The 444244-nt window shown below is 42.6% G+C and overlaps 3 protein-coding genes across 4 annotated transcripts in view; 1 reads left to right on the plus strand and 2 right to left on the minus strand.

The window, feature by feature from the left end:
- Nucleotides 1-42262, minus strand: part of LOC111158449 (vitrin) — a 98039-nt gene extending 55777 nt beyond the window's left edge. Inside the window, exons 1-3 of the mRNA XM_022520469.1 lie at nucleotides 42037-42262; nucleotides 19804-19873; nucleotides 11813-11878 (exon numbers count right to left, since the gene is read on the minus strand). Of these exons, the coding sequence (XP_022376177.1) occupies nucleotides 11813-11878; nucleotides 19804-19855 (118 nt within the window). The 5' untranslated portion in view covers nucleotides 19856-19873; nucleotides 42037-42262. The remainder of the gene's footprint in view (nucleotides 1-11812; nucleotides 11879-19803; nucleotides 19874-42036) is intronic.
- A 59712-nt stretch (nucleotides 42263-101974) lies between these two features.
- LOC111158425 (fasciculation and elongation protein zeta 2) lies at nucleotides 101975-144843 on the plus strand. 2 transcript variants are annotated; one of them, XM_022520430.1, is made up of 9 exons: nucleotides 101975-102250; nucleotides 106853-106961; nucleotides 113402-113518; nucleotides 115390-115531; nucleotides 116593-116861; nucleotides 136610-136690; nucleotides 138777-138852; nucleotides 141773-141838; nucleotides 144261-144843. In XM_022520430.1, exons 1-9 carry the CDS (start codon nucleotides 101997-101999, stop codon nucleotides 144275-144277), a joined length of 1131 nt encoding a protein of 376 aa, XP_022376138.1. In that variant the 5' UTR covers nucleotides 101975-101996; the 3' UTR covers nucleotides 144278-144843. The 2 variants fall into 2 exon arrangements, with proteins under 2 accessions (XP_022376138.1, XP_022376139.1); XM_022520431.1 differs by lacking the exon at nucleotides 136610-136690.
- A 1447-nt stretch (nucleotides 144844-146290) lies between these two features.
- On the minus strand, nucleotides 146291-376677 carry LOC111158419 (cysteine rich transmembrane BMP regulator 1). The gene is made up of 17 exons (XM_022520421.1): nucleotides 376016-376677; nucleotides 336374-336547; nucleotides 291152-291394; nucleotides 290002-290122; nucleotides 227228-227349; nucleotides 219763-219945; nucleotides 216796-216993; nucleotides 197184-197312; nucleotides 188905-189061; nucleotides 185697-185818; nucleotides 184348-184557; nucleotides 180631-180846; nucleotides 176742-176963; nucleotides 159449-159643; nucleotides 152858-152980; nucleotides 150162-150352; nucleotides 146291-148877 (listed from the first exon to the last, which is right to left on the minus strand). The coding sequence occupies exons 1-17, from the start codon at nucleotides 376335-376337 to the stop codon at nucleotides 148701-148703; spliced, it is 3105 nt and encodes a 1034-aa protein (XP_022376129.1). The 5' UTR covers nucleotides 376338-376677; the 3' UTR covers nucleotides 146291-148700.
- Nucleotides 376678-444244: the final 67567 nt, after the last annotated feature.

Below are 444244 nucleotides of genomic sequence, written 5' to 3' on the forward strand. Positions count from 1 at the left end.
ATATATATATATATATATATATATATATATATATATATTTAAAGACAATTTGGGGCCTAAAGACACCAGTGTAGTCTCTCCTGAAATTAATTGGTTCCTGGGTGTAATTGGACATGCTCAGCTCCCTTCCCTTCTGCCCCCCACTTCCCCTCTCCCAAATATGTCTGCTCCTTCACACAGACACAAGAGAGAAGGCTGCCTTCTTGGTTCTCAGGTATTTGAACCAGGAGGTGACCGGCTCTGTGACCTGGGATTTAATGTGGATGTGACTTTGGCTTCCAGAAGTTTTGGCTCTGCTGGCAGGTCAACCCAAATTTTTTGGAGAAGAGAAGTTAAAAGCGGGGAATCTAGAAGTTTACTGCATGAGTATTACACAGGGATCCAAGATATTGGAAAGACTTAAGGGTATTCACAGTTCACGCAAGGGGTTTTCCATGAAATAGTTGGTTTAAGAAGACAAGGGGAAAAGGTCACATGGGAATATTTCCTTCCTGCTAATCAAGTTCCCCTTTCCCTTAAGGGGTGTTTGTTTGTTTTTGTTGGGTCTGTTTTTACGAAGGCCTGATAGTACCTTTAATGAGATCTGCCTTAACGGCACCCAGTTGGATTAGTAAAATCAGTGAATTAACTCGACGCTTCGCAGGAAAAACGAAATCAAGCACATATGCTCATGTGCTTTGGAAAAACAGGGTGCAATGGCAATGTGTGGCTAAAGGTCAAATATTTGTTAAATTGGTACAGAAAATTAAGCTGGAGAGAGTGAGCTAATTAAAAGTAATTGCCAAAATCACTGGAAAGTGTAATGCCTGAATGTGGCCTCTGGAAGCAGCGGCCACTTGGTCTTTTTGGCCACTCTTCCTTGAGTGTGAAAACCAGGGTTTAGTTCTTTCCAGTATCCCCCAGTTGTTTGTGAAGGCATCTGTTTTCTTGCAACTTCTGAGAATCTTTCCTCCATCCACGTAAGGCTCCAAAGAAGTGATTTCTTTTCGCATTTCCCCGGAACACTTTTGAACTATTCGATCCTACAGCTTGGGTTTTCCTTTTCCTTTCTCTTGTGTTGTTTAGATTCATTTTCGTGTCTCCCTTCGCCCTTCTCTGGGCGTTCTCTCACACGTACAGAAATCAGGCATCCGTAAGAGGACAAGTCAAAATGAAGGCAGCTCAAGAGGTATTGTCCTCAGGTCTGAAGGGAAGTAGGAAGACAGGTGGCAAATGGCCAGAGTTTGGGGGTTGGAGGCACTGTGTCCCCACTGTTAACCTCAGGAGACAACTTAGGTAGAAGTCAAAAGGTTTCCAGTCAGGAATGTTTTCGAAAAGCAAAGCAAGAGCCTCTCTCATTCCTTCCCGAGTGGACGGTTGCTGTGGTAGAGAGGGAGCCCTGGGCTGAAGTCACAGAAATCCTGGGGTTGCCCAGAGCTGTTTGGATAGAACCTCTGCCCAGAGACCTGTTCTTGGCCATATGCTCTTCTTCTCCCTCACAGGATGCTTGCCTTCTCATGGTCGCTATCACTTTCACAACAGAGCTCAACATTAAAGCACCACATTATCTGCCAAGGATTTTTCCTGGAGGCCCTTGGCACCAGCCATAGGCAAAAAAGAACCACTTGCAACCCAGATGGTTAGAACTAAAAGATGACCTTTAGATGCTGCTCCCTGAGGTCCTGTGATTGCTGTATGGATCTCAGAGGGTCCCTGGGCAAAACTGGTACTGTCTGAGCCACTATTTCATGCAGCCCTGAAATCTTAGAGACAGGACCATGCATGTTTCTGCCGGGTTGGGTCTCCTGCCTGATCTAATAATGGATTCAGGTGGTGGGGTATCAGACTGGGTGATGTCTCATACAATAAGCCAGTGACATAGCAGGCAATATCAAAGGGAATACTCATTTTCCATTCATCTTTTTGCTGATCCCAGGCAAGCTATGCTGGTTTTGGAAAGCAGATAGCTCCCCTCCAGGCTGCTTATGAGGAAGAATTGTTATAACATAAAAGTACTTGTGCATAAGTAGTTTTGATGTGAAATTTGATTTTGTTAGACTGTGATATTGAACTAGAGCAAAATCCTATTTTAAGAGAATTATAAAAAATGTTAATTTAATGAAACAAAAATGACCATTAAATAAAATTTGAAGATGAATGTTTCCTTCTCTCTGATCCTGACACCCAGTGACCAAATCATGGTACTCTTTCCTTTATAGCGACTTCTCTTGCAAAAACATTCTTTTCCATTTTTCTTTCTTTTTTTTTTTTTTAAAGATTTTATTTATTTATTTGTCAGAGAGAGGGAGAGAGAGCAAGCACAGGCAGACAGAATGGCAGGCAGAGGCAGAGGGAGAAGCAGGCTCCCTGATGAGCAAGGAGCCCGACGTGGGACTCGATCCCAGGACGCTGGGATCATGACCTGAGCCGAAGGCAGCTGCCTAACCAACTGAGCCACCCAGGCGTCCCCTTTCCCATTTTTCTTAAACGGTCCTCAACCACCTTGAATCTCTGGGTCAATACCTTTTTGCTACCTGTGAAAAAATTCTAAAATCCTTAAGGCCTTTCCATAATCCCCTCCACAGAACTTCTGGGCTTGCCAATATCGTTCCTGGTACTTCTCAAATGCATAGTATCTTGCAAAGTTGGCTTGGATCATTTCTGACACCTGGAACACTTTTTCCTTTTATCTGTTTAAATGCTAGTACTTTTCAAGGTCCCAGTTTCACCTGTATCTTCAGTCACCTACTAGAATATATACTCCACAAAGGTAGGGATTTCTATTTTGTTTACTGCTGATCAAGAATGTCTGCTGAGGGGCGAGTGGGTAGATCAGTCAGTTAAGCATCCAACTCTTGGTTTTGGCTCAGGTCATGATCTCAGGTTCATGAGATCAAACCCTACATCAGGCTTCATGCTCAGTGGGGAGTCTGCTTGAGATTCTCTTCCTCCCCATGTGTCCCTCCTCCTTACTTGCATATGTGCTCTCTCTCTTAAATAAATGAATAAAATCTTAAAAAAATAAAAAGAATGCCGAATGAGTGAATGAATGAAACCAGTTGATTAGCAAATCCTATTAGTTTTATTTCTGAAGCTTTTTCCTCTCTACCTCCACATTGGTCCAAGTCACCAACATTTCCTGTCTGGACTGTTAACATAATAGCCTGCTATCTTGTCTTCTTCCTTCCATGTCGCCCTTCCCTTTGCCCCAGTCATTTCTCCATCGGTCAGCCAGTGTGATACTTTAAAAAAAAGTAATCACTTTTCATCAATCTCCTGCTTAAAACCCTCACTAGCTTACTATTGCCCTTAGGATGATATCCAAGGTCCTTGAGATGGTCTACAAGGCCCTAAAGGATTGGTCTCTGTACTCCTGTCTACTTAATCTCCTACCACTGGTACTTGGTGATGAGAAGGTGCTAGCTAGCAAAGGCCTAGAAGAAGGACCCCCACCCTGCCCCGATAGAAAGAAGAACCAGGGCAAAAACCCTGATGTGGGAATGGGGTTGGTGGTTTGAAGAACATAAAAGAGACCAGTGTGTGCAGAGAACAGTGGATGAGGGAGAGAGAGGTCTATGATAGAGTCTGGGAGGTAAGCAGGGGCCAAATCATGTGAGGATTAGATAAATTAATAATCTCGCTATAACCAAGATGTCAAGAACTGTTCTTGCTAACACTCTTTTCAGGACTACACATTAGTTTTTCTCAGAAGAATTTTCTTGAGAAGCCTACTTGGGATAGAGGCTGGACTTCAAGGGCCTGTGTATGGGCTGAATTCTTCAAAGAGGCAAGGAGAAGCATCTACCCATAAAATGGGCTTGTTAGTCAGAGAGAGCAGGTGGGGCATGAGATAGGGAGGGAGGGTGAGGGCGGAATGAGCAGCGGGTAGAAGAAGATTTTACACCCCACGAGGTGACCTCTTCTGTTGGTCTTAGAAAATCTAGTAAGATTAGATTAAGACTTAGTAAAGTCTCCAAAATATGATATCAGATGCAGGGAAGTCTCTTGTAGGAGTTAGTAAAATAGCTGAGTCACAGGGCAAGGTAAAACAGGAAGGCCATGGGAGCACAGGAGTGACTAGGTAGAGAAATCATGAGGAAGTACATTGCAGATTCTCCAGAAATCATAGAGCATGCTCCAGACTTCTGAAAAGATTATAGAATTGGTATTTACACAGGCTTAATCTGGCATTTGAGGATCCACAGCAGCCATGCTGACACTGGGATGATGAAATTATAGCATTAGTTCATGGTGGGGCTGGGTTTGAACTCTGATGTCTGGTTCCAACACAGTCCCACGCTCTCACCTGAGCCAAGAATTGCCAAGCTGTGAAGCTATGGGGGCCAAAGAAATATTTCCCTCTGGTCATTGAATTTCTCAAGAAGACTATATGAAGCAACAGTTGAGGGAAACATAAAACATATGATGGAAATTGTTTATAAGGACAGACCCAGTAGAGAGCGTGTGCCTCAACAAGTAACTCCAAGCTCAAGATCTAAACACTTCAAAAACTCTGTGAAGTTTGGTCCTTCTAACCAGGCTTGAGACAATACCTTTATCCATGTGCCATGGAAGGACCATGATGAAGGAGTGACTGGAGAGCAGAGGCTCATCTATCTGTGGCAACACAGCTGCAAATTTGTGTCTCTCAAAACAACCTATTTCTAGTTCACAAAGGACTCTAACACACATTTTTTCACTTGATCCTTACAAAACCTTGAGAAGTACATTGTTTCTCTATTTCAGAGAAGTGAGTCGACTTGCTCAAGCCCAGGTACCAAGTAAGTGGCAGAAGGAGGACCTGAACCCAGGCCCTCTGGCTCTAAAGCCAAGACTTTGCCACCTCCACCTGGCTGCTGCTTCTATAGCTGAAGAGAAAGAGTTAAATTGCTGTTCCCTACTCTCATCCTGCAGGACTTTTTGGAACTCAAAGATCACTGACAACCATCAGCAGGTCACGATTTCTTGCATGTAGGTCATGTGCATGTGCGCACACACTTTGTGTGTGTGTGTGTGTGTGTGTGTGTGTGAGTGTGTGTGTGTGTGCATCTGTGCATTTATCCCATTGTTTCCCTGTTATTCCTGAGAACTGCCATGGTAGTTTCCTCAGCTAAAAAAAAATGTACCTCTCTTCTCAGCCCCAGAAGGAGGTTTAGAAAGTTAATCCTCTTCCTTTTTCATGGTCTGAGAAAGGGCACACACACCGATGTGTGGAGGACGCATGGGTGTTGGCACCAGGTGTCTGAAAAGCTAGCACACGCTGGGGATGACTTACATGTTGCGGCAGCCAACAACACGTGAACCTACTCAAGAAGTTCTGTGCATGATAGACTCGAATCCAACAACCCCCTAAAGCTGTAGATCTCTTCATCAGTGTCCAATCACTAAATAACCAAGTCCCAGAACAATTACCTCTTCATGCCCAAGGCAGTACCACTGGGAATCATCAACCTTTCAAGGTTGATTGCAAAGATCTTTCCATGCCTTACAAGGTATTAAGGTTAACTTATTGGAGAGAACTATGTGAATAAAAGGTTGTACATTTCACCGCAAGCTAAGACGATTTCAACAGGCTCAAACGTAGTGGAAATATTTCAGAATGCAGCTTCACTGCCTGCGGAGAATATCCTGCTCTGTTTATCTTGCTGATTGTTGTCTTCATCATGTAGAGGGCTCTGAAGACTCTGAGGGTCCCCACTGTCCAATGAATGGCTAAGAACAAAGCTTCCCTGAATAGCCTTGCCTAGTCCTAATGCACATCCGAGCCGCAACTCCCATGACTCCCCCGATATTTAAACCAACCACATTGCTCACTATACCCTGACTTCATCTTCTACTTTTTCCCCAGGATGTCTGGGCTTAGTCTACCTGGAAAGCCCTCCACCAACCTCTGTCTGTAAAATTCTACTTATAGTTCACATCCTACCTCAAATGCTCTTTCGTGAAATTAGTATGAACCCTATTCATATATCCCTTGTTGTTATTATGTAATAATCACCACATTTTGCTTTATTTTATACTAGGCTTTTGTTGTTGTTTTTGCTGTTCATTTGTCTATCCATTCAACATATACTCAACACTAATTAGGTCTTCATGTTGCTTGGCATTGGGCTCCTTGCTCAGTGGGGAGCCTGATTCTCCCTCTTTCTGCCACTCCCCCTGATTGTGCACGTGCTCACTCTCTCGCTCTCTCTCTCCAGCAAATAAATAAAAATAATATTTTTTAAAAAAGAATGGGTGATAAGTACAGAGCAGAGGAAGGGCAGCGCACACAGGAGCCATCTAAACTAGGTTAGTGTGTGCTCTGGCAATGGGAATTGGGTCCAGAAAGTCTCACTTTTGCATGACTTTATCCGACACCAGATGGGGTGCTAACTGAAGTCAGAGAGACTGCGGGCTGGCAAGCCGGTAACGCGTTCCATGGAGTTGATCGTCCTGTGGCTCTCTCCTCATCTGAACCCACTCTGCACCGAAGCCATGCCTTCTGAGGTTCTTCTGGCGCTTCCTGAGATTTGATAACTTAAAAGCTTTTTTTCTCTATAGGCACTGATGGGCAGGGATTTTTTGAGAGTTGTTGATGGACAGAATTTAAGGGCAAACACAGGATGTGTTTATTTTAGTGTGGGCTGAAATATTCATGAGTTGAAGAGGAGGCCTTTTTTGAACACATAATCTATACACAAATGAAGTTAATCCTTGAAATTCATAAGGCATCATGACCGCCTTTGGAGAAGAGTGTTATGAACACACCTACACCCTTCAATCATTATTTGTGGCTTTCCATAATCAAGACAAATGCAGCCATATTTTGGTCATTTGTTGGAAAATGCTCAAACAGGTCTGTACTGACTAAACCCGCCACTAATGTCCCTCCAAGGAAGGCCAGCTCCAGGGCTCCGAAACTTAAAAGGGAAGTGAGAACCTGGAAAAATCTCTAAAAATAAACTTGGTGAAACTCTCATTTTGTATAGTATGGTAAACTTTACCAACAGGTTAATTTATTGAGACATTAACTTGGGTTTATTTTCATTTTATTTTTTCCCTCGTACTATTCTAAGAAGGTAGTCAGGCATTCGTCTTCAAACACCTCTGGAACTTAAGGTTGCAAGAGAAAGGGCACAGTTGCCCAAAGAAAACTCTCCCTCAGGCATTGGAAATTAGTCTCTCCAGATGGCCCTTGTTTGAGGGCACTGGGCTTGGTCAGCCCAAAGAGTGATGGGGAGGAAATGGTCTTCTAAGACTGGAAAGAGTGGGCAGGTAGGTCCCAGTAAGGGAAATGAGCCTGCTCCCCACCAGTGACCTTGGAGGAGCCTCATCTTGGAGCAATACCTGGTGGGGTGCCCCTCAGGGTGAAGCCTTAGACGTGGGACTTCCCCTTCTTCCCCAAGATGCCAGCACTCAGAAAACAATGATGTGCCCAACTTCTGCAAGTAACATGGGCTTGGACACAGAGCGGTGCAGGGGAACTCCCTGGGTGTTGTAGACTGCACAAGGCTTCCAGGGGCTGGGCTCAGGGAAGGAGGAAGCCCCTGGAATGATGGAATTGTAATTTTTCAGCCCCTGAAAATGGGCAGTTTGGAGTCCGACTTAATTTGATTTAGAAAATGAGGTGGTGATAAGCCAAATATGGTGGAATAACATTTTGCCCAATACAACTGTGTATGGGAAAGCTAAGTATTAGCTTGAAATGAATGGTTAAGTGGGAGGAAAAGATTTGTAAGAACTTGTTCCTTTCCTTTCCTTCCCTTCCCTTTTCCTTCCCCTTTCCTTTTCCTTCCCCTCCCTTCTTTCTTTCCTTCCTTCCTTTGTCTCTTTCCTCTTTGCTTCCCCTTTTTATAAGTCCCCCCATGCCAGCTTATTTTCTATATGTACTACCTTCCTGGTCCAAACAGCCCCCTGTGGAGCCGAGTGATATGCATGAGGGCCTCTGGGAGGGCCATGGGCAGACCAAAAAAAATGGAAAAGGGAAAGGAGATGAGAAGAAACAGAAATAAAAAAAGAAGTATGGGGGAGAGAATGTGACCGTTGCCTAAAGCAAAGTGACTCTACTTGTACAACGAAACAGATAAACTCGCATGGTGTATGGCTTCGGCAAGGACAATACCCATGCTGGTGCCTCCTTTCCTGCTATATCCACATCTCTTCTACTCTATTTCCCTTTCGGTCATCCCCGATCATCCCACAGCCCCTCTACCTCCCTGCAGCAGGGACTTCATTTCTGGCTTGGTAGAAGCCACTGGGAAGAGCCTATGGGCTAGAACCTCACACAGACCTGCATGTCCAATCTGGCTCTGCCAGCTCATGGCACCGGGTCTCGGGCACTAGATCCTCAAGAGTTAAGAGCCATGCCGCATGCCTAGTAGGGGCCAGTGTCCACTGACCAGAACTCTCGGACCACTTTCTTCTTGTTACTTCACCTTCAGTCCTCTGGGTGGTCAGGACCCTTCATCTTGCAGGGACACTGGTGCCAGTGGAGGGCTGGCTAGACGAGAGGTCGGAGGGCACTGAACAGTACCCGTGATTTCACCTTCAGACCTGGAAGAAGCCCTGATCTGGGACGGCTCTCTGATGCATGGGTTCACGGATGTCAGCAGGCACTGGAGTTCCTGGAGGGCTTGCTAAGACCCGGAGGGCTGGGCCCTAGCCCCGTGCTTCTGATTCCCGCAGTCCTGGCTGGGGTTGGAGGAGGGGATCGGGCAGAAGGTCGCAGGTGCTGCTGGTGCTGCCCCTCCAGGAACTGAGGGGCACTGGCGCCGGCTGTTCTCACACTGAGGCCAAACTGGTTTGTTTAAAGCCTGGCTTTTATGATTTCCCTTTTCTCCTTAAAACCCACTAGCAGCTCCCTGTAAGATATACTCTGAGATGTCAGCTCTTAGAGTAAAACGGTGATGTTAGCTCCAGCAGGAGTTCAGGGACGCCCAGGCATATGGGAGACAGGCACGAGCCACGTGCCTTCATCTCTCAAGGAGATAAGAGAAGACGTAATTGTTCTGTCTCCCCCCTTCACGGGACACCTTTGTGTGAAATGCCATTCAGACTTGGTAGACACTCTCGCTGTACCTGTGTATGCGTGTCAATCTCCATGCTTTTTCTCACTAACAAATGGCATTGTCTCTCGTCTCTCTTCATTTGTTGGCAGGGAGGGGTTTTTCTGTTGGCGGGATGGTCTTATTTCCCTAGCACAACCCTAACCAGCTTACTCTTCTCAGAGAACCACCCTGCAGGCTGGGATGATGCAATGAGGTTCTCTCTTCCAGGAATGTGGACTCAGTAGTGAGAGACACAGTGTGCACAGAGTCCAGGGGGGGGAGGGAAGGGCAGGGGAGAGGGAGACAGGGAGGGACAGGGAGAGGGGAGAGAGACAGTGAGGCAGACATGTGGAAAGAAGCAGAGGAACTGATTCTTGAGTTCTTTTCATCTGAGGTACAGTTCCAGTGAGTTCTAGCTGCCAACCCACAAGCCGCTCCATATCCTGCAAAAATCCCTTTGGTATTTATGCTGATTGCAACCAATATAACCTGCGCAGAGATATTCCCACTGCCCTCATGAGGAAGTCCAGATTCCTGGACATGGTAACAAAGCTCTCCACGATCCGACGCCTGCTTATCCTTCCATCTCTTATCTCAACACATTCGCTTCCTACTCTAGATTTCAGTCATATTTGACACTTTTTAACTCGTTCCGGCCTTAGGCGTGCTGTTTTCTATCTGCTTGTAACACTCTTTTCTCCTCATCTTTGCCTGATCTATACCTATTTGGTCTTCACATTATCAGCGTAAGTGTGCCGCTTCCTCCAGGAAGCCCTCCCAGATATACAGCTTCTTCTCCATATTCTTGGAGTAACTTTAGCTGCCTGGTGACTTGTCTTTCTTTCTCCCTAGATTTTGAGTTTTGTGAGGGCAAAGGTCTCAGTCACTGTTGCATTTGGGTGTCTAGCATAGTATCTGGTAGTTGGTGGGCACCCAGTACTGGTAAAAGGAATGAATGGCGTGCCTCCTTGCCATAAGTCACCTACCCCAGTGGCAGACTGACAACACTGAAAAGAAAAAATGAAAATTGCTTTGGCCTCAAGCTATAGACTGTGAGTTGGAAATATTCCTGAGGTAAAGAATCAGATACTGCCATGGTTTGGGAATATCATATTACCTTCATTGTATCTAGCCCCCCCCCCATTTAATGATTGTGCCAGGGTTTCTAATTAGAGAAAAGGCCTCATGCATTTATTGATTCAAATGTGCTGCATCACCAGGGAGATTTTGAGTGTAAGGTTAGAATTTAGCATATCAGAAACTCAATCCATTTGAGATCTCTCAAAGAGGTTTGCCCTTGGGTCATTTAGCACAGCCTTTCATAGTCACTGAAAACTGTTGTCATGGTAATCATGGAACCTTTCATGATTTTTGTATATGAGCTAATGAAGATACTGGAAACAGCCCAAAGGAATTCATACTTGGGTGTGCATTTGTCTCCATATTAACCCAGTCATTGTTTTGAACACACATCTGGCCCTGGGCTGATTCTCTTGGCTCTTGGTAATGACAGGAATAAATAAGCAACTGATTCCTTTTTAGTATTTTAGGCTTGGAGGCTGTGGCTGGCTGCCCTTTTGGTCTCACTTCAACAGGAAATCCCACATGGAGGGTTTAAAGGAGCAGAAGGAAAAAAGAATGGTGTGTGAAGCAAATATCTTTCTTATATTTCGGATTATTAATGTCGCTGATGTCAAGCATCTAAATTTAATGCCTATAAAGAAGTTTCAGTTGTAGAGAGCACAGAACATTAACTATATCTATGGCATTTCTTTTATGGCCCTTTATAAATATGCTTTAACTTAAGCCTCAATCAAATCTATAAATTTAGGACCAGGTATCTCGGTGTGCTTATAGCATTTGAACGTGAGCCTTTCCATCTATGTCTTGTCCTACTAGTGATTTTCCAGTATCTATTCTTCCTCCTTTCCTGTAATACAACCCCCTACTTTTTCAGCTTAGGCATGTGGATGCTTGAAATCAAGACATTTCCCATTCTCCCTTAATACTGGCTAGTGATCTTTAAGTAGAAGTGGTGTATTTGATTTCCTGGACTTATCTTTAAAGGGATGGGTATGCATCCTTCTTCATCCCTTCCTGCCAACTGGAATATGGACATGAAGGATGGAGCTGGGGCACCCATTTTGGACAGTGAGTTGAGAGGCATGTTGCGGAGAGCAGAATTGTAAGGTAGGAGTCTGGATCCCTGAAGATTGTGAAGATTCCCTAAAAGCCCAGACTGACTATGTTCATAGGAGAGAGAAAGAAAACTTCAGTCTTACTCAAGCAGTTGTTATTCTAGATTCCCTGTCATCTAATCTTAACTGATATACCATCCAAAAATGAAATTTGTTTTTCCTCTCTTCACTGATTAGGTGTGAAACCTTCTGGGCTTTGCTGTGAGATTTACCTTCTAATCCCAGAGCATGCTGGAAGGAGGGCAGATTTGTATTAGCTAGACAGAATTTTCTGGTATGGGGAATTGACATTTCAATGGCAAGAAAATACCTACTCAGGCTTAGCCATAGAGACATAGCGTTGCCTGGTCTTTGTATGTGCATTTTGAAATGCTCCACTATAATGGAACCACAGATCTTTCACCTAAAATCAGCACTCCTCTCTCAAATGCTTTTTGGGATGAAGTAGGTGATAAATAATAATCATTACCTATCAGTCTGAATGCAAAACAACTGAAGTAAAGTCAAAAAGCCCCCAAACCTTCCAAATTATCTGAAACAAGTATAAAACCACTCTACATGAGAGACACAAACCTTATGCTAATGAGGAATTGCAATTTTACTTACTGAACTTGGGCCTTTTGATCTTCTTGGTCATGTCTTTATTTGAGTGTATTCCAGTCGCCAGCAAAACTACATGGAAAAAACGAAAGAAAATCTAATCAATATCATTTTACCCAAACACTCTCTCTCTTTTGACCCTTATCATCGCTTTCATCACATGTTAAAATAGTCTCATCAGTGGAAGTAATGTTCCCTTAAATGAAGGTTGGGGAAATAAGATGGATGTTTGTGTACTTTTCCTGGCCGCTGCTGAGGGAGACTTCCAAAAACACCTCCCGGGCACCTGTCCTCTGTTTTGCTGCTTTGCATTTCACCACCCTGAGTCTGTCCTCTCCGGTCGCCAAAAGAGGAAATGGGGGGCCTGAGAAGTCCACTCATTCGCTTGGTGCCAGAAATAAATGATAGAGGTAGGGTGAACACCAGGGCCTTCTTGAGCTTTCTCCTCTGCGCCACACGGAGTTTCCAAATGGCTAATTTCAAACTGGCCAGAGCACTGCGCATGCGTGCGTGTATATGCATGCGCATACAGGCGCATGCGTGCGTGCATGTGAGGGAGATGAGGAAGGTAGAATGGATGGGATATGTAGAAAGCCACAGGGGAGGGCTGTCTAGGAAAGGAAGACAAGAAGAGAGCAGGCTGGGGAGAAGAGGGGGACTGGTTACAGGGGGTGAGGGGTGACCAGAGTGTCCCCTGGTGGTCCGCTGTACCAGCACCTGCTTCCGGGCCCTGTCAAGGCCAACTGCAATTAGTTGACCTTCCTCCTCAGAAACAGGAGCAGAACAGCTTTTGGATACTGCTCTCTTGAGGAAGTACAACAGCAGAGGAAGAAGGGAGAGCTCTTTATCCTTTTTAGTTCAAAGTCGCATTACCAGTTTGAGCCTTGTGTTTTTAAAAAATAGCACTGACCATTTTTTTTCTTATTACCAGAATAGGACTTGTTCCTCACAGAAGAATGGAAAAAACACTAGGAACATTATAGAAAACATAGATGAACACAAAAGATACGATATTTTCATTTTTTCTATATGTATACATATTCATGTAGGTGCTTTTTTTTTTTTTTTTTGAAGATTTTATTTATTTGACAGACAGAGATCACAAGCAGGCAGAGAGGCAGGGAGAGAGAGAGAGAGAGGAGGAAGCAGGCTCCCTGCAGAGCAGAGAGCCCGATGTGGGGCTCGATCCCAGGACCCTGGGATCATGACCTGAGCCGAAGGCAGAGGCTTTAACCCACTGAGCCACCCAGGCGCCCCTGTAGGTGCTTTTTTTAAACAAGCATCTTATCAAGCTCACACTGTTTGCGATGTTTTGTAACTTATTTCTACTTAAGGATATATACAGACATTTTTTCTTGTCATTAAATGCTCCTCTCACAGTAATTTTGAGGGCCTGAAAAGTATTGTACTATATGGATGTACCATAATTTAGTCATCTTCTGACTTAATATGGAATATTAATGTTAATTAACTATATTAATATTAATAATATAAATAACTTCCTCTTTGCCCTGATCCTTTGTTATTTCCTTTAAATAAATTTCCAAATAGGATTTCTTGTCTGAAATATAGGCCCACTTAGAATTTTGGTACGTATTGTGAACATTTCTCATAGCATTTTTTTATTAGTAATGTCTGAAAATGCTCACGTCTCTGTACTAACGCTAGTTCTACCTGCAGATGGAAAAACAATGTTTTCCTTTCAAAAAGCTAACCAATTCTCCATTCTTCTTCCTTCCTCTCCAGGCGTCTTCTGCCTTATCACTGCGTAACATGCTTCTATTTAAGCCACTTTTTTTTTTTTTTTTTTTTGGAGAAACTCACTTTCTGGGTAGGGTTGGGACTCCAGAGGTATATATAAGGTGATAGAGTAATCAAAATAGGCATTCTCCTTCGTGGTGTGTGTGTGTGTGACAACACAAATGTTTAATTTAGATATAAATGGACCTGGGAATTCTTGATTAGCAACTACCTTTGAAGGAAAATGTCACCAGGGTTTGCTAAGAAAATTATTATTTAGGGGCGCCTGGGTGGCTCAGTGGGTTGAAGCCTCTGCCTTCAGCTTGGGTTGTGGTCCCGGGGTCCTGGGATAGAGCCCTGCGTCAGGCTCTCTGCTCAGCGGGGAGCCTGCTTCTTCCTCTCTCTGCCTGCCTCTCTGCCTACTTGTGATCTCTGTCTGACAAATAAATAAATAAAATCTTAAAAAAAAAGAAAATTGTTATTTATCTTGTGATTATCTAGCTATTCTGCACCCAAAACGCAGCTCCTGAATTATCCCCAGTTTTGAGCAGTAGCATGAGCTGAGGCCGCACAGCTGACGTAGCATGTCCTGAGAGAACAGACACATGAAAGAGAACTGAGTAGGAACCACAGGTCTAGCCAAGTGGAATGAAGGCAGACATTTTTGAGGTGTTATTTACTTCTGGGGTTTGGGTGGATGTGAGTGTCCTGGAGGTCTAATTTTTATAGGAGTCTCTGTGTCATTTAACTCTGTGCGAAGACACTTCTTCATTTTATACACAAAAACAACGAATCCTAGAATATTTTAAAGGACAAATACTAAATAAATATGGAAAAGAAAATTAAGCAAGTTCATTAGAAGGAATAATTGAAATAGTCATATATTTGGGTATCAATTCTTCGGAAAAACCAAATACTGTCCTTCTGGGTCTCTGGGCCTCTGTGCCTGTGGCAAGTGGTTTCTGAGTCTCCATATCATTAGGGCTATAAATATTTCAGTAAGACCACCCCATCACTTGCATTTGCTCACCCACGACCCTCCGGGCTGAAAACATGTATAGCTGGGTTCAGTTTTACCACAGTGGTTAATAAAGTCATTATTTTCAATGGTACACATTGGCCCACTCCTCAGCTTGGAATCTTGTTAATTAAAACTCCCCAGAAACCACTCTTCAAGGGGAGGGCTGGTCAATAAGGCTGAAAATGTGCTTGTGCCCTGGAGTCTTCATTCCTCATCAGTAAGGCTTCTCTTGCTATGCTGAAGTGGTGAATTGAGTATTGAATTTGGGAAACGGAAAAATCAGTCTTGTGTCGCTTTTCTTAGGAAGCCAGGCAGAGCACAGGGATGGATGGCTGATTCTCACTTCAAAGTACAAAGTGGACCACAGGTCTGAAATCCAGTCCCTTCTGGCTACTGAGGCCATTAGTGTCTAGAAGGCTTGAGGAAATTAAATCTAGAGTGCAAAGTTCTAAGGTAATTGTGGTTTACGCAATTTGCAGCAATACTTCTCAACTGTTCAAAACTCAGTGTTCTAGTTTTGAACAACATTGACTAAAGTTCCCATCCTTTGACATCAGTGCTTGAAATTTCAAAATAAGCTGAATGTTGAAATTACTTTTTCAGATAAAAGATCTCCTTCCACTTCTTACTCTCTTCCTCTCTAGAGTAGCCATCAGTATAGTTAAGATGGCAGAGGCGTAATTGTTTTAGAATTAAATAAATTATCATCCAGATAGCTTATAGATAAAGAAATGCAAATGAATGAGCTTAAAACAACATTCAGTCTCATTAATGATAAAAATTGCAAGCCAAAGCCAAACCAAGGGGTAGTTTCCCATATTATGTCAGTAAATACTGAAAACAAGATGATAATTAATCTTGGCATGGATTTGAGATAAGGGCATTTAGGTACACTGCTGGTGAAGTTTAAGAAGGTGGAGTCATTCTGGAAAGCCATTTGGTAATATATTTCAATAACCCTAAAAAGAGTTATATTCTTTGTCCTAGGAAATATACCTCTAGGAATATATCCCAAATTATAATTAGAGATGTAGACAAAAACTTATGTAAAAAATGTTCACTAAACATTATTTATAATGATAATCTGGAAATAATGGAATGCTGGAAATGTCCCAACAGTAGGGGTACCCTGAGCATTTACTACAAATGATGTGTTAAAGAATATTAAACAAGCTGGCAAGTGCTCAGCTCTAACCTGAAGAATGATTCTGACAAAATTAGAATATATCCAGAGAGAAGTAAGTGGAACAAACATACCAAAATGTTTGTAATGATGGCATTGTCGTTTCTATTTTTATTTTGTATATTTTTGCCATTTTATAGTATTTTCCATATATAAATCCCATATTTTATAAAGACAATGTTTCTTTTACAATTAAAAAAAGACAAGATAAATTGTTTTTTAATTGGGTCATATTGAAATCCCATAGATTTATGAAAATGAAAAGGGCATACCAAAATCATCAGTATGGTTAATCGGCATTCATATCCTAGTCTTCTGGCCAGTCATGAATTATCATCAGAATTCACTTACTTTCAAGAAAGACATGAAGTGCCAGGACATCTAATCAATGATCAAATCAAGAAGCACTTACTGAAAACTTATTATGTGTCTACAACTTTTATAGAAATGCCTCCATGTACCCCATAAACTCCAGGGCCCCTCAGGATACTAACTCTAGTGGTATTGACAAGGACTCTCTCTTTGACTAAACTCTAATGGGGCTCCTCCAAGCCCTTTTCCCAACTGGCCTTTGACACTGGGCTTTAGTGTTCCTCCTTGTTGGTCCTGTATCACCCGGTTTTAGCAAGAATCCTGTTTAGAGAGAATCCCCCACCCTTGATAGATATCTGATCACCCTGGTCTGCCTTTAGCAAGAACCATGTCAGATAGGTTTAGCAAGAATCCCCCACCCTTGATGTCTTCTCTCAGTAATTTCCATCCACCGACCCCCGCAATCTGCTGCTCAGATATAAATCTCCATGTCCCTTGTTATATTTGGAATTGAGCCCATTTCTATAGTGAGATCTCCTCAATTGCGGTAGTTCCTGATTAAAACCTATTTTTACCACTTTAAACACTCTCCAGCTCTGCTTCTCTTTAAGTGTCCACAGTGCTTTCCTGAAAACTGATTTACAAAGCAGATCATTTTAAAGCAGTTCAAATTTTCCCCATGCTTTCTAAAAATTTTTTAATTTTTAAAAAAGATTTTATTTATTTATTTGACAGAGAGAGATCACAAGTAGGCAGAGCAGCAGGCAGAGAAAGATGGGGAAGCAGGCTCCCCGTTGAGCAGAGAGCCCGGTGCGGGGCTCTATCCCAGAACCCTGAGATCATGACCTGAACCAAAGGCAGAGGCTTAACCCACTGAGCCACCCAGGCACCCCTCCCCCATGTTTTAATTTCATATTATGTACTCAATGAAACATCTAATGTCATATAAATCAGAGCTTCATAGCAAAGACAGGATGACTTATTCTCTACAATCATGTAAATCATAAAATTATGCTTCAAATCACAGAATATTAAAGCTGGGAAGAGCTTTGTAGGTTATCCTTTTATTTTATTAAAAAGAAGACACAAAGGTCAGGGTTAACACCTTGGCTAAAGCTGCAGGTCTTTGGGGCAAAAGCTGGAACCAGATTGCAAGTTTGCTGACTGCTGCCTTAGCCCATTTATTCCACTCACTCCCCATAAGCACAGTTGTTGATTACACATGGTGCTCCAAAGACAGTGGCATAAAACTCTGCTGTATCATAAATTCGAGGATGTCTTAAACATGCTAGCTCTGATATATATTGGATACTTAATTGACATTAATTAAGGGGGGATCATTGGACAGTACTGTGTAATATTTGATTTGTAGTATATATACACCCACACATTGGAATTAGGTGCACAGTTGGACTCTGAGTCCTTACAAATCTAGCATCCCTAAGAATAATTTATTTTACAATATTTCTTGAGTGCCTATGAGATATGCTCAGCATTGAAAATGCAGGACACAGCTCCTGCCAGCTGCCCTCAGTGAGTTCACAGCTCTGGGGGAGCCTGCCGAATGGAAAGGTGAACACAACACAGCTATTATGAGAATCAATACAGGGCACCACAGAAGCCCTTAGGAAGATGGCCTGGTCAAATGGGGGGTTGGTGGTGGTGGAAGGAAGCTTCCCCAGGATGAGTAGGGCTTGTGGGGGGTGTGGGAGTGAGAGGAAGAGCATTCTGGGCAAGGGACCCAGCATGGTCAAAGGCCTGAAGGGGGGAAATGAGGTGAGCCCTGAGGGACGGAGAAGGTCAGTACTTTTCAGATCCTCGGAAGCCGGAGTGGGCTCTGTGGGGAGCAAGGAGAGCGGAAGACAGCAAGGGGGGCCATATCAGGAAGGTCCGTCCAGCAAGCAAGGTACTTTTAGAGTTATAGATCCCATCCCAAAGACAAAGGGGAACCACGGAGGAGTTTAAGTCAAGAGTGGTGATCAGATGTGTTCTTTAGAGAGATTAATTGGGGGTGTGGTTGAGAAGGAGTTAGAGGGGTCAGGATTTGGGGCAGGGAGGCTGTCCCAGTACTGAGGAGAGTGACAGGGAAATGGCCTTGGGATAAAGACAAGCAGATGAGTAAGAGAGATGCTGGGGAGACAGACACGTGAGGACAGAGAGGGAATTGTGTGACAGGAATCTCCTTTGCTGGCTTTGATTTCTTACCTTCTGAATGAGCAGCCCTGAGGGGAGAGAGTTTTGCAGAAAGACAGGTTGTGAGAGGCTGGGGACAAGGAAGGACAGTCAAGTGTCCCTTCTTGGTTCTGTCGTGTGGGGGGCAAGCAGAGTATGAAATGGCCTCGGGGTTTGCTGGCTTTGTGTGTTTTACAGCAGCTAAAGCCTTCCTATTCCTGACTCTCCACTTGCCCTACATAAGAAACACTAACTAGTGGGGCAGTGTGGGAGGGGACAGCCTCTCAAAGGGCAAACTGGAAATGAAGGGGCTTGAGCTTAGCAGGTTGGCGGGCAGTCTGGACTGGAACCCATAGGGTCTCTCCGACTCCTGGTCTCATCTCCTTCCACCCCGTGAGAGCCCTCTTGCCTTCCCTGTGTCACCTCTTCTCTTCTGTTCCCCAACTCTGCTGCACAGACCTCCTCTACACAGACCTGGAACATTCTGATTATATTCTGGGTTGAATTTTGTCCCTTCTAAATTCATAGGTTGAAGTACTAGCCCTCAAAACCGAATGTGACCTCATTTTGAAATAGATGTAATTGTTTAAGTTCTGATGAGGTTGTACTAGAGTAGGTTGGGCTCCTAATTCACTATGACTAGTGTTATAAGAAAAGGAAATTTGGACACACACAGATACTCAACCAACTGAGGAAGAACGCCACGTGAAGATGGTGGCAGAGATGCCAAGACATGCCAAAGATGGCCGGCAAACCTCCCGAAGGAGGGGCCATGGAGCACAGTCTCCATCACTGCCGTCTGAAGAAACCAATCCTGCTGACACTTTGGTTTTGGACTTCTAGCTTTCAGGACTGTGAGAGAATAAAACTGCACTGTTTCAAGCCACTCAGCCTGCGGTATTTTGTCATGGCACCCTAGCAAACGAATACAATGACCAAAAAGTCTTCGCACCCTTCCCTGGTGAGAGTAAGGCAGTGATTCCCATAGGGTTGCTCTGTCCAAGGTGGCCAGGGCACAGTGGGGGTCAAGATTAACAGATAATCACCCTTGGGCTTAAAGCTAACCCCATCAATCCTTTTCTCTCCTGACGCTGAACTGCTCCTCCTCCAGAGCCTACCCAAAATTGTGTTCTCTGCTGATAGCTGGTGTGGGTTCTGTCTCTGAGAGCATGAGTCACCAGTGGTACAAATAAGGACATGTCAGTGATGAGATTTTTTTTTTTTTGAAAAATAAGCAATAAGATTTCTGAATTCAGAATCTGTAAATATACTCCATCTGAAACATTTGCTAGTTGCTGAAGAAGGCAAGATATGTGTGTGTGTATGTGTGTAGCATGTACACACGTGATACATAATTTTGCTTCATACAAAAATATATACACACGTACATCCTGAATTTGATCTACACTTAACATTCTCACTTAAACGTCTCTCTCAAATGTTTATCATAAAAAGATACACTGTACTGTTTATATGCTCTGTCTTGGTTTAAGCCTCTTCTTGGCAAGATTCTTTGGACCTTAGGAAAATGTTAAAAGTGTATCCAGATACACACATAAAAGTACTTACCAAGGAACATTTCAATAACAGATGCCTTCATAGTGAGGACAACAATCCCCATAAAAATCAAAATGGCACCCTGGAGAGGAAGAAACAATAACACCGTCATATTTCAGCCAAGAGTTCTGAACTGGACACATGGAGTGTGGGGAGGGGCCCCTTCATTTTGCTTCTTTCATTTCTCCCCGGGGTCTCCAGATTCCAAAGCTGCAGCTTTCTCTAAGGAGCCCCCAGAGATGGCAGTGGCCCGACTCACTGGTACCCAGAGAGCCTGCATCCTCAGGTAGAAATCCCATTCTAGCCACCAACCCCCATTCTTCAGAGAAGTGAAGAAGAATTGACTCCATAATTTTGGGAATAGGTTCAAGCCGTCTTCAGATTAGGACAAAAGCTACTCTTAGGTATTGAGAGACTCTTTTTATTTTTATTTATTTATTTTAGATTTTATTTATTTATTTGACAGAGAGAGATCACAAGTAAGCAGAGAGGCAGGCAGGGGGGCAGGCGGGGAAGCAGGCTCCCTGATGAGCAGAGAGCCCGATGTGGAGCTCGATCCCAGGACCCTGGGACCATGACCTGAGCCGAAGGCAGAGGCTTTAACCCACTGTGCCACCCAGGCGCCCTGAGAGACTCTTTTTAGATTACAGATAAATGATGCATTCATAATTCATGTAATAGTGTTTATTAAACTCCCATTATATGCCAGGTATTGTTAGGGAGGGGGTGATAAAAACTGAATGAAGAACTAGTTCTTGCTCTTAAAAGATTTACAGTTTACTACAAGTGGGAAAACATATATAGACACAAATAACCTTAACATTAGGAAGTGTGCAGGCTCCATAAGGGAGTATAAGGAGAGTTTATAGACCAGTGGTTCTCAAACTTCGATGCATATTAGGATCATCTGGGAGTTCTAAAAGACCCTGGTGCACGGGCTGTACCCCAGACCAGTTGAATCAGAATCTCTTAAGGTGGGATCTAGGCGTTAAATTTTTAAAAGCTCCCTGGGTAATTCCAATGTGCTGACAAGTGTGAGATCCAGTGATTTAGAGCAAGAGTTCCTAAATCTTACATGCATAGGAATCCCCTAGGGATCTTGTTAAAATGCAGATTCTAATCCAGTAGGCCTGGGAAAGTACCAGAGATTCCCCCCAAAGCCAGGGAATTTTACAGGAAGGAGAGATTATATCAGCCATGGGAAAAAGAGAAAGTCTCTTAGAGGGGATAGCAACTGGGTCAATTTTGAAAGGCAAACAGTTTGGACATGCAGAAATAGACGTGACCCCAAGTGGGAGGAACAGCATTGACAGGGGCTCAGAGTTTGGGAAGCAGAGTGGATATGAAGATGCTGTTGATCTATGTGGGGTTTCCTCCTTCTCTTGGGGCTGGGAGGAAACCCTAAAAGGTTTGTTCATCCTACCATTACTCACTACCTAGAGCGTATACTTTGTACTCTATTTGGTCTCAAGTCTTCACAACAAGACAGTGTGGTAGATTTTATGATCCCTTCAGGAAATGAAGGCTTAAAAAAGTTACATGTCACTCCCCTGGTGACCGGACAGTCAGCAGGACGAGATTGGAGGTGGGAGTGGTGGGAAAGACCTGCTCTGGGCACGGACAATAAGGAAGAGCCTTGTCTGTAGAGAATTGAAAGCTTAAGGTTGGTCTGCTTTTTATTACCTTTATAAGCTAGCAATTCTAAGCAATGTCAATGATAAAGCACCCCTACCTTCTGGGGTAGATGGCTCCCGTTACATCCTCTCTGTCCAATGCCACCACTGTGGGGCTGAAATCTGGCATTCATACCCTACATGTCTCTATGCCCCGTAGTGTCCTGCTGAATCTGTTCTCTGGGGGGAAAAAATCCCCAACTTATAATGTTTGTTGATTTCTGTGTGTAAATCTTCCATGGTTGATTTTGAAGCTGCCAAAGTAGAGAATTTGAAACATAATCTAGTACTAGCTAGGTGCAGGGCAGGCTTATAGCCAGTATTTAGTTTCAGGACTATGCAGATTTTATTAACAAAAAGCAATTATCAAATTATGGTCGAAGTAGTAATACAGGTACCTAATGCAATTAACTTAAATAAAACTGTTTAGTATATGAAAGATTTTATCACAAACAATTAAATTAGGCAGCAAGAGCAACCTCAAACAGAACTGATGATTTTGTTAATTTCCAGCAACAATTGCAATATGTTAAATTTCCTAAGAAAGGTAACTGACTACTGGTTACATAATAGGCAGATAACGGTTTTGTTTTCAAAAATAGAAATAAAACCATGGGTACAATCTATTTGCAATTTGATGCTTAAGTAGCTGGGTTATGTTTTAGAAATAGGATGATAAAAAGTAACAATTTGTTCGTCTTTTACTATTTTGAGATGCTCCAGAACAACTTACATGTTTTCAGGCCTAAACATTTACCTTTCTTCTAGGATAAATGCAGTACAGGAAATTGTCCCACTGTCCCCCACCTAAGCCAGCCCCACCAATCGCCTGTTACTGTTCAGCTTTGCAGATTTCAAGTCACCTTGACTTCTCCTTCTCTTTCTCCACATCTTCTCTCAGCCAAGCCTGTTGGCTCAACACTCATACTCTATCCAGAATCTGGCCCAATCTTCTCATTTTCCCATTGCCGTCTGCTCAGGCTATGCTTCCTGTCTCATGGATTACTGTAATCAGCCTCCTAACAAACATCTCCTTCTCCTTCTGACTCCATGATCCACATAGCAGCCAGCATGACCTGGTTCAAAGTACATCAGTTCACAGCATTCCTTAGATCAAAACTCTACAGTGGCTTCCCACCATACTCAGAATCAAAGCCAAAGTCTTGACAAGTGGCTTATGACCCTATGTGGCTCCTGACCTCATTTCTCCGTCACCTATTAAGATCTGGGCATACTGGTCTCCTGGCGGTTTCTTAGAACACACATCTCATGGTCTCTGCACTTACTGTTTCCTCTACCTGGATGCTCTTCCCCCAGATGAGAACATGATTAACTTCCTCATTTCTTCCAAGTCTTTGCTTCAATGTTACCGTCTCTTGAGATGTCCCCTTACCACTCATCTTAAATTTGTAATCCGTCTTCCACCCACAACCAACTGCTACACCCTATTTTTTCTACTATTTTTTTATGTTACTATCATCATTGACATACTTTATGGTTTATGTATTTTGTTTGTTTATTGTTTGTTTTCTCCACTAGAATGCGGGCTCCGTGATGGCAGGGATTTGTACTTGATTTTTTATGTGGTCAATAAATACACATTGAATCAATGAGTGAGTAGCTAAGGCTCTCTCCTTTCCCTAGGAAATAAAAAGAGGAAAGAAAACAAAGACAATCTTATGAATACACTAAAAACTAGTGCATTGTACACTTTCAATTTCTGGCATGTGATTTATCTCTCAATAAACATTATCGATAGTCTGGGATGCCTGGGTGGCTCAGTTGGTTAAGCAGCTGCCTTCGGCTCAGGTCATGATCCCAGCGTCCTGGGATCGAGTCCCACATCGGGCTCCTTGCTCTGCAGGGAGCCTGCTTCTCCCTCTGCCTCTGCCTGCCACTCTGTCTGCCTGTGCTCGCTCGCTCTCTCCCTCTCTCTGACAAATAAATAAAGAAAATCTTAAAAAAAAAAACACATTATCGATAGTCAACAAGCAGAGGGAAGATAGATTGCAGAGAGAAATGCTTGCAGATCTGTCTTACAACTTTAGGAGACATGAAGTATCTGATCTTTCCATGCTGGGATGGGTGGATAAAAACAAACAGGATTCCAGGAAACACTCTAACCCTGGAGGAATTATCACCCAAATGCTGACTCGCTCCTGATGGAACAGGACCAGAATCGCTCGATCTCTTGGAATCAGAATGTTTTCAGACCTCTTTCTCACCACTTCAGTTTCTGTCCTAGCTTGGTCTAGTTACTCATGCCTTGAAACAGAGAGGTGCCTTTTAAAATGTGTGTAAAAAAAATTCAAACCCTCTCTTAACCATTACAGAGGTTGGGGATAAGGATGGCCACCACCCCTGTTCAGCAGTTGCTGCAGACTGTCCTGTGACACAAAGCTGTGGCAAGCGCAGGAATGCTGGAGCCCTACATTCCCACGTGTTCACTGGGGTTTGAACAGAAACAAAATAATCAGAGTTTCCAAAAACTTGTGTTACTGATTGGTGAATTTACGGCTTGTGCCATGAGCTGTAAATATAGAGTCCTGAATATGAAGTTCTGTTGAGGCAAATGAGACTTGATTGTGAGATAAAAAAGACACACCGATGCAAGTAGAGTAGCCAGCCAATTTGATTCAGTCCTTTTTTGCCCGGAGTTAGAAAAGAGCAAGCTGGTAATAAATAATAACATCACCTTATATTTATATGATTCTTCAGGGTTTTTTTCTCCCATTATTTTATTGGAATAAAATATACAAATGTAAAATGTACTATCTAAACCACTTTTTAAGAGTACAGTTCAACAGGATTAAATACACTCCTAACGTGCCATCATCGGCGCCATCCATTTCTAGAACTCTTTTTGTCTCGTAAAACTGAAATTCCACACACATTAAATAAAAACTCCCCATCTCCCCTATCTCCCAAGCTCCTAGCAACCACCAGGCTGCATTCTGCCTCTAGGATTTTGACTCCTCTAATAACTTCATTTAAGTGGAATCAAAGAGTGTTTGTTTTTTTGTGACTGGCCCAGGTCAAATAGAATAATGTTTTCAGGGCTCATCCATGTTGTAGCATATGTCAGAGTTTCTTTCTTTTTAAGGCTGAATAATATTGCATTGCATATATAAACCATAGTTTACTTATCTGTTCATCTGATGATGAACTCTTGGTTTGCGTCTACATTTTAGTTATTGTGAAAAATGCCGCTATAACATGGATGTACAAATCTCTCTGAGACCCTGCTTTCTTTCTTATTTTATTTAAAGATTTCATTTACTTATTTGACAGAGAGATGCAGCGAGAGGGGGAACACAAGCAGAGGGACCAGCAGAGGGAGAGGGAGAAGCAGGCTTCCTGCCAAGCAGGGAGCCCATTGCAGGACTCGATCCCAGTACCCTGGGATCATGACCTGAGCCAAAGGCAGACGCTTAACGACTGAGACACCCAGGTGCCCCGAGACCCTGCTTTCAATTCTTTTGTGATTATTATATCTCAGAGGGAAATCACTGGATCGTATGGTAGTTTTTTTTTTTAGTTTTTTGAGGAAGCAGGGTACTGTTTTTAGAACGGCTGTGCCATTTTGCATTGCCACTAACAATGCTCAAGGCTTCCAGCATCAGCAGAGTCTTACCAACACCTCCTATTTTCTGTCTCTTTTGGTAGTTGTCATCCTAACAGGTGTGGAGTGGCATCTCATCGCAGTTTTGATTTGCATTTCCCCCATAATTAGTGATGTTGAACATCTTTTTGAGTGCTTTTTGGCTACTTGTCAATCTTTGGAAAAGGTCTATTCCAGTCCCTTGCCTAGTTTCAAATTACGTTGTTTTCTTGTTGAATTTAAGGGTTACCTATACTTTTTGGATATTAATCTCTTACCGCATATGATTTGCAAATATTTTCTCCCAATTTTTTGTACTTTGTTTACAGTGTCTTGGATGCACAAAATTTTTAAATTTTCCTGAAGACTCATTTGTCTATTTTTCTTTTGCTGTCTATGCCCCTTGGGTGTCATATCTAAGAAATCACTGTCCACCCCAACGTCATGCAGCTTTTGTCCTCTGTTTTCTTCTAAGAGTTTTTTAGCTTTGGGTCTTATATTTAGATCTTTGATCCATTTGAGTTAGTACTTGTTTATGGTGTTAGGTAAGTGTCCAACTTTGTTCTTTTGCATATGGATATCCTCTTCTCCCAGCACCATTTGTTGAAGAGAGTATCTTTTCCCTATTGAATGGTCTTGGCACTCTTGTCAAAAATCATTTGACCATAACATAAGGGTTAATTCTGGCTCTCCATTCTATTCCATTGGTATATACATCTACCTCTATGCCAGGCTCACACTATTTCGATTACTATAGCTTTGTAATAAGTTTTCTAACAGGAATTGTGCCTCTTCCAGCTTGCCTCTTCTTTTTCAAGACTGTTTTGGCCAATTGGTGTCCCTTGAGGTTCCATATAAATTTTTGGATGGGTTTTTCAATATCCGCAGAAAACATCATTGGGATTTTGATAGGTACTGCCTATCTACTGCCTACTGTGTTGAATCTGTAGGTTGCTTTTGGTAGTATTAAGATCTTAACAATATGAAGTCTTCCAATTTATGAATATGGAATACATTTCTATTTATTTATGCCTTCTTTACTTTCTTTCAGCAATGTTCTGTAGTTTTCATGGTACAAGTCTTTAATCTCCTTGGTTAAATTAATTCCCAAGTATTTTATTCTTTTTGATGCTATTGTAAATGGAATTGTTGTCTTCATTTCCTTTTTAGATTGTTTGTTGTTCACGTATAGAGATGCAACTGAGTTTTTTGTGTTGATTTTGTATCCTACTACTTGACTGAATTCATTTATTTATTCTAACAACTTTTTTTTTTCCATTCTAACAGTTTTGTTGTGGAATCTTTAGGATTTTCTACATTTAAGGTCATATCATCTGCAAACAGAGATAATTTTACTTCCTCCTTCTATTTTGGATGTCTTTTATTTATCTCTCTTGCCTTATTCCTCTGGCTAGAACTTCCAGTGCTCTATTGAATAGCAGTGGAGAGAACAGGTGGGCATCCTTGCCTTGCTTCTGATCTTAAAGGAGAAGCTTTCAGTCTTTCATTTTTGAGCCTGAGGTTTGCTATGAGATTTCACATATGGTTTTTATTATGTTCAAGTGGTTTCCTCTATTCCTAGTTTGTTGAGTGTTTCTATCATGGAAGGATGTTACATTTTGACAAATGCTTTTTCTGTATCAGGTGAGATGATCATGTGTTTGTTTTTTTCCCCTTTATTCTATTAGCACAGTGTATTACATTCATCAATTTTTGTGTATGTTCAAACATTGTGGCATTCCAGGAATAAATCCCATTTGGTCATGTTGTATAATTATTTTAATATGCTGCTGAATTCAATTTGCTAGTATTTTGCAGAAGATTTTTACATCATTATTTATAAGAGATATTGTATTGATAGGGGACACTATAGTTTTCTTGTAGTGCCTTTGTCTGATTTGGTATCTGGGTAATGCTGCCCTCATAGGATGACTTAAGGAGTAGTCCCTTATCTGCATTTGGGGGGAAATGTTTGAGAAGGTTTGGTGTTAGTTCTTCTTTAAGTGTTCGGTGGAATTCACCAGAGAAACCATCAGACCCAGGGCTTTTTATTGTCAGGAGATTTTTGATTACTGATTCAATCTCCTTACTAGTTACGGGTCTATTCAGAGTTTGCATTTCTTCACAGTCTTGGTAGGCTTTGTGTTTCTAGAATTTGTCCACTTCAGCTAGATTATCCAATTTGTTAGCATACAATTGTCCATAGTACTCTCTTATAATTTTTTTATTTTAATAACCATGCAGTAATTGCTTTAGAGAACGAAAATTGGGTAAGTAGTGATCAAAGACAGAAGTGAGTCTGACAGTTTTGTTCTATTTCAATTTTACTCTGTGCACATATGTTAATAAGTTGGAATTAATAGAATAGCTTTTTTTTTGAAGATTGAACATTGATAATGTTGATATCAATTAAGAAGCCACAATAATCTCCTAGCCTACTCCTTGGTGTCTGCTCTCTGGGCTCCAGGTCACCCTTTCCTCCAGCTGGGAGAACTGACTTCCTAAAGCATGGGTTAGATTGTCCATTCACCGTCTCAGACTCCTTCTCCACAGTCCACTCATCCTATTCAGAAAAGAGCCTGAATTCCTCGGTGAGCCATTACAGACTCTTCCTGAAATGGCCCCACTTCCATCTCAAACCATCACACTGCAGTTCTTTCCTGTAATCCTCTCCTCGGACCCACAGCACACCTGGGGTCCAAGAAGGGTCTTTGTCTACATGCAGCACCTCCATGTCTTGTCCCAGACCCTTACTATTGCCCTTTCTGGAATACCTTCCCACTCCTCATCTACTTCTCACAAGCCTATCCAGCCTATCCGAGGTTCAGCTCATGGGCCACCTCTTCCTTAGAAATCTCTGCCATCTCCTAAAGTCAAAATTCATCTTCATTCATGAATACATTTCATCACTCAAAAAAAGTTGTGTGTGTGCTCTGTGCTGGGCAGAGAGGAACACAGGGCAGGCCTGCTCACCAAGTTGCCTGGAGGCTTCTAGAAGGAGTCTGAGGCACCTTCATCATAACTAGCACTGATGGAGCTCATACTAAATGTCAGGGATATATTAATTCATTTGATCTTTACAATAACCTGATGAGGTGGGGGTTCCTTCCTGCCTTAATTTTAGAGGTGGAAACGTAGAGGCATGCAGAGGGTGGGTACTTGGCCTCAGGTCACACGGCTGGGAAGGAGAGGAACTGGACTTCAAATTGGGCTTCCTGAGCCCAGAGCCTTGCCTTTATATTTCACCATTTGCTACAGCTGTTGCATAATAACCAGGGGCACTTCCCTCATCTGTTCTGATGTAATTGGTCTGGGTTGGTATCGATATTGTTCTACAGCTCCCCAGGGGTCTCCCCTGTGCAGCCAGAGTTGAAGATTTCTGTTGAAAAGCAAACAGTAATGGCAAAAGGGGAGGATGGGCAAATAGGCATGAGGCATGGGCATTGGAAGGGTCTTGAATTAGTTGAACTGGCAGGTTGGAACACAATGAGTGGTGAGGGAAGGACAGGACCCAGGGGACGGAGCAGCTTCAGAAACTGGGAGCTGCTCCAAGAGGCCAGGAGAGGAATCAGCCTGTTGAGAGGAAAGAAGGGGCCATGTTGGCCTTGAATGTCACGCCTCAAGAATGTGCAATTGATCCTTTAGGCAATAGGGAGACATGGAAGACTTAAAAATTATTTTTGCATTCATCATTTTTAATAAGCCCCCTAGAGGTTTACTTGAGCCCCTCACTTGCAGAAAATCTGCCCTAGTGGGCATGTAAGATTTATGCAATGCTGATGTTTGTCTGATCTATGACTCTTCAAGGGGGAGCACCTAACAATATTCTTTGTCCACAAGGCAGAAAGAGCCAGTGTCCATCTGGAAACATTTAATAGTTATGAGAGGCTTGGGCTGTATTTCCAAAATGCCAAAAATCCCCTGAGGACTGACATCTCTGAATGGGGAGAGGCCACATCTGCAACCTTGCTTTGCCATCTCTGCCTGATGTAAAGCCTCGGCCGCTTGTCAGTGGATGTGGGTTGATCTAGTGAGGTCCTAGGAGGGGCCTTTACAATGTGGAGGTGGCCTCCATCTGTATATAAACCTTCACACAGATCGTACTCCTCTGGGCTGGGCCTGAAACACTGCATTTCCTGTTGCCATGACACCAGCAGCCACTATTACAATCCCCCAGGATTTTGTGAAGGAGAGGGAGAAAGAGAAAGGGAGGGAGCCAGAAAGCGTGGTGGTTTTTCTTTCTTTCCTTATTTTCCTTCTCTTTCCAATTCCTTCCTTCTTTTATCTTTTTGGTTAAGATTTGTTTATTTATTTTAGAGAGGGTGGGAGGGGTACAGGGAAGAGAGAGAATCTTAAGCAGGCTCCATGCCCAGCGCAGGGCACAAGGCAGGGCTCCATCTCATGACCCTGAGATCACCCACAACCCCAGCCAAAATCAAGAGTCAGACGCTTAACCAACTGAGCCTTCTTTTATCTTAAAGAAACACCAAGTGAAAAGTGCAAGCCGAATAGTGAGGGAGGCAGGGGCGATTTTGCCTTTTCTCCGTGATGGCTCCGAAGAATGTACTAGGCTGCTTGAAGATATGCTCTCCATTAGACTGTGTGGACCGGCGCTGTTGGCTGCCTAAGAAGAGTGGCTGCTTCCCCACTTCCTCTTACCCAACACAGCCCCAATTTGATAAAAAGAATAAATACACACAGATGACTCAGACGAAGCTGCTCTATCCCAGTTCCTGGGGTGGCTCCTGATTCCAAGTCTAAGCCAAGGATTGTTTATATACAATCTCCCCTCTCAGAACCTCAGGCTTGAGCCCATCAGCACAGCATCACTCTCCACGTGATGGCACCTAGTTCAAAGATGGGCTGTGTCCTGTGTTGTATCAGATGCACAGAATGGAAAGACTTAGTCCCGTGTTTTTCAGGGAGAGAGGTTGCCTTCCTTGTTGGTGTGCTGGCAGCCATCTTGTGACTATGAGACAAGTCAGTGTGAGGAGCAAGTCAACACCAAAAGGTATAAAACAGCCAAGTGAGTCACAGAGAAATGGAGCTGGAGCTCTGTCTGTCTTGTTGCTGGAGGCTGGGCCCACCTCTGGACCACCTGACATGTGAGATGATGTATATCCCTTTTGGTTCGGCTTGCAGGGAATAAAAAAGTATTCCTGACTGCTTCCTAACTCACAGTACCTGTCTTTTTAAGTGAAGTCTGTAATAATGCCAGAATCTGTAAGACACTTTCTCAACAATTCTCACATCTGAATCACCTAAGAACTTCTTAAGGAAGTAGAATGGACATTATTCGCCCCATAATTCAGAGCAGTGAAGTGACTTGTCTAAGGCCAGATCTCTATTTTAATCTTGTGCTCTTGTTACGACATCAAACCTCTCACATAACTATTATTGTAAATTCCAAATAGTTCTGTGATTCGTTATATACTACTATTCTAAAATAAGAACTCCACCCCTCATTTGTGTAATCTTTTGCATGTTTAAATGCCTGGTGACATCTAGGACTTCAATCTCAAAAGACTCCTGAAATGAAGATCTCAAATATTATAGTCAGATGCAGAAATAACACTCACAGAAATTGTGCGACTCAGCTGGTCTGGCAAAAAAAAGATAACCTCAGCCAATCAAGACCTCCCTTGTGATTTTAGCTTCGGGAACCTGAAAGCCTTGGAAACTGTGGGAGCCAACCTGAAGGCCATATGGGCTCCTGAATAAGATGCAGAAGGTGAAGGCAGAAAGAGAGAATAGAAAGCCTGCGGCCCTGGGAGAAGCAGGGGGGAGAGGACACTTTGGTTTCTGGCCACTTCCCAGGTCCCATTTCCAGTCTGAAGGAGGTCCAGCTGGACTCTGTCTCTTGTGCATGACATAAATGTTTCTGGGTCCTTTTACTCCAGCCAGCTGGAGTTGGTTTCTATTTCCTGAAGCTTTGGTTCAAACCCTTTTCAATTCTGTTGTTTTACTTATCTATTTCCCTGACATGATTGGTAGGAAAATGAAAACAGTTAAAATGAAAAGGACACCTGTGGCTGCCTGTCCATTGGTAGCACCAAGCAGGGGTCTGAGAGGCTGGGTCCAACTCGGGAGTGAGGCTCCGGGAAGAGGTGTGACAGAGAATCCCATAAGCCATGGCAACCCCCGAGAATGAGGAACACAACCCGCACACCTGGAATGCTCTGGGAGGCAAACACAGGAGTGGGTGACCTTGAAACTCTGCTGTCAGAATGTCGCTGTGGAGTTCCTGGTATGTTGATGACCTTGGTTCACAAGTAAGAGTGATTTTGCCCCCTCCCCTGAAGACTTGGCGACATTTGAAGACATTTTTGGTTGTCGTAATCCGGGTGGGGCCTCTACCTCTAGTGGATAGAAGCCAGGATGCTGCGAAACGTCCCGCAGGGCACAGGGCAGCTCCACCACAAAGAACTCATTATCCAGCATGACAGGGGAGAAACTGATTTGTGAGAATGTTTTTCCCCCAATGTATTTCTAAGAACATTATGCTTACTGATGTAAGTAACCTAGGAATTCCCAACCTAGGAATTTTCCATCAATATAGGTTGATTTTTTTTTTTTTTTATAACTAAGATGTGAACATCTGAGGATCACTTTCTCCAGGACCACATTTTTTTTTTCCAGGATTACTTTTGATCACTATGTACAATCAAGTCCAACCCTAAAGCAGCAATGTTGACTGGTGGGCAGTGGGTGGGTAAGGGAGGTCGTCCTTGTATTCCATGACTGAGCTGTGCCGAGGCCGTCAGCCTCATCCATACATGTGGCATGGTTCGACATGTCAGAACACCAAAAAGGGAAAGCCTTTTTTGGTGTGCATATCTCAGACCATCATTTTGTACCTCGTTAAGAACCTGACATATGGTAATGCTTACCACATCCACAGAGCCCGCGACCAATAGTGATTTCTAGCGAGACTGCAAACAGTAATTACGTCTCTGAAGTGGTAGTTTAGATCTTATATTGCCAGTAGGAAAAAACACTAGTTTGCAGGCATGGCCCCAAATGAGCTCTAAAGAACTCCTTCCGAGAGTTATTTATCCTCCGTAATGGAAGGGCAGTCAGTCTGGGGGAAGGGTTGAGGACCTCAGTAAAAGACGAGGTGGACCATGACCGCTCCTCTCAGTTACTCTGGAAACCGTGCGCCTTTAAAAGATTCTCATGGAGTTTTGGAAGAGGAGCTCCTCTCATCAGAAGGGTCTTTACCTAATGTGTTTGACACTGTGGAGTCGTCCTGCCGCCTCCCACTGGGTTTTCTCCCTCGGGCTTTGAGGTTTGTGGTTGCCAAGGGGCCATCCAGTGTGAGTTTGGAGCTGTGTGTCTGGAACCGTCCAGCTGTGATCCCCAGAGCCTTGACTGGCCTGAACACTCTGTGCTTTTTGGTTGGACTTCAATTCTGAGGCACAGAAAAAACATCTTGGGCTGTCACACAGCCTTCCAGCTGAGGTGGGAAGGGAGAGAAGGGTGTGTCTGTAAGGTCCATAGCATCTTCCCGTTGGCCTCTTGGTAACAAGAGGTTCGTCACAGGTGACAGGGTCCCAGTGGTCCCCATGCTGGGGAGAGGCCAGTGCAGGGCTGTGGGTCAAAGCACATTCTTGAATCCCAGCAACCATAGGTTCAGCGGGGAATGGGAGGCAGGGAGGGTGTAGAGGGGGGGCAATCACTAAGGCTGAGCCATTAAAGGCATGGAGGATTAAGTCCCAGCAGTTGGCAGGAACCAGCAGAAGGAGTCATTTTGAAGCAGGAGACCCGGGTCTCTGAAGGGAGCCATGCAGCATCAGGCTCCAGGGACGCCTTCCAGACCGTCCTCAGCACTGCCCAAGCCTTCCAGCTCTCTTTCCCGTGTCTCCTGACAATAAATAGGCCCTGCTGTCCAGTGGCCTGTTACATGAGATGGGATTGGTCTCTTTGTTCTTCATGGAAAGACTTAGAAGTGTGGAGTCCCCTCCGATACCAACAGCTTCATTCGCTGAGCGCTTTCCATACGCTCCCCTCGGCACAGGGGCCATCTTGTTTCACTATCATGGTGAGCCTACCGGACAGCTACAATGATGCCCATTTCTTAGAGCAGGAAATCGAGGTTCAGAGAATTTAGTGAGCTGTCCAAGGGTGGGATGAACAAGGAGCAGCTCCAGAATTCCACCCCAGGCCTCGCATTTAACCCCACTGACTAGCCCATTCTACCACTCTCCAGGGTGGGTTCACCTTCCTTTTCGCCCTGACACATATTCTGAGGCTTTTTGAAATACTCTGTTGACAGTAGTTAAGAGGCACGCTTGGAAATACAGACATTGTGTGATAGTTGTGTGATACGGTTGTCTTGGCTGTAAGGTCAGGAGATTTTTTTGGGGTCCTATCTGGGCCTGAACTCGCATATAGCTTTCTCTCTCACACAATTGTTATTCAGGGTAAAGTGATGCCCCAGGCCTATTTTTAAGTTTAACCAGGCATAACACACCCATCTAAATAAACATTGGAGTGTATTGTAATTGACTGTGGAATGAGATGTTAAAATGGGAGGATGCTTTGTTTTAGCTTCAGCTGAGACTACAGGAGAACTACTTCCACGTTCCCAAGTGGTCTCCTCGATGGTCCTCTCATGACTGTGTGTCCCCCGGTTCCCCTCCTGCCTCTGGGGAGAGGGACAAGAAGGGAAAACACCAATAACTTTTCCTAAAACAATTCCTGCTGTCCAGTCTCCAGCTTCCCTCTTGGCTCCTCCAACTGTGTTGTGGTCTGGAGGGAGGCAGTCAGCCAGGCATCCCGGCTCTCGGTCACTATCTTTGGAAGTCCAGCTTGGATGCCCAGTAGCCTCATTTGAAGTGACTGACTGGTTGTGTCTCTTGGTCTTGTGTGCACAGTGGCCTGGTGTCTGGCTCACAATTTAGACATCTACAGGAGAGGAAAGAGCTTGTGGCAAATCACATCTGTGTGAGCATCAGCCTGGGGTCACTTCAGGCCCTGCCCAAGCCAGGTGCACAGAGGGCTGAGGAGGCCACAGCAGGAAGCACAGGAGAAAGAGTGGTGGGTGTTCAGAGGCTGAGCAAGGAACCCCATAAACCTCCAGCCAGAGCTATGTAACAGCACCCAGAGTTCCCAACAAATGGGGAGCTTCTCCAAACCCACAGAGGTGCCCCACATGAACAAGAAACCCCTGTATGTGCCTGCCAAGCCCAAGGAACCCAGGGGGCCAGCTTATGACAGTATCTGCTTACAAGGTCCTTCTGTCCCCTTACCTTTCCTCTTTGTACCCACTTCAACTCTGGACATGAAGATACTGTTGTTAGCAGCCAAGGGGAGGAGGGGGAGAGGCACAGAGCAGAGAAAGAGAGAATCTAGTCCCAGTCCCTTCCCCACAGGAGCAGTTAGGCCCCGGGGGCTGGGTGAAACTTGAAGTTGTGAATGCCATTGTTCAGTTTTTAAGCATTACTTAAGGGTTATATTCATATTAATGATGAAACTGATAGTTTTGGGAATGTGATGTGGGCGAGGTCTTTTTAAAAATTCTGAGTGTGGCCTGAAATATTAAGGGACCTGCTCAGATTTCATCCAGGGCAGAGGCAAGAGTGGCAGGTGAAGTGTGTGAGTGGGAAATGGGGGGGCTCCTGGGGGAACTCGAGGAACATCTGGATAGTGCCCCCCACATCAACTTGTCCAAGTACCTCCATATTACCTTTCTTCTTCATGCTGCTCTTCCAGACACTGTGGCCTGTCCAAGCCTGGTGCTACCTCAGGACTTTTGCATTTGCTCTTTCGTCTGCCTGGATTGTTCTTCCCCTAAGTATCCACATAGGTTGCTCCATGGCTTTGCCGTCACCTCTCTCTCTCTCTCTATTTAAATGTCCATTCACCAGACACTTATCTAACGATGCCGTGCAAATCATCACTTCATCTCACTGCTCTGTCTGGCCCCCTTAGTCTACAGTCTTAGGTCTTTCACAGCCCATAACACCACCAGAGCTCTCATGTGTATCTGTTTATTGTGTGCTCCCCAGATTGGCACTCTTCTAGGGGAACAGAGCCTATTTTGTTCACTCTTCTTCCTGAGCGTGTAGAATTATAATGGCACATGATGGCGGCCCAATAAATACTTGTTGTTCCTGTCATTCAGGGTTATCTCTTCTTCCCCAAATTCCTTTTACCTTTCGGACTATAGACTCACTCACTCTATTGTACAAGCAAAGCCAGTCTAGGCAAGCTGACTTGCACCTTTACTTCCAAAGCCTGTTTTCTCTGTCTGTGACACAGAGGAAGCCCGAGGACAGAATTCACTTATCGTTGAGATGCCAGTGACCTGATCTCTTGGAAAATATACATTGGGTTCCCCTGAAGGAATAGTTTCTCCCTCTCTCTCTCTTTTTTCTTTTTGAATCTGAGAAGAAAGAATGCAGAGTCCCTTTTCACTATAGCCTGAAGGGTGGTTTTTATGAATTTTTACCACATGTCCACACAAAACTTTAGCCTTTCTCTCACTGAAGGAAGGAATTTGAGAAATTTTTACTAGACTGTTGTCAATGTAGAGACCCTTATCGGGGAACATGGTTCTCTGAAGAAGTCTGAGTCATTAGGAAACAAGTTTCCTTCTGTGCCTTGCTGCTAACTTAGCCCTGAAGTGAAGATAAAGGACAATTTTGGGAGACTGGCTACTTCTAGGGCTTGATAATGAGGTCTGCTCCTCAGCCTCCCCCTGGGAGTCAGGTCTGCCCAACACACCTGTCAAGTGTCCTTAAGTCAGGAGCTCATCTAAGAATGATGGAAATAAAACACCTTCACTCCCCTCCTTCAGGATTACTCCTGTGTCTCTACTTGCAAGAGGGAATAGTTTCTTTGGAATTTACTTGGCTTGAAAGTGATGTTTTCAAGGATGGCAAAGATTAATTTGGTGTGGTGACAGAAAAACCAGGAGCATGTGTACTCGTTGCCTGGTAGGTTAGGAACGTGAGCTTTGGAAAGAGACTACTTGGGTTTGAGGTTGAGCTCTGTCACTTACTAGCTGTGTGACCTTGGACAACTTACTCAACTTCTCAGTGTCTCAGGAGTCAGTCTGGTTACTGAATGGTTACAACCTACCTCACAGTGTTGCTGTTAGAATTAAATAAGTGACTTCATGAAGAGGGCTTAACCCAGTGTCTGTCACACAGTGTCTGTATGGGTGTTGGCAAATATGATTTTTTATTGTTCCGGGGTGGTGAGTCATGAGTACCATCATCATCCTCATCATTTTTGTTTCTTCCCACTTGCAAATAGGGCGAGTGTAGACTCTAGTTGAATGAACTCTATGGAGTCAAGGCAACCAATTGAGTCTCTCTCAACAAGACACTGCCCAGGGTAATTGTGGCTTAATTCTGGGACTTCTTGGTAAAAGAACCACTTGGGTTTGTGATTGCTATTGACCTCAATTCTTCTAGGGCCCCCAAATGGAGTGATTCTACACCTGTGTTCCCTCCTTCTCTCTTGGAGATTTATAGGATCTTTAGCCCATTCTCATGAAAATCTTCTAGATGACTGTAGGACAACTGAACCAATCAAGTGGCTGAGGAATGATAGCTAGCATTTTTAAAAAGAATTGGAAAAAGCACCTAGTGAAAGAATAGGAAGCAGAAATGAGCCTATGCCTTTTTAAAAATTGTAACACCAGGGGCACCTGGGTGGCTCAGTGGGTTAAAGCCTCTGCCTTCGGCTCAGGTCATGATCCCAGGGTTCTGGTATCAAGCCCCGCATCGGGCTCTCTGCTCAGCAGGAAGCCTACTTTCCGTCCTCTCTCTCTCTGCCTGCCTCTCTGCCTACTTGTGATCTCTGTCTGTCAAATAAATAAATGAAATCTTAATAAATAAATAAATAAATAAATAAATAAATAAATAAATAAAATTGTAACACCAAAATAAAACACAAACACGAAAGTAGTTCCTAAACTGAATCTAAACCAGACTAGTGTTCCTTTTGTTCCAAGACCCGTGGCTTGGAGAAGAGGACTTTGGCATCCCATGATCTCAGCTCACCTTTCTCCCTCAGGATATTAGCGCTGGAATGTGGCAATGGATTTCAGCCGAGCCACAACACCTGCTGCCCGGTGCAGGCTGCCACACGACGTGTAGCTCTCACAGGTCTCAGCTCGGAGCATCGCCTGGTGCCTGCTTTGTGTCTTCCCAAGGAAGCCCCAAGCACTTCAGATACATGTCTCTAAGGAGATTTCTTTAAGATTTGCAGTCTGTTGAAGTGGAAAAGTTTTCCAGTTGATTAAAAACAAATTCTAAACCCCGTATCCACAACTGTTTGTGTAACAGGTGAGGTAACTGCAGAAAAATGTAATAAACAAGACCAAAATAGTCTTTGCTCCATTGTGAAGGTGGGGCTCTGGGAATCTCCCTGGATTTTGGTCCTTCACCTCCTGGTCTGCAAACCGGAACTCACCTAGGTGATCTCAGACTGACTTAAATGTGTGTGTGTGTGTGTGTGTGTGTGTGTGTTCAAATTAATTTAATTTAATTTAATTTAATTTTTATGCTTCAGTTCCAAAAGTTGTTTGGTTCTTTTTTATGCTGTCTGTGTCTGTTGAACTTGTTTTGTTCTTGTGTTGTTTTCCTGAATCATTAAATTCGTTAGCTGTACTCACTTGTGAATTCTCTGTCAGGTTGCTCATGTCTCTCCATTTCTTGAGGGTCAGTTACTAGAGGTTTCCTGTGTTCCTTTGGTGACATTTTTTTCTTGGTTCTTCATGATGCTCATAGCTTTGCGAATGTGTCCAGTTACCTCTTCTAGACTTTATGGCCTGACTTCAGTGACAGAAGGTTGCTTCGGTCAGGTGACCTCACTGGTGGGTTGAGGCATGCCGGGGAAGGCTGTGACCTTTGGTCTAGTGGGGCTTGCAGTGGCTCCAGGTCCAGGAAGGTGTGCTCGGGTCCCCAACATTGGCAACTGGGTAGTCCTGGGTGAACACATTGAGGGTATCTGCAAGGGCTGTTTGTGTCTTAGTGATGCCTCAGCATCCCGAGGCTGGAGACCGGGGCAGGCGGTGGTGAGGGCCAGAGGTGGTGGTGTGCATGCAGGGGCTGCAGGGGTCAGCAGCAGGGGACTGGGTGGCCGCAGGGGCCAGGTACAGACTGACCTCAGGGCAAGGGCCAGGCCCCACTGCTGTGCACTAGCAGGTGTCGCCCCTGACTGTCCTCATGCACTCCCGTGGTCGCAGGGTCTTGCCTGTGGTGACGGCAAGTCGAGGCTGGTGACGGGAGTTGGGCCAGTGGGGTACAGGTCCACCACTGTCGAGGCTGGTTGCCGGGGAGCCCAGGGGTGCAGGCAAGTGACAGGAGTTAGGGCTGGATCTGGGCTGACAGCTGGCATTGGCGTGAACTCCTGCAGCTTCATTAAAAATGAGCAACCAGCACTATATCCGACGGCCACTGCTGACGCCACGCCTAAATGTGTCCTGCTCTACTGCTCCTTTCTTTACCTATTCTCTGCACTCGCAGAAGCTGCTCATTGCCACACGCACAAGGACCTGTCATACCGGTAAAAGGTAGCAGGTTCCCTGGGCAATTCTCTAGCTCACTCTCTGCATGCTCAGAGGGCCAGGATTTCCGCCACCTCTTGCAGACCACAAAGGGACCCATTCTTAGGCATTCTGTTGCTTATCATTTGCTGATTGATGAATTAGCTCACATCCTCTGGAGGATGAAATGGCAACACATTTCTAATAATTACATTAATATCAGATAATTTCTCAAATCTGTTTGCTTCCCACAGCCGCAGAGTTAATGTTTAAAAGTTTGAAGGATTTTAAGATCGCTTTGTTTCACAGCCGATCAGATTTCTTCCTTCCAGACACATATAATAGAGAAAACATTTGCTAACGTTTGGGTGCTGACATTGTACCAAGCACCAACGGGAGCTTTTTACCAAAACCCTATGAGGTAGGCGCTGATAACAGACACCTTTTACAGGTGAGAAAATCGAGGCCCAAGAAAGTTTAGTAACTTTCCGAAGTTAACACATTTAAGAAGGGGTGGATCTGGGGCGCCTGGGTGGCTCAGTGGGTTAAAGCCTCTGCCTTTGGCTCAGGTCATGATCCCAGGGTCCTGGGATCGAGCTCTGCATCGGGCTTTCTGCTCAGCAGGGAGCCTGCTTCCCCCTCTCTCTCTGCCTGCCTCTCTGCCTACTTGTGATCTCTCTCTGTCAGATAAATAAATAAAATCTTTTAAAAAGGGGGGGGGCGGATCCTTCTGTTGGACTCCCAGAGTATCTACACAGTGCAAGGCCTTGGCCTTGGCCTTGGATGGAAGGCCTTAAGTTCAGATATTTGATATTATCTCCACATGAGGGTTCACAGATAGTCATAGAAATGCACCAGAAAACTGAAAGAAGTCTGTTATACAATGTAGACCACACTGTCCTTAGTAACATATATAGCTAACATATATAGTAATATATATAATAATATGGTAATATGATATATAACATGTATATACATATCTACACCATTGTGTTACATTTATATAATATGCAGTTATACTACATTTCATTTTTAAAAAAATTTTTTAAAGATTTTATTTACTTATTTGTTAGACAGAGATCACAAGCGGGCAGAGAGGCAGGCAGAGACAGAGAGAGGGGGAAACAGGCTCCCTGCTGAGCAGAGAGCCCGATGCAGAGCTCGATCCCAGGACCCTGGGACCATGACCCGAGCCGAAGGCAGAGGTTTTAACCCACTGAGCCACCTAGGCGCCCCAACATTTCATTTTCATATATATCAAAAAGTTGTTAGGTAAATATAAATATTTTAAATATACCACAGGCTCCAAACCCCATTTTGATACTTTTTATTTTGTAATGTACAGAGGCCTGTCACATCTTGATATTGGAGAGGTCCCAGTGCACAGGACCATAGCGTTAGGAGGAAAACTTAGAGACTACCTTGTCCAACTTCCTCATTTCCCATGTGAGGAAATGGGGACACAGAGATGTGGAGTATCTTCCCCAAGATCACACAGCTGGAATGCCCTTCTATTGAGAGATCACGCACTGCCAGCGCTCCCTGGCTTCTGCTTCCAAGGAAGCAAGGAGAGAAGTTACGCATGTGGCGTAACTTCTGTGGTAACATCCCAGAAGCCATGAAACATTTATTTTGAGACCAGTGACTCCTTTCAGTGTAATCTGGTTTTGAATAAGGGGCCAGGGCCAGATAACATGTCTATAGAACTTGACACGTTTCCCAAAACCCTATTGGAGCTGGGAATCAACATTGAACCTCATGACCACCGTGGGAGGGATGCAGGCAGGCATTGCAATTTCTCCTTTTCAGATGGGGAAGCAAGTCAGGAAATGTTGCACCCCTTTCCCGGGGTGACCCAGCCAGGCAGTAAGAACCAGTACTGTACTATAGGACTGCGAGCTCGCAGTGCGCTACCCCTACTGCTTTCCTGCGTGCCCGTACGTCTGGCAGGAACCACAGACGAGAACAGCACAAGCATTTCTGTTTTCCCGATGCTGTTCATAAACCATTTTAAACCCAGGGCCTTTTTTTTTCCTTAAAGAAACTATCTTCCTGTAATCAGGAACTTGGCCAAAGAGATAACTAGATCTTCTAAATGATATCCCTGGAGATAGCACGATTTAAAGATAGATCCTAAGCATTTCCAACGTTCTTTAGGTGTTTCCTTTCCGGGGTGAGGTGTAAGATATATTTAAATCAAGCTTAGTCTGGGAAACCGGCACATTGCAATTAAAAATGCAGCCCTTTAGTCTCTCAATTCTCTGTCTAAAGCCCTTTTACAAAAGAGGGTATTTTAATTCAATAAATAAAAGACAGACGCGTCCAGCTTTCTTACCGGAGGAGGCGTAGCCACCACTCGCAGCTAACACACATAAGAGAGAAAATACACAAACAAATAGTGTTTGATCTTGCTTCGCTGCAGGCTGTTTTCATCTTTCAAGAGACGGAGGGAAAAACAACCTCAGAACTTTACCACCAAAACTTCCAAATTTATTGCCACGCAACGTAATGGCAAAATGCTATTTTCTTAGCGCTCACATTTTTTGAATAACCTCCACGGCCAAGAATGCCTGGTTTTATTTTTATAATAAGCCCAAAGAAAATCTGGAATTCTCCTCTCGATCTGAGGATGGCAAAGATGCCTGGGTTTTTCAGAACAAACCATTGAGTCTAACTATTCAATCTTATCCTCTCTGTTTAACCTGGGCTTGAGGCATGTATTTCATGTTTATGCTGGTTTGACACCAATCATGCTTAAAAGAGATTTTGTACTCTGTTTCCCTGGGCAAAGTCGAGCTACAATAGTAGACTTAACAATACCAGCCCTTTCTCGGGCTTATCAGTTAAAGAAGCATTCCGCCTAAGAAAACACTTCCAGTAGAAACAAGATACAGAATTGTACAACTAGCTACATTCCACCGAGATCTGAGTAGAGAGAAGTTCAGATCCACACTAAAATCATATCTCTACACTTAGCATCAACGTGTCCATTTCTCATACTGCTTTTCATATATTGTTGGAAGCAATTTGTTACATCGCTATCATATTCCATAGAGGAAGCAAGGTACAAAAAAAGACAGTGTAACAAAGAGACTCATGTCATACTTTCCAACTTGTTTTAACCCTAATAACATTGGTTTAAAAATACAATGAAAGATCTTGTTCTAATTTTATCGCACCACAATTCATTTATAGTTGACCTAATATATATAATTAATATTATATATAATAATATATAATATGATCTATATATATATAATATGATCTATAGTTAATCATAATATTAGTTGTTTACAAGGATGTCAACTCCTCCCACCCCCTCCCAATTCTCCTGAGACTAAAATTTGTAGAGACTGATTACTTGGTCAAGGTACGTATTGCAGTTTCTTCATGACAAATACATTTTAAGGTTTTATAATAAGGAATGGAAAGCAAACTATCTACATAGCTTAGTAATTCATCAGACATACCTTGTTTGAAGAGAGCAATTTTTTTTTCAAAAATTTTCCACCACACAGAATGGATATCCTTTTTTCCTTAAGCTTTTCTGCATCACAAATCCCATCCAAATTATTCTAAAGAATAAACAAGGAGAGGTCCAAGCAACTTTTCTCTTTTCTGAGAGGAGCTAATCAAACATTCCCATCAACCTCTCAGCACTTTGAAAAGCACATTTTAGCCACACACACACACACATGCACACACTCTCACACACACACTCACACACTGCTTCTCACACTGGTTTTAGTGCTGAATTAGGCGGTCCTCTTTCAAATTTCCACTCCCACTTGCTTTTCTTTGGGGTAAGGATTTCTAAATATTCTTTTCTAGCCTAAAGCACACATTTTCAGTAAGCAAATTCTATAATTAGAAATTCTAAAAAGTGGAAGAGAAGTGCCTTGATAAAATGGGAAATAAAACATATACTTTAAAAAGGACTCACATGGGGCAATTAAATTTTCTTTCTTTTTCAAATGCCAGTGAACAGCTGATTAAACTGCATAAGGAAAGAACACGGTGCCAATACCACCAAGCTGGTTCCACTGGGCTCTCACTCTTAGAGTTGAAAACACTTACTTTTCCTACATGGTAATGCTATTTTTTGGTTAACTGGCTTCGGTCCTTTCTGTGTTTTGGCAAGCTTAATGAATGACTGTAGTCCATACTGCCAGTAACAGGACACAAGATAAATAACAGTGGGAAACAAAACCTGACTCATGTTTCAAAAAACTAATGGTGATTCACGTCTTAAGGGAAATCTGCCGATTTTAGTTATTATTGGTGTCATCAATTAAATGGAGGGGATTCAGACTCAAAACATCCATGTGCATGAGCATTTCGCACCATTAAAAAAAAAACACAGGACACGTACATCTGGCACTCCTTGAGATTCAAATGCACGTCAGTAGGACCGAGCATCTTCTCTTCCCTCCAGCAGGGCGGGAGGCAGCACAGAGCCATTCCTCCTCCTGCTGGGGAATGTGCACTCCCGCAGCCCGAAGCAGACTCCTCACACCCAGCAGCCCTATCTGTGGGCACCGACATTGCTCCTTATTTAAGATTAAGGCTACAACGCTATCTAACTTCCCCCCCTCCATTTGGTTCTGCATTTAAATTATTTTAGTCCTGTTTCTTCCTTCACAAAACCCTGAGCCTAAGACCATTTGTAGTAAAAGTGGTGTTGCCCATACGGAGGACATCTGATTCCACCATCAGGGGGTCAGGGAAGGTTCAGATGAAATATACTCCCAAACCGAATTAATAGTGATAATAATAATAATAATTACCATTTATTGAAAACTTACTTTTGCTAGGAATGGTGATAACCTCTATGTATATCACCTCATTTAATACTTAGAAGAACCTGGAGAGGCCAGTACTATTATTCCCATTCCTCAGATAAGAGAACTGAGGCTCAAAGAGATAGTAACTTTTCAGGGTCACCCAGACAGAAAGGTAACAACTGGGATTCAAATTCAAGGCTGTGTGTTTCAGAGGCAACTGTGCTATTAGCTTCTATATTTCTTTGGAGTTTCTTCTCTTTCACTGATTTGTTTTCTTGTGAATAAGGCAGAAATCAAATGCAAATGTATTGAAAGGCATATAAAGAGATACTCAAAGAGAAACGCAAGTTAAAAGCAGTGATGTGCGGTGATGAAAACTTTTGGAACTACAGTAGTCACCCCTCATCTGTGGGGGACATAGTCCAAGACCCCGAGTGGATGCCTGAAACTGATGGTAGTACCGAATCTTACACGTACTATGTTTTTTCCTATATGGACATACCTATGATAAATTTCAATTTAGAAATTAAGCACAATGGAGTGCCTGGGTAGCTCAGTGGGTTAAACCTCTGCCTTTGGCTCAAGTCATGATCCCAGGGTCCTGGGAGCAAGCCCCACATCGGGCTCTCTGCTCTGCTCAGCAGGGAGCCTGCTTCCTCCTCTCTCTCTCTGCCGGCCTCTCTGCCTACTTGTGATCTTTGTCTGTCAAATAAGTAAATAAAATCTTTAAAAAAAGAAAGAAATTAAGCACAGTAAGAGACTAACAACAATAACAAATTATAAAATAGGACAATAACAATATACTATAATAAAGGTCCTATGAATGTGATTACTCTCTCTCAGAGTATCTTACAGTACTGTATTCTTCTCGTGATTGTCCAAGAGAGTATACAGTGCCTGCACAGAGCGAGGTGACAGACAGAGGCACTGTGCATAGAGTTGGGCTACTGTTGGCCCTTTGGTGATTCATTGGAAGGATCATCTGCTTCCAGCCCAGGCTGACTGCGGCTAAGAGAAACTGTAGATAAGGGAGACTACTGTCGATATGGATGTTTGTACATTATGAAGGCAATTAATGCTAGTGCATTAATGAACGTCACTAACCATCTAAAATGGTTACACTAGCAAATGTTTTGTTGTATATGTTTCATAATGAAAAGAGAGGAAGAGAAATTCTCTGTTCTTTTTTATTTTTTTAAGATTTATTTATTTTTTTTTTAAAGATTTTATTTATTTATTTGTCAGGGACAGAGGGAGAGAGAGCGAGCGAGCACAGGCAGACAGAGAGGCAGGCAGAGGCAGAGGGAGAAGCAGGTTCCCTGCCGAGCAAGGAGCCCGATGTGGGACTTGATCCCAGGACACTGGGATCATGATCTGAGCCGAAGGCAGCCGCTTAACCAACTGAGCCACCCAGGCGTCCCTAAGATTTATTTATTTATTAGAGAGAGACCACACAGAGGGTAGGGGCAGAGGGAGAGGGAGAGAGAAGCTCTGCACTGAGCACAGAGCCCTGACTCAGGGCTCGATCTCACAACCCTGAGATCATGACCTGAGCCTGAGCCAAAGCCAAAGCCAAGAGATGGATGCTTAACTGACTATGCCCCCCAGGTACCTCTAGAAATTCCCTTTTTAAAAAATGTAATGGAGGGACATCTGGGTGGCTTGGTCAGTTAAGTGTCTGCCTTCCCAGGTCATGATCCTGGGGTCCTGGGATCGAGCCCCACATCGGGTTCCCTGCTCAGCAGAGAGCCTGCTTCTTCTACTGCCTGCTGCCACCCCCTGCTTGTGCTCTCTCTTTCTCTCTGTTAAATGAATAAATAAAACCTTTAAACAAGTTTTCTTAAAGTAGTGAAATATTACCTTATTTTCATCAGATTGACAAAAATGAGAAAGCTGGAAACCGCGATGGCAGACATGTGGTGGCCCCAAGAGGCTGCTGAGGGTATAGGCAAATGTGACCATTCCAGAGAGCCATCAAAGTATTTAGTCACAGTACGTGTGTGTCCAGGGACTCGGGAACTCACTGTGTCGGACATAGTCCTCAGTGAGTTTCTTGCACAGGGCCATGAGAATTCCGTCCCTGGAGAACTAAGGAGTTAAGTATGGGAAATGCACAATATGAAATAGGCAATAGGGCACCTGGGTGGCTCAGTCGGTTCAATGTCTGCCTTTGGCTCAGGTCATGATCTCAGGGTCCTGGGATCGAGCCCTGCATGGGGCTCCCTGTTCAGCAGGGAGTCTGCTTCTCCCTCTGCCTCTGCCACTCTGCTTACTTGTACTCTCTCTCTCTGTCAAGTAAATAAATAAAATCTTTAAAAAAAAATTATGCAACAGCTAGAAGCAAAGGACTACCTGTGGGGCTTGAGCATGGATTCCCCAGACCAGATCACCTCAGTCTGCCTGTTGGTCTCCACACCCAACATTTGACAAGTAACTTAACCTCTCTGTTTCTTAGTTTCTCCATCTATAAATGGGAAAAATAATAAAACCTATATTGCAGAGTTATGACAATTAAGGGAATTAATATTTGTAAAGTTCTTGGAATCTTACCTCATGTGAGGCAAATATGATATTAGTGTTTTTTAAATAAGTACAATGTATATCCAATACTGCTGTATTCATTTTACGTTGCTGGGTAAAGTTAGGGTCTTAAGACAACAGCCGTTTACCAGCTCACAGTTCTGTGGGTCGGAAGTCCCGGCGTGGCCTGACTGGGTTCTCAGCTCAGGGTCTCATGAGGGCTGAATCAAAACATCTCCCCGACTGGGCTCTCATCTAGACTCCGGGAGAGAGAATGCACCTTGAGCTGGCTCAGGTGGTTGGCGGAATTCAGTCCTTCGGAGTGGTGGATCATTGGCTGTCAGCCAGGGGCTGTTCTAAACTCCGGAGGCCATTCCCCACCCCCACCCCACCCCTGTCACCCCACAGGTGCCTCCGTGTTTGTGCCCGTCATGGCATGTTGTATCCTTTTCATGCTTGGCTTCTCTCTGACTTTCTCTTCTGCAACAAACGGGAGGAAACTGCTTTTACTGGGACTCTGTGAGGAGTGTAGGCCTGCTGGGATGATCTTCTTATCTTAATGTCAACTGATTAGTAACTCTAATTACACCTACAATGTTGCTCTGCCACGAAACACAACATAATCGTGTCCCAGGGGCCAAGATCATGGGCCATCTTAGTACTCTGCCTACCCCAGTTATTGGTTTTAAAAACATTCCTTTGAGGGAAAGTAAGAAGCAGAATGAGAAACATAATACAATATTGGAACGATTTATTTTATGTGTCAATTGTATTCGTCTAACTTGCTGACGGCGGATCCTAGATTTCTCAGCCTCCATGTTGTCTACTTCCTTAGAGTGAATCTCTCTCTCTCTCTCTGTCTCTGTCTCTCTCTCTCTCCCCCCTCTTGGTTCTGTTTCTCTGGAGAGCCCAGACTATTACAAATGCAATTATGGAAAATTAAAATGATGCACATAAAACAACAACACACATTTTGCAGGAACACTTATCAGTGAGTGTATACTCAGCAGACCCAGGGTGCTTCCGAGCCTTGTCCGAGCCGTTCCTGATGGCTTCTCTTGGATATCCGCACGGATCATGTGCTTGCCTTCTTCACCGTCTTGCTCACATGTCAGATCCTGAGTAAGACCCTGCTTGGACACCCTGTTTGAAATGGCCCCCACCCACCAGCAATTCCTCTTCCTCTCCTCTGCTTTCTTTTTCTCATAGTGTGTATTGCATTTAAACAATATTTACTATTTAATTTTTCATTGTGCACCCTCTGCTAAAATGGAGGCTCTGGGAAGGCAGAGGTTTTTATCTGTTTCGGTCACTGACCTATTCTTCCTAGCTCTTTGAACTGATATGTGATAGTTATATGGTGCGTATTAGTTAAGTGGTTACAAATACATTAGAATGCTTGCCTGGGGGGAAAGGGAATGAGAGTGGGGAATTGGAATAAAATGGAATAAAAAAAACATTGTAGCAGATGTTGCGGTGTCTGGCGTGGACCAGCGATGATGGTGCTGAGAACGGACTGCACCTCCACACCCAAGGTGGGCAGGAGCCCTGCCTGAGCAAAGGTCAAGCTGGGAGCCCCAGGGACATCTTTGAAGCTCTTTAATGAAAATGCAATCACAGCTTCCTGGTAAATGGCCTTGAGCTTGCTACTTGGCATAAACTGAACTTGTAGATCGTCCCCAGTTGAGAACAGAATTGGTGATGTTCGGTTTTTCCTGATTTACTGCTTGAGATTCTGTTTCGCTTATAAATCACCTACAGATGCTTGAAAGCATCAATTCTTTCCTAAATAACTGTTTGTTACTACATAAACGTAGTGTCCCGGTCTTTACTGTATCCAGAACAAAACCTCAAATCTCTCTTAGAACATTCTCTATTAAAAGTTTTTATTATTGTCATAAACATTGAACTTGGTGGCTCTTTAAAACACGACCTTATTTTTTTTTTCCACTCCGGAGATAGAACTCGGGGAAATCAATGCCCTCTTCATCTCACAAATCCATTATTTTATGTGACTTTTAAAAATGCAGGATGGCAATTTAAGAGTCTAAGTAATGAGGTAGACTTTTCAGACCCTCCTGATACTTTTACTGTGAGCAGTTATAAAACACAAGAGTTACACCTTTTATAACACAAGTTCACGGAAATGTCTAAGGCTGTCTCGTGTTTGATGCTACATCAATTTTTCATAGAAATATGATTCGCCTTGGACTCATTTACAGTAGTTTTGAGGCTTTTTCCTCCCTGCACTTTGGTAGAAGTTTATTGCAATAATCAGGTGTTATTTCTGTTTCCTGGACACTTTCGAACATTACTTCCAAGTACACCTGTTTTGTGCAGTGTCAGTGTGAGAATTTGCTACCATAATTAACTTTTGTTAAATTTATGGTCTCGTTGTCTGTCAGAAGCAAAGGAGTTATTACAAGAAAAACACACCTTTCGAAAAATGGAAGGAGAAAAACTGAGAGTAAGGATCACTTTTGAACAGGTAGACGAATTTTGCTATGGAATATAAAAAAAACCTCCAACACTGGAAGAAAGCGTTCTTAAGAATATATCAGATGGAAAATTGACTAGAGTTATTGATTACGACACAAAAGATAAACTCAGTGGCGCAAAGGCCATAGTGGACCAGTGGAATTCATCTTCCTCAGCCTCTTTTTTAAAAACAGAATGTTAGAAAGATTACTACTCCCAAATGCCTCCCCAAAAGAAAGGAGCTGAAATCACTGTAGCAACTGTTGGACAACACCCACACTATTCTAGGCCAAATGGACAAAAAAAATAAATGCAGATAAATCACTGTGTTTGCATTAGCATAAAAGAGATTCAAAGACCTAAAGGATGATATTTGGAACTGGAGGCTCTAACATAGATCCTAGCATTAAAAAAGGCTGCTGGTTTGGCAGATTAGTAAAATACAAAAGTACCTTATTCAAAACAAGGGCTCAGAATGTTTGGCAGGAGATCATAGGCCTTATATCTCCCTTTTATGCCAAGTAAGCAAATGGAGTCTAAAATAAAGGACTGGCCCATTGAACACCCGTCAGCTGGGGCTCTGTGGGTCTAAGCCGTGTTGTGCTGTGCTCTGCAGCTCTGCTTCTCACTATAAGTCTGTGGGTTGGCTGGTCACCCTCTCTTCTATGTCTACTTTTTCTGGTGCCTATATTGCAGAGCAATAGCTGTACAGGGGAAGGGCTTCTTGTGGCAAAAATGGCAAAGTCAGGAGAAGGCAATAGGAAATCTGTCAGGTGTCTTAAGGCCCAGTCTCAGAACTGGCTCACGGTCCTGTTGTTGGCCCATTCCGCTGACCAAAACAAATTTCGGGTTCGGGTACAGGATATAAGACTCTGCTCTTAAACAGCCTATGTTAGGGTGTGAATGAAGAGAGGAGGTAAGACTTTCATCACTAATACGCTGCCATATTTTATCAGGGTCCGTGTTTGCCACGGTGTCTTCCTTCTCATGTCTTCTGTCTGGATTCAGATTTCTTCTTGCTGATAAAAGTATTCAAGAATGCAAGAATTGATGGGTACTTTAACATAATAAAATACAGATGCCTTAGCCCTAAAATCCATCATCTTATTTAATGGGGGCACTCTAGAGACATGCCTACTATGCCACTACATAAAGCAGGATATCTATGTAGCCTCAGAGTATCTCCCCACAGAGGAGTATCCACAAGGACACCTACTATCTCTACAACTATTCAGCGCTGTACCAGCGATATTAGCTAATGCAATTCAACCAGAGAAATCTATTAAAAGAAAGAAAAACTAGCAAAGAAGGAGGAATGCTGTCTCTATTTACCGATACAGAAGTTTAGATAGATGTGTGAGTGTGTGTACATACACATATGTCTTTGCTCTGCCTCCTGGGGATACCTAGAAGGAATAAAAGCCCATTGCCAATGAGCCTATGTAGAACAAGAGTTGTTCTTTTGTTGGTTTCTAAACCAACTCTTGTTGGTTTCTAAATACCATTCTTCAATAGACAGAATCAAATATCCCTAGAAAAGGGACGCCTGGGTGGCTCAGTTGGTTAAGCAGCTGCCTTCGGCTCAGGTCATGATCCCAGCGTCCTGGGATTGAGTCCCGCATCGGGCTCCTTGCTCGGCAGGGAGCCTGCTTCTCCCTCTGCCTCTGCCTGCCATTCTGTCTGCCTGCGCTCGTGCTCTCTCCCTCTCTCTCTGACAAATAAAAAATATATATATATATATATATATATCCTTTGAAAATACCTGATTCTGGGGCTGAGAAGGGGAGAGTACAAGATGTTCCAGACGGAACATTTTGGAGCCAGTAAGTGAAGAAATGATGGTAACACGTCAGAAGGCTACAGGAGCCACCTGGAGGGAGCTCTTGGTAGCCAAATCTGAGACAATTTGAACAACAAACTGAATAATGGTATTAATGAATTAAAACACAAAAAATACAATAATAATTTTGGGGTTTGCACTAATATAAAAAAATAAATAAACGGGGGAGTGGAACAGCTTCTCTTCACAAAAGAGTTCCAGCTAATAAATGAAGAAAGGACAATGGAAATAGAAACCAAACCGTTCAGCAAATAACAGAGTAAGTGAATGAAATGATGATGAGATACAGGATATTTAGGTAGCCTCAAAGTATCTCCCCAGAAGATCTGTATTAATTAAGTAGGGGGAAATAATATCTCTACAGTGGAAAGACCAAAAGATGTTGTCTGACCTAGCAATTGCATTTTACATCATCAGTAATTAGACAAATGATACCACGTGCCTCTTAGGATGTACTGGGAACACATCACTTCTGTGGGATCCTCACCAAAAATGCATAACTAATGTTAATCACAAGGATGCATCAGACAAACCCAAATAGAGGAACGGTCTACGAATGCACTGGCTAGTACTTTTCAAAAGTATCAAGTCATGAAAGACAGACTGAGGAATGATTACTCATTAGAGGAGAAGGAGACGTGACCATCAATGCAACAGGTGATCATAGATTTGATCTTGGACAAGAGAAAGATGTTAATGGGAAAATTGGTGAAATTTATATGAAGTCCAAAGATTACATAATGATGCAGTGTCCATATTAATTTTCTGATTCTGATCATTTTATGTGAAATATTAGTACTAGGGGAAGCTGGGTAAAAAGTATACCGAAATTCTTTGTACTCTTTTTATAACATTTTTGTAAATCTGGAATTATTTTAATATGAAGGGATAAATTTTTTAAAAGGGAAAAAGATAATGTACAAATGGAAAGTTGGGTTAGAAAGCTGTAAGTTTCAATAGAAATATCATATTTGTACCAGGAGACCTATATTCACATCTTTTGGCTCTTTAGCCTCAAACAGGTCATGCGGACAGTCAGATCTGTCATTTGTAAAGTGAGGAAGATAATTGGCTTGCTCATTTTGAATATCAAGTGGGATAAGTTGATTAACAAAACACCCTGTAATCTGTAAATTGCACAAATTGTAACTATTAATAACAATGTTGATGTGGCCTTGTTCTGGATAAGATCAGAGTGAGTATTCAGGAATCAGATCCTTTTAGTACTATTTATAACTGCTCTGGAGAAGAAGTGCATAGCACATTTTCAGGTTTTCTAGTGGCAACAATAGTGCCGGCTTGAAAATCTATGCCAGGCCTTGATGGGAGGCAATGCAAGGTGCTGCACCTGGAGAGAAACTAAACTCCTGCCACCAGCCGAAAGGAAAGGCTCCGTGTACCCTGAAAACAATATAGGAAGAGGGCCTGGGTCTCTTTTCAGAAGGACCCCAGGAATGCCTGCACAAAGCCCACGCAAGCCCTCTGCAGAGGTCACGCGGACCAATATGTTTGTCATAATGTTGGGTCTTAATGGGGATTACCACCTGGAAGAGCGTGGACAGGTGATCCCTACCGGGGTGGAGGGAGCCGAGTGGTGGTAGTTATGCTGTGGGAAGGTGGCCCCAGCAGCCCCCATCGGCAGTGCAATGAAGAGAGCTTCTGTTGGAGAGAGCCAGGTCTGAGATAGGACAGGATGGCCGTGAAACCCACAGAAGAAATGACAGAAGAAAAGATCCTTTGGTTTAACAGCATTACCAATAAGACTATGATATGGTCTGAAAAAAAACCCCACACACGCACAATGAAGGAATCAAAAGACAAATGACCAAATGGGAGAAGATATTTGTAAGAAATAAGACAACTGGTTAATATGTGTAAAATACAGAAATACTTAAAATCAATAAGAAAACTTCGAAAGAACCACCAAATGGAAAAAGGGGCTGATGGCATAAACAGATACATACACACACACTATAAATGGGCAATAAACAGGAGTAAATAACCCCATTGAACCTATCTGGACATTCAATAAATACAAATTAAAGTGATACTGAAACACCATTCTCAGCCTGTCAGGTTGGCACCGATTTGTTAAATATTCAGCATTAGTGTGGATGAAGACCAGCGTTCTCGTGGACTTCTCAGAGCAAGCAGGAGTACACCAAATTTGTAGTAACCATTTCAGAAAACATTTTGGCAAGCTGTTCCATGAGATGAAAAGAGTTTGTAATCTTCAACCAAGAATTCCCCTCCTAGGAATCGATGCTGAAGAGAAAACGAGAGATGTGTTGGTTGTATCTAGCTAGGTACAAGGCAAGTAAACAGCATAATTTATGCTGCTTTCCCGAGCTGAAGGTTACCTAGCAAACATCTGGGCTCTCACTGGGGTGGGGGTGGGGGCATGGGCGGGGCCTTTCCAGGGTTCTTGGCTCAGAGCGCATCCTTGATTCAGTGCCACCCAGCATCCTCCTGGGCATTCACTAAGGTCCTGGGTGGTGCCCCAAAACCTTGTTTGATATTGGCCCAGGAACCCAGTGGAAAGCATCGGAACTCCTAATGCAATATATTATGTGTAATTTGAGAAGCTTTGCCTTTCTGTGCCTCTGGCCTTGGGAAACACTAATAATGATGATAATTACAATATTAGTAATATTTAGTGAGCATTTACTCTATATCAGGTAGAGTTCTGAGCATTTTTCATAACTGAATTCAGTTAATCTTCAAGTAACCCCAGTGAGTAGCCATCATTTTAGAAATGAGAAAACATAGGTAGAGAGAGAGAGTGACATGCCCAGGGCCACATAGCTGGGGAAATGGGGTCCAGGTTTAAACTCAAGCAGCCGGTCCCCTGCCCGTGCTGTTTCTATATACGCTGCTATGTGGATCAGGACAGAAAAAAAGATGTAAAAGAGATTGTTTAAAATCATAAAGCAGGACTTACACGTAAGGCCTATTTATTGCTTGAAAGGTAATAATAAAGGACATAATTTGGAGCACTTTCCCTGGCGACATTTATTGATAATTTCACATTTAAAAATCAAATAAAGAAATCCTGACTAGATCCAAAAATGAGTATTGAAAATCTTTTTATTTTTTTGAAATCATAAGCCAGTTGAGAAGGAATGCCTTGCTAACTGAGAAAAATGGGGGAAAGTGTGGTTTGGAGGAGCTTATTTTTCCAATTTTCTGAATGCACAATTTAATGCAGCCTGGAGAGTCTGTTTTTCAGCAAAGGCAGGTTTTCCGTGGCCTGGTTTGTCTGGCTCTATTTCCACCCTGCTTTTAGGTTGAAAAAGCTTAATTCAATTTGCTAGTAAGAAAAATGTTTGCCTTCCCATATTTTGTGATATATTAGTATCTAAAAAGATTAATTAGCTTAAAAGATTAATTACAAAGCACTTGAACTAAATGAATGATAATTATGATGAAAGCTGAACATAACCACTTCATTAGCAGAACAGGGAAAATGAAGGTGGCAAGATGGAGAGATCATGACATTCCCAACCACGTGACAGGGGAGCGACGTGCGGAAGCCTGGGGGGCATGTCCAGCTGGTGGACTGAGCCATGGGGCCACGGCAAGGTTCCAGAGTCCTGGGTGGGTGAACGTGACCATCAGGATTTGCTGATTTAGCAAAATCGTGTTTAGAGATACTCTCGGGAATTTTGAAACACTGAGTTGGGGCCACTGCTGGAGTCAGTGGGTGTCAGGTGTTGATTCACCTCTTTCTGACAATTTCTTCTCATCCTCCCTGGAGGGCATCCCTTCTGTCTGTTCCTTCAACAAAACTTTCCTTCCCAGGTCTAGCCCCAGCCTCTGTGCCCATCTTTGCTTGTTGTATCCACTTCAATCTATGGAAAATATATGCTAAATTCTACCAAATCCTAGTTCCCCCAGCTATGGTTCATCACCATCTTGATACTTAACAGGCACCTCAAACCAAATTGTCCAGAAAGGAGTTTGTCACCCTCCCAAATTCCCTGCCCTGGTTTGTGGGTGGCCCCATAGGACAGAATCAGAGAATTTTTACTACTTGCTCTCATTCCAGCCTCATTGTTTTTCTTAAAATATATATATATTTTGGGGCACCTGGGTGGCTCAGTGGGTTAAAACCTCTGCCTTTGGCTCAGGTCATGATCCCAGGGTCCTGGGATCAAGCCCCACATCGGGCTCTCTGCTCAGCAAGGAGCCTGCCTCCCCCTCTCTCTCTGCCTGCCTCTCTGCCTACTTGTGATCTCTGTCAAATAAATAAATAAAATCTTTAAAAATTATATACATATACATATTTTTAAAAAATTTTTAGTGAGGTGTAATTCACATATCATAAATTCTCCTTTTTCAAGTGTACAATCCCATGGCTTTTAGTATATTCACAGAGCTGCGCATCGATTACCGCAATCAAATCTAGAACATTTTCATCATTCCACTTCACAAAGAGCGCTCCCTAGCCATTCTCGCAGTCTCTCCTCTCAACGCCTGGAAACAACTACTCTACCTTCTACCTCTATCCGTTTGTCAATTCTGGACGTTGCCTATGAATGGAGTTACAGAGTATATGGCCTGTTGTGATCGGCTCCTGTCATTTAGCAAAATGTTTCCAAGGTTCATCAACATCGTAGCATTTGCCAGTATTTTGCCTCCTTTTATGACTAGATAATATTCCATTGTGCTCATTATTTCTTCTATGGATGATTGTATAAATTCCTAACTTGTTCCTTTGCTTCCGGTCTTATTCATCTCCCCGTTCTCTGTGTTATTGCCAGAGGCATCTGTGAGCATAAATCTCATTATATCCTGCTTAAATTTTTTTGGTGGCTCCCCACTCCTTAAGGAGGTTCAAACTCCTGGGCATGGCACTTGAGTTCTAGGATGCGTCCATTTACCTACCCAGCTCCTTTGCCAGCCCGCTCCTCCTGTATCCCAGCCACGGCCAAGGGGGACCACCTGTCCCATTTGTTCTGTGGGAGGACATCTTCCTCTGTGTGTAGGTGCAGCCCTAACACCAGGACCGTCTTTCCTCCCAGACACTGTCTAGCATATTCCTGGGCATCTTACTCTATTTCCTTTCTAAACATTTTTTAATTTTATTTTATACATATATATATATTTGAGAGAGAGTGCTTGTGTGAGTGGGAAGGGGTGTGGGAGGAGAGGGAGAGAGGGGGTCGTAAGCAGGCTCCACAACCAACATGGAGCTGACGTGGGGCTCGATTTTCATAACCCCAAGATCACAACCTGAGCTGAAATCAAGAGTCCAATGCAAACCGCCTCATCCATCCAGGCACCCCTCCTACTCTGTTTATAGATCATCCCCTCTTCAAGTTTCCATAGGTCCTAGAAGGCAATTCTATTGGGGTATAATTATCTGTGAATATCGTGAACTTGGAGTCCAGAAGCTAATTGTGCTCCTGTCTCTATTCTCCAGGCCTCATACAGAGCCTGGAATATAGGCAGAAACTGATAAATGTTTGTCAAATAAATGCTTGGAAATAGAAATATAGTATTTTTCATGTTTCTGTTTGTAGTTTAAAAAATAATGAAGAATGTGAATATTTTCATCTGGGCACCTGTGTAATAACTAGAGTGACCATATAGGAGACTGTTCTGTGAAAAAAGAGGCAAAGCTACCATTAAGAAGAATAGACATGGGCACCTGGGTGGCTCAGTGGGTTAAGCCACTGCCTTCGGCTCAGGTCATGATCTCAGGGTCCTGGGATCGAGTCCCACATCGGGCTCTGCTCAGCGGGGAGCCTGCTTCCCTCTCTCTCTCTCTGCCTGCCTCTTTGTCTGCTTGTGATCTCTCTCTGTCAAATAAATAAATAAAAATCTTTAAAAAATTTAAAAAAAAAAAAAAGAAGAATAGACATTTCATTGCTTTGGAATGGCTTAATTTATTTATCAAAGATTCTCTAGGTACTTTGCCCACCACCCTATTTTACTCTGACACTAATAGCACAAGGATCTCAGTAAATAGCTAACTTGTAGAAAGAGTCTGTTTTTGAACTTGAATGTGCAAAAGGCCTTTTCCCCATACACCATAAATTTTGATTGTGAAATTCTTTTTTTTTTTAATGTTATTTATTTATTTGACAGAGAGAGATCACAAGTAGACGGAGAGGCAGGCAGAGAGAGAGAGGGAAGCAGGCTTCCTGCCGAGCAGAGAGCCCGATGTGGGACTCGATCCCAGGACCCCGAGATCACGAGCTGAGCCGAAGGCAGCGGCTTAACCCACTGAGCCACCCAGGCGCCCCTGATTGTGAAATTCTTATAGAAATTTTGTAGGCATGATCATGGGGTCTGTGGGTGGCGCAGTCATTAAAGCTCTGCTTTCGGCTCAGGTCATGATGCCAGGGTCCTGGGATCAGGTCTCTAGTCGGGCTCCCTGCTCAGTGGAGAGCATGCTTCTCCTTCTCTCTCTGTTCCTCCCCCTGCTTATGTGCTCCCTCTCTCTAATCCAAAGCAGAGCTTGTGCTCTCATGAGCTCTCTGTCAAATAAATAAAATCTTTAAAACCAAAATAAAGGTTTGATCACCATATGTAAGCATGTATTTCTACACGCTAAGTCTAAGAAGGCAAAATAGAATTTCTTCTTTTTAGGAAGTGAGTGACTGACTCGCATAATTGATCAGCTCTCTACATGGTGTTCTGCTACTGAAGCTAATTCCATGGTTTGTGTTTGATATTTTTGAGGATTTCATAAAGACTTCAGTTTAATAGAGTTCTTGCTCTATTTTGTAACAACAGTAGGAGAATGTACTTTTGGAATTCTCAGTTGATGGTGGAATTGTAAAAAGTTAATTGACTTGGCAAACTGATTCGCAGGTATATAACATTCAAAGGGAGATTGAAGCCTTGTGTGCCAGAGCATAAGAAGTCTAAGTGAAGCAGGGTTCTCAAACATCAGATAGGTAAGCTACCCAAATAGTTCTTCTTTCTCTTGTGCCTTTCTCCTTCTCTTGGTGGAAAATTACTTGAATGAGCTAGTGGTACTCTTAGAATTCAAATTCTGATTAGTAAAATCCTACAGATTTCCTTCAGTCCCTCTCCACAGGGCCAGTCTCAATTCTCCCTAAATGTTTTTCTGGGTGAATCTATGGGATTTGAAGGCTCAGAGGCTTTAAGAAGGATAATGAGTTTCTATGAAGGACTTTGTTTTCAGTCCTAGCCAGGGCAAACTTTCATGCACGTTATCAAGATGATCATTGCCTGACAAGATCCATCTCGAAATCCTAGTCCTCTGGCACCTGAGCAGTAACAATGACACTCAGCTTCTGAAAAACCTGACCTCGTGCATACTCGAGGCTAAACAGAATTTTCAAGAAAAGGGTTTGGGGATGGTAGGCAACCTTAGCGTTCATTTATAAAAACATATTTGATTAAATTCTTTTCTTTCCTGAACTGTTAAAGCATTGGTTGGTTTTATTATCCTGGTGTAACTAAACTATACCTTGCCCTTTTTGTTTTCTAGTTGCCTCAAGGGTAAACCTTTTCTTTCGAACTGGATTTTAAGAATACTGAGAGCAGAGTTTGGGATTTAGAATTTTCATTTTCTGGCAGTCTGACAAATACAGTCGCTACTGAGCAAGACTGGTACTTGTTTTGGACTGACACTCCTACTGATTAAAATTTTAAACTCAAAAAATGTCAAAAACTACTCTTGGTCTCAACCCAAATCCCAGCAAGTTATTTTGTGGGTACTGATAAAGTGATTCAAAGCTTTTATGGAGAAGGAAAAGACCCGGATAACCAACACAATATTGAAGGAGAAGAACAAGTTTGGGGGACAAAGTACTGGACTTCAAGACTTAGTATAAAGTGGGGTACCCTGGTGGCTCACTTGGTTAAGCATCAACTCTCTCTTTAAAAAAAAAAATTATTTATTTATGTGACAGAGATCACAAATAGGCAGAGATGCAGACAGAGAGGGGGGGGGGAAGCAGGCTCCCTGCTGAGCAGAGAGCCTAATGCGGGACTCGATCCCAGGACCCTGGGATCATAACCTGAGCCGAAGGCAGAGGCTTAACCCACTGAGTCATCCAGGCGCCTCAAGCTTCCAACTCTTGATTTTGGTTCACATCATGATCTCGGGGTTGGGCTCTGCATTGGGTTTGGGACCTGCTTAAGATTATCTCTCCCTCTCCCCTCTGCTCCTCCCCACTCCACCAAAAAAAGAAGAAGACTTAGTGTAAAGCTATAGTCAGTGCAGTGTTGGCAAAAGCATAGACAAATAGATCAATGCATCGGAATCGAGAGTCCTGATATAGACCCATATAAAGAGCCAACTTCGATCTTTGAGAAAGGAGCAAAGACAATACCGTGGAGAAAAGTCTTTTCAATAGATGGTGCTACAACTGGACCTCCACGTGAAAAAGAATGAATCTAAACTCAGACTTCACACCTTTCACAAAAATTAACTCAGAAGGAATCATAGATCTAAATGTAAAATGCAAAACTGTAAAACTCCTAGGATATAACGTAGGAGAAAATCTGGATGACCTTGGATATGGCAGTGACTTTGAATACAATCCAAGGCATAACTCATGGAAGAAAGACTTGATAGGCTGGTCTTCATTAAAACTGATAACTTGGGGCACTTGGGTGGCTCAGTGGGTTAAAGCCTCTGCCTTCAGCTCAGGTCATGATCTCAGGGTCCTGGGATCAAGCCCCACATCGGGGTCTCCGTTCAGCGGGGAGCCTGCTTCTCCCCCACCTCTCTGCCTACTTGTGATCTCTGTCAAATAAATAAATAAAATCTTTTTAAAAAATTAAAAATTTAACAAAAAAATAAAATCGATTAACTTCTACTCTCAAAATTGATAACTTCTACTTTCTCTACTTGAGAAAATGAGAAGATTACCTATAAACTGGGAGAATATATTTGTGGAAGACATAACTGATAAAGAACTATTACACTGAATATACAAAGAATTCTTAAAACTTAATAAGAAAATGAACAACCTGATTAGAAGATGGCAAAAGACCTGAACAGACATTTCACCAAATAAGATATATGGGTGTCATATAAGCATATGAAAAGATACTCCATATCACACGGCATAAGGGCATCATAAATTAAATCAATGATTAGATACTACCATGCACCTATTAGAATGGCTAAAATCCAAAAAACTGACAACTACACATGTTGGTGAGGACGTGAGGCAACAGGGACTCTCATATATTGTTGGTGGAAATGAAAAATGGTACAGTCACATTAGTGGAAAATTTGATAATGTCTTACAAAATCAAACATACATTTATCATACAATTCAGCAGTTGCTTTCTTTGGTATTTACCTAATTGAGTTGAAAAGTTATCGCCACACAAAAATCTACACATAAAGACTTAATGGAAGATTTATTGATAAATATCAAACCTTGAAAGCAAACAAGATGTCCTATTGTGGATAAATGGATAAATAAACTGTGGTACATCCAGACAATGAAATATTATTCAGTGCTAAAAGGAAAAGAGAAAGTCTACATATTGGGTAATTCCAACAATATGACATTCTGAAGGAGGCAAAGTTATGGAGACAGTAAAAAGTCAGGAGTCAGGGGTAGGAAAGGAATAAATGAAACAAAATGGGAACGGGAGGGAGACAAACCATAAGAGACTCTTAATCTCACAAAACGAGGGTTGCGGGGGCGGGAGTGGAGAGGGTGGTTGGGTTATGGACACTGGGGAGGGTATGTGCTATGGTGAGTGCTATGAAGTGTGCAAACCTGGTGATTCACAGACCTGTACCCTTGGGGCTAATAATACATTATATGTTAAAAAATTAAAATTTTTTTTATAAAAGTCAGGAGTCAGGGGAGAAGGAGGACGAATAGGCGGGACACAGAAGAATTTTAGGGCAGTGAAACTATCCTGTGTGATACTCTTTGTCTTTTCAATTTCTCCTTTAATGGAGCACTCTCATCGCATACTAACATGCTCTAAAATCTTCCATCTTGAAAAATAGACCAAAAAAAGTCTTTCTCCCATGGCTCAGTAATCCCATCTAGGTATGACTTCAAAGTTTTGCTCTACTTCACGTGCAAACTTCTTGAAAGTTGTCCATATTTACAGTGCCCACTTTCTTATTCTCTCTCTCCCACCTTTTTTTTTCTTTTTTTTTTTTTAAAGATTTTATTTATTTATTTGACAGAGAGAGATCACAAGTAGGCAGAGAGGCAGGCAGAGAGATGGGGAGAAGCAGGCTTCCTGCTGAGCAGAGAGCCTGATGTGGGGCTCGATCCCAGGACCCTGGGATCATGACCCGAGCCGAAGGCAGAGGCTTTAACCCACTGAGCCACCCAGGTGCCCCTCCCCCACCTTTTCTAATGGGACTTTGGTCTTCACTACTCTTCTGAAACTGCTCCTGCCAAGGTCACCTGTTACCTCCACAAGGTCAAGTACAATGACCACTTTCTTGTTCACTCTTGACCTTTCAGTGCATTTGACACGTCCTCTTTCTTGAAATACTCCTCTTCTTGCAGCTACCCTAAGAGCATGACACCCTTTCTGATTTTGTCCACCTCATTACCACACCTCGCTACAGTCCCACCTGACTACTCCTTCTTCATCTCCTTTGTTGGCATTTCCTTCTTTGCTTTCCCTCTACTTGTTGGTGTCCCCAAAGCTCAGTCCCAGACCCTTTCCTCTATTTTACTCACCTCCTAGGTGAGCATTGAGTCCCATGATTTTCTCTTTTCTTATATGCCAATAACTTCTTTTTTTTTTTTTTTTTTTTAAAGTTTTTTTTTTTTTTTTTTCAAAGAGAGATCACAAGTAGACAAAGAGGCAGGTGGAGAGGGAGAGAGGGAAGCAGGCTCCCTACTGAGCAAAGAGCCTGATGCGGGACTCGATCCCAGGACCCTGAGATCATGACCCGAGCCGAAGGCAGCGGCTTAACCCACTGAGCCACCCAGGCACCCCCTGCCAATAACTTCTTATCTGCATGTGAGGGTCTCTGACTCCAAGCTCTAGACTTCTGATAGCAGCAACAGGGTAGGTGGTATACACAGAGTGTGTCTCTTCTCCTTTACCACAGCAATGACTATCCTGCCTGGTCAGCAAATTAAGATCTGTCTGGAGACAAAAAAAAAATAATAATAAAGTAAAATTTATGATTTGGAAAGACTATTACTTATCATTAAAGAAGATTTCTTATGATAAGTTATTTTATGATTTCAACATAAGAAAGCTCGTTTCTTACCACAATAGCCGAATGCATTGCAATTTCTTTTAGTCTCAAGCTTCCTGGCTCTAAATATGAAAGTGAACTCAAGTCAAACAGAGTGCACATTTTCTATGTGTGGCCCGCCTTCCCTCTTCCCTTAATTTTGTAGTTGGAAACACCTTAAAAGGAAAAATAACTGCGCTTTGGGCAAAGTGAAGTAAAAATGTAAACCGCATCTTATGCTATCTTGAACAAATGTATGTTTCCCATCATTGTGTTTCGTGGCTGGGAGTAGGCTTTTGAGAGAAAATGGGGAAAAGAAATAGAAAAATATCAAAGCACATGCATAAAATCATAAAAATAGAAGAGACGGCTGTGTGAGAGCTTTAAAAAAAAAAGTAAACTGATCTATTTACTTCTCATGCCAGCTGAATTTTTAGCATCTCTAAGAATAGGTTGGTAAGAATGAAAGATGGGCTTTCTCCATCAAGCTTCCCTGTCTCTGCTGAATTCAGGTTGCTATTTACTCTCCTGTCTTTTCAGACAATTGATTCAAACCCTAATTCAGTCCTCCTGCCCAGAGGACTTATTCCTTCAGCAAAATTTCCCTTAGCTCATCACAGTACAATCACTACTCTGCCTCCCCAAGCAAAGGAGATATTCTCTCCCCCTGCCCCCCAACCCACACCCCCCCCACCTCCGATCTGCCCAAATGCCTAGTTAATACTCTGGAAATTCCTGCAGAAGTGCCCACACATTGAGCCTACAAACTTTAGAAGAGCTGTAAATTATGAATCAATGTGGGGTTGCTAGTAGGTTTAGGAAGGAAAAGTAAAGGATATTGCTGTAAAAGTTAACTTTGGGGACAAGTGGCTGTTTTCATACTACTCTGCAAAAATGTCTCCATTATGCCTTGTTCACAATTGCAGAGGTGGGCTTGGGGGTGAAGAAGAGAAAGAGAGGGTGTTTCTTAAGTAAGATCATACAATATGCATTTCATTGTTTTTGAAACAACTGGCCCTATCAGTTTGTTGTTCAAATTTTGTGTTTTGCAGCCATAATCTGTGAGGTTATAACCTTTAGGCTATATTCAAAGGCACAAGAACACATCATGGAAAGAAAAAAACCTCCCTATCCCTGCTCTCAAAGAGTTTTGCAAGGAGCTAGGTAGCATAATGAAAAAGGTTGTTAAACAATGAAAGTCTAAGGAGCATGCAGGAAATTCTTCCAGAGAGCAAATAGTGCATGATCAGAAAATACGGTAGTAAGTAAGATTGAGACCGGGCAAATCAGTGCTGAAGTTAACAGCAGGAAGAACAAAAAAGAAGTTGGGGGAAAGTTAGGAGGCACTGCACTCTTCGTAAGCTCTGGGGATTTGGGGGAAAGTGTCAAACTATTATTGAACCAGAGAGAAAATTGGCTTAGCCTAAGAACGGTAATTACTAGAACGCGGAGTCTGACAAGAAGAATGAGGCAAGGCTGAAGTTCAGATCTCTTTTCCTTTCTCCTTAATTTTGAACAGCTTTATTGAGATGTAATTTATATACCATAAAGTTCACTCGTTTAACGTGTATAGTGATTTTTACAGAGTTGTGCAATCACCAAAATCTAATTTTAGAACATTTTTGTCAACCCCGGAAGAAACCCCAGTACCATTTAGCAATCACTCCTGTTCTCTTCTCCACCCAGCACCTGTCTCCATGGATTTGCCTATTCTGGCCATTCCATATAAATGGAATCACACAATATATGGTCTTTTGGGACTGGCTTCTTTCACTAGGAATCAATCACAATTACAAGGTTCATTCATGTAGTAACATATATAAATTCTTCATTTCTTTAATGGACAAATAATAATCCATTGTTTGGACAGATATACCACATCCATTTATAATGTCATCAGTTGATAGACATTTTGGAGTGTTTCTACTTTGGGGATATTATGAATAATACTACTATGAACATTCATGTACAAGTATTTATGTGGACATATTTTTTTTCATTTCTCCTGGGTAGATATCCAAGAACAAAATTGATGGGTCATTGGTAACTCTATGTTTAAGATTTTGGGGAACTGCCAAACTATTTTCCCAAGTGAGTGCATTATCTCACATTTCCACCAACAATGCATGAGAGTTTCAATTTTTCCACATCTGTGTCAACACTTGTTATTGTCTTTCTTTTGATGTTAGCCATCTGAGTGGGTGTGAAGAGGTATCTTATTGTGGTTTTGATTGGCATTTCTATAATGACTAATGAAATTGAGCATTTTCTAATGTACTCATCGGGCATTTTTCTTGTCTCTCTTGTTACTACACATTCAACCATTACTCCTCAATCTTCCATCCTCTCTTTTCTCTGGAGATCTGGCACAAAACCTGGATACATAGGACCTATATTTTCTATGCTGAAGCTGTCTTCCAAGGAAATCAAGGATGAGTTCATTACTATTGATTCTGGACAATTGAAATTACTAAATTTGGTTCAATTCAAGCCAACAGACTTTTATTAAGTACTTTGGTGGCATTTGCATTCAGACTATTGAAATATTATACACTTACTGACCATAAGGCTTGAAATTTACTAGAATTTATAAACTATTGGTTAAATCCATTAGTAAGTATAAAACAAGAAAGAACTAAGTAAATATCATAAGAAAAACACAAAAGTATCTATCTATGAGTGAAGTGAAAGCCTTCAAAATATACTTATCTTTGGTTCAACAATCCACTACTAGAAATCTACCCTAGGGAAATGATTACATATTTCTGTAAATGGTTAGGTAAGGTGATGTTTGCTTGAGGATTATTTCTAATTGTACAAAATCAAAGAGTTTGAAAGGTAAATAAATTACGACATATTCATAGAATAATTACATATTTATTTAAAATACTTTACAAATACGTTTGTTATAATATGCAGAAAGTATGGGAAATCTCCAGTGACCAGAAAAAAAGAAATGAAAAGCAGAGTAGTAAACAGGAAAGCTGATGTTGTAGTTGGCCTGGGGAGAAGGGGTTGGGGAGGAGATGTTTGTTTGTTTGCTAGGGTTTTGGGTTTTGACACTCACATGGGGACAGGAGATGAGAGCTAGGACACCTGACTACAAAGCATCCAGCTGGACTCCTTGAAAGACGACAGCCACAGGAGTAGGGGAAATTAGGGAAAATTCTCCTCAGGTGCAGAAGTGACATGGAACCATCTAGTTTTGTTAGTCTCTGGGGAGAAGCAATAAATATATTTTGAAAATTTGTAGTCATGGACCTGTAACTCCTGTAGGATTGGGGCCCACATTATACTAAGGTCAAGAGGACCCCAGGGTAGGAAATGTCAAAAAAAAAAAAAAAATCCTCTACGCAGAGGCCCCAGGGCACCTGTCAGAAGACAAGAGACATGTGCTCTGAGGACACATGTCTGCAATGCAGAATGCACCAGGTCACCAGCAGATCAAGTTCAAGGAAGAAAAACACATAATCCACAATTCAAGGTCAGTTTCTTTTCCTTCATGATTTTTTTTTCTTGCAAGATTCTTCATTTTTCCGAAGTTTTAAAGGAAGTACCAAATTCATTCTTATCACTTTCATCTTTAAATGTTCTTTCTTGTTTCTCTCTGGCAGCCTGGAAATCCTGCCTTTGTTAAAGTGTAAAATCATGACAAGTCTGTGTCAGGGAGGATGATTTCTGAGTGGAACTGAATGGGCTTTTTTAATTGGCTGAATAACAGCCTGCCAGAACTATCCATCAGATCGGGAACCAGTTTTCTGTTTTTCTTTTTCTTTTTTAAAATGTCCTTGCTCATGCTTTCTTCGTTGGTGGCATTTTGTGATTACCCATTTGCTTGTGGTTGCGGGTGCTTCTAGTTGATACCTGCTTCTCTGAACCATTGTCATCTATTTGATTCACTGCACATCAGTCTGGTTTCGCAGATCCCCGTCTCTCTATCTGTAATTGCATTGCTTTGCAACACCCACCCAGCTCTCAGTTTCTCCTCGGTGTTTACAAGGGGGACACATTCTTTGGCTATCATTACACATCCTGCTTCAGCCATCAGTACTCTTTTAGAGGAGTTAATGTGATTTAATTCATGCCTTGTAAAAAGCAGCCTTATTCCTGTTCCACTTAGTTTGGAACATTCTGCTCCAGGTTTCTGCTGACTTGGACTTCTTCAGTGATGGTATAACCTATTTGAACAGAAACTCCTGTTCGTTGAAGACTTGTTTGTTGCTTGAGAAACACACCTGGCATTTTAATTCCCATTTTATATACTTGCGGATGATTTTACTTTTAAGTTTTAGTTTAAGCTCAGAGGCGGTGTCCTCTCCAGCAGCGCCCCTCTAGATTGCAGTGTGGACAGGGAGAAGTGGGGAAATGATGTCTTGTGAGGGTCTGCTCAAGGGGACTGGAGATAGTTCACCTGAAGAACAGAACACCCAGGAAAGTCATAAGGACTGTCCCCAATATTGGGATATCCCAATATTGGGATAATGGGGGAGAGGTAGGAATAATTAAGGAAGAAGTTGTAGCGTTAACATGCGGAGGAAAATGGGAACCAGACCTGCAAAACAACCTCATAGATGACTTTGCCAATGAGTGCTTTTTAACTAACCGTGGGGTTTGAAAAATCAAGCACAGACTTCGAGCCCAGACACAGGGCTTCGCTCCCCTTTCCACCTGCACAATACACAGTCCATAGTAGGAAGAAAAAAATAGGTGTATGAATTATATATGCGGTTCTCTTAAAATTTAATTGATTTAATTATGAGATGAAGCTTGGAAATAGGGTGCCATTATATTTTACGCTTTTTTGTCTCTTACCTTTAGGGGAAGAGAATTTTGTGATGTCTCCAATATTCTTTTTATGATTTAAATGTCCTTACCCTTGGGGGATCACATGAAGAAATAAGACAGCACTTTGGACAAGTAGCTTTTATTTTCTCTTTACTCTTTGGACTAATCACTAAGGTATACAAGTTAAGAAATATGAAGGGTATTTTGTTTCTAAAGTAACCTACATGATGTATGTTAATGTACTCGTCGATATGATTGGTTCCTTGCTTTTTTCAACTCTTACAGAAATTGAGTTACAGTTTCTAAACTAGAGAAAGTTTCTCATAAAAAGAGAAGCCCGTAGAAGAAAACAACACACAACCAGGCAAAAAGAAAAAGAGCCAAACCCTGAGTAGAAGTCAGTTGTGCCATTGTTCCACAATGGGGCACTCTTGAGTTTTGAAAGTTGCCCTTTTAATGGGCAGAAAGGGAACCTTGATACAAAGGATCATTTAAAAGGTAATGCTTTGGTTTCCTACAATGAGTTAGGTAATATGTATTTTTCTTAAGTGAGGATAACAAGTCCTCACCAAAGAACTGAGTGTATATTATTTCCCTTCAGAAGTGCCACAATCTCCTGCTGAATGGTATCAGTTGGGCTTGAATTCTTTAGAGATGTAAACAAGCATACAGAAATGTTTAAATTTGCAAGTGATGTGCTAGGTTAACATTTTTCCTCTAGGCTTTGCATCTGTGAATACAGCAAGAGTTATTTCAGTCATTAGACTATTAAGTATCCCAAAGGCCCTGAAGTCCCATTGATTTCTGGTCTTTTCAAAAATAGTACTCTGGACCAATATTAGGTTGAGGTGCTATGATACAGAATTAACCTGTGAGTTCAAATAATTCAGTGAAGTAGCCAAAGTTTGTTTGGCATCATAGATGTAGACCTAATGATTAACTTTTTGGTTCTATTTTCCTTAAAATGTCTTCTTCTGTCATCATTAATGAATATATGTAGGTACGTATTTTTCTTACTAGTGTTTTCATTCCTTTTGGATAAACTAGCTCTTGCATAAAAGCAATTTTGAAAAGAAAGGAGAAAAATTAATGTGTTATGGAAAACAAGTTTTTGTACCTATGTATTACTTCGGAGAGGGGAGACATGTACTCTGTGGGGATCTTGCTCTATCCATCTTAGCCTGTTGGTTAAATCACTGACCCAGAGATGAACTCATTGGAGAAACACATGGTACATTGAGGTAGGAGGAGAGAATGAATGGAAATCTGTACTGAGAGACAGAGTACACATTTCCTAAGTCTTGGTTGCTCTCGTCTGACTCTTGGGACCCTCCCAGTCCTCGCTGATCTTACAGAAGGATGGTATTTAGAGAAGAAGTTCCAGAAGATACTCAATCCGCCCTTGCATCCAATGGGATCTTAAGTATCCCAGAAAGAAAGACAGGTGGCTTTGGCTTACCTACAACCCTGGGAAAGACAACAATTTGCCTGCCAGGGCAGTCTCTTCCAATGGTGAATTTGGGAAGGTCTTGTTACTGTGGTCTAGGAAGGGTATGTCACTGTTATGTTATTTCAGATTTGCTGGCCTCTGAGTGACCTCATAGTTGCAGTAGCTCTCACGATCTATCTCCCTTCTGTTATGTGACCTCCTGTGAGAGAAGACAGCTCCTTAGTCATTGTCATGTCCTTACCATAATGCCTGCAGAATTACAGCTGTAAAAGAAATGTTGGTTGCTGTATTAATATTTCTGGGGACTGGAATGGTTTGTGACACCAGACTCTCCACCACTGTTTTGTTACTATTCTCACCTGAGCATAATGGGTCCAGTCCTTAAAGAATATCACATGCAGAGAGGGGCACTTGGGTGTCTCGGTTGGTTAAGAGTCTGCCTTTGGTTCAGGTCATGATTCCGTAGTCCTAGGACCAAGTCCCACACTAGGGTCCCTGGTCAGTGGGAACTCTGTTTCTCCCTCTCTCTCTGCTCCCCCCTCACTAGTATGCACTCTCTCTCTCAAATAAATAAAATCTTTAAAAAAAAGAATATCACATGTACGTACCAAATAAAGCTAGTTTATTGCGTAGAAGGAGAGCCAGAGATCTTACATTTGCTAGTTAATTATTTTTCTGATCATAAAAGTAAAATTGGTTCATTGGCAAATATTTGTAAAATACAGAAGAATACTGAGACAAAATGAAACAATGTGTATTTGTATCCCACAGAAGATTTCATTCTGCATGCATGTGTATACGTACACGTGTGTGTGTGTGTGTGTGTGTGAGTTTGTGTGTTTGTGCATGTGTAAATCCTGAGAATATGTCTTGCATCTCTTCTTGAATGTGTGAACCATTGTCTTTTTCTCTGGGAGTCACAGAATGTGAGGCAACATAAAAAGTCCCACCTAATTTTTTATTTTCATAAAGTATGTTATAATCTATATTTAATATAATGGAATGATTATTTGGAACAATAATTGACTTATTTTTTTCTTTTCATACTTCCTGCTACCCCTGTAATCTTTCCTTAGATGGGTCTGGAGACAGGAAGCCTCCTTTCCAGGGAAGCTTTTTAATGTCCAAAACTATAATCCAGGTGTGACACCAATGGATCAGGGAAAAAATATGTGATGAATTCTACTCTCCTCAATACTTTTTCCTCTTTCCACAATGAATGTGAGGAAATATAACAAAATATCTTAGGAAGGATAACAAAAGAAAGATCTCAATCCAACTGTAAAAATAACAAAAATTATAAAAATTAGCTTCAAAAGAAATGTACAAGACTAACATACAGAAAATTATTATAAAAATAACTCTACTAAGGGTCTGGAAAGAAGATAGGAGTAAATATAGAGCCCTGTCTTGTTTTTGATAGGAAGGCTTAATATTACAAAAATGTTAATGCTCCCAAAATTAATTTATAAAGTTCATGCAATCCCAAAGATAAAATGGAAGAACAAACATGCAAGAATATTTGAGAAATTCTGAGTTGGGAGGGATGGGAAAATGTGCTCTACCACAAATTAAAATGTAGTATGGAGCTGCAGAAACGTGTCCATTGCACTCCTGGTGTGAGAACAAAAAGTCAGATCAATGGAGCAGAACTGAGATCTGAAATAGAGTCCAAGGTATGTGGGAGTTTTGCTTCCCCAAATGTATGGCAATCATTTCCCAATTTTTTAAAAATTATTTATTTATTTATTTGACAGAGAGAGATATCACGAGTAGGCAGAGAGGCAGGCAGAGTGAGAGGGGGGAAGCAGGCTCGCCATCGAGCAGAGAGCCTGATGTGGGGTTCGATCCCAGGACCCTGGGATCATGACCTGAGCTGAAGGCAGAGGCCTTAATCCACTGAGCCACCCAGGCACCACTGATTTCCCAATTTTTAAAAAAGACTTTATTGATTGATTTGAGAGAGGGAGAGTGTGCAGTGGGAGAGGGAGAAGCAGACCCCACACTGAGAAGAGAGCCCCACACTGGGCTTGATCCCAGAACCTGAGATCATGACCTGAGTCAAAGACAGACGCTCAGCGGACTGAGCCACCCAGGCACCCCTCCCAGTTTTCTTTATTGTGGTCCTCCTACTTCTTTTATTAGCCTCTTTCTATCCTTTCTCCTCCAAACATCTGGAGTCATTGTCTAAAAACATAACTGAGTTTATGTTTTTAGGCTCCTTCCACGTGGGCTGCTTGTCCCCTGGCTCTTTGCAAGGGGGACTCCATCTCATTTTTTGAACTTTGGTTTAAATTCAATGGAACTTCTTCAAGCAGTCTGTAGGAGGAAGCTACCCTGCATCTCTATCCCATCGTCCTCTCTCTGCACTGTATTTGTTTCCTTCTCAGCATTTTGCAAAGTCATGCTTACTTGTTTGACTGGTACCACACCACATACCGCTCCGTATGGCACCGCATGGCAGGGACTGTGCTCTGTTTACCTCTGCACTTCCGGCAGCTAACAGTGCCAGAACTGTAGGCTTGTAATTGATATTTGTCGAGTGACAAAAGGAATGCATGTATAAATGAACAATAAAGGTAGATCTCCAAATCAGTGGGTTATTGAAAAAATGAAGTTTGGGCCACAGGATAGCTCTTTGGAACCAAAAAAATAGCATGAACTCTTTATTTTCTTATAAACGATTTCTTAAAAATAATTGCTTAAAAATAAATTTAAGGTGAATCAAATTTTTACATTTAAATTGTAAAACTATAACATCTTGTAAAGAAAACATAATTGAATGTTTTTTGTGTTTTGTGAGCTAATACATGAGTATGATTCTTGGTGAAGACATGAACGTGAGATATCTCAGAGATGTCTAAGAAATTGCTTCTATCTTAAAATTTAAGCATTATTCTCTCATATGTTAAAATACATGTTTTGCATTTATATACATAAACCTATAAGCAACATCACTGTCCCTTGTCTTTCAGTGTAAGTTTTGTAACAGAGACAACTCCAAAGGCAGTGGCTTAATCAAGATAGGAACTTATTTTGCCTTTAAACAAGTTCCCAAGCGAGGCAGTTCAAGGTTGGTAGTGTGACTCTTTATCTCAACCTGTACCTCTATCTCCTGGCCAATGGGAAGAAGGGAGGGTAAAGGGAAATATAGGTCATTTTGTCCTCTTGTCACCTAGAAGTTAGTCACACAGACATTATGTGCATCTTTTTGGTTCATATCCCACTTACTTGAACCTGGCCGTGCCTAGCTGCAATGGAAGCTGGGAAATGTAGTTTTTAGTTGGATAGCCTCCTAAGCTCAAATTCAGAAGTTTCTTTCCCAAAACACAGGAAGAATGATCACTGACAGATATCCTGGGGTTCTTGCCACAAAGAGGCACTCGACCACAATACACCAAGTTTGGTTTTCCCTTCTCATTTGTGTTTTGCCATATATTAGTTTTTAAATTTTGCTTTATCTGGATTTTCCTCTTTCTGAAACTCAAAATGTAAAGTTTATGTGGAGGGTGATGCCCTTCTTGCAAGTTTCACCCCCCCTGGACTTTGCAAAAGTTTTTCACTCCACCTTCTCTTAAGAAACCCATTGCCCTTTTACTATGGACGGACTCAGCAAGCCAAACCTGATGTTTTAGCACATCTTTGCTCAGCTCTCTGTTCTCAAGATCCTTTTCCTTCTCCTAGAATCATGTCCATTAACCTGATTTTATAGAACAGGGGTCAGCAAACATTTCCTGTAAAGGACCAAATAACAAATGTTTTAGGCTTTGTGGGTTAAATATGGTCTCCAGGACATAATTTTTTGTTTGTTTTGTAATTGTTCAAAATATACAATTATTGTTAGCTTTCAGACTGTACAAAAACAGAGTGTTGGGCTGCCTTTTGTGCACGTGGCATAGTTTGCCGACCCCTCTTGTAGAGCAATGAATGGCAATGTGTGTCTGTATATTTCTCTTGACCAGTGAGGGTGGCAGGTACAGTGTTCCTACACCAGATGATATATACCAAAGAGCTACAAGGAACATCTTGGTCCATCTGAGTAATGACTGTAACTTGATATAGCTATGTGTCCTGCTAAACCCTGAGCTGGATGGCCAAAAATTATGATATAGTCAGTATCATAAAGCTTTATGCTTTTTAAGAAGATCTTATTTATTTATTTTAGAGAAAGAGAGAGAGAGAGCAAAAGAGAGAGAGAAAGCATGAGCAGGAGGAGGGGGAGAAGGAGAAGGAGAGGAAAAAATCCTACACAGACTGTAGACACCGCATGGAGCCTGACACAGGGCTGGATCCCAGGACCCTGAGATCATGACCTGAACCAAAATCACGAGTCAGACGCTTAGCTGACTGAGCACCCAGACGCCCCATAAACCTTTGTGTTCTATTTATAGCATATCACCAGATGAAAGTCAGTTTGTTACATATATCTCAGTGCCTTTTTAAATGTTATAAACATGAACCTATCTATACATCTTTGTTAGAAATATGCTAATATCCTAATAGCTGACAATATATAGCTGAGAAATGATTTTCTAATTCCTAACTTAAAATACCTACACATTGCATTCTCTCTGAATACTCATTAAGCCATTCAGTATATGATTAATCCTCAAGGTTTTCTTGAACAGCGATTTCTACAATACCGCAGGCACTGTACTAGACCCTGGGACTGCAACAGCGAACAAATAAAATCCCTACTGTCCAGTAGGGGGAGCTCACATTCTAGAGAAGAAACAGGCAGTTAAGCGTAAGCACATTCATTAACGTGTAGGATGCTGACAAGGGCTACGGAGAAAAAATAAAATATGGAAGTAAGGATATGGATACCGTTTGAAGGAGCTATCTTAGAGTGGTCAGGAATCTCCAAAATGAGGTGAGAGTTGAACTAATTCCAGGATGCAATCAGGGAGCAAGCTATCCAAGCTCGAAGGGACCACGTGCAAAAGCACTCAGGAATGCTCAGGACCAGGAAGGGGTCAGGTGTCTGGAGTGGACAGAGTGAAAGGGAGGGTGTCATAAGGAAGGTCAGAGGGCTAATGAAGCCAGATAGCATAGCGCCTTGTAACATGGATTTCATTTTGAGTGAGATGGGAAGCCTTTCGGGGGTTTTGAGCAAAGAAGGGTTTTGATCAGACTTAGTTTTTTTAAAAGGACCACTCCAGTTGCTGTGTAGGGAACAGACAAAAGGCAGGAGGAGAAACAGGGAGACTGGGTGGGAGGTTATTATAACAGAGCAGGTGCTTGGACTGGCTGGTGGGAGGAAACGTAACTATTTTCACGTGGCTCAGCACACATGAAGGAGTTTTATCTTTAATTGTGTATATTTCTAATCCTGGAGGAATCCATACCACCTAATTGTCTATCCCAGAATAGACCATTGGTAACCGAGGTCTCTTTCAATGGAAAACAGGCTAATTAAACTAGGATTTATTATGGTTTACTTATATCTCAAAATCTAGACAGTGCCATATTATTATTACTAATAAAGAGTCCTGGCTATAAATTAGGATGACTTCATGAGGCAGTGCTTCCTTTAATATTGAAAGAGTTGATGGAACGCTATTTAGAGCTGAGTTATGTAGAACACTAATCTTTCAGCAATGGCTTGATTTCCAGTCCTCTATTTACATCATTGCATTGCTCTGCAGCAATAAGGAATGAACACAAACAAATGTAACTCTATGCCTAACAATGCGAGGCAACAACTGCACATAAACAAAGCTTGGCTCACTGTGGACCTGCAATTACTTGTTGTGAACGACAACTGAATGATGACTTTGAGCATTTAAAAATTAACACATTCAAGGGCTGAGGACATCTAGGAAATTAGAGGACTCTTATACCCTCCAAATTGACATATTTTTCTTATTTACTGTCAGGAAGTAGTAGGTGCAGAGTAAATGGAAACTCCCATTTTCTGCCGTTTTTTGAAGTTCACTACAGTGACGAGTTCGGGATTTATTTTTTCCTGTCCAGCATTCCCCAAACTTACTTACTAGTTGATTTTTGAGTGGTAGCCTCTCTTAAAAAACACAAAGAGAGTATCTTATCAATGCAAATGGGTCCTTTTGTTAAAGCTAATCTTTTCTTTTTTGGACATTTGCAGCTTCTATAAAGGAAAATGTACAGATTTAAATATACTTAGAGCTTGATTAATTTTCATATGTATATACATATGTATGTATATGTATATACAAATTATATATGTATATACATATATATATATACAAATTATAACTACTACCTGGGTCTAGTTATAACGTATTTGCAGTATCCCTGATAATCCTGCATTTCTTCCAGTCAATACTCCACCAATGGAAATCATACTCTGACCTCTAGCTCCATAGTTTTGCCTTTTTTAAAAATTCTGTAAAATGAAAATTATGTAATACGTATTCTTTTGTATCTGGTTTCCTTTACTCAATACTATGTATATAAAATTCGTCCAAGCTGTCACATGTAGCAGAAGTTCCTTTTTTTTGTATTCCTTTATGTAAATGTTCCACAATTTACTTACCCATTGTAGTGCTGGTGGACTTTGGTAGTCTCCAGATTGGGGCTACTATGAATAAGGCTGCTATGACTCTCATACCTGTCTGATAAGGAATATACTTACTGGTATATGTTGACTCTATACCTGGGATAGAATGCCGTGTTAGCAGGTCTCTGCATTGCAGACTTGCATCAAACAATGTCTTATATTATTGGACAAAGAACAAGTTATTGCCAGAGAGACAACAGTGTTTGTTCATATTGTGGAAAGAATTTGATAGAATGCTTAATTGGATTACTTGGAGTTATTTGCTTGGGTATTATTTTTCTCTTCACAAAAATAAAAAGTGAGGAACCACACTGAGATATCACCCTACAACTGTTAGAATGTTACCAAAAAAAACTAATAAATTCACAGCAAGCAACTTGCCATTCAACGTTATCTACATAGAGGACAGAAATTGGGATGTCTAATTAAAGTCATAATAAGAGGGGCGCCTGGGTGGCTCAGTGGGTTGGGCCGCTGCCTTCGGCTCGGGTCATGATCTCAGGGTCCTGGGATCGAGTCCCGCATCGGGCTCTCTGCTCGGCGGGGAGCCTGCTTCCCTCTCTCTCTCTCTGCCTGCCTCTCTGTCTACTTGTGATCTCTCTCTGTCAAATAAATAAATAAAATCTTTAAAAAATAAATAAATAAATAAAATCATAATAAGGGACACCTGGGTGGCTCAGTTGGTTAAGCGTCCAACTCTTGATTTTGGCTCAGGTCATGATCTCAGGGTTGTGAGATTGAGACCTGCGCTGGGCTCTGCACTGCAGCTTCTCTTTCTCCCTCTGCCTCCCCACCCCCCAAATCATTATAAAGTTTATTTCTAATTATTAAGAAAATAGTAAATAACAAGTGTTGGCCAGGATATGGAGAAATTGGAACACTTGTGCTCTTTTGGTGGGAATTTAAAATGGTGCAGCTGCTATGGAAATCGATATGGAGGTTCATCAAAAAATTAAAAATAGAATTTCATGTGATCTAGCAATTCCACTTCTGGTTATATTCCCCAAAGATTTGCAAATAGGATTTCAAAGAGATATTTACACACCACGTTCATTGCAGTATCACTCACAGTAGTCCAGAGGTGGAAACAACTAAGATGTCCATTGAAAAATGCATGGAAAAAGAAAATATGGTTATCTATCTGTACAATAGAATATTACTCAGCCTTTAAAAAGAAAGAAATCCTACACCATGGAGAGACCTTGAGGATATCATGCTAAGTGAAACAAACTGGTTACAAAAACACAAATAAATTATGATTCTACTGATATGAAGTAGTCGTATAGAGTCAAAAATCACAGACACAGGGCGCCTGGGTGGCTCCGTGGGTTAAGCCTCTGCCTTCGGCTCAGGTCATGATCTCAGGGTCCTGGGATCGAGTCCCGCAACTGGCTCTCTGCTCCGCAGGGAGCCTGCTTCCTCCTCTCTCTCTCTCTCTCTCTCTGCCTGCCTCTCTGCCTACTTGTGATCTCTGTCTGTCAAATAAATAAATAAAATCTTTAAAAAAAAAATCACAGACACAGAAAACAGAACAGTAGTTTCCAGGGACTGGGGAGAGGGGGGAAAGTGAGCTATGGTTTGGCGGATGTAGTTTCAGTTTTGCAAAGTGAGAAAGTTCTAGAGACTTAATGAACGTGCCTGTAGTTCACATGACAGCACTGAACACTTAAAAATGGTTCAGAGGGTGAACAAAAAAGCAAGTCTATGTGCTGCCGAAGCGAGCACTGAACAAAAAAGCTAGATGTTAGAGTAACATTATTGCTTGGACTGAGAAATATTCCTCTCTGCTTTCAGGCAAACCTGTTTTCAAGAAATGAGATGCAGGACAGTGTCTACTAGATTTCCGTGGTTCCTAAGCATTGTAGAACATCAATGTATTTGGTCGCACGGGCTTCTCTGCTCCCTTGTTACCGCATGGATAGTTGGGGGGGGGGGAATAAGGTGCTAATATTGAACAAAATTCAAAAAGGAATTTTTCTGAAGGTAGTGGAGGAGTTATAGCTGATTTATAGAGACTAATAATTCGCGAGTATGGGATCATTATTTTAGAGTTCTCTCTGATTAAGTGAATCTATTTTTGTACTTCTGATCTTGGCATGAAACAAAAAATTCTGAAGTTACAGCGACTCGTAAATAATCTTAGGGAAACATTCAGCCCATGACCTAGCAGGTTGCAGGTTATCGGGAGACGTGATGGAGTGTGAAGGCCTCGGGACAACAGCTGTGCGGGTGCAGAGCCCCCCCCCCCCCCGTAGAAGAGACAAGCCTCTGCAGGGAAGCCTCTGCCTATAACTCTGGGGCCTGGGGGGGGTGAAGGCACCAGAGATGTTGAGCAAAGCTGAGGCCTTAGCGAGACATCACGGCTTTCCCAAAAGGGTCATGAATTTAGGTAAGCCAGAGAGCATCATAGGCACGCAACTGTTGATGAGGGCAGGCTTTCCAGTCAAGAATATTATCAGCTCTTAATTGTCCTAGACTCGGCTTTCTGAGTTGATCCCACTTGAAAATAGAATGGGCTATTCAGATGCTCAGAAAAAGTCACCATTTAAAACCATGGAATTTGTGAATCTGTTTTTTGTCTCTCTTGGGGCATGAGCCTCTGGGTTTGTCTTGGTACACCCTATGACCTTGGGCCACATGCTGCCTGCCTTACCCTTGCTGTGGGGCGCAGGATCTAATTTCAGAGTTAAAGATGGGAACGCTGCCTCCATTTTACTACTTCCTAAATGGACCCAGATAATAACATCGTAATGGCTAAAATAAGCAGCCATTCATGCCAGTTATTTTTCTCATCAGTACTGTAATTTTCCATAAAGCAGATAATCTGCATTATAAAATTGTAATATTATACATTTTCAGTGGGATAAAATAAAGTTATTTTTATTTGGAATTTTAAAAATATCATAAGTATTTTGCATTTTTTCCCTGAATTTATCTCTTTCCTTTACCTTCTTTCCTTCCTCTCTGTCTCCATCTTTCTTTCTGTGTCTCCCCCCACTCCCAACTTGGACAGCAGTTGAGTCAGTTTGGAACACAATGTGAGCCCCAGATTCAGACAATCCCAATGGGACTCTCCTTGGTTGTATAAATCTTACCCCCTCAAGCCATCTGTTTCTCCTCTTCTTTTTTTTTAAGATTTTATTTATTTATTTATTTGACAGAGAGAGATCACAAGTAGGCAGAGAACCAGGCAGAGAGAGAGGGGGAAGCTGGCTCCCCGCTGAGCAGAGAGCCCAATGCGGGGCTCGATCCCAGGACACTGAGATCATGACCTGAGCTAAAGGCAGAGGCTTGACCCACTGAGCCACCCAGGTGCCCCCATCTCTTTCTCCTCTTATAGGATAAAGATAATAATAGTATATCCTTTAGAGTCACTCTGGTGGTCTTGACAATCACATAGACATTTTGTGCCTGGCTTATAGCAAGGACTTGATAAATGTTAGCTACTATATAGTATTAACATGCTGAGACCACATAGTTTATGCAACATCAAGAACATTGATCTCCAGGGGCACCTGGGTGGCTCAGTGGGTTAAAGCCTCTGCCTTCAGCTCAGGTCATGATCCCAGGGTCCTGGGATCGAGCCCCGCATCAGGCTCTCTGCTCGGCAGGGAGCCTGCTTCCCTTCCTCTCTCTGCCTGCTTCTCTGCCTACTTGTGATCTCTGTCAAATAAATAAATAAAATCTTAAAAAAAAAAAAACACATTGATCTCGAGTAAGAAAACAAAAAGGGAAAGATCATAAGCTAAAATCAAAGCTAAATGAAAAATAAAATGATGGCAAAGCTGTTGAGAGAGATCTTGAAACTGTAAATTAGATACACAGGAAATAAGAAGTAGGAAAAATACATACTTTTAGTCAATGAAATAACAACAATAAGATTGTTGCATTAAATGAACAAAAATTAGTTCAGGCCCTAAGCTAAGCAAGAGAATTTTCCTTATTGTGATCAGCATTTACATTGGGAAGACTGTTTTAGGGGATGATACTTCTTTGGATTTTATGAGAGATGAAAAAAACTGTGAGCTTATAGATCTCCTGGTCCAACTCATTATTTTCCCAGGTCAAGAGACTAGGGTTCCAAGAGATTAAGCATCTTGCCTCGGGGTACACATCTCCTGATAGCAGAGCTAGACCAGAACACGAGTCCCCTGGTTGGAGCCCAGGGGGATATCCTACTGGGACACACAGGTTTCAAATTGTGACAAGATCAAAAAACCCAGAGAACTTTCATGCTGGAATGAGAACAACATTGCCTTCACATCAGGGATCATTTTTCATCCATAGAGTTCAGAGCATTCTAAAGAGATATCATTATACCCATTTTCCATAGAACAGAATGAGAGATAGGCTCTTGGTTGACTGGCTTTGCAACCCAGCCTCAGGCACCATAAATACACCCATCATGCCTATGCAAGCTGCTATTTTAACCAGCAGCAAGTCCCTGCCCTGATTCTGTGCCACCTTACAGCTTGCTTTCTATTGCTATAGTCTAGCCGTTGTCTCCTTTCTACCAAATGTAAGATTCCCAAAGGAGTATTTTCTGTTGTTCATAGATAGAACCCCAACTTCTTAAATAGTGCCCAGCATGTATTTAGCTATCAAAAAGAGTCATGCCATTTCTTGAATAAATGAACAAAAAAAATTGATAGTTTGGGTTTCTCTGTCTAGCCACTTGAATTGGCAGGTGAATTTTGGGCCATTTGTGTAGGCTCTGATTTGGAGACCTCTACTATATATTGTCCAATTCCATGTTCTGCAACCTTGGGTCAAAAGCACCTGCCCTTGGATCATACCCTGGATTCCAGGATACAACATACTGAGCACATTCCATGCTCCACTCAGGGCTAACAGGAAAGAAGATAAGACAGGTATACTCTAGAAGACTGGACTTGTATATTTCAGAGCTATAAAAGGGAATCCTCCAATCCCTATGCATGGTGAGAACTTTGTTGATGGTTCCTTAGTGAGGTGAGTGAAGTCTCCCCTCTGGGAGAAGGAATAAAACCTGGCGCCCATGGACACAGACCCAGCGAATCCAAACAAGTCTTCCCTCCAGTGGAATCCACCAACCACCATTATCAAGGTTAACCCCACCTTCAGATTGGTTGTACGGTTTCCTTTAGCCTAAAGTTGTACTTGATTTTCATTTGAAGCATACCTCATCAGCATAAGAAGTTTGTTTAACCACTGATGTCAGAGTGGGACAGCAAAACAGCTTTAGGCTTTTGCTTTGTTTCTTTAAGCAAAACAGCTTCAATCTCCCTGATCAAACAGTCCCTCCATCAACGACCTCCAATGTAAACAGAAAACCCTCCACACACTCTGCCTTACTGCAGAACTGTTACAACTCCTGAGTGTCTGTAGAATCCCCAACAGGGCCCGAGGGTTCACACTAACTTAACTGATGTGGTCACCTTACTGATGGCATATTTACCCCCCAAGGCCCCTGGAACCCACCCCTTTGGGGGATTTCATGTCGTGTCAAAGGTAGGCTGAGTTAAACCTTCTTATGACACATGCCACAAGAAGATGATATGGCACCTCAGATGTTAGCAAGTACACTGCTTACCAAGGAAGCACCTCAGAGCGGATATTGTATTTTCATTTCTCACCCAGAAAAAAAGCAATCTCCTCCTCATTAACTGCGGCTGAAGTGGGCCGATCAAGATCAAAGAATTGACTATCGTCAGGCTCAGACAAACCCCACAGATCACAAAGGTAACTGGTGGCACATGGTGCTCCTAGAGAGGATAGACAAGCCATCCAATGGATCTTCAAGATGGCCAACACTTCTAGGCCTTGGGGATGTTTTCAATGTACTCTCTGCTTCAGCCTTGGTTGCTCCTGTTTTTATACTGTCTTGTGATCAACAGTAAATATGAGGTTTAGAAGGAAAGATGCTGACAAGTAAGTTGAAATGAGAAAAAAACAGCATCTGCAACATGAGCTACTCCATGCACATACCTGACCAGGTCTTCCAACAGTCAGATTCTTGCTACCCAGGCCACTGGCAACACCTAATTGGCAGACCCTTCAAAATATCTTGTCCAATCCCCTCAAAAATTGACCTTAATTTCTGACCCCAAGACATGATAATTATAAGGTTGGGAGAAACCTTTTCCTAAAGCAATCCTGGACCCCTCTTCAGCTCTAAAGATAGTTGGAATAAGTGTGAGCAGAACCGAGTTACTATAATACCTATTGTTGAAGAACACCATTTCATGGACTTAGAACATTGGGATATATTTGTCTCTCACAAATATGTCCTTTCAAAAAAAGGAAGTACTTCCAAAAAAAAAAAAAAAAAGGAAGTAGAGGTGGCTTTTGTGGCTTTGGCAGGGTTTCATTTCATTCTATACCTGTTTCCCTGGTGAACCATTCTGCCATACACTTGTTCTTATGCTTGTTGGGAAGCCAAACTTTGTGGGTCATTGAAGGTCTTTAAAGAGAAGACCAATATGGATCTCCCTTCTTCTGCCTGGCCCTCAAGACTAACGTGGCAAAAATTCAGATTATTCTACAGGTCATCAGACTGTAGGCTTAAGACAGGAAGTCTCAAGAATTGTTTTTGCAAGTAGCTTATTATCAGAGGAAATGTCTGCTGAGTCAGGAGCATTATTCTTCAGACGGACCTGGGTGTTCAGGGATTTAATTGGGGTGAATAGTTGAGCGAGACAAAGATGGTTTTTCCTTGGGGATGCATGTACTCTATAAAAGGGCCAAAATAGAAATGCTTATGCAATGACTTTCTTCCTAAAAATTCAGAGCACTTCAGAAATGCCCATTAATATATTCTCAGCTTGACTCTGAAGGTTAGTAAACTTACGACGCAAATAAGTTTTCTGGGAAGTTACATATATGCCCATAGCTCCTTGTATGGTAATGTATAGTTGTTAGAAAAACTGACAATTTTTGAGTACCATCACCAAATATCATTAAGGGCTGCAACGATAAACCTTGTGCTGGGAGAGGAGAGTTTAGAGATACTGGGAGGGCTCAGGAATAATCAGCTCACCAGGTCTACCTACAGTTTCTATTTTTCAATTTCAATGTTTAAGCACTGGGTACTTTCCTTTGTTTGGTCTTGTGTGGAGGAATTTGATGTTATTATAGTGGGTTTGCATCTTTCCATCTTTTCTGCTTCAGGAACATAGATGCTGTATTATTTGGTGGGTAGATGATTATGATGGTCACATCTTGGAGTCTTTAACATTATAAAGCAACACTATCCAAAACACATTCTAGGACATCCAACCACTTTCTGTGGTATCCAATAGAACTTTTGTGATGATGGATACGGTTTCTGCACTATTTTAGTTAATTAATTAAATGAAATAAAAAATTCACGTCTTCAGTCACATTACCCACACTTCAAATGCTCAGTGACTTATTGCTAGCTGCTACTGAATTGGACAGCATGGTTATAGAGTATCTTCTTTGTCTTGCCTGATACTTTTTTGCTTGAATTCTATCTTGCCTGTTCCCCAAGCCTCAACCCCTGCTTTCTTTCTGTTTGCTTTTGACTGGCATAATTTGACTAACATTTTATTTTTAACCTTTCTGGATCACTTTGTTTTAGGCAAGTGTCTTGTACAGAGCACAGAGCTGAATTCTGTTTTTATCTTAGGTTGAGCCCATTCACATTTATTGATAAAACCTCTATGTTTGATCTTACTTCTTTCATTTTTCAATACATATTAGAAATACTAGTCATGCCAACTCTTTTAGTTAATGCGTGCTGGCTTCGTGCTCTGAGCTAACCAAAATTAGCTTGCATCCTCTTTCTTCTCTCATCTCTCATCTCTCATCCGGTTTCCAACTTTAATCAATAATATTATCTTTCGTAGTGTTTACCTTTGTAGTCTCAGGCTTCTACAGTTCGGTTTGTCAGCATTAAATGATATCCTATGACTTCCTCCAACTGCTTATGATGCAATGAACATTCTACTTACCACATTCTCTGCTCTCTTGTTCCTTCCAACATTTTATTGCAAAAATTTCCAAACTGACAGTGAAGTTAAAAGAATTTTTATAGTGAACATCAATATACCCACAGGCCAGATGCTGTCATTAACATTTTACTATACTTGCTTTATCAGTATGTGTCCATTCATCCATCTGTCCTTCTGTTCATCTGTCAATCCACCTCATTCTTTCCTGCACTTCAAAGTTAGTACGTTGACCCTTAAATACCTCAGCCTGCATATCACTACCTAGAGTTTAAATATTTATTTAAGGTATTTTCCTTTTGGTGCAAAATGCACATGTTGTAAAGCACCTACGTCTTATGTATATCTTTGCTAGTTTGAAAACGCATACCTCTGTGTAACCTGACCTCCTAACAAGATATAAAACATTGCCATTGCCCCCAGAACATTCCCTAGTGCTCCTTTTAAGTTAATCCCCACTCATCAATTCTGACTTTTTTTTCTACCATAAATTAGTTTTACCTGTTTTACAACTTCACAGAAATAGAATCAGACAGTATGTACTTTTTGGGTTAAGACTTCTTTCACTCAGCATAATGCCTTCGAGATTTGCTCAGGTGATTGAGTCCTATTTGTTGCTTGGTAATATTTTATTGTAAGAACATATGGCATTTTGCATATTCTCTTATTAATGCATACTTTGCTTCCATTTGGGGGCTATTATGAGTAAAGCTTCTATGAAGATTTTTTAAAATGATTTTATTTATGTATTTGAACGAGCGAGAGAGAGAGAGAGAGAGAGAGAGAGCAAGAGAAGGGGTGGGGCAGAGAGAGAGGGAGGAGTGGGAGAAGCCGGCTCTCCACTGAGCAGGGAGCCTGATGCAGGACTCAATCCCAGGATTCTGGGATCATGACCTGAGCTGAAGGCAGCTGCTCACCCGATTGAGCTGCGCAAGGGCCCCAAGCTTCTATGAACATTTCTGTATAAGTGTTTTTTGTCAGCTTTTTAAATTGCTCTTTGGTTGATACCTACAAAGAGAATTAACTGGGTCATATGGTATGACATAGGTGTATGTTACATTATAAGAAACTTGGGACTACTTCTCAACTAGTTTATATCCACACCAAGAATGCTGTTGTCTTCACATCTTCACCAGTATTTGCTGTTGTTAATCTTTTTAAACTTCAGCCATTCTGGTGCAGATATACTGGTATCTTATTGTTGTTTTAATTTTCATTTCCTTGATGACTAATAACATTGAGCTCTTCATTTGCTTATAGGCTGTTTGTATGTTTTGTCTTATAAGCATGTATTAAAATATTTTGCCCATCTTACAACTGGGTTGTTTGCCTTTTTGTTTTTGAATTGTAGATTTATTTATTCTAACATGCTGGATACCAGTTATTTGTCAGATATATATTTTGTGACTATTTTCTTCTATCTCTAATTTTCTCATTCATTTTCATAACAGTATTTTTGATAAGGACATTTTTTTAGTTTGATGGCATTTAACTTTTTGTTTCAAAAATTGTCTAGTTACTGCTTCCAGTGACCTCCCTAGGAAGATTTTGTCTACTCCAAGTTACTGAGACATTTTCTTATGCTGTCTTCTGAATATTCTATTGTTTTAACTTTTATACCTTGATTTCTGATCCATTTTCTCTGCACTTTCCTCCCATATTTTGTTAAATATGCTAGTGCTATCATATCAGAGTGCATAATAATTGTATATCATTTTTCCACCCTTATTTTCAAATTTATTTTAGTCCTATTTCTTATGATTTTATGCCCCACCCCCACCTGTCCCTTTGCCAGTATTTCTCCAGTCATCCTGTGGTTGGGTGAAGTTTGTCTTCTAGTAAGTTTCTAAAGAAGGGTGCATGGATACAATTTTCTCTGATTCTTAGCCTCCATACTCAGGGAAGAGTTGGGATGATAAAAAATCTTTAGTTCATACTTTCTTGCTTTGATTAGTATTTTAAATATGAATTATTTTCCATTGTTTGTTATTTTTCTGAAGGGACTTCAAGTATATAGGCACTGGATGAGAAATCCATTTATTTTATTTTATTTTTATTTTTTTTGAAATCCATTTATTTTAGACTATTTTCTGAAGATCTACACATAGCCATTTCACCTCAACCTTGTGTTCAAGGCCATGTGGGGGGCTGCCTTGTAAATTTCTTTGGTACTGATGGTCAGTATGAATTTCTCCTTTGTAACACTGGGTTTCTGCGAGTTTTGAATTTGTGTGTACCTGTGAAAGTATATAGTAAATGTAAGATATTAAGCAAATATATACAACAATAATAATAGCCAGTCTTAACTATTTTTATAGTGAAAGGTTTATATCTAAGAAAGTAGAGTCTAGATAATTTTATTTCTTGTATAAACTTGGGACTCAGATGTCAATTAAATCCCAAATTACTGACTCTTAGGAAAACTTTGAGTCATTACAAGCTGGGTAACAAAGCTGAATTCATGAGGTATGCATTTTTCCCCCAGTTAAACCTTTCTATATTTAATCCTTACTTACTTAGCAAGTGCGATTGGAGGAGTGAGGAATCCATTATCTCAAAATACAAGAAAGATTTTTAAAAAATCTCTCAGGAATAAGCAATCACCAGACATTAACATCTGATCTAAATGCGTCAATGTGACATAATCCACGGAATTCAATATCCTTCTCTATTTGTGTCATATGAATATCACAATACGGTATTCAAACAAACATCATTCTGTTTAACAAAATTATGTAATAAGACAGGAGAAAGTAAAAAAATGAATAGGTAATTTATAACATGCTGGAATTATTATTTACTTGTTTAAAAAAGATTAAATTCATATAGCATCATGTTGGCAATGGACGTGCAAAGACTAATAAGAAGAGATTTTTGCCCTTCACACAAGGACAAGGCTTTTCATGAAGACAGCATATCTCTGTTCATTAAGGTAAAAAATAATTAAATCAAATCTTTACCTTCCATGGAAATTTTAATTTCAAAATGGAAGTTTTTTTTTTTAAGATTTTATTTATTTATTTGACACAGAGAGAGAGAGAGAGATCACAAGTAGGCAGAGAGAGAGGGGAAAGCAGGCTCCCCGCCGAGCGGAAAGCTGATGTGGAACTCGAGGCGAGACTCAATCCCCAGGACCCTGAGATCACGACCTGAGCCGAAGGCAGAAGCCCAACCCACTGAGCGAGCCATTCAGGTGCCCCTCAAAATGGAAGTGTTTTTTCTTGTAAAAGTTATACATGCTTCTAAAACGTAAAAAATACAATTCACTTCCTATATAAAATAGGAAGTGAAAGCATTCTATCACTTCTACGGCTGCCGCCATTATTGATCTCATGCCACAGAAAGATCACTGATATTCATAACTTAGCATTTCAGACATTATATAAATATATTCTATATTATAAACTTATAAATATACTCTTTTGCCTTACTAGAATCTGTAAATCTTACCTTTTTCCATTCAGCACCATATCTTGCCTGTGTTTTATGTTAGTTCATACAGATCTACCTTCTCCTTTTAAATAGACTTATCTCATATATATATATTATATGAAGGTGCCTTAATTGAGTTAAAGAATCTTCTGCCGATGGATGAAGTCAAGTTGTCCCAGTTTTTCAATACTATAGACTGCATTGTAGTTAGCATTCTTGTACATATGTTTATCTACTAAGGGGATTTACTATATTTTTTAGAAGTGTAATTTTGAGATGAAAAGGAATGGCCATTATCAATATTCCCACATGAGGCCAGATTATACTTTGGGTTATTATAGAACTCAGGACTTTGCTTGGCTTGGGAGATGACCAATGATAGAATAATAGAAATTTAAGATATTGAAGCCACATTATAATTAATATCTGTTATTTTTGTTATGAAAAAGATAAGAGGATTGATGAGAGGATTCAAGGTATTGGTCAATGATTGTACCACATGCAGGCATGATGCAATGGAAGGGATACACTTACCTTTAATAAAACGGCAATAAGGATACGTACCTTACAGGGCTATCGTGATGATTTAAGGAGCCAATGGTTGTAAAACTCCTACACTAGTACTGACACAAAGCAGGTGTTCAGTAAAAGTGTGCTGATATTTCTTAAAAGAGAATTTATTCTCATGACAGAGCCCTCTTTTAGCTTTCATGATCACATTTCCAATAACTCCTATTGCCTTCTATTTTCAATTATGAGACATTGGTAAATAGTACAATTCGTGTGATCAGGAAAAAGTTGTGGCGTCTTTAAAAATGAGTGATTGAATTTTATGCTACAAAATATGGGATGTTAGCGGTTACTAGTCAAGGGCAAAACTTAGGGCCAGGAATATCTGCCATATGCCAAGGGTCAGTGCCTGCAGGGTGAGAGGGACCAACACGAGCTCAGTTGTCAGGAAGTGAAGCAGGCCAAGTGTCAACAAGCAAGATGATCCACAGGTAACAGGACACCCAAATGCTGGAAGTCATAAGAAGCCAGGAGCCTGGCTCTACAACCACAGAAAGGCTCAAGATCATCGCAGACTCAGGCCAATGTACAATCCAATGTTTTAACGTTCAAGGTAGGCATCCAAGGGCCCAAGGGGACCAAAGCATACCTCTGTGCTAAGAGACTTGGCTGAGAGTGTTTCTAGGTTCATCCAGTCTTGCGTGGGTCAGAAGTCAACCACAGAAGTCCTGGTTCTAGATTCTCCAGGACAGGTAGGTGAATCGGGCAGCAAAATGTTAGATCACATATAAGAAGAAGAAATATATTTTCTGTGATAGCTGCAACACACCGTGATAAAACTCTCCCTCGCAAAGCATTTGAAAAGCTAAACATGCTTGTGTTAGCAAGCCACACATCTGCTATCATCTCTCGGGAAATGGAATTGCTGCTGTGTTCTTTCCTTTGTGTTTCTTGAACAACAAATATCTAAAATTCTTATAGCTCTGCTAAGATTGAAACAACTATGGTACTAAAACCCTCATTGTAGGTTCTGTCCATGGGTTTCAGTCACCTGTTTCTTTTTTTTTTTTTAAGATTTTATTTATTTTATTTGACAGAGAGAGATCACAAGTAGGCAGAGAGGCAGGCAGAGAGAGAGAGAGGAGGAAGCAGGCTCCCTGCCGAGCAGAGAGCCTGATGCGGGGCTCGATCCCAAGACCCTGGGATCATGACCTGAGCTGAAGGCAGAGGCTTTAATCCACTGAGCCACCCAGGCGCCCCTCAGTCACCTGTTTCTTTCTGGAAGAGGTCGAGGGTGATGTTGGAGGGAGATGTTGGAGGGAGATATGCTGCTAAGAGGTAGATGGAGGCAGGCACGAGTCAACTATTGTAGAAGCCTCACTCTTAGACTCGAACCACAAGATGTCTGGGGACGTGTAAATAACAGCCCTAGGCCAATTTTCTAGAAAACAGTACCTGAGGCTAAACCTTAAAATGCTTTATTGGGAAATGCAATCCCGTGAAGCAAGAGGGAGGCAAAGGAGCAAGCAGAGGAAATAGGAAAGTGCCTGTTATAAAGCTGGCCATGGCTTGATTATAAGCGCCATTGATTTCTCGTTCTTGCAGGATGTCTGCAGAGAGATGCTATGAAGTTTTTACATCTTGATTTTGGGGGTGTTGGGGGGAAGAATTATCTTCTGGCTTCCATTTTCAATGGATCAAAGTTTGCTCTGCAGGGCGTTACTAACCCCCCCACCCCACCCCACCAAACTTCCAGGTTGTCCCTCCTGGTCTGTCCATCAGCTGCTGGGGAGGGTAGATCCAGGAGAGCAACTGTGGCATCTGCAGCATAAGCCACTTTCCTCAGGGCAAGCCACAGTGTAGACGCGAGCCACTGGCATTTCCCACACCGCTGCCTGGAGCGGGCAACCTCACAGGTTCCACTGGGTGGGTGCTCAGTGGGTTCTGAATCCCAAGAGCAAGAGGGAAGTCTAGGGGAGGCACTGGCTGGTCATACCCCCAAGTGATGTCCCAGCCGCAGGAACAGCACAAGCCACTGATCAGAATGCAAAACATGTGTTCAGATGTGGGGTGACTCTTCAACTGAGCCCAGTACTATGACATTTACATGTTTCTGATCACACAATAACTAACACCATGGAGTGCTTACAGCTCAAGGCACTTTATAGTCGAATGTACGCATCTCACTTAATAGAAATTATTTTATATCCTATTTTTTCCATTTAATTTTCTATGGTGAAGATTTGCTCATCTCATTTGATATTCTTCAAAAGCATTTTTCACTGGCAACAGCATATTCCATAATATGGATATATAGCAGGGTAATTTCACTTTCCCATATCATTGAACACATTGGTCGTTTGTAATTCCCTGCTTTCATAAGTCATTCCTTGTGTGCAAGCCAGATTTGTCTAACCTATGTTGTTAAAACAAACAACTCTTAAATCTTGGTGGCTTAAAATAACAGAGATTTATTTTTCACTCACGTATGGGGTTAGCAAGGAATCTCTGCACATCATAGTCACGTAGACACCAAGGGTAACAGAGAAGTATCATCTCAAATGTCATTGGCCACTGTGCCAGAAGGAAAAGATAACTCTGGAGAGATTCATGTTGGCAATTAAATGCATCCTGAAAGTGACATATGCCACTTCTGAACTCATAGGTCAAATCTGTTCGCAAGCCTCCACCCGATCACAAAGGAGCCAGAGGGGAAAAGAACAAGACATGACAAGTATTACTCAGCGTGACATCATTACAAATGTCCTTGTACCTAAATCTTTTTGTGTTTTGCTACTTATTTTTGCTACTTACTGTGTTTTGTTACAAATTGTTGTAAGTGTAAACATTTTTATGTTATTGACACAAGCCTTGGTGTTTGTTTTAGACTCTCCTCTGTACAAGGGCATAGGGGCCTGTAAACTACATTTCCCAGATTCCTTTGCCTGCTGGGTAGAAGCCATTTTTTTGTTGTTGTTGCGTCTGGCTCCATCAGCAGTCATGAGAGCCAACTGCAAGAGATCAGAGTCTCTAGCAGCAAGCCCAGAAACACCAACAGGGCGTCGGCTTTCTGCTCAGGGTTGGTGGTAGTGCTTGTGGACTCTGGGTAATGCCCACCCTCTCCCTTTTGTTTCTCCAGGCCATGAGGGAGAGAGTTAGCTTCCTGCAATTAAGCATTACCTCTAGGTACCATCATCTTCCCCCTTTGGTTCTTCCAGCTCGGCTAATAATTTTCTAGCCAACTCTCGTGTTAGATTTCCTCCACCTGAGATTCCTTTTTTTTTTTTAAAGATTTTATTTATTTATTTGACAGACAGAGATCACAAGTAGGCAGAGAGGCAGGCAGAGAGAGAGAGGAGGAAGCAGGCTCCCTGCAGAGCAGAGAGCCCGATGTGGGGCTCGATCCCAGGACCCTGGGATCATGACCTGAGCCGAAGGCAGAGGCTTAACCCACTGAGCCACCCAGGCGCCCCCACCTGAGATTCCTGATTGGACCCCTACTGATATACCATATGTGCCAACTTCCCCCTCAGAGAGTTTGTTCCAATTTATATGCAGTTCCTAAGCATCTGAAAATACCTATTCCTTTTAATCTTCACCATAAAAAAAAAGTTATATATTTTCATTTAAAAATTACCTCATGATTTTATAGGCCCTGAATATTTTGTTGTTTTTAATTTGTATTTCTTCGTTAGTTGTTGAGACTGAATTTTTAAATTTGTTTGTTAGCTATTTGTCCTTTCACAAATTGATCGCTCATGATCTTTATCTCTTTTAGGGCTATCTCTACTTTCCATTGCTTTACAAAAGATCTTTATATGTTAAGGACTTTCATCTTCTCTCTCTTATTTATGTTTCAAATATAATCCCAGTGTGTCATTTGCTTTTTAATTCTGTTTGTGGTGTTTTATAACAAGAAGAAAATAATTTAAAAAATTAAATCAGTTCTACTAATTTTACTATATGATTGCTGCCTCCAGATTGGATTTTGAAGACCTAATTAAGGCCTTAAAAATTTACTTCACAAAATATAGTTTTAACCTATTATCTGTTAGGGTTTAATAGTAAAATTAGAGATGCGTGGCTTCTTAAAATGTTTTTATTATTTCTCCTTCCTCCTACCTCTTTTCATCCAGATCACAAAGGGCTGCACAAAGGGCAGAGAGGTTGATTCAGAGCCACTGTGGTGAAGTGAGATTCTCTCCACGGAATCACAGGAGCTCTGCTCTCACTGGCCAATGAGCCGTCCCCACAGTTCCAATGGAAAGTGGTCCATGAAATGGCTCTCCCGTGGGTATCGCTGGGATGTGAGAAGTAGTGGCTGGAAGCTCAGACTTCTGGTCCCAGCTGTCTGATCCTCCTGCTTTACCAGGGCCACCACTTCCCTCATCTCGATATTCCGGGCTCCTGTCTTGAAAAGTGGTTTTTAATTAGTATACAGAGACTTCTCTGGGCACTATCTCACACCCAAATCATGCTTAACATTTTTAGCTAATACTCTCTCTGTTGTCCTTGCAGATGGTTCAAGGAGATGAAATTATGTGTTGGATGGATATGTATCAATCATTTATAAAAATTTCTACTCAGTATTTCACTGAAGGATGTCATTTTTTTTCCTCTATTGGTTTCTGCCTTTGCTTTTATGCTTAGAAAACATTTTTTCCATCTCAAGATCAGAAAGCCATTGATCTTTCTTTTCTGTTTGTTTAGAGATAGTAGAGTAGTTATCCTGAACAGTGAACAGTGGTTGGGCCCTAGAAAAATCTTACAGCAAAAAGCAGTAGCTAGGATGCAGAGGAAAAAAAAAAAAAAAGTATTTGCCTTGCCTTTTCTTTCTTTTCTAAAGATTTCTTTTTTCATTATGGAGAGCACGATTTTCCAATAATCTATTTCACTTCATTTCTTTCCTTGAGACTGTTCGGTGGGCTCAGGAAGAAAAGGGAGGGTTGGACAGGATGCCCATAACTTCACACTTCTCAGTAGCAAATTCTGCCCCTTCCTTATTACGGTAGTAGCCTCACAGCCTGATCCCTCTAGTCCAGGGGTTGGCATACTTCTCCTGTAAAAGGCAGATAGTAAATCTTTGAGGCTTTGCCAGTCTGTGGAAACTACTCCATTCTGCTTTGTAGGGTGAAGCAGTCTTAGGCAGTGTGTAAACTAATGAGTGTGTTCCAGTAAAACTTTACAGGAACCAAAAGCTGTTGACGCCTAGCCTCCGTGCTGTGGAAGAGCACATCACCTGGTAGATGTGATGAATGGACCCTTCAACTTTTGTTACTTTTGTGTTAGTCAGGAATGCCGACCAGTTTGAATCTCACAAGTTTGTTTAGTTGAGATGTCCGTTAACGCCGTTAGGGGAGACCCTTGTGTCCGGCGTGGTTTCTGTGGCTGTGAATTAACTGCAGTACCATTTTGTCTTGGAGGTGAAGTAGGGAGCACTCATGAGGTAAGTCAAAGACCTCGCCTGAGAAGTGGGTGAGTTCTTCGGCCCCCAAGAGTCTGTTCATTATCATAGGTTGAAGCTCTTAGGTGTCTATGACTCGTCAATGTGTCTGTTTTCCCTGATGTGCCTGTTCTTTGGGAAATCACCAGCGAAATCTGGACAGACTACAGCAGCCAGCTCCCTACCCCTCTTTTAAATACTATACCTTAGTACTGTACACTCACCATCTCAGTTTTCACAAAAGAAACTGCTTAATTTTGCCATTTGTATCCATTGCTCAGAGCAAATTCTAGGAGTTTGTATTCTTCTATACTTTTGACCAGCTTCAGTCTTCACATTTTTATTATACATCTACTTGAGAGGAAGAATATATGGGTTATAAGAATGCAAAGTTTTTAAAAAAATCATTTTAAAGCCTCAGAACTGGACTCAGATCTGTGTCAAATTAAGCTTAAATCTTATCTCATTTTTATGGGTTTGGATATAGGCTAGCAGTATATGCTACAGATACCTTCTTTTTAAAGGTTTTTTTTTCTTTTTAAAGATTTTATTTATTTATTTGACAGACAGAGATCACAAGTAGGCAGAGAGGCAGGCAGAGAGAGAGAGAGGAGGAAGCAGGCTCCCTGCTGAGCGGAGAGCCTGATGCGGGGCTCGATCCCAGGACCCTGGGATCATGACCTGAGCCGAAGGCAGAAGTTTTAACCCACTGAGCCACCCAGGCGCTCCAAAAGATTCCTTCTTATATGGCTTTAATAAAATCTCCCTCCCAGACACACGTATAGACTGAAGGACAGCCCAATCACTTGCAGTTTTAACTAAAGTTTTAAAAATTATGTAAATATTAGCATATTTAGCTCCTTGCAAATAATGGTAGGCATCAGGCCATACCTGATGTCATTAGGTGTCATTCAACCCACCTCATCAGCAGAGGCCACTTGATTAAGGGTTTATTTATTTGACAGAGATCACAAGTAGGCAGAGAGGCAAGCAAAGATAGAGGGGGAAGCGGCTCCCCGCTGAGCAGAGAGCCCGATGTGGGGCTTGATCCCAGGACCCTGAGATCATGACCTGAGCCGAAGGCAGAGGCTTAACCCACTGAGCCACCCAGGTGCCCCCTGATTAAGGGTTGATCCAGATTTTGTGTACTCTGAAGCTTATATGACTCTATATTTAAAAAAAAAAGACAAAATTAACTATCAAAGTAAATATTTAGAATGAAGAAAATTTATAATAGTTTATTTTCTTAAAAAGTGACAAATAGCACAAACATTAGAAAATCCAGAAAAATAACATAACACTTTAATGTAGTTAACTTTCTAACACATCTCTATAATACCTGTCCCTTACATTTTGGCCGTTACTCTAGAATTGCCTCCATGAGACTGCAATTTTGTAACATCATTTTTCATAAACAATAGAAATAAAAGTTAGTCTTCCCTCTAGCAGAGTTCATCAAAATATTCTTTTTTATTATTGATAGTTTAGAAAAGTTTCAGGTTTATGACTTGTAAGTAATACTGTCAGGTAAATGTGTCAGATTATAGTCAAATTTAGAAAAACTTTTCTCAAGTTTCTTGTGTGACTTCTAAGATTTCAGGGCAATGCCAATGGTTTGTGCAGTGAGTCGTCTTTAATACTGGGTGAACTGACAGCATTCTTTGCTTTGTCAGAGCCTCTCCCAGGGTCTTAGAAGGGTGTTGTGCAGGTGGAGGGAGGGTCCTTGAAGCTTAAGTTTCCTTAGTCTCATGGTAAATTCATTCCTGCACTAGATCCTACAGGAAGGTTCAATATTTTTTCATTTTTTTAGATCAAACACCTGGAGAGGCTAGCTAGTTGCCAGAAGACTACCTTAAAAACCTAACCTTTTTTCTGCCTGCCTGAGTATCTAGATACTGCCTGTTCCTGGATCCCTCATCATTGTGCTTTGCTCATTTGGGAGGATAGAGGGCCCAGTAACCCGATCGAGGTTGTTATAGAATCCATTACTATTTTGTGAACATTTTGCCTTGTTAGTAACTTGGATGTGGCCCCTGCCCCGGCTAATCCAATTCCAGTGGCCAGGCTGGCTGCAGGTTGGCCACCATCCCAGTGTGCCCTTCCTGTTAGTGTCCAGTCTAATCACGGGATATGACCATGAGACGACAGTAGTGGGGAATAACAGGTGGTTTATTCATCCAGTAAGAGTAGGCTTGGGTTAGCCAGAAAAGACTACATGGATAGGAATTCTAGATGTCTTTCTGAATGACAAGGAAAATATTAGAGTAGCTGGAGAGTGTATTCACGTTTTCTTAATATATAAATGGCTTGAATCCAAGTCTCATGAAAAAGATTTGCATGAGAGAGAAAGTTGGTGGGGACAATGGAAGAGAATGAAAGAATGGAGGAATAAATGGGAAACTAGAAAGTGATTAAAATAATTGGAGACAAGGAAGGAGACAAATGGAATAGAAAAATGTGAATGAATGGGGATAAAATGAGGTATGTATGTAGAGGGTTTAGGTAAGCAATGATATTTGGAAGCAGTAGTTGAACTGAATGAATGAATACATGGATTTAAAAGTCATATAACAGCATCTGGTGGCATGTCTTACCTACCTTTTATTCTAATTAATTAATTAATAAAAGATTATTTATTTATTTATTTATTTATTTGAAAGAGTGTGAATATGGGGGGGAGGGGCAGAGGGAGAGGGAGAAGCAGACTCTCTGCTTAGCGGGTCTTGATCCCAGGACCCTGAGATCATGACCTGAGCTGAAGACAGACATTTAATGTACTAAGTCACCCTGAGTGGCCTCATAGGTTCCCCTATTTATTATTTTTTTTTTTGAGAGAGAAAGAGCGAGACCGTGATTTGGGGAATGGGGGACAGAGGGAGAGGGAGAGAGAGACTCTTAAGCAGGCTTCATGCCCAGGGCAGAGACTGGCGTGGGGCTCTGTCTCACAACTGAGACAAAATCAAGAGTTTGAAGTTTAACTGGCTGAACCACCCAGGTGTCCCCATGTTTTAACACCAGGTATTTTCAAGTTATTAAAGTGAGCAATATGATAACACAATTATCAAGCATGAGAAAGAACTTTCTGTGTTCAAAGAACTTCAAAGCTTAATTAAAAGTTCCAAGGATATAAATGAAAATATTATTATTCTATGAAACCAATTACAAGTGTTTTATTTTTCAAAAATAGTTTGATGCACCTATAACCATCATTATTTGCAAATAAAATATGTAGAAGAAGCTAGTAATTTGGTGATCCTTCTTTACTCTTCTGACATTTTTGGAGATGTAAGTGCCATATTTCCTTATAAGAGATCTTCAATTAAAGAATTTAATTTCAAAGAACTAAATATTGTTTTTTATTAGACACTGGAGATGAATCCCTGCTCCAGGGTCCTTTAACATGTATTATTAAATACACATTAAATCAATGCCTGCTTCAGGGAGTATTAAAAGCAAAGTCTTTAGCTTGTGTCACCCTTTGCCTATGGACACTTTATTTTAATATCACTTTGAGATATAGAAAAAATTTAGAAACAAATCCATCTTCAAAACAATTCATAGAACTTCCACTTTATAAATTATTCATAGGTAGGACACTGCCCATAAAAATAGAGGCTTATCAGTCTCTCCTTTGTTCTCTGAATCTATGCTATTGTCTTTCTATGCATTTTACTAGGAGTATGGGAGAGATATTTTCAGTTCTCTGTAACCTAAAATATTTCTTGGGTGCTAATGACAGAGGAGGAGATGGTGTCTGCTGCCTCTTCAATTTTGGCTGTTTTTATCCCATTAGTGCCAGACTATTGAACAAACGGATGAAATCCTATCAGGAGTGGGAGGCTATAGTATCTTCTGCCCTATTGTTTTTTCCTTCCTATCAACAGGTTCTGTGAATGTGCCCAGAGGCGTTCCTGTCAGGAGGGCTGGGAATTGGGGCTTGTGACAAAGCAAACTTGAATAACAAAGGAGAAAGAATGAAAAACCCTTAAAACCTTGACAAATAAAAAACGAGCATGTATTAACATAAACTGACTCCTTGGCAGAGGAGAAAGGGCCCTTATGGGTCAAACACCAAAGCCCAAAGTTTTGAGATAGGCGTGTCTGCTGCCTGTGCTGACCCGTATCAAAGCATCTCACAGCAAAAGGTAATACTGTCACTCTCACCTGAACTGTGCTTCCTCTCAGATTTCTTTTATTCCATACAGCTGGCGTCTCTGGTCCCCTGTAATTTCCAGTAGTTAATACCCTCCATCTATCCCTCTTTTATGATCGTTTATGGACCAGAAACTTGGTGGGTTTTCCCCTTGAGCTGTGACCTACTGACAGGCAACGCACTGCATTCTTCTCGTAGCCTGGACTTCTGGAGAATTCTTCATTAGAGGGTCCTCAGCTACGCTTTCATCTTCTGGTACCTATTTCTCCTTAGTATTGTCTTTAACTGGTAGTTTAAATGTAGATTAATTACGTTAGAGGGGTGACAGGTGATCTCAGGCAAGGTTGAGTCTGCATTGGGGTAACCAAGTCCTTAAGCATTTATATTTGCATGAGTTGATATCCACTGGGGCATTGCTTGTTGTTGTTAAAAGAAAATGAGAGGCTTTGTGCAATGGGCAAGGCAGGCAGTGGGAACCAGCCAGGAAAGGGGAGCAGAGACGGCTGGCATAGTGTCTGTTTAAGGTGGTTTGGAGCTAAAGCTGGTGAGCTGACATATTGAATTGGTCGAATTCGGGTATGTACAACATGGAAAAGATTCCCTCCCTTCCCACACCATTTTAGCCTGCAAACATGCTCTGTCCAGTTTCCCATCACCACTTCTGACTGGTATGCTGGTCAGATTCCTTAGCTTTTCACTTTCCCAGGTCAGAACAGTCTGATTTTCAGGTACAAAGACGTCCGACTCAGTGTAAATAACAACTTCCATGTCATACTCATGTCAGAACTTCTCCTCTCCCCTGCATAGGTCGACCTTGGAGGCAACAGAGGAGGGGCTTTGCTCCCCTTTTCATGCCTCCATCAAAACCCCTGTTGCTCTGTAGCCCCTCCTCTTCCTAGGCTGTGAGGTGGTCTCCTGGTAAGGCTCCTCAACCCTGCTCACATTTTTTGGTGGGATCCTCTCAAGATGACTTGAGTCTAGCTTCCTTCTGGCATGCCCCTTGGTTCCCAGGGTAAAATCATAACCCTTGCCCAACAAACCATGGGCTGTCCCCTCTGTTGCCTTCTCTCTTGGCTCTGTCATCACAGGCAGTTCCTCCATCCTCCTCTCTTCAGAGTTCTCTAGGTAAGAGGAAGCCCTAGTTCTTAGGTTCACATATACCCCTGAGCTCCAGGTGGCATACATCAGGCTCTCCTAAGAACTTGCTCATGGTGCCCCACCCCGGGCCCATGGGGTTCTGGGGTCTAAAGTCCTGCATCTCAGTAACCATCTTGCTGGACGGAAAGACACTTCATACAAGCTCTGGCTACTCTCTGGTTCTTGGCTTGAATCCAAGTTCCCCAGCCCCTGTCCATCTGGCTGGCAGCTCTGTGTTTCCATGATGCTAAGCCATATTTATAATTTCTAGTCTCTTCTCCTGTAATAGTTAATAGGGTACAGCAAAAGTTCTGGTTTTGTTCTTAATTAGTGAGTCACTCATTTAACATCTCGTTACTGTTATTTCTAGGAGAGACTAATACTGAAGGGTGACAAGGAAGCCAGAAAAAGGAACAGAATCGTGTCAGCCCTGAGCTCAAGTAAGGTGCCCTGTGGGAACTCCCAGAAACCACTGAGGTGACTCTGGGAGATATGTTAGTTTGTGAGGACTGCCATAATAAAATACCATAGACCAGGTGACTTCAAGCAATAGAACTTTATTTTCTCACAGTTCTGGAGGCTGGAAGTCAACGATCAAAGAGTCAGCAGGGTCGTTTTCTTTGGAGGCCTCTCTCCTTGGCTTGCAGATAGTTGCCCTCTTGCTGTGTCCTCACATGGTCTTTTTGATGTGTGGACAAGCCCCAGGGATCTCCTTCTCTTCTTATAAGGATAGCATCAGATTGGATTAGGGCTGCACCCTAATGGCCTCGTTTTAACTTAATCACCTCTTAAACACCTTAACTCTAAATATAATCAGATTCTGAGGTACTGGGAGTTAGGACACCACCCTAGGAATGTTGAGGGAAGCCTATTCAATCCATAACAGGAGGAGAGGGCTGAGGCTGGAGTTTTCTGGCCCCTTATTGCCACCCTGAGGGTGCTGCCCACCCCCCCCAGCACACCCTCACCCAGTGACCTTTGGTATGGCAGTGCCTGGAGTCCTGTAGGCAGACCAGAGGGGATGACCAAGCTCCTGACATTTAGGCACCGATGCTAATTCAGTCCACTGGAACTCTCAGTCTTCCAAAGGGCAAATCAGTCCTTCAGAGTCAACGATTACTTTCTACAACATTTAATTAAAATAACATTTCTTGCTTTAAAAAATAACAAGGAATTCCCCAGACAACTAGACTTAACCGTCTACTATCATATTAGAAACAATTCACTTACTTCTGTGTCTACCCTAGTCAAGTAGAACACTGAGCAATTATGTGTCTGTTTGCTTAAATTATGCAAACAATTATCCTAATAGGCCACATTGTTTTGTTTTTGTAGATCCAAACTTTATCTGACTTAAGTGGTTTATTTATTAGATCCATTGCTTTTTAAAAAAATTTTATTGTTTTTAATTCCAGTATAGTTAACTTACAGTGTTGTATTAGTTTCAGATGTACATTGTAGCACTTCAACAATTCTATACATTACTCAATGCTCATCATGTTAAGTGCCCTCTTTGATCACCTATTTTACCCATCCCTCCATCCACCTCCCCTCTGATAACCATCAGTTTTTTCTCTGTAATTAAGAGTCTGCTTCTTGGTTTGCTTCTCTTTTTACTTTGTTCATTTGTTTTCTAAATTGCACATATGAGTGAAATCATATGGTATTTGTCTTTCTCTGTTGGATCTATTTCACTTAGCATTATGCTCTCTAGTTCTATCCATGTTGTTGCAAATGGTAAGATTTCATTCTTTTTTTTTTTTTTATCATGGAATAATATTCCATGTATATATTATTCCGTTGTATATATAGCACATCTTCTTTATCCATTCATCTATCAGTGGACACTTGGGCTGCTTCCATACTTTGCTTATTTGCTTCCATACTTCTCCTCCTGCTGTAATAATACTGCAATAAACATAGGGGTGCATATATCCTTTTGAATTAGTGTGTTTGTATTTTTGGGGTAAATACCCAGTAGTGTGATTACTGGATCCTCGGTTAATTCTATTTTCAATTTTTTGAGGAACCTCCACACTACTTTCTATAGGGGCTGTACTCATTTGCATTCCCACCAACAGTGCAAGACGGTTCCTTTTTTCTCCACATCCTTGCCAACACTTGTTGTTTCCTGTGTTTTTGATTTTAGCTGTTTTAATAGGTATGAGGTGATACTAGATCTATAACATTTTGATGTGGCTATTTTGATACAGCAATATTGAAGAAGCTCTTTTGATGACAAGATATTTTGACCACTCTTAAAAAAACAAAGAAAGAGGGGCACCTGGGTGGCTCAGTGGGTTAAGCCTCTGCCTTAGGCTCAGGTCATGATCCCAGGGTCCTGGGATCAAGCCCCGCATCGGGCTCTCCGCTCAGCACGGAGCTTGCTTCCCCCTCTCTCTGCCTGCCTCTCTGCCTACTTGTGATCTCGCTCTGTCAAATAAATAAATAAAATCTTAAAAAAGAAGAATTAAAAAAAATAAATAAAAATAAAAAAAAACAAAGAAAATCCTGTTAACTTACAGCTTTCAAAATTATAATACTATGTGTAGAACAGGCATCCCCACTCTTAGTCTCACCCATCACAACCCTACTCACAACAAAATTTTCCTTCTTCAAAGATAGCAAATGAATGAAATTTTAAGGAATTTATTTATTTATTTATTTGAGAGAGAGAGAGAGAGAAAAGAGAGAAAGTACACAAGCATACAAGCAGGGGGAGGGGCTTTTTTTTTTTTAAGATTTTATTTATTTATAGCAAAAGAAATTTTAACATCTCTGGTAACAAAACCTTGGAGGGGGAAAAATAAAAAAGAAGGACCTGAGAAAATACAACTCCAAAGGAGTAGGACACTTCAATTTTAATGTTCATTCTTTTTTTTTTTTTTAAAGATTTTATTTATTTATTTGACAGACAGAGATCACAAGTAGACAGAGAGACAGGCAGAGAGAGAGAGGGAAGCAGGCTCCCTGCTTGAGCAGAGAGCCTGATGTAGGACTCGATCCCAGGACCCTGAGACCATGACCTGAGCCGAAGGCAGCGGCTTAACCCACTGAGCCACCCAGGCACCCCTTAATGTTCATTCTTATAACACCCTCATCTTTGTAAATTTTGGGGGACTCTGGTTGATTTTGTGGAATATTTCTGGATGCTCTGTTTCCCTTGTCCTAACACTCTTGAGACTATGGAAAATTTGAGACCAATACCTTTATAAGAAATTTATATTAATAAGTATACCGGAAAATAAAATGTAATACACATGAGCAACATTAAATGTGTAACATGTGATCCAGGGATCACACAAAAAGTAAAATAATTTCCAGAACCAGTTTATTTCATCTAAATGTGACCCAAGCCACTTGGTTTCTCTTTGAAAACTCCTCTGAATTGTCCGCATTTATTCCTTTCTATAGACTGGTGGAGCCTCTTGATGCTACCTGATCTCCTGAACGCACCTTGCCAGTCTTCCCTGGTGTTAACCTCTGACAGTGTGTCACTGTGCTCAATAGAGATTTTTTACTTTTATTTTTTCATTCATTTTCCTCCCAATTCAATAGGAAGTGCACTTTGTGTTCCTGAAGGTTGGCACCTTTTCCTCTTTTCTTAACCTTTTTTCCTGTATGGGCCAGAGAGATTTCTCATCTCCACTGAATTTCTTCTCCTCAGAATGAGTCCCTCTGACTTAAGTCTTCAAATTAACAGTCTATTTTGTTAACCTTGGATTGCTTTGAAGTGAAGTTGATCAACGTAATTGTAGTATAAAATCCAGTTTGTTTTTTTTAAGATTTTTTAAAAAATTTATTTATTTGACAGACAGAGATCACAAATAGAGAGGAGGAAGCAGGCTCCCTGCTGAGCAGAGAGCCCGATGCGGGGCTCGATCCTAGGACCCTGGGATCATGACCTGAGCCTAAGGCAGAGGCTTTAACCCACTGAGCCACCCAGGCGCCCCTAAAATCCAGTGTCATTCAAATGGTAAAGTGGAAGAGATGATCAAGTTAGTAATTGTTCAATAATTACCATGGAGAAGGCATGAGCTAATTTTAAATGTCTGATTTGGATCCACTTTTAAGGAGATCAGATGTTAAATAAACAAGGCACGTCTGTACAGGGTGGTTCTAATAAGTGATTTAATAACGACACACCTTTTTAGAAAAAAATTGTGGTTAAATATACATAGGATAAAAATGAGTGTTTTAACAAATTTTAAGTATACTGTGGCATTAAGTACATTCATGTGCAACTATCACCACCATACAACTCCAGAACTTTTTACCATCCCAAAAGGCATTCTGTACCCATGAAAAACTAAGTTCTCATCCTCGCCCCCCACCCCCAGCCCCTGGCAACTCCATTCTACTTAGTAGTTGGTAGATGGCAATTTTAATAAGCAAAGGGAGCTTACATACATAGGAGGCTTGCCTTTGGTGACAGCAAGACAAACAGATCCCCACACCCATCTGCCAAATCTTGTTTACTAAGAGGGCTTTAACTGGGTTCATTCATGGTACACCCGGAGGGTGTTCTCAACGTATCATCAGAAGGCTACGTCCTTGGAGCAGCGTCTGGGAGCAGGAAAGGCAAGTGGAACCCCCATTCCAAGGAGAGGGGAGGTGGAGAGGAGATTTCCAGTGCCTGGGTCCAGCTCACAGGTCAACTGGCAGTTACACCTTTTCAGTTACCTTCCCCAACACTGTACCAAGTGCTTTGCAAGTATTAATTTACATAATTACTCATCTTTGTATGTTCCCCAGGGTCTAGAAAGTGCTTTGCATGTTTTAGATATAAAATATTTGTGGAATGAATTTCGGTAGGAGTTAAGCATTTCCAGGTGGATCTGCTTGCTCTTCTGGTTGGAAATTTACAAAAGGAGTCCGTTTCTCCCAGGGGCATAATCTGACACTAGGCTGCAAGTTTAAAGAAGCCCTTTATTTAAGTCACATTTAGGCCAGTTTCCCACTAAGGGAAGCCATTCCTGAGTGACAGAGACTATAGGAAGTGACTCAACGTAATTAAAGTTTTTCTTTCGTTCTACTGAGACCGCAATCACCTGGGAGAAGAAAACTCCGGAAAAGGAAAGACCCGCAGGCTGGGCGGTCCGGACAGATCCACGTGGTAGACGGACAGAGGAGGCGGGGCCCGAGGCTAGGCGAAGCCCGCGGCGGGCGGGGCCTGTGAGGCCTGCGGGGCGGGGCCCTGACAGGGCGGGGCGGGGCGCGCCACTGCGCCGGGCGGCGATGGCGGCGGACGGAGACTGGCAGGATTTCTATGAGTTCCAGGAACCGGCCCGGAGCCTCCAGGACCAGGAGAACTGTAACGCGAGCCCCGAGGCCGGCGCAGGGCCGGGCGGGGGAGGCGACGGCTTCCCGGCGCTGGCCTGCAGCTTGGAGGAGAAGCTGAGTCTGTGTTTCCGCCCCTCGGGTCCGGGCGCCGAGCCCCCGAGGGCGGCCGTGCGGCCCATCACCGAATGCAGCCTCCTGCAGGGGGACGAGTGAGTGCGGGCCCGGCCGGGAGAGGGCGGGAGCCTCCCCTGCCCCTCGCGCTGCCCTCGTCCTGTCCTCTGGCCCTAAGTCTGCAGCCTCAGGGGGACTCCGGCCACAGGCTCCTCCCCGCGCCCTCCTTCCGCCTCGCGAGTCCCCGCCCCCTCTGCTCCCCAGCCGCGCTCCCTGGGGGTTTTCGGCCTCCCCGCGCTCTGCAATTTAAATCCCCTGCTCCCCAGCCCTCCACGCTCCCTTACCCTCTGCCGCTGCCCTCCTCCTGCTCCCTAGAAACCGACCCAGGTTGGGTTCAGAGGGGAACCTCCTTCCACGTTGCAGGTAGTTAGAAATTGCACCTCCTCGGGCCCATGTGTAGCCGCTCATTCATTCAACTAGCATTTATTTAAGCGCTAAGTGCCAGAGGCTGCTTCGCGCTGGGAATACCAAGGTGACTGAACATACCCCTCCCACGTAAGGCACCACTTAGGTTGGGGGGCTGGATTTGTAAACAGTATGTATGGGTGTGACAAATGCTCTCCTGGACATACGTGCGAAATATAGGATATAAAAGGGGTATGTGTGGGAGAGCCAGGAAAGGCTTCACAGGGAAAGAAATGTGCAAACTGGATCCTGATGGAAGAGTGGGAGTTTGCCTGGCAGATGAAGAAGAGTCTAGCATTGCGCCTCGCGATATAGCACGTGCAAAGGTACCAACGCTGAAGCAGCATTTATGCCACAGGAATTTATTGGCTCTATCGGAGAGCCCAGTTGGGAATGCAAATCCCTACAGAGGCAAAAAAAAAAAAAAAAAAAAAAAAAGGCTGTGGTTATTAATAGCACGGATCTCCTCGTCTGGTGGGACAACGCATGCAGGAACAGGTAGTACAGAATTATCTAAGTGCAGTGTTAGCATTCTTAAGGAAATGCACAAACTGGATAAGGGAGAGGCAGAGTCCCTGGGGGGGGGGAGGGTTGTACTTCATTTGGCTATCTAGAACCCCAGTTATAATTTGGCTAAATAAGGGTTCTAATTCTGTACCTCAGTGTCACCCCCAAAAGATAGTAAAAGGAATGGTGAGAGTGAGGATGCTGAGCATGTGGTATGGGTCTCTGGGGAAAGGAGTCGCTGAGGAGGTGAGGGAGCTAGGAGTGGAATGAACACTGTGGACCTGGGTGGGGGATGGGTTTTTAGAGCCCCGAAGGAATTAAGAGATTAGAGGTTAGGGAAGGATTCTTGAGAGATGGAGAGGGATCCACAGGCATAGAAAGGGCCTTTCAGCCTGATGGCCTCCTTTCCTCTGTGAATAAGGTAGGAAGCTTGAACAGAGGAATTTGGGAGTTGGGGCCTGTAAACATGGCTTAGCAGTGGTTGGCACCCAGCTGTGTTGGGGACCATGTCCTCTCGTTGCCATCTGTCTGCAGTGTTCTGCCCAGTGTGGAGGGAGGAGCTTATGATTGGATTTGTATAATATACGGATGTATGCAGCCAATAGCAAAAGATGACCTTTTTGAAAGCTATTCCTAGAGAAGATAGTTTTATATATACATATGTAGATTTATATACTCTGAATCATTGGGACTCAGGACATACTCTAGATTAAAAAATGATAGTTCTGATGCGTTTAGGTTTGGCAAGAGTAACTTCTCAGAACAGATTAGTTGTTTGTACATAAATGTTAAGGTTCCCTATTTTTCTTCACCTATACGGTCTAGAAAGTAGTTTATGTTAGTCTTTGCTTAAATCCTAGGTTGATGTAAAACTTAAACAAAATATTTTGTTACTCTTGATAATGGTTTTTAGTAGGTGATATGTTGGTAGTAATGCCTGATTCTTAACTTGGGAATGCATAACACATTTCTTTCTCTCTTTTCAGGGGCCGGGGCTGGTCACCGCTCACTGTCCCTTTTCTGTTGCATACATCTCTCTGTGGCTTGATAGAGTCCATTCCTGCCCCTCTCAGAGAGAGTTGAGAATTCTTTCACTCAGATTTGTGTTGGCTTAGGACACTTTATTTTACTTCTCTGAGCCCTACCTTTAGTTTTGGTTAAATATGGATTGCACTTATCTGCTATGGTTTTACTTCAGAAGGGTATCCCATAGGATTCAATGTCACAGGACTTTGACCTCCTTGGAAAAGAGCTTTCTTGCTGGTTGTTTATGACTGCTTGTAATATTTTATGATAAGGATAAAGGCAATTCATGTCTTGACGGGAGAATTCTAGAAATCTTTCTCTTAGGTCAGCCCTGTGTCCTTCCAACTACAATTGTTCTAACCTTGGTGGAGATGGAGGATTGTTAATTGTCCTTCACTTTCTTGGGAGATCAAATTTATCCACAGTATCTCCTACTGGGTGAAGTATTCCGCTCCACTTGTCTTCTTCCAGCCTCATTTAAAGAAGAAACAAACAAGCAGTCCCCCAAAACGTGGACTGTCTTCACCTACTAGAATATCCTACTTGAGTTCCTAACCAAGGTTAGGTATATAGTCAGTTATCCGGTATCTGAAAGTCTTTTACTCAGGAAGGTGTGGGTCAGAAACGCAGCAAGTTTAGCTGATTTTAAACAATCCAGAGTTGTTGCCTCCAGCTGGAGTATTTTGGCATTGGAGAAGGTTGTGTTTCTAACAGAGAGGAGAATGGGAATGAACTATGCATATGGGAGATGTGCTGGGTAAAATGAGCCAGTTTCCTAGAGCTTTTTGGGTTCACATTTTCATTGAGGCTAATGTGCATTCCAAAGCCAAGCATCATTTTGGGATTTTATGTTTTTGGCAGTTATGGTCCCATTGCTTCTTCTCTTTAGTACCAAATCCCAAATTCATTAAATCAAGTATATTGCTTCTTTATTTTTAAGCTTGCATTCTTATTTTATGCCTCCAGTGGTCTTGTTTTCGTCTCTTAGTGGAAAAACGTCTCTTACACGTTTGGAAAAAAAGACAAACCCACTCAGTTATTTAATGGCATATTCATGATTAGATATCTTCCATATACTTTAGATATTTTTTCTTACGACATTTGTGTATCTCTGCCCATTAAATAGATTATATATGTAGTCTTTAACTTACCCCAATTTAATTTCATCTCATTTATATCTCTGTAGTCATGTTTTATTATGCTGTTATTACTTTGGTACTAAGTCTCAATTTTGGTCATGAAGTTGGAATTTGCTGTCCTTACCCAGTGTGACTTAGGACTTCCCTCAAAACAACTCATTTGAAATAATGCTTAAGAGTAATAGAGCTGGAAGGGATCTCTCTTACTCAGGCCTCTCATTTTAGAGAAGGATGGCTCTTACTTAGAGAGGTTAAGGAACATGACCAAAGACTTCACTATTTGAAGAAGAAAGGAAATGAGAGTCTGTGTTTCCTGAATTTTTGTCAAGCACCCTTTCATTTTACTCTTTTGCCCCCCCAAAATGCTGTTTGGCAATAAGGAAGGGTGATTGCATTGGCTATAACTGTTATGCCCCAATAATGGGTCCGTGATTAAAGGAGCAAGACTGATCCAAAGCGAAAGTCAAGCAACGCTTTATTTCGCGTCAAGCATCAAGAATCTAACCGAACGTTCGGGGCTGCACCTCTTACAAGAGAGGGCGACCCTTCTGTTTCACAGACTAGCTTTTAAGGGCAAAGGCCATGCGGTCAGGCCTGGCCACGCACAGGTGGCCAATGAGATCGTAACACACAGGAAACTCCACAGTGATGCTAGGTGACCAACTGAGTTACAATTGACCCTAGTAGACATTTGAACCAGCCTATTACACCTTGATTGGGATTGGCGCCCAAAGGCTCCCAAAGGGCGGGGCCCATACTCCTTGGTAACCAGGGAGACAGTATGCATCCCCTCCATTGTTTGAATTCTCCACCTAGCCTGACCCACCGTTGTATCTGGGCTTTGTTATCTGGAGCTGGTTTCTGGGACTTGTTTCCAAGTAAATCCCCCGGGGGAAGGGGAGCAGGGACAGTTTCTAAATAGGTCCTTACAATAACCTTTGTGCATTTTACTGTGAAGTCCCTTTTCTCTCCTCCTTCATTTTATCTGTCATAGTCCTTAGCCTATTGTATTACAAAATAGATATTAAACCCCAGTCTCACATTGAGACTGAATCCTTTCTCCAGGGAGAATAACACATTTTGGGTTAGAGAAAGATTATTCACCGTATGAAATGATCAATAAGCAAGTGTGAAACCCCGTGTATGTACTACCCACGTGGCTTGGGACACATTACAGAAGCTCCCTGTATTTCAGTCTCCTCCTCTGTGAAATGGGGATAATAATGGTTCTTCATAGTATTGTTTTTGAAGATTAAATGAGTTAATCTTTGTAAATTGCTTAGGAGGGTGCCTGGCTAGTATTGTGGAAATGTGACCTGTTGACTTTGGGAGAGTTTTCACACCACTGGATCTTCTCAGCACTTCTTGTCAGCCAGGGATCCTGTGGTCATTTAGTCTTCTTTAGGGGGCTCTTTGTTGGGGTTTTTCTGGAAAACCTGAGGCCTTGCATTGTTTTGCTTTGACATTTTTTGTTCTTTCTTTCACTATGGTTTTGGTATTTGTTTAACAAAAGACATGTGGAGGGTGTTAACTTTCATTGATTGTAGTTTTATTCTTTTTAAGGATTTGGAATGCCCTGACAGATAATTATGGAAACGTAATGCCGGTAGACTGGAAGTCCTCCCATACCAGGACCCTGCATTTGCTTACACTGAACCTCTCAGAAAAAGGGGTAAGTTAGGAATTGAGCGAATAGTTTCTGAATAACTGATTCTGATAATAGAACTAAAAAAATAGCCTTGCTATTGGGGCGCCTGGGTGGCTCAGTGGGTTAAGCCGCTGCCTTCGGCTCAGGTCATGATCCCAGGTCCTGGGTTCGAGCCCCACATCGGGCTTTCTGCTCAGCAGGGAGCCTGCTTCCTCCTCTCTCTCTGCCTGCCTCTCTGCCTACTTGTGATTTCTCTCTGTGAAATAAATAAATAAAAAATCTTTAAAAAAAAAAAAAATAGCCTTGCTATTGAACAGATTCAGTGGGTTGCCAATTATTTCCAAGTTTATAGCCATTGGCGTGGCCTTCTGTTGCCAACTTGGCTCCACCACTGTCAGCTTTTGCTAGCACTTTCCTCCAGTTCGTCCCAAACATACACTCTCTTTTGTATGTTTAGCCAAATCTTTGTCACCTGGGAATGAACAACAAAGATCAGCAGGTTTTTTTTGTTTTTGTTTTTTTTTTCTTTTTTTTTTCTGAGCTTAACTAGCACAATTTTGGTGTGCTGGGAAAACTGTGTTAATATACTGAGGGTACTGGGAAAGCAACATTGAGTTAACTTTCTGATGAATTTAAGGACTTGCTGGACACGACACGTTTTCTGAAGACTGTGTGTTCCTGTGAGTATTAGATAACCTTTAAAAGACCTTAGAGCTCTTGGCTACCTGTTTGAGCCTGCTGGGGACTCCTCGGGGTTGTAAAGTGAAGGTGCCTTGGGTAACAAGTGTGAGCACAGGTGATGGGACAGCTGGGGTCAGGGGTGGAAAAGGGAAGGTCATTGTTTTAGGTGGAAAAGCACAGTGTTCGGTTTATCTAAAGGTGATGAGAAACAGTCAAGTTATATATAAGTTTCAGGGGCTGTTTAAGTTCCTTATCATATAACAATGTAAACTCATGCCAGACCTTTTGGCATGCTCTATGTTTCATTAAGTGTATTTGTGTAATTGAGAGTATAATGCATTGGGGCTGTCAGTACCTTAAATAGTATTGTTAATGTTTTATGTAAACGACTTTCTCAATTATATGACTCAGGACAGCCGGCTGCCTATTATTTTCTAGTAAAATGTGGAGTTCTGCCTGTGCTTCCCAGTATTCGAGTAGAGAGAGAAATCTTGCTGTATGTTCCAGTAACCCCACTAAGCTATTCTGCTGACTGACCTGGCATACATTTTGTGAAAAGGAATAAAACAGCATCCTTATGCTCTGTCTTCTCTTTGGACCCTAGCTATCATTTTGGGCTCGGTTCAAGTTTCCCTTCCCCTCTGAAGCTTCCTATTACTGTTTTAGCCTTTGCTGATCTCATGGAATTATACAATTTTAGAGTTGGAAGCGACTTTAAAGGACACTTAATCCAACCTCTCACTTGGGGGGAATCCCCATCTACGGCCTCTCTGACAGATGGCCCTTTAGCCATGGCCTCAATCCCTGTGTGGAAGGGAAATGCAGCTCTCTCTGTGGGAATTGGTTACACTGGTGGGGGTGTGAAAATCTTCAAGGACTTATCTGTCCCACAGAATTTAGCCCTGTTGTCTCCTGGGTACCGGTCCCCACAGCACTTTGTCCATGTCTCAGACCATTACTTTGTTTTCTTATTAATCCTGTGTTTTAGGGTCTGTCATTGTGATTGTGATTTGCTGGTAGCAAATCTTTTTAGTCTTTTTTTTTTTTTTAAAGATTTTATTTATTTATTAGAGAGAAAGAGGGAGAGAGAGCAAGCACAGGCAGACAGAATGGCAGGCAGAGGCAGAGGGAGAAGCAGGCTCCCTGATGAGCAAGGAGCCCGACGTGGGACTCGATCCCAGGACGCTGGGATCATGACCTGAGCCGAAGGCAGCTGCTTAACCAACTGAGCCACCCAGGCGTCCCTCTTTTTAGTCTTTTTAGTAACTACCACTGTTCCTGGCACATAGTGAGTACTAAGACAAGTGTTGAGTGAACAGAGGAATAATCTTGTCAATGAGACCATAAGGTTAGAGAATATGATGGAAAGTTCTTTTTTAAAAAATAGGTATTTTCTGTATTATTTAGCATAGTACTAAATCCATGATAGCCAATCAATGAGTATTTGTTTGGACATACTTAAAAATAGCATAGAAGAGATCCTTTCATGGTTTCAAATTGAAGTGCATTAGCAGCGTGAATGGGACACTGTAATATGGTTTCATTGAATAAAATGTATGTCTTGTATTGTTCTTAAATCACATCTTGGGAAGTTGCTCCCTTTTTCTGCCTTCTGGTTGTTATTTTCTTTAAAAAAATTTTTTTTTAGTAACTACTTTTTTTTATTAAAGATTTTATTTATTTATTTGAGAGAGAGAGAGAGAAAGGAGAGCATGAGAAGGGGGAGGGTCAGAGGGAGAAGCACACTCCCTGCCGAGCAGGGAGCCTGATGCGGGACTCCAGGATCATGACCCCAGCTGAAGGCAGTTGCTTAACCAGCTGAGCCACCCAGGCGCCCCAGATGTTATTTTCAATGCCAGAGTAATGGTATAGCCAAGGGTGGTGATTTGTAATGACTTGGAATTTAGTACTAGTAACTGATCTTAATTATAAAAGCCTTATCTGAAAAACTCAGCAGATTAAAGTGGACAAGTGATCATCCATCTGTCATCTGCCTACCATGACACAACTACCCAGGTGATGAATAAGAACTGAAATTAGAACTCTGTTCCTCAGGAAGGAGTAGCACACATTAGGTTCCTGGAGAACAAGGAGCTATGTAAGAAGAGACCTTCACATTCTATTAGATAGCATATTACATTTTTTTTAACCTGAGTTAGTTTATTTAGCATTGCCTACTGTGTGCTCTGTTGTTTCCATAACTGAATTGTGTTGAATTTACCTTTGGAAGCATCCTTTAGTTTATTCCATTTGTAAATAGGATCTGTAGGAAATTTCTTCCTTTTCTTTCTTTCTTTCTTTCTTTCTTTCTTTCTTTCTTTCTTTTTCTTTTCTTTTCTTTTCTTTCTTTCCCTCTTTCTTTCAGATTTTATTTATTTATTTGATGGAGAGATAGCACAGGTAGGCAGAGTGGCAGGCAGAGGGGGAGGGAGAAGCAGGGGCTTCTCTGGGCTCCATCCCAGGACCCTGGGATCATGACCTGAGCCAAAGGCAGCTGCTTAACCGACTGAGCCACCCAGGTGTCCCTGGAGATTTTTTTCTGGATGAAGGGAGAGGACCTTTCTTTTGCATTAGGATGAGAAAAACATTCAGGAAAACCACCATTTGCCACATTTCAACTTTTAATTTTTCTTCCATTGAGGTTCAAGATGGCACACTTTTAAATTTGCTGAGTCTTTCTATAGTAAGGGAACTAGTATATTCCAGATTCTTACAAGGGCACATTTTTTCCATTTGAAGCAGCTTCAGTTTCGTACAGGGCAATAGAACCACCAGCTCTGTGTCTAACCTGGCACAGGAAGGAGTGATGGGAATGTTTGGCAAAGAGAAGACACATTGATGCCTAAATGGGAGAGTGAATAATGATACCCATGACAGCCAAGGTTAGTTTTCAAAGCCGAAAGGGATTCCAGCCCTTAACATATGCCATCTCTGTGGGGAATGGACTTGGCTCAGTCCCTGGAAAGATGATCTGGGATCATTATTTCTCTTGTTATGGAAATTTATTCTAATGGTTTACTGGTATCAGTCATGTGTTTTGGCAATAGCTATAAAAACTATTCTAAACCCAGTGCCATTTTTGAATATGTTTATATGGGAAAAGGCTTCTAAATCATATTGCCTTAGGAACATCTCATGTGCTGTCTCCTTCCTCCTACCGTGAACGTTTTTTTCAAGGACAGAGACTTTGTTTTATGCACCTTTTTATCTTTAAGAGCAGAGGCAGGAAGAAGATAATATCTTCCTTAGGAGTCATTTTTAAATGAAAACTTGGATTTGTCTGTAAGAGGAAAAATAAATCTATGGTCCTCCAATTATAATGAAGATTGATTGTGGGAAGTGCTGAAATTTAAGGATCCATGAAGATAATTGCTAGGTCTACTCCCCATCATCCATACACCCTTGTAACTAGATTGTGGCACTTTTCATACCCACTTCTGTAATCTTGAAGTCAAACATCCTCTCTCACCAAGAGCCTAAGCTCTTGATCTTTCACATTCCTTATTAAAAGGATAACTGGAAAAAAAAAAAGATAACTGCATTGGTTTAAAAGTACTAGAACTAGTATAGACCTTATCATGAAAAAGCAGCCTCTGCCCTCCTTACCCCATGCTTGCTTTCTACTTACCAGAGGCAGCCACTTTTAGCTCCTTAAACTGTTTCTTCTGACAGATAACATGCTTTCATCATTTTACTTGATTTTTTTTTTTTTTTCAAATTTAGACTTTATCCATTTACTTTCTACTCATTGGTGATGGTTTAGGTCTCTCTCAGTCCTCCCACTGTCCCTCAACACCATAACCCTCATGGAAACTTTCCCTTCCCTTGTCTTCCCAATATAATTATATAAAAATAATTGGTTAAATTAATCTTCATCATTTATATTGACTATATAAATATTCACAGTTGACCCATTTCTGTACATCATGAGTGAATTTCCTCTTGTAATTTTTTTTTTTTTCCTTAGGGTAATAATCATTGTCTTTTTGTGGTTCATTTAAGATATCATTACCTCATAAATTCAGCCTCAACAGAGCCATAAAACTCGTTTTAGTAAGTGACATGCACCAGAGAACCTGTTAATGTCTCTGCCTCTCTTTCTCTTATCCTTTTCTCGATGCTCCATGCAGTAACACTTGTCATCTGAGCTATTTACTCTCTAGGTGAGCTTCACAGCCATCATTCTGGAACCTTTATTCCACCATCATTACAAGAATTCCCACATTTCATTCTTGGATTACGTCCCAGGTCTGCTTCCTTTCTGGTTTTCCTTCTGGTTTGAATGGAGCTTATTTTGCAGTAGCTTTCTGAGAAAGGGTGAATGAGGTAAAATACTTTGAGATCTTGAATGCCTGAAAATGTGTTTATTCTGAGCTCCCAATTAATTGTTACTTTAGCTGGAGATAGGATTCTAGGTTGAAATTTATTGAAACATGGAAATAACATTGATTTTTTTTTTTCTTCATCTCGTTTGTTGCTGTTGAGAGTTTAAAAGACATTTTGATTCTTGATCCTTTTCATGTGATGGTTTTTTTCCTCTCTGGAAGCTTTTAGATTCTTCTTTTTCGCACAGTGTTCCAAAAGTTCAGAATGATATGCTGAAGACCATGTCCAGGCCTTTCCTAGTCTATGGCGCAGTGAAGACAAGCCCAAGGAGGTGTGTCTTCACCGAGTTACAACATGGACTTGAATTATGTGGTAGGACAAGCCCCAGAACCCTGATGTGGCTCCTCTCCCAGACTGACATTCTGAAAGGCAGCACTTGTCCATTTTCACCAACTGCATTTCCCAGATAAGGCTTTACATTTAGGACTAGTACTTAATTTTTGGTCATGATTTTTGGGACACCAGCTAGGTAGGCATGGTGTGATAACCCAGGGCGGGCAATGGTAAGCAGTAGTAGCACCCCTGGGCATGAAGAGGTAAGGAAAGGAGAAGTTGCCAGAACCCAGAGAGAGTAGCTGTAAGGGGACAGGTCTGCTTGACAGGCTCTGCTGCTTTTTGGCAGTCTGGCCAGGAAGGGGACAATGGAATGAAGGTCCAGCTCTCATCCTCCCACCCTTCAGTCTCCTGCTAGTGTCTGCCGGTGGTTTTTAACCCACTGGAAGCCAGAAGTCCAGGCCATCCTTTGATTTAGTCCATAAAGTTCAGCGTCCTGATGCCCAGAGCAGGGTGGAAAATGGCAGTGAGGCAAATGGGAACCTCCAGCACGATTACATTGAAAGATTTTCTTGGAACCTACAGAGATTTTATTTTTGAAAGAAGAGCTGTTCCCCTGTAAGGCAAAGTTCGACTCTTGTGGACAGGGCCAGGGAACCAATTCCTAATCTTTTATCCTGAATGTTAGAAGTTAGTTTGGCAGTAATTAACTTTATGTTATCTGTGGAATTTTAACGTACACCAGTCCTACTGTTAGATCGTGAACCAAATAACATTTGCTGCTAAACCTGCCTATTACCTCTCTCCCCGTCTCCTGTAATTCCGTACAACTTCCTAACAAACGCTATAAATGACCCTCTTCCCCAGGGAGAAGCAGCTAAGCCTGTGTCTGTATTGGGGATTAGGGGAAGCGTTAGGGGACGCATGGGCACCTCAGCAATTTCATGTTTATTTTCCTTTCCCCCCGTTGGTGTCTGAGATGAGTAAAGGACTTCAGTGCCACCTGGCACGGAGCGATCGTAATCATTCCTCCCTTTCCAGGGAAGACTCTTCTTTACCCAGACACTGCGAATTTGTTGTGATCAGGATGTCCTGCTTTTAACAGTGGGTTATTTTGCTTTCAGATAAGTGACAGTTTGTTCTTTGATGCATCAGACGACGAGGAGCTGAGAGAACAGCTGGATATGCATTCGATCATCGTCTCCTGCGTTAATGAAGAGCCGCTCTTCACTGCAGAGCAGGTAGAGATGAGACCTTCGTCCAGGAAAGGAAAAGGAAACCTCAGGCTGAAAAACCGTTTCTTCCTGGGGCAGTAAGGGATGGGTTGTTGGGATTTACTTATTTTTCCTGCATTTTCTGTGTAGGTGAGCTCATCAGTTGCGTCCTCCACGGAGAAAAGAAGAAGGTGTATGTAATCTGAAGCAGACGGGATCATGTTAGTTGGGAAGATTTTTCAGTACAAACACTTCCCCAGAGCAGGCCTGGTTGAAACAGTGCAGCAAGTTACCAGGGAGGGTTAGTGCTCCACCTGAAATCAGAAAAAATACTGTGAATTGTGTACTTTCTCAAGAGTTAACAAGACATGGCAACCTATACCGTATCTGTGCGGAAACTACCTACTTTCTCTAAAAGCCTGTGTAAAAATCATCAGCACTTATTAGAAGTACATATCGTGCGCCCAGAAAAAAGTGAGCGTGACTCCTGTGGCATGCTCTAATAACGTCAGCCCTGTATTCATGTAAACTGCTCGCATCAGCTTTCGCAGTGTCTGAATACTCTACCCACTTGGGTTGGGTTGTCAAACTCCTGAAGTAACGCGCTCCAACGCTGCTCTCACTGCAAACCCTCCCAGAACAAAGCTTTCAGCTGGAAACGTGAGGTCACTGAAGAGATAGGCTGTGGCCAGGTTGGGAGGAGTCTATTAAACGTGTGCCATTTTGATGCTCCTTCGTCATATTTGTGGTTGGATTGTTCTAGACCTGGAAAGAGTGTGGTGCTTAAAATGCCAGATAATGGGGATGGAGGGCTGTGGGAGGTGGAGCGTGATATCCTGGGGAAATAACACGACCCTGAGGGTTCATTGTCTCCTCCGTAATCTATCTGCCTGAATGCCATAAGCCTTCCTGCTCCCAAGACTTAGCCACGCAGATTCTGCCTCTTCTCCAGGGTTTCATTGTGCTCTTTTACAATGCCTGTTTGAGAAAATCTTCTTACTAATTAACATAATCCCCACCTCCTTCAGATTTACTCTTCTTTTTCTCAGTACAAGTATTACATCTTAAACCTGCTGATTCATCCCGCATTTTTTTCTAATAGTTTTTTTTTTTTGTTAACTCTTAGATCTATTTTTTCTTAACTGTTGAGTAATTTTTCTGATTCTAAGTTCCCACTGACTAATGTATCCTTCGCAACTTTTAAATGTGGAGCAGGACAAGATAACTATTGTAAGATTTGAGCAGTGTTGCCCTCGACAGTAGATTATTGTTTGAAAGACAGATATTTCTGAAATTTTCCTGCTTCTGTGCAGCTCTCTTTTTCTCTTTTAAGCTTCTACATTTCAATTAATTTTGAGTATCTCTTAATCTTCCATTGAGTTAATACATGAAAATATTTTTCTGCTGTTAAAGGAAAAATTTGCTGCTGTGGAGGTAATTTTTTGCTTTATATAACAATTTTTTATATTTTCTTTTTTTTAAATTTTATGTCAATTTGATGAAATCCTTTAAACTGAGCACTGGCATGTGGCATATGGTATATTTTCTGTCATTTGCTTTCTTTTGACTATAATCTGGCTCTAGCACATCTGAAGTAAGTTATACGTGTGTTTTTGTGCCATTTCTAAGACATTGCAAGATCTGATAGGGCTTACTGAATCACGATGGACATTAAATCATACTCTTTAATTTTGTGCTTAGCATATTGTTTTTTTATTAACCACGTTCACTCTTAAAATCAAAATTTTGTTTATTCAGAACACCAGCTCCTCCTGCACACCATTGGTTAGTGGAGAATTTAGTGCATTTCTGCTCTGGTTGCCTCAAGTGAGCACCGTGTGCAGATAGGTTGTTTAGCTGAGTGTCTCCGAGTAACAGTGGTATGTATATTTTGGAAGGTTATTGAAGAAATTGAAGAAATGATGCAGGAATCTCCAGACCCAGAAGATGATGAAACACCCACCCAGTCAGATCGGCTGTCCATGCTGTCCCAGGAAATCCAGACTCTTCAGAGATCGAGCACAAGCAGTTACGAAGAGAGTAAGACACCCTCCTTAAGTCCATGCTCTTCATACTTCCTGTGTGTCTCCATCTCCAGGAAGCTCAGACTTGCACAGGCTATGATACACACCCTTCTTCAGCCCTCCAGCAGTGCTCGGGCATATTTTTATCAGTGCTCAGGGACTTTGTCATGTTCACCTTTGAATCCCGTACTAGCCGGCTTGGGCTGTTGTAACAAAGTTCTGTATGCCCCGGTCTTAAACAATAGGAATTTATTGTCTCAGAGGTCTGGAGGCTGGAAGTTCAAGATCAAGGTGTCAGCAGGTTTGGTTTCTTCTGGGGCCTCTCTCCTCAGCTTATAGGTGGCTGTCTTCTCTCCATCCTCATGTGGCCTTCCCTCTCTGTGTGTGTTTGTCCTTGTCTTGTCATTTTGTAAGACAGTACTCATACTGGATTAGGGCCCAGCCTAACAACCTCATTTTTACTTACCTTTTTAAAGACCTCCTATCCCCAAATACAAGCACATCCTGACATAGTGGGGGTGAGTGTTTCAGTGATGTCCTGGCCTCCCTCACATGAGCCTCACTCACATGCTGAGAAAAAACTGAAAGGGGGTTTCAGGGAATAGTCTTTTCTTTCATCTTCCCAGTCTTCAAAAAAATTCACACATTGGGGCACATGTGATCCAGTATGTTCTTGGTTTAATTTTTTTCAGTTCAACTCCTGTCTTCTGAAGTGTGCTAGAACCCTGCTAAACTGCGTGCAGTTTCTTGTCAGCTGGTAGTTTCGCCCTCGGCTTTTGTGTGTGTGCTTTTCCTTGTACGAGCTTTTTTCCATCTCGACTGGAGTGCCGCTCCTAGGATGGCTGGGTTAGGCAAGTAAAGAATGTTGTTACACTTCTCAGCTTTTTGAGAAGTAAGTTTGCCCACCTACCTCTGCTCAGTCCCGCCCACCAGAAGCTTTAGGATGACAAGAAGAGCTCCCACAGTTTAATTGTTTAGAATATGATCCTCGCTCTTTTGGCCTAAAACACCCCATTGTGCCGCTCTCTTGAAACGCTTTTTGTCTTAGTACCTGCCGTGCTTTGCTTTTGGTCACAGGAGTAAAGAGGCTCTCAGTATCTGAGTTAAATGAACTCCTGGAAGAAATTGAGACGGCCATCAAGGAATTCTCCGAAGAGCTGGTGCAGCAGTTGGCCCTGCGAGACGAACTGGAGTTTGAAAAGGAAGTGAAGAACAGCTTTATTTCCGTTCTCATTGAAGTGCAAAACAAACAGAAAGAGCACAAAGAAACAGCCAAGAAGAAAAAGAAACTCAAGAATGGCGGCTCCCAGAATGGGAAGAATGAGAGAAGTCATATGCCCGGCACAGTAAGTGGTGTTCTGTGGGAGTCTTCTTGCGCTGGGAGTCACTCCGTGGTGGCCCCAGGGCTCCCGGCCCAGACACAGGCAGGCGGGGCCTGTGTGTGATGGAGAGCACTGATGGGGCTCTGGTCAGGGAGACCCAGTGCTCAGCTCTTGCAGGAAGGTGTTTTTTTGGGGAGCACATAATGGTTATCTGGGTAACCTGGTGCTGAAAGGTTTAGGAGGGAAGTCAGTGCAGGGAATGGGGTGGGGGGAAGTAAGGAAGGAGGCGATCTTCAAGGTGGCCACTTTAATACAGCAAAGTGTTACTTATGTTTGGTTACTTATGTTTGGCTGGTGGGCTTACACGTGGTAGTAGTATTTTCTTGTTTTTGCTTCTCTTGTAGTAGTGGTATAATAAAAAGTGAAAAGGGGTGCATTTAAAGGTAGCTGAAGTGTGCTGAGCCTTAGTCACAGACTGATTTGTAATCAACTTCCTCCTGATTTACCAGTGAAGTTGGAACGAGGCGGGGTTAGTGATGTGACATCGGCCATTTGCCCAGTATTTGGCAGATTAGGATATTTCTGACCGGTGAAAGAAAAGTTTAGAATATGTGAATCTTTGACTCTTCATATGAAATTTCTAGTTTTCTACCTTTTCACTTTGCTTAAGTGGTCCTATTTTGTGCGATTAAAATCCATCATAAACATTAACTAATTATATATACAAGATGCATTTCTTTAGTGATTTTAGAGCCTTTTCATTTTTCTTTGATCAGTTGAGCCCTATATTGCCACCTTCATTTTCTTTGTGTATGAAGAAATGTTGATTTTATTTTTTTGGAGTATAATTGTTGGGCAAAGGGATCCATTTTTCTAAAAGGAGTGCCCCTTTTTCATTCATAATTTTGATAACATGGTAATACAAATTACCACAAACTAGATAGTATGGTTTGTAATAATATAAGTTCTGTCTTTGATTAAGTTTCAATTTATTTGTTCTAAGGAATACTTATCAGAGAAATGGTTCTCATTAACTAGACTGCTGGAACCCAGGGAAGAGAATGACGTCCTAGGTTGCTGGGTCACCAATGAGCACTTGATGCGAACGAAAAGAATCTCCCCATTTAGCCTATTCATTATCTGCTTTTGGCCTGTGAGTAAATGGACATTTCCTTAGTGTAATGTCCATTTGTTTGCTGAAAGGACATAGCTCATAAACGGACTTGGAAAAAGTTTTCAGATATGTGGTACAAAATATTTTTGAGAAATGGCAGTATGGATTGCAGAGGTGTTCATTAGTCGCTTCTAGGGACTACTCTGGAAGAGCAAAAAAAAAAAAAAACAAAAAACAAACAAAACCAAAAAACCCCAAACCCAAACATTTGTTTGAATATACAGTTCTGGAAAGTTTGCTTTAAATTTCCAGAGCAAAACTTATGTCTTATTTAAAAAAAAAAAAAAAAAATTGCACCTTTTAAATTGTCCTGTTATTCAAGTGTGATTAAGCAAAATGGCTAGTTGAAAAGTCTTAGCATTGTTGGTAATTTCTGTCTGCTGTTAAGAATTACATGTAAACCTTCCATTTATTAGTGTTAACACTTGGCTGGGGGAAATAAATTTATCCCGAGAGGTGTTTAAAGACTTCTTTTTGTAACTCCTGTATAAAAAGTGTTTGAGTGGGTTCATGGTGTAATTGTACATGGCTTTTATATTGAGAAATGATTTGGCAAGGCAACATTTAGATCTCACTCAAACCTTTATGAGTCTTGAAATAGAGTCATAGTAATAGTCAATTTTTTTCACAGTATTTGGACCTGTTAAAGTGCTCTGTGAGTCCTGATCTACTATTAGTAACAAAACCTTTAATCAGGTTTCTTTTTTAAAAAAAAATAATTTCTTTTTTTGAAAGATTTTATTTATTTATTTGACAGAGATCACAAGTAGGCAGAGAGGCAGGCAGAGAGAGAGGAGGAAAAAGGCTCCTTGCTGAGCAGAGAGCCCCATGTGGGACTAGATCCCAGGACCCCGGGATCATGACCTGAGCTGAAGTCAGAGGCCTAACCCACTGAGGCACCCAGGTGCCCTTTAATCAGGTTTCTAATGGCATTGCTAACCTTGCAGTACTGGTTCCCTCTATAAGCTGGAAGAAGACCATCCCATCTGTGACAGAAGGAGCCTGAAATCTGTGATTCTGAAAAGAGTGGTAGGAGGCTCAAAAGAACCCTAAAGTGAAACCGCCTATTGGATAAACAGATTGCGAAAGATGTTACCTTGTTAGACATTTTATGTAACATGCAGCTTGGGCAAGGCCTCTTTCTCTGAGTTAGCTATCAGCAGTGATACAAATGTCTAAAAATTGGTGACCTTCCTACGGCTATCATGCATTACCTGTTTTCTAATAACATTGGTCACTTTTTTCTTTTTACCTTAGATATTTTTGTTTTATTAGCAGGACTTGGTTTTCTCTCCTTAAGCATGGAATAGCTTCCTTCTGTTTTTTCTTAAACATGTTTCATTGAAACAAAACATTCATTTGTAGTTGGTATAAGGCTTTATCCATATTTGCTAGCTCTTCTCTTTGGTCCAAAACACTGTAAAGAAATACCTGGATGGGAATAGAGCAGAGTTAAACTCGTTAGGTGTTAATTTTGGAGACATTTTGTTTCAGACATTTTTCTGTAGTGAAAAAAGAGTTGGGGGCATCAGGGATGCTATTTAGAGCATTAGACAGTTTTGAGGCCATGGGAATATTATTAAATATTAAAGTATTGAGTTTCTTATACAAGTGAGATGTTATCCTGATTTGTTTTATTTTTACAATCTGCTACGTGTTGGATAGGGTAAAGCAGCATACATTCACTCAGCAGATACTTGCCGAATGCCTTCCTTGTGCAGGGCACCACTGAAGATACAGTGGCAAATGAAACAGAAAAGGCCTGTGGCCTCTTGGAGTTTATGTTCTAATAAGGGGCACAGGCAATGAACAAAGAAAGAATGACTAGGCAATGTAATTTCTGATAGTAATAAATGCCACCAAGACAATAAAATGCTGGGTGAGGCAGTTGATAACAATGCTTTTGGGGATCTGTTTCTGTTACAGCAGTCACCGTGTCACTACTCCTTATGAGCAAGGTAGGCTGTCCTTTCTTTTTCTAATGCTCTGTGTGGAGGGGAGGTCAGAGGAGTAGATCTTCTCTTTGGGAAATGGGACTCAAGAGAGCAGAAAACTTTCTATCTCTTTTTTCTGTTGTTCAGCATCAGGAGAAAGAGAGCAGTGGGAGTGGAGTTTGGAATGGTTGATGGGTACTGTCTATTAATCACTATGGGGACTTGCATGCATTTTTTTTTTTTGGGAACTGACCATGTTGTTTTGGTGTTTTTATGTATGCTCCTCCCTTTTCTGGAGTGGCCCTCTGTTCCTGTTTTTCCCAGTCCACTTTGGAGATTTTTTTTCTTTTTAACTTGACCTTCACAATCCTGGACAAGCATTATCTTCCTTTCTTAGAACCTTCCTCGATGACTCTTCATCCAATGCAGAATTGACTACTCTCTCCTTCTTTGGGGGTTAGTATTATTCCTCTTGACTATTTCTGTTGGCACTGTCATACTATATTGTAGTTTTTTGTTTTTGCATCTGTCTGACATGGGTCACTAATGATAGGAATATTATCTTAATATCCTTAGGTATAACATTCAGTACTAACAAATTTCTGCTAATAAATGTATGAAAGAGATAAACTTGCAAATCTGTATTTCTATTTAGGGTCTTTCTGTCAGGTGCCAAGCCCTTGGAGGCTGAAGAACCTGTTGATGAAGAATTTTAGGTCAAGAGCTGTATTTGAGTTCTGCTCCTGCTGCTGGGTACATCTCCCTTTGAGATTTGAATTTTGGAAGGGTTAAATGAAATAATGTATGGAAGAGTAGCATATATCCTGAGTAAATGCTAGTTATCATATGTCCAACTGCCTACTAGTTACTTGTCTCTGAAATTTATCAAACTAAAGTTACCATTTTCCTAGAGTTGAATTTGTTTCTTATATATTTTTCTTTTGGTTAGTTGAACAGTCTACTCATTCACTGAAATCAGTGGAATTTCTAAGTCAAAGGATATTCAGTTTTTGGAGGGACTTAAACAACCATCTTTTTATATAGTTCTACACAAATGAAACCCACTAATAGCATAAGTGAGTGGCCATTTCCCACACCTCCAACCAACAATGGGTATTGTTAGCCTTCTGATATATACTGATCTGAAAGGCAAACAGTGGTTTGATCTGTTGACTTGTGTATTCTTTTGTGAGTTGCCTATTAAGTCACGTTTGAGATGTTTTCTCTATTTATTTATGAGGGTACATACACTTCTGATCTCATAGTATCGTGCTCTGTTGTTATCATTGGATTAAATCTTACCTGGGAAGGAGTGCAGCCTTCCCAAAAGCTCATTCACATTGTTTCATTGTTCAGCATCTCACCTAATTTTTGGTTCTTTGCACATCACTTAATGTCTGTTTGTTGAATTGAAACTTCGCTATAAAGGAGATAGAATCCCAAAGGATTTGGATTTGTCCTATTTGAATTGTTGTTCTATCAAGGATTTTTTGTCGTTGTTGTTGTTGCCAGTCTAATGTTTATGTTGTATAGAGTCACAGACCATTGGTTTTCAGTGGCAGTTCACATGAGTATAAGAACAAGTCAAAGTATACCACTTATGTTTTAATTTAGCAGTGGTTGGCACCTAGAAATATCTGAAGTTGTAAAGACGTGTTTACTTTCCTGGCATCATACATCAGTATATGGATGAAATGGACATACTTCCTCCTTTAGGATCCTTAAAATAATGTTTTCAAATTAAAAGTCACATGTAAGATTGTGTTTTCTAAGTCTAGGGTTGAGAAGATAGGAATCCGTAGTATCTTTTCTGTTTGCCATAATCACTGAGCTTTCAAGAGAGAGTTCTCGTGTTTGGACTTAGCACCAGCAAAAATGAATAGTTGCTTCAATCTAACCTGAAGAAGTTTATTTTGAAAACTCTGTTGTAAAAAAAAAAAAAAAAAAATTGCCCTGTTGCTTTGGGAGGCTAGGGAGGTAACTGCTTAAAGATGGGGACAGCCAGCCTTGTGATACTCTTTCTTAGATATATATTTTTTTCACAGATGCACTGCTCTGTATTTATGACTCACTTTGCTCATATTGTGATAAATAGTCAAATCCATTCTGTTTCTCTTTTACATGCAAAAATGCCCCACTAATAGTTTTTCATTTAAACTTCGTCAAAGCTGACTTTAAGAGAAATGTGTTTTCGTTTAGATAGCTCTTATTAGATTGCTCTGAAGTTATTCTAGTTTAGAAGGATCTTTTCTGACACAACTACTTGAATTTGGGGCTTTTGTTTAAAATAAACAAAACTAGCTTTTTTCTTCCCTTTTTAATTTGGAATTTTTAAATTTCACATTTGCTAAGATGACTTAGACTGAGGATTGGCAAAGCAAACTACTGCCTGAGGGCCAAATTGGCCTTCTGTTTTATAAATAAAGTTTTATTGGAACATAGCCATGTCCATTCATTTCCAGATGGTCAATGGCTGCTTTGGTGTTACAAGGACAGAACAGAATAGTTGTGATAGACTGAGTGGACTCCAAACTAAAATATTAACTCTCTGGCCCCTTATAGGAAAAGTTTGCCAACCCCTGATTTAGACAAAATTTAATAAAATTAAAAAACTAGAAGAAAAAAAATATGCAAACTCCAGTTAAAGTGAATTCGTATAAAAAGATCACTATATTTTGACTAAAATTTATTTTAAAATGTAGCCTTGTTTTATCTAAGAGTGTATTGAATTGTTCCTTTCTTCAGGGCCCCAATCAGCAGCCTGAGTTGTGGCTGTAGATGGTGATCCCTTGGCCAGTCCATCTCCAAGCCACTTGCCTAAGCCCCTCTACCTAGCAATAGACCTTTGTGGGGTTTTTTTTTTTTTTTTTAAGATTTTATTTATTTCTTTGAGAGAGAGAGAGAGTATGAGAGAGAGAGAGCATGAGAAGGGGAGGGTCAGAGGGAGAAGCAGACTCCCTGCCCAGCGGGGAGGCCAACGAGGGACTCGATCCCGGGACTTCAGGATCATGACCTGAGCTGACGGCAGTCGCTTAACGAACTGAGCCACCCAGGTGCCCTGACCTTTGTGCTTTCTGTGTCAGATTCCCAGTAGCTAAGTGAAGATAGCTAGCAGGTAGACCAGTTGACTCTAGATTTGGGGCCAAATGAAAAACTTAAAAATGTTGGCAGCCTTCTGGGTACACTGTATTTATAGACAGTAATAAAAAGTAGTCTGAAGAAGGTAGAGGAGAAGTAGAAAAGGAGCTGATCCCCCTCTACCACTTTTTCTAAGTAGTGGTACTCAAGAGGATAATGTCTGCCCTATATATGTGAGTGTAAATATCAACACATTTTCAACAGTAATTTGTTGGTTACATTTGATAGCATTTCTCTGCAGGTTTCTTTTTCTCTTTTTTTTTCTTATAGTTGACACACGATGTTACATTGGTTTCAGGTGTGCAGCACAATGATTTGGCAAGTCCGTACATTATGCTGTGCTCATTGCAAGTGTAGCTGCACCTGTCACCATACAACGGTGTTACGATAAGACAGACTGTATTCCCCGTGCTGCTCCTTTCATCCTGTGACTTCTTCATTCCAAAACTAGACGCCTGTACCTCCCTTCCTCCTGCAACCACCAGCTTGTTCTCTGTGTTGATGGGTCTGTTTCTGATGTTGGCTTGTTTATTTGTTCATTGATTTTTTAGATTCCACATGTAAGTGAAGTCCTGTGGTATTTGTATGACTTATTCACTTAGCATGATACCCTTTAGGTCCATCCATGTTGATGCAAATGTTAAGAATTCATTCTTTTTTGTGGCTGAGTACTATTTCACCACATTTTCTTTATCCATTTATCTTTTGATGGGCATATTTTGACTATTATAAATAATGCTGCAGCAAATATAAAGGGTACATATACCTTTTTGAATTGGTGTTTTTGTTTTCCTTGGGTAAAATCCAGTAGTAGATCATATGGTATTTCTATTTTTCATTTTTTGAGGAGTCTCCATGTTGTTTTCCATAGGGGTTGCATCAATTTACATTCCCACTAAGAGTGCACGAGGATTCCCTTTTCTCCACATCCTCACCAACACTTGTTACTTCTTGTTTTTTTTTGATACTAGTCGCTCTGACAAGTATGAGATGATATCCCATTGGGGTTTCAGTTTGTTATTTCCCTGATGGTTAGTGATGTTGAACATCTTTTCATATTTCTGTTGGCCTCCTGTATGTCTTTTTTGGAAATATATTTATTCAGGTCCTCTGGCAATTTTTAATTGGATTATTTGTTTTATTGGTTAATTGGTTATTGGTTTTATTGGTTAATTGGTATTGAGTTGTATAAGTTATATATTTTGATACTAACCCCCTATCAGATATGTCCTTTGCAAATATCTTCTCTGTGTGTAGTCCTGGTTGTTTGTTTTTGATTTTGTTTCCCTGCCCAAGGCCACATATATAGAAAAATGTTAAGGCTGATGTCCAAGGGATTACTGCTTTTGTTTTCTTTAAGGAATTTTATGGTTTCAGGTCTCACATTTAGGTCTTTCTTTTTTTTAAAGATTTTATTTATTTGAGAGAGAGAGAGAGTGATAGCATGAGCAGGGGCCAGGGAGAGGGAGAGGGGGATCAGACTCCTCACTGAGCAGGATGCCCAGTGCTGGGCTGTATCACAGGACCCTGAGATTATGACCTGACTGACCTGAACGCTGATGCTTAACCAACTGAGCCACCCAGGCGACCCTCACATTTAGGTCTTTAATCCATTTTGAATCTATTTTTGTATATGGTATCAGAAAGTGGTCTAATTTCATTCTTTTGCATGTAGCTGTCCAGTTTTCCCAGCACCATTTATTGAAAAGACTGTCTTTTCCCCTTTGTATATTCTTAACTCTTTTGTTGTAGATTGATTCGCCGTATAAGCTTAGATTTATTTCTGGGCTTTCTGTTCTGTTCTGTTGTTCTGTAGGACCATTTTTATGCCAGTATCATACTATTTGATTACTACAGTTTTGTGGTATATTTTGAAGTCTGGGATTGTGATACCTCCAGCTTTGTTCTTTTTCAAGATTGCTTTGACCATTTGGATCTTTTTGTGATTCCATACAAATTTTAGGATTACTTGTTCTAGTTCAATGAAAAATACTATTGGTATTTTGACAGGGATTGTGTTGAATCTGTAGATTGCTTTGGGTAGTGTGAACATTTTAGCAATATTTGTTCTTGTAGTCCATTAGCATGGTATATCTTTCCATTTGTGTTATCTTCAGTTTCTTTCATCAGAATTCTATAAAAGTTCTCAGAGTACAGGCCTTTCACCTCCTTGGTTAAGTTTATTCCTAGGTAATCTTTTTTTCCTTTTTTCTTTTGGTGCAACTATAAATTGGATTGTTTTCTTAATTTCTCTTTCTGCTACTTTGTTATTAGTGTATAGAAACACAACAGGTTTCTGTATATTAATTTTGTATTCTGCAATGTTACTGCACTCATTTATTAGTTTTGGTATTCTGTAGAATCTTTCAGGTTTTCTATTATTAGTAACATGTCATCTGCAAATAGTGACAGTTTAACTTTTTTCTTATTTTATTTCTGATTGCTCTTGTGAGGATTTCTAGGGGAGAGGGACCTTGTCACGTTCCTAAAAGCTTTTCCTCATTGAGTGTTATGTTAGCTGTGGGTTTGTCATAAGGCCTTTATTATCTTGAGGTATATTCCTTCCAACCTCACTTTATTGAGAGTTTTTATCATGAACAGATATTGAATTTTGTCAAATGTTTTTTCCTGCATCTAATGAAATGATCATATGGTTTTTATCTTTTATTTTGTTAATGTGATATATCACATTGATTGAGTTGTAGATATTGAACCATCCTTGCATCCATGGAATAAATCCCACTTTATCAAGGTGAATGATTCTTTCAGTGTATTGTTGAATTTGGTTTGCTAATACTGTGTTGAGGATTTTTGCAAATATGTTCATTAGGGATATTGCCTGTAGTTTTCTTTTTTTGTAAGGTCTTTGTCTCGTTTTGTTTTGAGTAATAATGTTTGCCTCACAGAATGAATTTTCTGTGAGGCAACCTTTTCAGGTTTTTGAATTGTTTGAAGAGAATAGGTATCAACTCTTTTTTTTTAAAGATTTTATTTATTTATTTGACAGAGATCACAGGTAGGCAGAGAGGCAGGCAGAGAGAGGAAGGGAAGCAGGCTCCCTGCTGAGCAGAGAGCTCGATGCGGGGCTCGATCCCAGGTCCCTGGGATCATGACCTGAGCCGAAGGCAGAGGCTTTAACCCACTGAGCCACCCAGGCGCCCCTCAACTCTTAATATTTGGTACAGCTTGCCTGTAAATTCATCTGGTCATGGACTTTTGTTTGTTTAGGGTTTTTGATTACAGATTCAATTTTGTTCCTAGTAATCAGTCTGTTCAGATTTTCTGTTTCTTCCTGATTCAGTTTTGGAAGACAGTCTGTTTCTAGGAATTTATCCATCTCGTCAAGGTTTTCCAATTTGTTGGCATATAATTTTTATATCTTAAAATCCTTCATATTTTTCTTTATTGTAATAGGCATTTCTAAAAATTAGTGTTAGGGCCATAGAATGGAAGGTCATTGTAGGGTAGAGAGAAACTTGAATGTGTAATTTGTTTTAATAGTTCATACCTATGAATTATGAATTAGTTTAGATGTAATGCAGGTTTATTTTATGAAAGATAGTATTGCCTAGAGAAATGTGTCACCACCAGTTTTTGTTTACCATTATCTACTATTTGTTTTCTACAATTGTCTTTTTTTTTTTTTTTAAAGATTTTATTTATTTATTTGACAGAGAGAGATCACAAGTAGATGGAGAGGCAGGCAGAGAGAGAGAGAGGGAAGCAGGATCTCTGCCGAGCAGAGAACCCGATGCGGGACTCGATCCCAGGACCCTGAGATCACGACCCGAGCCGAAGGCAGCGGCTTAACCCACTGAGCCACCCAGGCGCCCCTACAATCGTCTTTTGGAGACAGACTGGTAATAGTGAGCTTTCATGACCCAGCGGTTAAAAATCAGATCAGGAGTCTGTTCTTGACTCTTTATGCCTTGGAGAGGTGTATTTATTGTTTGTTAATATAACACAAATTCACATAAAAGCCACAATATGCCAGCAAATTGTAGTCTTATTATATACTGAGAGTATTCATAAGTATCAGGAAATAATTCATAAAATTACCAGGGTTAATTATTTTACTCTAATTTTAGTAGGTTTGAAAATGTTGGCCAACACTTAATTACCACATTAATATTAAATTACATAAAAATTTACAAAGATCTTCAAATAAAAAAAAAATAGATTGACACTATTCCATTTAACTCCTGACCTTGAAAATCTTCATACCACATCTTTCTGTTCTGAGAGCAAATTCCAAAGTAAGTAGTTTAATATTCAAAACATACTCAAATATTTATCTGCTTTGGTATAACTCTTATCTTCTAACTTACTTGGATCTGCTTTTTTTAATGCAGAAACTAGTTTTTGGTAGAATCTGCATTTGTAACTGCTTTATAATTCACATTAAAGGTATTTGATTCGAAGTGTCAAAATAAGCAGATTCAAATTTTATATCTTAAGTAATACCTTACTTATTTAAATATAATGCTTTGTAATTTTTTTAACATTTATTGCTTTCAGTTCTGTTTTTCTTGTGTTTTGTGTTTAAATTATTTTAAGAATTTAAAAATTAAAACTATTGTTCTGTAAGTCAATATTTGAAAATTGTGTCATGCAAACTATTGCAAATGATATGATTTATAAGGAACCATAATTATGTTTGAATTTCACTTTCTTTTGAACCTCTTGAGTATAAAGAATATTAATGGAGTCAGAGCATAAATTAGGATACGAGTCAGGAAATAGATGAAAAGCATTTCTTAATTGCTTTTCCTAACCTTTTTTCTGACACTGAGCTTTGAATTTGGGATTTTTAAAAGATTTCCTGATCGTTAGAGATCTGTCCCAGTGGGTGTCAGATAAGGCTAAGAGAAAAGTCTGGTAGCAGGAAAAGTCTGAATTTTTTGAATTTTTCAGAAAAGTCTGGCCTCCTGGTTAGTTTTTCCCTTCCCTGTGTTGGATCCTGCTTTCTGTGAAATTAGTTAAGCTGGTGAATATGCTGTGCAGAGAATGATTTGATAGGTTTAGGACTCCAGAAAAGAAATAACAAATCACATCTCTGTATCTGATTCTTGTTGCTTTTCAATTTACACAGTGTTTTCTAGCTCTTTTTCTCTTTCAGAAAGACCTTGAATAACCTTCAAGTGCTACTTGTTTTCAGTTCAAGTTTTTTTGGCTGAGTTGTGTATTTAGTCATAGACAGTAGTGTCTTTTCTTCATGTTGTCTAAAGCTCCTTAGGCTAGAGAATATAGTCAGGAGTGTATTATTTCTCAGTTGCCATCTTATTTATATGAGGAGAGAAAAATGACTCATTATTTGTTCTGGAGAAAAGTGGAAAGATGTAGTTACTTCTTTTTGGGAGCTATGTCCCAAATGTTCTTCTAGCCTTTCTAGAGGAATGTTAGGAATATTTTTAGATATTTTTGGATTTCTGTATTTGCTGAACTCTTTGCTAAGTGATTCCCATGGACTGCTTCATTTAATCCTCACAGCAACCCTATAGGTTTTATTATATTCCTGCCATTTCATAAATGGGTAGACAGAAGCTCAGCAGAGGCCTCAGCGCACAGCACCTGTCCACACTGGCTCGAGCATATAAGACAGAGGTGTGTGCAAGGGACCCTTGGCTCTGCCTTTCTCCTGGTCAGCCGTGCAGGCGTTTTGTCTGTGGGCCTGGAGATCTTGGCTCCTTTCCGTCTTTCAGATTTTTCTAATTTTTGTTTTTAATCTTTTGTATCTTGTTTATACTTTGTTCCTGGTTTTGTATGGGAAAAGATTCCAGAGAATGACTGATTTGGAGACTCAATACCTACTCACGCCAGGGAAGGAAATGGTCATGAGGTAGCTGTGAGTATTCTTATTGTAAATCATGCGATTGGAGCCCAGGACTGAGTAAACTTCCCTCATCCTTACTGTTACTTGGCACTTTGTCAGCAGTGAGGGAAACAATAAAATAAGTACTGTTTTGCTTAATCATTTTCCTGCTTATAAACGGGCTCATATCAAAAATTCCATTCTGAGAAGGACATTTTTCAGAGCTGCTAACTCCTTTGTAAAGATATGGTGAAAAACAGATGGATAGATCACAAAATTTTAGATCCCCAGAATCTTTGTTACCTCTTCACTTTGCATTTGAATGTTTCGATCCTTTAAATTTAGAAATGATAGATTAAATGGAGGCAGGATTAGGTTTTCTGACATATTTAATATTGCAGTTGTTTGTTTTATTTATTTGTTTGTTTATATATTCATTCATTCGTTCATTCATTTATTGATTTTTTAAAGATTTTATTTATTTGACAGAGACACAACAAGAGAGGGAACACAAGCAGGGGGAGTGGGAGAAGGAGAAGCAGACTTCCGGCCAAGAGCAGGGAGTCCGATGCGGGGCTTGATCTCTGGACCCGGGGCTCATGACCTGAGCAGAAAGCAGCTGCTTCACGACTGAGCCATCCAGGCGCCCCGCAGTTGTTTATTTTAATTAAGCTAAATTAAAGTTAAAAATCCTTAATATCCTTTACTTCATTGCGCATTCCTAACCGTGAGATTTCTGAAAGTGCTTTGACGTGCCTGTGGTACTTTTACCGTGAGAAATGTTCAACAAAGAAATGCTTCTCTCCTTCTCTTCTTCCTTCCCCTGCCCTCCCAGTAAAATTGAAGCATAGACAAAACCTTCCCTCTGGCCCAGTTTAGTACACCTAGTCACACCACGTCCGCTCTCAAGATTGTAAATGTAGTATTTCTAAATGAGGTGAAGTTTACTAAAAAGTAAATTTAATCTGTCTCTGAGGTTTTATCTTTTTTAAAGTTCATTTTGCCTTCCAAAAGGGTGTATTGTTTTCTGGAATTTATAGGGCAGTTGTGAAACCATCTATTGTGTGCTCTCTGGAGCTCTTTTCCTTGTCCTCTGGCCTGGTCTTTCCATTCCTTGATCCTTCCAGTTCATCGATCTTCTGCTTGCTACTTTTTTGTTATCCTAGGGGTTCTGTATTTCTTAGTCACTCCATTGTTTTACAAACCTTGTTAGCAAGATTATTTATCTTACTTTATTAATCTCACACTGACTTCCTAGACCAGGTTCTTCAGTAGACTTTTTCAGAACTCCGTCGTTGACTTCTTTGACAAATAACTTTGTATCTTGTCATGTCATCTTTCTTCTGTTTGCCTTCAGATTATTTTTGCTTTTAAGCTCTTTAAAAAAAAAAATTCTCTCCTGCAAGAAGTCAAGAGAAAAAATTTGTCTCTTCATGATATGGTTACCCTAGGCTGTAAGACTCTTGGGCTCTGGTCTTAGAGATGTTCAGCTGTGGCTTAGCAGACATCTATAAATGCCATTGGAGTAGATAACTCTGAATGTGTCATTTGGCCTTGCAGTTTTGTCCTTCTAGAGCACTCAAATTCTAACCTTAAGTGACCTCGCAGTCCTGTACTCTTGGGTATGTGTGTGTTTTGATTTGCCTTCTTAAAGAAACCATGGATCATCTTGGTTGAGATAATTCATAGATTGACATGATTTATAAATATGAGACATTTACAAATGATAACATTTAATCACCTATTTCACTGGTGTGGAAACAGGCCTCTCTGGGTTTAGTGACTGCTCTCCAGGCAGACATCAGTGGCAAGCTTGGGAGAGACCTCTGAGCCCTGCTTTCTAGTTCAGTATTTTTCTATCCCAGTTGACTCTTAGAAAATTTTCTGATTGCAAATACTTCTGATGAAGGTGTGGTTCCTAGTTCCATCCTTAAATCTGAAAGTATTTCCCTGGTATGGGTAATAATTGGTACTTAAGCCAGTGACTCTATCAGATGCCTCCTGCGTGCTGAGGATGGGTTGTGCTTTGTTGGCACACGAAAGAAGTATCTGACGTTATTTCTGCCCTTAACAATGGTGAGTACTTAACTGAATTTATTAAAAATTAACCCAACCTGGGGCACCTGGGTGGCTCAATTGGTTAAGTGTCCTACTCTTGATTTTGGCTTACGTCATGATCTCAGGGTCGCAAGGTTGAGCCCCTTGTCATGCTCTGTGCTGGGCGTGGAGCCTGCTTGAGATTCTCTCTCCCTCTTATTTGCTCCCCAGCCCTGCCTCAGCTCTCTCTCCCTAAAAAAAAAAAAAAAATTAACCCAAACTTTTTTTCTTTCTCTGCTGTTTTTCTTTAGGTATTGTGCCTCACCCCCACTTTAAAAAAAGTCTGGATTATCTTTTCTCTTACTACTATGAGACAAGCATATACAGATCTCCAATTATGTGTCAGGCACAAGTAGAAAGGATACAGAGTAAATCCCAGCACGTGGGGGCGTGCTGCGGGTGCGCGGGGGTCCCGCTGACAAGCCGTGCGGTGTGTTTTTGGCAGTGATTCTCAGCCAGGCCACTTTGCCTCCCTGTACGATTTTAGGCAATGTCCAAGCACACTTGTCCTTGTCACAAGCAGATGAGGTGAGGGGCAGTGCTACCAGCATTCTGAGTAGAGGCCAATGATGCCGTTCAACACGCCGCCCTGCACAGGCCTGCCCCCATGACAGAGGACTGCTGCCTGACCCCACACGTCAGTACTGTCAAGGCTGAGAGACTGAGGTGTACGGTGATAACTGCTGTATTCAAAGCAGCTGCCATGCTCTTGGTGTGTTCTGTGCCTGGCCCCGTCTCATGATGGAGGTGTGGATAAATTACTTTTACCCGGGCTTTTGGTTCAGGGGTCTGGGATAGGCTGAGTTGAATATGGAGGACAAGAAGAAGAAGGGACAGGCATACTGGGCAGAGGGCGTGGTGGAGGCAACCATCTGGAGGTGACAGGCACATCTGGGGCCCCGTAGGTGGTTCACCAAGCCTAGAAGTTGAGAGAGAAAGCTGAAGGTGAGAGAGAAAGTCACTCAGAAGAGGGTGTGGAAATAGCAAAGTAGAAAGCGTAAGGAAACCAAAAAGAGGTTTTAAGTTTATCATTCCCTGTTCAGATTTGTCTTTTGGGAGGATAACTTCAGTGTTTCAAGGAGAGCTCATTGGAAGGGGGAATTAGGAAGGCTGGTGCACTTACTCGGGTAAGCAACGGGCCACACAATTACAACAGGGCTGGGCAAATGGTTGACTTTCAGAGATAGGAAGGAGGTGGAACAGGGGCGCCTGGGTGGCTCAGTGGGTTAAAGCTTCTGCCTTCGGCTCAGGTCATGACCCAGGGTCCTGGGATCGAGCCCCGCATCTGGCTCTCTGCTCCGTGGGGAGCCTGCTTCCTCCTTGCTCTCTCTCTGCCTACCTGCGATCTCTCTCTGTCAAATAAATAAATAAAATCTTTAAAAAAAATAAAAATAAAAAAGGAAGGAGTGGAACATATTGGTTGGGCAGCAGGGAAGAGAGGATGACGGGTGGGTCACTGATTCCTGACTTGGGCAAACATAGGTGGAACCCATCCATGTGTCCCCTCCCCACACGGATATACACAGGTCTTGTTAACAGCAACTGCTTCAAGCCTCAGGCCCAGCATCTCTGGCGGGATACCTGCCGGTCCGCTCTGCTCTGGAGTAGCCCCTGTGATGCCAAGGTCCAGCCTGCCGTTAGCACCTCTGCCCACGCGGACGGAGCCCCAGTGAAAGCTGCTGATGGGAATGAGGGGAGATCCAGCTACTCAGGAGCTGCTGTTCCCGTCCTGCTCGGGGAGACCAGCAGGGCCCCCGCGCACTGGCCGTGGAATGAACGCCGGGGCTGGCCCGTTCGGCCGCTTTGGGTCTTGTTCTCTGAGAGGCTCTCCCGACCACTGTCCTTTGTAGCTCATCAGGGAGGGTGTTGACTTCACGCTGCCGCTTAGACGTCACCTCCTCCGAGAGCTTTGCTTTGACATCTGGAATGAAAGATGGAGTTGTAGCTCTGGGCTGCACTCTTAGTGCCCTCGTGGGGTTACTGGTTCTACCCCCGTGGCTCTTGGGGCTCTTCTGCCAGCATGTTGGGTCACCAGGGGACGGGGCGCTCGCTCCGAGTCACTGATGCCTGTAGCATCTGGCTCCTGGTTTTCGAACGAATGGATCCAGGAATGAGAGAGGTCCAGAATGCTGAAGAGGAATAGGACTTAAAACAAACAAACAAACCCCGTTATTTCTGGTGGCAGAAAGGAAGATGAGTTCAGGTCTGGATGTGGGCAGTCTCAGCAGGATTCAGGTGCAGATGGCCCAGAGGCCACTGAACACCCAAGTGACACTCAGGAGGGTCGGTCGTTGCAGTAAAGCTGGCTGACGTGTCTGGGACCCACCCCCAGTGCCCGGCTCGGTTCTCAGCCCGTTCCTTCTCTTGGCAAAGGGAGCTGTACATTCGTGACAGCAGACGGGAAAGACGGCGGCGTGGGACTGTCCAGAGAGTGTGCCTGAGAAAAACGGGGGACAGAACCCGGAGGACACTGGTATATGAGAGCTTAGCCCAGAAAGGGGCACCTCTCGGAAGGGGCAGCCAGAGGGGCAGGGGGAAGCTCAGGGCTTTGGGGGGACCTGGGTAGGCGTCCAGGGGAGGGGGCACCGGGGGAGAACTTACCAGGGGCCTCAGAGGGATCTGAGAAGTGTCCCAGGGCCTCAGCGTCAGAGGCCTGGGAAGCCCTGGGAAGAGCTGTTTGAAGAAAGCCCGGGGAAAGGAAGTTGGTGGAGGCTGGAGAATTTCAGGTTGGCCCTGCGTAAGAGCGGGGAGGGAGGACAGGGTTGTGATTCCCGCCTGGGGGGTGGGATTGATGGCAGCCAGAGCCCCAGTGGAGGAATGTTCTCCGACATCTCTCTCAGCTGGTTTTGTTGTATTTCCTGTGACCCTTTAGATGTCACCGTGCGGTCCTTTCCCCGGCAGGACCGGAGGCAGTCCTGCGTTACCCGCGGCCGCATTGCTTTCTGCTCAGGCTGCCGCGGGGAGTGTCGGGCGCCCACTCTGGCCTCAGCTGCCCTCACTAGGGAGAGTTCCTTTACTCCTTTGTGGGATCAGCTGTTAGTTTTCTGCTTTTCCAGGTTGCTGTGGCTTCAGGTGGCTGCGTCTCCCCTTGCTTCCCCCCAGCCTGGTCGCTCGGAGGTCACCAGGCTGCCGGCAGTGGCGGCGCTCAGCGGAGCCCACAGCTGCACGTTTAATAAGGAAACCTCAGTTTCAGCTGGAACCTTGGAGCTTCCAAATGTGCATCTATTTTTTATTTATACTTTTGCAGTGACAGACATTAGGTTTCCAACTGGGGAGGTACAGCCAGTGTTTCTAGAACGTGCTGTTCAAATGTAAAGTATACCCCAGTCTCCTGATGCGTGGAGGCTAAAAGGCCTTCACCTTGTTTGACGGTTCCCGAGTCTATGTCTGGCTTTAACATGCCTCGGGATAATGGAGTCAGGGTATGCAGGGAATGAGGTATTTTTTTCTTTGTTGCTTTTTTTTTTTTTTTTTAAAGATTTTATTTATTTATTTGACAGAGAGAGATCACAAGTAGACAGAGAGGCAGGCAGAGAGAGAGACAGAGAGGGAAGCAGGCTCCCCACTGAGCAGAGAGCCTGATGCGGGACTTGCTCCCAGGACCCTGAGATCATGACCTGAGCCGAAGGCAGCGGCTTAACCCACTGAGCCCCCCAGGTGCCCTTCTTTGTTGCTTTTGAGAGAAAATACATTTGATAGAATTTAAAAAATGACTGTAGCTTCTGGAGCCAAAATAGTTCATCTCTTGATAATCTGCTTAAAAATGTGAGCAAATTATATGATAGCATATGAAAAGGCTACAAAGTACAAAAATCTACGAAAGAGTTATGTGTAGGTTTTCTTTTAAAACTAGCCTACGTCGTCAAAAGGAATATAGTTATGCCGTCAGCAAAGTGAAGCGCGTTCAATCAAAGGGACGGGACCAGACATTTCATTCTTGCCAGAACAGAATGGCCTGCAGTCTGTGAAGGTGTCTGTGGGGAGGAGACATTTAGGAGGAGAGGCAGGGATGTCTTTGTTCTCCAAAGATGGTAACATTTGGTACTCAGATTTTCGATAATAGCATTGAATACTTGACTGATAAAGAGGCATTTAGCTCCTTCGTGACTGAACTTTGTGGTGTTTCTTAACATTTTGTTGTTAGGACTTATTTTTACTCTTAAAATTCACTGAAGACCCCAAAGAGCTTTTGTTTATTACATAAGTCATATTGATGGATAATTATTTTATTAGGTGAAATTTTTAAAAGATTACCAATCATTTAAAAATGCCAATAAGAAATTCGTTAATGTTTATACAAATAGCATGTTTTTATGAAAAATAACTCTATTTTAAAAAAATCAGTGAGAAACAATGGCATTCCTGTGCATTTTTGTTAATCTTGTTAATACCTGGCTTAGTTCAAGAGAGCTAGAGCCTTAAATCTGCTTCTGCATTCAGGCTTTCGTTTTGGAATATTTCACTACAAGTCATGAAAGAATGAAAGTGAAAAAAGCAAATCATGCCTTATTATATCTGAGAAAATAATTTTGAGCTCATGGACCCTAAGAGTGTTTCAGGGACGTCCTGGGGGTGTTCCTGGGCCACACTTTGAGAACCACTTGGCTAAACCATACGTTCTTTCCTCTTCTGCTCCTGGGGGCCTGGTAAATATTTGTTATATTGACTCCTCAAATGTGTTCACTGATTCAACTTTCCTCTGCAAAAATCCAGAGAGGGGCCCGTTGGGTGAATCGGGACTAAACTCCCTTTCCAGGATGCCTTCCTCCTTAATTAGTCACACCGTAAGAGTCCATCTCAGGCCTCTGACTCAACAGCCAGAGAGGTGCCACTGGGCTCTTTTCCCTGCGTCTGAGGACATTGCAGACTGGTCACAAATCAAGATAAGTAGTTGAGGGAAAAAATATTCCCTTTATAGTACGGTGAGTTCCAGGAAGTCTTAGAGGTTGGTGGGGGAAAGGAGCGAGAATCGTTTCCTAGAAACAGAGTGGGAAAGCCTCTGCGGAAGTGAGAGGGGCCTGCTGGCACATGGGGTCCACTCTGCTCTCCAGGAAGCATATGTGCTCTTGCAGTTCGCGCTTTCTGCACCAAGGTGGTGGCAGGAGGCCCGAAGAGCGGGTGGGAAGCCGTCCTCGGCTCTCCAAGTAAGGGCATCCTCGTTTGCCAAACGCTACGTTCATATTTCTCCCAACTTGTGGTTGAAATATGCCAACTTAGGCTGAAAATACGTCATACTGTTAGTATTAAGTTTTCAGACTTTTGATAAAATGTAGGTAAACAATATCAAAAGGTAGCTTAAAACTTAGGCAGTAAATTTTGCCGAAGACAAAGATGTGTACAACTTAGGCTATTTACGTTGGAGCAAATTTAATTATCCGTCCGATGAGGACAGTCTTCAGGAATCTAGTGGCATGAAAGCCATTGTTTGACTTGCAAGGAAATGCAAGCAAAAACTGTTTGAAAACAGCATGATTTTGGTCTGCTTTATCTGAATGAGTAGTGGCGTTTTCTAACTGCTTGTCTCTTGGGCACGTAAGTCACCGTGGTGCGGTCTTACTAACAGTCTTTGAACTTCTTTCCCTGTCCTTGTCTTCTGGCCGCGCGTTGCTGCCTTTAGCGCTTCAGCGTGGAAGGGATCTCCACTGTCATTCAGAATGGCCTCCGCCACACCTTTGGAAATTCAGGTGGAGAGAAACAGGTGCTGGCTTAGCCTTATTTTCCTCATTCTCTGCTTTATTGTTTCTTGTGTAAGCGAAGGTCCTGAGAGCTGGCCGTTTTACTAATGTACTAAGACTGTTGCTTAAAAAGAGAGAAGTGAAAGTTCACCATTTTTACAGTCTTGATAAAGCATACAGTTACCTTTAACAGGTTTCAGAGCTCCATTTTCCACTACCTTTAAACAAATGGCATTGACATCATGAGTTGCATGTCTAGAATGTAGAACTAAACTAGAATATGCCACGCTAATTCCAAAAGTTTGAGAAACAAGATGTCATTTTGCGGGGGGAGGAAAGGTAATGTTGGTGTCTTTTTGATAAGAGTCCTAGGTCAAACATGTCAGAGTATATATATATCTTCTCTCCTTTTAAATGAAATTCCAGTGTTTATAAGGTGTATCATGTAGTGAGCCAACTCACGGTCTGCCTAGTGAGGCATGCGACCTGATTTACACAAATCTATACGTGGATAGAAGTATACAGTCAAATGTGTAGCAGTTTGCTTTATATTAACTTTTTTGTATAATGATTTAAGGAGGATTGTGAACACAGGAAAACCAACCATATTAGTGAGTGTGCTTAAAATTACTTTTCACAATTTGAAATTTTCACTTCAAAAAGAAAACTTTTCAATGTAGCTCTTAAGTGTGAGAAAATGTGCGGAATGTAGCTTTTGAAAGTTTATTGAAAGAAAACATTTGAGTGTAGGGTTTTTACTAAAAGATAGTTTCTGTATTGCCCAAGAAGGGCAATAATATTAAATAATCCTTCACACTGACATTTCCAGCTCTATTAAGGGATGGTCTAAAATTTACTTATTATTTTTTTATTCTGGCACCTCTACCTCTCTCAAATGCACAGGATGGCATAGTAGCTTCCAGACTGACCCACACACGCCAGTGGGACAGGAAGCCCGAGAGCGTAGCCGGGTAGTGCACTGGTGGGCGCGCGGCTTCCTGATGGTCTCAGAGGCCAGCTTGCCTGACACACACTCTATTCGTGAAACCCGCGAGGGCTTGTTTCCAGCTTGCGGTGTATTCTTCACAGAGAAACATTCAGTGCTACCATTGGGTATCACCTTGGAGAAGTCTACACCAAAAGATGCTGGGAATTTTTTCTTAAACATGGAATAATTCACTTTTCCTACTTTTCCTCAAAAACTGTTTTACCTTGTCTTTTGATTACGAGGTCACCCTCGGATGAAAGCACTCACGGAGGGTTAGGAATAGAGCGGAGATTTAGAGCAAGGACTGAGTAATGGGTGGGTCTCAAAAGATTCTGAGTAAGACAACAGTAGATCTCCAGATGAGCACATGCAAACCACACCGAACTATATAGTTTTTGGTGGAGTGGTCAGAACAGGAACATCTGGACAATAATTTTTAGATTCTCTTTTCATGGGACATATTTATAGGCCATAACTCTGATACTTGTGAGCCTTTGCAGTAGCGAACGAGGCCATTTGTCTCGGTATCAGACGTGAATTTTTATTATTCACTAGGCCGTCCTCTCCTTTCACTTTTCTCTTTTCCTTTAATGCCTTTAAATATCCTAAATAATTTAAAATAATAATAATAATAATAATAATAACACCTCTAAAATTGGTATGTGTGTCTATGGTAGCACATGACCATTTTGTTCAACCAGAAAAAAATGGTCTGAAACAGAATTTTTTGGGCATTGGGGATGATTTGGTTTATGCAGAACTGTTAAAACTACATTTTTAGTTTTAAATTACTATTTTTAAAGTATGTTGAAAATATACAAGGAGAATGTTAGATAAGACTTTAATAATGAACAAATTGAACAGATCACCCTCAGACCGAATTTTGTGAAATTTTCAATAACTGAAAGGTGAAAAAAAAATGGGTATTTATGTTAACATTGGGCTTGATTAAAGCAGACAGAGGTGGGCCAAAAAAAAAAAAAAAAAAAAGAGCTCCAGCTGAGATAGTAAGATACTTCATGTTTCATGTTGTAAAATAGACCTTTAGTAACTGTATCAAATTTTTGCAGATAAGGTCATGCAGATTTAAGTGACTTTTTTTTTTTTTTTTGACTTGGCAGTACTTGACAACAGTCATTCCTTATGAGAAAAAAAATGGACCACCATCTGTTGAAGATCTTCAGATATTAACAAAAAGTGAGCAAAGACAAAATTAAACTCTTACCATATTTACTTTTGCTGATTCTGCTGCTTTCGGTTGGTTGATTGTTGCTGTTACTGTTTTGTTTTGTCAATTTAGGTTAGTAAATGATGGATGATGTCATTATTTACTGAGAATGAAACCATGGATGGCTTATAACATCAAACATGACACTAAGTCCAGAGTTGATTTGTATTTTTTGTGCTTCGTCTTACCTTTTGAAATATTTACAAGCTGAACTTTTGGAGGAAAAAAATGTAACTTGGTTCTCCATCATCTCTTGGATGTTTAAGTACATATAATTTTTTTTTAAGATTTTATTTATTTATTTGACAGAGATCACAAGTAGGCAGAGAGGCGGGCAGAGAACAGGGGAAAGCAGGCTCCCTGCTGAGCAGAGAGCCCGATCTGGGGCTTGATTCCAGGACCCCGAGATCATGATGCGAGCCGAAGGCAGAGACTTAACCCACTGAGCCACCCAGGCACCCCTAAGAACATATAATTTATCAATAAATAAGGTCTGTCATGGATCTTGTATAAATATGACTGTCAGTAACTCAGTAGGAAAGATTTAGAATGTGGTCTGTAACACTCTTCTTTCTTAGGAATGTAGAACCCCAAATCCAAGGTAATAGTCACAGGTAGAATTTGAATTGATAGTAAAATTTTAAGTAGAGTCATTCAGCAAATATTAAAAAGGCCAATTCTGTGCCAGGCTGTGTTCTGGACATTGAGATGTTTTAGTGAACAAAGCAGAAAAGATACTCCACCTTCAAGAGGCTTGTATTTTAAAATAATTTGTTAGACTTAAATATATATTCCCCATTGAATCTTTCTTATGATAACCATAAATGAGCCATGAATTCTAGTTCGGTCCCTGTTATTTACAGTGATATCCTTGGATGTTACTTACTTTCTCATAGTCACAATGAAAAACAAGGATAAAAATATTTTCTGTTTCCCTCATAGTAAATAAATGAACATATGTGTGATTTGGGTTAAGTCAGTTACTCAGCTTTGTTTTCCTTGAAGGGACTGGATTTGCTGACCTGTTAGAATCTTTGCAACTGTAAATATTTGTAATAACTGCTGATTTAAAGAGGGAGCCAAGTGAGAGGGAATCACAGGAATGGATATTGGTGATGAGACCTATTTTGGAATTTAGGAATATGGAGACATGAATGGGGTGAGCTCACGGGAGCTGTCTGCCTGCTACGTGAAGTTATTATTCCTGCCTTTGGTGAACGATACTTGCAAAGCCTTTAATAATAAATTAGATGACGCTAGCCAGTCTAAAATAGAGAATGAAGAGATTAACTGGGTGGCCGGCCCTCTGATTTTCCAGAGGAACTCACGAGACGTAGTAGCTAAGATCACAAGGGGAATGGTTAATTATAGGGCTGGGTCTCTTATTCCCAGTCCACTGTACTTTTTAATAATGCTAGCTTATGGCATGTGATTTTATGTAGAACTGAAAATAAATCTAAAGCATGATGGGAAGCAGAAATACTGAACAGAGTAGCCTTCTCAGAAGGGGACATAAATATTGCCTTGGAAGCCAGAATTATTGAAAGACCTCGGCTTCTCAGATCAAGGACAGACATACTTGGCCAAACCAAAGTCATCATAATTCCCACACCAAAGTGTCCTCAGGCTGATTCTCAGGTGATGTATTTGTAGACGGACACCATTTGGAATCTCTGGGTGAGTGAACATGTATGGGGGCAGGAACGAATGTCCAAGTTAATATGACTTTCACTTTGAAAATAAGAAGTGGTTATCTCGGGAAAACTTGGGGGAGAACTGGAACCTCTGCTTCCACCACCTTGTAGATGTTAGCCACGGAAGAAGCCCTGGGGAGATGGGGTGGCATTTCTGGTTATGTAGCCTTCCTCGGAAAAGCTGTTGGAGGAACACAGCCATAGTAAGAAGGGTCAGGATTAGTTGTGTTCGTCGGTACGGCTAATGCTTACACAGCATATATTCCATGCGGGACACTATTCTAAGTCCGTCACATCTGAATTAGTAACTTGGTAATTACAAGCCTTTGAGACTGGTCTGGGGATGGTTCTCATTTTACAAATGAGGAACTTGGTGCACTGGGTGGCTAAGGAACGTGTTCCAAGTCCCACAGCTGGGAAGTGGGAAAGGCCAGGGTGTAAGCCCAGGTTGAGGACTTGGCCAGTTACACCACGTTGTTTTGTCCTATTTTGTGGGGAAAGAGTGCGGCATTTTCCCCGGGATGCTCTGAGGAGAGTACCGTGCGAGTGTAGCATTTCTTCACGTGTTTATGTGTACCTCAGTTGCTGAAAGTTTTAACCATTCTAAAAGCCGATTTTTCTATTTGTCTTTGCTTAGAGATAAAATTGTCAAAGAGTTCCTTTAGGATAAGGCTAATTCACCAAGGTTCCTCCATAGTCTAGAAGCAGCCTGGCTGGGTGCTGCTCTGTGAGGTCAGTCTTTGTTTTGGTCTCTCACAGTTGCCGAGAAGGCTGACAGACATCCTTGGAGAATGTAGCTACTGGTCACTTATCTTGGACTCTCCAGCTTGTGCGATCTGCAGACTGAGGCTCTCCTGCTCCCTAGGGCCCACGGAAGTGCTCACGACGGGGCCTCACTTCCCAGTATTTGTGATGACAGACCTGAGGCTCTGTGTAAATAACCCCATTCCTCTTTCCTCGTTCCACTGTTTGGAAGTTTTAAATTGGGGAGAGGAGTCTCGGGTAATAGGACCATTGTCACCTGAATAAGGACTTAACTACATTCTTGAGCATTTGTGGTTTTATTTCCGTATCTAGAAAATAATAGTTTGCACGGATGTATTATACCATATAATTAATTAAGGCTACAATGTAATTGAGATTTTCCATCTGAATTTGAAGTTGTTGCCTTACATTTCTCTCCTTTATTTTGTAGTTCTTCGTGCCATGAAAGAGGACAGCGAAAAGGTTCCGAGCTTGTTAACCGATTATATACTGAAAGGTGAGTCTTATGACATGTGTGCAATGGTTGGGAAGTTTTGATGAGTCGATGAACGGATCGTCTTGCTAATAGATGAAAGAGTAACTTCCAGACACAGTTTTATCAATGTCATTTGTGCAGAGTGAGGGTAGATGCATGGCTTTCTTATGCTACCTATGAGTTATAGTATATAAAATTCAACTTTTATTTGGGGTCTCGAGCTGGTGGAAATAAGTTGACAATCAGCCGTAAGCATGGAGGCAGGCAGTGGAGGAAATATTATGGAGACATTCCCACACTTCTGTGAGTCTGAGGTGTTGACTGACACTGGGTGGTGTTGAGTAAGGTGGTCTCTGCCATCTTGGGGACGATGGAAAGGGAAGGACAGATTGTGAGGATGTATGAAAGAGGGGACAGTCAAATCAGTGAAGAGTCCCAGAGGGACTATGAAAGGGATTGCTGTAAGGGACAGGGAAGGGAGGGAGAAAAAGAGTGGATTTTCATCAACTTGAACAGTGAAAAATGAGCCATAAATCTTAGCAAGATCAATATCACAGGTTGGGAGCAGGGATGAGGTGAAGGAAGGTCATTTAAGAAGTTAATAAAGACACTTACTTTGCTGAGGAAAGAACAAAATTTGGATGATGAAGAGGGAACCGATGAACTTATTATAGGCAAAACTAATACTTTTCAATGAAATTATTTTCTGTAAGGTAGCAGTTATTCAGGTGATGGATTTTCAAGCATCCTAAAATGCACCCCATAAGGTGTGATCCAATCAATATTGAGAGCAGTCCTCTTCTGGTAACATTTTCCTTTGGTTCTCTCTCTTCTGCGTCCGAGTTGCTGGCTGAACCATAGGAAGCTGGGGATTTCTGAAATGTTAGGTAACTCAGATGAGAAGTTTCTTCAACCACAGCCTTGTAAAGAGGGAACCTCAGAAGGTACTGGGAGCGCAAACTGAGTGATGCGTTAAGTCTCACATGTAAGAGACTTGGACCAGAGCCAGTCATTAGTAGGTTAGGGGTGGGGGTAGGGGTTTGCAGATAATAAATTGAATTTATACATAAGCTGTGTTCTTCTGATGGAGGGCTTTTTCTTCCTATTACATTCTGAATTTTCTTTTTTAATACCTGACACCTTGGTTTGTTTTTATGTTGTGCTAGCATTGGTGTGAAAGCTGGATTGTTCTGAGGTTTGTTCTTACACGTGTGAGACAGGAATGAGATGAACATAAAGAACATGTCTTAATTTTTAATTATAGCGGGTTCCTAGGGCACTACCATGAGGACCAGAGAGAGAATGAGCTTCTGAAGCATTCTCTGGCTGTTTTATCATTTGACCGCATGGAAGAATTTTATGACCCAGAGAAGAGTGTTCTGGGGGCAAATGATGTTGAATTTTTTCCTTTGAAGACCCAGGCCTGTAACTGAACCTATACCACGGGCCTTAGGGAAGCAGCACTTAACTGATTCTGTGCCCCCCCCCCCCACGCTCTAGCCCGTGAGCCAGGCCGGTCTGTTCTGGGGCTGCTTCTCAGAGCCGCTTGTGTGCGTGTGCTGTGGCTGTCTCAGCCTGAGGTCTGGGTGGAAAAGCAGCTAGGGTTCAGACCCAGGTGGCGACTCCGCGGTCTGAGCACGGAGTAGGCCTGTGTGTGATGCTCAGGTGTTCGTTCGCATGGGAAGGTGTGGACAGGGGGTATGGAGACGGGGGCTGACCGAAAACGCTCTCTTCCACCAATCCTGGAAGTCCGCAGTCAGTCCGCGGTTCCTCTACCTCAGAGTGCAGGTCCCCACCCTACTAGAAGGTTCGCCTGGCAGGGGGGGTCCTCCTCAAGGGAACACCCTCCTTTCGCTTTCTTGGTGGGACTTGCCCTAGTTGTTGTAACAGCAAAGACTATGGCTTAGCTGCTCAATGTTCATTTTAATGTGAAGGTGTGAAATGGAAGAAGGTAGAAAAGGGGCCTCATTTGGCCAGAGAAAGGTGGGATGGATGCTGTTGGGGCTCCTTACGGTTTTTCTCATACCAGCTGAATGACCCTGCTGAGGCTTCGATTGTATGGAAGGATGGCAGTGTAGACAGGCTTGCTGCTCTGTGTGTGTGCAGACTTGCAACCCTTCTTTCACTTCCTGGGGAGCTGCTTGGCCGTGTTCTAAGCCTGATGGTATAGGGCTAACGTTATGGGTTCTTAATCTCTTAAGTGGTACCCTAAGTGACATGGCCTTTTGGTATCTCATTTCTGGGCAATTTTAATAAATGTGTCTTGAGAGAACTTTTCACTGTTGGCTGTAGCCTTTTCAAACCTTTTTTAAAAAGTTGCTACTGTAGATTCTTTGTTCTCATGATTAATAGTATATTTTTGTATACATATAGTGTATATACATCTTGTGTAAATATATATGAAATCTACATTTTTATTTAAAAGTTTTTCTTCTTCCTCTAGTTCTCTGCCCTACATAGGGCAGCTTTGCGTCAGGAGCGGCTTTCTTTCGTGGACTACAAGCGAGGTCTCGTGTAGCGTTGTTCTGAAAGCTGGCCACCATTCCCTTCCTGCCATTGGAAACTCAGCACACTCGAACTTGGGTTTGTGATTCAGTATTACTAGATCATGCTTTCACTAATTCTTTATATTATGACCCATGAGCAGTACGGCACTGTTCTCAATTCTAGAGGTGTTTTTGTGTTAAATACTAACAGAGCTCTTCTCTCCTCCAATTTGTAGAGGAAGGGGGAGTCTTTTTGTGCATGTGCAGTTGTATTTTTCTTGAACTGACAGTACGCCCAGTTGAGTGTTTGACTTTCTAGATCTGAGCTGCACTAAAGAACTAGATTAAAGCACTGAGTGATTTATGTTGTAGCTGTTCTTCGATGGTGGCAAGAACCGACACTGATCTTTATAAGGGGACTGTCAGGATAAATATTACCTACCAGTATTGTCCAGGGAGACGGACGCTGACCTGTGGGCTGTTGTTGGAAGAAGCCAAAGCGGAACGTGCGCTCGGTGGCCGCAGAGGGCCCGGGGGGGGGGGGGGCTGACAGGGCTGATGCCGGAGGTTGCTACCGGTTTCTCCACTGTTCTCATGTTAACCATGAAGTTGCCATTCACTTTCAGAACTTTGTATTGTTGAACTCTGTATGTTTTTATGTTTGCTTCCCATGTCTGCAAAGAAGTGTCCTTTACAGGGAGTCTGTGTTCCTTGAGGTGCTTTCATGTCTGCGCAGCCCCCCTCCCCGACTCCTGCTCTGTGTGCTTCGTGCCCGAGTGTCCTCCCCACGTGCTACCCTGGGAAGCAGCTACTCATCCGCCTGGCTCTGGTCCTGAGACACTTCTCTGCCAGTCAAGTCATTGCCATTTAATAAATGTTGGAAAAAAGGGTAATGTATGTCGGAGAGATTTTTTTGTGTGTGTTTTTGTTGTATTTCTTAAGATTTTTCTTCCTTGCAGTGCTAGATTCTCCCCTTTACCATTCTACATGTTGTCCATCACTACGGCGTGTGAGCTGGTGGACCCGATTAGCTTCATGATGGTTAAGGAGGGGAGAGACAGACTTTTCCAGGTTGCCCCGGGTTGCTGTGGGATGACAGAAGGCCTGCTCTTTTCCTGGGTCTGAGACATTCCCCACAGCTATGACAGCTCCCTCCCTCAGACAGCAGGAGTGTGGGAAGAGTTACAGAGGACCTGGCAAGGGGCTTTCAGGTTCCAGCTCAGAATCTGGGAGCACACAAGGCCCATCCCTATTCCTCCTTCCACTGTGTAACTGGGACACCAGGGCTGCCAAAGCAGCAGCTCAGGTTGGAGCTGGAGGCTCTCGTGGCCTCTCTGTGGTTTCCTGGGGCTGTGAGGGGCTTGCGCTTGTCTTGTCTTGTCAGTGGTTTGACAGAGACTATGGGACTTACTCCCTGCCCTCGAGGTGAAGATGCATACTTACATAATACAATTAATAACTTCAACTAAATGCGAATTTGTGAAAATATTGCCTATACTAAGAAAAATACTACTTTAGAAGGCATATAAGAGAAGTCCTTGAGGATAGTTTTTTTTTTTTTAAATACAAGAAATTCAACAGTGTTCTGTTTATAGTTCATTTTTAAGTTGTTGCTTCTGGAGTTTATAAGAAAGTATTTTTTTCCTTTCAAATCCCAGTCACCTGATAATGAGACTTCTCTGATTTTGCTTGATAAATTTGCTTCTTCAGTGGTGAAGCGCCAGCGTTTCCCGCCTTGGCCCTTCTCGTCTGCATGATGAATGGATTTTGATACCAGTAAGGAGAGGCTGAGCAGGTTTCTGGTTTGTCATTGAGGACAGGTAGGTTTTGAGTCTAAGAGCAGCACTGAAGTGCCATCTATCCCGAGACAGGATTTTTTACAAGGATTTGCAGGGCAAGGCCTGCCCTCTAAGAGCAGCCCCAGAGCTGCAGGGTCATTGTCAGACCGATAACCTTAACACACAAGGACTGCTGGTCCTTTCTGTGATTGAGATTCAAAGTGTTGATTTGTTGCCAAGAACCCAGCTGCAAATAATTCCCTCATGGCTCGTGGTTTGAGGAAAACAAAATAAACCGTAGGACCCCCAGTGCACTCCAAGTGCCATATATCTATTTTATTCTTCAGGAAATTATATTTGTTTTTCTTTTACAAGAGCACAACAGGAACCAAAGTAAAAGAGTAATAGATACAGCACTCAGGATAAATCATATCTTTAAAATAATAATAAAAAAATTTACACCTCATCCTATATCCTGTTAGTATTTTCATAATATGGCCATGATTGAAAAAACAAAAAGCAAGCATTTACAATTTTTTGATAGAGATTTTTTTATGCCAGGAATGGATTAATTGTCGACAAAATTTTATACTAATTAGGCTGATGTAAATCTATTTTGGTAACATCGTATCATTAACAAATTTATTTTGGAAATAGATAAAAATATTGCCCCTTGATAATAAATCTTTTTTTCCTTTGATGCAAACAGCTAGAACACCTTTTTCTTTTCCTTTTGATATTCTAAGACAAAAAAAATGGTTAATCTTCAGATTAATAAATTAGGTCATTATAATAATAAATTAATTTTTTTTTAAAGTTCAGCAACCTCTGTCCAAGTATTTACAACAATACTTGAAAGTTCCTTTACAAAACAGAACACATTTTCTTTTCACATTAAGCATACTGGGTATCTGTGTCTTTCACAACAAGCATTTTAAAAAGAAAAATCAATGCACAAATGGGTAATTAGTATAAAAGTGCTAAGAGCTGTTTGAAAAGTTAACACTATAGTATACAGTCAGTTCTATTTGAGGCAAACTACAACAAACTTCCAGCTTATTATGGACAATATTCCAGTAGTTGTTTCAAACAGTTGTTTGAAGAAAAAAAAAAAAATCCAGGAGCTGATTAGTGACGCAGATAAACTGCCATCAGTGTTTCTGGCCGTGAGCAAACTGAAAACCAACAGAAAGCATATCCGAATGAGGAAGATTTTAGTAAAGGAATACCTTCTCCATAGCACGTGTGATGCTGACTGCAAAAGGCGTGTGCGTACACACACTCACACTCACACACACTCACCACACACATCTTTCTTCCCAATTAAACTGCAGGTAGAATGAGATTTTGTGTTGGTAAAAATTTGTAGGTGATCAAAAGCATTGATATGGAATGCCTGTTTGTCTTTGTTCTGGTTAAAATCTCATAAAAATACATTCAACAGGAAAACATAAATTGTATGTGTATAAATATATATGCATATATATATTATATACACACGCACACAAATACTTTTGTTTTTTTGAAGCATAAGATAGTTACATAAATATTCCTATAATTGCTAAAGTTTAAGGAGGCATTTTTTTTTTTTTGAGCTTCAACAAAGGTGCTTGAATAATATACAATTAAAATGAAGTAGTTTCTATTTTGTAGAATCAGTATATAATAAGGAAAACAAAAATCCCCAAACAGTCCTTTTTAAAAAAAGTTTCTTCTTAAGCTAGAGCTTCAACAAAAACTATGAACACCCAACAAGAGAACAAAGCCACGACAGACTATGAAGTACAGCCCCTGGAAATACCTGGTGTCCTTTGCCCTCTCCCTCCTTCCTGCCACACCGTGGTAAGAAAAGCTCCAGTGCTCACATCAAGAAATGACCTAGGTCTTGTTCACTCGCTGACTCTGCTAGGAACTGGCTGATTGCTTGCAAGAAAACAAAAGCAGCAAAAAGTTTAACTATCTCCGTAACAACCCGCATCAGAGAAACGCAGCAGTGCATTTCTCCTGCTTCCTCACTGCCCACCGCAGCGTGACTGTATAGAAAAGAAACTCATGGCTTTAGCCCGGGGATGGCTAGCGACAGGTGCTGGTGTGCTCGTCTGCAGTCCTAAGGTGACCATGGCAGTTGGATCACAAGGCCTTTGTTTCCCGCTCACTCGGCCCGAGCTTTGAAGCAACCAGTGCAGTCTTCAGAGCAACAGGCAAAAAAAGCTTCTCTGGGCCACTCAATTGCTTTTATTTTAACTGGATTTCTCCCCCCACCCCCGAACTCAGCTGACCAATCTGCCTTCCTAACACCACCCTCCCAACCCATCTCCCCCACTGAACTCACTGTCCCCGCCCCCAAATATCTCTACAGCTATATTACAAGCAAATATATCTTAGCAACTTTGAAAACTTTGGTTCTAAGAAAACGCTTGGTCAGTTATCTTGAGGAAAGTGGGAATGCTTTGTTCTGCACACTGCTGTAGCCAGAGCCCATCCCGGGGAGTTCTTGGCGCTGTACATCAAGTCACAATCCGAAACGATCCACGAAGCAAGTGCACGAATTCTAGTTTACTCTTAAAAGCAGATTTAGTCGTTTTCTGTCTCTCAAACCCTCAGCCACGTCGCCTGTCTTCACACTGTCTGGTAGAAATTGTCCGCCTGTAGGTGGCTCTGTTTTTGCATGCTGTAGAAGCCACTGAATCTCGCGTCCGGTTCAGCGATTCTTAGCATCCTCTGCGAACTGTCCACCGGGACTCTGCTTCCTTTCTTGCAGTCCACAGACACCAGCTGATTATTTAAGGAAGAAGGCTATTTAATGAGAGGAGGGAAAACCACAAAGAATTAGCTCTTTTATGTATCCTAAGTTAACAAATGCACTCCCAACTCAAATGAGGTGACAGCTTCGCAGGATACCGGCGGGCAGACTGGACGTGCAGTCTACACCCTGTTCCGGCGCGAGCGGTCGTTTTGTAAGGGGTCCTGCCTCACAAACTGTGTCTGCAAGTGAACTGTCAATAAATTAGGTCAAAGGGAGTGGATGAAGGAACTGAGAAAAGAGACTGGTGAAGTCACAGACTATTTTCAAATCCTTAACGTGCGGTAAGGGCTGAAGGAGGAGTGGGAGTCACCAGAGGGCCCGCCCCAGGTCTGTAGCCAGCCAGTCCGTGCACGTTATGAGCTGGTGGTCTCTTTTCCCAGCTTTGTGTCCTGGGGACTGGGTCTTGCCCAGCCCCCACGTCCTGACCCGCAGGTGCCCAGCAAAGGTGGTGCCCAAAGTGTATTTCTTGAAAGAAAATCAGAGGCCGGATAAGCATCTGACGGGAATTTTAAATGGAAGAATTATCTAGATGGTAAACTGGATTAGAATACTTAATCAAGCTGTTTTCAATTCTTAAGGGTACAGGATTTATTTTTAAAGAAAAAACCTAAATGTGAAACGTAGACTTATGGTTGGGAGTCATGACTTCCTCCCTTTAATGAAAATAAACTTCCTTGGCTTTTAAAATAGGCTTATTTGACAACAAATATATATTCTTTTTTTCTCAATGTGAAATAGAAATATTTTCTCTCTCTGCCTGTTCTAGTGTTATCTTAGCCTTTTCAGAGTCTTCTGCCACCTTTCCCCCGGGTGCTTACCCTGGGTACATCTCCTTTTCCTTTGGAGTTCTGTACATGCTCAGGACACTTGGTCTTGTGGCTCTTGCCCGAGTGCTGGCACCCTCTCTCTAGGATTTCTTTCCCAATTCTAAGCTGACAGATCACTAAGAAATTCAAGTTTTAATTTCTAATACAAATAATGACTTAGGAATCAATGCAGAAGTATTTTTTTTGGAATTGTAAATCCAGGCCCTGGGGTGTGCGGGAGGTCAGGATTCATTAACCAGTGGGTGCTGGGTAATTCATCCAGTGCGGGCCGCAGCCCCAGGCAAGTACTCCTTAATGGATGGCTCCAGCTTGCTATGCATTTGAGGCCATGAGGACCACAAAATTTTCACGGGCTAACATAAAAGACATCAAGCAATTTAAGGAAATGTAAGCATGTAAGCCTTCCCAGGTTGGTCACTCAGGAGACAGACTTTTTCAGGACAATACCTTAGTTGGTGTTCGATACCAGCAAAGCAGTGGCATCCACTGTTTCTTCTGATTGATGTACAGGAATACTATTATAACAGAGAGGATGATTACTATGGGAACCACAACCAAGGCAGTGGAGTCCAGTGAAGAATCTTTGCTTGGATGCAGCCTGTTGTTATCTCTGTAATCGGCCTGCAGGTGACCCATGTCTAGAAGAAAAACAAGTATTTATTACTTAAGCAAGAATTTTTAAGGATTACTTTAGTTACACTGCAAATGGAGATCGACGACTTGGTTTCATTTCTTCCCAATGCTTTCAGGCTAAACATGATTCAAATGTAATGATCCAAAGAGCTCTTAGGAGAGGGCAGAGCTCTTAGGGATGGATGGGAGATGGGAAATATCAGGGCGAGAAGGTTAATAACTGGGCAGGATAAAGCTGGTTCTTGCTAGCCAAGAAAATAAAATTGTTATGTAGACCTTATAAACTGACTAAAACTAGATTACTGAAAAGTGTCTGATTAACATTAACCTATATGGTCTTCTGTAAGATTTGGAAGCAGAAACATGAGCTTTTTTAGCTCCCCGCTTACCAGCAAATAGGAGACTAGGACAAAGTACCTTCTTAGATTCACCTGAGTAACAGGCAAGACTAACTACTAATGTAATAGTAAAAACTAAGCCAGAATCAAGAGTTTGGTCTTTTGGTTAATATTCCAGTTTACTGAGCTTTAAGCAAAAATGCCTCCCTTTTCATAAACTTACCGAAAACTCACTAGGCCTATTAGATTATTTTCCTGCCTTAGTTAATATACTGCACAGGGGACAAGATTTAATTTTATTCTTATGAATGCACATGTTTATGTTCCTTTAAATCATCATTCTTGTCATAAATGTTGCAGAGATCACAAAGTTAACTCTATACCAATGAGGAGGATGCCCTGGAAGTTTCCTTCATTTTCTTTCAAATAAACTACTGTGGTCAGGTTGTCTAAATGCATCAAAGACCAGGTTAGTGAAAGATGCAGGAATTACACCATCAAAAATAATTGCTCTTAAAATGTTCTGGAAACTCAGCTCATCATAGCACAGCTCTGTGATATTAAGACTGTGGTTTAAAAATCAGAGTTAATATGCTTATTAATCTGTTAATATGCTTCTTCCTGTGTGTGTGTGTGGGGGGTAGTTTGGGGTTAATAACTGGGGATGGAAAGATGTAGATGGTAATTCTATCCAGTGTAGATGGTAATAAACCCTCATATTTATCAGCATCAAGACAAATGCCAAAGGTTAAAAATAACATCTTATTGATGAATTCAGGTTTTAAATACACAATGAATAAAGGAATGAAATTTTGCCTTACCGCATTCCAAATGATAACAGCAAATGGTTTTGGGAATATATGTTATACAAGAAAATTGAAAAGTAAATTAGGGAAAACTTAGCGAAAGGAAAAGGAAGCTTCAGTTCAAGTCTATTTACAGAATTCCGTCCAGTGCTTAAGTTCTGTTTTGTTGCAAAAAGCAGAGGCCGTAGCATTGACTTTGGGCTTACTAGCAGCCAAAGCAAAAGTGGAAACAAGCCTCATGAACAAGATTACAGTGTCTTCAACATTAAAAAAAAAAATCTTGCTCAGGAGAAGTATAAATTTGCCTGCTACTGACACGTGAGGAAATGATCTCCTCAGGGACTCTGTAACGGGAGATGCTCCGTAAGCATAAGCTGAGTGAGCACAGGTCCTCAATACATCGCAGTAAATAAGGCTGTTCTTACGACCAAAGCCCAGCATTTACAACTGTGTGTGGCACAGAGCAGGCACTAATATTTATTGATTGAATGTAAACGTAATGATAAAGCACAATTCAGTCCCAGCAATTATACAAGTAGCTAAAACACTGAGTCCAGGAGTTTGGCTCTGGTTATCTGGCTTGAGCTAAAGCAGTGCAGCCTGCAGAATACCTAGAGTAATAACAGACCACTAATCTCTCAAGCAATGGACACCGCTTCTCCCAAAATATAGGATATAGAAATGGACTAGCAGTGATTTTGAGAATGTCCTTGGAGTAGACGGGAGGCTGTGCTGAGTCATGGCTAAGAGCAGGTTTATACTCTTGATCAAGAGGTCTACTTTTAAAGAGAGGGCAATATTGACAGGAACCCTGCCTTGCCTTATCACGTAACTACTGAGAGACAGAATAACGTGCTTGTTATACACAACTGAAAGGGCAGAGCTTGGGGGGAAAAAGCATGAAATAAAGCTGATGAGTGGAAAAATCAGCACATGTAATAAACTGAACTCTGATGGAATAAGAACAATCTAGAAGTAGAGGGTAACCTAATGCACAAATGCTTACTGCAGAGTCCACAGGGACTGAATAATTTGTCATTCCTCTGCTTACATATGTACAAATATGAGAGCTGTCTTAGAAATTCCAGATACCAGGCTCTTAGGACAAGGAACATCTTTCTTTTCATCATCACCAAGTCTCTTGAGCATGTGAAGCCAGAAGGAGGCATTATACCCAGTTACCTGCAGACTTACTGTATTATTTTGGGTTAAATATGTTATAGCCAAGCAGGTCTTCTCTGGAGTCATTTTTTGAATTTACTTTGGCTTGCCATTTAACAAGATACCCAAAGGAAGTTAAAGAAAAAAAAAAAAAAAGTAGACCATATGTAAGATGACAGAGATCTCAGTTGACTTGGGCACTCACCTCTGGGGAGATGGATGATGTCATTTTCACTGGGTGTAGGCCACAAGGGGACCTCCAGGTCAATCTCTCCACGGTGATTTGTTTTCTCAATGGGTATATTGGTTGGTTCTGGGACATACATCTCTAAAAGAAAGGGACATTTTTCGTAAGATGATGGAGGGCTGCTTACTGTTGACTTCTGTTTCCTCAATCCAAATGGATGGTACAGTCAACTCAGTACAGTATGCCCTGGGAAATGAAAGACCCGGTTTCTGCATTTATATCTTTACTTCTCGAGAGTAAACGTAAAGACAAATAGTTTCCCTTTGCAGGCACGGGAAACAGGTCTTTTAACCATGTAAAAAAGGAAAAGAAAGTTTTCTTCCCCACCAGGGTCAGAACTTGGCTTTTTCATGTTAAATGGTGTTGGCCCTAGAGTTTTGTGCAAGCTGACAGGGACCGGCTGAAGTGGAAGGGATTGCTTTAACATCAGCTAAATACTGTACCTTAATAACAGTTTCTCTCTCATCCATGAATGTCGAATCATTTATGTAAAATATGTCATAAGGAGTGAAAAAGTAAAAGCATCTTTCACTTTTTGTGTATTTCTTGGCCAGTTCCCCGCCAGTCGCTTCCCCTCGAGGGGAACAGACTGTAGGCAGACCTCACAGGGTGTGGCCCGGCTCGAGGATGAAACTTCTGCTTTGTCACCAGTGGAACCGTGTGGACTAGAAGATGATCTCTAATAGAGTTCCATTATCTAACCCGATCGTGTGGGCTCTCTGATCTACAAGATACTGCAACGTGAACATGAAATAAGACCATCTAAGAAGAACAATATTCTTAATCCCAAATATCAGCGTTTTTTTCTTTTTAAAGCTACGTTTAAAAAGGGACCAGTTTAAAAAGTTCAGAGCTTTCTTTGGCTCCTAACAAATATATATTCCTTCTTCATCTGGTTAACAACATTTAAAGAAAATTCTTGAGAACCCCTATTTTCAAAAGGTGACACAAAAGTCTGCATCAACCATATAGCTCCTTTTAGCCCGATCCTGCCATATTATTAAACTCACTTTTATAAGGTTACTCAGTGTTGGTAATACTAAATATTCACTAGTAGCCCAACTGAGACCAAAATAAAATAAAGTACAAGTCAGAGAAGTTTTAGAGAAATAGAACCAACAATCCTCTGCTTCCAGTGACTGCTGTCTATCCCGTAGCTACCTGCCCTTCAAGAAGTAAACGGTAAGATGAGGTACAGAGAAGGGGAAAATGACAGGGAAGCGAGTATTTGCTCTGCTTCCGCTGTGTGTTAACGGAGTGCCTGCCAGGGAAGGAAGGGCAAATGAATTGCCCAAGACGACGCATCCAGGAACCAGCAGAGCTGGGATTCAAATCCAGTTCTGTGACGCCACTGCTCGGGTCTTCTGGTGCCCCAAGAATAAAGTTATTTTGGCCTTTGTCCCCGAGTCTTCTGCTTTCTTACTTAAATATGGCTGACCTTGAACAACACGGGTCTGAACTGTGTGGGTCTAGTTATAGGTGCACTTTATCAGTACAGTACTGTCATTTTTTCTTTGCTTACGATTTTTTTTACTATTCTCTTTTCTCTAGCTTACTCTAAGAATAGAGTATATAACACATAGAACTACAGAGTATGTGTTAATTGACTCTTTATGATGCTGGTAAGGCTCCTGGTTAACAGTAGGCTATTAGTAGTTAAGTTTTTGGGGAGCCAGAGGTTATGCGGAGATTTTCAAGTGCTCAGGGTTTGGCACCTCAGACACGGCAAGGCCTAGATACTTAACAGTTTCAGAAGGATACCTGAAAACTCTAGAATTAAAGAGAATTTACTGACAGTGCAGTATTATTTACAGAAGCAGGGGCTGGAGTGCCACCAGTGAGTCTCAAACTTCTCTGTCCTCTCTGAATCACCCAAAGAGCTTATAAAATGTGCTGATTCTCACGGGTCATGACTCCATAGACCCACGGTGGGTGATTCTGGGGTGGGTGGGTAAGCATGGCATTTAGTTTCCCCACTGACAAACCCTGATTCCGTGACAGGAATTTCCTGAAGAGTCTGGAAAGAAAAGTGACCTTGACATTTAGGTCACATCTTTCCATGCCATAGCACCTCTGAGTACCTCCTCTGTGGGTCCACGCAGCACTGACCTTTCCCGTCACAACAGCCACTCCGCCCCACCCCCCGCAACAACTGGTGTCAGGGAGCTCAGCAGAAAGGCCAAAGTGAGATCTACTCCAGCCACAACCTGGCAGTGTCGATGGCTAAGCAGTCAAAGCCCCCGAGGAGGGCTGGCCGGGATCGGTTCCGCTTCACCTCAGGGTCTTCAGGGATGAGAGCAGCAGAGAAGCAGGCTTGAAATCCTCGTACCGCCTGTCCGCACACGTGCAGGTTGCAAGGGAAACCCCACAAACAGCAGAATGCACAGGTGAGTCCTCCTCCCACAGGTGCTTAGGAAGGTTCAGCTCGGTAGCAGTGGGAAAGGTAGAAGGGTGTGCCCTGGATTGGGGAGGAGGTCCCACATAGAGGGATTAATTATATCGGCCCTGTCCACAAATACTTCCTGTGTGCTCCGCTGGTCCACATTTTGGGGAGGCAGCCCGGAGCAAGACCAGTCGTGCCCTCGGCCTCTCACCGCTGGGCGGCTCACAGCCTCCCCTTGGTACTGGTCTGCTCCCCTCACCTCTGTGCGGCTTGGATTAAAGTCGACCCATGCCTTCTTCTTCGTCACAAAACACTGAGAGCTTTAGCGTGGAGTCCTCACGCCCAAGGGGAGAGGGTCATTTCCCTTTAATGTGAACTTACAAGGGATGCTGTCTCTTTTTTGGCCAAAAAAAAAAGCTACTCTACTTCCCTGCCTAGACAGGGCTTCGGCGGCCAAGGCCTGCGTCTGACCCGTACTCTCGCATACAGCCCTTCTGGCACTTACTCTCAGAGCCCTGACAGCTGCTGGCACTGCAGACACAAACCCACAGCTGGCCAGGCCATGTGGGTCACGGGCATGTGGTTACAGTGAGGACCCACAGCTGTGGTCAAATATGTTCTGAACTTCAGAGGAACCCAAGGCCACTTACTGGGGATATACTTTACTTTCAGAGATACCTGGCCAGTTTTAAGAGCCACCTTCCTTAAGATGTCGTTTCCTGGAATAAGGGGCAGGATGCTTGGGGCTCATAAGCCGAGGCATCATTTCTCGGGAGATGGAACCTGCAGTCAACCGAGGACCAGAAAGAACTCCCAGGTCTGCCAACTGCTGGCATGACTTCGGATAATTCACTTAACTTCCCTGAGCCTTGGTTTCTTCTGTAGGACGGCACAAGCACTGACCGACTCACAGGTTTTGTCCTCATATCCTAAGACAGCAGAGGGGGGAAGTGCTTTGTAAAGGGTGAGGCTACCCAGATCTCTAGTCGATATGTGCAGAGGGCAACGCGAGGTAGCAGGAGCTACCCATATGAGGAATGGAAGCCTGGCCCTTCGGTGAAGATCCCGGACTAAGATGACACAGTGAGCCAGGGAGAGAGCAAGATGGGAATCCAACTTCTGGAAGGATGCACTTAATCAAATGCAAGGTGGCAAAGCTAGACTGACTGCAAAGTTTGCTTAGAGAGAAGATGGAGAAGTGATTCATCAATAGTACATCAGGTGTAGAAAGGGGAGTTACAAAAATTAAATTTCAATCCAACAGTAAACCCCGAGAAGTCACTGGAGAAATCTCTCATAATGAACAAGGATGTTACATATGCACTCTCTCCTTTCTTAAAGTCTCAAACCAAGGAGAGTGCCTCTCACAGCAACGTCGCCTGGATGTGGGGCCTTGTTGTCACACACTTGGGATGTCTGAGATGTGAGTTATGGCTGTGTTGGCCTCTTGTCTCCCCCTGCTTTAGTCCCTCCTACACATCACCTATTAATTCTCCCAAAGCACCTTTCTGACCACATCATTCACCTGCTCAAAAATGAGCTTCGCCACTCCACACAAAGGATGGCGTCTACACTCTTCCTTTCACTCCAATAAAGGGGACCCACCTGTCCTGCAAGGTCCACCTTGAATGCTGGCGAAGCCTGCAAGGCCACTCCCCTGAGAGCAGTGTCACTTGTGAACCGAGTAACAGGGCTGATAACCAGTGTCTCCAACCCACCCTCCTCTCCTCTTTTGAAACCACTTTCATTCGACTTAGCCTCCACCCCTGTGCCGAAATGGCTCTGGTCAGGGCAATTAGGACAATGCTAAATGACAGTGGTCAGTCTCTGCGTCTCCTGGGAGGCCCTAACCGTGCCCCTGCCCCAGGTGCCCCCGGCTTCCAGGTCCCAGCGCCCGGGCTCCCGCTGCGCCTCCTCTTCCCCCTGACTGGTCCTCCTCCCCTGCCCAGTATCCCAAAACTGGAGGGTCTCTGGGCTCAGTCCTGGTGGCCCTCCTCCACCACACTCACTCCCTGGGGGATCTCGTCATCCAGTCCCAAAGCACACAAACCACCTGAGGCTGGCCACTTTCTAACGGACCGATGCACTCCCCGTCACCCCTGCACTCCGGACTGCACACGGACCGTCTGCTCGCTCTCTCACCTGGACGGACAGGGGAGGCCTCTCAGTAACAGCGCCTGACACGGGCCCGCCTCACCGCCGTCAGTCCGCGCTGCAGCCCACACCCATTCCAGCCATCTGCGGCTTCTCTTTCCTCTCGCCTCACTTCTCAAATCTGACGGAGTCTCCCCTCATAACAGAATCCCAGCCCGACCGCTTCTCCCACCTCCAGAGCCACGACTGGCTCTCGGCCGCGTTACTGGGGAGCCTCCAGTTGCTCTTGGCTTCCACTCTGGCCTTCCATGACCCCAGCCCCACCGTCTGTGCTCCACCCAGCACGGGAGGCAGCCCCTGGAAGGGGAAGTCACACAGCTTCCCTCCTTTGCTTAAGACTCACCCCTCTCTTTCCCCCTCTGTAAAATCCTGCCACCACGGAGAGGCCGGCCCCTTCAGCTCCCGGCAGCCTCTGCTTGCCTGACCCTCCTGCTCCGGGGCCCAACCACACAGGCCTCCCGGCTGTCCTTCGACATGCACAGTGCGATCCCAGCCCAGGGCTCTGCCCCATCTACACCCAGAGGGGTCTGCCTCTGCCTGGGAGTCCTCCATTCTTCTGGGTCTCCCGAATGTCATCTGTTCAGACGAAACCACCCGTCCCTTCTCCTTTGCCCCCTGACCGGCTGCGCTCTGCTGTTTTCTGCCTGTCCCTCCCCAGGAAAGTGTGAGCTCTGTGTGGACGGGGTTTGCTCAATTCTCTGCGGTCCCTCGGACAGGCAGGAGCCCGGCGGGGACGAACGGAATCGATGCTGAACATACGAGATCAAGTCTCGGCATTTGTACCTCAGAAGCATCTTCGTGGGAAGACGGGGACGGAACCTGTGAGACACAGGTGGTGTGGAGCAGACAAACCAGCTCCCGGGAGACATACACGTTCGTCCTCGCTCTGCTTTGCGTGACCCTCAAGGATTTTCTTTTCTGCCAGGTACAGAGTGAGGAACCAGCAGAACAAACCTGCCTCTCCATCTACACCATCTACAGCATCTACACATACACGAGGCCCACGAGACAAGGAGAACAGCACCAAAGGGAAGGCTCTGGAACGGGCTTAGCCTCGTGAGCGGGCAGACTCTCCCAGCCTTCCGTTGGGGTAGTCTGCACGACCCCTGAACAACAGGTGAATGAGTGCAGACAGTGCAACTCTCGGAGCTTAACTGTCCCATTTACTAGCAGACTCCTAGCTCCCTGCACCGCACGGAACCAGATTCTCTAAGATGATGCAGCAAGGAAACACAAAAACCAAGGTGAAGATGGAAAGGATCCCCGACTCCCTCTAAGAGTGCAGGCGCCCTGTGGTCTGGACGGCAGGGGGAGTCTGTGTGTGTAGGGCCGGGGGTCTGGAATGCCGCCAGCAGCCTGTGCTGCTGAGGGCTAGGACTAGGGCGTGAGACCTAGATGTGGAAGGAAAAAGGCCTGGGGGGATCTGAGCAGCTGTGGGGGCTGAGGTTTAAGACCTGCAGGTGGGCTGCTGAGAGGACGTGAAGGGTGGATGTGGGGGGCCGCGCAGGCATGGGGTTCCACGGCTGCCGGCTGGGGTCTCTGCGGGCAGAGACGGGAGCTGGGCAGAGGGCTCGGAGCAGGCGGCCCGGGACAGGCTGGCTACTGCTGGGATTGAAGAACCGAACAGAGTGATCAGGGCTGACCCTTTACACGCAGCTCTTCCGCTCTGCTTCTGATGTATTTCACCTTGCAACGGCTGTGAAGCGATTCCCGACTGCGTCCAACCTCGGGCCGTTTTCGCCAGGCTGGTCCAGCGCGCACTGACACGTGCCACCCAGACAGGATGGGTGTCCTTAAGAGTCTGTTATGGCCCTGAAGCTGTGCTGCCACTAGTGTTTAGAGACTGCAAATGGGAAGGACCAGAGCAGTTCTAGCAAGGAACCTTGACCAGGCACTCACCCTGACGTCACTCTCGAGCTACCCCCACCCCAGTCCCCTGTCTTCGCGCAGGGACGCCTCGGTCGGGCCCTCGCGAGGTCAGCGCCACGGCCTGGGAACGCCGGCTGAGATACCTGGGCACATCGGGCAGCAGCTTCCTTCCACGTTGATGGGCTCGACGCAGGGCAGAGGGGGGCAGCTGACGGTGGAGCAGAGGGTCTGGCCCTGCAGGCAGTAGCAGTGCGTGCAGCTGTCAATATCCCAGCGCTCCTCGTCCGCGTAGGCCTTCCCACTGAAGTGGCACACCGCCTTCTTCGGAATCGTGTCTTCTAGGGAAAAGAACAGCACAGGATGGAGTCGTGTGATGGGACCGAGCACAGTGTCTCGGGACCCTGGAGACAGAAAGGGGAGCAGCTCTGTACAGACACGACACGCTGCAGGACTTCGGGATCTGGTGAGACGTCTGCATCCTGAGGTCCCCGTGGCCATTTTCCCCAGCTTGGGACAAGCTTGGGTGCTCACCCTGTGGCCACTGGAGACCAACGCAGGGCAGTGACGGCTATGGCCGGGTGGGAATGGGACCCACTGGGCAAGGATCCCTGTATCGTCATTGCAGAAAATCAAATTCAATCACACTGGTGGCTGGACACACTACATGAAAAACCCCAAGTACAAACAGAGACGTGCTCCGAGGTTTGACGTGGAAGGAGATAAAGAAGTCCAGCTGAGTATATTTATGGAGACGTTTCCTGAAATTCCTACTTTCAGTTAATGTTTTCGTAAATGATTCAGGAGAACGCTAAGAATGACCGTGGTGCGTCACCGGGAACGAGGGGGTATCAGTGGGGGCACCAGGGCCGCACAACCACTTCATTCTTCAGGGATGCTGGATGCATTTCCCTTTTGTCAACAAAGGCATTTCTGCTGTAGAAACAACCTCATTTCAGGTCGGTCCATTTTTCCAGCAGACCATGGTTTTTGATAACTATATATATATTTCTATTTTTTAAGATTTTATTTTAGAGAGAGACCGAGAGAGTGAGTTGGGGGAGGGAGAGAGAGAGACTCTGAAGCAGATTTTGTCCTGAGTGCGGAGCCTGACATTAAGTGGGGTTCGATCTCAGACAGTGAGATCATGACCTGGGCCGAAACCAAGAGTTGGCCTTTTAATCGACTGAGCCACCCAGGTGCCCTGACAATGTATTTTTAGGAGTTATTTCTGTGTGTAAGAATTTACAGCTTAAAACTCTCTGCTCTTTCTCTTCCAGTCTCTCTTATCCTAATTTCCTCCCTCCCCCAATTTTTCTCTAGAAAGTTCCTTTCTTTTGGACTCAATGCCACCTCCTAGTTTGCCTGAACTTACTTGTGACAGGTCACATTTTATAGCCAGTCCTTCTCCTCAGAGCTCAAGAACGGTGGCTCAGAGTGAGGCCTCAGTGCCCAGAAGAGATGGGGCAGACCAACGGGGAAACGGGGGCGAGCACTTCCTCATCACTGGACAGGCCAGTAACTGGATGACCCCTGCTAGCCTGGGGAAATTCTATGTTCAGATTCTAAAGGCACCTCTGCTAACCACTGGTCACTAATAATTAAAAAACTACAAAGGAATCTGGAAGGCTCCTGGGAGGCTCTAACGGAGGCAGTGTTTATTGCCCACAGAGGATGGAGCCCAGGATGCCTGTGGGAGCAAGGAGAAATGGTGGGCATCACGTGCCATGTTCTCCGAGCAACCCCCACTCACAGCCACATGCTTCAAGGTGGCTAGAAGCTGCTGTCTGCAGAGACCCCGCACAAAACTTCCCACTGAGCTTTTCCAGAGGAGGCTTGCAGACAGAAATGTTCTCATCTGTTTTTGGTGTCCATGTTCTCTCCTTACCAATTACTCAAGCACATGCCCCTTACTGAATGGTGCCGAGAATGTCCTATTACTCCAGTATGTTGTATTTCCATAGCTGTGTCTCAGTCCACTGCAGAATTCTGTAAGAAGGTGTGGGAAGGAATCTATGTCAAGTGTTAAAATACACAATCTCTCTGTTTCTCAACATTTCTTCACAGTTTCTCTCAGTACTGCTTCCTGAGTTCAACAGGGGATACTGAGTAATCACAGGAAGTTCTAGTTGTAAACAGAAATGCTTTCTCATTATCTATGAAAAAACATACTTCGCTGTCTTTCTCAATGTTCTACAGAAAGTTTTCTGGTGCACTGACAGTTAAGCTTAAAAACTTAACTGGAGGCTTTTGAACCAAACCCATGACAGAAGTTTCTGCTAGCCTAGAATCCTCAGGGGAGGCAACTTCATTAAGATATCTCAAATGCACATGTCAAATGGATCAGCAGAATCATTTAATGAACCCAATTCAAGTAATACTCTGACCTCCAGCCAACTTTACATTGAGGACATTAGATTTGCCATCAAATCTAGAGTCTGTTATGCAGAGACTTCTTTATGAAAGGAAGCATCTCTTCATAAAGCAGTATCACTGATTATATTTTACATAAACCTTGTAATAGCCCCTATGATGGACCAATATCATGGCATAAAACTTGACAAATGGATTACTGTGCAAGGACCTTAGAAAAAAGGTTAAACGCCTCTCCTATCTTGTCCAGCACTTTCTGCTGTGCTTTTCCTCCCAAATAGGTCTAGGCCAGTCCTCTCAGAGAAAAGAATCAAGGGAATGAACTCCAGGCATGAACTTAGGAAGGATGGGGACTTCATAAAAAGGGGGTCGAGTCAAGCCCAAGCACTGGTGTGTATTTTCTCAGGATCTAGGCAAAGACACATCTTGAGATATTTAATTAATTAATGCTACTCATATTTATGAAGCTAAAATCATCTGTGAAAAATTACATTGATATTAAGAATAATCACAATATGTTAAACATTATAAAGATGTTCGTTCATTGATTCTACAAACTCTTCTCATCAGTGGGAAGGAAGGCATGACTATGACCCTGACCCAGAGGACTGCAGAGACGTGGTGGAACAGGCTTGGGGACTGGACACCTCTCCACAGAACAACACAGCAACCACTGCTCCTGTGAATTTAACACGGAGGGCAAAGCAACTAACTGCCAGGGAACTGGGGAAGGCATGACTCCAGACTCACTGTTCTCCTTTCACTTGGAGGGATGAGCAGGAGACAAAGCAGCTGGAGGGAGGGCATTTCCAGCGGAAGACGGTGCGTCTAACAGCTTGCCACGCTGGAAGGGCAGTGAGGGTGTCAGGCTATATAATATGTGTGTGTGTGTGTGTATGTTTGCGCGTGTGTACGTGCACACACACACGCACCATGGTCTGAGGTGAAGCTGGGGTCGGATGGTAAGGGGCCTTGAGTAACAACAGATGTATTGAGATTCCTTCCTGTAGAGGAGAGGAGGGGCCTCAGCAGCTTTAATGGCAAAAAGAGAGCTCTGGAAAAGGGCAACATGGAGGACCAGATGGGGAAAGGACGTTGAGGATCCTGTTCATGGGGATGTGACGTGGGTCAGGTTAGAGCAGCATGGATGCAGCCAGACAGGCAAGGAGAGATCTGAGAAATTTGAGAAGCAGCTGTGAGGATACGGATACTGAGGAAGAGGACACTTGAAGGACAGCCCTTCCTACACGGGAGGCTGGGCAGAGGCAATTCCAACAGGTGAGTCATTTCACTGCTTCGCAATACATGGGGAGTTTGTGAGGGACCCGGTCAGGCCTTATCGAACTCCTCAATATTCCAGTGATTAGTGATCGATTTCTTAGTGCAGCAATCGATCCTCCCACTCTGAGGCCTCTCTGCGTGACACAACCAGGAAGCTGCCGCTAGGACAGAGCCAATTTGGGGAACAAGGTAAAGGAAGACAAATTTCAGTCACTGGGAGCTTCGGGCAGGAAAGCGGTGGATCGTGTGGGGTCAGCGGCCAGACTGGCGGAACCCTTCCTGTGACTCTATGGACTTCATACCCCACTGAGCCAATACTTATTCTAGGACTCTATTCCAAGGAAATAATCAGAAAAGGCCTAAAGTAAGCGTTTTCTGGTGGAGGTTCATCACAGTGTTATTTACAACAGCAAGAAGTTCGGGGGAAAATCTGTGTCTAACAATAAGAGAATGTTTAAATGACTGAATGGGATGACAGGAGAGAATACTGGGCAGTTATTAAAATGCATCACATATAGTACATAGTACATAGTACATATAGTACTCCATAGTACATAGTACATATAGTACAGATAGTACAAGCTCCAACACGTAAAGAGGAAAATTAAAAACTGTCTAGAAAGAAAAGAAAATGTTGATAGTAACTGTTAGAACTGGTGAGCTTTTTTCTTCACTTTTTTTTCGTAATGAATGTTAGTTACTTTTGATAAGGAGGCAGCAATAAAATGGAAATATCACACACACACACACACACACACACACACACACACACACACACACACGAGGAGCACCTGGCCATGTGCCGTGGTGCTTTCTGAATGCTAGCAGCTCAGCTCTGGAGAATCTGAGCGGACTATAAGAAGACTAAACCAGGGAAGAAACACCAAAGATTAAACTCTGAGCTACAGCATAAAACAGTGTTCGTGTAATTGCTGACTCAGCAACTGCAGGAGATCATTTCTAAAATATTTATAAAAGGACATAAGAGAGTAATGACTCTGAATGACTTGGAGGTGATGGGTTGAACCAAGAACTCGGACTATATATTTGGGGGAAATGAAGTTCCTTATTTGATTTTGTTACAAAAATAGATCTTTTTCTAAATTCAATGAAGAATTCAAAGTAAATTCAAATTCAATTCAAATTCAAGTAAGAATTCAAAGTACTTAGGCATTCAAAGTAGCCATGTGATGGCAAGAAAGACTGAGCTGCATTCTCTGGGGAGCCCCCCCAGGGAGACACTGCGCCATGCCCCACACCATCGCTTGGAGGGTGAGCCGGATGGGTTCCACGTCCGGGGGCTTCTATGGTCCCAATAAAGCCATTCCCCTCAGAGAGTGGGCTGAAGGCATGGATGGAATTTCCAGATACTTTGACAGGTTTATCTCTATTCCACTTAAACTCTGCTCATCACAGATTATCTCAGAAGCATCTTGCCTTCAAGATCATTTTCAACTAAGTTCATTCCAACTTGAGATCAGGAAGGTTTAAAAAACCAGGGGGGTCACATTCATGGAAGCATTATTTACAACAGCCCAGACATGGAAACAACCTAAGTATCCGCTGATGGACGGATGGACAAAGCAGTCATGTTTTATACGTAGGGCTGGAATATTATTCAGCCATAAAAACAAAACAAAACAAAATCCTCCCATTTGTGACAACATGGACGGACCTTGAAGGTATTAGGCTAAGTGAAACAAAGAAAGACAAACACTATACTGAAATGAGGCATCTAAACAAACACACACCAAACTCATAGAAAAAGAGATGAGAACTGTGGTTGCCTGAGGTGGGGGGGAACTGGAGGAAGGTGGTCAAAAGATACAAACTTCTAGTTACGAGATGAATAAGTAGCAGGGATGTGATGTACGACGTGATGACTGCAGCTAACACTGCTGGGGAACAGACAGCAAGGCTGTTGAGAGAATAAATTCTAAGAGTTCTCATCACAAGGAGATGGCAGATGTTAACTACACCCATGGCGGTACTCACGTCACAGTGCATGGAACTCAAACCATTATGCTCTATACCTTAAACTTGCTTTTTTAAATACTATTTATTTGAGAGAGAAAGAGACTGTGAGACAGGGAGAGAATGCATGTGTGCACAAGTGCCCGAGCGGGGGTGGGGCGGGGCAGAGAGGCTGAAGCAGATTCCACACTAAGTGCAGAGCCCAACAGGGGCTTGACCTCACAACACTGAGATCATGACCTGAGCCGAAACCAAGAGCTGGGTGCTTAAACTGATTGTGCCACCCAGGCACCCCTGTATGCCTTTAACGTATACAGTGATGTATGTGGATTATTTCTCAATAAAACTGTGAAAAAAAAAAAACTGGGGGAGACGGTGGGTAGGGTACAGAGATAGATACCAGTCAATTGTTGGTTGGTAGCACTGTCTCAAAGAATGAGTTTCTCCTTGGAGGTGCCAGAGGGTGGAAAGGGGACCAGTGCCTCAAAAAAGAGCTCATAAAAAGGCACTTGGTTGCAAGACTGAGGGACCTCAAGTTCCGCACAAAACTCCGAGCCGATGCTGAAGTTCACGGTGCAGAGCTCGGCGAGGCTCCGAGATCTAAGAACTGAATGACTCCAGGCAGCATTCTCACAGCGGACCTTCTTTTTTTTTTTTTTTTTCCCTAAATATTTTATTTATTTATTTGACAGAGAGATCACAAGTAGGCAGAGAGGCAGGCAGAAAGAGGCAGGGGGGGAAGCAGGCCCGACGTGGGGCTCGATCCCAGGACCCCAGGATCATGACCTGAGCCGAAGGCAGAGGCTCAACCCACTGAGCCACCCAGGCACCCCCACAGCTGACCTTCTTAAAGACTGGAGCTCAGAGGAGACAAACTGCAGAGACGAGAGAAACACCAGAAGATTCTGACAGAGGGATCTGTCAAATACTGAAGAACTGAAGAGCACGCGGTGAGCATCCGTGGGGCTAAGGAACTCAGTCCCATTCAGCCTCACAGACACCCTAAGAGGGAGGGCAGTCTATGCTCCTCTTGGGGAGACACAGGTTTGCAGAGGGGAAGGAAGCTGATGTAACCAAATCAGTATGTGGCGGAACCCACATAACCCCTTGGCTCCACCTGCCTGTAAGGCTCGAGTTCTCTACGCTGAGCTCGACCCAGTGGCTCCCTTCCTTCCATCCCAGGAACGCACAGAACCCTCTTCTTGTGGTCTCCAATGTGCCAGGGCCTCTCTGGAAAGTACACAACACCCTCAGGGGAGGGTCAAGCTGGTTCCAACATGCTGCTGTGGTGGGGAGGGCACGTTAGCTACAGGTGTAATACGTCAGGACCGGCAGGCCTGGGACGCGGCCTTCAATCCCTGAGGAGATCTGTTTCAGAGACAGTGACGGAGCAGTGCTTCCCCTCCATTGCTTAGAGGGAGTGTTTTCTACGGTATCTTCACCTCTGATCAGTTTGAACCACCATATCAATACGCTTCATAATGATCAAGTTGTGTTTCTTCAAAGGGGCTTTAAAACAAAGCCACACGTAAGACTACTGAACTTTCATGTGAAATAAACGGAGGATTCTTGGTTTTTGGAAAGCCCGAACCCTTTCCAGAGTGGCTGCAATGTGGCCCAGATTCATCCATCAGAGTTTGGTTAATGAGGCTTTACAAAAATATTTCTGCTTTTGACTAAATTTTACCTGAAAGGCAAAGATCTAAACAGAGGCCTGAAACCATGGAGTTTCAGGAGACTCGAGAACATCCAACTAAAAGCGGTCTTTGTGGTTTACATCCGGATGTAGAGTGGGCTGGGCTGCTTGACGTTCTATTTATCACTCCAACTGGTTTGTCTACACTGACAATGACGTTATTTTTATTCGTTGATACCCAGTAACAGGAACTCCCACTTGCTGTACCGGCCACTGTGCTAAATGAGTTACAGGAGTCCGTTCTAGTCGATCTCCGCAACCCAGTGGGACAGGGTATTACCCCCGTTCCACAGGAAACTGAGGCAGGGGGAGAGTACGTGACTTGCCCAAGGTGCACAGTTAGGAAGTGGCAAGGCCAGGATGGGAGCCAACGTGGGTTGGCTCCACAGTCCCCACATACCTTCTGTCCATCTGTACCCAGCAGGGTAACCTCAGGGAGGGCCACTTCCCGGTGCCACACAAATGAACATGGTGATTACTCACGAACTCTAAAAAAAATGGGCCTTAAGAGTTCCTGCCCCTTGCATGCATTGGGGCTTAAGGTTTTCATCTTCAAAGGTAATTTACCCTTCAACTGACCGAAACAAACGTCTGGCACAGTCCTATGAAGGAACACAGATAATGAAGTTGTTGTTGAGGACTCACGGTCTTTTTCTGAGGCAAATCTCTCTTTAACATCTCTCGGAAGAAGAGGATTAGAGGAGAATGTTCCAAGAAAAACATGAGGTAGGACACTAACATAATGAGGTTTATTTTTAGGACAAACACATCAGGAGTTATATATCCAAACAAATGTGATCCCCTTCTTCTAAGCAGTCACTATAGAGGGCTATAAATGTATTCCAATGATACTGCCCTTGCTTCACATGGCTTTGGAATTTTCCTTTTACAGAGGCATCCAGAGCCAAATTTTGACACATGCAATGAAGATAGTTACTATTTTACGGCCACTCCTTGGTTTAGATCAGCTTTGGTATTTGGTTTCCTCAGCTCAGGCCTCTCTCATCCATCAGACCAGGCTTGAATTGACTTTTGACCTCCTTCAGAAACCAAGTCCTGGCTGTAGGATGGATGGGACACCGTGTGTGGGGACACACTCGTGTGTGATGGCTCCTTCCATGGGGCCATCTAACTTGGAGCGCACAGACATGCCTTGTAGTCTTTGGATTCAAATATAAGCAACATTATAAGGCACCATGTAGGACTAGAGTTAAAGTGTGCCATGTCCTTCAGTGGTAGAATTTGGAGAACTTGGGTGTTTTTGTTTTCCCTGATTCTGGTTCATAAAGAGGCCTTGAAATGTTAATTCCTCTCAAGGTGACTTTTCAATCGTTTAAACTTTGCCCTCTTACTTCAAGAGAAGAAGTACTAAGATGCTGTTAAAGTTGAACTTTGCTTTTACTCTTGAGCTATTTTACTAATTATATACCATAAAACTAATTAACAGCTGGGGAAACCATAGACTCCACAGCTGTGGTGGTTTCTTCCTCTATAAAGATCCAATTCAGTGTTTCAGAATCACTGATGTGGTGGCTCAGGCCTTGCTCTGAATCGGCCACGGTGAGGGATGCACATCAGACCCTGAAAAGGAGGCAGCTCCAGACTTTCCCCCCTTTCCTCCGTGGAAGAATCTGAAAACGAAGATCCACACGAACCCATGCTAGAGCTGGACTCTTCAAGTGCTGCCCGGAGACAACTGTCCTGTAGAGATGCTTCAGGTTCTCACTCTGGCTGTGATGGTCAGGAGGCCAGAGTGGTGGTGTGGGAGCCACTTCCTGGGAGGAAGGTAGGCAGCTTTCGACACACCCTCCATTCTTTCCAAGCTCCCAGGTACTACTTAGAGTCCTGAAAGGTAATCTCCTCTGGAATCCCAGAGGCCAAGAAACTAAATGCAGCTCTTATTCTTGGAGTAAGTCCCACCACAAAATGATCCACCACAGGAGTGGAGCAGGGCACCATAGGAGTGGAGCAGGGCGCCACAGCTCGGTCCCCAACACTAGAGACACAGTGATGCCCGAGCCCGGTGAGGCCTCTGCCTCCGGGGAGAGACTCCTGGATCGGGGAGGATCTCACCAGCTCTACAGGACCCCAGGTCCAAGCAGACGTGCTGAAGGTTTTGGAAAGCTGTGCAATCTATAGGCCCTGCTAACGTTTCATTTCGATTTGGTTTCCTAACTCTGAAGCACTTACAGCAGCATTAGTGAGAGAACCCTCAGGCAGGTGTGAGAAGGTACAAGGTACACTACGGGTGATAGGGAATTCACAAAAGGGGGTGAAAAAGGTGACCAAGAATCACCAGTGAAGCAGCTGACTCTGGGAAGTGTAGGGAAAGTGCCTTTAAAAATTTTCGCTTGTAAGTTTAACACTGCGGTGATCTTTCTCTAACTGCCACAAAGGAACAAAATGCTACTATTCTATTTTATCTTCTTTTAACGGGTAAAATACTCAAATCCCTGGCCTGTGATCTCATCCTCATTTCTGTATCCCAAAGTCGGGCACATGCTGGGCACAAACTCTATGTCTGGAGAAGAAATCGAATGTGTGTGCCTCCTGTTTGAGAAACCAGCTTTACTTCTGCTTACGTAAAGAGGAGACAAACAGAAATGGCAACAGAGGAGTCTGAGCAAATAATTTGCAGGAAACAAGAGGTGCACAGACTCACAGGCACAGATGAAGACCGATTTTCAACAGGCTGGCCCACTGGGCCTTTCCTGACTGGGGAAGAACGGAACAGCAGAACTCGACTGAAGTCTTGCTGAAATCAGATGCACGTGGCATAAACAATTTGAGTGAGGCACAGGTCTAATATCTGTTGCAAATGATTAAAGGTTTTTGGCTAAAAATACAAAAAATATTTATTGATTTAATTCAAAACCTGAGTTCCTTATAACTCCTAGCTTCTAATAAACATCCGCTGTTAATTCATTTTTATAAAAAGAGAAAACCTACTGCCATGTAGGCCAACCTCTACCTCTGCATAATGTCTCAAACACTTTGAAAGCGGATCTGACCACCATTTTAAGACCTTTCTTGCAACTCCATTTGTGCTTTATTTTATTCTATTTCTTGGGGTTGGGAATCTAGGTGTATTTTAATAAAGGCCAAAAGAACCTTTCAGGTTTCTTCAACATACTGGAAAAAATAGGTAATAAAGTCACTAGAAAAAATTATAAACTTTCCTGAGCTCCAGGAACAGAAATCTCACCAAACTTGGTAACCACAGGGACTCCTGGCTGATTTCCGGTGCGCGTAAAGAGGACAGAATTTCTCAGCGAGAGGACTTAATCCGTGCATTAACCGTCTGTTATGATTCAAGTAAGCACTTCATGGATGGAGGTTCAGAGGAATATTCCATTTTCAGCTTTAACGGAGGTCCCATCTCTTACAAGGCTGGCAATCCTTTATGGACATTATACAGGGAAAATACATAATGTAGTCTAAAAGGCGAGCGGGAGCAGTGAAAGATGAAGGTGGCCTAAATAAGGAAAACAACACGACTGCTTTAGGACACAAGGGAAGCCGTCTATGTGAAATAGTTCAGAATCTTGTCAAGAAAACCCTGAAGTGGAAACTACTGGACTTCTCAGAGAAGGTTCTTATTGTCACGGCCTTCGTGGGGTCAGGAGTGCCCCACCAGGGTCTGCCGGCTAATGCCAGTTTTGATTATGTGCCCTCATCAGAAATATAGCCCTCTTGTAGGGGGCTCTTCCCCTACCCCTCCAACCATTAGAGTGCAAAATTGGGCTTGGTCTCTTGGACCGAAATAAGAGGTGAAAGGCATGTGCTTGGGGTCTGTGCAAGAGACCTCTTTCAAATAAGACTGTGTGCTGGAGCCCAGGTAAGGGCGATGCCACTCCGAGGCATACTGGGATTTCTGTTTACACAGCTGGGACATGGAGGTGCGAAGAGAAAGCAGCATATGGAGTGAGCAGGACAGGGTACTTCCCAGGGTGCAGGATAAGACCTAAACAGACTGAAATCAAACACCGTTTATTTCTGTTGCGACAACTTGAGACCCATTCCAAAGTTAGCACAGAGCATGACAACCAGAGTGTTTTGTAGTCTTTTATCCTTTAAACAGCACATCCCGCTCCCTCTCCCTTCCCTTCGGCTTAAGTTACTTCAGCGCTATCTGGGACCACCCAGATTGCCGTGTTGGGACCTCAGGAACCCAGAGCTCTGCAGAATGTTCAGGAAGCACACCGGGGTTCTTCCTGATGCCAGTGCCCCTGGTAGCAGATGCCACGTGCTCTGTAGGAATCATGGTGGATCATGTGCTGTAAGCTCACGGACTTCCCAAGTGGGACTAGCCTCTCAAAGTAAACAGAAACGAAAAGAGCTCCATGCTCTCTCCCACGGCTACGTCCAGAGGCAAGAAAGGACAGGGAAGCTCTGAGGCCTGAGGGCAGGGTGCTGCCCCAACCCAGCTGCACTCCAAGGCCTTGGAAAGCATGCTGCCTCCACCTGGATCACAGTCTGGCGACTCAGCCAGTGCTGGGCTGTTTAAGCCGAGCGTGAGTGGGGCGAGGTGCGCCACGGAAGCGTTGCCTGAATTGTTGTTCACTAGGTCATCACTGGGAGGCTATAATCAGGCCTTCCTCTTGCAGAGAGGTAGGTGCTCCATTTGAAGAGTGATACCAGGATCCATATGGCACGTTACCCACATCAGCTGCACCCCGTGTTGGAAGAGTGGTCACTGAATGGCGCTGAGCGTTCACAGTGTGTTGACTAAGCACAGTCACATATGCGCATCATGTCACTTCATTTTCATGGCACTTTAGCAAAGCAGAGAACATTACTGTCCCCATCTCAGAGACAGAGATGGGGAAACTGAGCTAGAGTCAGACTGCAGCCCCGAGACATAAAGCTAACATATGCCAGAGATGAGATCATAACCCTTCAGCTCCAAAGTAAGTTCTCTTTCTGAAACACAGAAATGTTTAAGAAAACACACTGGAGGGGCGCCTGGGTGGCTCAGTGGGTTAAGCCTTTGCCTTCAGCTCAGGTCATGATTCCAGGATCCTGGGATCGAGCCCCACGTCGGGCTCTCTGCTCAGCAGGTAGTCTGCTTCCTCCTCTCTCTCTGCCTGCCTCTCTGCCTACTTGTGATCTCTGTCAAAAAATTAAATAAAATCTAAAAAAAAAAAAAAAAAAAAAGAAAAAGAAAAAAGAAAGAAAACACGCTGGAGAAACAGCTGTGAAAAATGTTGCAACGGAGATGCCAGTCTCGTAACATTACGGCTCAAGAATGTACAACCTTTAATTCTATGGGTTGTATGTCTCAGAGATGCGGAATTAAATATTTGCTATGTTTGACTCCTGGACTGAGTTAAATACTCAATGATCAACAGATGTTCCACAGAAATACTATTTATATTTGTAATCGCTAAGAAAAGATACCTAAACAAATTAGCATAATCATACACATACATCTAAACAAAAATGAATGGTGTATAACAGACTGACTCGACAGAAATCGTAGACACCGCCCTACTAAGGACATTATTAATCATTTTCTAGCTGAAGGTCACAATAGAGAGGAAACAGAGTCATACCATCACAACCAGTGGAGTGTGCCAAGCCAGCCTGACTCTACCTGAGAACTCTACTTCAAATATTAAGACATATATAATAAATATAAAAAATACCTAACCCCTAATCAGAAGGAGGTACGATCAGGTACCATCCATAACAGAACTCATTTTCACAGACCCTTGAAGATAGAGATACTTAAAGACACTTAAAAGATACTGAGAAACATGTAATGAGAGTAATCTTAACTTTGTTCACATCATACGTAGGTATTTTTTAACTTGTATATATAGACTTTCATAACATATCATCTCATAGCTCATGTATAAACACACACATGCAGACACAAACAACAGACTAGCATCCAAAAAGAACTGACCCTTGGCAAAAGTTTCTTAAGTCAGAAAGATGCACTGACTCAGAAATTTCCAGCCAACAAATAGGACTTTAAATATCTGACCTCAAATATTTTCTAAAATAACACACGGTTACAAATAAATAAACACTTGCCAAATCCCAAGTTTCAAAACAATATTCTGTGCACTGAGTAATCAGACTTGGCCGACACTGGAGCTGCTTACTCAGGAACAGTCCTGCTCAATCAGACGGGCTCAGTCAACGGGCACACCTGAGCACCTTCATTTCCAAAGTCAACAGCGGGGGTGATACAGCAGCAATATGGCCTTGAGGACCCAGTAAGTTAAGACAGATCCAATGGTCAGCGTAATGCTCTTTTTCTTTATAATATTTGTCCAGGAATGAATAAGCCCCTGGGACATAGTGAAGGCCCACTGGGATGCTGATGGTGGTGCTCCTCAGAGAAGCTGCTAGAATCTGGTCCTTGGCAGAAGCATCACTAACATTGTCGTCAGAGCGAGGGTGACATGGTCAGGGCCAGCATCCCCACAGGCTCTTACTAGGTAAGGACTGTTGGCTGAATTGTTTACTGTCATCTAGAAGTCAAGGAATAAAGACCTCACTGAAATCATTTTGCTCTAGAAAGGTCCTAGGAAGGCATGTAGGATGTAGTGATAAGGCCATGACGCTATCTTGCATGGTGAAGTCTGTCACACTGATGGCATCGCTGTTTACATGGAACCAAATATCCAATTTGCCATCACACATTAGAATTCCCACCAGACCTTTTACCTTCACCTGATTTATGTGTTCAAGTCATCTTTTGATTCTTGGTCCCCATTCTTTAAGCCATCATTACAGTAAAAAAGCCTATGAAAATAAAATCTAAATTACTATTTGCATAGAAAACTGGAATATAAAAAATTAGGGAATCAGAAAGTGTTCCATTAAAATGATTGGGTAATTACTACTTAGTTTCTTTCTAATACAAGGATGAATTCCCAAATGAGGGGTATTATAAGTAATGAGACAAAGCTGTTCACTTTTCAAAATTAATCATCAATCCTATTAATTATGTCTGTATTACACATTCTATTAAACTAGCACACATAATATGAGGTCTTCACACATGAAAAGAAAAGCATTATCATTGCACATTAGTGACTTGATAATTTAGCTGAAAGGAACACAAATATTCGTAATTATACTACTTTTTGTAGGATCACCACTTTTCAATTCTCTTATGGTATGAAAAAAGGATACTTCACAAGGTGAAAGAAGCATGCTTTTGTTTAGGGGTTTTATCACTAAAAAAGAAGTCAGATTAAAGACTGGTTTGAGGTTTTCAGAAATCTGTCTTTGAGAGACCTAATTAGGGAGAACGTCCACTGAGGGACCTGCAGCCACGGTGAGGTCAGTCCTGCAGGCTGGGGTGAGGCATGGAAGCTCCCAGCTAACCATCTAGGTTAAGAAGGAGCTGGCTTCAAACTGAGGGAGCCTCCAACAGGACACAAGGCAAGCACCGGTCCTCTGGGCCTAGGAGAAATAATCGGGTGCTTTAGGACAGGCAAAATGATGGCCTGTCTCTTCGCTAGGTGATCTGTGGATGGTGACTCAGGCTTGGCAGCTGAGACCGCTGACAGTGATGCAGTCACGGCCCGGGCTTGGAGCCCTTACAGAGGGCCCAGGCTGACGGGAAGCTGATGACAGAACGAGCCGGAAGAGGCCAAGGGAGCTACCTGGAGAGCCAGATAGGGAATCTTCATGTCAGTCATGGACTGAAAGTGACTTCGTATGCTTGGACATGAGAGGGAGGAAGGAGGAAGGCCAATCTAACAAGGCTACTTGCAAAATACATACGATGCATAGTGAAAGGGCTCAGTGACTCGAAAATAAAACATGTAATAAGCGTTAAGATGAAGGAGTAACAGCATCCAGTATTAGTCATCAGATGTTAAGTCTCCCCAATATGTTACCCTGAACATATTGAAGATATGAACATATTGTGATTCTAAGCCTTAGAATCACATGGTACAATTATACCTAGATCTTTACGTGTATTTGGTGGTGGTGGGGGGCAGTACAACCGAAACAATTTCCACTGTACTAATATGAGCTTTACAAACCAAAATTTACTGAAAATGCTTGCAAACTAACTTAAAGTCAAAGTAAAAAATTTGGACCAAATTGGTATTTCTCTCTTCACACTAAAGGACGTATAGTCTAAATCACGAAGGAAATGGAAAAGGATATAGGAAGGCCAAAAAAAAACAAAAAAAAACACAAAAAAACCCCAGCAAAACCCCCAAAACAACAGCAAAATATAAGAAAGACAGAATACTGACTTGAAGGTTCCTTTTCATGAATTTAAGTGTGTTAAATTGGTTTTGAGAAAGAAGTGATTTACTATTTATCATGGAAACAAACTCATTAGTTGAATAATTTACTGAGTACAAATTTATCAATTAAGTAGCAAAACATAAGAACTTGTTTATCTAAACAAAATAATCTGCAAATTTTCAACACGAGAGAGAATCACTACCAGAGTTTTCCTCTGAAGGTAATGTGACATTCGCAGCCTCTTGGGCCCTGGTTTCTAAGTATTATCTAAGCACCCCTGATTGATTCATAAACTGCACCGAAGTTCTGATGTTTAAATACGGTTGTCCTGGTTGTACAACTCTCCTCTCCACCAATCCCCTGGCCTGAAATGGTGGCCACTTTACACCTTTTATTTAGATCTCAACAAAGGCAGTGACATTTTTTGTATAAATACTGGCCAGTTCTTTGAAAAGCTACGTAGCACTCAGCTGGATGTATGCCCTGATACATTTTTTTGGCCCCACTTACGAGTTACGAAGCTTACGGGTATTCTAGCAGAACCCAACATTGTTTGGTCACTAAAAGGTAGGGCAGCCGTATGTCCTGATTTGCTTGGGACACTCCTGGTCTAGAGCTATTGTCTCATCCTGATTAATAGCTTCCATTCCTCTCTCAAAAGCATCAAGGTTGGAAGAATGGATTACCTAGATAGTCATTCTATTAAAAGAAGAGAATTCAGCTTTTAAAACACACATTTAAACTCTCTGGCTGCTCTGTAAAATTCCTGAGAGCAGAAATTGTGTTTTTAGAATCTCTTTCCAGCTCTCTATATACCGACGTGCAGAATGAGACTCCGAAGTGGTCCCCCGTCTAGCGGCCAGAGGTCTGACAGTCAAGGAGAAGGAGCTGTCTGGATAAGCTCGAGTTATGGCCAACATATACCTGAGCACCATTCATCAATTCATCTACAGGAACTGCTTCAAAACACCATGGCCAGATTTCCCCTTCTCCTCAAGTTATCACCCCAAATATGCGTGATGACTTGTATCTAGAAAGCAGGCGACAATCTCCAGCAGTGAATGTACGGTGCCTGCGGTTAGCGTAGCCTGCCTAACCCTCACCTGCTTACTCCGCTTACAGGTTCACTACTGGACTGAGATGCGTCATTGTCTTTCTCTGGATTTCACGAGCTTCACTCAAAACAAAAGCAATTAAAGAGAGTAAGAGCCTTGGGAGCAGCAACTGTGCCTTTGTGAGAGTTGCCAGCTGTCTGAGCCCTGCCTTCTGGACTCCAGAGCGGCATCTTGCTTATGTCCCTACGACCAGCTTCAGTACAGACGTCAAGGGCAAACGTACGGACGTCTTCTGTTGATGGGCTATACCCCATGGGTCACAAGAAGGAGAGGACTCTGTCGGTTTCTCAGGCCTCGTGTTGGGTCCCTAGGCCCTCGACATGGACAACTAAGTGCTTGGTTAAAATGGGATCAGGGAGGTGGCAGCAGACACGAGGAGTAACCGGGCCATGAAATCCGTGTTTCAGAGTTAGTGGATCTCAGGGCAGCAGCAAGCCTCCTGTGCTCAGGGCTCTGTGCACAGACAAAAGGACCACTGTAAAGAACAGGGTGAGGAAACAGAGTTCCATCCTGAAAGTCCCAAAGAGCAAAGGAACCCAACAGGGGAGGATGACGTGAGAACATCACGGCATTCCGAGAGAGCCTCCCATTCCTCACAGGCTGTGTCTCGCGAGCACACGTCTCGCATCACTCTCCTCCTCACGCACTCCTATGGGTCCGTGTAAACATGAACATGAACTAACACGAACATGAACTGATCTAGTCAAATGACTGCCAACGTCGATCTAACGGCCACTGGTAGAAACGAAAGTTTTTTTCTGTTGGTCTTACCTATGCAGTAGGGACAACACTGGCCTTTTCTCAAAACGGGTCTTTCGCAGGATACAGACGGGCAAGACTCGGAGTAGCAGCTGATGACGCTATCCATGCACACACAGCTGGTACAAACGTCGGGCTTCCAGGACTCGGCCGCCAGGAAGATATCCCCTTCATCGTTTTTGCAGTAACTAGGCACGCTCTCGTTATGGGGTGAGGAAGGCTGAGGAGGTTCCTCTGGAAAAATGAACATAAGGTCAGTAGGGAAAAGAAGACACGACAGGCCACCAATTGTGTGCAACACAGTGTGTTTCATTCCATCTTACAAAGAGTGCACTCAGTCACGTGGGGCTCTGTGTGCCTCCTGTGAAAACAACTCAGACACCAAATAGCAAGTCTGACCGTGCAGGGTCTTACATTTTAAAAGCCAAACAATAAAGACCACAAAAGACCTGTTACAGAGATTCTGTTAAGTAGTTTGTAACAACATTCACTCTAGTCTTGCTTTAACAAAATCCTGGTTTTCTTGGAGGGAGGGGTTGGCGGGTGGGTGGTTGAGGATTCAGATCACGATGGGTGTAAGTCAGACAAGACACTCCTCCTCCCTCTTTTCCAGGTGGCCATGTCACCTGTTTGTGGCTAAATGAGGGGGTTTCTGGGAAAGCTTCTACTTTCTTAATAGTGTTCCGTCCACTCTTCCTGCCTTGAATCCAAGTGTGCTGCCTGTAGTTGTAATATCCTTATCATACGTGTAGGGGAAGGACCTTGATATCTCTGACACTGAATCAGTGCTGATAAACACCCGCCTCCAAACTTCTTCTAACGTATGGAAAAGAAACTTCTGTTTGTTTAAAAACTATCGCTGGGTTTTCTCTGACTTGTACCCATGTGCAGTCCTAACCTAAACAGACTTTCGTTGCACCTAAGGAAACACCTATGTGTCCCACCCTGATCTTCAGGCATTCGTGTTAATGGCTGACAGACAATGGGACATCTACTCACAAGGATGTACCCACAGAGAAATCATCTGCAGGTCGTTTGTCTTTGCTGTTTAAAGACTGACCAAAGGGCTCCCAGTTACAGTTACAACTTAAAAAAAAGAAAGGAGTATTACCGGGAAACCCAGAGATCTCTTTGGGTCTTGGCATTCAATGAAATTACATAAAAAGGTATACCCTTGAGCAGAAACCTGACTGGAAATAACAAAGGAAAACATGATAGTGAGGTTCCTAGGTTAGAAATGTCACCGTGTTGCTAAGAGAAAGTGCTGTCAACCACCTTCACCACCCCAGAGCTTACAAGCAGCCATGACGTCCCCCCTAGCAAACCTCTGCATTTTCTCAAGGGCCACACGGTCAAATGAATGATCATGTGCCCCTCTTAGAACCAGTTTCCTGAAGTCCGCCATTTTCAGCCACACAACAGACCTAACTAGGATAGACAGGTGGTCACCCCCGTGATGTGGAAGCTTTAATGGTCACATTCCCCTTCTAACCACCTCATGAATACATCTGACAGCCACGAAACTAGACTTGACAAGAGCCTCTCTTCGAAGCAAGGGTACTGCTTTGTTCTGGGCCCTCTCTGAGGAACAGAGGGCAGTTGGCAAAATGGACTGGGCCCATGCCCTCTTCTCAAAATCACAGAACCCTGTCTTGTATTGCCAGTCCCAAAGTCAGTCCTAAGGGGAAAAGAAGACACTGGTCCCACTGCTCCCAGTGTGCTCTGGGTCTAATTTTAGGGACAGTTCCACAGATGACATCTATATGGGTTAAAGATGGTGGTGAGAAGGGATTACTTTCACAGTGACCTTTTCGAAGTCACCCAGGCCCAGGGATAATTTTGCCACTAGGTTCCTCTGGGCTATCTTCACCCTTGTAAGCAGTGTCCACCCTCCTCATGTCTAAACATTTATAAGAGGAAGCAGGGACAACAGTGATGGAGCTATGGACAACAGGTAAAATGGATACACTAGAGTCTGGAAGCCTCCTGGTAAAACCCAGAGACGGCCCCAGGGGGCACGGGAATGCGTGATCAGTGCTAGAGGGGGAGCCGAAGCGGAGGTGCAGGAGACGCCTAACCCAGTCCTGACTGAAAAGGTCATCTGGGAATCTTGCCCAGATATCTTCCTTCTTTAGGCCTCTCCTCCTGTTTTCCTGCCCCAGGGACCCCTTCTTTATATTTCTGATTCCAACTACTAACGCTCGATTTGTTTTTATCTGTTCTTTCACGGGTGCTCGTTCTTTCTTTTTATTTCTATTCTACCTCTCTCTCCTATGCTATGCTTCTTTCCAACTCTAAACAATAAAGAATGAAGGAGATTTAATAAATCTTTAAAAGGAAAGACGTATTATTCTCTTCTCTTCCTGTTCCTACTCTGGTGAAGTATCACCACCCACAGGGACGCTCCATCTTTCTTTGGGAACCCATTTCCGTTTCCAGACCTTGCTCTAAACCAGGCCAGAGGAAAGGGGAAGTGGAAGGACAGAGGGAATGATAACATGGCACCCGAGGGGAAACAATCACCACGAGGGACACAACTTTTCTAACTGCACATGTATCTCGTTTCTGGACTACTTTAGAATGTAAGCATCCTAAGATTAGAGATGGCCTTTTTCTAGATGTGAAATACACCATTTACCAATGCTACTGTTGAAACTTACTGTGAAGAAAATGGTATTTTCATTTTAGGACTTTTTAAAATTGCTGCAACACAACTATGAATGGAAAGTTCAAAAAGATCAATTATGGGGCAGATGACTTATTTTAAAATAAGAGCATTCCAAGAACGCTTATTCACAGATGTAAGAGTAACCTCTGGAATACTGACATATAAAGCAGTAAGTCCTAATGTTTAAGATGAAGGCTGGCACTAATGTATCTCTCAAGTTATACATAAAGAACAGACCAGCCACCCAGGCGTTAAGTTATTAAAGTCAATGCTAGTACTCAGGGGTGTCAGCCTCCCTTAGGAAGAGAACAGAAAAACATTACAAGGGTTTGCATATGAACAGAAGAGTGATAAAAAATCAAGTGATGAAACACAAAGGTTTATGTTTTACCGAGCAGAACTACTCTAGACATTGAGAAGGTAAATGGTTACTGATTTAAATTAAAAAAACCAAAGATTAAGCAACAACAAAATAAAACTAGTTATGTTGTCAATTCAGTGATTTTACATATACAAAGTACGTTCTGGAAAAAAGGAATATATTCCAGTATTAATTACAAGTGCCACTTTAGTTACAAAACCAGGAACTTAGGCTTAAAATCCGGACACAATTTTGTCATATCTGTCTCATGACCATAAATTTACCAGCCAGGGCCAGATTACTTGAGTAGTAAAAGAAAACAATACTCTAGGTGCATGTGCAGTACCAGTCAAATTAATACTTTTGATCTTAATTTATCAATCACCCCGGCTCTGAGGGGGTGAACACGATGCGTATTTTAGCAATTTCCTGTTTAACATTCTCAAAAGTATCTTCGCCACCCTTATACATGCAAAGAATTTTATTTACATGACTTATCAATAACTGCTCTTCACATCTGTGAAAGACAAAGACGACTTTTCACCTTTGCAAAATCATAGGGAATAATTTGGTGCAGCAGGGCTGTCTCTTGAGATGCAAAGTTAAGAAAAAGGAATAGCAGAAAAAGAAACCATCTTCCTTTTCCCCAAAGGCACGGCAGATGCAAGGCACATTCAATACATAAATCTGTGGCTGATGGAAGGGAACAAATTTGGGAAGTAGGCTCCCAGAGGTTCCTGCCTGGGTTACCCGCCACTGGGGTTGGCACGCCGCCCCGTGTGGCTCCACATGGTGTGTGAGTCCCGCCCAATGACAGCTCCTGCGCCACAGCCTCCCCCACCCCAGGGCGTCGCAGGGTGCGGCGCAGTCACCTGTACACTGCGGGCAGCAGGAGTCCTGGGTGCGTGCGGGGTTCTGGCAGAGCAGCGGCGGACACACCTCTGTCTCGCACAGCACCCTCCCACTATGGCAGGTGCACTGTGTACACGAATCGATGTTCCACGTTTCTCCTTCCACAAAGTACTCTCCTCCAGGGGCGTGGCAAATGGAGGGGGTGCTGAGCTCTGGCTTTTGCACCACAAAGTCATCTGGGAAATGACAGAAAATGAAAACACAGGAAATTATTCAATTGCAGTCTCACCAGCTCTCGAAGAACCTGGTGTTGTCTGCTCGAAGGGACAGAGAAGAAGTGGCCGTAGAGGGGCTCCCTCTGCTCTTATCAAGACAACAGTGAGGAAACAGTCTGCGCACAGAACAGAAGGCGACAGCAGAAGAGCTGGTTTCAAGAAGGGAGGTTCAAGTGGTTCCAGTCTGTCAACAATAATGACAGAATTCAATAAGGGAATTCAATTACCTGGAGAGGACACTTCCTGTCGAGAAGAGAACAGGGCCTCTTAGGGCAGCTCTGACTGTGTGGAAGTGTCTAGAATAGCAATCTCTCACTTACTGAATGCTTACTGTGGTCCAATTTCCATGCTAAGTGCTCTATTTATTTATTCCTTACACTGACCTTGTAAGGTAGTGCTAGGCTCCTGTTTTACATATGAACAACACAGGTCTCAGTATTAAGGCCAGACAAGGAATCTGAACCCAAGACTGTTTTTTTTTTGGATCACGGCGGCTATCCTCCAGATTAAACTCGACTTCCAACTGATCTGTGCCCCATCCTCTTCTTTAGCTCTGAGATCCTGAGGACGGTGATATTTGGAAATCCATCCAGCTGTTGAGTGGGCCGCTCCCCAACTGAGACCAGCCACCAGCAAACTGAGCAGGAATGCTCTTTCAGAATCTACAGTCTGGAAACCCTCACCTGAGACTAAACATCTGCTGGGCGATGTCATCATCAGGAGCAGTCAAGGCCCAGAGACCCACGATAACTATGATTTCTTTCCTCTGAAGAGAGGTGACTTTGGTGTCTTGGTGAGATGATAATAATAGAGAGGGAACTGAATGTTTACATGTCTGCAGAGGTGCTGGGAGTTGCCCTGAGGCTGTGCCGGGAAAACAAGCAGTATGAGGACCTTAAGCATATTCGGGTAATCCAAATACAACAAGCATGTCAAGAGAGCGTTGACAGTGGTGAACCCTGCCAAGGAGGAGTCCGGAGACACCGTGGCCAGCTCATGCTTGGGGCTCAGTGGAAACCGGGCTGCAGGACAGCTACCCTGTCTGCGCAGGGATGCTCAGAACTGGAATCTCTGAGAAGCTCCCCTGCGGTGACATCCAAAGTGGTGGTCAGCACGAGAGTCAAGCACTCCGATGACATGCAGTGGCGTGGGCTGATTTCCAGCTCAGAAGGGAACTGTGCCTACAGCTTTGTCTCAGCGGAACACGGAGAGACTGGAACTTTGCGTGAACATATTAGGGGGAAGGGACAGAGCCAGGGCTTATGTGCACAAGCCACCCAGCAAACCCTGCAGTGCTGAGCAAAGGGGAGAGGAAGAAGATTGGGATGAAAATGTGCTGGGACGAGATGGTTTACAGAGAAGACAAAAACTTCGAAATAGCAGCTATGAACTAATGTTAGAAAAGTCTCCCTTACTGCTACTGCCTTTTCCTTTCACAAAGGACTGAGAGAGGCACCCTCAGTTACCGCCCTTCTACACGCTGACGTGTAGGGAAGTGGCCAGGAGAAAGCGATGCATGCTTGTGGGAGTCTTCTCTCGCTCACCTCTCTGCCATACTCCGTGCCTCATGGCGAACACAGGAGCAGCAGGAGACACGGAGAGAGAGAGAAAACACCTGAGAAACAGTATCATTTGGTAAATCTTCTATTAGGAGAGTTTAGGAGCTGCTCACCTATCCCAGAAAGGAAAACAGCTGATCCCTGAATGGAAAAGGGGAGAAAATATTTAAATAGGAATCCCTGAATGCAACAGCTCTGGGGTCTCTCAGGAGAAGAATGTAATATATATGGATACCTACGTATCTTCATATATCTATGTGTGTGTGTGTGTGTGTGTGTGTGTGTGTGTGTGTGTGTGTGTATGTTTATACATGTATATCTAGATTTTCACCACCCGAAATAATACTTCAATAATCCTGTGTGTGTTTACAGGAGAATTTTCCTTATCTCTGTAACAGAGAAAACTCATTTTGGTTCCACTGACTTCTAGTTCTTAAGTCCATCATCTGTTCTTAGTAACGTCTCTGCATTTGAACTAGTGTGACGGAGACTTCTTCACTCAGTACAAGTTTAGCAAAGACCCAGGTGCAATCCACACTCCACACACTCAGGCCTAAAATTAAAGCATGGGGTCTTCATTGGAACAAATGATTTTTCCTTCTCCAAAGAGTTAACACAGAGTTGTTTCATTAAACTGCTCATTTATCTTCTGTGTCAATGGACACTAGTGGCTTTTCATATTTAACTAACAAAATGTGTGAAAAAGGAAACTTTCAATATGGACACAAAGGACTGAACTATGGGGAAAAGAAAACAAACATGATAATCTGATCCTCTGCAGGGGTATGGGGCTGTCACTTTGATACCTTAGTTACTGAGGGGTGTAGACACTCAGAGCGAACAGGGACATCAAGTGTCCCTCTTCTCACCCTGGTCACGGCAGACGAGGCCACCTCCCATCTCACGGCAGGCCTGCCTTACTGGAGAAAGGCAGGTTTCAGGTTCCTGATGGAACCCACTGCTTAGGTGGATCCACCCACAGGGGGATGTGGGGCAGGACTGATCAGAGAAGTAATTAGGGCTCTGAAATCTGACAGCACATCCGTCCCAACTTTAAAAGATGCGATGCAAGAATCAGGTGACCGCATTTTTCCCTGGCCTTCGGGCATACTGTCTGACTTTGGGTAAGAAAGCTAGTATTTCTATGTCTGTTTTTCCAAACGAAAAACTGCCTGAGCGCATTTTCCCCTAACTCAAGTAGCTTGCAGAGAGGAAGGAGTAATAAATGTAAGACTATGTTGAGCTCTTTGGATGAAAGGCACTAGATGAGGTATAATGGTAATAATTACTGTTATTGACAACCATAATTCAGACCCCCATGAGTTCTATAATCTCATCTGTTCTTCTAGCAACATCTCTTGATTACCATCATTAGGATTTTAAATGTTTGGGACGTGTGGGCACTCTAAATATCTCCATTTGGCAGGAATACCACACAGCCATTAATTTAAAAAGGGCAACAGCCAAAGACTTTGATAATTCTCTCCCTCTCAAATATTCCTTTGTAAGTAATAAGCTTTTATGGGATAAAGTGAGCATCAATCCTTTCCAATTAACTGTAACATTCAGCCTTAATATACTATCTGTCAAACGGAGAGCTGGAGTTTAAGAGCATTAGGTCTGCAAACCTTTACAAAAATACAGTTCAAAGACCAATATCATTGAGTAAACCAACAAAAAACGAGGAGAGTCATTTTAGGGTTTGAGCATTTTCTCTGGTCTTTGGCAAATCTTTGATAGCACCTGGCTGACTTTGTGGCCCTTGCTGACAAAAGCCACGGAGAGCTGCAGTGTGCTCCAAGGGTTGTCCCCTGCGTGTCCCCCAGAGTCACAGATGTGATGAGGCCCTGCAAGGCAGAAGTCATTCGCTTAGGGAGCGCACAAGATGGCAGCCAGCTTTTACCTGAACATGACGGGCAGCACTGTCCCGGATGAATGGTGGGGTTGCCACAGGCAGGCACCGGGCAGGTGATCAGAGCACACATTTCCCGTCCATTGTGACAGTAGCATTCCCGGCACCCATCATGCCAGCTTTCCTCATTTTTATGATGATGGCCATCCATGGACAGACATGTGCCTGACAGGACAGGTGGCCCGGCTGAAGCAGGGACCTCTGGACAGACAGAAGGCAGCCTGGTAAAGAAGCAGCTACTGCACAGGAGAAACAGCCTGTAGTGTCCTCACAGGTAATGCGACCCAGCCACCGAAAATCACGGGTATAAAGGACGGTTCATGACACGGGAAAGGCTCATGAAAAGAATTTAACAGGCTCTCACTTTTGAAAAAAGAAAAATAGGAAAAAACCCTGCAAATATGCTAATCTCTGACAGGGTTACAGTTGATTTTTACCCCTTTCCCTCTACTTCCTCATATTTTGTACAGTAAACAAGCATGGATTTCATAGCAAATGGTACATATATGTTTACTGTATGGAGAATAATCACTCTAGTAGTCACCCAATGGGAAAATCCTGGGCCTCTTGAAACTAACAGATTTTTGTTCAGTGCAACAATCAAAGCAGTGACTAGATCTTTTTTACTCTGACCCCTTAAAAACACTGCTAAGGGTGAAAACTGCCTAACTTTGAAAAAAACACATGAAAAACTTGCAGGATCTTTTACTCCTGAATCTGTGGATCGTGCTGACAACCAAAGCACCCCGGGGCGAGCGGCCAGGCTGGAGCTGGGGTCAGAGCAGAAATGGCAGTCAGGGTGCACGCTCGCGGGGCCTCAAGGACGTCTCGAACAGGGAAGACCCAGACAAAATGTATGTCCAGGATTTGTGCGTATGTGGAGATGGAGGCTGGCGTGTGCTCATTCAAAAGTTTAAATTCTCATGGAAAACGGAGTTACCAGAAAATAGACAAGCAGGCTGCTTAGCCACGCCTGCCTTCACGGGCCCCAGGAAGGGCTCTCTGCGGCATCAACTGTATCCAGCCGCTGCTGGACTCTGTGGAAGGTCAAGGTAAAGGTGCTCTAGGCTAATGTTCCTAAAATGGGTAAAACTGAAGAACTAAGAGGTCATTCATTTGGTCAAATGTGCTTGTCTGTTTCATGCTTGCTTTAAATTCTATTCTGAGCTCTTATACCAATGAGATGGAAAGAAAAGGGGTGGACCATAGAGAGTGACATTTGTGTCTGAGCAGACAACTGTCACTGAACCAGTTCCATTTACATGATGTCCTCTGTTCTCTGTGTCTGAGCCCTGGCTGCTCTGAGGAGGGAAGGGTGGGGGTCATGGGTTCGCACTTACCTCTGCACTTGCAGAGAAGGCAGCCATGACTGTCCTGCTGGAAACCCAGGGGACAGATTTTACTGCACGGGAGCTCCGGGCATTTCTTGCAGCGACAGATGTCACAGCCATGCTTATTCTTCCTGGGTAATTAAAATGTCAGAGGTCAGAAAATCCGAGTCTCAAGTGATGATCAAGCACTCAGACCAAGGATCGTTGAAGGGATACTACTATTATGCAGAATTACTTGACTTATGCTCTCAAAAACTTGCGGAGTGATGTGTAATTAGCTGTCTATGGCCATGACCACCACCCTCCTGTGGCCAAGGTTTAGAACTGCCCAAGGAGTGATGTGATTCTGGGATGTGACTGTCGGAGCCCCAAAGACATGACTGTTGTTTTAATTAGGAAAAGTAGTACCGTAATATAAAAAAGATGAATGTGTAACTCCATGAATGGGATGGTGAAGGACAGACTGTTGGTCAATGCTGGGACCAGCACTGGGGCAAAAGTCCTCCTTTTGTCAGGGGAAGCCTTCCTCACATGACCACAATCTTGGAGAAATTCCAGACACTAGTAGAAATATATTTTTTTTTAAGATTTAAAATATTTATTTGAAAGAGAGAAAGGAAGAGAGCGAGCAGAACAGGGGAAGGTGCAGAAGGACAAGCAGATTCCCTGCTGATGCGGGGCTCCATCCCAGGACCCCGGGGATCAAGACCTGAGCTGAAATTGGATACTTAACCAACTGAGCCACCCAAGTGCCCCACCAGTAGCAGTACTGATGAGCACTTTATTGACCTCAGAGCAGACAGAAGGAGAACCTGAGGCTCCACAGACCTGGGAATGCCAGACCAAGACTAATAAAGAATAAAAGCTCTGAGAAGCCCTGCAATCAAAGTACACTCATGATCCCACGAGCTGGGAAGGAGTATTAGCTGAACAGCGCTCCATACACAGGGTATAAAGAAGCATGTGGGATAAAAGGAAAAGGCTGCACTTTAATAAACTACAGTGCCTAAATTTTGTGATCGGAAAGAGGATGTTAAATAAATAAATATGCATTTATGAAATATATCACAGTAGTTCAAGTGAATATTTTTTGGAAAAAAAAAAAATTCTTAACAATCACTCCTTCTCTTCTGTAAAAGGAGAACGTCTCTGTCTGTTACAGAGGGGCCTACTCTGGATCCTGTCCACCAGCCGCTGGACCGAGTCTTCTCCTAGGCTCCGCATCTCCTCTGCAGGTTTTGTTCTAGTTAGCTTACTAGGCCTCAGACAAGGAGGAGTTACTGTATTTACCCTCAGATCTCATCCCAAATAGCCCCAAGTGGCAACAGTGGTGTTCAACTAAACACACACACACACATACATACACACACACACACATCCCTGTACTTTTTCATCTTGGATAAATTAAGAGACTCTGAAAGGAGACAGCTCTATGGGAAACCCTTAGTATACCACTGTCCAAGTGACAATTAAACCACAATCTGCTAGATGAAATGAGAGCTGAGTGCTAGCGTCTATATATTTAGGTTAACATGATGAGAAGAGCGAATTAAATGAATTATTCATACTCATGACAGGTAAGTCATTTTTAAGGTCTATCAAGGCTTAACCTGATTTGTTGTTCGTTCCTTTAGATACCCATCCACCTGTCCGCCCACACCTTCTGGAAGCCTTTGCTGCACACAGAGGGTCAGACCACTCAGCAGGTATGGGTAAGGGGCACGGAAGGCTACCTTCATCCCAACACTCCCATAAGGTGCCTGGCCAACATTTCTCCTTCAGACGCTGTCCTTGAAACACATTCTAGAAGATAAAGTCCTCATTTGTCTGTGGTGGTCTACCTGGTCCTCCTGAATGTGCTCACGGACAGGAACATGACATGGACTCCACAGTCCTCTAAGGGATTGATCACCAAGGTGAAGACTGCATTTGAACCTTGATTCTGAGCTGTCGTAATACTGCAGCAGGCGGTTATAGTTACTCTTACCATAACAATACTTTATTGTACGTTAGAAGTGAAGCTAAGAAATAATTATACTTTTATTGGTATCATAGTCATATTTTAGGATTAAGAACAATGACGGTTTATTAATTTGGGGACATTTTAAGGATAGTGAACATTCTCCATTTATCCCAAAATTAGAGTTAAGATTCCCCAATCCCCGCTAAACTGGAATTCCTAAGAGGAACCATAAAAATGGTAACTTAAAGATGGCAGGGATGAGATGATGAATCTACATTCTTCATAATTACTAGCACTACACAAATATATTAAAAATTGGAAAGGCAGATGGGCGCCTGGGTGGCTCCGTCGGTTAAGTGGCTGACTCTTGATTTTGGCTCAGGTCATGATCTCAGGGTCGGGAGATGAAGCCCCGTGTCAGGCTCCGCATTCAGCCGGGAGTCTGCCTGAGGATTCTCCCTCTCCCTCTGACCCGCTCTCTGCCTGTGCGCGCATGCGTGTGCCTTTCTCTCTCCCTGTCTCTCAAATAAATAAATAAATCTTTAAGGAGAAAAACTGATAAAGCAAGATTATGAAAGATAATTTTTTAAGGAACCATCTTAATACGAAGGCAGAAATAGATGTTAGTACAGACTCTAAACAAATGTGAACTGCCTTTCCCCCCTGGAATAATTTAGATTTTCATGGGGTTTGGCTCAATAAATAATTTTTGAAAATATAACTCATGTTTTTATCTCTAAGGAAATACGTAAAAGGCACTGCTACATGAAGAAAAAGATATTATAAACTATAGACCAGCCCCAGGATAAGACAGGGAGGTGTGACAAATAAGCACGTTCCGCATGGCCAATGAGTGGCTGTCCGCTGATTTAAAAGTACACATTAGTAAATAAATTACCACCATATAGTCACTGGGACAGTAATGAAAAGTTGCGGCACGTGCAATACTTGGGTCTCATGACAATTCCATTACCCCAGGCCCTGTCCAAAGGCCCTTGCCATGAGGAAGTCTCACAGAAGAGGCCCAAAGGACAGTGGCAGAACGAGTCTCTGGCCCACTTTCATCAAAGAGTAAGAGTAAAACCCGCCCCTTGCTGCTTTCTGACTCACTGAACAAAGGAGCACAGGTATTCTGGACTCCACGCATCCCTGATCCCCTCACACACGCACGAGACAATTAACAAAAATAAGTTTGGACGCTTCCTTAAGTGACGGATAATTAAGAAGAGAGCTTCTGGATTAAGAAGTACTTACAGGTAACCAAACGGACAATGCTTGTCACAGATTATGGGTCTGCACTTCTTGGGCCGTGGGCGGCACTGACAGATCTCACAGTTGTGGGCATCGGTCAGGAAACCGAAGGGGCAGTCCAAGGTACAGCCTCGCTTGAGGCCCGAGCACAGCTCCTCCCCTGTGAAGAGAGGCGGAGGGTGTGAGGTGCTGGTGAACTCGTGGACACGTTCAGACCTGCCCCTAGTCTTCCGGTCCTCTTCCGCAGACGTGAATGCTATCCTGGACTGTCCTATCCTACATTATATGCTAGACTGTATACTGGACTGTACTATGGCATGAGGAATGCTTAAAAGTTATGGAGCCGCCATTTCATGGTAATCCCAACATAACTCCACATCTTGGTACTAGTCCAGAATCCAGAAAATAAAGCCCAGAAAAATAGACTTCTGCAGCGTATCTCCATCTGATGCTCAAGAGCAGGCTGGTAACAACAATCAGAGGTGTGGATGAGACCGAGTGCTGTTTTTTCATGAAACTTGCTCTTATGAGTTCCTCAAACTACTGATCACCATTTACTGTTAAAACGTGAGAGTTAGACAGTTACACCCCAACGACATTATATATTTTGCTCCTACTAAACACTTAGGATAACACACATTCTTCAATGTTCACACAATGTTTTCTCTTAGGAGTTTTACATATGATCTTGGGACACTGCACAATGTATGCGGCCTAAAGCATTTCTTTAAAGAGAAACAAGTCTAACAACATGATACAGAGTGAAACAGTCAGTGTTTCATTTTGATATCCACCCCCCTATGAATAGCCACGTCTTTGGATAAGCCTAATTGACTAAAAAGTGTTATGTGCCAAAACATCTACATTAAAGTTTATCCACCATCTGAAATGTTCAAACTCTCCTCTGGTAGCAGAGTTTGGTGCGATGTGTAGCTGTCCTCTGTTAGTGAGCAGTAACATTATTTTAGAATTTAAACACCGGGCGAGGGGAGGGAGGGAAGCTAGGGTGGCAGGCGAAAGGAAGTACTGGAGAGATCAGCTTCACCAACGTCTTCTAGGAAGATTTCCAAAGGTGTGAAATGTAAAGAGATTGACACAGCGACGGCAAGAGTGCAGCAATGTTTGATTACTGCTCTGCATGGGCCGGCAAGGTGGGAAGCAGAGACTATTTTTGTCGGAATAATGAATTTGTATTTTATTTGGATGCCCTTAAAATGTATATATTATAAATAATGCATGTTACTAAGAAAACCAGAATGCATGTATCCCCTCCACACGCGAACCTTGTTTATCATCTAAAATTAGGCCCTGAACTACAATTAATAGATGAGATGGGTTCAGGTTTTGCACAAATATTTTAAGAGAGCATCTTTTTGTGAATCTTAGCTGGCAATACACGAACATTTAACCTGCTATCTTTTAGAGAGGAAAATGTGATTTATGGTATAATTTTCTACTCTGTCCTGATCATAAACCTTTCATTACACATATTTAATATAACCCTGTGGGTATCACACTGTGAAGCAACTGATTACTAATTTGCAACCTTAAAAGCAAAATTCTAAATGGCTCATTTAAAAATTTGTAATTATAGGACTTGAAAGGTCATCAGTTTTCCTTTCTTTCCGTCATTAAGGGATGATGAAGGAGGGAGAAGACATTCACAGCCACCTTTTTTCCTCTGACACTGAATTCAAAGTTGTAAGCCTATTTCTCTATTCCATGAATTTTTAAGTCACAACACTGTGGACCAGGCCTGTCTCCGTTCTATTCCCTATCAGAAGAGGGCTCTGGGGTAGGGCTTTATTTTCTTTCTTTATACAGCCTATGTGCCATCATGGTGTTTAGCTTGGAATGAACGTTCAATAAACATTTTGCTGAATGAATGAATCGATCAAAGTTCTTGCTATTTACTCCTCCACTCTCGAGGTTGCTGTAGTAAGAGAAAAACAACAAAATGGAAAAACTTACTCTGCTAGTACTTAAAATCTTCAAAAACACTGGCACTTGCGACACATCTCAAAATACCATCTTCTAGCTCAGAAAGGAAGAATATTAAAGACTATAAGGTGGTCCTAGGTTCATGTATCAATTATGAATTTTTCTTGATAAATGTATCATTTCAATGATAAATGTATCATCGAGGCAAACCTTTAAATAAAGAGCAGAACCAAGCAGAAATACTTTTATTTATAGGTGAGTGGGGGTTTATAAGTTTGTCTGAAGAGCTTTAGCACATCACTCGAGGTAGCAAGAAAGAAAGAACGGTGGCTTACGTTCAGAATTTTTTAGCATTATGACTTTACTGAGATCTAAAAATGCTTCCTAATCTATTGGGGAGAATTACCACCGAAGAGAAAGTGATAAGTAACGGCAAAGTACACAGCAGTGTGCGTCACAGTTGGCTGACAGCAGCTATGCAGTCAACTCTGTTTACTCTGGAGAAAAAGTGCTATTAGCTCCCGGGGCCAAAATATGACACAACTGTACCTGTCCTTCAGGTTAAGCGAGTACCACGTAACTACATTTGGAACCCAACGTGACCGTGTCCCTTCTCTGTCCATATTTGTGGACACTGGCAATTCCCACTAACCTGTTAGTTAGGAACACCACAAAGGTGCTGAGATGATTAAATAAAGAAATGCAACACTACAGGGAGACAAACCATAAGTGACTCTTAATCTCACAAAACAAACTGAGGGTTAATGGGGGGAGGGGGGTTGGGGGGGGTGGGATTATGGACATTGGGGAGGGTATGTGCTATGATGAGTGCTGTGAAGTGTGTAAACCTGGTGATTCACAGACCTGTACCCCTGGGGATAAAAATATATCTTTAAAAAAAAAAAAATTAAAAAAAAAAAAACACCACAAAGAAAAAAAAAAAAAAAAAGAAATGCAACACTACAAATGCTTGTCCCAGTCTTGAATCTGGGCTTTAGTTATGACTTTGGCTCTGAGTCATCACAAACTGGAAGCCTGGAGTCTGCCTCCCTGTATTTGTTGCTGCAACCTTCCCTGGATGCCAGATTAAGATAAGTTTTTCATGAAAAGTAGGAAGGCTTCCTCTTCTGGCTACCATTAATTTGCTACACCTGCATCAGCTTCTAAATAAAAGCATTATTATAGAATTACAAAATGTTAAAACTGGAAGAGAAGTTAAAAATAATCCAGTCAAATCCACTTGATTTAAAGTTGTAGAAAATAAGATGCCAAAAGATGGATGGAATTTAATCGATACAGATGTCACTTACTACATTAGTTTATATGGTAAGCTGAAGGGTAGCATGTCTATTCGGTTAAAAAGTAATGTTATTAATAGCTTATACCAACAAAATATTAGGTTACTAATAGTATACTGAAATGATTTTAGTTTTAACTTTTGTAGCTCTTATACTTAAACGTCTTCTACCATATTTCTTTTTTTTTTTTTTTAAGATTTTATTTATTTTTTTTGACAGACAGAGATCACAAGTAGGCAGAGAGGCAGGCAGAGAGAGAGGAGGAAGCAGGCTCCCCGCAGAGCAGAGAGCCCGATGCGGGGCTCGATCCCAGGACCCTGGGATCATGACCTGAGCCGAAGGCAGAGGATTTAACCCACTGAGCCACCCAGGCGCTCCCTCTTTTTTTTTTTAATTAAAGATTTTATTTATTTATTTGACAGGCAGAGATCACAAGTAGGCAGAGAGGCAGGCAGAGAGAGAGAGGAGGACGCAGGCTCCCCAACAAGCAGAGAGCCTGATGTGGGGCTCGATCCCAGAACCCTGGGATCATGACCTGAGCCGAAGGCAAAGACTTTAACCCACTGAGCCACCCAGGTGCCCCTGTATTTCTTTTCTTTATTCTAAATATGGGAAAATGAGTCAGGGATAATTTAAATTCTCTGTATGCCTTTGATGCATTACTTTGCTGGGCAGTGGTATAAGAATGTTATTTGTTACAGGTTAAAGTAGCAAAGCTACGGTATGTTCACATAAGAGAATATTTTGTCCTATACCTTCCATTTATTTTTTGAAGGAGTTGTTAACACTGGGTTTTTATTTCAATCTAAAAGTTTCGATCTAGAAGTGGTTGTGTATAATATGCTTAAACTGCAATATCATTACAGCCTCTTATTAGTTGAGGATAAAGTCCATTTTTATCTTTTTCATATCCCTAAGTACATGGCATATGGTAGGCAGTCAACAAATGCTAGATGAAAAAAGGATGAATGAATAACAAAGCAGTGAACAGGGGAGAAATTTCTATCTATTGGGCAATGGTTTGATTTTAAGCAATCTTGATGCCTGTGGTTTATATAAACAAGGTCTAATCCCTAACAGAAAACTGAGGTATGGATGGTTAGGGCCACAGCATGTGAAATGGGCTTTGTTGGATGGATGCAAACAAAAATTATGTAGGGGAGAAATTCAGACAAATTCAGTATTTATCAAGTAGCTGCAATGGGAAAGAGAACACACTTATGCCATCTTTTAGTGCAAGGAAGTTTCCTTTTTCTAAAACTAGGTGAAAGAGAATGAGAATATCTGACAGTTAAAATTAAAAGGTAAAGGGGAAGTTGTTTGTGTGAGTGTCCTCAGAGGACACGAAGAACCAGAGGCAGGTTTGTATTGGAGCCAAGGTGGGGAAGCCGGGGGCTTTCCAAATCAGCCAGCCTGCGCCGACTCAGAAGTGCATGGATACAGCGATCATTTTCTGTAAACAGAGTAACAATTACCATATGTTGGCTAGTAAAGCTAGTTTTGCATTCATTAGTTTACTCAGTCCTCAGAATAACCCATTAGTTAGGTATTATTATTTGCCCTTTACAGAGGAGGACACGGAGGCTCTGAGAAGTAAAGTGACTTGTCATGATCAGCTAGATGTGGCTCAGTCTCCTGCCAGAGCCTGGGAGGCGAGTGAGGGGTGAACACTGGCGGGGGTCTGACAACTAACAATCTGGGCTGTTTGCTTTACTGACTCCCCTCCTAAAGGTGTGGCTTCCAGAGGTGTCAGGTCACAACGACACGGGAGTGAGGACAGACTGCTTGATGACCACACATGTGGTTTGTTTTTTTGTTTGTATGATACAGACAAACCGACAAATGCCACTTGGTGTTTAATTATGTCCTTAGGTACCAGGTGGCAGCAAGTGAGACGGCAAGAGACTAACCCAGGTCAAGAATCTCAGTTTGATAAAATGGATGTAGTCAGAATGGCAAGAACACAGAAGGGGATCTTAAATAAGAATGATGTCCAATGGCATCCCCAATTCTGATGGCTCCTTGCTCACTGGCTCAACCAACGTCTGCTAAGCGCCCAGCAAGGCCCTGGGAGATGGGTTAGTTCCTTCCCTCCTCTGGTGCGAACATGTGCCTGGATTCTTCTACAGGACCAAAGCCTCCTTTTCACAGGATTTGTAAGTTACAGAATTGGACTTGAAATGGTGATATTTCATTAGTGTATTGGTTACAGGAGGACATCTTGTACTGTATTCACGTTTGTGGCATGAACACCAAGTACAGGACCAAGAACTTGGCAGGTGCTCTATTATATGAGGCAGAAGAAGAAAGGAAGGAGGAGGGAAGGAAGAAAGACCAGAGATTTATCTTCCAACTAAGTAAAATTTGCATATAATGAACAGCCAATAAAGATTTATATTAAAAAAACCACTGACAGGAGCACCTGGGTGGCTCAGTGGGTTAAGCCTCTGCCTTCGGCTCAGGTCATGATCCCAGGGTTCTGAGATCGAGCCCCGCATTGGGCTCTCTGCTCAGCAGGAAGCCTGCTTCCTTCTCTCTCTCTGCCTGCCTCTCTGCCTACTTGTGATCTGTGTGTCAAATAAATAAATAAAATCTTAAAAAAACAAAAAACAAAACAAAAAAACCAAACCACTGACATAAAATGCAACGGTCTCCCGTACCTATCTCTTCTGGCATGTTAATGAACTGTAGGTGGCAGGCAGTCAGTATACACGCACATTCCTGTCACAAATCCGGAAGGCAACACAACTGCAAAGACAGGCAGAGCAGAATTTTCCTAACAGCCTCACCCTGCAAAAATCCAGTGATCCATTTTTGACTCATTTCATTGACAACTAGAGGAAAATCATTTCTTTGGACTTAACTACAAAGGGCTCTTTGTAAAGTGCCAGGGGTCTTATATAAGCATAACCACGTGGTGAAAAAGTTCCTAACAGCAAAGCCCAGGTGAAGGTGGGAGGCGGGGAGATCAGGCACGATGAAATCTGTATTTTTAGATTTCAAAAAGTTCAGGAAAAAAAATTCCAGTATACTCCCATGATCAGAGAGGTGTGTACCTCAAGACAGTTGAAAACTATTAATATATAAACTCTTCACAATACAATACGAATTATGTTGGTATCAAAACAACAACAACGAAGTTGGCCAGTTACACAGACACACGTGGATGCCAAGGCAGCTCCCTAACGAATTTGGTTTTCCAAACAGGACAGCTCCGATGCGTGGAGGCTTCTAGGACATTTAAAGATGGTAACCACCAGGGTCCCAACAACAGTTTTGTAAACTCCGTTTTAGCACCAACTCCAGGAGGCAGGCAGAGTGATGGGGACACGTGAATGGAAAAAACTCAATTACTCAACTCCTATTCTGTGTCTGTCTTCTTCATCAGAAGTATTCTTATAAAAGAAAGTGCTGGGTAATTAAGGTTAAGAGGACATAAAGCCCAAGATAACTAATAAATCAGAAAGTAAGCATCTATCTACATAAGTAATTCCAAGGCTCGGAGCCCAGGATAATTATATCCAGAGGCTCACGGAGAACCTGCTTATTATGGAAGCACTGTCTATGTTTGGGGGATCAGAAGGAACGGAAAGAGATTTCAGAAAACTCAAGGAGGCCACCAGATGTTAATTCAAAAGAGACAAAGGATTCCAAAACTACAAAAACCAAGCTGGACATTCACAACTGAAAGTTCTTCGGAAAGAACTGTTAAACATGTGATTTGTGAGCAAGGAAAGCAACGACCACCCAGTAGTCGCTGTAGGTTCATGAAGAACAAGCCATGCCCCACTAACTTCATTTTATGTTTAAAATAGGGTTTCTAGCAAAAGAGTGCTACAAATACAGTGTGTTTTGATGCCAGAGAAGATACAGATGGGAGTGTTTCCAGACTTTCGTGAGGAGATGGAGCTGACATGTTAGCTGAGGGACCTCGCTGAGGGAGGCAGGATTATGCTTCATTCTGCAGGAAGGTTTTCCAAGCAATGGGGATCTGTCCTTGGTTCTGTACAACTTATTTTCCTTCAGAAGTTTGGGTGAGGACAGTCAAGTTATGCTTATCACATTATGAAGATTCGAAAACATTCCAAATAGTTGGAAAATGGTTTAAAATTCTCAGGATAATTTCTTGTTTAATTTGGCCCTGTATTTGTATCGTTAAAAAAAATTAAATATTCAAATACAGAACGACTGAAGAACCACATACCAGCAGCTGATGTAAAAAGCACCTACAGGTTCTAGCAACTTGTAAAAACTCAGGATTGCCCAATAATGTGTAATTCAAAGTGCTAATGCAAACTTAGGCCACACCACAGCACTGCACAAATCAGATCAAATTCTGAAGTATTCTGTTTGTTTCTGGGCCACACACTGACATAAAGATAGTGACGATTTGTACGTATGTCAAAGATGGAAAGGACCAAGAAAGTTCTAAAAACTAGGTAATGTAACATGCAGAATGGCTGAGAGGACTGAAGATGTTTATTCTAGCAGAAGAATCAGGGGGATTCAAAATCATTTTAAACATGAAGGGCAATTCATCGCCCCCCCCCCACCCCGGGAGCAATGCAATATACTCTGTCTAAAGTTTCAGAGGACAGGGCCTGAGACATGATTGGAATTTACATGGAAGAGAGCTGGGATAAACAGCGTGAGGCACATTCTGAGAATTATGGCTGCCATTACATGTGGTATATGACAGCCTCTGTGTGGGTGACCGCCTTGTCACTGGATGACCCCAGCAATGCTGTCAGAGACAGCACCAACTGGGAGGTTAGAAAGATGTGTCCTCCACAGCCTAGGGGGCTGCCCCCATGATGCAGCTGGACAGGAGGGAGTATCTGAACACAAGGAAGAATAAAGGAGCACCTCTTCCCCCCCAAATGACTATGTATTTGTGGGTGTTAGGTATAAATTTTCTTTTCTTCTTTCAGGTTGCTAAGGGAATGTCATCAATAGGAATGAAAAAGATATTCAATCACATAATATGCTTTGACAGTACCCTATTAGGCCCAGAAAAAAAGGCACAATCTTCTGTATACTTACTGTTTTTGCACTGACAGGTTCGACAACCATTGTGATCAAGTTTGAAACCATAAATGCACTCCTTCTCTGTCAACGTACAGTTTGATAACTCCCCACATGCAGGCGGATCAATTGTGATGTAGGTTGGTTCTAATAATAAAAAGAGAAAAAAAAAATCAATGAAACATATGATTACCTCTTAGACGCTATTCAATCTTTGAAATCCTACACTACAGTAAGTTGCAAAAAAAAAAAAAAATCAATAATTTTCATCGAACCCTAAACTTTTATACTTTCCTAATGTTTTTAATCCCTGAAACAGAAAGATTTTTATTTAGGTTTTTGAAAATCCAAAAACTCTTTTTCTTTACGTTTGAGTAATTTATTTATTTCTTGGTACCCTCCCATTATACTTCCCTGATGGTTACCACTATAGAAAGCGGACAGGAGAGGTTAAATCAACAACATGTAAATTGTTAACTATTCTTCTATTTCTCTTGATGTTTTCTGCATTTATCTTCTGTAAAAATCAGGACATAGCTTCCAACTGTCAATTATCTCTCCATTTTGCAACTCTTCTGAAATCTGGATTTCCTATCTTCTATGTGACACTCCTTCAATTATTACAGGTATGATGGATAATAGTGACTAGGAGCTCGGGGCCCAGGGGCAATGGGAGTGGCAGAGTCAGACACAAGCCGTCAGCAGGAAGAGTGAGTGGCCATTCTGGGAAGAAAAGCCTAGAAGACACCAACGCCAAAGATGATGCTTTACCTTCCCTGCCATGATAATAATGAAGATTTGTCCTGGCGATGAAAGTAATTACACACTTCTGTAAAGTGCATCATGGGTCTGTATGTTTGCAATGCTCTTTAAAATGCCTCAAGCTTCATCCCATTCCAGGGAGATGAGTGCTCTCATTTTCCCCATTTTATGGATGAGGAAATCTAGGATTGCTCACTTGTCCCAGATCGTAGAGTTAGCATGTGATGGACCCAAGACTCAAACCCTAGCATTCCGGCTCCAGGGTCGCAATCTCGGTTTCCATGTAGTACAAAGCCCATTGTAATGATCCTTGCTTTGCAGCTCAGATAGGCGACAACTTCTATGAGATGGTGGTCAGGGTGTCATCAAAAGGAACAGGGCCACTGACATATTTCTGTAGTTCTTTTTAACCAAAAGATACTATGAACTTCTTCAGAGGAAGCTGGTGCTCACAGTATCTTTGTGAAGAGTGAAGTACGGAATGTCTCTACCTATGTTTCCAAAATGGAAAATATGAGGTGCAGAGAGGGTGACTGGCTTATCTGTTTACATAGCAACCCGGCAGCAGGCTGGGAATAGAACAGAACAGAGGTTCCTGACCTCCTGTCCAACACTCTATCCATTAGTTCACACTGTCTTCTCTAGTTTCGTTTCCCATTACCATGGAAGAGAGACTAAAATAAGTATTTTAGCTGCCACTGCTAAGATCAAGAGTTCTAAATTTTTATCCATCTGCTAAAAGAGGCCAATGATTCAGCTCTTCACAGGTAGTGGGCAACTATGACTTCCTCAAGAGATGCTCTGATAAGCATTCTCCCTGCAAAAATACGTACGAAGAGGGTGTAGCACATTCTCTATTTTTATTGCAACACAGTGTGAAGAACATCACCCTGAAATTTTGATACAAACTTCCCTCCACTGTAAAATTTCTAATTTCCTTCCACCACTCACGTATCCCTTCTGAAAGGTAACTGTAAACATCAAAAAGTCATTTAAGTTTAGGCAAGTTTTATGATGCCGTGAATTAAACACAGCTGTGCCACTTTCTGACATTCTTGTAAAAATTTACTGTCAACATCTTTGGTTTTCGAACCTATCTGGTCTTTCTTTTATCACCACTGTTATTAGTCACCCAAAATACTGATTCCATTTCAGCCTTCAGCCACAAGACAGCCAATGTTTTGTCAACATTAGTCCAACCACAAATGTCAGACAGAACAGAGGACCTGTATCACCTTCAAGTAACTATACTCTAGATTATCCCACAGAGAAAGGAGTTAGGTCTATGTGCTAGAGATCTGAGGGCAAAGATCAGGGCTGGATTTTGAAATCTGTGTTCATGCTTTAGGAAATGGCTATGGGTGAAGAAATGTTGAGCACATCGACTTGGACCAAAACCTTGTGTTCTTACCTGACATTTAAGTTCATGAACGACTTTTGCCTTCAGAAAATGTATTATGGAAAAATATATTTGGGCAGATTACAGCAATCCTGGGAATGCATAAAAATCATAAGGTAGTGAATTCTGGTGAATTTTAGGGATTTGTTAGGAGGACAGTGCTATAAAATGCTACTTTTGATACTTATTTTGTTTAATGCATGAAATCAGAACTGTGATCTGTGGCTAGAAAGTCAGGGGAAAAAAAAGAAATGGGTGGCTTGAGGATCAGAACCACAACACTGACTTGAAAGTTCCCACGCCTTATCCAAACAGCTTCATCAGCTAAGGAGACAGTCACAGGCGTCCACCAAGCACACAGTTCTCCAGGAGAGGAGATACGCTGAGCCTGTTTTCCCACAACATTCAGGATGATAACTTTTGTTCAGTTTAACAAATGAAAAGAAAATGCAGAGAAGGGCTGTTTATTAAGTACTGGTAAATATTTCAGATAAAACAAGTCTTACTGGATGTCCTCCAAGTCTCAGATAACGTGGTAGAAGGCAAGGAACAAAAAATTATGTTGTACCTTTAAAATTATGTTTCCCCTTCATTTATGATACATTAGATGGAAGAAATTGGAAGTGTATACATTTCAAATTATGTCTCCCTCAATATTTAATATTAAAACACAAAAAAAACTCAACAAAACCATTTACTCACGAAAATTATCAATTACTCCAGAACTATTCAATTTCCCCTCAAGAGGCTGGCTGAACACAACAACGTTCACTGTGATATACTCAGTATAGTATTTTAACACTTGTCCTCTCGTTTTATGACATTTAACAAATAAGTATTGTTCTCCTTTACAAGTACAAACTGGAACAAATTTTAAAAGCCTTTTGAGGGTAGTGATGCATGACTGGGGTGGGGTACGTAAGTGTCCTAGGTCCTAGGTCCTAGGTCACTGGAGGAAATGCTGATCTGTAAGAGAGACATCTGTAGACCACGAGCTGTCTAACATTTCATCGGAAGCCATGCATTGCATGCTATTCACTTCCATCATTCTCTCAACAATGTAGTGCCCAGTGTCCTACCCTGTGAGGCACTCTCTGTGTTTTGGTTAGATTCTCTAAGAACAACATGACAACAGGAATATGCAACTACAAATTATCTAGTAAAAGATCTGGTATTATCATAAACAGAACTGAGAGTCTGTTCTCAGTCCAAAACATTCACATGTAATCTCAGAAGTGGTCCTTTTACTAACATCACGGCAGTGTTTGGGGAAAGAAAGACCACTGCAATTCAATTTCTTCTTCCTAACAATGAACTCCAAAGTGAAGAGACCCATCTGATACCATCCTGAATTGGAGCATTTAAAATCAATATTACATTTAAGTCCTTACAGAGTAGCGACCGAAAGTTAGTTAGATTGTTTGCCAAGTTTCTATCCCAGGAAATTCTTGGGGTGGGAAGAGGTAATTTTAAAGAATCTAGAATTATGGCATCATAATATGATTAGTTCTAAAGCATACACATCAAGAAGCTCAAGAAGTGTTGGTGACATGTGAGAAATGTGTGTGAGCTGCTTGTTCGAGTACCCTGAACTGCGTGTGTCGGGGACTGCGACTAGCTCACGCTTGGTCTGCGCAACGGTGTTTTGAACATGGAGAATATCCTGATGAGTCTTGGCCTGAACACTAGAAGATTCTCATGTAAATCCTGCATTTCTATGATCTTATATCACAAGGGATACTGAGAGGATAGGCCAGAGAGTACATGCCTTTCTAGAAGGATGATGGTGATGTTGGCCCTTGGCAGGTCTGGGGATTATCAGCTGAATGGAGGTCCCGCCAAGACTTCTGGAGACAATGCTGCATCTTGGTATACAATACCTGTTGCTTGGAGCAAAGAAAACTGTCTCCCTTCAAACTGGCCGGGGAGAGATGTGTTAGTGGGCCCCTTTCAAAGGAGAGAAACGGTCTTAGATCTCATTTAGGAGAACGAGCAAATATTTGCACAAAGGTTGGCACCTGGCACGGGGAAGTTCGGCGAGGTGCTGCCTACAGGATCAGCCTGGAATTCCACCTCATCTTGTACTGAATCAGCTGAGGAATTAAAGAAATACCTTAATGTCCTCCAAAGGAAGAAGGCTTGAAACAGCAGGAATTCATTGTCTTTGGCTACAACTATTTCTAAAGGGAACCCTGGAACAGCTTCTTTGTGGAGAAGAATTCTAGAAATACTTTCTGAGCCTAGAAGCAATAAAGAACAGAAATGGGTGTTTGTTACGTCTGCATCCAGGTTGCTTGCTGTCTCCTACCCCGCGTCTCAGTGGAGGACTGCTGCTCTCTTCAGGCTGCTGTCTTCCTGAATGGTCTGCAAAGACTCTCTCTGAGCACCTGACACTGTCCAAAAGGGCTATTTTTACCAGAACCCTTGGGACTGGGTCAGGAGTGCAGGTGTTGAGCCACTGATTCTCATCCTATGCCTTAGAGAACAAAATGCTGGAAGGAGACCTATTATAACATGCAATAACATAAACACACATTAACTTTTTATTTTACATTTATTTAAAATTTAGGGGTAACTATTTTTCATATCTTAGCCCAACAAAGCCCTTCCCAGTAAAAATATTTCCAGGAAAACATTCATATTTTTCAAGATTTAAAGAGCCTCAGGAACTAAGTTTCAGAAGAACACCACCAATATTTTACATGGATGTTTGTATATTTCCTAGAGCAACTGTATCCACTCAATGGAGATGCTCAGGCCCTGTGGTCCCAGTTAATTTGATCAGGAGTACAAAGTTAAAAAAAAAATCATTATTTTAACTCCAAGGCCATAGCACTAGACCGTAAAATAAGATATATTTGGTTATTCAGGAGATATATATGTGTTAAGCAAATCTAAACTCTCTATGTCTTGCTTTTTGTTATTTTATGGAAAATTCTCCAAAAAGGGAAGAAGTTGAAACCCAAGTATAACCTTTTAAGATGTTGATTTAAAGTTTTGATATCAGTCCTATTGTCATATCAGATAGTTTAACACATTTGGGACAACAAAATAACGAAAAAGAATGTAATCTGATCTTCAGTTATTTTAAAGTGTGTAATAGTAATGTGAATTTGCTCCAAAATAATTTATATAATCACCAGTTTTTATACTTTGAGGGGCTATAGCCTAAATGAACATGTTAATAGATGCTTTTAACTTGGGGTCTAATCTGTATCATGCCATTGAACTTCTGGTTTTGAAATAATGCATACAAAGTTTTTCTCATTACCTTAATTACTACGAGCTGTTTATCTCCTACGGATAATACTAATTATCTCCATTGAGAAAGGTGTGAAGCACTCTTTCTGATTAGCAACTCTGGGAAGGCTGACAGCCAATTAGTAGCTCTTGAGTATGGTGGGTGACTCTGGAAAAGTACTTGTGGAAAACATCCAGATTCATCCCTCCTGGGTCTGTCTAAAGCACGGCCTCTGACAGGGAGGTAATTAGCTCTAGTTCCAGACTTCGACCATCTCTAGGGGTGCTGCCTCACCCTGCTGTGGCCTGGGCGTGCGGCTGGGCTGGGGGCCGGGCTGTGGGCCGCAGCTGCCTACCAGCACCCAAGTCCCACTAGCATGCCCAAGTGTATACGTGTGTGTGCCCACACACATACTAAGAGAAGTTTTTCTGGGAAAAAACCTCACTATCTGCAAATTCCTAGAAAAGGTAGTTTTTTGTTTTTTTTTTTTTAAGGCAGCTTACATTTCTTTCATAAGTTAAAAAATTTTCAAGTAGAAGTGTAACAAGATACATGAAGTTTACTCCTATCTGTATCTGATTTACCCCTGCTTTTGGACTTTGATAATGATTTGCATAATGTTACGTGGCTCTTCTCTGCAAATTCGTAAGCCTGCTTACTCGACTGTTGAGAGACAGAGATGAACAATTACGTTCTCTTTTCAGTCCTAATTCAAGCATTCTCTTAAGATTCTTAGAAAAAAATTATCGATTGATTGATTGATTGGCTGGTTTTGGTTAAGCTACGTGAATAGCTAATGAGTGGGAAAATTCCAAAGAGTCACTCACTTTCTAAGGCTAAATCTATCAGGTCCTAGAGCCCACTAGTTACTGTGCACCTGGCCAGGACCATAAAACTGGAGATAAAGTTGGAAAAGACAGAACCAAAGGAGATAACTTATCTGCTTTACTGTGTCTTCATATGTCATTCTGTTACCACAGTGGCTTTTCAAATGTGACCATAACTAGTCAGAAAACCATCCCAATAAATCACCAAATTGTCAACATAATTTCAGCTTGGGAAGAGAAGTACTATAAAGACGAAATTTTCCCAAATGAAGCTAGAGGGGAAACTATTCATGTAGATGATGAGAAGAGACACAGGATACAAAACTCCCCTAATCTGGAAGGTGGGGATTTCCATGGGGCATAGATGTGTATTTACAAAAGTCTCATGAAGTCATGGAAAAAAATTTACAGCTGGAGTTTTCAAATTCTTTCTGCCATTACACACTTAGTGATCCTTTTTTCCTTTGTATATACTTTTCATAACAACACCTACATCCTTGTAATTTTTAAAGTACTTATCACAGAGCAGTTTCTTTATTTTAAGATGAATGGTGTGAAAATGTCCCCAAGATCTGCATTATTTTATGGACAGATAGAGAAATGACCACATATTTACTTTAGACCTATTTATTAACTTTGTATGCTTTTTCCAAGGAACTTGGCTGTTCCAGATATTTTTCTTCCTTGACCAATCTCATATTTAATAGGAAAAGCCAGTAGTAGGATTCTGAGGTTATTGTTAAAAAGACCACAAAAGACAAATTAAAGTTTTTTTATAGAGAAGATGTCTTTTTCCAAGAATTCAGCTTGAGAGCTTTCACAAAATGACTGGAGTCCAACAATAATTTGGATCTTTTAAACTTGTCTTATGTCTTATTATTACATTATTTTTATTGTTCATTTTCCTAGAGGATGGATCTTGGCAATCGTTAACCAGAAATAATGGGTCATATTTATAAATACATTTGTATATGTGTTTAAGAGCTGTCTTGAACTGGGGTGTGTCAGGTGGTCAGAATTTTGGTATCTCAGCCCAACCCTCTGGAAAATGGCTGAGGACCAGAGAGGAAAAGCCCCTGAGTTAGGAACAATTGTTTATTCATGGTTTAGAACCTCAGCACCAAGCCTAGTACTTGGCCCACAGTCATGCTAAATGAATGAATAAAGAAGAACAAAGATGCCTGAGCACGGAGTCCGGGCACACTTTTTTGACGAAGAAGGGCTCCCATTCAGTATTGTCCTCAACAGGCTCAATCTCTAATTTCCTACCTTCTGGAGGACTGGACAGCAAGTCCCTTAGGATTCTCATTGCTGCAGCAGTCCCTTACACATAGTGCAAGCTCAACAAATGAGCTTCTCTCGAGCAGCAAGCTAGATCAGAAGGCTGCTGTGAACCAGACTCTCTAGAAAGTCCCCAAACCCAAGCACTCTCTGTGAGAAACCCAGTGATGATACTCAACTGCCTAAAGCAGGTGAAATTATGATCTGTATCTTTGGCTTGAGAAGGCAGGCAAGTGTGCAAAGCATCATAGATCTCCCTCAAAATTCTTTTTTTTTTTTTTTTAAAGATTTTATTTATTTATTTGACAGAGATCACAAGTACACAGAGAGTGAGGCAGAGAGGAGGGGGGGGGGGAAGCAGGCTCCCTGCTGAGCAGAGAGCCCGATGCGGGGCTGGATCCCAGGACCCTGAGACCATGACCTGAGCCGAAGGCAGACGCTTAACCCCCTGAGCCACCCAGGCGCCCCCACCCCCTCAAAATTCTTAATGTAAAATCTGACACCCCAAATTTCAGTTATCTGGGGAATTCACTTCTAGGACTATCTCAATTCACTGATGGTGCCTAATGAATAAAGCGTTATCAAAATGGTCCTGAAAAGAGCTGTGCACGCACTCCGTTCAGCAACGCAACTCACAGGGGATGAAGAATGGGCACTCTTGCCGAGTGCTCAGCAAATTTACCTTGCGATGGAAACAAAGGTCAGCAAGAATCAGAAGGAGAAAAGGGATGAGTCAAAAACCGGAATGCAAATGAGCACTGATGATGTCATCTCAGTGCCCAGCAGCTGGAGCCCACTTACTTTCCTCAGGGGGGACATGAGTGCCACTGGTCAGGACCCAGCGCCTGGAGAGACGAGGCTGGGCAGAGGGCGACCGCATGAGCAAAGAGACAGCTAGGGAGAGCAAATCGCATGTCCTCAGGTGGGGCCCATATCCCTCGGCAGCCTCAACGGGCTTTTCTGGAGGTCAAACAGCAAGGTCCAAATTCCTGAGCCACACAGAGGCTCAGGAAAACTAACAGGATCAAAGGTTGGAATGACGGTAACTGGGTCTCTGCATTAAGAATAGAGCCAGGAGCAAGAATGGCTTCTGAATCTGAGCCATGATGGTCAAGCACTTCCACTTTCACCAACCTACCTTCCTCAGCCTCTCCCTTCTCACAATGGGGGTCTGAAGAGAAGCAATGCCAAGGACATGGACTTGGGAGTCAGGAGATTTAGCCCGAGTCCCTCTTCTCTCACTATCTCACATGTGGTGTTGAACCTCTTTGGGCTTCCATAAAATGGGAATATCCACTATTCCAACATCACTGTATCACTGTGAGGCTCAAATCAGATCATAAAGAGGGGCGACAAACTCTAGGTGTTACGTGGATATTACTTGTTGCTAGAATTGCTGTTGTCATGACTATCCTGCCTGCTTTGGAGCTCGACCTGGTCTCAGAGGATGGCTGAGTAAATGAATTATGTGCCCTTTTGCAGGCCTTCAATGTTTAGCTGATAAATGGTACGGCCACTGCTTTGGCATTCTGAACCCTGTCCATTGTACTGTAAGCATCCTTTTCTATCTCCAGTGATAACGTGAAAAGTATCTAGGATGTGGGTTGGTCCAGGACATCCTTTCATATGGTCTGGTAAGCTTTGGAGCGTGTTAGTGACTAGCCACTGGCACCTTTCACATTTGCTGAGTGGCAGTCTGATATCATTGTTCCACATTTTGACTGTGTCCGTGATGTCTCGAAGAGAACAGAAATCTCTTCATAATCAGCTTATCCAGTGTGAGTGGAGACAATCGTCCTGTGTGCCTGGCTGACCCTGTTCTTCCTCTCTCATGATGGGGGCCTTGCTGGATCTTTGGGGAGAAGGGCAAACTCATTACATTAAAATACATAATATTTTGGTAGCTTTGCCAGTAGTTCTGCCACTCTCCCGTTGCAAGAGGATACAGAAGACCCATCTGTAAAAGCTGTCTTTGATGAGCAGATCCTAGTTTCAGATGTGGGACCAAATAAGACTTATGTCAACAGTAAGAGACAGTTCAACTGGTACTTTCTTAACAACAATACTGGGGGTATCTCTCTCAAATAATAGAACAAGCTCAGTCGAGCATCCCTACTGAATTAATCTTGCCTAAAATCTCTATCCAATCTTTCCAAAACTTAGTTCCCAGAAAGGATAAAAGAGTCATGATCTTGAAAAGATCTGAACGTGCCAATCCCTCTCAATTTATGAGGCCAATGGCCATCGCAAATGGTTTATTATCATTGCTAAGCATTTTTTAGATGAAATTTTTAATAAAATAGAGACTCTCTGGATTGTTTTAGAAAGTGAGCTAATGTGCAGGGCAACAGCTTTCTAATTAAGGTGAAAAAGAAGAGCACCGTATCTTGTCTTCCTACTGATGGCCAAGGTAATAGCATCAGGACCAAATAAATACAAGGCACAGGCATAAGCTAATGGCAGGTGCCAAATATTTCAACAAACATTAAATATACCTTCTTGCTTGGTTCCAAAGCAGATCCAAAGCAGCCTCATATTATTATCATGCATGTATACTTTTTTAAAGTGAGGAAACGAGGGCCAAGGTAAATTTTAAGTAGAAAAGAATTCACTGCAGCCAGTGATGAGGCCAGCACCCAGAGTGCATGCTATGAGGTCCTGGCAGGTTGGGGACGTGGCTCACAGACTCCGCTCTCAGTCTGCTCCAGCAGCCAAGGTGAAAAGTCAAACCTAGAGGGGCTCAGCGCTCTGAGGCTCCCCAGGGACCAAGAACTTGTTGGCCTTTGAACTTTCTTGAGGATTCCTGACTATGTTTCTCAGCAGAGCAGCACAGTAAGAGCTAGAGCCTTGTCCTGAATCTTATTTTCGATTGGTGACCAGCATTAAATTCTGCGGTCTCCAGTGGTCTGGCCACCTGAATTGGGCTCTGTTTCAAACAAATATGATAAATCCAGCTAATCTCTCAGGTATGAAAGTAAAATTCACTCAGCGTGTAAATAGATATTCTGTAGATATAAACGTTAAGTACAAATATGGTCTAACTACTAATAATTCAACTCAAATTTAAAAAAGAAAATGCTAAGGCATCACTATTGCCTTGTGTTTCTGGCAAATTTCAAAAAACCACTCAATGTTCATTACCCCTTATTACCTACTGAATTTCTATCAAACTGATGGTAGGACCCTTGGACCAAGATGGACCAAGATGTGGCAGCGCTTGGCCCCTGGTTACAGAGGTCCCAGTGTGTGTGGCGTACATCGGTATGATCCCGCTCCCTGCCCCCTCAGCAGCTACCTCTAATGGAAAATCCACAAATGGCCAAGGGACACTTTTCAGCAGACATTTTCATTCTTACAGGGTTGTTTTTTTTTTTTTTTTAAACAATAATACTGTAGCAGACATTTTATACACCTGAGTGACATTTTATCTTCAATAATCAGACAGACACAGCACAGAAAATACTTCTAAAGAGGGCCTCTAAAACAATTCACTGGGTTACAGTCTCTGGGTAATTGTACATCATGTATTAAATAATGGGACATCATTTTGTTCTTATAAGATCAACTGAAGACCATACACTGAAACGGTTTAAAACGATACCACCAGAAGCAGAGTTAGAAAGCTAGGATATTAAAAACAAATCATGTAGGAAGCAGTACCCCTCTTAAAAGAGTTATTTCTATAGGGGAATTATTTTAGTCTAATTCGAAAATATATTTGAATGGATAACTTCATGAAAATGTTGTAATACATGGCCACTTAAATAAATGCTTCTAGCCCCTAGAAGTCATAAAAAATACTATGCCACAAGTGAATTGATTTTTTTTAAAAAAATAAACACACCAGGAGTTATACTTACAAATAAGTGTTATTGCTAAAAGCACTCACTTTCAGAGGCTATATGCTTGTGCTAAAATGCTTTCATGTTAAAATTCTATTTGAAACTCCTCTTTGCAGTTGCTTTTCAGAGCAAATTACTATGTCATAGAAGATAAAGTGCCTTTATTTTACTGTCCCCTTTTGCTTCCTCTGAACGACTTTACCAAGCTAGATCATCCACTTTTTTTCACCAGACCTGCACGTGAGTGACTGGCTGTTTCCTAGAGTCTGATAAACCTTGAAAGTCAGGGGTCTGCGAAGCTAAGGGCATTCAAAAGGATAGGCCACAGGCTCTGACACCAGTTTCCACAGAGAAATCCCAAAAATATTTTGAACGACTGTATTTCTGCAGGAAATTGTGCAGTTTTCCCATAGAACTATTTTGAAAGGAAAAACACTTCACTTAGATATGTAAATCTTGGTATGTCTAAAAATAATTTTGCTACTTGATCACTGGACCTTGTATGGGTATCAACAAACATGCTTCCTATGAAAAGGGCTGTCATGTGCTTTAAAACAAGTGTGTTGAGACAGATCCATTGCCTAGAACAGAGGTCAGCAGTGGAAGGAGAGGAAGATGAGGATACTAAAATGAGACGGTCTAAAGAGCGTCATGGTTAGGTAAAGCAGAAAATCTCTGAAAAGCTAGACAATGTGATTACTAGTTAAAATGTTAAATTCTAACAAGCTGACAAACGCTAAAAGAAAACCAATTCTGCTACTTCTGGGTCAATGCCTGTACCATAAAGAAAACGGAATCTTTCTCTTTTAAACGTTCATGAGCCTTTTCTGAAGGGCATGTTTCTTAATAACCTTCATTAACTTCTGTTTGGTTGCCTAAGAGTTGTCTCTTATCCAAAAAAAGTTTAACACAGTCTCAGTAGAGATTGTGTTTATTTAAGCTTGTTGGAAAAACATTCCTATCATTTCAAGAATGACTAAATATTTTTCATTCACATAGTTAGCATTCCAGACTATGTTTTCCTGCCTCTGTTGATTAGATGAAAATTAGGAGGCCCAAGTCTGAACTATGAGATTCAATTATTATCTACGTAGGAAAATTAGTGGACACCTAGCAGTAGTGCCCTTTTAGGTAAGGGAAGTGGACAGCAGGAGAAATAAAGAGCAGCCTGCCCCTCGCAGGCCACATCCACAGGAAAATGCTTAATAACCAGGACGATGGGAAACTGTAACTTCAGAGGCAGAGGTTTTTCTAATAATGGGTTTCACAAGATATTCTTAATAATAACATTCTCATGGTATTCGAAATATCTAAAGCTATTGTAAATGACTAGAGAAAATAAAAATATCATGAAATTCATCCAAGAAAAATTTCTGATGCTTTAAGGTTAAATACCCACCTAGGTTAACACACAGTCCTCTGCTATGCCTTTGTGACCCAACACAGGACCTTATTTGGACAAGCTAAAAAACAGACTGTGCTATATTTTAATTCCCATTTATGGAGCGGGTTTCCAGGACACTTAGAGTTAAAGGATGAAACAGCATGCCTAACAGTCTTTGAGATATTATGAGTATTTTATTATTCTTGGCCTACTAATAATAGCACCGTAGATGGCACTGAAACAATACCACCCATAAACTGATTTTTGATCCCTGTTTGATGTACCAGAGTGTTAATATCATGTGACCTTGCGGCGTCTTTGACTTCACAGCCTCTTGGGTCAGCCAAACTATGTTTGACTCCTTGCCACAGAAGCAGTAGCTTAATCATTTGAGATACTGTTCAGTGAGGAAGTATTATGGGCAGGGCTGCAAACATTTTTTCTTGTTTTAAGGAATTCCCACCCAGATATGTGCCTGGTACAGACTTTTTTGGCAGCCTAGTAAAAATTTCATTTGAAGGGCAGCTTGATTCAAATGATAATCATCAGCATTTATGGGAAAGAATAAGGTGTTTCTATAAAATGAGGACTGAGGAGAAGGAGGACAGTATGTCTGACCGCTGACAGCCGTCCAGCCGTCCAGAGGTACTCAGCACTCACTCTACTCTGTGAGCTGATGTTGAAGTGGCTTACTCAAGCCTCACAGGTCAAGAAAAGCCTCACGCTCTTAACATTGTCCCAAGTAGGATCAGGATTACCCAAATAAGAGATCTGAGAAAGCCAGATGCCAGGAAGAAAGATGGTTGATTGTCTGGTTCAATCACATTCTGTCCTAAATCCAGAGATTCAGGAAGAATCAATGCACAGGGAATCTCTTATTCTTCTACAGAGTTGGCTTATTCTGGGTTAGCAGAATTATTAGACCAGTCTGAAACTCCTTTCGGTTTCATAAAATAACTCAATGAATAGCACTTATTTCCAGTTTTTATTATGGAAATTAAAAAAAATACTGAAGCAGATAAAACAATATGACAGACCTTTATATACCCATTATCTAGCTTTGATAAGCTACAAATAACACTTTGATTTCCTGAGATGGGAAATAGATTTGCTTTTGTTTCAGAGAAACAGAACTAGTAGAAAGAAACTAACCATCTGCCCAACCACAAGCATGGAATTTATTTACTGGTAACCTAAGTCGTGATGCTGAATATTACCTTATTAAATATTACCCACGTTGTTTCTAATTTTTGATAGGTGATACTCTTGGTGTTGGGTCTAAAATCCCCCAGGTCATCAAAACAAACAGATCCTCCCAGCAGGCGACCGACCGCACACAGCCTGAAGAACACTCGGGTCACAGTGGCCCCCTGGGTGGGGTCCGGCCATAGCCCAAGATGAACAGGCTTGACATCAGGACTTCAAGTGACAATGTAATTCTTATCTCTTGCATCAGGTGTGGCAGCCAAGCTGGCCTCACACCTGTTCACATTTCTTGCATTTTTCTTACTGAGTCATCCAGGGTATGTCACATATGCCTTAGAGCCAGAATGTCCCTCCCCAACACCTTATCTGCCTTTAATTATACAACAGATTTTTTTTTTTTAATAGAAAATAGTACTGGGGCACCTGGGTAGCTCAGTGGGTTAAAGCCTCTGCCTTCGGCTCAGGTCGTGATCTCAGGGTCCTGGGATCGAGTCCCGCATCAGGCTCTCTGCTCGGCGGAGAGCCTGCTTCCTCCTCTATCTCTCTCTCTGCCTACTTGTGATCTCTCTCTGTGAAATAAATAAATAAAATCTTAAAAAAAAAAAAAAAGAAAATAGTACTGTGATCTTAGGGTCTCTTTCTGACATTAAGAATCAGGGGCTGCCTGGGTGGCTCAGTGGCTTAGGCCTCTGCCTTCGGCTCAGGTCCTGATCTCAGGGTTCTGGGATCGAGTCCCACATCGGGCTCTCTGCTAGGCAGGGAGCCTGCTTCCTCCTCTCTCTCTCTCTCTCTCTCTAAAAAAAAAAAAAAAAAAAAGAATCAGCATAGACAGCATTTATATCTGATGTTATCGGGGCAAAAAAATTAGAGCATTTTCAATATTGAATTGTGACAGTAAAAAACAATTTTGGCTGAAATAATAAGGCAGCAGCACCTATATACTTATACACTATAAGGCAGGTCTCAAAAGCAGTACATTAAATGTGACAGCAAGCATTAGCCTTGTAGGATCTGCACTTAAACTCTGTGATTCTGGACAGGGGCTGAACTGTAGAGACAAGAAGCCAGAGTTCACAAACCAGTCTTGGAAGGCCCTGTAGCGGCCCTGGGAAGGAGTGGAGAGCTCGTGCCCATCAGGAGGCTGAGTGGTCAACTTGAAGCCAACTGGGCCAACTCGCCTGCAGACATCTGGGCCCACCGTGTGCCAAACACACTCCATCTAAAACAATGCTTTCCATTCTCAGAGTGTATTTTCAAATAGAAGCATTCTAATGGTCTTCTTTCTTCATCTGATCAGGGTCAGCATTCGAGACTCTAGTTGAGGAAACCTTTATCAGGGTATGTCACCTCACTCGGCTAAGACAGAGATCTGTAAGAGGAGTCGGCTTGATTTCCTACTCCAGGCTCTCCCTCACTCCCTAAAACTCACTCGCTCATCATTTATTCATTAACAACTTCCCAGCGCCTACTTCCATGTCAGGTGCTGTTTCACAGATTCAAAAGAATATGCTAAACTCCTATCTCACAGGGAGTAGCCGTGTTCAGGCTACTGGTAAACCTGGAGTGCAGTGCAGGGTCTGGCTCCCGGGCACTCCACTTGTGGGCTCCAGAGCCAAGGCTCCGGGGACACGCTGCTCTGCCATTTTTGAGCTGTATGACCCGAGGCAAGTTACACGATCTCTAAACTTTGGGTTCTGTGAGGATGAACTAGGATGGTGCTACCAGAGGGGAGCTGTGAGGGTCAATGAGCTGTTGGTTGGTCTTTAAAGCACTCGGGCTGGCTCAGTCAGCGTGCACGAAATGTTAGCTACCGTTATGGGCTATAAACTCAATGACACTAACGGTGCTAGATGCTGAGGAAGACCTCATTCTGCTGCCTTCCTTTTCTGTTGTCAGGTTTTTCATTTTGTTTGTTTGTTTTTTAAAGATTTATCTATTTTAGAGAGAGAGAGAGAGAGAGCATGAGTGGGAGGGGCAGCGGGACAGACAGAGTCTCAAGCGGACTCCATGCTGGGCACGAAGCCCAATGCGGGGCTCGATCCCACGACCCTGAGATCATGACCTGAGCCTAAACCAAGAGTTGCACATTCAACCAACGGCATCACCCACGAGCCTGTTTTCAGTTTTTGAGGAGATAAGGACATATCTTCCATCTGTATACTTAAATTGCAAACTTTATACACTATTCCATTCTCTCCCATCCTAGCTCTTGAAAAAGGGCAGAAAACTTAAATCATGCGATTGAAGAATAAGAAGAAATGAAGAGAAAAGCCAGCAGAACAAAACCCAGGAATATAATCAGTTACAGACTAACAGAACGGGATGGCTTATCTGTATACCTAAACTGGGTGTTGACAATAACGGGGTAAGACTCACTCATGAGAGTACTTAAGTGCCAATTAAAAAAGCACTTAGGTACTTGCGAATCAAGTTAGCTGTCAAGTAACAGCCAAGTCTTGAAGGGGCCCCAGGTTCCAGTCTCCAGTCCTCCAGGAATAACCAAACACATGGTGTTTGTCACTTGGAAGGTATAGAGCTCCAGGAACAACGATGGTGATAACAAGGTGACCAGTCGTCCCTGCGGGTCCTAACATGCCCTGTTTGGTAATACATAATTTATTTAGAAAGAGTCTCAAACCACAATCTTTGTGGGGGCTCTTTTATCTCGTTTCAGACTCTGAATGTGTACCCTAGGATGACAGCTAAAGGTGCATGGAGGAATTTGCTGTGTGCAGACTCATCAACACCACTGTTCTTGGTTTCCTCCAAATAATTGCGGCTGATCATGTATTACACATTAACAACTTGCCTTTTTTATTTCATCTAATTTACTCCAAGATCACCTGAAATTCTACTTAAATATGCTGCTGAGAAAGTATTTTCGAATAGTTCCAGAGACTTTCTTGGGTCCCCTAAACTAAGCAATAAAATTCATTCACCCTGTATTATTTTATAAGTTTATTATAATTATTAATAAGTAACCTTTTAGGATTCACTCTTAAGCTGGGCACTGTTTTTTTAATCCCACACCAAAAGGATTTTTCTGTCTTCCTATGACATCTTAAAACGAGAGTTAATGGAGAGCAAGAACAATCTTACATGAAACTCACTACTTATGAGCGAAAACAAGAAATTCAAGATAATCTAGTTCTCTGAGGACTAGAAAATGGACTGTGCCAAAGGCTAGACGAGGAAGGGGAACAGAGACCAGCAGAAGCTGACAGCTTGAAATCAAGATGCTGAGTTCTGGCGAGGAGACTGTCCCAACACTGAGGCTCGGGAAGGAACTCTGTGATGGGTCTCTCCAAAGGCATCGGTCCCCTGAGCTTCTCAAACTGCCACCCCACTCCTGTCTCCTCCCCCAACATAGGACCAAGAGCCGAAAATGAAGAGAGATGAATAAGGAAACTGGAAATAGGGGTAGGTGCAAACAGACGACATCTGGGAGTGGGAGAAACAAAACGTAGCTGAATCAGACAAGACGTCCGTGTATCCCATCAAGGCTATTTAACGGCCACTGACCTGGGAGGAAATTACCCTCGTCTCTTTCAACCTTAATTTCTTCATCTTTAAATGGGATGATGAAGGCTTCAGCACAGTGTTACTGAGAGGATTCAATGACATCAGGTACAAATACAAAGCACTTAACCCCACAGCACCAAAATACAGGCATGCCTTTTCTCATCTAATTTAAAACAGCCTAAAATATTTTCTCTGACTTTAACAAGGAGTGGTCGCTTATTTCTTTGTGTCCAGTGCTGTATTTGGACAACCAGAAGTTCTTCATAAACTTTTATGAAGTTTATCACTCCTTTCTCAGACAGTGGGAGATTAGATTATAACTCCACGTAGATGCTGTTGTGACCGAACTCTAAGTAATCACACTAACGTTCACTCCCTAGGCAAACATCTCCACCACGCCCGAATCCGTCAGTCTGTGTCACACACACAGACGCTGCTCGACACGGACAGTCTCCCTGCTCTTGTCACCGCAGTGGTGGGTACGTGAATGCCTGCAAAACAGCTTGCCTTCCCTTCATTTACTTTCAGAGGCAAGGTCTTATTATTTTTTTAATATAAGCTTTTTAGTCTTATTTTCAATTTATAATTCAAGACTCATGAATTTAAAGGATTAGTGTTTGCTGGTTAATACACTTAAGCTTTAACTTTCTATTAAAGTTTATCCCATACGTATATGAACGTGTATTTCAAGTTGACAGCAGACTGTCCCCAATCCTCAGGGAAAGATATTTCCATCTCTGTTTCAGCAAGGCACCCTTTCTCATAAAGCCGACCCTATACCATCATCCGGATTTCCATCCACTCCTTTTTCCGGCACTGAAGCACTGCCTTTAGGGGATGGGAGGAGTGTCTGTGTGAGGGGTGGGTGATTTCCACAAAATTGGTCATCTGGAAGCTATAAACTTTTGGAGTGTGGCAGCTGCACTCTGAGCAGAGTAACGGTGAGGGAATTGGTGATGTCAGTAGATCTAGAGTCCTCCAGCTTAAATTTTTATACGATTTTTAAGTTCTTTAGAATTCTAAGCCCTCAGGGGTTAATGAAGCTAGTCAGGCAAACTCTGAAGCCTGAGTTTCTTACAATTAAGGTAGAAACAAAAGACTTCCTGATATAGAATTTAGTCAACTGAATTTCGTTTTTGTTTTTGTTTTAAGATTTTATTTATTTGTTTGAGAGAGAGCAGCGGGGAGGGGGCAGAGCAAGAGGGAGGAAGGGTCTTAAGCAGCCTCTGCACTGAGTGTACCACGGGGCTTGATCCCAGAACCTTGAGATCATGACCTGAGGAGAAACCAAGAGTAGGATGCAGGGTTGGCCGCTCAATCAGCCATGCCACCCAGGCACCACCAGCCAACTGAATTTCTGAAAAGATCTGTCAGTTCTTAAGAGCTGTTTTAAAAAATTCTAGAAGGATCCATCTTCAACATGATCCACTGTAGTTCATTTTACTATGCAAATGTACTTCTTAATGGCAGATACTCTCTACTGGATCTATAAGTATAAATGTTCCCTCTCTTGTCTGTACTAACAGGCACAGAGGATTAAGGTTGACTTAAGTGTGCAAAGACACTTCCCAGGATGGGGCAATTGGGCTGGAGTAGGGCTTGTGAAAGGCTGGCCTAGGAAGCCTGGGGCTCCTCCCCACTACACGGGAAGATGGGCAGGCAGGCAACCAAGACTTAAGGAAAAGCCTCATGACAGCAGAAGAAGGGTTGCTGAGTGAAGGCAGTTGGGAGAGCAAACTGCCTTTGATGGTTGCAGACTTTTTCCTCCAGCCATCAGGACTCCTGGGCTCATGGAAACACGAAAAGTCAAACATGCCACGCTTGCGTCATGGGTCTTATTTCCCATTCTATTTCACCACGTTGACCTTTGGATGCTAATTAGGCTTGAAGTGAATGGAACTGAAATGTATATATTCTTACATCATAAAGTCTTGAGACAAGCATGTTGGCGGCAGTAAAAATTAAGACCACACGGTTCTCATTGCAAATTTGCAACATTTGCCCCAAACGATTAGTTTTGGCCGTATAATAAATTCATCTGCAACTGGTAACAGCGTGAAGCAGACATCATGCCCGAGGAAATAAAAAACAAACAAGCACACACTGGTAGAAGCTTATCCAACACGAGACATTCGCCAGGGACTCATTAGAAGCAACGAGCCTTACCCTCGCACACAGGGCAGCACTCGCCAGGCACTTTGACGGGGTTCATGCAGCTCTGTCCGCAGGCCGTTGCCACGCAGTGCGGCTCTCCATTGATGCACTGGCAGAACGTGCAGTCGTCCTCCCGCCACCGGTCTCCGTGGGCGCGGATCTGCCCATTGGCGTAGCAGCCAGCAGGGTTATTAAAAGGATACACAGGATCTAGATGAAAAAGGTGAGTTCCAGGTAAGATGGAGGGCATTCTAATCGAATCTACATTTTATCTCTGCCTGCTGTCATCGGCAGAAGCTCGGGTTGCATGGTGCCTCCAGGGGGACATGCAAAAGCAGCTGTCATCCTGAATTCGTGTCCACCCCTCCTGACACTGCAGACGGGGCAGGGGATCTGTAAAATGAAAACCAATGTGCAGGTGTTACCACTTCATAAAGTCACAAAACTCTGTGGACAGAGCTGTGGGCTGGTAATTACAAAATGCAGGTCCATTTTAGGCTTTTGACAAGGTCTTCTGAGTTGTCAATTTTAATGTTTATTATACTTCAATTTCACCACCTGTAAGGTAGAAAAATAATGCCCCCATCCAACTCAGAGGGATACTGTGGCTTCTCGGATAACTGAACTCTGTCTCAGGGTGCCTGGAGATCCACGTGGACAGCACGTGGACACTGGTGAGTACAGCAAGCACTTGCTGTGGCCTTGTTCAGGACAAGGCTGGTTTAGACATACCGTGGGTCATGGCTTGTGCCCTGGAGGGAAGGCTGGGAACCCAGGCCATTTTTCTCCCCATGAGCTGGGTGGCCAAACAGCAGCCCAGGCTGGGGATCAAGAGTAGCCAAGGGGGGGCACCTGGGTGGCTCAGTGGGTTAAAGCCTCTGCCTTCGGCTCAGGTCGTGGTCCCGGGGTCCTGGGATCGAGCCCCACATCGGGCTCTCTGCTCTGCGGGGAGCCTGCTTCCTCCTCTCTCTCTGCCTGCCTCCCTGCCTACTTGTGGTCTCTATCAAATAAATAAATAAAATCTTTAAAAAAAAAAAAAAAAAGTAGCCAAGGCTACTGTAAACAAAACATGTTTTCTGACATTACTGACCAGGACATAAATACCGCATACAAAATCCCCAATCACCATTATTTTTTTTAAGGTACTATTAAGTGTTTATTTTTTAAATCAACATATAATGTATTATTTGCTTCAGGAGTACAGGTCTGAATCACCAGGCTTGCACAATTCACAGCGCTCACCACCCCACTACCATGATAATGAGAGCCACTTGATAAACCACTTAATTTTCTTTTTCAGGAGCAAATAAAATCTGGCTTCAAAAAGTCAGGGCTGCTGAGCTGGGAGGGAAGTCCAGGCAGTTACGAGTTTGGTCCTCTCCAGTCTAAAGAAGGAACGGCATTCTAAAAAAGTTAGAATGCCACAAGTTAAAATAATGCAGTCCCAGCTTTAGAAAGCCAGGCTGCCAGAAATGGAAGCAGCCAAAGACCTGAGCTAAAGAAGACTTTATAAATTTCTTTATAAAAAATATTTACACCGCATACTTCATTTCTACTCCGAGCCTGGATCTGAATTCCGGGAAGCGAGACCTAACCGGATCCGTGCCCAGACAACTCATTATGATTATTACACAGAGGTTCCTATCTATGTTTTTACACCAACAACCGCTACATAGTTTCAGCAACTACTACCAACTGGGGCCAGCTAGGGAACACATCTTTTGGGAAGGTTAGAAGTTTGATGTGATTTTTAAAAAATTAATCCCCAACGACACCTAAAAATTAAACCACCTTTCTCCCATGTTGACCAAAATAACTGCTAACACGGGGAAGAATTTCCCTATTATGAACAGTTGTTCAGTGTTAGGAATGTAGTTTGTGTATTTTAAACCTTTTCACATTTTGAATATTATGTAGTAAATAAAGCTTGGACACTGAACAGAATTTTAGGAAAACAGGAAAAGGTACGGAATGTGGCATGACATTTGTCCTCCTGTTCTCTGTGCGCAGATAAAGACAGGGTGAATGTCAGACATGAGACTGACGTGTCTGATTCCAGATGGAAGGTCTGTAACCTAGTCAGTCAAGACAAGAAGGCTCACATGACCCTCCTTTCTGGGGAACCAGTGTGATGTGGTCATAGCAGAGACACAGTCAGGTGTGGGGGTATCATTCCTGATTTCATTATCAACTCAAACAAATGTTCTACTTTTCTGAACTTCCACTTCTTAAGCCTTAAAATGGGTGGGTTGTAGTGAATGGATATCCAGAATTATTATTCTGAAATGTTTATTATTTACGAATATCAGAGATAAGAGGATAAAGCCTACTGGAAGAATGTGAAACTATTAGTTCCTAGAGGGGTGAGGGGATATAGAAAAAGCAGGCCCCTGAGAACCTTCAACCCAGGACCACACCTGACACGTGGCTGGGCCTTAAGCTGGTGTCACCACCGTGCCACACAGGCCACTCTCGCCAACACACGTTTTCAAAGAGCGGAGGGCAGTGGAGTCCTGGTGCTCCCTGGAGGGGTACGGGTGTGGAAAGGAGGCAGGACAAGCTCCTCTCTGAGCTGCCTGGCTGAGCTGGTCAGTGATTAGGGCTGGCATGCTCTAGCCAAGCAACTTGAGGAAAGCAGGGGGAACTCTGATGTCAGGATGAAGAGAACTTGCCCCAGAACTGAGTGAGGACTGCTAGAACCAGGGGTGGGTAACTGAGAGCCGTCGTGGGAAATCTCACGTTGATCTGTGTAAACAGGCGGTTCATTTCTACACCCAGGGCGTAACTTCCCTTGGGGAGAGATTTCACACAGCCTTCCTGGTGTTATCAGAGTCCTAAAAGATCGACCACGAATGTCATAAAAAGGGAACTTCTTCAATATTCCACTATTTTTGGATGAGACTGCTCTGGGTGGATTTTCATACTAAAGGCCTGAGCCATGTTTATGCTTATTAGTCTTTAATCAGCACCTTTTCTTACCTTCGCACACGGGGCAGCACTCTCCTTCAGGCACATAGTACCTCTCACAGTTCAGCTCTCCGCACTGGGCCGTGAAGCAGATGGAAACACCCCCTTGGCATCGGCAGAACCGACAACTGTCCATTCGAAACATATCCCCATCGTTATATTCCACGTTGTTGAATACACAGGCTGGCTTTGTTTCTGAAAGGAGTTAAAGCAAACAAGGCACATTCAAAGTCAATTCTGAGTGGTGTCCTTTTGTTTTCCCAACAACATCAAGAAAATTATGACAGCAGAAAGTTAAAATTTGATAGAAACGTACTAAACTCAATATAATTTTTTTTAAAAACAGAAGCAATAAGGCAATGCAAAATAAAGTAAAATTTAAAAAGTCACATAGCTCTCCTCTTTGCCCCAAGGAATTGAAATTCTCCTTAACAAAACCTATACTGCCTTACCCCTCCTCCAAAGAAAGGTAACCCTCCAACCACGAAACTCATGTATCTGATATGTGCTTTAAAGAGATTACATTTGTTTTGTTAAAGAATTCTCTGCCTTAAAAAAATGATCTTGCCCCCACATTAGGTTTTGTTCTGCCTCAAAAAAATGATTTAGGTCTTTTTAGAGATGGTATTTTTGTGTTTTCCCAGTGTTCTTTCCTAAATTCTTTTTTTTCCCTCAATCTAGCTTAATAATCTATAATTTTAATGTTACTTAGACCTTCTTTTTTTTTAATAGTACTTAGACTTTAACAAAACACCACTCCACTTCCCGGAAACAACCTAAATGTCTATAAACTGATGTGAAGGACAGACGAATGTGGTATACCCATACAACGAAATACTTCTTGGCCGTAAACAAGGATGAAGTTCTGATATATGCTACAACAGTAATGAACCTTGAAAACTTTACGCTAATTAAAGGAAGCCAAACAAAAACCCAAACATATTATATGATTCTAATTACATGAAATGCCCGTCATAGGCACATCTACAGAGAGAAAAACTAGATTAGCTGTTGCTTAATACTGGGGGTTTGGGGGGCAAATGGGGAGTGAGTTGGGAACTAACGAGTTGGATGAGTTGGGAACTTTTACGGGGATTCATGAGCGTTCTAAAATTGACTGTGATGATTACACAACCCTGTGAATATACTAAAAACTGCTGAATTATACAAGTTAACTTAGTGAATTGCACGATATGTGCCTCAATGAAGCTGGCAACATAAAAAAACTCCCATGTTGAAGAAAGGTCTCCTGCGTTGATGTACCCTGTTTAATAAGGTGGGAAAAACTGGATTATGATACATGCATTTCTCACGGGTTTCTCTACCCCAACATCATTTAACATGTCACCCTGCATGTTCACAATTTATAGAGAGACTTTCACTGCCTTTTAATTTGAGTATATTTGCACTTGATTTGTATTTAAGGACAATGACTTTCTCATTTGATTTGTAACAGTCCAGTGGAGAAGACAGAGCAAGTGTTACCATCCATTTCTTTGATTAGGAAAATGAGCCTTCGAAGCGGCTGGGTGACTTGCCTACAGTCACATAACTGGCTGGAGGTGGCCGTGCACCCATTTACACAGGCAGCAAACGCACACGTCTGAACCTCCACCCTGCTGCGGCGGTACACAGTATTCCTTTTCTCTGAAAATTAAGGTTGGGTTAAGTATCATCTTATGACAGCTCAGAATTCCTCCATATGCTTTTGGCCAACACACTAATCTGAGCTGGGACTGGAAGGAACCGGGCAGTCAGAGCACGAGTTTCCAAGTACAGAAGACGGTGGTACCCTCACAAATCACACCTGCAGGCTCTGCAGAGGGGTAAAGCCGTCCACCCTAATGAAAGGCTGAGCACCCGTTCAAAGTGACAGAAAAATGGAGAACCCCGTCAATATTAATCACGTGGCTGCATTAACCAGCCACATCTACCATCTGTGTGAAGCTACAATTCTCCGCACAAGATGGGAAGAGGTGAGGAGGGAAGGGTCTGGTTATGAATATCGCTGCTCTAGATGAACCGTTTTTATGCGGGGGGGGGGGGGAGAGGGGCTTAAGCTGGAGGGGACGGGCTGGATGAGGACTGGGCAGTCAGGTCTCACCAGCTAATACATAGAGAGAAGGAGCTGGAAGGTAGAGACATGAGGAGTCCCCAAAAACCCAGTCTGGAAAACATAATCAGTTCTTTAGGGATGATGATGACGATAATAATAATAATAATACCCACACGACATAATGAAATCCGTTTGATCTGGAGAGAAATTTACAGAGGCTCTTGAGAAAATACCTGATAAGAAGGATAGCAGGGGTCTTTGAGGAGCAATGACCAATGACTTCCCCGCCTGCAGGGGATAGAGGAATCACAAACATGGGGAGATGACCACTGCCTCTCTAAGAGGACAACTTAAGTGGCTGTGGAAATGAAAAATATTACAAAGAAATAATTTACTATGCAATTTGTACTTCTCAACACAGAGATGCATAAAATGTCTTTTTAGTCATTTTTGTGTATGTTTTACGTCTGTCCAATTGAATTTTATATTTCTAAGTTCTGGAATCTTCTCTTCCCTCTTTAATATATTACAGAATTCCCGAAAAAGAACCTTACGGTATAGATGGTTTCACTGCCTGCCAAATTACACTGGTTGGCAGATGTGAAAGGTATATTATTTTGATGAAGGAAAAGACTAAAACATAGAACTTTAAATCAAATGTGATAGGGGAAGAAAAATCCAAACATATACACTTCTGTTGCTTTTTCTCTTCAATCTCTCAGTGAAAAGGCCAGATCTTGCCTCTGGTGGGTGAGGTGTGTAAGAAGCCCAGTGGGTAGCAACATAAGCCAAATGAGAGGTACTGTATGATAGACATCTACGAAGATCTCCATATGTCAAGAGCAAACAGAAGGGTCACAAAGACAGGGTGCATGCAGTTCTGAATACCTGAAGAGGAAAAGCCCTTGTCCCTGGGTGGGGGAGAGGAAGTATATGCACTAGAATGCCCCCAACAGATCTACTTCAGGATAAGGGAAAGGGAACAACCCTTATAAAGGATTGCAAAAGGTGGTATCACTCTTAAATAAGATCAGCTTATCTGATAAGGCCCCAGGAACACAATGGTGCTCAATTAGTGCATGTGAGGAAAATTTCTTTCAAAGTACAATATTCTCTTCATTACTGTGTAAGTAAATACTTTATCTCAGAAACATTACTGAGCATTATTACTATACAAAGGATTCTCAGTAGATGTTTTTGCACTAATTTGTGCAGGTCTGAGCTTTCTAGGCCAAAATTTTACACAAAGATTAAGCCAGCCTTGGGTATGGCTCTCCCGTGACTGGTGAATTTCACATGTTAGTGTCTGATGCTGGAAGAGTCAGTGATTGGCTATGACACTTGGACTGAGATGTTCCGCTTTTTCAGAAAAAAGCTCAGATGTTTGTACATACACATACACAACTGATCACTTATCTGAAGCAACCAAATGATCACTTCCACACCGTAGGCCTGAGATTTCAGATCCGAAGTCCTCCAGGAACGAGGGGGTGGGCTCGTGTAAGACAGCAGGGTGTACGACAGCCAAATGGAGAACATGCACCCATCTAAAAGTAGAGGCCATCACTCTCTTCCAGCTGACAGATGATGCCACTTTTGTTGGTGGGCCCGAGTCCAGACACTGTCCCGAAGGGGACTCCATACTGCTCCACCCCCGTGGAGGTCACACCTCCAGCTGGTGACCTTGATGACGTCTAAGCTTCTGCAAAAGGAACTCAAGCGTACCACCCGTTGTTCTTCGTTCTTCGGGTTTCTAAATAGGCCTGTCCTTCAACCAACACCTCATCGATCCTCCTTTTAGGTCTCATCAGAGAACTAGTCACAAACTGCCTCTACCTGGTCTGCAACTCTCCAGTCCCACTGCCAAAACCAAACCAAACCAAACCAAACCAAACCAAACCAAACCAAACCAAACCAAAAATAGTATTTAGGGAGACTAGTCTATCTATTCATCCAGGCTAATGTTTTCAAAACACAGGAGTTCTCAAATTCTCTGTGAACATTTTTCATTTTGTGTTTTCACTTTAATGCTCGTTTTAATGTGCGCAAGCGCACACACACACACGGATCGCCTCAGTGGCTGCTCAGGAACCGAGTGCTGACATGCTGTCTCCATTTTTACATGTGGAGCTACTTATGTTAACATCCACGCCACTGTCTCCCGAGCGGGGGTTTCTGGAACTGTTCCTATATTTTGGGGAGTTCTCAAAGTCCAAGAGACCATGCTCTTGTCATCTAGGCTCCAGCTGGGTGTCCCACGGATCTCTGAGAACTACTTTCATGAAGTTGCATTTTAATATTTTGTTTCTGCTTTCTGGTGACAGAGGAAACCTATGTCTGCGTCAGTGGTATGAAAGTAACTCAGGACAGGCCCACTGCATCATCTAGAGCTTTTTAAAAACCTAGAGGTGGGGCGCCTGGGTGGCTCAGTGGGTTAAGCCGCTGCCTTCGGCTCAGGTCATGATCTCAGGGTCCTGGGATTGAGTCCCGCATCGGGCTCTCTGCTCAGCAGGGAGCCTGCTTCCCTCCCTCTCTCTCTGCCTGCCTCTCTGTCTACTTGTGATCTCTCTCTGTCAAAGAAATAAAATCTTAAAAAAAAAAAAGAAAAAAACACAAACCCAGAGGAGACGAGAGCTGCCCCCTCCAATAGGTTTCTTTCCTCTAAAAATAAGAACTGTGTATCTGACTCTACCTCCTTTTCTCACTTTGTTGGCCAGGAGGTTGGGGGCCTGGCTGACGTTCAGCCCTGGCAATAACACAGACAGACACGGCCTACGTACCTGCGGGTGCTTTCTTTTTGGTTTTCACTTTCAACTTTCATGTACCCTGGATTCTCTCCTTTCTCATTAATATTTCAGTCTAGGATTCCCTGCTTTCTCATTAATATTTCAGCATTATGTTGTTTTTGATATAAAGTTACCTAAAATCTCTTGTGGATAAGTAAAGTTTTATAAATATAAATATATAGACCCTTTCCTTTCTAAGTGATGACAACAATGAGCTTTTGATAAGTAATATCCTCTAATGATGAACTTATGACAGGTAAGACTTTCCCAGGGCACTGGGGAGGAGGCACATATGCACGCACACAGACACGTGTGCATGCACACATACATACAGATAAGTGTGTGTGTGCATATGTGTGTGTATGTATACCTCAAAAGTAGTAAAATGCAGACCTGCAGGTATAACGTCTTTAAACATCATTGTTGTTCCTTGACTAGGAATCTTCGCAGCGTTACAGTTTCTAGTCTCATCTACAACTCAGTGACTAAGAGAGTAATAGAGACACTCTAACAGGACAACAAATAAAGCAAAGATGACCTGCGTTTGAGGTGGTAAGAAAGAGGCACCCCCAGAAACAGCGCAAGGATGCTTTGTCATCTCTGCACTTGCTCGTGGCAGACGGCAAGTCCCGTTCCCGGACTCAGAGCTCTATGAAAAGTGAGGCTACACGCAGGAGCAGGCCCCAGAGATCCCCCCGCAGCCCCTGAGGTGTGGGGCAGTGCTCAGCTGTCTGAATCACACCGCACTGGGGGGAGATGTGAAGTGAATGTCTTGATAAGAAAGGCATATGCACAAATTTCTATAATCGAGATGTAAGGAAAGAAGAAAGGCACACCTCCTCCTCACCCAGAGGACACAACAGCAAATCGTATTACTAGCGGTGGTATTTCCAGGGGACAAGTGACTTTCAAGATTAATGTTTCAGGAAGGGCAGTAAAAGATGGAGGAGTCCCACAAAGTAGCCCCTCTGTGGGCTGGTATTTAACAGCCCCCTCTAGCGGGAACTAAGATGACATGAATCTACTCACTCACTCCCCTGAGAAGCCCTGGGTGCCCTCCGTGAGGCAGACGACATGCGCCTGCCCACAGAACAGGGACAGACTCTCTGCCTCTGGCGGTTCAGGTGGGAGAATGAGACACAGACATGAGAACACGTGCAGAGGAAGGGGTCCTGGAAGGAAGCACCTCGGAGAGGCTGGGAGTCCAAGGGAAGCAGGGACTCTGTCTCCAACGGCAGGAGTTAAATACTCACAAAACGTCACCGACAAATACATGTATGCCTCGGTACCAGACAGAAAGCTGGGCCATTAGCTGGTGTTTACCACACATGACTACAGGTGACGAGAAGCACTGAGAACGGACTTTTTCTGCACTTGTGCCTTGGACTCGCGAGGTCTGAGTCAGGAAGCTCCTCTAACCTTCTCTAGCCCCTGGGAACATCCAGAACAGTGTCTGTGGATGTGAATAGGAGGTGGGTCCCCAAAATAAAACCATTTGCTCTTGAGGCTCCACTGTGAGTGCTTCACATAGAAAACCTCAGGTAAGTGACGGTTATTCACTCCATTTGACAGATGTGGAGACTGAGGCCCAGGGAGACCAAGAGGCACCCGAAGTTACACAGCCAGTGAGTAGAGGAACCAGTTCTCAAAGCGAGGTCATTTGGTTCCAGTCTACGTTCTCTCAACCATGAAGCCATACCACAAGTGTTTCCTCAAAGCAAAACGAACAGAACGACAGGCGGCCACTGGACTCAAAACTACAGGACGCAATCAAACAGGACTCTATTTTAATTTTCTTGGGGAAAAGGGCAAGCTTGAGAGAGGGCGGAAATTCTTCCGAACTCTGGTGTCTTAGAGGTTTCTGCATGTGTGATTTTGTTGGACTTGTCCAAATGCATCTTCATTTTCCTTGTGTCTAGGTATTGACTAAACAGTGCTAGAATTACTGACATTTCACTTGCTTGGCTTTTATTCTTTGTTTTCCTTCTGAAAATTCTGAGGGAGGGACAGGTCTTAGGTTCTTCTCCCTTCTAGCATCTAAATTCAATCAGCCCCTTGTCACCAAACACCAAGCCCTCTCGCAACAGGGAAAAGGGTGAGGCAGGCATGGATTCTATCTGAAGGAATCTTGTGACTGAGGAAGGCTTTTTCCCGGCCACAAGGCTCAAGCCAAAAGCAGGCCAATACGAATGACCCAGCACAGTGAAAGACGTGCTCTCTAGGTAGGAAAATACTCCGCTGGGCGAGCAACGCCTCTCCTGTCTCAAGTTGTGTAGCTTCCATGTGGCGTTAGTTCCACAGACTAGCTTCTGACAGCAGTGGCAGGATGATCACAGGCTCCATGAGCCTTTCCTTGAAATCCTAACATTTCTGCACTCCTGAAACAGCGGAATGTGACAGCTACATGAATCTGTGCCTCCACCTCTGAAATCCTCTCTCTGATGGAACGAGGATCCCCTTTCCTCACTGCCTTTGCTGCACTATGGGATCTCAAGCAGACCTACTTTCTTGAGGGAGTTGCTCTGAGCCCCTGAGTAGATGCCCTGCCTTACAAAAGGCAGAAGTGGCCAGACAGACCCCTCCCATCCTCCTGCACGAATGTACACTCTCTGAGAACAAGAGAAACCCCACGTACCATTAACACATTCAAAGACATCACAGCACTTTCCAGGTGTTCCATCTCCACGAGAGACTATGCGAGGAGTGGATCCCACCTCACACACGGGGAAACCACATAAGCCAGAGAGACACTCGCATCTGAAACCAAAGAAAAGGGAAGGAAAACCCCATGAATAAACAACAACATAGAAGTTGGAAGCCCACAAGGTGGCGGGGGCTGTGGCACGAGCTTGTCTGTAGGGCAGTGTCCTGTGTATCTGGGGTCACAGGGGAATGGGGAATGGGTGCTAACGTAATTCCCAATAACTGAGGCTCATCTCTTTAATATACTCCCATATTTTTAATTTTAACCATTTTGACAGAAATATTTCTAAAATGTATTATGTCGTTTCTTACTTGACCAGACCAGCATAACCTGCATTTCCTTGATGGTGTGGGGCCGAGTTTATGGGCATACATTATGGGGTTACCCACAGACCAGTTAAGCTCACACGGGCTCAGGCCGAAGGGGCGCTCTGTGTAAATGACTCTGTGTTGCGGCTTTGCTGTCGACATTTTGGTGTTTTTCAGAGATTCTTCTGACCCTTCTTTCAGCTATTAAGTTAGTAGCTTTTGAGTCCCTTTTCGTCAGTGTGATTGTGTCTAGGGGCGCCCTTATCTTTAGCCACATTAATTTATAATTGTGTATCACAGAAGAAACAGACTCTGACTGAAGACTAAGGAGGTCTTTAGAAACAGCATAAGCTTCGGTAAGTGGACTTCCTGACAGCGACACGAAAGCTGACAGTCTTAATCTGGGGCATCTTCTAGGCTACCACACGCCCATTTATGTCTATACGCGCACACATGAGGTGTTCCTTGAACTGTGAGTTCGCTCTGCCGGCTCTCACCCTTCCTTAACTGCAACTCTGCTGGGAAACCAGCCTAAAGAGAGAAGAGTTAGAGTGTTGGGTATCCGCAGGAGAACCAAATGTCGTCAACTGCCTGGGGATGATCTGGTACAAGGACCTAGGCAGGAATGAGAAGCTCAGGGCAGCAGGATATAAATGAAATAAAAGGAAGGAGCAGCTGGACTCCAGCCCCGGGGTGGGCTGGAAGTGGGGATCAGAAGGCAGAAAGGGAGTTTCCAGGTTGACAGGAGTGAAAGGAAGGCATCCTAAAAGGGGACATCCATGCAGGAAGTATGTGGGTATTTGGGTACAGTGTGGGTCAAGATCACGGGAGAGTAACACTTCCAGCAGGGAAGTAACACTAGTAACACCCTCATTAATTTTGGTGTTGTTTCCCATCCCCTCTACTGAAATGATTGTTTTGTTCTCCTATTGTTCTCTGGATGTTTAACAAATTAAAATATGCATGTAGTCCACAAGTATCTCAATAATCAGACTCAGAGGTCTAGTTACATTTATATAACCACAGAACTAAAAAGGAAACAAATTTCAATTAAAACTTGCACCAAAGACCACGAAAGCAACTGGAAAGGTGTCAACAACCCCTCTCAAGGTGGGCACTTTCAGCCTTCTTCCCAGTGGGGCAATGGTTATACTGGGCACCTGGGGGAGAAGAGGGGTTTAGATAATAATGTTTAGATAATAATGTTTCTTCCTATGGTCTAAGATAAACGTTTGCCTGCTCTGTGTGGGCAGATCTATATTCCCAAAGGACAATCACCTTACAGGTGGGTAAAGATGAACTGGTCTTTTAGCTCCTGCAAAGGTTATCCCATAGTGTCATCTGTATGTGCCTTGTCACTGCAGCTTTAAGCAGATAATCCTATCCCTGTGATGTTATAGTAATGATATATTATTTACATTTATTCTTGATCCTCTGTACAACTTCAACTCTTCTGTCTCTACAGATAAATGGGGCTCGGGGACTGAGAGACCACGCCCTGATCCTGATATCTGACCACGATTACAATGAAAGCAGCCTACAGAAGAGCTGACTAATCTTTTCTTCCACATATTCTGGATCCGCCTTCCTCCTTGTTCCAGGGAATCATTCTAATTCAACCACCAAAAGAGTATACAATGAACCAAAAAACATCTCTTCAGCTGTCCTTCAGCCCCGTAACCTTTCCTGGACACGTATGGGCACTCACATGCCAGGCTCTCTTCTAGGCTGTCAGAAATCCTGTAACGGAGTCTGCCCTGTGGCTTCTTTCTTTTCCTTTTACATCTGACCTGCCTCCCCAACATTTAGATCTCTCTCTTGCATTTGTAGAGATTCACAAAGGTTGTCTGCGGTATCTTACAGAAGGTCTGAAACTGCACAGAACTGCCTAGTAACCTACTTAGCAAAGGAAAACCCTTGATGCAGAATTTTCATTTTTTTTTTTAAAGATTATTTATTTATTTATTTATTTGACAGAGAGAAATCACAAGTAGGCAGAGAGGCAGGCAGAGAGAGAGGAGGAAGCAGGCTCCCCGCTGAGCAGAAAGCCCGATGCGGGGCTCGAACCCAGGACCTGGGATCATGACCTGAGCCAAAGGCAGCGGCTTAACCCACTGAGCCACCCAGGCGCCCCGAGAATTTTCACTTCTAAACCCAGAATAACTGCATGTTCAAGTTCCGAGGACTCAGGTGTCCCTGGTTTTGCTGGCTGGTCTGCCCCCAGCTCCTTTCCCCTTCTGCACTAGCCCCTTGGCAAGCCTTCCTCACTTCTTGCTATCTTTTGACTTCTCACAGATTCCCCTGAACCAAAGATGAGCAGGTTTGTTAAAGACCATTAGCACCTGAATAATGAAGGAACTTACTAGAAAACCAGGACGGGTGAAAACCTGGGCTCATATCAGTTATCTATCTGGCAACTACCTATTAGGTTGGAACTTTAGGAAAACTGTCATTTTCCTATAGGTCAAAAATAGTTAAAGAGCAATTTCCTGTAGTTCCACACAGTATGACTCACATGGATTATGTTTTGGCAGATGGGTTTACACTCCCTGTCTCACAAACCAGGTGGGGGGGGGGAACGACTCAGCAGGACTCTCACCTGCCACAGAAATTTGTTTTGTCTACAAATTATGTGAGTCCAATGTAGTTGTAAAAAATTCTGTAATAAGATTATGGCAGATTTCCTGGTTTACCTACACTGGAGGTCGGTATTCTTCCCTTTTACAGATGGGAACAGTGAGGCACACAGCCTTCACAACTGACCTGAAATTAAATAAGGCTTCCTGCCCTGTGTTCTCTACTAGAAGAGCCTAGATTCTCTTCCAGGGAAACATGAAGAGGAAATGCTGAGTGACAAAACAACCGAAGCATGCAAACTGCTCGTTTGTCCTTACTACTTTACCCTTCATTTTTATTCTCTTCATTTTTATTCTTTCTCTGTCCCTTCTCCCCAGTCTTCCTCTTACCCTTTATCTCCTGCCTGGATAAAGAGTAAGCAAGAAAATTAAGAAAACGTGTGGATCACGGGCAGAGGAAACAGAGCGACACACAAGAAAGAGATGCTCATGACATCCATGTTAACACTTACCCTCACTTCTAAATTTATCCTCTCCCCCACCGATTTCCATGCTCTCCCCTGGCCTTCCCTGGGTCTCTCCTTCCCACCCATCCCACTGCCCCGTTCCTGTACTTCCGACATCAGAAGTCTTCATGGGCTCCTCATTTACCTGCACAGCTGCTCAGCCCAGCATTCAACACTGTCAAGTCCACGGGCCTTTCCCCCCAATTCTACTCTGTGGTCTTTCTCTTCATTGTCCTTCTGCTCAGGTCACTTCTCTTCTCCACATAAGCCCTCACCCTGCTGCCTTTGCACTGCTCACCCCTGCTCCCTCCTGAACCTTCCTTATCCAGCTGTCTGTCCAGATGCCATCTGTCCTCCGGGGCCAACCTCAGAAGACGGCTTGTCTCACAGCCATCAGGTCCCATAGTTCCCTTAAACTTCCTCTCAGTGTGTTCTGTGGTGACTTGAGTACGCATTTTACCACGAGCTCTCCTTGCATCTACTGTGCGTAGTCACTAATAAGTAACTTGTTAAATTCAGCAGAACGGGAAATGAATAAAAGAGGGATAACAGTAACAAAACAAAACAAAAACACAGAGAGAAAGTGAGAAGCAAAACACTGAGATTTCTGTTCCATGAACTCAAAAAGGCTACTTGAGGCAGTAGACATCTTGTCCACAAGTAGACACTTGTGAACACCTAGAGCAGAACTGCTGAAGGCTTTTTTTTTTAAGTAAATAAAATAACACTTTTATTGAGATATAGTTAGCATACCATAAAATTCACCCCTTTAAAGTGCAGTTCCGTGGTTTTATATTCATAGGGTTGTGCAACCATACTACCTAATTTTAGAACATCTTCATCACCTCAAAAAGAAGCCCTGTATGCCCATTCCCTCCCCTGGACCCTGCAACCATGAATCTCTGTTCTGTCTCTGTGGACCAGCCTCTTTGGGACAGTTCGTATAAACAGGATCATACAATACGTGGGCTAAGGGCTTTTGAACTTCAAACAAGAAGCAACCTGTATGTGCAATTTGCCGGAATAATCAAGCTTCTAATGTGATCCTCAGTATTAAGATAATGATCAATCAAGGCACCACATTAATAAATTTTGGCATAATGTAATTACAGCTGCAGCTGGGTGGGTTGCTGAAGCTTTTTTCTCTGAGGAGGTAATGGATGCAGCTTAGTGGGCATCTGAGCGCCTGAGTAGCAGTGATGAAGAACACTCAGAAACCAGCTAAGCCCCTAGAGGGCACTCCCCTCCTCAGGAGGCCAGGGCTGGCTGGTTGCGATGGCTGAAAGGCAATATACAGTGATGCTTTCCCCTCTTGTCCTCTGCTTCCCGGGCGACACAGACAGTCCCAGGCAGGCCAGAGTCCCAGCACAGCCCACAGGGGGCTTGCAAGTCCAGCCTCTCATCTTTTCGAGCTTCTGTGTTCTAGTGGTTTCTCCATCAGCTGCACCTGAGCAACGGGCAATCTGCCAGTCACTGAATCCACTCAACCCCACTGACCCCCACCCAACCCGGTGCCAGGGCTCGGATGTACACTCCGCCTCAACTCTTCTGCCCCTGGTGAATTCCACGCAACCCGAAGACCACCCACCCTACAAGGCCTTCTCCAATCAAAAAGCAACCAGGATTACACTATATGCTCACTAACTGGAATTCAAGTAAAAACTTGAAACCTTAAAAAAAAAAAGAAAAGAAAAAAAAAAGAAAAAGGCGACCAGGATTAATTTTCTCTCCTCTGACCTTCAATAGTACACATGGGTGCTGAACTCTTGGGACGGAACATGCTCATCCTACAAAATCAAAATCTTACTGCCTCTCCTGTGAATGCCTCTAGTGGGGGTGCCTTATCTGTCTTGGAAATGAAAAAAAAAAAAAAAAAGGATAAAGCCATCAAAACAATAATCTGGAATAAACATTTAATTTATTGTCAGTAAGTCACAGATTAAACCATGCGTTATTTTTACAGGTATAAATTTCAGACTGAGAGCTAATAGTTAAAGCACTTTTCCAAAATTAGTGTGTGGAGGGAAAGACGATGAATCTGTCTAGAATGCTGATTCCAGGGAGCCACCCTCCGGGAGAGTCTGTCTGTGAGTCTGGGGCAGGGCTCGGAATCCGGCTGCATCACGAGCCCTCCAGGAGATACCACTCAAGGGAACCCGGGACCCGCTTTCTGAGCAACTTGCTCCCGGAAGGGCAGGCTCTCAGCTGCCATGGCTTCATGTGCACCTCCCAGTAGAAAAAGCCAAGTATAACTAGATCTATCTTGTTAATAAGAAAGATGATTCATAGCGCTTGCTCTCAATCATTTACAATACCTCCTTCCTGCCCCAAAACAGTCTCTCAGGAGTGAGAAACACGTGGCGTGAAGAAAGACACAACAGCGACTAGGCCATGCCATCATCTACCAGGAACCCTGTCACCACTGGCAAGTCACGCCGCGATGCACGTTTCTCGTCCATAAAATGAGACGGCTGGAGCAGGATGAGCTTTCTCTCTTCTCACTCTAAAACCTCACCCTTGTTATTGCCGTTTGCTTTCCCTTCGCTCAACAGTCCGATCCTGGCTCGTGCCCTCCCACTGCTCCTCCTGGCGCCCACCCCGGCTCTGGAGCACATCACAAACCTGCACTCCCACGCTCCTGGCTCCTCCTCCTCCCCCCCATCCCCTTCTCCTTGCCAGCCCGTGACTTTCAGGCCCAGCTCATGGTGGGCCCTTTTCTCTCTGAAGAAGCTTTCTTGACTTTTTTTTTTTTTGAGAAGGAGTATACGTACATATCTACAGCTCTCTCTTTTTTTCCTAAAAAGAGGACTCAGCAATGCAGGAGAAGAAACGATAGGCCTGATGCTAGTGTCTCCAGACTCCTGGGCATGTCCTCATAACTGAAGTTAGGGCTGCACAACTCAGTTGAAGAAGCAATAGTGTGCTTCACGAGAATGACTAGAGACGCCTAGACACGCCATAAAGGAGACAAAACCAGAGGGGGTTAGAAGAGGCCGCAGGAGAGGAGTCCTCTTTGCCACTCCCACTGAGCACAGCGCAGGAGGGCCCTGTGGTGGGCGCCACACAGAACCGAGGCCAAATGTTACTCTAACATTCCCCTACAATAAACTCCCACAGAGAAGGAAATGTGAAAGCAACAAACCACAGAGGCCTCATCATCCCGGAGCAGACCCATATCCCGGCCCACATCCTGGAGGGAAAACAACTCCACGAGGCCCTCTGCAAACAGTCCCTCCCAAACCTGGATGTATGCCACACCTGACCGAAGCCCGAGACCTTTGCAAGGGGAGAATCGCTGTCTGTAAATGAAACACTGCTGTCTGCAGGCGGGAGGAAGCTCTCCCTTTAGTTAGGAAACAAAGAGAAATGTGGAAATAAAAGGGCAAAAAGCACTTGTACTACTAGGATTCCATTCAGCGTATTAATGAAATAATTGTCGGGAATGGAAATTATAGTGACACATAAAACACACTACTATAAAAAGCTTCAAGTTTAATTAAACTTGGTGCACTATTTTTGTACTGATTAAATTTTTTACCTCCTTCCAGGAACGCTAAGTTAAAATAGAGAGAGAGAGAGAGAGAGAGAGAGAGAGAGATACTGCAAATAAAACATCCCAAAATAAACAGGTTTCCCTCCTGAGGGTCTATCTTTACGGAGAACAGCACTCTTTCCTTGGGAAGTTTCTCAGGGTCCCAATTTTTCTCATGGCTCACCATAAAAGATTTGCTACTCACTCGGTAACAAATCCTTAGTCACCCTTTCTGGAGCTAATTCTTGCACGATGTCCTTGCATTACCACCCCCGGGCAGTTACACACGTGCGTTACTGGACTGCACAAGCACCTGGCCCAGCTCTGAGGATCAGACGCTTCCTTCCAGCAGCTGTTCCCCCCTCAACTTCACAATCAGAAACTGTAAATTCTTCCCCACTTGCCCTTTCAGAGACAACAGTAAAATCACTCCGCACTGCTGTTATTGTTACGTCTTGGTTTTTTTTTTTTTTCCTGTGGAGAGCAATCAGATATGCTCCAATACACAGAAGATATAAAGAGGGCAATGAGGTAAAATATTCCTTTGTATTTCTAATATCAGTCATAACGACAAAGTCCATTGTAAGACCTTTATGAATTCGTCATTGAAGCCCTTAGAGGCAGATGATTATGGCTCCCTCCTCAAGGTTGGCATGTGGTGTAGGAATCTTATCTTACCGTGCAAAGTTGAAAGAAAAGTGGTAGAAATGGTAGGAAAATGGAACTGATAAGCCCACATGGTTCCTGTAAGATTGTCAGTCATGTTCTAGAACCAGGCTCCACAGTAAGCAGGGGGGTTAAGGAGGCAAGGGCACTTCACACACGTCACCACCTCAATGCGATGGCCAAAGAAGAGAGTCAGATGGTTCCAGAGGGATTCAGTCCTGGCAGCTCGCGAACCAGAGTATGAGCCCAGCTGGAAAGACTCCCCAATGTCTGGGCCCCTGTTAAACAGGAGAGCTGGGACCTTGCGGGCAACCTGAACCACGCTCCGTGTAGCCCAACAGTCTGACAACAGCCAAGTCCCAGGAACGGAAGGCTCTCTGTCTTCAGGTCCTCAGACACTGGCATCTGCTCTCGTGGTCGGCAGGATGGGCTCAGAGAGTAAATGGGCAGGAGTAAGGGATGCACAGAAAACCAGTGAGCAAGAAGAGGAAGAAAGAAGGGAAACCAGCCAGTGCACTCAAGGAAGGAGGAGGACTGGGTTTGGATGTGGAGAGGAAGTTTTCATAGAGCAACATAAGGTATACCCACCTCAGAGCTGGGATCCCGACCGCATCAGAAACGGGCGCTGTGGAACACGGAACTAGCTTACGGATGAACATACAATTGTTTCCTAACCATCTGCAGAGTGAACACAAGCAGGAGGCGCTCGGCTTGGCGGGGCTGGGGATGCACATGGCTCTGGCTCTCCGTTTAGGGAGTTTAGTTTAGGAACGAGTGGGATATACAATCACAAATGAGAACACAGTGGGATGTGAATTTTTCCATTTCCTCTCTGGAGCACACAAGCAACAAACACCAAAGACATCAGGACTAACCTTCTGTTGGAGAACCTGAACAGCTTGGGGGGCTAGCATGCCTCGAGCCCCTGGAGCCCCCTGGGGCCTGAGCTGCTGCGGACACACCGTGCATCATGAAGAAGCATGTGCCCACTTGGACCCGTGTGGGGTGTCAGTTCCCAGACCTCTCATCCTTGTCATCAGTGCAAAGTCCGAGACCCAATGGCCTCCTGTCCTCAAGGGAATGGGCCTCCTCACAGAACATTACTCTGCTTCTCTCACTCTACCACTCCAACCTCTCTGCCTTCCCCAACCTTTCTGCAGACAAACTCTCTCAATATCCGAACATCATGGCAGAGCATGCCACTCAGATGGGTTCTGACACTCACCTGGTGTGGCCCCCAAATGGTATTTCCTGACACCTGTCTTCAGTGAGACAGCAAATTCCCCCACACTCACTTATCACCTGGGCTGGAAGGGTGGTCAAGTTCCTCCTAGCTGGCCACATCCCCCATGCTGTCGCTCTCCTCCCTCATGCAAGCCCTCCCTCTCTGTCTTCCCTCCTTTCCTAAGGGCTTGGAGTGGGGGCAGTCAGAGAATGCACCTGAAGACAATCTTAGGTTTGAGTTCTGGCCATAGGGAGCTATATGACCTTGGGCAAATGATAGCATCTCTCTTAGCCTCATCCGAGCTACACGTATGATAGGGGCGATTAAAGTACTCCTAACTCCTAATCCTGCTCTGTGAACTGACTAAGTTGATACATGAGAAGCACCTGGGATAGGAGCTGGAACACAGAAACGCTTACCACCTGTTAGCTATTTTATGTGATAATCTGGAAGGCCTCCATGTCCATGTGGACGAAGCACTTTCAACACCGACACTTCACCTCATCTCTTGGAATCACGTCTTGCCCTTCAGCTACTCGATCCTGAGGCCACAGCAATCTAAAATCCCTGAAGCCAACACCTTCCTCACTGATCACAACAGTTCGTGCTCTGGGTCCTGCCATGCCCAAACTCCCACCACCGACTCTCAGCCTCCCCAAGACAGCTGCGCCCCAGAGATCTTTCCCTCTTCGCCTCAGCCTGGGCTTCATCCTGACTGTAACTCCTTAGCAAGACAGCCCCAAGCCCAGCATTTCACCTGAGCCCTTATCTTCACGATGTCTTTAAACTTCTTACCCTCTTAACCTTCATCTACATCTGGTCCCTCAGCACCAAACCCAAGTCAGCTAAACCCAGAGAGGCCAAACCTGAGTGTCTTCAGGAGTCAGGCAGGAATCCTGAAAGAGTAGAGGACTACTGTGTAGACAACTCAAGAAGGTCTGTTCCTTATTCATTCCACCATGAAATGCACACTGTTGCCACACCTTCCCATTGCTCAAAAGAAGCCATATTTTTACCTGAAGCATCCCAGTTTTAAAATGTAAGTCATTAAAGATGAGGGGGGAAAAAGTGAAGCAAAGAGGACACGTCTTGGGGTCAAATTCAGCCCCAAGCCTGCCAAGTGCAAACTGTGGTATCAACTAAGTACCTTCCCTCTCTGTGTGGAGACCCCAACTGTCGCCAGCTGCTGGAGGAAAGCCCAGTCGGCGCAGGAGCGGCTCAACATCTTCGACACTGAAGTCCCTGCTGGGTCTCAGAGTCCTCCATTCGCTCCCGAGAGTCACTGCCTCCATAATGCCTTCTCTGAGAGGCCCAGGGATAAATGCCTGGTGCTGTGTGTGTGTGTGTGTGTGTGTGTGAGTGAGGGAGGTTCTGAGCAGCTGTCGGCATGGGGCAGGTGCGGGTGCAGGTAAAGACATTCCAGGAAGAGGAAGAACTTACTCAAATTTGCAGAGGCAAGAAAGAATATAGCCTATTTAGGTTGGAGCAAAGGGCTCAGCCCACCGGGTACATGGTACGTGTTGGGGTGGGGACTGGGGGCTCTACTGTAGGGGGATCTACAGGGAATGAGACTAGTGAAGCAGCCCAGGGCTGGGTAAGAAGGGGCCTCGTGTACCACACTATGGAGCATCTTTAATTGAAAACAATAGGAAAGTAATAAACAATGTTAAACAAGTGATGTATTCCTGAAAAGGGGTGGTTATCTGAGGGGGAAAAAAATCCACATTGTCATGAATTCCATTTTTCTTGAATCATAAAGATAGATGGGATTAGTGATACTGTTTTAAGCTGGAAGTCACATGAAAAGTTTAAAAATCAATGACCACAACAGCCCAGAATGCCCTTTCTTCTTTCTCCAGCTGATGAACTCTGACTCATTCTTAAAGACTCAGCTCAAAAGTCAAATCCAACAGTCCTCCAAGTCAGAATCAGTATTTCTTTGCTCTATGAGCTAGTTTTTATTTTTTCCTTCACACTCCTGCTGCTAAAGCAGATAGCTACTTTAAACTGTAATGATTTATACATGTTTGCCTTCCCTTTAGAAGGTAAGCTCCTTAAATCGGCGTCTCTTATTCCCACCAGGTAGCACAATGTCCAGCACTCCATAAACACTCAAATAATCATTCCCTGAACAGACCAGAAACACAAAAGGGTTTTGATGGTAGGACTTGGCACAGATCAATTATCTATAAACTATCTACAAACTTAATTAAAGGCAATTCTTGAGTATTTATTTACCTGTGCTCAACACTAATGGGAGAGAGACATAGTAAGGTGCATCCTTGCCCTCAAAAGTACACAATTTTAAGTCTCAAGAAGTATCGCTAAGAGTCTTCAGCAATCCGTGACCTACAGAGTACAAGATCACAAGAGCCATGACATACAACTTCTTTCCTTTTCAAAAAACAAAACAAAACAAAATTTTAAAAATTAAAAAAAAAAAAGAAAGAAAACAAAAAACAACCAAGACAAAGTCAGGAAAGGGCAATTTAAGATGCACTTGTCTGGGTGATAACATTCACAGATTAAGTGAGCATCAGTTCAAGCGAAACAAGCTATCTTTGCCTTCCCTGTGGCTGCGGTTAAGCAGTTAAATGTCTGCTGGGCCCAGACCACCCTGAACTCTCTGCACACTGTGTCCACACAGCAGTGAGGATCCCTGTCCCTTACATCCAACGTGTGGGGGCAAACGAGCAGGGAAACACAATCCATGAGATCTGTGGTTGCTCTGGGCATTTCCAGAGGAAGGAGGATTTCTAACATTTTAGATGTGCTTATTAGTTATGTGAATAACTTCACAAAACATTTTTGCAAAACTGTGTGGAGCTGTTCTATTTGCCTGCGTCATGATGATGATAACATCAAATGAGGGTGGGTGGGGAAAGTCCTCTGAGGTTCAATATTACCCGAGCAGTGGAGCCTGCTTTCCAAGTTTCCTGAAAGTCGTACGGAATTCAGTTGTGTGGCTCTCTTTCTGGGAGAGTCAGAGGGCCAGGTATCAAGGGTCTGCTGATGTCCAGGCCAAACCATAAGCCGCTCAAAGAGGGCCTTCAACTTTGTTTCAGGACTTACACAAATGTAACAGAAGACTGGATACTGGTCATTTTCATGGCGAAACGCAACAGGCATAAAGCACCAGCGTAGGAAGAACAGGGCTCACACATCTGAAGTGAATTATTAACAAATTAAACTCTCTACTAGGGAGATAGTTCATCTCCATGGACAAGGGCTTTACTTCTAGGAAAGCATGTTTTCTTCAATCTGGGGATAAGTCCAATAACAACATGGAATTCCTAAAATTATTTTGTTTTAAAAACATCAGAGTTTAATATAGACTCTGGCTTTTTTAGTTATGAGTTGACTTGCTCTTTTGGGCCAAAAATTACTGTGGCAGAGGGCAACAGAATAGATGTTCTTTTCTTAGTTGAGAAAGGAGGACTTCAAATATATTTCCAAATTTTTTTCTGGATATGTTTAAAAACAGAGGGAATGCTACCATGATATCATGTCAAGAGTCAGGAATGTTTTAGATCTGTGCTATGCTAATGCATATTTTACATATTGTATAATTTCATTTTATATATTCCCAAAAATCAGCTGGATAAATTATCCAAATTCAAGAGAACATCCAAAAAGTGAACTGAATTAGAGAAATCTGTCCTAACAGACTAATCTTACCCCCCCCAAAAAAAAATGTTATTTGGGAACAGATGGATATGATAATTAATTATAAGGCTCTTAATATGATGAAGTCCTTTCAAAAATGCCTATTCAGGGACAATTTCCACTGGCCAGCTTGGATAGGCATGATACAAGCAACTTAATTACCTAGCACAATGTTAAAAGCATATGCATCTATAATAAATATCATTTGATGATCTAAAGAACTTAACACTGTATCAGAGAAGGGCCAGAGTGCTCTCTGAGCTCTGAGAAGGACCTATAGGTTCCAAGCCACCCTCGGGCAGTTTTTCTGGTTGGGCTGATGTGTCCTGTGTTGAGAGTCTCGCCCTCTGTATTCCTGGCCCTTATATGATCCTCCCACCTACCACTCCCACCTCCCAACACCATCCTCGAGGCTTGGACCAGCAGAATGACAGCCAGGCTTTGGAGACAGAGCGCTGAGGAGCTCTGAAAAGTTCAACCACCCACGTGTAAGTATATCAGCAAACAAGAAGCTAAAGGACTTCTACTACAGTCACTCCAAAACTACTACTCAGAAGTGGACAGAGGAGGAAGAAAATCCACTGTGTTTCCATTGACACGGGAACTGTATGATCCCAAGATTAAAAACTACAGGCAAAGAGGGAGAGAGACGAAAAATTATAATCAGCTTTTCTGTACGTGTGCTTTTTGAAGTCCTTGACTTCTGAGTTTACAGAAATTACAGCTTTTTCTTAAATTCAGTTCCATTATTTGGTAGAAAGCCAGTCTGTTAGTCGATTCTTTTCTTGAAAGCAGATCACTCTCTGTGTGTTCCCTTCTTATTACCTTCCAAAAGTCTAGAACTTTTTGGAACTGGCAGAGCTGATGTCTGTACGGTGTTGAGTTCCTTCAAGCCTAAGCCTCACCTTATTCATCATCATGCCCCCCACCACACTAAGCCCAGTGTTTTCAGCCTTCCATGAGGCCCTCAATGAGTCTTAGACATCTGACATTTTCAAAGCTGTACCTTGTTTTTACTCACTGCAGCTTTGTGGTTAAATTAATTTTTATTTAACTCAAGTGCTTCCAAAGGGAAGAGAAAACCTGACAAAGACTCCATTCTGATAGCTTCATCTGGTAGAGTTGATATCAGGCTATGAATTCTGGAACCTCAGAAAAGAAAGCTCCTTCTCTAAAGATCTACGTCTCTTCATAAGAAACAGTGCAGTGGTAATCTCACAAGAGTCTATTATCAAAATACAATGTAGCACCAACAAGACAGATTTTTTGTGAGAGCACAGAGAAACCAAGATTGAGGAATGGGAACGAAGTGTCCTAGATTCTCAACCCGAAGCAGATGAATACAAACATTTAGATGTTACAGTGAAAGTAAAGGAAATTTATGACTTTTGTTCTGGTCATGGGCTGTGTATCTGATGTATCCTTCAGATACAATGGGGTTGGCATCCTTCCTTTTATCTTATTTCCCTTCCTGGAATTGCAGTGTTTCAAGCTGTTATGATATGACAGAGTATGAGTGGGAAATTGTCTTCTAAGGTCAATGCCTTAGAGAAATAAAACTGAGGATCAAACAAAGAAAAGGGGAACTTAATTCAGTAGATCGTTTTTTTTATTTTAAGAGTTGCAGAAAGAAATGGTCCACTCATAAAGTCAGGAGTAGAGCATCTAACGCACTTCCACCCAAAGAGTGCTGGATGTGTGTGTGTGTGTGTGTGTGTACACAAGTTAGAGTAAAACACAGAAAAATGCAGTAAGAATATGGAAGAGCTGAATAAACACTTACAGGGAGAACAGACAAAGATAAAAACCTCAGGGAAAGTCAAGTAGCAACAGCTGGGGAGAAACAAGTACAAACATGATCCAGGGGCCAGTAAGTGGGCACGGGCAGGCTGTAGATCATGCCCGAGTGTGCAGGGCCAGAAGGACATGACACATCACATTCTCCCCCAGCCCACCCAGCAAGGCAGGCTGACAGGCAGAGGTGTCCACCTTCTACTAGAAAACAGCTGAAGAGAGTAACCCTTCTCTTGCAGATTCAGCCTTTGACCAGATATTCTCCAGTCCTGCTATATAAGGGACTCTATTTACAGATGTAAAAGAAAAAAAAAAAAGGGAAGAAAAAAGTAACTAGCAATATTCCATTAGCCATCTACTTTACTGGGCTATCACCCGGCTTTCACGTTTCAACCAGACTGATTACCCTGATTTAAATCACTAGTCTTGCAAGTTTATTTCATTTTACCTTTCCTAAATTTTTTTTAAAAAGAAAATGAAGAACAAAAGTAAACAACTGTTTTATGACTTTGTTTAGACTTTCTTCCATTCCTATTACTATGAAACCATGTATCTCTCTCATTATCTTGTGAGTCCTGGAATTTTCTAAAATGTTCCTTCTTCCTCACCCAGGAGTTTCCTAGCACCAGTGGCTTGGGTTCTTTCCTCTCTCAAGGGCTTGGGAAAGTCAAAGTTAAAGGTAGAAGTTAATTCTGAGATCATCAAATCCCTCTTCCCCTTTATCTCTCTCTGAGAAGAAAACAGACCAGATGACATGAGAGCCTTGTCCAAATTCATGCAGAAGTGGGCCTGGATTCCAACACACAACCTCTGGGTGTGTGTGCTCTCTGCGTGTCACCACGTGATGTGTGGAGGAATATTCCTTCACTGTTGGACAGTTTACTCCCATGCACACATGGGCTTACATACATTGGTTACGGACTATCGTAACAAAGGTAAGTAAGCAGCCCATAGCATGTTAGGTTTCCTAAGTGGTGGGGCCAAGCACAGGTGGGTGGGGAGTGAGCTCAGGGCCATAGGGGACAGTGAGACTGGTGGCTTGTGCCCTGCCACTCACCAAGCTCCATCTGTGAAACGGGAGAGCCATACAACCTGCCACCCAAGGAGGAGCGCTCGGGCTCAGATCTGTCTGCATAGCCGGGGCAGGTGCACCAGGAATGTGATGTGCTCAGGATATTCTAGTAAACTTCTCGGTAAAGACCAAAGTCACATATTAATCAACATTTTAGCTAAGAGATAATCTAAAACTTTTACATGACTTTGGATAAGGGAAAAAAAAGTTAAAAATGCTTCTAAATCTTAATTTAAAAATAAAATCGGTTTTTCAGGGTAGTGTCTCAGAAAGCAAGAGATATAAATGTTCCAGATATAGGTTCTGGAAGAGAATCAGACCTGTTAGTCAGAAAGAGGCTGGAGCCAGGAGGGAGCTTGGGAACCTGGCTGGCTGCACTGTGTACAACCCAGGAAAAACCCTATTTTAAGTCTGAACATTGTAAACAATGACTTCGTTGATTTCCATCTCAAAATAACCAGATTGGATTTTTCTCAATAACTTTTAAGGAATGCATGTTTACAGACAGAAACTGATCACAGAACGGTTCCAGAACAAAAAGTTAGGGACAAATCTCATTAAAACAAATTTCAAAGGGGTGGCTGTCGGTAACATACTACATTCATTCATCTTAATAAAAATATGGAAGTTGTTAAATACCAACTCAAAAGGCATTAGGATTGAAAAACTCATCTGACTTACAGAGAGAGGAAATAAGGTAGAGGTATTATGGTCTAGATTTTTAACTAGTTAATGTCTGCCCTATCAGCCTGTATCTACAAAGACATGAAAAATTAGAGAGGCAATGGGAAGCTTCTATAAAACCGGGCACATAACCCTGGATATAGCAAAGAGGGAGGAATGTAGAGGAAAACAAACCTGTGATCTAGGAGACATCCTCCTTGAGAAACAGCCCAACTGCGTGGAGGTCTGGATGGGCTGACACGGGAATACGGGCAGCACAGACCTCCAGCTGAGGCTGATCTATCCTCCGGCTACGTGTGGTGGGTCTGTTTCAGGCAACCATTACATAACTAACCATTATAGAGGAGAATTTCTACACAACATCTCTGAGCATTTGGTGTTTGTTTTTAAGACTGATCTGGTTTCACCAGGCACATCTTACGGCATCCAAAAATGACATTCCCTGTTAAACCAAGTTTAACCGGGCAGTCACAACGTTAAGGAGAGGAGTTAAAAATAATGATCAGCTAAATGACGGCCAAGTTGGAATGGTGCTCGCGAGGTCCTACATCATGGGTCTTCTCCCAGCTGAACTGCCTGCTCCCACGAGTAGGCCCTGAGAGCAGCAGAAAGGTTGCTGCAGACAGAAAAGCAGCTTAGCTACGGGTTACCTGAATTATACTTGAGGGGACAAACCCCAGGCTCGGAAGGACGTTAGTCTTTGGAAAAGAATCCCATAGTTACAGGAAAGCACTCCACAAATTTCTAGAATCAGAGAATGAAATCTAAAGAAACCTATTTGGTCAAATATGTTACGGTGGGTTAAAAATGGCCACAAATTCATTGCAGCTTCTGCACTCCACAAATTTCTAGAATCAGAGAATGAAATCTAAAGAAACCTATTTGCTCAAATATGTTACGGTGGGTTAAAAATGGCCACAAATTCATTGCAGCTTCTCCCATCAAGAGGTGGCATCTACTGCCAACTCTGAATCAGGTGTCACCCTATAACTTGCCTGGAATATGATGGAAGGGAGGCTGTGTGACTTCCAAGTCCCATCTGTGAAGGCCTTGCTAACTTCTTCTCTCGCTTCTGCCATCACGGGAGAAGCCTAGGACGAAAGACCCCACAGCGGGTGACAGGCCCTTCCAGCTATCCCAGCTGAGTTCCCAGACATGGGAGTGATGCCACCTTTGACCATCCAGCCCAGACATCCTGCCAGTGGATGATGGAAGAACCACCCAGTTCACACACAGAGCCACGAGAAATAACAAACATTTGTCGTTTCAAGCTACTACTTTAGGGGGTGGTAACGCAACAATTGATACGCAACAATGAATAACTGACATTTATGCATATTGTGTTAATATGTATGATGCTAAAATAAATACATATGTTGGTGAAATATAAATTCATAATCACTGATATATTTCCTGGGCTTAAGAACAACAGCAAAACACTTATCAAAAACAAACAAAAAACCAAAAACAAAAAAACCTATAGTGGAGAGGACAAGGCTTTGGATCAGAGAAGCTGGGTTGAAGACTTGGACCCCTGCTCTGATCCTTGTACCAAAGAACACTTACGATTTTACATAAGTCACTTGTTCTCTCAGCCTCTGTTTTCATATCTGTAAATTCCTTGTGGAATCAGAATGATGATAAAATGAGAACAAGAGTGCAAAAGCTCTGTAAACAGCAGGGCACATTGCACAGTTAAGCTGTCCTCCTTACTGCTATCTTCACGTTACTTAAATATCTCGTCCTTCCCTGCAAAGACACCATTTGGATCAATGTATCTGACATAACTTCCTCTGTTGTTGTAAGTTTCCTTTTGCTTGGAGGTGTGTGCATGCACACATGCACACAGAGCCTTCCAAAGACCACAGGTGTTGTGAGCCCCTCAGACAGTCCTGGTTTTCCTTTCTGCCATCATACAGTGTTTAGGCCCCCAGCCACCAACTTTCATTCCTTTTTAGTGTCTCCTGAAAGGTATGATGAACTCACATCCTATTCCAGGGCCAAGAAAAGAGAGAAGGGTAAAAAGAACTGGCAGCGTGCTTGGGAATCTAAAACCTAGGTGAGGAAAGAAGAATTAAAAATGGTTAGGAGATAATTATATCACATGTAAGAATGACGTCAAAATGGGATGAAGTTCAGGAAAAGATAGCAGAAGAGGGGAAAATAAAGGCTGGGCCATGGAGAAAAAGCAGAGTTGCAGCAAGCAAAGAAGGAATGAGCTCTCTGTAGAGAGGGCAGAAGTAAGGTGGGAAAGCCAGGGTTTGTCAGGAGTAGAAGAGGAAAGAGATGTCCACGCACGGTAAGAACATCTAAAGGGTAGGAGCTGTCACTTGGAAGAGCTCAATGTACGCTTGACGAATGAGCGAGTAACAGCTGTCTGAAAACAGACAACTCAAAAGAAAATTCACAAACTGTGCAAGGACTCGCACAGAAATAGGGCATTCAGGGGCCTGAATGGGTAAAACGATCTCACTGGGAATGAAAGAGAGGAATTTGTTCTTTAAGGTGAGGGACAGAAACTCCACAAGCACCTTTCCTCGTCTCTGGAAGTCCAATAAATCCTTACAAAAAACGGGTTAAGGTAAAGCTCTACTGATAATTTACCTTCACCCTTACTGCTAAGGGCTGTCCCCCTGAATCCTCCACAACATTGGAAATGGCTGTAAGTTCTTAATAATGCTCTTTATAAACATCCTGGCAAATATCAAACAATTGTAACAGAATTTTATGTATTCTAAAATACTCTTTCTACCTAAACACCATGCTCCTAAAGATGTAAATCACACAAAAGATAAAGTTATGTAGTTTTTTTCTCTTAAAATACTGTGATTACTCCATATTGAGTGCTCTTGTTTTTATTTCCATTCTCACATGGATTGTTTGGGTTTTTATTCTCCTGCCAAAGTATAACCCGTCATCCTCCTTAGTAAGTGGGGAACCCACTTAATATGCTAAACTAGGTTTAGCTGTAGTCTGAGCATACTCTGCATTTACCGATTCATTCAGTATTAATGCATGTACAGAGGAAAAGAAGGAAGACACAATTCCTGACCTCTAGAAATGTCCTTTAGTTGGTAAGACAAGACTATGCATGTAACAGTTAAATAACAATGCAAGGAAATATGTGATTAATTGGCAACACAGAAAAGAATATGTTAGGAGTTCCTAGGGAGTAGGATGGGTGTTGGGTGAAGCATAAAGACCTTATGGATAAAGTGGAATTTAATTGGAGTCCTGCAGGGTGAACAATATTAGAAAAGGTGGACGGGAGAGATAAAGGCTTTGAGAGGCGACCTTGGTGCTTGGAATGGAGGGTTTCTGTAGTACTGAGAAGTGGGCCATGAAGATGGGGATTGGGGGAAAAGCACAAGGCTTTCAAAGTGAGACAAGGAGTAGTATTACCACCCAATAGTAGGATGATTAACAGAAGACTAAAAAATTCATTTTTTTCCTTCTTCAATAAGTAAATCAACATGGCTTAGAGTGGCCCTGCTCTCTCTCTCTTTCATTCATTCATTCATCAACAAATGTAGGTTGACACATTACAGCAATGCCTATTCTAGGTACCAGAGACTATAAAATACTCCCTTCCCTTGAAAAATCACAGAGTAGGAAATATTGACCCCCCCCCAAAATCAATGATTTCAATTTGTTATAAAAAGTGCTTAAAGAGATACATGGGAATTTGTTTATAAGCAACAGAGGAGGGAACCTAAGTCACCCTCAGGGCTGAAGACGGAATACACTTCAAAGAGGAGGAAATGCAGTCCTGAAAGGGGAGCAGGAGTTGTGGGAGGGGAAGGCACTCAGGAAAGTCAACTGAGCCTGCGTGAGCATGAGTCTACTTGAGCATGAATGAGTGTGAGCCTGCACGACTGTGAATGAGCGTGAGCCTGTGTGTGAGCCTGCGTGAGTGTAAACAAATGTGAGCCTCCTTAAGCGTGAGCCTGCATGGGTGAGCGTGAGCCTGCGTGACCGTGAATGAGTATGAACCTGCATGAACGTGAATGAGAGTGAGCCTGCGTGACCGTCAGCCTGCGTGAGCGTGAATGAATGTGAGCCTGTGTGAGCGTGAATGAATGTGAGCCTGCATAAGCCTGTGTGAGTGTGAACGAACATCAACCTGAGGGAGCGTGAACGAGCGTGAGCCTATGGGAGTGTGAGCCTGTGTGAGCGTGAACGAACGTGAGCCTCTGGGAGCCTGTGCGAGCGTCAGCCCGAGTGAGCATGAATGAACGTGAGCCTGCGTAAGCGTCAGCCTGCGTGAGCGTGAGCCTGCAGTGAGCGTGAACGTCAGTGAGCGCAGAGAGGTGTCTCATCGAAGTGGGAACACAGGAGGATGTGGAGAAGGGGCAGGGAGGGCGCATGGGTCACTGAGTAAAATACAAGAAACTAAAGGCTGTGAGAACTTATCCCTTCCCTGCAAATAATTTACAGTGGGATTCTGAATGCTTCTTTGTTTTCAATTTCTTCATCAGAGGCACGGTTAGCTGACTGACCACTCCTCAGCCCTGAATGCCAAAGTCAAAACTATGTCAACACAGTAACAACCATCCTAAGGTTTATGTTTACAAGACTCACAGAAGCTTGGAGATAAAACGGAAGACATCGAAGCCGAACGTCCTTTCCAATGTAACATTTCTTCTAAGCATTCCTGGCAGGTGGCCATCCAGGCGGAAAGAAATCTCTCCAGCTCTGGGGAGCTCAGGAAGCAGCCCAATTCATCACTGTACATCATTAGTTGTGAGGAAAATTTACACTTAAACTGAGATTAAACATGTCTTCCAGGAACTTTTACCCACTTGGACCCCCTAGAGGGACTGAAAAATCACCTACTGTGCCTCCTACACACAGATGGTGCTATGTTAGCATTTATAACAATGACTTGAGAATTGTCCCTTTTCCTCACTAAAGGACTTGTTAATTAACAACTGGCTTAGTTTTGATTAATTACGTTCTGTAATGTAATGTGCCACCTTCCTTTTCATGAAGACCTTGAAGGGACATCTGTTACTGTTAGTAGCACTCCCTCGTCCTCCATTACTGACTGGTCATTCTTACGTCTGCACAGTGCTTCACCCTCCCCAAGCATCTTCAGATATGTTACCACACTGGAATGTCACAAGAAGGGGCTGCACCATTTGGTAGGTTACCTTCACGAAAATCTTTGTATCTACTTTATGATACAGTATAAAGGATAGGACAAGGGGTGTAAAACACATCTGAGAGACTCTAGAGCTTCTGACAGGAGAAAGGGTAGAAAGGGTAGGGGAAAAGTAATGTATCTGAAGAGAAGAAGAGTAATGATCAGAACACACTCTGGATGTCTACTCCATAACTGGCACTTCCCTACAGACCATACATATTCCTATCTTGACAGGCCATTTGTAAAATCGCAACTACTGCAACACACACAGATGGGAAGTGCCTGCCACTGGACTGGGACTGGGACAGACATTAGAAAGGGAGCAAAAGAAGGCACCCTTCCAACCGTGGAAATTAAATGTAGAGCAGAGTAGAAAGAAATGAACTGAGTCAAAAACGATGTCTTAGTGGCCTGGGAAAGATGGAGGAGAGGTCGCGGCAGGGAAGGGGGGTGGGGAGGGCATCTTAGTAGGAGAAACAGAAAATAAACTCCATGTTTCCAAGCACAGCTTTCCCAAAGCCAAGCACAAAGGGCCAGCTCCACGGTGGTGCTCTGAAGACTGTCAAGGACAAGACCCGGAGACCTCATGCTCTGGAGTGAGCCTGGTCCTGCTGGGCTAAGTGCACGATGTCCTGCTATTGTGACTAAAATGACAGCAACTTTTTCCCCCCATCAAGCCAAAGAGAGCTGTGTTCATTCCTAGAAGGCATCAAAAGAATTCAGACTCCTCTTTGCCTCAGCAAATAACAGGTGTGGGTAGATGTGTGATTGCAAACGTTAAGGACCCGTGGGGAGCAGTTCCGTGGGGCGCAGTTCCGTGGGGCAGGCAGTGTTTCATTGCACTGGACACAATGGTGAAGCACCTGTCAGAGTCACTGCAGAGGGTCAAACGCCGTGCCTGCTGGGACCCACACCTCAGTGCCTCCCTGACTGCATGCTGCTGGGGGACGTGTTTGCCTGTGTCGTTCCCAGCCTGCAGAAGTGCGCAGGCACCCCAATAATGCAGAATCTGGAAAGCTTAGTAACGTAACCTCATGACAGCTCGCTTTGACCCAAGGAACAATACATGTAAATACCAAGTCATACTAACAGTTCCGATTTCTCCCCAGAAACAGGAGAATTTTAGGTTTGTTTCCCTGATACCAAGGGGAAACAAACTGCATGCCTGGAACTGTGCTGACACACGAGACCGAGGAGAGAAGCTGAGAAACCGATGACAAACCAACCTTGTTGGCAGCGTGCAGCAACCGTCCGCCGTGAGTCGGACTTGAGTCTCGTAGCTGTCCAGAGGGCACACGGCCTGCTGAACGGAGGGGCACTCCACAGTGCTGCAGTCCACGCTGAAAACTGAGAGGGGCAAACAGAGGCACCATTTACTGTTACATTTACTTGCATTTTTAGTCCCAACACGAAACACTGACCCTTTGCAAAGAAAGGGCTGCAGGTTCCCTGCGTCCCAGAACCCTCTCCTAGCAATGCCATTTTAATTTCAGGCAAGAGTAGAGAACTGCAGTATGTCCCGGATCAGTGCCAGGAAGGCAGGTTACCAGACGTCTAAGAGTGAGGATGAGACATAGGGGGAGAGTGACACCAGTGGCTGTTACGTGGCTGGAGAGAGCCAGCCAGCCAGAGGCGCTTCTCGTAGAACACGGTAAGAGACAGACAAGGGACTGTTTGGCTTGAGGGATTGATCTGGCAGTTAGGGAAAAAAACCACTCTGACCAACGGTTAGAAACTTGCAAAGAGGAAAATCACTATTGCCTAGCCCTGTTCACAGATCATATTAGAAATGCCACAAGAACAAGGATGTTAGAAATAATATAAAGCAAAAGATAGCTGGGACAGGACAACAAACCAAGTGTAGCGAAGGTGAGGAAATGGTCTAAGAAGTCAGCACAGGCTATCAAGTCAGCGGAGGGCGGTGGGGAGCTGGCAGGGGAAAGACTGGGGCCGAGAAGCTCAGGACGACACATCTGGCTTTCTGATGCCTTTACTTAGCCAAACATAACCCGCTGTTTACATACAATGATTGTCTTTAAGTGTAATAAGGTGATCGATACGTCTACAAGTTACGGCTCTGATCTACTCTGGGGGAATGAAGCACGGAGCTGGAGGACCAAAACTGTTAAGCCCGCTTTTCCCGTCAAGCACACTCAGAAGCAAGAGAGAAAGAAGAAACAAAGATGGCCTATGTGCAGGCCACGTGTAGTAGTGGACGATCACTCTGGCTCTCTGTGACTAGAAGGCCAGAAGTCAGGCTGCCAGGACCCGAAGTGGCAGGTGTGCCCATCTTCCCCAGGAGGCCGGCAGCGGCAGAGGGGGCTGCGACCCTGCGACGCGAAGCCGCGAGGCTGCGGAGGCGATGCCCGCGCGTACCTGGTTTGCACTCATAGAGGTCACAACACTGTCCCGGCTTCCCTGAGGCTTTGGACACTAGAATGTTCAGGTATCCCGGCTGGCAGACTTTGCGCAGGCAGCCCGCGGGGTCGCACACGCAGCGGCTGGGTAAGGGGCAGCACTCCCCGGGGGGAGCATAGCCCTCGATCAGAACGGAATCTTCAGGACACCGTGGAGAGAACTGGACTTCACAGCGGGCCTTGGAGCAATCTGGCTTCTCTTCTAAATGGGAGAGAAAGAATTTAGCACATGCCCAGAGGGCAGCGTGGGGCACTGGCGTCGTGAGCACGCAGTCCTGAGGATCTATTCATGGAGCGAAGAGAAGGGGAGGGAAAGAACTCTGGTGGAAACCAGCATAGCCGACCGTGAAGATCTCCCCCGAGATCCACTCACGACACGGGGGTGTGAGGCTGCAGTGACCTCCACCTTTGTGCTCACCAGTGCTGAACACTCCTCGTCCAGTGCTCGGATCAGATCAAGAGTGGCTCAGGCAGGTGCCTGCATGATGTGCAGAATCTGGGAACCTGGGCTCCAGCACTGACTCACCTGAAGATCTTTGAATTTAAAAGGAGTTTCAAGGGCTGCTCTTTGAAAACAGTGTATGTTTAAAACCCTGACACGGACCCAGGAAAAAATCCTGGCTACTTCAGGGACTGGGGACAAGGTATGTGACAATCAACGTGAAAGAACTCCATCTCTGAGCCCTGAATTTTAAAGAGATGAACTTATTCAGATCATAGGATTCTACGATGTGGAAGCTCAGCAAGATGGAGAATGAGCTGTAATTTCCCTGAACGCCATCTGGCCTTGTCTATCTCTAGCAGTGATCCATCAAACGCCCCTCTCTCCTCTCTTCGGTATTCTGTACTGACCACGGCTGCACGGCCATTTTAAAAGATAAGAAAAATAGATCGAGCAAAGCCCTAGCTTCTGGAGCCCCAGTCCATAGTGGAGTGTCTCGGTTCAAGTTTTTAAGAAACCTATACCAACATCATGTCCTTGAGAAAAAGGCTGAAACGAACTGAAAGCACATCATCATGGTCTCACGATCTCTGGGGCAGATGAGGGAAGTTCAGAAAACACTGGGTGAAAATGATGCCATGTGGTATTGGGGTATGTTATCATTAGCTCTGTGTTTCCTCCAGTGAAACCCATACAGAATCACAAAAGCAAAGTCAGATCCAGATCACCTAGTCTTAGTCTTCTAAACAAGAAACTGTGGTCTGTTTTGTAGACACAGAACCTGGAACGCAAGAGCTCAAGTGATCTGCCTGTGGTCAGTGGTAAAAGGAAAACAAGAATCCAGGCCTCCTCACTTCCAGTTCACTCGGCTCCTCCTTTTACAAAGGTAGACCTATTTCCAAAACCAAGTCTTCCTCAGGTCACTCCTACCTTGACTGCTGTATCATTCATTCCACTGACCATCTACCTCATCTACTTCCTGGCTAATCAAAGTACACTGTAGGAAAGCCTTCACACTCACAGTTCTAGTAAATTCATTAAAAAATAATTATTAAGCACCTGCTGTTCTAGCACCGTGGGAGGCACCATGAAGAGAACAAGCATGGATTCCTGCTCTGGTATAATTCATAGCACAATGGACAGAAATACCAAGTGAAGAACAAACATCATAAATGAGCAAACTGTGCCATAGCAGAGGGTGTCCGTGCCATGAGGAAAAAATGGAATGGAGCAAGGGCGAATCTGAGTGCATGGAAATGGGGGGACAGTTGCAATCTCGTCAGAACAGGCATCACTGAGAAGGCAATGTTTAAACAAAGACTTGGAACGATGGAGAGGGTAGGCCATGGAGCTATCTGGAAGAAGAGCATCCCAGCAGAATGCACAGCTAATGCACCCCTGTGTGTCCCAGGAGGAGAAAGGAGGCCAGTGTGGCTGCAGTAGGATATACAGAGAATGCATAGAGCCCATTTTCCTAAGGTAACCCCAAGCAACTGCCTTGCAAAGAGAACACAAGAGGAATCCCACTCTTGGATGTCCATCAGTGTGGACAGAACAAATCAAAGAGCTGATGAGCAGAAAGTGAATCTTAACCTCATGGGGACTGATGGAGACGGAGTCTGTGAAATACATTCAGAGCATGGCTTATCGGCAAACCCAAACACATGGCCTCATAGTAAGAGCTCCATGAATGTAACTGCAAACAGCACTTAATTCCTATGCTTGTTAATGTGCTGCAATTAACTTCTTCTGTATCACATTACATTCTTATCCTGCAAAGTATCTGGTATGTATAATCAGACTTTTAAAACACATGCTTCATAGAACATGCTTTCATCATAACCTACCATATTACATCTTCCCGGTTATTCTGCTCTTTACGTTTCATGGTCTCAATGTTTTCACATACTGATGTGTTGTGCAGTTCGAACTTTGAGAGATTTATTTACCTCTTAAGAAGCACCTTTGTAATACAAATGGGGTAAGGTATATAGACATAGTCTGAACCACTGTTCAGTCTGAACTGAAGGGATTTAGGAATGTTAAAAATGAGGGTTAGGTCTTATTAAGTGCTTTTTTAACTTTTCTCAAGGTGATTGTACCGGTTTTCCCTTTAATTTATTATATAATCAATTAGCAAATTTAAAGTTATCCTTGCTTTCTTAAAGCCTCTTTCTAAAGATCCAGCTGGATTTGACTTCATAACATTAAGATTTTTAAATTTATAAGCTTGACTAATAGTCACCTGTAGCTCTTTGGTGTGTGTGTGTGTGCACGCGTGCACAGGTGTGTGCTGCCCTCATCCAGGCTTAGTTCCCAAGACACGCTAAATTGTTCAAAGAGCTTTTTATCATTCTACCTTACTCTGCTATAAAACAGTCTAAATAACATAAGAATTATCCGTTTTTTGATGTTTTCATACAACCCAATTGTGAAACTATCAGAACTCAGTATTTTTTTTAAAGGAAGAAGGGACAGATTTATTAGATTTTAGGCATTCTACTCTTTTAGAGTCATCTGTACTGACGTTGCTAAGTGTCTAATTTATCTAGACCTAATTTATAGATTTTCAAATTCATTTCAGGTTGTATGACCATTTTTTTTGTAGTTTATGTGCTCATTTGTTCTGTTAGTTTTTGAATCTCTTCCTTCTTCATCTTCCAGATTATTTCACTGACTTTTCTCTACTGTTTAGTTCTCTTCTATTTCCTTTACTTTCTTAGAAATGCAAATAATTTTAATTGTGATTTTAATACTTTAGGCCAAATATTGCTTTGGTTATATTCTGATTTTTTGATATGCATTACTCTCAATGTAACTCATTTCTAAATAATCTATAATTCGACTCTGATTCCCTCCTTAACTAAAGACTTTATAGAACCATGCTATTAAAGTTCTGCATAAGTATTTCTGGCTTTCCTCTTGATTTTAATTTTTATAGTTTTATTGCCTTGTTGCAGAGAATGTAGGCCATACAATTTTCTACTTCCTTTAATTTCTTAAGCTTGTGTTTGTGTGTATGTGTGTGTTTTGGCACAGGTGTGTACACACGTGGTCTAAGGTCAACTTTAAAATATGTGGGTATTTGAAAAGAACATGTATTCTCTGTTTATTGGATGTAAACCTACAAATCTATTCAATCAAGCTTAATTAGGACATTCAGATCACTTACATCTCCCCCTTTTTATTTGATTTGCAAGAAGGATCTATTAAAATCATCCACTATGAACCAATAACTTCTTGTATTTCTAACAGATTTTGCTTAAAATTTTTAAGGTTGTGTTCTTAACTCCATGACTAGCAGGCGTAAGATTCAAGCCTATTATACTGACTTGGCAAGTTGTAAAATGATGCTTTCGAAGAATCTAGATTTCTAAGATTTGTATCTTCTTTTTATTTTTGTAGTTGTTAACATTCTTGGTTTTTCTCTTCTTTCAATCCTCTATTTGAGTCTTGATGGATTATGCAGAACCCCTACTCACCAGCACCCTCCCCCACCCGTTTTCACCTGTGGCTTACACCCAACTATGGTTACCATAGCATCAGGAAGTGTCTTTCTGATACGTCTTTTCTCAGCCCCATTTCTAAATTAATTCATCCTATAGATTTCATTTATTCATCTATGCCTCCATTCCATCTCTCTTCCATGAAGAAAATAAGGAGAACACCACAACCACATATTTATTTCCCCTCATTTAGAAGGTTTTTCTGATATTACCTCTGAATTTTAAATTTCATCCATTTGAAAAGAAGCCTCTCCTGACTCTTACCCTATAGAGCCTAACAAATCTATATATAATAGTTAATTAACAAAATTTTCAGTCTGGTTGCCTTGGCAACGCTTTGCAACTGGCATCTTAAAAAAAAGAACAAAAACTGCCCCAGATATAGAAAGATTAAAGTGAAAGTATCACTTATAACAGGGGTCACTGAGAGAAAACAGCTTCTTTCATCATATTAATTATCTTCCTTTAAGAGGTTAGCCCTTAAAATACTGACAGGGTCACCCCATATTAGAATGATTTTACAATAAAGTGTGTATCAATCTTAGTCACTTGAACCTGTATGACCACATGTTGGCTCATTGTAGATCTTCTCCAGGTCCATAGGTCAGCAGGGAAAGTACAATCATGATCTACAAGTAGCAATCACATTCAAGATTTTCTGCTTAAACACAGATTTAAATAAAACCAAAGTTGAAACAAAAACTACTAGATGGGAGGAGGGAAGGAAAAAAAAAGAGAGAAAAACATTATACTGCCAGATTCTCACTCTATCTTATTTTTGAGGAGTCCCACACATCTGACCCTGAAGCCTTCCTCCTCTTTCAAAGTCTCTTAAAATGTCACTTAAAATGCACATTTGTTAATGGAAAACAGGCAGCATGAAACAGACAACTGAAATCTAGACAGGTAACTAACTCCAGTCGACTCTGCTGAGGGCTCTGCGGGTCCTTTCCCTGACACCTATTCCTAAGTCTCACACACACAAACGCCATGCAGGCAGCACGTGGTCACTCTGACACAATCTTTGGGAGTTCCAACCACAGAGGTATTTCAAGGGACACCAAGTTTGAATCAGACCTGATATCACAGAACTGAGTAGGTAGAGTACAGAGTTAGAGGAAGAAGCCTGGGACCACTGTTTCCCCTACATGTCACTTTGGTAATCTCGTTCCCTCAGAACCTGAAATCTTGGAGCAGCCATGGCATCACGAAGGGATTGCAGGAGCCACTTGGGAGTTTAGGGGTGGCAAATCTCCTCGAGGTACCAGCTGAGGCGCAGTCCGAGAGATCCTCTAATCCTACTCTCACTCATTCATCTGACAAATGTTTACTGAAGGACTTCCACGTGCCAGGAGTTCTTGGGCACAGAGCTTTGAGCAGGGAATAAAACCAAGTCCTTGCCCTCCTAGATTCACAATTCTGGAGCGAGACAATAGACCAAGAGTGACACAGTGTGCTGCCAGGTGGAGACAAACGCCTGAAGCAGAATCAGCAAAGCAGGTGCCGCAGGTGGGCGAGGCCAGCACCTGCACTGAGGCCTGAACAAAGGAAAAGAGAAGGCAGGCGAGTAGCAGGCCGGGAGTGTCTTGGATGCAGGGACCAGCAAGAATCAAGGTGTTAAGGCAAGAACTCTCCAAATAGAAAAACATCTCACAATTATTAAGAAGAAATCTACAATGGTGTAATTCACCAGTAGAAAATACCCATAAAGACTTACAAGAGGAGGCTTTTGACAGACTTTTTTTTTTTTTTTTTTTTTTTAAAGATTTTATTTATTTATTTGACAGAGAGAGATCACAAGCAGGCAGAGAGGCAGGTAGAGAGAGAGGAGGAAGCAGGCTCCCTGCCGAGCAGAGAGCCCGATGCGGGGCTCGATCCCAGGACCCTGAGATCATGACCTGAGCCGAAGGCAGCGGCTTAACCCACTGAGCCACCCAGGCGCCCCTTGACAGACTTTTCTTATTAAGGATTCGGTTGACAGGACTGGGCTAGAGAAACGAAAGCGATCTTGATTGATGGGACACCTTCTATGCGTGGGGCACCACGCCTCTCCTTTTCTCACCCCTCTTTCATACTCCCATGGGAACAGAGAGAACACCTTTATGTCTACCTGGCAGATGAGGAGCCGGGCACAGAGAGGTTAAGAAGCCTGGCTAAGGTCACAAAGCAAGTGACAGAGCCTCTAAAGCCTACAATCTTCCCACTGGTCCACAATGCCAAAAGCAAAAGGAACTTCGCCTTTCCTGGTACTTGTATATTTAGTCAATGGCTACACTATTGTTCACATATAGAGACGCAAATTAACTTGCAAAGATGGAGGGGTTGAGGGTCTTTGGTACCGTCCTCCACACTTTCTGGTGGCCATCCTCCCAAACTCATTTGCTCCTTGGCCTTACACACACCACCGGATAAAAGGTGGAGATTTTTTGTATCCAGCACTATTTTGTTCTGAAAACTTCTATTACAAATGTAAGACGTATGTCATCCCTACATTTTTAAATTTAGAGACTGACTCCTTTAAAGTTACACTGTGAATTCTCTTCGTTCACATTCCATGATTTTATCATAACCTTTTTTGGCAAGCTTCGCAGTGAAGACTTGTTCCACACAATCATAACCCCGAGGGGAAAAAATTAGGCTTGTTGATACAGTCCCAGAAATATTTCATATTTCAGCTTGTTCAGAAACACCAGCTGTACTTTCCCAGCACTCTCTTTTACTCTGAATTTAGGATTTAAAGTGAGGGAATCTACATATGCCCTTTTCTTGGCAGTTTCTTAAAAGTGCCAAATTAAACTCTTTCATTATCTAATAAAGTTAGTTTGCATCACAGTAGAATATAAATTAACCAAATATAAAGAAAAAATTAAATTATCTGTAAAACTGCAACATGAGATACTTCAGTGGTTCTCATGCTGGCTGTCCATGAGAATCACTTATCAAGCTTTTAAGAATACCACTGTCTAGATGCCACCTTAAATCAATTCAGTACGAATTTCTAGGGGAAGGGCCTGGGAATTAAAATATTTATTTTAATAGCTCCCTGGGTGATTCTATTGTGTGATTAGAGCTGAGAATTACTGTGTTACTCCTCTGAGCAAACTGGGAATCTTTACAATGAAGTTCCCTATTGACAAGAGAGCTTTGCCAAGGGCATGTTCAAACATCCTGTCAAATGGCAGCTGGCTAAGTGCCCAAGAAGCAATGAGCCCTCCAGATTTCTGCCTGCCACCAAATGGCCCAAGCTCTATGCTGAGCCCCGTGCTACCTCCAGGAATCTCCCAGACCACACATCTTGTCTAACCAGGATCTAACTGAACTGGGTTGAAAATAATGCTTTAGATTAGAGTTTTGCTACTCAAAGGGTGGCTGGCCCCTGGACCAGCAGCATCATGCTGGGCTGTAGAGACCCAGACCCTTGGGCCAGACCTAATGAGTCAGAAACTGCACTTTAGCAAGATTTCCCCGTGATACAGCGGTCTTGAGTAGTGGTTCTCAAACAATGGGTCATGGGCAGGAACATCGGCCTCTCTTGGGGATATGCTAGAAGTGCAAATTCTAAGGCCCCAGAGCAGACCTACAGGATTAGACACTCAGGGGGAGGGGCCCAGAAATCTACCCCAAGAAGCCCTCTGCGTGGTTCTGACACAGTCTGAGAACCACAGGGCTACAAGAGTGATTCTGCACCCTGGCAGCACAAGAGACTCCTGGGGAGCTTTAACAGTCCGGAAGCGCAAGACTACAACCCAGACCAAGTCCATCTACTGGCAGTGGGCCACTGGTATCAGGATTTTGTAAAGTCTCCCAACTTCTCCAAAGTTGGTCCAGTGTTCTAGGCACCTCTCCCCACCAATACCCCACAATCCCAGGGGATTCGAGGCTGCTTTAATTCTCAGGAAACCTCAATCAATGAGTTCTCTGGAGTCTTCCTGGAAAAGATGAGAGCTCCCCGGGAAGAGTGAAAATAGCCGAGAGGGTAGGGAGTAAAGAGCTAGATCCCAAACATGGCCTATACACGTTCTATCAAATTTTAAATCACAGTTTACCAAAGGTTATTAGAATTCTGAGTCCAAAGACATTTTATTTCATCATCTGTTAATTCACACCAGGAACATGTATTCAATTTACTTCCAGAGGGATCTGCCACTTATATAATTCAATTTATATATTCATACAGAGTAACACGTTTTCAAAATGTAACAATGAATTTTTTTTTTTTTTTTTTGAAAACCTGGCAATAAAATAAAACCTCAGGATGGTTTGGATAAATGTACAAAGAACTGAAGATGGCTTTCAAAAAGACTAATTTTGCCTAATAAACTTCTCTGAATACCTCGTCCCCTTTTGGCCATAAACACAAACCCACAGAGAAGAAATGAAAATTATCAGAGAATGGGAAAATGACTAATGAGGAAAACTTAAATGAACTAAATTTGTGTAGTTGGTTCAGCACCATCTTAAGAGGAATCTTCCTAACAGTTTGAAAACATCATAGAAGCATAAACATTAGAAATGAAGAACTCCCCAGGGGGATGTTTAAATGGGGCAATATCCATTACAGGATACAAACAAAGCCTCTATCTCGAAGAGTGGCTCTGACTTTGGGTAGGCTGCTTTCTATACTTCAAGATTTCCTCCATGATTACATGTGTTATCATGATACAGATTTGGAAAAATAAAACATAGGATTTATAAGATGAGAGAAGGAAGGGTCTGGCATTCCTCATCTGTGAAATGGGGGGCTGGTGTTGTGGGTGTCCTCTGTGGATGGTGCCTAGCCAGGAGTTCTGTGAGCCCTTCCAAGGCAACCAAGGACTCCCGGCCTCTACTCCTTCAAGGAGGACCAACAATAATTGTTGAGTTAAAGGAGGAGCCAGTCTTTTTCTTTTAAAAGTCCAGGATTTGTGGATTTGTTAACAATGTAGAGTTTTAGTAGTACATTAGAAAAATGCAATCTTATGAGACTAAGAAACAAGGAACAGAAAACCAAGGGTGTTGGTAATATTGTCAAAAAATTCCTGAGTCCCAGGGATTTGGGATTTCAAATGTCTTTAGAAGGACTCCAGAGAATATTATGTGATTATATGATTGGAGGTCTTCAGAAGTTTCTGGAAGTGACTATACTTATGGGAACAAAACAATGTATCAAGAGGGGCAGCTGGGTGGCTCAGTACCTTGAGCATCTGACTCTTCTTGACTTCAGCTGGGGTCATGATCTCAGGGTGGTGAGATAGAACCCCGCATCAAGCCCCATACCCGGTATGGAGCCTGCTGGAGAGTCTCTCTCTCCCTCTGCCCTTCCCCTCCTAACTCACGCATGCTTTCTCTCAAAAAATAAAATAAAATAAAATAAAATAAAATAAAATAAAATAAATCTATCAAGAATAAGGCATGCAACAGAGCAGCACAAGTAAAGGACGGGTAGAGTACTGCAGAATACTGCTGCTGTTTTGTCTCTGCAGACAACAGCAGCTGCTAATAGAGAACAGCAGGCTATTTAACTATTCAACCGGTAGTTCGCATGAGGGTTTACACATTCTGGGGAAAAAAAACATGACCCATGTGGCTAAAAATACAGAAGTAGATTTTTGAAAAATTATTCTGGCCATTTCCTTCCTCTTTCTTTTCCTCCCTTCTTTGTTTTACTTAAAATACTTGTTTATACCACTTGCTTGCCATTGAACAGAGGTTACTTTTTAGATACTTTTTACCTTTCTTGTATGGCAATCAGTCTACCTACTGGCTTACTACCAAGATTTGAGAGCCAGAAAAAAACTATATTCAAGTCTTGGCTCTTCCACAACTAGCTATGTGATCTTGGACAAGTTTCCTGACACCTGTCTGTGTCAAAGTTTCCTCAGGGTTGTGGTAAGAGTTAAGCGAGACAATATATATATTGCAAATAGTCCTCTCCCTGGCATAAGAATCACTTTTATCGTTGTCATCATCAGTTACTACAAAAAGTCTAGGCTTGGAGTCAGAATGACCTCAGAATACTCAGTATACGTGTGTGTTCAAAGGGACATAATACTTATTCTACAAGAATGCTTTGGAGATTAAAAGAATATGCACATTCTTTTATATTACATTAGGATGTAATATATATGCTATATAAACAGAAAACATATTTCATGTTAAACATATACATGTGATGTGTATGTACACATGCACACACATGCACGCGTACACACACACACACACACACACACACAGAGGAAGGCACTATCCTACGCCCTCACGTTGGCTCACTTCTCTCAAATCTGTTTTATTTATTTTTTTAAAGATTTTATTTATTTGACAGACAGAGATCACAAGTAGGCAGAGAGGCAGGCAGAGAAGTGGGGGGGGGGGCAGGCTCCCCGCTGAGGGCCTCGATCCCAGGACCCTGGGATCATGACCTGAGCTGAGGGCAGAGGCTTTAACCCACTGAGCCACTCAGGTGCCCCTCAAGTCTGTTTTAAACCTAATGCCCCACCCGACGCCTGGGACATGGATGTGATCAACCCGTGTCCTCTTTTTGATAATGGTGAAGCTGATTCTGACACACAGGTGCGCACGCCCACTCACACACATACACACACACCCATCTATATCTCCACAAGCACACATCCTTAGAATGCTCCACACACAGTCATCTTTGGACGCCGGAAATTTTACTCAAGTCCTGGTTCTCTGTCAGTTTCCATTACTTTCTTTATTCCACTTTTTTGAGAGAACAGTCTCTGCTCTGTCTGGAGAGAAAGAAGGAAGCCACCCTGTATAGGCAGTTTTCCCTGGAGATTCCTCCCCAGCTATCTGTGCATTCAAGATATGCTGATGGGCCTGGCTCACCAAGTTATCAAATTGATGTACCTCTAGCCAAGACGTAATATAATGGTCACAATGCCCCCCCCCAACATTTATACCCACATCACTAAAGGTTCTCCTGGTGAGAAAATGCTTCCTTCTTGCAGATGGCCTCTGGTGGTCAGCACCTCCCAGAACAGTCTCATTCCCTTCCCACAACTCTTTCTCTGAAGGCCTCCCCACCCTCCTGACCATTCCTTGGGCTCCAGCCCCCGATTCCTAATCAGCCTTGTGCTGGGCCAAGCCCCTGAAAGGGCCCCACGTTTCTATGCCGTCTTTGTATTTTTTGTGTACCCACGGCGTAAACCCTCATCTACCACGGCCGCCAAGAGGGCACGCAGAGACTACAAATATGTGAACTGCAGCTGAGCAAAGGGACGTGTTTACTTTCCATCCTGAACGACAACTTGACCTGCAGCGAAAACAAAAATACTGCAATGTGTATTTTTTCCCAGAAATGATAATTATAGTAGTCCAAACATTTTTCAAACTTTAAATACCAAAATGGAAAAGGCATTTCAAAAAATAATTTATTAAATAGGCACTTATATTCTTGGTAGCCCTTACATGGAAATTCTACTTTTTCCCCCTCATAGCCATTAAAGGGCTTGGCGCCTGGCTCAAAACCCTCTTCCAGGGCAAGGGCAGGTTCAGCCTGCCGAGCTGACAGGTAGGTGGTGGCTGAAGAGGCCTCCTTATTCATTGTAGTCAGCATGAGTTAGTTTATGGCACCTCTTCCACTCAAAAATACCAGCGATTTAAGAATCACAGTCTGTGCACAGAGCAATATAAAGGCAATTTTCCACCTCTGGCTCATGAAACGCCTGAACCAAGAAGCAGAAGCCAGAGAGGCTCTGGGTACCAAATGCAGGAAGGAGTGCAGGATTTAGACTCTTCGCGGGGGCATGATGTGAATGAGCCCCACTCATTCTTACTCCTCTCTCTGAACAGTGTTTCCTCACTTCATTGCCCACCTGGTTGTCTCCTCTAGCCAAAGTTTTTCTAGAGTCTATGCCTCCATCAGGATATGGCCATTGTAACTACCACTCTCGGGCTTTCCGACATACTTTTGAACAGGGGTTCTCACTTGAGTGTGCCGGACAGCTTTTTAAAGCACGGACTGTGAACCTTCCCTCCAGAGTTGCTGAGTTAGTTGGTCTCAGCTGAAGCCCGAGAATGTACATTGCTAACAAAGTCACAGGTTACTGATGCTGCTGGTCAGGTACCATGATCTGAGAACTGTCACTTTAGGCCATGTCTATTTGAAAAATTTTCATCTCTTATAAGCTCAACCACCGTCTATCTTCCCCACCAGGCACAGCTGCGGCTCTCTTGCTCTCTCTGTAGAGAGGTGCTGGAGCTGGCTCTAGGTATAAAAGGATAGTGACATGCTTGAGGAACCTGATGGGTCTGAACAACAGAGGTCCCAGCCAATCTCATCCTCTTCTACATTTTTTTCCCCCGAAAGAGTGCTCGCTTGTGCGTGTGCAAGTTGGGGTGGGGAGGGCAGAGGGAGATAAAGAGAATCTTAAGCTTGATGGAGGCTCCCCGTGGGGCTTGACCTCATGACCCTGAGATCGTGACCTGAGCCAAAATCAAGAGCTGGAAGCTTCACCAACTGAACCACCCAGGTGCCCCCCACCCCATCATCTTCTACATCAAATAGCAGACCCCATGGAACTACCATCTCAGACCTGAGATAAAATTCACAGAGGCGCTCTAGGAAAAAGCAGGCACATGGTTCGGACATCTGTGTCAGATGACATGGAGAGGAGAGGGCTGTTGCCACTGAACACAGTGCTCAGTGCAGCCATTCCCATGTTTCAAGGGTACAGCATAGTTTCCAACTATTTTCAAATACAGCAAAGGACATAATGACTCTACAAATAAGTCTAACCAGAATGAATTAAAGGGAACAAAATCGTATATGATGAATCAACTCCTGCAAATTCACACTCCAATAATTGGGAATTTGTGATAATTTGGAGTAAGAATGTCATGTTATTTAACATTATGTGTTTTATGGGGACTAGACTCCACAAAATTGCTAGGGATCTAAGTTCCTTTCTTTTTTTTTTTCTTTCCTTTCTTTTTTTTTTTTTGCTCAAGACCTACCTGTAGCCCTTGTCCATCTAGTCTTCCAACCAGTGTAAAGAGAGGAAAATGCAAGGCGAAGGGCACAACTCTTAAGTGGTACACTGTGCGCAAAGCTGCATTATGGCTTCTGCTCCCTTCACAGTGCCTGGACTTAGTCACATGGCCACGTCTACCTGCAAGGGAGTCTGATAAATGTAGTCTTTATTCTGGGTGGCCATATTTGTAGCCAAAATTCTGTATCTGTCAAAGAAGAAGAGAATGGACATATGGACGCAAGGACTAAAAACCTCTACAATAATTTTTCTAAGAAAATAAACTGTGTAAATAGGGAAGTACACTTCCCTTCAGAGAATCAAAGTAAATAAAGCTTCCTAAAGAATCACTTGAGAGACACTCCAATGAGTAATACAGGTAGGTGTAAGGAACACCTGTCTGTATTGCTTATTTGTGTTAAAAGAAGCCGGAAGATTCTTATTTATTCATCAACTCCATAAATATGTAATAATCAAATACCAAGTAAGAGACATTATAATAAGTTGTATATTTTAATAATTGAGCAAGGCTATATACAGAGAACCTCTAGTCATCAGTGGGCCTTGATTTTCTCTGCACGCAAACTTTAAGCAGAAAGCCTAGGCTTCTTTTGAAATGTTCTAATTTCAACAAATCAGTCTAATCCTTCCTACAATTAAATTATAAAATAAAGGTGGACTGAAGATTTGAAGATCTAATTACAAGAAAGTAGAGGAATTAATATGCCTGTCCTTGCGTAAAAATGTGGGAATGGTTCTATCTATAGGATGCGTACCTGTCAAAGGAAAAGAACATTTTTCTTAGCCAGAAATTCTTACATGTAAGTGGAAAAACCGGTGGTCTAGCAAAGCCTGCTAGACCTGCCCAAGGGCTCATTTGGCTAACGAATGGTGAAACAGGGCCAGAAGCCAGGTCTCCTGGGTAATTTTACATTGGTTCCACCAAGACACATGGTCATATGAAAATTCTCATCCTTCGGTCTGTAGTCTGCATCTTTCCCTGACCGTTTTTCATCTTTTCTGCAATGCTAAAAATTGCTCAGAATCTAGCTTAAGATTTTGATTACAAAGCTCCTTCATTACGAAATCAGTTAAATATACAAACCAAACCAAAAGTAACCCTTTGTAAGTGGAGTGCATAAGAAAGGTCAGGAGAGCAACCTCTGGCCACAGGGGAACTTTGGTGCTGTCCACCACTCAGGTGCTGATAGGCTACTTGCCCACACAGGCAGAGAGCCTCGTCCTCTCAGACACAGGTAACGAATACGCTGGGAATGGGAGGGATGGCACGCTCGCCAGGATGACATCTGTATGCACACCAAGGGACTTGGGACTGGGGACCTAGAAGGAGACGGGGACCTAGAAGGAGACAGCTCCCATGTGGAACATACCAGGGCCTCATACGACAGGGTTCCTTTGTAACAACCCGATCCCCAGGAAGTTTATTTAGACCTCTGACAATTTCCCCCAGTTCATTCAGAAAATGAAGGCAGGTCATAGAAAAGTAGAAACTCGAAGACCAGAGGAGCTGGTAATAAATACCAGAGAGCACCTCTCAGTGTTCGAGACAGAAGAAAGCCTCATGTGTAAGTGGAGTATCTGCTTGCAGAATCTTGACTTGGTGTAGCCTTTCTAACTCAGAATTAACTTCTGGAAAGCTCTCGGTCTGTAAAACCCCGTCATGCTGCCACGGCTTCCTCACATGTTCACCAGTGCTTCTCTGCTCTTCTCAGTTTTGCAGTGGACACGACTTAGCTGGATATCTGCACCTGGTGATGGCTGAAATCCTACTGATACTTGTGACCTGTGATATTCATACCCTGTCCCCACACTGAGTGTAGGGTTCTGCTGGTCCAGTCTTTCCAAGGAACTGTGGATCCCTTGTGCAGCCAACGAGGGGAATGTCCGCCTTCTCTATTCCTTCTCCATTTTCCCCTCCTGCTTTTTTAACTATTTTTCTGTAGTGAAGTCACAGCTATCTGTATGTTCAGAAAAGACACTTTTTAGAATTTAGCAGTTTTGTTAATACTATCCTTTACCCATGTTCCAACTGAGAATATAAAAACTTGCCTTGGAAGAGGGAAAGGGAGCCTAAAAGGAGGTCAGGTTTAAACAAGGGAGAGCAGTAATCCCATAGGTTTTCTCTAGCGATTGGGAGCTTACGGGTTGGTTATATGAGAATTTCTATTCTAAGGTGTTTTGTTGTTGTTATCGTTAAGAAACAAAACCAAAAAAACCAGACTCTTTGGGCACCTGGGTGGCTCAGCTGGTTAAGCATCCAACTCTTCATTTAGGTGGAGGTCACGATCTCAGGGTTGTGAGACTGAGCCCCACGTCGCCCCATGTTGGGCATGGAGCCTGCTTAAGATTCTTTCTATCTCTCCCTCCCCAGCCCCTCCTCCCTCCCTTTCTGAAAAAGAAAGAAAAAAAAAAGAAAGAAAGATGTGGCACCTGGGTGGCTCAGTCAGTTAAGCATCTGCCTTCTGCTCAGGTTATGATCCCAGGGTCCTGGGATCCAACCCCACACTGGGCCCTCTGCTCAGACACCAGTCTGCTTCTTTCTCTCCCTCTACTCCTCCTCTGCTCATGTTCTCTCTCTCACTCACTCTCTCTTTAAAAAGAAAAAGAAAAAAATAAAAAAGTGTTGATACAAGTGGCTATGGGTATATGCTAGGACTTCTACCTGATCTTAAAGCCTTAAGCAACAGGAGATTTGAGACATCTCAACTGACCTGCAAGATTAATGGTGTAATTCAAGGCTATTCAGTCAACATGTCATTACTGGGGCCTCCAAAAAGGGGGGGGGGGATGGAAATATAGACTCTGGATTTCCGTAAGAGGTAATTCTCGAGGTCTGTGCATGCACTAATTGGTGATGTGCCACTTGTTACAGTCACTCCAGAAAGTGCAGTATCACACCGGCCGGAACACTTACAGGGCACTTCTAGGAACTGCTCTTCCTTGTTTTTTTTTTACCAGGCATTTCAGAGATTCAATCTACTTCCAAATACAGCACACCAACTTTTTAATTTGCCCCAGATTCCTGTTTTCTGGTAAGGAACCATTACTTTCTAGGACTTCTTGACTCCTCTTCCTCTTGGTTTTCTTTTAGAACAGAGAAGTTTTGAGCTGTTCACAACTTCCTGCACACGTGGTAAGGAGCTAAAAACCTACTGGGCAGTTGGTTTGTTACCGGCCAAGCGACTTGGTCCTGGCACAGGTGCTTCACGGCACACCTGGTTCAAATGACAAATTACTACATGTCACGGATCTTCTGGTCATTGTCTCATGAATAATTGAATTCATGAATGTTAAATCAATGAATCACAAGGGTCTACTGTGTTGGTTTCTCTGTAATGAACCCTGCATCAGTCCTAGCTAGCAATAACCTCATACCTAACTCTCTCACTACTGACTTAAGAATGCATTTTTTTTAAACAATTTTTTAAAAAATTTTTATTTATTTATTTGACAGAAAGAGATCACAAGCAGGCAGAGAGGCAGGCAGAAAGAGAGAGGAGGAAGCAGGCTCCCAGCAGAGCAGAGAGCCCAATGCGGGGCTCTAACCCAGGCCCCTGCAATCATGACCTAGCCGAAGGCAGAGGCTTTAACCCACTGAGCCACCCAGGCGCCCCTTAAGAACACATTTAGAAGGCTCATCTCAGCTGATTCTCTGATGAGAATGTTGGGGACAGCAGAGTTTGTCACCAGTAAGCCTCCTTTTGAGTCAGAAAAGGATTTCTCACTTAGCAATTCCAAGAGCACTGCGGGATCTAATCTCCATCCTTAATTACGTCACTATGAAGCAAAAATTATTAAGAAAATGATTTTTTATATTGGAAATTAATTTAGACTAACTTCTAATCACAACTTAAAAATAAACAACCTAAGTTTAAACTGTCAGAAATATATAAAGCTGACTGAATTGTTCAAGTGAATTTTAATTAATGAATCAACCGACCATACTTAACAGTATTCCTGGCGAAAATTAGGAAAACTGTCCAGTAGTTGCTCTTCTGATAATATTTCTGAACAAACAGATCTAGTGGCTGAGGTCTTACTTTCATCCCCTAGATGTTATTTTATAAGTTGGGAACCACATTATCTTAACATGAGTCAGAGAGCCAAAGTGGCATTCATTCTCTCATTGACAAATGTCTCTGGGCAGCTACTGGTCCACACTAGGTGTGACACAGGGTTCCTCACCTCCACAAACTTACTGTGGAGTTCAGGAGAAAGCAGAGCACCCAGACAGCAGGACCAGGCTCTGGGGGCAAACTTAGTCTAACTGCTATCTGATCCATAGAGTTCTTTTCAACTCTCTGAGCTTCTAGTTCCTCTTTATCAATGGGAAGGTGAGCAGATGGTTTCTGAGATTCTTTTCACAATAAGAATTCCTTTTCACAGGAAAATTTAAACAACAACAGATGGTAATTAAAGAGGTGACCTAATAGGTTATTAAGTGGCAAATGAGTGTCAGAGACAAAAGAGTGCTCGGACTGCAGAGAAAGGAAAGTACCTGCGGGGGCAGTTGCTGGGAAAGCTTCATGGAGGAAGTGTGGTTTTTATCAAGACCTTGAAATAAGGGGCGCCTGGGTGGCTCAGTCATTAACCCGCTGCCTTGGCTCATGTCATGATCCAGGGTCCTGGGATCAAGCCCCCACATTGGGTTCTTTGCTCGCCGGGAGGCATGCTTCTCCCTCTCCCACTCTCCCTGTGTTCCCTCTCTCACTGTCTCTCTCTCTCTCTCTGTCAAATATATAAATAAAAAATAGTTAAAAAAAAAAACAAAACTTGAAATAAGGGTAGGATTCAAAGCAGGTGTCCTGAGGAGGTTGGAAGTAAGGACTATTCCCATCAGGTGATACGGTCCAAGTGAAAGGAAGACGGTCACAATCCCAAAACATGCCACTTCTCAATGACACACCCACAGTCCTACCTCAGAAGAGCACAACACATGCTTACTTGCCCCCATGTTTTCAACGGGGCAAGGGGTGGGAGGAGCAGGGCATCTCCTCCAATGCTTTCCCTACATCTACCTTGCTGGCCAGACTGCCACCCTTTATCTGTCCAACATTTACTGAGCACTCATAACCTCCTGGTGCTTTGCTAGGGATCTGGAGACACAACATTTGGGAAATACATGGTCTTTGCCCTCTAAGAGCATTCTAGTTGTGTTCAAACAAAAGTCATCGCTGTGAAATATCCCTTCACCTCAGTCTCCTTCATGAGTCTGATACCTTCCTCTAGTCTATTTTTATAGACTTCATACATTTATCAATTTTATAAAATGTTCACTTATATTTTGGCACTCTGTGACCAAATGTGGTTTCCACGAGGGCTGGACTAGAGTCTTGTGTTTGTCTCTCACTGCCCAACAAAATGCCTAGACCATTTCAGGCAGCCAGTGAACTATTATCTCTCTCACTAACATCCCCTTACTAATCGTAACATCTCCGCTTTTTTCCTGTCTACCTATCTCTCTACTCACCTATCTAAGTTATACCACTCACTACTAGCGTATGACCCTGGATAACTTCTCCTACCTCAGCTTCCCTACCTGTAAAATGAGGATAATAAACGTCTCCACCTCACTGGTTTGTTGAGAGCTTTAAGTAGTCCATGTCACGTGGTTACACTGATACCTGGCACGTAAGTAAGTAGCTCCTTATCATTAATTGCTGACCTTAAAATACTTACAAAAGGTTCTTAGATCTTTTTATAAGTCACAGAACCAGAACAATAATGTAAAGTCAAAGAATCAAATGATACAAGGGCAATGGACTAAAAAATTTAGCACAATTGTCAGATAGCACCAACCCAAAGTATGCAAAAATGTACCAAGTTCCCAAAGCCTCCCTATCTTCACAATACAACAACAGCAAAAGGTCTTGAACTTTTTAATACCTGTGTAGTTATTACCATCATCTTCCTTTAGAAACACCTGCACGCAATGAACTGCATATTACTATAATACTGTACTTCAACCACATTGATTTTGTTAACAAAGGAACCCTGTAATATTGATACAATGCTTAAGCAGCTGAGCAGAGGGTGTGTCTCATGGTGTAATTAACTTTATGGACTTTTCAAAGGTCACCAGATCAGCAAGGTAATTATTTTAGAGTTAAAAACATGCTCTATCAAAACTCTTCGGTGGGCATGTGGTTTGATGAGTCTTGATGGACTCTGGTGCAGGTCCCCAGTATGATACCAGTTACCTTATGAAGTACACTGAAAATTCTCAGAATCAGTTCTGAAAACAAACAACCTCAATTTGTAATTTTTAAAGGGCTATAGTGTACTGAAATGCATTCTAAAGTACGCAAGAATCTCTGATTTAGACAATGAATAGATCCGATTGTCGCAGTGGTAAAATACTCTAGAATGAAAGCAATTCCTTTCTTACCCAGTGCTCTAAATATCATGTCTATAATGTGTATTTTTATGTGCTTAAATGCTCATTTGCAAGAAAATTTTTTAAAAAGGCTTAGGTTGGTTAATGCATTATAGTATTTCTGTAACCAGTCCTTTGGGGCAGATATATTGAATCAGGCAGCTGAGAAAATATGACAAAGACTGACAATGGACAAGCATCCAGAGAACAAATTTCAGCCCAAGACTCACAGCAGTAACAGGGCAGATCCTGGCGAGAACAACCATTTCCAAAGTATCAAACATGAGCACTTAGGGAGTTGGAGGAAGAAATCACAAGAATAAAAATGGCATCATTAATTTTGGGGGGAGGAACCAAAAGAGAAGTAGATAATTTAATTCATGAAGCTGACTTACATTGCCTTATTTAAAATATTTTGCCTCAGGTGTTACAGCGTAGGTTATGTCACTAACAAACCAAACCTTTAGTATCATAATGGCCTCAAGAACAGAACTCTCGGGGCACCTGGGTGGCTCAGTTGGTTAAGCGACTGCCTTCGGCTCAGGTCATGATCCCGGAGTCCTGGGATCGAGTCTCGTGTCAGGCTTCCTGCTCTGCAGGGAGTCTGCCTCTCCCCCTGACCTTCCCCCTCTCTCATGCTGTCTCTCTCTCTAAAACAATAAATAAATAAAATCTTAAAAAAAAAAAAAGAACAGAACTCTCCCTTTCCTTGTGAGTAAATAACTATTAAGGGTGAATCAGAGGAGAAGTAAGTAGCGGACAGAATGCACTCTAGCAGTTCCCGAGAGCAAAGCTCCTCAGGTGGCACACTGACCAGAATCCAACAGTCTTGTAGATACTCAGAATTTCAAATGGCACTTATCACCATTCTTTTCCGCTTAGAAAAAAGTTTACCCTCACACCTTTTACTTACTGGAACCCCTACTAACAGGTGTATCTTCACAAATACAGTAATATATGAACTACGCTTGAATTAAAAACAGAGCTGTTAATGTATCCTAAAGTTCTTTTTGAATTAAAAAATATTAACTATATTTAATGTATAAAATATGACAGCAAATTAAAGTGACAGAGTTTCCAAAAACAAAGTAACAGGACTTACTACATTCAAATCAGGTTGTTCTGCACGGAAAGTCACCTCAGGAAGTTATAGAGTAATCCAGTTCTTCCATTTCTTAACAGGTTTCTGTAATGTCCCTTCTGACGTTGCCTTTAAAAGCAGTTCATGAGATACACAATAAAAATCAGCCTCAGTGCCTAACAGTTCTAGCTTATATCTCAGCAAAAACAGAATTCCCCAAAGTATTCACCTACTGTAATCAGCTATGACTCTGTCGGTCTTCTGGCTATTTCCCAAAATAAAATCCAACTTCAAAAAATCAAAGTTTGCCATTACCAAAGGCAATCAAAGGAAAAGTACTACAAACACTGAAGGCAGTTAAAAACAAAAAAAGGAAGGACAGAGGAATGAAGCGAGGGAGGGAGGAAGGAAGGAACATGAGTAACATCCATCTTCTGTTTTATTTATTTATTTTTAAAAAGATTTTATTTATTTATTTCACAGACAGAGATCAGACGTAGGCAGAGAGGCACGCAGAGAGAGAGGGGAAAGCAGGCTCCCTGCAGAGCAGAGAGCCTGATTCAGGGCTCGATCCCAGGACTCCGGGATCATGACCTGAGCCTAAGGCAGAGGCTTAACCCACTGAGCCACCCAGGCGCCCCCCATCTTCTGTTTTAGGGTGGCCTCACTGGGACAGGCCACCCTGGCCTGAACTGCCAGGGTAATGGCTGAAAGGAGAACATCTTTTAGATTTTAAAATTCATTTAATTTTGTCTTAAATAGTCCCCACCTAAGAATCTCAATGTGAGGTATACCTGCCCATGTTCTATTCTATAATTTTTGCCAGTTTGGTAATTCCCTGTGGGTAGGCTAGGGCAATATATTTGCAATCTGACTGAAATGTTCATAACTCACTGATTATTTTTCTGACTAAAAGTAAGAAAGAATGGGCTTAAAATAAAATAAAAAAAATTAAATAACTGGGTCTATATCTAGTCATCTTGTTAAAACCAGAAAAATGACAATAAAAATGTTCCTTTGGGAAAAAAAAAAAGCCATCAAGAAAGATGCTGCTTGTTTTTTGAAGGTTAATTTATTTTTTTTAAAGCATCTTGATTTCTTTTTTTAAAAGATTTTATTTATTTATTTAATGGAGAGAGACACAGCGAGAAAAGGAACACAAGCAGGGGGAGTGGGAGAGGGAGAAGCAGGCTTCCCACCAAGCAGGGAGCCTGATGTGGGGGCTCAATCCTGGGACCCTGGGATATGACCTGAGCCGAAGGCAGAAGCTTAACTGACTGAGCCACCCAGGCGCCCCTGAAGGTTAATATTAAACAGCAATTAACAGAAGTAAAAAAAAAAAAAATTTAAAACACACTGATTATAGCTCTTCAACAACATCCCAGTGCTTCTTCGTAACATCACTTAAATGGGCAATTTCTCAAAAAAAAAAAAAAAAAAAAAAAAAAAAAAAAAAAAAAAGTAAATTTAATTAGGAGGAACAAACCCTAACTGCATAAAACCCATATATTTAATCTTACATGAAAACTTCTTTGGAAAATATCTCTGTATTAATCTTACAAGTTAAGAACATAAGAACTGAAATTAGGTTTCTGTTTATAGTTTTGGATTTAATTTCATAATAATTGTGGAGAACCAAGGATCAAAAGATTGCATGAAAACACTAGGTTTTGCAATGCCATAGCAATAAACTGTCCCCCCAGCTGATCTCAGCTACTGACATCAGACACCATGGAGCTCCTAGGATCTCCAGTGGCTTCCACGGAACAAGGCAACACTGGCAGGAGACATTTAAGAAGGAAAACATGGCATGTGACATCAGCTTCCTAATGACTGAAGAAGAAAGTCCAAACTCTTTACCATGGCACTTGAAGCCCTTGGCATCTGGGCATGACCGATCCCAGGCCTCAAGGTACCCCCTGCCCACTTCTCCACTGTTGCAGGACCCATGCTTACTCCAGTTACAATGAGAGTCACTGCTCCCTCAACGTCCCATCCTCTCATCTCTCATGTTTCTGTGCTTCCCTTCCTTCTAGTTGGCAAATTCTCAATTACCCTTAAAACCTCAGCTCCACAAAGGTGAAGACTTCCCTGACTTTTGTCAAACACAGGTATAAAGGAAGTACCCACACATGCCTCTCATGTGACACTTAGGGTCCCGCACTGCAAGAGCAAGAAAGGGTCTCTGCTACAGTTCTAGTGTCTGTGTGTTTAGCATGATGCTGTGACCTCACTGGTGACCACTAAACCTTGATGGACTCAACAGTTGAGGCAATGAAGTAACAGAGTAGGCCACGAACATGGAACTGTCTGGGTTCCTATCTTGGCTCTACCTGGTTGTGTGACCCTGGGCAACTTACTTCACAAGGTTCTCAGGATTTATTAAGTAAAATAATCCATATAAAGTGCCTGGTGACATCTGGTACATGGCAAGCATGCTACAAATGTTAGTTATTATCACATCCTATTTTCCCACCTAAAGCCCAATTTTAGGAATGAGAGGTCCGTTTTTAAGCAAATGAATTAAACTAACGTAGTTTGCTGATGGGCAGGAGAACCTTTTGAGCAGGGAAGATCTACAAGACAAGACAGGAGAAGAAAGAGGACAGGAAGCTGGAGACACAATAAGGCTGAGTGTGAGTTAAGCCTCAAGCAAACACAAAGATAGGAAACAGTAAGACTAAGAGGAAATAAGAGTCAGAAGTTAAGTGAAGTTTTTTAAAATAAGCAGAGAACCAAACGGGATTTTAATGTTGTAGGTCAGGGGAACAAAGAAATCAATCACCTCACTGGGCTCTAATGCTGCCACTTTGGTATAAATTAAGATTATTTATGAGCTGCCATCATCTCTCGGTCTCACCAGTGAATAGGACAACTGTACAGGACTGCATTCCAGGCATTTCAGATGTGCTGTCCCAAGCACCCGTGTCAGAATATGACCAAAAGTCCTTCTTCGATTTACTTCCTCGTGCATGTCTCATCTTTCAAGGACTGGCTCCAAAGAGAGGAAAATGAAACTGTATGCTCAGATTCTAACATGAGCTTCAGGACTACGGAAAGCAATGTTAGAAAAGCTGGCTCCCCTGACAAAGACCTCCTGAAAATCAGAGCATTCCGCCTCTTCCACATGATAAATAAGGTATGTGCAGCAAGCACTTGGCACATTACAAAGAATGTGGAATGCAAATGGCCCGGGTGCAGCCTTAACCAGTATCAAAACTATCTATTCTGGGATGCCAGTGAATCCATTTCAAGCGGCAATAAAATCTACTCTTATTAATAATGCAAATAGGAGACTATAATATTAACGTAAGTACTTCAAAAACCATGTGCTCATCCTGACATCAAACTCAGTTTTTTGAAGAGAGACGAAATGCAAGTCAGGACAAAGCCATTAATGAAACCAACAAAGCATATATGCCTTTTAGTCTTGCAGAGTAGGTCCTCCCTCGACAAAGTAACCATGAAATCTAGTTAACAAATGTATGGATGACCAGAACCTTAGTTTTAAACTCGAGGATCCTTTCTTCTTGGATGTGAAAGCCTATAAACCACTCAATTTTTTACTGAATCGTAAGAAAATTTCTTTGACTATGTCAGTGTTGAAACAGCAATATCCACTTGTATGTACTGCAGGGGCAGCATCATGAGAAGTCAGGTTAAGAACTAGAGCAGGAGAGAGGAAAGGAAGTGTGGGAAGGAGAGGAGCTAGAAAGGACAGAGCCTGGATGTGACTCCACCTTCAAACAGTGCAGCACAGTGGCCTAGGACACGGTCTGGGGTTGCCATCTTGTTTTAACAGATAAGGCAAGAAAGGCTTGGAGAGACTGAATGACTTCTTCGAGGTCACAACAGAAATGGGAGCCCAAAAGAAACAAAGCTTTCAATTAAGACAGACCTCAGTCCACTGAATTCTACCAATACAGTTGTGGGAAGTTGTAGACGTAGTTTCCTATTGAGTGCAGGCAACGTTCCCTCATCTCTAGGGCGGATTCTCTGGTGGAACAGCTTCACAACATTTGTGGTAAAGGAAAGCCGGACATGGCAGAAGAAGAGCTGAGCTATGAAAAGTCTCGAAGTTAGGTCCCAAAGGAAAGTCTGTGGTGCTATCTGGGGCCCTGCATGCTTATATTGTGCCCTGAACTTCTTGCTCTCTGCTAGTTCTTTCCCTTCTGTTTATAAACATGCTCAAGTCCCTAACATGTCCATCCTTCCAAGCATAAATAAAATGCCACCTTCACTGGGAAAGAACATTTTCCCTGATTTTTCCCAGTCAGAATATCACTTCTCTCCCAGCACTCTTACAGACTTCTTGTACCTCTAAGTTATAGAAGTACTTATTTCGTCCTACTTTCTATTTTAGTAAATTGTTTTCATGCCTAGCTCCCCAAGAAAACTGGAAATATCCTGAGCTAGGACTATACATTATTCATTGTTGTATATGTGAATGTTTATTGCACTAAAATCTCCTTAGGTAAGAGTTGAACGGTTAACACATTTTTTCTGCATCTTCCTATTACTGTTTTTAAGGTATTATAGACAGAGTGGAGATAGTGCTCTACCTCTGAAGACCCTACAAGGATTCCAAACTCTACTTAGATAACAAGACCCTGAAATAAAACAGACGGAGTCCAGAATAAGGAAAATGAGAGAGAAAGGTAAATTAACTATATAGTCAGCTGCAATAGTATTTTTATTTCAGGCTATAATGCTTCCATAAAACGAGCGGAGTTTGTTAAACTGGTAAATACTTTAGATTGGCTTAAAAAAAAAAGTGTGTTAATACTGCTGGAAACGGGCTGACATACGAGGCTATTTCAGAGTAAAGGGGGGGAAACACAGGGGTGGGATGACGGAAGGCACATAGAACTCGGGAGAGGTGTGGAGGAAGAGATGATAGGAGAGTGAGAGGAAGGGTGAAGAAAAGAATGTCAGGAAAAGTTCCAGGGCAAATTAATCACGACAGACACAGGAGCTAAGTGGCCTGGACAGAAATCAAGAACAAAAGAACGAAGGAAGAACTGCAACATCTTTAGAGGAGAACCATGGACTTCTGAAGGGGACGTGGTATCCGGTGTGAGTGGAGGGCTTCTGGCTGGAGGGTGCCGTGTCTCTGCTCTCGGCTGAAACATCTACGTCCATCTGGATGCCCTTCCCACCTCCGTGCTCTCTGACCACCACACCTGACCTGCGGAGGGTGGAATCAGAGACGAAGCCCTGGCCGGGGCTTCCGCTGTGCAGCTGGCCATGTGCTGAAGCCAGGACAGACTGGGCTCGGGAAAGCAGCTTTCCAACTGCAGAACAGATTCTCCCATTAATCAGGAATGGTCATGGGAGGGAGGATCTGAGCCAGTCAGCTACTGGTCTGGATATTGCTAATAATTTCTCTCTTTGGTTTCTGGAGGATCTGTGCCAGGGTTTCCTCCAACTACATACAGCAACTATGATTTGTCTTTGTTTCTGGAAAAATGGGCAGCAATAATACTGAAATGAAATATGACCAGAGCCAAAAGAGTAAGCTTGAATGAAATTAGGCCCACATAAAATCAAAGACAGGTCAAAAAATACTAAATTTAGTATCTCTCTTCCTTTCAGAGGACAAATAGAGAATATTACAGAATGAGTTACTGTCCTGGTTCTATCACCTAGAAATCTCCAATAAATGACATACTTCTCTCCTTATCAGGTAAATGATAATTAACATTCATCATCATGACCTGAAGTACTTCCAAATTCTGAATGTGTTTTGTACTTAAGGATACTTTCTGAGGACCAATGTATTCAGAGCATCTCCTTATTACCTTCTAATCTGAACCCCTCTGATTACAAGCCTGTAATGGGTCTTCAACGGCTACAAGTTAAAGCCCAATTTTTCTTCGTATTTCATGAGTGATCTCTTATCATTTATTCTTAACCCATCATTTTTTCAGTCATGAGACATTTATTACCATCAAGGTACCAAGCCCCATGTTTGTCTTCCGGGGAAACAGGCAGGCACGCAGGAGAGTAAAACATGGTGTTAAACACGCATACACAGAGCTCCCACCACATCCACACAGAGGTCTTTGGGAGAAGGATTTAAACAAATGGGGTTTCCTCATAAGCTCAAGGGTGCGCCTGAGAAGGGACATGCGTACTCTCAACTCCCTCCACGGGTCTGGGATTCTGGGGCGTGAATGATCATGCCCAAGGGAGGAAACACATGTGGTCATAAACTCAAAAAAAAAAAAAAAAAAAAAGAATCTGAACAATTTTAAAAGGAAGCTAAGCAGATTTTGGGATGTGGGTTTTGTTGACATCCCTGGGAAAGAAGAAACAGAAGCATTTACCAAACTCAGAGGGAGAAACACAACCTCAAATGGAAGAGATTAAGGATTAGATAAACCAGTCAGCGGAAGACCAAGCTGAGTAATGGCCACCAAGAGCCACCAAGTTGGAATCTTTGGAATTTTGCTCATGCGTTCCAGACAGTATAAGACTTTAACAACTTAATTTCCAAATGTCATCACTATATAAAGAGAAGAACTCAAAATCACCTCTCTCCCCTGGTACATTCTGATGCATTTCAAAGGCTAATTTTGATTTCACCCAGCTTTTGCTCAGTCTTCCCCATCTCAGGAAATGATACCAGCTGTTCAAGGCAGAAGCCCAGGGTCCCATGAGGAACCCACAACTGGCCCCCAAACTTAATTAAGTTGAAACTTTGTAACTATACCTCCAAAAGATATACTGAATCCCCTCCCTTCTCTCCAACTCCTCTGGGCACACCCCCTGCTCTGGCTGTAGGATCACCCTCCTGGCTTTCTCTCTTCAGTGCGCTAACCAGTCCCCTGGCTCTACTCCAGCCTCCTCCTGTAAGACCTTCTCCACAGAGCAACACGAGCAGATCTTCTTAAAAACGGCATCCTATCATCTCTGTCTGAAGCTTAAAAACCTTCCAATGGCTTTTGATTATACTTAGAATAAAATCCAAACCCCTGGCTTTATAGTCTTATTTGATTTCAACCCTCCCTGCCTCTCCAACGTCCCCTCAGGTGGCTCTCCTCACCCTTACTCACTACCCACAGCCTACTAAGATCCTGAGCCCTCCAGCTCACAAAGCTCCTTCCCAGGCCGGGTTGCTGAATACGCGCTTCGCTCTGCCTGGAATGTCCCTCCCCAGGCTCCTTGCACAGCTCACTCCCTCGTAACTTTCAGTCCAACTTAAACATCATCTCTTCAGAGACAGACTTTCTCAAACCATCCTACCTCGGTCTTGTTATTCTGTTGTTATCCACCTGCCTGTAGATAATACTTTCATTTACGGCTTTTACTTATTTTCCCAATAAGACTGGATGCTCAAGGGGACTGGGACCTATCTTGTTCACTCTGTACATAGAACCATGTCTGACATGGAGCAGGTTCTCAGTAAGTATCTGTTAAATGAATGAATGAATGAGTGAGTGAATGCAGGAATTAGGGGAAACTACATAGGCATTTGCTAAGCGCAGGGGATTATCCCCTTCAACATGATTTTATAGGATAAACACACTCCATCCATAAACTTTGGATAAAACACAGTTTTGGGAGTCTGAGGGCTTTTGGGAACTACTTTTAAGGCTACTTTTAAGTCTGTTAACGTCTATGCGTAACAATATGGATGTATCCTTTTTTGTGTCAGAACCCCACTGGTTCAGTGCCCCACTGGGCACTGGTAACACCAAAGCCTGGGGTCTGCAGCACGGAGTGGCTAAAGTAACCAGCAGCAAGAGAGGCACAGGCTACCAAACTCAACTCCTGCAAGAGAAGGACACCTGGAGGAAGCTGTTTCGTATTATTCAAAATCTCAGGAAAAGCTTATCGGATGTAAAGCTGAGAGAACACGGAAATGTGAAAATGCCCCCTGCTTACTATTATGATAGGAGTATTTAAGTTAACGGGATGGCAGAAGCCAATGCTCCATTCCCCGAAGTTTTCAGGGAGCTCTCACTGGTGGTAACTGACAATCAGGGCCGCAATGCAGCAGAAAGCAAGCACGAGGTCAAAATATGGGCGTACACTTCAGAGCACTTCAGTTAAACTAGGTTCTCAGCTCAGCTACAGAAGATGCTCTTGAAGAAACACCTTCAAGCAGCTGAAAAACCAGGTAAAGATCCCAAACCACATACAGATGATATAACATGGATACAGTGCTAAAGACCTGAGGTCAAAACAACAGGGCCCCGAGAGCATGACGTCGTGAGTGCATGGATCTGTATGTGCAATGCTGTACGACATCTGTACTTGTGTGCGACTCTGTTTTCTTTCTGGGTCGAGGCTTCCTCTGAAACAGCAAGCCATTCAGGGAGGCCCTGCCTCAGAGCACAGGGCAGAGATCTATTGCTCTTGGCCTCCGGACTGTCCCTTCCAGCTTATGTGAGAAGACCGTGTTGACTGTGCTGCGAAAAAAATTAAAGGAAAGAAAAGCCCTACTGTTGCAACCATGCCAAAAAAGTATAAAGAAACAAACCCAGATGCTAGAATTTAAGGCATTTCCTCTGTTTTGTGACTATGTCCTTTAACTGAAAGTCAACAGAACATTAAAGGGATTAAGCATCCGAAAGCCCAAGCCCGGAGTGGATATTTTGTGGCCCCTCCTGGTTTACACACGCCGGAGACATATATTTAGCTGACATTTTGTACGCATTTATTCAGCAGCATTCAAGGAAAATCACGGTATCGCTTTCAAACAGGACTGATTTAAATTTCTAGTGCTTTATATTACTACAGATTGGTTCGTTTCCCTGACAGCCTGATTTCTTCCACAAAGCCGGTAAGAAAATAAAGTCACTTGTAAGCCCACTGCACATTTACCATCCCCCAATCCCTCCGTATGTCTGGGTTGTCATTTTAGAACTATTTTTTTCTAAGGACATTCATTTATTTTTGATGCTACAGATAACAGTAAATAGTGTGAGATATAATCATTTCATTTCGCTTCTCTTCCAGGAGGTACTTGACGTAAGATTTATAAAGACCTCAAACATGTTTTCTGGTAATAGAAAACAGTACTTCAGCTCATGGGACATATAGCAAAAGCAATCATGTTACATTATGTTCAGAAAATGTCTGTCAAATGGGCCACCGCATTGGGTGGCATGACTCCTATCACAAAGGAATTCTTTGAAACGATGGCAAAACTCTTGATGGAAAGGTTAATATGACTAAAGAGCAGATGACACGAAATCATAGAGCATCAAGTTAGTATGTGCTTTAATTAAAAATTCCTTTGAATTGATGAGTGATACAACTAAGAGATATTCTAAAGATCTAACATCAACTGAGAATAGTAATACACAGCAAAGAACTCAACTGCGGAGCTCTGAATGGCCAAATATGGCGACTCCTGAAAAAAAAAACAAAAACAAAAAAAAAACACAAAAAACCAACAAAAAAACAAGAACACCACTCCCCTTAGGCTGGTCCAGAAATTGGGGCAGCTTTATCCTGCATTGATTCTAACCTTCTTCCTCAGTATTCTCCTTCTCCATATATAGAAAATTGAAATGCAGTTCGTAACAAGTTAACAACCATTCCGTTTCTGTTTATCAGAATTCTGGGTTATTTACTGGAATGTTTTAAATAATTCTGTTGGGAGTCATCATGGTTACTAAAGGACATACCGTCTAATCGTGACCCGTAGCAGCTCTTGTCTACACAGAGGAAGAAAAGCTTTCTGACTTGTTGCTCTAGAAATGTCAACAAAAGGAAGGCAGTTTTTAACTTTATCTCTCATATTTCCCTTGCTACTCAACAGGCTCAGCTTTACCAGCGTGTGGGAAGCAGATAGACAACACAATTTAATAGCAAAGTTGGGTGTGGCTGTTATGGTGATAAGGGAAATGAAACTGGAAGAAGTTGGAATAATATTTATTTGAAGACTCTTGCCTTATCTTCCATAAGCTATTCACAGAGTTCATAATATTACACTAGTTCTTACAAAGCACTGCCGGAACATATAGCCGGGGGTTACATTCCAGGATTAACTTCTACTATCCAAGAAGAGCAAAATTTCCAGGAAACTCTTAATCACAGAATGTTAACACTACTGTCAACACTGTCATATTTAATAACTTCTAGGTAAATACAGACATACACATAACAGGTAGGATAAAAATTATCCTATGGTTGCACTTCTTTCCATGTTTTAATGTTATGTCACCATCTATGTGTTTATATACATCTAGCTATAGAATCATACATGTACATGGAACATGTATGTATACAAGGTACTTCTGGTACAGAAAATAAAGAAATGCACGTAGCAGGATTTTTTTTTTTTTTTACAAAAAAAAACCATGTTTCCTAACACTCATGGGCACACATGATTAAGAGACCCACATGGGATACACTTTCTAGACTGAATGTTTGCTTATTACTGAAATACCCAAAGGACCCCCAAGGAAGCCATTATAATAAGCTCTGAATTTAGGTAGACACGAAGCCAGGCCAGGAGGCATGAAAAAACACATAGGTAACATTTTTGGGAAGTTCCATGTCGCACTGAGGTGTGACACCACGGCCTAATTTCCTTTGAATAATTTCTGACAGAACAGAAACAAACTGGCTCTCGGTCAGAAGGCACTCAAGAAGGTTCCACTGTGATTAGCAATGAGAATGCCAAAAGGCACCGAGAACATATAAATGCAGTAATATTATATCTTCTCTTTACTACCGCAGATATAAATATCACTTTAAATGCTACAGGGAAGGTAGTTAGAGAGTGTGAAAACTTCGCTAATTGCCCAGATCTGGGTCAGGCACAACTGAGACCATTAGATTTTGTTTCACAACTTAGAGAGTAAGCAAGCAAGGTGCCCTGAGGCCATAGCAGGACTGCCATGGGACAGGTCACCAGGGCCCTGGCTCAACCTAGTTTCAAGGATACTGGCAGAAGCCCCTCTAAATGCACCTCTGCCATGAGCTCAAACTGCACCAAAACACTGAAACACAGGCATCCCTTCACCTTGCAAAAACGACACCTGATATTTACAAAGAGCTCCATGAGGCACACTGGACTTTTTTGCCAAAGAAACAGGAATAGTAAATAATGGTTTTATATAAGATAAATAGATAAACAAGGTCAAAATGTATTCTAGATATATCTCCCCTCCCTTCTGTTAAGGGGACAACCAGTGGTCTTACCTATCTTTCTAATTTCCAGGATCTTTACTCTCAATGACAGAACATGGGAACAGATTTTGAAGAGAAAAAAAAAAAAAAAAATTTTTTTTTCATTTTCCAAACCGGGTAAAAGAAGAAAGAAACCACATAAACTTGAGAAGAACATGATAAAATATGAGTTCATTTTATTGACACATAGCTTTTCTCTCAGTCTATAAAACTTGGATTTTTATCTACAAACATATGGATATATTAAGAAGAAGCATCAATTTTTTAACAGCATTAAATTCTTGTATTGTTCTTTTGTTAGTGGAACAGGAAAAGAAAGGCTACTGATAAGGAGAAAGCACTTTACTTGCTTTTCGGGAAATTAAAAAAAAAATTCCAGCAACAGAAGAATAATGAAGCGTAGGAAAACTGGGAAGTTGTCAGCCAGGAACAAAAAACACATCTACAATTTAAAGGGACATTCCAGTCTCCTACAAATTCATGCAAATATTAATTCATCACGTGTTAATTCCTTCCCTCTTCCAGCTTTACAGGCACTGCTTCTAGCTGTTACTTCCTCCCAATGCAAAAACATTAGCAACAGAAGCAGGAAGTCAGAAGCAGGAAGGCCCACAGTAAGAGTACAGCCCCAGCTTCAAATGGATCAACAACCAATGTGAATCCATTATTATCTGAGAGCATGCACCAGTAAAAGAATGGCCTCACAGTTTTCAAAATCACTCAAATGCTCAGAACAGCATGCTTAGTGGTTGGTTTAAACTAGGGAATGAGTCACATCTTATTTTTATTAGAATATTTCTTTAAAGAGCTTCAATATTGAATTTTAGTGCTCTTAAATACCTTTCTTGAGAAAGTTATATATTTCACAAAGAAGACAGAAGCACCAGTTCTAGGAGTAAACATAATATGCCTATGAATCATACAATAGCTTTTAACCGAATTAATGTGAGCTTTGATTTATTTGTTTCCCAGGATCTTCTAGAAGGTCTCCCGTGCACAACCACATTCAGACTGGGAAGGGCCACGGAGTTATTACAGCCATCTTCTCAGGGCACAATCCTTTCCACATCACCTCAAATGCAGCCATGCAGCTGGGCTGGCCCCAGGCCCACGCTCCCCAGGTGTGGGTACTTGCTCTTGGGAAGGGGCAGGACTGACTTCCGGGATCCCTGCTCCATCCTGAAGAGCCTTCCTATGTCTGGACTGAAGGCCTTTCATAGACGCTTTTTTTTTTTTTAAGATTTTATTTATTTATTTGACAGACAGAGATCACAAATAGGCAGAGGGGCAGGCGGAGAGAGAGGAAGGGAAGCAGACTCCCTGCTGAGCAGACAGCCCGATGTGGGGCTCGATCCCAGGACCCGGGATCATGACCTGAGCTGAAGGCAGAGGCTTTAACCCATTGAGCCACCCAGGTGCCCCCTTTCATAGGTATTTCACAATTAGAAAGGATTAAAATGCAAGCTCTGGCCGAGGTAACATTCTAGAGTGTAATCAATCAACGAGAGTAAATAATTTAACATTTTGTCTAGATTACAGGAGCTGGCAATAAAGAGAGAAAGAGAATGCCAGGTTTCTGAGGTGGGAAAAAACAACAACAACAACAACAAAAAAAACTGAAAGAATGGGGCGGCCATAGAGGGAAAAAGACAAATTGGCGATTTTCACCATTTTCACTTAAGGCTGGCTCCATTAACCTTCACTAAGAAGTGGAAGAAACTGTAGCTTTGACTCAAAGTCTATCTTTCTGTGTGACTGCATGCATTCAGCCCTGTCCCCTTACATTAATAAATTTCTCTGTTGTTTTAAAAATTAAAACCCTCTTGGGGCGCCTGGGTGGCTCAGTGGGTTAAGCCGCTGCCTTCGGCTCAGGTCATGATCTCAGGGTCCTGGGATCGAGCCCCGCATCGGGCTCTCCGGCACTCCACAAATTTCTAGAATCAGAGAATGAAATCTAAAGAAACCTATTTGCTCAAATATGTTACGGTGGGTTAAAAATGGCCACAAATTCATTGCAGCTTCTGCACTCCACAAATTTCTAGAATCAGAGAATGAAATCTAAAGAAACCTATTTGGTCAAATATGTTACGGTGGGTTAAAAATGGCCACAAATTCATTGCAGCTTCTCCCATCAAGAGGTGGCATCTACTGCCAACTCTGAATCAGGTGTCACCCTATAACTTGCCTGGAATATGATGGAAGGGAGGCTGTGTGACTTCCAAGTCCCATCTGTGAAGGCCTTGCTAACTTCTTCTCTCGCTTCTGCCATCACGGGAGAAGCCTAGGACGAAAGACCCCACAGGGGGTGACAGGCCCTTCCAGCTATCCCAGCTGAGTTCCCAGACATGGGAGTGATGCCACCTTTGACCATCCAGCCCAGACATCCTGCCAGTGGATGATGGAAGAACCACCCAGTTCACACACAGAGCCACGAGAAATAACAAACATTTGTCGTTTCAAGCTACTACTTTAGGGGGTGGTAACGCAACAATTGATACGCAACAATGAATAACTGACATTTATGCATATTGTGTTAATATGTATGATGCTAAAATAAATACATATGTTGGTGAAATATAAATTCATAATCACTGATATATTTCCTGGGCTTAAGAACAACAGCAAAACACTTATCAAAAACAAACAAAAAACCAAAAACAAAAAAACCTATAGTGGAGAGGACAAGGCTTTGGATCAGAGAAGCTGGGTTGAAGACTTGGACCCCTGCTCTGATCCTTGTACCAAAGAACACTTACGATTTTACATAAGTCACTTGTTCTCTCAGCCTCTGTTTTCATATCTGTAAATTCCTTGTGGAATCAGAATGATGATAAAATGAGAACAAGAGTGCAAAAGCTCTGTAAACAGCAGGGCACATTGCACAGTTAAGCTGTCCTCCTTACTGCTATCTTCACGTTACTTAAATATCTCGTCCTTCCCTGCAAAGACACCATTTGGATCAATGTATCTGACATAACTTCCTCTGTTGTTGTAAGTTTCCTTTTGCTTGGAGGTGTGTGCATGCACACATGCACACAGAGCCTTCCAAAGACCACAGGTGTTGTGAGCCCCTCAGACAGTCCTGGTTTTCCTTTCTGCCATCATACAGTGTTTAGGCCCCCAGCCACCAACTTTCATTCCTTTTTAGTGTCTCCTGAAAGGTATGATGAACTCACATCCTATTCCAGGGCCAAGAAAAGAGAGAAGGGTAAAAAGAACTGGCAGCGTGCTTGGGAATCTAAAACCTAGGTGAGGAAAGAAGAATTAAAAATGGTTAGGAGATAATTATATCACATGTAAGAATGACGTCAAAATGGGATGAAGTTCAGGAAAAGATAGCAGAAGAGGGGAAAATAAAGGCTGGGCCATGGAGAAAAAGCAGAGTTGCAGCAAGCAAAGAAGGAATGAGCTCTCTGTAGAGAGGGCAGAAGTAAGGTGGGAAAGCCAGGGTTTGTCAGGAGTAGAAGAGGAAAGAGATGTCCACGCACGGTAAGAACATCTAAAGGGTAGGAGCTGTCACTTGGAAGAGCTCAATGTACGCTTGACGAATGAGCGAGTAACAGCTGTCTGAAAACAGACAACTCAAAAGAAAATTCACAAACTGTGCAAGGACTCGCACAGAAATAGGGCATTCAGGGGCCTGAATGGGTAAAACGATCTCACTGGGAATGAAAGAGAGGAATTTGTTCTTTAAGGTGAGGGACAGAAACTCCAAAGCACCTTTCCTCGTCTCTGGAAGTCCAATAAATCCTTACAAAAAACGGGTTAAGGTAAAGCTCTACTGATAATTTACCTTCACCCTTACTGCTAAGGGCTGTCCCCCTGAATCCTCCACAACATTGGAAATGGCTGTAAGTTCTTAATAATGCTCTTTATAAACATCCTGGCAAATATCAAACAATTGTAACAGAATTTTATGTATTCTAAAATACTCTTTCTACCTAAACACCATGCTCCTAAAGATGTAAATCACACAAAAGATAAAGTTATGTAGTTTTTTTCTCTTAAAATACTGTGATTACTCCATATTGAGTGCTCTTGTTTTTATTTCCATTCTCACATGGATTGTTTGGGTTTTTATTCTCCTGCCAAAGTATAACCCGTCATCCTCCTTAGTAAGTGGGGAACCCACTTAATATGCTAAACTAGGTTTAGCTGTAGTCTGAGCATACTCTGCATTTACCGATTCATTCAGTATTAATGCATGTACAGAGGAAAAGAAGGAAGACACAATTCCTGACCTCTAGAAATGTCCTTTAGTTGGTAAGACAAGACTATGCATGTAACAGTTAAATAACAATGCAAGGAAATATGTGATTAATTGGCAACACAGAAAAGAATATGTTAGGAGTTCCTAGGGAGTAGGATGGGTGTTGGGTGAAGCATAAAGACCTTATGGATAAAGTGGAATTTAATTGGAGTCCTGCAGGGTGAACAATATTAGAAAAGGTGGACGGGAGAGATAAAGGCTTTGAGAGGCGACCTTGGTGCTTGGAATGGAGGGTTTCTGTAGTACTGAGAAGTGGGCCATGAAGATGGGGATTGGGGGAAAAGCACAAGGCTTTCAAAGTGAGACAAGGAGTAGTATTACCACCCAATAGTAGGATGATTAACAGAAGACTAAAAAATTCATTTTTTTCCTTCTTCAATAAGTAAATCAACATGGCTTAGAGTGGCCCTGCTCTCTCTCTCTTTCATTCATTCATTCATCAACAAATGTAGGTTGACACATTACAGCAATGCCTATTCTAGGTACCAGAGACTATAAAATACTCCCTTCCCTTGAAAAATCACGGAGTAGGAAATATTGACCCCCCCCCAAAATCAATGATTTCAATTTGTTATAAAAAGTGCTTAAAGAGATACATGGGAATTTGTTTATAAGCAACAGAGGAGGGAACCTAAGTCACCCTCAGGGCTGAAGACGGAATACACTTCAAAGAGGAGGAAATGCAGTCCTGAAAGGGGAGCAGGAGTTGTGGGAGGGGAAGGCACTCAGGAAAGTCAACTGAGCCTGCGTGAGCATGAGTCTACTTGAGCATGAATGAGTGTGAGCCTGCACGACTGTGAATGAGCGTGAGCCTGTGTGTGAGCCTGCGTGAGTGTAAACAAATGTGAGCCTCCTTAAGCGTGAGCCTGCATGGGTGAGCGTGAGCCTGCGTGACCGTGAATGAGTATGAACCTGCATGAACGTGAATGAGAGTGAGCCTGCGTGACCGTCAGCCTGCGTGAGCGTGAATGAATGTGAGCCTGTGTGAGCGTGAATGAATGTGAGCCTGCATAAGCCTGTGTGAGTGTGAACGAACATCAACCTGAGGGAGCGTGAACGAGCGTGAGCCTATGGGAGTGTGAGCCTGTGTGAGCGTGAACGAACGTGAGCCTCTGGGAGCCTGTGCGAGCGTCAGCCCGAGTGAGCATGAATGAACGTGAGCCTGCGTAAGCGTCAGCCTGCGTGAGCGTGAGCCTGCAGTGAGCGTGAACGTCAGTGAGCGCAGAGAGGTGTCTCATCGAAGTGGGAACACAGGAGGATGTGGAGAAGGGGCAGGGAGGGCGCATGGGTCACTGAGTAAAATACAAGAAACTAAAGGCTGTGAGAACTTATCCCTTCCCTGCAAATAATTTACAGTGGGATTCTGAATGCTTCTTTGTTTTCAATTTCTTCATCAGAGGCACGGTTAGCTGACTGACCACTCCTCAGCCCTGAATGCCAAAGTCAAAACTATGTCAACACAGTAACAACCATCCTAAGGTTTATGTTTACAAGACTCACAGAAGCTTGGAGATAAAACGGAAGACATCGAAGCCGAACGTCCTTTCCAATGTAACATTTCTTCTAAGCATTCCTGGCAGGTGGCCATCCAGGCGGAAAGAAATCTCTCCAGCTCTGGGGAGCTCAGGAAGCAGCCCAATTCATCACTGTACATCATTAGTTGTGAGGAAAATTTACACTTAAACTGAGATTAAACATGTCTTCCAGGAACTTTTACCCACTTGGACCCCCTAGAGGGACTGAAAAATCACCTACTGTGCCTCCTACACACAGATGGTGCTATGTTAGCATTTATAACAATGACTTGAGAATTGTCCCTTTTCCTCACTAAAGGACTTGTTAATTAACAACTGGCTTAGTTTTGATTAATTACGTTCTGTAATGTAATGTGCCACCTTCCTTTTCATGAAGACCTTGAAGGGACATCTGTTACTGTTAGTAGCACTCCCTCGTCCTCCATTACTGACTGGTCATTCTTACGTCTGCACAGTGCTTCACCCTCCCCAAGCATCTTCAGATATGTTACCACACTGGAATGTCACAAGAAGGGGCTGCACCATTTGGTAGGTTACCTTCACGAAAATCTTTGTATCTACTTTATGATACAGTATAAAGGATAGGACAAGGGGTGTAAAACACATCTGAGAGACTCTAGAGCTTCTGACAGGAGAAAGGGTAGAAAGGGTAGGGGAAAAGTAATGTATCTGAAGAGAAGAAGAGTAATGATCAGAACACACTCTGGATGTCTACTCCATAACTGGCACTTCCCTACAGACCATACATATTCCTATCTTGACAGGCCATTTGTAAAATCGCAACTACTGCAACACACACAGATGGGAAGTGCCTGCCACTGGACTGGGACTGGGACAGACATTAGAAAGGGAGCAAAAGAAGGCACCCTTCCAACCGTGGAAATTAAATGTAGAGCAGAGTAGAAAGAAATGAACTGAGTCAAAAACGATGTCTTAGTGGCCTGGGAAAGATGGAGGAGAGGTCGCGGCAGGGAAGGGGGGTGGGGAGGGCATCTTAGTAGGAGAAACAGAAAATAAACTCCATGTTTCCAAGCACAGCTTTCCCAAAGCCAAGCACAAAGGGCCAGCTCCACGGTGGTGCTCTGAAGACTGTCAAGGACAAGACCCGGAGACCTCATGCTCTGGAGTGAGCCTGGTCCTGCTGGGCTAAGTGCACGATGTCCTGCTATTGTGACTAAAATGACAGCAACTTTTTCCCCCCATCAAGCCAAAGAGAGCTGTGTTCATTCCTAGAAGGCATCAAAAGAATTCAGACTCCTCTTTGCCTCAGCAAATAACAGGTGTGGGTAGATGTGTGATTGCAAACGTTAAGGACCCGTGGGGAGCAGTTCCGTGGGGCGCAGTTCCGTGGGGCAGGCAGTGTTTCATTGCACTGGACACAATGGTGAAGCACCTGTCAGAGTCACTGCAGAGGGTCAAACGCCGTGCCTGCTGGGACCCACACCTCAGTGCCTCCCTGACTGCATGCTGCTGGGGGACGTGTTTGCCTGTGTCGTTCCCAGCCTGCAGAAGTGCGCAGGCACCCCAATAATGCAGAATCTGGAAAGCTTAGTAACGTAACCTCATGACAGCTCGCTTTGACCCAAGGAACAATACATGTAAATACCAAGTCATACTAACAGTTCCGATTTCTCCCCAGAAACAGGAGAATTTTAGGTTTGTTTCCCTGATACCAAGGGGAAACAAACTGCATGCCTGGAACTGTGCTGACACACGAGACCGAGGAGAGAAGCTGAGAAACCGATGACAAACCAACCTTGTTGGCAGCGTGCAGCAACCGTCCGCCGTGAGTCGGACTTGAGTCTCGTAGCTGTCCAGAGGGCACACGGCCTGCTGAACGGAGGGGCACTCCACAGTGCTGCAGTCCACGCTGAAAACTGAGAGGGGCAAACAGAGGCACCATTTACTGTTACATTTACTTGCATTTTTAGTCCCAACACGAAACACTGACCCTTTGCAAAGAAAGGGCTGCAGGTTCCCTGCGTCCCAGAACCCTCTCCTAGCAATGCCATTTTAATTTCAGGCAAGAGTAGAGAACTGCAGTATGTCCCGGATCAGTGCCAGGAAGGCAGGTTACCAGACGTCTAAGAGTGAGGATGAGACATAGGGGGAGAGTGACACCAGTGGCTGTTACGTGGCTGGAGAGAGCCAGCCAGCCAGAGGCGCTTCTCGTAGAACACGGTAAGAGACAGACAAGGGACTGTTTGGCTTGAGGGATTGATCTGGCAGTTAGGGAAAAAAACCACTCTGACCAACGGTTAGAAACTTGCAAAGAGGAAAATCACTATTGCCTAGCCCTGTTCACAGATCATATTAGAAATGCCACAAGAACAAGGATGTTAGAAATAATATAAAGCAAAAGATAGCTGGGACAGGACAACAAACCAAGTGTAGCGAAGGTGAGGAAATGGTCTAAGAAGTCAGCACAGGCTATCAAGTCAGCGGAGGGCGGTGGGGAGCTGGCAGGGGAAAGACTGGGGCCGAGAAGCTCAGGACGACACATCTGGCTTTCTGATGCCTTTACTTAGCCAAACATAACCCGCTGTTTACATACAATGATTGTCTTTAAGTGTAATAAGGTGATCGATACGTCTACAAGTTACGGCTCTGATCTACTCTGGGGGAATGAAGCACGGAGCTGGAGGACCAAAACTGTTAAGCCCGCTTTTCCCGTCAAGCACACTCAGAAGCAAGAGAGAAAGAAGAAACAAAGATGGCCTATGTGCAGGCCACGTGTAGTAGTGGACGATCACTCTGGCTCTCTGTGACTAGAAGGCCAGAAGTCAGGCTGCCAGGACCCGAAGTGGCAGGTGTGCCCATCTTCCCCAGGAGGCCGGCAGCGGCAGAGGGGGCTGCGACCCTGCGACGCGAAGCCGCGAGGCTGCGGAGGCGATGCCCGCGCGTACCTGGTTTGCACTCATAGAGGTCACAACACTGTCCCGGCTTCCCTGAGGCTTTGGACACTAGAATGTTCAGGTATCCCGGCTGGCAGACTTTGCGCAGGCAGCCCGCGGGGTCGCACACGCAGCGGCTGGGTAAGGGGCAGCACTCCCCGGGGGGAGCATAGCCCTCGATCAGAACGGAATCTTCAGGACACCGTGGAGAGAACTGGACTTCACAGCGGGCCTTGGAGCAATCTGGCTTCTCTTCTAAATGGGAGAGAAAGAATTTAGCACATGCCCAGAGGGCAGCGTGGGGCACTGGCGTCGTGAGCACGCAGTCCTGAGGATCTATTCATGGAGCGAAGAGAAGGGGAGGGAAAGAACTCTGGTGGAAACCAGCATAGCCGACCGTGAAGATCTCCCCCGAGATCCACTCACGACACGGGGGTGTGAGGCTGCAGTGACCTCCACCTTTGTGCTCACCAGTGCTGAACACTCCTCGTCCAGTGCTCGGATCAGATCAAGAGTGGCTCAGGCAGGTGCCTGCATGATGTGCAGAATCTGGGAACCTGGGCTCCAGCACTGACTCACCTGAAGATCTTTGAATTTAAAAGGAGTTTCAAGGGCTGCTCTTTGAAAACAGTGTATGTTTAAAACCCTGACACGGACCCAGGAAAAAATCCTGGCTACTTCAGGGACTGGGGACAAGGTATGTGACAATCAACGTGAAAGAACTCCATCTCTGAGCCCTGAATTTTAAAGAGATGAACTTATTCAGATCATAGGATTCTACGATGTGGAAGCTCAGCAAGATGGAGAATGAGCTGTAATTTCCCTGAACGCCATCTGGCCTTGTCTATCTCTAGCAGTGATCCATCAAACGCCCCTCTCTCCTCTCTTCGGTATTCTGTACTGACCACGGCTGCACGGCCATTTTAAAAGATAAGAAAAATAGATCGAGCAAAGCCCTAGCTTCTGGAGCCCCAGTCCATAGTGGAGTGTCTCGGTTCAAGTTTTTAAGAAACCTATACCAACATCATGTCCTTGAGAAAAAGGCTGAAACGAACTGAAAGCACATCATCATGGTCTCACGATCTCTGGGGCAGATGAGGGAAGTTCAGAAAACACTGGGTGAAAATGATGCCATGTGGTATTGGGGTATGTTATCATTAGCTCTGTGTTTCCTCCAGTGAAACCCATACAGAATCACAAAAGCAAAGTCAGATCCAGATCACCTAGTCTTAGTCTTCTAAACAAGAAACTGTGGTCTGTTTTGTAGACACAGAACCTGGAACGCAAGAGCTCAAGTGATCTGCCTGTGGTCAGTGGTAAAAGGAAAACAAGAATCCAGGCCTCCTCACTTCCAGTTCACTCGGCTCCTCCTTTTACAAAGGTAGACCTATTTCCAAAACCAAGTCTTCCTCAGGTCACTCCTACCTTGACTGCTGTATCATTCATTCCACTGACCATCTACCTCATCTACTTCCTGGCTAATCAAAGTACACTGTAGGAAAGCCTTCACACTCACAGTTCTAGTAAATTCATTAAAAAATAATTATTAAGCACCTGCTGTTCTAGCACCGTGGGAGGCACCATGAAGAGAACAAGCATGGATTCCTGCTCTGGTATAATTCATAGCACAATGGACAGAAATACCAAGTGAAGAACAAACATCATAAATGAGCAAACTGTGCCATAGCAGAGGGTGTCCGTGCCATGAGGAAAAAATGGAATGGAGCAAGGGCGAATCTGAGTGCATGGAAATGGGGGGACAGTTGCAATCTCGTCAGAACAGGCATCACTGAGAAGGCAATGTTTAAACAAAGACTTGGAACGATGGAGAGGGTAGGCCATGGAGCTATCTGGAAGAAGAGCATCCCAGCAGAATGCACAGCTAATGCACCCCTGTGTGTCCCAGGAGGAGAAAGGAGGCCAGTGTGGCTGCAGTAGGATATACAGAGAATGCATAGAGCCCATTTTCCTAAGGTAACCCCAAGCAACTGCCTTGCAAAGAGAACACAAGAGGAATCCCACTCTTGGATGTCCATCAGTGTGGACAGAACAAATCAAAGAGCTGATGAGCAGAAAGTGAATCTTAACCTCATGGGGACTGATGGAGACGGAGTCTGTGAAATACATTCAGAGCATGGCTTATCGGCAAACCCAAACACATGGCCTCATAGTAAGAGCTCCATGAATGTAACTGCAAACAGCACTTAATTCCTATGCTTGTTAATGTGCTGCAATTAACTTCTTCTGTATCACATTACATTCTTATCCTGCAAAGTATCTGGTATGTATAATCAGACTTTTAAAACACATGCTTCATAGAACATGCTTTCATCATAACCTACCATATTACATCTTCCCGGTTATTCTGCTCTTTACGTTTCATGGTCTCAATGTTTTCACATACTGATGTGTTGTGCAGTTCGAACTTTGAGAGATTTATTTACCTCTTAAGAAGCACCTTTGTAATACAAATGGGGTAAGGTATATAGACATAGTCTGAACCACTGTTCAGTCTGAACTGAAGGGATTTAGGAATGTTAAAAATGAGGGTTAGGTCTTATTAAGTGCTTTTTTAACTTTTCTCAAGGTGATTGTACCGGTTTTCCCTTTAATTTATTATATAATCAATTAGCAAATTTAAAGTTATCCTTGCTTTCTTAAAGCCTCTTTCTAAAGATCCAGCTGGATTTGACTTCATAACATTAAGATTTTTAAATTTATAAGCTTGACTAATAGTCACCTGTAGCTCTTTGGTGTGTGTGTGTGTGCACGCGTGCACAGGTGTGTGCTGCCCTCATCCAGGCTTAGTTCCCAAGACACGCTAAATTGTTCAAAGAGCTTTTTATCATTCTACCTTACTCTGCTATAAAACAGTCTAAATAACATAAGAATTATCCGTTTTTTGATGTTTTCATACAACCCAATTGTGAAACTATCAGAACTCAGTATTTTTTTTAAAGGAAGAAGGGACAGATTTATTAGATTTTAGGCATTCTACTCTTTTAGAGTCATCTGTACTGACGTTGCTAAGTGTCTAATTTATCTAGACCTAATTTATAGATTTTCAAATTCATTTCAGGTTGTATGACCATTTTTTTTGTAGTTTATGTGCTCATTTGTTCTGTTAGTTTTTGAATCTCTTCCTTCTTCATCTTCCAGATTATTTCACTGACTTTTCTCTACTGTTTAGTTCTCTTCTATTTCCTTTACTTTCTTAGAAATGCAAATAATTTTAATTGTGATTTTAATACTTTAGGCCAAATATTGCTTTGGTTATATTCTGATTTTTTGATATGCATTACTCTCAATGTAACTCATTTCTAAATAATCTATAATTCGACTCTGATTCCCTCCTTAACTAAAGACTTTATAGAACCATGCTATTAAAGTTCTGCATAAGTATTTCTGGCTTTCCTCTTGATTTTAATTTTTATAGTTTTATTGCCTTGTTGCAGAGAATGTAGGCCATACAATTTTCTACTTCCTTTAATTTCTTAAGCTTGTGTTTGTGTGTATGTGTGTGTTTTGGCACAGGTGTGTACACACGTGGTCTAAGGTCAACTTTAAAATATGTGGGTATTTGAAAAGAACATGTATTCTCTGTTTATTGGATGTAAACCTACAAATCTATTCAATCAAGCTTAATTAGGACATTCAGATCACTTACATCTCCCCCTTTTTATTTGATTTGCAAGAAGGATCTATTAAAATCATCCACTATGAACCAATAACTTCTTGTATTTCTAACAGATTTTGCTTAAAATTTTTAAGGTTGTGTTCTTAACTCCATGACTAGCAGGCGTAAGATTCAAGCCTATTATACTGACTTGGCAAGTTGTAAAATGATGCTTTCGAAGAATCTAGATTTCTAAGATTTGTATCTTCTTTTTATTTTTGTAGTTGTTAACATTCTTGGTTTTTCTCTTCTTTCAATCCTCTATTTGAGTCTTGATGGATTATGCAGAACCCCTACTCACCAGCACCCTCCCCCACCCGTTTTCACCTGTGGCTTACACCCAACTATGGTTACCATAGCATCAGGAAGTGTCTTTCTGATACGTCTTTTCTCAGCCCCATTTCTAAATTAATTCATCCTATAGATTTCATTTATTCATCTATGCCTCCATTCCATCTCTCTTCCATGAAGAAAATAAGGAGAACACCACAACCACATATTTATTTCCCCTCATTTAGAAGGTTTTTCTGATATTACCTCTGAATTTTAAATTTCATCCATTTGAAAAGAAGCCTCTCCTGACTCTTACCCTATAGAGCCTAACAAATCTATATATAATAGTTAATTAACAAAATTTTCAGTCTGGTTGCCTTGGCAACGCTTTGCAACTGGCATCTTAAAAAAAAGAACAAAAACTGCCCCAGATATAGAAAGATTAAAGTGAAAGTATCACTTATAACAGGGGTCACTGAGAGAAAACAGCTTCTTTCATCATATTAATTATCTTCCTTTAAGAGGTTAGCCCTTAAAATACTGACAGGGTCACCCCATATTAGAATGATTTTACAATAAAGTGTGTATCAATCTTAGTCACTTGAACCTGTATGACCACATGTTGGCTCATTGTAGATCTTCTCCAGGTCCATAGGTCAGCAGGGAAAGTACAATCATGATCTACAAGTAGCAATCACATTCAAGATTTTCTGCTTAAACACAGATTTAAATAAAACCAAAGTTGAAACAAAAACTACTAGATGGGAGGAGGGAAGGAAAAAAAAAGAGAGAAAAACATTATACTGCCAGATTCTCACTCTATCTTATTTTTGAGGAGTCCCACACATCTGACCCTGAAGCCTTCCTCCTCTTTCAAAGTCTCTTAAAATGTCACTTAAAATGCACATTTGTTAATGGAAAACAGGCAGCATGAAACAGACAACTGAAATCTAGACAGGTAACTAACTCCAGTCGACTCTGCTGAGGGCTCTGCGGGTCCTTTCCCTGACACCTATTCCTAAGTCTCACACACACAAACGCCATGCAGGCAGCACGTGGTCACTCTGACACAATCTTTGGGAGTTCCAACCACAGAGGTATTTCAAGGGACACCAAGTTTGAATCAGACCTGATATCACAGAACTGAGTAGGTAGAGTACAGAGTTAGAGGAAGAAGCCTGGGACCACTGTTTCCCCTACATGTCACTTTGGTAATCTCGTTCCCTCAGAACCTGAAATCTTGGAGCAGCCATGGCATCACGAAGGGATTGCAGGAGCCACTTGGGAGTTTAGGGGTGGCAAATCTCCTCGAGGTACCAGCTGAGGCGCAGTCCGAGAGATCCTCTAATCCTACTCTCACTCATTCATCTGACAAATGTTTACTGAAGGACTTCCACGTGCCAGGAGTTCTTGGGCACAGAGCTTTGAGCAGGGAATAAAACCAAGTCCTTGCCCTCCTAGATTCACAATTCTGGAGCGAGACAATAGACCAAGAGTGACACAGTGTGCTGCCAGGTGGAGACAAACGCCTGAAGCAGAATCAGCAAAGCAGGTGCCGCAGGTGGGCGAGGCCAGCACCTGCACTGAGGCCTGAACAAAGGAAAAGAGAAGGCAGGCGAGTAGCAGGCCGGGAGTGTCTTGGATGCAGGGACCAGCAAGAATCAAGGTGTTAAGGCAAGAACTCTCCAAATAGAAAAACATCTCACAATTATTAAGAAGAAATCTACAATGGTGTAATTCACCAGTAGAAAATACCCATAAAGACTTACAAGAGGAGGCTTTTGACAGACTTTTTTTTTTTTTTTTTTTTTTTAAAGATTTTATTTATTTATTTGACAGAGAGAGATCACAAGCAGGCAGAGAGGCAGGTAGAGAGAGAGGAGGAAGCAGGCTCCCCGCTGAGCAGAGAGCCCGATGCGGGGCTCGATCCCAGGACCCTGAGATCATGACCTGAGCCGAAGGCAGCGGCTTAACCCACTGAGCCACCCAGGCGCCCCTTGACAGACTTTTCTTATTAAGGATTCGGTTGACAGGACTGGGCTAGAGAAACGAAAGCGATCTTGATTGATGGGACACCTTCTATGCGTGGGGCACCACGCCTCTCCTTTTCTCACCCCTCTTTCATACTCCCATGGGAACAGAGAGAACACCTTTATGTCTACCTGGCAGATGAGGAGCCGGGCACAGAGAGGTTAAGAAGCCTGGCTAAGGTCACAAAGCAAGTGACAGAGCCTCTAAAGCCTACAATCTTCCCACTGGTCCACAATGCCAAAAGCAAAAGGAACTTCGCCTTTCCTGGTACTTGTATATTTAGTCAATGGCTACACTATTGTTCACATATAGAGACGCAAATTAACTTGCAAAGATGGAGGGGTTGAGGGTCTTTGGTACCGTCCTCCACACTTTCTGGTGGCCATCCTCCCAAACTCATTTGCTCCTTGGCCTTACACACACCACCGGATAAAAGGTGGAGATTTTTTGTATCCAGCACTATTTTGTTCTGAAAACTTCTATTACAAATGTAAGACGTATGTCATCCCTACATTTTTAAATTTAGAGACTGACTCCTTTAAAGTTACACTGTGAATTCTCTTCGTTCACATTCCATGATTTTATCATAACCTTTTTTGGCAAGCTTCGCAGTGAAGACTTGTTCCACACAATCATAACCCCGAGGGGAAAAAATTAGGCTTGTTGATACAGTCCCAGAAATATTTCATATTTCAGCTTGTTCAGAAACACCAGCTGTACTTTCCCAGCACTCTCTTTTACTCTGAATTTAGGATTTAAAGTGAGGGAATCTACATATGCCCTTTTCTTGGCAGTTTCTTAAAAGTGCCAAATTAAACTCTTTCATTATCTAATAAAGTTAGTTTGCATCACAGTAGAATATAAATTAACCAAATATAAAGAAAAAATTAAATTATCTGTAAAACTGCAACATGAGATACTTCAGTGGTTCTCATGCTGGCTGTCCATGAGAATCACTTATCAAGCTTTTAAGAATACCACTGTCTAGATGCCACCTTAAATCAATTCAGTACGAATTTCTAGGGGAAGGGCCTGGGAATTAAAATATTTATTTTAATAGCTCCCTGGGTGATTCTATTGTGTGATTAGAGCTGAGAATTACTGTGTTACTCCTCTGAGCAAACTGGGAATCTTTACAATGAAGTTCCCTATTGACAAGAGAGCTTTGCCAAGGGCATGTTCAAACATCCTGTCAAATGGCAGCTGGCTAAGTGCCCAAGAAGCAATGAGCCCTCCAGATTTCTGCCTGCCACCAAATGGCCCAAGCTCTATGCTGAGCCCCGTGCTACCTCCAGGAATCTCCCAGACCACACATCTTGTCTAACCAGGATCTAACTGAACTGGGTTGAAAATAATGCTTTAGATTAGAGTTTTGCTACTCAAAGGGTGGCTGGCCCCTGGACCAGCAGCATCATGCTGGGCTGTAGAGACCCAGACCCTTGGGCCAGACCTAATGAGTCAGAAACTGCACTTTAGCAAGATTTCCCCGTGATACAGCGGTCTTGAGTAGTGGTTCTCAAACAATGGGTCATGGGCAGGAACATCGGCCTCTCTTGGGGATATGCTAGAAGTGCAAATTCTAAGGCCCCAGAGCAGACCTACAGGATTAGACACTCAGGGGGAGGGGCCCAGAAATCTACCCCAAGAAGCCCTCTGCGTGGTTCTGACACAGTCTGAGAACCACAGGGCTACAAGAGTGATTCTGCACCCTGGCAGCACAAGAGACTCCTGGGGAGCTTTAACAGTCCGGAAGCGCAAGACTACAACCCAGACCAAGTCCATCTACTGGCAGTGGGCCACTGGTATCAGGATTTTGTAAAGTCTCCCAACTTCTCCAAAGTTGGTCCAGTGTTCTAGGCACCTCTCCCCACCAATACCCCACAATCCCAGGGGATTCGAGGCTGCTTTAATTCTCAGGAAACCTGAATCAATGAGTTCTCTGGAGTCTTCCTGGAAAAGATGAGAGCTCCCCGGGAAGAGTGAAAATAGCCGAGAGGGTAGGGAGTAAAGAGCTAGATCCCAAACATGGCCTATACACGTTCTATCAAATTTTAAATCACAGTTTACCAAAGGTTATTAGAATTCTGAGTCCAAAGACATTTTATTTCATCATCTGTTAATTCACACCAGGAACATGTATTCAATTTACTTCCAGAGGGATCTGCCACTTATATAATTCAATTTATATATTCATACAGAGTAACACGTTTTCAAAATGTAACAATGAATTTTTTTTTTTTTTTTTTGAAAACCTGGCAATAAAATAAAACCTCAGGATGGTTTGGATAAATGTACAAAGAACTGAAGATGGCTTTCAAAAAGACTAATTTTGCCTAATAAACTTCTCTGAATACCTCGTCCCCTTTTGGCCATAAACACAAACCCACAGAGAAGAAATGAAAATTATCAGAGAATGGGAAAATGACTAATGAGGAAAACTTAAATGAACTAAATTTGTGTAGTTGGTTCAGCACCATCTTAAGAGGAATCTTCCTAACAGTTTGAAAACATCATAGAAGCATAAACATTAGAAATGAAGAACTCCCCAGGGGGATGTTTAAATGGGGCAATATCCATTACAGGATACAAACAAAGCCTCTATCTCGAAGAGTGGCTCTGACTTTGGGTAGGCTGCTTTCTATACTTCAAGATTTCCTCCATGATTACATGTGTTATCATGATACAGATTTGGAAAAATAAAACATAGGATTTATAAGATGAGAGAAGGAAGGGTCTGGCATTCCTCATCTGTGAAATGGGGGGCTGGTGTTGTGGGTGTCCTCTGTGGATGGTGCCTAGCCAGGAGTTCTGTGAGCCCTTCCAAGGCAACCAAGGACTCCCGGCCTCTACTCCCTCAAGGAGGACCAACAATAATTGTTGAGTTAAAGGAGGAGCCAGTCTTTTTCTTTTAAAAGTCCAGGATTTGTGGATTTGTTAACAATGTAGAGTTTTAGTAGTACATTAGAAAAATGCAATCTTATGAGACTAAGAAACAAGGAACAGAAAACCAAGGGTGTTGGTAATATTGTCAAAAAATTCCTGAGTCCCAGGGATTTGGGATTTCAAATGTCTTTAGAAGGACTCCAGAGAATATTATGTGATTATATGATTGGAGGTCTTCAGAAGTTTCTGGAAGTGACTATACTTATGGGAACAAAACAATGTATCAAGAGGGGCAGCTGGGTGGCTCAGTACCTTGAGCATCTGACTCTTCTTGACTTCAGCTGGGGTCATGATCTCAGGGTGGTGAGATAGAACCCCGCATCAAGCCCCATACCCGGTATGGAGCCTGCTGGAGAGTCTCTCTCTCCCTCTGCCCTTCCCCTCCTAACTCACGCATGCTTTCTCTCAAAAAATAAAATAAAATAAAATAAAATAAAATAAAATAAAATAAATCTATCAAGAATAAGGCATGCAACAGAGCAGCACAAGTAAAGGACGGGTAGAGTACTGCAGAATACTGCTGCTGTTTTGTCTCTGCAGACAACAGCAGCTGCTAATAGAGAACAGCAGGCTATTTAACTATTCAACCGGTAGTTCGCATGAGGGTTTACACATTCTGGGGAAAAAAAACATGACCCATGTGGCTAAAAATACAGAAGTAGATTTTTGAAAAATTATTCTGGCCATTTCCTTCCTCTTTCTTTTCCTCCCTTCTTTGTTTTACTTAAAATACTTGTTTATACCACTTGCTTGCCATTGAACAGAGGTTACTTTTTAGATACTTTTTACCTTTCTTGTATGGCAATCAGTCTACCTACTGGCTTACTACCAAGATTTGAGAGCCAGAAAAAAACTATATTCAAGTCTTGGCTCTTCCACAACTAGCTATGTGATCTTGGACAAGTTTCCTGACACCTGTCTGTGTCAAAGTTTCCTCAGGGTTGTGGTAAGAGTTAAGCGAGACAATATATATATTGCAAATAGTCCTCTCCCTGGCATAAGAATCACTTTTATCGTTGTCATCATCAGTTACTACAAAAAGTCTAGGCTTGGAGTCAGAATGACCTCAGAATACTCAGTATACGTGTGTGTTCAAAGGGACATAATACTTATTCTACAAGAATGCTTTGGAGATTAAAAGAATATGCACATTCTTTTATATTACATTAGGATGTAATATATATGCTATATAAACAGAAAACATATTTCATGTTAAACATATACATGTGATGTGTATGTACACATGCACACACATGCACGCGTACACACACACACACACACACACACACACACAGAGGAAGGCACTATCCTACGCCCTCACGTTGGCTCACTTCTCTCAAATCTGTTTTATTTATTTTTTTAAAGATTTTATTTATTTGACAGACAGAGATCACAAGTAGGCAGAGAGGCAGGCAGAGAAGTGGGGGGGGGGGGCAGGCTCCCCGCTGAGGGCCTCGATCCCAGGACCCTGGGATCATGACCTGAGCTGAGGGCAGAGGCTTTAACCCACTGAGCCACTCAGGTGCCCCTCAAGTCTGTTTTAAACCTAATGCCCCACCCGACGCCTGGGACATGGATGTGATCAACCCGTGTCCTCTTTTTGATAATGGTGAAGCTGATTCTGACACACACGTGCGCACGCCCACTCACACACATACACACACACCCATCTATATCTCCACAAGCACACATCCTTAGAATGCTCCACACACAGTCATCTTTGGACGCCGGAAATTTTACTCAAGTCCTGGTTCTCTGTCAGTTTCCATTACTTTCTTTATTCCACTTTTTTGAGAGAACAGTCTCTGCTCTGTCTGGAGAGAAAGAAGGAAGCCACCCTGTATAGGCAGTTTTCCCTGGAGATTCCTCCCCAGCTATCTGTGCATTCAAGATATGCTGATGGGCCTGGCTCACCAAGTTATCAAATTGATGTACCTCTAGCCAAGACGTAATATAATGGTCACAATGCCCCCCCCCAACATTTATACCCACATCACTAAAGGTTCTCCTGGTGAGAAAATGCTTCCTTCTTGCAGATGGCCTCTGGTGGTCAGCACCTCCCAGAACAGTCTCATTCCCTTCCCACAACTCTTTCTCTGAAGGCCTCCCCACCCTCCTGACCATTCCTTGGGCTCCAGCCCCCGATTCCTAATCAGCCTTGTGCTGGGCCAAGCCCCTGAAAGGGCCCCACGTTTCTATGCCGTCTTTGTATTTTTTGTGTACCCACGGCGTAAACCCTCATCTACCACGGCCGCCAAGAGGGCACGCAGAGACTACAAATATGTGAACTGCAGCTGAGCAAAGGGACGTGTTTACTTTCCATCCTGAACGACAACTTGACCTGCAGCGAAAACAAAAATACTGCAATGTGTATTTTTTCCCAGAAATGATAATTATAGTAGTCCAAACATTTTTCAAACTTTAAATACCAAAATGGAAAAGGCATTTCAAAAAATAATTTATTAAATAGGCACTTATATTCTTGGTAGCCCTTACATGGAAATTCTACTTTTTCCCCCTCATAGCCATTAAAGGGCTTGGCGCCTGGCTCAAAACCCTCTTCCAGGGCAAGGGCAGGTTCAGCCTGCCGAGCTGACAGGTAGGTGGTGGCTGAAGAGGCCTCCTTATTCATTGTAGTCAGCATGAGTTAGTTTATGGCACCTCTTCCACTCAAAAATACCAGCGATTTAAGAATCACAGTCTGTGCACAGAGCAATATAAAGGCAATTCTCCACCTCTGGCTCATGAAACGCCTGAACCAAGAAGCAGAAGCCAGAGAGGCTCTGGGTACCAAATGCAGGAAGGAGTGCAGGATTTAGACTCTTCGCGGGGGCATGATGTGAATGAGCCCCACTCATTCTTACTCCTCTCTCTGAACAGTGTTTCCTCACTTCATTGCCCACCTGGTTGTCTCCTCTAGCCAAAGTTTTTCTAGAGTCTATGCCTCCATCAGGATATGGCCATTGTAACTACCACTCTCGGGCTTTCCGACATACTTTTGAACAGGGGTTCTCACTTGAGTGTGCCGGACAGCTTTTTAAAGCACGGACTGTGAACCTTCCCTCCAGAGTTGCTGAGTTAGTTGGTCTCAGCTGAAGCCCGAGAATGTACATTGCTAACAAAGTCACAGGTTACTGATGCTGCTGGTCAGGTACCATGATCTGAGAACTGTCACTTTAGGCCATGTCTATTTGAAAAATTTTCATCTCTTATAAGCTCAACCACCGTCTATCTTCCCCACCAGGCACAGCTGCGGCTCTCTTGCTCTCTCTGTAGAGAGGTGCTGGAGCTGGCTCTAGGTATAAAAGGATAGTGACATGCTTGAGGAACCTGATGGGTCTGAACAACAGAGGTCCCAGCCAATCTCATCCTCTTCTACATTTTTTTCCCCCGAAAGAGTGCTCGCTTGTGCGTGTGCAAGTTGGGGTGGGGAGGGCAGAGGGAGATAAAGAGAATCTTAAGCTTGATGGAGGCTCCCCGTGGGGCTTGACCTCATGACCCTGAGATCGTGACCTGAGCCAAAATCAAGAGCTGGAAGCTTCACCAACTGAACCACCCAGGTGCCCCCCACCCCATCATCTTCTACATCAAATAGCAGACCCCATGGAACTACCATCTCAGACCTGAGATAAAATTCACAGAGGCGCTCTAGGAAAAAGCAGGCACATGGTTCGGACATCTGTGTCAGATGACATGGAGAGGAGAGGGCTGTTGCCACTGAACACAGTGCTCAGTGCAGCCATTCCCATGTTTCAAGGGTACAGCATAGTTTCCAACTATTTTCAAATACAGCAAAGGACATAATGACTCTACAAATAAGTCTAACCAGAATGAATTAAAGGGAACAAAATCGTATATGATGAATCAACTCCTGCAAATTCACACTCCAATAATTGGGAATTTGTGATAATTTGGAGTAAGAATGTCATGTTATTTAACATTATGTGTTTTATGGGGACTAGACTCCACAAAATTGCTAGGGATCTAAGTTCCTTTCTTTTTTTTTTTCTTTCCTTTCTTTTTTTTTTTTTGCTCAAGACCTACCTGTAGCCCTTGTCCATCTAGTCTTCCAACCAGTGTAAAGAGAGGAAAATGCAAGGCGAAGGGCACAACTCTTAAGTGGTACACTGTGCGCAAAGCTGCATTATGGCTTCTGCTCCCTTCACAGTGCCTGGACTTAGTCACATGGCCACGTCTACCTGCAAGGGAGTCTGATAAATGTAGTCTTTATTCTGGGTGGCCATATTTGTAGCCAAAATTCTGTATCTGTCAAAGAAGAAGAGAATGGACATATGGACGCAAGGACTAAAAACCTCTACAATAATTTTTCTAAGAAAATAAACTGTGTAAATAGGGAAGTACACTTCCCTTCAGAGAATCAAAGTAAATAAAGCTTCCTAAAGAATCACTTGAGAGACACTCCAATGAGTAATACAGGTAGGTGTAAGGAACACCTGTCTGTATTGCTTATTTGTGTTAAAAGAAGCCGGAAGATTCTTATTTATTCATCAACTCCATAAATATGTAATAATCAAATACCAAGTAAGAGACATTATAATAAGTTGTATATTTTAATAATTGAGCAAGGCTATATACAGAGAACCTCTAGTCATCAGTGGGCCTTGATTTTCTCTGCACGCAAACTTTAAGCAGAAAGCCTAGGCTTCTTTTGAAATGTTCTAATTTCAACAAATCAGTCTAATCCTTCCTACAATTAAATTATAAAATAAAGGTGGACTGAAGATTTGAAGATCTAATTACAAGAAAGTAGAGGAATTAATATGCCTGTCCTTGCGTAAAAATGTGGGAATGGTTCTATCTATAGGATGCGTACCTGTCAAAGGAAAAGAACATTTTTCTTAGCCAGAAATTCTTACATGTAAGTGGAAAAACCGGTGGTCTAGCAAAGCCTGCTAGACCTGCCCAAGGGCTCATTTGGCTAACGAATGGTGAAACAGGGCCAGAAGCCAGGTCTCCTGGGTAATTTTACATTGGTTCCACCAAGACACATGGTCATATGAAAATTCTCATCCTTCGGTCTGTAGTCTGCATCTTTCCCTGACCGTTTTTCATCTTTTCTGCAATGCTAAAAATTGCTCAGAATCTAGCTTAAGATTTTGATTACAAAGCTCCTTCATTACGAAATCAGTTAAATATACAAACCAAACCAAAAGTAACCCTTTGTAAGTGGAGTGCATAAGAAAGGTCAGGAGAGCAACCTCTGGCCACAGGGGAACTTTGGTGCTGTCCACCACTCAGGTGCTGATAGGCTACTTGCCCACACAGGCAGAGAGCCTCGTCCTCTCAGACACAGGTAACGAATACGCTGGGAATGGGAGGGATGGCACGCTCGCCAGGATGACATCTGTATGCACACCAAGGGACTTGGGACTGGGGACCTAGAAGGAGACGGGGACCTAGAAGGAGACAGCTCCCATGTGGAACATACCAGGGCCTCATACGACAGGGTTCCTTTGTAACAACCCGATCCCCAGGAAGTTTATTTAGACCTCTGACAATTTCCCCCAGTTCATTCAGAAAATGAAGGCAGGTCATAGAAAAGTAGAAACTCGAAGACCAGAGGAGCTGGTAATAAATACCAGAGAGCACCTCTCAGTGTTCGAGACAGAAGAAAGCCTCATGTGTAAGTGGAGTATCTGCTTGCAGAATCTTGACTTGGTGTAGCCTTTCTAACTCAGAATTAACTTCTGGAAAGCTCTCGGTCTGTAAAACCCCGTCATGCTGCCACGGCTTCCTCACATGTTCACCAGTGCTTCTCTGCTCTTCTCAGTTTTGCAGTGGACACGACTTAGCTGGATATCTGCACCTGGTGATGGCTGAAATCCTACTGATACTTGTGACCTGTGATATTCATACCCTGTCCCCACACTGAGTGTAGGGTTCTGCTGGTCCAGTCTTTCCAAGGAACTGTGGATCCCTTGTGCAGCCAACGAGGGGAATGTCTGCCTTCTCTATTCCTTCTCCATTTTCCCCTCCTGCTTTTTTAACTATTTTTCTGTAGTGAAGTCACAGCTATCTGTATGTTCAGAAAAGACACTTTTTAGAATTTAGCAGTTTTGTTAATACTATCCTTTACCCATGTTCCAACTGAGAATATAAAAACTTGCCTTGGAAGAGGGAAAGGGAGCCTAAAAGGAGGTCAGGTTTAAACAAGGGAGAGCAGTAATCCCATAGGTTTTCTCTAGCGATTGGGAGCTTACGGGTTGGTTATATGAGAATTTCTATTCTAAGGTGTTTTGTTGTTGTTATCGTTAAGAAACAAAACCAAAAAAACCAGACTCTTTGGGCACCTGGGTGGCTCAGCTGGTTAAGCATCCAACTCTTCATTTAGGTGGAGGTCACGATCTCAGGGTTGTGAGACTGAGCCCCACGTCGCCCCATGTTGGGCATGGAGCCTGCTTAAGATTCTTTCTATCTCTCCCTCCCCAGCCCCTCCTCCCTCCCTTTCTGAAAAAGAAAGAAAAAAAAAAGAAAGAAAGATGTGGCACCTGGGTGGCTCAGTCAGTTAAGCATCTGCCTTCTGCTCAGGTTATGATCCCAGGGTCCTGGGATCCAACCCCACACTGGGCCCTCTGCTCAGACACCAGTCTGCTTCTTTCTCTCCCTCTACTCCTCCTCTGCTCATGTTCTCTCTCTCACTCACTCTCTCTTTAAAAAGAAAAAGAAAAAAATAAAAAAGTGTTGATACAAGTGGCTATGGGTATATGCTAGGACTTCTACCTGATCTTAAAGCCTTAAGCAACAGGAGATTTGAGACATCTCAACTGACCTGCAAGATTAATGGTGTAATTCAAGGCTATTCAGTCAACATGTCATTACTGGGGCCTCCAAAAAGGGGGGGGGGGATGGAAATATAGACTCTGGATTTCCGTAAGAGGTAATTCTCGAGGTCTGTGCATGCACTAATTGGTGATGTGCCACTTGTTACAGTCACTCCAGAAAGTGCAGTATCACACCGGCCGGAACACTTACAGGGCACTTCTAGGAACTGCTCTTCCTTGTTTTTTTTTTACCAGGCATTTCAGAGATTCAATCTACTTCCAAATACAGCACACCAACTTTTTAATTTGCCCCAGATTCCTGTTTTCTGGTAAGGAACCATTACTTTCTAGGACTTCTTGACTCCTCTTCCTCTTGGTTTTCTTTTAGAACAGAGAAGTTTTGAGCTGTTCACAACTTCCTGCACACGTGGTAAGGAGCTAAAAACCTACTGGGCAGTTGGTTTGTTACCGGCCAAGCGACTTGGTCCTGGCACAGGTGCTTCACGGCACACCTGGTTCAAATGACAAATTACTACATGTCACGGATCTTCTGGTCATTGTCTCATGAATAATTGAATTCATGAATGTTAAATCAATGAATCACAAGGGTCTACTGTGTTGGTTTCTCTGTAATGAACCCTGCATCAGTCCTAGCTAGCAATAACCTCATACCTAACTCTCTCACTACTGACTTAAGAATGCATTTTTTTTAAACAATTTTTTAAAAAATTTTTATTTATTTATTTGACAGAAAGAGATCACAAGCAGGCAGAGAGGCAGGCAGAAAGAGAGAGGAGGAAGCAGGCTCCCAGCAGAGCAGAGAGCCCAATGCGGGGCTCTAACCCAGGCCCCTGCAATCATGACCTAGCCGAAGGCAGAGGCTTTAACCCACTGAGCCACCCAGGCGCCCCTTAAGAACACATTTAGAAGGCTCATCTCAGCTGATTCTCTGATGAGAATGTTGGGGACAGCAGAGTTTGTCACCAGTAAGCCTCCTTTTGAGTCAGAAAAGGATTTCTCACTTAGCAATTCCAAGAGCACTGCGGGATCTAATCTCCATCCTTAATTACGTCACTATGAAGCAAAAATTATTAAGAAAATGATTTTTTATATTGGAAATTAATTTAGACTAACTTCTAATCACAACTTAAAAATAAACAACCTAAGTTTAAACTGTCAGAAATATATAAAGCTGACTGAATTGTTCAAGTGAATTTTAATTAATGAATCAACCGACCATACTTAACAGTATTCCTGGCGAAAATTAGGAAAACTGTCCAGTAGTTGCTCTTCTGATAATATTTCTGAACAAACAGATCTAGTGGCTGAGGTCTTACTTTCATCCCCTAGATGTTATTTTATAAGTTGGGAACCACATTATCTTAACATGAGTCAGAGAGCCAAAGTGGCATTCATTCTCTCATTGACAAATGTCTCTGGGCAGCTACTGGTCCACACTAGGTGTGACACAGGGTTCCTCACCTCCACAAACTTACTGTGGAGTTCAGGAGAAAGCAGAGCACCCAGACAGCAGGACCAGGCTCTGGGGGCAAACTTAGTCTAACTGCTATCTGATCCATAGAGTTCTTTTCAACTCTCTGAGCTTCTAGTTCCTCTTTATCAATGGGAAGGTGAGCAGATGGTTTCTGAGATTCTTTTCACAATAAGAATTCCTTTTCACAGGAAAATTTAAACAACAACAGATGGTAATTAAAGAGGTGACCTAATAGGTTATTAAGTGGCAAATGAGTGTCAGAGACAAAAGAGTGCTCGGACTGCAGAGAAAGGAAAGTACCTGCGGGGGCAGTTGCTGGGAAAGCTTCATGGAGGAAGTGTGGTTTTTATCAAGACCTTGAAATAAGGGGCGCCTGGGTGGCTCAGTCATTAACCCGCTGCCTTGGCTCATGTCATGATCCAGGGTCCTGGGATCAAGCCCCCACATTGGGTTCTTTGCTCGCCGGGAGGCATGCTTCTCCCTCTCCCACTCTCCCTGTGTTCCCTCTCTCACTGTCTCTCTCTCTCTCTCTGTCAAATATATAAATAAAAAATAGTTAAAAAAAAAAACAAAACTTGAAATAAGGGTAGGATTCAAAGCAGGTGTCCTGAGGAGGTTGGAAGTAAGGACTATTCCCATCAGGTGATACGGTCCAAGTGAAAGGAAGACGGTCACAATCCCAAAACATGCCACTTCTCAATGACACACCCACAGTCCTACCTCAGAAGAGCACAACACATGCTTACTTGCCCCCATGTTTTCAACGGGGCAAGGGGTGGGAGGAGCAGGGCATCTCCTCCAATGCTTTCCCTACATCTACCTTGCTGGCCAGACTGCCACCCTTTATCTGTCCAACATTTACTGAGCACTCATAACCTCCTGGTGCTTTGCTAGGGATCTGGAGACACAACATTTGGGAAATACATGGTCTTTGCCCTCTAAGAGCATTCTAGTTGTGTTCAAACAAAAGTCATCGCTGTGAAATATCCCTTCACCTCAGTCTCCTTCATGAGTCTGATACCTTCCTCTAGTCTATTTTTATAGACTTCATACATTTATCAATTTTATAAAATGTTCACTTATATTTTGGCACTCTGTGACCAAATGTGGTTTCCACGAGGGCTGGACTAGAGTCTTGTGTTTGTCTCTCACTGCCCAACAAAATGCCTAGACCATTTCAGGCAGCCAGTGAACTATTATCTCTCTCACTAACATCCCCTTACTAATCGTAACATCTCCGCTTTTTTCCTGTCTACCTATCTCTCTACTCACCTATCTAAGTTATACCACTCACTACTAGCGTATGACCCTGGATAACTTCTCCTACCTCAGCTTCCCTACCTGTAAAATGAGGATAATAAACGTCTCCACCTCACTGGTTTGTTGAGAGCTTTAAGTAGTCCATGTCACGTGGTTACACTGATACCTGGCACGTAAGTAAGTAGCTCCTTATCATTAATTGCTGACCTTAAAATACTTACAAAAGGTTCTTAGATCTTTTTATAAGTCACAGAACCAGAACAATAATGTAAAGTCAAAGAATCAAATGATACAAGGGCAATGGACTAAAAAATTTAGCACAATTGTCAGATAGCACCAACCCAAAGTATGCAAAAATGTACCAAGTTCCCAAAGCCTCCCTATCTTCACAATACAACAACAGCAAAAGGTCTTGAACTTTTTAATACCTGTGTAGTTATTACCATCATCTTCCTTTAGAAACACCTGCACGCAATGAACTGCATATTACTATAATACTGTACTTCAACCACATTGATTTTGTTAACAAAGGAACCCTGTAATATTGATACAATGCTTAAGCAGCTGAGCAGAGGGTGTGTCTCATGGTGTAATTAACTTTATGGACTTTTCAAAGGTCACCAGATCAGCAAGGTAATTATTTTAGAGTTAAAAACATGCTCTATCAAAACTCTTCGGTGGGCATGTGGTTTGATGAGTCTTGATGGACTCTGGTGCAGGTCCCCAGTATGATACCAGTTACCTTATGAAGTACACTGAAAATTCTCAGAATCAGTTCTGAAAACAAACAACCTCAATTTGTAATTTTTAAAGGGCTATAGTGTACTGAAATGCATTCTAAAGTACGCAAGAATCTCTGATTTAGACAATGAATAGATCCGATTGTCGCAGTGGTAAAATACTCTAGAATGAAAGCAATTCCTTTCTTACCCAGTGCTCTAAATATCATGTCTATAATGTGTATTTTTATGTGCTTAAATGCTCATTTGCAAGAAAATTTTTTAAAAAGGCTTAGGTTGGTTAATGCATTATAGTATTTCTGTAACCAGTCCTTTGGGGCAGATATATTGAATCAGGCAGCTGAGAAAATATGACAAAGACTGACAATGGACAAGCATCCAGAGAACAAATTTCAGCCCAAGACTCACAGCAGTAACAGGGCAGATCCTGGCGAGAACAACCATTTCCAAAGTATCAAACATGAGCACTTAGGGAGTTGGAGGAAGAAATCACAAGAATAAAAATGGCATCATTAATTTTGGGGGGAGGAACCAAAAGAGAAGTAGATAATTTAATTCATGAAGCTGACTTACATTGCCTTATTTAAAATATTTTGCCTCAGGTGTTACAGCGTAGGTTATGTCACTAACAAACCAAACCTTTAGTATCATAATGGCCTCAAGAACAGAACTCTCGGGGCACCTGGGTGGCTCAGTTGGTTAAGCGACTGCCTTCGGCTCAGGTCATGATCCCGGAGTCCTGGGATCGAGTCTCGTGTCAGGCTTCCTGCTCTGCAGGGAGTCTGCCTCTCCCCCTGACCTTCCCCCTCTCTCATGCTGTCTCTCTCTCTAAAACAATAAATAAATAAAATCTTAAAAAAAAAAAAAGAACAGAACTCTCCCTTTCCTTGTGAGTAAATAACTATTAAGGGTGAATCAGAGGAGAAGTAAGTAGCGGACAGAATGCACTCTAGCAGTTCCCGAGAGCAAAGCTCCTCAGGTGGCACACTGACCAGAATCCAACAGTCTTGTAGATACTCAGAATTTCAAATGGCACTTATCACCATTCTTTTCCGCTTAGAAAAAAGTTTACCCTCACACCTTTTACTTACTGGAACCCCTACTAACAGGTGTATCTTCACAAATACAGTAATATATGAACTACGCTTGAATTAAAAACAGAGCTGTTAATGTATCCTAAAGTTCTTTTTGAATTAAAAAATATTAACTATATTTAATGTATAAAATATGACAGCAAATTAAAGTGACAGAGTTTCCAAAAACAAAGTAACAGGACTTACTACATTCAAATCAGGTTGTTCTGCACGGAAAGTCACCTCAGGAAGTTATAGAGTAATCCAGTTCTTCCATTTCTTAACAGGTTTCTGTAATGTCCCTTCTGACGTTGCCTTTAAAAGCAGTTCATGAGATACACAATAAAAATCAGCCTCAGTGCCTAACAGTTCTAGCTTATATCTCAGCAAAAACAGAATTCCCCAAAGTATTCACCTACTGTAATCAGCTATGACTCTGTCGGTCTTCTGGCTATTTCCCAAAATAAAATCCAACTTCAAAAAATCAAAGTTTGCCATTACCAAAGGCAATCAAAGGAAAAGTACTACAAACACTGAAGGCAGTTAAAAACAAAAAAAGGAAGGACAGAGGAATGAAGCGAGGGAGGGAGGAAGGAAGGAACATGAGTAACATCCATCTTCTGTTTTATTTATTTATTTTTAAAAAGATTTTATTTATTTATTTCACAGACAGAGATCAGACGTAGGCAGAGAGGCACGCAGAGAGAGAGGGGAAAGCAGGCTCCCTGCAGAGCAGAGAGCCTGATTCAGGGCTCGATCCCAGGACTCCGGGATCATGACCTGAGCCTAAGGCAGAGGCTTAACCCACTGAGCCACCCAGGCGCCCCCCATCTTCTGTTTTAGGGTGGCCTCACTGGGACAGGCCACCCTGGCCTGAACTGCCAGGGTAATGGCTGAAAGGAGAACATCTTTTAGATTTTAAAATTCATTTAATTTTGTCTTAAATAGTCCCCACCTAAGAATCTCAATGTGAGGTATACCTGCCCATGTTCTATTCTATAATTTTTGCCAGTTTGGTAATTCCCTGTGGGTAGGCTAGGGCAATATATTTGCAATCTGACTGAAATGTTCATAACTCACTGATTATTTTTCTGACTAAAAGTAAGAAAGAATGGGCTTAAAATAAAATAAAAAAAATTAAATAACTGGGTCTATATCTAGTCATCTTGTTAAAACCAGAAAAATGACAATAAAAATGTTCCTTTGGGAAAAAAAAAAAGCCATCAAGAAAGATGCTGCTTGTTTTTTGAAGGTTAATTTATTTTTTTTAAAGCATCTTGATTTCTTTTTTTAAAAGATTTTATTTATTTATTTAATGGAGAGAGACACAGCGAGAAAAGGAACACAAGCAGGGGGAGTGGGAGAGGGAGAAGCAGGCTTCCCACCAAGCAGGGAGCCTGATGTGGGGGCTCAATCCTGGGACCCTGGGATATGACCTGAGCCGAAGGCAGAAGCTTAACTGACTGAGCCACCCAGGCGCCCCTGAAGGTTAATATTAAACAGCAATTAACAGAAGTAAAAAAAAAAAAAATTTAAAACACACTGATTATAGCTCTTCAACAACATCCCAGTGCTTCTTCGTAACATCACTTAAATGGGCAATTTCTCAAAAAAAAAAAAAAAAAAAAAAAAAAAAGTAAATTTAATTAGGAGGAACAAACCCTAACTGCATAAAACCCATATATTTAATCTTACATGAAAACTTCTTTGGAAAATATCTCTGTATTAATCTTACAAGTTAAGAACATAAGAACTGAAATTAGGTTTCTGTTTATAGTTTTGGATTTAATTTCATAATAATTGTGGAGAACCAAGGATCAAAAGATTGCATGAAAACACTAGGTTTTGCAATGCCATAGCAATAAACTGTCCCCCCAGCTGATCTCAGCTACTGACATCAGACACCATGGAGCTCCTAGGATCTCCAGTGGCTTCCACGGAACAAGGCAACACTGGCAGGAGACATTTAAGAAGGAAAACATGGCATGTGACATCAGCTTCCTAATGACTGAAGAAGAAAGTCCAAACTCTTTACCATGGCACTTGAAGCCCTTGGCATCTGGGCATGACCGATCCCAGGCCTCAAGGTACCCCCTGCCCACTTCTCCACTGTTGCAGGACCCATGCTTACTCCAGTTACAATGAGAGTCACTGCTCCCTCAACGTCCCATCCTCTCATCTCTCATGTTTCTGTGCTTCCCTTCCTTCTAGTTGGCAAATTCTCAATTACCCTTAAAACCTCAGCTCCACAAAGGTGAAGACTTCCCTGACTTTTGTCAAACACAGGTATAAAGGAAGTACCCACACATGCCTCTCATGTGACACTTAGGGTCCCGCACTGCAAGAGCAAGAAAGGGTCTCTGCTACAGTTCTAGTGTCTGTGTGTTTAGCATGATGCTGTGACCTCACTGGTGACCACTAAACCTTGATGGACTCAACAGTTGAGGCAATGAAGTAACAGAGTAGGCCACGAACATGGAACTGTCTGGGTTCCTATCTTGGCTCTACCTGGTTGTGTGACCCTGGGCAACTTACTTCACAAGGTTCTCAGGATTTATTAAGTAAAATAATCCATATAAAGTGCCTGGTGACATCTGGTACATGGCAAGCATGCTACAAATGTTAGTTATTATCACATCCTATTTTCCCACCTAAAGCCCAATTTTAGGAATGAGAGGTCCGTTTTTAAGCAAATGAATTAAACTAACGTAGTTTGCTGATGGGCAGGAGAACCTTTTGAGCAGGGAAGATCTACAAGACAAGACAGGAGAAGAAAGAGGACAGGAAGCTGGAGACACAATAAGGCTGAGTGTGAGTTAAGCCTCAAGCAAACACAAAGATAGGAAACAGTAAGACTAAGAGGAAATAAGAGTCAGAAGTTAAGTGAAGTTTTTTAAAATAAGCAGAGAACCAAACGGGATTTTAATGTTGTAGGTCAGGGGAACAAAGAAATCAATCACCTCACTGGGCTCTAATGCTGCCACTTTGGTATAAATTAAGATTATTTATGAGCTGCCATCATCTCTCGGTCTCACCAGTGAATAGGACAACTGTACAGGACTGCATTCCAGGCATTTCAGATGTGCTGTCCCAAGCACCCGTGTCAGAATATGACCAAAAGTCCTTCTTCGATTTACTTCCTCGTGCATGTCTCATCTTTCAAGGACTGGCTCCAAAGAGAGGAAAATGAAACTGTATGCTCAGATTCTAACATGAGCTTCAGGACTACGGAAAGCAATGTTAGAAAAGCTGGCTCCCCTGACAAAGACCTCCTGAAAATCAGAGCATTCCGCCTCTTCCACATGATAAATAAGGTATGTGCAGCAAGCACTTGGCACATTACAAAGAATGTGGAATGCAAATGGCCCGGGTGCAGCCTTAACCAGTATCAAAACTATCTATTCTGGGATGCCAGTGAATCCATTTCAAGCGGCAATAAAATCTACTCTTATTAATAATGCAAATAGGAGACTATAATATTAACGTAAGTACTTCAAAAACCATGTGCTCATCCTGACATCAAACTCAGTTTTTTGAAGAGAGACGAAATGCAAGTCAGGACAAAGCCATTAATGAAACCAACAAAGCATATATGCCTTTTAGTCTTGCAGAGTAGGTCCTCCCTCGACAAAGTAACCATGAAATCTAGTTAACAAATGTATGGATGACCAGAACCTTAGTTTTAAACTCGAGGATCCTTTCTTCTTGGATGTGAAAGCCTATAAACCACTCAATTTTTTACTGAATCGTAAGAAAATTTCTTTGACTATGTCAGTGTTGAAACAGCAATATCCACTTGTATGTACTGCAGGGGCAGCATCATGAGAAGTCAGGTTAAGAACTAGAGCAGGAGAGAGGAAAGGAAGTGTGGGAAGGAGAGGAGCTAGAAAGGACAGAGCCTGGATGTGACTCCACCTTCAAACAGTGCAGCACAGTGGCCTAGGACACGGTCTGGGGTTGCCATCTTGTTTTAACAGATAAGGCAAGAAAGGCTTGGAGAGACTGAATGACTTCTTCGAGGTCACAACAGAAATGGGAGCCCAAAAGAAACAAAGCTTTCAATTAAGACAGACCTCAGTCCACTGAATTCTACCAATACAGTTGTGGGAAGTTGTAGACGTAGTTTCCTATTGAGTGCAGGCAACGTTCCCTCATCTCTAGGGCGGATTCTCTGGTGGAACAGCTTCACAACATTTGTGGTAAAGGAAAGCCGGACATGGCAGAAGAAGAGCTGAGCTATGAAAAGTCTCGAAGTTAGGTCCCAAAGGAAAGTCTGTGGTGCTATCTGGGGCCCTGCATGCTTATATTGTGCCCTGAACTTCTTGCTCTCTGCTAGTTCTTTCCCTTCTGTTTATAAACATGCTCAAGTCCCTAACATGTCCATCCTTCCAAGCATAAATAAAATGCCACCTTCACTGGGAAAGAACATTTTCCCTGATTTTTCCCAGTCAGAATATCACTTCTCTCCCAGCACTCTTACAGACTTCTTGTACCTCTAAGTTATAGAAGTACTTATTTCGTCCTACTTTCTATTTTAGTAAATTGTTTTCATGCCTAGCTCCCCAAGAAAACTGGAAATATCCTGAGCTAGGACTATACATTATTCATTGTTGTATATGTGAATGTTTATTGCACTAAAATCTCCTTAGGTAAGAGTTGAACGGTTAACACATTTTTTCTGCATCTTCCTATTACTGTTTTTAAGGTATTATAGACAGAGTGGAGATAGTGCTCTACCTCTGAAGACCCTACAAGGATTCCAAACTCTACTTAGATAACAAGACCCTGAAATAAAACAGACGGAGTCCAGAATAAGGAAAATGAGAGAGAAAGGTAAATTAACTATATAGTCAGCTGCAATAGTATTTTTATTTCAGGCTATAATGCTTCCATAAAACGAGCGGAGTTTGTTAAACTGGTAAATACTTTAGATTGGCTTAAAAAAAAAAGTGTGTTAATACTGCTGGAAACGGGCTGACATACGAGGCTATTTCAGAGTAAAGGGGGGGAAACACAGGGGTGGGATGACGGAAGGCACATAGAACTCGGGAGAGGTGTGGAGGAAGAGATGATAGGAGAGTGAGAGGAAGGGTGAAGAAAAGAATGTCAGGAAAAGTTCCAGGGCAAATTAATCACGACAGACACAGGAGCTAAGTGGCCTGGACAGAAATCAAGAACAAAAGAACGAAGGAAGAACTGCAACATCTTTAGAGGAGAACCATGGACTTCTGAAGGGGACGTGGTATCCGGTGTGAGTGGAGGGCTTCTGGCTGGAGGGTGCCGTGTCTCTGCTCTCGGCTGAAACATCTACGTCCATCTGGATGCCCTTCCCACCTCCGTGCTCTCTGACCACCACACCTGACCTGCGGAGGGTGGAATCAGAGACGAAGCCCTGGCCGGGGCTTCCGCTGTGCAGCTGGCCATGTGCTGAAGCCAGGACAGACTGGGCTCGGGAAAGCAGCTTTCCAACTGCAGAACAGATTCTCCCATTAATCAGGAATGGTCATGGGAGGGAGGATCTGAGCCAGTCAGCTACTGGTCTGGATATTGCTAATAATTTCTCTCTTTGGTTTCTGGAGGATCTGTGCCAGGGTTTCCTCCAACTACATACAGCAACTATGATTTGTCTTTGTTTCTGGAAAAATGGGCAGCAATAATACTGAAATGAAATATGACCAGAGCCAAAAGAGTAAGCTTGAATGAAATTAGGCCCACATAAAATCAAAGACAGGTCAAAAAATACTAAATTTAGTATCTCTCTTCCTTTCAGAGGACAAATAGAGAATATTACAGAATGAGTTACTGTCCTGGTTCTATCACCTAGAAATCTCCAATAAATGACATACTTCTCTCCTTATCAGGTAAATGATAATTAACATTCATCATCATGACCTGAAGTACTTCCAAATTCTGAATGTGTTTTGTACTTAAGGATACTTTCTGAGGACCAATGTATTCAGAGCATCTCCTTATTACCTTCTAATCTGAACCCCTCTGATTACAAGCCTGTAATGGGTCTTCAACGGCTACAAGTTAAAGCCCAATTTTTCTTCGTATTTCATGAGTGATCTCTTATCATTTATTCTTAACCCATCATTTTTTCAGTCATGAGACATTTATTACCATCAAGGTACCAAGCCCCATGTTTGTCTTCCGGGGAAACAGGCAGGCACGCAGGAGAGTAAAACATGGTGTTAAACACGCATACACAGAGCTCCCACCACATCCACACAGAGGTCTTTGGGAGAAGGATTTAAACAAATGGGGTTTCCTCATAAGCTCAAGGGTGCGCCTGAGAAGGGACATGCGTACTCTCAACTCCCTCCACGGGTCTGGGATTCTGGGGCGTGAATGATCATGCCCAAGGGAGGAAACACATGTGGTCATAAACTCAAAAAAAAAAAAAAAAAAAAAGAATCTGAACAATTTTAAAAGGAAGCTAAGCAGATTTTGGGATGTGGGTTTTGTTGACATCCCTGGGAAAGAAGAAACAGAAGCATTTACCAAACTCAGAGGGAGAAACACAACCTCAAATGGAAGAGATTAAGGATTAGATAAACCAGTCAGCGGAAGACCAAGCTGAGTAATGGCCACCAAGAGCCACCAAGTTGGAATCTTTGGAATTTTGCTCATGCGTTCCAGACAGTATAAGACTTTAACAACTTAATTTCCAAATGTCATCACTATATAAAGAGAAGAACTCAAAATCACCTCTCTCCCCTGGTACATTCTGATGCATTTCAAAGGCTAATTTTGATTTCACCCAGCTTTTGCTCAGTCTTCCCCATCTCAGGAAATGATACCAGCTGTTCAAGGCAGAAGCCCAGGGTCCCATGAGGAACCCACAACTGGCCCCCAAACTTAATTAAGTTGAAACTTTGTAACTATACCTCCAAAAGATATACTGAATCCCCTCCCTTCTCTCCAACTCCTCTGGGCACACCCCCTGCTCTGGCTGTAGGATCACCCTCCTGGCTTTCTCTCTTCAGTGCGCTAACCAGTCCCCTGGCTCTACTCCAGCCTCCTCCTGTAAGACCTTCTCCACAGAGCAACACGAGCAGATCTTCTTAAAAACGGCATCCTATCATCTCTGTCTGAAGCTTAAAAACCTTCCAATGGCTTTTGATTATACTTAGAATAAAATCCAAACCCCTGGCTTTATAGTCTTATTTGATTTCAACCCTCCCTGCCTCTCCAACGTCCCCTCAGGTGGCTCTCCTCACCCTTACTCACTACCCACAGCCTACTAAGATCCTGAGCCCTCCAGCTCACAAAGCTCCTTCCCAGGCCGGGTTGCTGAATACGCGCTTCGCTCTGCCTGGAATGTCCCTCCCCAGGCTCCTTGCACAGCTCACTCCCTCGTAACTTTCAGTCCAACTTAAACATCATCTCTTCAGAGACAGACTTTCTCAAACCATCCTACCTCGGTCTTGTTATTCTGTTGTTATCCACCTGCCTGTAGATAATACTTTCATTTACGGCTTTTACTTATTTTCCCAATAAGACTGGATGCTCAAGGGGACTGGGACCTATCTTGTTCACTCTGTACATAGAACCATGTCTGACATGGAGCAGGTTCTCAGTAAGTATCTGTTAAATGAATGAATGAATGAGTGAGTGAATGCAGGAATTAGGGGAAACTACATAGGCATTTGCTAAGCGCAGGGGATTATCCCCTTCAACATGATTTTATAGGATAAACACACTCCATCCATAAACTTTGGATAAAACACAGTTTTGGGAGTCTGAGGGCTTTTGGGAACTACTTTTAAGGCTACTTTTAAGTCTGTTAACGTCTATGCGTAACAATATGGATGTATCCTTTTTTGTGTCAGAACCCCACTGGTTCAGTGCCCCACTGGGCACTGGTAACACCAAAGCCTGGGGTCTGCAGCACGGAGTGGCTAAAGTAACCAGCAGCAAGAGAGGCACAGGCTACCAAACTCAACTCCTGCAAGAGAAGGACACCTGGAGGAAGCTGTTTCGTATTATTCAAAATCTCAGGAAAAGCTTATCGGATGTAAAGCTGAGAGAACACGGAAATGTGAAAATGCCCCCTGCTTACTATTATGATAGGAGTATTTAAGTTAACGGGATGGCAGAAGCCAATGCTCCATTCCCCGAAGTTTTCAGGGAGCTCTCACTGGTGGTAACTGACAATCAGGGCCGCAATGCAGCAGAAAGCAAGCACGAGGTCAAAATATGGGCGTACACTTCAGAGCACTTCAGTTAAACTAGGTTCTCAGCTCAGCTACAGAAGATGCTCTTGAAGAAACACCTTCAAGCAGCTGAAAAACCAGGTAAAGATCCCAAACCACATACAGATGATATAACATGGATACAGTGCTAAAGACCTGAGGTCAAAACAACAGGGCCCCGAGAGCATGACGTCGTGAGTGCATGGATCTGTATGTGCAATGCTGTACGACATCTGTACTTGTGTGCGACTCTGTTTTCTTTCTGGGTCGAGGCTTCCTCTGAAACAGCAAGCCATTCAGGGAGGCCCTGCCTCAGAGCACAGGGCAGAGATCTATTGCTCTTGGCCTCCGGACTGTCCCTTCCAGCTTATGTGAGAAGACCGTGTTGACTGTGCTGCGAAAAAAATTAAAGGAAAGAAAAGCCCTACTGTTGCAACCATGCCAAAAAAGTATAAAGAAACAAACCCAGATGCTAGAATTTAAGGCATTTCCTCTGTTTTGTGACTATGTCCTTTAACTGAAAGTCAACAGAACATTAAAGGGATTAAGCATCCGAAAGCCCAAGCCCGGAGTGGATATTTTGTGGCCCCTCCTGGTTTACACACGCCGGAGACATATATTTAGCTGACATTTTGTACGCATTTATTCAGCAGCATTCAAGGAAAATCACGGTATCGCTTTCAAACAGGACTGATTTAAATTTCTAGTGCTTTATATTACTACAGATTGGTTCGTTTCCCTGACAGCCTGATTTCTTCCACAAAGCCGGTAAGAAAATAAAGTCACTTGTAAGCCCACTGCACATTTACCATCCCCCAATCCCTCCGTATGTCTGGGTTGTCATTTTAGAACTATTTTTTTCTAAGGACATTCATTTATTTTTGATGCTACAGATAACAGTAAATAGTGTGAGATATAATCATTTCATTTCGCTTCTCTTCCAGGAGGTACTTGACGTAAGATTTATAAAGACCTCAAACATGTTTTCTGGTAATAGAAAACAGTACTTCAGCTCATGGGACATATAGCAAAAGCAATCATGTTACATTATGTTCAGAAAATGTCTGTCAAATGGGCCACCGCATTGGGTGGCATGACTCCTATCACAAAGGAATTCTTTGAAACGATGGCAAAACTCTTGATGGAAAGGTTAATATGACTAAAGAGCAGATGACACGAAATCATAGAGCATCAAGTTAGTATGTGCTTTAATTAAAAATTCCTTTGAATTGATGAGTGATACAACTAAGAGATATTCTAAAGATCTAACATCAACTGAGAATAGTAATACACAGCAAAGAACTCAACTGCGGAGCTCTGAATGGCCAAATATGGCGACTCCTGAAAAAAAAAACAAAAACAAAAAAAAAACACAAAAAACCAACAAAAAAACAAGAACACCACTCCCCTTAGGCTGGTCCAGAAATTGGGGCAGCTTTATCCTGCATTGATTCTAACCTTCTTCCTCAGTATTCTCCTTCTCCATATATAGAAAATTGAAATGCAGTTCGTAACAAGTTAACAACCATTCCGTTTCTGTTTATCAGAATTCTGGGTTATTTACTGGAATGTTTTAAATAATTCTGTTGGGAGTCATCATGGTTACTAAAGGACATACCGTCTAATCGTGACCCGTAGCAGCTCTTGTCTACACAGAGGAAGAAAAGCTTTCTGACTTGTTGCTCTAGAAATGTCAACAAAAGGAAGGCAGTTTTTAACTTTATCTCTCATATTTCCCTTGCTACTCAACAGGCTCAGCTTTACCAGCGTGTGGGAAGCAGATAGACAACACAATTTAATAGCAAAGTTGGGTGTGGCTGTTATGGTGATAAGGGAAATGAAACTGGAAGAAGTTGGAATAATATTTATTTGAAGACTCTTGCCTTATCTTCCATAAGCTATTCACAGAGTTCATAATATTACACTAGTTCTTACAAAGCACTGCCGGAACATATAGCCGGGGGTTACATTCCAGGATTAACTTCTACTATCCAAGAAGAGCAAAATTTCCAGGAAACTCTTAATCACAGAATGTTAACACTACTGTCAACACTGTCATATTTAATAACTTCTAGGTAAATACAGACATACACATAACAGGTAGGATAAAAATTATCCTATGGTTGCACTTCTTTCCATGTTTTAATGTTATGTCACCATCTATGTGTTTATATACATCTAGCTATAGAATCATACATGTACATGGAACATGTATGTATACAAGGTACTTCTGGTACAGAAAATAAAGAAATGCACGTAGCAGGATTTTTTTTTTTTTTTACAAAAAAAAACCATGTTTCCTAACACTCATGGGCACACATGATTAAGAGACCCACATGGGATACACTTTCTAGACTGAATGTTTGCTTATTACTGAAATACCCAAAGGACCCCCAAGGAAGCCATTATAATAAGCTCTGAATTTAGGTAGACACGAAGCCAGGCCAGGAGGCATGAAAAAACACATAGGTAACATTTTTGGGAAGTTCCATGTCGCACTGAGGTGTGACACCACGGCCTAATTTCCTTTGAATAATTTCTGACAGAACAGAAACAAACTGGCTCTCGGTCAGAAGGCACTCAAGAAGGTTCCACTGTGATTAGCAATGAGAATGCCAAAAGGCACCGAGAACATATAAATGCAGTAATATTATATCTTCTCTTTACTACCGCAGATATAAATATCACTTTAAATGCTACAGGGAAGGTAGTTAGAGAGTGTGAAAACTTCGCTAATTGCCCAGATCTGGGTCAGGCACAACTGAGACCATTAGATTTTGTTTCACAACTTAGAGAGTAAGCAAGCAAGGTGCCCTGAGGCCATAGCAGGACTGCCATGGGACAGGTCACCAGGGCCCTGGCTCAACCTAGTTTCAAGGATACTGGCAGAAGCCCCTCTAAATGCACCTCTGCCATGAGCTCAAACTGCACCAAAACACTGAAACACAGGCATCCCTTCACCTTGCAAAAACGACACCTGATATTTACAAAGAGCTCCATGAGGCACACTGGACTTTTTTGCCAAAGAAACAGGAATAGTAAATAATGGTTTTATATAAGATAAATAGATAAACAAGGTCAAAATGTATTCTAGATATATCTCCCCTCCCTTCTGTTAAGGGGACAACCAGTGGTCTTACCTATCTTTCTAATTTCCAGGATCTTTACTCTCAATGACAGAACATGGGAACAGATTTTGAAGAGAAAAAAAAAAAAAAAAATTTTTTTTTCATTTTCCAAACCGGGTAAAAGAAGAAAGAAACCACATAAACTTGAGAAGAACATGATAAAATATGAGTTCATTTTATTGACACATAGCTTTTCTCTCAGTCTATAAAACTTGGATTTTTATCTACAAACATATGGATATATTAAGAAGAAGCATCAATTTTTTAACAGCATTAAATTCTTGTATTGTTCTTTTGTTAGTGGAACAGGAAAAGAAAGGCTACTGATAAGGAGAAAGCACTTTACTTGCTTTTCGGGAAATTAAAAAAAAAATTCCAGCAACAGAAGAATAATGAAGCGTAGGAAAACTGGGAAGTTGTCAGCCAGGAACAAAAAACACATCTACAATTTAAAGGGACATTCCAGTCTCCTACAAATTCATGCAAATATTAATTCATCACGTGTTAATTCCTTCCCTCTTCCAGCTTTACAGGCACTGCTTCTAGCTGTTACTTCCTCCCAATGCAAAAACATTAGCAACAGAAGCAGGAAGTCAGAAGCAGGAAGGCCCACAGTAAGAGTACAGCCCCAGCTTCAAATGGATCAACAACCAATGTGAATCCATTATTATCTGAGAGCATGCACCAGTAAAAGAATGGCCTCACAGTTTTCAAAATCACTCAAATGCTCAGAACAGCATGCTTAGTGGTTGGTTTAAACTAGGGAATGAGTCACATCTTATTTTTATTAGAATATTTCTTTAAAGAGCTTCAATATTGAATTTTAGTGCTCTTAAATACCTTTCTTGAGAAAGTTATATATTTCACAAAGAAGACAGAAGCACCAGTTCTAGGAGTAAACATAATATGCCTATGAATCATACAATAGCTTTTAACCGAATTAATGTGAGCTTTGATTTATTTGTTTCCCAGGATCTTCTAGAAGGTCTCCCGTGCACAACCACATTCAGACTGGGAAGGGCCACGGAGTTATTACAGCCATCTTCTCAGGGCACAATCCTTTCCACATCACCTCAAATGCAGCCATGCAGCTGGGCTGGCCCCAGGCCCACGCTCCCCAGGTGTGGGTACTTGCTCTTGGGAAGGGGCAGGACTGACTTCCGGGATCCCTGCTCCATCCTGAAGAGCCTTCCTATGTCTGGACTGAAGGCCTTTCATAGACGCTTTTTTTTTTTTTAAGATTTTATTTATTTATTTGACAGACAGAGATCACAAATAGGCAGAGGGGCAGGCGGAGAGAGAGGAAGGGAAGCAGACTCCCTGCTGAGCAGACAGCCCGATGTGGGGCTCGATCCCAGGACCCGGGATCATGACCTGAGCTGAAGGCAGAGGCTTTAACCCATTGAGCCACCCAGGTGCCCCCTTTCATAGGTATTTCACAATTAGAAAGGATTAAAATGCAAGCTCTGGCCGAGGTAACATTCTAGAGTGTAATCAATCAACGAGAGTAAATAATTTAACATTTTGTCTAGATTACAGGAGCTGGCAATAAAGAGAGAAAGAGAATGCCAGGTTTCTGAGGTGGGAAAAAACAACAACAACAACAACAAAAAAAACTGAAAGAATGGGGCGGCCATAGAGGGAAAAAGACAAATTGGCGATTTTCACCATTTTCACTTAAGGCTGGCTCCATTAACCTTCACTAAGAAGTGGAAGAAACTGTAGCTTTGACTCAAAGTCTATCTTTCTGTGTGACTGCATGCATTCAGCCCTGTCCCCTTACATTAATAAATTTCTCTGTTGTTTTAAAAATTAAAACCCTCTTGGGGCGCCTGGGTGGCTCAGTGGGTTAAGCCGCTGCCTTCGGCTCAGGTCATGATCTCAGGGTCCTGGGATCGAGCCCCGCATCGGGCTCTCCGCTCAGCAGGGAGCCTGCTTCCTCCTCTCTCTCTGCCTGCCTCTCTGCCTGCTTGTGATCTCTGTCAAATAAATAGATAAAATCTTTAAAAAAAAAAAAATTAAACCCCTCTTTATTCAAAAAAGGTTTGTTTTGTTTTGTTTTAAGAGGATCTCTTACTCATGGTAGTAGTAACTACATAATACTGGCAAGGCTGGAAAAAGGTTAAAAATCAGAGTTTCTACCAGAGAATCCTTACCTATATTGATACAGTTATAAGGACATCTGAAATGATCACTTTTTGATGGACTGCAAATTAAAACCATCAGCTTTGCCAGAGTTGTCCAAGATCCTAGATTACGGTTTTGGAATACTAATTACACTAACTAATGAGGTTTTAATGGCCTGAGTTTGGGAATGACAATTCCTGAAGGCCCACACCCTCTGGGCAGTTGATGGGGACAGCTGGGCCAGGGGCAGGAGGACACAGAAGGTACAACTCCAACTCTTCTATGGGGAGTGGTCAGGCTCCCTCTGTGGCAGCTCAGAAGGCCAGGATTCCAATCCTTTGCTCCTGTCGGGAAAAACCCTTGTGGGGGCCGGGATTTAGCAGGACACAGCTGGGCAATGCAGCAACTCAGCGGCTCTTCACAACAGAGCGCACGCCAAGCCCTGGGAATAACGGAAAGGTCACCTACAGCCAAGTCCGAAACCACAAATATGCAAGGGCCGGCTCAGGGTTACCCAGAAGCTGAAACGTTCACCTGCTAAAGGCAAGCCTCAGACCAAAGTTTCTTAAGCGTTTCTGGTAGATGGAAGTAGAAAAGCTTGGCCCCCAAAGAATACCCTTTCTCTAACTGAAAGCATCAGGTTCTTTTTTGTCCCTTTAATACTAAGTGTGTTTTAAAAAATATAAACTAAGTGTATGGTATTTAATCTTGAAACAAGCATACTCTTGTAGCAAAAATCGTTCACCTACAACTTCTGGAACTCTTGTACCAACGTGGGAGCAGATATAGACGGGAAGGGGACAGACAGACGTCTGGGCTCTACATAATTTGGACAGAAGAGATGGCTTGAGAGCACAGAGAATGAGTTAAAGCAAAGAAGGGGAGGAGACATTAACAAGTGGTACAGAACATTATTGGCTATTTACATTTAACTGCATAGAAAATATCATTCTAAGGGTCAGACTGAAGGTTTCTTTACACCATTTCCTGGAACCCTAATGCGGCTGAATAAAACACTCTTCTGCACAAACACAGACAGACACACTCCCCTCCTAAGCACTAGGATATAAAAAATTTCCTCATAACAGGTTTTGTGTGTGTGTGTGTTTTGCTAGGCACAAGAAATCACAACAACCAGAAGGTCACTGTATGACTTCCAACAGTTAAAATGCAGGTATAATTATTCAAGCAACTGTTCCTCTCCAACTGGTCTCATGCCAAATTCCTTGAGTTTCCTGTTTTGATTTCCCAGATATTTGAAACTGGTTTCCGCCTTTTGGTAGCCCTTTTTTTCCCCTTTACCAGTTATCAAGACATCAAAACAACAATTTGTAACTATAGCATAAAATTCTAAAATACTGATTTAGTTGTCAATCTAAATACGAAAGTCTACTACTTATGAAAATAAATAATGGTGTCTATGCTTTCCTTCCCTATGGCATGGCTGGAATCTAAAATGAAATACATATATTTAGATTTTAAAGTCACCTTAAATATTTGCTCCAAAACAGAAAAGGTAGATCAAATTACTGATTTCTGATGGTTTTACAAAGCGAGGGGACAGCAACAGAGGTTTAATGTCGCGTGAGAGCCTTACTGCCCTCATTAAGTATGCGTCTTTGAGGACACTTGGACTGCTAAGGGGAAAACCAAAATCGGGGACCTTGATGGTAATGAGGACCCTCAGCCACCTGGAAGGTAGAGTTAAGTGGCTTCTTCTCCTTGGTCATGTGTCTCCATACCTGCAAGTCCTGTAAACTGAATACCTTGAAAAACCTACCCTAAGAAAAACAATCTGCAATGTGTAATTTTAATGAAGCACGTGACTAACTTAGAAATTATGAATTGGTGGAAGTCCTGGAGTAGGGCAGGCCCAGCCCCTGCAATGCAGCGCGCTTGGCTTCCAGAGAAGGAAGAGCCAGAGCCTGACAGGTCAGCTTCTTGTTGACTGTTATTACTTCGGTAGTAAGTACATATATTCCATTATCAAGGATTATATAAAGGCCAAGTACTTCCCAAAGGTTCTTCCCCTAAAATGTTCTACACTCACCCCATTTCTATCCTCCCTTCTACCAAGCTGTAAGGACTTAATAAATTTAACTCTGCTCTATCATAATCTTACAGTCTACAGAAGTTATATTTTGGGGAAACATATGATTTGACTTTCAGTGCCCCAGATCCTGTGAATTAATGATTACACTGGAACATTTTTACTACAATCAATATTATGTAGTAGGAAAGATTTGGGGATAATGACATTTAATACCACGTAGATCGATATAATTAAAAAATCCACAGACCAAAGACCAAATAGGTGAACTTCTAGAAAGAATCACCTCTACTAAAAGCTATTTCTCCTCAGCATCCAAGTCTTGGGATTTGTTTAGCTCTTCATCGTGTGATCCTACGTGTGGACGATGAAATACTTCTACTGGGTTTTAACTTCTTTTAATATTTACTTGGAAAAAAGTTTTAAAAATTATATGATAAAACCATTGCTATGTATTAATGTTTGAAGACAGGCTTTATGACAGATGCTCTGTATTTAAAAACAATGAAAGTAGTAGAAATCAAGAGTAAGTCCAACGATCACTTAAAAATAAGATGTTCTTTCCGCGGGAGACGGATTCGCATCAACCTTCCAGGACTGCTGCTCAGTTCAGGAAAGAACTAGCAGCACAGCCTCTCCTGGGGGCTCCCAGGAAATGCAGACTAGTCCAGTCCCTGTAAATCAAAACCTCGGTGTGTCCACTAAGCCCTCTCAATTCTAAGGAACCTAGGGAACTCCCTGTGCACCTGGCACCCAGACCTCCCCATGGACTGCGAGCCCCATGTGGGAACATGGGTCAGGGCAGAGCCGGGTGCCTCGGTCATCTTTGTACTTATAATGGGATGGCAGCAGACGTCCTGCTATGGCGGACAGTGTCTCCATCCCACACAGTGCCAGTGCCCAGAGGGTCAGGAGGGAATTCTGTTGCACTATCTCAAAGACAGACGGATGTTTAATAACGTGCCCATCTCCATTTGATCACATTTCCTTGAGTATTGTGAGTGTGTGTGTGTGTGTGTGTGTGATCCCTATAGCACAAAACGTTTGAGAAAAAAGTTCTGTGGATAAAAGGATTCAGTATCTGATTTCTTTCTACATACTAATTAAATTTTTGTCTACTAACAAATATCACAGATGGCATCACAAGGCGCTCTCTCTGATGAGGCCACACACAGCACAGGTTGTACCGTGGGCTAGACTGAGAAAAAGATAAGAATAAAATGTAGCACTTACACTTGTGTGAAAAAAAAAATAAGGGAAATGTAAAACGCTAAAAATGGAATAATAAGCCCACATAATATTAACATTTCCTCAGGTACGACTGAAAGAGTAAATTTAGATCACAGAATAATTAATAAAAATTGAGGTTCTGAAGCAACTGTTATTTAGGTTTTTAAAAACTGAGAGGAAAAATTCTGTAAAACAGAAGTCATTTGTCTGTATCGAAATTAGTTTAGCATCAGAACATATAGCCATATAATGTAAATGTTCCTCTTGTTTTAAGCAGAAGAGAAAAAAATACAAGTATCTAACTAGCTACATAAATTCTCTCATCTTTTTTCTTTTTTTAAAGATTTTTTAATTTATTTACTTGACAGAGAGAGAGAAAGCACAAACAGGGGGAGCAGCAGGCAGAGAGATGGGGAGAAGCAGGCTCCCTTCTGTGCAGGGAGCCTGACGGGGCCTTGACCCCAGGACCCTGAGATCATGACCTGAGCTGAAGGCAGATGCTTAACAGACTGAGCCACCCAGGCGTCCATCTCTCATCTTTTTTTCTAACCTTTAATTTTTGCCTAAACATATACAGTCCATGCAACATAAGTTTACAGAACAGATAAATGCTTAAAGAAAAGACATCATTTAAGACAGTTATAAAATATCTTTAAAAAAATTAAGAGCAAGTTCCCGTAGCCTATCTAAAATGTGATTCTGTTTACACCTTTCTATCTGCACCTTTAGGGTCATTTAGAATATGGCCCCTCAGTTAAATGCAAAACAAAGTCAAACTGGCAGACTCAGATGTAGTGGCAGCATGTGCTCAATACTTACTTTCTGAATTAATAAATGAATAGAGAACAAAGATGAATGAAGAAAGAAAGCAGCTCCGAAGTGAAAGAAGGAACCTCAGAAGGTTACAGACAACGTTGAGAGGATTCTTCTGGACTGAAAGTGGCTACAATTTTTGTGCTCTTTCCTTACTTTCCCATCCAACTGTTTACTCGCCTTAGCATCCTACCCTGGACGGCTCTGACCTCAGGTATGGGTCTGACCAGACCCACTCCTGTACTCTCAAACACTTTAAAGGCTTTTCTGAATAAGGGAGTACAAATCAGTCAATCCACCAATAATTGATCATTAAAATGATATATACTCCATTTTATACCTCCCACTCCCAGGGGCAGCGACACTTGTGTTTAAGGCTAACTTGGGACTGGCCGCCAGCAAGGGTTCCTAGCCTTCCCCTCCCTGTGATGAGGGAACACTTCCTGCACTGCCATCTGCACCTGCAGTGTGCCAACACGGCCAGCCATGTGTGTCGTCTGTGGAGCACACACACTACTGTCTCATTAAACTTCCTAAAAACACTCACACTCCTCACATCGTTTGCGTACTCATTAACAGCACGACACTCTCGCTGGGAAGATGACACACAATCCTTATCTCCAGCCCAGATCTCTGAGGTCCAGACTCCTAGGTCCTGTCTTCCCCTTGATCCAACAGACACCTCAAACACAACAAAACAAACTCAACAGCCACCTCATCCAGCCTCCCATAAAGCTGCTCTCCTTGTGGTCCACATTCTAATAAATAACACCACTAAACAGCCTGACCTCCATGCCCTCTTGAGCCTCTAGCTTGACAATCACCCCCTCCTCCCCAAATTTGGCCATCTTCAATTTCCTCATGCTCCAAAGTCAATCAGCCACTAAAGCTCACTACCTTGACCACTGTAATTTCCTCCTAATCTGCACTCTTCTGTCCATCCTCTCTTTTCTAGCTCCAAGGCTGTTCTCTCTCTCTCTCTCTCTCTTTCTCTCCCCCTTTCTGTTGAGCCACCCAACATACTTCTCACAGCTGAACTCGGTTCCCAAGTCCTCCACAAAGTCTTCCTTGATTCATCCGGCTTATTAATGTTGAGTTTTTGTCTACTCCATATATAAGATGATGATGTAAAGTATCACATCCCAGTTTCTTTGATTATCTTGTCTCTAAAATATCTTGTAGAGAAAAAGTGATTAAATGAAGCCCCAAATTATAAACCATTTAATGTTACCACAAATGCTTTTAGCTAAACTAAAGGAGGAATTTCTTAAACCCTAATCTTCCTCCTTTTGCAAAATATTCATTGTGTCTCCAAATAGGAGTAAATTTCACATTATCTATACTATCCCAGTAATCCACATGATGAATATGCAGCAATGCCTAAAAAGTTTATTTAAGAACACACTTTATGGATCCCACACAGGTATCCCTTCAGCTAGTCTCCTCTGTGTGGACTGGGTTTTAATTTTTCTCTAGAATCTCTCAACAAAGTTATACCTTCTTGAAGAAAGGAAGGGCTGACCTCTTCTCAGGGATATATACCTTTGTAGTCCTCAGTATACTTACCGCTGAGCTTGAATTCCACTTACTGAGTTAATTACATAAAAAAATAGCTTAAGTGACAAATAGCTCTACTTGGGTGTCAGATTTAATTTGTCCAAAACAAAACTCTTGAATCTTCCTTAAATCTACTCCTGCTCCTAGGAAAGGGCACCACGTTGCTTAAAACCCAGCATCTAAGAGTACTCCTTGATTCCGCTTTCCCTTACCCCCAATGCGTAATCCATCAACAATTCTAGTTCCAGATTATATCTCAAATCCACCCATCCCTTCATCTCCAGCTCTGAAGTCTGAGGCACCATTACCTCTTCCCCGAACTACTGAAAGAACCCCTACCTGCCATTCAGTTCCCATTCTTGCTTCCTGAGGCTTCCCACAAGTCTCTGCCCCACCAGACACACTGTTGAACACACACAAAGCAAATAATGCTATTCCTGTTCATAACCCTTTAACAGCTTTTAAAAATAGCTTTCCTATGTCCTCATGATAAAAGCCATTCAGTCTAACTTACAAAGCATTATGTGATCTAACCCGCATCCTCCTCTTCCTCTCCCATAACATTCCAGTCTCATGGACCTTCTTGTTTTTTCTTGCTATTCCTCCAACACACCAAGCTGGCTTAGAACTTTCACCTCTGTGGTTCCCTCTGACTGGAATTCTTTCCTGTCAGAGCATCCTAAATCTGATACTCTCTTACATTCAAATTTTAATACAAATGCTCTCCCTTCATGGAAAACTTCCCTGACCTCTGTATCTAAAAGCAATTTTCTCACTAACAGTAATTCTCATATCATCCTAATGACTGTTTTTCAGAGCTCCCATCCCATTAGACAATATTTTCTGTTCATGTCTGTGTTTCCATGTGATCCCCTCCTTCTGAATGTCAGCTCCATGACAGCTGTATCCCCATCCCAGAGATCTGTGCCCAGCACATATTAGGCACTCAATAAATATTTGTCGGATGAATAAATGTCTGAATGTTTTCCAGGGTGTTTTTCATCCTTCCTGAACTCGGTTTCATATTTCTGACTACTTTTTGAGTTTCTGACCACTCTGAACTATAATAATTTTTTTTAGAAAATAAAAGCCACTGACCGCAGCACCGAGTCATATGCATACCTGAAGGTCCACCTCACTCGCTGCACCATGGAAATCTTTGGTGGCCACCCTGACTATGGTTATTAAGCTCGGAGTGGCTCCTCCAGAGAACCGGGCAGCTGCAGGGACTGGTACTGCTCTTGCTACTTTCGTCCCCTCCTCTGATGATCCATCAGTTTAACTTTTGTGAAGTTCGGCACAACATTTTACCAAATCAAGAATGAACAGAGAGTGGAGCATAAAATTATGAGCTTCGTTAAGATCAAGGTGGGGCGACCTGCAGGTCATTCCCTTTATCAGACTTCCTCCTCTTTGGAGAAACAGAGGATTCTGACAAGCCGTTCCGCACAGTGCCAAGGTCGGCTGTTACCCAGTGTCCTGCTGCCTCTACATTTGTGACCAGCTGATCTCACGGGGACGTGTTCATGGATTTTAGGCAAGAAAACGTGGTAAAATCCCGGACCAACTCCTTCCCTTTTAAATGGAACTTGTTTAATGCCCAGAAATTGTGAGTATTCTTCATCAGTCTATAAATATGATACTGAAATGCCCTTCAATGACTTCCACACATTTTTTCTAAATGTTGCTGCGGTTATGTTTAGAACTCATGCTCAGAATTTACTCTCAAAGCACAGAAGTGGAGACACGTGCTTTCTCATTACGCTCTGGCAAGAATACTCCTCCTCCCACCCCACCCCCGGCCCTGCACACTTGAACACTAGAAACCACCTGGAAGAATAGACCTACACAGAGGGCTTTAGCTAGAACAAACTACTTATCTTCCCACGAGAGAACAACAAGAATCAAGTCTAACCTACTAACTAGTAAGTCTAACCTACTAACGATGAGGTCATTCATCATTACTGGACTCATCCTCACTGGGCTCGGCAAAATTGTCCATGCCCTGCACAACCCTCCCGCCCACCAAGTCCTTCTACTGAGCCTTCTGGAACTAACAGTCATCACCACAGTCCCCTCTGGCATCCTTCTCCCCTCACCTCCATGTTTTAATGGAAATACAGGTACCCACTGGTTCCTTGGTCCCCCAAAGTCCTCACATGTAGGGGTGGCTTCCTTTCCCACACTCTACAAACCTGAGGCTGGAGCGGTTTCCCCTCTGTTCTCACTGTCCTTTCAGGTCACTCTTCCCGCCCCCCTTTAAAAAATGAAACCTTGTTCACGTGAAGCACATGCGATGGGATTGTGGACGTGCTGCAGGGAGCTGTGTCATCCTCATTTCCTGCTCCTGTCCTTCCTGGCACAGGTCACGCACGACCACCGACAAGACTCCTGCATGACCTGGATCTTAGACCTCCCCTTCCTATCAGACACACCAGGAAACGTCCTAACCCCAGTTAGATGCCCCTGTCCACCTACACTGCGTCTGCACTGGAGCTGGAAGAAGCAACGACTGTGTTGGGGATGGCCCTTCCAACGGGTATGTGCGTGCCTCCAAGCTGCAGTGAGCTGCCCGTGCTGGTGGGCGAGTAGAACCTGCGTTCTTGGTTAAGGCACTCGTCCCCTCTCTCGGAGGTCTAGTTCACATCCTCCTCCTCAGTATTTCACACCTCCTCTCCCACTTCAGTGTCAGCTGACAACCTTGTTTATCGTGTCTGAGAAAAAGAAACAATTTTGCTCCTCTCTCCAACACTTGGCTCCTACAATGAGTGCTATCTTGCTTTTTACTAGATCATTCTTGCCATCATTCAAACATGCATATCCTCATATTTCCTCATTCAAATATGCATACCCTCTTGACCCTCTACGTCCCTAAAGCAAACACCCCGTCATCCAGTTCCACTTCAGCACAAACATCTCAAAAGCGTCCCCACCTCCGTGACTTGGACTAGCATTCTTGTGCTATTTCAGGTGGGAACCCTAGAATCATCTTTGTGCATTTCTATCCCTGTCTCTCAGCAAAATGGTGTGTATGCGCCTCTTCCCTGCTGTCTCCCTGCTGGTCCCCAGTTCAGCCTCCAGTGGCACCATGTCTAAGTACCTGAAATAGCTCTCCAGGGAGCCTCCAGAGCGCAGTATCTCCCCTGCTAACCCACTCCGCATCCCCCCAGAGCCGCCATCTGCCCATAGATCGAGGGCCTCGCCGGGCTCTGATTCTCTCTGCTCATAAACCTGCAATGGTTCCTGAGAGTTCCTAGGACCAGACCTAAGCTCCCTCTGAGATGCGAAGACACTCTGTCCTCCAGTCCCAGGTTGCTCCCCATCTTTAGTTCCTCTGACCTATCAACATAAAAGCTTTTAGATCACCATCCCCTGTGTCTTACATAAGTCATGTAAGTCCTACTTCAAAGTTTCATTCTTTTGTCCATATTGTTTTCCTTCCCAGAACCCATCACCACGCAAATTCCAAACTGTTCAGACTCCACCCCCTCCAGGACACCTTACCCTACAATTCCAGGTCACACTTTCCCGGTCTTAAATTCCTAGAAGCATTCTAAACTTCATTGCTTTTAAGGACTCCAATAGTATACAGTACTGTATCACCACTAATTCTTACATATGCCAATACACACTCGACTACCGGCAGGGCTTTCTCCTTCCAACTTGTTTCTCAGAAGGAAATCCCCTAATACTGACTTCTTACAAGATTTTGAATATTGCAGGGTGCTTTATTTTGAAAAACCAAAGTACTCTTTGTAGAAGATAAATTAACTTTAAATGAGCTCAACCAGTTCTACTTTTGGATTATATAGAGGTCATCTAACAGAATCTGTTTAAAAAAACAAAAAGTAAAGAAATTTAATCAGCTACAATAATTACTCCTGAGGGAATGCTCTCAAAATTGGAAGTGCTGGATCTTGTACACAATCTACTTAGAATCACTTTAAAAATCAATGCCGTTGGGGCGCCTGGGTGACTCAGTGGGTTAAAGCCTCTGCCTTCAGCTCAGGTCATGATCTCAGGGTCCTGGGATCGAGCCCCGCATCGGGCTCTCTGCTCGGTGGAGAGCCTGCTTCCCCCTCTCTCTCTGTCTGCCTCTCTGCCTACTTGTGATCTCTGTCTGTCATATAAATAAATAAAATCTTAAAAAAAAAAAAAATCAATGCCGTTAATCTCCACATTGTAAAGATCATAAATATACACATAACTAATTTAAAAAATGCAACTGTCCCACTTTTATGTGAAAAGACACTGAATTTTGAACAAAACTTCTTGTGATAACTTAGATTCACAACCTGCTGCATGGCAGACCATTCAGTTGGTGAAGACGGCCTGCTGGGGAGCAAGGCGTTTAGGGACCTGGAAGGGAGCCTGAACAAACATGGTGGCAACAACAGAGATACATTTGAAACGTTTTAGGGGGTTGGGGGGGGGAACATTTTTGTGAAATATAAGAGTGGCAAAAATCGTCTAAATTGTTGTATCATTTTATTTCAGATCATGTGATTTTCAGTATTATAAGAAGTAAATTATTTAAATAGATATTTGACCACTCCATGTATATCCCTGCAAGTTTATTTATGCTAAAATTGGCAAAATACTCTTTTCTCTTTTTTGACAAGCAATGGGGTAGGGACAGGGGTTAGCAAAGAGCCACAAGATGATAAGAATGAACTAGGTTACATGTTGTCCAATGTCATGATGTAGTAGGAAAAATACTTTACGTGGTTCGTCCTGGGCTTATTACTGAGCAATGGCATGGAGCTCAGCTTTCCAGTTTTCTAATTTAAGGGCCAGACTAAATGTTACCTAACTAAGACTCTCTGTAGTTCTAAGATTTTACTTTTACTGTTTCCTACTATAATCTCTTTTAATGCTTCAGCAGCATTGGTAAATACAAAGAGAAAAACTATTTTAGAGGCTGTCATAAATTTTGCTTTCTTTATTACCATTTAACAGGAACTGGAAACTTAATACAATTCAAAAACTTCAGTCTTCCTATACTGCCCTTATGAGATCTCACATATCCTCACTATTCCAAACCGATTACCAATCTCTCCACCCTAGAATGACATCATGCTAGAGATAACAGGTATACTTAAGAAAGTCTGGCTCCGCTCTTTTTGTTCCACATGAGGAACATGGAGCTAGGACAGAGTTTCATGCCAGTCTGGGGCCTTATCCTTTGTTAATCCTGGTTTCGAGCCATGGTACCAAGCTCTGGGCATGCCACTCACAGTTACTGTAGCTAGGAATCATACTTCCATGTCTCCAATCTATTGCCTAGGTTTTCTGCAGGAATGTACAAAAGTTATAGGCCATAGGAGCACAATTTTGTTATTTTAATGTAATGTCTGACTTCATTCCACAGGAGAACCACAAACGACCCATCCACACCTAAGTGGTTTTGCTCCACGGCAAAACCCACCTAAGCCTTCAGCCATCCCTGTGCAATCCTCCCATCTCTGCTAAAGAGACACACTTTTTTGCCAGATGAGCTGCATTTCTCATTAGCACTCCCCTCGTGGAGCGCCCTGCTACAGTAAATCAAGCGGAACGGAGCTGGCGACAACAGATGCCCATCGCGAGCACACCGCTTGTGAAGTCATGCCGTATGCAGAGGTGACCTAAGCAAGCTGGCGCAAAGCACCCTGCTCGTGAGCCACAGCATTACCAAATGCACAGCCCGCAGGACCCGCAGACGCACATGGCACACACATATACACACCATCCCATCAGTCATCAGGTGCTTCTTGTTTGGGACTATAAAAGGTACCCGTCTCTGTAAGCGTGTCTCTGCCTCTTCGAGCTCCAACACGACACAGCGCGAAGCCTGACAACTGGGAATCAGTACTTACCTTCGATCCTCTTCAAAGCTGAAAGGCACATATCCTTCCTGGGAAACTCAAAGGGATTGTTGCAGGTGCGAATGGTGTCACATTCACATTTCCCGTTGATTATATTGCATCCAGAGACAAGGTTCTCGTTGCAGGGTTCAAAACCAAGCAGCTGGTCATCGTCCCAGTTCTCGTCTGTAAGACAATGAACAACCACAGAATATTGCTTGCAGCTTCATTCCAAGGCCTGTCTGAAAGCAAAAATGTGCAAAGATGTCAAGATTAACACCTGACACTGACGCCTTGATTTATGAAAGATGGTTTTGGCTGCAGTGTGACCAATGAATGAAATCCAGCCTCCGAATAAGTGAGAAAAAGGAAACAGAGCCATACATGTAGACATTAAATAACCACATACACAAACGTGTATGATCAAAACCCACCACTTCTCTTATGTGTTATTTTACAAGGATTCCTGGATTTTCCTGCTTTCAATAAAATTACAGGAGACACTTCTGTCAACTTACAAAATGATTCAAAAACACCCACAGTTTTTTGTTGTTGTTGTTTTTTTTTTTTTTTTCAGGCCATCTGGTAGAGGCAAGCTTTGGGTTTAAAACAGCTGGCAATTTAATACATCAAGACAGCTAATCAGCATAAAACCTCAGATACCGCCAAAGAATGGAGAATGGATACAGCGGTAAAGGAGTCCTCCAACGCATTTCAGCTCAGATGCTAATGTCCACCGGGCCCAAAACCAAAGCCAGAGAGGACAACGAAACTGAGGGCTACAGCTTAGGGAGAGGCTAAGGAAGTCACATGCTGAAGCTGGGACCAAAATCACTATCCTGGTCATGGAATGATAGGAGTAGACTGTAAGAAACAAAGCAGATTTCAAAATTATGTTCATGGGCTCCAGCTCAGACGAACGAAACACGGAACAAGCACGACAGGACCGTCGGCCAACTCAATCCTGAATGGTATTTCTCACAGCTGAAACACCTCTTACAGGCAATCAGACTATTTATGAGTCTTTGGGGCACTGTATGCATTTCCCCCCTCTTAACATGATCTTTAATAGACACTTTGTCGTACCTTAACTAGGTACTACCTGTTAAACAGTAAACATGTTCCTGATAACCGTATCTGGAGAGAATTTTTTAAAGTACTTGAATTTAAGATACCTTAAACCTGCTGCTCACACAAAGGCAGGTATAAAACCACCCTGAGAATGTGTTTTCGTAGAAGACAGTGTAAACAGATGGCTGTAATTCTTTTTACAGCTGAAATTTTACTTCTGGTGACATCACTGACTTAATGCAAAAGACTGTTCTCCCTTCCTGAAATAAGTAATTTTTTTGTCAAGGGGTCTTTAGAAAGATATCACTTACAATATAAAGAGCTTCATAGCAATTCTTTGAAAACCTCTTCTGTTCTGATTTCAGGCTCATTTCCTTGATGAAAGTCTCCAGCTCTTAGTAAAACGACTTTACAAGTTTAAACAAAAACACAATTAATCTGTTTTAAGATGTTTTCCTGTTTAGCCTATATTTGGTTTTTAGAAATAACATGTAAACACACAAAGGTACATTCCTACCTTCAAAACAACACTGAAATTTACTAAATTATCCTGAAAGGAAAACCAGAAAAGAACATAATGAAAGAACTTGACGTGGGAAAGTGGTTAATAATTTAGGCTTCAGTTATAATACAGAATACATTGGACATTTCCAATGTATTGAAATGGATGGATGTAGATGGATTTCCCATCTCTACATTTATTTGTTGAACAAGCTATTAGTACTACTCTCCTAATCCAGTTCAGTGAAATTTGCCATGAAAGAATTTTTGTGACTTTATATTCAATTCTGTAACTCAAAGTTAGTTCACCCCTAGGAACTTAAAAACTTATAAGAAATCAAGTAACATTTGAACCACTGGAAAACTAGTCTCTTCTATTTCTCACTTCCCCATCATATTCACAGAAGAAATCTTTATTACTATTGGTTAATCCATCACCAAATCGAGCGGATACTGATTTTTTTTTTTCCCCACAGCAAACCTCCTTTCTTTCCATTAGAACTAGAACTCCCTGAAGACCTCATTCTCCTGAAGGACTGCACTATCCCCTCCCTAGCCTCCCTACCACTATCCTCTTGCCTCTCTACTAACTCCTTTCCCCATGCTATCATCAGAATCATTATCCTCAAAAAATAAACCTGCTCAGTGGTCCTTTCTTACCAACAAGAAAAAGCCAGAACTTCTTAGAGTGGAATAAAAGGTTCTTCATGATACGGCTTGCACTTCTACAGACTCAGGTTTCACCAATCCCTCACACATCCTAATGCACTAAGCACCCTGAGATTCTCACTACAAACCCTGAGTAACTGCTTCCCCACCCATCTGCCTACAACACCTCCCCCCTTCTTCCTGTGGTAACTCCTATTCATCCATCAAGACCCAGTTCAAATGTTACCTCGGGGAAGTTTTCTCTACTATGAGCAGCTCCATTTTCCATGCCCCCTCAGGCAGGTGCACAGACCTCCAGTCTCCTATGGTACTGGCTTTACGTAAGTCAAATTTCCCCATTAGGTAGAGTCCTTGTGCGTAGGAGCCGGGTCTTACCTAATTTTGAACCCCCTTAACCCTAGAACTTAGTTCAGTGTTCATTACCTACACGTATGGTACTATAACATATATATATATATGTATATATATATATACACACATATATATGTATGTTTTTATATATGTATATGTTTTTATATATGTGTATGTATGTAAAATTTTATATATATATGTATGTATGTATGTATGTAAAAAATAGGACTATATATCTAGCCACGTATTTCATCAGTGGTATGGTCAATGCTGCTGTCCATGTGTTTTTAGGAAGACCATTTTATCTGACTGTGAAATTCGAATTAAAAGGCAATTGCTGTTGATGCTCTTCCCAACTTCTTACTGATTCCTGCTTTGTTCCCAGTAGAAGCCTGTGGGCAGCAGCGACAGGCTGATGGGAAGATGCACAGGTAAGCTCGACTGTCCCCTCAAAAAATGCACGGCCACCATGTCCAGTTAGGAAGCAGTGGACTCTGAACCCCAAAATGTCTTATATACCTTTTTCTTTTTTGAGAGGAAATCTTTTTAATTCTATGCCCCCACCCTAATCAATACTTTTTCTTCTTGGCAAATAGTTCCCTTAGCAACCATTGCACTACAGGATCAAGTACAACACACTTCTGAGACAAATGCTTTTATGTTTTTCTATTACAGAACATCATACTTTAAAATAATTTAAGAGCCAACCAACAGGAACTCAAAGCAAAAATTCAGTGAGGTTTGAGTGTAGAAATCAAATCTGAGCCCAACAGTTCTGCAGAGTGCGGCTGGCAAATCTGATGTTTTTAAATCTCTCTTAAGTAAATCCATATACACAACGCAAAGACGAAGGCTTTGATTCTCTGAATCCTGATTTCTCCTTGGACTGGTCAGGGGGTAAAAAAAGGAGTTACAAACAGGAGTACTGCCCTTTAAATATTTATTTCAAGTAGTCTTTTTTCCCCGGTACTCTCCACACAAGATATAGTCTCCAGCCAGAAAAGACAACTGAGATATCTCTGCGACTATACTTTTAAGTTTGTAACTTCTGCAAGACACGAAACCGGGATGCTGAGCTATTTTCTCTCAATATAAGATGAGAGGAATCTAATAATTTCAAGTATGAATTAAAATTCATGTATGTTTGAGTTATGTCCAAATACATTAAGTCCCTCAGTGAGGAGACAGTCATACAGAACTGCTGACAGGACAGCTCCACTCGAGACGTGATGCTCTCCTCTCAGATCGCCACGGCACTTCACCATGAAACACAGTCACCTCACACACACTTCCCATTTCGTCCCCCAGAACGACAGTACAAGATGCAAAAACAAGGGTAACGAGGGGCAGGAGACGAATGCGATGACAGGCGGTTGGTGCCGCCGCCTCCCTTCACACTGAGATACCAGCAGTGCGACCACCACTGCCTTTGAAGCCCCAGTGCAAACGATGACACACAGAATAAAAGAAACACTTTAATACTGCCATGAAGACAGTCTGGACCTCATAGACTACCTGAAAAGGTCTTGGGATCCGCCCCCAAGGGGTTGCTGTTGTAAAGAGCATGTCTTGCTGATACACCTGGGCCAAGGCAGCACGGGATCCAGGTCTAAGAAGTAACAAAGGTCATGGGGTACCTCTTTTCCTAATGCTTACCCTAAACCACAGACATGTGTCCTCATGGGGATTTAGCTGCTACGTAATCAGGGAGAAAAAGGAAAATGAAGTCAATAAAATGCAAACGTTGTGTTGATTCTTACATGATCTTTCTCAGCACATTAATGCTATGAAAAGATCAAGAGCAAGTGTTCTCACAATGAAAGGAAAAGTCTGAGCAATAATGAACACTTTAAGTAAAAGCTGATAGTCTTCTTTAAATTCCCTCCTCTGGTGCAAGAAATGACGGCTCTAGTGAATGAACTTTCCATGACATTAAACTACCCAGGGAGGCTGCAAATGCAAATGCAAAAGACTAGAGATATTTCCCCCTGTATTTAAACATCATGATGAAGAAACTACCCTGAGATTTTGGGTTCAATTCTGATGAGCCTGGTCTCCATTATAGGTGAGTGTCTTCAAGCGTGACTCTGCCCTGAAGGAAGCAGTAGGGGCGGGGGGTAAGGCTGCGAAGGGTGCACTGTCCAGGCTCTGGGCACAAAAGCTATGGGTGACTTAGCTTTGTCAGTGTTTTCATTTGGATTCTTATTGTCTATATCTACCCTTTCTGTATATAGTTGTGTAGGTTTTGAGTGTCCTACCCCTAACCCTATCTTTCCCCATACCTCTCTGTTTTTAGTGTAGTAAATGATTGTGCAGAAGGCTGGTTTTGTTTTAAGAGCACACATGTGGTGCCAAAGCAAAAACACCTGTTCTTCCAACAGCCACATTCAGTCTCATCCTGCACAAGGCATCTTCCAGTTTTCTCAACGATGCCTGAAATTCCTTCCTTCCGCATGTTACACTGATGATTTTAAATGCGAGGGCTAGTTAGGAGCTTCAATCCCAAGGGTAGGAGAGAGAGCACTGGGGAGGAGGATGTGGGGGCAGAGGGGTCTCAGAATATGTGCGGAGTCATCCGACTCCAGATCTGGGAAGCAGCTCCAGGAACCAGCCGTGGCAGCTCTGGCCTGACTGATCCTGGCTTCCACCTCTCTGCCCTTCAAAATATCTTTCCATCTGCGTGCTGGTGTCTGAAATTCCACTAATATGGAATAAAACGTTTCAGGTGTGACTGCACTTACTGGACACGTTACTGTGTCTTCATCTCAAATATCTTGACTTCCTGGAGGCGCAGGCATCTGTATACTCAAAGCCTTACCTTTTCTACCCTGTATCAGCTTAATGGAGTTTACTCCAAACCAAGATAGGGCTGCACCCCATTATGTGGCAATCCACTTACCAGAAATGTGCTATAGCAGATATTAAAAGGCAAGAAACAAATTCACAGTACACACTCAGAAGCTCACAGTAATGGAATTCTGTTGGCAGAGGAGAAGCTTCTGGGAATATATATCAAATTAATTCTCCAGCTGTTCACATATCCTTGTGGCTACAGTAAGATGCAAACAGCTAATACTGGCATTTCTTTCCATGCCAGCCCAGAAACTCCAGTGTAATGTAAAATTGCTGCTCTTAACTCCCCCAGCTCCTGGCTGGCTGTTATCAAGCATTCATTCTGCTCAAGGAGGAATCCAATGCTGCGAGCTTTCATTCTCTCTACTTCAAGCTTAAGGCGGATGTTCCAAAAGCCAGTGCTTCCCTCTCCCTCTCTTCCTGGTGCTGTAATCAGTGCGAAGCAGGAAGGGCAAAATTATGGTTATCAGTAGAAATGATTCATGTTACAAAAATCTGTTTTACAGGCATTTCCACAAAGTGAAACTATGTTAAGCATATGTAACTGTATGCCAGAGTGGACAGGCCCTGGCTCTAAAACAATGGGAATGCTGAAATATGCTCACAAATATTTTTTTGAAGACCGACTTCTTAAACTGATGCAAATCTCTAAATTTAGAGCAAACAACCATGACCACTGATTCGTATTATGTCCAAGTGGGGTATTCTCTGAAAAACAAACAGGACTGATCCAATTTACTAAATCAATTTGTGGTAAATGTATGTTCCACTGCTATAATTTTTGTCAGACACCTTAGCAATACATCTTACGGAAGAGGTCCAGAGATGAACTACAGAATGCAAATTCACCCAGCCATCCAACCAACCATTCTTCCTTCCTATCATCTGGTCCTCAGATTGTGGTATCTATTATACATCAAGAACTGAGCAAGGTGCTAGGAAGCAGGAGTTTGCAGTATAATTTTCTGCCATTCTAATCAAAATCACAAGTGTTAGGAATAAAATAATAATTTCCTTTTTGATAGCAGGAAGCTACTAGGAACAGACAGGAGCTAAAGACAAAGAAAGAAGTGTCTTTAGAAGCAAGGAATTCAAGGAACAAGAAGAGGAGAGCAGAGCCTGGGACTACAGAACACAGCTCCCCTATGTTGCAATTCTGCCTAAATTAGGAATTATCTATCTGTCTTAAATTGCATATAGAAAAACAGACAGCCCAGACTTCTGTTCTCCACACGGACAGTGCCTGACCCAGGAGACCACAGACTAGTGTCTGGCCCTAGTTCTGTCATTAGTTTGCAGAGTAACCTTGAACAAGGCATTTAGCCCTCAAGGCTTCAATTTTTTTATTAACAAGGATGTCGAGTGGACAATTCATGAGGTCCCTTTAGACTTTGTGCTCATGTTTCCTTGATTCTGCCATCCTGGATGAAACTGTCCAATGTTAACAATTTATTGGGAACAGAGTCAGAGAATCACACACTTGTGGTCACGGTTTAAATTTAAAATAGTTTCTTATTTATCAGACCCCTCTGAGGTTTGGAGAACTGTCACAAGGCACAGGAAGGCAAGCCAAAGGTGCTTTTACTATAACAAAGATCACCTTGCAGGAACCTTTCTAACACCTCAGTCCTAGAGGATTTACTAGCTGAGTTCTCAATATATTAAAACAGGACTGGCCATGAATTTATTTAGAACTAATGAAGTTTTGTGTCATTATACAATTGTCTCTACTTCTATATAGATTTAGAAACTTCTATGATAAAAAGTTTTTTCTGTTTTATTTTTAATGGGAGGGGATTACAGGTAAAGTAACCAAATACTTAAAAAAGAAGAACAATAGAAATATGCCATCAACATTGCTGGGAAACAGGGAAGGCAACGTTTAAAGGGAAATTTCACAGGAAATGAGGTTTAAAAAAAAAAAAAAAGAGCAGAGCATTCAGCTGAAGAAATTAGAAAAAGAGCAACAGAGCAAGTCCAAAGAAACAGGAAAGGTGGAAATCATAAATGTAGGAGGGAAATCAACGTAATAGAAATAAAAGTAACACAGGTGATTAACAAAATTAAAAAGTGGCTCTTCAAAAAGGTTATTAAGACATCTCATAAATGGCTTATGATTAACACTCCTGTATAGCAGGTCAACTCATCCAGGTACTGTGATGTATAAATATATAGAAATATATATATAAATATATGTAAATATATACACTTAATATACACATATTAAATGCATATATTAATTTATATATAACATATACATTTAATATACATATATTAAATGTATATATTAATTAATATGCATAAATATATTAATATATATTAAATATATATATTAAGATTTTTTATTTATTCGTTTGAGAGTGAGCAAGAGAGAGAAAGAGAGAGAGAGCAAGAGCAGGGGAAAGGGCAGAAGGAGAAGCAGGCTCCCCACTGAGCAGGGACTCAATACCAGGACCCTGGGATCATGCCCTGAGTCAAAGGCAGACGCTTAACCAGAGCTACCCAGGTGCCACTAAAAATACATTTTTAAAATCAGTTTCTCTTTGGTGGTTTTACCAGGAAGTTACTCAAAGTCGGACATTAAATGGTTATATTTTGGAAATTTTTTAAAATAATGAAGGTATTTGATTGCTCATGGCAATGTTTCCTGAGCTATAATTATTTTGTACCCTACGGTGTAAAACTCAACTCCCTTATATTTCTTCTGCTTTGAGCCTAGATCTCAGTATTTTTTTAAGGAAACTCTCACGCCTTCTCATCCGGCCCATGTTGGGCAGTGCTGGGCCAGCCTTCCATTCAGGCACAGGTCATTATTGAGCAACACGGTCTTCTCTGAGCTTGAGTGTCTATTAAAACATGTAACTCCCCATTTCGCCAAGCTTCAAAGAACACTGGTTTTCAGCTATCAAATATACTGCTGCTTAAAAGTTAATACATCTTGGTCGAGGGGAAAAAATATCTTGAAGTGCCTAATTGTGTCACATTTCCTTTCTTCCCCTAGATACTCTGAAAGCCAGCCGAGGATTAAGCCCGGTGATCGGCCATCTCTAGGTTCAGAGGGATCTGTTCTCCTACACAGGTACGTTAATATAAAACACACAGTGGGGATGTTATAAGAATAGCCCAGATGAACTTCCTAAGGAGACGGAGTTGGGAAGCAAGGTCTCCAAAACAAAGTTCAACATCCGCCCAGCCAACTCTTGGGCATGGATGACCAAGCCTGCTTAGATTTGACCCGAACCCACTTCTTCAGCCTCCCCTCTTCCATTCCTCCTCACTTGCTCCACAGGATTCAAGCGATTAATGCCTACGTGCTCCCGAGCTCCCTAAAGGACCCAGGCGGTTTCCTGACTCCCCAGCTGTGCACAGACTGTTCTCTCTGCCTAGAAAGCTGCTTCTCCTTACTTGCTTTGAAAGTTTCTATTCAGTTATTAATGTTTTCTCCAGGTATCACCCGCTCCATAGGGACGGAATTAAGCATTTCCCCACCACAGGATGTCTACTGTATATCTATTAAAATTATTTCACTATGGCAGTATCATGAAATCACTCATCTAATCTCCTCTACCAGAAAGTGGGTTCTTTGAAGCTAAAGATCTAGTGCTTCTCTTCTTCTCTTTTTATCATTGTGACTTTAGGTCTTGGCAAATAGGGTTTAACAAAATAAGTATCTGTGAAGGAAGTGAACGGGAATAGTTCTCTAACTGAAAGTGCCAAACTTTTCCAGGAAAGTCGGTTTGGTGGTAGGGGAAGAAACATCTTTGGATGTCAGTCTTCCCGCTTGTAAAATATTAATACTACCTCAAATTTTCTTTTAACCTCAACATTGTATTAACCAAAACTTCCACATATCAAAAAATATTTATGACATGTTGAGTGAATGAATATACCTCAACTATGTTAGGTAAATAAATAATAATAAACTATTATCTCTCTTTCTTCTACTTCCGTCTATCACAACCATAATAAGATAATGTGACACAAATTAATGCTTCTTGCCAGAAAGGTACTTGTGGCTATGAATAATGCACAGTCTCATTTTATAAATATTAATGTATGCTCTAACCTAAAATCTGTTAGTCAAATGACCAAGAGCAAAACAGAAAACTAGATAGGGGAATGCCTTTTTCCTTGATTGCACTCATCCAAAAGTGTGAACCACTAGAATGAAAAGAAGAAATGTGACCAGAATCTCAAACAAGAACAAAACGAACACGGCATTCTGAAAATAAGCTCTTTGACGGAGATATATTTTCCATTATACTAGCTGAACAGTTAGCACAGGTAACGAAGCACGTTTCACACATCTGCCCCCGAGATAAATCTTCTGATAACAACTAACATTTATTGAGCCACATTTTTACGTGACAGGGACCAAACTAGGCGCTTCATTCGCAGACGAACACATTTAGCTGAGGACAAAAGTTCAGCAACACAGGCCTGAATTCTGCATAGACAACCATCAAGCGGAGAAGAGGAAATAAAGGAAGAAGGAAGTGAGGTGGTCAAAGGGCTGGGCAAGATGTCAAGTTCCAGTGAATTCAGAGGACCCGGGCATCAGGGAAGATGAAGGAGGGAACACTCCTATGTCTCCCGTGTCACTCTGGTAAAGCCCATCTCCAGTGCATATGGCCCCGAGACCAACGGCTGGTGTCGTCAGGATGACACCTCCTAGGTCAACAGAAGTGCAGTTGCCAGAGGACCCTTGGAAACATCAGAACAGAAAACCCAACAACATAAACATGATCTCAACTACACCATCATCCCGGAAACAAGGGTTTCTTTGTTACGGCAACGATGCCCTCACATAGTGCAGTCCTCCTGAGATTCAAATGGTGATTATTTTAAAAGGTGTAGAATCCTTTCAGGATAATAATTTTGTGAAATCGGTTAGCAGTCACTTTGTAAGGGCTGTTTTTATAAATCAACCTGAGCACTGCTGTGAACTTTACCTTAATAATTTATCTGAATTTTTGAAACTAAGCCAAGTAGAAAATAAGAAGAGAATGAATGATCAAGATTAATTCCAATGACTTTATTTCTCATCCTTACCACTAACTCTAGTACTGTTCTTCAAGGAAATATCATCCCTAAATACTGCACCTAAAAGCGCAAACCTTTAAGTTTTTTCATAAATCAAATTTATCTCTATATTTGATCTTATTTCTATTCCTACACATGCCAAGAATCTCCTGCTACCTGGTCCTGGCCACAAAGCACAACCTGCCAGCAATATTCAGTGAACACTGTTTTGCGTGCTTGGTTTACAACTTTCTACTGTTACCTGTTTCATCAGAAGTGAAAGTTTGATGTGTATGTCTAGATCTTTTTTTTCCCCTTAGAATCCACATTGCTACAGTATGTGTATGTGGGAAGTAGAGTTATAAATCAGAAATGAAAATCAGAGAGACAACTGTGGCCTAGAAGAAACCTCACTCAACACAGGGCCTGTCATCATTGTTACACTGATTTCTGAAGGCACCAAGTCCTTGAAATCCATCCTAGAACTCTCTACCTAAAAGCAAATGTAGATTAGGGGACAATGAAAAGCAGGACTCTTGCCCTAGCGTAGGTCGGGAAATGAACATGAGTATCTTGGGAGTTACGACGATTTACAGAGCCATGACTTAATCCCCAAGATTCATGTGAAATAGACCACGTGACATGAATATAACAAGAACACAGAAGATGAAGAAACTTTAAGAATGTGTTTGAAGACGTATTTGCACATTTCTCATAAAACTGGAGTCTTCTTGGTGTAGTAATTAGACCCCTATGCCTAACAGGCACCAAGCTCTGAGTCACTGGGTACTTGGGTTTGGGAATCTCAGTGATGACAATAGTAATGACTACCAACACTATCCAAATTTTTTTTTTTTTTAAGATTTCATTTATTTTTTTTAAGAGAGAATGAGCCGGGGGAGGGGCAGAAGGACAAGGGAGTCGCGCAGGACTCCATGCCAGGACCCCAGGATCATGACCTGAGCTGAGGGCAGATGCTTAACCGACTGAGCCACTCAGGCACCCAACACTATCCAAAAATCTTTACTGGCTCCCACCAGCCCACAGTCTCATGTCTGACCCCTCCACTGATAAACCAGGCCTGTGCCCGGCACCAGCTAACCTCCCACTGCACTAGCGGAACCTCCTATCTTACTAGTCCAAGGAAGCCTTGGGGCCTGGGCACTCATGTCACCAAATCTGGAATGCCCATCTCCTGGTTTGTGTCCCCTCTCCCGCACCCTACCACTCCCCCAGGTCTCTGATCACACCCCATTTCTCGGTGAGACTTTCCAAGGCCACTCCATTTAAAACGTGTCCAATGGTCCCTGTTCTCCTTCTCTGCCTTATTTTTCTGCACAGCACCTATCTTCTTCTGGCATGGTATAAGTTTTATGACTAATTTTTTTTTAAGATTTTATTTATTTGACAGAGATCACAAGTAGGGAGAGAGGCAGGCAGAGAGAGGGGGTGGGAAGCAGGCTCCCCACTGAGCAAAGAGCCCAATGTGGGGCTCGATCCCAGGACCTTGGGGTCATGACCTGAGCCGAAGGCAGAGGCTTCAACCCACTGAGCCACCCAGGCGCCCCTTTCATGACTAATTTTGCTCACGTTTTCTCCCTATGTCAGGAAGCTCCAGGCTGGCGGGGATTTATCTGTCTTGCTCACATCTGAACAGGGCTTACACACAGTAGGTCCTCCACAACCCATCAGTTCTATCAGTAGACTGTGTACATCCGCTCTGGTGGGCCCTGGCTGATTCTGTTTCCTCTGGGAAGGCAAGGCACCATCTTTCTTCCCCCATTCACCTGGAAATCTGCTATTATCTTACTGTGCTCAACTGGTAATCTTCTCAGAGTTTACTTGATTTTCTCCCACCTACAACCCTTCACTTATCCCCAGGCACTGCTGCTGCTTACCGACAGCTAGATTCTGAGCTTCCCGGGGGCAGACACTGCGCCTTCCTGATTTCCACAGTCACTCCCTGCTGAGATGAGTGGATGGCACACAGCAGGCCCCACGTCCCACTTGCTGAATGGAGAAATGAATGGTAACCTGGAGAAGGTGGCTGGCGTGAGGGGACCTTCTGTACTAACAATCTCGTGTGAAAGAGAGCGGCAACTTGAAAGATGCCGTGCGGGTATCTAAGATTCCGGTTTGCTTATGTTCGTCAATACTTAACGCATTTATCTGTAACATTTATATTCACATGTAATAACCTTCCGGAATGTGTGAGGTGCAAAAAAAAAAAAAGAAACTACAATAATTCATGCCTACCAGGGACTTAGGAAGTAGGTAAAACATCTTTTCAAACATTGCAGTGTCAAAATTATAGAAAAAAGTCGATCTATTTCTACGTTTTAAAGTAAAACACATGCATGCATAAACACACACATAGAGAAGTATCTGTTTCCAAAAGGAAACATAAATAAAACCCATGTGAATCACCCAGTCCTTTTTCTACACGCTTACAGCAACATGCATTCCCATACTCAGCAAGGCAGGTGGTTTGTAATTCTGCAATGTTATTCTATTTAGTCTTTACAGTGTTAAGTCATGAAAAACTGTCAAATGAGCCATTTTTGGAAATACATCTACCTTAACTCCTACCTGAAAGGTTAAAAATCACTGTCTATTAACTTCAGCATATGTTTCAAAAGCTAATGGTTTTCAGGATATAAAAGGAAATATCAAATTCCCAAAGGATGCTGTGATGCAATCCATACCCTATTTAACTAACAATAAGAATCACCAAGTTTCAAAGGATTAGAATATACAGAGATAAGTAGCTTTAAACTTACACTTAGGCATTGAATGTAACTTTTAATAATTTAGTTGTTTTAAACACCCAAATTCATGGAAGAGCTATTGGTTCTCAGGGCAGACTACAAGATGCACACCTCGAGGAGTGAACCGCTGACCTGCTCACCTGCCCGAAGCATCCCACTGGACCTCACCTGGAGGCTTTTGGTATTATTTGGGTAGAGGAAGGGGAGTTGCATACTGTGGTTTACAGGTCCAACCAATGAGTCGAATAACCACATTTCTTTCTTAGCACCAGGGCCACCCTTCCTACAGGTACCCTCTGTACCATGTCATGTGAGAAAAGAGAAGAGGAGATTAGCAGCCTGCCTTCAGACAGGATGTGGCAGGACCATGGAACACTAATCAACGTTCAAGACAACCCTGGGCGCGGGAAGAGTCAACAGACTCAGCATGGGGAGATTCCGGAAGCAAAGGAAACCCAACCCCTTCAAGTCCGGCTGCAGTTGCAATTTCTCTCCTCCTAAAAAGGTGTTTTGGGGGAACCTGGGTGGCTCAGTCATTAAGCGTCTGCCTTTGGCTCAGGTCGAGAGGTCCTGGGATCAAGCCCAATTGGGGCTCCCTGCTTAGTGGGAAGCCTGCTTCTCCCTCTCCCACTCCCCTTGCTTGTTGTGTTCCCTCTCTTGACGTCTCTCTTTCCCTGTGTCAAATAAATAAAAGTGTTTCAAAAACACTCTGCCACCTGTAGTTCCTGCTCCCTTCCCACAAGCACAGAATTTTAAACACCCTCAACAAGCTGGCCTGCCGTGGCAGTGAGCCCCACAGACAGCGCGGCGACGCTGTGACTGCCCACAGCTCTACCCGGGCTCCACGAGGCAGTCTCGCTCCGCACCCGCCTTCTCAGCTCTAACTGGGAAGGAGCTGAGGAAGAAGCAAGGTTCCCTTATTCTGGAAAGGGGCAAAGAGCTGGTGGAGACGTTCCCTGAGGCTGACCCTCAGGGTTTTTTAAAATCTCTTCAAGGGCGGTAACTAGCTGGTAACAGTCTGAGGGTGCTCAAGGGCCGGGTGCGTCACTGACAGGACAGAAGGGGACAGCTAAGTGTCAAGAGGGTGCCACCGGAAAGTGCAGCCACCCTCTCTACTAGCCCTGCCTTGCCAAGGGTAAGCATGTTAAAAAGTCCGGAGTCTCTAAAGTAGGGTGGAAGTTTAAGGCAGTCTTTCCCATCTCCCAACATTTGGTTTCTGAATTAAGAAATGCATCCAGTCTGTACAGTGACTGGACATTCCTTCTTTCCATCTACGAGCTTCTCCTTCGTTGCCTCTTGTTACAATGGTTTTCCTCTGCATTCTGGTCTGCGCCTCCCATCTTCACCTCAAATCCTTTCCTCTTCACCCCAATTCCCCCGGCAGCTCAACTCCAGGGGCCCAGCACTGCCAGAGGCCCCCACCCATGGGCCTGGCCTGAGGAAGGCTGCCTGTTCAGTCGGCCAGCCCAACGCCCCCACCGGCCTGGTCTCCCCTGTTGTGAGAGTCGACTGGGCCTACTTGGGGAGGTTACACTTCCCTGTACTTCCTCTCTCTGTCCCACCCCAAGTCCACGAGGCACTCTTCTCCCCACCCGCCCTCCCCTGAGTCCTTCCTATTTCCCAGGCCAGGTCCATCCAGGACACACAATGCCAGGGGTCAGAGTGCTACATTCCAGTGGCTTCACATGCAAGGAGGGTTCTGGATTCCTTCATGAGGGGTGGGGGTGGGGCAAGAAGGCAGGCAGGGAAGGAGAAGTTCAGCAGAGGAGGATTCGGCCTGCTGCGCCCACGACTCAGGGACCAACGTCATGGGGCAGTGAGGCCAACAGGGGGCCCAAGAGGTCCCCCCAGAACAGGTAAGAAGCAGCCACTCAATCTCCTCAGGTCTGAAAAAAGAGGCAGTCACTTGCAGGCACACTGGAAACTGTAAAAAGCTCAAGAGAACACAAGAGACTTTTACAGGCCTCGGTTCCTCAATCTGTAAAACAAGGGGGCTGGCCTAGAGCTGCTTTTCCGAGGACCATTCTAACTCCATAGTTCTGATTCCTGGTGTAGCAGCAATTCTCTGACCTCAGTCATTCTCAAGGCCTGAGGTCATTCTGACTAGCAAACAGGATGCCACTTCCACTCAGAAGGCAACCAAGCTTCTTTCACCTCCCAGAGCAAAACTGTCCTCTTGCAAAATCAGATTCCTGTGCCTCTGACTCAGTGTCTCCCAGACTCTCTTGGTGCCTTTGTTGTGATCTGGGTCTTTCGGATTTTAACTTTGTAGAGGGCTGGGCTCAAACCCTCAGGCTCTGGCCTCTCAAGGGCCTCCCAACTTGTCCTGCTCGCAGGGCCCCACGGCTCACGAAATCAGGCTCCAGGACAAGCTCACCCTCTGGAGCTGAGGACTGAAGCATGGTGGGACTTAACACCCGGACCCACGGAGGGGCAGCTGGGAGCACCATAACACAGTGTCCATCGTGCAACTCCTCAAACCCAGAAGTTCGAGTCCACTGGAACCCCAAAAGGGGAGGCTGGGGGGCACTGAGGAGCTGTCCCTGTGTAGGAAGGTAAACAGGCCAACTTCAGCCTGGGTGCAGGACCGCCTGCTCCCTCCCAAAACAGTCAAGGTGACTGTCTTCTCCTGGAGGATGGGCAGTGAGGGCCCATGGCTGGACTGGCATCCCACCATACTAGGGACAGGGGTCAGTTTGCTCATCAACCACCTGATGACTGATGGGAACAGAACTGGAGAGGGAAGGAAGAGAGAAATAGTGCCAGGGAGATTGGGGAGAGGGATGAATGAAGAGGAACCCACTTAGGGCTGCCATTCATGAGTTAGACAAAGTCATAAGAAGCATCTGTCAGCTGGGTTCTACCTCCGGAAGACACTCCACAGAGAAAACAACACACTCGAGTGGTCAAATCTGCCGACTGTACTTCAACTAAACATCTACCTTTTCCCTTTCTTTAAAACCAACAATTGTTTCTAGTAAGTCCCTATGAGTAAAGGCTGACAACAGCAGAAGAGTAATTCTGTACAAAAGATAAAAACGATCCTACAAAAAAGTATCCTGATGGAGAGTTATCTCATTCTAAGTAATCGCTTTTATTGGAAACAAACAAACAAAATAGAATCCCAGATCATTTACCACCTTCTTCCTGTCAGACCAGGACTCAACACCGAATACTCCTTTATTTACTAAGACCCAGACAGTATCGAGAGAACATGCCTTCCATGTGGTGAATCATCTGGAACTAACTGCACTCTGGACTTCCTCACCCTGCCCCAAGTCCACACCACCCTTCAGAAGAAAGCAGTCCAGTGTCCTGTTCAGTAAAACATGTATGTTCCCACCACGTGTTGTCCCCACTACTGTCGACAGACGGCTCCTCTGTGGCGGCTGATTCCTGCACACAAGCAAGGTGTGCGCCCAGAGCAGACGTCGTTGGGTGGCCCATAAAGACTGCCCTATGACAGCTCTTCTGTGAGGAAGGTCAGCTTTTCAATGGGCCACTTCAATCTGAGTGAGAGAGATGTGAGAAAGAGGAAAGGCAGTTCTACACTCTTCTTTTTATAAAATGATGAATCCTTCAAACCACCTGTGAAATAATCTCACCATGTAAGAAACACACAGCACTCACTGACACTGAAATAAAATTTATTTTTTTTTAAGTTGGGTAACAAGGGAGAACCTTAATGGTCGAAAGAAAAAAATTCTGGAATATACCAAGACCTAAAAAAGAAAAAAGAAAAGAAACATTATTAAAATGACACTAGACAACAAAAATGTCATTTAAAAGGGCAGGGCAAATGGTTTTCTTTGAGTATGTATGTGTGTTAAAGTTCTTCCAATTTCTCCATAAAGAAAAAGGATTCTAACTATTGCTGCAATCCAGTCACATAAATCATTTCTTGAATCAATAAATACTTTTAGAATGAAAAGAAGCTGGAGGACTGCCGGAGGACTTCAGGTTCATGTTCTTGTCACCTTTGCAGACACGATCACTCTCTTAAAACCATCTTTTCCTAACCCTAATCGCCAGGGCCTGGGTCAAATACTCCCACCCTTTAGATCACAGTCCCTACCAAGAGAACACAAGGATGTATCTTCTTCAGTCCTTGCCACATGAAACAGTAACAGCAGAGACTTAAACTTTTTAACGTGGAAGCAATGGCTTACCTCTTATTGCTAGAGCTGTGATCTTCACTGAGGATGGCTCAGGTGCCTCATGAGAGAGGAGTGGCAGTGCTCCTTCCCACACCATCTATCAGGACCCCTTGGGGACCATTTGTTCTTCTTAGGGTAGATGGGCAGTGACTCTGACAGCAGCCCTTCACATTCAATGGTCTATCGCCCAACAGCAAGAGACCATCACCTTAGGGCACCTGCCTGGGGGGAAAAACACGAACAAGACCTCCTCACAGGTACCTTCGAGCCTTCAGTGTGATGTAATGTGAAGAAAAATGTGCCATCAATTTACTAATTAACTTCAAATATTATTTACTGAGCAAGTACTTCTTTGTTGGAACCACTGTAGGCACTGAGGCGGTGACAAAGAAGCAGTGACCTATTCAATTACAGAGCATCTTTCTACCCATCTTCCACCTCCAAAGCAAACATAAGTCAGAACAGAGTGAACCCACAAAGGGCAGAGCCGGTTTTAATACAGTCATCAAATATGCTGGAATCTGAAATGTGTTAGTAACAATGCTTACTGGAAATAAATCACTATTAAGCGGTTTTTTTCCTTTCAAAATTATCTTGTGAGCCAGTAAACATTAACCAAACTACTGAGAGACTGTGTGTGTTGGGTCTGATTAACGAATCACGGCACACAGTTACTGATATTTAATTTGGAACATGCTCCTATCCTGCCCCCCAGCCAGGGGTAAGTATCTTCATGTGGACAGTGTCTTACTGCAACCAAATATCACTTTTATTTTATGGTAAAAGGGGGGGGAATCATTTTCTTTCCACCTTCAGAATATTACGTTTAATCAACAAAACATTTAATGAACCCCTGCTCTGTACAGGCCATAGTGTACAAAGCTGAGGGACAAAAAGCTACCATGACAACTAACATTTACCACCTGCTTATTATGTACAAGTTAGTATTGCAATGCTGTACACAAATGAGTTAGTTTAGGTCTGGCTCATAACCACCTCAGTGAGGTAGATCCTACTATTATTCCCATTTTACAGATGGAAAGCATGCACAAAAGTCAAGCAGCTCGACCGGGTAAGGCACCAGGTAAGTCACTAGGATGGACTATGAACTGACCTCAGGGCTTGAACCCCTGCTAGTACTTAATACTGCCTCCCCCCAGATAAACGTGGTTTCTCCTTAAGGAACTCATTTAGCAACTATCTTTCTCCTGAGGAAGTCATCTCCTCTGGGCAGGTTTTCCTGAGACTGCATCCTCCATGCTCCCTGGCAAATGGAAGGAACACAAGCTAGCCGTATAGGTAAAATGTCCCAAGACGAAAGTGACTGCTCATCCGGGAAGGAAGCCACGGGGCTGAGGAGGCAGCGCCAGTGCTCGGAGTGAGGCCAGAAGCACCATGAGGAGAGCAGTGGTCGGGCTGGCTGGGCAGTGTCCCCAAATTGCTAAGGGCAGAGGGTACCCGCGTGCAGAGCTGCGGGTTGAGTGAGGGCGGCAGCTGGAAGTGGGACTTCCTCAAGGAGAGTGGGTACAAGAGAAAGGGACTCAGACCTGCCCAGGGGAGATCAGTAACCAACCCATAAAGAGAAAAAGACTCAGGGGTCGGGGGGACAGAGGGAGGAGGCTTGGGGCTCCAGTGGTCTGTGTCTGCCTTTCTCTCTCTGGGTGCACGGAGCACTGGCAATGTGCACACAGAGGCAACAACAACTGGGTGTGTTGCGTCTGATTAACAAGTCACAGCACACAGTTACTGATATTTAATTTGGAACATCCTCCTATCCTACGTATTATGTACAAGGTAGTACTTCCCACAACTCCAGCCCCAAATGCTACAGGCATTCAGCGTTCACGGAACTGCCTTTCTCCAAGACGCATGGTGTTTTGTTCTTAAAACTCAAGTCTCACGGGAGGTCAGGAAGTTAGTTATTTGACTACAAATTCGGAAAGAAAAGGGACAGAGCGGCTATGGTTGGACTATGGTTCGGGGGGACATCCAAGACACTCGCCACACTAGATCCAGACCTTGAGCGCTGTCCCTTGGGAGCACCACCTCTGAGAGGTAAAAGTGTGAAGAAACGATAAACACATCCATCCACCATTTACCCCTGGCTTGAACCTCTGAGTCTGCAACCTCCCTCAAACTATATTTATACCTTCTCCCACTGCCTCACATCTGAACAGCCAGAAATAAACCCAGGGCTCTCAAACGTGAACCCTTCCTCCTCTGCCTCATCGAAGCTGGCCAAGTTCCAGAGCTCTGTAAGCAAAAAAAAAAAAAAAAGAAAAAAACATGCAGCTCAGGGGCACTGTACTAGCCCTCGCCAACTGCTGAAATGTTCTCCAAAAGCCAGACGCTTTACATTCTACCGCAAGACAAGGAACATACAAATCAATTTCATTATCCATTGATTTAAACATTTATAACCACATTGTTAAGAAGCATTTGTAATGAAAACACAAGTGGTTTTGGTTGATAATAAAGATCAGCTGATTAATGATTAACTGTTTAGTACTGAAGATAATCTATTGATGAAAAGACTTAAATAAATTTTACAAATTTGTTACAAGAGGAACTATAGGCCTTACATAGGGCCAAAGCTTAGGACAGTCCCATGCTCCTTCCCGCCGACAAACCTTTTCCCTAAAAGCTATCAGCTTTCTCACACATTTTTATTCACCCTAAAGACCCAATGTCAGCACACATATTTTGGTGCTGGTGGCGAGTGTCAAATATTTGCTTTAGTACTGTTGGATGTATCTACTAACCTTTGTGCTTTAATTAATTTTTAAAAAGATTTTATGTTGTACACTTGACTTTAATAAATGCTACTGTCCCATAAAATTACCTAAAATTCCACAAATACCCAAGGTTAAACTATTAAATCTAATGTGATTTCACCTTCAAATTGCTTTTTCAGTACAAAGTGTGCTTATTTTAAATAAATGTTGACCCAATATGTGTTAAAATCCAGCTGTGCAAATGCATTACTGAACTAGATACTGTGGTTTAGTGGCATGTTCCTGGGTTCTCTTTCCAACCAAGCAGCAGCCAGAGAAATCTCCAGTATTTTCTGGACTGGAAATGTTGACTGGTAGTGATCACATGCAGGAATTATAAATTTTGAAAGACTTATATTTCAGAAACAGTCATTTAATTTAAAGAGGTAATCAAAATTTGTGTCTTCCTTTTGATAATCCAAAAAGCACTTCAAATTTATATAAAATATATCTGAAGCCTGGAGATCTGGTTTTCAATACTGTTTGTACAATTGGTTTTGAGTGAGACATTTTTAAACAAAGACTACAGAAATCAATCTGAAATATTAAAACAGATGCTAACTATACGTTTTGAATAAGCAACCAGTATCTGAGTTGTAAAAACTATTAATATATCAGCCAAAAATAACACAAGGAAAAAAAGGTCTGTTTTCCTGATAGAATTTCAACAAATTTAATTCCAAAAGTGATCCAAGGTTTTCCAAATTTTATGCATGTGCCTCATGGGATAACTTCTAGGCCTCCGGTTTTCATTTATACATTGGTGGAAGTGGAAAACTTAAATTCTCAGGTAAGATCCTTGGTAACAAGAGCCTATGTCTCATGCATGCAAAGCACAAAGGCTGCAAATTCATCTTGAAGTCCGTATCTAGTATCTATTTAGGATGTAGTTAATTATATCCATCTTTCGCTCTAAATAAGTATTTGCAATCCAATAATGCACTGCAAAAAAAAGCAACAGCATAAAAATGTCCCTACCCAGAGGGCTGGCTATTTGCACAAAGCCAACAAATCATTAGTTAACAGAGGAAAAGGTTAAGACACCATCTTCATGCCACATCCCCGGACACAAAGGGCCACAGACACAGGTAGCAAGTGGTCAAATCCTCAGTGAGGGAGAGAAGACAATTGTTTTCATGTTTGGAGAGTCTAGGTAACTCATGGAAACAAATTAAGACTACAAAGAATTTTGCCTTAAATTCACCAGAAGTGGTGCTTTCTTTTTTTCTTTCCCTTTTTGCCTTTTATATAGTCCTGAAAGGAAAGCAATAAGGAAAATGAAGTAGAAAGATACAGCCAGCACATCTTGGTTAATAAGCTTAAATTATAGTAGTGAGATGAGATATCATTTGATATAATTTTAATGGAAAGAAGCAATAAACAGATGTATGATTTTAAAAATGTATGTATACAGAGGAAGACCAGACGAGGTATATACATACACAATAGCACAAAACTAGTTCTTGGGTTTGGAGCAAAAGCATTTTTGGGTCATTGTTTCTCTTCTCTATTTCCCAAACTGCCTAGTAAAGTTATGTTGTCTTTTTAAGACCGTGGACCTAGTTTCTCGCCCCAGCACATACAGCTAGTCAAGGGAAATAACATATTCAAGAAATAAAATTACAGAAAAGGAATTTAGGTAAGACCTTTCTAAGTGACCATTCAAGAGACTTGGGCTTTTTTTCCCTCTTTACAGGGTAAGACCCTTTCCCACATGCAACTAAGTTCCAAGAATCTTGGAGTATAAAAAGTTCTAAGAGATTTCTGTATCAGTCCTTTCCGATGGTCTCCTTGGCATGAGCAAGACATCAGCAGCTCTACATCAGACAAGGTATCCTAACTACGAAGAAGCAACACAGGGAGGAGATGCCCAGAGCTTTATATAAGCCTCTTGGGCGACAATCTGCAGGTCTTTATGCATATAAATTAATGAAGGATGGCCAGAGACAGAATTTTTTCTTCTGTTGGGATGAACAGAGTCTAACATAACATTCCACTTAGAAGAAAATGTTATCATAGTAGTAAAACGGACACAAAGAGACGATCAGGGCAAGACTGTGGCCTGTAAGGAATTTGTGTCAGTGTGAGTGTGTAAGCACACGTACACATCACATCACATGCAATGTGTGTGCAGCTGTCCACTTAAGGACACAGTTTTCCACTGTAACAAAAGACAGAAAGAAAACGTCTCTGTTTCCATTAACTCTAAAATCATGCACCGACGCAGGGATGCTGTCCCACCACGTTCTGCCAGTCCACTGGCTCCCCAACACAGTTTTCCCTCGGTCATGGTGACTTCATCTCTACCCTTCAGAGAGCCACATCTGTTTGCTTTCCCCAGCAGAAAGGGGACCTTTTTCTCCCCCAGCCCCGTCCCTGGGTCCAGCTGTAGGCTCATCAAAGGCCAGTTAGGAAACTGATTTCCCCTAAAGACCGCTGAGGGGTTTTTTTTGGGGACTCAGGGCAACTTGGCTGTCTCTGTAGCTGAAAACGGTACTTGCTGGTTGCACTTGACACCTACTTCTCTGGTTCTCACCTTCCTGATAGTCTACTTTTCAGTTACAGAACTGTTTACTTTGGCTTTCGACAAGAGGGGCCCTCCCTCCTTCAAGTGTGTCTCCCCATTCTCCGCCTCCATTCATTTATTTTATTAAAGACTGAGAGTCAACAGTCTCCTCTAGCTGCAAGAACAGTTCTGGGTCCTTTACCTTCTACCTCAGATTAACAAAAGAGCCACAGGTTTTGCGATACACCTGCCTCTAATCTGGGCAGTATCCAGCATCAAGTTAAACACTGTCTGCTGATAAGGTCTTAAAGAAGGCCAACACTTGAACGGGAACAACTTCCCAATGTCTGGAAGCTGACTTTTAAACTTTTAACAGTAATGAAGCCACCTAAAAGTAAAAAATATATTTTTGAAGAGTTACAGGAAAATCATCAGTGGACACATAAAAAAATTACCTTGCTTAAAATTGTCAACCTTTCATCACCAACAAAGCATCATGGAAAACTAGAGCTCCATTCCCATAACCTTAGCTGCCAGTTCTAGCTTGCCCTCCTCCCCCTTCCCAAAGCTTTTAGGACAACTGGTGCTCTAAAGTGGGTTACTGCGAAGCTGCCAGCCACGTCACTGATATTATAAACAATTACAATCATGTGTGAGATGAGCACCTTAAATATGGGAAAGTCGAAGGCACATGCTGTACCAGAGACACCAAAATTAAAACTGCACTAAGGAAACGGGGCTCTCTGGGCACACTCACTAAGGTCACAGAAGGTTACAGATGCCCGACTTCCACTGGGATAATTCTGTATATGTGTCTGTGACCCTATATCTTTTATTTTGGGCCAATCGCTCTCTCTTATTTAGCAGTTGAAAAGTTCAATACCAAATGTATCACCCCAAAGGTTGTACTTTACTGCTGTGTCCTTAAGTGTCTAATGTCTTAGTGTCTTAATTTGTAAACCACTTTAAGACTTTCAGGAAAGTAAACAAACAAACAAAGAGTTCATGACTGGTGCTAAAGGAAAAACAATTCCACCCGGCTTAATAACAAGTTGGGATTCCAGCCACGAGTCATCAAGAATTCCTCAGTCCCTGAAGTCATAGGGTTTGGAGTGAATCCAAATGGAATTTTGCTTTTTTAAATTCCTTATATTGCATTCCTATGGACTTCCTGTTCAAAGTCTTGTGAGGCATTTTTATTATTCACAGTCACACACTTCCACCCTCATGTTGTCGGCCTTGGAGCTCCCTCCCCAAAGAAGGTGCACAGTTAAATTCCTGAGGACATTTGCAGATAACCTGCAGCAGCAAACAGGCTGTGTCATTCACTGGCGCAACACTCACAGATGGAAAGTTCTATCCATGTTTGTTAACTTAAACTCCTTCCTGGCCAGGCCACATACATGCTTCAGACACAATCCTGGATTTGCGCAAATTACGGACGTTTACTATCATCAATTATTCATATGGTCACTTATCTGAAGTGTGTCTATATAATAATTCATCATTGTTTGTCAGTTATAGTTTACAAGCAGCTGATCACTGTAGCATCGCCAACTGCTCAGTGTACCAGATCTCTGGTGGTAAAGAGGTTGGTTACAAGCTGCCGCCCACAAGGAAAATTCTTACAAGCTGATGAAAGGTTGGCGAATGAAAGGTGACACCTTTATGGCAAACAGGCAAAGAAAGAAAAGTTCTCACAAATAAAAATTACTTTTAAATATTTGCCAAAATAAATACCACTGAAATTAACCCATCACAGCAAAATTTAAAAACTGAATTCTAGGGATGACTGGGGAGGGGGAGCTAAGGGGAGGGGTGCGACTGGAGAGAGGACCTGGTTAAGGAGTTCCAAGCTTCCTTCTGCAATGATGAGACTTTTCACTGGGATTCTCACAACAGCTTTCATTTGTTTCACTTTCCACAATGCAAACCAAACAGTTCAGATGGCAAAGTTTTTGTATAACATCTTGGATGACCTTGAGTCTAGATTTAGTCAACAAATGCTCATTGAGTTCTTCCTGTGTGCCAAGCACTAGAATAACACACAATCCTGGCACTCGAATGGGTCGCAATGAGGCAAAGAGAAATGTGAACTCTAACACAGTGTGAAAAATGTTATAGCAGGGGAAGGAGAAAGTGCTATTTATGGGCACTGGGGGTGGGGGGATGGCATTGCTTTTTCCTGGGCAGGGCAGGAAGTCCTCACAAAGGAAGCAGCATAAAATGGCAGGGTTTGAAGGATAAGGACACATTCTGAAGGATGTAAAGATAATCTGGGGGAATCTGAAAGCAGACACCACACCCATTTTCCAGTTGCTGGCTTTGCCCCCGAACTTCTAGTTGCCACAGATATTAGGAAGCATGTGCCGGACAGATCTCCTAATTTTCTGCATTCTCAAAGGGTCTTTCCCAACACAAATTTGAAACAAAGTTAGAAAGCCTACACCTTGAGAATAGTCAGGTACTGAATTTAGGAGTCTAATTTTCCCTTACCTATGGGCTTTCAGTAATGACAGGCAAATTACTAAGGCTCTATGGGAAGTTAAATGCTTACTATACTAAGATTATTAAAAAAAAAAAAAGTAAAGTTGGAACCATTATGCAAATGAAATATATCCCCTCCAAAGAAAAAAACAATTCATTGTTCCTCCTTTACTACTAGTCATCCTTTATGTTTTCTCCCTCTTTGTACCTAATACCTTCTACTTTTCCATTCTCTCAAGAAATGGTATCAGCCAAGCATTTCTGACTCCAGGGCACATGCTTACACATTCACACACAGTTTAAAAAATATAATACATGACTATTTTCAGTGCCAAACGTAGCTGTAACTATTTATTTCTTTTGGACATGTTTTATGTTATAAAGCATGTAAATACTTTTTCTCCCTCAAGTTTTCCAGAACTCTATTGGCAGAGTCTTTTTCCTTTCTTTTTCCAAAGCATTGAATACAATTTCCTGAACAGAGATAGTCAATAAACTTGGTTGCTGAGAGCTCACTCACCTTTTCCCAACATAGTCTTTGAAAATAATTTCATCTCCTTCCAACCAAAAACACCTCTGGCTTCTTTTATTTGCTTATTTCCCTATAGAGGTATTCCATTTCCCACCCTAAATTTCTGTTTTTCCTTTCTGCTATGACATCTAAAATTCCAGTGTAAGACCAAAAACTATATTTAGTGATAACCTACTATCAATCATCCCACACTGCCCTTCGCATAATAAATCTTTTGTCCCAATCAGCAAGAAATGAAGTCAGTAATTTTCCTGAGCTCCACTTGCCCATGTGTAGGTATCCCAATTAACTAGATAGCTTAAAAGCCAAAGCACTTTAATTAGAATTGTTTTTTCCACGTGTAATAAAACAATGCACAATCTTTATTTGTTAAGAAGTAATTTTCAGTTTGCTGATCTACAGAGTAGATAGTATATTTAATTTGCTCCAACTATGCAAGTGGTTTTCAGCACATACGCAACACAATGCAAAGTATTCTTTGTATTGTGCTCTCAGTAGCTGTACACACACACACACACACACACACACACACACACACACCCCACTCACTCACTCACTCTATATCCAAAGGAACGAAATTAACTACATTTTGAAAGAAGGAATTATCATAGCTTCTTGTCTCTCAAAGTCACATCTGTAAGCGTACCAGAGGCCCAGCTGCTGATGCTACAGATTTTACCAACCTGGGCACACCTTTTTAGGCCAGCGTATCTACCACAGCCCTGTTATACGAATTTTTATCACTTGCTGATTCCACAGAATCAAATGAGTCACATGTACTGGCAACACTTCCCCTCCAAACATTTCTACAGAACTCCTCTCTGCCATCCTGCTAGTGTAGACACCGTTACTGGAAGAGGTCCTCACACAAGACTTTTGATGCTTGGCACCAACTTCTCTTACTAGTCGGGTTACCAGTCGCTGGAGAGCTGCATACAACCATGCCGGGAAGAAGGTGGAGGCAAACGGAAAGACTGCGGGAAAGCACACCTTTCAAGGAGAGATCCAGCTCACCCTCCGTCATGGCAGGGATTCACTGGGGAAGGAGAGCCAGAGCACAGCACAAAGACACAAGCATGAGAGGTACCAAATGGACCTTCTAGCACAGACTCTGAGGGCAGCAAACACACACTGTACACCCTGGCAGCTTCCAAGAGAGAACTGCTCTAGAGAGAAGGCCCTAGGCATTCAGACCGTCATTACTGCCCCCCACCCCACCACCATTTTAAAAGTTCTTAAGTTCTCAAGCTAATATGCACCAACCAAGCAGGAAGAAGCCCAAATAAAGACCTATTGATATACCAAAGGAGAGGAGACTAGAACCTAGCTTTTCAGCAAAAGCTCCGGTTCGTAAATGAACACCAGCCACCCCTCAATGGCTATTTCAGACACCACCATTATTAGCGATCCAGAAATCTACCCCGGAAGAACAGATAGGATAAGATCCGGAATTAACTTTGGATATCATCAAAGACAGACAGAAAGAAAGAAAGAAAGAGCAAGTCACAGTACTCCACAGCCCAGAAAGGTTTTCTGTTAAATGAAAAAATGTCTATCCAGTTATTAGTAATCTCAAAGCAGTTTTGCAGACTGGAGGGGGAAAAAAAAACAACACTCTCAGGGAGCAAAAAGCAAAATATCACAGAAAACTAAAAATTAAATAAGTTCACATTGCTAAGGATTGGTGGCTTAGGTAATTGAACTGAAAGTGAGAATCACAGAAGAGATCTACATAATAATTAGCTGCTGAGTTTTCTCCAGTTGCATACTCCCAAATGGAGTATTTAGCATTCAGCAGACTTATTAGCGAATAAATGCCCGACTGGAATTAACTAGCACCTCATTCTGGAAGGCTGCTCTTGGCAAAAATGCAATATCCACAAGGCAGAGCAAGTGATTGCTGGTGTGCACTGCAAGCCAGGCCGAGCGTCCCATTCTTTGGAATAATTCATGTTACATCAGGTTTCAGAGCCACAGGTCCACACCACCCGGACAAGAGGCAAAGGATGGGTGAGGCTTCTAGACCCCCAGAGACAACTTCCCGAGCTTCACAGCTGGCCTGCTCTCGAGACAGTCAGGGTAGGCTTGCCGCCTCACAGACACACAGGGCTCGCAGCACACAGAGGTAATACGGGGGCTGGCGCGGCGGGCAGCACGTCCCTCTGCAGACACTAATCATCCCACCCGCCCGGTGTGAAGCGCCCAAGGGCCACTTGGGCCAGAACCTCGGCCCAGTCCCCAATCCTCATGGGCAAGGACTGCTGTGTTTCTTTAAATCCAGCCTGCTCCTTAAGGAAACTCCCTGGCAAGTGAAAACAGCAGCAAAGGTAAAAGAATGCTGGGAATTTGGCTGCCGCCTGCAGTATTAGGAAGAACAGCAATTACTCAACTCTCTCCTGGTGTCAGAGGCAGAAATGAGCATGTGAATTTGGGCAAGTTTCAGCCTGTCTCTGCTCAAGCTTCTCCCCTTGTGGTATCTGTCACCTACCTTCCTCATGGTCGTCATAATTAACGAAGTCAAGGAGGAAAAGGGACAGAGAGTGAAGGCAGCAGGCCAGCACATTCACAAAAGAGAGGCATAAATTGTGCCCTGACTCCAGGCCGGGCTAATAGTCACCATGGCTTAAAGACTGCCAGCATTTAAAGACGTCAATAACTTCCCGATAACTGTGTTTTGCCCTCTCCACCGCCTCGCCTTTAACAGAACTATGCGAGAACGCTTGATCTCTTCCTGCAAGCCCTTCCGTCGACAGCACTTGGCAGAGAGTCCTGGAGACACGACCACTTCTCCCTTCCGTGGCTCTGCAAATACGAGGTAATATTTGACTCCTGTGCCCCACTTCTAGGTCGTAAAAACATAGATCTTATGACCAGAAGGGCCTTAAGATATCATGGGTTCAGTTCCTCCGCCTTCAGGTAGGCAACTACCTAATTCCCTTTAGACAAAGTAAGGCAATGTCCAGGGACGCGGAGGTTTCATGTGAATTACTGAGCTACGAGGGGACGAAAGCAGATCAGAAGGCACAGCTACTTCGTCTCCCGCATCATGTATATTCTCCAGAGCAGGAATGTTGCGCTCGTTCTCTCCCATTCGTTCTTTTGATTAAAACATGGAAATTCATTTGGTCTTTCATTTTTAGGTCACATACAGTGGTAACAAATTTTCCCAAGATCTGCCTGAAATAGAAGAACTCAGTAGATCTGAAAAACGCACAGAATACTCAGTGTTCCTCAAACCATTTAAACATCCTTCTACGTTGGTTTTCGGAGGCAGAACTACCTACTTATCCCCTTTTCCCCATGCAGAATGTAAATGTCCGTGTCTTCAAGAAAGCAAAGATGCCAACTATGGGAAGGGAGGAAGAAGGGGAGACCACGTGAAGGTTTTCTAGGTTTACACTTGACCAGAGGATGGGATGTTCTGTCTCTGCGGAACCGAGAACACACACCGAGGGTACTGAACGCCTGCATCCCGGACGGACGGTCCCTCACATGTGATGGGTCTGAAGTGGTCCAACTAATCCTTAAGATGAAAAGTCTAGCTCAGGTCAAACTTCCTTAAGGTAGCTTGACCTTATTTTGGCAGGTCTTTTGTAGTCTTAAAAAGAAGTATCACAACTCTCCAGTGTTGAGGTGCCTTTTGTTTTATCACAGCTGGGAACCGTTCTGCTTGTGGCCTTTGGATAAGAACCTAAATAAGTTACCTCTTGTAGACCCAGGACTTTGCAGGCTCCGGTTTCACTCTGCCCTGCCAGAAATTCCTTTCTGTTTTGAATCTGAGATGTCTGTTTATGGTTTTTGTTTTGAAATGCTAAATAAGACAGGCACAATCTCTAGTTACAGCCTATATCCTTTTTTTTTTTTTTTAAACCTTGCTATAGCCAGAGTGGCTTGTTGTTAAGGGCTAAGGACTTCCCTAAAATTTCCAAAGAGCAGACTCTTCAAATTATCTTCTCAGGAATTTGAAATGTAAAATAACACCTTGAAATATAATTAACACTTAATTTTTGTTCTTAAATGTTCGTAAGACAAATGTTCCCAAGTGATCTCAAATTAGGGTGTTATTTTGGATTTGAAAAGCACATACTTAAATAAAACCTTGAAATTTCAAAGTTTATTTCCCCTTGCTTGTAGGTTACATGTTTGAATACCAGCACTCTTGATGAAAGATAGAGGCACAACAATGATAGGTAGTGAAAGAGTTTCTGGAAGAAAATTCAATTTCTACTGTGTGATAATAAGGTTTGGTTGTCAAGAAGAAAATAAAAAACAGTTGTAAACTATTGATTGCAAGGACTGTATCATCAAGTTCTTTCTCCTTGTTCCCTAAGAGCCAGTATAAAGCATTTGCTTTTTGAGTCCTCAGCCCCTATTTACTGGATAAAAATGACACTCATTTGCAGGCATGAAGACAGCGCAGCAGTTCTGTCTTCCTAAAGTGGGGGGGGGCGCACCTATACCAGGAACTAACGAGAGGAGAACTCAGGTATTTTACTGCTAGGTGTTCTTTCCTAGCCTTCCACTGTAGCACAAAGATGCTGCAGAGAAACCACACCGCCAGTCCACAGGAAGGACGGCTGGAACGCCTGGGATCAAGAAAAGCAATGCAGATGTTCTCTGTGCTGCACACCATCTCCTGCTCATTCTTAACCTGCCCCTGTCTTTGAGCCAGCTAGGACAGCAGCTCCTTCCTTCCTTCGGTCCGTCCATCCATCCATAACTGCAGTGATCCCAGCCTTGCTCTGGTGACACTCCCAGGGTCTCACATGTCTCCAGGGATGCCCTGAAACCCACAGAAAACTTCTAACAATAAAAGGAAATTTAGGGTGCCTGGGTGACTGCCTTTGGCTCAGGTCATGATCCTGGAGTCTAGGGATCGAGTCCCACATCAGGCTCCCTGCTCGGAAGGGAGTGTGCCTCTCCTGCTGACTGCTGACCTCTCTCCTCTCATACTCTCTTTCTCTCTCTCTCTCTCTCTCTCAAAATAAATAAATAAACAAATAAATCTTTCAAAAAAGTAAATTTAATATGCTTCCATTAAACCACAAGCCATCAATATTAAGATAGGTCACCTTTAAAAAAAAAAAAAGATAAGTCACCTTTTAAAAAGTCTTAGTTTGAAAACAGCTCACTGGTACTAAGAATTCAAACCACAAAATCAAGTAAATGCCCACATTCTGCGGAAACAGCAAAGAGGCTCAGGACTACAGCAGTAGTGGATGTGAGTATGAAGGAGCTCTGTCACAAAGCCCATTTTCTTTAACTTCTATATAAAGCTAACAAAGAAAAAATGAAAAAGGAAGACAGAATGAAAATGAGAATTAACATTATCTTTTTAAAATCTACTTGGGGGGCACCTGGGTGGCTCAGTGGGTTAAAGCCACTGCCTTCTGCTCAGGTCGTGATCCCGGCCGGGGTCCTGGGATCAAGCCCCACGTCGGGCTCTCTGCTCAGCGGGGAGCCTGCTTCCCTCTCTCTCTGCCTGTCTCTCTGCCTACTTGTGATCTCTGTCTGTCAAAAAAATAAATAAAAAATATTAAAAAAATCAAATAAAATCTACTTGGTACCAGGAATTATACTCTACACACACCAACACATGTTACCTGTGTCATTATACACGTACACGTATCCTCTCCAACCCTCACTTCAACATCCACCTCACAGAAAGCTAACAGTATTGCTTTTTTACAGATGAGGAAACCAAAGCCCAAAACAATGAAGCAAGCTGGTTGTTCACAGTTAAAAAATAAGAACTGAGATCTGAACACAGGTTTGTCAAGTATCAAGACCTTCTTTCCCCCCTAAAATATCCAGCACAGAGGAGTGGGAAGCCGGAAGGAAGAGAGCAGAGAGCACACCCTCCAGACCTGCGTGGTGCCACACCCCCGCTAAGTCCTTCCTGGTAGGTAGAGTCAGAGCCCCTCTTCAGTTGCTCTCCAGATGCTCAGCACTTCCTTCTTGGGGCTCAAGAGCTGTAAGGAACTGTGTTGGATATAACTGTCTCAACTATCTGCCATTAGACCACGGTCTCTGTGAAAGCAGGTCCCGATCTCATTTACTTTGGCTGAAAAATAACTATAGTAGCAGGTAACATTATCAGGTCTCACAGGCCATGCTCTAGCCACGGACTAGTTTTTTGCTCCTTAAAATGTGGTCTCTAGATCAGCAGCTTTGGCATCACCAGGGAGTTTATCAGAAATGCAGAATCTCAGGCCCTACCCAGACCTACTGAATCAGGACCTCCATGCTGAATGAGATCCCCAAGTGATTTGTGTGCATGTTAAAATTTTCGAAGCACAGCGTTACCTCATTTAATCCTCACAACAAACACACACGCTGCCTGTTACTATTTACTAATTGGGAAACTGAGGCTTAGAGAGGCAGCATCATAACCGTGTAGCTCAAAGACGGGACCCACAGCAGCTGCTCGGGAAACAGTTGTGGGTGGAAGGACGGCAGGGAAACAGGTAGGAAGGAAACGACTGACTCAACGTCTGACCTCTAGTTCTGTCTAGTTTGTACCAATATACCAACTGCAGCAGCAGGTGGGACTGGGGCCCCAAAGCAGGAGAGCTGCAGCAGCTCACGCCGCTTCCTTAGCTCGAGTCGGGTCAAATCCTGTGGTGACCGGCACGTGACCACTCCAGGAGCTAGGGCCGAACTCTTCCCTCAGAATGTAACGTGAAGGAAAACACACAGTACCAACTACAGTGAGGTTAGGTGCCTTCCTCTTCCCCAAACGAAATATTCGCCCACAAATAAATGGTTACATTTACAACTCCTACGATGTAATGCAAAAATTTTCAGGTTCCTCCTTCTTTATGTTTACCCCAAATATACAAATTATTTAGACAATGTTTAACAAATGGGCATCTGAAGAAAGGCAGCAAATAGCTTCAGAGGCCCTTAAGTAAGTTTTTTACTCAATGCACTTATGGTTTTGGGGGAGAAGAGAGGAGGGGACCGGAACCAAATAATTTGCTCCTTTTCTAAGAGCCTGAACTCCTTAACTACTGATGCTCACTACTCAGATAGATGAGGATTAAGCAGAACAACATAACGCACCCATGTCAAGTTGGTTTACTTATGCTCCTTACTCCCTCGTTGTTCTTGTTCATCACCTGCCAGTCACTCTTCCAAGGGCTTCATAGCAATTCATTCACTGAATCCTTACAGCAACCCTACTGTTAACGCCACTACACAACACAGACAGAAAACTGAGATGCACAGAAACAGATGCAGAGATTTGACCTCAGAAACCAAGTTTCCACCCATGACACTCTTTTATCAAGGTGTGAGCCTTTTGCATGGGGGAATTAACTGGGGCTGGGGAAGGGAGGTAAGGAATTGAAATCTGTTTTGTAAAAGAAAAAAAAGATCTTTTAACTTTTTTTTTTTTTCACATGGACCCAAAATGAACACTTAGAAGTGTTAACTCTGTGGGCTTTTTTTTTTAGAGGGAGAGAGAGCAAGCACAGGCAGACAGAATGGCAGGTAGAGGCAGAGGGAGAAGCAGGCTCCCTGATGAGCAAGGAGCCCGATGTGGGACTCGATCCCAGGACGCTGGGATCATGACCTGAGCCGAAGGCAGCTGCTTAACCAACTGAGCCACCCAGGCGTCCCCTCTGTGGGCTTTCTTAAATTTACATCTATTCAACTACTCCTCTAGCCAGAAGACTGAGGAGGTCTTGTCGAAGCACTGAGGTTTTTCGTAATTTGACCAGGCTAACTGGCCAAGACAAGCAGCAGAAGAGTGGGTGAGATGGGAAGATGCTTGATATAAAGGGACACCTCTCAGCTCACTGCCCACGTTCATCTGCCTAGTGGAACAAGCTAGAACAAGGAGAAAAATCACCCTGGAAAGGAAACTTGCCATTCTGAACCACAGCTAGTAAAGCATTAAGAATGCAGCCTCATTCTCAGATGTTGGGAAACACTCTGATGTATGTTGCATAGGCTCTAAGAAGAATGGGTAGGATCTCATCCCCCAGCAAAAAGAGCTCCTATCATACTTTTACGCCTAGTTTGAATTCAAATTCTCCTTTTCAGCTTTGCCACCAGAGCCTGAAAAGATCATCTCAGATCCTGGGATTCCTAGAATAAATTTTAACCACTTATTTCACTCACCAACTAATCACACACACACTTGCAAAATCATTTCTACTTGGCTTGAACTTGTATTATTATGTAGACCCTTTAAGGTCTTGCTACCTTATTCTTTATTGAGATGAAAAAATTGTAGAGGAGGGGCAACTAGGTGGCTCAGGTCATGATCCCAGAGTCCTGGGATCCAGCCCTGGGTGGTCCCGCTCCCTGAGAACTGCTTCTCCCTCTCCCTCTGCCATTCCCCCCACCTGTGTTCTCTGGTTCACTCTCTCTGTCAAATAAATAAAATCTTTTAAAGGGGGAGGGGACAGGGAGAGGAGGGGAGAAAGAGGAGGGAAGGAAGGAATGGAAGGAGGGAGGAAGGGAAGGAAGGAGTGTAGGGGGTAGGGAACATATCTGAGAGGTCCCCAAGCTCCCCAGCTTCCCTCTGCCTCAGCAGAAGGCCTGGTACAAAGTAGGAAATTGATGAATGAGTGATTGATTTCTGTGCAAAGACAAGTCAGATCTCTAAAAATTCAGCTTTGGAGAACACAACCTCTGGAAAGGAAGGCTCTCAGTTTGTTACTCATGCATGCTGGGCTAGTCCAGTTTCCTCTTTGAATAATTAATTGAGCTGTACTGGGGTGTCTCTAAAATCTTGATAGTGCATATGCCACACATGGTACACAGTGTCACCGGAACCTGCTTCACCAAACAGCCCTGACCTTCCGTCCATCTCACCATGGCTTACCCACCCGCTAAAGCAGCACTGCCATCCTGCCACGTTACTGCCATCCTGCCATGTTACTGCCATCCTGCCACGTTACTGCCGTCGCCTGAAAGATGTTAAACACACCCACGTTTTTGTTTTTTTTTCCAAGAATTTCACAATTAATGTCTGGAATGTGTTTTGGATTATTCGTCAAAAGATGACACAGTTGCCCTAAGATGAATTCAATATTTTTCCTTTCTCCCATTTGTCATTCTTTGGTCCTCCCACTCCCTTATCTTTTTAGGGTCATCTACTTACTCCTCCCATAATGCCTGTCCCCTGCACCCCCAAGCCGTTCCCTTGTTTATCCAAGTCATCAGCTCTAACCAAGCCACATAAAACGCAGAAACTTGCGCAACTTCACTAAATACCTCCTACTGCTCGATGCAATGCTCACAGCTTAAGGGGTCTTCAGACAGTTTTCTTCCTCAATTACCCTGTTCACCACTGCCTTGCCAACATTCTTGCATGTGGGTTCTCCTGGTCACTGTTGGGCATGAATTAATGGCAGCAAATATCTCTAGACGTGCTATTTTTGCCTTTCTGGTACTATGCAATTCATCTGCCCTTTGCCAAGTGTTTTATGTGACCGGATTCCTGAATAACAGTGAGGATTCTGTAAGCGTGAGAGTCAAAGTGAAGGTCACCAAGTCCTGTCATTTGTATGTGTGCAGTGAACAGTCTCTCCATATTCTGTCAATATTTACTTCTGGGAGGAACTAATTATTTCCTTGTTTACTTGCATTGGTTTCTCTTCCCATACCCTAGTACCATAATTGTATAGGCCCTCTGCTGGCCTTTCTTTTTAAGAGCTCACTCCACCTGAAGACTTTTGAGATGGAAAGCAAAACACATTCCTCAAAAACAAGGAGTCCTGGGTGTTTCAAGTTTTCAAATGCTAATAAAGGAGTTCTAACTTTGCCCCTCCCCTTTTTTTAATTAGTAAATTTAAAATCCATGGACTCTCGACTCCAAGTCCTACATTTCAGAGCAAAGAGAGGAGATCCGTGTGGCTTGTGCATTAACCAAATGGTTTGGTTTGGGAAACAAACCTGCCTCCTGAGCAGCCTGACCTCAGATCCTCCGTAAATTCTTTTCCAAGGAGCCATCATCTCCAACCCCAACACATTCTTCCAGGGTTTTGGGGAAAAACAAAGCAAAGCAAAACAAAACAAAAAACCCTATAACTTTCTAAAGGCAGCAGATCCGGCAAACAACAGGAGCTGTAAGCAGCCACCACATAACCTGGGTGGTTCTCCTCCTCACTGCCCCCGTGAAAACTCGGTGGAAGGAGAAGTTCAAACGCCTGGGAGAAATGAAAGGACTGTGTTTTGAAGGAGATAGTTTGGGAGATGCCATGGTTAAAAAAAAACACGGCAAGCTCCATAAAGACGAAGCTACTGCGTAAATACGCACTAGGGAAACAAAAGCTGGTACTTACCTAACGACAGCAAACACTTGGCTCTAGCACAGCCGGGTTCTCGGGGCCGAGCCACGCAGTTAGGTCTGCCAGCTTTCACGTCACTCTGTCCTCACAAACTGTCAAACCCAAGCCAGCATGTGCTCTTTTACTATGCAGAGAGAGAAGGCTGCCCATGTTCTCCCCACCTTGCCCCCATGCCTCACAACAGAAGCACAACGTACTATTCCTCCTAAGAGGGAAAACGGTCCTCACCCCCATGGCAAAATAGAAGCCTCATGGTACCATCAAAACATTCTTCCTAGAAAATCCCGCTGTGGTCATTTTCCACAACTGTCTCTGATCTCCCATCCAGTCTTCTTCCTCAGGAGTTCAGAATTCAAACTTGTTTCTCTGGCTTTTAGGCGATTTACCTGGAGGCAGGCAGCCCAGCCAAGGGAGAGGCCACTTAGGAAATCAGAAACGGCCACAGGGACTAACCCAAAGAGTGGAAACAGTAAAGACTTGTGCTCCCCCCTGGGGGGCCAGAAAGCACTTTTTAGACTGCAAGAGAGAACAGAAAAAAACTTTAGGTACTTGGCTCTATGGTTGATTTTTAAAATGCACTTAAACCAAAAACACGTTAAAAAAAAAAAAAAGGTATGATTTGGTTGATAACCATCTAAACAACGCCAAAATACCGAGTGTACATGTCACATGACTCATAAGGCATGACTCTTCATATTATTTAATCTTTCAGATAATTTTTTTCCTCACTATTCTTTCTATGGAGAAGGCTGTTCATCCATTCACTCAATGTACATTTACTGAGAGCCTACTATGGGCTGGCGTGCCTTAAAACTTAAGACAGTGAGCCACAGGTTGGAAGGGGTCCATCTTTGCTTCTGATTTACCTAACTCATTATGTGAACCACAGTTAAAAAACATGATTTTTTTTTTTTTCACCACAAAGCCAGAATGGAGAGTTAACACAAGTAAGAACTACTGCAATTTGGCAAACTGAACTGTAACTGGTATTTATGTCCTCGAAAGCCGGTAGATTAGTCATGATAATATTTCTTTAACATGCAATATGATTTCTCAGTGAATTAAGTAAGTTTTCAAAACAGTTTTCATTAACAGATACAACCAGTAGGGGTCATTTTAGTGCAAAAATTGCAACGAAAGAGACTTCAACATGAATAAAATATATCAGTTCCTATTCACGTCAGTTACAATAATCGTGCTTCAGTGTGTGAATTTCTGGATAAAATGGAAACTGAGGGAAAGACTAGCCGTTGAGAAATATCTTGCAAACGAACAAAAAAGAGGCCCTTCTAGGTAATTACTGACATTGAAAGACTCCTCTAATTTTTATAAAAAGAAAAAAAAGGTTATTTATCCTACGTTTCCCCTAAATTCTGTAGTAAAGTGAAAATACTTGAAATTTTAGACCATTGACTGTATCTGTGTAAATCCAAACACCGCATCATGCCAGGTAGCCCTGTTCTTACTTTGGTTTAATGGATTTAGAATACAACTTGACTGCTGCTTTTAGAATTCTATAAAGATTAGACAAAAAAAAAAAAAAAAAAAATGCTGGGCGCCCAGTTTTGGCAATTGCAAACAGTCTTGCTAAATGAAAAGTGTTGCTAGAGACGGCAAATTGAGATATAATCACCGAAACAAGTACTTCCAAGGATCTTTGAGGCTAACACCAAGTGCATGGGGTGTTACCAGAAGAAATCAAACTAAGACGGATGCTATCATTTCAGAGGAATGAAAAGCTCACCGACAAACTGCCAGAGTAACTCTATACTGTGATGCCGGAAGACTGGTGCCAAAACACTCGATTACGGTGTATGTTCCCCCAGCTCCACATTTCCTTCACCAGAACCATAAATACAAAAACAAGGGTTAAAATCGTTAAAACCTCCAAGAGTCCTTCTCAGAGCCTAGCAGTTTCCATTGCAGTTGGCCTTGTTTCATGCTGCTTGTTCTTTTCAGATTTATGGGAGGCTGGCTTAAGTAAATCATACACTCCAAGTAGTAAGGTTCAAAGATGCATCTTCTAGTCCAACTCATTCAGAATTCCCCAAATCAAACACATAAAATTGTATCAGAAGTTAATCTCCTGGCCATTTTTTTTCCTTATGTGAGAAATAAAAACACATGTTTTAACACGGAACTTAACACCAGTTCAGAGGCTTTTGTGTTTCAGGCAAATCAACTCTTTTCATCCAATGTCCTAAGGGTGCAGCAGTGCAGGGCCCCTTCCCTCTGAGTTCCCTTCACTCCATACTGCCCACTAGCTTCCAAACCAGAAAAGCCTCCTTGATTTTCCAGAACTGTCCAAACTCTAAAAACTACAGGTATAAATAAATGTGCATGTATTTAAAGAAAACCATAGAACTGAAATCTTTTAATAGACCCATTTTACCCCTAAGATTGCCACCTTCTTTTTCAGTACCTTGGCACGATAAATAAACACAGACACACAGAAGGATGCCTCAGAAGAAACCCTTCCCCGGTGTCCTGGGTCTGGCGGTGAGTAGTAAGGAACGGACCAGGTCAGGGGGCACCTGTCCCTTCTCCTCGCCGCTCCTCCAGAAGTAAGGCAGCTGCTCTGCACCAGGACGCCCCGGAACAGTATGGTCACCCCAACGTCAGCCGGAGCAGGGATCCCGCTTTTAACTGGTGCTCACCGAGTCCTGCCCATTAACCAAATAAAAAGAACTCACTGCCTCTCCCTAGTCCCCAAAGCAGACCAAGCACCCGGAGGGCGAGGCAGGAGGGCAGGGCTCAGGGCCGACCCCCGCTCACAGGGTCCACCCAACGAGGGCAGGCTCACTACTCTAACCGCTTTCCCCCTTGGTCAGTGTCCACACCGAGGTGCACCATGCTTCGTGGAGAAAACAGCAGAACAGCCCTCGCTGTCAAACAGAAGGAACCGGCAACACGATGGGAAACACGCGGATATCGGATCTTAAGCAGCAGCCACGAATAGTCAGCAACAACTTTTCACTCCTAGGTGCAACACCCCGCACCCCTCCCCGTCCCCATTCAGAAGAGAAAGCCTTTGACTGTTTTCAATAGGCAAATAAATGAGTAACCACCGTATGTAACTTCCCCTGGGCTGACATATTCCGGAGCTGAAACTGATTTACACGCGAAAGAGGAGGAAGGCGGTGAAGGAAGAGCGCAAGGAAAAAATAATAAAAGAGTCACACAGGGAGTGTGAGCTGAAGACACGTCTCCTCGCCAACAGAAAAGGGACTTTCGACAGCGGTGTGCAGCACTCGGTAGCACACTGCGCTAGTGCGGGGAGGGCGGCAGGGGCCGGACTCCCCGAGGGGCTCGCGACAGCCTCCGCAGTGACCCTGCCCGCGACGCCCCCACTTCGGGGAGCGAGACCCGCCCCCCGCCCCACCCCCCGGCAGTCCCAGCCAGAACAGCCACACGTGTGCGGGTCTCTGCGCGGCCACCCCCCCCCGCCCATCCCCACCCACGAAATCCACCCTCGCCCGAGGCCGGCCGGCCGGCCCAGCGGCCGGGGAAGCGGACGAGCGGGAATCAGGGGACCCTGGGGCCCTCTCCCGGGGGCGGAGGCCCCCTCCTCCCGCGGAGCCCTCGCTCCTCGGCAAAGTCTCGGCCAAACTTTGTTAGGCGCAGCCAGGTTGGGGGGGGGGCGCGGCAGGCGGCCGTACCTTCGCATACGCCCACTTCGTACTCGGTGATGGAGTCGCCATTGAGCGGGGGGCGGATGACACAGCGCAGCCCCCGGTCGCAGGCTCCGTGGAGCCCGTAGGCGCCGCCGCAGCTCTCGTTCCTCTGGCGGGCGCACATGTAGCAGCAGCCGCAGACGCCCTGCACGATGCTCCCGGGGCAGCTCCTGGGCTCTTCGCACTTGGACTCGTCGCAGGGCAGGCAGACCAGCGCCCGGGTGCCGGAGCGCGCCAGCAGCAGCAGCAGCCAGACCAGGAGGTGCCCGCAGCCGGCCAGCCCCCTGCCCCCCGCCACCAAGTACATCCTCCTGCGCCGCCGCCGCCGCCTCCTCGCAGCCGGGCCGGGAGCGGGGCGGGCGTCCTCCCCTGCGCGGGGCACACGCGCCGCCGCCGCCGCACCCGCAGCCCGCGGTCCTCGCCGCCCCCCTCGGGGCCTCCGGGGCGCGCCTCCCCTCGCGGGGCGAGGCCCCCGCCCCCCGCTGCGGGCCGCGCCGACCCCGAGCCCACTAGCGTTGGCGCCAGCGGTGGCTTCCCCTCCTCCTCCTCCTCCCGGGAGGGAGGGGGAAAAAAGAAAAAAAGTTTCCTCCCGGCAGCTCCGGTTCAACCCAAACTTCTGGCGGCGGCGGCGGCGGCGCTGGGCTCCAACCCCGGCTGGCGGCGCCTCCTCCCTCTCCTCCTCCGCGTCGGCCGGCCCCGCGGCGGTGGTGGCGGCGGCGCAGCCTCCGGGCCGGTCCCCGCCTCCCGAGCCGCCGAGTGGGCGCGGTGGCGCAGCAGAAGGTCCGCGGCGTCCGCTCCGCGCGCCCCGCTCCCCTCACTCCTGCGCGGCTCCTCCGGACGCTTGTTTATGGCTCGAGCCTCCGCCGCTCGGGCTGCGCCCTCCCCCATCCTACCTCATCCCCCAGACCTCGCCCCCCCCCCCCCCGCGCCGCGCGCCGCTCATTGGCTGCCCCCCCACCCCTCCCGGCCCGGCCGGCCCCCTCCCCCCTCCTCCGCCCCCGCGGGCGGCCGGGCCCTTCCTCCCTCACACGCCTCCTCCTCCTCTCCTCCTCTTCCTCCTCCCCCTCCGGCTCCTCGGGCTGGAACCCGGCGCGCCGAGCCGGCCCTGCGGCCGAGCCTTAGCGCGCCTCCCTCGCCCGAGCTCCGCCGGCGCGCTGCGGCTCGGGCTGGGGGCGCACACGGCTGGCAGCGAGAGGCGCGGTGTCCCGAGCGCCCGGCGGCACCTCGGCCACCGAGGCTGTGGCCTGGGCGCCCCGAGGGCGAGCCGGCTGGCCCTCCTCCTGAGCCGGTTTTGGGTTCGGAGAGCGGCGGGGACCGCGGAAGCTCGCTGGCGAGGGGGTGGCTGCAGCCTTGGCTGGGGCACCCGCCGGATCGAGAGGGAAGCGAACGCACGGAAACCTCCGCAAATGGATGAGAATCCATCTTCCACTCGAGCTGGGGCTAGACTTTGTGAAAGATATTATGTAATGGAGTCTCGGGAAGCTCGAGACGCCTCCAGCGAAGCTGCTGGTGAATTAATTAAGTGCTTTAAACGGTCTAGGTAAATATTCCGCAGGGGGTGGGGAGGACGGTCGAGGGCTGCTGTAGCTCGAGTTGAATTTTAACTGTCCGCATCCTGTGTGTTGGGTCGCTCTGCCGTCTGTGCCCAGGCGCTATGTTATGGGAGGGGGTGAATGGAAAGTAGCAGAGCTGAATTTCTCTCCCTTGAGTAAGGCCAAATACTGGATTACTACAAGTCTTGACGTGATTGGACCCGTGTATCTCATGCATCATTAATGTCATCTGACATTGCCCTGTTCTTTCCCAAGCTCCTGTCCAGAAGTGGTGGGTTTTCTTTCTTTCTTTTTCGGTTTACTTATTTATTGTTAATGTATTAATAAAGAAGATGTGTGGCAAATGTTATTTGTGAAAACCCTGGTGAAGAAGTAACTGAAGTGATGCAAAATGCGTTGTGTGGAGATTGTTTCCCTTCTGTGACTGTCAGAAGACGTTCTGGAAATGACAGGCTCTGTAATGACCCACCATTCACAGCGTATGTGCCAAGGTCAATAAAATCAGTGAATTAACAAAAAGTGACTTGCACCCGTGTGAGGGGGAAACAAAACAAAACAAAACAACATCAGGTCCTGTGGCAGGTGTGAGGTAGGAATAGGCAGCAGACCTTCTGATCCAGAATAGTCTGGCTCCGGAAAGGTGGCAGCCAAGTGGATCCTGAAAATCGTGACTAATGAACCAAAAGTTAATAGCAAAGCAGTGTAAGGAGAAAGAAACAAAGATGCCTTTGAAATCCTCTGTTTTCGGAACAAATTTATACTTATCATAAATATTTTGGATTTAACCTCTCCGGTTCTGAACCAAAGAGCCAGAGTTAACCAGTGGAATATTCCCCAGTCACTGGCATCAGAAAACTAAACGGTTCTTCAAACCTATTTCTTTGTCCTGAGGAGGGAAAGAGACTCATTAACTATTATCAGTGGGTGATAGAAAAAGATGTTCAATAGTAGACAGGGGAAATGAGCATCCCATTTTCTAGAAGGATCTAAAGAGCTGTTGGGATGACCAGTTTCCAAAGGTGTTGTAAAGACAATTCCTATAGTTGTGTAGGTCAGGTTAAAAAGACCCTAAGGTCTGCAATTAGAACTGTTAGTGAAACCATTTGAAATATGCTCGATTTTCTATTAGCAGAATTCAAGAAAGATAAAAATACACCACACTGTTAAACCTGATTGTTGCTCGTACCGCAACAAGGCACCAGCACTTCACTGTGGGATTTGCCAACAGACTGTCATCGTCGCGCTGTGTTAAAAGGTCTTTGCCACGCTTGCAGAGACGTTATCTATATTTCTGTTCAAATCCAAGTATAAAGACATTATTAAAATGTAGCAGATAACACTGTAGGACTCAACGGGAAAAGCCAAGGTCGGGTGATGGAAAAAAAAAAAGGCAAGAGTGAGAAAGCCACTGCTAATTGAAAGAAGGATGATTATTCTCAAGGTCCTGCGTGTGTGTGTGTGTGTGTGTGTGTGTGTGTGTGTGTGTTTAAGACAGTTTATTAAAGGGTAGGGAAAGCTAGAGATTGAACACAGGCAAGCGACAATATGGAAGTCTGGGATTCTGGTGGAAGGTAGACAAACACAAAGTGATAAGGGCTGACTTCTCATGGGGAATTCAAGAAACCTTAGAAAGGACTGGAGAGATTCTTAAGACTAAGATGGGTATATCAGTTTAGAAAATTCAAGTTATATGGGGTCCTATGCCATAGAATTCATACAGAAGCAAAGGAGAAAACAGGAAGAGTTACATGAAGCTTGTATCTAGTAGTAAATAAGAACCAAGCAAGGGCCTGGCACCTTATCTGAAACCAGCATGTGAACTAGGAGCTCAGTTGTGAAATAGCAGTTTCTTCCCTGGGATCCAGGAGGGACTCTTAGGTGGCCAGAAGCCAAGGCTGAGATTGAGGCTCAAACACAAAAGGTTTCCCTCATCTTTAGAGACCAGAGTAAAGATACAGAAGAAAGGATGGGTGGGCCCAACATGGTGACAATTAGGGGCCAAAGAATAACATAGACCCTGGGAGGCATATACAGATGAAAGAGAGTCATACAAGGAATATGGTCTAATGCCTCCTCTTCTGGGAAGTGTCTTGGGCTTATTCTCTGATCTATAACATTTTGTAACTACCTCTGCTTGTAGCATTTATCATGGTATAGTATAAAACTTTCTCTAAATAGGTCTGGCCTCCATTAAATTGGGAGGTGGGGCAGTGCATGACCTATAAGAATGTATGCATGCTTGAATGAGTTGATAAAGAGAAGGAAGAATTATAGGCAAAAAGATATATGCACATTCTTGTCCTCAGCCCTTCTGTCTTGGTTTTAGTAAACGCCTCTAAAATAAGCCTTTGAAAGGGTGGTTGGACACAAAGGAGTCTTCCAAATTGGGGAGGTAGTGCACAAAACCAAATCCCACGGGTCTAAAAGGAAAGGGAGTTAGACTATACTTCAGATGGAGGTCTGGAAGCAGAGACAGTCCGCCCTCTATTGGCCGTCGGGGGGGTTGGATGGGAGGGGTTTGCTCAATTGTTAAAAATATCTAAAAATCCAGCTGGGGACCTAGCAGAAAGTGGAAATAAGAGAGCAATAGACAGACCACTGATATTAGAGCCCTCCTGCTTGGTACGGTGCCTAGTTCAATCTCTCCACTCTAGTCACACTCTGGGACGTTTGTGTTTTCCTGAAACAAAAGGAAAAATGTAGGAGTTGTCTTTTGAGTCTGAAAAACACACTCTTAGAACTGAATTGCACCAGAGAAAAAGTCTCATTGTTTTCTAAAGATGTTGCATACATAGTAGAAAGATCTATAAAGAAACCAGGACAAGAAACCTGCTCCTTTCCCCTGCTCCTCCCACAGCTCTCGCCGACCTCAGCTGGGCTGACCTTGGGCTCGGGCCCCTTCAGTGGCAGAGAAACCCCTGGTTTGGGGGCTCAGCCATCAGATCTTGGCTTTGGATCTGGTACTTGGGCTAGGTTATCACCACCTAGTAGCTAATTTTACCAAGGGAGTTCCTGTCTTATCTACCCTGCCTGTGTATGGCAGCAGCTCTGGAGGAATTAGAACTCCGGTAAGCATGTGCACAACACAGGTTCTCCTCTCTCGTTGTTTACACACATTTGAACAAGGTATTTATCCTATCTGAATCGGTTTCTCCCTTTTAAAATGGAGGCAAATTTGAATACCAACCTCACAGGGTACAGTATGGACAAAAATGATCATTCTCCTTTTATATTGTTATTTTTACTTTTATTTTTATTTTTTTTAAAGATTTTATTTATTCATTTATTTGTCAGAGAGAGTACACACAAGCAGGCAGAGTGGCAGGCAGAGGCAATGAGAGAGGCAGGCTCCCCGCCGAACAAGAAGCCCAATATGGGACTCGATCCCAGGACCCTGGGATCATGACCTGAGCGGCTTAACCAACTGAGCCACCCAGCGTCCCTATACTGTTATTTTTAGAGTCCTTCTCATTGAGTGTCTCCTCGAGTTTTAGACTGGAGCAGAAATCCCCACTCTGTGCTATCCCGGTACCTCCTGTTGTGCAGCTTCTACCTGCCCAGATAGACACCTTTTTTCCCCCCTTCTTACTGATCTTTCTATTGATCCTGTGTTGGCAGTCTGTCTGGCCCTGGGGTTGTAGCCTTTGTGATATTTTCTTGGACCTATTCCAGTCTTATTTTAAAGGTTAGTTCATTAATAATATTTCAAAGGGTGTGTCATTAATAATAATGATAATAATAGTAATAGCTAACCTTTGTAGAATGCCTGCTAATAACCTCTTCACAAGGGTTATTTTAATGAATGCACAGAATAGCCCTCTAAGGCCAATGCCTGATATTACCTCCCATACCTAAATGCTATCTTCACTTCGCAGTTGAGTAATTGGAGGCACAGAGGGCTGTGTGGCTTGCAAGGTCTTAGAGCTCTGTGGATGGCTATTCAGTCTGGAACCCAGTCCTGCTATCCTGTCAGAGCCTGTGTATGTATCACATTCTCAGGCAGTAAGTTGAGAATGGTAAATTGCTTTTCTTTTCAGTTTTATTGTTTTCTTGTGGACCCAACTTAAAATTAACATCTAAGACAAGATCTTGCCTTCTTTGTTAATTTGCATATGAAAAGTTAAAACACCGATTAGTGCTTTTCTCAGAATGCAAATAGCTTTGTTGTTTTCCTAATTATTGAATAAGAAATATTTATGAAGTATTTACCATGTGAAGTATTTATGAAGTATTTACCATTTCCTGAGTATATTACCATGACTAGTCTTCACTATGGCCTGCTGAAATAGGTACATAATTACCTGCGTTTTACAGGTGGGGAACCAGAGACACAGAAAGATTAAATAATATATACACTGTCACACCTATCTGAAAGGAAAATATGGGGTTCAAACACAGGATGTATGGCTCTAGAATCCATATTATATGCTACTACTTCTAATATATATTCTCTACAAATACATGATCATGGAGGTTAGGGGAATATGAGAAAATATGAGCAAGTTAAAAAAAAAAAGAAATGAAACATCACCTATAATTCCATCATTGAAATATTAACCATTAATGACATTTCTTATGCATCTTCGAAGGCTTATTTTCCCCTTTAAATATAAAATATAAAATGGGATACCATCCTAGTTTATAAATGCTTTTGCACTTACACCTATACATGACATATTGATCTTTAGGATAAAAACTGCATCTTTCTCTTTTTTTAAAACTGCATCCTTTTCATTACTACTGAATATTATTACATGGCATGGGCATATCACATTATATTTAATAACGCCATATTAATATACCTTTAGGGGGTTTTGTTTGTCTGTTTTACATTGTCACTGTCACAAAGCTGCAGTGCTTTCCCATTTAGCAAAATCTTCAAACATTTATCCATTGACTTCCTTTATTAAATTCCTAAAGTGGAATTGCTAATTATGGGCCAAAAAGTATGCCTATTTTTGACACTGCCAGACTACCTTCCAGAAACTTTTATCTGCCCACTCCCTCAAACACTTAGTGCAAGTGCTCAAATCATTCTTATAATGTTTATTTTGGAATTGCCTTGTGTAGTCCCATGGGAAAATAAGCTTCCTTGTTTAACCGTCATATATGATTCAATATACTATAACTCAAGTAGATTACCTTCTTCATTCACCAGACTTGGCTCGAACTTAATTTTTATAATCTCTTGGAAATTCATCCTCAAAGGAGGGATATTTGTTGGGGATATTTAAGAGAACCAACACATGTTCCAGAGACAATATGTTTTTAAAAAAGAGTTTAAAAAATGGTGCTCCTTTCACAATATACACAAATATCAAATCATTGTTATACATCTCAAATTAATAAATGTTATATATCAGTTCTACCTCAATGAAAAAGATGGTAGGCATTGGTGGTTTCCACGGAACCAGCATTCAGCTTTTCCAAGTAACAGCTGACAAGGAGACATCATTTATTTGAATGGTAAATTCTGATGTGATAATGTTCATCAGAATACTGGTATTTTTATATTCATATCCTATATGTCACACAGATGTTTTGTCATTGAAATGAGAATTTACTACCAGTTTTCTGGGCAAAATGGTAGTGCTTACCAATTCCTATGTTCCTTCTTTTCATTCTGGACAGACACTTACGATCTTCCTTGCAGTTAGATGGAGCCATGGAATGTGGATGGAAATGTGGATGGGGCTTTTGTTTACGATGGGCTCTAAAACGTTTCCACTGCGTATTTTTAAATTCTCTCTCTGTTGGGGCGCCTGGGAGGCTCAGTGGGTTAAAGCCTCTGCCTTTGGCTCTGGTCATGATCCTGGTGTCCTGGGATCGAGCCCCACATCGGGCTCTCTGCTCAGCGGGGAGCCTGCTTCCTCCCCTCTCTGCCTGCCTCTCTGCCTACTTGTGATCTCTGTCTGTCAAATAAATAAATAAAATCTTAAAAAAATAAAAAATCTCTCTCTGTTGGCTGGCTGAAGAGCATGCCATAGAGGACCTGAGGCACCAGATAAATTTGGAACCACTAAATGGATAGTACCTGGATCCCTCAATGGTTGTCTGAAGCTGACCTCCTACATACAGACACATTCACATACACGGACCTCACTGAAATCTCAGTGGATGGTGATGTTAGGGAGAAATGAATCTTTACTGTGCTAAGTCACTGAGATTTGGGGCTTGTTTGTTATAGCAGTCAGCTCATCCTAACATATTTTAGCCTACACAGAAATAACATTAATTGCTTATTTAGGCCCCAGCTATTATTATATGTTCTCAGACAAAATGCCATTTTGGCATTTGTTTCTTTGACCATGGAATGTTGTGAAATGATTATGTTACCAATTCTAGCCTTTATACTTTTTTAAATTATCACAATGTTCTAAGAAGATCTTAACGATGTGTTGTTACCACTGACTAGTAGCAATTAAAATAAGTAATATCAAAACTTTCCACTTACTCAAATGAGAGGGTGGCCACCTCCATTCTGCTCCCCAGTGAAAGTGAGCTTCCACATGCTCATACCGTTCCTATCCCTGGCTTTATTGTGGGTTACCAAAGCCCATGCACTGGAAAGACAATGAAACTCTTCAAACCCTCATTCTTCTCCTTTTTTCCGCATCTGTCAGAATATATTACTTTCTCTGCCCTTTGAAGCCTTCCCCACTCCCGAGTATTACCCTCATCACATTGACATCTGTAAGTTTATTATGGACTTTAAATTGGCACCTCCTCCTATTTATCACTTGAACTTGAAGAATATTCCAATATTTTGATATTGGATTCTAAGGCCACCATAGTCCTATTATTTTTTATTAATTAACTGATAGCTTAATGGGTCTTGATCATCTTATTGGCTACATTGTTTGTTCTTCACAAATTATTTCACGCTCAAACTAAAGTTCATGCAACAAAACATGTTCACTGACCAAGGGCTAGTTGTCAGCAAGCTGTGACTGTGTAGATTAGCAAGTAAACTGGAAGATTGGGCTCCTAGGGCATGAAACCATAGAGGAGAGATTCTGAGAGTGTCTCCATCATTGGCTGATTATTGTCAAAGACCACGTCATGGTTCTTGTTTAGATTTGCCAAGGAAAAGAGCCAACCAGCAAAGCCAAACACAGGTGTTTAAAGAAGAGGGCTATTCAATTTTTTTCCTTGACACATTACGGACTAAATCAGAAATATCCTCAATGATGAGGAAGCATTGTGGCATAAAGTACTCTAATGGAAAGAACATGATCTTGGGAATCAAAATGACCTGGGATGAAATTCTGACTGTGTTTATTACTGTCCATGTCATTTTGAATAAGTTACTTAATAAGAGTTTCTCATCAGTCACTTAGGAAATTAGCACCTACGGCATTCTGAGCATGTAAGAGATACTTAATAAGTCTTCTAGCATTTTTAATGATGGAATTTTTTAAACCTGTAATAGATTCAGATATTCACTAAATCTTTGCTGCTTTCAAAGCTTTGTGGTTCTAGAACATTGTAGTACTTTCTGACCTGTGTGAGGATCAAACCCAAGAGCTTCACCTCAGAGTGATTATAACCTTTACAATCTGTACTTCCCCTAAAGTCTGTACTTTCCATGTCTGTCTCTCCACTTAGGGTGCATGATTCCCTATGAGGCAGGATAGGAACTTTGAAGCCAGTCAGCTGGATATTACATTTCTAATCACTATTTTGGTTACAAAAATTAATGTCTTTCCTTGTGCTCAAGGGGCCTGCTGTCTAGAATGGGCAACTGGTTAAGTCAACAGTTTCAATATAGTGTAATAGAAGTTGACGAAATTAAGTCTACATGCAAAAATTTGATACAGTTAAACAAAACTTTCATGAATGAGAAGAGAGTTGGGTTGAATCTTGAAGGAAGAATCTATGCCAGTTTTAGGGGGAGGGAGGGGAAGAGATTCCAAGCAAAGAAAACAACAGAGTGACTAGAACAGAGCTGGGTACACAGTAGGTGCTTAATAAATGTTGTTGAAAGAAGGAAGATAACCTGTGCTTTTGCTGTGGGAGAAAGAAAAATGAGGGTCTGAGGAGACTGGATGTCTGGCAGCATATATTAGGAGACAAGGCCAGTGAGGTTGGGCTGGACGATAGAGGCCTCAAATCTGTAGCAAAGGGCTTAGACTTCATCCTGGAGGGGAAGGTTTGAAGCTTTTAGAGACAAGTGACTTCATCAGCTTCATATTTTATAAAGATAACATACTTTATTCACTTTGAGACACACTTTTAAAATATTTTAATAGCTTTGAATGTGGGATGCATCCCACAGTTGATGGCATGTCATAGTTTAATTGGCAGTTTATTTTCTTTCTCCGTGGTCTATAAAATAGTGTTGCTTAGGAGTAATGGCATCTTATATGTACTAAAAAGTTGAAATTATGGTCAGCAGAGTAAGAGAGGGAAATGAATGGAAACCAGGGGGCTAGTTGGGAGACTTACCAAATGGCACAGCCGTGAGGCAACGAGCAGCGAGATGAACCCAAACATGCCACAGTAGATTTTGAAAATCCGAAACAGGTGAGGAGTTCCTGAGTTTCATGGGTTCAACCCACCTTTTGGTTTTCCATCTTGTTCTTTGCCATATGGTTAGGACTTGAGGAAAGCTTTTAGCTTTTCATTAAAACTATATTTTCTCAGGTGAACAACTTAAGTACAAAGAGTATTACTTGGCCCATATTAGGCATCAGCATTTTCTGAGGAAAGTACTCGCTGAGACTGGAGGCCCCTTTAGCACTCTCCCCAGGTGTGTATGCTTTGTGCCTAGAGATTTCTTATTGACAGAAAAATATTTTTTTCCCCCAAGTATCTGAAGACGCTTCAGCTATGTTCAGGTTCAAGACCTTCGTTTTCACAGATGAGCAAAGCGAGGTCCATCCGTGCTGATTGCCTTCCATTTGAGGGCTCTTAGGAGCCTCACACGTGGCACATGGCGGCTGCCGCGCTCAGCCCTCCTCCGCCCTCCTCAGGATCAGCACGTTAGTTGTTGGTCCACCTCTGGATTAATTCTGACTCCAGTTCCGCTCCTGAGCAGACAATACAAAAGGATCTTTTGCCTTCACCTGCCACAATTTAGCATGAATGCATTTGGTATTAACTTCTCTTTCTTCTTTCGGACTTGTTCTATAGCTGGAATCCTACTCTTTTTGCCTAGACGCCTGGTTGTCTGCGTCCTAATCTTGGCGGTTGAGTAGGGATGGTGGCGGTTGAGAAGGGATGGTGTCTGGGATGGTGCTCCGTTGTCGGGACAATGGCTGCTTGGGTTCTGCTGGGCACCACCTCTCTTCCCGTGCCCCAGCTACTACCATAGCACCCCAAGGCACTTCACCTGGTCCCAGAGCAGTCTCCAGAACACAGACCTCCTCTCTGTTCTTTTTTTCCCTCCATCTAACTCTAGACTGTTTATATAGCATGATAGTTTGGGTCCTGTTGAATACTTACTCCTTTCTCCAAGCCCCCAAATTCTGCAACATTTATTCACTGTGAAAACCCCTTTCTTATCTCTCATAAACAGTACATGCCAGTAGGATGTGTGGGGCTGCATCCCTTCTAATCGGTTGAGTCAACTTTTCCACTCACTGGGATTCCCTCTAATTGGCTGGTCAGGCATTAGTTCCAAATAACCAGTGACCGTGCAGTTTAGCTCTTAAATATTTTAAAAGTCTCCTCTGCTTCCGAATAACCATTGGCCGAGGACATGGAACCTCATGTATGCGAAATGCTTTGCATATATTAATTCTTTTGATCCTCATAGCAATCTCATCATGCGGTACGATCAGATATATTTTTAAAGAAGAGGAAGAGGCTCAGAGAAATTATATGAGTATCCCAAGGACATAAGCCATGAGACAAGATTCAGATCCAGGTCTTGGTGACTTCATGCCTCCCTGTGACATTGCAGCTTCCTCTATCCAGTACCGACTCATTGTGTATTGAGTCTGGTCTGCTTATCTCACTCCAGGATAGAACATCTTGGCTCAGATGTTTGGTGCTTCCATGTCCTTCCTCGCATATTAGGGCAGTAGCCATTTACCTGTTGAGAACCATGAGTTTACCCAAACCTTACAGGAAGACCCAGCTTCCAGGTCTTTCCTACCCCCTCAGCATCCAACTCACCTGCTCCTCATATCTAAATCCTACTTTAGCGATCCATAAACTGTCAGACCTGTGTGTGGATTCTAATGTCTTTCTTTATTCTCCTATTGTTATCTTCTAAAAGCTACCAAAGAACTAAGGAGACAGTTCCCTTTGGTTCCTGATTTGTTTCTCACTCTAGAACATTCTCTAATTTTATTTTTTTAGTTGCAAAAATGAAATGTGAGGAGTCTAAGCGTATCATCAGGGCAGCTTATCTGCAGAAAGAGTAAACAAAAATACATTTAAAAAGTGCCTCACAGGGAATCTGGTGGTTTAGCTTGGAGCAGGTCATGAAACCATGTAATAGTGTAACTCTAATAACTAATATTGTTTGAGCACTTAAAATGTTCTCAGTTCTATTCTACATAATTTTATACATCCCCTCATTGAATCCCCAACAACTCTATACAGTAGGGACTATTATCATCTTCATTTTATAGACGAGGAAACTAAGGCACAGTATAGTTGAATCACAGGTCTGGGTCGCCCAGGTTCTATTTTTTTTTTTTTAAGATTTTATTTATTTATTTGACAGAGAGAGATCACAAGCAGGCAGAGAGGCAGGCAGAGAGAGAGGAGGAAGCAGGCTCCCTGCTGAGCAGAGAGCCCGATGCAGGGCTCGATCCCAGGACTCTGAGATCATGACCTAAGCCAAAGGCAGTGGCTTAACCCACTGAGCCACCCAGGCGCCCCATGGTCGCCCAGGTTCTAAATGAAAGAATCAGGATTCAAAGACAGGGACCCTGATTCTAGAGCACAGGCTCTTGGTCAAGCCAAGGATTATAATGCTTTAGTTAAACAAACATACAAGAATCAGATACACAGATGGTTATTGTTTTTCAAAGCACTGACATCACCTTGGGAAAATAAGCCCATTTTCTAAGAGTGTTGTCATTTCTCAAAATATTTTTGGAACTGACCTCTGACCCAACTACAAATTTATAAGGCAATTAGACTTGTTAGGCTTATACCTTCGTCTTGATTAAAAACAGCATTACCATAGTATAAACATAGTTCTATAAATCAATAAAATTGATGAACACTGCCTTCCCCAAATGGAAATTCATAAGGAAACGTAACTCCCAAAAGAAGAAATATAAATGACCAAAAAACATATGAAAAGATGTTCAACCAAATATAGTCAAAGACATGCATATTAAAATTATGAGAAGATACTTTTTATCTACTAGGTTGACAAATATTTTTACTTTTTTTTAGACTTTATTATTATTATTTTTTTAAGGAATTTATTTGACAGAGAGAGCACAAGTAGGCAGAGGGAGAGGGAGAACCAGGCTCTCTGCTGAGCAGGGAGCCCAATGCAGGACTTGATCCCAGGACCCTGCTGAAGGCAGCCACTTAACCGACTGAGCCACCCAGACACCCATGGTTGACAAACATTTTTAACGATTGGCAATATCCAGGATTAGCAAGGATGGGGGAAATAAATACCCTTATGAATTACTGGTGATAGTATAATTTGGTATAATTTTTCTGGAAGTCGGCTTAGCAATACACATCAGAATATTAGTTGGACATATCCCTGATCCAGATATCACAATTTTAAGAGTTCATTCTAAGAAAATAATTCTGATTCCAGGAACATTCCTTATTCAGAAAACTACTTTCTTAAGAAAAAGAGAATAAGGTCAAGTGTATAAATATCTTGCAACCAGGATGTCTGTTGTAGTCCTGTTCATAGTTAAAAAACTGATAACCAACAATGCCCATTAAACTAAATGTCTATTAATAGGGTATTGATTAAATAAATCTATGTAATGGAAAATTATAGTTATTAAAATGATGTGTGTTAAAGAGATATTCACAATATAGTGGTTATTTTTATTTTTGTTTCTTATAGTGTTGATTTTGAAAAAGCAAGTAATATAATATAATTGCAATTAGTATAATACAATAATGTAAAAATTATAGTAGAATCTCATCTTCTCTCATTTTATTTACCTCTATATATCTCCACCTACAAATACACAAATATGGATACATATTCTCGGAAAAGCTATTCACTAATATATTAAGGGTGATTATTTTTGTGTGTTAGGACTTCAAGCAATTCTTTTTTATTTTATTGTCATACCATGCAATATAGTCTTATATCGTTTTTAACTTTATAATGTTCTCTTTATAATTAGGCAAAAATAAATCTCTTCATATTTTGAAAAAAATTTACAAATACCTAACTGGATCATTCACAATCTTTACCAGACATGGTTTGCAACAATTTTGGACAGTATTCAAAATAAGAAATCCACTCCCAAATGAAGGGAGCTTGCCACTAACGACATTCTTTTGTCATGGGAAACACAGATCAATCTCAAAAGAGAATTTACAGAATTGTTTCATCACATCATTGAAATAAGAGTCTCCAAATGGCGACGACGTATAAGCGCTCAACGTTTATTTGAAGATATAATTCTGGATGTTTGTTGACAAAATCATCTCGCCACTTTTACTGTTGTGCCTCACATACTCTGTTTACATCAGTTTTCATAAAAAATTTGAGATAGCTGAGCCCCCCAAAAATCTTCTCACTCGGTGGCTGAACAAGCTGTAATTTCTTTAGCTTTGGCATGCATCAGTAAAAGAATGCATATTTTTGCTTGCTTGACCAAGCTCAGGAATCTGCAAGTCTGCTAACATTGCATTATGTGGACGGTGCCCTGAATAATACCATGTGCCCTGTCGCAAAAGCAAAAGATGCGCGTGTGGAATTTATTTTATACCGATTTATGAGGACTGCTGCACACAAATAGATTATTGTAGTGTCTGTGATTAATGGGACACTGCACGGCTGCGTGGATTTCATAAATCATTGGATGTGATGTCTGAGTGAATTTTACTTGCAAAATCAGTTTCAATCAGCTTGGCTCCAAAACTGGGTGAAGCAGGAAGATGTATTCAGGGGTGGGAGGCGTGGAGGACTCTGTAGCAGTCAGTCCCGGTCCGGTTTTATGTCTCTTGTTATCAGTGATGTGGAAGAACGAATAAGCAGCACGTTAATTAAATTTGCAGATGGAATTGGAAATGTCACAAAGGCTGAGAAAGCCCGAGAAATGATACAAATTGGCCTAAATTTAGTGATAAGTGGGGGTTGGAATAAAGGACAAAAATAAAAGAGGTTTGAGCATGTGTGCACATGTACACACAAATCAATGAGTGATGAAAGAAATCAGTTAATTTTATAACTCTCTTAAGATCTCGAGTATCATATGAAAACAGTTTGGGGATAATGAATATTAAACAAGAATGCCTGCAGGGTTTTATTCTAAGATCAATATTTAGCATTTGTTTTGTTTTTAAAGTAATGGGTTTATTGCTTTTTTGATACATGAGTAATACATATTCATCATAAAAGAATGAGGAGCTACAGATCAGCAACAATAAAAAATATTCCTTTAATTCCACCATTCAGTGGGATATATAATCATATATATATATATATAAATGAGAAAATGAGATCATATTGTATATTCAATTTGGTATCCAATTTTATTCGTGTAAGAATACTTTTTTTTTTTTTTCTCCAAAGGCCAGGTTCTTGAGAACTGTGGTCGATACCCACCTTTCTCTGGCTCATTGAATTTGTTCCCTCAGTAATTAGAAGCTCGGAGAAAAATGACAAAGGGCTAATATTTGTAAAGGCCAATGTTGGAGAGAAAAAAAGAAAACGATTTTTTTTTTTTAATACTGTGCCCGTTCCTGGGAAATTCCTGACACCACCCGCTAGCAGTCCATCTCTCTGAGCCCTTAGGGGTCAGCCTTTCACCAAGGGAGCAGTCACGGAATTCCCCCCACATTTCCTGGCCTCGTGCTGAAGCTGGCCCTCTGATCCTGAGAATTATTGGCACTTCAACAGAATCACTGTTATGAACTGAGGAACACTCCTATTTCCAGAAATAGTTTAAAAAGAGGCGATTCCCACACGGAAGGTTATTCACGAGGGTGGAGAAAGGTAGTCATCTGAGACAAATGTCCTACCAAGGGTGGAGTTACCGGAGGCATGAAAAGAGGGAAGGAAGAAAGAGAAGGGAGCGTGGGAGGAAAGAAGAAAGGGGGAAGAAAATGAAGGAAAGTTCTGGTCTGGGGCCCTGAAATAAAGCTTTGAGCCAAGGACAATGGAATAAATGAAATAAAAGCCTAATTCAAACAAACACAGGCAGAACCTGAATCTTACTATGAATCAAACCTGAAAGTGTAGGAAGATTGTCAAATCAATCGAGAACAAAGTCATTCCTAGAGCCTTGGATTTGACATCAGGTAGACTTAGGAGGCCAGTGTGCCCTGTCCCAGCTCTGAGGTCTTGGTGAGGAGGGTCACACAGGCTGCCCTGGGCTCACCTGTCCTCAGGTGGCCACACAGGAGGGTGTGGGGTCCCTGGAATCCCAGTTTCCTGTTTTCCCATCCACCACCTGGCTGTTGTTAAGGACTTGCTGTCGCCTCTTTGAGTGTCAGTATTCACATCTAAGAAATGAAAAATTAGCCCTGAATCACCTCTAACATCCTCTTCAGTGGGCTCCTAGATCTCCACAGCACCTTAGTACTACCTCGGGAACTTTCAAAGCCCGCCACGAAAACGCCTCCCTCCAAACCATTTATATCAGAATCTCGGGGGTGGAACAGGTGTCAGTATTTTTATGGTCCTCAGGTAATTCCAATGTGCTTCCAAGGCTGGAAATCTCCGAACCGTACTGGATGAGTTTTGATTCTTAAAACATAAAGAAAAATAATAGCTAACATTTATTGTATGTTCTTTCTTTGCCAGAAGCACTTTACACATTATGCTTCATTTAATCCTCCTGAGGACCTCAGGAATTAAAACTTTCTATTTCTCCAATACTACAGATGCAGACATTGAGACTTTGGGTGGCTGGGTAATTTGTCTGAGGTCACCCAGCCAGTGAGCAGGGAGCTAGAATTCTAACATAGGCAATTCGATCCCAGAGCTCAGGATCTTGCCCGGTAAGGCAGGCTGAAATCCAGAAACCTGAACGGCCTCTTGTAAGAGAAGTTAGGCTTTGGAAATTTTGCAGAATTACCATTTTTTCCATGAATTAGAATGGGGTGACAACATTTCATTCTAGTTCTGTTTCCTGTCTGTCCTTCGAATTTTGTGATTTCCTGTAATTTTCACTCGGAGTGAGTGCAATAGGGACTGCCTTACAAAGCGTTTGTACTAGTATCGCCGTGTATACTGTTAACTAGTCCTTACTGACTGCCTACGATGTGCTGTCCACTCTGCCAAATGTTCTTGTGTTTTCATGTACAGTGGACCCTTGTGCAACATGCGTTTTTGCTGTGCAGTCCCTCGTACACAGGGATTTTTTTTAAAAATAAATACAGTATAGTGCTCTAAGTACATTTTCTCTTTTTCATGGTTTTCTGAATAACATTTTCTTTTTTATAGCTGGCTTTATTGTAAGAATACAGCATAAAACACATATAACATACAAAATATACTTTAATTGACTATATTATTGGTAAGGCTTTTGGTCAACAGTATGCTATTAGTAGCTAAGTTTTGGGGAGTCAAAGTTTTATGCAGATTTTTTTCTTTCTTTCTTTCTTTCTTCTTTCTTTTTTCTTCTTTCTTCCTTTCCTTTCCTTCTTTCACAGAGAGAGAGCACAAGCAGGGGGAGCAGCAGAGGGAGAGGGAGAAGCAAGCTCTCTGCTGAGCAGGGAGCCCGATACCAGTTTCGATCCCAGAACCCTTGGATCATGACCTGAGCCAAAAGCAGATGCTTAACCGATGGAGACACCCAGGTGGCCCTCTATGCAGATTCTTGGCTGGGGTGGGGATTGGTCCTCCTAACCCTACTGTTCAAGGGCCAACTGTAATTTTCAAAAATGACCACAATATTTTGTGAGAAGTTCTTCTCATCAAGAAGTAGAGTCTCTTTCTTTACCCCTTGTTTCTGGACTTGGCCATATGATTTGCTTTGGTCAATGAGATATTTGTGACACAAGCAAAGGCTTGAAAGTGCTGGAGGACTTGTGTGTGACAGTTCTATCCCTTAGAACCCAGCCACCACATGAAGACTTGCAGGAGAACCTGCTAAATGTTGGGGATCTGTGGCTCTGCCACCCAAGCCGAGTATACCACGTGTGAGTGAGGCCATCTGGAACCAACCAGCCCCAGCCCGCTGCCATTTGACTGCTAGAACATAAATGATCCTAGTGAGACCAGCCCAAGAACCCCTTAGCTGAGCCCAATGGAAATTGTCAACCCAAAGAGTAATGAGCCAATATTGTTGTTTTAAACTATTAAGTTTTGGGGCAGTTTTTTATGCATCAAAAGCTAACTGATACACATATATTCACTACTTTATTTCTCATAAGACACTACCAGGTAGATTTTGCTATTATCTCTGTTTTATAGGTTAAGAAACTGAGGTAGAGGAGGGTTCAGTATTTTGTCCAAAGTCACTTAGCTAGGAAGTAGTTGTGTCAGGGTGTGAACCCAGCTAAATTGGCTCTAGATTCCATGCTCTTAACTTCCACACTATATTGTCTACCAAACTTAAAAAAGAACAATCTTCCTTGTAATTGTTAGTTGCATTCCTGAAAAACTCAATATATATTAAAACTGCAAAAATACTTTTATATTTTTACATATATTTACATGTTTATATGTAAAACAGAATTAGGTTCCAGGATGAGATAATTATAAACAATTCTTTTTAGGGACATGAAATAATCCAAGAAGATATTAAAAAATGATGCAGAATACAAGACAATTCTTTGTTTAAGGAATGGGTCCATGACTGTAGGAAGCATATCATTCTTGGGTCCTGTCTACCAAATGCCAGGAGCACCACCCTCCTACAATCATTGTAGCCACAAAAAATTCTCCAGTAAGTTTCCAAAAATGGATACTTGGGTCCCACTCCTAGAGAGTCTGTTTAATTGGTCTAATGTGCAGCCGGCATTAAATCTCTGGTACAGGTGAAGCCCAATTAAGAGCTAGTAGAGTTTGGTCTGTGATGATGGATAGATTCTTTATTTTACAACAAGGCCATCAAGAACGGTTGTGCAGGTTGTGCACTGCACAGTCCTGGAGGGTATATAGTCACAAAGACTGTGAATCTCTCTTCATGTATCAGGTAGGAACTCTATATTTGCTGGCTGGCTCGAGTGAAATCATATGGGAAAATATTATATACATACTTTAGGTGACATGGAAGTTCCCCTTGAACAACTTTCTTTAGTTGAGTAGTATTTTAAATTATTTAGACTGTATCTCTCTTCATAAAGGCCTACAAGATTTTATTACATGTATTAAATATTAAGCTTTATAAAGATTTTTTAATTAAAAATCCCATATACCATGAAGTCACAACCCACATACCATCTCTTGTCTTTTTCTAAGATAGCCTATTTTATCAGAGGTCATAATAAATTAAATCCCAAGGTACTCAAATTTTGGCAAGGAACTTCCTGAATTAGAAAGACAGAAGAATTGCAAATATTCTTGGAAACATGATAAGCATATTACCATATTGGTATATATGAACATACACATGAAAATACTACATGGATGGGGAGGGAGACAAACCATAAGAAACTCTTAATTTCAGGAAATAAACTGAGGGTTGCTGGGGGGTGGTGGGGGAGGGATAGGGTGGCTGGGTTATGGACATTGGGGAGGGTATGTGCTATGGTGAGTGCTGTGAATTGTGTAAGACTGATGATTCACAGACCTGTGCCCCTGAAACAAATAATACATTATATGTTAATTAAAAAAAAAGAGAGAGAAAAGAAAATACTACATGGAGAAGTTGGGAGTTGATTGTTTTGTATTAAAAAGGGTTATGGATGAATGTTTGTGTGTCTCCCCATTCCCTTGGCCCATTCATTTGTTGAAGCCCTGCCCCCCAAAGTGATACTATTTGGAGGTGGGGCCTTTGGGAGGTAATTAGGTGAGGTCATGAGGGTGGTGCCCCTTCCTTATAAGAAGAGGAAGAGAGGCTAGCGCTTTCTTTCTGCTATGTGAAGACACAGTGAGAAGGCAGCTGTCTGCCAGCCAGGAGGGCCCTACCGAGAACAAAATCTGCTGGCATCTTGATTGTGGACTCCCAGCTTCCAGAAACTGTGAGAGAAAAAGTCTGTTGTTGAAGCCATCGAATCTATGTTATTTTGTTATGGCAGTCAAAGTTAACTAAAATACAAAGCAATTCTTTAGAAAATGTATCTCTGACCTACAAAGGATTTACTTGACGAAACTTTATAAGCCAGCTTCCTTATTTCAGTGATAAAGTGACTTGATCTCCAGCAATATTCTTTGGGTTACGTTTCTTAAGATCTGAATATTCATTGGATGGTATTTTAACAGTACTTATTGAGTTACTACAATGTGCCCATCACTATACTAAGGTCTGGGTGTTTCAGTTAAGATGAGACACTATTTCTGCTCACAAACAGCTTCCAGTTTGTGAAGCAGATGTATACGCTGACAAGTCAAATGCAACCTCACAAGTGGTAAAATAAGAGTTGTATACAAAGTGTTCAGGGGAGAGTGCAGGTGAGTCAACCTGGCGAGGGTGGAGCATGGGGACAGGCCCTTATCAAAAGAATGGGTTGGATCAAGTCTTAAAAGACTAGCTGACATTTGCCTGCCGGAGAAGAAGGCAGAGGCATGATACAGCAGGTGCAAAGGCACTGGGGCCGACAAGTGAATTTTCAGAAGCATAAGGCGGGGTCTGAGAGGAGGCAACAGGGATGAACTTGAGGGCCTAGGAAAGAGGTGAACAGGCTTCAGGTAAGGGTATTAAGAATGGCACAGGATAACAGGCCAACCTTGAGAACCCAGAACCTGAAAATTCAGTGTGCATCAGAATCAGGGCTTGTTACAAGACAGGCTTCTGGGCCTCTCCCGCAACATTCTGACTCCACACAGGACGGGAGCAGGGTCTACTGATCCGCAAATACCCAGGCGATGCTGACACTACTGGTCCTCAGACTAAATTTCGAGGAATGAGGCTCTAAGGGGACTCCCAGCTATAAAATGCCTGGATTTGGTTTCAGGATTTAAAAACCACTTGAACCTTCAGGGGTAGACATTTAGCTACCAGACCGGAGAGAGGTCTGAGTGGGTGGTGGAGGGCCAGTTCCTGACGGACCAAACATACAATCTGAGAGGCGCCGCAGTGGAGTCGGCAGCTGTACCTGAACACCAAATGAGACTTGATTTAAAAAAAAAAAAAAATTGGTTTCTCCTGTCTGCAGGCAGCTGTTACAAAATGGGACTAATGGTTGTTTAAGGAAAAGTGAGAGAAAGAGGCAGGCGCAAGAAAGCACTCCACAGACACTGTCTCTTTGGAAACTGGATCTGTCAGCTGGGAGCTGGGGGTCTGCCCATCCAGCCCTTCACTGCTCCAGCAACCCCAGAGTGGGAGCATCCGGGCTTCTCCAGGCTGACTGGACGCATCCCCCCTGACAAAAACTTCCTGGTCTTCAGGGGCCCCTGTCTAAGTAGGAAGGCAGGATTTTGTTGTACTATTAAAAGGAAAAAAAAAAGGTGAAGATAATCAAATTCTTGAATTGATTTAATTATGGTGTATCTTTTAAGATGACAGACTGAAGAGGCTTCTAGAAACTAGGCCACATTTTCTGGAGAGCTGCCAGCAATCATACGGCATGAATACATATATAAGCAAGATGTTGATGCTCAACAATTTTTTTTTTCTTTTCTGACTTAAGCTGTGAAGGTAACAGTAACACTGAAGCCACGGTGCGACCTAAGCAACAGATGGCAATTTGCTTAAATTGCAAGATGGATTTGAAATTGGAATTGATTAAAATACTGGTGCCTGTAGTAGATGAAAAGAAGTTGATTCATTTTCCAAGATCCTTCAAATATGGAAATTATTAATCAGCGAGTCGGCTAGTTTATCACCAGGTATCAGCACATACAAACAAAATCTTCTAACATTCTTACCGTTGCGGCACGAATTCCTTTAGTTGCGCGAGCAAACAAACACTCCGTTCCCGTATCACTGAATAAACAAGAATGTAATCAGAGCAACCATGACTGGAGTGGGGTAGGGTAGACAGTAGGTACTCAGTATGTATTTATTGAACAAATGAGTGAATAAATGAATGAGTTGCCAAAAGCAGAAGGTGAAGGTAACTGGCAGCCGGGCACCAGATGGGGGCTACAAAGATAGTGTTCAGGCTTTGGCTACAGAACTGCAGTGTAGAAAGCAGAAGATGTAGAAGGACAGGGGTGGGGAGAGAGAAAAAGAGGAGGCTGAGAGGGAAGGGGAACAGGAAAGCCTGGATTACTGGTCAGGAGGGTCCTGGTTGACCTGGAAGATTAGCACACCAGAGATGTCAATGACTGAAATCCTGATGAAAAACATTCTAGCAAAGAAGCTCTTCAAAGAATGGGATAAAAATCAACATCGACACCAACAAACAAACTCTTGGTCCTAATTATTTGGCAAGCCACTGCTGCAAATCTTGAAGGGAGAGGGAGGGGCTGGATCAGCAGTTTTGGAGCCCCTCCTGGGGTCTGGAAGGCTCTTCAGGAAACCTAATTGTTGGGACGCTTGAAGTGCTGGAGACAGCAATTTGTTATTTCACAAGTGTTTATTGATCTCCTATTATGTACAAGTACTTTGCTTGGTACAAAAGAGAGTAATATGGAATTTCTGCCCTCAAGCATCATACAGTCTATATGTGGAGAATATATACATTCAGAAATAATAGTATAATAGGACAAACTTTAACAATTGCCCAGAAGTCTGAGAATGATTTGAAATATTCATGTATTTGTTTATTCACTTGTTCATTGCTTAGAAAGTGTGCGATTAAGTGGATTTTAGGATATCTGTAAAATCACCCCTATGTAATTGCAGAGTATTTTCGTTACCTAAAAAGAAGCCCAGTGATCATTAGCAGTTGCTCATCATTTCCCGCTCTCTCTCTAGCCTCTGACAACCGCTAATCTAGTTTCTGTCTATGGATTTCCCCATTCTTAGATGATTCCCCCAAATTAACTTAAACTAAACATAAGGTAATCTATCCCAATGATGTTTATGACTACACTGTCTTGCTTACTGTATCTTCGCAGTTAAGTTTTGAGATCAGGAAATTTGATTTGAATCCTTTGATTATATTTGCTTTCAAATCGTGTTGGCGCCTTTGGATCTCTTGCATTTCCATACAAATTTTAGGATCAGCTTGTCAATTTTTGCAAAAGTATCTGCTGGGATTTTGTTAGGGATTTCATTTAATGTGTAGATCAGTTTGGGGAGTATTGGCGTCTTAACAATATTAAGCTTTCCAATCCATGGTCCTGGGATTTCTTTCCATTTATTTAGCTATTCTTTAATTTCTTTCAGCAGTATTTTGTAGTTTTTAGAGTGATACATTTTGCACTTATTTTACTAAATTTATTCCTAGGTATTTTACTGTTTTTGATAGTATAAATGGAATCATTTTCCTTTTTATTTTTAATTTTTATTTTTTTTCGAAGATTTTATTTATTTATTTGACAGACAGAGATCACAAGTAGGCAGAGAGGCAGGCAGAGAGAGAGGAGGAAGCAGGCTCCCTGCTGAACAGAGAGCCCAGTGCGGGGCTCGATCCCAGGATCCTGGGATCATGACCTGAGCCGAAGGCAGAGGCTTTAACCCACTGAGCCACCCAGGCACCCCTCATATTTCTTTTTAAAGAGATTTCATTCCATTTCATTCTTAATTTTATTTCCACTGTAGTTGACATACAGGTTTACGGTTGTTTCAGGTGTACAATATAGTGACTCGGTAAGTCCATACATTACATAGGGCTCGTCAAGAGAAGTGTACTCTTAGGGAATTGTTTTCTTAATTTCATTTTCAGATTATTTGTTGCCAGTGTACCAGAATAGAATCGGCTTTTGTATATTCCTCCTGTATCCTGAACCCTTGCTGAACTTGCTTATTGGTCCTAATAGCTTTTATGTGGATTCCTTAGGATTTTCTTTATAAAAAATCATGACATCTAAAAATAGAGATAATTTTATTTCTTCCTTTCCAGTATGGATGCTTATTATTCTCTTTTGCCTAACTGCCCTGGCTAGGACCTCTAGTAGAATGTTGAATAGAAGTGTAGAGAATGGATATCTTTGTCTTAGTCTTAACAAAAGAAGGAAAGCTTTCAATCTTTTTTTAAATTAAATGTAATGTTAACTGTGGGTTTTTCATAGATGCTCTTTATCAGGTTGAGGAAGTTCCCTTCTATTCCTAACTTGTTGAGTATTTTTATTCATGAAATGGTGATACATTTTGTCAAATGCTTTTACTGTGTGTGTTGAGATGATCATGTGGGTTTTTGCCTATATTCTGTTAATATGGTAGATTATACAGTTTATTATTTGTTGAACCAGCCTCACACTTCTGGGGTAAATCTCACTTGGTCATGGTGTACTTAATATATGTTGCTGGATTCAATTTGCTAGTATTTTGTTGAGGATTTTTGCAATTATATTTATAAGACATATTGGCCTGCAGCTTTTCTTTCTTGTACTGTCTATCTGTTTTGGAGTCTGTAATACTGGTCTCATAGAATTACTTAGGAAATACTCCCTCCTTTTCTATTTTGTAGAAGAGTTTGTGAAGGATTGGTGTTCATTCTTCCTAAAACATTTGACAGAGTTCACCAATGAAGCCATCTCATAATTAGATTTCTTTGTGGGAAGGTCTTTTCTTATAACCTCTTAAGAAATTTATCATTAATTCAATCTCTTTACTTATAGGTCTATTCAGATATTCTAGTTCTTGAATCAGTTTTGGTAGTTTGTCTTTCTAGGAACTTGTCCATATTATCTAGGTTATCAAATTTATTGATAGATAACTGTTACTTGTATTACCTTATAATCCTTTTTGTTTCTGTAAGACTGATAGTAATGTTCCCTTTTTTATTTTAGTAATTTGAGTCTTCTTGCTCTTTTCTTGGTCCAGGCTAGCTAAATGTTTGTCAACTATGTTGATCTTTTCAAGGAACCAAATTTGAATTTTATTGACTTTGTCTTTGTTTTTCTGTTACTTATTTTATTTATTTCCACTTCAAACTTTATTATTTCCTTCCTTCTGCTTGCTTTAACTTGCTCTTCTTTTCTTAATTTCCTAAGATGTGAGATTGAGTTACTGCTTGAGATCTTTTTTTCTCTTAAAATATAGATTGAAATTTTACAGATAGAAATTTACAGATAGAAACAGCCCTCTCAACACTATTCTCACTGCTTCCCATAATTTAAGCATGTTGTATTTTCATTTTCATTCATCTCCGTATATTTTCCATTTTTTCTGGTGGTTTCCTCTTTGGCCCATTGGTTGTTTAGTAGTGTGTTGTTTCATTTCCACATATTTGTTAATTTCCTAAATGTCCTTCTATTATTAGTTTCTAATGACATTCTACTGTGGTTGAAGAATGCATTTTGCAGCATTTCTCTCATTTTGAATTTATCGAGGTTTATATTTTAGCCTAATCTATGGTCTATCCCGGAGAATGTTCCCTGTGCCCTTGAGAAGAATGTATGCTGCTTTTGTTGGGTGGAGCGTTCTGAAGATGTCTACTGGGTCTAGTTGGTTTGTAATATTAACGAAGTGCTCTCTTTCTTTGTTGATCTAGAAGTGAGGTATTGAAGTCTCCAACTATTCTTACTAAATTGTCTATTTTCTATTCAATTCTGTCAGGGTTTGTTCATGTATCTGGGGGCCCCGTGATTTGGGAATTTTTAAGAGGCAGAGAACATCAGGAAATTCATGTTCCCCAGACACACATACATAGACAGATCATGTGTGTGTGCACTCACCACCCCCTGCCCTATGTTCCTTCAAACGGCCTGTTTTTCTGCTTTCTGTGTCTCTTCAAGAAACATTTAGGAAACTGTTAGGCAACAGTTAAACAAGTTGCCAAAGAAGCACCAAGCAATTCTCTGTTTGATTTAGACAGACTGGAGCAAAGAAGAAGGTGGTGGGTGGAGGGGAAGGCAGAATTATACCCTCTGCTACATGGAAAACTGTCTGTAGCATCTGTCCTTAAAAGAGGCAAGTATTACCTCAATGGTCGAGCAAGCTATAATACTGTTTGAACTTTTGTGTTTTCGAGGTCATCTTGGAACCTCAAGAATAGTATTCCTAAAGAGGCTAGAGCACAACACTAGAGGAAGTGAGAACCCTTGTCTTTCAGGATCTGATATCCTCTAGGCACACCAGAGTTCTACTGTCAATAGCCCATGGGTGTATATTTTTTCATGGATATCTCCTCACAGATATATTTATCTTTCATGATTTTACCTCAAAATGAGAAAAATTAGAGATGTATCTTAGAATTTTCTGGTAAAAAATTCCGAGAATATATCTAAACTTTACTCATATTGATTTATATTTTTAATTATTGCTTCTTGTACTTTCTAAATTTACTTAGTTTCATTTTTCTTAACTTCTTTATTCAAGAAGTGGCCTATAAGTTCACTGGAAATATTATGGTAATAATGTTATCTTCAACTCAACTCTTGGAAAGTATTGAGTGACTTTGGGTTCAAATTACTCATCTTTAATCTGAAAAGCACCACACAGAAGTTTTTGTGCATGTTGTTTAAAAAGGAAGTTGTGTACCCTTCCACTCAACAGAGCTGGGCATAGCGTTTATGCCTTCTGAGTAAAGTGGGAGAACCTGAGAAAGGAACATGCCCAAAATAAAAGACCATTCCTCCCCTGGTGCCTTTTCTGAGACCCAGCACACAAAAATAAGGAGAGACAAAACCCTGGGCTGGGCCAAAACTCTCCTTAAGGAATAATTTTAGGTTCACTCTAGTTCACTGAAGAAGGATATTGAAGACCCTAAAACTTCAGGCCCTAATCATGGCCCCAATACTATTAGTCTAGAAATATTTGTAAGAGATGTAACCAAATGCCCTTTGGAGCATGAAGTAATTCAGTAGAACACCAATAGTTTGTATTACCTTGGGCAATCTCAGAATTACCTACAAAGTATACACCCACGTTTTTGAATGAATTATTTTGTTCTGCAGGTTTTCAACCTTAAGTCAATGAATGTTGGTGCTATGGACCTCTTTCAATAAATGATTGCCTGGGCTGCTGTTTGACAGTAAATGTTTGGTGTAGAAAGTAGGACCAACCATCTATAAAGACCACTAAATGCAAGACAATAATATGAAGCCATCTATATATGTGAAAATGCTCATCTATATTATTTTATTTTATTTATATATATATTTGAGAATAGGAGTGAAGGAGTGCAAGTACCCAGGTCATTAAAAAAACTTTATTAAAATATTGATTAAAAATAAAGAAAATTAGATATAGAGTATTAGGTATGGAATATTAGAATATTAGATAAGGAGTACTGGATACGTCATTTGTAATTGTTATTTCTTCAAAAAGATTTTGCTAACAACCATATCCCCAACCATATGGTAAGATGCAGGTTCTGTATTCATGTTAAAAATGGGTACCCGGGGTGCCTGGGTGGCTCAGTGGGTTAAGCCTCTGCCTTCGGCTCAGGTCATGATCTCAGGGTCCTGGGATTGAGCCCTGCATCGGGCTTTCTGCTCGGCAGGGAGCCTCCTTCCCCCTCTCTCTGTCTGACTCTCTGCCTACTTGTGATTTCTATCTCTCTCAAATAAATAAATAAAATCTTAAAAAAAAAATGGGGACCCTTGGGCACCTGGGTGGCTCAGTTGGTTAAGTGAGTGCCTCTGGCTCGGGTCATGATTTCAGAGTCCTGGGATCGAGTCCCACGTCAGGCTCCAAGCTCCATGGGGACTCTGCTTCTCCCTCTGACCTCTCCCTTCTCATGCTCTCTCTCACTCTCTCTCTCTCAAATAAATAAACAAAATCTTTAAAAAAAAGGGGGGGGGGACTCTTTATTGAGTTTCTGCAATATAGCCTATACCTGGCCTTCCAGTCAAAGGTACTCTCCATTTTTTTTAAGAGATTTTACTTTAAGGTGACAAAGAGCAGGAAACTGTATGTAGCAGAGAAAGAAGTGTGCCTAAAGCTTGCTTGCCTTTTGGATTGGACAGTTTTGAAGTTCATCAAGTAGGAATTAACGTATTTGGGGTTGAACAACTTATAAGTAGTAGGTTGGGAGAGGTGGATTTTAAGTCCAATTAGGCAGAGTCATGCCTTCAGAGATGACAAAGTGAAAACATATTTGCAAATCACCAGTATCCTCCATTCAATTCTGTGATAGGGAATATTCTCTGCATCCTCTTTGGCATGAATTTTTAAAAAAATCAACTATAAAATATAATGAAATGCTACTAGGTCCCAGGTAAAGAAGACTTGGGACCCTCAAAGTTTAGGGCCAGTTAATCTTTAGTTTATAAAGTTGGGAAAACCAGTGATCTCAGATTTTACTAGAATCTGAGCTACTTTAAATTCTTCTACCAACTTCTTTCCTTCAGTTACTGTTTTCCAGGATCTTCTCTTATTGTCTCTTTGGTGGCCAAGTTCAGTCCTACTTATTATATCTGACAATTTTTTAACCCTCAAAATGGAATTTATAAGAGGATTTAAATTTAATAAATTCTAGATGGCTTCCTCCAATTTCATTTTGCATGATACCTAAAAAGAGGTCCCTGTCAACTCCAGCCATAGGAGGTCAAATCCAAAATTTTCCAGAGCCCACTTTGGCAATCATCTTCCTCTTATCAAGAGGAAGAAGAACCTCTTTTCTCGGCACAGAGGAGGGGTTGTAAATGGTTCCTGGATAATATCAGATCACAAGGAGAAGCTGAAATTTCCTTTTTCTATTGTGAACTTTTCAGCCCCACAGCTTCTCCAGTCCAATCAGGAATATGGATGAGCAACTGAACAAGTCCATTCAGGTTTTAAAGGCAGAGTGGGAAGCATGAACCCAGAAGAATCCAATTACAAAAGCCAATGGTCTTTTGAAATCTATTGGGTTCGATACTGGGCTTCTCTGCTGCTTTTCAGGTTCCAGACTTGGACAAATAATTTTTCCCTCACATCAGAATCACTTGGCTACTTCTATCCACTGCTCGAATATTAAATACTAATACTCTCTATGATTTAACAAGAAGTGGATATGCGGCCAGAAATCTGTGGTATTGGACTAAAAGCCAATTAACAACCCAGTTTGTTCCCAGCTCATGAATATGCAGTAGGAAAAAAAGACTCCTTTATAAATGCTGACGCACACGCACGCGCACACCCGCACCTCAGTCTACATTCCTCTTGCTGCTACAGGCGTTTTGGAGACCACTAGGTGTCGCTCTGCACAGATCCCTACATGCAAAAGCAAGAAAACTTGATTCACTGGTGAAGCTGTTCACCTTTTCTTCAAGAGATAGAGACAACATTCAATACGCAATGAGTTTAATTCCCCCTTTCTCATCAGGGAAACTCTTTATCTTTGATTTAGACCTGAAAGAAAGCTTTCTTGAGTTCCCTCCTTTTGTGTCAATCTTCTTTTCTTGAGTTTGAAGAGACGGAAAAGCTGTCTTTTTGATGAAGAAACATACGTTGAAGGCTAAAGAATCATATGCTTTATGAGCCTTGTGGAGGTCTTCCTTTGGAGGTCACAGAGTCAAATCTAGCATCTCCTCAGAACCCATTCTGGCAGAGCAAGCTTTAAGAGAGTGGGCCACCTTTATGGTAGGATTTGAAGCTGTGAGTGCGTTTCCCCTGCCTCAAATGTCCACTTGACTTCATTAGTGGGTCCTTCCCACCTGGAGTGAAGGTTGTCAAGGTCGCACCAGCGAAATCTCACCTCTCAGTCTGGCATATTGTGTAAGCAAGAATATTGTTATCTAGATGTCTATGTTATGTGGTGCCCCTCAGGAGGACATTAACAGTAAATTATGTAAGTATATTAAATTAGAGTTATTTTAACTATATGTCCTCGTGAAAGACACAGAGGATGTATCTTTGAGGGTCTATGTTTCAAATAATAAAGAAATAGGAAGGAAGAACAGGTCTTGATCAGTATAATCAAATTGGGCGGGATTAGGACCTGGGAAATATAGAGAGGACAGGGAGTGGCGAGTGACATTCTCTATCCTTGTTTCAAAGCTCCCTATCTCTCTGTCACCCTTCTGTGAACACCCCTTTTCTTTCATCTAATTTGGAAAATACAAAAAGGTCCATAGGGATATATTTCATGAAATAGTTAAAGTGTACAAGAAAGGAAGGGTAAAATGTGAGTGTCTACTTTGCTCTAGGCACTATATTCCATGCAGTGTGAATGTGAATTCACTTAAATTATCCTCCTGCAATAAAGTAGGAAAAGGACATGTACGGTCTTAAGTAAATCTCCCAAGTTCTCATGGCTGGGATGAAGCAGAGCCAAGGCTAGAACAGATTAGAACCTTCATCTGACCTTCATCTGACCTTAAGAAGATAAACTGTTTGGATAAGCCTGTGCATGAACTTAGTGATACACGTATTAGAGCATTTATTGCAGCATTGTTAAATGGGAAAACCAGAAATAACCTCCAAGTCCATGAATAGGATAACGCTTGAATACGTTATGCACCTGTTATAAAGCACCTAACTCTGTAAGTACTTGAAAGGAAAAATCTCCAAGCGAGGTTATAAGATGAAATGGCACATTATAAGATATTATGTACCATCCTACTTGTTTTTAAAAGAGGAAAAATGTTTTTATTTTATATATGTTTCATAATATATAATTTATATCAATAATTTATATACAATCTAATTACATATATATAATTTTATATTTATAAAACACTAGTTTGTGCTTCCTATGAAGACAGAATTTTTTTCTCTTTTGCTCCATGATGTATTCTCATTGTCTAGAACATTGCCTAGTGGGGTGACAGACCCTAAGGTGACCCCGTAATTATTCACAGCTCCTAGCATTCATGTCTTTGTATAATCCCATCTGCTCAAGTGTGGATGGGACCCATGACTTGCTTCTAATCAACAAAATATGGCCAAGGTGATGGATGTCATTCTCATGCTTAGATTTGATTAGGTTACATTATATAAGGCTCCATTAGCTGACTGGAGCTGGAGATTCTCTCTGCAGTCTTGATGAAGTAGGTGGCCATGCTAAGGAGGTCAACACTGTAAGGTTAATGATATATATTCACATCGCTACATATGAGTTCGGAGCCTTTCTGTTGATTAGCATTCCATGGTATGAGTCCACTATACTATATACAACCTTTCACCACTGATGATTACCCAAGGTGCCTGTTATTCTCTGCTATGACAATGTCTTGGTGAATATCTTTGCAACCATCACACTATGGAATCTGAGCATATACCCCATATCTGGGGAGTGGTATTGCAGGACCATATGTATAATACGTTCCTTAATTTCACTCGGCACTGCAAGGTTGTTTCTGGAAAGGCTGTACCACAGAGCACGCCCACAGCAGTTCAGAATGTTTCCGGTTTTCTCATCCTCCCCAAGTGTGTCTATCTCCAAAGTTCATGTTCTTAATATATGTAAGTGATCTCCTGGTCATCAAACACTCAAAGACAGGCTTTCAAAGATGAAAAATACTCCGAAGCTCCAGACATCAGCATACTCTAAAGTGAAAAGACAGGTCATTATCTGCACACTCTACGGTCTGTTACTATTTGTTGTTTTCCACTGACATCCTCTCTTTTGATTATGAGAGAAAAATCTGGGTGTGAGAAGAAAGAAGTACGGAATATCGCATGGAGCTGCCGGGGAAACAGACATGTGATGCGCCCACGTGAGCATGTGCACAGGGGGTGGGGGTTGTGGGGGAAGGAAGAGAGGGTGAATCAGGAAAGTGAAGAGAAACAAGTGAAATGTGGTAAGAAAGGAAGATGTGTTCTCTTTAAAGCATTGATTGGGAGTGAGGGTGATAAAGGTAGAAGATGATGAAGGCGATCTGAGATGACCTTGTGTGGCCGTGGGGAAGGGAGCTGGAGGCAGGACTGTTGGCCTGCTTCTGCTTCCCCAGGGTGTGTAAACCACCTCTGTGGATGGAACTCAGCGCTGGAGATTTAACACATCTAAAGAGCAATAATTAGTGCTGTTGTTCCTTTGTGTTTGGGGAGATGAGGGAAAAGTAGAATACAATGGCTGCATTAAGCAGTAAGATCATGTCAGCATGACCAATTTCTTCTTTGCTTTATTTTCCTTCAGAGCTAAATTGCCCAGGTGTTGGAAAAGAAACTTGAAACCAGAATCTCTTCATCACCAAATATTATGTTTTAATTGCTAGGTGTGCCAGGTTTAAATAGATAGCACCAAATCTGCATATCTGAAGAACATGAAATGCAGGCTTTTAGAAGAAATTAAGGTCTACATAGGTTTTTCCTGACAAATTTTGTTTGAAAAATGTATTGAAAAATAGCAATTTCTCTTACCAATCTGATGACTAATTCAAGTGTAACTGTTATACAAATCAGCATCGGGGAGTAAGCATTACAGTTACATGATAATCCATGCTAATAGAAGGGACTGAGATTTACATAGCTGTGAAACCAACGGTGAAAGGGAAAGCAGACGCGTTTGTGAAATGCAGTCACCTACATACATACCCATGCTTTGGAAACACCAGTCTGACACTTTCAGGGGTGTGGTCTCCTCTCTGTCATCTGGGACCGGAAAATAAGGCCCAACTCCACCCTCCCCTGTGTTAATGATGCTGATGGGGCAATGGATGTACCGGGTGAAGGTTCTAGAAGGACCTTGAAGATCACCCAGTTTGCGCCTCCGCCTGGTGCTTGATTCTCCTCAGCTCTGTGTGATGTGGCTGTCCAGATTCTGTTTCAATACTTCAAAGGATTAAAAATTCACTTCTGGGGCGCCTGGGTGGCTCAGTGGGTTAAACTTCTGCCTTCGGCTCAGGTCATGGTCTCAGGGTCCTAGGATTGAGCCCCGCATCGGGCTCTCTGCTCAGCAAGGAGCCTGCTTCCCCCTCTCTCTCTGCCTCCCTCTCTGCCTACCTGTGATCTCTATCCGTCAAATAAATAAATAAAATATTAAAAAAAATTCACTTCTACCCAAGATACCCTATTCTGTGTGTATGCAATAAATAGAAAAATCCAAATTTTGCTCTACTTAAGCAGATATCTACCCATTTGTAATTTTCCTGTAAATCCTGTTTCTGACCTTTTGGATGACACAGAAAAAAATTATCCTGTCATGGTGGCGTGGGCCACTGACTGGCAGCCGATTCTGGACTGGTTGCCTTATCCATGGCAAATAAAAGAAGGGTGATTAATTAAACTGCTCCTCCACAGTTCCCTTTGTTGGTGCTAGCTCCTGCCAACTCAGGGTCCTCTGCATTTGGAATGACAGATGCCTTCAGGATGGACATTGATGAAATCCATAGTTCAACATAAAACTTCATGTTTCTGAAGTCAGCTTTGCTATTTTAATGCCAATACCATTAAACCTCCCTCTGAAGCCAGATTACTGGCTTATTATAAAAGGGTACGACCTAGGAACAGCCAAATGGAAGAGATGCATAGGGTAGGTTCTAGGGGAGGGGCAGGGATCACCACCCTCCCACAAGCTTCACATGTTTACCAACCTGGAAGTTCTGAGATTTTTTTGTTGTTGTTGTTGTTTTTTGTTTTTTGTTTTTTGTTTTTTTAAATTTTTTTTTAAAGATTTTTATTTATTTATTTGAGAGAGAGACAGTGAGAGAGAGCATGAGCGAGGAGAAGGTCAGAGGGAGAAGCAGACTCCCCATGGAGCTGGGAGCCCGATGTGGGACTCGATCCCGGGACCCCGGGATCATGACCTGAGCCGAAGGCAGTCGTCCAACCAACTGAGCCACCCAGGCGTCCCTGAGATTTTTTTTTTAAGGGAAAGTGATATATGGCAGATTTAGAAGATAGGTCCTAAAAAATTAGTAAATAATACAAAATGAGACTATCAATAGAAAGCGAGAATGAAGTCACTTACAAGGTCAAGAACTTTCTGAAATCTAAGGTCATTTGCCAGAAGTAAGCTGAAGAGAATAGAAGAAACCCATGACTCTGCCTGTTATCTCTTGACTGGATCCCTGCACCTGCCCCCTTGCCTTCATTCTGGTGCCTCTTCATCCACTTTCCACGCTACAACCAGAGTGATCTTTTGATTCCTTTACTTAAGTTCCTTCAATGGCTTCCCATTTTTCTTGGCCCAATGGCCAGTGTTCTTACCAGTTCAGTTCCTACATGGTCTTGATCATCCTTCCAGCTTCACCCTGCATCATTTTCTTGTAACCTCTGCAGCCACACTGACCTGCACCCAGTTATTAGAACACACCAAGGGACCCCTAACCCCAACACAGGGTTGCTGCCATGCTGTTTCTTCTCCCCCTTTTGCATCTAATTAACTGCCACTTACCATTGAAAATCAAGTTTAAATGTGGCGTCCTCAGGAGAACCATTCCAGACCCTCCATTGTAGGTCAGATCTGTTTCTTAAGCACTCCCAAAGTTTCTTTCCTTCAGGGTACCTACCTCAGTTTGCAGTTATATATTAGCCTGATGGTTAAGTTAATGTCTGTGTAACAGGGATGTGTTTAATCACTGTCCCAGCTTGAGGGGAAAACCTTACTATGAGTGCCCATGAATATACTTTCCTTCCACACTTTATCTCCAGGAGCTCACCTGGTATCTGATGTGTGTGTGTGTGTGTGTGTGTGTGTGTGTGTGTGTGTGCGTGCGCTTGTGTGTGTCTGTGTGTGTGTGTGTGTGTATGTACAAGAAAGGGGTTATCCTTACAAGGTGGTTGGAAGGACTGATCAAAGTTTTTAGATGGTCCCAGGTGCTGTGCTGCCAGTGCAGTGGGAGGACTCCTGTGTCATCTGCCTCGATGGTGCTTTGCTTGCAAGCGAGATGGGCAGACTTTGGAGGGTAGACCGTCCCTCTTGGTCTTACCCCTTGGCCCCATGTCCCTGACTTTCTCTCATCATGATGACTCCCCCTCTTTCTTCCTTTTCTCACACTCCCTCCTAGTCTCATTACTCTCTCCTGTAGGATGGAATTGGTGAAGAGAATGCTAGAAAACAGTACTTCTTCCCAGTTATAAATTGGCTAATTACAAAAAAAAAAAAACTAAAGTAAAAATTTGGCTATTTTGAGCTTGAATTCTTCTTTGATAATATTTCCCTGAGGTAGTAGACATCTTGTATCTAACTGCCCAAATGAAGAAGGGTCACAGAGAAAAAGACTAGCTAATAAGCACATTGGCTATTATACAAAATGATTACCCCATGACAGGTCTCTTCCCATCAAACTGTGGAAAAAGAGTTGATGCCTCTTCTCACCCAACGTTGTATCATCAGTAGCTAATGGAGTGTCTGGTATATATTAGGCACCCAATACTGATTTGCTGAATGAATGAACAAGTGAATAATTGAACAAGGAGGTAAATGAAGCAACACACAAGAGCCAACATGAATGATTTTGAAAGGAAGGGCCTGGAAAGTAGGACCTGGTAGCCAAAGACAGCCCGATAGCCCAGAGGAGAAAGATAACAAAATCAGAAAGACCAAGTCTCTGGTGGATTAAGAAAAAAGAATTTACCCCAGAAGCAAACGGTCTGTGGAGATATGAAAATAGGTTACTTTCCAGTCAGAACAAAGGTCATCCTAATGTTCGAGTAAAAGAGATGACTGAAAACTTAAGGTAGCTTTGAATAGAAAGCATAAGTTCAATCTATAGTCCCAATATTAATAATGTTTTATAATAAGGACACATTTTTGAATGCCAGACATGACTGTACAAAACACTTCATTCACAGCATCACATTTAATAGTCATAATAAACCTGTGAGGTAGTATTTTTTATGCCAGTTTTACAGATTAAGAAACTGAGGCTCAGAGAATATGACAACTTGCCCACAGGGATACACAAACACGTGGTAGAGGCAGGAATTAAATTCAGATCAAAGACACCCCCTGAGTCACAGTTTTAGACCCAGTGCTTACTGACATTCATAAAATGCTTGACGGTTTCCAAGATACTTCTGACATCTGTTTGTGGACACTATCTTAACAATCCCAAGAGTAGGCAGGACAGACAGCATCATCCCCATCTTACAAGTGTGCCACCCTGGAGCTGTAAGAAGCACGGAGGTTTACCCAAGGTCATGGACTCAGAACTCACATGCAGGCCTGGTCTTACCACTATACAGCTTTCCTTCCAGAGATGTTGGCCTAACAAGGTGACTTAACAGCATAGGTTGTTCTAGAAAGAATAAAGACAAATGGTTCCTGTCTTACAACTTATTGAGGGTTTAAAACCTGAGCTGCCATTGGTCAGGGGGATGGAGTGATAGTTAAAGATAATAAAATCTGCATAACTTGACTTGAGTGATCCTGATATTACTTAATTGCTTATACTCTGGACCCTCAAATATATTACCTGTATAAACTACTTTCTGTGCAGGTGTGCCTGATTACCTCTGCCATCGCGATGACTTGGGAGAATGGCCCCTCCCTCGGCAGGGGCCAGGCTGACTCCCATGTTTACAGCACGTGAAGTTCATCCAGCCCCTTCTCACCAGCGTTGACGAGGTAGAGTGCACACCCGATGAGGAGTAGCCAGTTAATTTCTATGTGTGGCTGGAACTGGGGGACAGGAGAAAAGCGAACCCTGGTTGGGGATGAAGGAGTGGAAGAGGTGGGGGAGGAAGGTTGGAGGCTGTGAATGGAGAAGTGGATCACGGAGGGTGAGGACTGAATGAGTCAGGCAAGAAGAGAGAAGCGGAGACGAGAAACAAAGATGATACCTCTTCTGGGTTCCTAAAGTGTTTCCAGCTTCCGGTTCCATTTCTACATGGAGGCCTGACTGCTTTCCTGACAAACGAAGTGGAGTTAGGTTTGGTTATTTGCATCCGAAAGTATCCTAGGTGAGGCTCCCTTTTTGACTATTGTTAGAGGACTGAGGAGTGGAAAGACAGGCCTACGCCAAGTCCATCACGGGTCCAAAGACGACGGGTGGAGGCCACAACCCAAGTCACTGCCTTGGAGTGACGGCCATTGGATGAGTCGCAGGAGGTGATTACTTGGGGCTCCTAGGGATAAAAAGACTGGGGAAAGTCCCACAGGACTCATGTAGGTGGTGAGGGCATGGGGCCTGTGATCACCCACAAAACATATGAATATGCCAAAAAGCAATCAGCTGTGCGTTGTCTTCCTTTTCTGTTTTTCCTCCTTTGGCTACTATGGCAGTGGGATCAGGCTTTCCTCTGGCTTCTTCCTGGACACTTTTCTGTATAGTACAATTTTGATGACTGCAGGTAACAGGGAAGTACCAGGATGAGGGCTGCTGCCACTGTCGCTAACATCTGTATGGTGCCTAGAGCTTACCAAGTGCTTCCCCACACATTATAGTGCTCCTGCCGTGGACCAGCTTCAGTCCGGGCTTAATATATGTGTAATAGCCCTGATTCCCACAACCATACCCAGAGGGAGGGATTCTCATCCTCAGTTTACAAATCAAAGACCGGGGCTCACAGAACTCAAAGGACCTGCCTGTGAATGAATATTCAGGAGCCAGGGTTTGAACCAGGCATTTGGGTTACTGTTTCCACTCTTTTTGCCATATGATACTTTTCATTTCACTCCATTCACCCATATTTTCATAAAAAAATATACATGATTAGGTCAAAGTAATGGCAAGGGAAGTAATCAAAAATAAGTAAGAATCATAAAATAGAAGCATGGAGCAACTCAGCAAAGTCAGGAGTGAAAGTATCAGATCAATCCCATTCAGTTCTCTCTGGCAGAGGTGAGAAATAAGGCTCTCATTAATTTCAATTTAATTTAGATATTTAACAAATTCAACAAATACTTATTGAATGCTGGTCTACTCCATGCCAAGGATTGTATTAGACACTGTGGATAGAAGTTAAAAATATGTGGATACAATTCATTGTCCTAATGGGTTTTTGAGCCAGTGGGGGACAGATTTATACTACAGTCCCCACAGGGGCTCTGAGAGAGGTCAGATATTTATGGCGTGCAAGAGGAACTTAAGTTAAGTGTGAATAAATGTTTGTTTTTGCTGGGGGAGTGATTTGGGGATGCAGAAGTGATCATGGAAGACGTGATTGGGCTGGGATGTGAAGGATGAGAAGGAATTTGTTAGGAGGGCAAGGAGGTGCTATTAGCACGAGAAAGATCACTGCAGATGCTGTTTGTTTCAATCATCCATGTGAAGAGGGAGTCTGGAATTTTCAGAGTCGGTTCTTCTACTAACACATGAATCCATTTTTTTCTTGGAATGAATCCTAGAAACAGGAGTTGGGTAGCAATAGAAGATGCTTATTCTAACTCTCCTACTATGGCATTTACTGTCTTGAACTTACCATATGTAGTGTTTCCCATGCAGGGGCATGTGTGTATGGACTACGTTTTGGGGCTTTTCTTCCATCTGCTATTGGAAGAGTGACTACAGCAGTCATTGTGAGGATATACAATCTGATAAGGCCCCAGTTATATTTCTTACTTTCTTCCAACTATTAATGACTATTTCAATAGTAATTATCACATTATGTGCATGACTTATATATATCTTTGTTTATATGCTTAACTTTCATACCAGCTGTGTGTTCCTTGAAAATGCATTCTTTATTCTTTTTTGTGCAACTGTTGTTAAACAGTTGCTGTTTCCAGATGGAAGAATATACCATCAGTACACTTTATTAGAAATTTTAAATTGGTTGTGGAGTTCACTAATCAGTAACTAAAAGGTCAATTAATATTAAACAATTTAAAAATAATTGCATGGAAATGCTCAGAAAATCTTTTTGCATAATCTGAACAGTGCTTGAAAGAACATGTATTTCAACAAGAAAGTTGTGGGGTGGTGTAAAACATCTAGAACAACATGAACTTTGTGAATTCTTAAGCACTCAGGTTTCCCAGATCAGTGAGAGCATCTAGTGCAATACTGACTTAATGTGATATATTTAATAAATGCATTAGAAATGGTCGCCAAAGAGCATGTGAATTGACGATGTGTCCATTTGCTCAACACATTAGGGAGCAGGCGACAACTGCGTATAGATCCTGCCTTGAGACAGGGTGCTTTCTAAACGCGAAGGTTCCATGTGTTGTGGCCAACATAGTCCCAGCGGGAACCATTCTCTGAAATGTTAACTGAAGTTGTTGGGATGTTATTTGTTTGTAAAGTAATTGATTTACATAAAGTCTCAAGAAAATATTGAATGCCTAATGCAAAAGCCACAAGTAAAGCACAATGTGAATGGGTAGCCCCCACTTTTCTTTTTTCTTTTTTTTTTTTAATATATTTTATTTATTTATTTGACAGACAGAGATCACAAGTAGGCAGAGAGGCAGACAGAGAGAGAGGAGGGGAAGCAGGCTCCCTGCTGAGCAAAGAGCCTGATGTGGGGCTCGATCCCAGGATCCTGGGACCATGACCTGAGCCAAAGGCAGAGGCTTTAACCCACTGAGCCACCCAGGCACCCCTGTAGCCCCCACTTTTCTAAAGTCTGTTTATGCCACTTTGCTTTCACGAAGGACCTACATTGTAACATCAGTTTTTCATTAACCAAAAAAATTACGAAGAGGATTTGTACTTTTACTTAAAAAGGCTAAAAGCAAACACAGCTTTCAGTGTTTGTTTCTTGTGGAGCCCTAATAGAGGCAGCAAGAGTGAGGCCACCAAACTCCTTGCCTGAGAACTGCCCTCAGCATCTTCGCCTCAAGCCACCACAGCTTTGGACTGTGTCTGTGAGCAGCTTTCCTTTATTTTGATTTATTTTGTGCATCCCTTAGCAAGATGTCTCCCAAGTGATCAGAAAAGCCTAAGACATGTGATTTTGGGGGGTTTGGGAATGCTCAAAAGTTTTCTGTGTAAATTAATTGCCAGTTGGGAATTAGGACTCGCTTCTCTGCTTTATTGCATTTCAGCATGTGAAAGGTTTCAGATGAACCCCCTACTTTCAGATGTTGCGGGGTAACTCAATTCACATAAAGTTTGACATAAAAAAGACACAAGTGAAACTGTATGTCTGTGATGTGGGATCGTAAATGAACAAACACTCTAATTGGCAAATATAGTTAAGACCTGAGGCTCCTTCATGCCCATCCCAGTCGTTCCGTGAAGCACGTATCACGTCAGTCGTTCTGTGAAGCACGTATCACGTCAGTTGTTCTGTGAAGCCCGTATCACGTCAGAAGGCTTAGCTTCCTTCAGGGGAGTGTGCCCGGGGAGAAAGCGATGCGGACGACGTATTTGGATCTCGATGGGTTGTATTTCATTCCTCGTGGCATTAACCTCAACGAGGAGTGGTTCTTATAGCAATACGGGCTTAATATCTATCCACCTGCATTGACACCGTCCGTGGATGACACTGGATTAGTATTTTATATTTTTATCACTAACCTGGATAGGGTAATTATGAGCATTATCAAATTTTCAGACAGCACCAAGATGGAAGGGCTTAACACCTCAAAGCTCACACAGGAAGAGCGCAGTGTAATCTTTTGAGTCAAGAAGCTTGAGAGCGTTCCAAATCCTCTTCAATGACCTGACAGTAGTCTGTGGCTTATCATTAAAATGAGAAAGTGCAGGGTGCTACCTTCTGTAGGGCCCATTGAGTTGTAAGAATTACCTGGATGACGTTTTGTTCCAACTTAATAGCTTTGCACTAGGCAACACATAATATACAATAAAATGACGTCAAAAACTTTTGAACTGGCTCCAGGATGTTGGCTCTGTGTGTTAGGAGGCCTGTGAAAGCCTCCTCTCCATCACTATTCCTTTCCTTCCTAACACTTTGCCCTAATTAGTAATTACAAATTTGTTTGTTGAATGATTTTCTAAGCACTGGAATTATGTCTTTAAAAAAAAAAAAGATCAGTATGTTCCCAGTATCTAACACGTAGTATGTGTTTTATATTCTTTGAAGAATAAATGAACCAAATTTACATTTACCGATTTTTCCACAGAAGTCCAGAATTCATTTTCATCAAGGGCTCCAGTGTGAACCTGAGCTATGACAGCAACTGGCTTCAGATCCATCTGGGTTCATCCCTTGGGAGAGAGGGAAGCACCCAGGAATCTGCATCTGTTTCATTAAATTAATGTACGTGGGCAGAAGAGGAGTGAAAATATGGCCCCAAAGATTCCTGTATAGAGTACGACAATAAAAGGTGGGGCAGGAGTTAAAGGACTTGTTTCCATGAGGACAAGTCCATGAAGACTTGTTTCCATATCTCTGAGATACGGTGTATGATGTAAGTGGGTGAGAGATAGCACGCCATTGCACCCAGGACCATTCTCGTACTTCAAGGGTTGGCATCTTTGGGAAGGTACAGGTGTCACAGACATGGCTATTCTCATGAGAGGAAGAGCACCAGTGCTAGAGGAGACACACTGAATAAGGTGGACATCAAAGGGAGGGCAGAGGAGAAGGAGAATGTGGCAGAATTCTGCCACATCAGACTGGTTCCTGATCCTAAGGGACACCTTTGAGCATTCCCAGATACAAGTTGGGGAGGATTTGGCCCTTTTTAAGTTGATGGGGCTAAGCACTGATTAGACGTGCATTATTCTGATTCTGTGATGTCATCTTTACTCATCGTTCAAGAGGCATGGGGCAGCTTAGGGTACAGTTCTGTCAGGAATTTTTTTTTACCTATCTAATTCCTTGGTTGATAACCTTTAGTTGATATGGCCAACAACATATTTCACTGTATTAATTGTCTTTCAAGCTTCTGGTCTGACAGAAATTCTGGGTTGAAGAGTCCACGAATCACAGCAAATCCATGCTTTATTCATCATGTGGATGTTCTGATAGGAAAGTCAAATTCAAGGAGACCTGATATTCAGAGTGTGAGCTCCTATCCTCACTGGGAAGCTCCAGGAGGTCAAGGTTTGTGTCTTAAACACTTCTGTGTCCTCATGACCTAGGACCATGTCTGGCCCAGAGGAGATACTCAGGAAATATTTGTTGAACAATGTTTTATTTAACTTTATAACCCTAACAAGGCAGAGTAAATGGAGTTGACTCTTCAAAGAAAATCATTATTTTCTTTTTTTTTTTTTTTTTAAAGATTTTATTTATTTATTTGTTAGAGAGAGAGAGCGCGAGCGAGCACAGTCAGACAGAGAGGCAGGCAGAGGCAGAGGGAGAAGCAGGCTTCCCGCTGAGCAAGGAGCCCGATGTGGGACTCGATCCCAGAACACTGGGATCATGACCTGAGCTGAAGGCAGCTGCCCAACCAACTGAGCCACCCAGGCGTCCCAATCATTATTTTCATAGAAAAAGGGAAAGAAAAAGCAAGTGAGGATCTCAATAGATTCTATAAAGCAAGGTTTCTGAATCCTTATTTTGCCCTTAATCCATTTTTCTACCTCTCCACTCTAACAACTGCTGCTCTGACCTGCTCCCACCTGTAGCCTTGAAGAAACCATGCTACCTGTCAGCTAGGTTCGTGAGGGCAGGGAATGTAGTCAGGGCAGGGAACACTCTGAAATGTGTTTGGCGCCTTTTTCCTCTAAATGCCATTCCTCGTACTAAGAAATTGAATTGTGTGGGACACGTTCACTGAGATTTGTAAGCTGAACTCCCTGGCTAGGGACATCTAACCACTGCATCCTGACCATCCTCACTCAACAGTATCTCTTCCCTTAACATCATCCCAGCCTACTCTTCTGTTTACTTGATTCTTTTCTGAGAAACACCAAGTATTTGGAACATTACAGATGGCCTGATTCTAATGGATGTTGTCATGGCCTTCTGTAATTAAGACAATAGTTGCTGGACAGAGCAAGGACTGAAATAATGAGGCAAAACTGCTTAGGTTTCACTGGCTTGGTTAAGCTTATAGTATCAGAATAAGAAACGTGTCTATCTCCTGCCCAGATTGTAATGGCACCATGCTACCGACATGGTGGGTCAATGGGAAGGACCATTTGGGCTAGTTGCTCCATAGAAATGGTGAACACATGGGCAGTCCCTCCAGAAGGAACTCACCATTAGGGGTCAGCTGGGACTCAGTGAGCCAATCTTATTCTCTTCCCAGTGATGTTCATACATGGCAGTTGTGCCAACCCAAGCTGTGGTTGTCACACTCCACTTGGAGCAGAGAGGCTTGGACAAAGATTGACTTTTTTCCTTAGCCTCAGTGTCATGATGTTTCAATTTAAATTAAATGGAAACTTCCCTGTTCCACTATTAGTTCTATTTACATAAAACATTTCAAGGAAGAATACCATCACGTGATACTTTTCTTCATCAAAATATGTCAATTAATCTGATTAATTCATTTATCCAGTCAGTGCATATTTACTGAGTCCCTACTATGCACCAGATCCTCTTCTAGGCCCTGGGAATACTCCAGCAAACAAATCTCTAAGTAGTTCAGGTTTTTTCTAGCAAAGTTAAATTTCCACCATTTTAGAGGTATGTGGGCTCCAAGGATAATTGTTGATGTCGTAGTGGGGTTTTGGTTTTGTTTTCTTCTTGTTTACTGTTCTGTAGAAACACGGGTTCAGTTACATCTTCAGTTTTTTCCTTTCCTCTTCTTTTCCTTGCTTTGGCTTTCTTTTCTTTTTTTTTTCTTCCTTCCTCCCTCCTCCCTTCCTTCATCCTATCTTTTTTCCTTTTGCTTTCTGGTCATGTTAGTCTAACCGTCACAAGCACGTATAAGACAGGGACTGACAATTTAATAACAGTGAATGAAGGCCTTGAGATAGCTGTAGAAAGTAGAAAAATAGGAAGCTGAAGGCACAAATGCATGGCAATATAAAAGACAGAGCTCTCAGGGGTGCCTCAGTGGCTCAGTTGGTTAAGTGTCTGCCTCTGGCTCAGGTCATGATCCCGGGATGCAAGGATTGAGGCTGGCATCAGGCTCTTTGATCAGTGGGTAGCCTGCTTTTCCCTCTGCCTGCCACTCCCCCTGCCTGTGTGCTTTCTCTCTCCCTCTCTGATAAATGAATGAATGAATGAATGAATAAATAAATTCTTAAAAAAAAAAATTAAAAAAAACCCCAGAGTTCTGTCCATGTTATACATGTATGCGTGCATGCATGTTAGGCATTTGGCGACCTGCACACTGGAGAATTAAGGATACACTTACTGTATTAGCTAAACCATAAATGGTCTTAGATGCCAGGGCTGCTAAGGGGAAGGGCCGTCTGCCTTTTCCGTTCTGAGATTCTCCTGTCTCGACTCTGCCCATCAGTTAGCATCTCCAGACACACATGCCTCTTCCTTGACGGAGAGCTTGGTCTAGGGGGAGACGACTGACAGCAATCAGGCCTGACTTTATCTGCAGGAGGTGTTGCTTTTGGGTAGGCCCCTCCTGAGGTGGAGGGGAGGGGTGCTGTCGCAGTTGGATTCTGAGACACCTCCAAGCCATCTCTGACTACCACAGGTGGTATCTGCAAAAGCCCTCCTCCTGATTCCCACTTCCCCTGCCTCCTGCCTTTCTCCTCAGAATGCACGTGCCCTCCTCGCCCTGGGTCCTCTTCCTGTCTCTGAAGTGTATCTGCAGAGCTGGCAGTTGCTTTGGAGGAAGAGGAGCCACAGGAGGCTGGGTGGGCTGTGTGTTTGCCTCCTGGGGCAATGTGGCCTGTGGAGGAAAGCCGTCTGAGGGATGACTGCTCCAGAGGCCCAGAGGGCGCCCCAGCTCTGCCCCCTCCGCCTGCCAGCCCAGCGACAGATCGGCCTCTTCCGTGCTGCTGTCACTGCTGACTCGGGTCTCTCATCCCCGGCAGCAGCCACGGGCCTGGCTGAAGTGACAGAGGTTTTCGCAGACACGATTTATGACTCTTGGTTGAGTTTATATTTCTTGATGACCATGTGTTTCTTTTGCTAATATCTTTAGGTCCCATTTCGTTTGAACACTACTTCAGGGTTAGAACTGTCTTCGTGTTTTCACATTTCAACAAATACGAACTAAGCAGCTTCCAGGGTCAGTCACAAGAGAAAGAAAATGAATCAGTTCCTGCCTTTCTTCCTCAGTTATTCACGTGTTCACTCGTCTTTCACGCAGTCAATGAGTACGCATCGAGCACCTACTTTATGCTCTCTGTTGTTGCAGGCTTGGGGATGTAGAGACAATATTTCCTGCTGTAATATTCTAGAAGGGGGAGATAAGCAATAAACAAATAAGCACATGGTACACCCTATTGGGATAAGTGCTATGGAGAAAATTCCTGCAGGAATGGGTGGTTGCAGTTTTATTGTTTATATTTTTATTTTTTCATTTGAGAGAGAGAGTGTGCATGAACATAAGAGAGAGAATGTGAGAGAGCACAGGAGCAGGGGGAGGGGCAAAGGGAGAAGAAGAAGCAGGCTCCCCGCTGAGCAGGGAGCCTGTCACAGGGCTTGATCCCAGGACCCTGAGATCATGACCTGAGCTGCAGACAGACAATTTACTGACCAAGCCGCCCAGGCACCCATGGGTCATGGCAATTTTAAACAAAGAGATGGGGGAGGTGATTTTTTGAGCTCAAAAATTGAATAACTATTTTCCATTCTGTCTGGAATGCACTGTGCCCAATCCCCATGGCGATTCGTAGCATACCTGCGCTCTGAAACCCACCCCCAAGTTGTCATATTTATACTTATGCTGAAAAAAACCCACACAAACTATGTAATAGTTATCTGAAATTCAAGTTTAACTGGGTGCCCTGTCTTTTATCTGGCTACCTTAGCACCCCATGCTTCTTTCGGGCGGGGAATGTTCCATCTCTCTTATGCACCGCCAAGCCACTCTTCTTCTCCTCTTAAGGCACTAGGCCCCAGGGGTGTCACATCTATGTGGAGACAGATTTTATCACCTCCTCTCCTCTAAGCACACTGACGTCAAACCTTCCATGATTTGTCTCTCTATCTCGGCACCATGGAGCCAAGAGCTGGCTCTTCGCAGGTGTGTGTATATTTATTTACTTGGATGCACAAGGTGTTTATATGGACTCTGATATGAGAACATTTCCTAACTAGGCAAGTTCTTTAAGGCCGCAGCCTTTTACTGAAGTCAGAATTCTCCGCCACCTAAAGCTGTGTTTCCTAGAACACTCCGCAGGCTCCTGAATGTCTCCGTCTCCTGCTCCGACACTCTCTTCTGTTGAGTATGGGCTCTGCTCTCGCAGCTCAGAGAGTTCAGGCTGCTCTTCCCGAAGTGCATGCTGACATAGGTGCTCACTGGCAGACACGAATCCATTTGGGAGAACTCCCAGGGCTGTATATAACCAGATACCCTGATGCTCAGTGATTAATCTGAATTCCCAGGGTAGGATCTCCGAGACCTTTGATTTGGTTGGAATCAGGGTTCTTTAAGGGTCACTGAGCCCAAACTTCTCTTGATTCCCTCTGTGCTGTCTTCACTCAGTTACTCGTCAGCTAGCAGGCACCAAGCATTCCTACTAACAGGACCTACTTGACTTCTCCACGGCTCCTTCTAACTTTCAGCCCCTTCTCTCACACCCTCCTATCCTAGTCCTCCCAGAGTGCTGAGCCTTTTGAGGGCTGTCCTGGTGGGTCAGGTCAGGCTTCCATCCTTGTCCCTTCTTCGAGGGTTCCTGGGGCAGCTTCATCTGCTGTGTGCTATCGATCAGTCATGGTCCTTTCTGTCTCATAGAAATTCTTCCTTTCTTTTTTTTTTAATAATTTTTTTATAAACATGTAATGTATTATTAGCCCCAGGGGTACCAGTCTGTGAATCGCCAGGTTTAAAGACTTTACAGCACTCACCATAGCACATACTATGTGCTACCCACCTCCCCCTGGCAACCCTCAGTTTGTTTTGTGAGATTAAGAGTCTCTTATGGTTTGTCTCCCTCCCAATCCCATTTTGTTTCATTTATTCTTTTCCTATCCCTCAAACCCCTCATGTTGCCTCTCCACTTCCCATATCAGGGAGATCATATGATAGCTGTTTTTCTCCAATTGACTTATTTTGCTAAGCATAATACCCTCTAGTTCCATCCACGTTGTCGCAAATGGCTAGATTTTGTTCCTTTTGATGGGTGCATAGTATTCTGTATATATACACCACATCTTCTTTATCCATTTATCTGTTGATGGACATCTAGTTTCTTTCATAAAAATTCTTTCAAAGCTAGCCTCCTCTGATGACTTTCAGCACCTTGTTTCGTGCTGTATGTTGACACTTTAAAAAAACTTATAGCTTTTTTTTTTTTTTTTTTAAAAAAAAAATCCCCCTGGGGAAAAAAAAAAAAAAAAGAATCCCCCTGGAGGGAGAGGAATTAAGATATGCAAGTTTATTCTGCCAACTTGCAGAAGTCCTTAGTGCAATGGGAAGATTTCCGTGAGACACCCTTTTGCTCTAAATTGTGTCTTAGACCAACCCAATCCAGCCATGCCATCCTCATTCCCTGGGAATGATGACATTTTCTTGAGAAACCATTGTGGATCATGTAATATTTGGGGACCCGCCAGAGTTCACTCAGAGGTTTCTCTGCATCTCTTTACAATTCGGCCACACCAGAGGCTTGAAACTGGCCATACTGGGAGCGTCTGCACCGTACAAAAATGGCAAATGCCACAAACTGAGCTATCTCGCCCATCCCCCAACTGGCAAGCTCATTTACTCGCAGACATCTGACTATATTCTGTGGGAAGAGGGTCCATGCGGGACGAACCTCTTTCCTTGGCCCTCACCGTACCTCAGCAGAGTTACTCCACCAGCCTAGCTGAGCACTCCCTGGAAAGTCAGGGAGTCGAGTCTGACAAATGTGGTAAGATTCAAGACAGGGAGGTTTCAGTTGCAAAAAAAAAAAAAAAATCGAGTCCTAAAGGCCCAGAGCACAGCAAATTCCCAGGGAGATAGTTGCAGGGGGGCCCCCGTGAGGAGGTAATGCCCAGTGGGAGCTGGAGAAGGTGCCGAAGCCACAACTTCAAAATGAGCTGCGGGTTTTAGAGAATGAACAAGGACAGGAGAGGCAGCCACCGAAAGTTTGCTTTTTCTTTCTTCAAGGAGCTGACCTTGCTAGAGCTCGGGTGAATTATTCTTTTCACCCCCTTCCTTCCCCGCAACGGGGACCCGACACATCTGCTCGACTACCAGGAACGGCGGCAAGTGCAAACACCTGCTGGCACTGCTAATTACCAGACGCCCCCCAGGACGAGGGCATCGGCTAACACCTGGGCAGAGGGAGCTGACTCCGTTAGAACCAGAGAACGTTGGCATCGCAGTTACTGCCGACCTGGATCATTAATCAGAGAAATAGTGCTTTGTACCTGGGAAGCAAGGCCGCAGAGAGTCTTTTACTTCCGATTAGCGGGTGTTTGTTAAGAAAAGAACATAAACAGATTGCCTTAACTTTCCTGCAGTTGACATCTTGGAAGAGCCTGATGCGAACTCATTAGTATTTGGGTGAAATTTGTTGCCTGAAACATTAATGAAAGGTGTACTCACCAGGTCGCCTTCTCTGTAAATGACCTTAGTATTTCTCTGTGATCAGATTGTGTGTCCATTTATTTTAAACCCAGGCTCTTTGATAATGTGGGCATCAGCGCAGTGGCTGTGAAAAGGCTCTGGAGAACACTATTTAACAGTTTCCCATTCCTCTGTACCCTGCCCGGCAGCCTTTGCTGAGTTTCTAATTTATTGTTGGGGGGCTGATGTGGCAACTTTTTTCTAGTATCTTCTATATGCCATTGTGCCAGGCCCTGCGCGAAGGGCTGCGTAAAAATAATCCCATTTCATTCTTATAACAACTCCCTGAGGAAGGAAATTACTCCCCCCCCATTTACAGGTGAGAAGCTGAGGCTCAGAAAGCTTAAGAGATTTGACTCAAATCCTACTTCCTCCCATCTGTCTGGCCTGCATCCCCACTGTCTTTGCTTTAGAAGTCGTGGGGGTGGGGGGTGTCATGGGCAGGAGGGGGCTGGCTCTTAGAGCTGACCACAGGGTGGGGATATTTTGACTTGCTTCCGATTTTGATTGTTATATAGTTCAGCTTCTTTAGTCTTTCCGTTGATTTGTCTTGCCCTCTGCCTTCCGGGGGCCGGCGGTCAGACATGTGGCCTGTGCTTTCAAGGAAGAGAAGTAACGTTCACTGCCCCACAGCAAATGCCCACGATCACCATTTACGTGGGAATGATAGCGAGATCAGATCTGAATTGTGATGTGAAACAAAGAGCCTATTTTTCTGGTTCCATGCATACATTTCCTTATTGATGTTATTCTTGAAGGGCAGTTGGAAGAAAGGCAGACCTCGAGAAGGAGCTTCCCCGCCCTAAGAGGAAACCACCCTTAGAAAGATACTACACCCACCCTGGAAGGAGCCCTCCACCCTTTCCCATGAGATAGGTAGAAGACAAAAACCTGACCTGGTGACATGCCGGGGTTAATCAGATTAGAACAGCCTGCTGACAAGCCCATAAAAACCCCTAGATCTAAAGGCCAAATCCGCAACCCTCTCGGGTCCCCTCCCTCTTTGGGAGCTCTGGACTATCGCTCAAGAAACGTGGCTTTCCTGCTCACTACTCTTCATCTGGTCTACGTCTTCATTCTCCAAAGGGGGATGATCAAGAACCGTGGGCACCGAAGGAAAAGAAATCTTACAACATTGTTATATGTTATGTCATAAATGTTAGTAGTTGTTTTTTTTTTTTTAATCTGTCTGCACTGCAGATACTTAAAGGATTTTTGTGTGGTTTTTTTGAATAAGGAAAAATGAGAAAGTCTGTATCTTCTATTCATGAACCTGACTATAATTTCCAATTTCAGGATAATGTAAAAGGAAGCATATTTCATCTAGACAGCATGGCTAGGAAACAAAAAGCAACACAACAGTCCTTTTAAAACAATGAATTTTCAGAGTAGCGTCTCCATGGAAGACCTAATCCAAAAGGAACCTTGGTTATTTATCCGCTGCCCTTTGAGGTGATGACTAGAGTTAAGACTTCCTTGGAGCAAGTGCTAATCACACAACTTTTATTTAAGCATTTAAAAATCAACAGCAAACTATTACTTCAGGAAAAAAAATTGGGACTTATTTTAAATCTCTTTATATTCACTGGGGTCGAGGATATTCAAGATCCAGGTCGGGGAGCGGAGGACTTTTCGGGCGGTGCAAATACTCTGTGTGATGCCATCATGCTGGAGACACATCCTTACACACTTGCCCCACCCCACAGAATGTATGATGCCAAGGGGGACTCCCAGTGTAAACTATGGCCTCTGAGTGATTATGACGGGTCAGAGGAAGTTCACCAATTGTGACAAATGTACCACTCTGGTGGGGGATGTTGATAATGGGCAGGAGGTGCTGTGCATATATGGGACAGGAGATAGATGGGAAATCTCTGTATCTTCCTCTCAATTTTGTTGTGACTCTCAAAGCTACTCTAAAACAATCTTAAAAAAAAGTCAAGGGGAGACAAATTGTCCTGAGCAGTGCTTTCTCAAAGGTGGGCTAAGAACACTTGCCTCAAATGACACGGCCGCTTCTTCACCATGCAGGATGCGAGAGCCCAGCAAATCCTATTGAACCAGAATCTTTGGGTTTTGGACCGAGGAAGCTGAATTTTTAGAAAAATGTTCAGATGAGTTTCTTCTCCCCATACACTGATGCTTGGGAGCTGGGAGAAAAAAGGCCTACACTCTATTGTCTGCCAGACTTGAATCTTGACTTTGTCACTTTGTAGTAGTGCGACCTTGGACAAGTGCAGAACTCCTCGGTGTTCCAGTTTTCTCACCTGTAAACTGAGAATAATACTATTTTCCTGGAATGGCTGGAGGTCGTGGACAACCACCACTGGGTATAGCACCTGGCACACACTTTACACGTCACAGTTACTGTTGTCACCCACGTGTCACCAGAGTGAAAGAGCCTTACAAGCTGAGAGTCTTGTAAAAAAACATTGATAATTTTCCATCAATTAACTTCTCCTTATTGAAGGAGAAGGAAGCAAGAGATCGTGTAGAAGGATGCCTCACGTTGGAAAGGTCCTTCCTGAGGTTGTGGGCACCTGTGCCTTGAGGGATGTTGTCTTCCAGAACCGTGGTTCCTAAACCTCAGAAATGGCCAGCGACTCCTGGGATGTTTGTTCTACACACAGATTTGGGGGATCCATTCTGCATTTGCCGAATCAGACCTTGGAGGTTGGAGAACCAGAATCTGTGTTTACAAGAAGCTCCTGTGTTGGTTTTTAGGAAGCCCAGGGAAGCTTGCCATCATAAACTAACTTCGGGTATGTACAGCCCAGTCCACAGTGTTTCATCTTCCTGACGCTACACCACTCTTTCCTTCTTCCCAGTCTGAACACTGAGCCCCGGGATTATGGTTTCTAGTGCGAGTGGTGACAGTGGTAATAGCAATAATTAAGGCTAATGTTTATTGAGCACTTCCTGTCAGCCAGGAGTTGTTCTAAATTTTACCTGCACAGACTCTTCAATCCCACAGCAATACCCAAAGATGGGTATTGTCATTATCTACGTTTTATAGGAAGGAAACCTGAGGCATAGATGTTAAGCGCAGAGGAGACCTGGGACCCCTTGCTCTTAATCACTAGGCTACCCTGCATTTCTCCGGTTAATGAAAGAGAAGATGAGTTTGAGAGTGGACTAGATGTAACCAGCCCCTCTACCCTGCAGATCTGAAGTGGGGGTGGGGGGCTTTCCTGCTTCAGCGCGCATGCGCCTCTGGGATGATGGGTGTGGGGGAGGGGAGGCTGGCAGACAGCAAGTGCATCCGGAGCAGCCGCATCAGGTGATGCGGCCGGTGTGGTGGTGAGAGATTCTCTCCCAGCGGCTGTAACGTGAGGGCATGTTGCGGGAATCAGAGGTAGAGTACGAGGTTTGTACCATTTTGAGTCCGTAAGAAAGACTGTGAGCTGAGAGACACACCTTCCACACCCAGCACCACATTCCTGGTGAAAAACAGGAGACTCTTGTTGCTTAGAATGCCCCATGCTTCATTTTTCCAGGACTTGGAGGCCATTTCTTGGAAGCCCCAGAACCTAGAGCTTCATTTCTTCTGTTATATGACTCTCCCTTCAAAAATGGCAGGTATTTCCATTTTCAGTGGCCCTGGTGATAAGCGCACCAACTTTTCACTGTAACTGTTTTTGTTAAGAATTGCTCAAGTGAACTAGGAGATGGCAGAAACCAAACCCAATGAACAAAGTCACAACGTCACCTGGCAAGGGGGTCGGGAATCTCAGGTTTTCAATCCAGTCGCTGTGTCCAGGATTCCTTTCTTAGAGATTCCTCAGATCAAGTTCTTCTCTTTTATTCATTATCTCACCAAGCGTCTACAGCCCCTCCGCCTTCAGGGTCTACAGCCCCTCGGCCTTCAGGTGCTCTGGGAAACGGTTCTCCACCTTGAGTGTGTAGCGGAATCTCCCAGAGGCCTTGGTATAATTGCTGGGCCCCAGGCAGGGAGGGTTAGGTCTGCACTGGGAAGGAGGATTTGCATTTCTAACAACTTCCCAGGTACCCTGATGCAGGGACCATCCTTTGAGAACTGTAACTCTGGTAGACAACAGGTCTATAGATATAATTCAGGCAGAAACATCTGTTATTTAAAGGAGGGAGTGGGTCACCAGATAAAATACAGAATGCTCAGTTGAATTTGAATTTCAGATAAACAATTTTTTAATGTACACACATCCCAAATATTGCATGGGACAGACTTATATTAAAAAATCATTTGCTGCTGATCTGAAGTTCAAATTTATTGGAGTGCCTGTGTATCCTGCATTTTTATTTGCTAAGTCTGGCAACTCTATTTCAAGGGCATAGCATTTGCAAGCTTCCTGATAGCATAATAGCTACTTGGTGACTCAGGCTATTTTCTTAGATACTTTCCTTCTACCATTTAGCTCTCAGCCTCCTGAAATGGATTTTCCGACTTTGAAATGGGGCTATCTTGTCCCAACCTTCCACTGAGACACCCCTCTAGGACCTACCTATTGACTTAGCCCGTTCTAGGGTTTTACTATACTATAATCCCTTGGAGCTTACTATTGCCATGTCTTCCTAGAGGAATGTTCCTTTTCTGTATCAAAGTCTTTCCATATGCTTTAATAGTGGTGATGTTAGACCAAGTCAGGGGAGACTGTTGACCCCACAAAGCACACAGTCAGCTCCTCTACTTTTGCTGATGCTAAGACTGGCCAAGCAGGTACACCTGAGAAGAACTCCCCAAACAAGATCAGAGAGGGGGTGGTGTGTCTATTGGAGCAAGCAAACCTGGTGACTTTGCTATGCAGAATAAATGTTAATAACATATTGTGTGCAAGTGCTGTTCCTAGGCAAGTTAAGGATTGCAATTTGTGTTTAATTTTAAAATGCCATTATTGCTCCTGTGAAGGCATTTCTGAAGTTTGAGAAGCTTACCTGCGAGGATGTGTCAATTTCAGAATATTTTTCCTAAAAGCGCAAAATATTTCTTTGGCATTGACTATGATAATGATGATAATGACAAGATAGATAAGGAAATTACTGAATGGAGCGATCTCAAGAGCCTTCAGTTTAGTTGGAGTCCAATGTCCGAGAGTTCATCTGCCACTTCTGATATTTCCAAAAGGAGCAAGTGTATTCGAACTCACAGCCCAGCATCATGGTGAAGGCTGCAGAGTTTGGGTCTGACAATCTGCGGCAGATTTCTGGAGTGAATATTTAGAAGGGCAACGTAGTTCTCTTCTTTTGAATACTAATAATTCTGATTCAAAGAACAGTAACTTGAAGCGTTTTTCCAGGAATGCAGTCCTATTTCCAGACACTCTAATAAAGCTAATCAGAACCTTGAGGCTTTATTTTTGTTTTTCTCTGAGGAATGGATTCCTGTTAAGTATTTGCATTATAAGTCTGAAACCTACCGTTGTTTGAGAAACAGATGTTAGAAGAGAATGCCATCAAAAGCAGGAAGAAATGACCATAGCTGAGAACAGATACTCATTTTCATATGTGATGGCTATGTATCTAGTGGCTTCCTATAATAAGTCATCAATGAATGAGAAAATCAAATAAGAAGTGCATCTGTTGTTTGTGTGCAAAAATGTTATTAATAACCCGCCATTAGAAGTGGTGTGTGTTTTGGGTGTTTTTCCATGAGGTCGGGTGTATTTGGGCAATGTCACTCATAGGCTCTTGCCTCATCATACTATTAATCAGTAGCAGGCATCTGCAAACGAGATAGCCAAGATTTTCTGGTGTGTTCTGTGGTCAAGGAAAAGGGCCAGATTTCTGCTCCGAAGGGGAAGGGAGCCGGTTTTCTCAACCCCGCTGGCATGGTGCTTTTGTGCCCAGCGGCACACGCTGCAATGCTATCTGGCAATAGACAGGCAGAGCAGCGACTTGGTTTCATAAACGTCAGAGTTGAAAGGTATCATGCATTTTCTTACTCAGGAAGCTGGTCTACCCTCTTCTTGCTATACACTCTGCGAGCCGATGAGAAATGCCAAAGACAGCAGCAGGGAGAAACCGTAGTCCGTGAATATGGTCTTGGCTTACATTCCATACTGAGAAGCTATTTTGTTAGTTTGTTTGTTGGGTTTAACAGATTGTGCTTTAATTACAAGCCATTAGCCAGTCATTAATACATAAAACAGTTTGGATTTCATAAATATTTTTGGATATTATTCAACTCATTTAACATTTTAGTCTCTGGAGAGAATATCTGGTTTAGGTGAAATACTTGAATTAATTGACCTCCTGTCACTTGTGGGTAGTCCAGCCCCTCTGACACAGTCTGGTGGGGCTGGAGGGTGGGGGCTGGGGGCTGGGAGCTGGGGTTGGGGCTCTCAGTACTCGGACTGCCTTTGTTCCATTCCTGACTGCCACTTACTGGTGTGTGGCCTTGGGCAAGCTAAGTTCTCGGTTCCTCTGTTTCCTTATAATCAAATGAAGGCCGTTTTATTACAACACCCTAGAAATGCTTTCGGCCTGATGTGAGATAATCCAGGTGAAACGCCTAGCACCGAGTGAACGCTCACTAAGTATTAGATAAAAATAGAATAAAATTAAACAAAATTTTAACGGTGTCTTCTCTATACCTGATGGATCTCTTACTATATTTTGCGGCTGTTGAATGAAGTAGAGAGTGTGTTGGCTACCTAATAAAATTTAATCAATGTTCAAATTTTGGAATAAACTTATCTTACACACTGACCAGAGATTCATTGGATACCAGTAATAAAAGTACTAAGGGCATATTTAATAAAATTAAACATCCTTTATATTCTGTTGTCACTCTAGAATCAACTTTTGCCTACTGCCTAAAGCCATAAAGAGAACAGTACACAATAAAGGTAGCTTCATCTGGCTTCATTTAAAATGGTGTTTCTAATCTTATTGTTTTCACATTTATTCATAGGCTGAGTTTTTAAAAAAAAAATTCTCAAGGTCTATGATTCTTGGACTTGGGCGATGGCACCATTAAGCCCTTGGAAAACCAGTGAGTGGAAACAGTGCTCTCTTCAAGGATGTGGTTTCTGTGGTCTGGCTTGCTCTGTTGTAGCCGTCATGGCTTGGTGGGCAGGAAAGTAGGCATGGAAGGAAGTTGGGTAAGGTAGTGAGGTGGTGTCAGTGGTAATCTGAGCAGTTAGACCACTCGAACTGTGAAAATTTAGTGTTGGTGATTTCCTGGCTGCAATGATTTTCTTTGATGTAGTCTCCAGTCCCTAGGGACAGAGAGATCCAAGAATCAACAGAGAAGGGTGTTGGAAAAGAAGGAGGTAAGCTAAGGGAACACACAGAATAGTGAGTCTTCTCTGTGCCTTATTTGCTTTCCCACTGAGCAACTGGAGGACCTTGGGATTTTTTTTTTTTTTTAATCTAATTGGAATGGGCACTCGTTGCTACTCCAGTCTCGCCCTTTGTGGTTATAAATGAGACCCCACACTGGTAATTCTTGCCTCTACGAGGGACTTTATGTGAGTCACAGACATTCTCAAAGGTAATTTCTGCAAAAGTAAAATGTGTATTTGCTGGCTGACTTATTCTGTGAATTGATTTGATAAAATTGATTCCCGCTTCATATCTTAAATGTTTTGCACAGCCTGACAGAAGAAGAAGCTGGAAAGCATTGCATCACATCTAACACACAGGTCTGGGCTTTCTCCTGTATCACAAAGGCACTTGCTTATTGTGTCTTCTACTGATTTATCTCGTTTCCTTCTGTTCAATTAATTGCAGATACCATCTCTTTTGGCTCTTTTTTTTTTTTTTTTTAAGATTTTATTTATTTATTTGTCAGAGAGAGAGTGAGCGAGCACAGACAGACAGAGTGGCAGGCAGAGGCAGAGGGAGAAGCAGGCTCCCCACAGAGCAAGGAGCCCGATGTGGGACTCGATCCCAGGACGCTGGGATCATGACCTGAGCCGAAGGCAGCTGCCCAACCAACTGAGCCACCCAGGCGTCCCTCTTTTGGCTCTTTCTGAAAGGGTAGCCAGGCCTGCTTTGTTTACTGTTTTACATGCTAGCACATATCAAGCCATATTTGACGGAACTACCATTGTCAAGCATTTACTATATATGCTCTGTATGCTGATCTCTTTTCAGGAAACCATATATATGTTACTTCATCTAAGTCTTATTGCAAGCAAGAAAGACATTCCTTCTATTCACAGAAATTCTGAAACTCAGAACATTTACATATTGTGCCCAAGTTTCAACGTGTACTGAGTGGTATTCAAAACTAATATAGTTCAACCCCTAATGTTCTTTCATTAGGCTATGAAGACTTAGATCTTTGCTTTCTTAGCACTGGATTACTTTGTATAGAACCCAACACAGTTTTTATAGTATTTCACTGTCTTTCCAGACAATGCTATCTCTCTTACACTCTAAGTTCATTTCAACATTATTCAGCTTCTGCACAAATCAAGATTCTTTTCTCTATCTTTCGAATGTATAGAATTGACCACAGGATCTGCAGCACAGTGCAAGGAACTGTAGGGCCTACAAAAGTAAATGAGTCATGGTCTATAAACTTAGGAGGTTCTATTTTAATGGGGAAAAAAGTGAGCATGATAAAGACTGCTTACAGGGGCGCCTGGGTGGCTCAGTGGGTTAAGCCGCTGCCTTCGGCTCAGGTCATGATCTCAGGGTCCTGGGATCGAGCCCCGCATCGGGCTCTCTGCTCAGCAGGGAGCCTGCTTCCTCCTCTCTCTCTGCCTGCCTCTCTGCCTGCTTGTGATCTCTCTCTGTCAAATAAATAAATAAAATCTTTAAAAAAAAAAAAAGACTGCTTACAAATGTTTATAATATGAAGCAGAATGAAAGTATCATTATTGAGATATAATCCATGATAGGAATTTCCAAGGAGAAGGCAACCACAAAAGCCATTTCCCTTCGGATCTTGGTTGAGATTTGACTTTTTTTTAAACTAGGTATTTATGGGAAGGGAGGACCAGAGAGAAAGTTCATTGGTCACATTTCAGTGGTTCATTGTCACTGTCTTATCTCTCTCACACTTACGTGTTGTAGGGAGTGGGGGCTTCTTATGACTTGCTGACAGAGACAGAGAAAACCCAAGCTTGGTTCATGAATGGGTTGGCTTGGCATGTTTATGAATGTCAATATTGAACTGCTGCTGCATGACAACCCCATTTGGGGGGGGGGCCCTGAAAGACAGTGAAGTGGAGACTTCTCAGTGGACACATCTTTGGGCATTGTACCTGGTAGTCCACTTTGTGTGGAGAGAGAAATGGAGGTAAGGAGAAATTTGGACTTCTGAATAGCGGCAAAATGACTTAGCTGATTGATCGTGTTCTGCAAAGGGCAAGATTAGCAGACTGGGAATAAGTACATTGGGGCAAGAGGACCTATAGGACTAACCACAGAGTGTAAAGATATTTGCATCCTGCATTCACATATACCTGAGAGTTTCTGTGTGGAAGAGGCGCTATACAACCAAAAGAATGACTCAGCCAGTTTACATCAGCCAGAGACATATTTTGAAGTTAGACGCCAAAGAGTTTCCTGATGGACTGGATGTGGAATATGATAGAGAAGAGTCAAGGATGACCCTGAGATTTTGGCCTAGGGCACTGGAAAAATGGAGTTGCCACTAATTGACGTTGGATGAAGAGGATTTTTGCATAAAGGTTAGGAGTTCAGCTTGGGACATGTTGGCTTGAGATATTTTTTAGACACACAGATGGAGATGCTAATGGGCATTAGATATGTGGATCTGAAGTTGCGGAGAGAAGAGATGAACCCAGAGTATAAGGTCATGACATGGTGGAAAAGTCATAGAAATGAACAAAGAAGTCCTGACTATTGCACTGAGGGACCCAGGACAAAGCCTTTCCCTTACTTGCATTGCTCATGTGTATAAGGAGAGGACAGAGGGTGTGCAAGGTAAGGTTTTGTCAACCTTGTAATTCAGATTCTGGGCAAATTTTGCAGAGAAGGAAAGATTGAGAACTTGGGCATTTTTTAGGTGGTGTCAGTGTCTAGAAACTTCTAGTGATCTCCCATTTCTGATATACCTTTTCTGGGGGAGCGCATGGAAGAATCACACTTTGCTGCATCCCTTGCAGTAAGTCAGGCTTATATGAGTAGTTCTGGCTTTGGGGTTGTGAGATGGTTGCCACTTCTATGCTGAAGAGTTCAGTTGCTGGCACAGGACCCTCTGGTGCTTTCTTCCCCCGCTGTAATGAGCATGGAATCAGGAAGAGAGGCAGGTGCCACAAGATGGAAATAGATCACTGAGCTGGTGCTGAGGACTTGCAGCCCTGGGTTTTGCCCAGATGTGCAGCAGACTTTGGTGCGTGCTAAGCTTCTAAGATCTTGGTGTTGCTTGTTATTACAGCAGAACATAGGCAGGTTACCCTGATTGACATAGTCTGCTGTTGGCACACCTGTAGTGGGAGGTCATGGAAATAAGGGTCTGGTCTCTGGAGAAGGGACAAACCAAATTCTACTCATGTCACAATTTTCCTCAGGGCTCTGAAGAACAAAGATACTGTTTTTCCCATAATTGTGCTATTCTTTTTCATTTTTATTTTGGTTTACACATTGTTTTTCAGGAAGGTGTCTCTCTTCTCTTTTCCTTGGTATTGCAATAAAAAACCATAAGACTTATTTGGATGACAACAAGTCTATAAATATTTACATCTCGACTTCTCCAGTTTTAATGAACCAGGTGATTAGTGGAGACCCCTACGTTGCTTAAAGATGTCACTCAGAGTGGAAGTTCACCTGCTAAACAATTAAACAATTAATTCACTGATGGTTAATGGAGTTTCCAGTGTACCTAACTAACATTTATTAATGATAATGATGACTTTATGTTTTTAGAGCTTGTCAGTTAGATTTAAAATAGACTACATGCATCTCTGTCTCAGGCCTTTATGCCCTTGGTGGGTCAGTCCTGAGGATAAAAATTTGTATGAATTTGGAGGAAGGAATAATTTTAGGATGCACAGTTTTAAACATGTGGTGTTGTCTATTCACTAGTCATATGTCTTTCTGTAATTTTACAGGAGGAATATACCACTGAGTTTTGGATTAAGTAAGTCAGATATGTAACATTTTGTGGAGTTCGTAGTTGATGGTTGGTGAATATTGGTCTGAGTCTAATCATATGAAAAGCTCTGCAAAACCAATAAAATAAATAACAACAGCAATAAAATACAGAAACAAAAAAATCTGCCCAACACATTTTTAGCCCCAGAAGAAACTGGGCACAAAGTTAAAGAATGAAACTCAGTATCATATGGGCCCGCTATCCTTTTGGTACCAACAGCTACATTTTATGTGAAATCTATGAAATTGGCCAATTGATAATAGCAGAAAGCTCATTACCAAGCAAATACAAAAAAGCTATTCTCCTTTGAAAGATTGCATTTTCATTACAGAAACAGCAGAAAAGGACCTAGAAAACTAATGAAAAAACATAAAAATGCAAATTACTGCAGCTAATTGGTTGTGTCTTCAAACATATTCTGAATTATTAATTTACAAAAGAGTAAATCTCTTCCTTTACATATAAGGAAACGGTATTCTTCCCTCATGGTTAGCATTAAAATGATAATGTTCCATTCTTCTTTAGTGTAATTGTATCAAAATTTTGTTGAGGGAGGGGGCAAAGAGGAAGAACCAAAGAATTCCAGTTTTTTTCTAAAGCTCTAAACTCTTCTGTTGAATAGCTGGTTACATGTTAAATTCACAGTCTCCATATGCCGTTAATAAAGAAGCACGCTGAAGGCACATATATTAGGTAGTAAGTTCCAAGAGGGTCGGTATTCTCACTTCTGCTTAGTTCACTGGGGTGTACCAAGCATTTTTCACTGTCTGGCATGGAGCCGTTAGAACCGCTCTCATCAAGGTAATCCACATTTCCAGCTTGACAAATCAATAGTAAGATTTTATCCCACTTGATATCTGACACAGGTGACCATTTTCTCCTTTTGGCTTCAGGGATATTGCTTATTTTCTTCCTACTTCACTGGATATTTCTTCTTGATCTACTGGCTTCTTTATCTCTTTCCAACATTTGGAGGACATCAGGGCTCACTCCCTCACTCTCCCTTTTGATGGAAGGATTTGATCCCATGATTTGAAATACCATCTGGATGTTGAGCCTCCGGAATCTTGACTGTAGATCTGGCCTTTCCTGGGAGCTTCAGACTTGTATATCTAATTGCTGAGTCGACATTCCTTGTTATATAGTGAATGGGTTTCCAAATCAATCTACAACAACACAGATGAATCTCAAAAGCATTATGCAAAGTGGAAGAAGCCAGAAACAAAAGACTGCATATTGTATACTGTATAATTACATTTATAGGACAAAATTATAGTGATCCCTACTGGCTTGTGGTAAGGGACAGGATTGACTGCAAAAGGGCATGAAGTAACTTTTTTGAGTGATGGAAATATTCTGTTTCTTAATTATGGTGGTAGGGTGGTGGTTACATGATTATATATGTTTGACAAAACTCATTGACTGCAGACTTTAAATGGATGATTTTCTGGTGCATGTTACTTATACTAATTATTCTTCAATAAACTTGATTTCAAAAAAAGCTCATTGCAATTAGGATACAATCAAAATATTTATCATTCTTTAGCCATTTGATCTTTGTTCCACAAAGTAACTAACTCCTTTCCATTTCCATGTCTATACCCTAACTCTTCTCTTTGCCTGGAAATTTCTTTTTCTGGATATTTAAATAGCTAATAGCATTTATTTCAGAAACCAATCTCCCAGAGAAACTTCCTGTCTCTAGTGTCTAAAATAGGTCTTTCTCCTCCTTCAAGTTAAACTCTGTCTTGTTATTCTATACTAAGCACTTAGCACTACTTGAATACTCTTGCTTATATATTTACTTGTTTGCTTATTTACATTCTCTCTTTTTCACTGGCCTATAAGTTTCTGGCAGAAATGGAAACTGTTGGTTGGATTCACTGCTGACTTTCCCAAGCTAAGGTCAAGTTTGAGCATACTGTAGGCATAAAATAAATATTTGTTGAATGAATGAATAAATAAATGAATAGCAGGAACTTAATAAATGTTTGTTGACTGGCTGACTAACTGAATTCTAAACCACAATTGTAAAACACCGGCACTTCACACTTACTCAAAGCAATGGTACAAAGAATGTGGATCAATGATGCTAATGGAGTATGTACTTATAACATGTACATCCACCAACAGGCATTTATTAAGGTCTATCTGTATGAGTGTCACTGAGCTACATGTGGAGGTCACTTATTTCAAAGGAAATGTTCTGTCCATCATTTCCACCCATTTGGTCAAACTTTCTCAAATGAATACCTTTCATGGAAAAGCTCCTTAGTTAAAACTTCTGCAAGAAACTTGGAAAGTGTGGAAAGAAGTCATTTTAGTCATCTTTGTGTGTGTGTATAGAATTTTGTCCTTACACTAGTTGTTAAGAGTGTTTTATGGCTAACTTTGCTAGATTTGAGTTAAGTCTGAAACCATTATTTCCTCTAATCCATCACTCTTGGCACAGTAAAAATAGACTTAGTTCTTATAAATGCATAATCAAAAAAATAATCATGTAACCAACTCTATTTTGAAAATCTAAAGGGTGGCTCTTTCTTGGATATCTGTAAGTAGGAATAACTGGGCAGTAAGTGATCACTCCATTGGCACTTAACCTGGGGAGCATTTTGATAATGCTTACTAAAATACACCACACATTTTAAATCTGAACACATGTGTTTTCATGTGTAAACAAACTTGAACCACCCTGTGCTAATATAACTGTAGAAATGGTACTTAAAGCTAGAGCAGTTAAATCACCAACAAGAAACATGCACACACACATGTGCACACACACACAGTGGGTAACAGAACTCTTCTTTAGGACAGTTATGGTCTAATATTGATTGTAGGGCCCTACTCACTTCTTTCTTGTTTTGTTTTATTTTGATTTTGATGGACACATTAGGGGAAACAAATCAGAAGGAAAAAGCCTCTTCCTGGAGTTCAGGGTGGTGGAACACTGAGCCCATAGGATCTGTGGCTGCAAGAGCACCTTCTGGAAGGGGAGTTTGAGGTGGAAGCAGGTGACAGCAGAGTGTAGGTGGGAGAGAGTTCAGTGATGCTGTCTGTCATCTCTGCTCTAGATCCTCTAACTCTCCTTCTCCAAAGTGAATAATTTATGCTTGGTGACACAGAGGATCAAAAGTTCTTAGCAATTACGTCTTCCAAAGGAGCACCAGGTCACAGAAAGTAACAATAATTCAGGAACTTCAAGTATCACATGATGGTATATCATGAGAGATCTGAGGTGTCAGATCCTAACTGTAAAATGTTTTGCTGTAATTCATATTGCACTGTTTGCTATAGTCTGGAATTTAGCTTTCTTTAGTGTCATCTAAAGAGAAACAAGTACACGGTTTTACTTAGTAATTAACATGTGATTATGTGAAGTTGATTAACGTAGGTCATTTTCTTTTTCTTTCCTTTTAAAGACAAAATAGTACCTACTGTCTCTGTACTTTATGTTGAGCCCTTTATAAGTGACATTTTAAAGATTGTGATGCCCAAGTTCTTGGAGTTCAAACAATTGTGGTAAAGAGTAATAGTTCTGCTACCCCTTCAAGACATCATCTCTAGCTCCCTGAACTCATACTTTTCAAGATAAAAGCTGAAAAAAATTAGTAAAAGCTCCTGCCGTTTTTTTCTATACCACCTCAGAATAGACACTGGTGAGGCCAGCTTTCTGGAGTAGGCATTGCTTACCCATTTTACTCCTCGTCCCTGACTGAAGCAGTTTCCTTCACTCTGGATTTATTATGAACACACAGCATTATTTGAAAGCAATGGAAGTGACACTACAGAATGAGAACCATGAACAGCGAGCGTCCTACTCATTTGTCTTAAAAGAAGACTTACTAAAACAGTAAGAGAAAGAGCATAAAAATAGGTACTACTTGCTGTCCATTTGAAATCTATCAGGTGCCAGAGCAGAAACTTCCAAATAATCACACGTCATTTACAACAACATATAATGTCAGTGCTACACAGACTCAGAATGGTTGGTTTCCTGCTCTGAGGATCAAATAGTTATAAAATGCCAGAGCCAGGGTCTGAGCCAAGTCTGTCTGCTCAGTTTATGATATCACAATATCTCCACAATGATATTCCTGTAATCATATCTTCATCTCTGAACTCTGGCTGAGTTCAGACTTGTGTCTTTGTTTTAGCTGACCTTGGTCTAGGATTGTCTTCAGTGTATCTTAAGCCATTCTTTGTTGCTATGCTGTACTTTATGGGGCTCTCCCTTCTCTATACCAGGGCTCTTACTACTAATTATAAAAAATGATCAGTCTATTGTCTACGATAGCTCAAAATTCAGATTGTAAATATACTGCTCACTAACCTGTTAAAGGACACAATCCTGTTTTCTTTTTTTCTTTCTTTCTTTCTTCCTTCCTTCCTTCCTTCCTTCCTTCCTTCCTTCCTTCCTTCCTTTCTTTTCCTGTTTTCTCCTGGCCTCCAGTACTTCCTACACTAGGATTTTGGGTTTTGAGGTCCAGGAGCTTTCTCTCTGTTTCTAAGCATACTGCTTGCTGTCTTTGGGTTGCCCATGGCCAGCATTCTGTCTGCCTAGGGGTGCTGGAGAGGATGTTTTGAAGGGAGGGACACTCCTTGGTTGAATCAAAACTGAAAATGGATGTTTGCTATCACACTTCTTGCAGAATGCAGTTAAAATCCTTGTCTGGATATAGCGGTTATTGGTTCTATGTCTCGATCATTTTATGTCCACTAACTGTGTGAGCCACACAATGAATGTTGACTTTTAAAAAAGCACCTACTGTCCAAACCGAGTTGTCTACAACTTTCCCCTAAAAGTGTCCCTATTACTAAATATTTCTGCATTTTCCATCTGCTAAAAAGTAAAACTTACATCATGACGAAAATGAGTATCTAAGGTATTATCTGCAAAATCACGATTAAATCCAAGCTGCTACATTATATGCATTTTACTTTTCTGAAAGCCACTTTTAATAAATGTTGTCAGATATTTTACTAATCCTAATTCAATTTAATGACAAGTTTTAGACAGTCTGCTATCCATTGGTTCTGAGTTGCAAATTTCCATATGTATATACAAATATATAACAGCTTCTCCCATCCAGGAATTTATAATCTACTTAGAATATCTGAATAGGTAGTGTAGAGATGTATGTGTGTGTATGAAACAAGTCTCTAAAGTGCATGATAAGATCTGTATAGTTTTTGAATAAGGGATGTAGGAGACAAACCGTGAGTCACAATATTGAGAGCATTTTGAACAGGGTCTTCAGTGTGCTAGCCCTTCTAATCCTCTTACCGCAGCTGTGAAGCTTTGACTCAGTTTTGGGAAAAAAAAAAAATCCTCAACAAAACAATTTTAAACCTGTGGCTTTTTGGTATCTCCTATTATTGCTTTTCTCTCCATGTAATAAAGGGGCAATGTGTTCCTTTATCCTCTTCCTGCTCTGGAGTCACTGAGCCACTTTACTGTCTTTCCTGACTTTCTGCCTTGCATCTCATTTCTTATTTTGGTTTTCCTGACTGCATTCCAAGAGGCTGACCTAAAGTCAAGTTCTTTAAGTTTCCTGGGAAAAAGAGGTTCTTTCCTATTCTTTTCACCTTGTTCTCCTGCTTGCGGTTGAAAGTTTAATTCACTAATTGGTATATTTCTATTAGATCCCCACTCAGGGAAGCGTAAGATACCGTATACCTCTGTTCTCAAAAACTATGCTTTCACAATTTATAATTTTTAGAATTGTAAGTTGCCAACATTTGCATGTAATACATTTCTAAAAAAAATACATGAGGACATTTGACACAAATCTACAAATATAATTTTCAGAATTTGTACTGTAATAAAAAGCTGAAACTGCATTATTAGCTGAAGACCATTACCTGTCCTGATGAAGGCACAAAACATCATCTAATGCTATATTTAATGCTTCTGTAAAGAGCAGACTTTTGAGAAATAATCTGGAAATGTGTCTAGCCAGAATAATGGAAAAGGAGTGTGGTATATCATGAATCAATATAAATTTATTTTTGAGGAAAGCAAAATGACTAGCATGGACAATGAAAATGTTTCAAGCACTATAAAATGTATTGAGTTCCAGAAACCAGACAATTTTGTATAAAATGCCCTTTGGATTTGTTTTCCCTATGATAAATACTGGAAAAAATGAACTAAAAATACAGAAAAAATTATACTCTGAGAAGCATATTAAATCAGAGAAATGATAGTATCATAATTGATTCCATAAAGAGACTCTCAGAAAAGTAAACTTGATACAACTAGTATGAAGCTTAAAATGGTAAATTCAGCTATCACTGGTCAATGAGAAACAACTGAAAAATTGCATCGAAAGGTCTGGAAAAAAAAAACAAACTAAAAACAAACCCTGAAATCATACTGGCATATGGGTTAAGATGAAGTTTCTTTTGTCTTTGTAAGGGAAATGCAAATCAAAACCACAATGAGATTTCACCTCACACCTGTCAGAATGACTAAAATCAAAAACAAAAAAAAGACAAGTGTTGGTGAGGATGTGGAGAAAAAGGAACCCTTTTGTACTACTGGTGGGAATGCCAACTGGTGCAGCGACTGTGAAAACCAGTATGGAGTTTCCTCAAAAAAATAAAAAATAGAATTATCATATGATCCAGTAATTTCACTACTGGGTATTTATCCAAAGAAAATGAAAACATTAATTTGAAAAGATGTATGCACCCCAGTGTTTATTGCAGCATTATTTACAATAGCCAAAATATGGAAACAGCCTGTGTGTCCATGGATAGATGAATGGATAAAGAAGAAGTGGTATATATATGTAATGGAATATTACTCCACCATAGAAAGAATGAAATCTTTCCATTTCCAATAACATGGATAGATCTAGACGGTATCATGCTAAGTGAAATAAGTCAGTGAGATAAAGACAAATACCGTATAATTTCACTCATACGTGGAGTTTAAGAAACAAAACAGATGAACAAAGAAAAAAAGAGACAAACCAAGAAACAGACTCTTAACTATAGAGAATAGATAATGGTTACCAGAGGGGAGCTTGGTGAGGCCATGTGGGAAATAGGTGAAGGAAAGAAGAGTACTGTTATCACGAGCACTTTAGAATCATCAAATCAATATATTATAAGCCTAAAAGTAATATAACACTATATGTTACCTATACTGAAATTAAAGAACAAAAAGATGAGATTGTGCATTCCTTTATTCTGATAATGTGCCTGCTTATTGGCTATATATCCTCCATGGCTCTGCTCAAAGTAACCCCTCCAAGAAGCCTAGAAGGTTTTACTACTCTCTTGAGATTTGGTCTTTTATTCTAATTTAGATTTTCTTGGTCTTGACATTTTTTATTGATATGTTAATATTATTGATTTTATTTACTAGAAGCCTTTTCACATCTTTGTATGAATAAATTTAACATATATAATATACGTACATTGATCACCTGAAGAAGATGATGTACGGATTATAGCCTTTTAGTCTAACTGATCAGAGATCTCTCTGATGTCATTCAGGTTTTTGCTTATCTAGAAAAATAACCTAATTGATGATAATGAGTATAAAAGCAATTAACAATTATACCCACACTATTATTTTAGATATGTTTTGAGATATAAAAACAAAAGAACAGACTGTTATCAATTAATCTAAAAATTCAAGATAATACTTTTGAGGACAGTTTAAGTGATTTTTTCTGGAATCTTTTGCCTCCATTTGAAAGGTAGATTCTCCAAATATTGGTTTTGTGATGTCAGGCAATTGATTTAATCTATGCCTTTTTTTTTTCTTATTTGAAAATGGGGAAATTAATGGTGGCTACCTCGCAGGATTGTTCTGAGGATTAAATGAGTTAATATTTTTAAAGTGTTCAGAACAGTAAGCAAGTATTTAAACATAATCTAAATGTTTGTGTCTTATCCATCTCTCCCAATTCAATGTCCATCTCTCCAGCTATGTCAAGTATGGTATTATACCCATATATTAAGTATTAGATTTCAATTATTGAGTTTTTAATTGACATTTTATTTATTTCAAATCTTACTGTTCATTTCTTTTTTTTGCTTGATAATATTTTCAAAACAAAAAAAATTCCTTAGATATATTAAACACAATTATTTTATGTTCTGTGTTCAGAAAAACCCTCAGTTGTGAGATACTTGTATTTAAATTCTTGCCTTAAAAGTTTTTGGAATATCCAGGAAGAATGGATTTAGGCTGGGGACCCATACAAGAGCTGAATTTTGGTTGAGAATTTTCAAGGACATTATTCCTTTTGTTCTTCATCTGGTGCCGAGGTTCATTCAAGATAGGAGAAGATGTGGTGTGTACACACACACACACACATACACACACACACACACACAGGAATATTATGCAGCTATAAAAAATGAAATCTTGCCATTTGCAACAATGTGGATGGAACTAGAGGGTATTATGCTAAGAGAAATAAGTCAATCAGCGAAAGATACTTATTGTATGATCTCACTGATATGTGGAATATGAGAAACAAGGCAGAGGATCATAGGGGAAGTGAGGAAAAAAATGAAAGAAGATGAAACCAGAGAGGGAGACAAGCCATAAGAGACTCTTAATCATGGGAAACAAACTTAGGATTGCTAGAGGGGGTGAGGGGTAGGATGGTTGGGTGATGGACATTGGGGAGGGTATGTGTTGTGGTGAGCACTGTGTATTGTATAAGACTGATGAACCACAGACTTGTACCTCTGATACAAACAATACATTATATGCTAATTAAAAAAAAGATAGGTGGATAGGAGGTTTAATTTACTATTGTGTGGAGCTGGGAGTGGGCACAGATCTATTTCTATTTCACTCTTTCTCTGAGTTTAGAGGATATAGTTCTTTATATAGGGTTTATTTTTGTTTTTGTTTTTGTTTGTAAATACAGGGCTCTCCTCGTCTTTTGGTCGACTTCTCTCTCCTTAGCCCTGGAAGGCCTTGAAAAAAAATCAAAGCTCAAGTGCTCCTTGCACAAAGCTCAAAGCAAATGCTTTTGGAGGCTCAGTTGACTTATTTTATTTTTATTTTACTTTATTTATTCTTTCCCAATTCTTCAGCTTACTGTTAAA

This window comes from Enhydra lutris, unplaced genomic scaffold, assembly GCF_002288905.1.
Source record: "Enhydra lutris kenyoni isolate GAN:26980312 unplaced genomic scaffold, ASM228890v2 scaffoldscaffold59, whole genome shotgun sequence".
In the NCBI taxonomy this organism is placed as follows: Eukaryota; Metazoa; Chordata; class Mammalia; order Carnivora; family Mustelidae; genus Enhydra; species Enhydra lutris.

Excerpts from the sequence above, each read along its gene's own strand:
- LOC111158425 (XM_022520430.1), top strand. The coding sequence starts at position 101,997 with ATGGCGGCGGACGGAGACTGGCAGGATTTCTATGAGTTCCAGGAACCG. Across the intron at positions 116,862-136,609 it reads GAAGTCATATGCCCGGCACA|CGCTTCAGCGTGGAAGGGAT; the intron begins GTAAGTGGTGTT and ends TGCTGCCTTTAG. Across the intron at positions 138,853-141,772 it reads TCTTCAGATATTAACAAAAA|TTCTTCGTGCCATGAAAGAG; the intron begins GTGAGCAAAGAC and ends TTTATTTTGTAG.
- LOC111158419 (XM_022520421.1), bottom strand. The coding sequence starts at position 376,337 with ATGTACTTGGTGGCGGGGGGCAGGGGGCTGGCCGGCTGCGGGCACCTC. Across the intron at positions 176,964-180,630 it reads CTGCTGCCCGCAGTGTACAG|AGGAACCTCCTCAGCCTTCC; the intron begins GTGACTGCGCCG and ends TCATTTTTCCAG. Across the intron at positions 148,878-150,161 it reads GGTATCGAACACCAACTAAG|CCTTCTTCCTTAAATAATCA; the intron begins GTATTGTCCTGA and ends CTCATTAAATAG.